The 507949-nt window shown below is 38.6% G+C and overlaps 10 protein-coding genes across 35 annotated transcripts; 3 read left to right on the top strand and 7 right to left on the bottom strand.

Annotated features, from left to right (window-relative positions):
* Positions 1 to 5989: 5989 nt before the first annotated feature.
* ttc39a.L (tetratricopeptide repeat domain 39A L homeolog) lies at positions 5990 to 54751 on the bottom strand. 4 transcript variants are annotated; one of them, XM_018258411.2, is made up of 19 exons: positions 54562 to 54735; positions 54166 to 54205; positions 38719 to 38823; positions 35168 to 35299; positions 32998 to 33074; positions 32438 to 32505; positions 31692 to 31756; positions 30893 to 30992; positions 27046 to 27111; positions 25277 to 25385; positions 25079 to 25146; positions 23065 to 23124; positions 22668 to 22829; positions 22023 to 22114; positions 16247 to 16367; positions 15765 to 15876; positions 13371 to 13485; positions 9653 to 9769; positions 5990 to 7657 (listed from the first exon to the last, which is right to left on the bottom strand). In XM_018258411.2, exons 2-19 carry the CDS (start codon positions 54195 to 54197, stop codon positions 7561 to 7563), a joined length of 1698 nt encoding a protein of 565 aa, XP_018113900.1. In that variant the 5' UTR covers positions 54198 to 54205; positions 54562 to 54735; the 3' UTR covers positions 5990 to 7560. The 4 variants fall into 4 exon arrangements, with proteins under 4 accessions (XP_018113900.1, XP_018113901.1, XP_018113899.1 ...); XM_018258412.2 differs by lacking the exon at positions 54166 to 54205 and having other exon boundaries at positions 54562 to 54751; XM_018258410.2 differs by lacking the exons at positions 54166 to 54205; positions 54562 to 54735 and adding an exon at positions 40969 to 41213.
* Positions 54752 to 75445: 20694 nt separating this feature from the next.
* eps15.L (epidermal growth factor receptor pathway substrate 15 L homeolog) lies at positions 75446 to 136613 on the bottom strand. 6 transcript variants are annotated; one of them, XM_018258418.2, is made up of 25 exons: positions 136503 to 136613; positions 130189 to 130230; positions 129495 to 129584; positions 128139 to 128186; positions 126696 to 126791; positions 124847 to 124912; positions 124130 to 124255; positions 123986 to 124045; positions 122366 to 122572; positions 120678 to 120823; positions 119755 to 119911; positions 110552 to 110637; positions 103487 to 103559; positions 101723 to 101884; positions 100021 to 100218; positions 96455 to 96646; positions 96123 to 96209; positions 94324 to 94435; positions 93838 to 93873; positions 84058 to 84374; positions 83476 to 83542; positions 83128 to 83207; positions 81485 to 81641; positions 78774 to 78934; positions 75446 to 77307 (listed from the first exon to the last, which is right to left on the bottom strand). In XM_018258418.2, the coding sequence occupies exons 1-25, from the start codon at positions 136527 to 136529 to the stop codon at positions 77161 to 77163; spliced, it is 2940 nt and encodes a 979-aa protein (XP_018113907.1). In that variant the 5' UTR covers positions 136530 to 136613; the 3' UTR covers positions 75446 to 77160. The 6 variants fall into 6 exon arrangements, with proteins under 6 accessions (XP_018113907.1, XP_018113906.1, XP_018113905.1 ...); XM_018258417.2 differs by having other exon boundaries at positions 81485 to 81644; XM_018258416.2 differs by lacking the exon at positions 136503 to 136613 and adding an exon at positions 136385 to 136458.
* A 9348-nt stretch (positions 136614 to 145961) lies between these two features.
* Positions 145962 to 165792, bottom strand: calr3.L (calreticulin 3 L homeolog). 2 transcript variants are annotated; one of them, XM_041590469.1, is made up of 10 exons: positions 165492 to 165792; positions 160548 to 160660; positions 159425 to 159526; positions 159018 to 159221; positions 158130 to 158224; positions 156136 to 156345; positions 154935 to 155048; positions 152749 to 152892; positions 149983 to 150075; positions 145962 to 147483 (listed from the first exon to the last, which is right to left on the bottom strand). In XM_041590469.1, exons 2-10 carry the CDS (start codon positions 160633 to 160635, stop codon positions 147220 to 147222), a joined length of 1314 nt encoding a protein of 437 aa, XP_041446403.1. In that variant the 5' UTR covers positions 160636 to 160660; positions 165492 to 165792; the 3' UTR covers positions 145962 to 147219. The 2 variants fall into 2 exon arrangements, with proteins under 2 accessions (XP_041446403.1, XP_018113915.1); XM_018258426.2 differs by lacking the exon at positions 165492 to 165792 and adding an exon at positions 162133 to 162742.
* osbpl9.L (oxysterol binding protein like 9 L homeolog) lies at positions 162850 to 238270 on the top strand. Of its 12 annotated transcripts, none has more exons than XM_041590460.1 (25): positions 162855 to 163022; positions 169741 to 169791; positions 178217 to 178295; positions 184586 to 184662; positions 208857 to 208955; positions 213470 to 213517; positions 214440 to 214469; positions 214853 to 214903; positions 218898 to 218936; positions 222192 to 222285; positions 222691 to 222795; positions 223003 to 223162; positions 224722 to 224736; positions 225958 to 226070; positions 227207 to 227325; positions 227766 to 227851; positions 228420 to 228594; positions 230976 to 231060; positions 233404 to 233514; positions 233791 to 233854; positions 234187 to 234327; positions 235029 to 235107; positions 235796 to 235887; positions 236466 to 236601; positions 237490 to 238270. In XM_041590460.1, exons 1-25 carry the CDS (start codon positions 162912 to 162914, stop codon positions 237562 to 237564), a joined length of 2235 nt encoding a protein of 744 aa, XP_041446394.1. In that variant the 5' UTR covers positions 162855 to 162911; the 3' UTR covers positions 237565 to 238270. The 12 variants fall into 12 exon arrangements, with proteins under 12 accessions (XP_041446396.1, XP_041446397.1, XP_041446394.1 ...); XM_041590461.1 differs by having other exon boundaries at positions 208860 to 208955; XM_041590462.1 differs by lacking the exon at positions 178217 to 178295 and having other exon boundaries at positions 162850 to 163022.
* Positions 238271 to 242606: 4336 nt separating this feature from the next.
* On the bottom strand, positions 242607 to 292822 carry nrdc.L (nardilysin convertase L homeolog). The gene is made up of 31 exons (XM_018258427.2): positions 292524 to 292822; positions 287983 to 288163; positions 287737 to 287818; positions 286587 to 286740; positions 285526 to 285599; positions 285347 to 285442; positions 282956 to 283078; positions 282723 to 282780; positions 282034 to 282107; positions 277838 to 277907; positions 276764 to 276841; positions 275917 to 276037; positions 275400 to 275458; positions 275268 to 275322; positions 268227 to 268331; positions 267875 to 267998; positions 266713 to 266799; positions 265662 to 265781; positions 263771 to 263822; positions 263538 to 263688; positions 261709 to 261836; positions 257638 to 257800; positions 257006 to 257037; positions 256264 to 256402; positions 254899 to 254946; positions 251860 to 251912; positions 249573 to 249656; positions 247408 to 247498; positions 246758 to 246874; positions 245226 to 245315; positions 242607 to 244925 (listed from the first exon to the last, which is right to left on the bottom strand). The coding sequence occupies exons 1-31, from the start codon at positions 292805 to 292807 to the stop codon at positions 244737 to 244739; spliced, it is 3282 nt and encodes a 1093-aa protein (XP_018113916.1). The 5' UTR covers positions 292808 to 292822; the 3' UTR covers positions 242607 to 244736.
* Positions 292823 to 299901: 7079 nt separating this feature from the next.
* Positions 299902 to 351014, bottom strand: rab3b.L (RAB3B, member RAS oncogene family L homeolog). Its single transcript, NM_001092851.1, is given in 5 exon segments — positions 299902 to 303066; positions 322159 to 322283; positions 324776 to 324894; positions 341788 to 342015; positions 350955 to 351014. Coding segments are annotated over 4 exon segments (654 nt in total). The 5' UTR covers positions 350955 to 351014; the 3' UTR covers positions 299902 to 302884.
* A 17969-nt stretch (positions 351015 to 368983) lies between these two features.
* txndc12.L (thioredoxin domain containing 12 (endoplasmic reticulum) L homeolog) lies at positions 368984 to 379725 on the bottom strand. Its single transcript, XM_018258428.2, has 7 exons — positions 379486 to 379725; positions 377040 to 377100; positions 374117 to 374169; positions 372625 to 372698; positions 372276 to 372345; positions 371632 to 371715; positions 368984 to 370247 (listed from the first exon to the last, which is right to left on the bottom strand). The coding sequence occupies exons 1-7, from the start codon at positions 379574 to 379576 to the stop codon at positions 370174 to 370176; spliced, it is 507 nt and encodes a 168-aa protein (XP_018113917.1). The 5' UTR covers positions 379577 to 379725; the 3' UTR covers positions 368984 to 370173.
* Positions 379726 to 386570: 6845 nt separating this feature from the next.
* Positions 386571 to 403130, top strand: btf3l4.L (basic transcription factor 3-like 4 L homeolog). Its single transcript, NM_001096139.1, is given in 6 exon segments — positions 386571 to 386620; positions 391165 to 391225; positions 393386 to 393499; positions 400554 to 400755; positions 401964 to 402023; positions 402770 to 403130. Coding segments are annotated over 5 exon segments (477 nt in total). The 5' UTR covers positions 386571 to 386620; positions 391165 to 391171; the 3' UTR covers positions 402817 to 403130.
* A 24764-nt stretch (positions 403131 to 427894) lies between these two features.
* On the top strand, positions 427895 to 452817 carry zfyve9.L (zinc finger FYVE-type containing 9 L homeolog; the record flags this gene model as incomplete). Its single annotated transcript, NM_001085697.1, is given in 16 exon segments — positions 427895 to 429850; positions 430818 to 430917; positions 435466 to 435642; positions 439157 to 439302; positions 440387 to 440498; positions 442905 to 443027; positions 443981 to 444136; positions 444501 to 444725; positions 445415 to 445497; positions 446761 to 446865; positions 447579 to 447729; positions 448195 to 448275; positions 448741 to 448903; positions 449835 to 449940; positions 451271 to 451447; positions 451866 to 452817. Coding segments are annotated over 16 exon segments (3708 nt in total). The 5' UTR covers positions 427895 to 428209.
* Positions 452818 to 460187: 7370 nt separating this feature from the next.
* cc2d1b.L (coiled-coil and C2 domain containing 1B L homeolog) lies at positions 460188 to 504363 on the bottom strand. Of its 6 annotated transcripts, XM_041589139.1 has the most exons (26): positions 504205 to 504363; positions 503959 to 504117; positions 493349 to 493468; positions 492695 to 492833; positions 489321 to 489424; positions 487856 to 488014; positions 483966 to 484088; positions 482874 to 483153; positions 482616 to 482725; positions 481973 to 482048; positions 481800 to 481883; positions 480586 to 480710; positions 479557 to 479629; positions 479312 to 479428; positions 477936 to 478088; positions 476940 to 477112; positions 476532 to 476657; positions 474187 to 474245; positions 473371 to 473487; positions 472518 to 472591; positions 472368 to 472426; positions 471697 to 471748; positions 471044 to 471143; positions 470558 to 470651; positions 470122 to 470250; positions 464640 to 469977 (listed from the first exon to the last, which is right to left on the bottom strand). In XM_041589139.1, the coding sequence occupies exons 3-26, from the start codon at positions 493415 to 493417 to the stop codon at positions 469921 to 469923; spliced, it is 2652 nt and encodes an 883-aa protein (XP_041445073.1). In that variant the 5' UTR covers positions 493418 to 493468; positions 503959 to 504117; positions 504205 to 504363; the 3' UTR covers positions 464640 to 469920.
* Between the last annotated feature and the right edge of the window lie 3586 nt (positions 504364 to 507949).

The following is a 507949-nucleotide window of genomic DNA, read 5'->3' on the forward strand; positions in this document are numbered from 1 at the left end:
TCCACCAGTTTAAAACCAAATCCAAATAACATCAGTATTGTCCAGAGCTGATTCCTAGTAAATTCAGTGTTCCTCTGCATTAGAGATTAGAGCAGCAGCTGCGTCTTTGCTTCCCTGACCCATGGAACTTCAGTTTTTGCTCTCACAACGATCCCTCATCTCTACACAAGCCCAGAATAGACTTTGCCACTAGCAAGTACAAGACATGTTGCTGTTCTAGAGCTGCTCCACGACGCTGTGAGTCCAGTAAATATGGTACGATTTCTCTATCCCAATTCTATCATACACTGCATCACTGCTTAATCAATGGCTAAAAAGAGTAACAAGGTTTCTGCCAACATGATGTTTCTTCATTTTAATGCTGTTAATATTGGGAAAAATTACAAAAATCAGACTGTTCTGACAAATGTGTGTGTTCCAAAGATTGTAGTCCAAATGTATAAAAGTGACCCACATATTGGGAGTACCAGTTTCATACACATTTACCTGAACAAAAAAGCAGTGCAAACACTGGCACCCAAAAGGCATTGTTAAAGGTAATTTCCAGCCAACAGAACCTTTTCATTAGCACAATGAAAGTAAATGTGATTCTAAGCATTTTCTATTATACACTCGGTAGAACTGCCGAAATGTAAGTGCAGTGGAAAGCAGTTTCTATTTGTCTTTGTCCACATCCCTACTCTCCTTTCCCTGACTTACTCCTTTCGGGGGTTAACCGCGCCAATCACTTCCAGGTTTAAATGAGCGGAGTGGGTGATGTCACAGCGCATGCAGGCGAAATTAGAATTTTTAAAGGCACAGGCGTCTTTCAGTAATTGCCCAATGTAAAGTTTCTTTTGGTTCCTGGGTGCATTCTGTTACTGTTTCTAGTCCTGATATTCTGTGCTTGACCCTTGCCTGTCCCTGACTGCCTTCTAGCTGCCTGGTTTGATCTCTGCCTGATTTTGGCTACTCTTCTAAATCCGTTTGATACTGCTTTGTTCTTTCTGTGTGTGACCTTGGCCTGTGACCCTCTGACCTTACTCCTTATATCCGCCTTGAGACCTTGTTGCCCGTGTGGTTTGACCCGGCCTGTTCCTAGAATCCGCTAACTGCTCAATCCACAATAAGACCTGGCGGCATCTGAGTAGCGGAGGGCTCTACCCGAAGCCAAAATCGACTGCTAAAAGCAGAAGAGCAGGATGTGACCTGAATCCTCGAGTTAGTGCTGGGTTTTTGGGAACCGATTGTCACAGCCATGTTCTGATTAACCGGTCTGAGCGATACAAATATCAAAAGTGCCCTCCACTGAAGTGCAGTACAGATATTAACATAACGTTTATTGCTAGACTCTGCCTCAAGCTATAAAACAATGCTAGAAACGTGCGCTGTTGCTCTTATAATCGTTATTAAAGTTTAACGGCAGATGCGGATCCAACTTCACAAAGGAGCAACATAGGTTCTGCATAAAATAACCATCCTTATTAAATATATGTTAAAGGCATACATAGGTTTGGCTTTACTGTACTGTTTTATTATCACAGAGAAAAAAATTATTTTTAAATATTTGTATAAAATGCTGTCTGGGAGACAACCTTTCCGTAATTCTGAGCTTTCTGGATAACGGGTTTCTGGATAACAAATCCTATAACTTTACATTTTAGCTGTAGGGGTCAGTTTTTCGTAGGAGCACGTCTCATGCTGTTGGATGGCAAGATCAGATAAAATCTGACCCACCAAATCTGATCAAAATCTCCCTGTACTTCCTAATGAGTTCCTGCCAGTTCTGCTATTGAGTAGATGTATATGCACAGTCTGAGGTTACTGGAAAGCCTTTTAAGGGAATATATATATTACTTTTTTACATTAGCTGCACCATCAATGTTTGAGAACAAGGGCCCAGCTACTGCAGATGTAAGCAGGGTAATTTGTGTTTTCTAATGCAGATCATTTGGCAAGTAGGAATGAGGGCTCGTAGCTTATTGTAACTTCTAATAGGTATCAGTTGGGAAAATGAACACATAACATCTGTCCTGCTTCTGATCATTTATTCACAAGTCCACCTCCTGATGCTGTGAAACCCTTGGGTTCTATGTTTCCCACAGCTTTGTCAATAGGCGCACCAGACTTGGCCAATACAATTCATACACTTAACACTAATCCCACCCCTCTCTGTTAGTCACAATTGCATCCCATTTGTTAAAAAAACCCATGTTTAGATTCAGGTTCATTTGGACACAGGTGAGAGTCTGACAGCATCTGTTGCAATTCTGGGGAAAAAAAGCTGCACATGGGTAAAAACGTTGTGATTTGCTGCCAAAGATTGCACTTTGCACACTGTGTCTGTCAATACCCCTTTATTTCTTTCTCTTGCTTTGCCAATCATTCCCATGTAGATGCTTCCTAAGGAGGAAATTTATAATTCCTTTTTTTCTTCTGGTAGCAGCCTGACTGTAAACAATAAGAAGCAGGGAATAAGGTAAAGGCTGCCTTAGTGGCAACACCAATAATAGCAATATATATATATATATATTTATTTATGCAACTTTCAAAACAAGTGGCAATTACTCACAGGCATCAGGGCCACATTATATACTTAAAGGGATACTTTCATGGGAGAACTTGTTTTTCAAAACGCCTAAGTTAATAGTGCTGCTCCAGCAGAATTCCAGCAAACAGATTTTTTAGTTTTAATATTAAAATCTGACATGGGGCTAGACATATTGTCAGTTTCCCAGCTGCCCCCAGTGATGTGACTTGTGCTCTGAAAAACTCGGATCTTTGCATAGATATAAGAACAACACTCAATAGTAAAATCCAGGTCCCACTGAGACACATTCAGTTACATTGAGAAGGAGAAACAATAGGCTGCCAAAAAGCAGTTCCATCCTAAAGTGCTGGCTCTTTCTGAAAGCACGTGACCAGGCAAAATGACCCGAAATGGCTGCCTACACACCAATATTACAACTAAAAAATACACTTATTGGTTCAGGAATTACATTTTATATTGTAGAGTGAATTATTTCTAGTGTAATTTAGAAATAAAAACTACACCATTAAATTCATGACAGAATCCCTTTAAAAAAAATATCGATAACATGTTTTACCTGGTGGCACTAAATTTAAAAAAATACTGACACTTTTCTCATTCTTCCTTACAAATGTTACAATATTCCTTGAAAGGATTTTTTTTCAGCTGTCGGTTTTGCTCCCTGTAGATAACCCATTATACTATATAATTAATTATATTTATTTCATTTAACACTTTCAGTGCCACAGCATGTACAGGAGCTGCTCTACATTTCTGCCCGGCTCTTGATATTAAGTCCATGGTTTTCACAGCATCGATCAAGGTGCCACCGCCGGCACAAAAAAGGGTTAAACCAAATGCTTCAACTCAATGCCGTGTTGTGTGACCAAAGTGTGAAGCGAATGCAATGAATAAGCTGGTACAAATTGGCACATGTATTCTTGTATATAGAATAGAACAAGGTAAAAGTGAGGAACATTAACATATTTGTTTTCCAAATGTCTATTTGGTCACGTATCATATTTGCTCTACATTGGGGATATTTATTTACTGACTAAGTCAAAAGAAAGGCCATAACTCCCAACAACAGGCAGATAAGGGAAACTCCAACAACTAGGGCAGCCCCCCAACTGAAATATATACAACAGACCAAAAGGAGGAAACAGCAGGAGATACAGGGTCAGACCAGAAGGTACCTGCACCCAAGGAGCTATTACATTGCTTTACTTTAACATTTGTGAATTTTTTTCTCCTTTTTATATAATGACAAGTGGATAAGGATGGTGTAGAGTTTTTATCTCCCAGTGCTTCCTCCTTTTAAATGTACTAAGTGGGTTGTGTATGTGCAGATTTTAGATTAGATTTGTTTGCTAATCTGATGATCTGACACTTGCCATGGCTTAATCTGGTACAAACTACTGTATAAGTCATTGTTTTGTGGGGAAAACTGAAACCCCTGCTGTAAGTAAAACCCCGGGTGCGGTTTGAGCTTTGCTCCTGCATTCCCTGCCCGCCATTGTCAGATGCCGGCTTCCGAGTTTCAGGTTCGTCTTTTATAGACGATGCGACTGCTCGCCCAACCCCCTTTTGTGATGTCATTACGGGGCAGGTCGATAAAAGCAACCAGGAAGTGCAAACGAGGGCGGGCCTGGGCCAAGGAAGGGTGGGTTAGGGTCGGGAAATCCCGACCCGCACATCACTAGTGTGAATTACTGCTTGAAGTAACACAGGAGTGTGTCACTTTTTATTTAAAACTTGTATTACAGCTTGTGCAATTTAAGTAAATAATACTCAAAAGCCATGAATATCTTGTAAATTATATCCTTATAAATGGTGAGTTCTGATGTCACATGACTCACTGAAACTTGTGAATTATAATAAATAAAGTAAATCAATTATAAATAGGCTGTAGCTCACCTTTAGTACATGTAGGTGGATTCTCCTGCAAGGTGTCCTGTGTCCACACCCAAATTGATACAGTCAGTATTATAATAGAAAGCAGGACAAATCCAAGGCAGTAGCTATGAGTGCTAAGTGCTTTTATTGGGGAAAAGTGGAGGATTTTTCCCCAATAAAAGCACTTTGCAGTCATAGCTACTGCCTTGGATTCGTCCTGCTTTCTATTATAATACTGACTGTAATAAATAAAGTACCCCCAGTTGCAAAATATGAGGATATTAGAAGTTACCTCGGAGTTCCATGACCTGTATGAAACTCCTCGGTAACATATATATACATGCTGTGAAAGGCTTTAGCACACACTTCAAAAGTTACATACCTGGGTGCAGTTCAGAAATCAAATATCCAAAAGAAAAAGCTGAAGCACACCAGGATTTTCTTCAAAAAGATAAAGCATTTATTACATCAACGTTTCGGCTCTCGCATGGAGCCTTCATCTCTTGATAAAGGCTCCATGCGAGGGCCGAAACATTGATGTAATAAATGCTTTATCTATATATATATATATATATATACACACAGTATAAATATAGTATAGTTTCATAGTGTGAAACACACTTCTGTATTTAAATACAGATTAAAATACAAAATAACATCCATACAGTAGAGCTGACCATAGACGTGCAGATTTTATCTTTATGTCTTACGAATGCTCATTCGTTGCAATCTCCTGACCTACCACTAACCATTCAGATTAAATAGAGTAGTAAAAATAATAGGGATGCACCAAATCCAAGATTCGGTTCGGGATTCGGCCTTTTTCAGCAGAATTTGGATTCGGCCGAATCCTTCTGCCCTGTCAAACCGAATCTGAACCCTAATTTGCATATGTAAATTAGGGGCGGGGAGGGAAATCGATTGACTTTTTGTCACAAAACAAGGAAGTAAAACTTTTTTCCCTTTCCCACCCCTACTTTGCATATGCAAATTAGGATTCGGTTTAGCCGAATATTTCGCGAAGGATTCGGGGTTCGGCCGAATCCAAAAAAGTGTATTCGGTGCATCCCTAAAAAATAATAAATCACACAATGCTCAGACCATTAATTAACAGACGGCAATCGTAGGAAAGTTATGTCTGACTAATAGTAGTGACAGTCTCCCATTGATATTGTGAGATAAGCAATACATGCAAAGAGATATACTCATTAGCCAACAGAAATCTTCTAACCTTATCCCACTGACTAAACGACTGATCCTCATGGCATGAAAAATGGCGGGATTATCCCCACGCAGTCCCAAGAATCGTACAAAAAACATTTCCGTGCGACTGTATCTTTGTGTCTATGCCCAGCTTTAGCAGAGGTGCAGCCATTGGACTTTTTATAGTTGAATCAAAAAAAATCATTATAGGTTAACATTCCGTTTCCACTATGGGAACCTTTCTGAAGATGCTCTGGAATGTTCCCTTAGTGGATGTTACCATAAATATATTTCAATGTTAGTGTATATATTTGTTTAAATATCACTGAAAAGGCTCCACTAGAAAATCTCATCTTACCTCAAAAATGAGTCCACACTGGCTTCAGAAGAACATGCTTCTTTATTACTTTAACCTTATTGTAGGATATGCTGCCCTGAGTCATTAACCATATCACATTTCTAAAAGAAGAGCTTGGAATTGCTTTACATTACAGTAGTCTGCAACTTGCTTGTTTCTGAACTATTCATTTAAATCAAAATGAAATAATGGCACAGGTACGTATATTTAAAATGTATATGGAATTGGGTAGGTACACTGATACACCGTTATTCCAGGCAACAATTGCTTAACCCACCCAGTAATTCCAAAGGTTATACTGCCTGCCTAATAATCCCTGGGTGATTTAACATCCAGAATCATGGTATGTGCTTTAGACATCACACATTCATTTTTAGTTTTCTTGACATTGGTCTAGTGGGAATATTAAGAATTGTTTTCATTTTTTTTGTTTCCCCCAACAACAAAAACCAAGAGTGTACTGTGACTTAAGATGGCTATAAGCTTCTTTCTCACTGCCCTTCTATTGTGTTTGTATACCAAGAAACTACAGGATAGGAAGGACCAACCTGCAACCTTTTAGCTTTTCCTAAATAACTTCTTGCATCTCCGTTTTGTCTAGCCATGCTGGAAGTGGAAGTTCAGTTGCAGCAGGAGTAAGCAGGGCACCGCAGGCCTAAGGAATATATAATGGCTGCTGTGAGAAAAGAATATGATAGATATTGTGTTAGAATCGACTGCCTCTCTTTTCTGTCTAGTATTAAATCTAGTATTTGGAAAGCCAAGGTGACCAGTGCTGTGCTAAGTTTGGGGTTTTCTCATACAACAGTTCCTGGCAGTAACTTCAAGGGTTGGCTTCAGTTTCATTCCTTGCAGGACAATGAATTAATCCAAAGCAGCACAACTGTTCTGTAGGTGACTTAGTCACTTGTCCATATCATAAACACAGGTAGCAGCTGCCCAGTGGCACATTTCCCGCTTCAAGTTTGGGTAGGACTATTGCCACTTCTCATTAAAAAACATAATTAATAATTAAATCAGATACATACTGACGTCTTTGGCCATGGTCATGTTGACTACAGGGATATATTCCTTCATTCATACAAATATATATATATCTTCAGATGATGAGCAGGCACTTCTCTTTCATTGATTTTATACCGAGACATTGTTTTGAAATGGTTTGTTCCTTTTCAGGTTTAGTCTATAAATAGACATATTTTATAATTATTTTTAAATTATATACCATTAATTGTTCTTTTAAAGTGCATTGCACTCACACCCAACATATGCGTTACTGATTTTGTAGTATCTGAGCATTCCTGAAATCTCTCAATCCCTGTGGATCATTGTAGTGATTACAAAGCCACTAAAAAAATGTTATAGTGTTGTATCGACGAAGGTGCCGCCGATTATTGCTTCCTCGCTTCTAGCAGTGTGAAGCCTGTCCCACTGTAAGTTTGTTATGGAACCTGCCAGACAGCATCTTCCTGGAGGCAATCAATTGATAGTTTCTTGCTTTGCAGATGTGGAATTCCTCTAGAGATGTCCAGTGAACGCTACTATCTTCCTTGGGTGTGAAATAAATAAGACTGGGATACATTTACAACATTCATCAGCAGCCATTTTGCTGGACAGATTTTGCTTGTAGCAGGGCATCCTGAATCCTGAAATGTGTGCGGGATTCCATGGAGTAATTCTTGTAGTTGTTTCTGACACAGAAAATACACAAATGAATCATAATAAAACATATTACTAAGATTAACAAGTACCCTAGATGGGCTTTCAAACCCAGTGTGTGAGCTTACAGGATATTTATTGTAAATGGAATTGAATGATATCTGCCTTCTATGTTAATATTACTACAGTCAGGGTCGGTTAATTATATTTATTTTATTTAATCTAACACTTTCAGTGCCACATAAATGTACAGGAGCTGCTCTACATTTCTGCCCGGCTCTTGATGTTAAGCCCATGGTTTGCACAGCATCAATCAAGGTGCCATCGCCGGCACAAAAAAGGGTTAAACCAAATGCTTCAACTCAATGCCGTGTTGTGTGACCAAAGTGTGGAAAAAGTCCAAATCCAAAAATCGGGCATCTCAGACCTGCCCAGGTTGTATATAAATCAATGGGATAAGTCCCGAAGGTTTAATCCGAAGATTTTGAGGGTTTTGGGCAAAAATCTATATGATCCGAATTTTCCACTCTTTTTTTGAGTTTTTTCCCGAACTGGAATTTTTCGGGAAAATGTATTGACAAATAAGGGGAAATAACTCGCACGGATTTGGTTGTATTATATTTCAGAAAATGAGATAAATTCGGATTTTGATAAGTAACCCCCTTAGTGTCACTAATGTAAATGATGTATAATATTTATAAAGTATGGTGGAATATGCCAGAACTATAAAGACAGGGATAAGAGAGTAATAATAAACAGCACCATGTTACAAGTTCCCTAAAGTATTTTGCATAATATGAAGGAAAAACCTCCAAAACCACAATAATTGGTTAATTTTGTAAATTAAAATATTTGCAATGACATTTTATAAGGCCACGCCCACGTAATTGCCCACTTAATTGGATGGACTTTTGCAGTATATGTTTCTTTTACAAATTCTTAAATGTTTTATAATATATTTTTACTCTGTCTTATGGGCAGAAAATCAATATCAAGAGGCATAAATGTTGTTAAACTCTAAAATAGAATAAAGCTAGAAATGCTGTATTTTGTATACTAAATATAAACATGAACTTACTGCACAACATGCCTAATCAAATCATTTATGCTTTCAAAATTGGCTACAGAGGGTCACCAATCTTGTAACTTTGTTAAACATCTTTGCAAGATCAAGACTGTGCACTTGCTCAGTGTGGTCTGGGCTGCTTAGGGATTGTCATAAACAAAGCTGCTTGAGTTCTGCATGGCTGGAAAGTAAGGTGGGGGCTCCCCCTGCTGTTCATAAGTATGATTGTTTCCCTGCTCAGCAGTTAGGGACCATCTGACAATTCCTATCCACAGCAGTAAATGAAGGGAGAATTTTACTGCATACAGTCAGGTTTCTTACAAAAACGGTACACATTTTTTAATGCCCTTTTTTCAATTCAGTTGTTTTTAGAATGTTCCCCAGAAATAAAGACTTTTTCAATTACTTTCCATGAATTATTTTTTACTGTTTTTCCAAAATCTAAGTTTAAAGTTGAATGTTTGTGTCTCTGGTGTTTGAGTCTGACAGCTCAGTAATTCAGGTGCAGATTCTGAACTGTTACAATTTTGCAACATTTACTTGATACATTTCTTAGCAGCATCTCTGGAGTATTAGCAACTATTGTATCAATTCTAACAGCTGCCTGTAATGAAACCAAAGGATACTGCTCAGCAGGGATAAAGATAAGAAATGTATCAACTAAATGTATCAATTTAGAACAGTTTACAGGGTCTGCGACCCCCCCCCCCATAGAAGGTGAAAAAATGGTGACACATCGCAAATAGAAAGTCATTGGAAAAAGTAATTATTTCTGGTGATCTATCTGAAAAGTTAGTTTTTTGAAGGTTGAACCACCCCTTTAAAGTTCACGGCAAAACTCATTTGTTAAAATGATACTTAATTTATTCTGGGTGATATTAAATCCTGAGAAACGATGACTACCATGCACTAGCAGGCACGTATAATTTCTGCGTGGTGTTTCTGAACTGCGCTCACTTACTTGGCATTTTCCAGAAGTCGAAGGGCGTCCTCTTTCATTTCCAGCTGAATATACAGGAGGGCGAGCTCCAGCATGGCGTTGGGAATAAGGTAATGGTCATATTTAATCTTCTTCTCACTAACAATAAAACAGGCAAACATAAAGAACTAGAAGGATACATAAATCATACTTGTGTATCCAATACATTATTTCACTATCATAAAAGCATTAGACTAACTGCTCATTGGTTACTTTAGGTTACATGACCAGAGCACACATTTCCGACTGTTACTAGTTACCACTCAGTGACAGATCGGCTTTACTCACTGCCTGACGTAGCGACTATTTACATGACTATAAGGGTTGTGACACAAGGGCCAGATTCGGGGAGATTTAGTCACCTGGCAACTAATTGTATCTTCTTCTGGACTACAATCCCCCCAAAACTGCCTTTGCATGTCTTCCCGTCCGCTATAACGAAAAGTCGCCTGCGCTAAAGCACACGCGGTGCTTCGTTTTCCGATGTCGCCTGAAGTTTCCTTGTGAGGCAACTTTGAGCAACTTCGGAAAACTAAGCGCCATTTAGTTCTCTCAGTGTGCATGCGCACCTAAAGGTTTTCCTGCTGCACTCAGCTCTCACAGTGCATGTGCGCACCCTAAGTTCTTCCTTCTGTGACCGGCTCTCACAACCTCCTGAAAAGAGGCCAAATGGATCTTTCATCTAGCAACCAGACAACCACTGGGGTTAAATTAGGAATTTTATATCTCTTACTTTATCTGAGAGTTTATTAATGACCTGGAGGTGGGCATTGAAAGTACTGTTTCTATTTCTGCAGATGATACTAAATTGTGCAGAACTATAGGTTCCATGCAGGATGCTGCCACTTTGCAGAGTGATTTGTCTAAACTGGAAAACTGGGCAGCAAACTGGAAAATGAGGTTCAATGTTGATAAATGCAAGGTTATGCACTTTGGCAAAAATAATATAAATGCAAGTTATATACTAAATGGCAGTGTATTGGGAGTTTCCTTAAATGAGAAGGATCTAGGGGTCTTTCTAGATAACACGTTGTCTAATTCTGGGCAGTGTCATTCTGTGGCTACTACAGCAAATAAAGTTGTGTTTTGCTTAAAAAAAGGGCATTAACTCAAGGGATGAAAACATAATTATGCCTCTTTATAGATCCCTGGTAAGGCCTCATCTGGAGTATGCAGTGCAGTTTTGGACTCCAGTCCTTAAGAGGGATATAAATGAGCTGGAGAGAGTGCAGAGACGTGCAACTAAATTGGTTAGAGGGATGGAAGACTTAAATTATGAGGGTAGACTGTCAAGGTTGGGGTTGTTTTCTCTGGAAAAAAGGTGCTTGCGAGGGGACATGATTACACTTTACAAGTACATTAGAGGACATTATAGACAAATAGCAGGGGATCTTTTTACCCATAAAGTGGATCACCGTACCAGAGGCCACCCCTTTAGACTAGAAGAAGAGAACTTTCATTTGAAGCAACGTAGGGGGTTCTTCACAGTCAGGACAGTGAGGCTGTGGAATGCACTGCCGGGTGATGTTGTGTTGGCTGATTCAGTTAATGCCTTTAAGAATGGCTTGGATGAATTTTTGGACAGACATAATATCAAAGGCTATTGTGATACCAAACTCTATAGTTAGTATAGGTATGGGTATATAGAATTTGTGTGAAAGTAGGGAGAGGTGTGTGTGGATGCTGGGTTTTCATTTGGAGGGGTTGAACTTGATGGACTTTGTCTTTTTTCAACCTGATTTAACTATGTAACTGTAACTATGTAATGAAACCCTTTTATACACATATTCATATCTATTTATGTATTTTATATATTTATATAATCATATTAATTTTATTAAACTTTTTACATGATGTATATATAGTGTAATTTAGCGAAATTTTGCATACTATGAAACTATACTATTGTTGAAATGTATTGTTATTTCATAATCTAATAACAAATGATATTGTGTATTTTATATATCAGCCCCTAGAGACAACAATGTTTTAGGCAATTTTACTAACTCCGCCTAAGTAATTTCCTATTGCCCCTTTTTCCTTTACATACCTTGTTTGTACCTAAAGTAAATTAGCCTATGATTAAGTGTCCCTGGATGACACGAAACGCATAAGGCTTTATCTTTTAGACATAATGTAAAATAAAGAAATTTATTATATTTATACTTAAACTTTGGCTCTTGGATTCCACTATTTTCACGATAGGTGTTCCGGAGCGTTGCCTGCCTGTTGTCGAATTTACTGTGAATTACTCCCCTGTGCTGAAGGTCTGGGGCATGAGCACCCGGACCCACTTTGGAAAGCAGTAAGCTTATCCTGATGATCTCATCGATCCATGCTTTTCATGATTTTTCATTTATATGTACTAGGAAGCATGGAGTGGAAACAGGGCTGGTGGGTAGAAGGGAGAGAGGGACTTGCGGTGAATGCCAGGCAGGGGGTAGTTATGCTGCTGTTTCAAACAGCTGATTAGTAATCCATTTGTGGTGTAGTGCACAGTTTTATAGAAACCAGTACAGTCTGCAGTATGCATTACAGATAACTAGTAATCCTTCAGGGAATTGTATTATTGTTATCTTGCAAACAGATAACGTGGATGCCCAAGCCAGGCCAGAAGCTTATGGCACCCACGGCAAGCCTAAACCCCAGTAGATCTCCTACTTGCTCATCATGTTTTACACCACTTCTTCTGGATGCACAGAGCCCGAGTTAGAGAAGGCACAGATGTATGTGTCTGGGATCCTAGCTCCAACCCTCCACCATAGCACCCTAGTCATGTGTTACTGCTGCCTACTCCTAGTTTCCACCCTAGTGGAAGCGCTAAATAACAAAGGTTCTCCTGTTTGATTAACCTACTTATTTTTATTAGAGTGTATAGATAGTGGGCCTCATTTATAAACACTGGGCAAATTTGCACCTGGGCAGTAACCCATAGCAACCAATCAGTGATTCGTTTTTTTGAGCCAGCTGCAGGTTGAACACTGAAAGCAATCATCTTATTGGTTGCCATAGGTTACTGCCCAGGTGCAAATTTGCCCAGTGTTTATAAATAACCCCCAGTGTGTCTATAAGCAAGACTTTGCTTAAAGGGCACCTACCCAAAATGCTTCCCCTATTGGAGAAGATGTTTTTTTTTTTAATATGTCCCCACGCAGGTGCTAGGCTGCCCACATCTGGAGGGAGCTCCCAGTGCAGACGGCCATGCTCTGGCACATATCTCAGTGCCACAATATGGTTGCACACACTAGGAGCTCAGGGAAACTATTTAAGGGTACAGTCAAAGATTAAATTGCTGTGTCCCTCAAATAATGTGAGTTTAATGTGAGAGACACAGCAATTTAATCTTTGACTGTATTAGTTTACACGGGCAGAGGAGAGCCCGAAAACTTGCTGGACTTGGAACAGACCGATCCGGAATCTCAAAGTTTGTGGTTGAAACTATTTAAGGGTGACAGGTGCCCTTTAATTCTGTATCTGTAATGAGATGGACACATAACAAATCTTTTTTTTTTGTATTATAACCCAAACACTTCCCTGCAGAATATGCTAGTAGCTTTAATTCAGCAACAATGCTATACATGATTGATGGCTTTAATTCAGCAACAATGCTATACATGATTGATGGCTATTATTGTTCTCTCTCTGTTCCCACAATGATGGCTCAGTAATCAGACACATGCTGCTCACTTTCACTACTTACTTGAGTTGTATGTAGCTGAAACTCTTCACTGCTTCAGGGATCTGACCCATATATTTGTAGCAGAGGCCTTTCAGCAGCTTGACCACACACTGGTCATCTATCAGGAATTCATAGGCTGCCAAGCAAAAAGAAGAAGTATTTCTATTATCCATGTGACAAAAAGAAATCAGCAAGATTCATATTCTGAAGCAAAGTTATCTAAGAACCATTCAGAAGAAGTCAACAACCATGTTTATCACTTATTCCCCATGCCTTTAGATTGCACGCCTTATTATTTCAGAGGAAAAGGAAATCTTTTTTAAAAATTCAGATTTGGATAAAATAGAGTCTATGCGAGACAGCCTCTCCATAATTCAGACCTTTCTGGATAACAGGTTTCCGGATAACATAACAAATGATGATGACCGCAAAGAATCAAAAAACTTTTCATTATATGAATGCATGGAGTACCAAATTTGCCTTTTCTTTTACCTGGTGTTGTGTATTAGGGAGGTGCTCGGTTGTCCAATCAAATAATTTATATGTAGACTTTGACTTTAGCCACTGGTAGCCTTTTTTCATCATGTCACTGACTGTCAGGAGCTACCTGTAATTGAACACTGAACTGTATACTAACAAGCTCCTGTGTTGCTCCCCTACTTTTAGAGCTGGAGCTCATCAGTATTCAGGAGAAGCATCCAGCTTGTCTACCCGTTACTCTCTTCATTCCACCTACCTTGTTAACGACATATACCAATGATCAAGTAATTAAGGACCTAGATAGGCCTGTCACTTGCTATTCACAGTTGCTTCATCAAAGCTCTCAAGCCTGATCTTGCCTGTTATTGCTGTGATTCAGTATTCCTTGTTCCTGTGCCCTTGTCCTGCCCGGTTCCTATTTACCCTGCCTTGTTCCTTGCTTCTGATCTCTGGTTCCCATCCGTTACCCCTGTCCTGTTTTGCTGTGGATTTCACTGGTTCTGACCTCCAGCCTGTTTCTTGACCTCGCTTGTCTGCTGCTTGCCATTGACCTCAAGCCCTGACCATTCTGCCTGTGTTCTGACCAGGCCTTGTCTATCACTAAGCCTCAACACAGGCCTGTACTGGAAATTGTTGTTCATTTGTTTCTCTTATTCATTAAAGGAACAGTAACATCAAAAAATTAGATTGTTTTAAAGTAATACAACTATAATGCAGTGTTGCCGTGCACTCGTAAAACTGGTGTGTTTGCTTCAGAAATACTACTGTTATTTATATAAATAAGCTGCTGTGTGGTGGCAGCTATTCAAAGGAGAAAAGGCTCAAGTTACACAGCAGATAAGCTCTGTAGAACATAATGGTGTTTTCTGTTATTCACTATTTAACCTGTGCCATATAACGTTTTTTTTTAATTTCCGCCATGAATACACAGTAGCTTGTTTATATGAACTATAGTAGTGTTTCTGAAGCAAATAGATCTGTTTTACCATGCAGGGCAACACTACATGATATTTTCATTACTTTCATTTTTTGCTGTTACTGTTCCTTTAAAGATCCTTCATATATGGATTCTGTGCATTATCCAGCCTTTAATGGGTACATCTAGATGCTCTTCTTGGTTACAATCAGTGGTGTGTCCACTTCCAGAATAGGAAAGCTGTGTACAGGTTTATTTCTCAACAAGGCTTCAGTCTGATGCAAAACTAAACAAACTTTCCTTCTGCTCGTTGGTTGGCACTTAAAGTGTCATTCACAGCAGTGCAGCAGACAGCCTCTGGGAGAGCTATGCAACAGGCAGTCAGAGCAAGTGAAGTCTAAAGTCAGGTGATCCCAGTGGTGGCCAATGAAGGGGCAACCAAGTTTGGGAGTTTTACTTTGAAAGCAGCAAGTAAGTTGCAGTCCCTGTGTAAAATGTATAATGAAGCAATAGAATTCTTAATGTATCAGATGCAAAGTGAGAGTAGGATTGGCCAGATATGGGATGACTTTGACGTAGTTGGCCAGCTTAAATATATTGCAATATATGGACAAACAATCCCTGTTTTGTTTAAAGGGTAAGGCATTTTTCAGTAGCAGTATGCACAAAATGTCTCAATGTCTTAAATATATTGATAATGGGTAAAGTGCAGAGGATCTCTGTATTTGTCTATGTATTTTGTTGTTACAGCCTCATTGCACCCCCGCCTAATGGTTTTAAAAAATTAGTGGTGAGCACAACTTTTCCTTGTTTGTTATAGATATAGTTTATAGATACTTTAGCAGATATAACTGGAAGGGCGGGATAAAGACAGACATGAAGCTAACATTCCCACCGGCAGCTACTGCTGGTTATTGTAATAACAAGGGAGCAGCTATTCTTTCTAAAGATATTCCCACACTTCACATGCAAGTACATCTCAAAGATGATTGCTTGCCTTAATCTACATGACTTGCTACCTGCGACTCCTTCCAGAGATTTCTCAGCCTGGACCAGAGTTTGCAGCATTGCTTCTGTCAGATCTTGATGCTTTCCAATCACTGCATAGCCATTCCAAATATACATCATTTCCTGCAACAGGACAGTAACATATGCATTAGGGTCAAGACAGACGTACAGCAATCCTGCTGAACCAGAGAAGCTAAGTGGGGATTTGTATAGAAACAGTTACACGTGGTAAGCACCTCAAACTCTCTACCTTGTTTATTTGTAAGATCTGCAGCAAAGTTTTAAGATGGCCATACACTAAAAGATTACTTATGATGGCCAACCAAAGCTGCTTTCAATGTGTTAATTCCAATGACATTTTTATTGTAATTTACATAACACAGATATTAATTTGCAGATGAGTATAGTGTGTGTTATGTATAACAGAACTGTGAACATTTGCAGCTTCCTTATTGTGTCAAAGAAGGCAAATGGGAAAAGCTTTAGAACATACCAAAGGAGGAACTGGCAGGGGCACAAGTTTCTGTGCAAGATATCTCCGGGATTTTCGAATTGCAAATTTCTCAGTGGGAAGAGATTTTCCAGCTATTTTGAGTTTTAAAGTTGGGACAAGTCTGAAAAACAAGAATAGTGCGTTAGCAACAGGCCAGCCAATTAGGAATGCAATTAGGCGATCCAAATTACAGAAAGATCCCTTATCCAGAAAACCCAGGCATTCTGGTTAACAGGCCCCATACCTGTACTCTACTCTTACATCCAGACTTACATGTAATACTCCACTTTTCTTTAAATCCAAGGGCAAGACAATAGAACTATGACCTGATCTGAAAGCAAATCAGTGTAGCTACATTTATACCATTGTCATAATCAGCACTCATGTTTGGGTTGCACCGACTTCTCTCCCTCTGACATGATTTACTGTATATGTCTAGATCAGTGCTCGGGCATGTACACTGGGACCTGCTTCATGGGTTAAGGTGAGGTGGTTTCAAAGCCACATGGCGGGTAAAGAAGCATCATTTAAATGGGAAATAAGTTGGAAATAAGTGTCATTGAGGAATTTTAACTTATAAATCAAATGCACCAACAATTCTTAAAAAGGGAATTCACATTTAAGTTAACTTTTAGTATGTTAGAGAATGAACAATTAATTTTTTTAGTTTTTGAATTATTTGGCTTCTTTTGACTCTTTGTAGTTTTCAAATGGGGGTCACTGGCCCCATCTAAAAAACAAATGCTCTGTAAGGCTACAAATGTATTGTTATTGCTACTTTTTCTAATCAGGCCTCTACTATTCATATTACAGTCTTATTCAAATCCATACATGGTTGCTAGGGTAATTCGGATTGCTGAAATTGCAAACTGAAGAGCTGCTGAATAAAAAGCTAAATAACTTTAAAAAAAAAACGCAAATTATCTCAGAATATCACTCACTACATCATGCTCAAAAGGTGAACAACCCCGTTAAGCCACAATATAGTAAGGATTCCCCCTACTCTCTTCTCAGCCACTGCTGCTGAGGCTTGAATTTATTTTCCTTGCAAAGCAGAGGGTACAGTCTCCAGTGCAGTCATTTCTGAATACAAGTCTCCTGCCTGCTGTACCAATTCAGGCTATAATCCAACTTCAGCTCATTCTTACCACCCTCATGATGAAAATCCATTTGCATTGCTCCAAGTGAAAACGCATTTCCTCCTGTCTAAATTAGTAGCCTAATGCCCTAAATCATTTCTGCCTGAAAAAGAAATTTCCCCATGTGTCTTCAATGCACTGTAATGTATTAGTAAAGAGTTATTGTGCTGATTCTGCTGATTGCTTATACTGTCCCAGTTATGAATGTATTTTTAACCAATAGACATTCTGTTGTTTATTTTAAATGATATACAGTACTGTAAGAGAAACATTAGCTTGATTTATGTATTAAAGGAAAAATGCTGCATTTGTGTTTAGATATTGCACTCAGATTCAAAGGCTTCTTTATATTCTGCGTATCATATGACTCCTACCTCCTCCTTTCCCACCGATCACAAGAATGTAGAGCAGTAATTAGAACACAGGGCTAAAATGTAGCAGGGAAGGAAAACATTCATGTCATTCAGCCTAAAAATGCCAGAACTGCAAAATTTGAAACATTAACTACGAGGACTCAAATGATTGTAATTAATCTAAAACTAGATTTATTTCAGGCTTTTCTAGAATATGGTCCTTCCTATGCATATGCCAATTTAGGCATTTAGCACATGTTCCTAGACATTGGAAATACATGGCATGCAGGGTTCTATATGAATTGAACAGGGATTGCTGGTTCTAAAAGCCACAGTGCAAGTACGATACCTGGGAGGTGTGTCATGCTGAAAAGAATTTTAGCATCATTTTTTTTTCCCTATAAAGACAGGCTCCTTCTGTGTGGCAGGCTTTTAAATGGCCTGGTGAGTGCAATAAATCAAGTGTCAATTGCAGACTGCACTAAAATATTAGTATTAGTGCAACAGCTTCTTAAAGGACATGTAAAGACTGCATTTTCCTACCATGTATATAAATTGGGCATATCTTCCCCACCCAAGCCACATCATTTGTACTGTATATACCCCCTCTATTCGCCAACGCCATCACATTTAACTAAAACAAATAACTTTCACCCGGCAGCCATTTTCCCCCTGACACATTAGTAACATTTACATCTGCAAACAGGACATGTATGCTGTAAAGTTCATGCAATGCAGGATTACACAGGCACGACATACTTTGATAAAAAAGTTCTGCTGGGGTTGAGCACTGTAATGGTTAAGCTGAGCTCAGGCAAGGTGGTTAGGAGAAAAAATAGTATCTGACAGCTAGAGCAGAGTTTCTTTGCCAACCAGCAATGCTATCTCTTTATTGGCTGTTAGACTGGAGGGTGTGTGTCTGAGCTGAGAAGAACTGAGCTTGCTTATTAGCCAACAGCCAAAGTAAATTCCTGAGGGAGGGGGCCAAGTGGTTTAGAGGAGGAGAAGGAATTTTAAGTGATTAAGGGGATGCTGCTGCCTTACTGTTAACCTTTTTACAACCAGAATGGCAGTGATCTAAAGATTTCAAAGAGGCTGTTCACTGATTACATTTTGTGTGTGTCCTTTAAAGAATTGACAGGAACAAGAAGCTAGTGGCATACAAGTGCACCACTATGTCATAACAACTCTACATGCAATGTGCTGTATTTTTCTCATATTCCATGTCGTAGAACCTTAATGGGTTGTTCACATCTTTGAGTTAACTTTTAGTTTGATCTAAACAGTCATATTCTGAGACAGTTTGCAATTGGTTTTCTTTCTTTTTTTTAGCTTTTTTTCAGCAGCTCTCCAATTTGCAATATCAGCAATTTGCACTATCATCTGGCTGCTAGGGTCCAAATTACCCTAGCTACATGAACTGATTTGAATAAGAGACTGGACTATGAATAGGAGAGGCCTAAATCGAAAGATGAGTAATAATAAGTAGCAATAACAATAAATGTGCAGCCTTACAGAGCATTTGTTTTTTAGATGGGGTCAATGACCCCCATATGAAAACTGGAAAGAGTCAGAAGAAGAAGGTAAATAATTCAAAGCTATAAAAAAAGAAAAAACAAAGGCCAATTGAAAAGATGCTTAGCATTAGCCATTCTATAACATGCTAAAAGTTAAAGTAAAGTTAAACCACCCCTTTAAATTAGAATGATTAGGTCATACAAATGAGTTCATGGAGCCCTTGACCACACTTAGTGCCACAGAAATCCCCTTGAGAGTCACATCCGGCTTGCAGGTCTCCAGTTAGAAAGCCCTGCTATATAAGACTTCAGGAAACACAGCTTATTATTGCAGCAGGACATAACAGAGAAACAGGAGGAGACTAAAGACATAATCCACACAATCAGTGGATAATCAGACATACAATCAGACATAATCCCTTACCCTTTCAGACACCTAGTTTTGCAAGATATTGCTTTTTTCATCAATCATTGCAACAGCATGTGTCTTGTGGGAAGGAGTCTAACAAGAGCTGGGTGGCTGCACAGTAAATTAAAGACAAATATGTACAAGGCAGTCTCACCAGTGGGCAACTCAACAAGCAAAAGAATCCATCAGACAGCACAGTTTAGAGTAAGGAAAGCATAATTGGTGGATAGGTTTATATTGCAATGTGTACCGGTAATAGTGGCATAAACTGCAAGAAAATGGTCTGCATATGTGTTGTCAGTCAAACTGTTAAGCAATAAATCCAGCAGTACTCCAATATGTGAATCAATTATTTATTCATGTCATTAGCAGAGCCACGTTTCGGACTATTCCAGCCCTTGCTGGAATAGCCCGAAACGTCGCTCTGCTAATGGCATGAATAAATAATTGATTCACATATCGGAGTGCTGCTGGATTTATTGCTTTACCGTGGATATATTCCTTGGCAGAGAGGAACACAGCTGTGCACCCGACGCTTCAAAGGCAATTCAGTGTAAGTGTGGCACCTTTACTGATTTGTCAGTCAAACTGTTGTTACAGTCAGGCCAAGGAATTGTGCAAATGCAATGAAATTGCATTTTTCCAGTCTGGTCAGGGAGGGAATTGCCGCATCTCCTCTCCCAGCCCCCATAACTAAGCAATAAACCATATCTTTCTTCCCAATTCTCACCACAGCTCATATATAATGTGCAAACATATTTTTTAGTGCTATACAATGAATTGGGGAGAATGTAAACATGTCAAAATATAATGGAAAAACGTGTAGTTTGAGACATGACTTCAGAGGGCCTTGCCTGTGAGAGCTAACAATTTATTGTTTGAGGCCATGTATAAATAGGAACACACACAGATGCGGGAAAGTGTTTTTCTTCTTCACCAAAAAATGCTATTGTGTATTAATAAATGTATTGTTGCAGCACAGCATTCCATTATATATTAAAGGCATTCAACCTGGATTTAATGAAGATACAAAGTGACATCTTGCATTTACTTGATAAACGGAATATTTTATTTTATTTTTTTTACATGGAATATAAACCTGAAAAAAAGAATTGAAGTACACTTACTCAGAGTAAGCACTTTTGCAATGTACAATGTTTCTGAGATATTTACATTTTAGGAATGCTACTGCCGGGCTTTTGGCCAGTCAGCTACTATAGGCTCATACAGAAACATAGAAAGTGAATAGACAGTTGGGGTCACTGACACTCTGACCCTAAAAGAGAACTGTTGAGCAGAAATCCTTCTATTAGCTGTCTAAAACTGCTTATCTCATAAACCACAAAAAAAATAATAAAAATTGCAAACATGCTCTGAGGACCACTCTGAGTAACTTTATACCTCTTTAGGAGTGCAATATCCAGCTTACTGAAAGTTGAAGAACAAATTAAATGATCTGATTGTTTGGTAGAAATCAGAGTTACTGTACTGAAAAAATGTGTCTCGTGTTTATATATGATCTGCAAGCATCTTGAGTAAAAAAGAAATACAAATCTCTGCCACATACAACAGTCATACAGGAGAAGCTGAATGGATACTGCAAACATTACAAGTACAGGTTTGGGACCTGTTATACAGAATGCTCGGGACCTGGGGCATTCCTGATAATGGATCTTTCCCTAATTTGGATCTTCATACCTTAAGTCTACTAGAAAATCACGTAATCATTAAATAAACCCAATAGGCTGATTTTGCTTCCAATAAGGATTAATTATATCTTAGTTGTGATCAAGTACAAACTACTGTTTTATTATTACAGAGAAAAAGGAAATCATTTTTAAAAATTTGGATAATTTGGATAAAATGGAGTCTGTGGGAGATGGCCTTTCCGTAATTTGGAGCTTTCTGGATAACGGGTTTCTGGATAAGGGATCAAATACCTGTATAATTATTAAAGTGCATAAAGAAAAATATACACACATACACAGACACACATTACAAAACTGTTTTTTTTTTGTTTTAGAAGAGTAATTTTTATTTGAGCGTTCAATTGATTCAGATTTGCCAAACATATTTCTAGGTGATTAGTTTTAAAATATGCAATGAGCACTTCATCATTCCCTGCCAGCAACATTCCCCACATGAGAAACAGGAAAAAGTCCACTGGCAATTGCTCTGGGGTTATATAATAAAATCTGTAAAGTTTGCAATAGGTCTAGTCACCTCTAGCAACTAATAGTAGTAGGTAGCATTTACTGGGAACATTTAAAAGTCTTATTTGTTGCTATGGGTTACTGCACCTGGGCAAACGTGGTGCCTTGAATTATGTATGTTGGCATGTCAAAAGTTTATACACACCTGAAGAGTTGCACTTCATCATCCCCAAATGGTTTACAGTCGTCTTCTGCAAACATGCTGAGGTAGGAGGCTTTCATGTACATGTATGTGGCCTGTGAACAGAACAGCCAAACAAAGCTCGATGGATATGGGATAAAAGGTTACAATATGTTTTCCAGAAACATTGTATTTGTGATAGTAAAATAAAAAAAAAAAAGTCACATTTCTTACTGTTCCCATTGCTAGAAAAATCCTATAAAAGACCTGAAGGCAGTAAACTACAATTTCCAAACTAAAACAAATGTTGAAGTGAACAGATTAATTAAAGGGCCAGTAGTGCCATGAAATGAACATAAACATATTTATATAATGTACACTAAGGGGACTATGTTTTAAGCCTGAACAGGGCGGCTTTACCTTTTCTGTCAAATTTAATTTAAAATGTGTAACGGTGAACTGCTAATTGTTTGTCAGATGGAATTAAAAGAATAGTTAAAGTACGACCTTTCCTGTAGGGATGTCCTCCTTCACCCGATTGCTGCCAACACAACATGTATGAAGCGGGGTTCTAACCCACTATTTAACCATGCAGGAATTTCATTCCCAAGGTCAGCATAATAAAAAAAAACAACTCAATGTTTTTCATAACGATAGAAATCTGAATACCTTTGACCAGGAATTCTCCTTGCTCAAGAGATCAGCATAGAAATATGCCATTTTCCAGTGCTGCTTGTACGTGAAACACCACATAAGCTGCCAGTAGCACATATGGTGAAACTGCTTCCAATTCTGCTGGGACTCACAGCACTCCTCAAATCGGCTTATGGCCTGAGAAAGTAACATTATGATCAGTAAAATACTGTATATATATATATATATATATATATATATATATATATATATATATATATATATATATATATATATATATATATATATATATATATATATATATATATATATATATATATATATATATATATATATATATGTATGTGTGTAGGTATAAAATCAGTATGCATATCTAGTTACATTCAACTGACACTTTTTCAGATGTTCTCACCTTATCAATGTTGCCTTTAATTTCCTCAATTCTTCCAGCAAAAAACAGAAATATTGCCCCCTGCCAGAATAAAAAGCAAAATTTAAATGTAATTATTGTATAGAATAGTTGTAAGAAATCAAAATATACTATGATTTAAGCCAACACATAGGTATTGAATTCTACACATACTATGCTTTTTCTTTTTGGTGTGAAATTAAAGTATGCCATGTTTCAAGCTGCAATTTTCTATTTCCTGACATAAGAAAAAAGAAATCTGTCATGATTCTCAGATGCTTAAAAAAGAAAAGAAACGGGCAAAAGCTAACAGAAATAACTGCAGTCAAAATGTACATCTTAGAAATGAGGATTTTCTGTCAGTGTTGGTTCTGATAAGTCCATCTAAAAACAAAACATAACCATTTCTTTAAAATTATTAACATTTTTTTATTAACATTGATTTATATAGCGCCAGCATACCTCGCATAAGTAAAATATGAGGGCTTATTTATATTATATAATACAGTAGTGCTATTTTGCATACTTCTAGTCCTAAGGCAACCCAGTGGTTATTATTGTTTTCCTAACAATACTAGTTTCCTGGATGTTTTTCAAACAATTACAGGATTCTGATCCATGTGTGGAATTTGTATGCTTTTGCGTGTGTTCCTTTGGGTTCACCAGTTTACCCATATAATAACAGGTAGTTTAAATAGCTCCTTCTGATTGAAGTGACCTCAATTACCATGGGAAATTTAGTAAAAGCAACAGTTTGGCACTAAATAAATATAACACAGTAAAGGAGTTGCCAAATTGTTTGCCATGATTGAAGACATTCTGCAAATAAGCATTATTTATTTTCTGCCACTTGATGGCACCAGTCTGCCTATACAAAATTCTCCTTGCACCTTCTCGATTTTAACTTTTTGCATGCAATGTACTGATATACAGTTAAAAAGCTTGTTAAAGGGCAGGATTGTAGCAACAACATACACAGAAGTGTACAGAAGTTACAGGCAGGCCGGAGGCTATAGAGATTCCGCCAGCTGGATACAAAACTATCATTGTAATTCATATAATGGCACATGGCCTGATGCTCGGTATATACAATAAACCATGATGCTTGGTAATTCTGCTGAAATACCCACATATAATTAAGTTAACCTCTTCTATGTCTCCATGTTTATGTGCTTGGGATATCAGTATAAGGTAAACTTAACTAATATAAAATGTAGCTTTTAGGGTTTAGCCATTAGCCTAATGGGTCATTCTAAGCAGCCAGTTGGTGTGATTATGTTTATCACATGTTATCATGTAATTTTGTTCTTGTAAAGGCTGACAACATATTTAATTTATGCTTATGTGAACTTCTGCCAATCTTATTTTCCAACAGCACAAATACCATTTAAGGTTTCATTAGCCTTACTTTTCTTCTTCTCCATCATCTTCTTTCTCACCAGTTCCTGTACATTCATTCTAAAGAACTTCTGCTTTTTCTTTTCCCAACTTCTCCCTAATCAAGCAAAACATGTCCTGCTACATTCTATACCCTAAAAACGTTTTCCTTTGACCTCCCATTAACTCAAGCCTCTCCTGTCCCTTAGAAGTACATGTTTGAACACCCGTTCCCTCCTATTCATATATTGGCTCTAGACTTTCACCTGCCTTGGTAGTCCTGCTCAATATTTATACCACTAAACACTCACTCCTTCCTCCTATCTTATTTCCATCCTCTGCTTTCCCAAAGAATTTCCTGTCTATATTGTATCTCTCCTAAGCACATGTTCCATCCTTTACCACACACTGCTCCAACCCTCAGTGTCCCTTCTAGGCAGAGGCAATGAAAACAACCCATGGGATACTTCCCTTTTACTACTTGTTTCCGGCTAGAGAAGGAATGCATTGCTCTCTGTGGGTGTCTAATAGATTTACTATACCACAGAACACAATTAAGCATACTTCTGGCAAGTTACAAGTAGCAGGCACTTATGTCTGTTGTGATTGGTGTAGCAGACTTATTCAACCAGATCTGTACCTTTGGGTATCGCTTTAGATATGGCTCCAGGAGCTTTTCTGCTTCCTCAATGTTTCCACTGCCTGTCCCTGTAAATTAAAATTAGGGGAAATATATTATTAGATATTGTGGATTCTTAACCACCTATGAATACAGCTTAGTGTCTTGCATTTCAGTCACTTAGTGATTATTAAATCCATGGAGTGGGGGGTCACTTACCAAGCACAAACCTCAGGAAGGTGTGGTAGCAAAGCAGCAGAAGGGTGCAAAGTAGGGCCCGGAAACTGTGCACTGTGGTTCCCTCCTGCAGTTGTGTCAGCCCATAATCCTGAAAACATAAAATACATCATAAAGTGAAACAATTCTCACACATGATAATAGCAAGCATGGCTTTTTTTCAAAAGCTGTGGCTGATAAATGCTTTAGATCATAGCAGCATATTTTAATCTCAATAATGCCAGTTTCAACATTAATGTCTGTATATTAATTAATACTGTATATTGTGTGCAACTAGTGAGTGATACAGTCTCATTTTGGAGCCTTCTTTATGTTCTGGGTAATGTTTCTATGAACATCTGTGACTTATCCTTGGGAAACACAAAAGAAGAAAATGACACATAAATGTATTGTTACCCGGAAATACCTTCCCCTCAGGATCCATTAAAGTCATTGTGTAAAACACTTTACATGCAGCAGCCTAACATAATCATAGACACTCCCTTCTTCCACATTTTCACATGATTTCGACTGATTACGTATAATTTGTTTGCTTTATTTTTTTATGACCTAGGGTAGCAGAAGGTATTAACACACCAGCAAATATACAATCAGCTAAATATTTACATTTATTTTAGCCTCAACAGCCTTTTTGTTCGAAGTTGGAATAACCAGTAAAAAAGAACTTGAATAACCAGGGCAGCGACAGAGAATGATTTGCCGACTAGTATCTAAAGACTCAATCACAACAGTTCCTATTTCAGTCAGCTCAATTGCATAATATTAAAAGGCTGCAAACTGAACTAACTGGCTGGACTGAATTCCTGTGCCTTGCATTTTATGTTACATTTACATCTAGATGTTGTTTATACTCTAGAGCCTGAGTAAAACTTGTGTGGGAAAGATTTAACAACGCTTGATTGAAAAAATGTGGCAAATATGTGTATCTGTGTGCAAACAAATCACAAATTCCAAACGGTCTCAAATGTCACTATTTCTTGTCAATAAGAACAGGGGATGACTCTGGAAAAACAAGCGCAAGTGGAAAATGAATGAGGTAATAAGAATACCTCACTGATGTCCTTTATGAGGCTACAATAGTTGAGTAGTTACAAAGAACACTGTCTGTGGTTACCACTCCCATTATCTGTCTCTAATCCTCAGGTTTTAGTGCAATTTCTATTGTTATTGTATGTATTCTTATCTAGTGTTACCATTTTTACAATCATAAAAGCAAAGCTTTGATAATGAAGGAATAAAGATATTAAAATATCAGCACAAGGTCACAGCACTAAAACTGAACCAATCTCTGAGAATCTCACGTCTTGATCAGTGAATCACTCCACCTCCACCTTTGTTCTCCTCTTTATATGCAGAGCGATGTATGTGGCTTTATACCTATAATATGGGGATTATCTAGTAACAGGTACCGGTTGTTCCAGGTCCATTGACCTACAATAACCAATTAGGTATTTGATTTTAACAACAGACCAGTAAACCATTGCTACCTATTCTATGGGTTACTACAGGTAAGATGACTACTAGCCAATAAGAACTCAGGACTGTCTCAGGAAACCGCTCCCTAAAGTCTTAATAGCAACATATATGTAATTATGGCCACATTAAGGCTTATGGCATACCATGTGTTTTCCCCATCAGTGTATTTCATCCAACAGGGCAGAACCAAAATGGCCACTAGGGTAAAATAACCTGCTGCAAAGTTATTGCATACAGTGTACATTTGTGAAGCAGAGAAAAACTTCAGTATTTACCTTATTTCCTGAAAATCCAACAAATTCGAGGAGACGCAGAATTCTTGTAGGCAACATGGAGATGGTCTGTGACAAAAAAAAACAAAACCTTACTGAGAGACACAATGACTGGCATTTCAACATGATTTTCAACATGAATTTTATTGTTCGGTGTTACAAACCAAATGGGTTTATGGTAGAAGCATATTAAAGGGGTGGTTTGCCTTTAAGTTTACTTTTAGTATGTTATAGAATGAAAAATTCTAAGCAAATTTTGAATTGGTCTTCATTATTTATTTATTATATAAATGGGGGTCACTGACCCCATCTAAAAACAAATGCTCTGTAAGGCTACAAATTATTATTATTATTATTATCCATCAAATTATTATTATCCATCTTTCTATTCAGGCCCTCTCCTATTCATCTTCTAGTTTCTTGTTTAAATCAATGCATGGTTGCTAGGGTAACTTGGACCCTAGCAACAAAAAATTGCTAAAATTGCAAACTGGAGAGCTTTTAAAATAAAAGCTAAATAATTTAAAAACTACAAATAATAAAAAATAAAAACCAATTGCAAATTGTCTTAGAATATCACTCTAATACTAAAAGTGAACTCAAAGGTGAACAACCCCTTTAATTGTGAAGGGCCTGTATGTATGTGTATTTCTATTCCTATAGTGCTGCTTATGTACGCAGCACAGTAGATTAATAGAACTAGAAGGCACTCATTACAATTATGAATACAAATAATATAAAGTACAGTCCGATTAAAGATTATGAGCTAAGTATCATAGATACAAGAGGAAGCAAGTCCCTGTCTTTTTGCATTGCCTACAAGCTTGACAGCACAGCCACGACTAATGAAGTAATGGTAGCCCAAAACAGGTAAATAAAGAGGTCTGGAAGGAGGCAAAGTGTTATCTATTAATACATTAAAATAGTGGCAGGGAGCTTTCTAAAATGATAATAGTGTATTCCTGTAAAAACCATGTACTGTGTCACTGTCACTTTAAAGCAAGCAGTTACTTATAATTTAGGTAATAGGCAGATACTTCTACATTGTATTTAGTTATAGACATTTATTGTACAGAAGCTGCATTTAAGTTCTTAGTAAAAGTTCAAATATTCCTCAGAGTATGCCCCTTTAATGCTGTGACAGTACCGCAAATGAAGAAATATAAAAAACACGCCCTATGTTCCCCCTTGTGGTAAGAAGAACAAAATTAGGTACCAGGACTCGAGGTGGATCAAACAGGGGATAACCCCTTGCACGTTTATTTACGTCACAACGTTTCGGGGGCGTTCCCCCTTTGTGCACGTGACTCTCGTTCTACAGTCCCCACTTGTGGTAACACAGGAGCTGCAGGCAAACGATTTTGTGCCAAGCAATGACCTCACTGTGTGAGCTTGCACCCTCCCCTTCTACCATTGTCACTGACAACTGCTACACTTACATCACACACAATATAACACTACAGTGCTGCCATCTTTGGACTACTTCTCCCTTAAAGAGGTGGTTCAATTTTCAGTTAACTTGTGGGGGCACATTTACTTAGCTTGAGTGAAGGATTAGAATGAAAAATACTTCGAATTTCGAAGTATTTTTTTGGCTACTTCGACCATTGAATTGGCTACTTCGACCTTCGACTAAAAACCGTTCGACTATTCGACCATTCGATAGTAGAAGTACTGTCTCTTTAAAAAAAAAACTTCGACCAGCTACTTCGCCACCTAAAACCTACCGAGCACCAATGTTAGCCTATGGGGAAGGTCCTAGCAATTTCTGATCGAAGGAAAATCGGTCTATCGATAAAAATCCTTTGAATCGTTCGAACGATTTTTCCTTCGAACGAACGAATTGCGGTAAATCCTTCGACCTCAATGGTCGAATATCGAGGGTTAATTAACCCTCGATATTAGACCCATAGTAAACGTGCCCCTTAGTATGTTATAAAATGTCTAATTCTAAGCATTTCATTGGTTGTCATTATTATTTTTTTTATATATAGTTAATTATTTGCTTTCCAATAGGGCTCACTGACCCCATCTAAAGACCAATTGCTCTGTAAAGGTTAAGACTTTATTATTATTGTCATTTTGTATTTCACATCTTTCTATTCAGTGCCTTTCCTATTCAAATTCAAGTCTCTTATTCAAATCAATGCATGGTTGGGTAATTTAGACCTTAGCAACCAGATTGCTAAAACTGTAAACTGGAGAGCTGCTGGATATAAAGCTAAATAACTTGAAAACCACACAATAAAAAATTAAAACATTATAGCATACTGTTAACTGAAAGGTGAACAATCCGTTTAATGCACTGTAAAGGCTTAGATCTTACTATGGCAGCAAAAGCAGCGAGAGTAACATCCTGTTTCTGACACACCCGTATTGGAGTCTTTTATCACGGACGTGCAGAAAAATTAGTTTTCACCAAGTGCCAAGTGAGTTCTTATTTACAGAAGGTCATTTCTAGCTATGAGAACCATAGTGTCATGCACAATGCTATATTATCAAGGTTTGTTTGAACATGCTGCAGTCCTACTATGCACTCTAAGATTCTCACTCACAGGGCTATAGTAGTAAAGTTAGAACAGGCAGGGAGGTACAGTATGTTTGCTGCTTCCGCTGCAGAATTGCTACAGAAAACAATTATAAATGTATAAAAATGGCAGAAAATATGATGGTTGCACCATTCCACATAATACATGCTTGGAGATCACCCACAACTGCAGGGCACAACACTGTAATGTTGTATTATGTAACAGGGATAATGTTTCCCAGGTCTACTGGATGTTGGTCATATTTTCAGTGACTTTTCTGCCAGGTTACAGATTGTAGTTTATCAAATGGGTATCACTAGGTAACTGAAATAGGTAAGGCCTTACTTGCAGGCCTGTTCTCTCTGACTCTAATAATAACCCTCTGTGGGGAAAAACAGCTTTCAGTATGCTTCAGTGCTGCTTGATGGCACTACACAGGAAATGATGATGAGATGGATACATAGTTACAAACTAAAGGGGTTATTACCTAAAATCTGAATTTATCTAATTTTTATTAAAGGGGTTGTTCACCTTCCAAACACTTTTTCAGTCGAATTGTTTTCAGATTGTTCTCCCGAAATAAAGACTTTTTTTCATTTGCTTTCCATTTTTTATTTTTCTTATTTTTATCTAAGTTAAAAGTTTAAGGTTCCTGTGTCTGGTGTTTGAGTCTGGCATATCAGTAATTCAGTTCATTTAGTTGATACATTTCTCAGCAGCATCTCTGGAGTATTAGCAACTATTGTATCAATTCTAACAGTTGCCTTTAATGAAACTCAGAGATTCTGCACAGCAGGTACAGAGACAAAGATGTGAAATGTATTAACTAAATGTATCAATTGAGAACAGTTTAGACTTCCCAGAGCTGCTTTAGAATGTGAAAAATTAGACTTACACTTACTTCTATATTAGAAAAATGAAAAAAAACATTTTTCAGGAGTTTATTCCCGATACGTTCTATTTTTTTCAGGTTATTGCCTGAAAACCCTGAATTATCAGGCTAAACCCAGTGCAGACCACAAAATCTTCAAATTGGGATAGGGACATCTGCCATTGACTTATATATGGCTTTGACAGGTTTGGGATGCCAGGTTTTCGGATTCAGGCTTTTTTCAGCATTGGGGTATAATAAATCTCAAAAAATTAGATTTTTCTTTCACAAAGTTTTTGCCCCAAATAGCCTGACCAGAAAAAAATCAAGGTTTAGTAAATAACCCAACTGTGCGTTAGAAAAATATACCCAACCATAAAGTTCCAATTATTCCCATAATCCCTAGCATCATTGACTATAATAGGCCAAAAAAAGGTGTTCTTTCACATACCAGGTTAAAAGCTCCTACGCCCAGCTTTACTCCACCTTCAAAGTGACAATGACTCTCTCCTTTGGCATAGTTTGCACATTGCTGCAGGCTGTGAAGCTCTCTGAAAGTACAAAAAACACATCAGTATTATACACAATGCCAGTGATCCCCAACCAGAGGCTCATGAACAACACGTTGCTCACCAACCCTTTGGATGTTGCTCTTAGTGGCCTCAAAACCAGAGCTTATCTTTAAATTCCAGGCTTGGAGGCAAGTTTTGGTTACATAAAAAACAAAAAATCCCCTTTAGACTGTCAGTCCACATAGGGGCTACCAAATAGCCCTTATTTGGCAGCCCAGTGATTTTATTTATGCTTGTGTTGCTCACCAAACTCTTTTTACATTTGAATGTGGCTTTTGGGTAAAAACCCCTGTGCTATGTACTAAGAATTTCTCATTACTGGTATATACACTTTCGAGGAAAATGTAAATGGTGATTAAAAGCGTCAAAATGAGAATATCTGTATTCTATTTTACTAGAAATTAGTAAAAATTCTTCAAGTTTCTTGCAGCACTCAATGGGCTGTAACTGGTTCCTGATGTACATACTGTATATATATATATATATTTATATAGTGATACTTATATATATGCAGTGCTGAATAGCAGAACAATACATTATCAGAACAAACAGATCATTACAATAAAAATACAACTAAAGAGACAAGAGGATGAGTGTCCCTGCACCACAGATCTTACAATATACTATGCATTTATAAACTTTGCTCCCCTGTAACGTCTGACAAATAGTTTTACTCACTTGTATGTCTGATAACTGTTCCTGACCTTGATTCCTCCTTTAATAAAACTGACCATATTTTCATCCTGCAGTAATGATACAAATAATCAATTTTGTAGCATTTTGTACAAAAGGGAAATAAAGGTAAAATCCCTGATGAGACCCCTGATCTGACAGAAAAATCAAACCTGCCTTATCGACATCTGGACAATTTTTGGCCAGATATTGGTCAGATGGGCCTGGCGGAGGTCCCTAAACACAGGCAGATAATCTGCCAAATGGGTCTAAAGGCCGTGTACGGCCAGCTTTAGAGTTAGTTGCTATAGATACTGATGGAAATTAAAAGAAAAGTGTCCCTCTTCAGAAAACCTTGGCCTAGAAATGAGATACAGGTGCAAATTAGTCCCTGTTCATAGCTGTGAGGAGGGGTGAAAGTAGGAAGCTTCAGTTTTGCAGGTCCCCAGCCAAACTCCTAACCCTTCTGGTCTGTTATGAGTTAAAGTAGAGTGGGAGTTTTAAAGCCGAGTTCAACATAACAGCAGTAAACTTCTGACACAAAGGGAACAAGCTCTTGTACGTGACGAAAAATTATGGTTCTTTAATAATATATTATTAGACAGTTTAACAGTGTGGTCTAATATCTCAAAAGATGGTGTAAAAAATGTTTTCTACTATAAGGATCAACCTCTGATAAAAGAGAGAAATCATTATAAATGGCTCTTTGTAGGTCCAAAGCAGCTAAAAAAAATCACAACGATGTGTCATACCTGTAGGAATGTTAGTGCAGCTCTCTGAAGTAAGCACTCTGCATAGCACACTTCTGCGTGGATCTCCTCTGGGGTAGCCATGGGACACAATAAAGAGACATACATGCGGTCATACAAAGTACATTCAAAATATACATATAGAAGCACTCCCTAAACTTATATAGCAACTTGCCCGGGTGTTGGTAAATAAATTGCTACAGAAAACAATTAAAAATGGCAGACAATACGATGGGTGATGGTGCACCATTCCACATAATACATGCTTGGGTGATCACCCACAACTGCAGGTCACAACACTGTAATATTGTATTTGTAATTTTTTTTATTTATATGTACTTCCAAAAGAGTATCTGCACTCTGAGGCAAATGGCTTCAAAATATATATATATATTTTTTTTCAGAAGTATATATACATTTAGGTATACACACATTTAATAGGGACCTAAATTGCATATTGTATTTGGCTCTTTACCACCCCCAAATTACTCAGTGCCAGCATGGGCGCTTGCTTTGTTGTAACAGCTGTCTCACTATGTAAATAGAAACTTGGATATAAATACCTTCAGTGAACTGATCAAGACTCTGTCTATGGACTAAGCTGTTGAAAGAGTCTACCACCGTGGATTTCTTTCTATACCTGATGGGAATAAAAAGTGTAAACTTGTCAGACGGGCATTGGCAGGTGAGTGCATACGTATATATTTACATGTGGAACATGCAAAGTGCTAACAAGAAAAATAAACAGGATTTTAAACAGGACGTGTGCCTGTCGCATTTTGTCCGCTGGGAGGACTGGAGTTTGCTGTTTTAGTCCACAACCATTGTCTAATTCATTCATGACGAGCCAAATAACACGCAAATATTATTATTATGTGTTATTGCTAAGTTGCTCCTAGAATTCAAATCCTTTTGGTCAGAAAATGTGATGTCATCTGAAATCCACCCCATGTGCATAGTAGCTGGATGCATTCATGTCATTAAATGTACATATGGGGTGACAATGGGCTATATAAGATTTTTTCTACCAGGGCTTTTCAATCCTTGATACACTGTATATCTAACATACCAATCACTTTTAAAGGAGAAGGAAAGTCTCTAAACAACATTCCCTAAAAATCTCAGCCTTAATATAGTCTCTAACATATTCCCCCAGCTCAATGTAATGTTGCTTAGTTTGACTTTGTAATGGCAAAGTCAGGTCCTGCTATTAGGTACCTGTTTCAATCCAGAGCTGCTTCCTTTCTCCTCCAACAGAGATTTCCCCGGGCAAACACATGCGCACCTCACTGCTGAGCTGCTGCTGCCGTTTTGTTTTTTTTTCTTCATTAGCATATTCAGCCTGTACGTGCTGAAAGTCTTGCCCTCGTTAGCCCCGCCCACTTAATCCCATTGTCCAATCGGAAATCTCCTCTGTTTTTTCAAGACAGTCCTGCACAGCCCCTCTCCCTAAAGCTGCAGTTTACAGTGTAGGAGACACGGGCGGAAGTGATGTCAGCAGCTTGAAAATGGCAACTGCAATCTATTTAAAGGAACAGTAACATCAAAAAATAAAAGTGTTTTAAAGTAATGAAAATATAATGCAGTGTTGCCCTGCACTGGTAAAACGGTTGTGTTTGCTTAAGAAACACCACTATAGTTTATATAAACAAGCTGCTGTGTAGCAATGGGGGCAGCCATTAAAATGAGAAAAAGCTCAAGTTACACAGCAGATAACAGATAAGCTTTGTCTGTCTAATGGTGTTATCTGTTATCCATTAGTTAACGGGATCCCCAACCTTTTGAACACGTGAGCAACATTCAGAAGTAAAAGGAGTTGGAGAGCAACACAAGCATGAAAAATGTTCTTGGGGTGCCAAATAAGGGCTGTGATTGACCATTTGGTAGCCCCTATGAGGATTGGCAACCTACACTAAGGCTTTGTTTGGCAGTACACCTGGTTTTTATACATCCAAAACTTGTCTCCAAGCCTGGAATTCGAAAATAAACATCTGTTTTGAGGCCACTGGGAGCAACATCCAAGGGGTTGGAGAGCAACATGTTGCTCACGAGCTACTGGTTGGGGATCACTGAGTTAACCTGTGCCATATAGCCATTTTTCAATTTCCGCCATTGCTCCACAGCAGCTTGTTTATATGAACTATAATAGTGTTTCTGAAGCAAACAGATCAGTTTTACCAGTGCAGGGCAATAGTACATGATATTTTCATTACTTTAAAACACTTAGATTTTTTGGTGTTACTGTTCCTTTAAGAGAGGGCTTACTTTCAAGACAGCAAGCTGGATAAATAATGCTCATCCAGAAGAACTGCTATAGCTGTTTGGGAGGCAGAAGTATGGTAATTATATTAAAGGGATTTTCATGTAAATCCTTTCCTTCTCCTTTAAGGAGTTTACATATCTTGCTCGAACATAAAAATGAGCCACATTAAACATAAAAATGAGCCTATTTACTTAAAAATTAGCAAATGCTAAAAAGTCATTGTCATTCTTTGCCCTTGTCGTTGTAGCCTCAGATTTTCATAAAACAGAAGTAAAACAGTGGGCATAAAAAACATCAACCAAGGGCAAATTAGGTGATTCCAATTCAAATTGGGTACAGTTTCCAATAAAATGTTAACATCTCATTGGTTCTCTTCTCACATACTTTCCAAGAGATTGAATACTTTATAGCGCTGTTATAAAGAAAATGTGAAGAGGAAGGTTCAATTAAATTTATTGGTCTGAACTTGCCTCTGACAAACTGCCTGAGCATCTTTCATTGTGTTCCCGGCATTCAGTATGTCCTGTGGATCAAAGGTCATCATTGCTTGCATTTCCAACATAGTGGCATAAGTAAGTGCATGGTACATGCTATCTTTTGACCTAAAAAGTAACAAAAAAGAGATCAAAGTAAGAAGGGCTCAGGTAATTACTGTACAAGATAAAAAAAAAGCAAAACCTAAAAATCATTTCCAGCAGCTCAGCCTGCTTCCTTGATCAGTTTAAATGATATGCTAATTTTAAATGGATATGTAAAATGTATTTAACATTGTTGCAGATTTTTATTTGACAGTTTTACCCTGTAAATGAATACAGAGAGAATTACATCAATGACTTCCCTTGCTAACTACCGAATTAGTAGACCGCTTGCTCTAGAATAAATATATAACCCCAGATCCAATTCCATGAGCAAAAACTACCTCCTAATTCAATTTCAGGTTTCAAGTGATAATTCATAATTAGCTGAAATTGAGGAAAGTCACAGAAAAAATGCGAGAATGCTTAAGAGTGACTGGAGACTGGGGTACAGAGCTCAAAATCTAGTAATTCCCGGCTTCTGCGCGTCAGTCCCATTGAATGCTGGGTATTGTAGTCTTGCATTAAACTTGGCAATTGGTAAATTGTTAAACAAAAACTACATTACCCAACATGCATTGGGAGACACAGGCTTGACACATTAGGGCAAGAATAAACTATCGCTGGTCTCCAAAGTACAAACCAGCCAAAGGCCCAAAAAAGTAGTCCAAATCCGTACCTTGGCTATTTCGTAACCCGCCTAGGCTTTAAATTAGTAGCCCAATTTGGCTGGAAAACCGCCAACCTGGCAACCCTGTTTCAATGTCTCCTTTGTTGAATTTTTTGTTTCATAATGTACCAAATCTTTTCAATAGTTGCCAAGTCTGGGCTACAGGTAGGCCAGTTTAGAACCAAGACTCTTTTTCTATAGAGGCAAACTGGTGCAATATGCGCAGAATACGGTTTGACTATTTATTGCTGAAATAAGCAAAGCCTCAAAAAAGCCAATGTTGAAATAGCAGCATATGTTGCTCCAAAATCTGTATATATTTATCAGGATTAATGGTTTCTTCCCAGATGTGCAAGCTACCCATGACATGTGCACAAATGTACCCCCATATAATCACAGATGTGTGCTGATAATAACCAGCATAGTTCCTCTCTATAGCCCGAAAGACATGGCCTCCACGAATTCAAGAATTTCACATTTTGATTTGACAGACCACAGGGCAGTTTTCCACGTCACCTCGGGGCATCTTAAATGAGCTTGGGCCCAGGGAAGGTGGCTGTGTTGTGTTTATATATGGTTTCTTCTTTGCATGGTAGATTGTTAATTTGCATTTGTGGATGCAGCGATGAACTGTGTGGTTTTGGGAAGCATTCCTGAGCCCATGCCGTGATTTCCAATACAGAATTAGGTATGTTTTTAATGCAATACCACTTGAGGGCCCAAAGATCCAATATTAACTTTCGGCCTTGTCCCTTGTGTACAGAGATTTCTCTAAAACTTTTCTTGATATTATGTTATGTATATTGTAATATCCCATCCCCAAGTTCTTTGTAATTTTAAGTTGAAGATCTTTATTCTTAAAATGTTGCAATACTTTCCTGAGCAGTGCCTTCCATCTTTACTTGTGAGAGACCTAACCTCTCTGGCATGCTCTTTTTTAAAGGTGCAGTGATCCGTAGGTTCCTGAGCAGCTCCTTCACCTCCTTCAGTAAAAAATATTGTTTTGTACAGCAACCCTAGCACAGATCACTGCACCTTTAAAAAAGTGCATTTCTAATTTATTGAATTAGACTGAATATAAACAGGCATTTCTTAGTTAACCTCTTAATGCCACAGGTCATAAAATTTAACAGGAAGTTCTCTGCTTGTCACATATTGTAAATTATACAACCCTTACTCATTTATGGGCCAAGACTGAACAGTTCACATTTAAAGCCAGTTCAGCGGTCCTGACTCATTCCACCTACCCTAGGCAGGAGCAAAATAGGGAAACATGTGGTCCTGTAACAAACACTAATTTCAGCAAAGATTTGCAGTTTACAGTAAAAGACTGGATAAAAATTGTATTAAACCATAAATACAGGTATGGGATCCGTTATCCGGAACCCCATTATCCAGAAACTCCGAATTATGGAAAGGCTGTCTTCCATAGACTTCATCTTATCCAAATAATCAAAAATTGTTTTTTTTTCTCTCTGTAATAATAAAATAGTACCTTGTACTTGATCCAAACTAAGATATAATACATTCTTATTGGAAGCAAAACATGTCATCTTAGGGCTGCTAATGTTGAAGATTAGAACAAAGATGTCCAGGAAAAAAGCCTTGAATTGTTGGCAATTCAGCATCAGTAGGGGGCACAAAATAGAAATCTCTGGTGCAGAATTCCTTAATTCCTGTCCTGACGTGAGGCAGTTATAATGATCTGGCTGACGAGGATGCATGTTAGAGTCAATTAAGAAAATATCCATGGCACACAGGCTGCTGCAAGCAAGGAACCCCTTGCACGTTTATTGCGGAAGTGAGCAACGTGTTTCGTGGATATTTTCTTAATTGATTCAATTGTGAGGTGGCCGAACCTCTACCATTGAGCACCAGACATCGCATCTTACACTGGGTGTGCGAGAGCCAGCTTTTGTTTTACGATGCATGTTAGAGACCATAGGTTAAGATAATTAGCTGACAATGATGGCTGAGGATGAGTCATAATAAATGCACAATGCTTGATATGACACAACAAAAGTCACATTTTATTCCTGCCTTGCTTTCAGGGCTTTTCTGTCTGATATGAGCGTGCTATTCCAGCTTTCCCTTGATATCTCTCTGCACATCTCTGCTGCTTTTCTGATGAAACATCAGTCCTTGGCATTCAAAATCCCAGCCTCCAGCGGCTACACAACAAGAAATAGCCAAAATTGCTCCACAGATCTCAAGAGCAGTTCTGAGAATACCTATAAATCCTGCCTTAGTTCAGACAAAAGGATACCTGCATGTGGGCTACTTGCTGGCCAAATGTGTGATCCTTAGTGTCAACGAAGGCATCTCGCTTTTTAACCTTTTTTTTTTTTTTTTTTAAATAGCACAGGAGCACAAGTAGAAGAGTTCACTGCACAGGTGAACCAGCTGAGCATTAGGTTTCCTGAAAACATGCACTGATGGTACCTTCTAAAGGCAAGTTACAAATGACTTGCATTTTTCTCTACAACATGCCAAGGATTCCATAGGCCTCAGCGGCTACATGCCACATATACTCTTGTTTAATTACAGGCAGGATGGCTACCACCCAAGACAGCTTCTCAAACTTCTGTGTCTAAAGGAGGCCATAGATATTACAATTACGATCTTTCCTGGAAAAGAATAATTACAAACACTTCTGCCCTTAAACATTTACCATGTGTGGCCCAGATTTAAGACAATAAAACAATATTGATTTTTTCACTTCAATGATTAGTTATCATGCTTGTTCAAACAAGATATTTAAGAAAAAGTATCTTACTTTGCCTGGAGCTGGTCCAGCGCTTGCTGGAAGTTGTTGCTGAGAAATAAATCAAGGGCCTCCATACACTCAGAGAGAGAGGTTTTCAGGTTTGAATTCATCTGCCTATGAAGCAACAAGACACAGCAAAATAAAATATTTAACACTAGTTTTGCACAGATTTACAACTGCAAGAATAAAGAGGCAGTGATTTAGCTACAATACATTACAAACTCTTTTGGCAATCATTAGGTTAACCAATTTTATCTTTGTACTTGGAGACACAATAACATGAAATAACATGAAATACACAAACACAATTTTATACTATTATTATTTTTTTAACACAGTCATTAAGGGTCATCATCAACTTTTATCCAGTTTGACTTTACAAACATCCATTAAAATATGATTTATCGCCTGAACACAAAGCTTCAGACCCACCAGCTGATGCTAAATGACATTTCTTATGGTGCTGAGAGCTGCAGCCTAAAAACAGCTGAAGACTAGTGGGTTTAGTAAGTATAAGGATGACAAACAATTAGTCTATGAAATGCCAGAACTAGGGGTAGACAGAAAAGGCACATGTCTAGTGGCACGTACCTCTGCTGCCTCATCTAACTCTGCCTCCTCTAACTCAGCAGCAGCAAGTGTCGACTGTTGCCTTTGTTTGAAGGATTTTGGACAATACAACATCTCTAATTTAGGATGTAAAAATATTAGGGTTACAGAGGCAACAGTTCTACCTGTCATACAGTGTGCCAGCACTAACCCAAACAGATAAGTTACTATAGCAACATGACAGAAGCAGTTGACACCCTACATGCCACTGCCATGTCCTGCTCCTTATACACCAATAAAAAACAAAAGAGATGACACAAAGTGCTACACCAGAATGACAAAGAACAATGTTAGAGGGTTGAGGTGCGGTAGTTGTATAATAAGGCCTTCCTTTTGGCTGGTGGTTCTTCATGTATTCTTTTAGCAGGTGTATCCTGTATTTGTATTGTTTATTTATAGGATAACATTAAACATAACTATAAATGGCAGCTAAAGCCCAAAAAAAACACAATGGGTTACAATGGATGTAACTTATACAACAGCCTTACTGAACAAGCCCTGAGACACAGCTGCCCTATGATGCTGAAAATGAGAAGATTCACAGCTTTCTGATAATGGTCAAACGTCCCCTTACATACATGGGCTCTGCACATTGCCAGTGTACCTTGGGCTGCTGATAGGGTGGCCACCTTTTCTGTGAAAAAATACCATACCTCCTTAATTTGTTTTTTTCCCCTATTAATAACATTGGCATTAAGCATCATTTGTAAACTACCAAACAAGTGGAAGTCCATTATGTTTTAAAAGGGTTTGTTCACCTTCCAACACTTTTTACAGTTCAGTTGTTTCAGATAGTTCAGAAATAAATGCTTTTTAAAGGCTTTTTAAAATTACTTTCTATTTTCTATATGTCACCTTTTTTCTAATATTGAAGTGTAAATATCATAATAATGAATATCTGAATGAAAAGCATGAAATAGAAGGGTGATTTAGACAAGCTGTTTGTTGACATTGTCTTTAGATCTACTGATCCCCAGCTAAAGGTCTACTGGTAGATCCCGATCTACCTTTTGGGCACCCCTCTTATAAACTGTTCTAAGATTATTATTGATACATTTCTTATCTTTGTCTCTGCTGAGAAGAATCCCTGCAACTCAGACAGCAGTGCTGAGCAGGTTACCAACAGTGGAAAAAAAGCCACTCCTAGTACCATTAAGAGCTGAATTTTTTGTCTTTAAACTGGAAATTCATCTTTAAACTTAGATTTTGAAAAAATAGTCAACAATAGAATATGGAAAGCAATTCAAAAAAGTCTTTATTTCTGAACGGAAAAAAGGGTTTGGAAGATGAACAACCCCTTTAAAGGGCTATTTAGCTTTTTATTGAGCAGCTCTACATTCGGTTGCTAAAGTCCAATTACTCTAGCAACCATGTGCTGATTTGAACAAGAGACTGGAATATGAATAGAAGAAGGGACTAAATAGAAAGATGAGCAATAACAATAAATGTGTAGCATTACAGAGCATTTGTTTGTTTTTTTTAGATGGGATCAGTGACCCCCATATGAAAGCTGGAAAGAGTCAGAAGAAAAAGGCAAATAATTAAAAAAACACAAAGGCCAATTCAAAAATTGCTCAGAATTAGCCATTCTATAACAAGCCCCTTTAAGGAAATAAAGCTGAAAATCTGAATTGAAACCATGTTTCTCACCTCATTTCATTTCTGCTTGAACCTCTGCCATTATCCTTATTAACCCAAGGCATGCTGGAATTTGTAGTTCAGCAGCACCTTGAAAGCACCAGTTTTAAAGTTGTTGATACCGGTAACTAACTTTTTTTCCAGGAGCAAAGGGAATAAGCACGCACATAGAAAAAAATGTGCAAACTCAAATGTTAAAGTTTATAAACCTTTTCCTAGCTGCCCCACTGCATGTCATTTGGCCTCCCCGTAGCTATGGGAGCTGGAGATGATTACAATATAATAGTCTAACCAAAGGTGCAGCATGCCTTTTTAAACCACTTTGCAAACACTCCCACACTGTGCCTGCATTGAATAAAAGGGTGTATCAGCCTAGCTGATTGGCCAGATTCCCTTCCTGATTAAGATTCCATGGTATTCTCCACCCCAGCCTCAGCACCTTCTGATAGTCAGAGGCAAACTTTGGACCAAAACACTCAAAATGTAAATGCACTCAACGTCTGTGTTTCAGACATTAGAGTCACACACACATTAAAGGAAAACTATACCCCCCAGTAATGTAGGTCTCTATAAAAACGTATTGCATAAATCAACTTATATGTAAAACCCTGCTTCATGTAAATAAACAATTTTCATAATAATATAATTTTTTAGTAGTATGTGCAATTGGGTAATCCTACATAGAAAGCTGCCATTATAAGGGCCACTCTCTGTGATCCTACGATTCACGCTGCAAACAAATAGGGCTGGAACTTGGGGTAGGAAGAGGCATGTGCCTAGGGCATAGCAGTGGGGGGGCACTAGGCACATACCTCTTCCATCAATTACCCATAGACCTGACCCTTGTCCCCTCATTGCCGGATCTTCTTGTAGCAACCCCAGTCTCGCCATTAATGCGCTCTCATGCGTGAGTATGTAGTCGCGCATGTGTGTGGGGGGCGAGGTGGCCATCCTGGTTGCCTATAAAATGGGGGATCAAGGGAAATAATTACTTAAATATATATTCCAGCTAGGATTGATTCTTTAATAGGCCACATTATAATATGAATATTTGACACCCCTTCTAAACTTACTTGTCTTTAGTTGGAAATGTAATTTGTAAGTGTCTCTGAAAGCAACATCGGTACAAGAACTATTTGTCACGAAAATGTGGGTAAACAGCTACAGACAAGAACCCAGTCATACATCACTAGTGCACAGGCTATCTCTGTGGGCTCTGGAAGCTGTGGAAAGGATTTTTGTGATGTGATAAATTGCACTTCATCTTTAGTAGTACAACAGATTAGTGGGTTTGGAGGATGCCAGGAGAAGGCAATTTGTCTGAATGTAACATGCCAACTGTAAAGTTTGGTGGAGGAGAAATAATGATCTGATACAGTTCTTTATGGTTTAGGCTAGGGACCCTGGCTCCAGTAACAGCAAGTCTTAAATATACAGAATACTATAAAATTCATGACAGGCTTGCAGAGAACCCGAATCCCACCTCAACTATCTATGGGATAAACTGAAATGCCTTCTGTAAGCCAAGTCTGTCGAGAACCAAAGAACACATATGGCTAAATGGAGGTGAATCTCCACAACAATGTTCCATAGTTAGTGGATAGGGGTCTTTACAGCTGAAACCAGAGGGTCAACTTGGTATTTATAAAAGATGTTGGACAGGTGTCCAGATACCTTTGGAAATATAGTGGTCAAATACATAAATCCGATTCATTAAGAATTCCACTATTCATTTTACCTGCATCTTGTATTTTTTAATGGTTCCAGTTTCCAAAGGGTGGCCCTTTTTACTGCACAAAACAGGAATAACCTGTCAAGCTGGAAATGAGGGGAGCTATAAAAAGAAGCTGGCCACTGCTCCTAACAGAAGGGAAATCTGTACAGAATAGAGAGGTGTTTTGTCCTTTACTTTAAACCAGAACTGGACTGTTATTATGCAGAATAATCTATTTTTCACTGGGTATGTATAGGAAAATAATTACAGTCATTTATTAACAATACATTTCTACTGTGCTCTAGGGTTGGGTCACTAATATATGTTAATGAATACATAAAAGAGAAATCTGTTGAGATATAGAATCCTTTCGCTGATGAGCATTTTTTCCCTATCATGTTCAAAGCGTGTTAACATGGTTATAAATTCAACATCAGTAAAAGAAATCACATAATTCACATAAACTGCTCTGCAACACAACACACTTCATCTCCAATAGTAAGACAATCATTTGATCTGAACAGTTTGTATGTGTTTTTAATATGATAAAATTTAGAGTAAAACAACTTAGTGATATTATATAATAAAGTAGAGGCCATTTACAAGAACAATGAAAAAATGGTTAGCACTGCAGCACTATGGTCCTAGGTTTGATTCCAGTTTCCTTCCATAATCAGAAAACATACAGACGGGTTAATTGATTACGGTATGTGTGACTGAGACTTTAGACTGCAAGCTCTCCAGGGGCAGTCTGTCAGAACTGGTTGTAAAACTCTTCTGAGATCAGTGAAAATGCAAGACAATATTGTTAAGTATATTGGCTCTACGTCTGCCAATTCCTTTGCGATCTCTCTTTTGTATGTGTTCAATAAATTAATCACATGCAATATGACCACATATTTGAATACTTCACCTTTAAGTTAACTTTAAGTATGTTAAAGAATGGCTAATTCTAAGCAACTTTTAAATTGTTTTTGATTATTTATTTTTTATCGTTTTTTAATTATTCGCCTTCTTCTTCTTTACAGCTTTCAAATGGGGGTCACTGACCTCATTAAAAAAACAAATACTCTGTAAGACTACACATTTATTGTTAGTGCTATTCTTTATTGCTCATATTTCTATTCAGGCCCTCTCCTATTCATATTCCAGTCTCTTATTTAGCTTACTCTCATGGGTCCAAATTACCCGAGCAACCTAACTGCTAATATTGCAAACTGGAGAGCTGCTGAATAAAAAGCTAAATAAGTAAAAAAAATAATAATACAAAATAAAAACCAATCGCCAGTTGCCTCAGAATATCATTCACTACATCATACTAAAGGTTAATTTAAAGATGAACAGTCCCTTTAAACTGATAATGGCCTTCAGAGTGGGTGTTAAGTCTTGGCAGCTTTTCCTGACTATACACTAAACCCAAGTATATACAGGTCCAAGCTCATCACCCTTACAGTATGCAAAGTCCAATAGTAAATAATGAAATTCCTTCCAACCAGACATGCAAGATGATATTATTACAACTGATATTATGCCCAACTGATATTATTCAATAATAAAACCAAAACTTCTATATGCTCAGTTCCAAGAAGTTTATTTAAAAATACAGCTTCAGAAATAAGTGCTTATGATACCTACAGTTGTTATGTTTACCAACTTGTTTATTATTTGTGATGTTTCAATTTACTTTTTTTTTAATATACCTGCTGAGTTTGAGCACACATAAACTGTTCATTTAGCTATCCCTGATTTTGTAGAAGGAAATTATTCTAATGTGGTTTAAATACCACTAAATATATATACTGTTTTAAAGTGGACCTGTCACCCAGACACAAAAAACTGTATAATAAAAAAGTCCTTTTAAAATTAAACATGAAATCCAATTTCTATTTTTCATTAAAGCATTCATAGCTCTTGTAAGCTCAGCTGTCCATCAAATATTGTCTGCCCCTCCTCTATGCCCTGGGCATAGAGGCGGGCCAGACAATTACTTTCACTTTCCATTCAGCACTTCCTAGAAATCACTGCTCTCCCCATATTCCCCCGTTCGCTTTACCGTTCAATTTTGTAGCCAGGGCATGGGGATGGGCATCAGGTTCCCCATTCTGGTGCACAAACAAGATTCTGAGCTGATGCAAGGCTTGTCTGAACAACAGTGTTCACAAAATGGCTCCTGCCTGCTTGCTATAATTATGAATTCCCAGACTGAAGGAAACAAGATTCAAATAATTTATATAGTGTAATTAAAGTTCATTTTGCTTGACTAATGTGATAAAATAGGATTATGAATATTTTTTTTGGGTGACGGGTCCCCTTTAAGTCTAAACTTGCTTTGACTAAAAAAAACATTTATCTGCCAATCTCCAGGTTGGCTTCAGTCCAAAGATGGAATCTGGCCAGACCGGGTGATAAGCTGCATGTAGGGTTGCCACCTTTTGCGAATGCCAAGGCCAGACAGCTGCTGTGAAAACAATTTTTTTAAAGAACATTGTCTTTGGGAAGCTTATAAGCACACCGGAATAGCAGCTTTTCTCTGCTGCATTCAACTTTTGCAAAAATAGTTAATAGGTGGACAGCAATGAAATAGGCGGTTACTACCCCCAATAGGTTTTGGGTAGGCTATGGCCAAATATACATATAAAACAGTAATAAATATCTGTGTGCTTCATTACTACAAAGTCTCCTTCTGGTGTCTCATAATATCATAATTATTATAATTATAATATTTCATGATAATATTTCCCTCAAAAGGAAATATTGATAAATTTTACACTTCTGGAGTCATAAGGATGTTTTTTTTTTATATGCTTAATGTCCCTTTTTCGAACTGTAAGCATGCTAGCCAATGTCTCCAGAACAGAGCACCTGCAAAACTGGAATGTTCAGATCAAAACAGGACAGTTGGCAACCTTAGCTGCAGCAGGAGAACTGAAATGTAGCCTACTGCACTGAGTCTAGTCCAGACGTCAGCTATGACGTCCTGTGGGTAGTCTGCTGACACACTCATAGCACTCCCCAGGCTGAAAGCTGCTAAATTAAGTGTAGAGTGATCCTCTGCAGAACAAAGCTATAACAATGTGCAACAATGTGCACATTAGTTATGTATGCATCCCTAGCTCTATCATTCCAGTGCCTCTTTACTACTTAAATAAAATATATTTAAAACCAGTTTATCTAGTTGGATATTCCTACTGTGTTGTGGTCTGACAGCTTCTCTAATAGGGTCATGTTACTGAGTAATTGTCTTAAGGCAGTTCTATCCACATGTGCCTGCCTTTGGTAAACACAGATTAGCGTGTCATATAAACCACTTCCACTTCACTGATTACTGAAGTTCCATAACAGAAATGTCATCTTCGATACAGACTACGCAGGTGAAAACTTCTATTACATTCATTTACTTAAGTTTTAATACTATAAATAGGACTATAGGCCTATTTATTAAACCTCGATTCTTTCTGTTTGAGTTTTTAAAGGGGTCATGTAGAAGTCAATGGCAGATGACCCTTTTACAATTTGAAGATATTTCTGGACATCGTGGTCTGGAGGGACGCTGCTCCAATGAGGCAGGTTGAGAAACTCCCCTAGTTACCAGGGCCGGCAAAAATGCCTCTCCTGGAAACTTTAAGAGCCGACTTTCTGGTTTTCAAACCACACAGAAGGTGGGTGGGAGGGCTGCAGCAAGCTGCCTTGGGCGGCTGAGGGGCCAGGATCGCCCCTGCTATCTGCACTAGTTTTCGTACAATAATTCTAAAAAGTCAAGGTTTTCGGGTGGCAACTCAAAAAAGTCATCCGATTCAAGAGTCAAATTCAAAAAAGACGTTTGATTAAAGTTGCCGCACGATTTTATCAAGACTTTTCGTGCACCAACTTTTTTTTGATTTTTTTGACAAATTATGTAAAATCATGGATGGGAGTTAGGTTGACTTTCTTTTAATGAAAAATGGGAAAAATTTGAGTCTTAGTAAATAACCTCCAATGTGTTTTGTAGCTGTTAAAAGAGGATCAGCCCAAATTTTTCATTGACAATAATGGTACCCGTTGTGTTTTTTTAGCAAAAATTCTAGAATCCTTGTTAGCTACTTGAGGCGCTGTCCATCCTAATTTCAAAGCACCTCATTTGCCATATCCCTTAGGGCCTGATTTAGCAATCTTTAAAGGAGCAGGAAGGGCATATTTAAATGGGGATGCCACAAGTTAGGCATCAACAAGTTTATATAACAAGATTATATATATATAATATATATATATATTTACCTCACACCCCAGGCCAGTGCTCCTATCAGGAGAAAACTACACTGCTTTGAGGGTTCGTCCAGCGAGCACCACAGAGCGATCGGCTTAGTTTTTCTTCTTTCTTCAAATTTCCCGGGGCAGACGCATGAGCAGTAGAAGGAAATAGACAACTCCTTTGTTAAAGTTCGGCTTTTCACGCTACTGCACATGCGCACAAAAGCAAGAAAGAAGAAACCGGAAGCAGACCGATCGGTGGAAGAACCCTGGCGCGGTGCAGTTTTCTGTTGACAGGAGCACTGGCCGGGGTGTGAGGTAAGTATATACTGGCACCAGGGGCGTAACTACAGAGGAAGCAGACCCTGCGCTTGCAGGGGGACCCAGTAGAATAGGGGGCCCAGTGAGGCCCTAATTAATAGCCAATTTTAATATGTCTGGGTAGAACAGGCCACCTTATCAATATTTTGGGGCCCTAAATTGAATCTGCTGTGGGGCCCAGTGACATATAGTTACGCCACTGACTGGCACCCCCAAGTAAAGAGCACCTTTCCTTCTCCTTTAAGGTAACCAGGGCTATAACTACAGAGTAAGCAGATCCTGCAGCTGCAGGGGGGCTCAGGAAGTATAGGGGCCCCACAAAGTCCTAATTCATATACATAACCCGTAGCAGGTAGAATTTAGGGTCACCTGTTTTAAAGCAACATTTTATTGGTTGCTATGAGTTACTGCTATTGGGCAATCTTAGTGCCTTTTATCACATATGGGGTATGTGTCTACATTACTGCTAATACTGTTGCATCAGTGCACTTGTAAGTAAAAGAAGCCCCACTATGTATGTTTTAGGCATATGGATGCATGTTCATGTCTCTGGGAATTTTAACATTTTTAATATTTTTTAATGTTTAAAGTCTGGGTTCAAACACATACTGATTAAAGGAAAACTATACCCCCCAGACAATGTAGGTCTCTATAAAAATATATTGCATAAAACAGCTCATGTGTAAAACCCTGATTCATGTAAATAAACCATTTTCATAATAATACACTTTTCTAGTAGTATGTGCCATTGGGTAATCATAAATAGAAAATTGCCATTTTAAAAAATAAGGGCCACCCCCTGGGATCCTAGGATTCACGGTGCACACAAATATACCAAACAAACTATACTTGTTAGGTCACATGAGCCAATTAACAGAGTTATGTCTTTTGCTTCAACACTGCTTCCTGTTAGAGTTGCAGTATTTCTGGTGATCTCTGAGGCAGCACACAGACCATTACAAAATAGTGGTTCAAGCGAAGAGACGTAAAAGGGCAATATTTACTTAAATATATATTCTAGTTTGGTGACAGTCTTTAATATGCCACTTAACTTACACTGTTGTTAAGTATTAATTTTGGGGGTATAATTTAAATAATAACAATAACAGATTCAACAGATTGTTGACACTTAACTTTTGGGATTTTATTCCAGAAGAACAATCTCCACAGTATAGTTTAAAAAAATGCCCTGACAAAATCACACAACACTGTAGCTTCTGTAATCTCACTGAAATAGTTCTATGCACAAAAGGATGTCAAAGATTAATAATACAAATCAGTTGTCACGGTTTTTAATGCTATATTCTTTTCACAGCCTGAGTACAAGGGCTCGGCTGCACCACCCCACACTGGAACTTGGTGTCTCTTGGAACACATCCCCAGTACCGTACAAGCTACTGTATATATATATATATAAACACTCGGTTACACAGTTTTGTTTATACACTTGCGGCTATGTGTGTGTGTGACTAATGCACTATTAAATTGCTTGAAAGGATAATTTATGGATATGCTTTTCAAATTCACATGCAGCACAGAAACATGGGCCACTAGCTCAAAATACAAACTATCTCATGATGTATTGGCTACTTGCTGAGGCTTTTTGCATTTGAAATTAATTTTTGACATAATTTTTCTTCACTTTCTAGGATACATCATATTTAAAGGGAATGTCAACCCCCAATAATCGTAGGGGGTTAATTGCCTAATAAAAGAAAACATAATTCGAAGCAACTTTGCAATATAGCAAATGTTCTGTGGGTTTTAAGTTATTTGTATACATATCGCTATAGAAAGCAGTTTGTCTGTCCCTTTCTATTCTCTGCCCTCATGGCTCAGGCTGTTGATACAATGTAAGACAAGACAGCTGATTAACAGACCTGTCTGCTGGGGATCCAAGACTTTTGCAACTATGTTTAGAAAGTAACAACCAGGAGTTACGCAAATGCTGCTTTCAATAGCGATTGTTTTTACAAATAACTGTAAAGGAGAACCAAAATCGTTAAGTACTTGGGGTGCCAAATGTTAGGCACCCCCAAGTGAATGTATTTACTTACCTGAAACCCCGGGCCGGTGCTCCTTTCAGCAGAAAACTGCACCAGCCCAGGGTTATTCCAGCGAGCACCACGGATTGCTTCTCTTCCGGCTTCTGCTTTCTTCAAATTTCCCCGGGTAGACACATGCGCAGTAGAATGAAAAACCCTACTTTATAGTTAAAGTTCGACTTTTCACTCTAATGCGCATGCGCAGCCGCATGAAGCAAGAGGTGCTCGCTGGTATAACCCCGGGCGGGTGCAGTTTTCTGCTGATAGGAGCACCAGCCCGGGTTTCAGGTAAGTAAATAAATTCACTTGGGGGTGCCTAACATTTGGCACCCCAAGTGCTAAACGACTTTCCTTCTCCTTTAAAAGCCCTGACAATTTTTAATAAATGTATAATACACAAGTGCCATGAATATCCTGTATCCTAAACGGTGCTTAGTGATGTCATCGGTTATAATCAGAGCTTAGTGATGTAATGACTCACTGAAACTTGTGTATTATAATAAACTACCCCCTGTTGCAAAATATGAGGATATTAGAAGTCACCTCGGAGTTCTATGACCTGTACAAGAGGGGGTACTTTATTCACTATATATTGGAGAATTGCTTAGAATTATGTTTTTTTTTTATTAGGCAAATTTCTATTTTGGGGTTGACTTGCCCTTTAAACTCATTTAAAAGCTTAAATTAATTTATTAAAATACACACACATATTCTGTGTCATATAAAAAAGAGCAGGGCACTTTATGTTTGATGTACACACCCTTCTATAGTACAGCATCCTGGAATAAGTTAGTACTTTATATTTACTCGTTATTAATATTAAAAAAGGGAGTTTAATAACATATGGGAGGTTATAGGCTGGTATTGCTTCTATGCAGGGTTTACAGGCACACACAAATGCATGTATTATTTGTCTGGAGCTAGCTAACCTGTTGGCCTGTGAGCTCTTCAATCTGCTTATGAAACTCTCACAAAGCTTCCTATATCAGGGAAGTGCAAGTTGCAGTCCTCAGCTCTATTGCATTTATCCTGCCAACAGTAACCTGCCAACCAAACATAATTTTTGTCTACCTTTTTAAATTAATAAATATCTATAGTTTTTGCTAATTCTTACACTAAACAGGGCAAAATATGTAAGTGAGAGTAAAGTCACATTCTACTTCCTATTCATCTGAACAAGCAAAGCAAATCATAAATCCACTGAGAAACCCTCTGTATTAAAAACACCTTGCCCAATGACAGGGCAATATGTTTCAGGAGCAGCTCATTATACAGAGGCTTCTCAGTGGACCGCTGATTTGCTTTGCTTGTACTTAAATGAACAAGAAGCAGAATTATTATTTATTAGAAATAACAAAATCCATACATTTTTCATAATCACTGCAACAGGGAAAAGGTATGTTTAGCAGAAGCCTGATTTATTAAACGAATGCTGAAAATGTGAAAATCACTGGATATATTGCTTAGAATTACATCTTTGGCATGGCTAATAAAAAAAGTAGCAGTAGTAACTAGGGCTGCCACCTTTTCTGGAAAAAAATACCGGCCTATATATTTATCTTTTTTCCCTATTAATAACATTGGGATCAACCATCAATTTTACCGGCCAGGCCTGTAAAATACCGGCTAGGTGGCAACCCTAGTAGTAACCCCCTTGGAGGTACCAGACCAGAGGGGTCTTACACAACCAACAAGAATTGCTTTTCTGTTCACAAAGATCTCAAAGTACAAATTTCTTTTGAATTATCAGAATTGTCTTGAATCTGAAGTTGACATCTTGCCTGTTCTATCAGCAATTAATTTTAAGCAAACTGCATGGCTACAGAGAAGCAAGCACAGCCTACAGCACTAAAAGCACTCAAGTTTTAAGGGGAAGTCAACCCCAAAATAAAAATTTGCCTAATAAAAGAAAACATAATTCTAAGCAACTTTCAATATACATTGTCAGTGCTTTCCAATACATTTATTAAAAATCTTTATTGCATGCCGTAGTAAGTAAAAGCAATAGTTATTGAAAGCAGCATTAGCTTAACTCCTGGTTGCAAATGTCTTAAATCCCCTGCACAGACAGGCAGTGGCGGAACTACTGGGGGAGCAGGGGGTGCGAGCGGGCCAGGGCCCGCACCCCCTCAGGGCCCCCCGGCAGTCCGTGTGCCGCTGAAAATGCGGCCAAATGCGGCCATACGGAGGGGGGGCGGGGCCCGGCTGCGCGTCACGCACCAGGGCCCGCCCCCCTCTAGGATCACTACTGCAGACAGGTCTGTTAAAGGGCAAACATATTATCTCCTGACAAAGGTACAGCCTGCACTCCAGTTGGGGGTAACAGTAGGGGGACAATTTTAAAAAAAAAACAATATTACCCCCCAACCGGAGTTTGGGCTCTATAAGCCTGCACCTCTGGTTGGGGATAATTTTGCCCAATAGGTGCCGTTTAATCAGCTAGCTTGTCCTACATTGAGTCATCAGGGCAGAAAATAGAAAGGGACAGACAAACACTGCTTTTGTTAGAAATACTTACACAAATAGCATAAAAACCATAGACAATTTGTAATGAATATATATTGCAACATTGCTTAGAATTATGTTTTATTTTATTAGGCTAAAAAAATAAAACATTCCTTTTAATAATAATTAGCCGTTCACAATATGTATTTGTGTCTTATTTAATGGGTTAGCAACACTAGTTGCATTAGATTTAATCTCAGAATTGTTTGGTCCAATGCCAAAAGCAGTCTGGTCATCTACACAAAACTGCCAATACACTAATTTAGTAATCTGCTTTACAGCAAGCTTGCATATTTTTTGAGTTTGAGAATGATGTGGGAGAAAATGCAATCTATTTACCCCAGGCTGGTGTGTCTCTTCTATAAGATATGCACTGACCTGATGTAATTGTATGGGGAGTGCAGCCCCGCCATCTTGCTTGAGTAATATAACAACATATGAGGAGTATTTCAGGCTGCCATAAAGCATGGCAGGACTGCAGTAATTTATGAGACTACCAGGAAACGTAATTCTACATGCAGGCATAAAAATGACAGTAGCATACTCAGTATTTGTGTTTCCTTAAAACAACTCTATTACACATTGTTCTCAGACAAACGTAAATACCTATTATTCTCATGACATTGGCCTTTTAAGAGCAGTCAGATAGGACATAACAAACACCTAGCACATGATTTTCTGTAATGTGAGAATAAAGTATATATACACAAGGAGACTATACATGTACTTACTAAACTTAATCTAGCAATGTCCTGTATAAGATCAGATGAGCTGCATCATTTACTAACTATAGTGTACAACCAATGACTGTATTACAGCAGAGCAGTACTTAATATCCATCCATTCTGTGTGTGTTACCGGTGCATAACTAGTCAAATATCCCATGTTTCTCATGTTTGTGACTCAAGCTCACAATTTGCCTCCGCCTCCAAATTTGCTTGAGAACGTCTTCCTGCTCGTATGTTAACTCCATACTATTCAGCGGCTGCACTGAGTGGAACACTGTGTCTTCTGCACTACTGCTATTATATGGGAATAGGAAAATGCTTGTATTCCTCTATTAGCCATTTTCGACAGTATACTATATGTTTCTTACCATCAGCCTACTGTCATTATTATTTTCTTATAAGTGGAGCAGGATCCTGCTAGAGTTTGGTTTCCCACATCTTGTGTTATATATAACACAAGACATATATATATTCCTCCAATTAGATTGTAAGCTCTTCTGAATGTGGTCCTCTGTACCTCTTGTATAGGTTATTGCCTTTTTTTTGTATGTAAATGTGTATGTTCAATGTATAAACATTTATTATACAAAGATGCTGAATATTTTGGTTCTATAGAAATATGTGTACATGATAACATTGCAAGTAGGGTTGCCCCTTTTCTGGAAAAAAATACCGGCTCTCCTATATATTTATCTTTTTTCCCCAATTAATAACATTGGGATCAACCATCATTTTTACCGGCCAGGTGGCAACCCTAGTTGCAAGGCTACTGGAATTACAGCTGGACATTTCCATACCTCCCAACATTTTGGAAGTAAAAAGAGGGACAAAAAATTTTTTCCCGCACGTAGCGCAGCAATTTTTTTGACCACACACATTTCTGTGGCCACACCCCCTAATTACCATGTTTGTTTTACAAAATTTGGCAGGTTATGAAAGTTTGAAAATATTTCTCCTTATCTAAACTGTGTTTTTGTGTCTCAAAATTGTTACAAAGTATCTTATTTGCACCTGTTAGGTGTTCTGGGCTCTCTGCTAAAAGCCAATTAAGTGAGAAACTTTGTTTCTTTTTCTGGCTGTTCAGTGCAGAGAAAAGAGGGACTTTCCAGTACAAATGAGGGACTGAGGGTTGACCTGTCAAAAGAGGGACTGTCCCTCCGAAAAAGGGACAGTTGGGAGGTATGCATTTCTATGATAGATTATACTTTCACAAGCAGAAAAGACAACTGTTATTTCATTAACCCTGTAAATAAGAAGTGCACAGCCATGAAACTGTGTAGGAATCATACTCCCAAATAAGAGAAATGGAAGTGAATGCATTTAGTGCGTTAACTCTGGTTTTCCCAGTTTGCCTCCTCTTTGCAAGATGATAAGCCGAGCCACCCGTTTTCTCGTATGATCCTGTTATTCCTGTGTGACTGCTCTGGGCTACCAGTCGTGTTACCAGGACAGCCAAAGCATATGGTATTAATGAGCCAGTGATAAGCCCCATTATCTGTGCTCCTGCTCTGCACAAACCCCCAGCGTGGGCACAAAGCAGAGGTGCAATCACTACACACTGGTTACAGGCACAAGATAAGTTGATTGATGTGAATGTTGACTGGGGGGTGTTTAAAGTTAAAATGAAGCGATAAAAAGACAATCACAGCTTGCAATTGGCTGATCTCACCTATGGTACAATGATTCAATATCCCAGTCCATAAATGAAGCTGAGGAGAAAGAAATAGTCCATCAGGACATTATAGATTATGTAGGTGCTCCCACAGCAGCCACATACAAAACACTCAGGAACCTCTCTGTACTCTCACAGCAGCTCTAACAAAAAGCAAATGCTTCCCTTTAGGCTCCTATACAGCAAGACATTACAGCATGACATGAAAGTGGCAGAAGACAGTGACATGCGCAAGGACACAGTAAAGTTCCAGACATCCCGAGGAAAAAGCACTCTCATCCCCTTACACATATCATACTTTACTAACCGAGCTCAATGCGCGGTTTAATAATCCCTATTCGGAGAGCTGAATGTTCAACAGAAACGCGGGGGGGGGGGATGTTTGACACTTACCCTCCGCCTGCGTCTTTAGACATGTTGGTCCCTTGTTCTGTTAAAAAGTGCAATTAGCAGAGTGTTTTCCAATGGCCGGAGCCCGGAGAAGTTCTACGCTCGCTCTCTCACTCTCACACTATCGCGCACTGACAGGCAGTGGGCGGGGCCTCGCTGTCCTCCCACCGCTCGCTCCCTGCTTGGCACTTACCTTTCGCAGCCGGCCACATATATATGAATTTAATCCGGTATTATAATAGCAGCGAAACTAGTACGTCATTACATAACCTCATAATGCCACACAGAACCATAGTAGTCCCTAAATATTTGTGTTCTGTTTGTTCCACGTCATAGAGGAACAAGGAACATAGTGCCAATGCAGCCAATCAATTTACACTTATATGAATCATTTATACTGGTGAGCTGCAATGTATTAGAACTCCAACAAAATATATGGAATAAATACTATGAAAACAGTCAGTGGTTCAACTAGAATTAAAAATAGGCCCTGGCATTTCAGCTACACAGAGGCCCAAACAGCCCCACTAAATAGTGACTTTCTATGGCACTTTATAGCAGCCCCTCTGTCATTTCCCAGAACCCACAGATTGCCAGTCCAGGCCTGCCACTGGGCCCTACAGCAAATTATTTTTCAGGCCCCCAAAATGTCTAGAAGTTGACCTGTTTTATCAATATTTATTGAAATTGCATATGAATTAGGGCCTCACTCATGGGGTATGCCCAGGGGTGTAACTACACAGGAAGCAGACCTTGCAGCTGCATTGGGGCCCAGCAGGTTCAGGGGCCCAATGGCCTAACCCTAAAGGCTCTAACAGTGGTGTAACTACCAGGGGAGCAGGGGGTGCAATTGGGCCAGGGTCTGTACCCCCTCAGGGCCCCCTGGCAGCTTGCGCGTCACTGATTCCGGGCATATGGAGGGGGGCGGGGGGCCCTGCTTCACGTGCCGCGCCAGGGCCCACCCCCTCTAGTTACGTTGCTGGGGCCTAATTCATATACAACAGGTCAACCTCTAGACATTTTGGGGACCTGAAAAAATAATTTGCTGTGGGGCCCAGTAATATCTAGTTACACCACTATTTACACCCCTGAAAACAGTACATCAATTGGTAAAATATTTGTGTACTGAAGATTGCTCGTGTCTTTTGCCACTTGCTAAAAGTACTGCAACAAGTCTGATAGTTAGCAGCCATTTGCTTTAGTGTAACTTGGTTGAACCACAAAAGATTCCACAAATTGAGTTGTTCCCTATCAAGAGAATGAATGGCTGGATCAGCTGGATATCTTTCTAGGAAGAAAGGGCACATATTTATGATTTGTCAAAAATTTGTAGTAATTGATTCAGGGAGAAATCCAGGAAAATATTTTTTTCATTGTGAGCTTAAAATTGTCTTTTAGCCCATGCCCATTGCTTCCCTCTTGCTGTATGGCTGAATTTTCTGAATTGTAACACGTCAGAACAAATTGCATCAACACAACCCATGTAACAGTGCCCAGGTTCCACACTCCAGCATCTGGTCAATGTTACCTAAGAAACAAGTGGCCTAAGTGTTGCCATCCCAAATCTGGTAGAGAACCTGTAATTATTAGTGGTGCTCCACAGGATCAAGCCAGTTAATATTTATAGTAGTTAAAATCATGGCATTTATGGGTGTTGGCTTAACTGATACCTACATCATTTGCACCTTCAACAACTAATAATAGGCTTAACTTCTACCATGCACAGTCAAACTCTATAAATGTATTTGTGCTCTACTGCTTTTAATAACATGTGTTGGTCTTGGAGATTCTATAAAACACCAGAGCTGGAAAGGATCAGCCTATAAGAGCAATTCATTGGTGAGGAGAAAAATTAATGGAGTAGAACCAAACAGGCAACAAGGTGACAGCCTATACATTACCATCAATGGTACCTTCATCACTCTCCAGTTATCCAAGAAGGGTTCCCACTATTCCCTTGACTTTTTATATTTATTGAAGGTTTTCCACCAATAACTTACTTGTGGCTGTATCTCAAACACATGTTGTGCCTTTAATATTGTGTGTTGGTCTTGAAGATTCTGCTCCTCCATGAAACTACAGACAGGGAAAATCACTCTGTTGCACAAATACATTGGTCAAGAGATACTTTTCCCCTAAAAAGTTGATGGTGAAATGCCTAAAACAGCTACTATCTGCCATCGCAACCAGAATACAACTGTTCTAACAGTACTCAGACTGAGAAATTAGAATTTTCTCACAGAGAACCACCAGTAGTCAGGTGGTTTTCATTAAAATCAGTAGGAGGCAGCAGGGACAATTTTTGGGACTTTTCCTGTTACAATACACCAGGGGAGACAGCAGCTTGAGAGCTCTGCATATCAGATGGTGGATGTCCTTTTACTGACAGATTGCTCCCTAGAATTCAAATGTAGTTGTTCATATCTAAAAATAATGTGACTGATATCAAATATGATCTACAAATTACATGAAAGATCTGGCATGATGCAAAAACTTGAAGGGAATGTTGTATGCTACTTTTCCATCTGACATACATACTTGATAGACTTCTGTTAGACAAATATGGACCTTGCTTTTATACTGCCTGCGCTGACCCATTGCCTGGACTAGGACTTTGAGCCTGTTTAACCCCTTCCTTGTGTTTGTTGCTGTGTACTCCTGTTAGTATGTACCTTGCCTGTAACCTGTAAATGCTTTGTCTGTTTTTTAAGTACCTACCTTGCCTGCCTTGCTTGTTCCAGTGCTTGTAAAGTGTACCTGCTTTGCCTATTCCAATGTTTACTTTGCCTGCCTTGTTAACTTGCCTTTGCCCTTAATAAAGTGTGTTCTTGTTTGCAAGTATAGACTGTCTGCATGTCAGTTACTTTTTCATACTTGTTCTGCAGTGGTCCTGGAAAGTACATTTGGGGACATGGATCCTTATTCTCAAAACAACTTTTAGCATCCCACAAACTATTGTGCTGTTGTGTGCAGTTGTTTTAACACTGCAGACTAAGGTTAAACTGCAGTTTACCATGAAATGAAGTTTTAGTTCAAGGTAGACCATAGTATTTTAGTCATCCAGTTTGGAATTTAAAAGGCACGTCACATCAAACTTGTTTTCCCCACCAGAGGTGAGGGTTAAAATAGGCCACACTCTGGATAGGGGAAACATAGTATTCGTCAGGCACTCTGGTTTTCACACCAGGAACAGCCATGTCCACACTTGAGGGCTCCTTCCAGGTGCAGGGCCAGACTACTAAATAGGGGGCTTTTTCTTTTTCTTTTTTTTTTTAAAGAAAACTATTATTGTTTCCCCAATTGGGGCACCTACAAATGGAGAAATTTGTAGGCAATGGGAACTCTTTAAATTGTCTAATAGCTAGGGTGCCGCATTAGGTTTAAATGGCACACTGGAAGTCTGATATGAGAAGGTCTGAATAGTGGGTGAGTTAAACATTGAATATATGAAAAGCTAAGCATGTGATTGTGACTGCTATGTGGTCCAGAAACTATATTTTTAGCATTTCCATTTATTCCACATGGTGGCTGTAACAGGAAGTGAAATTGGAAAGGAGTTGCTGATTCTTATTTACTGTGTGTACAATGCACATACTGAGCTTAATTTGTGACACATGATGGCAAGGCTTCTGGTTTCTACCTAATTACTGACCTAAGGGGAAATTCCAATGTTAGTCCATTAGAAAGACATTCAGGGCCGACAATATGTATCTCAATCAATTGCTAAACAGATTTTCAAATCAGATCATAGGAAGCACTTGTGCAACATAAACATAAACACCCCAACTACTGATGAGGTGTCTGTTGGCTTTAGGCTCTTTTGTTATTTTGGTTAATCCTGCCCTGCTCCAAAAGCACAAACATACTTGCAATTCCTGTTATTCACCCATTCATTTTTCAATTCATTATGTACACCCAAAATGTATTGTTAGACAAAAATTTCATATAAAAAACTTTCTTTGCATGCATAGTAAATCATTTTACACATAGCATTCAGTTCTTTTCTTAAAAGCTGGACTGCAGGTTGCTTTATAGCTGTCATATTATTGTTATTTTTAAAAGATGTTGCCTAATAGTTCTGTAATCCCTTTATAGGTCATAACTACTTATGCACATGCATGGAAAGGGGCAATTTAACTTAATAAGTAAATCAATTTACACGCAGCATTCTGTTCTTTTCTTAAAGCTGGCATTCATTTCCTTTATAGTTGCCATATATTATTACTTTAATCCCTTTATAGAGCATAACTGTATGTGCATAACTACATAAGCACATACAGCGAAATCTGAATTTACACTTTTACACTTTCTTATGTTTAATTACACTAGCAACAAAACAAGTTTGTGGGTAGTACTAGTTCACAAAGACTTAGGCCTAGGGAAGCAAGATTAGTGGTGGTTACTGCACTGGGGAGAGCTGTCAAAATCTCCTTTAAAAATCTCGAAAATACATCTACTGGCATAACAGTAAGCGTTATCCATACCAGTGACACAGAGCACACATCCTTGAAACACAGGCTTCATTGTACCCATCCAGTGACACATATTCTTCAGGCCACATATATTGTGTGGCCCCAGAGTGTCCAAATAGTCACACAACTCCTGCACAAACACAATTTGCACTATTTGAAATCATATTTATTACTTCACATTCTGCCTTTCTGCAGTAATAAAAATTAAATTTTTTATCTGGCATTTGCATAATGTACAGAGAAAATAAAAAATATACATTATGTTTACACAGCAATATTCTTAATGCTAAAACAATATCATTTTCTATATATTGTATGTCTGCCAATTATAAGTACAAGCAATCCATTACAGTCGTTATTATGAAAAAAGAGAAATCTGTGTAGTTTTATCACTATTACTCTTCCTTCCCCTTTTCCAATAAAATGGGCCAAATCCTATAATTGAGAAAAAATGTGTATCCTAATTCATGGAGTTTTATGAGAAAAACCCACTATATTTCATACAACTTGCCTTGCATGCATATTATTTCACACAGTGTACCCACAATAAATTCTGTAGTCTCCAGTTTATCCAAGATATTCCCCACATTGCCACTAGATAGGTTAAATTAGTACTTAATCAGACATTTTCATGATGTTACCTTTCCTATTTTTCTTCCATGTTCCACCTGTTTTTATCTGCTCTCCACTCTTTTCTTATTTAACCTTTTATCATCTTCTCCTCCCACCTCTTTTGTCTTTCTAAGCATAGTCAATGACACAAGTGTATGATATGACATTTGAGACAATAGTGTTAAGCTGGCTATAGACGCAAAGATCCGATCGCACAAATCGAGGATTCGTACAATTTTCGGACCGTGTGGAGAGTCCCGACATTTTTCGTCCAGCGGAGATCGGTTGTTTGGTTGATGAGGACATGTTAAAAAATTTCTGTTGGCTGCCGATAATATCTCTGCGTGTATTGCCGATCGTATGATTTTCAGTGGGAGACTGTCACTAGCTTTTGTCGGACATAACGTCGTACGATTGCTGTCAGGGGCAGAACATCGGCTGATCTGTTCTTTTGTACTTTATTTGATCTGAATGCAGGTCGGGAGATGGGAAAGTCCGATGGTTCAAGGATTTGAACGATCGGATCTTTGCAGTCCCCTGATAAGACTTTATAAGAAGTAAATTATGAAAACTTTATTGGAAGAATTTGGGGCAATAGAGACACATAATTGAGCCAACGGTATTCACTAAGACAATTGCATTTTAAGCTTGTGCACTATTTATACACTGCACTGTGCCAATTTGGAATATAGTAAACAATAATAAAGTTATGCAGCAGTTAATCAGAGAAAGCAGAGGAATTTCTGGACTATGGGGGCTATTAGCATACTATGGTGGGTGCGCTGTGGTTAAGGGCCGTTGGGTAGTACATACTGTATGCATGCCCTATGGTTTTTTTGGAAACTTTCTATGGAGCCAGAGGTATAAGAGAGTCTATGGTGAGAAGTGTTAGCTATAGAGACTCTATAGGTTCACTGTGGACTATATAGCATAAAGGGTCAACAGTTCTGATTCAGTTTTGTAGTACAGGTATGGGACCTATTATCCAGAATGCTTGGCATAACTATATGTTACTGGGCCCCACAGCAAATTTATTTTAAGGTCCACAACATATCTAGTGGTTGTCCTGCCAATATATGTTGACATGCATAATCAATTAAGGCCTTGTGGGGCCCCCTATACCTCCTGGGCCCCCACTTGGGATCAAGTACAAGGTACTGTTTCTTTAATACAGAGAAAAAGGAAATTAATTTTAAAAATCTGAATCATATCATTAAAATGGTGTCTGTGGGAAATAGGCGTCGTAATTTGGAGAGGCAGAGGCTGAAGAGGAGAAGTGGCTGATCCATGGGGAAATGGCATTGCAGTCTTGTGGATTAACATAAATGTAACTAGGACTACTTTGTTCCACAGCTCAGTGTTCAAGAGGCCTAATGAAAGAGCTATCCTGCAGGGCAGCAACAATTCAACTATATCATTGCAGCACTTTACTGTATACTGTATACTACAGCTAACTGTGGCAGAGTGAGAATATAGTATAGGTCTGTTATAGTGTTCTATTTATGGAGTCAAGGCATTTAAGGTATCTTGCTCATTAGATGACAAAAAAAACAGTTACAATAAAGGCAAAGAAGAAATAACTGAAAATGAAAAGCACAACACTGAGAGGAGTAAACAAATCCTAAATTATTTTGTAATTCTGTGTATAAAGCTCAGAGAAGACAAAGATTTTGGACGACGTTTTTATTTCTGCTAACACAAATATGCAATCACTTAATGCAGTCTTCTTTAATTAAGATTTAGCAAGTCTGCCAGGATTCAATAAGTATAATGCTAATGATTTCTCCGCTAGTGGAAATGTAGCCAGAGAAAATGCAGAAACTGCAGTAAGCAGCACTCAATTCTAAAGGGGTGGCTGGGGAGGCATGTAGCCCCTGCCCTATCTTTCATATCAATTGTACATTCAAGTTAGGGAACTAAAGGAATAGAAGCAGCTTTCAATTACATGCTCTGTGCATTGAGCAACATCCCAGAGGGCGCATCACTATGTGCCGTTAAATTACTCTATTGCTCTACTGTACAGCTGAGAACCTCCATACTACTCTCATCTGGCCCTGTTGTGCCATGCTGCCTGATCTTTGGCCAGGAATTCTCTTTTCTTATAATAAAAGAAAAATGTAAAGATGACCGTGCATTCCAATGCGGAACACATGGCCATCTTTAATCGTTAAGGGAGTTTCAGCAGGAGGCAGAGCTTAGCAAGCAACATGGGAGCAGGAAGCACTAAGGAATTGGAATATTTTGTGAAGGAAGTCTGGGGGACGGAGCCCAAAATCTGGAAACTCCCGGAAAAATAGGGAGGTTGACAGCTCTGGGTTAATGAGTTTATTGTCCTTTTTCAGTGATCTTACTGACATGTCTGGGTGCAGTTAATGTGCTGATAATGCATTTCTGCAGTGATTTCAATGATATGTACGAGTAATTATGGCCAGTGCACAGTGCAAATTTTTTGGGGTCTCAAGCTTTGTTTCCACCTTAGACCCATATGCTGTAGAGACAGCCCTGCTCATCGATTTTTAAAGGGGGTAGGTTGAAAGCAAAAGTTTTGAGGGGTAGTAGCAGTGGCCGCAGGTACACATATGTGTTTGGTGGGCCTCTGGGATATCTGTGTGAGAGACTGTGAGACACTGTGTTAGAATATGGCTCTGTTTCAGCATGGAGGGCAGGCAACTTCTTGTGTGCGTGTGTTTAAGTGAGACTGTGTGTAAATTGGCTTGCATATACAGTAAATATCTGTATTTGTGTCTGCAGCACCAAGGGAGCCCACCAAATCACTTCCCATAGTCTTATGTTTGGGCTCAATCTTCCCACTGATCGGCAGCTCTGCTCTTTTTTGGCAGTCCTTTTTCTAAACTATCCCTATACTCCGGCGCATAACTATAGAGGAAGCAGGTCCAGGGAACAGGGGCAGTGTTGGACCGGGACACCAGGGGCCCACCCAAAAACCTAAGACCAGGAGCCCACTCTCAGTACTATTAGCTTCCTCTCCTCACTCAACTCTATTCTCCTTGTCTCTTTTTTACCTACTATAATCCTATAATGTATTATTCCATCTATTTGTCCATCTATTTGTTCTCATATATACGAATAGGGAATGGCCATAAAATAGACAAAATGTTTAGCAGCATTAGGGGCCCACAGACACCTGGGCCCACCGGGAGTTTTCCTGGTATCCCGGTGGGGCAGTCGAACACTGAACCCCCTATTCAGTGTTCGACTGCACCACCGGGATACCAGGAAAACTCCCTAACTGCAGGGTTTGCAGCACTAGAATCCTCCTTCCCCAGGCACTAAAAAAAATTTGTGCACATGCTTTGATCAGTCGTGCCCGCATGAGCAGCTGGGAGAGGGAATGGAAGTAGACGGGGAACCAAATTGATGTGCATCCCGGGCCCCCAAAAGATTTTTTTGCAGGGGGAACTCGACTGCTAGTCACACTACTGCTAATACATCTCTCAATATACACATTTATAAACCATAAAATATATATAGTAGTGATAATTGAGAAACTCTCCTCAGGAGCAGCAGCCCTCAAATTACCAAGGGCAGAAAAAGCCACACCTGGTAACTTTGAAATTTGAATTTTTTAAATCAGAATTTTGGCTCTTCTAATGCAAGGAGCGCAATTGCGCTCTCTGAACTAGAAGAACCAAAACTCCGATGCTCTGAAAGATAAGCACAAGGGTTTGAGAGGAGGTAACATCCACAAGGCCCCCTCAGGGCAGCAGGGGGGCCAGGAATACCACTGTTTATTTATTTGCTTTTCCATGTATTATCCTACTGAACTTTTAATTCCATCACTTTCCCCTTCTATCCTTCATTTTTACTTTTCTTTCACCTTTCTTGTTTTAATCTGCACTTTAAGTAAGAAGAGCATCCCAATGATTTTATGTCCCTGGATTTTCCATAATTTCAATCTAAAAATTAGGGATGCACCGAATCCACTTTTTTGGATTTGGCCAAACCCCTGAATCCTTTGTGAAAGATTCAGCCGAATACTGAACCGAATCCGAACCCTAATTTGCATATGCAAATCAGTGAGGGGGAGGGAAAAATTGTGCGTGGCTAAAAGATGTTTTACTTCCATGTTTTGTGACGAAAAGTAACATGATTGTAAGGATTTGGATTCGGTTCAGGCCAGGCAGAATCCTAATCCTGCTGAAAATGGCCGAATCCTGGCCGAATACCGGACCAAATCCTGGATTCGGTGCATCCCTACTAAAAATGTGTTAGTCCCTCAACTAATGTTTCTTCCAGCTGCAACCAACACATCATGCTGTGAGTTACTGACAGATTCCACCTACAAAATGAACCACTGACAAACAGCATGGTTGAGTTGATTGCTGCCGGGAAAATTTGTTGGGTTGAAGAAGTACACTCATAAACCATTTATATCTTGATTAATTTCCTTTGAAGTTAATTTGTGTTTGTGTATGTGGTTATTAAATACAGAATACAGATGTGTTTATAGAGTAAAAAGAAAGAGACTATTCATCCTTGAATGTTATGTTTTCTGTGAGAAAAGGAAATACTATATATCCCTGAATGACTTTTGTGCCCTGGCTTATTCTCCAGGCTGCTGCAGCAGAAATGAGTGGAGCTGACTTCAAGCTGGTTCTGACTGTGTAATGTATAATCTATGTTGTGCTGCAGTCAAATGACACCAATACTGATTGTACAGATGAACTGTGCTTGAATGCATGTACCTGTTGAGAAAGGGTGTAGAATAAGACCCAGTGGTATGTGTCATAAGTGTCTATTTTTCAGCCACGTTGATTCCTGCCTGGAAGAATATTTGTCAAATGCTTCTAGCCTGGGGAATAAAATTGTAGAACAAGCGTTATACCGTGAATGCATCTTATTTGATGCTGTGCCAAAATGCTACAAGGGCCTTCCTACAGGTATTCTGAAGTTTATACATGCAGTGCATATTCATATAATAAAGTATCAAGAAAGTGACTCTTTAAGTAACATGTGGCTTTAATCTATACAGAGACAGGTATACTATGGAGTTATAATGATCCAGTAACTAAAAAGGGCTACTCTCTTCCCTTTATCATCTTTCTGCAACACAACTTAACATTGCTTCTACTGCTTCTGATTCTTCAAGCAGCACAGCTGCAGGTCCCTTCTCTCCCCTATAATATGCCCCATTGCAACACTGCTTAACCTTCATCTTTTATATAGCTTCACTTTGCAATTACAATATTTGCTCATTCGCCTGTACCATGTCTTGCTCGCTTCCTGTATATATGACTCCTCCTATCCTCATTCCACTTTCCTCTGCATTCTTTCTGCCCCATCTTCAATAAGCTAGTCTTTACTATTTTGGAGACCTTCCTTTTCTAAGTTTCCTGGTCCCTGTTAGTTTAAACTCATGACCATTATGCTAAGGGTGTTAATGGCAGACTTACTGTATGTCAATGTGGTAGCATTTTAGATTTCAGGTTTAAAAAACATAAATGAAAAATACTAACTGCAAACAGCCATTGTCTATGTCATGCTAAAAGTATTTTAAGGCAAACTGCCACTTAAATATGTTTTATATTTTAATAGAAATGTTAAGAGACGACTATACAAATATTTTTCTCTTGTGAAACTAACCACTGGCTCAAATTCACCTATGCATAAGACTCCATTGTTCCATGTATGCTTGCAATACTCTTCCTTCTTCTTCCCACAACTCTTCTGTAGTGAGATATCCCCTGTCATGCACTTAGCTACCTGGGATGGCCTGACTAAACAACTCTACAACTCTAAACATTGGTCAGTGGAAACACAGCAGTGGTAGTAACTCCATATAAATGGGCTCATGTAATTTTCCGATTAGTCATTCTCTGGTACTAAGCCCATTTTATAGAGCCAACAAGTTACACAGTGCTTTACATTAAAGTCGAATATTCTTCATCTTTGTACAAAACTCTCAACAACAAGAACACTACTCAAGTTTGTTCAGGGGCTGATGAGATCTACTATAAAACTATGGGGAATATTTATCAGTGCTTAATATTTTTACCTATATTGTTCATATAAATATTGAGAATTTTACATTTATTTTCATATTGTTTCAGCATGCAAAAAATGTACACAATCTTTCATCCATGCTTGCAGTTTGCAACAGAGAGAATACATCAAATACTGCTTATCGCAATATTAAAAAGTTAAATGGAATAATATTTTTTATCAAGCATATGTAATGTTGGGTGGAGTTACCATTTACATTGCTAAAAATATTTCTTTTTAACACATATACTTGGAAATAAAAAAATATAAAAATTTAAAGGGATCCTGTCATCGGAAAGCATGTTTTTTTCAAAACGCATCAGTTAATAGTGCTACTCCAGCAGAATTCTGCACTGAAATCCATTTCTCAAAATAAATAGATTTTTTTAGATTCAATTTTGAAATCTGACATGGGGCTAGACATTTTGTCAATTTCCCAGCTGCCCCTGGTCATGTGACTTGTGCCTGCACTTTAGGAGAGAAATGCTTTCTGGCAGGCTGCTGTTTTTCCTTCTCAATGTAACTGAATGTGTCTCAGTGAGACATGGGTTTTTACTATTGAGTGTTGTTCTTAGATCTACCAGGCAGCTGTTATCTTGTGTTAGGGAGCTGTTATCTGGTTACCTTCCCATTGTTCTTTTGTTTGGCTGCTGGGGGGAAAAGGGAGGGGGGTGATATCACTCCAACTTGCAGTACAGCAGTAAAGAGTGATTGAAGTTTATCAGAGCACAAGTCACATGACTTGGGGCAGCTGGGAAATTGACAATATGTCTAGCCCCATGTCAGATTTTAAAATTGAATATAAAAAAAACCTGTTTGCTCTTTTGAGAAATGGATTCTAGTGCAGAATTCTGCTGGAGCAGCACTATTAACTGATTCATTTTGAAAAAACATTTCCCCTTAATGTACAGTATTGTCGAAAAACAATTTACCAGGGTGTTCCTTATTAATAGTCTCCTCATATGAGGTTACTGCTCAGGACAAACAGCAAATTGATGTCACACTATCTTTTGTTACATATAGTTTTGGTGCTCTGCATGTACACTCTTTAGATGTCACATGGTTGGGTCATGTTCCCAGGATATGACTTCACTGCACACACAGACAGGCTGTCTTGACCATATTATTGGTAGTCTAATGTCATTAGGAGGAATGCTGTTTTGCTATCCTCTGGAATACAGTGTGGATCTTTGTGTGCAGGGATAGGAATCCTTTGCTTCTGTTTCATCTGAACCAAGAAAAAGAAATGCAGTGATGGAGTGCTCTCATTACAGATGGGTATTTATGTAAATTAAAAATATTTGTTTTCTCAATCATATCTTACTTTAACGAATACTAAGAATAGAGCATTACTGCCAAGACAATTATAGTAGAAGCAGAGTGAATTCAATGCCTGATTTTTGAAATTACATGATATGCCTCATCTTACCCTCCTTACGTTATTGTTTCATTTCGTAATATTAATCTCCAACATACATTATATGTCATATCTAATATATCTGTCAATGAAAACTGTTGTCTACTATAAGTACACGCGTGTCTGCCACATAGAGAGAAACACATTGTAAGGTTCTGCTGGGATCTGAGTCAGGAACCTTTCTGATCCTGTGTCCTTTCCACTGAGCCAGGTGAGCAGCTAGCAGGCTTGCTTACAATATTTCACCTGGCCTTCCCTTCCCAGCAACCTTATTGGTTTAATGGAGTCAGCCAATCAGGGCTGACTCTACCCTATATATAGCCCAGCCCTCCTCACAGTCATTGCTTGAGCATTAGCTACTGTTGGATTACTGTGGCCTAACCCTAGCATCAGCTCTTGTGCTCTCACTCTCTCCTGTTCCTTTCTTCCTGCCCTGTCTGGTCTTGCTCCTTGTTGTATCCAGTCCTGTCTGCTCTTCTTTCCTGTCCTGATCCTATCCTTATCTAGATTGTGCCTTTTCCCACTCCGTCCCACTCCAGCCTGCCCTTGTGCCTTTGCCCAATGGGGTTACGCCCCGAAACGTTGCATCCGCAAAAAATGAGCAAGGGTTTTCCCTGCTAGAAATAACCCAAGTTGTGCCAGTTATTTCTCTGCGCCTCGGTTATGAATCCCTTGTTGGGGTATGGATGTGCATGCAAGTGGCATTTAAAAATTGGGGGCCCAGGTGACCAGTTGACTAATAATTAAGGTAGTGCCCAGCTAACTTTGTAGTATGCAGCCCCATGATTGCTGATGGAAGCCCTGGCTCCCCTTGTTGAACTCCTTGTCTAACTCCTTTTTTTTAGATCACATTGCAATGATTCACCCAAACACTGTTTGATTTGGCGTTATGGTTTTTGCAGTGTATAACAATAAATTATGTTTTCTGTTTGTTTATATGTGTACACACATTCGTCATTAATGTCACCACATACCCTGCAGGCTGATTTGCATCTAATCAGCTTTCAGTGAGAGCCCATTCATATTTATAATGTGTATATGCAATGAATAAACGTACTTTGCTTAAACTAAGCCTAAGCTTCATAAGTGTCAATAATATTAAACATCTCTGTGCCAGCGCTATTTAAATAAAGATAATACAGGGCACAGGGTTAATTTTCCCTCTAGTTCCTAGACTGTCAAACACTTTGGGAGCTGGGTTTGTCCCACAGAGCACTACACAGGATGTAAAACCTTAGGTAAAATCCTTGTATTCCTCAAGTTTTATATGTGAGCCTTCCTGGAAACTAAAGTATGACTGGGTTTTGGCTTGCATGACAAATGTGTGTACTTTAGGTCAATTCACAATGTATTTGTCAAAAAGAAACCACGACAGCCATGTTGGACTTGACAGATTTAAAGCAATGTAAAGTACTGTTTTATGAGTTGAAAATAAATATTAGCATTTCCATTGTGATAAATCCCAGGTATATGAAATACAGTAGAAGAACAGATCCTGACTAAGCCCTTTGTCTGAGACTGGGATCATTCATGCAATGCAATCAACTATACATATGTGGTTTTTTTCATTCTTTTCTTACAAATTAGGTATTTAAATATAGTCTTAATATATGGCATGTTATGTTTTGCCTCCCTGCCATGCTCCCCAGCATAGGTGAGGGTTACAGTCCTAAGCTGACTCATTTATATCCAGAAATAGATATGGGAGAAGGGGCACTAACGTTGGTAGCCAAAATGATGCTATTGCTTTATGAGGCTACAATTTTATTGGTATTGTTACTTCTATATCTTCATCTTCCCTTCACTCATTCAAACCACTGAATTGCTAGGGTACAATAGACCATAGCAACCACTATTTAAAAAAGTTAAATAATTAAAAAAGGACACAATAAAAAATGAAGACCAAATTAGTAACAGTATGACCATCTACATCAAACTAAAAGTTCATTCAAAGTTGAACTGCCCCTATAACAGTTTATTAAGATGTGCCACAAAACGTTTAAAGGCATTTACAAAGGTGGCACTTGGCCAGCAGTGTTTCTGTTCAGTGCTTACAATCTGCCGACCCATTCCTGCCAACATCTGACATATATGTATCTAATGAAGCATGTCGGTGGCTAACAGTTCATGCTGTTGTACATCAAGGGTAACTTGAGATCGAGCTGGAGGCAGGGCACATATTACCCCATTTTCAGGGCAGAGGTTGTGTGTATGCTACTGGGTGTAGTGTGTACTCATTGAAGGTGTGTCTGGAAGGCAAAGTGCAATGGAATGAAGTATAATGTAGCAATTCTCTGCACTATGAATCATCCATTACTGCTCCTCCTGTGCCATGGATCACACCCTCAGCCTCCTGGCACAGTGATGCACTTCTCTACCTCTCAAATGAATACTTGTAATAATACACAAATAACCTTTGCAGGAGAATGCATTCAGGAGGACTACACAAGCCTTTATTTGTCTTTGACTGAATGTGAATGACAGCTGTGGGTGACAGTGCTCTCTAAAAGCTGGTTACAGGTGGAAAAGCAATGCAGCAATAGACTCTATTATAACATGGTTTGAACAAAGCTTTGTACTGATCATGTAAGCTGTGACATGCATATATATATGCAGCTGATATATGGTGTGTTCCTGTGTATGTATTATAATGGAGAATGGAATGCCAGAGCAGTCACTCATGTCTATAGGTATCAGGTGAAGACTGTCAAACTATTTTTGTGTGTGCACATGCAGGAATAAGCCATTGATAAGTATAACTTTCCATTCCATTTTATGCCGACACGTTCCTCTTCTTCTCACTTCACCCCAATCTGCTTTCTTCTTTCTATCAATGTTTCCCTACCTATTGTTCTTTTACACCCCCCTTTTATAAATGCTCGATGCTCTATACATTTGTCTTCATAACATTTCTGCTCTTTTGCTTGCTCCTTTTTCTCTCTTTGCCTTTTTTTCCTACATGTTCACCCCTTTTCTGTCTGCTTTTTTATTCTATTGCCCTGGTTTTTCTCCATTCACCCAGGGCCGGAACTAGGGGTAGGCAGAGTAGGCACATGCCTAGGGCGCAAAGGTGGAGGGGCGCCAGGCACGTACTTACTCCTACCCCTAGTCCGGTCCCTTCTCTGCCGACCGCCCATCTGTGCGCATACGCTAACACATGCGTTGATTCGCGCATGCGCAGAAGAGTCTTTTCGCGCATGCGCAGAAGCGTGCAACTAGCCAGCGCAGCAGCCGGGCTCTTTGTCTTTTATTCTATCTCTTTCCCACTTTGCCATTTTTCCTACCTGTTCACTCTGTAGTTCTTTTTCCACTTCTTTCACCCATTTCTACTATGCTCCCCGCCCTTGTTTTATGCTCTTCTTCTATTTATTTGCACTTACCGGTAAACTCCTGAATTCAAATTATGCTATGAAAATACTCATATTTATTAAAAGTAGAAAAATGGTTTGGGCTGTTCCAGACTCACCCCCTGTGTGTTTTCTTAGTGCAGCTCCATCTCGGTTTACCAGGTGCTCTGCCACCAGCGTTCCCACTGTAATAAGATATTGCAACAGGTCACAAACCAACGCGTTTCGGGACTGAGTTGCTCCCGAAACGCGTCTGGTGATGTTGGTTTGTGACCTGTTGCAATAAACCACCTTCTTGGAAATTTTTCTAAGTCCCAAAAAACGCTGGCGTCTTCTACTTTTTACAAGGGGATAGGCCGAAAAAGATTGTAAATTTTTTTTTGGGGTTCCCTCCGTCCGCCCTACATTTCCTTTCCTTGGCAAATAAACTATACAGTGTGCACATGTGTAGGGCAATATAACACCTCTATTTTATTTTATTAAGGTTCCCTGGGCTTGTATAGTGTAATGTAGTTACTGCAACATATACGTCCATTGTACTTTATCTTCACGCCGTATGCCAATTAGGCATCGCAAGCGTAACTTCGAACTGCTTAACATATTATCGCTAGTGCAACTTCGCACGCATTTGGAACCCTGGACGCAACTTCAGATTTTCGTGAATTAGCGTTCGCCTGGCAAAGTGTTGCTATGTCAGCGAAGCCGTCACTGGTGCAATTTCAGAGGTAAGTAAATTTGCCCTCATGTATTTTAATTATTTTCTCAATTTTATTAAAATAAATTTTCTGATTTTTTAAAAAACATTTTGATAGAAATTCGAGTTTATTGGAAGTATTAAAAACCTACACAATTTGAATGATTAATAAGCCTTTAAGCCTTATTGTAAGTCTGTGGGGTAATGACTTGGCCGGAAGGGACAATGTGGCAGTACTTGCAAAGTGCAGGGTATTTACAATAAGATCTGCAGTGCTAAGTGAGCATTTTAGGAGAAAATGGTAAAATTCTATGCATTTTTTTTAAAAAAAGCTATGTGCTGAAGAAATATCATTATTTTGCTTTCCTTGTCCTTTGGGTTTGCAGTGGTGTAGCTCAGCTCAGAAAAGGATATCTGTATTGAATATGAATTTGTAATGCATCTTTCTCAGCTAACTAAGATGCCCTGAAGCTGCAGGAGGTTGTGGATCTGGAAAAGGTGCATGAGAACCTGCTTGCCTTTCCTCTCACATGGTGCAAAATCATCCAATCTGTGTATTATACACAGGTCTCCCTTGTACTGATTGGCACGTTGTGCATGAAGAGAGTACCCCATAGGTGCTCACATGTCCTTGTGATTTGAAGGGTGAAATTCTGCAGCCAATTTCCTGTATAAATAAGGCCTCATGGTTTATGCAACTTAGTGATTCCACCAACAAAGTATCCCACTAGAAGTAATTCAACAACTTGACCGTCCTTGTAAAGATCTTTTTCCGGACAGTTATGGAATCCCACACTGACCTTAAAGCATGTCCTTGGATGTTACAGATATTTCAAGAGAAGAGATAAGGGAATATAAATGGTACTTGCATATATATAAAGAGATATATCTCCCCTAAAATTCAACAGAGAAAAAAAAAGAAAAAATGCAATGGACAAGTAAAATACTATTATCTTTTCTGAACAAGAACAAAGAATCCTTTGTATGGCATTCCCACTCTTGTACATTTAAATTTGTATTATGTTCATAGAATTTGCATGTTATACAATAAAACTAAAAAGTAATTCCTAAATATAATCTGCAATGGTCAATAGCCAACAAATAGATACTAATAGGACACTCTTATTATTGAGCACAACAAGCTTGAAGTTGCAAGTCTTTGTAAAACATGAAGGGACATCTTTATCATAAGTCATGGTAAATTGGGGAAAATAATCAATCATATTGACTTTTACCACAATATTTATGGAAAATCTCAAATGGATAAATAAGCAGTAAACGAAGATATAAGGTACTTTATTTACAATTAAAACCTTTTCTTTTTTGGTTCTTGTAGTTGATTCTTAGGGGTGTTATTTATCAAAGTCCGATTTTATCTCAACATTTTATGCTGCAAACTCCAATCAAATCCGGTCGGGTTCTTTATGCTTATTTAGTATTACATTTTCCCGATAATTTGCTTTGTGGGGAAAAAAAAAATCAGATTTTCACAATTTTTTCGGATTTTTCACCCAAAAACTCAGATTTCTTAGGTTTTTTGCCTGAAAACTTCAGGGTATTGCACGAAACCCAGCACACATCAAAAAATCATTGGGACTTCTCCGACTGACATATATGCAAACTCGACAGGTCTATGATGCCGGATTTTCTTATCCTCTGGGTTTAATAAATTCTGAAAAATCCGTGATTTTTTTTTTTTAACAGTCCAATTTTAATTAAAAAAAAAAATCACAAATGTTTGAGATTTCTGAATTCGGAGTTTAGTAAATAACCCCCTTAGACTTTGTTTTGGCCTCATGGGAGAAAATGTAGAAACCCTGCTGTAACATTACAGCACATTGGGTTTCTGGCCATGGGGTCATGTAGGCATGCTAAAGTACAAAAATACAAAAAAGGGGGGTTGTGGGAGCACTCCGAGACAAAGTAAAAATATATAAATACAAAAGAAGTTGGACTGATCTGGCCAAATTAGCTACAAGCTTACAAAGAGAGGATCGATCAATGGAGAGTGCCTGGTCCCATTTCATAAGTATCTATGCAAGTGCATGTGCTTTCAAAAACAGGGGGTTTTAGTTACAAATATATGATCATAAAATTGGTAAACCTAAAGTGGGGGGGGGAGTTAAGCCTGTGGAACCAATGCTGTGGTCTTTGCAATCTCTTTCCTAAAAGCTAATGGCGGGGCCTACCTAGAGTAAAAACCCCAGAAGTATGTCTCTTGGGTCTAGTAGATGAGCTAATCCCTCAAAATCACCTCAGGAACTTAATGAGAATAGTATTGTTCTATGTAAAAAAACGAATTGCCATAAAGTGGATGAGTCCTACTGCCCCGAGGCTGACTGAATGGACAGCACCAATGAATAAGATGGTGCCTACTAACATACATTGCTTGAGGATATCCTCAGAAATGTAATAAATGGGACCCTTGGCTAGATGCTAACCCCTCTTAGACATACCATCTCTGAGACCAATCAATTAATAATTGATATAGACTAGTAATTAAGAAGCAGGAACGATACAAGGGTAATAATCTGTTTAGGTTCTTTTGACATAACGGCATTCCCTAATGGTTCTAATGGGACTGCGATTCTATTATATGTTGTAACTGCACAAATGAAAATAAAAACCTTGGCAGGGAGGTCTACACTCTCGGATTGAAAAGCAATGCCCAGGAGACACTTATACCAAGAAATCCTACCATGCATGGAGGTGCCAGCCTTTGAATACTTCTACTGGGGGTAAATAGTTAGGGACCACCATATGGGGTTTACCATGGTATGGTGGCTTGTCAATGTTATGATTATGATTGTGTTTTTGAAAACACGCACTTGCATAGATACTAGATCCCTTATGTGCACTAATACAACCTTTCTCTTTTGTTTTGTTGTAGCCAAGAACTAAAAACTAAACACTAGGAAAAGTAATATAAAAGCAATATTACCCCATTATTTATACATAAAGAACAGAAAACTAGGCCCATCACATGCATATCATAGTTCTACTCAGTATGGCTGTAATTGACTTGCAGTTTGCCAGCACAAGAAGCAGCAATAAGTCGCAGGCAAGAAAAAAGCAAAAAAAGCTATCCATACACTTCAATTCAATTTACACTTTATTTAGTACTTACAACTTATTCTTAGAATTACAATGTCTAACTGCAATAAAACATAAAAGAACAAGGAGTCATTTAAGAAATGAATATACCTGTCCCAGTGCTGAGGTCAGTAACAGAGCACAGAATAAGGATGTGTGCCACAGGCCCCAACAGGACTGAAACAATCAGAGGTTTTATTTTGCTCCTAGTGGTTATGGGTAATATTCCAGCAGAGTATAGCTGTACGTCAGTAGAGCGAACATGTTAAATGCATCTGAAGTATATATACACATGTTTAATAACGATAATAATATTGGTCCACAGAAAATCCTTTATAACAAAACTTTATAATCTAGAATTCAGTAAAATATTAGTGTACATTTAAAATGGCATTTCAGGATAGGGAGAAAAATAATCCCATTCACCTCAGCAATGAGTATTTTCACTATATGATAATACAAAGCACTGACTGTGTCACATTAAACCCCAAGGCAATTTGCTATTGATACGCCACACAACCCACTAAGAATTCAATGATAGCTAAAGGCTTTTGGGAATTCAAGCAGTTGCAGTTTAACAGCTGGTGGGCTGCAGGTTGGCCATCTTGTCCAGCCATATTTTTAAAAAGAAACAATTGCGAAAATGAAAATTTAATAAAAGCTTCAGCATAATGAAATAATAAACTTTCTAAATACAATAAATTAAAAATTTGGCGTTGGTACTGAAATAATCAAGTTTATGACCACTATTCCTCTCTCAGCATCTGTTTCTTCTCATTCTGTCTTCATGCAGCAGTTGGGTGTCAGATATTAATTGACCGTTAGATCCAATATATTTTATGGGGGACTTCCTTTCCTAGCACATGTATTAGTGCTCACTCATATAACTTATTCCAGTACAAACAAAAACTAAAAAAATAACTGCCTTTTGCAAAAATCCTGTATGTAGAGAGACAATGTCTGGTGATTTTAACAGAGTGAGCTCGAATACATCTTCTAGGCAAAAGGAGCCCCCTATAAGATATCTTGGATCTAACGGTCAATGAATATCTGACAGTCAACTCCTGAATGAAGACAGAATGAAAAGAAACAGATGCTTAGAGAGTAAAGATAAACGATTATTTCAGAAACTGTACCACTGATTCTATTTACAAAGCTTCTTATTTCAGTATGCTGAAGCTTACTGTATATTAAATTTTCATGACAGACATGAAATGCACAATATATTTGGTGTAAGATACTGATGTAATATGTGCTTTGTTCTCATTCTACAACATTGAATATGCATATGAAAGTCATATTCCAAACATGCTAATAACCAGTTACTCAGTGCAAAATTAAAGCAAGAAAAAAACCCCAAAAGCAAACCCTGCAGGGAAAGCTGCTTTAGGCAATCAGGAGAAAAATGAAACTATCACTGTATTAAGAACATTCCTTTAAAAACTGGAAAAGACTTTGCAACCTACCAAGAAAAGGCATCTTAAAGCCAATGTCAAACACTGGATAGAAGAGATGGAGTTGGGAAGCATAACTAATGTAGTGGGACAGTGCTTCCAAACTGCCCATTCTCCTACTGTGCATCAAAATAGACCTTATGATACTTGAGAAATCTACACTGGAAGAGATCAGCTTTAGTCCCCAGGTTTGTGCATGTCTGAGCACAGACAGTCAGTAAGTGTATCTTTGTTCTAAAGACTTGAGCTGGACACAATATGTCTCCAACTATTTGTACCAGAACCTTTTCTACAAAGTATTCCTCAAGCCAAGGCATCCTAAGCATAAATTTAGGGAAAATGATTATTGCTGTTGGAGAACTAGTGGGTTTAGCCCCATCTTAGGAACCTTTAGAAGGTCAAACAGAGGAGATATTTTATGTAGCTTTTTTTTTCTTTTTATGAAATCCCCTCAGTGGATGAGAGGTGATAGTTTAAGGGCAGCAAAGCATAATACTCTTGCATATATGATGATAGGGCTAAGGAATAAAGTGGCATAGACATAAATATATCCACAGATGTGCACATCATATACAGTCACACTTATCAAACGAATACCGTATAGATATTCCTTAGCTAAACACACCTCTCTCAAACACACACACACACATTATATATGCACACACAGGAACCATATATCTTTAGCTACACCCTTAAGAATACGATGTGCCATAATTGCAGGCAATGTGTAGAGGATCTATAACAGACAGCATGCAGCATGAAATTCCAGCCGATTAGGTGCTCTATATCCTAACACTGAATATTGCTTCAGAAATAGGGTAACAAAAGTACAGGTCTGATGGCAGCTCCATACTGTTAGTAGGTGTCAGGTGAGTAGGATTTGGCACAAGGAAGCTGACAATTTAAGCAAAAGAAGTGCGGAATCCTGTAACACAGAGTAAATCCTTTCAATGGCAGAGGGGAAGGCCACTCAGTTCAATAGGCTAATGGTGTGCAAAAGGAGGAAACACAAGGCACTAAATCTCAGAGAAACACAAGTAAGACTTTACAAGGCAAATGATACAATCAAAAAGAAAAAATCTGGCACACACTTTGGCAATAAACCCCCTCGCCTCAAGGATGGTATAAACATAAAAAAAAAAAAAAAAGATCTACGCCAGACTCTGTTCCTTTTGCTTTAAATTCTCTTGCTTCCTTTTAGAGGTAGCGCAATGCTAGTGACCTCTTAAGGGCACTATACAAGATGGATTTACTCGTTTCTATAAAATGAAGCCTGAGCAGCATTGTCAATAGACACAAATCACCCCATAGGTAACTTTAGCACATGACACATTACCCGTTCACAGATAAAAGCCTAGAGGGCATATTTTTTGAGCCCTCTAGCAAAGCTAGTGTTAAAGGTAATGTTAAATACGTCTAAACACAGACAGGTTTTTAAAAGTATCTTAAATATATTTAGGAAGAAGGTGACTGGTTTGTTATGTTCCACTGCGGTGTGTAGTTCGCACTTTCACGCCTCAGAGATCTCAGATTTGCTGAGCGCTATTGCAAGCTCCAAATCCTCCTGCTCTTGCTGCTTCAACCTCGTCAGTCTCTCCTCCTCTTCCTTCTCACTCTCCCGCTTTGCCCACTCAATCATATAATCTTCAGACTGGTACTGCAAAGGTCAAGAAATAAAGAAACCTCCTGAGAAATGCTCAACATTGGCTAATGTGGAAACACTGGGCAGTAACTCATGGCAAACACTGAAAATATTGGCTTTAATATTTTTACATGCATCTGGCTGAACAAAGGTTTAAATGTTTTATTATTTGTGATTTTTAAGGTATTTAGCTTTTGATTCAGCAGCTCTCCAGTTTGCAATTTCTGCAATCTGGTTGCTAACATCCAAACCCTAGCAACCATCCACTGATTTGAATAAGAGAATAGTGAATAGTAGAGGGCCTGATTAGAAAAGATGAGAAATGAAAATTAGTAATAATTATACATTTGTAGCCTTACAGAACATTTGTTTTTTAGATGGGGTCAGTGACCCCCATTTGATAGCTAGAAACAGTCAGAAGAAGGCAAATAATTAAAAAAACTATAACATACTACAAGCTAAAAGTGAAGAACCCCTTGAATTTAGTGTTTTTGAAATATTAAATTGTTGTGAGAAAATTAGGGGAAAAAAAGAACACCAACAGAAAGGAAAAAAATGAAATAAAAAAAAACTCTAGCCTCAAAATCTGCTTTCTGGTTCCCACATTCATTGACTTTTGCACACCACACAGGGTGATTGGCTTCATCCAATTTTCATTGAGATCCATTATAATTTGCAAAAGAGTATCGATTGTGTAAGGAACATGGGAATCTTTATCACTCTAGTGGAACTTTCTGGCTGCAACATCTCAGTGAAATTCAGCAGTTGGTGGGAACCACAAGCAAACTGGCAGGCTATGGACCCACTAGACTAGAGAGTTCAGAAAGTATTATCCACTCAGAATTTAGCACTAAAGCAGCCATAAGGACAGATGTCTTTGGAGAGTTTTGCCACTATAAAATATTCATCTAGCATAACTTGACAAAATTCAGCACCAACCTATAAGATATATAGTAATATATATGTAAGCATCAATAATTTGATGTACTGATAGCAGGGAATAGCAGGGAATAGCAGCAAATTGGTTAAATGGGCAGAAACAACTCCAAAGCCTCAGATATATTCTGCATTTAAAAACATAATATGATAGTCAGGAAAACAATAATCTGTGTGGTTTGGCTGATCCACCCACTTACCACCCTGCAGAGCATTTGCATGCATAAATAAGTCTATAAGCATGGGTTTCTCTCGGACTTGGGTACTCTGCTAATGTGTACAAGCCTGAGGCATCACTTTAGTATGTGAAAGCTAAGTGAAGTTGAAGGGTTTAACAGAGCTGAAAATGTGTGGCAATGTTAATTTTTTCTTTCAGTAAGGGCTACGTCAGGCATGAAGATCAAATCATCTTCTGAAAAGTCTTTCCCGTTGGCCTTTCAAGGCAGAAGTGCTAACCTTTGTGTCATCATGCATGTAAGGAGAGCAAACTGTACAAGAATAAGAATCCATTATTTGGACTGGCCCTGGGTTCAGTTTATACTTACTGTGCTAAAGTTATTAAGGCCTTCAGAATCACTGGTTGTTTTGCTGACATCTAAAGGTTCAGATAGTGTCTCTTTGTAGATGCTCTGATTAAACTGCTGAAAGGGTTCACCTTGCTGGAACAAGTTTGAAGTTTCAGTGGTTTTAGACGCAGGCATCTTCCCTATGTAAAAGAAGATGAAAAATAATATATGTTAAGGTATATATACTGATTGTCTGCTTTAGATCTTGCCTTCCATTAAAAATTTTAGTACTAATAACTAATCAAATGGTGATTAAGTGTAAACAGATTATAACATAGTAAGATAGGCTGAAAAAAAAAAAACACGTCCATAAAGTTCAACCTTAAATCTGAATATAACCTGCCTAAAGGTGGCGATAGACTAACAGATAATGTTGTCAGCTGGAAGGACCTACTGGTAAATAAAGCAGAGAGATTATTATAAAAACCCCTTATATATTTATACAGTTATCATATCACCCCTTAAGTGCCTCTTCTCTAGCTTATACAACCCCAACTTGGCCAGTCTTTCCTCATAGCTGAGATTTTCCATACCTTTTACCAACTTAGTTGCCCTTCTCTAATCCACTAATGTCCTGTTTGAGCACTGGAGACCAAAACTGTACGTCATACTCTAGATTTTGCCAACACTGAATCTACCACTTAGCTGCCCAGATTGCCAATTTGTCAAGATCCTGCTGCAAGGATGGGCTGGATAGTTTTGTCATCTGCAAACACTAATACATTACTTACAATACCCTCCCCTAAGTCATTAATGAACAAGTTAAATAAAAGTGCACCCAATACCAAGCCCTGAGGGACCCCACTAAGAATCTTACTTCAAGTAGAGAATGTACCATTAACAACCACCCTCTGTACCCGATCCTGTAGCCAGTTTCCTATCCATGTGCAAATTACCTCATTAAGCCCAACAGATCTTAGTTTAGAAAGTAGTCATGTGGGGCACAGTATCAAACGCTTTGGCAAAATCCAAATAGATCACATCTACTGCTCCCCCACTGCCCAGCATCTTACTTACCTTATGATAAAAAGCAAATTTGTCCCTTCAATACATCTTTGATGTTTCGGCTCAGTTTCAATGGCCACCCGAATATGCACGTCTGCCCCTCTGTTTTAATCTGTTTGCATTCTATGGGGATCAGCCCCCTTGTTCTTTCTGTTAACTACTGCTCATACAAAGTATTTGGTTCAAGAGGGGTTTCATTGTGTAACTGATTACTACTTTTGTAACTCGGTTTTACTTTCATTGATGTAATTCCTTACGAAATGTCATGTTCTGTATATGCTACTTTTTCTCTGAAAATTTTCATAAATAAAAACATTTCAAAAAAAAAAAAAAAAAAGCAAATTTGTCTGACATGACCTTTCCTTCATAAAGCCATGCTGATTGCCGCTCATAATGCCATTCACTAGGACAAAATTTTGAATGTGATCCCTTAACAAGCCTTAAAATAATTTTCCCAAGACGGATGTCAAATTTACAGGCCTATAATTGCCAGGCTGAGATCATAATCCTTTTTTTAATTTAAGAATTACACCAGCTTTCCTCCAATCCATAGGTACCATACCAGATGAAAGAGAGTCTGAGAAATTTAGTCTAAAACTGAACTAAGCTGTCTTAAAAACTGTGGGTGTATTTCATCTGGCCCTGGTGCCTCAGTAATTTTTTTACTATTAGACATTTGGATGATTAGACATTTGTAGGAGAAGCAAATGTACTTTTCCAATTTTCTATGCACCACATAAACAAAAGATAGTTAGTATAGAGCCGATGTAATAAAATGGAAATGCATTTTTTTTAAGTAAATGGTTGCCATTTAACACAAAATCGAAGAGCTTGGATACTTTGCTGTGGTAAACAAATGGGCCGCCCACACAGCATTTCATTCAGTCCCTTGTAATCCAAAAAGTCTACATTTCCCTTGCCCACTTCCCACTGTTGAAAACATTATGATGGTTTCTTACTCTATCCAGCTCTTATTAGTGCATAGTACAAAAAAGACTCTTTCCTTGTGCGTTATTCAAGAGGTGCAAGCAAGGAGTTTCACTGTTGCATAGTGCTTCTGTGAATTGCAAAGACAATAAGTACTTTGTACAGATGTTAAATACAGGGTTCCATGTACAGCCTGCTATATATTTATATATACCATCCATTATCGGCACTTACTGATTGTGGAGTACGGGTGCTAATCATGCAATAGATAGTAATCAGGTAGAAAGCACTCACAGCAATCATGCCTAAAAGATTTACAAGTCTTTTATTCCTCCAACTCGTATCTACACATTTCAAACCACAGGGGATTGTCGTCAGGATCATCATACTGATAACGATCTCCCATGGGTTGAAACGCATAGATACGAATAGGCAGCAATAAAAGACTCGCAAATCCTTTCTATACATGGTTTCTATAAGTGCTTTCTACCATTTAAATATTTTTGCATTCTAAAACTGTGCATCATGTAGGACACCACTGGTACCCTTATGCTCCCGCAGCCAACAACAACTGCAGGATATGCTGCCCTTATTACAACCTGGCCAGAAGGCACAAAAAGGCATCTCATACCACATTATAAATTAACTTTCTGCATGACCAGTAAGAGACACTTTAACAGAAATCATGTTGCTACAATAAAGAGCAAGACTGCACTTCACTTCAATTTACAGGATGGACTTCTTTGTGTGGTAATCACCTGGTGGGAGTGGACAAGGACGTGTAGGGGTTCCAGTTTTGGGGGGCAGTGCAGGAGGAACCTCTTCTTTCTGGGTAGGGTCATCCTCAAATATAATCTTGTTTAAAGACTCCTTGTCTTTGATTGGTAAAGTACCATCTAAATTATCTGTGCTGGTCTGCTGCATAAAACAGAGAGATCATGAGAAAAATACATGCCTAGACAATCTTACTGATTAAAATATATAAACACATTTGTACTGAATTCATAGGACTACGGATATCAAGGCCAAGGCCAGGTGAGGCCCAACAAACTTTTGTGGTCACCAGTCTGCCCAGGGTATCCACTGACTTTCCTGTAATACATTATTTTATTACAATGCGACCCCTGAGCATGTGGTGCAATGTATAAATGACCCACCACTTCAAAAACTTGGCCAGCTTCAACAGGGCCTGAACCAGGGGTACGCAAGAGAGGAATGTGCCTTGGGCACAATGGCTAGAGAAAATGCAGATGGGTCAGGATCAGTGAGGTAGTAGGGCAATGGTTTCCATATGGTGTCACAGGGGCTTGGCGTACAGACACAGTGGGGTCTGGGGTCTTACAATTTCATATGTGATAGTTTACATCAGATCTGCTGAAGTCACAAGTTCAAGCAGAGGGCTGAACTAGGACACCGTGATAGCGGTTTAAATGAAAAGTGTTTTAAAGTAATTTAACATATAATTTACTGTTAGCACGTACGGGTAAAAGCTGTGTGTTTGATTCAGAAAAATGACTATAGTTTATATAAACCAGGGGTGTCCAAACTGCGGCCCGAGGGCCACATGCGGCCCAGGATGCATATGAATGCGGCCCAGTTTGAAACGCTTGGTTCCCGAGGAAATAGGAGGAGGGGGGGTTCTGCCCATTGCCCAGTTAGTAATAATAATATAATAATAAGTCTATTTAATATCCAGGTGTCCCATATTCCAGTGTATAGCTCCATCTGGTTATCCAACTGGCATTGTAGTTCTTTCCTGTGTATTTCCTTTACTCTTACAAATCAAACGTGTTTTTGTGTATTTCATGTGTGGCCCCAGACAATTTTATCATTTTCCAATGTGGCCCGGCGAGCCAAAAGTTTGGACACCCCTGATATAAACTGTTGTGCAGCCATGGGGCAGCCACTCAAGCTGGAAAAAAGGAGAAAGGCACAGCACATAACAGATACGCCCTTTCCAATACCATGTTGTTTTATCTGTTATCTCCTTCTCCAGCTTGAATGGCTGTCCCCATGGCTAAACAGCAGCTTGTTTATATAAACTAAAGTAGTCTTTCTGAAGCAAACACCTCCATTTTTCTAGTGCAGAGCAATGATACATTATATTTTAATTACTAGAAATAATTAAAGAGGACCTATACAGTCAAAAGCGATTTTGAACCATATGATTGAACCAGATAATTTCCAAGTTTCAAAACTGAAACTGTTCATTTAAATGGTGAATGTAATATAATTTGCTTCAATTTAGCCAGTTTCCAGTGGTGATGAAACATCACCAAAAGTCACCCTCCCAATCCCAGTCTAAAGTTGAGCAGCCATTGAGACAAGCAATATTGTTATATATGCGCTTTTTCAGAGACAAAGCTGACTTTTGAATGTTAGTTGCAAAGTGCAACATTACCTTGGAAAGTGAACTAAAATCTGCAAATCCAGTTCCAAAAGACTCACTACCAAAGAAAGAAGCGAATGGATCTTCAGAACCTGTGAACAGGAGAGACAAGATATGGTACAACAGTAGGGCTACAATGCTGCACCAAAGTTAAACTAGCTCACTCATGCAAAAATACTATCTTAATAATGCTACAAAAGCTAAGCAAATAATATACAATTTGCAGAAGAAAAATAAAAACAAAACAAATACAAGTTGGTCATGTAGACATAGCTAAGAGGCTGCACTGATGCTATGTCTATAATACAACTCCCAGCATTCTTCAATGGCACAGGAAAAAAAAAAAAAGCCACAGCTCACCTGACTCAACAGCTGACACTACTGTTCCACCAGGAGCAAAGGGATCATTACTTTTCAAAGTGTCTTCCTTAAGGAAAGGTAAAATATGTTTATTAATTGTAAAGTAAAAACATAATATGATTGTAAAAACAAAACAAAATATGATCTTATGTTTTATGTTCTGATAATGACACATGGGGGTAGGTTTGATTTTGCAGTGTAACAAGACTAATGCATACGACTGCGTCATGCTGCCTCGATTCCTATGATGCCATAAAAAATGGATTTGTGTGGATTTAAATCGGCTTTCCATAATTGACAAATGTGTTTAACTACATTATGTAACAGTCTGAGCAATGTTCAGTACAGAGGTTAGTTATGGTGCTTGTAGGGTTATAGTTTTACCATTTCTAAGGTAGCTACAGAGTGTTGAAAGAGAAATTGAAAAGGAACATGTTTCTGCATAAATAATACAACCTTACACATGGTATATTAAACTGAATATGTTTCTAATCTTCTAAATTGACCAACACCTAGAGGGCCACAGGTCGGTCTTCCATATTACAACAGATTTACTGTGGGACACAGTATACAGATACTTACAGAAGGAAAAGTGCTTTCAGTGGCTAAGAAAGGATCAGCTTTGGAGCATGTGAAAGGATCCTCGTCAGTGGCCTTGAAAGGATCAGCAGTGGAGGACTGGAAAGGATCAGCCTTTGAAGAGATGAAAGACTCTGTATTGGAGTACACAAAGGGGTCTGCAATTGAGGACGTAAAAGAATCTGCTTTGGACACAGAGAAAAGATCTTCTTTAGAAGGATCCACTTTAGAGGATGCAAAAAGATCTGTAGAAGACTGTTTAAAAAAGACATCAGCAGCGAATGGATCGGAATCTTTGAATGGATCCCCACCAAATGGATCTGTCAGGAACAGAAAAATAAATAACACAAATGAGCCACACAGTTTACTTCACTTTGAAGAAGTCTTAAAGGGATACTGTCATGGGAAAAAAAAAATTTTTCAAAATGAATCAGTTAATAGTGCTGCTCCAGCAGAATTCTGCACTGAAATCCATTCTCAAAAGAGTAAATAGATTTTTTTATATTCAATTTTGAAATCTGACATGGGGCTAAACATATTGTCAATTTCCCAGCTGCCCCAAGTCATGTGACTTGTGCTCTGATAAACTTCAATCACTCTTTACTGCTGTACTGCAAGTTGGAGTGATATCACCCCCTCCCTTCCCCCCCAGCAGCCAAACAAAAGAACAATGGGAAGGTAACCAGATAACAGCTCCCTAACACAAGATAACAGCTGCCTGGTAGATCTAAGAACAACACTCAATAGTAAAAACCCATGTCTCACTGAGACACATTCAGTTACATTGAGAAGGAAAAACAGCAGCCTGCCAGAAAGCATTTCTCTCCTAAAGTGCAGGCACAAGTCACATGACCAGGGGCAGCTGGGAAATTGACAAAATGTCTAGCCCCATGTCAGATTTCAAAATTGAATCTAAAAAAATCTATTTATTTTGAGAAATGGATTTCAGTGCAGAATTCTGCTGGAGTAGCACTATTAACTGATGCGTTTTGAAAAAAACATGTTTTCCAATGACAGGATCCCTTTAAGAGAATATAAATGCATCAACATGACTATATGCCACAGTAACAAGTACAATCAAAGTAATCAAAGGAAAATACAGCATGTTCATGAATTGTGATTATAGTAGCAAATGTTCCCTTACATAAACAATACAGTGAAATGCTAAAGTGCATTGTGTGTACAGATGCCTATTTTCTTGATTTTCATATTTTTGAAGTTTATATACATAGATAAGTGTTGCCATATCAATTTAAAGACATTCTCCTCAGACTTTAGTACAAACATGCTATATCACCAATATGGTGATATAAATAAATATAAATAATAAAGGGGCTGTTCACCTTTCAAACACTTTTTCCAATTCAGTTGTTTTTAGATTGTTCCCCAGAAATAAAGACTTTTTCCAATTACTTTCCATTATTTATTTTTTACTGTTTTTCCAAAATCTAAGCTTAAAGTGGACCTGTCACCCAGACACAAAAATCTGCATAATAAAAGTCCTTTTCAAATTAAACATGAAATCCAATTTCTATTTTTTATTTAAGCATTCATAGCTGTTGTAAGCTCATTTAAAAATCTCAGCTGTCAATCAAATATTGTCTGCCCCTCCTCTATGCCCGTGGCATAGAGGCGGGGCAGACAATTACTTTCACTTTCAATTCAGCACTTCTTAGATGTCACTGCTCCCCACACATTCCTACAGTTCTCTTTACCATATAACTGTGTGGCCAGGGCATGGGGATGGACATTGGGTCCCCCATTCTGGTGCACAAACAAAATTCCGACATGATGCAAGGCTTGTCTTAATAACAGTGTCAACAAAATGGCTGCTGCCTGCTTGCTGTAGTTTTGAAATCTCAGACTGAAGGAAACAAGATTCAAATAATTTATATAGTGTAATTAAAGTTCATTATCCTTGACTAATCTGATAAAATAGGATTTTGAATAATTTTTTTGGGTGACAGGTCCCCTTTAAAGGTAAATGTCCCTGTCTGGTGTTTGAGTCTGGCAGCTCAGTAATTCAGGTGCAGACTCTAAACTGTTACAATTTTGCAACATTTACTTGATACATTTCTCAGCAGCATCTCTTGAGTATTAGCAACTATTGTATCAGTTCTAACAGCTGCCTGTAATGAAACCCAAAGATTCTGCTCAGCAGGGACAAAAATAAGAAATGTATCAACTAAATGTATCAATTTAGAACAGTTTACAGGATCGGCGACCCCCCCCCCCCCCCGCCCAGGGCTGCTTCAGAAGGTGAAAAAAGACACTTGACACTTCAATATTAGAAAAACGGTCACATATAGAAATTAGAAAGTCATTGGAAAAAAATCATTATTTCTGGTGATCTATCTGAAAACAACTAGTTGTTTGAAGGTGAACCACCCCTTTAACTCAAGACCATAGTAATTTCCTTTAAGTAGGAGATCAATAAACCAATATCTACTAACATATAATAATGCAATTATAGAAGAAGTTAGTACAAAACATGTTTTGGCATCATACTGCAGACATACTGAAATGTTTACACTCCCTTTATTTTTTGAGCTGTGTGTAGTGCAGATTTCCAACAAGCAACAATTTGCTTGTGTGCCATGACCTTAAAGAAAATATAATGTACAGTTGCTGACAACAGGTCTATGTGCACAAAGCAAAAAGAATATAGGGGTAATGTACAAAACAGACACAATGAGCAAAGTGAAAAACCTCAATTGTCCTTTCTTTGACCACTGCATTCTGCTGTTTAGGATAGTTGATGATCTCTGTATCGGAGCACAGAGACTTGCCACTTTCTCCACAAATACAGCAATCGCTGCTTTAGTCAGCATTGTACTGGTGAGGGCAAATATAGGCATGTATGCATTCCCCTTCCTATAGCTTCATGCAAAGATGCAAGTTAAAAAGGGGTGTATGGAACAGGCCATAACAGGGCCCTGCCCTTACCACCTGCTCCCCCTGACACCAGGCTTTGGGGGTTTTCTTTAAAGGTAATCTTTATTATTTTCAAAACAAAACAAACAATAAAGAAGAAAAATTAAGGGAAAAAGAAAAGAAATCAGCTGCAACTAAAGACAGAGAACTGAAAGTTTCTGGGTCACATATGCTGTTGGACAGACTATGTAACCCCATTTTGTACCCCTCACAGCTGATACAGGATCTGTATTTTTAATGAAGGGCTCCCTGTAGAGTTAAAGGGATTTTGTCACTGGAAAACGTCTGCACTGAACAAAGGGAGGGTAACCAGATCAAATGTGTGGAAATAAAGCACTAATTTGCAGCAATTTCTGCTCTATCGCTCTTTCTCAGTAACTTGTGTTCCTATGCTAATGTAACCAGATAATAGCTCCCTGACACAGGATAACAGCTCCCTGGTATATAACAGGATTTTTGATACTTACCGTTAAATCTGTTTCTCTGTAGTCATAAGGGGGACACAGGGAACCATGGGGTTAAGCTCCATCCTCCAGGAGGCAGGACACTTGAAAATTAATTAATTAAGGGGCGTGCCCTTCAGGCTTTACCCCCTACACTGTACCTTCCTATTCAGTTTGTCCCAAAGCTGCGAACGTAATCACTGAAAATACACAGGCAGAAAGTAAACAGTGAAACTGAACAAAACTAGACCAAATGTCAATAGCTCGACAAGGGTGGGAAGCCCTGTGTCCCCCTTATGACTACAGAGAAACAGATTTAACGGTAAGTATCAAAAATCCTGTTTTCTCTGTCGTCTTAGGGGGACACAGGGAACCATGGGGACTTAACAAAGCAGTCCCAAACAGCAGGGTGGGAGCGAGCTATAACTATGTACAATAGTACTGCAAAATTATTTAATTACTGAATGCAACACCTGTCGCCCAAAGGCAGCCTCGGCTGAGGAAAAGGTGTCAACTTTGTAAAATTTAGAGAAGGTGTGAACAGAAGACCAGGTAGCCGCCTTACAGATCTGCTCCAAGGAAGCAGAGTTTCGCCACGCCCATGAGGCTCCCACTGCTCTGGTGGAGTGAGCCCGAAGTCCTTCAGGCGCCGATCTTCCCTTCGCAGAGTATGCTTGCTTGATTGATTGATTCTCTGATCCATCTTGATATTGTCACTTTTGAGGCTGCCTGGCCCCGACGAGGGCCCGATGGAATGACAAACAGGGCCTGCGACTTTCGGAAAGATTTAGATCTGTCCACATACCATCGTAATGCTCTGACCACGTCCAAATTATGAAGTCTGCGTTCCTTCTCATTCTTGGGTTCCGGACATAGAGAAGGAACCACAATTTCTTGATTCACATGAAAGTCTGAAACTACCTTGGGTAGAAAGGTTGGAAGCGTACGAAGAACGGCTTTATCCTTATGGAATATGAGATAAGGAGGAGCACACGATAAAGCACTAAGTTCAGAAACCCGTCTGGTCGATGATATCGCCACGAGGAACACTACCTTATAGGTGACCCATGTATCGGAAATAGAAGACAATGGTTCGAATGGTGGGTCCAGCAGAGCTTCCAACACTAGATTGAGATCCCAGCCAGCCACCGGAGTACGGAATGGCGGCACGATATGGGCCACTCCCTGCAGAAACGTGCGTATCAAGTCTTCATTCGCCAAGCGAGGATTGACAAGGCTGACACCTGGACCTTAAGCGAGCTGAGCTTAAGACCTAATTGTAGTCCTCTTTGTAGGAAGGAAAGGATCCGTGGTAGCTGCAATTCAAGAATGGAAAATGAGACTCCTTGCACCAATTGAGGTAAGACTGCCAAACTCTGTGGTATGATTTGGAAGACGAGGCTTTTCGAGCTTTTATCATAGTGAGTATGACTGCTTCATCTAGTCCTTGGCGTTGCCAGATGGACCTTTCAACAGCCATCCCGTCAAAGCGAAGAGCCCGGGATTGTGATGTAATATGGGTCCCTGCAGGAGGAGATCTGGTCTGCTGTCCAGCCGGATCGGCTGTTCTATTGACATCTCCTGCAGATCGGTGAACCAGGTTCTCCGGGGCCAATACGGTGCCACTACAATGATTATCAACTGAGATTGCTTTATCTTTTTGAGGACCCTTGGTAGCATTGGAAGAGGTGGGAAGACATATGCTAGATTGAATTGCCAGCGCTGAGTCATGGCATCCACCCCCACTGCTAACGGATCCCTGCGACGGGCAAAGAATCTTGGTACTTTTCGATTGTTTCTGGAAGCCATTAAGTCTATGCTGGGGGTTCCCCACTGGTCTGTCAGCTGATTGAACGCCTCTGGATGCAGTTCCCATTCTCCTGGATCCAGCCGATTCCGACTGAGAAAGTCCGCCTTTGTGTTGGACACTCCTGGAATGTGTATTGCAGATAATTTTACTGAGTTGTTTTCCGCCCAGAGAAGAATCTGTCTGGCTTCTGCCAGGGCCGCCCGACTTCGTGTCCCTCCTTGACGATTTATGTACGCTACCGTCGTAGCATTGTCGCTTTGGACGCGTATGGGCTTTTCTCTGAGTTGGTCTGTCCACTGGACAAGGGCCAATTTTACCGCTCTCAGCTCTAGAATATTTATTGGTAGTTTGGCTTCCTCTGGAGACCAAAGCCCTTGGGCAGACTGCTCGTCCCATGTTGCCCCCCAGCCCTGGAGGCTGGCGTCTGTTGATATCACAATCCACTCCGGTGTCGCCCACGATTGACCTGCATCTAGATTCTCGGATTTCATCCACCACTGTAACTCCGCCCTCGTCTGTCGTGACAAGGACATGGGGCGGGATAGAGGTCCCCCTTTCCACGTTGCTAGAATGTTGGCTTGAAGAGACCGAAGATGTATTTGCGCAAATGGAACTGCCTCGATGGCCGAAACCATTGTTCCCAGTACTTGCATCGCCTTGTGTACTGTCGTGCTTTGACTGGACAGAAGATATTGAACTTGATCTCTGATCCTGATCTGCTTGTCCATGGGTAATGTTACAGTCTGCGTGATCGTATCGAATTCCAGGCCGAGGAATATCATCCTGTGACTGGGATCTGGGCTGGACTTCGACCAGTTGATGGTCCATCCGAAACTCTGGAGTAGCCGAACTGCTTGGTTTAGATGCTCCTTGGCCCTCGTTTCCGAACTGGCCTTTAACAGGAGGTCGTCCAGATAGGGGGTCACGGAAATCCCCTGCAGTCTCAACGTTGCAGCTGTCACCGCCATCAATTTGGTGAAAACCCTGGGAGCGGACGAGAGTCCGAATGGGAGTGCCACAAATTGATAGTGTTTGTTCTGGAAGGCAAATCGTAGGTAGCGGTGATGGGGGGGCCAAATTGGAACATGCAGGTATGCGTCCCTTATGTCCAGGGACATCATCAGTTGCCCCTGTTCCATCCCTCGAATGACAGATCTCAACTTTCCATCTTGAACCGTACTGATCGGATGAATTTGTTGAGACCCTTGAGGTCGAGCACAGGTCTGAGGGAACCGTCCCTCTTCGGTACTGTAAATAGATTCGAGTAAAAACCGGAGAATCTCTCTTTGGTTGGTACTGGACTGATTACCCCGGACCGCTCCAACTTTTCTATACATTGTAGAAAGGCTTGAGCCTTCTGAGAACAGCGAGGGACTCTTGACATGAGGAATCTTCCGGGTGGTGTGCTTGATAAATCTAAATGATAACCCTCTGTCACTATTTCTGTGACCCATGCATCCGAAGAATGCTTCATCCATTCCTCCCGGAACCGAAGTAATTTGCCCCCTATCCAATCCAACGATTCCGGAGGGGATGCCCCGTCAAGCTGAGGCGGGCTTCTCCCCTGAGGGTTTGTTGTGAGGCCTGTTGTTTTTCCAAGCGGGCCGGCCTTTCTCACCAACTTTGGCCCGAAAGTGGGACCTTTGTGGAGAATTGTTACGCCTTGAAAATCTGCCACTTTGGCCACGAAAAAATTTCCCCCTTCTATTTGAGGTGGGTGCTCGACCTCTGGTCTGTGGGAGGAAGGTACTCTTCCCCCCCGTCGCCTGGGAGATGATTTTCTCCAGTTCTTCTCCAAACAGACGATGTCCCTTGAACGGCAGAGAAGTGAGTGACTTCTCGGAACTAAGGTCCGCAGACCAATTTTTGAGCCATAATGTTCTGCGTGCTGCTACGGACAATGCTGAAGTCCGGGCAGTAATTTGAGAAGTATCAAGGGTGGTGTCACAAAGGTAACTAGATGCCTCAGCAATAGTCTGTACCGACGATAACAACTCCTGTCGGGGAACCCCGTCTAGGATGTCCTTGGCAAGCGACTCAGACCATGCCTGTATGGCTCTGGAGACCCACGCTGAAGCCAGGCAAGGGCGTAGAGCCGACCCCGCAGAGGTGTAAATTGCACGAAGAAACCCCTCTAGCCTTCTGTCAGAAGGGTCTTTAAATGCTGCTGCGTCAGTAACTGGTAATGTGGTGGACTTTGACAGTCTAGACACTGGGGCATCAACTGCTGGTGGATTAGACCAAGTATCGACTAGCTCTTTTGGAAAGGGATAAGATTTAGAGAATTTCTTAGTTGCCTGAAACTTGTGTTCAGGGGAATTCCACTCATTCTGAACTAAACCTTGGAGTTGTTCATTTTCTGGGAAACATACAGCTGACTTATGTTGCCTCTTGAATAGGCTAGATGCCTCTCCTGTCTGTTTGGGCTTCTGGGATATATTAAGAACCTCAAGGACACCCTTAATAATCCCGTCTACATCATGAAAACTGTCACGATCCTTTCCCTCATCCTGATGTTCTTCCTCATCTGCGGATGAATAGTCAGAAGATCCAACCTCACCTTCAGAGTGAGAAGAGTGGAGCTCAGGGGAAGATTCTTCAGACACAGCAGAGTTGACATTGTCCCCTCTTGCGTCGTTAACCCGTCTACGCTTGGCGCCAGTTCTATGGCTAAGCTGAACAAGAACCTTTCCAAGGTTATCTGCGATGGCAGGCAACCCTTGTAATGATGCCAGGGATTGAGATAATTGGAGCGCCCATAGAGGGGGAGGAGGCTCTGCCGCAGCTCCAGAGTCTAAATCCTGAGAAACCGTCTGCGGAGCAGTCATAGCTGACGCAGCTGAGAGACCCCCATGAGCAGGTATCCCCCTGCTCCAAGGAGCAGGACCCACAAAGCGGCTCAGCCTGGCCCCCTGGAAACTTTTTCTGGCATTTTGAGCAAGCAAGGTATCTCACCTGTGCTGTTAAGGCCTTCTTCCCCGCTGCCCTTGTGAACAGTCCCACTGACCTACCTTCTGCCATAGAATAGGAAGGTAGAGATAGAGGGGCACTGCCTAAATCGCCTCCAGACTTTTTTAGACAGAGAGGATAGCTGCCTGCTGCTCTCCCTTCGGATCTCCGTTCCAAAATGGCCGCTGGAACGCAAGTTGCGTTCCACCCCGTGCGCGCATGCGCACAGACGCTCACTTTCGCGCCAAAAGAAAATGGCCGCCGGCGAACAGAGGAAGTGGAACGCATTGCGTTCCACTTCATTGCGCTGATAGACGGACCCCAGAGAGGCGCACCGAACACGTCCACCTCCCTCCAGAGTCAAGCCCAGAGTGCGCATAGACGCGTCAACACTGGCCAGACCCAGAAGGAGAAGGACAGGACACCCAGAAGGAGCCGAGGAGCAGGCAGAGCAGGTGCTGGAGCGCAGAGTCAAGCCCAGAGCAGGGGGGGGGAGGGGGAGGGGAGGTTGGGGTCGCCCCCCCCAGGGGTGGGTAGCCCAGTAGGGGGGGGGAAACCCAAACCATAAGGCAACGATACTGTAGAAATACAGGCGATGTGCCACTTACCCCCACACCGGCCAAACCTTCTGCCCTGAATCAGTCAGTGCAGGCAACGTCTGGGTGGTCGATATAGCAATAGCTAGAGGGTGACCCCGGTGCGTTTCACCTCGTAGGGGGCTTCCTTTTTAAAGACAGGTAACCCTGCTTTTAGGCCTCACCCCGGGTATCAGCCATGGGCTGAACGTGGAATCAAACGTCGGTCCAACCTCCCGGGAGCAGGACACTTAAAAAACTGAATAGGAAGGTACAGTGTAGGGGGTAAAGCCTGAAGGGCACGCCCCTTAATTAATTAATTTTCAAGTGTCCTGCCTCCTGGAGGATGGAGCTTAACCCCATGGTTCCCTGTGTCCCCCTAAGACGACAGAGAAATGAGAATTGAACTCAATAGTAAAAATCCAAATCCCACTGAGACTTTTACATTGAGTAGGAGAAACAATAGCCCATCTGAAAGCAGTTTCATCATGAAGTGCTGGCTCTTTCTAAAAGCACAGGATCAGGCAAAATTACTTGAGATGGCTGCCTATATAGCAATATTACAACTAAAAAATATACACTAGTTGATTCAGGAATAAAATTTTATATGGCAGTGTGAATTATTTGCAGTGTAAACAGTGTAATTTAGCAAAAACTACACCATAAAAATCATGACAGAATCCCTTTAAGCAAAGGATCAGAACATATAGAGTTTATCCATAAATAACAAGTGTGTTGATATATTTCTGTAAATTAAAGAAACATGGTCAGTAAGGTTAGTGGCACATGGATTGGTCTCTCTGAAGGCTTATATACACCAGCAGAGAAAAGCCTTCTACTGCCTTCTGCTACCTGAACAAACAAAGCAAATTTTGGCACAGAAACAGGTATGCATTTTTGCACCAAAATCCACTCAATGTGTGCTCTTATGATGGGCTGATCCCATGTCTGTCAGAGCACACACATTCAGGTAGTGAAAAGCAGTGTATTGGTTTAACACCAGTGGAAGGACCAACCGCATGCCATTAGACTTTAAAAAAGAAATGTATATATTTACAATAAAAAAAATTACCTATTTTTCCAAATGGATCATCTTTAAATGGATCGCCTGGAATATAAGGGAAACACAATATGTAACATTTGTGTGCTTTTCAAAGCTTCTTACAAAGGGACAGAAATGAATAACTATTTTTCTAAAAGGGTCATTTAGCATTCATAATTGTTTCCGCCCTTAGCTCTGCTGTTCACTTCACATGTTGCCCAGTAGAGTATGTGGTCTTATCCACTCAATTAAGCATGAGGATTACCTCCTGGTTTGCCATTTACCTTAGGGAAGTAATAGGCCATTCTTTAAAGGATCAGTTTTTAAAGTTTGTATCTGTTCATCCAGAACCTACAAATAAACAATTTTCTTAAGCAAGAAATGTCCTATAGTCAGTCCGTAGTCTTGTGGAGGGCCATGAATTGCATTTACACTCCGGTTTACCGTCCGGTTTAAGAACAAAGTCTACGGTATTATTCTCAGTTATTGGTCTTTGACAAATTTTCCATGACTTACTGCCCACAAAAGGATCACTCTGAAAAAAATCCAATCCGGGATCGTGAACAGGAGCAGCAGGGGGAGCAACTGGATTCACATCATAGGGATCAACCTGAAAAGTGACCGCCTCCTACAGATAAAACATATTTCAGATTAATTTGGTTCAACTACTTCATTAGAAAAACTATGCTACTGTATGAAAAGAAGGACATTGCAGTGTACTATCAAATTGGAGACGCTCCCTAACTTTTTTATTTCCACTAAAAATGTAACATATCACACGGCACCTCTCACTGGAAGTGATACCGAACTACCAATATTTTAGGAAAACTGAGCCACAGGGCCTTTGTATGTAATTCTCGGCTAATTATATACAATTATTAGCTTATTCTCAGCTAATAAACAGAGGTAATTTACCAAAACATGTTTAATAGAAAATGGAATACAGAAATGTGGAGAAAATAGTCCTCTACTGCCATTAGAGCTATGGCATAACAGGCATTATTTACACAGCAGCTAGATGCAGTAGCAATCAAAAAAGTTAGCGGTTCACTTTCCTTTGAGGATGACTATTCATCACACATGGGCACATACAATCATTTCAAAATGCAAAGAGATGAAACAGTTCAGAAGCTATTTCTTCAAGAACAATAAGAACATATGCTTCAAAAAGCACTGATGTCTAAAGCTGGCCATAGATGCAACAATCCGATCGTTTTGGATCGTGTGTGGAAAATCCCGACATTTTTCGTCCAGCGGAGATCGGTCGTTTGGTCGATCGGACAGGTTAGAAAATTTCTGTCGCCTGCCGATAATATCTCTGCATGTATTGCTGATTGTACGATTTTCAGTAGGAGACTGTCACTAGCTTTGTCAGACATAACTATCATATTGCAGATTGCTGTCAGGGGCAGAACATTGGCTGATCTGTTATTTTGTACTTTATTTGATCTGAATGGTAAGAGTTTGATCTGAATGGTAAGTGGCGGGTCGGGAGATGGGAAAGTCAGATCATACATTGATTCGTACGATCGGATCTTTGCGTCTCTGGCCAGCTTAAGTCACAGGTACAGACAAAAATGACTCATCTACGTTATGACTAAGTACTAAGTTTAGTTACTGGAAATAGCAGCATTACATTATAAATTGGAAAGCTTAGTAACCAATTTAGATGGCCTTTTAACTTTTTTTTAGTTGTGATATTAAGAATATACAGGTATAGGACCTGTTATCAAGTGCTGGGACCTGGTATTTCGGATAAAGGGTCTTTCCAAAATTTGGATACCTAATGCAAACATTAAATAGACCGAAAAGGCTGATTTTGCTTCCAGTAAGGATTAATTATATCTTAGTTTGTACCTGTACTACAATTGCAACTTTAGTTTTAGTTCAATGTCCCTAAACTCTTTGTCCATCCTCCTGAAATTCTACATTCCAAGTCTAAAGGTCTACGTAGGGCGAAGTGGTTTAAGACGTATTTCTATTTTCTGACGGTTGCTAATTGATGCATCAGTGCTTTCGTGTATCTATAATTTTGCAAGGTAAGAGGGGACCCTTCCCCAATGTTTGACTGAAAGGGGAGGCTTGAACCCCAAAAATCTGAAAACCAAGGTAATTTCTAGCTGGAAAAGATCAATCTCATTTTCTTATAATGTCTGTTCCTAGTTCATTCCAAATACCTCCTCTTAGTAAACATTGTACGTTAGTATTTTACACATTGCACAAACACTCCAGTCAGGAACTGGATTAGCAGACTATTTTAAGGCTAACACTAAACAGAATTTGTATCTGCTTATGATATGAACGTGCAGACATACCTTTTCAGCAACTGGTACATTTGCAGTTTCATCTTTTTCTTCCCCATCACTCCCAGAAGTCTGATTTATTTCAGGACTGCTCCCAACCTACAACATGTAAATCAATAAATTACAGTTATTAGAGATATTAAATTACATTACCAGATACAGCTTCCATCCAACAATCCATGCAAACTAGTGCATAATATTTGCTCAACCGAAAAAAAAAAAAATGCAACAGCACTGCCTACTTATAAATTCAATTACAATTGTAAAATAAATACTGAAATATGTTAGTGGAAGAAATCAGATAGCTATGCAATACATGTAGGTAACAGTCAATGTACACTCACAGGAGAGCTACGGCTCTGGTGATCTAGCTGACTTGGGCTGTCACTCCCTGTATTCTCATGCAGATTTGTAGGTTCACTGCTGCTGTTACTTAGACTGGAGTGATCTCCAATACCATTTACCAGGTGATGGCACCAGTTAAGCTGCTCTACATTATTCTCTGAAGCTTTCATTTCTTCCAGCTTTGCCTGAACCTTAAATACGACAATAAAAAATAACATAAGAAAAGTATTGCTACTAATTTTATTAACATTAAATACCATGATATTGCCCATTCAATTGGGATTATCTTTGTGTGTTCATGCCAAGGGGTATTTTTTTTTCTTTTTAGACATTTCACCATCCATAGAAAAACTCATGTAGTGATAGATTAGTGCTGAGACTCAGCATAAAGACTAACACCTAAAGATATTTCATCATAGGCAAACCTGCACTCACGTATTTATAATGCATGGTCATCTGTGCAAATGATTTGTTGAAACTAAAAACTTTCAGTTGTTTTAGGACTTGCAATCCTTCATTATTTTTAAACAATCTTATATTATCTGGGTCTTCAGCAATTCATATAGGTTAGCATCAAATCTGGCAATGCCAATTCAGTCTATATTTACAGAAGAATGGAACCTCAAAAGAAAAAGCCCACACCTCCCTGTTAGGATAGAGAGTTTGGGTTGCTTAAAGGGAAAACACACCATATTTAAAATGAAGGTTCCTCTTCCTGAATTTCCCCTTTATTAGACAGAGACAATTCATCTTCTGCATGTTTGCACAAATACATTTTTTAAACTTGTCTGCAATTAAGCATTTTCTTCATAAATTCAAGTCTATAGCACAGGTATGGGATTCATTATCCAGAAAGCTCCAAATTACGGAAAGGCCATCTCCCATAGACTCAATTTTATCCAAATAATCCAAATTTATAAAAATGAATTCCCTTTTCTCTGTAATAGAATACAGTACATTGTACTTGTTCCAAACTAAGATATAATTAATCCTTATTTGAAACAAAACCAGCCTATTGAGGTTATTAAATGTTTACATGATTTTCTAGTTAACTTAATGGGGAAGGAAACCTAGCCGTGCAAACCCCCCACCCCCCCTCCCGTTTGTTGCCCACCCTCCCTCCTCCCCCCTGGCCTACCCGTCCCGCTGGGCAAATGCCCCTAACTTGTTACTTACCCTTCTGCGCAGGTCCAGTCCAGGGAGTTCACAGACGACATCTTCTTCCACGCGATCTTCTTCCTGCTTTGAACGGCGCATGCGCAGTAGGATCATTTCGCCGGTTGCGCAGTAGATCCGTACCGGCGAAATTATCCTACTGCGCATGCGCCAAAACGCCGTTCACAGCAGGAAGAAGATCGCGTGGAAGAAGATGTCGTCTGTGAACTCCCTGGACTGGACCTGCGTAGAAGGGTAAGCAACAAGTTAGGGGCATTTGCCCAGCGGGACGGGTAGGCCAGGGGGGAGGATGGGCAACAAACGGGAGGGGGGTGGGGGGTTTGCGCCGACAAGGTTTCCTTCCCCTTTAAGGACTGAAGATCCAAATTATGCAAAGATCCATTATACGGAAAACCCCAGGTCTCGAGCATTATGAATAACAGGTCCCATACCTGTAGAAGATATGTCTTCATTTTATTCTCAAATTAATGGAAGACTATATTAATTAAATAATCTGGTAATATTTACGTTTAGACTGCATCCTGGTTTGCATTAAAGAACATGGACAATGAGCACCCTTGGACTTCACAGGCTTTCCTGCCAACTAATTACATGCCTTACTCTATTGGGTGGTCATTTTCCATTTTGTGTGACTTTCAAAAAAAGGGTACATAAAACAAGGTCAAGAATTAGTGCAGTACCAATTTTAAATCAAAGTCCAAATCCTATTTCCACTTAAACTCTAACACCCCACTCCGGTTTCTACACACAGTTTGATAGCAGTAAAGAGGAACAATATATAATGAACGGAAACCGACAGATAAACTATAGCCTCATAAATCAGTCATCAAAGAATCCTATCACACTGGCATACATATCTGTTGATATTAAATCTTGTACCTTGGGCCACAAATTTGTGATACTCTATGGGGGGAATTCACAAAAGTGGTGATACCAAGACGAAATAAAAGTGGAGATAAAAAAAGTCAGATCTCCCACCAAATTCACAAACCTCTATCTCTACTTTTGTATTTGTCTTTTAGGGTAAGGCCAGACGAGGAGATTCAGGGAGATTTTGTCGCATGGCGACTTATCGCCACGTCTTTTGCGCGATTATCTCCCCGAACTGCCTCAGCGTCTTTTCCCCATAGGCTACAGCGCAAAATCGCCTGCGCTAATGCACATGCGGCGATGCGTTTTCAATAGTCGCCCAAAGTTGCCTCAAAAACTAAAAAATTGGCTGGGAGGCTTTACTTTTCCTTTTAAAAATATATTCACTCAAATAAAAACTTTTTACATATTAAATTGTATAAAATACACTTTTTTGTTAAATCAGTGTTTTACTTGTTTTGTTAATGGGACTTTTATACCTATAGGGTTAGTCAGAAACGTGTGCCCTGACTAGAAGATGCTAATCCCTATTAATATGATAATAATTCCACAATGGAGCACATACAAGAGGTATGAAATGAAGATTGGGTGAAACAGAGCAAATGATTTTAGAACTGATGTGACACATGGGTAAGAGTTATACTGAGCTTTACTCCATTTTCAAAATGTCGGGAGAAAATGTAATTTAAAATGTAGTTTTTTGAGCCATTTTTATGTTGTTTGAAAGACAAATTCATTAAAGTGTCTATAAACTGTCTTTCTTTCACTGAAAAATGAAAAGTGGCGGTTAAGTGGGAATTTTGATGGATTTCTGTTTGAGAATATGGAGAAAGTATTTTACACCAGTTTACCGCTACTTATACTCCAAAAATAGGCTGTTTCCACTTTTGTGAATTACCCCCTATGTGGCTTCTCACGGTTTTCCTAACAGGCCAAAAATGAAGGTTCTAACATTATTTTGTTTAGTCTTCCCTCTTGGTTTCTACTAGGAAAATGGAACCCATTGCAACTTCCATGGCAGTTGTGTGGATCCTGCTGGTGCACTTGCAGTCAGGCAACAGTAACTTGGAAATGCCCATTGCTGCATCTCTATCACTTAACCTAAGAAAATACAGGTGTTTATGATTACAGTGGAGCAAATTCAGAGTTGACAACCTCCCACCAAGCTGGTTATTGCACAGGCGGCAAAATTCTATGAATTGTCCCTTGTGTTATTGACTTTAATAAGCTGATCAGGAAGCTGGAAAAAAATAAACATGTATTGCATTATGGTCCCCTTACAAGAAACAAGAACAATGTGGCATACAGCCAAGGAGGCCAAAAAATTAATTGTTTGATACGTGCCCTGTTGAAATAAAAAACTTTGTAGCAGTGACAACGCCCTGGATTTCTAACTCATATAGAAAGAGAACATAAATCTATGCCTGCATATGTATTTCCCATGTAGTAAGCATACTTCTGCAAGGAAACACAAGGTTTTAGTTGCCTTTAAATTGTAAAAATTCTGGAACTTTCTTACAGAGCATATTTCCAACTGGGATTCCTGCAGCTCCTGCTCCAGAGGTGCCAGCCTCTGCTTCCCAGCTTCCAGATTCTCTTCTAATAGAATTGCTTCCTCTTGGAGCTGGTTCAGCTCTGACTTTGCCTTGCTCAGCTCATCTTCATAACTGGAAATTTGTGTTTCTTGAGTAGTTATTTCCAGCTTTAATGACGCAATCTATATACATGAACAAAGACACACACACACAGAATCTATCACAACATGTTTTATAGAAACAAGCACAGATACTGTACTACTAAAATGTAAACAATCACTTATATCAAGAAAATATGGTAATTGATGCTTAAAGAGATACGGACACCAGAAATGATGCCTTTTTTACATCATAAAATTGACTTTGCACGCTACTTATAATTTTGCCATAAAGTATTTGCCCAATGGTTTTACATTACCTATCTGTCTCATCTGTGAGGGAGATGCCATATTTGTGCAGCAGGAGTCTGTTATCATTAGAAACTTTAACTGACAGGCTGAGATGGGACAGTCAGGTTGGCAAAACAGTCAGGTTTAGGAACTTCAACTAACAATTACTTACAAAAACAAACCTCTCCGCAAAAAACAATCAGCATGACCTATAGGTAACTTTTAATGTACATTCATATTTTAAAAAGTATTTTTTAGTGTCAGTATCACTTTAAGACTCTTAGGGGGTTATTTATCAAAAGAAGAGTTTGTGAGGGTTTTTTTCTACCTCGAATAAATTCACAACTGGGATGTTTGCTTATTTATGAATATATCCCAATGTAAAAAAAACTTGTTTAAATGCAATTGGGGGAAAACTCAAATGCCTTGAATTGATCGAATTATAGGCTAAAAAACCTCCAATACCGCAAACTGGTCGAATTTCCAAGTGACAACACCATAAAAAAACCTGAAAATCATAAAGGCAAAATACATCTTCAAATGGTTCAAGGGACCTCTGCCATTGACTTCTAGATGGAGCTGGAGTATTTTCAGATTCAGGCTTTTAGCAGCTTTCAGCATAATAAATCTTGAAAAATTTGAGGTTTTTTTTTTAATCTTGAAAAACTCGAGTTTTTAGTGTAACTGCTCTAGGAAAACTCAAATTGGGAATTTTGGGAAAAACACAACTCAATCTTTAATAAATAACCCACCTTATGTAGTATCTTATCGCTACAGAGAAACTCTGCTCAAAGTCCTTTAAATCACAAATAAAAAAAGGTGTATCATGACATAATTAATTTCTTCTTTAGATCAGACCCACCTTTATCCTGGCTGAATATACTTAAAATAGATACATTTTCCTACTACTTTACATTTATTGACAGACAAAACATACTTAAGGCATGTCCCTGAAGTGTCTACTATACAAATTAGAGCTGCCTTTTGACGTACTTACAGTTACATAACACTGCACATTCCCATTTTCTACCAACAAACTTAGTGTGGAAACTCTTCTATTTAGTAAAAATTATATTATTTTGTTTGTGTATGCTGATGTAACCCCCATCTATTTTCACAAAGAAATAGCTACTTATTGAGATCTTTGGGAAGAAATATTAGCTTCAAAGAAATGCAAAAGGAATTAAACTGTTTAGGCTACAGATAAATTATCTGTTATTTACAAATATACATTTGAAGAAGTAAGCACTATAGTAATTTTTTTCTGACATAGACTGCAATATCTGCTGCCTCATACCATCTGAGTCTCTTCTGTACACTTTAGTCGCAGCTCATGTAGTTGACTTTCCAATTTTGCTTTCTGTTCATCCAGTTCAGTCAGAATGTCTTGCACTTCCTGCTTTTGAGACTTTAAGTTCTGCAGGTTAATGGTCTCACGCTCCACCTCATCTTGAAGGTCCTGTAGAAGATATAGATGCTTTCTAAATTAAGTCCAAAACTAAAGCCATCTATACACAGTCCACGTTTAGCTACTGACTTGGCCTCTCCACACCAAGTTGGTAGTTTACAGGACCATGTATGGGGCCAAAACAACAGCCTGTCTAACCTATAACTGGTTTATTATTTACCAACAGGCTTAAAAATCCCATTTGGTCTCAATAGGCCAAATTACGATCTGGTTGCTAGGCTGGAGACTAAACAATTCACAGACAAACAGGATTCCTCAGACCGAGTAGAAACCATAATGGCCTGCCTCTTGTTAGCATGGACCCCTCAACCCCCTACCTCGCTTTGTACCATGTTAAGGCATGAAACCCTCCTATGTGTAAGGCAGGAAGTAACCTCACCAGTGACCTGATACTCACACACCATTTGCTAAAATTGTTGAGGACAGTCCTTCTGTCCACTGTAAGCTGATAGACAGGTGCAGGACAGTGCACACTGAAAAGCCATGGGCCCTCAAATCCTAGAATCAATCACTTCATCAAGTAACAAGGTGAGAGAGATTTAATGCCATCCAAAGAGGGGGGAATGGTTTGTGCAATTCACGGTTTCCTCTCAATATGAGGATCATGTATGTAGTGTTAACGGAGGGGGGGGGGGGTGTGCCTGTAGGTATGGAGACAACAACTGACTGCAACCATTTCCTTTCAAGAACACAAAAAGTTTTAAATAGCTGTTACTTAATTATATTCTATTCTTCACACACTGAACGACTGTTACATTATATTATAGACAAACATTTAAGGTTGTAAAAGGTAAATAAAAATGTAAACCCCCCCCACATATTTACATTTCACAAAGTAATATTTTTATTACACTGCTAATGTTTACAATGTGCACAGCACATGAAAAAACTGCTTGAAATTGTAATTATCAGTACAATGTTTTATCTTTTTTTCCCCATTAACAATTTCACTGTAAATTCTCAAAAGAATAAATAAATAGTACCAAATAAAAAGCTCATTGCTCAACAGGCAACACAACTGAGGGAAAAGGGTTAACAGCTCTCCGTTTCCTACTTGAATAAAGCACAGTATGATATAAATATTCATGGCACCTGCTCACGCAAGCAGAGAAGACAATTTAACCAGAAATCACTGTGTTAGCCAGTTTCCATTATTTACAGTAGATGATATCTTGATTCAAAACAGTGAAAGTCAATAAAAATTATTAAGACTGTTTTGATGGTGTGACTTTTAAATCAATACTATGAACAAACAGTACAATAAAAAGTATCATTGGTGATTTTTTTCCATAAGCACCAATCTTAACAGTGAATAAGGGTTAACCATCTCTTTGCTTGAAGGGAATGTAATACCACTATATTTTTAGATTAACCCAAGAAAGTCCCTGTTAGAAACACAGCAATCAGTGTTTTTACAAAAAAAAATGATGGCAGAAACACAATTTAGAAATTCTTTCATTTTCAATTATTTTCTATCAAATGTATTTAGTTATATTAATAGCCTCTTCCTTCTGGCTCTCCTAGTCTCCTATTGGCCTCTCTGAACAGTATTAATCAAGCAGCCATTACAAATTTTGCACAGTTTTCGCTTACCTGAACCTCGCTCGTTCTGGATTTAACTGCATCCTCCTTCTCACTCAGTTCCTTCACAACGCTTGTTTTTTCCCTAGAAGACCAACACACCATACAAGAATATCTGAAGACATCACTAACAGCTGGCATGCTGATCCATCCCCCTAAACCCGAGTCCCACTTTAGATACATAATGGAGACCACCAAACTGCAAAGTACATACGCCCAGAGGGATTCAGGCCCAGGAAACACTAAAACCAGTGCCTCATTGTAGAAGAGAAGACATGAAGAATAGGAAATGCAGGAGGAGGGGATAAAGAAATCAATGAAATAGAATGTCTTTGGTGAGCTCACTGTTGCTAAGGAGAAATCAGCTAATGCAAACTGCTGGGAATTTAGATGGGAGGGGTGGTAAAACAAGCTGTCAGCCTGTACATTTAACTGCAGAACCCGTATGAAAGGTTAAGACAATTTATCAAAATAACAGTGATTTTCATTTACTTATATCAACTAAGAGGAAACAAATGTCTGGTCATCGTAGCAATCTTTAATGGCTTAGTACAATTAAATAACACATAAAGCAAAAATATATTGGCAGGAATTGACCTTCAGTGACCCAGTACGGGGATAAAAATCATATGCAAGAACTAAGCAGGGCATTAATCTTTTGGTTTATATTGATTTACAGCACACACATACTAGATTTACAGGTATGGGATCCATTATATGAAAAACCGTTATCTAGAAAGCTCAGAATTACGGGAAAGGCTGTCTCCCATAGACCCCATTTTACCCATGCAATCCAAATTTTTAAAAATGATTTCCCTTTTCTCTGTAATAATCAAACAGTACCTTGTACTTGATCAAAACTAAGATATAATTAATCGTTATTGGAAGCAAAACCAGCGTATTGTTTTTTTTTAAATGTTTACATAATTTTATTAGTAGACAAGGTATGAAGATCTGTTATCCGGAAAACCTCAGGTCCCGAGCATTCTGGATAACAGGTCCCATACCTATATATATTAAGTGAATACACACAAATGTATTTTAAGAGAAAGCATGAAACTGACACAAACAAGTCCAGTTTGCATTACTCCTTCAGTGTTCTAGTAAGCAATCATATTCATAGGCAGGCTGTTATTTTCTGCTTCTGGGCTTATGTTGAAAATCTGCATAATCATTTAACTAAAAACAAGACCCATATTTTTTTTTTTCTACTATAACGCCATTGCTTTGTTTGTAACCTTTCTAATACCTGATACATGAGCATTTATAAAAATCCAGAAAGCTCAGAATTATAGAAAGGTCATCTCCCATAGAGTCCATTTTATGCAAATAATTCTTAAAAATTATTTCCATTTCTTTGTAATAATAACAATGTACTGTGTGCTTGATAGTAACTAAGCTGCCTAAATCCATATATCCTTTGGAATTGCCAAACAAAAATGTAAATGCAAAAAAAGAAAGGTTTATTGCTTGACGTTTCAGTCTCACACAGAAACCTTTATCTGGAGTGAAAAACCTGCCATAGTCTCCCCAAAAGTTGCCCTACAAGATATTATCTGTGTATTTAAATTATTGCTGGTGGAAAAGTATTTTATGGAGGTTTGTTTCTGTGGTAACACAGATTTAAATGTGGGCAACAAGAATCCCCATGTGCCAGTACCCTTAAATTGTTATCTGGTTGCTAGTCTCACTTACCCTAGCAACCAAGCAGTTATCTGAATGGAAGACTAAAAAATAAAAAGTTTCTCCAGCCCGATATATCAAATGCTAATTTCAGGCTAGAATTGTATTAGGTATCAATATTTTTACTTTTATTTATATCCAGACAGCCCTCTTATGCACGTAAACATACATAATACAATTGCAGTCTGAAATTAGCATTTTACATATCAGGCCGGAGAAAGACAGACAAATAGCTCAGCAATACGAAAAAAATAAAGACCACAGTCTACAGCATATTCCTTTTAAACACTGAATAATGTTTTTTGAAAATGTTAGTTTCCTGTTCAGTAAAGAAATATATGCAAGTATGGAATCCATTACCCGGAAACACGTTATCCATAAAGCTCCGAAATATGGGACGGCCATCTCCCATAGGCACCATTTTATCCAAATAAATCAAATCTTTAAAAATTATTTCCTTTCTCTCTGTAATAATAAAACTGTACATTCTACTTGGTCCAAACTAAGGTATAATTAATCTGCATTAAAGGCAAAACAAGCCTTTATTATTTTTTTAAATGATTTTCTAGTAGCCTTAAGGCATGAAGATCCAAATTACAGAAAGATCTGTTATCTGGAAAATGCCAAGCATTCTACATTACAGGTCCCATACCTGTACTAACAAAAATAAATATGTACTAAAACAGGTAGACCATCCACAGACAGATAAGGAAAACAAAATGCTGATTTTTCCACCCAAATATACATGGCTGGATTTACTACAATTTTTAGGGCCAGATTTCAGCAAATTTCATTCAGTGGCCACTCCCTTTGTGCAATAAAGGTCACCTCTTTAGCAGTCCCAAGATAAATCTCAGATAACCATCAATGCAATAAGAGTAGAACCACTCCTTCCTGATGAACAGCAAAGCTTTAAAAATTGCAGTCATCTAGTAGGCCGTCTATGAACTACTGACTCACCCATCATTACTGGGAAAACGTTGCTGTGGAAACTTGAAGCAGTCCCTCACCATCCGTAACATGACAACAATGAATATATGTTTAAGAGGGGCATTTTACCCCAAAATCAAATGAAATAGATAGGGAACACAGACCAGGGCACAGGCAGAGATGAAAAAAGAACAGTGCAATCCATCTTCTTCAAAAGGTTATAATCCCAAAGGCACGATCTAACAGATGAGGCGTAAGCGTCTGTATGCAACAACCACAACACAAGGTGTTTACCATAGTTCTGAACTAGAAACACTACCTTGCCTCCCAGGTGCCATATTCTCATTCATATCAGCATTAAAGTAACAGCACCATTCAATTAAAAAAAGAAAAAGTAAACATATATGGTATGGTGGTGAACTATTTGCAAACTTCTGCAATTACAAGATTTTTTTGGTCACTTGATACCGTTCTATTACATATCTATTCAAAAGCAATTTCATGATGTTCATTGTTTAACTAGCTTCTCTTCTGCTAACAGCAATTCTTTAGAAACAGGTATTGATATATAGTGCTAAAATTAAAGCGGTTTAACTTTTATATTCAGCAAATGCTTTCACCTTAGCATTTTCAGTCTCACTTGCTGCTTCTGCAGAGAAGTTAGCAAAACAAAATATCAGTCCACAGATAAGCCCTCTGTACAATGAGCTGCTTCATATTTTAAAGCCTAACAAAGGTTGCAAGGGTAGAGTTTGTTTATGCAGAGATCATTATCTCCCTATGGCATATAGGGGCTTGGCCGCAAGGGCTTACAACTATAGGGGGGGATAAGCGAGACCAGGGCCGGAACTAGGGGTAGGCAGAAGAGGCACGTGCCTAGGGTGCAATGGTGGAAAAATGAATATTGCTTGAAAATGCGCATCTAAAAGACACTAGTGAAAATCAATACTGTGTTTATAGCACCTTAAATGGGTTGTCCACTTTGTGTTAACTTTTATTATGATGTAGATAATGATATTCTGAGGCAATTTGTATTTGATTTTCACTTTTCATTATTCACGGTTTTTGACTTATTTAGCTTTATTCAACAGCTTGCAATTTCAGCAATCTGATTACCAGGGTCCAAACTACCCTAGCAACCATGCACTTGGCCATTCTATAACATACTAAAAGTTAACTAAATCTTATCTGGCACCTGTCCATTCAAACAGAGTGCACATCATCAAATCTGTGCTGCTGAGATTGTGTTCTGGCTGTACATGTATGTAGGTATGCTGGCACGACCATTAGAAGTCCAGGTATGGGAACTGTTATCCAGAATGCTCGGGACCTGGGGTTTTCCGGATAAAGGATATTTCCGTAATTTGGGTCTTCATGCCTTAAGTCTACTAGAAATTCATTTAAACATCAATAGGGTGGTTTTGCTTCCAATAAGAATTAATTATATCTTAGTTGGGATCAAGTACAAGCTACTGTTTTATTATTACAGAGAAAAAGGAAATTTTAAAAATTTGGATTATTTGGATAAAATGGAGTCTATGGGAGATAGCCATTCTGTAATTCGGAGCTTTCTGGATATCGGGTTTTTGCATAAGGGATCCTATACCTCTATATAGCAGCACTGCCAGATCATTTGGATAAGAGCTTCAATGTAGTTTAGAGCTAGAACCTCTATAGACTAAGCACTGTTAGTGTATGCCTGTGTGGTAGCTGAGCTAGCAGTAGTGCCCAGTGTTTGAGATTCCCATTTATTATTTTCAGTGAGAGCATTTATTTTTCTAGGGGAGAACCTGTTGACATATTCCCAGAGCCTACTACCTGGAAGCTTCACCACATTATGTATGTTAATCAAAAACATCAAGGAGACAGCGAGGTTTGCCCTTTGCCAGCAGTAGCACTAAACTAAAAATAATATATGGTTCTATAATGCAGAAGAAGCCCACAGAAAATCTATGTGGTTGTTATAGAGATCACAGGAAGGCACCCAGGAGACAGTGTAACTAAGCATTTATACCCCAGAGATTAAAGCTCAGCAATGCCTTTTGGGATGCCAAAAATGAATGGTTCTTGATGATGGGACATACTGCACATACTTTCCATGTATGCTACCTATAGCAAAAAATTATATATGTCCTGCTACCATATTATACAGATGACCGACTTCTTGAAGAAAACTTGGTTCCTTTAAATTAGAGGTTGCAGCATGAACTAATATTGCCCAATACTTTGCTAATGATTTCACTAAGAATACACACACACACACCAAACGTATTTGTTTAGTCTTCATTTAGGCTCCTTACATAAAATACTCATTTAACGGCCTTACATAAAATAATTGCCCCTGATGAACACAAAAGTAGCGCTGAAAAACAACGGGTTGGGTTATTTCATAGTGACACAGTATACTTAGGTATATAAGAGCATGCAGGAAAAGTGAAAGGAAGTGGACAAGTGTGGTGAGTAGAAGCATTCATGACTAGATTTGTATATCAAGTAGACCTTGCTGAGGAGTAGTGATGGATGAATTTGTCACGTTTATCTGAAAAATGGAAGTCAAAGGGCGTCAAAATTATTTAGATGCTTGCCAATTTCACCCCCTGCGCCAATTTCTATATGAGCACCTATTTTGGCAAAATGCGTTAAAGTCGAGCGCCCAAATTTTTTCAACGTGGCCGATTTTTCGCCTGCAAATTTATTCACTGGCGGCGAAATGCAGAAATTCCCCGCAAATTTGAGCCTGCCGAATTTATTCCCCCATCACTACTCCTACAATTCAACCAGCCATGTAAAGCAATTATATTTATCTGAATTCATATATTGTGAATACATTGTCCCTTTTCTAGAACGCAAATAATGCATGATCACTGCAACTGTATCAGTGGCATAACCAGATGTTAATGGGCCCAACAGCCAATTAATTTTAGGGCCCCAACATATCCAGAGGTTGTCCTGCTTTGCCAATATATGTAGAAATCATTCATTAATTAGGGCCTCACGTGGCCCCCTATACCTCCTGGGCCCCCTGCAGCCGCGGTCTGCTTCCTCTGTAGTTAAGACCCCTGAACAGTATTAAAAAGATGAGAGGTATAGTTGAGTCCTAACACTATGCTAAAGATGTTAAAACAATTTTATACAACCAATTTTATGATATAGCATACATTTACAGTGTTACGTCAAATAGGCTATTTATTTAACTTCTATAGAAGGTCATTCCAAAGTAATAGCTTAGAGACCAATTTATTTCAGCTTTTATTGAACACATCTAATTTTTTGTGTGTCAAAAGTTTACATACATTTTGCTAGTATTTAGTGGCACTGACTTTTAATTGCTTAACTTGAATGAAATGCTATGGGGCACATTTACTAAGGGTCGAATTTCGAAGTGGCCGTTTTCGATCTAATTCAAATAGTTAGATCGAACGTAGAAACCGATCGGTTGAACGATTTTCAAAAAAAACCCTTCGACTTCTAAAAACTTAGCCACATACTGGCTATAGGTTCTAGGAGGTCCCCATAGGCTAACATAGCAATTCTGCAGGTTTAAGGTGGCGAAGTGGCGTAGTTTTTTAAAGAGACGGTACTTTGATTTTCGAATAGTCGAATATTCAAAGTTTTTTCAATTCAAATCGAATCTTGGCTTATTCGATGGTCGAAGTACCCAGACTCGTTTCTCTCAGCCTGCAAAAAATACACAGACTGAAAGCAAAAGAGCCTTCAATCTGTGTGCCCACAGCCTCTGAATTTCTACACAGCCTTGTTCCTCATAATACATTAGTACTGTTTGCAGAAAAACACCCCCACAAAATGATGATGTTTGGATGGTGTTTTTCAGTTTAAAAGCCTTACCCTTCTTCCACCATACACAGTGATAATCATTATTGACATAAATAAAATTAAAAAATAAAAAACATGGGCCCTGTAATACAGAAATAATGTAGATACCTTCTTTCACTTAAAGGGGTTGTTCACCTTCAAACACCTAGTTGTTTTTAGATAGTTCACCAGAAATAACTACCTTTTGAAATTACTTTCTATTTTCTAAGTGTGATGATTTTTCTAATATTGAAGTGCAATTAAAGCAGCTCTGACGGGGGGATGGTTGCCGACCATGTAAATTGTTCTAAATTTAAACATTTAGTTGATACATTTCTTATCTTTGTCCCTGTTGAGCAGAATCCCTGAGTTTAATTTAAGGCAGCTGTTAGAATTGATTCAATAGGTGCTAATACTCCAGAGATTCTGAGAAATATATCAACTAAATGTTGCAAAAATGTAACAGTTTAGAGCCTGTGCCTGAATTACTGAGCTGCCAAACTCAAACAGAGACAGCAACATTAAACTTTAAACTTATATTGTGAAAAAATGGTTAAAAATAAAAAATGGAAAGTGATTGAAAAAAGTCTATTTCTGGTGAACAGTCTGAAAACAATTGAACAGGGGGGGGGGGGGTTAGATTATGCTCACCTCTGCAATTCCACAATCTCATTATTTACAGAATCCAATTCTTTGATGGCAGAGAAATCAGCAACAGGGCTAGAAGCAGAAGGAATCTGTAAGAGAAATGTGAAGTGAATTTCCTAATGCCCACACTGCATCTGGTCTGGTCAATTCCTAGACAGAAAACCAGCGATGAGTCTCAAGTTAACTTACTGTAGTTCAGCAAAAGGCAAACACATATGATCTAAAACCCTGCACTATGAAACAATGTTTGCACATTAGCTTCAATGAACAGCTAGCTTCTCAATATCATTAAAGATATCTGTGGCTAGCAAGTCATATTCAATTTAGCGTGGAGACAAAAAAAAATCCTATCTGAATACACTTGAAATCCATTCAGTTAGCCTGCTTACAAACTAAATTATATTTCTGCATTTATAAGCAACAAGCAAACTAAGCCACTATTGGTGCAAGCTTTGTCGAACACCTATACCCTCTAACCAAATTAGCTCACTCCCGATACAGTACTGATTAGGGATGCACCAAATCCACTTTTTTGGATTCGGCCGAACCCCCGAATCCTTTGTGAAAGATTTGGCCGAATACCAAACTGGATCCTATTTTGGGGTGGGAAGGGGGAAAACATTTTTTACTTCCTTGTTTTGTGACAAAAAGTCACGCAATTCCCCTCCCGCCCCTAATTTGCATATGCAAATTAGGATTTGGTTCGGCCAGGCAGAAGGATTCGGCCGAATCCTGCTGAAAAAGACCAAATCCCAAACCGAATCCTGGATTCGGTGCATCCCTAGTACTTATATTTTCTAATTTAAAAGGGGAATTATAAACAATAACATTCACTTTCAACAAAAATAATGCACAAAAAACATGCACAATTATTTGGGCAGCAGTAGTTCCATAATGACAGGGGTGTTATATTATTGTAAATGTAAAAATTAGTACAAATCACAGAGGGGTGTACATAATCAGCTATTTAAAATAAGTCAGTAATGTTTAGGAGATCCACAGAATCCACTATTTAAGTTTCGGCTGAATCCCCAAATTCGATGAAAGATTTAGCCGAATACTGAACCGAACCCGAATCTGCAGATGCAAATTAGTTATAGGAAAGGAGACAGCGGGGAAAAAATTTACTGCCATTTTTTTAACTAGGTAATATGATTTCCCTTCCAGACCCTAATTTGTATTTGCGAATCAGGATTCGGCCGAATCCTGCTGAAAAAGGCTGAATCCTGGCCGAATTCCAAACCAAATCCTGGATTTGATGCATCCCTACTAATGCTAACCCTATCCCCTCCAAACGCTGTAAAATAACACAGTAGTAAGCAAACAAAATATTGACAATTATTGCTCATGGAGATTTTGCTTGTTCCAGTTCTATTTAAATAAGTGTATAAATGCATAGCCAGTGTAGTATAAACTTCAGTTTTCAGTGTTCCTTCATTTAAAGCCTTGGAGGAAGACATTTTATTAGCTAGCAATCTTTCAGTTGTTAGATTGAGCTTAATGCAATGCAGGGTTGTTTCAGAGTGAAATTCAAAGCAGCAATTAAAGGATTTTAGGATATAAACACTTTAACCCAGAAGTCATAATAAAAACTCTAACCTTGCCAAGCCAGAACCAGAGAGATGAAAGTTAGGAATATTAGAGCGAGCCTGAAAGAAGACTGAAGCAGGTGGAAAAGAAACAGTCCAGCAAGCTAGAACAGAGCGGAAAGGCAAACCAACAGTCTCTGTTAGTGCTGCAATATAACAAGAAATTGAATCATTCCCCCATTTTGTCAAACTCTTTCCAGCAGCAAAGTAACCAAGCAACATATAAGCATAAAAAGCAGCAGCAGACAGATGCAACAGATTCACCATTTAGGGCAATGACGCGTGTTTTTATTGTGGTTACAAGACGCCAGAAATTAAATTACCTTGTCGTAAGAAATAGTGACAAACAAACACTCAAATAGAATAATAGCTCACAAATGCATACAACGGCATTTTTGATTGACAAAGCTGTTTAGCAGAGACAAATCTTAGTATCCCTAATGGCAATGTATTTTCTGGGGTAATAAAGCTGCAAAAAAAAAAAACATGTCACTGCCCCACATGGGGTGTATCATACTGCATATTATGAATAATTGAAGAAAGTTCAATGGCCAACCATGGATTGCTGTGCAAAAAACAGAGGCCTCTGTGGAAGGCATGCTGCTTTAGAATTTATAAACATGCAGAGGCACATTTATCAAAGGTCGAATTTCGAATTCATGTGAGTTTTTAAAAACTCCCCAAACTCCTATAAATTCGAAATTCGACCAATCAAAATTTATTTAAAAAATCAAATTTTTCAAACCTGGAGGAATGGAATCGACCCGAAAACTAGAATCGAATTTGATTCGAATTTGAAAAACTCTAGTTTTTTCCCTGAAAAAAAAGCTTGTCAGGAAGGCTGCAAACAACTCCAAAATGATCCCTGGACCTCTCCCATTGACTTAAATAGCAATTCGGCAGGTTTTAGGTGACGAATAGTCGAATTCCAATTCTTAAGGGGCCAGAGTATGATAAAACTCTAATTTAAAAAAAACAAAAAAAAACAAATCTAATTTGAATAGCTCCCTAGTCTTATTTGACATTTTGACCATAAAAAATAAAATTAATTTTTTTTCGAGATTTTGATAAATCTGCCCCGCAGTGCCTGAAATCTATCTATATTAAAACATTATCAACTGGAGCACACATATTCAGAATATTCTTTTTTGTTTCAAACACTTATTTACAAGGTTTAACACTGAGATGGCATAGACATTCATTGGTTCATGGACATCTTTTCTGAAACATAACTTCTTTGTTTACATATTCTCATACAAGTTGTAAGTGATTAAAGTACACCATTTTCCATTTTAAGTTGGACAGACACATTAACATCTTATACTTTATAATATCCAAAACTAGATGCAGGGCACCACTCTCGCACAGAGATGCACATGTTGATTGTTTTATATCTTGAAATCATTCAACCTGGGCATATTATAATTTGGGGGCTTTCTAACCAAGGGTTCCATATCCGTACATATTTATCAGGACACCCTCTGTTTTTGTAGGTTACTGCTCTGTATGGGAGTGCCTGGTTTGCTAGAGTAATCCAGCCACCTAGTGTTGGGCACTGAGGTGACAGCCACTTGCTGGTTATGTGTTTCCTTGCACAGTATAGTAATCCTGCCATTGCTGTTCTCAGGTAAATGCTATGATATAGATCTTCTATAATTGCCAGAAGCAGACTTTAGGGTGCAGGGGGACTGTGGATCCCAATATGTCATGTATTGGATACCATATAATTTGGATATCAAGCGCTTAGAGTATCCAGCTTGGGTATAGCAAATATATACTTTAGTTTCAAGGATGGGGTGCCCTTGAGGGTATTGTGTAGCTGTAGATATCTAAAGAAGAAATTATTGGGGAGGTTGTATTCTAGTTTAAGTTGTTCAAAGGACTTAATACTGCCATTGTCTAGAACTTGTCCTAGGCACCATATACCTTTCTCCTTCCAGAGCGTGGTCTCCTGCATCTTACAACATTCAGGCAAAGTATTATTTTCCCATAGTGGTGTATAATGTTCGATTATCCCTGCTGGCAAGGGTACTAATTTGTCTGCCTTGTCCCAAACACGTAGAGCTTGTACCATAAGTGTGTTGTTAGGTTTTGGGTGGGATACACCCGATATCCTTTAAGTAATAGGTACACTCAATACCTAGTGGGTATGGGCCTATATATCCCATTCTCCTAGCGCTGTCTTGGCGTTGTAAGTGGAACCAGTGTGAAAGTTGCATTAATTGTGAAGAGATATAATATAGATAAAATGGGGAAGTGCTAACCCTCCATTAGCAGTTGAGTTTTGTAGGAGAGCTAATTTAAGTTTTGGTCTAGAGCCTTTCCACAAAAGCGTAAGTACATGGGATGTAAGGGTTCTGAAGAACTGTTGTGCCAAGAATATCGGGGAGTGCATTACCGTATATATTATTTTAGGGAGGAGTACCATTTTTACCAGGTTAATTCTACCAGCAACTGTAAGCGGTAGCTTCCCCCATGCCAGTGTTTTCTCTCTTGTGTACTTCAATAAAGGATATAAATTTTCATGCAGGTAACCTAGTGAGTCTCTGGTAATACAAATGCCCAAGTTTTTAGTTATGATTAGCGGGTATCTCAAGGGAAGTCTATTTTCTCTACTTTCTTTAATGTAAAAAACATTAGATTTTGCCCAATTTATGCGGAGGCCTGAATATTGGCCCGTTTCCTCAATTATCATAAGTGCCTGGTCTAGGGATTTGTCAGTGTCTCTTAAAAATAGTATCATATTGACAGCATACAGACCTACTTCATCATTACAGTTAGCAAGTGAGAGCCCTTCAATAAGTATATCTTGTCATATTTTAGCTGCTAGGGGTTCAATAGCAAGGGCATATAGCAAGGGTGACAGTGGGCACCCTTGCCTTGTTCCTCTGTACAGTGAGAAGGGTCTAGACATCCAGCTATTTGTTATCACTCTGATCTGGGAAAGGGAATATAGCAGTTGCACCCAGGCTATAAATTCTGCTCCACAACCTATCCACTCCAGAACTGCCCAAAGAAAGGGCCGCTCAACAGCGTTGAAGGCCTTGGCCGCATCTAGTGCAACCAAGGTCCCGTCTTCTGCTTGTTCATATTGGGCATATATAACCTCATAGACTCTGCGTATGTTTAGAGCAGTGGATTTCCCTGGGATAAAACCAGTTTGGTCCAGATGTATGATATGCAGTATTACAGAGGAGAGCCTGGTTGCCAATATTTTGGCTAGAATTTTAACATCTGTTGTGAGCAGAGATATAGGGCGGTAGGAGCTACAGTCTAACCTGTCCTTCCCGGGCTTGGAGAAAAGCACTATTTACGCTTCATGGAGGGTGACAGAGAGCCCTGTAACTTTGCATCTTTATATAGCGTTAATAACTTAGAAGCCAAGTAGACTGTATGCCGTTTATAAATTTCAGGGGGAGCCCACCTAGACCAGGGGCCTTAAGATTGGGGAGTGTGGAGATAGTTATCTTAATTTCCTCCAGTGTTATTGTAGAGTTTAGAATATCTCTATGTTCACATGGGAATTTAGGCATATTAATCTTATTCTGGTAGATTTGAGCATCAGGGAAAAGGGGGAAGTGGTGGAATACAATTTCTGATAGAAATGAAAAAAAAAGCATTCATTTATTTGTAAGGGATCTGTTAGGATAATCCCAGTTTCAGCTCTGATCTGGGTTATCACTGGGGATGTAGTTTGAGCTTTGGCCATATGTGCCAACAGTGTACCAGTATGTTCTCCATTCTCTAAGTACTTTTGTTTTGTAAAGAATAGTTTACACTTAGCTTTGACATGTAAATAGTTACTTAGCTCTCTTTCACACAGTTTCAGATGGTCATAGTTGGGACCTGAGGGGGTCAAAGTGTGCATGGCCTTGGCCTGTGTGACATTGTCACAAAATTGGAGTTCGGTGGCTTTACTCTCGCGTTTGATGGCAGTAAGAATATTCTCTTTACTTATTAAAAAAATAGTACTTTCATTATTTAAAAGTGCATATACTTCATACTAACTACGACCCAAATAGGTTTAGGCTATCCCACTCTCTGGCTAAAACAGACATGACAGGCATGTATGGTAGGCAGACATTATAAAGGGCATAACATGTGAGCAAAAAAAAAAAAAAATCACTCTTTAATCTGATTTCTGGTTGCCTTTACGTGCATGCAATGCTGCCTTTGAAATTGCAAATAAATATCCACTGCCTTCCCGCGGCTAGAATGTAAATCACCGGCGGGATGGCAGTCTGATCCCTTCGGCTTTCCAAAGTCGCCTGACGTTTCCTCGTAAGGCAACTTCGGAAAACGAACCGCTCCAAGTGCCATCCCACCAGCGATTTCGATTCTAGCCAGCAAGAAGGTAGTTCAGGGAGATTAGTCGCCTGAAGAAGAAAGGATTTGTCGACGGGCGACTAATCTGCTGAAATTGTGTGTGCACTTACCCTTAAGCAGAAAAAAGGACTCATTCAGTCCACAAAAAGGAAGCCAGTCCTGTTTGATTTCATTAACTCATGGAAAGATTAAAGACTTACATTAGTGATCTTGGGCGAAGTGCTTGTAGGTGTTCAACAAGGGTTCTGCTCCAAGCAGAGCAAGGTTCTGAATGCACGACTATATGCCAGGGACAAGACCCATAGCAAGAATTCTGTCTAGCTGAATTTAAGTACAGGTATAGGATCCGTTATATGGAAACCCATCATCCAGAAAACTCCAAATTACAGAAAGACCGTCTCCCATAGACTCCATTATAATCAACTAATTACAATTTTTAAAAATGGTTTCCTTTTTCTCTGTAGCAATGAAGCAAACCCAGCCTATTGGGTTTATTTAATGTGTACATGATTTTCTAGTAGACTTGGTATGAAGATCCAAATTACGGAAAGATCCATTATTCGGAAAACCCCAAGTCGCAAGCATTCTGGATAACAGGTCCCATACTAAACCCCTATACCAAACAATCATTAAACCCTTAAAATACTTGTGCATGTGTAGCAAAGCACACATAAGAATATAATTATCACCTGCTATCATTAAATGCCTATCCAGGACAGAACAAAAGGACTTTCAATCGGTTTCAACCCTGATTAGTCTTTAGTCTGGGCCCACACCACTGCTCTGGGCACAAAATAGGGTCATACACACAAACAGTTAAATAAGGAAATCAATTTTGCTTTTGAGCACAAGACAAGACCAAAAAGATATAAACCATAACTATAAAATTGCATATATTACTTGTCACAAATATGTCCTTTTACATACCCTTATATTACGGTTACTAGATGACTTGAAGGGGTACATCCCTGCAGTGTGATCTGGCAACCCTACCTTATATAGCCTATGAAGGTTAGGGAAGCAAGGTTTTTTTTTTTTGGTTTTTTTTAACTGTTGTGAAAAAGACTGAACACAGGATTAATTAGGGACCCTGTACTTTAAACAGGATTCAGACAAATCAAAATCCAGTCCCTTAACATCATGTGGACTTTAAAGCACTGGGCAGTAAAAGGCAGAAAAGTATTGTTCATAGATTGTGCAGCAGTTTATATTTTATCCAGATGTGAGTATGCAAATTAGGGTTAGGATTCATTTTAGTATTTATCCAATCTTTTGCAGAGGACTGGATATTCAGTCAGATCCAAAAATGATGGATTCAAAACCCCTACGAAGACACTATCATCTGTGGGTAAAAGATTGATAGAGCCCATCTGCAAATAAAACCAGATACTTTGTCCTAAGTCACACTTGTGTGTCAGCACTGGGACTTAAAATGAAAGGTTTTAAATTGACTAAAACTCCTGCCCATAAATTCATCATGTTGAAGTAGCACTAAACTAATATACAATTCCACCGTTTTCTGTTTATATCTACTAAGAAACAATGTTTTAAAAAAAAATTATTGTTATTGGCATTACAATTGATCTTTTTCCATCTTAAAGGGGAATGCCCGCATAACACAGAAACCCCTAATATACCTGCCACCATTATCAGTTTCTTCATAAAGTATGAATAAATGCCATTTTCTATGCTGAATTCCAGCTGTTCTTCTCTTTCTGCATCATTTGAAATCATGGCAGGGAAAGAGGGACTAAATACTGATGTTACAAATTGTAACAACTTCTCCACATCTTACAGACAGCTTGCAGGAACTGCATAACCGACAATGCAATGCATGTGATGTTCCTTATTGAAATCATGTTTACAGGGAATTGTGGGGTTTGGGGGATGCAGGCTAAGGACAGATGGCTGCTGATACAATGTAACGGTAGTCAGCCAGCTCAGCAAAGTAGTCAGAGAGATCAGGAGAGCAGGGGGCTAGGTTTAGGGAACTGTTCCAAACCATTACAAATCATGAAAAGTCTGCATATTTTTTAATTGATGCATATTGCAAAGTTGCTTGAAATTGTGCTTACTTTTAAAAACATTTAAGTTATGTTTTTGTGGCGTTCCCCTTTAATTAAAAAAGCAATTTTCTTTAGTGTCTTGCAGTGACAGGTCAAAGCAGAAAGTGGAGATGGAACAAAAGATAAAGGAGAATCAAATGAAAATCTTCTTCTGGACCTTTTTTTACTATTTCTGTCCAGGTGCACATGCGCAGAAGAGTGAAAACTGAACTTAGAAGAAACTAACTTTTCTCGCTTTACTGTATGTGCACACTGGCCCAGGGTTGAAGAGAAAAGATCGAAGAAGAAGATCGCATCAAGGTGCTCATACAGAGGTTCCCAGAATGGTGCAGTATTGATCTAACAGAAGCACCAGCCTAGGTTATCAGTTAAGTGTTTATAATGACTGCAGATACCTGAAATTTGGTACCCCCAGTGCTTAGAATTTTTTTTCTCTTTTAAATTTCTTCTTCTTGCGTTACTACTGAAGAAACCATTGAATATATGAATAAAATGAATCCCCAACATTTATATATATATATATATATATATATATATATATATATATATATATATATATATATATATATATATATATATATATATATATATATATATATATATAATTCTCAAATCAGTATCCGCACTCCAAGGCAATAAGGATAAAGAGGGGTGCACGGTAATTTTAGCATACATCAATAGTTTCCAAACCAGCACTCCCTTTTGGTGAAAACATACAATCTTTTATTGTGACATGGTATCTTATTCCAATGTTTCGATCCCTGTTGGGATCTTCCTTGAAAAAGATCCCAATATATATATATATATATATATATATATATATATATATATATATATATATATATATATATATATATATATATATATATATATATATATATATATATATATATAGGGATCTTTTTCAAGAGATATATATATATATATATATATATATATATATATATATATATATATATATATATATATATATAAAAATATATAAAGAGTCTGGAAACCAGCACTACTCGTGTAGTAGTCACAGATGCCTGGGTGCTAAAGCCAAAGTAGAGATATAGAACAGGGAAAAAAACTTGCACTCACAGGTCTTAGCGATGAAAATATAGGTGTTTATTAGCAAAAATTGACTAACGTTTCGGCAAACACTCAAGCCTTTCTCAAAAATATGGATTGAAATTTACTGCTCAGGTAATGAGTAAAATGTAATCTCTCTACACACCCTTACCTTAGGAGCAGCATTCCTTTCAGATGGAGGTATCATTTCAGGAGAGAGAACACGAGGAGGGTCTACACCCTTAACAATCTTCTGATTGATAAAATGAAAAGCCAAAGCAAATTGTTCTTTGGATAGTTTCCCACAATCTTTTGTGTCACAAAGAGTCCTGAATATATAAAAAAAAAATCCACCTTAGCTGAAAAAAGCAATAAATGTACAAGATATTCGTTTACGGTTGTCTCTATATGGAGCCAGTTGAAAAAGACACCATTTTATAGACACAACATATATACATATAGATAGATATTTATTAAACTATTAACACCTTACTTTAAAAACTCATGTTTCTTTACATGCAAAATACAAACACTAAGGGGCAGTTTTATCAAAATACGAGATACGAGAAAAACTCACTTACTTCTACTCATTCCTATGGGATTTTTGGAACTGTATTTATCCACAGGTAAAAGTTCACCATCTGATAAATATAATTCTTAAAATCCCATAACTGTGACCCTAAAAGTCACTAATGTTTTTATTAATTTTTTTGTAGATTCCTATGCACCTGTTAATTAGACTTGAACTGTTGCTTTACTGACCATCACAAATGTACTGATGTTTTTCACAAAAAAAGCATGTTTAACCACAAGTTTTTACCTAAACAATAGCTCAATCCTTGTAGTCTCCTCCCCTCAAAGTTAGTAGGTATGTTCTAAATTGCAGCTTTCCATTTCAGCGCATACAGCATTCTTATGCCACACCCTGTCGTATTATGAGACTGTTGGCTAGTACTTTATACCTCCAATTTTCTTTCTTTTCAACCACCACTAGTTCTAATTTCCCCTTCCCTCTTATATAATCTCAGAATGTTGTCCACAGCATCTCTGAATTTTCCTCTCCTCTGGCACAATCATCAGTCAGCACAAACTAACCATATATGAGCTAGCAATGCTGAAGGCAATCCAGTCTTCAGGAAGATCTCCCGGACTTCCAGTCCAGACAGCAGGCCATCCATATCCTTATCTAGCTTGGTAAAGAGTTCATCACATTTTGTCTTTTCTGCATGTGACACGACCCACTTAAATTTAGGAAAAAAATAAACAGGTATTGAATATAGCAGGCACTTTATTAGGATGCTTTTCAAGAACAGAAGACATAATCCCCAAAGGACATTTTTTGTGATGCAGAAAGCATTGAAAGCAAACATTATTATCCAAACACCAGTATTGGCAACATAGGAAAAGGAAAACTATACCTTCATAATCATTACTTCAACAATGCCATCATAAAGAATCTTACCAAACTAGCATTTTATATACTGTATGTAACACAATTTATTCTATTAATTATGTCCTTCTAAATTGTGCTTAGAGATATAATCAGTTTTGTTTGTTTTGTATATTAAATATGGGGAAGTGGCTCTCTCACACTTTAATGTTTGCTCTCCCAACCCTCGTCCCATTAAAGACAGCCCTGCAGTTAAAAGCTAAAAAGTTGAAAGGCTTCTTTGAAAGAAGTCATGCCAAATAAAGAGAAAAGCAGGTATGATCTTTCTCCCCCCTGAGAAAATACTCTCTCTTTTTTTCACTTAGCCAAGAACTGATGAAAGGACACTGCTTTGATGGGGCACGTAATCATTAAATATTGCCCTTTTACATCTTTTCCTTGAGTCACCACTTGGTGATGTTCTGTGTGCTTCCTCAGAGATCACCTGACGGGAAATAACGCAACTCTAACAGGAAGTAGTGTGTAATTAAAAGACACAGCTTGGCGAATGTAACCTAGTGTGCAAGTGTGCCTTTGGCTTGTGTGCGCATAGTAAATAGTCATGATATGCCATCATTTAGGATATTCTAATGGCACATACGAATAGAAAATTATATTTTTATGAAGTTAGCGTATTTATATAAAGCAGTGTTTTACGGCTTCATATAAATACAATATAATTTTATAGAGACCTGAAATGCTCAGGGGTATCCCTTTAACAAACCACTGACAAGACACCAAAAGTCATATGGAAAGTAGATCAAAGACAAATAAATAAATAATTGCCAAAAATAAAACAAAAAAAAGATTATTTGCATAATCAAAGAAAAAAAAGAAAGTAAAATAGGTCTGTAAAAGGAACTCTATGCATAAGGTCACAGAAGGGATAGTAGAAACCCAGAGGTGCCATTTACTGTTTGTCCAGAGGGTTGGGTTCTATAGTCAAAATGTTGCAAAAACATTTACTTGAGCAAAGGTCCAAGATAAGCTATTTGAAGCTCAATCATGCCCCGTAGGTGACTAAATTACAACTGAAGCCTGCAGAAGAATAACTTTTCAGTTATTTCATTAAGCAACACTCCCAACCCATAAACTGTGCAGGCTTGGGGTATATGATTGCAGGAGCTAAGGTGAGTAATTTTGGCAAAGTTACAAGCATTACTTGATTCATTTGTCTAGAAAGATATTTTAAAAACATTTCAGCTTTTGAGAAACCACAGATCTGGAACTCACAAAACATACTCATTCCAACTAATGTATTGTTTAGTATTTTGATCTTTAACTGAATGATCTGAGCAAATATCTCACATATTGATACATTTAGTACAGCAGGTTTTAAAACAAAAATCCCTACCTGGGTCACTGGCATCTTTGTAGGCAAAATTCCAACTGGTGGCAACGATTGACGTGGCTCTTTTGAAGGTGGCATAGGTAAGGTAGGAATGATTGGTAAAGATGCAGAAGAAATTGACATTTTCCTTTTGGATTGTGGTACCAAAGTAGGAGGTAATGATATGGGAACTGGTTCATTCTCAAGAGCAGAGTACACAAGAAACATTGCCTACAAAATTAAAAGAAAAACTATTTAATATTTAGCTCTGAAGATTTATACTCTAAGAATAATATGCAATAATACCAGGTTTCTAGCGGCCAAGAAGAAATAAAATATACATTTTATTACAAAATAAGTTAAACGCAGGCCACATTTTTTAAAGTGACCCTGAAACCAAGCATGCACAATTTGAGCACAAAAAAATGTATTGGCCTTTATATACAGTTAGGCCCCATAAATCTTTGGACAGAGACTTTTTCAAATTTTGTTCTGTACATTAACACAAATTTTAAATAAAACAACTCAGATGCAGTGAACTGCAGACTTTCAGCTTTAATTCAGTGGGTTGAACAAAAAGATTGCATAAAAATGTGAGGATTTAAAGCCTTTTTTAACACAATCACTTAATTTCAGGGGCTCACAAGCAATTGGACAAATTAAAAAACTGAAAATAAAATGTTCATTTCTTGGTTGAAACCCCTTTGCTGGCAATGACAGCCTGAAGTCTTGAACTCATGGACATCAAGTGAAATACATGCTCAATTGGGTTCAGATCAGATGACTGACTTGGCCATTCAAGAATATTCCACTTCTTTTAATAAACTCCTGGGTTGCTTTGGCTGTATGTTTTGGGTAATTGTCCATCTGTATTATGAAATGCCTCCAAATAAATTTGACTGAATTTAGCTGGATTTGAGCAGACAGTGTCTCTGAACTGAATAAATTTAACTGAATTTAAAAAACACAGCACAGAAGCAGATGGCTGGATTGACACCAGGATATTTGGAAGAGGCTGTTGTCAGAATTATTTTGTTTATAATATACAGTATAGGGGCAATCGTATAAGGTATTTCTAACAGCACAGCTATGTCCATTCACTATCATGAGTGTTCACATACAGACTGTTGTGTTTCGGTGCTGTTTGTCTCCAGTGGACAAAAATGGCTGACAAAATGTACCAAAGTCTTAAACCTTGGGTATGATGTGGCCTGTTTCTGTTGTTTTCTTATAAAGTTTGCAATAAACAAACATGAAAACCTACAATAATTTATTTTAATAGCAGTGATTTTCCAGACCACCTCTCCCAAAGCTGGCGGAAAGAGGTTCCAGCTAGTAGCTCTGTTGGTTTGCGTTTTTATGTCAGTGATAACTGCTCTTGGGCCCTGGGCACACTCAACATTGGCTCGGCTGCTTTTAGGCTGTGTTTTTTTTTTTCGCAGCATGAGATAAGTGGATCCCCTACCTTCCTCATCTCCCCGTAGCTGCTCTGAAAATCACAGTTTCCACTTGCTTGTAGCTACACGAAGCAGAGATCAGTGGAAAATGCAGACAGAGCAGTTGAGACAATGCTCCGTGTGCCCAGGGCCTTTGAAGCAATTACCTGCATTTACCAGCAGTATATTGAAAAAAATATGTACTTACAACAGCAAACTCATCTCTGTCTAATAAACCATCGTGGTCAATATCACTTAACTCCCAAACCTGAAAATGAAAAAGAAAAGACCATGGCTTCAGAGGAAGCTAGATGGGAGATGGGGAAAGTGACGCGTCAGAAGCAGTACTTACTCTTCCCAGAATATCCACAGAGAGTTTTGAATTAAGCAACACAGGTTTAACTTTATCACCAGACAGGAATCCATTTACTGGGTTTAAACTGTCAAATATGGCATCATATTTGGCCTTTTCATCTGGCTGTCATACATAAACAATAAATAAAATAAAAATAGTTAAAATTATTAATAAACTTGAAGCTTTTACGTATTACTTTCAGCATAAAGGAATTCAGCATAAATTGAAAAATAAGTCTCAGCGCCTATAGACTAAAAAATCTGTCAAAACTGGTCTAAAAACGGATGCACACCAGGATTTTTTTGAAAAAAGTTAAAAATTACTTAATACTTAATACATGTTTAAAAATTGATCAGGTCAATATTTCGGTCTCCATCTTAGACCGGATCAATTTTTAAACATGTATTAAATAAAAGTAATTATTAACTTTTTTTTAAAAAAATCCCGGTGTGCATCCGTTTTTTTTTCACATTTTCTGTATGGAAGCACGTATGTATAGCACCTGGGTCAGAAGCTGATGGATTGAATGGAGTGCTGAGAATAACTTTAAGACTAATATATATATATATATATATATATATATATATATATATATATATATATATATATATATATATATATATATATATATATATATATATATATATATATATATATATATATATATATATATGTGAAAAACATAGGACATGCTCACCACAGAATTAAACTTACCTTGACAGCCCATGGTATGTCTGTAGTTACTGCAGTTCCAACCAAGGATGGGCTTGCTGAATCATGCTAAGAGAAATGGCAGGTGAATTCAATGGCATTAAGAGTAGACAAAAAAAGTGTAAATACATTAACATAATTAATACAGTTAAATTAGGGTTAAAACCCTAGTAAGTATAGTATAAGAAAAGATGTCCACATAATTATAAGGTAGACAGCTGGGGTGTATATTATATATTATTCTGACAGATGCTAGAATCATTTTCAAATGATATTACACTGTAGACTAAAATGATCCTCTGAAAGGAATTGTTCAGTGTAAAAATAAAAACTAGGTAAATAGGCTGTCCAAAATAAAAAAATGTTTCTAGTATAGTTAGTTAGCCAAAAATGTAACGTATAACGGCTGGAGTGACTGGATGACTAACATAATAGCCAGAACACTACTTCCTGCTTTTCAGCTCTCTTGATTTCCACTGATTGGTTAACAGGGAATTACCAATCAGTGACTTGAGGGGGGGCACATGGGTCATAACTGTTTGCTTTTGAATCTGAGCTGAATGTGGAGGATCAATTGCAAACTCACTTAACAGTTATGTCATGTGGCCCCCCCTTAAAGTCGCTGACTTTAGAGAGCTGAAAAGCAGGAAGTAGTGTTCTGGCTATTTTGTTAGACATCCAGTCACTCCAACCTTTATACGTTACGTTTTTATTTTTACACTGAACTGTTCTTTTAAAGGGGTTGTACACCTTCCAAACACTTTTTTAGTTCAATTGTTTTCAGATTGCTCCCCAGAAATGAAGACTCTTTTCAATTAATTTCCATTATTTATTTTTTACATTTTTTTCAAAATATAAATTTAACGTTCCTGTCTCTGGTGTTTGAGTCTGGCATCTCAGTAATTCAGGTGCAGATTCTGAACTGTTACAATTTTACAACATTTAGTTGATACATTTTTGAGCAGCATCTCTGGAATATTAGCAACTAGTGTATCAATTCTAACAGCTGCCTGTAATGAAATTCAGAGATTCTAATTCATCAGGGCCAAATATAAGAAATATATCAACAATAGGACAGATTTTTCAAGGGTAGAATTGAAAATTAAAATTCAAATTTTTTTTTTATGGTCAAAACTGTCAAATTCAACAAGGGAGTTATCCAAATTAGATTAGAGTTTTTTCAAAAATTCGATTTTTCGAGATTTATCCTACTCTGGCCCTTTAAGAATTTGAATTTGACAATTTGCCACCTAAAACCTGCCAAATTAATGTTTAAGTCAATGGGAGAGGTGCAGGGATCAATTTGGAGATGTTTGCAGCCTTCCTGACTTGGAGAAAAAACTTGAATCGAGTTTGATCAAATTCAAATCGAATTGGATTAGAATTTTCGTTTAAATTAGTCCGAGTATATAAAAATTGATTTTATTACAAAATTTTGAATTTATGGAAGTTTTAAAATACTCACATGAATTCGAAATTCGACCCTTGATAAATCTGCCTCCAATTGTATAAATTTAGAACAATTTACAGGGTCGGCGACCAACCACCCCCCATCCCCGGCCTGCTTTAGAAAGTGAAAAATTACACTTTACACTTCAATATTAGAAAAACAGTCACACATAGAATATAGAAAGTAATTGGAAAAAGTCGTTTTTTCTGGTAAACTATCTGAAAGTAACTAGGTGTTTGAAGGTGAAAAACCCCTTTAAACAAGCAACACTTTTACAAACTCCAAGTACAAATCCATTCTATGCATTGTTACTTACAACTGCATTGAAATTATTACTAGGTCAGTAAATCACATGAAACAAACATACATTGACATATACTTAAATGTAAAATATACACCTACAAATCTGGGAGGGGGAACCACAGCTTTTAGACTACCAAGAGAGACTTCCATTCCATTCTGTGCACATGCCACCAGCTGAAGGGCTACAAAAAACTCCTAGGATGTACAAATTTGGCAAACGAAAAAAAATAGAAGAAAAAAAAAAAAAAGGTTACTACCATTGCAAAATCTCAAAATTCAAAATAATTGGTAAAATGGTTATAACAAAAAAACATTAAGTTTGTCAAATTAATGATTATTAATACAAAATACATTTATTTAGAAACTCAAAGGATTTAAGGAAAGATATTATGCCATACTCCGTAATGTACAAGGCCACAGGATTTCCCGTCTCCTACAGCATATGTGTTGGAGGTTAATATTGCATGAGATTTCAAGCCATATTAGTGAGAAATTTAAGTACAGAGCCAACACAGTTGCTAGGGATGGATCAGATGCACATCTGAGTGAGGGAGGGGGCTGGATGGCAAATGGGAGTAAAAGGTTTTAAAGAATGTATTCTCTTAAATGGATGGATTTTATTTAAAGGTGGGGACTGATCGCCTATAACACCACAACATTTCTTCCTATAGAAAAAAAAGTTGTTTTGATTTAAAAGATCTGAACACATAATTTATACAGATGGAAAAAAAAGAGACCCTCTGCACACACCCATATCAATATAAGGGCAGGGTATATAAACAGACAGGCCGAAAATGCTTTCAATAGCAATTGCATTTACAAATACATTTAAAAGGTTGTATTTATTGATTTTATTTACAGATTTACTGATTTTTAATATAACAAGAGAGTAAAAATACTTTAACTGTGAAATTTAAAATCGTCATACAGTTCCCTTTTAGGCTTAACTACAAGCACATTTCCTGCTGACTTTGCTAAATGCTCTCTGCACTCATCTTATACGGAGGCACATTTTACTGAAGAGGAAAAATGGCATATAATGATGAGAATGCGGGAGGACAGTGAAAAACTGGGTAACTCTCAGATCTGACATATTTGGTATGGTGAATGGTCAATAGAAACCCATCTTTTATCGAATTTATCATGACCACCTCTACTCAAGTAGCTTGGTTTATCAATTTTCTACAGCAGTCTAAAGTAGGGTCAATAGGTAATTTCCAGGGCAGCTGTCACTGGTATAGAAGAGTAGTAATTTCAAAAGCTAACACCGATATCTGCCAGGAACGCTGGCTTTCTAAGTGGGGGGATAGTAAAAAGAAAAAAAGAGAAACAGCTTGCTGATAGTAAAAAATAAATTGAACATTTTATAAACAGGACAATGTTTTTAATTGATTATTTTCAGAAAGGTTCTGATTTCCATGAGATATTTTGTGATAGTTCCCCATCACTGCTGGTGTAATGCATTCTTGTTCACAAAGTGATGACACCTCCTTAACATTTCCTTTTATTACTAAGGCCGACAGCAGTAACAAGGGCATTTACCTGTTTATTTAAATATCCTTTGCTATCTGTATCTGCCAAATCCCAAATCTGCAAATAGGAAAAATGTATTAGAATCGGATACAATAAAGTCAACACTCCCCCACAATAAACCACCTATAATTCCCAACCGTGAACTTGAACATCCTGCCATTAGCATAATAAAATAAGCAAAATAATATTTATTTAAAATATAGTTAATTGTGAACTTAAAAAAAAGCTCAATTTTTTCTCTTTCAGACATCTCCATTTAAAACAACATTAACCTCTTCTTAATCAAATGGTATGAATGTAGATTTTTAGTTATACTGAGCTACTTCTATATACTAAGTGATTTATGTATCTATAACATTACTTATACCGCTGAAAGTTTGAATATAACTAAAAATCTAATAGACCTTTTTTGACAACAGACACCACCACACATAAAGCGAAGATAATTAAAGGGAGCAAATACTCACTGCTAATATCGTGAATTTGTAACACTAACAGATATATTTCTGATCAGACTTTCAACCACTAATGATTTTTAAAACATAACCTGACTAATAAGCTGGTATGTGAACGTGCTAATTGCTGCCGTTTTTAAGTACTAATGAGCCTTGTATAGTTATTATAAGACATCTGTAACAAATCACAAGGTTAAGCCTTTGGTGACCTGTCCCTCCTGAAAGTCACTTTCAGTAATAGGATGTGAAATATGGCCACTTTAAATAATTCAGCACCAATTTACGGCAGCCTACAAACAGATATTTTATACGTTTATGCTGACATATAGTACATGGCCATAGATAATTTTTATCCCAGCCGGCACCCGCCTGGCTTTAATAATAACACAATACCACACGAAGGGCAGATTTATTATGGTTCAAGTGGTGTTTTCTGGGTAATTTTTGAGTCAAAAATATATATTTTTTTAACCTAAAAAAACTGGAATTTTTTTGAGATGTATTATACCCTGACCCTTGAAATAGCTTGATCATTTAGAAGTCAATGACAGAGGTCCCATGAACCATTTGAAGATGTTAATAGCCTTTATGATGTTTGAGTTTTTTCGGAGGGTTTTGCCAGAAAAATCGATCAATTTGATCGATTCAAGGTTTTTTTATCACAGAAAACTCGATCAAATTGAGTTTTTTGGTTGTTAATGTTTCTTGAATTAGAAACCATTTGAGTGAGTTCATTTGAGGTATAAAAAAGCTCACATAATTCTAAAATTCGATCTTTAATAAATAAACCCCTAACTATACAATAAGGTTATTACATGTAAAAAAGAATGTTATAATAAACACACTGGTCTGCATACAACACTCAAGTACAGACCATCTCTATTCAGTATTTAGCAGAGTCTAAACATACCTTCCCCAGCACCAGGTCAGCTAGGCCTGACCTCTTCAAGAAAAGAGCAGCATCTGAAGATAAAACTTTACCAGAGCTCCCAGACTCCAACTGTGGAAGAACGTTACAGCATGAGAACAATAAACACAACTTCTTTGTGCTTTACATTTCTATTTAGCAATAGAAAGTTAAACAGAGATAAGCCTGAAACTGAATTTACAGCACTATTACATTTTATGACCAGCTGCTATTGTGATCCTGCTCCATTAGTTCACATTAAAAATGATTTTTTTTTTTAGGTAGAATGTAACATTCAGAGATATTTTCCGGATTGTTTCCACTGTGTTCATGTTTGTGAATCATTTAACTGATTATTTCTGCAGCTCTTGAGCTTGAAAATGCAATTTGTATGTGGTTACTAGTAACCTAGATCCTAGCAACTTTAATATCATTCTTGATGAAGGATGAACAGGTGAGGATAAGTGATACAGTGATATTTGATACAAACAGTAACTCCTAGCAAATGTGGTCCCATGGTAATCACTAGCTGTGCTTCAGACTAAAGCAGATCAAGATGTTTCTTCTTTTTGTATAACGGCTCTTTTTTCATGGACTTCTGTGTGCGTATTATATGAACAATTAAAAACGTATTATGGCATACAGTATATTTGACAAAGTTCACATAAATAATAATTTAATTGATAATAGAACAAACCTGATGGAAGTACTTCTCGTACACTGCATAGTTGCTTGGTAACTGAAGAAAAAGAACACAAAAAAACTTCAAATTACATTTTGGAATAGTCAATACCAACAAAACAAAAAAAAAACATTATAGTTAGCCATACACATGATACAGGCTGCTGAATCAGCCACTCCTGACAAGTCATTTAGGAAGGATGTTTTAGTGGGCAAGGACTACTTTAGGCTGTAACAGTGATGATGCATAGTCTGAAGGTTGACAACAGCAGAACTTTATCTTCAGACTCAGCCAGCTATGGGCTGCTGTAGAAAATCTAATCTCAGGAGTCACTGGAAATCACCAAATCATTAGCAGGAAGGTTACATGTGTCCTAGAGGAAATCCTACAGGATTGATTATGAAAAACAGTAATCAATATGGAGAGCTACTAGGGGCATGTTAGGAGGCACAGATCTTCACTGCTAAAAGACTGTACTGGCCTTGGGCTTGTACTGAAGCCCAACAAATAATGTGTAGCATCTCTTCACTTTCACTTTAATTTTATGCTCAACTAACTGTGCACTTTTATCATCATCACTTTCCTCATCATAATCCTAAATCATTATTTGTAACCTACTCATACACATATACACTTTTGGAACCTCGTTAAAAGACTGTTTAAAGCCAATACAAAAGAAAGCTATGCTTGACACCTCAAGCCTTGCCTCACTTTACAATGAATTAAAATTCAGTGAATGTTTCTTCTTCTCATACAATAGCAACTATCTTCATGCTCATAATTCTTAGGATGTCAGTAACAACAGATCATGAACTAAAACCATAAAATAATGCATTTAGAATGGCCTATGGCCAGGAAGATGTGTTAGAACTTACAGCAAGTTTCCCAGTAGTTTCACTCAAGTATTCATGTAATGAGTTAAAATGAAAAAGACATATGTGATATAATTAGATGTGCCTGTGCTTTAACATTACTTCTATTTCCCCTTGGTGCATTATAGTTACAAAAACAAATTATTATACTGAGTGTTCCTTGTTCCTCATAATTCACAGATGTTTCCCAATCTATGACTTGATAACAGAGAGTCCATTGTCTGTATATTAAATAATATTGTGACAATGCAATGTGCAATGTCCGCAGTAACTGGCTGAAAATTGGGTTAGGGCTTGCCACATGCTAAGATCTGATACATGGATCATACAAATAATACATTCTATACAGACTGGAATATTTAGCTGTCCTTGTGACAAAGAACTACCTTGGTCATATTGTTGCAGGCTTCTTTGGCTACTGACAACTTAGTGAATGCACACAAAGGGGTGGCAAGTGAAAGAGCAAGTTAGATGCAGAGTATGTGGATGAGAGAATGAACAGTTAACTGGAGACTGGCACGGTATCAACATCGTACCTGTTCCAGTGAAAAAAAAAAGATGCCTTGTGACAAAGTACCACAGTAATCTAGTACTTTGATAACTTAACTGCTTGCAACTATGAAGCAAAGCACTTTTTGTCACAAGGCATGAACTCCATGTCTACAAACTCACATGTACACACTGGAGCCCATATATTAACAATGGGCGAATTTGAATTTAGGCAATAGACTTAGCAACCAATCACTGATTAGTTTTTTATTTGCCAGCTGCATGCAAAACAATGAAAAATGCTATTAGTCAACATGGGTTACTGTCCAAGTATAAATGTCCCAAGTGCTGATGAATGAGCCCCAGTGTCCTCCCCCTGCCAAGATGCACCTTAATTTGAGGCAATGAGCACGTTTCCACATATGCATATGGCTCACCCAAGACCCCATGTAATCAAAACATGTTGAGAAAAATAACATGCATAAACAAAAAGGATAAGGAAGTATGTAATGGACAATCAGAACCATCCCTTCTTGAACCACATATTTTATCTGGATATCCATAAGAAATGGAATAGCCACACATTTCTATAGGTACACATAACATAGTATTATATTGCACATATATAAATCAGTAGAGTAAATGGCTGCGATATCCCCTTTAAAGGATACATTACAGCTGTAGGAACAGAAATCTGGGCAGAAAAAAAGCCGATGCTTGGCTATAGTTTCAACAGTCAGGCAAATACTCTAGAGAAATGAAAAGGCCAGAAAGCTACTATTTCAACAGTAATAACATTTAAAACTTAAAAAGTTTAATTATAAAATATTGCATAGAATTGTGCTTTATTATTTTGGTGGGATTCCCCTTTAAAATACAAGGCTTCCTCATTGGCAAGCTCATCAATCCTGAACGTATACTTCCCATTAAACTGATGTGAAACATTTCCTGCTGGATCCCAACTGATTGGATATAAGGGCTGGAAATACTTGCCCTTCAAGTCTCTAGAATGCGTTATCTTTGGAAACAAAATAAACTGATTCAGCAAAGGCCAGTTGAACATGAGACAAGAAATACTTCTGCAGTGTTCTCCTAATTATTAATACAACGTATCATACTTTTCTTTTCTTTTTTTTTAAATAATTACTTTATAGTTAGAAATAAAAGTTAACAAAGATTTTCTCCTTCAAAATGCTATGTGCAATGCACCCTTACAGGGATACTGTCATGGAAAATTTTTTTTTTCAAAATGAATCAGTTAATAGTGCCGCTCCAGCAGAATTCTGCACTGAAATCCATTTCTCAAAAGAGCAAACAGATTTTTTTTATATTCAATTTTGAAATCTGACATGGGGCTAGACATTTTGTCAATTTCCCAGCTGCCCCTGGTCATGTGACTTGTGCCTCCACTTTAGGAAACTTTCTGGCATGCTGCTGTTTTTCCTTCTCAATGTAACTGAAGGAGTCTCAGTGGGACATGGGTTTTTACTATTGAGTGTTGTTCTTATATCTACCAGGCAGCTGTTATCTTGTGTTAGGGAGCTGTTATCTGGTTACCTTCCCATTGTTCTTTTGTTTGGCTGCTGGGGGAAAAAGGGAGGGGGGTGATATCACTCTAACTTGCAGTACAGCAGTAAAAAGTGATTGAAGTTTATTAGAGCACAAGTCCTGCCCGCCATAGGGGCCGGGCGAGCAGGCGCGATAGTATAAAACAGGAACCGAGAAGTCGGGTGCCGGCATTTGAAGGTGGCGGACGGGGAGAGCAAGAGAAGAGCTCAACCCGCACCCGCAGGGAGCACTGCGAGGTCGACCTGAACCCGCCTGACCTGCGGGTATCAGGTCGGCCCGCACATCACTACTGTCCGCTATCTCTACTTGGATGTCACTACACCAGCTTAAATTAAACCTCTCTAAAACTGAAATGGTTCTCTTTCCCCCAAATTATACCTGTAACAGCCCAGAAGTATCTATCGTTAACACTTTCAATACCACCCCAACTCCAGTGCCTTGCGGATTTCCTAGAGTCTGGCCTTTCCTGCAATCCTCATATCCAGTCACTTATTAAATCATGTAAATTTCACCTAAAGAACATATCCGAAATACGATCATATATCACCAAAAATGCTGCCACAATTCTTATTCACTTTCTCCTCATATCATTTCTAGACTACTGTAACTCTCTATTAATTGGCCTTTTCCAGTCCATAATAAACACCAAGCTTATAAAGCTCAGCAACCGCTCCTCCTCTGCAATGCCACTCTGTCAATCCCTACACTGGCTTCCACTACTTTCAGAATAAGATTCAAACTAATGACCCTGACACTCAAAGCACTCTGTCCCTCCTTAAATCTCTGAGCTCCTCTCTAGATACTCACCCAACCGCTTACTACTGCTCTACTGACCTGTCCCTCAACTCTTTCTAGTTACCTCCTCACATGCTCGCATTCAAGACTTTGCAAGGGCTGCACCCCTCCTCTGTAATTCTGTTCCACAGTCTTTCCAACTTTCTCCCATCCTCTATGTTTTCAAAAGATCTCTTAAAAAACACTTATTTAGAAAAGCCTATCCTCACTCTGTTTAGCTACCAAATACAATATGTTACATCTCTCACCTGCTTATTTTTGATTTTGGCCAACCCCACAACTTGTGTCACATTCCGATTTAGATTGTAAGCTTTTTTGCAGTACTGGTACTAGTTGTTAAGTATGTAAATCGGTATGTTATATGTAAGTAATTCATGTGATTTCTTTGCACATCCATTTTACAGAGCTGCGCAATATGTTGGTGCTCTAAAAATACATGTTAATAATAATAAATAATTATATCTTAGTTAGGATCAAACACAAGGTACTGTTTTATCATCATACAGAAAAATGTAATTGTTTTTAAAAAATTGTAATTGTTTGGATAAAATGGAGTCAATGGGAAGCACCTTTCTGTACTTCTGAGCTTTATGGACAATGGGTCTCCGGATAACTGATCCCATACCTGTACAAGGTTCTATTTTACTATTACAAAGAAAAAGAAAATAATTTTTAAAATTTTTTTATTATTTTATTAAAATTGAGTCTATGGGAGACAGCCATTCCATAAGTTGGACCTTTCTGGACAACAGGTTTCGGGATAATGGATTCTGTACCTGTAGCAAGGGAATGATATTTCTCAAAAAGGCTTCCTAGTAAGCTGGAGAAGACCCAGATCCTGGAAGCAGGTTCAGAAGGCAATAATGTTTACACCATAAGGGCCATCATGATTACTGTACCTGAAAGCTGCTACATCCACCTCAGCACATAAGTAAACGTGATAAAGCAAAAGTTAATTTCGGAGATCCTTTGCCATTTAAAATGACAGTGATATTTAGAACAGCCTTGGTATACAAGTATTTTACTATATAAAATAGCTACCATACATATCATCCAACTGTCTGTCTGCTTTTCATGGCACAGTCCTTTTTCCCCCCAATCTCCATCCTGCTGTCCCAGATCAATGATTCAGATTCACATTCCCCACAAGCACCCCTCCAAGAGACTAGCCACAGTTTTGAGACTGTGACATCACTCCTCATATTACATAACGTTGACAAAGTCCGAAATGGCAATCTGTGGATTCAGGCAAATGCCAGAGGGGCTGCTGTAAGATGCCATAGTCAGTCACTATTTAATGGGCTGGTTGAAGGCTGTTTGGCCCTGTGTACTGGAAGTGCCTATTTTGAATCTCAGTCCAGGCCTGGGGCTGACACAAACAGCAATATTCAGTGCTAACGGCTGTGCATGGGGATGTCATGTAACAATGGTACCATACTGTGTATGTCATTAAATGATTAGGGGAGGACATGTATTGTGTCTGGAATTAAATAGAGATGATACAGCACGTTATGATATGATTGGGGCCCACAATATTTCATGCAATGGTGGGGCCATAAGCATATTATTGCTTCTTTACTGGCAATATTGCCTTCAAACTATGTAAAAAGTAGTGTTTTTTTGCTAAATGGTTGCGGTATTAGGGGGGCATAAAAACAAAGTGCAAGTGACCAAAAGTTTCCCCGTCGCAGGTCTTTATGTCCCTCCTTCAATTATTCAAATGTTGGATGGTATGCAGTTCAGCAACTTCAAGTCAGCAGGTAATGTTGTCACATTATTCTTCAACCCACTTTCACACACAAACACACCCTACTATATTCCCCTCAAAAACTGTTGGAAAAAAAAATGTGCCCAATCATATCTGTATAGACACAACGCAGAACCACAAGCTCTGCCACACTCACTTTTATCCAGGAAGTCCAATGAAATATTTGAAAGTGCCCCAGATTTAACAAAAAAAAAAAGGAACTATGCCCTATTTACAAAAAGTAATTAGTCTTTACAAATATTGACAAACGCTTGTGTTATGCGGCTAATGTGTGCGATAATCGGTTTATTGGGCAGCAACTGGTAAACACACAATGGCAAACAGGCAAAAAATGCCAAACAGACAAAAATAAAAGTGGTAGAACGCTTACAAGTATGTGCCAAGCAATAGCCAGCTGATGACTTCTACTCATTCCACTCACTTCAAAGACTCACCTTCAACTTCTGATAGGAAGGTGTAACTTTTAAAAGCTGAAAAGGAAATTTCCTCTGTTCCCAAAGCAACACAACAGAAACTCACTCAGTACACAAGAAACCATAGCAGCTTCTTGCTAAAATGTCGCAGCAACTTCCTCATTAAACACCAGACATTTTTCCTCTGTAGAACTGGCGCTGAGAGCTGCAGAACAGCAATAATTGTGAAACCCATTTATGTTAGTGTCGCCCACATACTTTATGTCACACACAGTTCGAATCGCTATTTTCTTTTCAAACTCCACCTCAGAGCGTGCCATCGTCCCGAGGAGGGGCCGGGTATGGCAAACGCCGCTCTTGGTACAGTCCATGGCACCCCCTGCCCATAGCGCAACACAACTTTGCCCTAAGTTAAAGTATTACCTGTGTCCGGGGCAGTGAGGCCGCCATGCTGCTTCCGACCCGATACGCCCATCATGCACTGAGAGAGGGGAGGGGGGAGTGTGAGAGCTAGTGGGAGGGGCTACTGTAAGAAGGAGCCTGTACTGAAACTAGTGCGGGAGAGACTGCAGCTGCTGCAGGCAGTGTCGGACTGGGAGACCAGGGGCCCACTCAAAACCTTAGACCAGGGGGCCCACTAGAGAACCATAGACCAGGGGCCCATTCTCAGTACTATTATTCTTCTTCTCCTCATGCAACCTCTATTCTCCTAGACAGTCTTTATTCTTTACATACTATAATCTATTATTCCATCTGTTTAGACTCTTTGTTCTCAAAGAAATAGGGAATGGCCATGAAATAGGCCATATTCAAGGAGTTTTCCTGGTATCCCTGTGGGCAAGAGCCCTAGTGTTAATGGGTTTGGTCAGTGGGAGGAACATAATGTTGCAAGAAATCTAATAAATAATAAATGGGATTACGGGATGGGTGGAAACTGTAAAGGAATGTTTAAATGTGGTTCTCTCAACCGGGTTGGAAAGTGTTCAAAAATGGGAGCGATTATAAAATCAGCAGTTGTAGGAGAAGGCGTGGGCTGATGTGGGGAGGGCACTTATTAAAGGGTTTATTCACCTTTGAGTTAACTTTTAGTATGATGTAGAGAGTGATATTCTGAGACAACTTGCAATTGGTTTTAATTTTTTTATTATTTGTGGCTTTTGAGTTATTTAGCCTTTAATTCAGCAGTTCTCCAGTTTGCGAATTTCAGCGATCTAGTGGCTAAGATCCAGATTACCCTAGCAACAATGCATTGATTTGAACAAGAGACAGGAATATGAATAGTAGAGGGCCTGAATAGCAAAAAAGTAGCAATAACAAAACAATTGTAGTTTACAGAGCATTTGTTTTTAGATGGGGGTCTGTGACCCCCCATTTGAAAGCTGGAAAGAGTCAGAAGAAAAGAGGCATATAATTGGAAAAAACCCTTAATAAATAAATAACAAAGTCCAATTGAAAAGTTGCTTAGAATTGGCCATTCTATAACATACTAAAAGTTAACTTAAAAGTGAACCATCCCTTTAAATAAGTACATTGCAGCAAAACTATTCATGTTTAGTGTTAGCTATTCTTTGCTTTGCAAGGTGTGGCCATCATATTGAGGGGCATAGAAAAACCTGCGATAGGAACTGAACACGCAATATATAAAGTGAAAGAGACTTCCCTTTTACGACCAAACGGACCTGGGCATTGGCAGATTTTTACATTGTTCACTTCATTCATTATATGTCGCAAAAAGTCGATCACCAAAAAACTTACTTAGGAGGTAAGACACAGTCTGATACGTTTAAAATGGGAATGTGTCTTTTTGCTACTAAGCTGCAAAGCTCACTAAACTTGGTGTTTTTTTTTTAGTAATTATCTGGAAACTTGCACTGTACATCATCTTATCCCCAGCCAGGGCCGGAACTAGGGGTAGGCAGAGTAGGCACGTGTCTAGGCCGCAAAGCTGGAGGGGCGCCAGGCACATACCTGCTCAGTCGCCTACCCCATGTCCAGTCTCGTCTCTACCCAACTGCCACTTCTATCCATCGTGGAAATGTGTTTTTGCGCATGCGCGCTGGAATGCAGCTTCAGCATGCGCGGTGGAACACAGCTTCGCGCATGCGCAGTGTAATGAGCGCAGTTTTGCTCATGCTCTATCGAGCGCACACCAGCCGGCGCCGTGGCTGGCCAGGCTGCCTAGGGCGCCTGGCTGGGTTGGCCCGGCTCTGTCCCCAGCATATTGGTTGATACAAAATTAAATTATCATAAATATGAATGCTAGGTATTAAAGCCTAATTGTATAGGATTACCTTTAAAGGAGACATATAGGATAAATGAAAAAACCCTAATTTTGTAGGCAATTATAAGTAATATATGGTGTTGCTTTTACATGGTGATAAAAATTACTATTATCTTTAAAAAAAGCCCCTTTATTGGAGCTGCCTATAGATGTTCACTGGTCCCTGTCTGTGTTTCAAATGAGGGGTGGGCATGTCCTAACGTTCCCTGCCAGAATCACAGCAGAAGGGGGGACAGACAATCATAGCCCTGCAGTCACACAAGCACAGACACGCTTCAGTTCCCTATCAGGTCCTGCTAGCTGCTGATTGGTTCCTATCCTTCAGTACAGTGAGCTGAGAGCCACCTGCTCCTATGCACAGCCTGGGAATAGAGGGAGCAGGAAGTGGAAGGGATTATTAGAGTTTTTGCAGAAATATTCAATAAACTACTTTTTAAGCACAATTGAAATGAGTATAATGCACTGGTACATTCTTATGTTTTTACACAAAATGTCTCCTTTAACAAGGCATGGTTGTATTTTTTTTTTGGCAGGCTGGCAGTTTTATAAGGACAGCGTAATGTTTAAAAATAATAAAAAAGCTCCCCCAGCTCCCCCAACTGGACATTTGTGGCTAAGGGGTTGGTACCCTTTTCTGTAATCAGCGCATGCACAGATCCATGAGGGTAGGGGCAGGGGGGGGTCAGGGGTCTGGTGCCTAGGGCATCACTGCACCCAAATACAGCACTGCCTACCAAATTGTTATGGCTGGCACTTTAGCTAATGTAAACTGCCTGAAATATTCATATATCATATTGGCAAAGTACAATTTCTGATGAAATCTGCATATGTCAATCTTCCTTAAGCTGTTTTTACGAAGTGTCTGAAAATCACTCATAGCTCACACTCATCTTGTCTTCTACTTGTCCTGAGATACAATGATAAAACATCATAAATATAACCCAATGTAATCACATATGTATACTGAGCAGTGAGCACATACAAAGTAATAGCAAGAACATATATAAGTGGCAGTTACAATTTCCATATGTGGCTTTCACCACAAGAAGGAAAACTACTAATATAAGGGAAAGATCTTCTTTAATAATATATACACATAATATAAGCATAAATACAAATAACGCCTCTGTTGGTGCCAATAGTGCAAAGCTGATACAATATCTAAGTATCCAAAATAATCGATCTAAACTGCCAGACAACCACATATGAGATACAAACTGTATGTGTGTTACGTCCTAAAAATAGTTTGTAACAAATCGGATCCAATTAGCTTGTTCCCGTGTATAATTTTCCAGATAGCAACATGTAAATACAGGTAAATTGTGTTTGACTTCCCAGATAACCACATGTGAAATACTGTTTATAAACAATGGGAATTAAATGACTAGTTCACATGCGTAGTAACAACCTGGGTTGCACCCACACCCACACCACCACTGAAGCATATTGTGGGCAGAACAGCAGGGGATTTTCGCTACACCACATGTGCGTGACTTCCCATGTAGGAAATAATATTTGTAGCAAATAGGATTATTCACATAATATTCCACGGAAGACTGGAATAGGCATTGGCCATGCAATAAACATTTTACAGGCATAATCAAGCAAAAAATGAAAATGCCAAATCAATCACCAAAATAAAACAAATGAGTAATTATGCAATGTAATTAGTTATCATGGTAGTGTGTGTTTACATTTGTCAACTGTTTATGTGGGATGGGAATGTCCAACCCCCCCCCCCAACAAAAGTATGTGTTAGTCTAATTGTGAGTGATAGTGTAATTCTTTACATAGAGTAGAAGGGCAGCAGCAATAGCACAAACTAAGAAACTGACTGTTCATGAGTCCTATCCCCTTTTCCTGGACCATTTAAAGCAACTTAAAAATGGGAACTCAGAGCATGTACCATGCAGTAGGGGGATGCTGCATGTACAGAGGACAGAAGGTAAATACCTACCTCTGACGTGATGATACCCAGCTGTACGAGGTTGCAGTAGCCTAAGATAGGGCTGGGGAGATGCTTTAAATGTTGTGCCAATTTCAAGACAGTTGTTGAAACAATGTATGTACTCACCTAGATTATTGATAAGGGGGTTGTCTGAATGGCCTATTCTTTTTAATTTTTCAATTGGTCTTCACTTTTATTTTTTATAGTTGAATTATTTGCTGTTCCAACTAAGACAGGAGTCACTGAACAGGGCAACCCAGAAATATAGCTCAAGAAATATATTGTTTTGTGAAGCTACAAAGTTATTGATACTTTTAATTAGTTATCATTCTAGCCATGCCATATTCATATTACCATTTCTAATTCAAACCGCTGCCTGGTTGCTAGCCTAAATTAAAACTAAGCAACTAGATAATTGCTAAATAAAGCTAAATAAGTCAAATACTATACAAATATAAGGCCAATTGCAATCATCTTAGAATCACTGTCTACATTTTAGTAAAAGCCAACATAAAGATGTAATTTAACTTCACCTTAAGCACTAAAGAAGACATAAATGCAAAGCTAATGTATAACAGGAACAGCAAAAGTTACCATGTCAGCTCTCATGGTCATATTAAGCTGTAATGTACATCTACCCAAAATCCCAGAGGAGCTTCCTTACTCCAATAACCTGACCTATTCCATCGACTAGAAGCCTCTGCTAAGTTTGTGTTGGAGAGAAAAATATCTTAGAAATATTTTTCATATTCTGTTTTTGTAGAATGTAGATAATTGCAAAGTATTAATGATTAACAAAATGTATAAACTCATTATTATTTTATATGTATTATTACTGTGTATCCTGAAAATTCAGTCTTGTTTACTGGATGTTCTGTACATTTTACATTTTTGCTGTGACCCTTTCCTTGATTTATAACTTCCTGCCTGTGCAGAGCTTCAGGAAAAGAAAAGGAGGAAGGCTGTTATCCTGTTTTAGACCTCCCTTTACCTTTTCTCTAACCTTATTGTTATTATTTCCCTGTTAATTTTATACTACTGTCGTTGCCGACATTGCATGATTGTTTTTTTTAATATTCCACTTATGCCCCTGACATCAGCTGCCCTGTATCAGACAAACAAGGTTTATATACTAACAATGTAAAAATCGGTATCAGGACAATAACCACTAGTAACCACATAGTTACTTTAATTATTCTTCCTACAGCAGAACAATCAAAGCTGATTGGCATTCTTATAGGTTACTGTCTGTACTGGTGCATATCTGACCAGTATTAGTAGAGGAGACCAATTGTTTTGTCATTTGTCGCTCATATGCCTATTGTTCACTTGGAACAACAATCTGCTGTCACTTATTTGTTCTTATGATGTTGTACCAACAGAAAAATAGTACAGATTGAATATAGCGTACCTCCCAACATTTGAAAAATAGAAAAAGGGGAAAAAAATCTGTCCTGCATAGCATGGTGACATTTTAACCAAGCCCATTTATGGCCACGCCCCCTAAATATCACATCCATTTTACAAAATTTGGCAAGTTATGGAAAGTTTAAACACATTTCTGGGGGATTTAGGGTCAGGTTTTATGTGTTATTACAGTTTTGCTAATGAAAGGGAAATTGCCCTTTAAAGGGGACCTGTCACCCTAAGAAATAATTCCAAATTATTTTTTATCATGCTAAGTGAGCAAAATAAAACTAACTTACAGTCTTGGAATTACACAATCACAGCACACAGGCAGGAGCCATTTTGTGCACACTGTTATTACGACAAGTTGTATCACCCCAAAATCTTGTGTATGCACCCGAATGGGGGACCTAATGGCCATACACATTGCCCTACATAATTATAGAGTGTGAGGAGGGAGGGGGAATGTGGGAAGAGCAATAACATCTAGGAAGTGCTGAATAGAAAGTGAAAGTAATTGACTGCGGGTCAGGTAATATTTGATTGACAGCTCAGATATTTAAAAAGCCTTTATAACAAGTATGAATGCTTTAATGAAAAAAAACTATTTGGGTTCCATGTTTAATTTGCTAACAACTTTTGTTATACAGCTTTTTATGTGTAGGTGACAGGTTCGCTTTAAGCTGCAAGTCAATTTCCCCAAGAAATCGGCTTACAATTTACAATTTACAATTGCTACTTTGTTGCAAATTGTTGCAAATGTATCTTAGTGCACCTGCTGAGTATTCTAGGCTCTCTGCCAAAAGCCTCTTAGAACTCAAAGAGAACTCTGGACCTTTAACTAACAATCTAGGAGTGCAAAGTGAGCTGTCAAAATTGGGATTGTCCTGTGAAAAAAACCATTTATCCTGACCAGTCCAGTTTATGGATTTTTTTTTTCCTAATCTGGAAATCTATAGAGGACTCTGAAGTAAATGACGTGGCAATCAGCCATTAACTGATCGGTACCTCATAGCCCTGCCACTAATATGACTGGCCTGCCCCTGTGATCCCTGGTCCGTCCAAAAAACATCACCACCCGCCCACCACCAGTACTACTTCAGCAATTTAAAAGGTGGCAACCATAATGGATATTACTTAAATTATAAATATATATATATATAGAGAAACTTTATAGGGTAAGTTCCAATAAACATCTTTTTTTTAATCCCCCTGTCCACCAATTAACACAGTAGGTATCCCCTGGCCTTGACCACCAATGCTTTTTTTTTAACTTGTAGGGAGCCCTGGCACTAATGTTTTTTTTTTACTTGTAGGGGGCCCTGGCACCAATTTTTCTTGCACTTGTAGGGGCCCCTGGCCGCAATGTTTTTTTTAATTTGTAGGAGGCCCTGGAACCAATGTTTTTTTGAATGCGTAGGAGGCCCTGGCACCAGTGCTTTTTTTTTTTTTTTAACTTGTAGGGGTCCCTGGCACTTATTTTATAACTTGTAGGTGTCCCTGGAATCAATTTTTTTTAAATTTTAGGGGGCCCTGGCACCATTATTTTTTAACTTGTAGGGGCCCCTGGCCTCAATGTTTTTTTAATTTGTAGGAGGTCCTGACACCAATTCTTTTTTTTCTCATCAATATTTTTTATTGCTTTTCAAACAAATTCAATAAATGCATAACAAAAGTTTGACAGGTTATCAAAGGCAATACAGACAGATGGAGATAAACATAAGTAAGTTACCAGTTCACATCAATACAGATTATAATGTCAACAGTGAATGGGCAAAATAAAATCGTTACAAATTATCATGGGCCAATGTGAGCCTGTTATATTGCATTGAGTATCAAACTTTTATCCTTTTATAACTATTAATCGTTAAAATCAAATGAGCCACCTATATAGTTGGGACAACCCTTCATCCCAGAATGCAAATGAAGGACTAATGAATTACAGGATAGGTCACAGTAATTTGGCATACCTCAAAGTAAAATAATGTGGCAGAAGGAGAATCAGATGGAAAGAAGCTGACAAGCATTGGTATCACAGCATCTATGTAAAAAAATTAAGACCAATTTAAAATTTGCTTAGAATAAACCATTCTGTAACATTCTTAATATTAAATATACTAAATATATATCAGTGATATGTGTTATATTACTACCACCAATGATGAACCAATGTGCATACTACAATTGTGTGCACATGGCCAGAAAGAAACAAGAGGAAACAATTGTGGAAAAAGAGTTGAAACTGTCAGTTATGCTAGGGATGGATGCTAGCTTTTGCTCTAGCTGTGCAATTTAAGGGTGTTTATGTCTTCGAAAATATGCTCCTCCTTCACACCCCCAGCACAAGTTGCATTCATTTGTTCTCAATTTATGAACCTGTGCCAATATGCCTGTCTCTGGTATTTTAAATCAAATATGACTGCAGTTACACTAGATTGGAAGTGGAATGTTGCCTTGTGCATAATAAGTTTGCACATGCATTCCTTTAGTAAATGTCCTATAGTCTATAGTCCTATAACTCTAAAGAAGGAAATTAATATTCTGGTGCAATAAGCCATATTTGTTGAGTGTTTTAGTGTGTGTTATTAAGCAGATATGTAATAATGAATGTCAACTGTACCACATTGTTAATGATGAATGAGACGAGGATACAAGTATAAGTTTTGTTGTTTAATCTTCATTGACAATTAATAAATAACAAACACATTCTGAGTAACAAAAAATAAACGTTTGAAAAGTTCACATCTGCAGAAATTGGAGATGTATAGAACGATAAGTGATAAAAATGAACACATAAAATAGTAGCAATAGTTTTTTGGCTGATGGGGTCATTGACACCATTTTAAAGTAGGAAAGAGACAAAAGAGGAAGGCAATAAATTCAAAAACTATAAAAATGAAGACTAGTTTAAAAGTTGACTTTATTTGGACCTGAGGTAGATGACAGGTTCATGTTGGTGTGAATAACTGACAATGACTAGATCTCAGAGTACCCTTTATATGATCAATGTGGGAATCATAAAACTAACAATTGTAGTATCTGTAGAAATATCTTAAAGGGGAACTCCATCTTCCAAACCAAAATTTGATAAAGAGGCCCACATAACACATAAACCCCTAATATACCCATCTTATGAATAAATGCCATTTTCTATGCTGAAATCCAGCAGTTTAACAGTTTTTCTCTTTCTGCATCATTTGAAATTCTGACAGGGAAGGAGGGACTAAAACACTGGTGTTACAAATTGTAACAACTACTCCACTGCTTACAGACAGCATGCAGGAACTGCATTACCCAAATGCTTTGCACTGTATTAAAATCATGTGTGCAGGGAATTGTGGGATTTGGAGGATGCAGGCTAAGGACAGCTGGTTGTTGATACAAAGTAACAGTAGTCAGCAAGCTCAGCAAAGTAGTCAGAGAGATCACCAGGAGAGCAGGGGGCTAAACCATTAAAAATCACAAAAAGTCTGCATATTTTTTAAATGATGTATATTGCAAAGTTGCTTGAAATTATGTTTACTTTTCAAGTTATGTTTTTGTGGAATTCCCCTTTAAATATTTTGATTAGGTGTGCACTAAATGCCCAATTTCTGTGGAATACCGAATACACTACACGGAATTCAGCTGAATCCTGAATCGAGTCAAAACCCTGATTTACATATGCACATAAGCAAAATTACAAAAAAAACACAAACTTCTGCTCAATAGTCATGTGATAATTAAGTATCACGTCATAATTAAGCACAGCACTAGCCTTGATAGAGCCAGGTTTTCAAAGAAATAATTCAAGGAAATAGGACAGTGGTGGAACTACCGGGGGAGCAGGGGGTGCGAGCGGGCCAGGGCCCGCACCCCCTCAGGGCCCCCCTGCAGTCCGTGCGCCATTAACAAATGCGGCCAAATGTGGCCGTATGGAGGGGGCGGGGCCCGGCTGCGCGTCATGCACCAGGGCCCGCCCCCCTCTAGGATCGCTACTGAAATAGGATTAACTTTACACTAATTTAAATATTCAGAAAAACATATTCAAATAGTTTATTGTGCCCTGGAAGATGAGCTGTGCATTTGCTTACACAAGTGGGAATTGTCATACTGTTGCTCATTACAGTAACCAGTGAAATACAATGAACAGACACTGGTTGTCGTACTTTCATTTAAAATCTGATTATTGTAATAATGCTGTAATGCTGTATGTCATACATATGAATATATACGGACACACACTCACAAAAGCAGATATTATCAGTTTTTTAATCCTGTAAAGTGTTTATTCCCAAAGGAGACAGATATCCCAATACAAATCATTTCACAGCTGAATGTTTTTTTCATTAAGAAGGTTTACATCTTGATTAGGCACTAATTGTACAAGCCTGCTTGGGCCCCTGTCATCCAGTCCTGACCAGCCAAGTTAATGCATAGGGTTTGTTTTAAATTTCACAAAACTTTTTAATATTTAATGTGGTGAATAAAGGGCTCTTGCAAACATGCTTGTGTGCTGCCCAGTACTGGATCTTGCACGTGTTCCACCGCAGGGGAACAAATCAGCCCAGTCTTCTCAGATCGTATTCAATGTGCCAAAGTAAAGCATTGAATGCAGGAAGAAGTGCAAACCTGCATTTAACACGTCCCTGAAGTACATTAAGTACAATTTGATAGAAAAAACTATGCTTTGTTAATTCCTATGTTCCCCTGCGGTGGAACGTATGATTCATCACAGGGGAATGTACAAGGAAATGTGTATAAGAGCCCTGAGCTACTATAATGTAGTATTAATGATATATTTTTTTTAATATCCTCATTTTTATCACCCTTTATTGCATTGCATTTTAAGCAATTTATGTGGAACTATGTTAAAGGTGACCTACCCTAAACACCATGGGGACCCATGCTTGTGTCCCAAACCATGAATTAATATATATTTCCTTTTTTTCTGACTTATTTTTTTTTAAGGTTATAGGTGCAGAGACATCAGTCAGTTCATTTCATCATTGTCATAATGATCCAGTTCTGGTTTTGCAAAGACTACCGTAATAGCACAAGGGGGGGCTCTATTTACCAGAAATTTGCTAGAATTGTGAGAGCCGCTATGGTAATTGCAAAAAAATGGACATACTTTTTTTTCTTTTTAATCAGTATTTGCAAAATTACTTAGGAAATGTCATTAAGACAAATGCCCTTTGTGCCAATCACATTTACCAAAATGAAAAAAGTCTTAAAATGCAAAATATGGATCATTAGCTTACTGATGACATGGAGTTAATGGTCTCTGTACATGGTGTAATCAAATACAACTCCACCTGTTCCAGTTCTACAGGATCCAGGTAATTTATTCTTTGTTTATGCCTACATTACTACTCCAAGAAGTTAACCTAAATATATAAACATTAAAGTCTGTATTAGTTTTTTTTTAAGGGCCACTATACTCTGTGTAATGGAAATATATAGTGGCTATTTAACAAGATATTTTTCAATTTTAAGTGTATTTGTGATCTTACTACAACATATTATAATTCATCTTTAGCTGCTGTATTGGTTTCCTCCTTTGTTTCAGCTTCAGGTTGTTCATCGTTTTCAATAATTTTTTCTGTTGGCTGTGGTTCGTGTTTTATTTTGGGTATTTCCGCTTTATTATCGTTTTTGATCTTCCCCATTTTTTCAATGTTCTTTAGTAAACCTTTCCACTTTGGTGCTTTCCCCTCTTTTTCCTCTTGTGCCTCCTTCGCCTCTTTTTCTGCATCCTGTTTTTCTTTCATCTTCATTTCTGGATCCTGTCATTGTTAAAGTAAAACATAAAATAAATTATTCCAGTTCTAATTAATATTTATTTTTACATGAAACTGTGATATAATAACACTGCTTCTCAATCCAGAAAAATAGTGTACATGCCATAGGCCAGTAGAACTTAATGCCTAACGTTAAGAAATATTTGCATTTATACTGTTACACAAATAGTTGCTATATTCATATGCAAAGGTGTGTGGGATGACAGCACATTATGAAAAGCAAACAAGCAACACAATTTAGGGGATATACAAAAGAATATCAACTATATTATATTTAGATACATTTGATATGCTCATTCACAAAGAAAGTGGTCCAAATAAAGAACTGTTCAACACACAGTCATTGTAACTTTATGGATATGGATATGGAATCCATTATCCAGAATGCTTGGGACTAGGGCTTTCTGGATTAAAGATATGTAATTCGAATCACCATACCTTAAAGATGTTATTTTTTAAAACTCTAATTTTTCTGATAGAGCTTATAAAGAGGAAAACTCCGATTTTTTGAGATCTAGTATACCCGAAGCTGCTAAAAGTTTGAATCCGAAAAAACTCCATCTCAAACCTGTCAAGGTCCTGTAGAAGTCAATGGCAGATGTCCCTTTTCCAATTTTAAGATATTGTTGTCTGGGCTTTCGTGCAATAACTCAAAAAAAACAAGCATTTTGGGAGTTATTTTCAAGTTACTTTATTAATAAATAAGGTAAAATCGTGGATGGGAGTTTGTTTTATTGAAATTATGAGAAAAAATCGAATTTTAGTAAATAATCCACTAAGTCTACTATTTAATATTTAAAAACACCTAATTGGATTGTTTTTCACAAATATTCATGCAGTTTTGTCTGTATCAAGTACATGGTAGTGTTTTTTATTACAGAGAAAAGGAAAAATTATTTTAAAAATGATTTGCTTAAACTGGGATATACACTTTTGGGCAGATTTATCAAGGGTCGCATTTCGAGTTCATGGGATTTATTTAAAACTCCCACAAACTAGAAATTCAACCAATTGAGATTTGTTAAAAAAAAATCTATTTTAATTTTTTAATTTTAACTCGGGTGAATAGGATTGACCAGCAAACTCAAATCGAATTCAAATCAAATTTGAAATCGGGTTTTTTTCTCCGAAAGAAACTGGAATATCAAGAAGGCTGCAAACAAATCCAAATTGATGCCAGGACATTCTCCATAGGCTAAAACAGCAATTCGACAGGTTTAAGGTGGCGAATTTGAATTCTTAAAGGGCCATATGATAAATCTGATAATCGAATTTGAATTTTAAAAAAAACTTAAATCGAATTTTAACAAATCCTTAGTTGAATTTTACAGTTTTGGCTATAAAAAAACTCACAAATTCTAATTCAAAATTTGAATTTGAAAATTAAAATTTCCAATTCGACCCTTGATAAATCTGTCCCTTTGTGTGTGTGTGTGTCTGTGTGTGTAACACCTGATGATAGGTAGCTCTATAGAATTCAGTTTGCAGATTAATCAGTTATAATGTCTTTCTAATCTGAGCCCCACAAAGATAGAATATGATTACAAAGGAATAGTTCCTGTCTGGAAATATAGACACATTTATACAAATGATTGCTACCCCAGTAAGATTATAAGATAATGCTGAATTGAAAAAAATACATTAAAGAAAATGTAAACAAAATACATTGGGGCGTGCCTCACATATTTTCTCTACCAGTGTATTACTTGTAGTTTTTCTTTAAAACCATAAACATTACACTTCTTACATTAGCCACAATGTTTTGCTTTCTGAAAAATACACTAGGGCTGTATCAAAACAAGTCCAACAAGGAATGGCAAGTTATGTTTGCTGTTAAGTGGATTTTCTGTCCAAGTGTCAAGTAATCCAGTAATTATGGTTTTTAATTTCTATACAGAATATATATAGTTGCAACTGTTTGGAAAAATTAAGACTACTTTCACACAAGGCACCTCCTCTGCAGGGCTAGAAAATGTCAATATGGTCAGCTACCATCCCGTGTGTATAGGCAGTAACAGAAATGGAACCTGGTAGATTTCCCAAAAAACATCCAAGTGCCTCTGATACAGATCCTCTTCATGCCTATTACCTCACACAAGGAGCAACAGCATACCATATCAATATGTTTCTATTGGCGGACAAAATTACATGTGCATCAGCTGCATGGTATTAAAAGAATGTAGCCCCAGGGCTAGATTACATAGTGGATGCCCGTAGGCCTGCCGCTGCTTGTCATCCTCTCCCCTTCATTCATGCGCACAAGCAAATTTTATCTGGTCCAGAGCACTATGGATTGGCACATGGAAATTTTTAAAACTCAAATCTCCTGCTTGTCCCCAGTGCTTCAGAACCAACTTGGCTCAGCGGCATGCATCCCCTAAATCCTGCAACCCCAGGCCCGGGCCTTTGTGTCCATCCCACAAATTCGGGCCCTTGTAACCCAAAATTTACTCTGCTTTAACCTTATATATATTAGGACCATACCTTTGTAATGCCCCATGTCTCATTTCCAATCCTCTCGGCGAATGTTTCATTATTTGTTATAAGGAAATTATCAAAGATTGTGCCTGATTTTACCTGTAGATATAAAATGGGTATGTACAATGTATATAAAACTTACATCAAGGGGGTTATTTACTAAAATCTGAATTTATCTCAAAATTGAAATAAAAAAAGCTGGACCAAACTCCCATCCCCGATTTTGCCTTATCTATTAATAAAATAACTTGAATAAATCGGATCAGGAAAAAACCTGATAAATTCGAGTTTTTGCCCTAAAAAGCCCAAACAGATAAATTCAAGCTTTAGTAAATAACCCGAAGTGTTTAAGTGCACCATGTTAAAGGAGAACTAAAGCTTAACTAAAGAAGTAGCCTAGAAATGTTGTATATTGTGTTTTGGGCTTCTGTACCAACCCAAGGCAACCAAAGCCTGTTCTTCCTCTTTGAACTGCAAGTCTTGGGCACATGCAGCTGGATTCCGCATTATGACTGATGAGCTTTACTGATTAATAAAAAATATTTTTGAGTCAAGTTCAGAATACAAATGTGTTGCAGTAACCGTGAATGTCAGATATTGTTTACATCTTCAACATGGCATAGTACTGAATAGGCACTTATCAACTAACTTATTTAGCCAACATTGTCTCGCTGTGGGCAGAGGTAATAAAATTGTGGAATATATATATATTTTGAATTGAATAACGCTGCTGTGGCTCTGCACCCAGGGGACTATATATATACTGTATGTGTATATAGATATATAGATATATATATATATAGATATATATATATATATATATATATATATATATATATATATACAATTTTAAAGGGAAGGTGTTACAAAGTAAATCAAAAGGGAAATATAAAATTGGGTTTATCATGAAGCCAATAAATACATGTATGAGATGTAACAAAGGCTGGTGTCGCAGCCGAAACGTTAGTGTGTTCAATAAAAGTATTACTTCACAATAAGTCCTGAGTAGTGCGGCTTCCTTGGGAGAGGATTATATATATATATATATATATATATATATATATATATATATATATATATATATATATATATATATATATATATATATATATATATACAATTTTAAAGGGAAGGTGTTACAAAGTAAATCAAAAGGGAAATATAAAATTGGGTTTATCATGAAGCCAATAAATACATGTATGAGATGTAGCTAAGTAGGTAGAGAGGCATACAATATGATTTTAACAAAATTTGATGCACACTAGTCATGTAATATAGAAAAATACACTTATCTGTGTATAACTTTACCTTTTGACTTTAAACCTTAAAAATGCTTATTTAGAACCTCACAATCACTTTATAATAAGACATTTCTCAACATTAAAGTAGGATAGGGTTGGAAATTGTAATTCAGGTTTTTATTTTCAGAAGGAGAATGCATGTGGTATTGGGTTGATGCTTGTAAGCAAATTATAAAATTATGGCAAATTGCAGAGTGGCTTGTTGCTAGCTTGTTGTGGTAGTTATATTAACATTCTTTACATTAATTTGCTGCAGTGCGTTGCATCACAAACAATCAAAATATATCTCTGTTAGAGGGAGAAAAAGAGTTTGTGGAAAGCAATGTTGCAGAACAAAAATGGCAGCTGTGAACCAGTTGCCCAGCTGCTATGGTGTCAGCATGATAACATGGTTAAATCAGTGCTGCTAATTAAGTTGTCATGTACAATCTGATCCATATCTAAAGGGATACTGTCATGGGAAAAAAATGTTTTTTTCAAAATGAATCAGTAAATAGTGCTGCTCCAGTAGAATTCTGCACTGAAATCCATTTATCAAAAGAGCAAACAGATTTTTTTATATTCAATTTTGAATTCTGACATGGGGCTAGACATATTGTCAATTTCCCAGCTGCCCCAAGTCATGTGACTTGTGCTCTGATAAACTTCAATTACTCTTTACTGCTGTACTGCAAGTTGGAATGATATCACCCCCCTCCCTTTCCCCCCCCCCCCGGAAGCCAAACAAAAGAACAATGGGAAGGTAACCAGATAACAGCTCTCTAACACAAGATAACAGCTGCCTGGTAGATCTAACAACAACACTCAATAGTAAAATCCCATGTCTCACTGAGACACATTCAGTTACATTGAAAAGGAAAAACAGCAGCCTGCCAGAAAGCATTTCCCTCCTAAAGTGCAGGCACAAGTCACATGACCAGGGGCAGCTGGGAAATTGACAAAATGTCTAGCCCCATGTCAGATTTCAAAATTGAATATAAAAAAATCTGTTTGCTCGTTTGAGAAATGGATTTCAGTGCAGAATTCTGCTGGAGCAGCACTATTAACTGATGCGTTTTGAAAAAAACATGTTTGCCGATGACAGGATCCCTTTAAAATAAAGAGACCTTCTTTTTTGCTCACTTGTAGGCCTTAGTCATGATCATGGGTGTGTTCTAGCATTGTTGCTTTTCTGGTTACAGTTTTTCTGCCTAGTTTTGTATGTCCTAATTGTTGCCTCATTTATGCCTCAAACTTGACTCGGCTTAATCCTTGGATGCCAGGCCATCAAACATAAGACTGGTTTGCCTTTACTCAGTATCAAAATTCGTCCTTCATGCTGACTACTTGTCTCATGAGCCTTGTGGCCCCTGACTGAGAGAATGTGCATTAGTGTTTATGGTGGGGGGGCCTGGAGTCTTGGTCAAGCGCAACATCATTCTCACAAAATTCTGACTGATGGAAGAATAACTGCAACACACTACTTTCTTACCTGCCACAAGTCCAGTCCAATTATTCCAATATTGTAATATCTATAGATGTTTGGGTCTGGCATATAATCCGGGTTATCAATCTCAGGATGAATCCACTCACCTTGAAAGTTGGGATTGTCTATGATTTTTGGTTTCCATATTCCCTAAAAACAGGATGTAGCTTAATAGTGCAGCACAGTAAACTTTTGTATGGATGGTCTTACTCAGTATTATTTTTCTGTCATCCTTGTAGAAATTTGGGACTCATGTAAAAAAAACAAATGACTTTTAACTTTGGTACAACCCAGTATTATTTGTTTTCTGTATCTGTATGTACATTGACCAGAAATCAGTGTCGGACTGGGACACTGAGGGCCCACCAGGGCTGTGACACCAAGGGCCCTCCTTGCAACATTCACCCCCCCCACGTTGGGTTTCGTGTACCAAATTCCTTCTCCTAAACCTTGAGGGCGACAGCTGATCGAGGCAGCAGACCAGGGCCGGTGGGGCTGGGTTTTCTCCCAGCATCCCGCTGGTCCCGTCCACCCAGATATTTGATGCTTAATTTGTGACTGTATAGCCATTGTACCTGCTTTTATTTAGTCTTCATTTGTTCTTTTTTTCCTTTTTTGCTAAATGATTTTGTTTATTTGATATGAAAATTTAAAAAATCCTTGAGTGGAAAGCATGAGCACATTTAGGCTCCATTCTGTATTGTAAACACTTATACCTGCATAGGGCAGGGTGCAGAGTGTGACGTATGAAAAACATGGAAGTTTGCACCAATTGTATACACTTTTACCCCTGCTTTTAAAGGAACAGTAACACCAAACAATAAAAGTGTTTTAAAGTAATTAAAATATACTGTAATGTTACACTGTGTTGGTAAAAGGTATGTGTTTGCTTTAGAAAGCCTACTATAGTCTACATTAGTAGGCTGTTTGTTGCATTGGGGGCAGCCATTCAAGCTGAAAAAAGAGAAAAAGCACAGGTTACTTAGCAGATAACAGATAAGCTCTGTAATATAATACAATGGTATTCTACAGGGTGCATCTGTTATCTGTTATGTACCCTGTGCTTTGAATGTCTGCCCCCATGGCAACACAGCAGCCAACTCATATAAACTATAGTAGCATTTCCAAAGCATACACATAACTTTTACAAATATAGGGCAACAGCACATGATATTTTAATTACTTTAAAACACTTTTCATTTTTGGTGTTACTGTTCATTTAATACTGTAAATGGCCTTTTATTTTATATGTTTTTGCCTAAGAAAATCCCTCCAAATAGCTTCCCATATTTTTCTATACTGATTTACAGGACTTGCTGTGGGCTGCTGTCACCTACCTGAACTTAAGTGCAAACTCACACCATACAGTATACATATATCATATAAGCCTGATATTAATTAATTTAGCTTCTCAACAGCAGACTGCAACACTTAGCATGCACAGTGCCAGAGTGCCACTGGCATGGGAAAGATTGCCTATTAAAATCAAAAAATGGGGAGCTACAGTACTGTGACCAACTTTCAAGGCTTACATCATTCATGTTATAGGATTACTGAACTTTTGTGATTGTACAGTAATTTCAGTATATATTTTAAACAAAATGAATTTACAGCTATAATTTTTTTTAGGCTTTAGTCTCATATCTTGTGTATTGGAGAATACTGTAATTTGTTAGACCTGAGCACGTTTCATAACATTGACATGAAGTGGACTGACTGATCTTTAAGAAAATTTCTTTTAACTAAATCATAGGGAAATAATATATAATCGTATTTAAAATAGGTGCTGTGAGTTCTGTCAATTGTAAAATAAATATTTTGTATATCTGACCTACCTCTTCTGGCTCTCTGGTTTAAGTCTATAATAAGAAGATACACAGTCTAACTTGAGTAAGTAGGGAGGGCAGGGGTCCTTGCTATGCATGCTGCCCCTCTGAAAATTCTTCTTCTTTTTTTTGTGAGGGGCCTGGTGATAGTTAGTTACACCACTAAAGATACAGTTAATCATTTAAAACTACATTCTTATCTTAACTCTTTGCTCTTTTGGTCTCTGTTGCAGCATCTGGTACGTGAATGCACAATTTATATAGAATAACAAAGAACCCAGAAATGTAGAATCGACAGCACTTTGCAATCAGGTACTTGGCTACAAGAGATACTCTGTATTGTAAGTAAAGGGTTAAAGATGTTACCTTGTACTTTGGGTTTTGGATCATTGGAGGTTCCCATTCACCATCCATGCTGGAATCCCAGTCATTTGGTGTATGTGACTCTGGGTCTGGAATGTATTCTGTCTCATCCCAATCCTAGAAAAGCCATGTTGTACCATGTTGTTAAATCAGTGAGAAGGGAGGCCAGTAGCAGTGAAAAATTATTTAGGTTCAAATGCTAAAACACAGTACAAATTATAGGTCATTTAGCTCTCTTAAAAATATGTACTAAGAAGCCATGGCTCATAGTCATTTTGCTACATTCAGGGCAGGGTTCAAAAAAATGGAGACAATACACCATGCTTTTTGCACATTATTCATTTCTCTGCATAAAACCTTTAATGTAAATAAAATGCCAAGGGATGCCCAGTTCAAGGTCAAATGCAACAGTCTGCGGAAGAGTTATTACATACAAAAGTTTTTTAAATCAAACAATAACCAATACAGGAGGTAAAGAGGGCTCTGCAATAAAGGTCTAAATATCTTTATATAACACTATAATTCAAATATTTTGACCAAAAACATTTTGCATGCCATATAACTATCACAAAAAGGGCACTCTTTTGAAAATTGGCAATTTCTGCCAATTTGCTACAGTTTTATCATTATCTTTGCCACTCAGTGGCTTATATTCCACAACCCCTTCCCATTCATTTCCCCCCACCAGACACATCATTTTTCAAAATAGAAATCCCTATCCTATATAATAAAGTTGAAGTGTCTCTGCGTCCAGTCCCTGTGTCCGTGGGATTGTGCTACTGCGCATGTGCCCCACGGACCGTCTCTGGCGGCCTTTGTTCTAGCGCCCGTTAATTTAACGGGCTTAATGTCTAGTATCTGAATAATCTGCAATGGAATCTTCATGAATCTGTGCTTGGTATAACAAACAATGCCATATTTATATATATAGACACCCGAGGGCCTTTGCCTAAGGCAGCAAATTTAAGAGGGTGGCCCTTGTGTGCCTATATAATCATAAATAATAATAGAATAAAAAACTTCCCCAGATGATGCTAGAGAGTACCTGAACAAATCCGACAGTGGATCGGGGGGGGGGGTCAGCTGTCAAACGCTGATCACTATGACATCACACATGGCAGAAGATACGCCACACACAGACGTGCACGTGATGTCACTTTAGTGTATAAAGAGCACAAGATGCATAGATAAAACAGATGTTTACCTCTGGCCTCAATTCATTGGGATCCTCAATCTGCTCCCGCTCATCCCAGTCTAATGGTTTGGTTGCATTTGGGTCTTTTATTTTGCGGGGTGGTAGGAAGTCCCAGTTATCTTCCAAAGTCCCATTCTCTACATTTTCATTATCAATCTTTACTTCATATGTATTGTTGGGACGAATAATTAATGTATATAAGTGAGTCAGTTCATCATGCTGTCAAGTGAGAAGCATGGACAGAAGACATACTATTGATTAATACAGATCCCTCCTAAGTTAGCACAAGCTTGGTGAGTTTCCATGAATATAAAAGCATTTGAAGAAAAACATTCCAGGCCTCATTTGCTATTACCACTAGAGACAAAAATGCACAGAGATTTATCATAACCATGAACAGATGCACTTAAACTTGCATATTTTAATGTGATTGATGCAGTATTTTTTAATCTGTGCAACATTTTACCAAGGGTCAATTTCGCTTCACAATTTTTTTTGCAAAACTGCGAATGAGAAGTTAAATCTAATTGCGGTTAAAGCATTATTTCGATCTGCAACAGCATTTATATTGCCCTACATTAAGTTCATTTACAGTAACGGAACAAATAGTTCCTGGGCCCGGGTGCTGGCTGTGCATCTGGGCCCCCCTCCATACCCGAGGGGGTGCGGACCCTGGTGCAATCGCACCTGCTGCACCCCTGGTAGTTCCATCGCTGTTCCTTTCCACTATGCTACTAATATTCTTTATGGCTAAAAATGCCTCGAAGTTGCCAATGTTTTCAAAACATAGCACTGGCCACTTCTCAGTAGCAAACTGTTTAGATATCCTTTATGCTAGTTTTTTAGGCCAAATAATTCTCAAATTCAGCTCCAAACCCCACTTTTAAAGGGGTGGTTCACCTTTAAGCTGACTTTTTATATGTTATACAATGGCCAAATCTAAGCAACTTTTCGGTTGGTCTTCATTATTTATGTTTTACAGTTTTTTTTAGTGATTTGAATTTTTAATCTTACTCCTTCCATCTTTTAAATGGAGGTCACTGATTCCTTCTAAAAACAAACTATTTCTATTCAGGCCCTCTCCTATTCATATTCCACTCTCTGATTCACATCATTCCTTGGTTGTTACGGCAATTTAGACCCTAGCAAACTAAGTGCTGAAATTGCAAACTGGAGAGCTGCTGAATAAAAAGCTAAATAACTCAAAAAAACACATAATGAAAATTAAAATGAATTTCAAGTTGTCTCAGAATATCTCTCTCTACATCTCAATAAAAGATAATTAAATGTGAGCAGTTGTCTCTCCAGAGAGCAAAGAAGCACAAGAGGTGAAAATGGAATCTGCTGGGAGTGGGATTTTTTTTTTTAATGAAACTGACTGCATGGAAAAATGTAATCACAGATTTGCAAAAAAGATCAGAACTGATAATTTCACTGCAGGCTGTACCATGAGAAAAAGTTTGCTCATGCTTTCATTTAATGCATGGATTATCTGACACATAATATTGTGCTGGGCATAAACAATCAACTGTGGAGGGATATGACTATCTGTATCATTTTTCACTTTGCCTAAATGAGGTCTTCCAGCTACCAATCTGGGGGCAGTTATATAAACAGGCAAGTTAACTGTTAGAGTAGAGTAGCGATATGAAAGGCATGGGCCAGGTGGAAGATACTGCACAATTTGCTTATATCTGCTCTTTATAGGAATAAATATCATCATGTTTAAACAGGCATGTCACTAGTAAGTACCGATCTCTCTGACGATAGAGAGAGATTAGTGCAGTGGTTTGGGGGGTGGCACTGGGACTGTTGCCTCAGGCCCCAGAGACTGGTATAGAAATAAATATCATACTCTTGGATATGATTTTTTTCTAGAACAAAGTAAATGTTGACATTAAAAATACATCATTCTGGATAACTGATCATTTGCCTGTATATAAAAAGTAGCCAATCAGCAGCACTGATACACTATACACCCAATATAAGTAAGAGCATCATACTTTACAAGTTATGTTCTTTTTAATTAAGTGGTTTTCCCCCTTGTAGTTGAAGATAACATGGACTTTCTCATGTATGGTACCACAGATATCAGGCCCTGAAATGTACATAAATACAAACAGATTAAAGAAAAGTTTTAGAGCATTTACTTTTATAAAAAGGTATCAGGTATTATAAACAAAGTCTAGTTTACTGAACATAAGCCAGATGTTATGGTTTTGCAGGGGGTTCTCAGCAGTCAAGGTGACACTTGTCTCAGGTGGCAAGGGCAACACATAGGCACCCACAGCAGAAGTTACAGGTGCTCCCACAGAGTGTATATACCTTTAAGAGCTGATTTTAAACTGGAAGTTCAGCTCTATTATTATTCTGCATCTCTATTGTCCCATCATACTCTACAGGGCTTTACATAAATGACACATTTTTCATTAACCCCCCCCCCCCAGTGAAGCTTCAAATCTAAGGTCCTTATTACATACTTTGATCAATTTTTTTAAAAAAGCCCAATAACCTGTATGGTGAGCACCCAGCTTGCCAGCATTCCTGTTGCATTATTTCTATAAAGATTTTTACTGATTAAGCATGCTGTTTTAGCCTTCTCACTGCCCACATGGCTCTTTTGAATTAATCAAATTGCAACAAACCAAAATGAAATGGGGCCCATTAGTTCGAGAATGATGATGCAATATAGAAGGCCAACCATAAATGTCTGTAAATGGCACTCTTCATAGCAGGGACAACTCCCTAAATTTCATCATAGTATTTACAGAAATATACCTTATATATGTGCTAGCGTATGCTTTCTCCTGCAGTTAGCACAATTCTACTGGAAAAAAAAACTTTATTGGTCCTTTATGTCTGTGTTTGCATAAATTAATTTTCTTACTTACCAAACATGATGTAGTACTGGGATTCACCATTCAATTCCTCCTGGTTCATATCCGCAGGAAATAATTTCACATAACCTCCACCACAGTCAATGCCTTGCTCATGTTGTACAGTGTACTGAATTACCAAGGTCTGTCCCTCATTACTGAATGGCTCAAATTTTGCAGAGATAGAGTAAAATTTCCCATCCTGGCTTGTCTGCAGACCTGAAGACATAATGCTAACAATTAGAATCTTCTTTGTGGAAAAATATGCCCTGTTTATTAGATATTTCCTGTAATTTTGTACCGTAAATTATCCAAAACTCTGTAAATTATGCAGGTACTGGCTTTTATACATAGCATTGAATTTCTCTGGTTTGAATTTTTGCAATGAAGTCTATATGAAATAAAACAGTGTTGATTCCTACCTTTATCCTTTTCTGGATCGCCAAAAAGTTTGCCTGCAGACAAATGGAATTTACCAAAATCCGATTTGTTTTTTGATTCAGTCCACCTCTTTTGCCATTCATCTGTAAAATTATATTACATTACATTAGCATGCATATAAATACTTGTATAGTAGCAAGCTCAACGAGACAGTATCCCATTTTCCCACTGGTGTAATAAACAGGGCTTGAGCCAAACATACTTTGTGTCTATTGTTTTAATTAAAAATCATCTTTTTGTGGTTTCTTGTACCTAACAGGAGTTAATGGAGATTTTTTTTTGTCACAAGGGACATTTCAATGGTACACCCCTTAAAACTCAATGAATACTTCACTTGCATGTGGGGTGGTTTGGGGGCAATTTTGCTCTCTACACTAAAATATAGCATACTAGAGATGGCTGTTAGTCCAACTGATTGTCACCCCTGGTAAACATGGCAAAGTGCCATTGATTGTCACCCCTGGTAAACTGCTGCCAGGAGATTCATCTTGTCTCATGGCAGAAACAGCTGTGGGTGTGGGAAATATAGATGCAAACCTGGGCAATAGGCTAAACACATCTGTAGGGGCGTAACTAAAAAGGTAGACCCTGTGGCTGCAGGGGAGCCCAGGATATTTAGAGGCCCAACAAGCAGTATCGAGCTGGGACACCAGAGACCCACCAAAAAAATTCAGACTAGGGGTCCACTCTCATTACTATTTTCTTCGTCTCCCCACTCAATCGCTGTTCTCCTAGTCTCTTTTCTTTACATTCTATAATACTATAATCTATTATAATTCCATCTACTAAGCCTCTTTGTTCTGATAGAAATAAGTAGTGATCATGAAATAGGCCAAATGTTTAGCAGCATGAGGGCCCACTGACACCTGGGCCCACCGTGAGTTTTCCTGGTATCCCTGTGGGCCAGTCCGACACTGCCCACAAGGCCCTAATTCATGTACAATATCAATACATATAGGTCAACCCCTAGACATTTTGTGGGCCTGAAAAATAACTTGCTGTGGAGCCCAGTAATATCTAGTTATGCCACTGCACATCAGTACTTCCAAGATATGGCTCACTGATTTCTTTATGACTGCTAAAATTGCATAGAGGATTTCTAACCTCCATCCTCAAACTGTTCTCGAAAATATATTAAGGGATCTGCAGACACTGCCATAAGTGCAGCTGCCATGAGTAAGCACCACCACATATTTGAGAATGGGAAAGCCAGTCACCTGTAGACAAAGAAACAACAGATGTATTATTCGAGATGTAAATAACATGCATACATAAAGTGATGCCATTAAACCTGAGGAAAAATATGCACAGAATGCAATTAAAGGGAATTAATATACTAAGGGTGCTTGAATGAAAAGAACATGTGATTTTGATAATATATTAGTGGAAATGTATAAATCACTATATGTATAAAACACAGGTAGAATATTAGCGTAGTACTGTATGTCCATAGATGCACAAAATAAAGGGTCCAGAAAATTTGGGGAGAATGTACTTACAGAGAGTAATTGTACAGTACAGATACAGAGATGAAAGGTATGCAGGATGAAGTTGAGTGCAATGAACAGATACGCAGAAATAAGGATCTATAAGGAAGATTCAAAGGGTTATTCAGTAATAAAGTGACATGACTGCATATGATACAGAGACATACAGGCTAAGCAGCAAGAGAGGGGAATGCTGTTGGCATAATTTAAACATTCAAAAAGTTGAGTTCTAATAGTAGATAAACATGATGCAAGAAGAAAGAAAGGGAAGAAGGATCCAAAGGTAATGTAAAAAGAAAAGGGAAACACTGTAGGGTTTGTGCCATGCATGTATAATGTATGTGTGAGGGGGTGAAAAGAGTACAGTTGAGTGAGGGGAGATAGTGCAGTGGGAGAATAACTCAAATGTGCATAGGGTGATAGGGATTTAGGAAAGAGTAGTGATATTAGATGTATAGAGTTTATGTAGAGTTTGTGCATGGAAAGGGCAGTTACAGTAAGCAGAGGGTGCATCAGGCACAGATGAATAAAGTAAGGAAGTGCAGAGAGAGTGTACCTATATAGAGAATATATCTGCATGCACAAAGATGAGTTAATAAACTCTAGTGAGGGGATGCCATAATATATAGACTATATCTAGGTTGGCACAAAGAGATGAGTTAATAAAGGCTAGTGACTGAGGGGATGCCATAATATATAGAATATATCTAGGTTGGCAAGTGGAGGAAAGTGAGAGCTAGGAGAAGCTGTTCCGAGTGGAAATGGGTGAGATACGGTAAGCAAGCAGGCTGGTAAGAGATGAATTACCTAAGGCAGAGTGATACATTTGAGCACAGGATGCAAAAAGAAATGTGTCCACTCCAGATGCACAGGGTGCAGGAAGGGTGAAGGGGAGTCAAGAAAGAGCAGTGAATGGAAGTTATGTCTGGGTGATTAGAGAGTGAAATGGGATGGAAAATACAAAGTTCCGTCTGTTCCCATGATCTACAAGCTGAACAGGACACAAGCAACAAATGGCTGCTACAGACCAGTGATCATATATGTGGTATTCTAAGGTTAGTTTAGACGTAGGATGACAGTATATGAAAAATAACAGGGATTGAGTAAATAGATGTTGTGAGAAGTAGGTGCCCAGAAGATGCTGGGATACAGGATGAAGAGTTGGGGTAGAACGGTTTATATAGAAGGACGAGATTAGTTACCTGTAGAATCCACTCCAAGGCTGAAATGCTCAGTGCCGGCAGGTGATGAATAAGCGACTCACACTGTACCCCTCAAACTGTGCCCAACACAGATGGCTGGGTCTGATTGGTCAAGAGGAGCTCTCATGCAACCAACCAGAGCGGACCACGTGCTGGGAGGGGCCATAGGTGTGGGAAAGGGAGAAAGGTAAATGGAGGTGGAGAGATCCGCAGGTTGGTGTAATGTTGTCTGCTCTGCACCATATAACTTGACTTGCATTATTATTATGCCCGTAATGAGCTGTTTAATCGATAAAAAATTCTAAAATGCGCATTACACTCCAAATACTATCCCTTCATCAAAAGGCTTTTAAAGGGCATCGATGTTTATTAATATATGTTTGGGGGAGAGCTGCACATTTTGTATTAACACAACAACATCCGAGAACTAACATCATCACATGTTTGCCAACGCTTTTTTTATTGTGTGCACCAACTTTATCGCACTTTCCTGCGCGGGGAGACTCGTAGTTCCAGCAAGGTATGGGCTGCTGTGCGAAAGACTCCACAGCTCTTCTGTTACCACGATCTCACGCTCTTGGACGCAGACAGATACGGCGATGCTGCAGCTTTGCTCTGGTTCAGCATCTTCACGTTGCTCCTAGTAACGCTCTGGACCACTCCATTACGCGAGGCCACGCCCTGACTACTTCCCAGCCTTCGTCGCCCTAAGGCCCTCCTTGTTCCGTGACGTATGACGCAAGATTCCATGCGTCGTGTTGTTAGTTCCCTGTTCCAAGATGGCGTCTATTATGGAAGGACCTCTGAGCAAATGGACAAACGTGATGAAGGGCTGGCAATACCGTTGGTTTGTTTTGGATTGCAATGCCGGGCTGCTCTCCTATTACACGGTGAGAGCTGGTTTTCATGAAACATTCACGTGCGCCTCTTTAAATGTCTGTCTGAAGATCTCGGGTGGGGAACGCAGAGCCACCTAGTCGCAGCCAATCGTTGGACTATTTCTCTAGCAACAGCCAATTGATGCCCGCGGTATCACTAGTGCTTCTCCAATGGCTGTGCAGATCTGCGCTGGAACAGTTGTAGTAGCCGCTGGCGTGTAGTTGTCTGTCTTGTGTGTGCTTGGTAGAATGTGTGAGAAAGCTTACACAGCGCCAGCAGAGGGCTTATACATCGGAAATCCGGTTATCTGACCTCAGTTATTCTGCTTTAAGTTGAATTAAACTTATTGGTTGTATACTATGAATGGTCTGACGTGGCTGTTTCACAGCAATGTTATCTATTAAAAGAGTACATTTTATATATATATATATATATATATATATATATATATATATATATATATATATATATATATATAAATAACAATGGACACTTTTCTTGCAAATTACATTTAAGTTGGATGGTGTAACTATATAACTATAGGCCAGTTAGTCTGACGTCAGTGGTAGGAAAGCTTTTCGAAGGGTTAATAAAGGATAAGATACTGGACTTCATAGCAAATCATAATACTATGAGTTTGTGCCAGCATGGTTTTATGCGTAATAGATCTTGCCAGACTAACCTAATTTCTTTTTATGAGAATGTAGGTAGAGACCTCGATTCTGGGATGGCAGTGGATGTGATTTACTTAGACTTTGCTAAAGCATTTGATACAGTGCCACACAAAAGGTTACTGGTTAAATTAAGGGATGTTGGCCTGGAACATAGTATTTGTACCTGGATAGAGAACTGGCTAAAAGATAGACTACAAAGAGTGGTGGTAAATGGAACATTTTCTAATTGGACCAGTGTTGTTAGTGGAGTACCACAGGGCTCTGTACTAGGTCCCTTGCTTTTCAACTTGTTTATTAATGACCTGGAGGTGGGCATTGAAAGTACTGTTTCTATTTCTGCAGATGATACTAAATTGTGCAGAACCATAGGCGGAGGGTGTTTTTTTTGTTTGGGGAGGCTAAAGATAGTTATACAAGGGTTAACCTAAAGCTAATGTCACATATAGTAAATTTTTCACCGGTGTTTAAATAGCCCCCCTCAACTACCACCCGTGTTTTGTTTTTTTACTTCAATGGAAACTACACAACAACGCAGTTGGGGTGGGGAGCTTTTCCACTCTTTAAAATGTGCTTGATGCACAAGTGCTTATAGCTGCATTACTGTGTGGTTATCCTGCCAATTGACTTTTCTCTTTGGTTTTGTAATCATACTAAATTTACTCCTTTTCACTAAGGGAAAATTTGGTCAAGGTATCATATATTAAAAGGGGAATAACAACATGATAGATAAATCAGGAGCTAACAAAGAGCAAGAATAGAGGCACCATGGGGTTAATACATTTGGCCATAGAGACAGGATTACAGCAAAGAGGGTAGCTGGTTATGAATTACATTAACCATTATGGGTGTGGAGTTATGTAGTTAAACAGTTATCTTTTTTTTCATTCAAGAAAGATGTAGTTCTAGCTGGAGGAGTGAAAAATGTGACTCAGTTTGCCATTATATAGCCTTATTTTGCAGACAATAGTCAGAGCGCCTCTTTTCACAAGGATACTAGCCATAAGCCACTTTATGATTAGTTAAAGGTGGGGGATCCTTTGACCCTCCTGACTTGAAGAATTACAGCACTGGCAGTACCTTCATTGAAAGAAACACTCTGGGAGACTGTGCATAGGTTAAATAATTACACTTCACTCGGAGGCTAACAGAATTTTGCTCACCCCTATCGACTGTTCCTGGAACTTTTGATAAGCAGCTACTGTGAATAACTGATTGGCTAAGACAGGGGTGCCTAGACTTTGTTACCCTGAGATCTATTCTCGACACCTGCCCCCCATCAGGAGATCTACCTTGATAAAAATAATGGGCCATCTATCGTACGACACAATAACAAGTATCCCAAACACAGCAATCCTTTTTAAAATCAATGAGGATAGTGATGTAATCTGCATTGTAAAACACTCTCCAGGGTAGTATCCACTGCAACTTTTGCAATGCTTACCCTAAGGCATAGATTAAAGTGAAGTGTACCATGTATAAGGGTTGCCCCTCACCCCACCCCGTGTTGTCCTCAGCCACTTGCTCACAGCAAGATTTCTCTTCTTTTTTTTTTTAAGGTGAAAAAGATGGCTGCATTTTATAACATTGGTATAATCAGTCCCCTTAGCTGAAAACTAATAAATCATCCCCACAGTTTCTATTATAGTGCAGAAAATATATTTGTATGAACACAATGCACAAGTATATCTTGCTGCACAATTTACTACCCCTGAGAACCTCTGAACTTAAATAGATCTATACAATGGATTTATAGTTAAGCCTTCAAAAATCAAACAAGTCTTATTTTCTTCTTGTTACAAGATGTACCTGGTGAGCGCAGGAACAGGTGCTTTTGCATGTGAATTGCCTATGGGGCAGTAGCAGGACAGCGTTGGGTAGTTAGGAGAAAAGGGCCTGGACTAGAAACACTCACACAGCACAGCACCGGCTGCAGCAGCACGAGAACACAGGAGTGGGAGGGGCGGAGCCATGGTGGGAGATAGGCTGGAGGAGCGGTCCTAAAGCCTGCTGTATGCTGCTAAAGTATAACAAGCTGCCGATAGAGGTGAGAAAAATTTCTTCAACGTCAGTTTTTAGTTTTTGAGCTGCCAGGCACATTTGGGGAGGCTAAGCCTCCCTAAGCCTTAATGAAGATCCGCCTATGTGCAGAACTATAGGTTCCATGCAGGATGCTGCCACTTTGCAGTGTGATTTGAATAAACTGGAAAACTGAGCAGCAAACTGGAAAATGAGGTTCAATGTTGATAAATGCAAGGATATGCACTTTGGCAAAAATAATATAAATGCAAGTTATACACTAAATGGCAGTGTGTTGGGAGTTTCCTTAAATGAGAAGGATCTAGGGTTCTTCTGGGCAGTGTCATTCTGTGGCTACTAAAGCAAATAAAGTTCTGTCTTGCATAAAAAAGGGCATTAACTCAAGGGATGAAAACATAATTATGCCTCTATATAGGTCCCTGGTAAGGCCTCATCTGGAGTATGCAGTGCAGTTTTGGTCTCCAGTCCTTAAAGGAGAAGGAAAGCCCCAGGGCGCAAAACCCCTCCCCCCCGAATGTCACGAAGTTTTCTTCGTGACATTCGGCGCATGCGCAATAGAGCTGTACCGGTACCTGTTCCTACTGCGCATGCGCCAGAAGACGCCGGTCAGAGCAGGAAGAAGACGCGCGTGGGAGAAGATGGCGACTGTGAACTCCGTGGACAGGACCTGCGCAGAGGGGTGAGTAACAAGTTAGGGGCATTTGCCCAGGGGGACAGGTAGGCCAGGGGGGAGGAGGGAGGGGGGGCAACACAGGGGAGGGGGGAGGGGTTTTGCGCCCTGGGGCTTTCCTTCTCCTTTAAGAGGGATATAAATGAGCTGGAGAGATTGGTTAGAGGGACGGAAGACTTAAATTAGAGGGTAGACTGTCAAGGTTGGGGTTGTTTTCTCTGGAAAAAAGGTGCTTGCGAGGGGACATGATTACACTTTACAAGTACATTAGAGAACATTATAGACATGGCAGGGGACCTTTTTACCTATAAAGTGGATCACCGTACCAGAGGCCACCCCTTTAGACTAGAAGAAAAGAACTTTAATTTGAAGCAACGTAGGGGGTTCTTTACAGTGAGGACAGTGAGGTTGTGGAATGCACTGCCGGGTGCCTTTAAGAGTGGCTTGGATGATTTTTTGGACAGACATAATATCAAAGGCTATTGTGATACTAAGCTCTATAGTTAGTATAGGTATGGGTATATAGAATTTAATTAAAAGTAGGGAGGGGTGTGTGTATGGATGCTGGGTTTTCATTTGGAGGGGTTGAACTTGATGGACTTTGTCTTTTTTCAACCCAATTTAACTATGTAACTATGTAACTATTACACACATTCTCCCTAGGGTTGGTTTCATCTAGCGCAGTGATCCCCAACAAGTGGCTCGTGAGCAACATGTTGCTCTCCAACCCCTTGCATTCCAGGCTGTATTTGCATAAAAACCAGGTGTACTGTCAAACAGAGACACCTGTAGTCTGCTAGTCCACACAGGGGCTTGCTAGTCCACATAGGGGCTACCATCAGTCAATTACAGCACATATTTGGCACCATCAGTAACTTTTTGCATACTTATGTTGCTCTCCAACTTTTACATTTGAATGTGGCTAACAGGTTAAAAAGGTTGGGGAACCCTCTTCTAGGGTATCTGTTACAGTGCAGCCTAGAAGTGCAATATGTATAATATTTTATATGTGTTTATACAATTCAAACATGTGCATCTCAAAAGCAGGAAAAAAGTCAATGTCTTTGCTCAAATGGTTGTGTTGATGTAGAGACAAAACTGGAGATGGTAAAGAATCTTTATAGTTCACTTATAGCCAGTGCATAGTGGGTTAATGTAATACAATAGACTCTCTGTCAACAGAATGGCCCGCTGTAATAGCTTTGCTTGCATTGTATAAAGAGCTATTAGTGAATCAGAGATCATTACTGAAATCATTTTAAGTGGTACAGGGACATTATACTCATATTATTTGTGCCTAAAAAATGTATAGTGAGCTTAAAGCATGGAAAAACATTTTTGCTTATTTAAAATACTAAGCCAATGTTCCATGTATGCATATTTGTTTAGGTTACCACATTTATTTGCTGTGGCACTCTCTATTTGTCTGACTTTAAGTATCTTCAATTATTCCATCTGATTACTTTCCAGCTTTTCATCCTTTTACCACAGTCATTGACTAACCCAGTGTGAAGGTAATTACATGTGGTATAAAGGAAAGGGTTGTTCACATTCCAACACTTTTTTTCAATTCAGTTGGTTTCAGGCAGTTCACCAGAAATCATATTTTTTTTTTACTTTATATTTCTGACTGTTTTTCTAATATTAAATTTGAAGTGTCATTTTTCACCTTCTAAAGCAGGTCTTGGAGGGGGGTCACCGACCTTGTAAACTGTTCTAAATTGATACCTTTAGTTGATACATTTCTTATCTTTGTCCCTGCTGAATCCTTGAATTTCATTAGTCAGCTGTTATAATTATAGTATAGTTGCTAATACTCCAGAGATGCTGCTGAAAAATATTTCAACTAAATGTTGCAAAATTGTAACCGTTTAGGGCAGAGACACATGTAGAGATTCAGGGAGATTTAGTCGCCCGGCGACAAATCGCCTCTTCTCCGGGCGACTAGTCTTCCCGAACTGCTTTCCCGCCGGCTAGAATCTAACTCGCCGACGGGATGGCACTCGGAGCATATGATTTCCCGAAGTAGCCCGAAGTAGTAATAATTAACCCATTGGCCATGCACTACTTGTTTTTAGAAAGTAACAATAAGTTAAATTTTTACCACCCAGTGATGCAAGAGAATGTTTTACTTCAAGACAGGTCATAAAGTAAAATACACTAGCAGCATAGCCACATTATAGTATTAGGATTATATGTGGTATTCAGTTATAGATATGCATAAATATGACTGATGACCTAAAAATGCGTATGCTGCTCCTAGGTAGACATACTAAAAATGCGGTACAAAGTGCTTAAATGCTGTCTTTTTTTTTAATTTTAGGTAATCGTCTGTTTTGCATATTGCTGGTTATGCATTAGAACATGGGGGGAGGGGCTAATCCTAACCAGGATAGAATTAGCAATCTGTAAATTCTAAATTCTGATTTTCATAACTTTCTGTATATTGTATATCTATCTCTCAATATAAAATGTTAATTTGCCCGGGTGCAAGATCAACAATTAATCTCCATCTACTGCAAAAAAAGATCAGCACTCTCAAGTCTTAAAAAATTTAGAATATTTTTTATTAATAAAATGGCTCAAGACTGACGTTTTGGCCTACTCTAAGGCCTTTCACAAAGTGCGAAAATCAACCATGGACATGCCTTAAAACCACAATGTACATTGTAACCCAATAGCATTATAACATTGTATACTGTAGTTACTAGAAGTTACAAATTCTGTTAATATCTCACATACCATCTCATTGCAATATTGTATACAAGAAATCGATACAATTGCTAGTGTTACAAATATGTGAAACATTGAGATAGTTTCTAGAGTCAAACACATTGGTATCTCTCCTCATGTTTATATCTTTTCTGTTTTATAGCTTTCCCTTACATTGAATTACTCCCTCTGTCACTCTCTATCACTTTATCTAAATTATCCTGTATTCATGCTGTTGTTCTGGGGCCATAAATGGATCAATCTGCCTTTGGTGTATTCTGTCCACTTAAATTCCTTCCTATCTATGTATATTGCTTTCAGGTGACTCAATCTATTGTTGCTACGCATGGTGAAGCACCTACAAATACTGTGTTTGCTCACCCACTGCTCATCCAGATCCTCTTTAGCTGAATCCCACTAAACTGTGTTCCCAGTTCCTATAGCACATGGGGAGTATTTTCCATTGGCCTTTTTTTAATGTCATTTAGCCTATTTACTGTAATGGAATCTACTTGTCTACTAGTTTTATCCCATTGATGTAGAGTAGACTGATCCTTAAAAAACACTGGGTAAACTCGTTCAATCCGATTTTTTTTTTTTTTTTTCTAAAATTATTTTCTCTTTTCCTCATTTTAGTCCAAGGACAAAATGATGAGAGGATCAAGACGAGGGTGTGTCCGTCTCAGAGTAAGTAAATTTGGAAACATGCTGTATAACTTAATACAAAAATGTATATATTTGCCTAAGTTTGGGATTTCAGTGAATTTCATAGTTCATTTGCCTGGTCTCTACTAAGGATTTCATGGGCTATTCAGGGGCTGACCCATACGGTGGTACTGAATGGACAGATACTGTACAAGTATGGGCATCCGCAGGGGGGGAGCTCCTTATTTCCAAATAAGGAAAACCAGGCAGGATCCCCTTTCATTGACATGCCAGTCAGCCAATCGCTGATCACCATGTCATAATTCTGCCCCTGTGACAGCACTCATTCCGCCCACAATGTCATCACTGCACTGCGTCACCAGCCCACCCCTGTGACGTCAACGGCCCAACCCTAGGCTATAAAGATTTATTCTGCAGCTTAGCCAAGCCCTGTGCAGCTGCACTGGGATTTAAACTGAGGGAATAAAAGCAGTATGTGCAGGTAGCACAGTTGGAATAAGGTAATAGTGCTTTAGTTCATTATCAGTAAAGCTTCTGACTTCTAATTAATTTTATAATGTCTTGTATATGTGTGTGCCTGCCAGCGTATTGTTTTAGTGTGCTTTAAAGTATTGTCTCACACTCACACTGTCTCTACTTTTATGCCTGTTAAATATGCTTTTGTGGAAAAGCCTGTTTGTGTGCCTTAATGTGAGTAGAGCCCATGCACACTCAGAGGTGATCCTGGCCCCTCCGCCGCCTGAGGCAGCTTGCTGTAGCTGAAATGTGCACTCACCTTTTTGCTCTGCAAGGGGTCGAGGTGGATTCCACGAAAAAGTTTGAGGGTGGCAGGACGCTAGCACAGAGAGCATAATTGTGCTTTCTGCGCTAGTAGAGCTGAATTTCTTAAAGTTACCATGAGCGCTATTTTTGCCTCCCCTGGTACCTTGTGCTGCGCTGCCGCCTAAGGTTAGTTTCTCAACTCATTGGTGCAACAGTGCCCCTGTACACACTGCACACAGGACCTGCCCTCTATTTATTCAACCCTGTGATCTGAGGTATCATCATTAGAACTGGCGATTTATCTCTCCATCCATGGCTTCTAGGGCATTATTTATGGAACTGACACCATTGTTATTGTGATTGTATTTATTGTCCTATTTTCCAGGGCTGAGTAGTTAGTACATAAATCATTCGACTCCGATTCCAACTAAAGGTGGCCATACATGGAGAGATCCTTGAGGTGGGCAATATCGGGCTGATCCGATCGTGGGCCCTAGGGATCCTAATGATGCCTAACGGGCGGTCGGATCGCAGGACCGCATCAACGAATAGATGCGGCCGCGATCCGACTGGATTTTCTGTTCCATCCGATCGAGATGAAGCCCGTCGGGGGGCCCCATACATGGGCCAATAAGCTGCCGACACGGTCTGTCGGCAGCTTTTATCGGCCCTTGTATGGCCACCTTAAAACTCTGACGACTCTGTTTTTAAAGGAACAATAATGCTGAAAGTGTCTCAAAGTAATTAAACTATGCTGTATAGTTGTGCTGCAAAGGTAAAAGCTTTATGTTTGCTTCAGAAACACTACTATAGTTTATATAAACAAGCTGTTGGGTAGCAATGGGGGCAACCATTCAAGCTGGAAAAAGAAGAAAGCCCCAGGTTACATAGCACATAACAGATAAAGCACCATTGTATTGGACAGAGCTTATCTGTTATTGTATGTAACCTTTGTCTTATCTCTTTTTCCAGCAGCTTGAATGGCTGCCCCCATGGCTACACAGCAGCTTGTTTTATATAAATTATAGTAGTGTTTCTAAAGCAAACACACTGCTTTTACAAGTGTAGGGCAACAGTGCATTATAGTTTAATTACTTTGATACACTTTCAGCTTTTTACTGTTCCTTTAATTTACTAATATATCTCAATTAATATATACGTATTTTCAATGTTGATTGAAAGAAGCTAAGTACACAGCATAGAAAGCATTTTATTACTGCCAAAAAACATAAACCACGTTCTTTGTTAATTCTTAAACAAAATCAAAATATTGGAAAACCTAAAACAACTTACCGTATATATTCGAGTATAAGCCGAGGTACCTAATTTTATCTACGAAAACTGGGAAAACTTATTGACTCTAGTATAAGCCTAGACACAACTACAGCCCTGTCTCCCAGCAGCGCACATTCTGCCAAAGCGACCCCCCCCAGCGATCAACCGGACTTCTTTGCAAAGTTGATGGTGACAGAGAATTGCCAAACGGATTACTGTATGGATTGTCCCACTACCATGTGCAGAGGGTGCTGTGATATTGCCATCACTGTTAATCTTTCGTATACCCAACAGAGGGCGCTGTGTGATATTGCCATCACTGTTAATCCTTCATATAACCATCAGAGAGCGCTGTGTGATATTGCAGTCACTGTTATTCTTTCATATAACCAACAGAGGGCGCTGTGTGATATTGCAGTCACTGTTAATCTTTCATATAACCAACAGAGGGCACTGTGTGATATTGCAGTCACTGTTATTCTTTCATATAACCAACAGATGGCACTTTGTGATATTGCAGTCACTATTATTCTTTCATATAACCAACAGAGGTCACACTGTTATTATTTCATATAACCAACAGAGGGTTCTGTGTGATATTGCAGTCACTGTTATTCTTTCATATAACCAACAGATGGCGCACTGTTATTCTTTCATATAACCAACAGAGGGCATTGTGGGATATTGCAGTCTCTCCCCAAGTGAACTGTTGGTATAGGAATGATTAAAAGTGACTGCAATCTCAGCTACTGCCCGCTGACCCATGAAAAACTCGGCTTATACTCGAGTATATACAGTATATGTTAATTATACCTTGCATATAACTGTAGAATAGTTGCTAAATACAATAAAAACTTAAAGTATTGTTCTTAAGAATTGCTTCTGCCATATCTCCTGCATAGAAGCTCTTAAATCTGATTTGAATATTGTAAGTGATTGTATTTAAAGTTATTAGGAATCAGAGTTGGTACATTTTTGGTGACACCGACTCCAGGGGGCACATTTACTATGGGTCGAATATCGAGGGTTAACCCTCAATATTTGACCATCGAAGTTAAATCCTTCGACTTCGAATATCGAAGTCAAAGGATTTACCGCAATTCGTTTTAATTTTAATCCATTGATCGAACGATTTTCCTTCAATCACAAATTGCTAGGAAAGCTTATGGGGAAGGTAGGTTTTAGGTGGTGAAGTAGGTGGTCGAAGTTGTTTTTTAAAGAGACAGTACTTCGACTATCAAATGGTCGAATAGTCGAACGATTTTTAGTTCGAACCGTTCGATTCGAAGTCGTAGTCGATGGTCGAAGTAGGCAAAAAAACCTTCGAAATTAGAAGTTTTTTTCCTTCTAATCCTTCACTCGAGCTAAGTAAATGTGCCCCTAGGTACCCAAAATTGCTCCCGACTCCAACTCCATGGCTCTGGAGTATTATAAAAGGGAAATGGCACTTTATTGTTATCCTATGTGTTCTGTGGGATTCTTTATTTAATTAGTACTACGTTTACAAATCCATTTACATGACATTGGCATTGAAACTCTCATTATCTATTAGATTGGCACTGCATTGTATGTCCTTGCATTAATTCTTGCTCCTTTTGACTATAAAACAAATAATTTTGTGCCGGGGAGACGTGGAGTACCAGGAAGTTGGGAGCCTAAAGACTTGGTAACCCGGGGTGTAACCATATACAGCAGTATTGATGTCAGAAGTCATAATAAACTGTGAAAGAAAACTCATAGAAGTGATCACACAAGTAACTGTGCTCAATCAATTAATATACAGACTTGACTAGTAGAAATCGGCAGGCAGAGACACAATCCAGAATCAGGCCAAAAAGTTGAGACAGGCGGCAGACAAGCGAAGTCGAGGACAAGCCAGGAATCAGAACCAGGGAATCCAAGAGCAGGGCGAGGATTAAAACAGGAGTACAAGGACAAGACTGGACACTGGAGCAGGAATAGGAATCAGGAACAAGGAACCAGAAGGGGGTCACTAGAACTCGAATACTACAACACAAGATCACTAGAACCAGAAGCAAGATCACAGTAACAGTTTAAAGACAAACACAAAAATCAAACACATGCCAGCAACACTGAAATATTGTATTTTTATTTCTTGGGTCCCTTAGCAGAAAGAAAGCAGAAACATTGTTTTATAATGCTGTGTGATTTAATGTCACTGTTTACTTCATTTTACACATCTGGTAAAGGCATTCCAGTTATAACTATTTATAAATCCTTACTGGAACCCAAAGATGGTGTTTCATTTTCTATGTAATACTAACATTTAAGAATTTGTTTATTTTCCCTTAATTTGTTAATTTTTCCCCTTAAATCATGCTTGTACAAGCAGCAAACGCCCGGCTGTAATGCAAAAGTTCTGCAAATTGCATACGTTACCTATAAAGTTTTTCAAAATTCCCAAAAATACCCTAACTTTCCTAGAAATTTGACTTAAATAGAAGCTTGACTTGTGTATCAAGCGATGGCAATGCAGAGATGCTTAAAAGGGGCAGCATTTATCAAAATTGGGTGATTGAAGCTGACTCTAATTACATTTTCAAGCCAATTCCCCTGGGCACCAATGAATTTAAAAAACTTAAAGTAAATTCCACTGCCCCCAAATGAATTGCCTGACTAATTAGCACATCAGTTATGTTATTAACTATTTATGATAAACTGCTTATTGTAGAGTATCATCAGCTTTTTATATCAGAGCTGTGGACTTGGGAGTCAGAGGCAATTTTGGGTATCTGGAGTCGGAGTGGCCAAAAATGTAATGACTCCTTTAAATACAAGCACTGAAAATAATTAAATCAGATGTAAGAGCTTCTATGGCAGAAGTAATTCTGTTTCTAAGAACAATACTTAAGATAACGTTAGATTGTATTTAACAAATATTCTACCGCTATGTATATGCCAGGTTCATTAATATATAAGTTCTTTTAGATTTTTCAATTGTTTTTGTTTTATGAAGTTTAACTTTGATTATGGTTTATAACCAAATGATGCTTTTCCTGTATTCTAAAGGGATGACCTCTAGTCCACTGCTTCATTTTATGGAAAAATAAATTTCCCGCTAGCGGTCTATAATGGCCTCTAATGTATTTATAAAGAGTAATCATGTCCCCTCACAAGTGTCTTTTCTCCAGAGAAAATAACCCCAACCATGACAATCTACCCTCATAATTTAGATCCTCCATCCCCTTAACCAGTTTAGTTGCACTTCTCTGCACTCTCTCCAGCTCATTTATATCCTTTTTAAGGACCAGAGCTCAAAACTGCACTCCTCAAATCACGCCTATTTATGTGACCAAGCCCCCTAATTACCATGTTCCTTTTACAAAATTTGGCAGGTTATGAAAGTTTGAACACATTTCTGTGTTTTTTTCCCAGTTATTACAGTTTTGCTAATGAAGGTGAATTGCCCTTTAAGCTGAGTCTAAGTTCTTTCAAGAGACCTATTTATGTTAAATTGTTACAATTACTTATTTGCTTATTTGCAAAATTGTAACAAAAGTATCTTGGTGCACCTGGTGGCTGTTCTGGGCTCTCTGCAAAAAGCCAATTAAAGGGATACTGTCATGGGAAAAAACTGTTTTTTTCAAAATACATCAGTTAATAGTACTGCACCATCAGAATTCTGCCCTGAAATCCATTTTTCAAAAGAGCAAACAGATTTTGTTTGAATCTTCCTGAGTTTATAAACATGGGCAACTATTTTGACATCTGACATTATGGCATCCCTGATTCTTTAATGTATGGGGTTGCTGATTTAACATATTGGCAGACTGTGATTGTGAATTTAAATGGGGTCAAAAGTAACATTTTGTGGTCCCTTCAATATTACTTTAATACCTACATTCTGCACTGATACGCCATGTCAACACTCATGCTGAATATAAATGTAAGTGCACTTCTGATAGTTGCTCTATAGGTGGCAGCAGTTTGTAACAGTAGAAAAAATATGTTCCGTTTTCACCGCAGTGTTGTCAGGAAATTTGTGCTTAGTAAGGGCTATTTAGATTTTTTTTCTACTGTTGTTATCCATTATTTATATAGCACAGTACAGAGAAATCAAAATTTATGCTAGCCCCTTCCATAGTGAAATGTTACAGACCACTTTTAAGCAGCTGAACAGATGAATGTTTTAATTGCAGTGTTAGCTACAGTTTTAAATACAGTTTGCCCTCATTTTCACAACTATAAATATTTTCTTTAGTCTGTTAATAAATGTAATCTTTTAATTTGTCCATTGTGCCTCTACTTATCTTTTGTATTAGTTGTATGTATATATTTATAGCTAATATCCTCATATCCTAATATCCTCAAGTTTCAGTGAGTCGTGACAGAAATTACATCACTACTCATCGTTTATAACTGATGACATCAGTATTCACCGTTTATAAGGATATAATTTACAAGATATTCATGGCTTTTATAATAAAATAAACATAAGAATAAATATACAGAGTAAAAATATACAGAGATTATATGCCGTCTAAGAGACACCGTAGAAAGGAGACTCCTGTGCTGTATTTGACTGGAACAGCCGGTAAACCACCAGCTAGGGCCGGCACCAGTATTACAAATATACAAGCAATGTAGTTGCCAGTAAATCTACAATGCCCTATAACAGGGCTGTCCAACTGGCGGCCCGCAACCCCTCTTTGTGTGGCCCCCCACCTACCTGCTGTGTTTGCTTACCATGTGTAAACTTTTTTTTTTAATATTTAACATTTTTATTAGTTTTCATTGTAACAAACAAAAAAAGCAAGAAGTAATAACATATATACAACTGCATGTTTATCCTGGTCTGGTTATTTTATAACATTCAATAAGTACGATCCTATGTTACTGGTAATCTCCAGTGACCGCTCAGGAAGTTCTGTTTCAGTACCACTATCTTGCAGCTGGCAGAAAGATAGAAAGGGGGGAACCTCTGAGGAAGAGGGGGGGAAAAAGAAACAAAAGGAAAGAAAGGGGGAAGACATATGAGGGAAATCATGATTATTTGAGCTTCAGTACGTTATTACCAGCCAATCTCTTGTCTGTTGCAACACTCAGGTAGTACCGGGATCATTAACATTAGATCCAGTTTGAATTCCCTCCAGTTATTGGGCCCACGGATACCACTCCAGCTCCCCTTCATAGCTCCTATCTAACAATTTGTCTCTGATCGCTTCCCTGCCCAGATAAAGTCTGATATCGCTCTTTGAAGTGATAGGGCTGTCTTTTCAGGGAAATTTATTGGTAGTGTCCTAAACAGGTACAGTGTCATCTTAACAGCCGCTATTCTGCCGAACCAGTACATATTAGAGTGGTCCTGATAGGTTTCCCTGTCTCTTGCTCTGTTCTGCCTTCCATATGCTCCCTGTGTGTGCCCTGCTCTGCCTGTGTGTGCCCTGCTCTGCCTGTGTGTGCCATACTCTGTCTGTATGTGCCCTGATCTGCCTGTGGACCATAAGTCTGGTATTTGTTCTGGGGGTCTGTTAGCATTTGAAAATAAATTATTGTTAGGGGCCCCTAAGGTGTTTAATCATGTGCTGGGGTGCTGTTTTATCCAAGGGGAAGAGGAGGCATGGGGATTGCCTGCTTCACCTCTTGTATTGTTATTGGTAACTATGTATGGAATTTTTTATGTTCTATGTGTATAATTTATTACTTATTTACAAATGCCCACGTTCTCTTCACCGTTTAATTGTGTAGCCAGGGCATGGGAATGGACATCAGTTCGCCCATTCTGGTGCACAAATAAGATTCTGAGATGATGCAAGGCTTGTCTTAATAACAGTGTAGACAAAATGGCTCCTGCCTGCTATAATTATGAATTCCCAGACTGATGGAAACAAGATTCAAATAATTTATTTAGTGTAAAGTTCATTGTGTTTGACTAATGTGATAAAATAGGATTTTGATTAATTTTTTGGGTGACGGGTCCCCTTTAAAAGTAATTTCAGTATTTTATTTCTTATAGTAGCTTTTATTTTTTGCTTGGGATAATTGTGTACATCTGCTCTGTTCATTGGATTTACTTTTTTATTTGCATTATAAATTGGCCTTGACTCCATATATCATACCGTAAAGCATTCCTTTTATTTCTTTGACATGCTTTATTGTGATTACATAAGGTGCAGTTTTGCTCTGGTATTGCCCAGATGAATCTGTCCTGATCCATATGAAGAAAGTCTACTGCTCACAGTATGAAATCCAACATAATAATCTCAGCAGCAGGTAGACTGTGGCATTCTTACTGCCTTACGCTACTGTTCGTGATGTGAGAGGAAGCCTGAGATATAAATGCTAATTTCCCACCCCTCCTGTGTGCTGTGCTGCAGTGCTGTAGTGATACAGTATATGCAGCTGAAATCACTGCTACTCTGCTCAGGATTCTGCTTTTGTTCCGCAGGGGGCTGTGATTGGTATTGATGATGAGGACGATAGCACCTTTACCATAACAGTTGACCAGAAAACCTTTCATTTCCAGGGTAAGCTTAAATCATATGTTTATTCTTTCTTTCTGTAAAGCATTTTCATTAGAGAGGTTCAACTGCACTAATGTCCCGCCTGCATCTCTCTGTACACAGTGTGGTATGTGGGTGATGCAGGATATTCAGCAGATGTGCTGTGGGATAGATCATTTTCAGATTTGATTGTAATAAGATGATTTGGGGCACTTCCCAGACTAAAAGCTGAAAATCTGCATTGTGTTTGGCTGCTTCTGATCTCAGAATTCTATATTCTTTTGAGACTGAGTGTGGGGAACCAGTGACTCCAAAGTGCAAGAAACAACCATTCAAACTTGTACTTTGTTATTTTGTTGCTAATTAAAGATGGTGTTTCACTTCATGACAACCTGTTTTAGTTTATTATTATTATCTGTAATTGTTTCTCTACTTCTTCAAACATTTCTGCCCATATCATCACAAACAAATGCAGCCTGCCACTTAAGTTTCTGCATTGCATGCTATAATTCAGCTGTAGAAAGAGCATGAATGAAAAATGTGACAAGACACTGTGATGCTTTGAATCAGAGACATTCAATTCCACTCTTGTGTTGCTATTTAATGTTTTTATTCAATATACTTTACAGAATAATATGGGAAAAAGTTTTAGCTGCAAATAAGCTGTGTTTATTGGTACACACTGCAATGCTCAAAGCCATGTGGCTCTTCTTCAAAGAACAGTATAGAACAGTGATCCCCAACCAGGGGCTCGTAAGTAACATGTTGCTCTCCAACCCCTTGGGTGTTGTTCCCAGTGGCCTCAAAGCAGGTGCTTATTTTTGAATTGTGTAAAAACCATGCCTACTGCCAAACAGAGCCGCCTGTATGCTGCATGTCCACATAGGAGCTGCCAATACCCAATCACAGCCCTCATTTGCCACCCCAGGGACTTTTTTTCAGGCTATTTGTTGCCGTTTTACACTTGAATATGGCTCACAGGTAAAAAAGGTTGGGGACCCCTGGTATAGAACCACATGGCTATGATTCTTTCTAGTATCAACATCTATTGAAAGTTATGAATCTCTACTGAAACTCTACTGAAACTGCTTACCCTTTAAAAAGGTAAAAGCTTGTTTCTCTCCAGCAGATGTAATTGATAGTAGTTTGCATCAGCCGAGAAGTCACCTAATATCTTTACCTATAAATACCATGCAGTCCATGTATTTTATAAATAACTGTTTCTTTTTCTGGCATAAATATAAAATCTTTACTGAAATACATTTGAAAGCATTGTTATTTTGTAACTGCAACATAAATGTAATGTAAAATAACAAAATACACTCAACATATGCTTTGTTCCATTTTAAATATATTATTTAAATTTAGGCACTGACTGTACTTTTAAGTAGCCATGGTTATAAATATATTCAACCTAGCTCAAATATGTGAAGTACTGGCATTATAGCAGCTAGATGCCTTTCTTTTTTCTTTCTGCATAGCCTAGAGCTATTAAAGTTAAGCTGGAATACTTATAATCATTTTGATGAAAATCAACTGAAACCGTCTGAGAATAAAATTATGGGCATTAATAGGATACAGTGCTCTGTACTGGGTATGTGAGAGGTAAGCTTGGTTGTGTGGTTTTGTATCCCCTAAAAGTGACAAGCAGATCTTTTAATTAATGACCACTTTTATTCTAGTGAGGGTATGCAGTTAGATCAGTAAATATTTGGGCAGATAACCTTTTTTGTCTGAATTTTAAATGAAACAACTCAGATGCAGTTGAACTGCAGACTTTCAGCTTGAATTCAGTGGTTTGAACAAAAAGATTGCATAAAAATGTGAGGAACTAAAGCCTTTTTTAACACAATCACTTCATTTCAGGGGCTCAAAAGTAATTGGACAAATTAAAAAACTGAAAATAAAATGTTAATTTCTAATACTTGGTTGAAACCCCTTTGCTGGCAATGACAGCCTGAAGTCTTGAACTCATGGACATCACCAGATTCTGGGTTTCCTCCTTTTTAATGCTCTGCCAGGCCTTTACTGCAGTGGCTTTCAGTTGCCGTTTGTTTGTGGGCCTTTCTTTCCGAAATTTAGTCTTCAACGAGGGAAATGCATGCTCAATTGGGTTCAGATCAGGTGACTGACTTGACCATTCAAGAATATTCCACTACTTTGCTTTAATAAACTCTGGGGTTGCTTTGGCTGTATATTTCGGGTCATTGTCCATCTGTATTATGAAATGCCTCCCAATCAATTTGACTGCATGTAGCTGGATTTGAGCAGACAGTGTCTCTGAACACCTCAGAATTCATTCGGCAGCTTCTGCTTGGTTTCATCTGTCTAAAGAACTTTTTTCCAGAACTGTGCTGGCTTTTTTAGATGTTTTATAGCCCAATCTAGCCTTTCTATTCTTGATGCGTATGAGCAGGGTCGGACTGGGGGGCCCGGGGCCCACCGGGGCTGCTGTCCAGGGCCCCCCTCCGGAACCCTGATTCCCACTGCTGCAGAGCCCACACAGACCCTCCCCCTCATTGACGCGCTGCCGCTCTGATGAGCGCGTGCACCATGTTTTACGCTGCAGGAAGGAGCATGAAAAAGGCCCTGCCTCCAGGGCCCTGTGTGTACATGCGAGTGATGTGTGAATGCCTGCGTGCAGTGCAAATGGTTTCTTTGGGGGGGCAGCAGATCGGGGGAGGGGGTCTGGGTCAGCGGGCGCCCATGAGGGCCCACCGGGTATTTTCCCGGTGTCCCGCTGGCCCAGTCCGACACTGCGTATGAGTGACTTGCACCTTGCAGTGCACCCTCTGTATTTGATTTCATGCAGTCTTCTCTTTGTGGTAGACTTGGATATCGATACGCCTACCTTGTGGAGAGTGCTGTTCACTTGTTTGGCTGTTGTGAAGGGGTTTCTCTTTACCATCAAAATTATTCTGTGATTATCCACTACTGTTCTAACCGTGAACTTCCAGGTCTTTTTGCGCTGCTGAGTTCACCAGTGCTTTCTTTCTATCTAAGGATATACCAAACTGTAGATTTTGCCACTCCTGATGTTGTAGCAATTTCTCAGATGGTTTTTTTTCTGTTTTTGCAGCATAAGGATGGCTTGTTTCACCTGCATGGAGAGCTCCATTGACCACATGTTGTCTGTTCACATCAAAATCTTCCACATACAAGCACCCCCCCCCCCTCAAATCAACTCCAGGGCTTTTATCTGCTTCAGTGATAGACATAACATTCAGGGGCATCTTTCTGTCTAATAAACAGTGCAGGGAGGCAGAGGTGAGGGGGGTGATGGAAGTTAGTTAAATGGGGGCTAGTTCTCCTTTAAACAGATTTGTTGTCATGCAACGCCAAGGTGATTTTCTAATATGGTTAGACTTTACAAAAAGGGGGTAAACAATATTTTACAATACACACACACACATACATACATATATATGTTATTTTGGGCATGGAATGCAAAAAAACTTCTGATTGCATTATTCCCGAGGGTTTGACAAAATGTAGAGTTTTTCAAACGTGCTCAGATTCAGTCTGCTCTGTTTTCTCCAAAATCTCATGCCTCCCATTTGACCAATGAGATTGTGTAATGCCATAGTACTGCAGAGCTACTCCTCAGCAGTGCATTGTGGCAAAGGACATATTTATCTTGGGTTCAAAGGTGCTGACCTTTAATCTACCGTCCATTCACACCAACATCACACATCTGCCATGTAATTATATGACTGCACCACTTCCTAGTATTGGAAAACTATCCATCAATTTACTGTCGCAAAGTAGAAACCAAATATCTAGGGGTTTTCAATGGTGCTGAGCTTGCCTATGTAGTCTATCAAACCAGTGGCATTGCAGTAATTTGGAGAACTTCATTATTTTCATATGTATGTTGCTGGTTTATTTTTATCCATCAAGTTGACATAAAGCAGGGTACCATCTTACAGGACTGAATATTATACACACAAAAAATTAACAGTAAGCTTGGATTTCTGTTGATATGGATTGTTAGTTGTGCGTGACATGGGATCTGACAAAAAAACTCAAACTTTTAGTGCAAAATGTATTTCAGATATCTATTATTAAATATTTTTTGAAATATATCTTTTATTAGTGATCTCCCTCGGCCTATCAGTCTTTTTCCCAGAGTGTAGCAGGAACAATTGGATGAAAACAGTAATGATTTATTGATCATTTTCCTGGCTTAACAAACTGATTTCAGCACAAGTCAGCAATTTGGAATACCCAATTCCAAACAGCCTGATTAAGTTATTTGAGCAGGGGAAATGTCAGGGAAGATGCTAATATCCATCCATTCCTAGCAATAAACTAACAAAAAACTATTTGGTAAACATTTTTATTAAACATCAAATACTCTTTGGATAGATTTTACTCAAGCTGTCACTTAAAGGGGAAGGAAACCTCGTCGGCGCTAACCCCCCTCCCCCCTCCCGTGTATTGCCCCCCCTCCCTCCTCCCCCCTGGCCTACCCCTCCCGCTGGGCAAATGCCCCTTTGTTACTTGTTACTTACCCTTCTGCGCAGGTCCAGTCCAGGGAGTTCACAGGCGACATCTTCTTCCACGCGATCTTCTTCCTCCTTTGACCGGCGTTTTGGCGCATGCGCAGTAAGATCGTTTCGCCGGTACGGATCTACTGCGCATGCGCCAAACCGGCGAAACGATCCTACTGCGCATGCGCCGGTCAAAGGAGGAAGAAGATCGCGTGGAAGAAGATGTCGCCTGTGAACTCCCTGGACTGGACCTGCGCAGAAGGGTAAGTAACAAGTTAGGGGCATTTGCCCATCCCTATGATTAAGGGATAACTCCCGAAACGCGTAAGGTGTCACCAGCAGGTACTCCAATAAACCCCGTTTTCAGAAGTGCCGTCTGCTTCTCTGAATCTTTCCTATGGGAATTGCATACAGGGGCATTTGTGACAGAATTGCAAGTTGACTGAGATGTCCCTTAAGGCTATGTGAGATGCCAGGCAATTACTCATGAATATGAATCATCCTTTTTCGATGGTGCTGCTCATATCTCTTAGCTGTAATTCGATTAAGACTGAATTTTCTGTGACTTTTGCCTATAAAAATACTGTAGGACTAGTTAAATGCACAGAACCTTAGGGGAAATGGTTGTGTCTTAGCTGTCTATGGAATCATTTTATCCTTGAGTTTGTATCATTTTGGTGCAGAGTTTTAAATCAAAGGTGAGCGAGCATCAGAGAAACTGTGCCTACATCTTGTAAAAGGGAAATACACAATATTAATGGCTTCATTGTAAGAGCCTGGTGTTCACTACAGTCAGGAATGGCAGAAATGTCATTGCTGCATTACAAAAAAATTGTATCATTTGAAATTGGGGAGAAATCAATTGCCAGGTGATCTTGTGTGCATGCACATTCTGTAATTGAAGCATATTTACTAAAGAGCTAATGTTAAAATTTGTATTAAACCAGCGAGAGACTTCCCCACTTTATCAAAAGCTCAAATGTGTATTTTCGCCAAGAATAGTTTCACAAGGCACATCCCTAGTAATAGCATAAGTACATTTTTAGGTTAATATGTGATTTAACCGCACAAATAAGCCTGATGTATAAGCCTGACGCAGACATTGGTTTAGTTAGACAAGACGAAAACTCACCCGTTGGTATATATGCCCAATTGTGTTTAAAGGGGTGTTTTACTTTTCAGTTAACTTTTAGTATGTTATAGACTGGCCAATTCTAAGCAACTTTTTAATTGGTCTTCATTATTTATTTGTTTTTTAATTATTTACCTTTTTCTTCTGACTCTTTCTAATCCCTTTAAGTCCTTTTTTTAAAACAAAACAATGAATTTATTTCCTGCTTGAAATAATGAGGTTTTATGCTGAATTATAATCTTAATGATAGACATTAGTGGTCCCTGTCTCTGAATGCTATAGAAACACAGTTTCAACATGGTCATATGAGACGAAAGGTTCATAGTAACTCTATGGTTTGTGTAGATTGCTTTACTTGTAGCCATTGAATGTTGGATTTGGGAAATAGTCATGAAACAAATGTGAAAATGTAACAATTAATTTTCAATTAAAAGACCTCCAATATGCTGCTCTTGAGAAGAAGTAGACTGTATTTGTTACAGTTGCTTCACATAGCATGGCAACCTTGTGAAAGACTTGGTACAATGTAGTGTGCATTCTGATGAAAAGTGCACAAAAGCAGACCAGTGGAGTTCATGGCAGCGATCTGTCTGAATCTGTCAAGTGTGGAATTCATATGCAGTATTCGTTACATTTTTGTTTCTTTGATTTGTTTCAACAAATTTTTTTTACTTTATTTACCTCATAAGCTCGAGATGCCGATGAACGAGAGAAGTGGATTAATGCCTTAGAAGAAACTATCCTGCGGCATACACTGCAGCTTCAGGTATGATGCGGTAATCCTTGTTTCTCTACTTTTGCACCAAATACGTGAATGTAAAATCGATGAGAGTGCTATTCTAAGAACTTTTGCAATGTTTATTCATTGTTTATTTGTTTTTTAATCCCAAAATATTAAAAGTTACATTTACTGTTAATATTAATTTTGTTACAACAGCACCACCTGCTGGTCATTTTCAGACCAGTCTGACCACCAAGTAGTCAAGGAAGTTGTCAGGAGAAAGAAAGAGGACTGCTCTGTTCTTCTGGTTAGAAAAAGATTTGGGAAAGGTTTCTTATTTTTTCTCCTAACCAGAAAAACATCAGATAAGCCCTCTTTGTTTTTTCTCACAGCTCTCTTGACTACTTGGTGCTTAGACTGGTTGGAAAATGACCAGCCACACTGTTGAAAAAAAAATCAATTCATATTACACAGTACTTGTATCCTTTAATATCTTGGAATTAAAAAAACAAAATAAATAATGAATGTACATTGAAAAGTTCTTAGAATAGCACTGTCATCAATTGTACATTCCCTTATTTTTAAGCTTTACTTATCCTTTAAAGCCTCTTCATGGTGTGGGAAGGTACACTGAAGGGTAAAAAAATCATCATTTAGTGTACTTTGGGCAGAGATATCTTATTGAGGGGGACAAAATTTTATGGGCATTTATATAAATATTAATTTAAAATTTTGTATGTTTGATTTTTTTTTTGTCTATGTATTTATGGGTACATGATGAACAAAAAAAGTCAGCCGTATGCTTATCATATACATCCCATGGAATCACTGTCATATTGTACATTTGTTTGTCTTTGTTGTATGGAATGTTGGACACCCCCACTGAGCAAATAAAGTAAATTAAATCAATTTGCAATCTCTTTAAGAGTGTGGCCTTTTCCCTCCTCACTGAAAGGATTAACCTTGGTTTTATGTATGGAATGCTGCCAAAGTTTACCAAGACTACAAATCATTTTTATCATTTTAAAGGGGTTGTTCACCTTTGTAACAAAATGACAAATCTAACAGTTCACATGAATAGAACAACCTTTTCCATAGAAATAGTTAACAGAAAAAGTACCAACCAACCGGGCAGTATCAACATCCAATAGGAAACAAGTAAGGGCAAAGCCTAGGCATGATGATGTCATCATATAGGAAGTTCTTGGTGTGTCAGGTTCAAAATAGGCCACTCCCATCACTTCAGAAAACTGGTCTGAGAGACAGGAGAAGGACTGAGTTAATAGGTATAAAAATTAGCTTTTACAATTTCTACTTTTTGTTATGGAAAATGGTTTTTCTAACACATTGAGAGCATTGTTAGTGGTTTCATAAGATTTGTACATTGAAGGTGAACAACTCCTTTAAATGAAAATGAAGTGCTGTATTTGGATATATATATACATCTTCCAGGTGAGTATCCGCACTCCAAAATCAATCTTTAATGAGAGCAGGGGTGCACAGTAAATCTTGTATACACCAATATTTCATAGACCAGCACACATCAAAGGGAGTGCTGGTCTATGAAATATTGGTATATATATATATATATATATATATATATATATATATATATATATATATATATAACGTTGGTTATCCGCACTCCACTGTATTCAGCAAGCAACCCAGGTGCTGCTCAGAATCCGCATAATCAATATCTTCCAAAGTAAATGAGTGCACACTGGGAACCTATCGGCAGTTTAGTTTAAAAGCATAATTTTATTTAAATAATTAATTAATAATTTAAATTTTATTTAAATAATTATTTAAATAAAATTATGCTTTTAAACTAAACTGCCGATAGGTTCCCAGTGTGCACTCATTTACTTTGGAAGATATATATATATATATATATATATATATATATATATATATATATATATATATATATATATATATATATATATATATATATATATATATATATATATATATATATATATATATACACACATTTACAGGGAAATTGATAAAGCATGCACATTGGTACATAAATCTTATATCTTCCTGCTCAAAAGAAATAGAAATAGTCTGTGACTGGTCATGCTTTTCTGATGCAGTTTAACTTGCAGTTGTCACCGTAGTTTTTTTAAATGGACAGTCTAACATTACTTATGGTACATAGGCTAAAAATGTTTGCTTTTTGGTATGTACACATAGGTGCAGACTAGCCTTATTGCTGTTTGTTTGGTGCTGGGGGGGTTGCAGCCTGACACTGCACCAATATTTGCAGTTCTCAGAGCAATGCCTTTAAAAGATAATGTAGTGTATGTAAACTGAATTTTGAGTAGAGTAAGCCAGCAAAAATTTGTATGAGAATGTAATGTGCAAATGCTGTAGGCTAAATATATTTGTAATTGAGCTGAGTGTTTTATTGTTGACTGAACATTACCTTGCACTGTTGAAGTAATTATATGCACACATACATTGAACATGAACTGATTACTGATAAGCCCCTCCAGCATATTTGTGTTTTGTTTGTAGCTATATGGCAAACCTCAGCCTGCTCTATGACATTAACTACTTCTATCTTTGATCTCTATACACTGAAACCTAAATTTTTTAAGTTTTGCCTTCTTACACAGTTTTTTGTGACCCCCACAAATAAATTATGCATTTCCTGATTTAACTTTTTTCCAATTTTGCACCATTTTTTTCCTGGTCCCTTTAAATATATAAAATAGGAGTTCTACTATATCTACCTGTGGCTGTAGCCATCGATGTGTCTGGGATCCCCAGTAACTTTACCCTTTGAGTAGAATATATTTGTATCAGATACATATATAGACTCCTTGCAGATTAGGTGTTTTCACATATAGGCTGATGCACTTCTGCTCCCTGTTGTGTGTGCACTGACAGGCACAGTATTAGCAGTTAGTGCTAATATGGGGTGGATTTTGGTGTGAAAGTGCATATTTTTGCCTTTCTGCACAAAAATTAGCCCAGGCCAGGGGCGCTGAGCGTTTCTCCCACTGGTTAACAGGGGCAGCAAAAATGCAGCTCCTTGTAACTATCAGCTGAATTCCATATTTTCAAAATGTGCTTTTCTGCACTAGCGTCGTTGACACCTGGACCACTTCTGGCACCAGAAAGGTGAGAGGGAGGGGGGGTGGAAGAGACGGTGGCAGCAGGAAGCCAGTTCAGGCGGCAAAGGGGCCAGGATCCCCTTGTCCAAGCCAATTGAGCACATAAGGAAAAAGCAGCAGTGGCAGCGGATAGCCCTTTTCTGTGTCTGCATTTCTATGTAGACAAACAAAACACCTAGGGGCTAATTCACAATAAGTCGTTATTCCTTAACACACAGTTTTGCACGTTAAAAAAAATGTTTATTTAAGGAACAATACATCAAAGTATTTTCACATGCGCTAATAGCTAAAATGTTGCAAGCGTTAATTCTACATTACCACAAGGTATTCTAATCGCATTTCAATACTTATAGAATAGAATTAATCCTGACGTATAATTCACAAACATCATTTAAGAAATTAAAGCATAAACTAGTGCTATTATTACTGTGAAATTTAACACCTTCCAGGAGTAAGCGTTACTAATCAATATCAGATGGATTAATAGAGGAAGATGTAGTGAGGAACTGTAGGGCAGCAATTAAAGGCCTTTATGAGGAGCTGGAGCCTTACCTACAGCCACAAACACATTTTCACCGTGCCTTGGGCAGGGCCAGATTGTGCTACGTTCTCTGTCGTGAAATTATATCAGGGTTCCCAAGAAGAGGAATGACTGTAATACTGTAAAAAGAGACTTCTACTCTGTCAGTGGCATCCAATAATGTCTTAGGTGGTTTAGATTGTACTAATAACAGGTGACAATATTAAACATCTTTAAATAACGCACAAAATAATGCATGCTATTAAATACTGCACACAGTTCACTGAAAATTAACTGGAAAAAAAACGCTTCTTAAGTCAGACAAGTGAACTTTTAGTGAATCGATCGTTAATTGAAAAAATATAAGTGATAAGTGTAAGGTATTAATACAGGGCAATTTTGTTGCCTGTTTGAAATTAATGGAGTGCTCATTGGACTTTAACATTCCCTCTTTGTTCGACCAAAATTCTTTGTGTAAGCATTTAGCAACTTTGAACCACGCTTCAGCGGTCTCTACGAGACCCTTATCATTATGATGTACAGAGACAGAGTTGTATCCGCGTCCTATCAACGTCCGGATAGCACACGCATTAATCATCTAATTCTACTCTCTCAGAAAGAGAATATCACAAAACATAAAACACAAACCGGGTAATAGATAGCTCTATACAGGTTCAATAAAGAGCTGCAGGCAAGAAAATACCTGTTTTGCTGGCTGCCAGGAGTCGATTTAGACAACGGGTATGAACAATAATAGCAGGTTTGACACGAGTAAGAAACTATAAAAAAAATAGGTCTTCCCGTGTCCCGGAGGTGATCAGTCTCCGTCCCGTCCTCTATTGGTCGACCTGTGCCCTTTGTATCGGCTGATGAGCAGTCAGAACCTGCAGCCTCACTATGGGCATAAAAATTGATAAGGACACAAACCGTCCTGAGGATATCTATTCCCGTCCTAATTAGATTATGGGTGTACACCAGAAGAACCATACTGACACAAGATGTTCAGTATAGAAAAAGCTTCTCCCCATCCTGCTATTTTATGAACCCAGGGATCAACATAAAACCCTACTGTGGGACTACATCTATACACATATTCTTTACAAGTTTCACCATTAATGGGTGGTGGCAATTTCTGTGAATTTTTCGCACCCATATTGAAATAAAACACGCTGTTTGCTTGCACCAAATAAGTAGTGAGTTTCTTAGTGAGAAAAGAAGAGAGGGCGGATAGAAATACTAAAATTAAATGTATGTAGTGTTACATGCAACTCGCAGAGTTCCTAAGGAAGACTACTTATGTGAAAAAATACTATATAAGTGGTTATTACAACTTATATCCTAGATTTCAGAAATACTTAAAAAATACAGCCTGTCTCTGGATGGCAGAGCTCATGTGCACTAATAGTGATTTATAGGGAACGTGTGGTTTCTAAACTCAAATACTACTACTGAGCACAAGCAAGACGTCAAAAAGAAATAGAGTAAATCGATCGCAATAAATCAAAACAATTTACGGGCTGTCTTGGGAGTAAGGGTCCCGACAAAACCTTGTCAACTCACAGAGGTATTCCTTAATATAGCGATCGTTTTACATGTAATTATACACAACAAAAAATATGCTTTAACCTTTAAACATTGTCATAACGTACAAACAGTAAAACACAGACACAGACAACATGCAGTTGAATACAAGGCAGTGAGGTTACAGCAGAAATCCGTTCCAGGAGTAACAATATATGAACCGGGATCCTAAAACTTGTGAAACCGGGAGTTTACCTAAAACTCCTTTGGAATCCCCCGTCAGGGATTTCCTTTTTTTAACTTGAATCCCTCGTCAGGGATTTCTTTTGTCTCCCCTTTAAGCTTAAGAATACAGCATTAAGCATATACGGATGGCAAGAAAAATATCGTCTATAAGACAGATGTTTTCTTACCTGTCCGTGCCGCTTGCTATTTCCAGCTTCTGACACCAATATCTACAGTGGTCTTACTGACAAGTCTGCAACCAATATGCTGATTATCCATTTTCTGTAGAAATTGTACTAGTATGTCTGGGGTTAATATGCCCATTATGCAATTTTATTCAGTGATTATACTTTTTCGGAGGGACAGTCCCTCTTTTGACAGCTCAACCCGCAGTCCCTCATTTGTACTGGAAAGTCCCTCTTTTCTCTGCACTGAACAGCCAGAAAAAGAAACAAAGTTTCTCACTTAATTGGCTTTTAGAAGAGAGCCCAGAACAGCTAACAGGTGCAAATAAGATACTTTGTAACAATTTTGAGACACAAAAACACAGTTTTTGCAAGGAGAAATATTTTCAAACTTTCATAACCTGCCAAATTTTGTAAAACGAACATGTTAATTTGGGGGTGTGGCCACAGAAAGGGGTGTGGTCAAAAAATTGCTGCGCTACGTGCGGAAAAAAAATTTGTGTCCCTCTTTTTACTTCCACAATGTTGGGAGGTATGTATACTGGCACATCTGGTGTTATGTCTGTTATCCAATTTATTTAGTTATTATATAGGCACAACTTGGGTTAATATTACTGTTATTCATTTTATTTAGTGATTATATTGACTTGACTCTGGTTATTATGACCTTGATATTATTGAGTGATTATACCGTTAAATATAGGGTTATTTTACACCTCAACCATTTTCTGCAGTTATTATACTGGCATGTCTGAGGTATGTAAGTGGGTGTGGCTACAAATGGGCATGGCGAAACCATTTTCACCATCTTTTTGTCCCTCTTTCTATTTTTCAAATGTTGGGAGATTTGTAAACAGGATTACTATAATTATAACCTATAAAAATACAATATATGGTTTCACTGAAACTGAAATATAAAGTAATATAACTTTTAATAAGAAAAATCATATAAATGAATATGATTTGCAAAGCTGATTTTTAGAAAGCTCTAAAAGAAAATGTCCTATGAACTCCAAACAAACTATTCATCACAGATTTCTCTGTATTAATAAAGGAATTGTTCAGTGTAAAAATAAAAACTGGGTAAATAGGCTGTGCAAAATAGAAAAAAATTCTAATATAGTTAGTTAGCCAAAAATGTAATGTATAAAGGCTGGAGTGACTGGATGTATGACATGTCAGTCAGAACACTACTTCCTGCTTTTCAGCTCTCTTGGTTTACACTGACTGGTTACCCTGGTTACTAGGCAGTAACCAATCAGAGACTTGAGGGGGGGGGCCACATGGGTTATATCTGTTTTATTTGAATCTGAGCTGAATGCTGAGGATCAATTGCAAACTCACTGAACAGAAATGTACCATGTGGCCCCCCCTTCAAGTCGCTGACTAACTCAGAGTTATAGAGCTGAAAAGCAGGAAGTTGGATTCTGGTTGTTTTATTAGACATCTGTTCACTCCAGCCTTTATATATTACATTTTTGGCTAACTAACTATATTAGAAACATTTTTTATTTTGCACAGCCTATCTATTTACACAGTTTATATTTTCACACTGAACTGTTCCTTTAAGACAATACATTGTACATGACAATAACTGCTCTAACGCAAATAGTAAATATTGATGGCAAAACATTCCTTTATGTTTTTGTTTTTATATCTAAGTATTTCCCTTTTTTTTAAAAAAAAAAAAACCTCCAGGTCCCAAGCAATACGGTTACTGTGATTACTTTCTAGTTTAATAAGAAGGTACAGAAGCACTAAAAGTAATTATAAGGCTAATGTCACACGGGACTCTCCACTCCCATACATTCCTTTCTGTATCTGTGTACCTACACAGAGCTGATATTTACGCAAAAACGTTTGTTTCCTCATAGCTGCACGCTCCATTTCCTTGTATAGAGACTGATACTGTGCCAGTCAGTGCAGATACCTTAAAGTGGTGGTTCACCTTTAAGTTAACTTTTAGTTTGTTATAGTATGGTTAATTCTAAGCAACTTGTCAATTGGCCTCCATTTTTCAGTGCTACTTTTTATTGATCATCTTTCTATTCAGGCCTCTCCTATTCATATTCCAGGCTCTTATTCATATCAATGCATGGTTGCTAGGGTAATTTAGTAGTAGTTACCAGATTGTTGAAATTGCAAACTGGAGAGCTGCTGAATAAAAAACGTAATAACCCAAAAACCACAAATAATAAAAAATGAAAACCAATAGCAAATTGTCTCAGAATATCACTCTCTACATCATACTAAAAGAAGTGCATTGCTTTTTCTGCATCTGCAGAGAAAATCCTGTGCACAGCCCAGTGTGCTATTAGCTTAATAGGTTGCTCACCTTTATTTTATCCTTAGGAAACTGTTGTGGTGATATGCGATTGTATGCTTCAGAGCACTCTAGGCAGCAGTCTATATAGAATGCACTCTAATTAAAAAGATCCCGCGGGGGGAGGGGAAGGTGAAGTCCTTCTCAATTAATGTCTGCCAGTGACATTTTACACTTCAATGGAAAGAATTAACAGACATGATTGTATCTAAAACCACATGCTATCCAGTTAGTTCCAACAACTAAAGCTGGCAAAAGATGGGATAATATAAAATGCTGCATCCTCCAGACTGAGTTTACAGTTTTTGCCCATGTGTGGGGCCTTCAGATGGCCTGCTCAGATGATAACTGGGCAAAAACCTGGGACGTGTACACTGAGCAGATTTGAACATCTCATTAGGAAAGGACCACATACTTGCCATATGTGCTGATCTCAAGGTGTATGGCCAACTATAAGGCAGCCTATATAAGAACTGACTTTGGAAAGTGGCACATTTTATGTAACAAAGTTGCCCATAGGCAGGCAGATAAAAGCTATTGGCAGGTTTGAAAAACCTGTTGGATAAGCCCCAGTGTATTATCAGACCATTGATTATATCAGCCCGATTTGACCCTACTTGTGGGCGGTGAAATCTGGCCCAGATCTGTACATTTGGCAACCTTGTCAAACAAGTGACTCTCACTGTGTATAGCCAGCTTAGGGTGGTGGCACACGGGGAGACAATTCCTCGTAAGGGAAATTTGGGCGACTTCGTAAAACCAAAGCAATAAGTATGCCATCCCGCCGGCGATTCACATTCTTGCCAGCGGGAAGGCATTTTGGGGAGATTAGTTGCTGCAGTAGCTTAGATTTTTCACTTGGCGACTAATCTCCCCATTTGCCACCACCCTTAAGGCTGCTATCGAGGAGCTCTGCCACTAAACTCATAATTGTCTTTAATCTCTCTTTTAAATCGAGGAATAGTATAAATTACAGAATAACAAATTAACCTGTACAATGCTGGTGGCCTGCTATTTGAACTATGCTGTGTTGCCATGTAAACATCAGCATGGCGTAGATCACAAATCAAAAGGAAACACATAACATACAATGGACTTTATGTGGATGCTGTAGATACTACATTGAATGGCACTAAAAGGGTTTCTTTTCTTAGAAAAGATAAGAAACGGTAGCCTTACTGTACGTTTGCTTTCTGGTTACATGTACTAGATAACATTATCAGCTCCAGGCTGGAGAGCAACAGCAACAGACAATTCGCAAAAATAAAAAGAAAGTCTGAAATATACTTTACTTTACATAGATGTCAGTGTTCTGTTTAAGGTCAGGTGAATACCTTGAGCTACTGGAATTTAGGGATTTTTAGGGATTATATTCCTGCAGTGATTGAGGAAATTCTTATTTTGTAAACATGTCATTATAAGATAAGTAATATGAACCCATGATTTCATTAGAATCGAAATCATGAATTGTTGCTGATATGCTTTGCTGGGTCAGAAATTAATATGAAATGGTTAAACTTTATGCAGGAAGAGTGTTGTGAAAGTATGTTCAGGAGGCTGGTATCCTGCCTTGAGGTGAATTCCTCCTCCTCCTCCTCCTCGTCACAGATTTCTCACACTCCTAATGTGTGACTCCTTAGCCGTGCATACTTTTTTTTACTCAGTGTCCGTCTGATCTCAACTCTCCTGTCTAGCTGCAAATTTACAATTGACTGACATCAGACACCTGTATTCTCTGAGGTCCGTATACCATGTAAGCCAACTACTACCTAGTTACATTTTGAGAGCGTTATCATTTAATATCTTTATCACCAGTTCTGTAGAATGCTGTAGAGCAAATGCTTTTTGGGTTTGCCAGCTCAAAGAGTATTTATTTTTATTGCAAAGTAAATGTGTAAAGTTGTTGGAGAATGTGAGAGCTAAACACTGAGTAGCTTAATATAAAAGTTGCTGTTTGTAGTTCTTTTTCACAGTCCTTTACTGAATAGAATTAGTGTTGGTCATGTGAGGAATATTTCTTTTAATGGCTTTTGAAAGAGGAATAACATGCAGTTTATAAATGTAATGTGAGCCACGATAACCGGGCAGTGTTTGTTTTCCATTTGTGCACTTTCATGTCCTTGTTATAATATAAAGGCAAATAATACGAAATACTGTGTTTTTCCAACATGCAATTTTGGAAAAACAAGATAGCTATGTAACGCTTCATTGTTTCGGTAGTGAGGCCATTAAATTTTTATTCCTTTTTTCCTCATCAGTCTTTAATTGCGATTATTTTTGTCCTTTTAAAGAAGAGTTTATACAAACATCATTTACATGTATCACAGGCTTTCTTATAATCTAGATAATTTTACATTTGTTTTAGTTACTCTTTAGCATTCTAATGTCATACATGTTTTTATATCCTAATAACATTCAAATGTGCATAAAAAAAGTAGAAAAGTGAACTGAATGAGTTTTCCATTCAGCCTGGAAATTATGATGGGGTTGGCATTAGCAGAGCCTATGCTTGGGAGCCACAAACAAAGTAACGCCCAGACTGGCTGGCAGCCTATTGAGCTGCATGCAGGCTTGTAATTGGCAACTGAACTTTAATTAAGATAATGAAGCTTATTCTGGGTACAGCAATGCAGCAAACGGTTAATATGCTATGAGAATAAATTGCTGAAATTGAGTTTGTGGTATTTCTTAACATTTTTCTTATGTGTATGTTTCCTGATGGTTTGTTTCTCTCAGCCTCATTTCTTATCCTAAGCTGGCCATACTTGCACAGATATAATTGTACAAAAGGACATTTTGTACGATTTTCAGACTGTGTGTATGCTCCGAATAAATGTCAGATCAGTCATTTAGTCAATTGGATAGATAAGCACATTACTGTTAGATAACGATATCTTTGCATGCATATCCATGGGTATCACCTGGAAAAAACTTTCATGTGATTGTTGTCTGTCAATTAAATGGCCAGAACATCGTCTGATTTATTTTCCTACTTTAATCCTGCTGTTTAAATCTGAATGTTCGTTTTAGATCATGGCATTAAAGGAATTGTTCAGTGTAAAAATAAAAACTGGGTAAATAGATAGGCTGTGCAAAATAAAAAATGTTTCTAATATAGTTAGCCAAAAATGTAATGTATAAAGGCTGGAGTGACTGGATGTGTAACATAATAGCCAGAACACTACTTCCTGCTTTGCAGCTCTCTTGGTTTACATTGACTGGTTACCAGGCAGTAACCAATCAGAGACTTGAGGAGGGGCCACATGGGTCATATCTGTTGCTTTTGAATCTGAGCTGAATGCTGAGGATCAATTACAAACTCACTGAACAGATATGTACTATGTGGCCCCCCCTTCAATTCACTGCCTAGCTCAGAGATATAGAGCTGAAAGGCATAGTCTTCTGGCTATTATGTTACACATGCAGTTACTCCAGCCTTTATACATTACATGTTTGACTATATTAGAAACATTTTTTATTTTGCACATCCTATCTATTTACACAGTTTTTATTTTCACACTGAACTGTTCCTTTAAAGTGTACAATCAATATCTGAATATGGTACAATGAATGAAATCTGAATATCTATGGCCAGCTCTAATCATATGAATGTTCAAACCCCATAAACACTTAAAAAAAAAAAATTACCAATTCCACTGGTTGTCAGCACTAGCCCAAAGGTACAACCACCCAGTGGCCTAATCTGGCATCTTACATGCCCAAAGAGCAGCTATGGCTCTCCAAATTATTGTTACCTTCTTATTTTCTGTTAAGATTGCCACAGTTGCATTTGAGAAATGACTATATATGGCCTAAAATGTAGTACATTCATATAAAGTGAATGTACCTGAGTTTCATCTGGGGGTGAAGCTTTGCCCTGTATTAATACTTCCTTGTCTGTAAATGTTAAAGAAGAAAATGCAAGTTTAGTGGCAGAAGATGTGTGCTGCTGCTTTATCAAGATGTCATTTGTTAAGTGATTTGTTAACACAGCGCTTGAAACTTTCCTCTTTGAGTCCTTTTCATTGGTGAAAAGGTGTGTGTCTGTGGATATATATATATATATCACCCACTACATTAGTAATATTCCTGGGGTTAAGTGGATTTGATATACTGTCGTTCTTATATATAAGCTTATTCAACCAATTTGTTTAAAGGGTTGAGAAGTGAAGCTGAAATGATAAACTTATGTTTAATTCCTTTATCAAGGTTATCTACTGCATTATAGAGGAGCTATCCACTGTATTGAAGGCACCCCAGGAAGTTAGGCTCTACTCTAACCACCCATGAATATAGAATTGATGGGTCATGGAACTTTTGTTTCTTAGACCAATGTAAGCATATAAGGTTTAATAGTGTGGCACATTGATAAGGCGAGCCTTTAGTGGATGAAACCTGTATATTTCATACCTCCTTCCTTGATGTATTAGTGGATGTGGCTCTACTGGTTATTGAGAATATCTATTGTGAGTGAGCTAAACATATGCATTTATTATATCCTAGCCATTTGATGATATTTGAGCATGAGGCTTTTTAAATTGGTTTTTAGAAATATGCACTTGGTGTAACACTGGCTATAATTATTTGGTATAGTACATTTTATATAGTTTGTAATTTATACACTTGATGAACGAATTGATATTTAGTTCACTGTTTCACATGTATCTATATGATTTATTGTTTATGAAGTTATTAACACATTGATGGATTTTATTGTTGCACTCCCTGTGTGAGAGTTTTCATGAAGTATATTTATTGTCCAGTTATGCACGGTGCACTTTCATGATCTTCTGTGGGCGTGATAGACATTGTGTCTGTGTGGGTATTTGTTATGTGATCTCTTCCATTTTTACATCGCGATGATGGTCCCAGATTCCTCGAAACGCATCCGTGTCTTTGGTAATTAACTATTTTAACTATTTTTCTCATACGTTTGGGGCCTTTATCAAGGATCCTTCATAAACGTTGAAAAAATATGAGTGAAGATTTAATAAAACCCTTTTAAAATACAAGTGGAGTGCTGGTCCAATCTGAACTTTGTATGATAACCCTTTACCAAGCCCCCACCACGGGACCACGACAGAGTGCGGGTACTTTCTGAAGCAGTATATATATATATATATATATATATATATATATATATATATATATATATATATATATATATATATATATATATATATATATATATATATATATATATACACACACACACACCTGTACTATATGGTTAATATGTCACATGTTGGTGATTGGTCTTTCCTCTCTTGATCACATGACTATCGGCGGCACCTGATTGGGTGAGTGTTTTGCCCTTTTTCCTATTTGAAGGGTGCATTTTAAAACATTCTGTGTCTTGATAAAGGTCCTAGAGGTGGACCGAAACATTGACTTGTTTTAACCCTTTCCCTGCCAAGCACGTAGGTACTACGTTCTTTCTGAAAAATGCTCTAAGAGCCAAGCACGTAGTACCTACGTGCTTTCAATAAAATGGTTTCCTCACTGCACTGGCGGCTTTAGCCGCCATGCAGCGAGTTAGAGAGGCCCCCTACCTCCTAGGCAACGAGCAAAGTGGGGGTGATTTGTCAGTCCTGTGATGCGATCATTGCAGGACCGACTTTCTTACCTCCATGAAGCAGTAGCAGCCGACGACATCATGCAGCTGCCAAGGTCCCTCTTGCACACACAAATGGTAAGTGGCTTTTTCTTTGTTTATTTGCACACTTTTACACAATAATACAGGCAATTATACACACATACACTACACAATTTACTAAAGTAGTTTTTTTTTTTGATTTTCTGACTTTTTCAAACTCTTGCACATATTTACACATATTTACATTCACTTGCACATAAAAACACATTTATACACTTTTTAGAACTGTACACATATTATTACACAAGCACACTAATATATTTATTTATTTTTTAGTTCTTTATTTTATCATATTGCCTTTTGTTTTTCCACTAAAAACTGTTGATTTTACCGTGTGGCTATTGGATCAAGTATTCTGACTCTTAACCACGCTGTTGGATCAGTTATTTTGTTATTTCATTGATTTGTCTAATTGTGTTTGATTTTTGTGGTTTTAGCTTGCATTGTTGTACGTTTATTTTAGGGTAGAATTGTAGTTCAGTATGTTGGAGTAGAAAGACACAATTGCTTATTTTGGATATGTCAATGTGTACTTTACAAAAATATATGATTTTGGGGGGGTCTTTGTGCTGTTAGAGGGTCTTGTGGCAAATAATACACTGTAGGGGTCTTTGTTCACAGAAGGCAAATCGGCAGCAGAAAAAATTCATATGCACTATCTTTATTTGGGGTCCGCACATGGCAGCTGCTTTGGTATATTTATGCATATTGGGCATCAAACTGTTCAGTAGACCCTTGGCATCAATATTTAGGGTGCTTTACAATTGTATGTAAGAAATTGGGTGAGAAAAAAGCGGCCAATTGCAATAATTTTAGGTGATTTTCAGAATTATCATAAAAACCGCAGCCTGGTGCTTTGGAGTAGAAAGACATACATACCCAATTTGTATTCGGGGGAATGTTTACTTACCGAATATATATGGTTTTCTGGGGTGAACTTACTCTTTTCTAACTTTGCCCCCCTCAAAATGATGTAAATGTGTTGCTTTTGCAGTACCTGAAATGACAGACCATATGGGGGTCTTCGTTTTGGGGCCTCTCTATATGCCACGTGCTTGGGTACACCTATACATATTGGGCATCAAACTGTTCAGAGGACCCTAGGCTTTCATATTTGGGGTGATTTCTCTTGATACCTAAAAGTATGTGGGTAATACAATGCTGAAGGGTAGAAATTTTGAAGTGATTTTTGGAAATGTCACCAAAATCACCAAATTTAGGAATGGTTTGTGGCTTGGTACTTTGGAGTACAAAGACATGCATACCCAATTTGGATTCATGGGAATGTGTACTTTCCAAAAATATATGGTTTTCTGGGGTGAACTTACTTTTTTCTACCTTTGCCCCCCCCCCCCAAAACGATGTAAATGTGTTGATTTTGCAGTACCTGAAATGACAGATCATATGGGGGGGGTCTTTTTGGGGCCCCTATATGCCTCGTGCTTGGGTACACCTATACATATTGGGCATCAAACTGTTCAGAGGACCCTAGGCTTTCATATTTAAGGTGATTTACATTGATACATAATAGTATGTTGGAAATATGATGTTGCAGGTTGGAAGTTTTGAGGTGATTTTAGAAAATGGCACCAAAATTGCCAAATTTAGGAAGGGTTTGCAGCTTGGTGCTTTGGAGTAGAAAGCCATGCATACCAAATTTGAAATTGGGGGAATGTGTACTTTTCGAAAATATATTGTTTTCGGGGGTGAACGTACTTTTTTCTAACTTTGCCCCCCCCCAAAAACTATTTAAATGTGTTGACTTTGCAGTATCTGGAATTACAGAACTGATAGCTCAAATGAGGTGTCAACATTTTAGGGCCCCTATATACTACATGCCTAGGTAAACCTATACATATTGGGCATCAAACTGTTCAGTGGACCACAGGCTTTCATATTTGGGGTGTTTTACATTGATACCTAATGATGTGTGGGAGATATGATGCTGTAGAGTGGAAGCTTTGAGGTAATTTTTCAAAAAATTCACCAATTTCTATAAAACATTATACATTTAGGAAACAATTGCAACTTGGTAGTTTGGAGTACAAAGATATATTTACCCATTTTTGATTCACCAGAATCTGTTCTTTCTAATAATGGGTAGTTTTCTAGGGTAAACCTACTGTTAGTGGAATGCTTGTCCTTGAAATCAGAAGTATGCCGTTTGGGGAGCGATGCTTTGGAAATTTGGTAGTGTACTGCTTGTAGATTTTGATCTATACAAGTGAGAAATCTCCATAAAACTATATATATTTGGTATTGCCGCGTTCAGGAGACATAGACCTTTCCAAATTGGCTGTGTTCTTGTACATAAAATAAATGATGTTTCTGATATATGTGATTGTACTTTGTGAAACAGGTTTTTTTCATTTTATTAGACACTTAGAAGCCTATATTTTTTAATTACACCAAAATCTTTGCATATTTTGAAAGTTCAGGTTGTCATATATTGTTTTCCTGGGTAAACTAAAAGACCGCCCCAGGAAAGGCCCTTAAAGTGAAAGAGGGCAAAATATCTAAAAACTGCTTGGCAGTAGATGTTCGCATCTAGGACAAAACGGCTGGCAGGGAAAGGGTTAATGTAACGTAATAAAAGTATATTTTTTAAGTAAATCCCAGTGTGCATCCATGCCTTCTGGACGTACGCTTTACTTATGCTTATATGAGTAGCACCACGGTGATTAATTAATTTCAGTGGAGTGCGGAGTACCAAGGATTTATATATATATACATACATACATACATACATATATATATATATATATATATATATATATATATATATATATATATATATATACATAAAGGATCTTTCCGTAATTTGGATCTTCATACCTATATCTACTAGATGATCATGTAAACATTAAATAAACCCAATGGGCTGGTTGTGCTTTCAATAAGGATTAATTATATCTGAGTTTGGATCAAGTACAAGGTACTGTTTTGTTATTACAGAGAAAAAGGAAATAATTTTTACAAATTTGGATTATTTGGATAAAATGGAGTCTACGGGAGGCAGCCATTCCGTAATTGTAACTTTATGGATAATGGGTTTCCGGATAACAGATCCCATACCTGTATATATAAAATATAATATGCCACAATTTATTCAACTAAAGGGTGACAATGTAACACTCAGCTGCCAAGGTTTCACCAGAGAGCTTATACATGTAAAGGAGATATAAACTAGCCCGTTTGCTTCCTCTAGTTTATTTCAGAATTCCAGCAACTGCAAATGAGTTAATTTTTTTGTTGCATACAAAGTGAAGGATTATGTGAATCAGATCTGGCATTTTCCCTCAGTGTAGTGCTACGCAGAGTGTAGGATCACATGGTATGCAAACCACCAACCAGCACGTCTCTCTTTCATTGTGAATGTAAGCTGTCTTTAGCCAATTAGTGAGCAGGAGGAGGTCAGCTGCTGCTTGCTAGTGGGGAAAAAAAAGCAGAGGAAGTAGCTGGGTTTTTTCAGCTTGTAAGTAAAATCAATTTACCTTCCTGGGAAAAAATCAAAACATGTTGTTCCTGGAGACTTCCTTGCTTTTTAGAGGCAAGACACTGTAAGAAGAATGGCAGTGGAAGGCTGGGGCAGTGTAAGTAACAGCAGGCAGCATTTCATGTTATGGTACGTCAGTGCCGAGATTGCATCTTTTGTTTTCAAGTGTGATTTAGAGAGTGCGAAGGGCAGAGCAGTTGATCTCTAATTACTAGGACTGAATGAAATGTCTGGAGGGCTACAGTGTTCAAATGAGGATGGGCAGAAATCATTTTAACCCGTTTACAGCTTATGATAAATGGAAACTGTCATTAGCACCAGCAGCTAAGGCATGAAGGGAAAAAGGTAATTAAAAGGGCAGTTTGGGTGTATACATGCTTGAATGCCATTTCTGCATTGATATTTCCAGGTACTTGCTCAAAAATATATATTTCAAATGTGGCCTTGTGATATACAAACAATCTGCATTTATTACTTGCCTAATAACATGATCATCTACTTCCTCATTTAGTATTTTTTCCCTTACATATCCTGGACACTTTTATGTATGTATGTATGTATGTATAACTTTATTTGTAAAGCGCTGTTAAGGAGCCGCAGCGCTGTACAGTGCATAAAAGTACAATATATATATATAAAAGTATACATGGGGAGACAAAACATAATAAATATATACAGAATTGTAGGACAAAGCTTAAATGCTATGTGGTAAGAGACATAGTTGGAAGGAGGTCCCTGCCCCATAGAGCTTACAGTCTAACTGGATGGGAGGCTAACATACAGGTACAAATTGGAGATAAAAAAGTGCACAAGGTAAGGCACAGGACTAGGCTAATGTTACATCGTGCAAAGATATGGTTGCCTTTGGGGATATAATATTAGCAGAATTTGGTTTGTGTGATATTGTCTGTGTTGCAATGAAAAAACAATCTTAAAGTAATCAGAGTAGAAGTAATCTTATATGTGTTTAAATTAATTACATATGATCAAATTCTTTCTTTTTTTAATATAATTTCCTTGAGATGATGGGTGTAATGATAATACCTTTTTAATTGGTGTGTGTGTGGGGTGCTGTAGCTCTCACACGATTGTAGTTAAGTAGTTGGAGTACTGTAAATTGTCTCAAAGGGGACTTGTCACCCTAAGAAATAATTTCCGAATTATTTTTTATCATGTTAGTTGAGCAAAATAAAACTTACTGACACTACATTTATTATTTAAATTGTTTCCTTCAGTCTTGAAATTACACAATCACAGCATGCAGGCAGGAGCCATTTTAACAAGACAAGTTGTGTATCCCCCCAAAATCTTGTGTATGTGCCTGAATGTGGGACCTCATGCCCTACACAATTATAGTGTGTGAGGAGGGAGGGGGAATGTGTAGAGAACAGTGACTTGTAGGAAGTGCTGAATGGAAACTGACAGTAATTGACTGCCCCACCATAGAGGCAGGCAGGTAATATTTGATTGACAGCTCAGATATTTAAACGCCTTTAATAGGTATGGATGCTTTAATAAAAAAAATAATTTGGGTTCCATGTTTAATTTGCAAACAACTTTTGTTATACAGCTTTTTATGTTTAAGTGAGAGGTCTACTTTAAAAGCCTCTTTGCAGGCTAATGATATATTTCAGTTAAATACGTTTATGGATTTCCCTAAAATTCTTCTGTAAAGATTCTGCTGTTCACAGTGCTCTAGGGTGGAGCCCACATACATCTACACACTGAAAAGAGAATATACAACTGCATTCCTTAGCTGTCTTTGTATTTCCTGCATTACTAAAGAGCTTCTGCAAACTTTCCTGTCTAAAGAAAAGCAAATAGCCTGTCACGTTTTTAGTTAATAATTACAACTGACTTCATTGTTATAGGGGTGGTTCACCTTTAAGTTAACTTTTAGTATGTTGTAGAATGGCTAATTCTAAACAAATTTTCATTTGGCCTTTATTTTTTGTATATCTCCTATTCATATTTCAGTCTCTTATTCAAATCAATGCATGGTTGCTAGGGTAATTTGGATCCTATCAACCATATTGCTAAAATTGCAAACTGGAGAGCTTCTGATTAAAACGCTAAATACTTCAAAAGCCACAAATAATATAGAATGAAAACCAATTGCAAATGAATGAGAATGAGACATAAGTTTGCATGAGTAACCTGCCTGTAATATTACATTTCAGTCATAGGATTAAGAAATAGGAAATGAAACATTGGTCACTTTGTTACTTTGCTATATTGATTTTTTGTAGCCATACGCTTTGAAAGAAATAGTCCTATTTAAAAGAACTTTCTTTCAATTTATTCTCCAGTATTTTTATTATATTTTACATTGAACGTTGACGTATTGCTTGGCCCAATTATTTTACCTCCTTATGTTCTATGGTTAAGTCAAATTGTGCAAAAATGAAAACAAACTCTAACATATTTTAACGAAAAAGTCTCTGTTGGAAAATATCCTGCCAGCCATATATTTGCTCAGGGTCAAACTCATATATTTGCTCAGGGTCAAACTGGGGCACATGGGGAAAACCTGATGGGAGTCTAAAGTTAATGGACCCATAACATAAAAAAAAATGTATTTGAGATATTAAGATATCGACATTAATTGTGGCTGCAAGCCTCAGTCTTTAACTTTAAAAGCATCACAAGGAACTAGCTGGCTAAAGGGTGGTCCGTGCACCATGTCAGCTAATGACTGGTACTTCAGCATAAGTGGAAGTAAAGAGGAGCCGTGGCTCTTCTTGCTGCATTTTTTTGAGCAGTTTGTGAACAAAGGAAAGCTGGCCATACTATGCTTGGCCCCTTGTACAATTTGTCAGTTTGGCCTGTGTATGCCTACCTTAAAGATATACTGTCGCCCCCAGGCGATTTTCATTTTAGCCGGCAGAGGAAGGCAGTTCGGGCAGATTGACGCCCCAAAGAAGAGGAGATTTGTTGACTAATCTCCCCGAATCTGCTCGTGCGGCCTGACCCTTACTGCTGTACTGCAAGTTGAAGTGATATCACCCCTCCCCCCCCCCCAGCATCCTAACAATGGGAAGGTAACCAGACAGCAGCTCCCTAACGCAAGAGAACAGCTGCCTGTTAGATCTAAAAACAGCACTCAATAGTAAAATCCAGGTCCAACTGCAAAACATTGTTACATTGAGTAGGCGAAACAGCCTGCCAGAAAGCAGTTCCATCCTAAAGTGCTGGCTCTTTCTGAAAGCACATGACCAGGCAAAATTAACTAAAACAAATACACTTGCTGGTTTAGGAATTACATTTTAAATTAAAGTAGATTGAATTATTTGCAGTGTAATTTAGAAATAAAAGCATCATAAAAATCATGACAGAATCCCTTGAAGAGCTTTTACATACCAGTGTGTTTTTGAAAGCAAGCTAAACACATCAATATGGATATATTACATTCATATGCATGTTTTTAAACCTGTTTTTTGGGATTTCATAATGCATTCCTCTAATATATTGTTGAATGACTTTTTTTAATATCTTTTTCTTTGCTGCCAGTCCTGAAAAATATATTGATTCAGACAGCCAAAATTAATTAGGTACATCACAAAATCTATAAAATGTCCTTAATTACAGTTATATTTGCCACGTATTTGACTTGTTTTGTAGATATAATGTACAGGAGCAAAGGCACTTAGATTTCATTTGCTTGACTTAACCTTGTGTGCTTCACATGGCATATAGCTAAAATGTGTGTTTCCAAAAATAGGACCTTGCAGTGGTTCCATTAAATATGACAAAGAATGCCTAGTGGTGCAGGTTGCTCATTATGGGGAGGAAATGAGGAAATGGACGTTAGAGGTCTGCAACAGGATGTGGATTCATGCAAAAATCATTAGCTTTGAAGATTTTAATCCCACAAATCCCTTGATGGAGGAATGCCTTGAGCATGCTTAAAAATAATACAAACCAAACATTTTAATCGTAAAGCTCACATTTTGAGTAAATTTAAGTACAAAATTTATTTTGCTGGTGTGAATGCAACAGACTTTCAAATGCTTCTGGGGAATAGATTTTTTTTTAAATTCCCAACATCCCATCATATACTTCCTAGTACATCCCATCATATACTTCCTAGTCTAGGTTACATTTTTTTTGGTGAGTCGATTATCTCCTTGTGTCTTAGGCACAAAGTTTAGACTGTAAGCTTAACAGGGCAGGTACTCACTCTGCTTGAACATTGTGAGCTATGATAACCATTTTTTTTGAGTTTCATTTGATTTCATAACATGACTGTCTTAACCCCCTGTTTAAATAATGAGCTCTGCTCTCTGTTGCATTTAGGTGTAGTTTTCTGCCTGCTCTTCAAGCTTGTTTCTGCTCTAAACATTAAACATTTTTTTTACAGAATGCAGTGCAGCCTTAAAGCACACCATGATAGAAGTATTACACCAGGGATTAAAGTGCTACCCAACAGAATGTTTATTAATCTCTGAGCTACTGATATGCTGCAGTATTGGGCAACACATTCTGTTTGTTATGTAAACCGATCTGGTTGCTTTAATCTTTGAAAGATGATATATTAAGGAATCCTCATCATAAAGGAGAACCAGTGCAATTTATGATCTGCCTTTATGATCTGTTTATTATTGTCATCGTTATTTTATCATTAACACTTCTATATAAAGTGCCAGCATATTCTGCAGACTTGCTGAGATCTCATCGGCTGTATTCAGAACTGTAACCTGCAGTATTACCCAGTATTAAGCTGGCCACAGACGCAAAGATCCGATCTTACGAATCAACGTATGATCGGACTTTCCCACCTCCCGTACTGCCACTAACCATTAAGATCAAAGTCTTACCATTCAGATCAAATAACGTAGTTAAAGAACAGATCAACGATGTTCTGCCCCTGACAGCAATTGTACGATAGTTATGTCCGACAAAGCTAGTGACAGTCTCCCACTGAAAATCATATGATCGGCAATACATGCAGAGAAATTATCGGCAGCCGACAGAAAATTTTTCTAACCTGTCCGATTGATCAAATGACTGATCCCCGCCGAAGAAAAATGTCGGGACTCTCCACACACGGTCCGAAAATTGGATCTTTGCGTCTATGGCCAGCTTTAGACTTCCTACCCAACCAGAATTGCAGCTGCTGTGTTTGCAAACATTTATAGAACTCTTAACACAAGGATGATGGAAGTGGATATAACTTGATAATCTTGATGTTTATTGGAAATGCTCAATGTGCTTCGTTTACCAGCGGGAGTCTAGCTATCACTAATGATGGTCATTTGAGGCAAGATATAGTTAGCCGTTTTGCTGTTTAATTCTCTTAGACAAAATTGCTGTTTGTAAGTGCGTCAAACAATTAGATTTCCTTATTCGATTTTGCATACCTACTCAGAGGCACAGATAGGAGAGAAAATTATACTGCCTGGTTACTGTATTTGTCCATGTATAAGCTATGTGGTTTATTTCAATGGTATGTGCCATTTGGGCTCACTCCGCCATCTCCCAGGATCCCACTAGTATGGGGATATTCACTTCTCCCTCTCCTCTGCTACACCCAAGATTTACACCCTAGACTTAGATTCTACCTTTCCGTCCTCTGAACAGCTTCCCTCGAATTGTCTTATAGACAAACCATACTTTTACAAATACTTTTCAACTTCAGTTCTCTACCCTGACACCGCATCTGACCTTTCTTTTCATAGACAACATATTATGCACACCAGACAGTACCAAATTAGTTTTACAATTATACTCCATGGTTCTCTCTATGGGCCCTAAACCATTTAAGATGGCAAAAGCCTGTTGGGTCATCGACATCCCTCAAATGACTCAGGAGAACTGGGAGGAAGCAACTGCAAATTGCTATGATTATTTGATCTCTACCAGAGACCCGTTGGCTCACTATAAGATATCAGTTGTATATCACCCCAATAATGCTATAGACAGTTCCCCAATGTAATACTCTTATCAACTACATTCTACCATATGATGTGGTCATGCCCTGTCATTACCAGGTGCTGGTCCAAAATCCTCAAAACTCTAGTCAGTCAGGAGTCCGTGGGCCCCCCTGCTTCTAAACATTTAGCCTTTTTCATGGCCTTTCCCTAATTGTTAGCTAAATTAAAAAGAGAGGCTAAATAGATAGAATAATATATTATAGTAAGTAAAAAAAAAGAGAATAGGAGAATAGAGGTTGAGTGAAGAGAAGAAAAATAGTACTGCGGGCCCCTGGTCTAAGGTTTTTTGGTGGGCCCCTGATGTCAGTCCGACACTGATCAAGCTATACCCTTATAAAACTTACTTCAGAGGCAAGGGGTATCAGGGAGGTATATGATGAGATTTGGACCCTTTGGTGAGAAATGGGATTGGAATAACTCACTATACTATTAAGCTTCTGTACTCCTAGCATAGATATCCCCGTCAAATGCTTATCTTGCTATTGGTTTTATTGCTGTATACCTTATTTTACTCATGTAGCAACTTTGTCTTTCTTTTTGAGATGTAATCATGGCTTGGCATGACATTGCCTTTTGTTTTTTTTTTAAAACAAATAAAAACTTACCTATAAAAAAAAATAAAAAAAAAGAAAGAAAAAGGATGGCTGGGGCTTAAGTTCTGAAGTTCTAATGACAGGGCTCTCCTTCCGTCTTGTTTCCCTTAGCCCTGCAGACTGTCATGTGGGTGTGTGTCAGGCCATGGGATGCCCACATTCCTCCTAAGTGCTGCACTTCCAGTATCTCTGGTAGAGGCAGTGTAAAATACAGAAAGAGGAATGACCCTTTGTGCTATGTTCTGGAACTGCAGAGATTTGTGCATAAGGGTGCAAGGTTCAACTGGGGTAAGGTAAGTTGCATTGTGGGAAAAAAATCACAGTGCCATTCCGGGTGTTTTGCACTATATTTTCATTTTATTTTACTTGTGTTATGCTGTTAAGCCATGCACACACCAACCAAAAATCTGCCAGTTTTGCTGGACCGTGGCATTGATCAAAACCATTGGACCTGTATATTATTTGCAGATGCGATTGCATTACTGAAGATCTATATTTGGATAATTTAGTATATTGTGATGTATTCCTAAGTTCATTTGTTCTTTCCATTTTTAATTCTTAAATTCTTTAATTTTCAATAAAATAACGAGACAGTATGTTTTCACTGACCCCATATTTACACAATTTCCAGGTAAATATTTTGTGTGACTTTAATTCAGCAGGGTGTGGATTCGGGATTTGTTCCAAGTGTTCAGGACTTCGATAAGAAGCTTGCAGAGTCTGATGCATACCTACAAATTCTCATAGATCAGATAAAGGTAGGTTCCTTGTAAGTTGCACAAACTGAATTTGCTTTACTGCCCCCCCCCTCCATTGTAATAGATTTTCTTCCTGATCAGGAATAGCATGTGACCTTTCATGTTATTATTGTACCCATGCAAATAAAACAAAGGTGAAATTCATCTGCAGCCTATACATTATATCTGAAGGCAAACTTAACACACCCAGTCTGGTAACCGCTTCCCTATTCTTTTCTGTGTACAATCAAAGGTATACTGTTGGGAAAGTCTACAAAGTGATGGTTTTAATTTAAACACATTTACTACCTGTAGGGCAGGGTGCAAAGTTTGAAAAAATAAAGGTGCAGTCCACCATGTGCTTTTACACCTTGCACCCTGCCCTGCAGGTAGAAAAATTGCTGCAGGTCACTGTTCTCCATTGCATTAAAATTTAAATACATTTTTATTTCAGTTATAGGTTGACCCACTTCTAAGCAAGTTTTCATCTGGTCCTTTTTTATGTAGGCTTTTCATTATTTATCATTTTTATGCTAGTTCTTTCTAGTCCTCTTCAGTTCTTCCAATATACTGACTTCTGCTGCCTGGTTTACCCTCATAGCAATTCCAAGCTTAAGTGCAGTACAAAAAACATAGGATAAAAGACTCATTGCAGTTTGTCTCAGAATTCTGCTTTCTGTTAAATATTAAAACTAACTGTTATCTAACCTTTACAAGAATCATGCAAGCTAATCATATAAAATCCCTTCTAGTTGCTGCCCTTGACAACCAGAAAGCAAATTACTTGTAACGCTAGATTTTTGCTGAATTTTGTAAGCCTAAATTTTTTCAGAATTTTTGTCATAAAGATTCAGATTCGCCCATCACTACCAATGGCTGCTTGTTTACTAGGGTTAGTGGGACCACAGAAACATAATATTTTAAAAGTCCACATAAAATAAACAGCAGTAGCTTGTTATCGCAGAATAGCATCATTTCACTGAAACGTCAAGTCAAGCTGCCCATTTATTTAATAATTAAAGTTAGTTTCAGTTAACCATAATATATAGTACTATATAGAGTGTTATTCTAAGACTTTTAGCAGTTGGACTTCATTTTTCATTTGTTGTATTTTTTATTTTTTTTTATTATTTATAATAATATTATAATTTTTTTGTTGTATGTATGTCAGGCTTGGAATTCTGATTGCTAGGTCTTAATAACCAAAGGTGGAAGATGAATATGAGAAGGCCAAAAGAGAAATATAAGAAATAATAAATTACAACAAAATGAAACTGTCACAGTCAGTCTGTTTTTTGGTTGCTGAAGTCCGTGACCCTCCCATTAAGAAAGCATTTTCAGTTACCAGAAAAAGGCAGCTATTCAAGGCAAGCCAATTAACTTGCATTCAGTGTCATTAGACGTTGAATCACTAATGTTGGTATGTTCTGTTCATATCGATTTCTATTGTCCGAACACAGAAAATGTTTAACATTTTGTTTGTCCTAAAATTTCATCAGAACCATAGGACAGGATAAATATGGGCTCTGATATCCAGTGCCAATGACAAAACTACACAAAATATGGGCAACATGGTGGTTTGGTAGGTGGTACTTCTGCTTTACAGCATTGGGGTCAGTTCCAGCATGGGTACTGTCTGCAAGCAGTTTCCACCTTTGTTTGCGTATGTTTCCTCTGGCTACTCTCACTCCAAAAATATACATACAGGTTAATTGGCTACTAAAATAAATGAGTCCTAGTTTGTGTGAATGTGATAGCTCCATGTGTAATGTGTAAGCTCCAGTGGGCTCAGGAACTGATGAGAATTATGTATTATATCTGTAAAGTGCTGTGTAAATTTGTTAGCGCTTTATAAATACCAGATAATAAATACATTTGTTGCTGCAGTAAGGTTGTGGCAGCATTCTCGCCCCCCCTCCCCAAAAAAATTGGGGCGGAGAAATGCCGCGCCTCTTGCACTCTATTAAAACTGTTTTTGCAGATGCCAATAGGATTGTGCACGTCTGCAAATTAAATATGCGGCCCTACACAATTCTAAAAAAAAAAATTTTAATATGGTGTGCAGGTGGGGACCACAGGGGGACTGGCCGGGGGAAAAAAGTGGCAGTCGATGTACCTGGCAAAAAGGGCCTGGGGAGAACACTGGGTTCTAGCAACAACACCTGCACAGCTTCATGCATAAAGCTAAAGTACTTTATGCACAACATGAAAGTCACAAAACTGCTTAGTTACACTTTGATCCCTTTGAAGATAGTTTTATTCATTTTTCTGTGTTAAAACCGGATTATCAAGCGGATAAACACATATCTGTGGTTGCTGAACTTTGAGTTTGACCTCTAGTAACATGTTGTTTTTGTAACGAGACACTGCATAGGTGTGTTTGAGCTGAAGTCTTATCTGAAAGTGACCTGTGCAGCACTGGGTTGCAGTGATTCTGCTGAAACACCAGGCCTATTCAGACATATACTGATCACTAGGGCAACTTTAAGGTCCCGTTAAACCCAGATCACAGATCTTTTTGTAGACACTAAAATTAATTTGTGGGATTCCTTGCAACAAGCAGGCAAACTTATATTTAATAAGGCAGGCTAGAAAGGAAGCAATCGAATAAATTTCTTTGATACGGAGCACTTGCGGGACTAAAATCAAAACTTTATTGAAAATAGTTTAAAATCAAAGAGCGCACAAAAACATACACTCTTGACGCGTTTTCGTGGCGTCAAGCGAGTATTTTTTTGTGCACTCAATGATTTTAAACTATTTTCAATAAAGTATTGATTTTATTCCCGCAAGTGCTCAGTATCCAAGAAATTTATTAGGACTTTCCACGCTTCAGGGCAGCACAGCCAGACTCCATTTTATCCAAATAATTTTCTTTCTATCTGTAATAATAAAACAGTACCTTGTACCTGATCCAAACTGAGATATATGTAATCATTACTGGAAGCAAAACTAGCCTATTGAGTTTTTAAATAATTTTTTTAGTAGACTTAATGAATGAAGATCCAAATTATGTAAAGATCCCTTATCCGGAAAAGCCCAGGTCCCGAGGATTCTGGTTAACAGATTCCATACCTATATTCAGAAAGCACCAAATTACGACATGGCCATCTTGCATAGACTCACTTTTAATCAAATAATTCAAATTTTTAAATATGATTTATTTTTTCTCTAATAATAAGATAGTACCTTGTACTTGTTCCCACTAAGATATAATTCATTTTTATCAGAATCAAGGTATCCTACTGGGTTTAATTAATGTTTAAATGATTTTATAGTAGACTAGGAGGCACATTTATCGAATTCATGCGAGTTTTTAAAAACTCCCATAAATTCGAAATTCAACTAATCAAAATTTATTAAAAAAAAATTTAAAACTCTTATGCATTAAATCAACCCAAAAACTCGAATCAAATTAAATTTCAGTTTAAAAAACTTGATTCGAGTTTTTTCCTCTGAAAAAAACTTGAATGTCAGGAAAGCTGCAAACAACTCCAAATTGATCCCTGCACCTCACCCATTGACTCAAACAGCAATTTGGCAGGTTTTAGTTGGCAAATAGTCAAATTCTCAAAGGGCCAGAGTATGATAAATCTTGAAAATCGAATTTGAATTTTTTTTAAAAACTCTAATTGAATTTGAATAACTCCCTAGTCAATTTGACAAAAAAATGATTTTCTAATTTGAATTTTCAATTTGACCCTTGATAAATCTGCTCCTTAAAGTATGGTGATCTAAATTACTGGACCCCTAACCTAGAATTCTTAGGTACTAAGCATTAGGTAAGGCACTTAGGTTCCATACCTGCATTCTCTTCTCTTGCTTTAACATTCCAGAACTTCTTATCCCCATCTGACAAGAGATTTGCTATACATAAGCCATTGTTCATATAAAGGACAAGACAAATGTTTGAGAGTATGCACAAATGATTTATTTCTATGTAGCTTTGATAGGTATGTGAGTGTTAATGTATATATTAATACAATCACATATGTTTACACCAGGGATCCCCAACCTTTTGAACCTGTTCTGATGAAGTGGCAGGACGCCACGAAACGCGTTAAGCGGGCAGCCACGGGTTGCTGCTGTAACTGTTTTTTACATGTCTATTGAATAAAATTTCATTTTTTTACATTTTACTGAATTCTCCCGGTGCTTCGCTTTTCTTGTTCCTGGAATTCTTTTGAACCTGTGAGCAACATTCAGAAGTAAAAGGAGTTGGGGAGCAACACTAGCATGAAAAATGTTCTTGGGGTGCCAAATAAGTGCTGTGATTTTCCATTTAGTAGCCCTTATGTGGATTGTCAACCTACATTGAGGCTTTGTTTGACAGTGTACCTGGTTTTTATGCAGCCAAAACTTGCCTACAAGCCTGGAATTCAAAAATAATCACCTGCTTTGAGGCCACTGGGAGCAACATCCAAAGGTTTGGAGAGCAACATGTTGCTCACGAGCTACTGGTTGGGGACCACTGGTTTACACTATAATATTTAATTTTAACCAAAGTTGTAATGGTGTTTTTGTATTTTCTTCAGCTGTTTGATGAAAAAATCCAAAGCTGCAAAGATGATGAACAGAGAAAGGCAAGTAACCCTTTTGCATTTGGACTAACTGTCTGTATTATTGTTGCTTGAACTCAAATGAATGTTGTTCTCTATAGCACAACTTTTCGTTTATTCTGTACCTGTTAGACAATTGTGTATTTATTGTAGCTGGGGCAGAAGTTCACAGAGCAATCATAATATATAATTTGCTTTAACTTTTGTTTATATCACCTCACCAACATTTTAAGAGCTAAAATAAGACACACAACTACAGGTGTAATTTATTCCTAAAGATCAGTCAAAAGCTCAGCTTGGTTTTCCATAAGGCAATGGCCACATTGAGCTGATTCTCGGCCTATGGATAAATGCAGAGCTAGAACTGCCCCTATGCTCAAATCAGAACTCATCTATGTCTGTATATAATACACAAAAGCCACAATATTTTGTAAATGATATCCTTATAAACGGCGTCTAGTCAGAAGAGACAGTGTTCTGTGTGCCATTGTCTTGAGGGAACAAGAGCACTGCAGCACTGCTGTGGAGAAGAGACATATGCCTCCCTTCCCTCTGGAAGAGAGATAGTAGGAAGTCTAACAATTCCAGCATAACCTTGCTTACCTCTGGTGATTTATTCTTGTTCTTCTTTTATGTATAAAGCCATTCTGCTTTATGTATATTGCATATGTCTGTTTTTAAATAGTGGATGGTTTCCACATACAACTAAAGCTACTTGCTACTAGGTCACCTAAGCACTAATAACAAAATAGGTTTTTCCTAATGGGTGTTTATGTGCTTTAAGCTGAATTTTCACATTTTGTATATATCAACAGGTATGCAATATGGTAGTTTAATTACTAGACTGTTTAACAGCAAAGAACATACAAAAGGCCAGCGACACCCTATGTAGGAAGTGTATAATTAAATATTCTTACATGCTAATAATGTTATCTTTTCCCTGCAGAAAATTGAAAACCTCAAGGATACTACTTCTGTAAGTTTCTAAACAGATCTTGTCTACTTTTAACAGTAACTTTCTAAAAACATACATTAATGTTATTTTTGGGATACCATGTATGTGAAAGGCAAAGGGTTAATGTGAAAATATAATGTCATGGCATGATATAATTGTCCTTCATGAAAACAGAAGCAATAGGTTATATTGATGGAAGATGTATGACAGAGGCAAATTAATAACCGATTTCCTAAAATTAAAATAAATGGATGATAAACCCTAAAAATAAATTGTGTCCCTAGAGCTGTTCATTTAGTTCTATACATGCAAATATATTTATCTGCATCAGCAGTATTATTAGTACTATATGTAATAGACCTTTAATTTAGTGTGTAACACAATATATGTATATCTTTTCCTAGAGTATGGTAGAGTCCATCAAACACTGCATAGTTTTACTGCAGATTGCAAAGGTAAGTTGTGATGTGAATGTTTGATATATTTATTTGGTCTTAAAATCATATGTTCTTTACATGAATACTATCTTTAACATGTTTCTTATCTCCAGTACTGTTCTTACAATGGTTTGCTGCAGATAACTTGGCCTACCCATCTTTCTCAAGGAACATTGGCTCACACCAGCTCCTATGGTTTTAGCCCTTTCTCTTGTTATCCAAGTAGTGTGTGTTTAATGTAGATACTTTGTATACTGCCTTATGGGGAACCAGGTATACTTTTTAGTTAGTAACTACCTAGCAGGGTGTATCTGGATAGGAAAGATAACCATTTTGTAACAAGAATGGTTTGGGCTGGTTTGTTTTCAAGTGTAGAAGGACAATTCTCTTCTAGCGAAGCGAATAAGTGTTCAGTAGACCAACTAGTATACAGAGGTGGGTTTTCTGGTTTGGGGTGATTAAGGTGGTAATGTAACAAGAACTGTGTTTTCTGGTGGTTGTGTGTGATATAACAGATCACAGAAAACAAATCTTTGGTTTTGGAATTGGTCTTCAGTAAATTGTGTTTGTCTTTAATACAATTAACAATAGGTTCAGCAGTTCTCTGTTTTGGAATTTCAGCAGGTTGTCTGGTTGCTAGGTTCCAATTTACCTTAGTCAGTGGTTTGAGTGCCAGACTGATGAATAGGAAAGGTACTCAAAATAAAGATGAGTAAAAAAACTAACTACAGCTATGAGATCCGAAAAACCCATTATCCAGAAAGTTCCGAATTAGGGAAAGACCGTTTCCCATAGACTCCATTATAATCAAATAATCCAAATTTGTGAAAATAATTTCCCTTTTCTCTGTTATAATAAAACAGTACCTTGTACTTGATCCAAACTAAGATATAATTAATCCTTATTGGAAGCAGAACCAGCCTATTGGGTTTATTTAATGTTTACATGATTTTCTAGTAGTCTTAAAGTGTGAAGATCCAAATTACAGAAAGACCCGTTATCCGGAAAGCCCCATGTCCCGAGCATTCTGGATAATAGGTCCTGTACCTATTACCTGTATAACATTTTATCCTTAAAGGACCAGTAACATCAAAAAGAAAATTTTAAAAATTCTTTCCTACACAACGAAAAAACACCAACGCAAATTAAACTTTAAAATAGCAAAGCCTTTATTAAGATATAACTTACAGAAACTCCACTTCCTGTCCTCTTCAGAAAAGGCGAAAGGGCGACCATCCATCCAGCGGTGCTCGATTTCTCCTCCCTGGCTTGCCTCTCCCTCGCTCCTCCAGCTCATGCCGCTCTCAGACGTGGCCACACTGACACTGCGGGTCTGGGACTGAGCCAACAGTCTCTCCTCCCGGCCCGGGCTGAACCTGTCACTGCCCAGCTCCTCCACCACCTCAGCTCCAGCCTGCATTACTGGAAGAACAATTCGAACTTGGAGAAGGAGCGGGAGCTGATGTTGGACTGGGATTGTTGCAGGCAGCTTCTGGAGCAGGAGTCTGCTCTTTCCTTCCCCAGGAAAAGACTTTCCGAGGGGCAGGGGATGCTGTCGTCAGCATCCCCTGCCCCTCGGAAGTAATGTGGAATTACTTCTGTATTGAAGTTTAAAATGTCTATTGTTTACACGTAGTAACATTTGTCAGCATTTGTATGACAATGATAAGTTCTTGCCCCATCTTCTTCCTCTTTAGTATTTGCAGGTCCAGGTTGAGATTCAAAATGGGCACTGGCATTTCAGGTATTCAGAGGCCCAAACAACTCACCCCACAGGCCCAAAAACAGTGACTGTCTAGGACATGTTTCAGCATCCTTTTTGGGATTTGTCAGCATCAACAGATGCCAGAGGATGTCAGTCCAAGCCTGTCTCCTATGTACTGCCCTCCTTTTAGACTTGTTCTGGTACATGAGATATATGCCCCAGGCTGTTTAAAGTGTTTTTCCTCCTATTTTTAGGTACATGTGAGATACTAAGGAAGTCTAATGTGTATATATGCTTTATACACAGGCAGTTTCTTTTCCTGCAAATAGTCCCCTTTCCATCTAATTTAGGGTGCTGTGGAATCTGCCATACAGCTGTAGTGGTTAGCCAACCTGGCTATAGGACTGCTATTTCTAGACCAGTCTGCAAATTTTGCAGCTTTACCCCCTTAGTTAATCGTAACTGTCATAGACTTTTGAAGGGGTGGTTAACCTCTAAAGGAGACATATAAGATAAATGAAAAAACCCTAATTTTGTAGGCAATAATGAGTAATATATTGTGTTGCTTTTACATGGTGCTAAAAATTAATATTATCTTTAAAATTAGCCACTTTATTTGAGCTCCCTATATATGTTCTCTGGTCCCTGTCCGTGTCCCTGCCAGAAGCACAGTAGGAGGGGGGCAGCCAATCACAGCCCTGCAGTCACTCAAGCAAAGATAGGCTTCAGTTCCCTATCAGGTCCTACTAGCTGCTGATTGGTTCCTGTCCATCAGTGCAGTGTGCTTTGTGACGCCAGCTGCCCTGCACAGTCTGGGAATTCAGGGAGCAGGAAGAGAAAGAGAGGGATTATTAGGGTTTTTGCAGAAATATTCCTGAAATCAGCCTGAAACACTACTTTTTTTAAGCACAATTCTTATATATCTTAATGAGTATAACGCACTGGTACATTTTTATTTTTTACACAAAATCTCTCCTTTAAGATACTCTTAGTATGTTATAGAATCCTATTCTTTTGTGCTGGTCTTCTGCCACTTTCCAGCTTTCAAATGCAGGTAATTGAAACAGCAAAAAGCTATTACTCTGTAAGGATACAATGTTATTTCTGTTAATTTTTATTATTTATCATTCTAGTCAGACCCTCTCCTATTCATCTTCTATTCTCTTTGCTCAGCCTCTGCCTCGTACCTTGGTTACGGTATATTGAACCCTAGCAATTAAATAGTTGTTGAAATTCCTGAACAGCTAGCTGAATCAAAAATTTAAAATGAAGGCCAACTGCAAACTTCTTCAGAATATCACAATCTATATCATACTAAAAGGTAGTTCAAAGGTGAATTTGCAAATGAGATTCAACTGATTCTCTTGTTTTTCAACTATGACTGGGGTATTCCACCATTTTAAATATTTCCCCAGATGGTGGGGACACATTACATAAGATATGCTAACTGGTATTAAGCACAATAACACAGAAGATATCGTACCGTTTTTATGCTTGTGTAGTAAATATGTCAGTTCTGTTGCATGTCCCCAACTAGATGCCTAAAACTGCAGTTTTAAAGAGACTCAGTCATTAAATTTTTTTAAATGGTGAATTTTCACCTCCAGTGTATTATCTTTGCTAATTTCATTGCTCATAAATAACATTATTATAGTGCATTATTAACTATTTTAATGCAAGGCAACAGGCATTAGTTAGTAGATAAGCAAAGTTACTGCATTCATATAAATAATAAAAAAAAGCTAATTCTTCAATTTAACACTTCAGGCATCACCCCTCTGTTTATTTTAGCCAGTATAAAGATATAAAGTCCAAAAATGGCATCTATATTCCCCATACTTTTAGTGAATGTTTGAATGGGTCTCTTAAACTGGTTTTATAGTTCAGATCTCTATCTAGTTGCTTAACAGATTACTCAGTTGTTGTTTTTTTATCATTGTGGGGGGGGGGTCTATTGCACAAATCCTTGCAGCCCTTCCTAACTCCCCGCACAATTCAGCTGCTCTCCTGCTTGTTTGCAGCAAGCACCCAAGTTAAAAGAGATAATGTGCATGAATAGAGAGAGACTGTTACAGCAAACCCTGTAGTCCCTGCCCCATGCCCCCCCCCCGTCATGGAGTCTGCTGTATAATAGTTACATGTATGTGCTTCATCAATAAATAGAAGTTTGCAGATCCCCATAAAATGTGCTACCTTAGAGAACAAGTATTTTCTGTTCACCTGCCCTTCACACCCACATCCAAAATCTGTTATTTATATTCCAAAGCTTGCTGCATGTTCATGTTTGTAACATTTGTTTTTCTTAAGGACCAAACTAACGAGGAGAAGCACGCAGATGGATTTATAGTAAGTTTTCACCTGATGGTTTACTTTTTCCAAAATATTTTTGCAAAGCCGTAATGTAGATCCTCCAACAATCCGTATATTTTAGGTCATTTTTTTTTGTACTTGCATCTTTTCTGATTTGCATTCTACCTCCATAACGTTAATTACTCGACTCCCCCCTTAGTTCTGAAATTAAATCTAAATGCAAAATATAATTTACTAAATATAATTTAAAATAAGTTAACAAGAAATAATAATTACGGTATAAGCAAAAGTAATTTAGAGCCATTTGCTCTTAATAAAAAGTGCTGTGTTATTTGATCAACTGTAAGTGCTACCACCTGTACATACTAGCAGAAAAGTGCCAAAATGCATAAGTGATTTCTGAAAAGCAGTTACTTATTAGTAAAAGGCAATTTCCGAACCATATCAATTCCATCGTTGCAAAGAAAGAAATTGTGTTGAACGTCAAGAACTGGAGATCACTTAAGGTAAAAAGATAAAAAATTTTTGACAGTTCCATGGATTCTGAACTCAGTGTCAGAACCACAAACAAAGAAATCACAGAGTTTTTTAAACTTGGGAACGTATGACATAAGAATTTATGGGCATAAAAAGGTGTTACCATTGGGAGAGCATAGAAATATTGCTTCACAGCACAGAAAAACAAAACTGCCTAAGTTACCAATGAGATGATTCTTCCTCAAGGTCAATGTACTGCTACAAAAGCTACATTTAAACAGCTTCAGGTCTGTTTGTGATTCTATAATATGAAAGATTTTAGTTAGTGTGATTTTTGCAACTTGACAAATGGATACAAAATAGAAGTATTTGACTTTAGTACATAATTCTGTGTTTAAAGGGCACCAAAATATTATATTGCCAGCAGTCTAGTTTGGTGCAGCCACAGGGCTTGAGCACTATGAACTACTAATTATACTCTGTTTCTTAAGCTTTTGTCCTCAGACTACATCTGTCAGCATTCATCAATGTACAGAATTATGTAAAAGCATGCTGAAAGCTTTAGTCCAGCAACATATGGACCCAAAGTTAATAAACCGTGTTCTAGAGGAAAATGCAGATCCATCTTTTTGACATTTAAGGTCCATGGCACACCAGGCATTTGCTCTGCAAGCATATTACCATCAGCCATGTAGGCTGCCTGCCATAGATTCAGTGGTAACCACCTGTCACCAGTGTGGGATAATTTATCTAACTGTTAAATTGTGTGAGGCTTAGGTGACTGTTATATCCAGATGTTTGTGTGAATATAAGAATTCCCCTGCGATGTTCATTTTTGATGTGACCTTGTTTCTTGAGAATAAAGGTCAAAAGGAACAGTTGAGTGTGAAAATAAAAACTGGGTAAATAGATAGGCTGTGCAAAATAAAAAATGTTTCTAATATAGTTAGTTAGCTCTATAACTAAGCTAGTCCGCGACTTGAAGGGGGGCCACTTGGTGCATATCCGTTTAGTGAGTTTGCAATTGATCCTCAGCATTCAGCTCAGATTCAAAAGCAACAGATATGACCCATGTGCCCCCCACACACTCAAGTAGTGTTCTGGCTATTATGTTAGACACCCAGTCACTCCAGCCTTTATACGTTACATGTTTGCCTAACTAACTATATCGAAGTAAATTCGAAGTTGTAGTATCCTATTCGATGGTCGAAGTATCCAAAAAATTACTTTGAATTTCGAATTTTTTTACTTTGAAAATTCCCTCTAATTCACTTCGACCCTTGATTAATCTGCCCCTATTTGTTGGACTTTGAGGCATAAACTGTAAATTAAGTTACCACTAGTGTCTGCAAAATGGGAATCAGGAAAGCTTAGGGAAAGGCATACATGTAACAAAAAGGATATTTAGGCTTCAGTATTGTTCATTGAAGTTAGGTTTGATTTTGGTGGTATGCCCCTTTTAATAGGACAAGTTTTTGAGCTTAGCTTGGTCCATTAGTCTTCATCACCACTTGCAATATGCACCGTTATTATATTCTGTTACTGTATTTTTGTGCTACAGTGAAAAGCAAACATTTGACTGTTGCAGTTGTTTTCTAGATAGAGCTAAGTTTGTATGTATTACTTGGTTGAGAATGAGATTTTTTTGTGTGTCACTACCGCAGTATTTTACTTTACTAGCGTTGTAGTGGAATTCATGTTTTTATATTTACAGTAGAGGGACAGTATTTTAAACTTTGTCTAAAAAAAATCATATAAACCACCAACTTGGCCCATACACTTAAAATGATTACATAAATCTATAATTATAATTTAGTGTTGAGGACTCTTAGATATATCAAAATGTATTTATTGACTATGATTTTCAGTCTTTTAGGTCATGTCAGTATTTAGTAGTGACTACAGCAACTGAACTTGCCGAGTAAGCATTGAAAGCATTCCTATACTCATTCAAATAGCTTCTCCATTTCAGTGGAGCAGTTTGTAATGCCAAGTTATTTAATACATTTCAGGCTATTACATTCACTATAAACCAATCACAGTGGTTTTCTTGTGTGCATTTTCCACTGCAAAGGGCAACATATCATCCCATGTGCCTTTAGAGAAACTTGTGTTGATCTTCAATGGTGTTCAAGTGGTAGTGCAATATTAAAAAGAAGATTCCCAGGAAATGTATTATTTTCAATAGTTTTCATGAACATTTTCAGTAATAAAGAATGGATGTTTAAAGGAGATGAACATATCAACATTTCTGGACCCAGTTCAGTTTTAAAGTTCACTATTATAGCAAAATCCGAATTATTGTAAAAAAAAGTGCATTTCTAGTTTTGAATAGTGGACTACCAGTACAATTATTTTTGCTGCTGTCAGAAATCACAGTTTCTGTTTATATTGTAGAAGTCCTTTGTGTAGCCTTGGCCAGCTATAAAAGGTAAATAGTTACTACCAGCCACAGCATCAAATTCCAGTACTGACCATTTAACTTCCAAACTGTACTTTCATTGTATTTTTTGTTTAATGATATTTTTTAAAATGTTATATTTTAAGCTTCAGGTGATTTTCAGATGATTATTGCAATGAAGGCTGTATATAGGCCATGCAGACCAGGCTTGCATATGCAACCTTATTATTTTGTGGCTTGCAGGTTTGAACAGTTCATGCTGATTTTACTTTACAATGTGTTTCAATTTATAATTAAACTATATTCTCCCTTGTTGTATAGACTGAAGAAATAAGCCTGCCATTTTGAACAAGATCATCTGAAAATCATTGGGCTAGCAGTTTGACTTTGTACCTATTGACTTTTTTTTTTAGAGTACCATAAATCCTGTGGATTCAATCTATCAACCCAGTGCTTTGGAATCAACTGTGATCCTCAATATGCCTACACAGGCTTCCCCAGTACCAGGTAAGAGTTACCTTACATAGTCTTTTTCTGCATGAATCATCTTTGGATAACTGTAGATCAGATTATTTTTAATGTTATTGAATTTGACTCTGTAAGCAAATTTGTAATATTTCAGGCTGTTTAAGAAATAAATATAAAGCATAAAGGTGAATCAATCACAACACTTGAAAAAGGGCACTGCCCGAAACATGTAGTGCGCAAACACTGCTAATAAATATTTTGCAGTTTAAAATTACTGTTTGGAGCTGTGATTGATTCACCTTTATGCTTTATCGATTACCAAGGGTGTAACACAGACACCTGAATCCACAGCCACAAAGAATACAGCAACAGTGACCTGAATCAGAAGCATCTTGCTTTCTAAGAAATAAATATGTTCTACTAATAATAGTTAATTTCCCTCAGAATCAGCACAGCTTTGTAAAGCGGAGCCACGACCCTCCTCCCTAGCTGTTGGGCCAGTATTGAGCAACCTTGGAAGCCACCAGAGTCCTACTCCCATCAGCACAGGTACGTTGTTTACCAAACTAAAATATATTTTATAGATATTTTTGCTTATATTTAGGCTCTGAACTTATCTTCATACAAATCAGATGGTTTAATTGATGACTTCGTTTTGCTGGTCTCTAGTAAAAACTGCTTGTTTTTTGCTTTTTTTAGGGCTTTGTTAATTTATATCTCTGTGCAATCTCTGATCACTTTTATTTCACAATGCAGGAAGCGGTCTGTCTGCTCCTAGTAGCAGTCTGACTTCCCCCAGTCATGTCAACTTGTCGCCGAACACGGTCCCAGATTTCTCCTACTCCAGCAGTGAGGATGAATTCTATGATGCAGATGAGTTCTATCAGAGTAGCACCTCACCAAAACGTTGTATGGAGTAAGTATAACAAAAATTCAAACCGTTTTAACCTTGCAAATGATATATATATATATATATATAATCCTAATAACGCTAATAACCTCCTCAAGCCTGCAAAAAATTACATTTATTTGGCTTTACATACTAGATGTTACATGGCAAAGATCACACTGTTGATTGTAATTATAAATATAAAGCACTGATAATTAAATGCATCCAGGCCCCTAGAACACTTGTGTTTCTGAGGCACAGAGAGATACAATGACTTGCCAAGGCCGCAAGGAGTTGGCAAAAGAACTGAGGATCCTCTGAGTCATAATGCAATGATTTAAGCACAAAAGCCACCCTTAGGTTATACTGAATTCTTTTGCCAACTTAGATTTCTGGATCTAGATTTTTCTGTAACGGGACTTGCAGACCACACTGAATGCACAGTTTATATAACTAGGCTGAACTGGGTATTATTTTCAGCAGTATTGCCTTAATGCAATCTGAATACTTTACGTAATATTCTGTTTAAGTGGCACACCTCTTGGTGTTCTAGCTGCAGTACAAAGTTATTGCACATTACACTAAAATCACATGATCTTTATTCACTGTGCTGGATACCTACATGTTTTACAATGCCTGTGTTCTAGGTTACAAATAGCAATGGTCACATAGTTCCGTAATTTAGATCTGCCTATTGACTTGTCTGCCTGATGCGCATTATTTGTACGGACAAGAACTAAAGCCTCATGGACTCTATGCAGCAGTACTTCCCCCTTTCCTCTACAAATATACAGGGGGTTTTACATATTGCTATTTTGTTGCCATTTTTATGATTAACTACCACACCTACATGTCTGTCTGATATTGATTTATGTATTGTTGTCTTATATGTATAGCTTTCCGTTTTTAATTTTTTCCCCTTTCTTTCTTTTTTGCTTTATCTTTATTTGTTCACCCACCTACACTGATGCATAATGACGTCATGGTCTCCCTTTTCCGCCACTGAGGGTTTAAATGATTGACTTTGTTTATGTAATGCACTTTGAGAAAGGCTAGAGTGGTAGCCAAAACGTTAGCAGTTTTTTGAATAAACACCATTTTCATTTTGCATAAGACCTGTGGGTGCACACCTACTATCGGACAGAGCAATATATATATATTTATATATTTGGTCAAAAAAGTATTGTACAACAATCAAAGATGGACCAGCACTCCAGTTAAATCAAACAATAGTGTTTTTATTCAGACATGCACAGTGATGTCTGAATAAAAACACTATTGTTTGATTTAACTGGAGTGCTGGTCCATCTTCGATTGTTGTACAATACTTTTTTGACCAAGCACCAGTGAAGACATAGAAGTGGTTAGAGTGCAGGTACTTCTGGACATATTATATATATATATATATATATATATATATATATATATATATATATATATATATATATATATATATATATATATATATATATAAAATACTGTATTGTGCTGATCACTGTGCTGTCTACTTTTCTTTCTTTTTTTAACTCTTGAATATTATGTCCTTCAGCTGTACTTATGTTTCTTTGCTTTCCTTGTGCTGCCAGACTTCCCTCTAGTTGGTAAGGACAAATACAACTCATAAATCCACTCTAATTGGACTAATGGACTCTACTGACATTTTATAATCCAGCATGCTGTTTTTAAATCCCACACACGGTATAGATTACATGCTTATAAATGGATGTCTATTTTCCCAGCTATGTTTCTAGGACTGAACTAAGATATACAGTATATCCTAGAAATAAATATCCTATTTATATTTTAGGCTTTGGCTGTTTGGTCCATTGCACTGATGTAATCACAGACAAGTGTGGCTTTAGCCTAGCAAAGACCCATATTCTAGTGCTTTAAATGTAGCAGGTCATCTAGCAGACCACAGATCTATAATCAAAAACCTGTTACTGGCACATTTATTGCTTTTTAGAATTGTTTGATGTGTGGCACATTTGGATGGCCACTCCTCATCTTTGATTGTTTACCATTAACATAAAAAGCCGTCAAAAACTTTCCTGCTTCATTTCCTGTATTGTTGTCATCACTTTCCATCTTTTTCATTTGTCTTGTCTTTGACATAATGAAAACAAAATTTAAATTTGGGTTTTACTTTTTGTTTAACTGAAAAAGGGACTTGTAGAAAAGATCCAGGTTTATTGAACAAAAAGGTCGATTCACCACATAACACAGGTGGTCCAGCTGCCCATGCCCCAGACATTCAGCTTGAGGAGAAACACCAGACAATTATTGCAAACATGAGCCAGCACAAACATGACCATGGTCAATAAATGCTGTCCATTATTTTGCTAAAAGGTTCCAACACCCTTTAAAGGACAAGGAAAGTCTATTAAAGATATTAACTCATTGGACAGACATACATTTACACTATGTTAAAGGTTGTTGGAACCTTTTAATAAAAATTATAGACCACATGTATTGACTATGGTCGAAAGAAGAAAAAGTTTGTACCAGTGTCACGATAAAGCTCCTGCGCCACAGCTTCTGTCCCAAATAAGAAGCAATGCAAATGCCAAATCTTTAAGGTTGTGGACAAACAGGAACATAAAACCGCAGAAACTGTGCTGCAAGGTTTTTTTATTTTGAATAAAAAAACCTTGCAGCACAGTTTCTGCGGTTTTATGTTCCTGTTTGTCCACAACCTTAAAGATTTGGTATTGACTATGGTCCTGTTTGTGCCTGCTCTTGTATGCAAGAATTTACTGAAAAAACCTTTGGAATTTCGTTATCAAATGTTTTGTAAAATAATGAATGTTTGTTTATTACAGCTCATCAGAGTCTGCAACAGCCTTAACACGTAGCAGCACAGGGGCCAGTCTAAAAAGACCGAACACTACGGAATCTCTGAATTCCTCTATGTCCAACGGGACAAATGAAGCAGGTAGTCATTATTAATCTGTTCCCCAAATATTTGATTATCTGATTATTTCTGATTATTTCAAGTCACATAATTATGAAAGTACACAGATCAGTGCTGGTCAAAACTGTTTTAAAAAGGGACAAACAATGCTTTCCAGGAATGAACTGGGATGATCCCAGTTCACTTATAATAAAGTAACATCCAGCTCTGCCATCAATATAATCCCTATACTTCAAAGGTCCATTCTTATATTTAACCTTCCAAATATAATGGTACAAGTCAAGGCAAGCAGGGAGTCCAGGGAGCTGTGATTATGAATACATGGAACAGTGGTTCTAACACTATTCTGGTATAGGATCCATTATCTGGAAACTATTTATCCAGAAAGCTTTGATTTATGGAAAGGCTGTCTCCGATAGACTCCATTTTATCCAAATAATCCAAATTTTAAAAATATTTTCCTTTTTCTCTGTAATAATAAAACAGTACCTTGTACTTGATCCCAACTAAGATATGATTAATTCTTATTGCAAACAAAACCAGCTTATTGGATATATTTAATGTTTACATGATTTTCTAGTAGACTTAAGTTATGAAGATCCAAATTACAGAAAGATTCGTTATCCGGTAAACCCCCGGTCCCGAGCATTCTGGATAACCGGTCCCATACCTGTACTTTATTTTTAGGAATATCCAAGATCTCACATAAGCTTTCACTTGACTGGGTTTCAGACTGGCCTCTATTCATTCCCCTGGGTCCCATGGTGGGGAGGGAGGCATCCCAATAATTGGGAAACCTCTGCTTTGTCATGTAAACTACTAAAACAGATATTCACTGTCCCACACATTAAGTTTCAATTCAGGGCTGTCAAATAAAAAGTTATATAATCTTGCATCTTTAGTAAAGGCTCAATAAAGGTTTTCAGTTACCATAAATGGTATATAAAAAGTAGCGTTTATATAAAAGAACTGTAAATCATATAAGGGAATGGAAGTGACTGATTGGCCCGACCTTGTGTCGAATATAGTAATCCCCATGTAAATTGTCATTAGTTTCTCATTAAACTCAAAATTTTCACAACCCATCTTTGCGTTATCACTATTTATCACTTTTCTAAGGCTTTATATAGTTCCACTTGTTACTCTCTGTCCTGTAGAACAATTTGACACTCATGATGATCGTGATGATGATGGGGAAGGAGAGTCTGTGGAAGAGCACAAAAGTGTTATCATGCACCTTCTGTCCCAGGTCCGTCTGGGAATGGACCTCACTAAGGTAGGTGAAAAGCTACAGTGTTTGTTCTATAATGTAGATCACCCGACTCTCATTACACTCTACTATGAAATAAGTTATTAAAGTATATTGGTTCACTTTTTTTTCATTTAGCTGTACTATACAGTAATATTATAATTATCTAATTTTGATGTTTGCGAGAGAGATGATTAAGGTCACATTTTACATACATTATACATTCACATCATCTTGTATGCAGAAAAATATACGTAATTTAACCCTAGTTAAATAGACATTACATTAATGTATAATGTTTTGTCTTTATGTGCTCTGAATAAACTGAATTGGTGAAAAATCTCTCACTGATTAAGAACAGTATATCGACATCATTAATTTTGTTTTCTTTAGTTGGAAATTTGTGGGTACGGATCTGTCATTCACAGGGATCTATTTTTTTCTATTTTAAATGTGTCCACACTAAGGTTGTACTTCCCACCTTTATTCTTGAACGAAGATCTCTCCTGGAAATGTATGCGGATTTCTTTGCACACCCAGATTTGTTTGTCAGGTATGGCTGATGCAGATTAACTTGTTCTCCCTTTCCTACTCTTGTTTTGATGAGACTGCTATTCTAAGCACTTATGCAATGTACATTCGTTATTTATTTATTTGTTAATTCCAAGATGTTAAAGGCTACATGTACTTTTAACATGAATTAATTTAGTTACAACACCTGCTGGTCATTTTCCGACCGTTCTGACCTCCAAGTAGTCAAGGAAGTTGTCAGGAGAAAGAAAGAGGGCTTGTCTGATGTTCTTCTGGTTAGGTAAATAATAAACATTTCTAAAATCTTTCCTAACCTGATGAATATCAGAGCAGTCTTTCTTTCTTCTGACAACTGCCTTGACTACTTGGTGGTCAGTAAATGACCAGCAGGTGGTGCTATTGTAACAAAATTCACTCATGTTAACAGCACATGTAACCTTTAATATCTTGGAATTTAAAAAATAAATAAATAATGTACATTGCAAGTGTGCTTAGAATAGCACTCTCATCACTCGGTTTAAAGTTTTACTTATACTTTAAAAGAATTCCAGAGGGTTTGTAAAGTAAGTGTTTTTGTCTTTGCTTTCTAGCATTGGAGAACATAAGGAGCCTAAAGACAGGATGATACAGGTGGTCAAGTGGTACCTATCTGCTTTTCATGCTGGCAGGAAAGGATCTGTTGCAAAGAAGCCTTATAACCCAATCCTGGGAGAAGTCTTCCAATGTCACTGGGCTTTACCAGGGCTTGAAAATGATGAAAATCCTGTGAGTGTTTTGTTCTGACATACACTAAGAAATTTAAAAGTCTTATTTGTATGTAAATTTCACCTACCACTTATAAGTGTAAAGACTGATGACACTAAGCATAAGGTCATCTTTGATGGCATTTGAATGCAAAAAAAAGACAGATGGTCCATTGTGTCTTCCAATTATATTATGTTTTTGTTTAAACATGTTTTAAAATATATACAGTATATATTTTATGTAAAAGACTAGTATAGGGATTCACGCCAAACCTAAATAACTTAGGTGCTATCTCAGTAGGATAAATGCAAGCGTGAGGGCATGGGGTCAATATTTTGGTACTACTCAGAGAACCTTTCTCAAGAATACAAGCAAAAAAGTCTTAAGTCCAAGTCACTAACTGTCTAAAGGTTGCCATACGCAGGCAGGTTTCGTTGTGTGAAACTACCAATTTTAGCGTGTTCCAATGAAAAAAAAGTCTCATGTCTAATTTGTTATTTAGAGCATGAAACATCTATTTTTATTTTTAATATCTTTCTGGAATTATGTCCTCCAAATCACAATATATAAGGTGAGGCTTCTTAATGACCATATGACCCCTTCTATTTCTGTTGTTAATACCTTTTCATTGTTTGTATTTTCTCGGCTTTCCATATAGACTGCATTTCCCGGCAATTTTAGATTACTTAGATCCCTTTCAGTTCTGTTGAAGATCTTTGTGTCATCAGTAAAAAAGATACACAACGTTGGATACCACTAGTGATCCTCATTCTGAATATGGTGCTGCACACGAACCAGCATGCAACCCATTACATGTCCAGTTCTAAACCTTCAAACCTAAATAATTCACTAGTGTTAGATGTTTGCTATTGCATATAGAAAATATATGATTTTAAAATCAATAGAAAAAATGTAAATTGCACACTAATTGATAATAAAATGTTACAGTATATTCCATGAATCCCTTATAACTAAAATAAATTATATTTTCCTTCAAAGTAGCAAAGCTCAGGCTAAAGCTGGCCATAGACATGTATATTTTATCCATTTGTCCCACGTACCTCCCGACCTACAACTATCCATTCAGATTACATAAAGTAGTAAAATTAACAAATCAGACAATGTTCTGGTCGGACAGACTGCAATCGTACCAAAGTTATGTCCATGAAACAGTCACCCATTGATATCGTCAGATAAGCAATAGATGCAGAAACATTATTGTTATCCAACAGAAATCTGCTAACTTGTCCGATCCACTAAAGACCTATTGCTATGGTATGAAAAATGTCAGTAAAATACACACACAGTCCGAAAACCATACAAACCATTGTTTCATAAGACTTTATCTCTGCATCTATAGCCAGCTTAAGGCGGTTTGCCCTGGGTGCATACATACTCCTTTATTTGGGGGGGGGTTGGGTGTCATGACACAAAACTAAGGGCACATTTGTAGAGTCCACACTATTCCAATTATGTTTACAACTATGGAGCAGCCAGCAGTAAGAATGAAAACTATAGGTGGCCATAGACTTTACAATTATGATATTTTCTGGAAAAGATCTTTACAAAAGATCTTTTCGTAGAAACAATAGAATTCTACCTTTATCTGACGATTCAGCACTAAAAATGGCCGATGTTCGGTTCCGTCAAAGGTGCCTGATCAAAATCTTCTGGCCAGTCAGATCGACAAGCCGATCGATATCCAAGTCTTCTGCCGATATTGGTCATCTCATCTCCCACCATACACACACACCAAATATTGTATGAATATTTGTTTTGTGCGATATTATTGGTGCGTCTATGGCCACCTTTAGAATGTTTTGTGGCCTGTTAATGGCAAGGTGTTGTGATTACTAAAATCTGTGTAAGTTGTTGTTGCCTGCATTTTATTTATTATATATTTTATTTAAATATTTCTTCCTTTATATGGAAATGCTTCATTTTTAGCTTAATGAAATACCTAGTAAGGTTGAACTGGGCTGAATAAAATCAAGGAAATACAGCTTACTCCAGGCAAGAATCAATTCTTAAACAAATCTTATGTTGTAAGCACTATTTTATCCTGTAGAGTGGGCAGCACTATCAGTTTTCCCTTGTGACTGTGAAATATGGCTACGCATTGGCTACAAATCGTGAAAAAGTTCTGGAAGTTATAAGGCTACTTCATTGCCAAGTTGGAACAATAAAATAATCCTCACCCTAGCTGTTTTTCATTGCTGACTGGGTAACTGGGGATTACACAGTTTTAAATAAGAGCTTGGGAGCCTATATAAACAGTGATTGAATTTCATCACTGTATTAATTTGGGTGTGGCCAGTCTAACTGCTAAGCTGTATTTGGTACAAATATGTGTACATTTTAACTTGCCATCCCATAATTTTTTTTTATTTTTTTTTGAACAGGAACCAGTTTCTGAAGGACCAATTCCATGGGCTTCCAAAAACAATGTGACATTTGTGTCCGAACAGGTCTCGCACCACCCGCCAAGTAGGTATAGAGCACATTGTTCTTAAACACTTACCACACTATTTGTCCATTGTCAGGTTTCCCAGCATGCATTGCCCTTTGAAGACAATGATTTAGAAACAATCCTACTTCCAAAAAATGCAACATTGTTGTTTGGGGGGTTTAAACCTTGACGCAACTGGCAAGTAGAGAGAGACCATTTTCCTTATACATGTATTTTGTATATTGTCAGCCAATCTTGTTGCCCACCGATCAATTAAAGTCTTAGGGCTTTTTTGTTTTCAGTAGAAACATAACTATCCTACTGGCCAATAGCCTTACATATACCATCTGGCCATTTACATTCATTTATACGTTGTCAGTTGCCTAGTCATACCTATTTTTATATTTAAAGAAGCAATGCATGCCATTGTTGTTAACATTTCCCAACAAAACGGATCTGAATCTGCTGATTTATGTTGTGCTCCATTACAATGTTAAATTGTTCTGTATTTTTATCAAAATATTGAGGTTAAAATGGTGTGATGGAGACTGGCTTGCTAATTATACAGCGAATTGCTAGGTACAATAATAAATCCTTTTTCCTTAATGGTTTGATACATCCTTGCATATCTGAGATCTCAATCTGCATAGTATTATTGCTACAGACCATGTCTAAGCTATGCTCTAAGTAATCACTCCAGCCTTTTCATTTATATGTTTTTCTCTTTCCTGGAACATATACTTCTCTTATAGATTTGTGCTAATATAGTAAATAAGGCTTTTATTAGGTTTCTTGTTAATATAGTCAATAAGGCTTTTATTAGACTTCTTGTTTGATTAGATATTAAGATATAGAAGCAGGTATTAAGCCTTTTTAAACAGGTTTCCTGGAGCACTGTCAAACGTTTAATTACAAACATCTGAGCAATAAATCAAGTAATGAAGAGTGCTGTACGGCCAATCCTGCTACAAAGATTTTCTAAATGCCAGTAATTGAAATGGTTGTTCCACTAGATAATGGAATGGATGCCCTTTTAAAGGACAAGAAAAGCTTGATAAAAACACTATCATAATGTAAAGGCATCCTTATGCTGTACTTACAAGCATCAGTAATTCCTGTCTGCTCGCTGCCTTTTTTTCTTAAATGCACTCCAACCAGTAATGAAATCTTAGACCCGAGCATTGTCACAAAAATCCTACTAGGCTACTATCCACCTGCTCCAAGCAGACTCTATACTCATTAGTTAACTTTCTGTTTGTGCACATGGTTAAATGCATCCTGTTTTTTTCACTTCACCAATGATGCGCCTGTGTTCACATTTGAATGCACATCATTGGTGGCCATCATAGGACCGCCTGACAACCAATAGGCATCGAAACATCATATCACCACAACAACGCTCAATTCATTTTCCGAAGTCAGGAAGTTTTGGTGCATACACAATAAGGAAGTTGTGGCAACTATACAAATATGGTGGCACGGCCTGACAATTTATGAGAGGGAATTTACTGAAAAATTGCACATTATTTTTTGAATAAAAAAAAAAAACTAGCGACTAGTCTTAGAAGATCTACTTATAGGGAATATATAATTTCTAGTTACCTTTCCTTCTCCTTTAATGGTTTATAAGTGTGGATTCTGGCCAGCTCTACTATAAAATATCATGCATATAAATCAGTTGTGGCCGTGTCCAATGCAGGTAGCTATAAAGTTCCCTTGTAAGGCTGTGTCTGCCCTATAGGCCTCCAGTTGGCATAGTCCTGCTAATGATTCCCCAGTCCTTCTAACAACTGTGTCGCTATATATATCGGACGGTTAGGGGGTTATTTATTAATGGTCGAGTTGGTTTTTACCTTAAAAATTTGAGTTTCAAGGGTATTTTTCAGGCAAAACTCAAATTTTCGGGTTAAAAAAAACCTCAAATTTTTCAGTTTTTTTTTTAAAAATGTTATACCTCAAAGCTGGAAATAGATTGAATCCAAAAATACTCCAGCTAAAACCTGTCTAGGTCATATAGAAGTCAATGGCAGAGGTCCCTTGAACCATTTGAAGATGTTTGTAGCCTTTATGATGTTTGTGTTTTTTTCGGTGGGTTTCGCTCGAAAACTCAATTAATTTGATCGATTTCGGGGTTTTTTTCGCCAAAAACTAGATCAATTAGAATATTCCAGTGTTTCACCCTGAATTCACTGATTTGAGTTTTTCCCATTCTCATTTTTTCATAAATCCAAAAACATTTGAGTTGTGAGTTTATTCAAGGTATAAAAAAAGCCTCTAAAACTCGACCTTTGATAAAAAAAACCCTTTATTGTTGATTCAGTCTAAAATCTCTGCGGTCATATTTTTCCTACTTGTTCAAGTGTCCACTTTTTTGCATGCAGTTTCAGCCTTTTATGCCGAATGCTACAACAAGAGAATACAGTTCAATGCACACATCTGGACAAAATCCAAATTCTTGGGGATGTCTATTGGAGTCCATAATATTGGGCAAGGTAAGAATCTGACTGTTTTTCTGAAATATTTTAAAATAATGTAAATGGCATGTGTAGCCTGTGTTTTGTCCTGTCCACATAACTGCCCCATGGATAGCGAGGGAATATATATAAATATATATATATATATATATATATATATATATATATATATATATATATATATATATATATATATATATATATATATATATATATATATATATATATATATATATATGATTTTGCGTTGTACATTTATACTTACTGCAGATATTTGTTTCTTTCCTGGGACAGGTTGTGTGTCCTGCCTTGATTATGATGAGCACTACATCTTAACGTTCCCCAATGGCTATGGGAGGTGAGTTTCACACGAATAACTCTTCTGCTCACACTTTTTCTGGCAAGGGATTATGACCGAAATAGCATATAGAACTATACCTTTGTTTATAATTGGGCATCTCCCATTTTTTCTCTTAAACAGACATTTGATGGTAAATAAATAAGCTTACTCTATACAAGGGTCTGCCCTATTCTATGTGTGTGTGTGTATATATGTGTGTATATATAGGTCATATTGTTAAATATCCACATATAAATTAATTCCAGGTGTTATGCAGTTATATACCCAGCAGTTATGATTTCTCTCATATTGTGTTTGAAAATGTTACCAGAAATATTTGCTTTGTTCAGATCTATCTTGACAGTGCCTTGGGTTGAGCTTGGGGGTGAATGTACCATTAACTGTTCCAAAACTGGTTACAATGCCACCGTCACATTCCACACCAAGCCTTTCTATGGAGGCAAGAAGCACAGAGTCACTGCGGAAATCTAGTAGGTGTTTGGTGGTTACTTATATCTGTTTCAATGTATTAGATGGATTTATGTTTAGTTACAAAACTTTCTCTGGGAGGGATACTTCTAGCATCAACTCTTTTGGGTTCTTTTTCTTCTTGCACTGTTACAAAAGAGAAGGCTGCTAGGAATTGTGTATTGGTGCCATCAGATCCCTTCCCCTATCACTCATGCTTTCTTTTAGTGCTGCCCCTTGCTCACATGGTTGCTCATTATAAGCATAATCTTGTATCATGGGGTGGGGTCATCTGTTTGAAAAGACTTTGGGGTATATTTATCAAAGAGTGAAGTTAATAGTGAAGTTCCGCCACTAGCGTGAAATTCCGCCACTCTCCATTCATTTCTATGGGATTTTTATAGGCGTATTTATCAAAGGGTGAACTTTCACTTTCACCCATTGATAAATAGGCCTTTCAAAATCCCATAGAAATGAATTGAGAGCTGCGGAATTTCTCTCTAGTGGTGGAACTTCACTCTTTGATAAATTTACCCCTTTGCTCTTTGGATATCTGCTTACATGTCCAAATCTTTTTCTTTAGAAGGACAGCTAAGGTGTTTCTCCCTTCTATCCATCATTCAATGGGAGGTAGTGATTTGATTTAGTAACCTTGTTTCCATACACACTTAAAACAAAATGTAATTTTTTCACCATGTGATTCTTTTCTATATCTTTCATGCAGTTCACCAAATGACAAGAAAGCTTACTGTTCAATTGAAGGGGAATGGAACGGCGTCATGTATGCAAAATATGCAAATGGGGTAATGAATGATACACCACTCTGTATACTATAGTTCATAACATTTTGTACATTTTTAATTTGGAATTCTAAAGGAAAGCAGGAAGTGCCTTTGTATAGTATAGTATAGCCTTAGCTAGCATTTTCTTTGGCATTGATTCTAGCAGTGTTTGTTGTTTTAAATGAAGGTTAAAATGTACAGCTTGTAATTTAAAAAAATTAATTTCCCAACTCATATCCTGAAGATAGTGTCCTTTTAATTTCCCAACTCATTTCCTGAAGCATAGTGTATTAGCCTTTTTTAATATGATTTTTAATATGATGATCTTTCTACTACCAGATTGCAAAATGTATGGCCAGTGGCACAAACAGTGTGTTATTTGCTAGGGTACATACACAAGTGGAGAAAAAGGCTGATCTGCTCCTATCTGCCTCATCTTGTATGTATATCGACAGGCTTGGTGTTGAGACATGAGCATTAGCCCAGGCTGGAATCGCTAAACTATGCATCTCTGCATTACAATCCATTCTGAGTCATGTTGATGGGCCAATTCCATGGCTTCCAATATGCACACAAGACAAGGTGCATTGGAGCAGATCAGCCTATCTGTGCCACTGGCCTATTCATTTAGCAGTGTTGTAAGCTAAATGTTTAGACTGTACACAGAAAAATCTTATTTTTTTAATGACACGTGATGTTTGCCACACAGGAGAATACAGTGTTTATAGATACCAAGAAAATGCCTACAGTAAAGAAGAAGGTTCGGAAGCTGGAGGATCAGGAGGAATTTGAATCTCGAAGGTGAATGAATTAAAAAACAGTATTTAAGAGCAACCAGTTACCACCTAATCATCCCACTGAGCTCCCAATGTGGGAAAACTTGAAAAATTACATAAGGGAAATTCTCTTCAATGTCAAAATAATGTTTTTATTATTTTTAGATATTAAATAAGGTTTACCTGCACATGAGATTTTAAGGGTCAGTTAAACCAGTAAATGAAGACTGATAGAGTTTACATTAGTAAAAAGCTGTAGATATATGGCTAGATTTGCTGAAGCAGATTTTAATCATTCTGCCTAATATTTTGCATGTATGTTAAGTTGAGGGATGGTGGCGGGGGGGGGGGATTTAGACCGATAAGCTTGAGATCCTCGTGAGGGAATGAAGTGAAGAGGAGCTGCAGATCTAAATAAACGTGTATATACTGGGTAACAAGTTGATATGGGCCAGTGCACTAATGGATGGCGTCAGAGACATAAAAGAACAAGGTTCCAGTAGCATGCTTTACTCTTATACATCAATGACATTTATCATTTGGCCGTTCCTAATGATCCGGTTTTAAATGAATAATAATATTTTATTTTGTGCTGGTTACCAGGCTGTGGAAAGACGTGACATATAACTTGAAAGTTAAAGATATTGATTCAGCAACTGAGGCAAAGCACCGCCTAGAAGAGAAACAGAGATCGGAAGCAAGAGAGCGCAAAGAGACGGAGAAGCAATGGGAGACCAGGGTAAGACCGAGTGCATCTTGTAAGGCAGACTGATTAATCTTGGATGCAAGGTCAGGTCATATAAACGTTTGGTAATTTTTTTACCCCTCAGCTCTTTTTTTGTAATTTTAGCATTGACGCCTTTTAGGTGTGCTTTGCCAAATAATTGGACCTAGTTATTGCAGTTACTAATTTTGTATTTCTGCTTATATTTTCTTAAAGGGATTCTGTCATGATTTTTATGATGTAATTTTTATTTCTAAATTACACTGTTACACTGCAAATCATTCACTCTACAATATAAAATTTCATTCCTGAACCAGCAAGTGTTTTATTTTTTTGTTGCAGTATTGGTGTGTAGGCAGCCATCTCAGGTCATTTTGCCTGGTCATGTGCTTTGAGAGCCAGCACTTTAGGATGGAACTGCTTTCTGGCAGGCTGTTTTTTCTCCTACTCAATGTAACTGAATGTGTCTCAGTGGGACCTGCATTTTACTATTGAGTGCTGTTCTTAGATCTACCAGTGATCTGTTATCTTGTGTTAGGGATCTGCTATCTGGTTACCTTCCCGTTGTTGTTATTAGGCTGCTGGGGGGGAAAGGGAGGGAGGTGATATGACTCCAACTTGCTGTAAAGAGTGACTGAAGTCTGTCAGAGCACAAGTCACATGACTGGGGGCAGCTGGGAAACGGACAATATGTCTAGCCCCATGTCAGATTTCAAAATTAAATATAAAGAAATCTGTTTGCTCTTTTGAGAAACCGATTTCAGTGCAGAATTCTGCTGGAGCAGCACTATTAACTGATGCATTTTGAAAAAAAACACGTTTTCCCATAACAGTATCCCTTCAATAAACATGCTCTGCCCCCTAAATGTGGACTGTCTAATGTGTCTGTATCTTTCCTTCTAGCTGTTCCACGAGGATGGGGAGTGCTGGGTGTATGACGAACCTCTGCTGAAGAGAGAACCAAACCTCCTATATTAAGTGGCTCGCTGAATCGTTCCATCAAATGATAAATATGGTCCAAAGCCAAGAAATGAAGGTATTAATAACCCAGATGAGCAGAATTTCCTGTGGTGCTGAGAGCTCTCTTTACACTGCAGTGTTTCCTAACTCAGGGATACTGGACTTGCATCATCAGACAATTCATTCACTGCACTCTGCTGCTCAACAACTCTTTGCTCTTGTTCCATACTCTCATATGCTTTACTGGTCCCTTTCTCTCAATCGGAATTTACTGCAATGATTTAGCCCGAGTAAGTGAGTAAAAATGCATCTTGAGTAATACTATGAATTTGTTCAGCACAGCAACACAGAACCTTGCTCACTTCATTCTTACTAGTCCTTATTCAATTGCAGGACTTAAAAATGGCAATTCTATATCCAAATACATTTTGAAATATTGTATATACAGTATGAATCTGGTATTTTAATTGAAACTGAATATGCAGTTGAAATTGTACAGCTTACTTTTGCCACTTTTTCCCCTTCAGAATACTCTATTTTAGATTTTTATTTGAAAATCATACCAGAACCATGTACAACCCATTTCATATACCTTATAGCTCCAGCAAGTGTTTCCTTCCATACATACATTTGTATTTATTTCCTAATAAAAGTTAGAGCAAATTATTTTATTAGACCTGCATTTATGATTTCCAATTAAAATATAATATTCAAAGAGAAAAAATGCATTTGTATTCTTTTAAGGGTGCTGGACACAAAGACATGGCATTCACCAACTGCCTGTAATTGTGTGACTTGGCTTATGAAGAATTTGTGTGACTTTGCATGTGTTCAGGTAAAACCAGGTCGATGAAGGGACAGGGCAAATGAAAATCTGCTGTGTTTATATGTGACATAATTAGAGGATGCTGTTAATGAAACTGGCAAGATAATCATGGGTAAAAACACAGTAAGTATATATCAGAAGTGGCTCTTCCAAAAGATCAAGACAACTGGAAGTGATGCCAGAGTAAAAGCATTAATGAAGTATCAATCATAAAACATCATTTTGTATATGTCAAAATATTTGTAAGAGATAAAAACAGGTTTCATTGCAGTGTGCAAAATGCAATACTGGTATGGGATATGTTATCCAGAAAGCTCCAAATTACGGAAAGGCCGTCTCACATAGACCTAATAATCCAAATAATAATAATATCCAAATAATCCAAAACAGTAACTTGTACTTGATCCCAATTAAGTTATAATTAATCCTTATTGGAAGCAAAACCAGCCTATTGGGTTTACATTAAAATAGTTTTCTAGAAGACTTAAAACTGGCCATAGATGCAAAGATCCGATCGTTTGAATCCTCGAACAATTGGACTTCCCCATCTCCCGACCTGCCACTAACCATTCAGATCAAATAAAGTAGTAAAAGAACAGATCAGCCGATGTTCTGCCCCTGACAGCAATTGTACGAAAGTTATGTCCGACCAAAGCTGGTGACAGTCTCCCTCTCAAAATCGTACGATTGGCAATACATGCAGAGATATTATCGGCAGCCGACAGAAATCTTTTAACCTGTCCGATCGACCAAACGACTGATCTCCATGGGACGAAAAATGTCGGGACTCTCCAAGCACGGTCCGAAAATCGTACAAATCCTCGATTCGTACAATCGGATCTTTGCGTCTATGGCCACTTTAAGGTAGGAAGATCCAAATTACGGAAAGATCCTTTATGCGGAAAGCCCCAGGTCCCCAGCATTCTGGATAACAGGTCTCATACCTGCATTAGAAAAAAAATTGTCTGGAAAGCATTAATTATGGGATTATTGAGAGACATTATCTGAACTGGAACAGTAGTGAATCTTCCCAGGAATGGCCAGCCTAACAATTAAATTCCATACCTCCCAACATTTGAAAAATAGACTCATTTCTGCTTTGAGTAATAAAGCAAGGAACACACAGAGATAATATTGAGGACAGCACAACACTGTGCAGTTAAATTGACAAAGTTATAAAAAGTCTGCACAAGGTTAAAGTTGAATTAATTCTGGGCATAATAGGACACTATATATAGATACAGTATGTTGGTGGGATCATCCTCCTGCATGCAATGTGATGCCATGTAACTGGAGGTCAATCTGGTAATCTGGTAATCTGGTAGTCCTCATGTTGCAGTGGATTGACTGTCAGTCAGTCTGGGTGTGTGACTGTGCCATCCTGCACTGACTAAGAATAGGGACAGTGTTAGGTTAGTGTTAGGGACGTCTATCCCAACCCCAATCCTGATCAAACAAATCCCACAGCCAGTGTGGGTGGTGAAGCCTGCCATCCACAAAGACCGGCTTAGTGGTAGGGACTAGAATAGGGACATGGCATCAAGTTGAGAGGAGTCAGGCACACCTTTTACTCCCCAATCAATAAAATTCTTTGTTGTTCATCATTACATTAAGTTCTTAAGGATTCTTTACACCCACTCACCGATCCCACTCACCCATCACATGCACCCAACAAAGCTACCAATCTATCTCCTGGCATTACAAACGCAATGTACAGGTGGAGCCAGTGACTCTACAGACAAGTTGCAGGGTTTACAGCCACATATCTGCTTATTATATCACTTATGCAGTTTTCCCAGCACGTCCCTTAAATTCTTATCTAGTGGGCTCACCGTAAAGGCCAAATATTCGACAATTCACATAGTATGAAGGAGGCCACAAACATCCGCAGTACTGTGCTGCAACTTTTTATTCCAAATTCCACTACATGTTTTGAGTTGACAAGGACCCTTTGTGTTTGTGGCCTCCTTCATACTATGTGAATTGTCTGCTTATTATATGTTATAGACACGTATAAGGCCCAGCTGTTAAACTACAAGTCCCATCATGCAACGGCTACTGTTGGGCTGGGTTTTTTTATTTGTTTATATAATAAAGATATTTTTTCTGATATGGTTGAAGTCTTTTTGTTCAAGTACTCAGTCATTACTTGAAGTTGTTTGGATTATTAACACAACTATGACTCTCTCAATCCCAGTCATGTAAGATTACATTACATAGTATTTCACATTGAATACACTTACACATAAATATATGCTTCATTCATTTTAACCCAGATATGATCTATTGGAGGTTGGATTTATTATTAGTTGTGCCTGTGTTTGTATGATAGTGATATATAATCTATAGATTGTACTGTTTGGTTAAACAGCAACATGGATTCTTGTGTAGTCAGAGGCTTGGAAAGATTAGCTGTAAAAATAGGGTTGACACCCTTTAGTGGCATAATACCAGCCTTCAGGTTGGGGTGTGTAGAGATGACATCATGGGGTGAGGAAATGGGTGGAACAAAGGCTGACCCGTGCTTATAAGGGGGTAATCAGGCAGTGGAGAGGGTCAGTATACGTTTTATAGGGTACTAAAAATTTATAGTAATACTGTCCCGGCCTGACGTGATGATTTACAGCTAGGCCAGTCAAATACTAGCCGAGTAGAAACCCTATGTATAGAAAAAGAAACGCATATATCTATAAAGAATATTAAATCTGCGGCCTTCAACTCTCCTGGAATTACCTGATTTAACAGCTGCATGTGCAGTGAGCAATTTTATATGAGGAAAGGGACAGTTTTAGATGTGCGCATTTACAAAGATGCCATTACTGATGACACATTAGACCACGCCTCTTGCATTAGACCACTCCCACTTTCCCAGAGCTGCATTCAGGTAGGACTACACGGACGTTTTCGGCTTGATCCCACGCGATGCGACAAATCCCGTGTGATGGAAATAAGGTAAGTAAATGCATTGTCAGATGAAGTCACATCGTTGATCCGACGTGACTGTCAGATGCAGACACAGCAACGATGAAACTTCATCCGACAATGCATTCACTTACCTTATATCCTTCACGTGCGATTTGTCACAGCGCGTCGGATCACGCAGAAAACGTCCGTGTAGTCCTACCCTTATACACTCAAAAGATCCCGTGACAAGCCACTTCTGTAGGGTCTTTTGATTCGAAGCTCCACTGGCCATGGAGTGATGTAAAGTGCACAGGGGGGCCCAGACGTGCTGCAGAAGAAGCTGCTCCAGAGAAGAACGAAGAAGCTGCGATGGAAAAGAACGAAGAAGACCGCTTGTCGAGGAAACGTTTTTACTTAACACCCTTTTTAACTCCAGGGCCACCAATTAACACAGTGGGTATCTTCTGGCCTTGACCACCAATGCATTTTTCTAACTTGTAGGGAGCCCTGGCACCAATATATTAACTTGTAGGGGTCCCTGACACCAATGTTTTTTTTTTAACTTGTACGAGGGGCCCTGGCCACCAGTGGGATGGGCAGGGCTTAGGGTGGGCGGGGCCTAGGGGCCCCACAAAATGTTGTCATACAGGGCCCAGCAATTAATAGACAGTCTGTGCCCACAGTGAATAAAGGGAAACGTGTTATTTAAAACACAGCAGTCTGGCTCAGTCTTCCTGCTGATTGGTTCTGCTTCTGTTTGCCAGTCCTGCTTCTAAACTATCCCAATAAGTCTGTCAATATACACATTTATAAACCATATATACAGAGAATTTGTGACCACTCTCATGACCACACCCCCTAATTACCATGTCCATTTTACAATATTTGGCAGGTTATGAGAGTTTCTGTCAGTTTTAGTGCAATGTTTTGTCATAACAGTTTTGCTAATGAAAGTGAATTGCCCTTTAAAGGACATATAACCCCCCCTCACAAAAATGTAATCAGCGAACAGCAGTTATCTAAAGCGAAATCTTTAGATAACTGCCACAGCTTTAATGTGGACTTTAAATTAAAAAGGATTAGGCCTTGAATTCATTCTATGAAACAATACGTGGCAGACTAGGGTGAGTCTGTGCAAAATGACCAATAATCATGAAGCAATGGTTGCAAGAGGGACATAAACGGGTACAATTCTCAATCGAATGAATGTTTGGGTTAAGGGGGGAAGGTGATGCATGCGTGTCAGATGGATATTCCACTTATAATAATTTCCCAGCCATATCAGATGTATTTTTCAGAAACTTTCAACAAGTAAAACATCAGTCCTAAGGGTGTTTTATTTGTTTATTTAAAATCCATTGTTTCATACACCAATGATTATCATTGTTACCAGCGAAAATTGAGTTTTGCGAATAAAGATCCACCTCTATAAAAGCCATGTTTAATAACTAGTGATGATAAAACTGCTTCTGCTTTACAATGTAATGGATTTGGCTTGAAAGAACTGGGGCAGCGATGCTCCTCCCCTGCAATAAGAATGGGAAGGCCCTAAACCATCTATATATTCGCGGCTACTTTACTAAAATCCCTTCGTTATAATGCCACTCATTTTCCACCCAACAATATAGGAATACAAATGAGCATCAGTACACTGTTATGTGCCAACCTTGATCAGTCTTAAGATTTGTAGATGATTAAACAATAGTGGGCTGCCGGCTGAACATCCCAGTTTAAAGGAAGGACCTCCCATATAAAAAGCACGTGCAGGTTCCCAAACAGCCCAAGGAAATCTATGTGTTCTTGTTCTACCACAGCAGGAAGAGAAAGTGTTAAATGTTCATTCATTTACCTTCATATTAGAACATAGCCAATAACACCAACAAAAAAAAAAAAAGTCCACCATGTATGCATTTTCTTCCAAATTACAAAATCAAGAGGGAAAAGTATAGAAACCTTGTAAAAAAAAACGTAACAAAAGTGCACTGTATGTATTGGCTGGAAATGTAGTAGTGTGTGTAGGTTCATCAGGGCAGGATTGTATTTTATCAAACTTTGAAAGCAAAGCATATTGAAACATGAAAGTGAAGGGCTATATATTTGTGCTTACAAAAATGTGCCAGTAAATGAATAATTGTGAGCTCTATTGAAGTATAAAACACAAATATTAATGATAAATCTGTTTTTTTTTTAGTAGCCAGAAAACAATGCACCAAAGCCGCCCTCACAGATTTGAAAGCAAAACGGCTGGCAAACGCTCCTTTTTACCAATTGCCAGTTCATAAAAGTCAGGCAAAGTTCCAGGTTTCCAGGCTGCTATTGGCGGCCAAATGGAGCTTGACAGATGATTTACATTCAAGTCTATGGGGCTGCATTGGGCGCAGTTTTAGGACTATTTAAGAAACATAACGCTTAAAGTGCCAGTAGTCCTGTGTGCTATTACCCTTAGGTAAACCTCAATAAACACAAATGTGCAGATGATAGAACTTTCTATGGAGAGTAACCTATCGCTTATGTGTCACTGCAGATTTCTAGAAGTTAACTCTTCCTATAAATAGGCGATATTATCCTTTAACACGTTCTATATCTATTCTTAGTATTTGTGTGTTGCAAGTAGATCCCGAAGAATGGTGCAAAAATGCTTTGACATGGATCAGCTACAGAACAATATCACCTTCATGCCACGGACTTCAATGGTATCTGACTGTCACTACAGATGGTGGATTTCGGGACTCTCTGGAGTATATTTTTGGGCAGCAATCCACCCAGTGAAGTATATAAGGGGAGCATTATATGATTTATTTATAATGGCACAGCTAAAATGAGACTGTGTCCTTTTCCTGTCAAATTATTCATGCAAAGGAGCCTGCAGAGCACTCGGAACATTCTGTCTCCATAGTCACAACGATGCATTCCACTGGGAGCTACTCCGTGACTTGAGACCCTTCATACAGGATTTTAAAAGAACAAGAGCAACATCTGCTGAGCAATAGATGGTTTCATTGCAATTCCATGGTAAATACGCCGGCCAATGCAAGGAATATAGCAGCTCCCACCAATATCTTTAGAATGCAGATACACAGAGATAGATGCTCTATGAAAATTACAGCTGTATATAATAATATAATATAAACACTACAGTCAGAGAGATTTGCCTTAAAGCTATTCAGCACTGCAAGGCAGTAAAGCAAAGAACAAGGAAACCCAACCCCTGTATCACACTAAGTACATTGAGCCATCAAACACATATTCATAAGACCGTGCGTGCGCCTTCCCCACAAAATGACATTTCTGCCTGACCATTTCAGCAATTTCCTTATAGATTTCTAGTGCAAGAATCTGCTCTTTTTAAAAAGCATTAAAGGAAGCAAACTGCTATCACATTATAGAAAGCCACACAAAGTAATGGTGTAAATCCACCACCAGGAATCCAGCATCTCCTACACCGGAACCTTCTGGAATTTTAGATTATTTTGTGGTATGGGAACAGCTTCAAGGGTGAAGTAAAGGCACGGATATCCGTAATAACATCTGCCTTTTCCATCAATGGAGTAGAAGGAAGGAAAGACAGACAAAGGGGAATGGAGGAATCTGGTTGTCCCGTGGAAGAGCACGTCACAGTATCTGGCTCCTTCTCACCAAAACCAACCGCCTAAAGGAAAAGAGCGAACATTATTTCCTGTTTTCATAGCAGCATGTCCTGGGTCAGACAATTGGCAGCTAATCCTGATTTGCGAATCTCTTATTTGAGGACTATAATTTCCATAGGCTTCTCCTTATATTCAAAAATAAAATCCATATGGTAACATGCAGGTCGATATGAAATAAGCTGCACTATATGGTGAAACGAGACTACTATAAGGAGCAGTTTCTAAAAATGAAATGCATAGGAATGGTTTGGAGACGAGCTGGAGCTGCCAAGGAATCCTAGTGCTGAGAAGAACACACTTACATGCACGCTGAGCACCTTTCTGTCAGAGCCTCGATGAGCTTTAAACCAAGAGATCATGTCTTCCTTCACAAAGGTCTTCAAAGCACTGCTCTAAAATACAAAAGTAATTGTTAATATGTTCCTTTAGTGGCACACGGTTGAAAATGACTAGTCATATAGTATATTCTCATATTTTCCCATTAAGCAGGAATTACTAACATAAAGATGAATGCATAAAAAAAATTGCCCACACCCAGGCTACTCAGCAATGCCGCTTCCTAATTGAGACTGCACGGGATCATACACGGGCAACAGTGCAGGTACCATGATTAAGCACCAGCAGGGACAAAACACACAAGGCCTTTCTTCTGGATATGTTTTGGAATTGATCACTTTTGCTTAATTTTGGCCTGTCAGGGTGTTTTCTCTAGAGTGAATGTGTATTGGTTCAGTTGCCTGCTCCCCCCTGCTGACAATTTAGGGCTTGGCATCTGGACCCTAAAAATTTACTGGTGAGCACTTTATGTATTACCTGCCTGTTTAAAAGTGTTTCCTTGCTCCTATAAAGCTGCTCTTAATGCTTAACTAGTAGAGAAGTTGTTCATTATGTTTTATGCTTCTGTACCAGCCCAAGGCAACCACAGTCCTGTCTCCAAAGATGCCCCAGTAGCTCCCCATCTTCTTCTCTGCTCATTCTTCTCTGCTGTTGTCAGTTACTGAGTTTAGAGGCCGACTCAAAATACAGTACGCATAGAATATAAATGTCACAATATAAGGCTGATTAGTAAATAATTCAGATTAATGGTACATGGCAGCTCAGTAACCGGCATCAGAATGTAATAATCAGCCCATTAAGTTTATATTAGGAATGCACCAAATCCACTATTTTGGAATCGGCCGAACCCGCAAATCCTTCACGAAAGATTCAGCCAAATACTGAACCGAATCCAAATTTGCATATGCAAATTAGGGGTGGGAAGGGGGAAAAATTATTTACTTCCTTGTTTTGTGATAAAAAGTCACGTGATTTCCCTTCCTGCCCCTAATTTGCATATGCAAATTAGGATTCGGTTTGGCCAGGCAGAAGGATTCAGCTGAATCCGAATCCTGCTGAAAAAGGCAATATCCTTGCGGAATCCCGAACCGAATCCTGTATTCGGTACATCCCTAGTTTATATGACAGGTGAACCTCATTTTCTATTTGATGATTTGTGACGACCCCTAAGCTTAAGTTCGCAGCAGCTGCTCAGAGCCCACTGAGTATGTGCGTGTCACTGACACTCCTAACAAACGCCAAGATGGGAAACTCCTGTGACAATTAATTCTCTTTTGTCTGAACAAACATCGATAACCTAATGTAGCTTTGTTACAATTAGATACAGGGTTAAATCTTTAATTACAGAGAAAAAGTATATCCGTAGCATTGGATTTTATGGAAAATGACATTCACATATTTCGGAGCTTTCAAGAGTAATGGGTTTCCAGATAGATCCCATGCGTGTATTTAAATAGAAATGGCAAAAGCAGCCCAGGAGCCAGTTATTATATCATACCTCACGCACTAAACGATCAAATAGGTACAGCTGGCTCGCAACTTCAGTCCAGTTTCTGGACACTTCGTCCCCCAAGTTGGCGTCCTTACGTTCCTTCTTTTTTATGAGTGCTTGCGCCTAGAAATATAGCACTATTAATAAGCACTGAATGCTTACTTGGAATGGTACCACCACTGATATACACCTTCAGATTTTAAGGGCTCAAACCCTTTCCAATGTGAACCCGCTTACTGATAGTGATATAGTGAATAAAGTACCCCCTCTTGTAAAATATAAGGCTATTATAAGTTACCGAGGAGTTTCATGACCATATAAAAACACGAGGCCGAAGGCCGAGTGTTTTTATACAAGTCATGGAACTCCGAGGTAACTTCTAATATCCTCATATTTTGCAACTGGGGGTACTTTATTTATTATAATACACAAATTTCAGTGAGTCAAGTGACAGAAATGACATCAGAACTCACCGTTTATAACTGATGACATCAGAACTCACCGTTTATAAGGATATAATTTACAAGATATTCATAGCTTTTGTGTATTATATATATATATACACTGAACATTTCACTCCCATTATTAACACATACATACTGGGCACATTTACTGGAAAAGGTAACTGTAATGAGTACAACCTTCTGCACACAAACCTGTATTCTGAATTCTTCATCCGTGATGCTTACAATTTTATCACCATACATCACCAGAAACTCCTCTATTTTTTGGTCCACAAACTCAGAGCTGTGGGATGAGAATACAAAAAGCAAGTATGCCGTTTACCCCATAAAGAGAATGAAAGCAATTTTAACAAATTTAAAGAAGTAAAAAAAAAAAACATTAAAGTCTGAAAAGCTCAACAACCAAACAAAAGTTCCAATAGGATCAGCGCTGCCTCCAACTAAAGTTCTTTTACATGCCGAAGTTTTGTATTAGAGTTTGTTGTAGTTTTTACACTTACTAGACCTCAAATCTTTCAGGTTTAGAGGACAGTTTATCAAATTTGAGTTTAGAGCTTAATAAATAAATGTTTGGCAGGTGAACAACCCCTTTAATAAATAAAAACTCGCTCATGTTCTATTCATTCCTATGGGGGTTTTATAATTGTATTATATCATCAGTGGGTGAAAGTTAGAACTCACCATTTAATAATACGGTTCTAAAAATCCCATAGGAATGAATAGAACATGAGTGAGTTTTTATTTATTAAAGGGGTTGTTCACCTGCCAAACACTTTTTTTAGTTCAGTGTTTTCAGATTGTTCCCCAGAAATGAAGACTCTTTTGAATTACTTTCCCTTTTTTTACAGTTCCTAGTGTTTCAGTCTGGCAGCTCAGTATTTCAGGTGCAGACTCTAAACTGTTACAATTTATTTATTTTACAATGTTATTTTGAGAAATGTTTAAAAAAGACACACTGAGGGGCACATTTACTTAGCTCGAGTGAAGGATTAAAATAAAAAATACTTAGAATTTCGAAGCATTTTTTTGGCTACTTCGACCTTCGACTTCTACTTGGAATCGAACTATTCAAACTAAAAATCGTTCGACTATTCGTCCATTCGATAGTCAAAGTACTGTCTCTTTAAAAAAAAACTTCAACCACCTACTTTGCGACCTAAAACCTACCGAGCACCAATGTTAGCCTATGTGGAAGGTCCCCATAGGCTTTCCTAGCTTTTTTTGATCGAAGGAAAATCGTTCGATCGATGGATTAAAATCCTTTCAATCGTTCGATCGCAGGAATGCGGTAAATCCTTCGACTTCGATAATTAACCCTCGATATTCGACCAATAGTATATATATATATATATATATATATATATATATATATATATATATATGTGTGTATATATATGTGTATGTGTATATATATGTGTATATATATATATATGTGTATATATATGTATATGTATATATATATATATATATATATATATATATATATATATATATATATATATATATATATATCTCTATATATATATTGTCTTGCTAAATAAATTGTCCATTGTCAATATTTTCTATACAGTTTGAACTATATCTGGTACAAAACAATGGTTGGGAACAAAGGTATGGGATCTGTTATCCGGAAACCAGTTATCCAGAAAGTTCCAAACTATGAAAAGCCTGTCTCCCATATACTTATCAAAATAATCCAAATTTTTAAAAATGATTACCCATTTCTCTGTAATAACATTATAGTACCTTTAACTTGATCCAAACTAAGATGCAGGTATGGGACCTGTTATCTAGAATGCTTGGGTGCTGAGGTTTTCCAGATAACAGATCTTTCTGTAATTTGGATCTTCATACCTTACTAGAACATTGTGTAAATATTAAACACAGCAGGCTGGTTTTGCTTCCAGTAAAGATTAATTATATCTTAGTTTGGATCAAGTAGAATGTACTGTTTTATTATCAATGAGAAAAAAGACTTTTTTTAAAAAAAAATTAAGAAATTGTATTATTTGGATAAAATGGAGTCTGTGGAAGATGGCTTATTCTGAGCTTTTTGGATAACAGGTTTCCGCATGATGGATCCCATACCAGTATAATTTATTTATCCTTATTGGAATAAAAAACTGTTAGGTTTATTTGATGTTTACATGATTTTCTAGTAGACTCGAGGTATGGAGATCCAAATTAAGGGAAGATCAGTTACCTGGAGAACTCCAGGTCCCTAGCGTTCTGAATAACAGGTCCCATACCTTGAGTATCATTGCACAGTAAGAACAGAATGCGGTGTTAGCTGAAGCACACATTGAATATTGTGATGTTGGTTTAAGTGTCTAGAGTTGTACATAGGTTTTACTCACTTGTATTTAGTTGCTTGTGACTGCACAGTAATTGAAAATCCCAAAATGCCAGATGTATTTCGGCTCAATGGATAGACCTGATACCTGGAAAGACGGTAAAAAAAAAGTCAGTAGTGCTTCTAAATTAAGTTAGTGATTATATAAAGGTTGCATTACATACATTGGGCAGAGAACATTATGTTGTATCCTCACAGTATGTGACCAGCTCCTGGTCACTTCATACAAAATCATGCACAATTCAATCAAAAGGACTGGCGACGAGACCTAACAAGGTACATTTCCTGTTAGAAAAAGAGGGATTTTTATTTTCACCAATAAATCCTTTTCTCTTCTCCTACTTTGGGGGACACAGGCACCACAGGGATGTCAATCCTGAAGCTGGAGAAAGGACACTAAAAGGTTAAAGTGACTCCTCCTCTTGTTCAGGGCTACATCCAACAACTAGGTTGAGGTCCCACGGAGGGACCAGCGGGTGGTATGGAGGTCCCATGTAGGAAGGTCTTGATGTTGGAATGGGAAGCGATCTGTGGCTGATAAAGGATAGACAGGGCAGAAACTTGAATCCTGAGGGAACTCAGGGCCAGAGCCTTGACCAACCTTCCCTGCAGGAAGGTGAGTATGAGTCCCTCGCTGATGGTCTCTTTCAGAAGACTCCCACCAGGCAATGAAGGTGCGCCACATCCTCTAGTAGATCTTGGCCAAGATGGGCTGCTGGCGTGTAGCATGGTGTGAATGACCTCTTCCGGAATCCCCTTCTATACCAGGACTAGGGCTTCAAGAGCCACACCGTTAAAGCCAGCCACAGTAAATTCAGTTGGATGATTGGTCCCTGAGAAGGTCGTTGTGGAGAGGTAGATGCAGAGGTGCATCTGCTGCCATGGAGACGATGTCAGCAAACCAACGATGTCGGCAAAGCTCTTGGATAGAATAGGACTGGCTTGGCAATGGAGGCGGAATCTTCCAGACTCAGGGTCTTGAGCACCTCCTGGATGAGACCCTCAACCTCTGTAAGATCTCGGGTCTCAGCGTCTGGCTCAGATTCTGTTACCAAAAAAAAACTTGTCCCTTCTCCTCTGAATCAAGGACCTGCTCTTCGGGGCTCCCGGGTGGAGAAGGGGGGGTATCTTTTGGGGTCCGTGTGTCTGAAGTAAGGCAGTGAATTGTTTTAAGAACTCTGTCCAGAGTCTCTGGAATATGAGCAATGTTCTGCAATCCTGCTAGGGTCCAAGCTCACCTGATTCACAGAGCTGCCATGGAGCAGACCAAGTGCAGGTTTATAGTCAGAGGATTTGCAGGATGTGCAGCAGGGTTCTGCAGAGGCCACCTGGAATTAGCCTAAGCAGAAGGCTTGGGGATAGAGATCACCTCTACATTGTCTGCCATGGCAATAGCCTATGGGGGGTCACAGGCAGAGAGTGTAGCTACCAAGACAGAGGGTGTAGCTGCCAGAGGATGCCTGTGTGCTCAAATGCTGTCTGTAGCTTCTCAGGGCCAGGATTCAGGAGAGGGTCAGTGTGGAATCTGGAGATCTGATTTCAGTATGGAGTTGCAGAGAACTGTGAGCCCTGAGGAGTCAGCGGGACTGTGGAGACCTCTGGATGCTGCCAGGAATCCCATCAGAATGGCATTGCAGAGCTGTGCCCAGGGGCGCATCACCTTGCAGAGGGAAGCATCAGCGGAGGTGCCTTCACGAAGGAGACAAGGGAGGAGATTGCGGCAGAGGAAGTGACATCACACGGGAGACCAGGAAAAAAAACTTGAAGGAATTGATTTCAAGCAGGAGCTGGCAGACAATAGAAGAACCAGTGTAGAAAGCCAGTACACATAGGAGCCTGAAGCAAAGCTGCTTGGGGCAGTGGAACAGAGGGCATGGAGAAGTGGTGCCAGAAGGGTGCTCCGGAAGTCTAGCTGGACTGGCAGGCGGTTAGACATGCTGGCGGGCAGACTCGGGACGGGGGGTTCCCCATCATCATGTCGTGAGAGTTCACTAACACTGACTGCCGGGCAGCGGAAACTGGGAGCCCTCCAGGGTTGGAGCCGTAGCCTGCAGCCATGTGGAGCAGGAGCTGCTAACTTGTTTACAAGTGTATAAACAAATGTCAATAAAGGAGGAAAGCTCCTGCGTCCATTGTATATGATCATAACATGTTAAGCTGTGTCCACCAACTGAAACAGAATCAACTTTCTCTTGAGCTAACAAATCTTTATGCACAGACATATCCTAGAGAGCCAAAAGACAGGCTTCTTATAGCCCTTCACATGGTTATTAATTGCATGTATCTCTTACCCCAGGGTCTGCTTTGTCCTCAGAAAATCAAAGCTGGGTTCCTCCATGTGCAACTGAAAAAGTAAAATAATAATAATATTGATTTTTAAGACCTGTCCTATTTTAAGTGAAAATCCATATGTTGTGCCTTAAAGCTTTATACCTATACTGGAATGTTTCAGTTAAAGGGGTTCTTCAACTTCCATTTTTGTTCACCAAAAATAAAGACTTTTTCCAATTACATTCTGTTTTCTATTTGTGATCGTTGAAGTAATATTGAAGGGTAAATTTTAATTTTTCACCTTCTTATGTCTTTCTAAAGCAGCTCTGGGAGGGGGGTCGTTAAAGGTTACCATTGATGTAGAGATCGATTTGATCTCTCCCCAATATGGCCACATTTAATTGGGCGATATCGGGCCCAAAGATTGGATCAGAACGGAGGCCAAAAGGGTGGTCTGATCGCGAGACCGCATCAATGAAAAAATTCGGCCGTGATCCAACAGGATTTTCTAACCTGCCCGATCGGCATCTGGCCGACTTTCAGGCAGATGTCGATCGGGAAAGCCCGTGCTCTACACACGGGCCGATAAGCTGCCGACTTGGTCTATCGGCAGCTTTTATCGGCCTGTGTATGGGGGCCTTTACACTATAAACTATAAATTGATACTCAAGTTGATACTTTTCTTATCTTTGGCCCTGCTGAGCAGAATCCATGAGTTTCATTAAAGGCAGAGACAGCAACATTAAACTTCAATTTTGGAAAAACTATAAAATACTGAAAGCAACTGAAAAAAATTATTTATTCAGTGGTGTTACTAGATGTTACTGGGCCCCACAGCAAATTATTTTTCAAGCCCCCAAAATGTCTAGATGTTGACCTGTTTTACCAATAATTATTGAAAATGTATATTAATTAGGGCCTCATGGGGCCCCTATACATTCTGGGCACCCCTGCATTTGCAGGATCTGCTTCCTCTGTAGTTATACCCCTTCTTTCAAGTGAACAATCTAAAGACAACTGAAAAAAGTGTTTTTAAAAGGAAGGAGCCCTGTCAGCCCCAGGTTATGACACTTTTTCGTAAATGACTCGGGTACATCTGCCTCTGCTTCCAGCCATAAATCCCTTTATAAAGATGGAATACTGAACAACTGTAAATGGATGCCCTGGAAGTATAAATGGTGATTACTTATAATGTAGGTCATATTTGATGTATTTATACATTTTAAATACTGCATAATGTAAACTCAGGATCAAAACATGTAACCATCTTTTGGGCAAAGCCCTCTTTTACCTCTATCAATTATTAGTTGTTTTTGAATGTAGATCTGTATCTTCAATGTACACGTGATTTTTTTTTTTTTTTTTAACAGCCCAGCAGAACATGTTGATATTATGCAATAATAATAATAATAATAGATCATGCTGAAAAACTTGTAAAACGAAAACATAATCTTTAAATATATAAATACATACAAATATATCAAATCTGAACCTCTTACATGCGAGCAAAATGTGCTATTAAAAATAGAGAAACTTTTGCTAGTTTCCGTTAGAATGGCTAGAAACAATGCTATATGCCAGAGTATTCAATAATATAATTGAGCTTAATAATATTTATTAATTCATTAGAGGACGTGATTTCTTTTTCGACTCAAAGGGGCAGATTTACTAAAGGGCGAAATGGCTAACGCTAGCGTAATTTCTTCAATTTACTAACAGGTGCAGGCTAGCAAACAGGACCATCGCTAGCGATCGTTCGCACTCTATGTCAACTTTTCTCTCTGGCGAACGGTCGTTACTCTGCAAATTCAGTATCTTGCAAATATTATTGAACGTTACCTCTTTCGCCAAAGTTTACTTCGCCACCTCAGACCAGGCGAACTAATAAAATGAAGCTAGATCTTCCTCAATCTTATGTCAGTTACATCATATGCTGTATGCCAGAAATGCATTAAAGTTGTAAAAACTCTGGTGACTTGTCCTTTTTTTTAAATGGGATTGCCTGCAAAAGTCCTAACTATTAAAGTTTATTGGGTTAACATTTTTCCCCAGACATTTGAGGGGCATGGAACATTTGTTTTAGGTTGGGCTCATGTCTAGGGCATTATATGGTCTCTTTTGTCTTTATTCAGGTCATTCAGGTCATTCCTTGGACATTTGTAATAAAAAGTGGCCACTTCAAGCATTTGCACCAACATCTCTAATAAAGATGTCCATATGACTTGAATTATATCCGCCCTATTCAAATTGACCTAAGCGTAAGAGGACTACCGAAGTTTCGATAGGCAGAAGCGATTGCTAGCGTTATCTTGCTTTGAAACACTTGCGCTGCCGAAGTAACGATAGCGAAAAGTCTCCATCGTTCGGCACCCAGGACGCAACTTCGCATTTTAGTGAATTCGCAAAGTGGTGAATTTTCGCCTGGCAAAGTGTGTGAAGCATTCGCTGGCAACAATTCGCCCTTTAGTGAATCTGCCCTACTGATGATTTGCTCTTAAATGGGAACTATTGTGAAAAATTAATATAAGTTCCATCATACTGAAATAAGAAACTTTCTAAATACAATCCATTACATATTTATCTTCACTATCCCTCTCTCAGCATCTGTTTCTCTTCAGCTCTTCGTCTGACACCCAACTGCTGCATGAAAGGAGAATGAGGAAAACAGATGCTGAGAGAGGGATAGTGAAGATAAACTTTCATATTTATTATTTCATAAACGCTACATAATTTTTAATTGATTGTATTTAGAAAGTTTCTTATTTCAGTATGAGGAAGCTTATATAAAATTTTCGTTATAGCGATAGTTCCCCTTTAATAACAGATTTCTGCCTGACATTAGGTACCTGGTTTCATGCTGTTCTCAAGCTTTAATACAAATCATGAGATTCTGAGAAAACGTCTTACAGATTGAACTGTGCAAACCCTTTAAACTTTGTTTAATGGCAGCTCAAAACATCAAAATACTAAATTCTAAATCCTTAACTGGTCGTGGTTTTAATGGTTTTCTTTTTTATTTATTATTGGGTGCCTAGTATTGTACAGGAATAAATGCTCACCACAAGCAGATCCATCAGAGCGGTCTCTCTTAAGCGTTTTGGACCTGACTGGGAAAAAAATGTAGAATTAACATGTACTATTTTTTTAGGAACATCTCACATTGCTTTAAGATAAAAAGTAGGCTAAGGCAACCATACATGGGCTGATGCCTTTAGACATCTGACCAATCAGCCCCTACGGGCTAAATAGAGTGTGTACTAGTGGCCATATAACACACGACAACCCTTCTATTATTCTGAACACTGGGGCAGACTTTTAACTTAAGACTTGTGAAAGTGCTGGAAAAAACAGCTACTAAGATTTTTAAAATGTCCTCTTGTATAGGGTTAAGTATTTCCAAGTATTGTTTAAGTTTAGACTTTGAACAACAATCTTTATTTCAGAAGTCTTTCAGCCCCAGTACAATAGTGGCTAAAGATGTCCCACGACCTGCCCGACGGTCTCCACCGTACTTCCTGGTTGTGACCGGTCCGAAGTCTCGCGAGAGCTGCGCATATGCTGCAGCCCAGCCGGCGCCGCCATCTTTATTTTACTGACGCGGGTCACGCTGCAGCCACAACCCGCTCCAGACAGCCACACTCTCTCACAACAGGCCCTTCTCCTCTGAGCAGCAGGGGCAGCTAAGAGACGAGAACGGGCAGGCAGGCAGAGCGCATAGGAGAAGGGAATGCGGGGCTGGCTGAGATCAGAGGAGAAGGCGGGGGCGGAGAGCAGAGTCAAGCATGGACATGGAAGGAAGGGAGGGTGAGATATTGAGCAGCAAGCACGTCGGACACAAAAGGTAGGGCTAAGCAAGACGGACACAAAAGGGGGGCTGACAGCAACAAACAGGGACACAGAAGGGGGGCTGACAGCAACAAACAGTGACACAGAAGGAGGACTGACAGTAACAAGCAGTGACACAGAAGGAGGGCTGACAGCAACAAACAGGGACACAGAAGGAGGGCTGACAGCAACAAACAGGGACACAGAAGGGGGACTGACAGCAACAAACAGGGACACAGAAGGAGGGCTGACAGCAACAAACAGGGACACAGAAGGAGGGCTGACAGCAACAAACAGGGACACAGAAGGAGGGCTGACAGTAACAAGCAGTGACACAGAATGAGGGCTGACAGCAACAAACAGGGACACAGAAGGAGGGCTGACAGCAACAAGCACTGAGGGGAAGGGAGGGCTGAGCAGCAAACATGGAGGGAAAGGGAGTGTGTTTAAACTTTCATAAGCAGCCAAATTTTGTAAACTTAATATGGTAATTAGGAGGTGTAAAAAAAATGGGCGTGGCCAAAACAATTGTGTCCCTCTTTCTTATTCTAAAATGTTGGGAGGTATGAGTTACCGTATTTATAAATGGCATTGTTTACCTGGTAATAGACGGTGACCTCAGTATTGCTATCTTCTTTATTCAGAGCCTTCACTTTGCACAAGCTGTGAGCCTTTGGCAATTCGACAATCTGGAACTGGACAGGAATACGGGACTCCAAACGAGAGAACTTCAGCTTCCTGCCAATAAACATCATATGCATAAGATGCAAATATTCAGGGCTAATCATTAGGAAGCACATTAAGGCGTTATGCTAAATGGGGTTGTTTACTTTTAATGTTTAGTATTATATATTCTGAGACAATATGCCATTGATTTACATTTTTTATTAATTGTGTTTTTTTAGTTATTTTGCTTTTTATTCAGCAGCTCTCCGGTTTGCAGTTTCAGCAATCTGGTTTCTGTGGTCCAAAGTACGATAGCGAAAAGTCTCCATCGTTCGGCACCCAGGACGCAACTTCGCATTTTAGTGAATTCGCAAAGTGGTGAATTTTCGCCTGGCAAAGTGTGTGAAGCATTCGCTGGCAACAATTCGCCCTTTAGTGAATCTGCCCTACTGATGATTTGCTCTTAAATGGGAACTATTGTGAAAAATTAATATAAGTTCCATCATACTGAAATAAGAAACTTTCTATAAAAAAAAGGAAAAATTAAGGTCAATTGAAAATGAAATAAAATAATGTCTTAATCAGACTCCGTTACATTGTAGCAAACTCACAATCAATTTGTGCAAAAAAAAAAAGTGCCCATCAAGAAAGTAAAAGAGCAAGTGTACTACTCACCTTACAACATAGTTGAGAAACTCAACAGACTCCTGCAAAAAAAAAACATAAAAAAAATACAAATCAGCATTTAAATGAAAGGTGGGCTGACAAGATTTAAGATGGAGTGGAAACACGTGCTTTAAAGGGCAATACGTTTCTCTGTGTAGGCTTCTCTATACAAGGAAATACAAGAAAAGTCATAACCATTGTCATGTCCCCTGTGTTACCTTCCAAGTGCCATATGTCTAGCTTGCACCCCCACCCTTGTTCATGATCATGCACGGTCTCATAACAGTCACACTATAAGGCTCGTTTACCAGAACAGCCGCAGTTGCGGACAGGCACAATTTTTTTATTTGTTTTGAAGCACTGAACACTACTGCAGTGGATGCAACAATGTTTACACACACCCTTGTAAGTAAGTGTGTAAAATGTGCCATCTCAGTGGATTAGGGTATCTGCAGCCTATGAATAATAGGCATCATTTTTTTAAGATTTAGTAAAACATTTTTAAAAAAATGTAGGATGAAAATAGTCAAAAATTATTCAAGAATCATAAGACAATACTTTACTTTACATCTGATTTGATGCATGATTTATATATAACTTTATTCTATACACAATGGCCATTGTACGCATGACAGACTCACCTTGCAGGTGAAGTTTCCTTGCACTAAGCCCTCAGCATACAGCCGAGACTTAAACGCTTTCACAAAGGACAGCACACACTCTAAGCTTATACCCTTTAGTATTGCTTGATACTTTTCCATCAAAGACCAGCGGCCATGCTCCAGAATAATTAGTCTTATGTCCCTAAAGAAAACAAAATTTTAGATACAACCATTTTAGTTTTCTCAGAAAGTTCAAGCAGCAAATGAGTTTTATAAAATAACCTAAAGGCATGGACAGGGCTTGTTCTAAACATACTTTTCCCCTATTGCTTTAATCATGAAAAAGATACTGTATGTTTTGTTATTATAGGGTTAAACAGGGATATTAACACTACTCCATGTTTGGTTCTTGAAAGGGTAGATAATTAGATTAGCAGTGCACAAATAAAGCCCTTCATAATGGACTCCTGCTAACAAAAAAAGTCACAGCAGGAGGTGTTGCATATTAAATAGTTACATAGTTACATAGTTAAATTGGGTTGAAAAAAGACAAAGTCCATCAAGTTCAACCCCTCCAAATGAAAACCCAGCATCCATACACACACCCCTCCCTACTTTCATATCAATTCTATATACCTATACCTATATTAACTATAGAGTTAAGTATCACAATAGCCTTTGATATTATGTCTGTCCAAAAAATCATCCAAGCCATTCTTAAAGGCATTAACTGAATCAGCCATCACAACATCACCCGGCAGTGCATTCCACAACCTCACTGTCCTGACTGTGAAGAACCCCCTACGTTGCTTCAAATGAAAGTTCTTTTCTTCTAGTCTAAAGGGATGGCCTCTGGTACGGTGATCCACTTTATGGGTAAAAAGGTCCCCTGCTATTTGTCTATAATGTCCTCTAATGTACTTGTAAAGTGTAATCATGTCCCCTCGCAAGCGCCTTTTTTCCAGAGAAAACAACCCCAACCTTGACAGTCTATCCTCATAATTTAAGTCTTCCATCCCCCTAACCAATTTAGTTGCACATCTCTGCACTCTCTCCAGCTCATTTATATCCCTCTTAAGGACTGGAGTCCAAAACTGAACTGCATACTCCAGATGAGGCCTTACCAGGGACCTATAAAGAGGCATAATTATGTTTTCATCCCTTGAGTTAATGCCCTTTTATATGCAAGACAGAACTTTATTTGCTTTAGTAGCCACAGAATGACACTGCCCAGAATTAGACAACGTGTTATCTACAAAGACCCCTAGATCCTTTTAAGGATCTCCCAACAAGCTGCCATTTAGTGTATAACTTGCATTTATATTATTTTTGCCAAAGTGCATAACCTTGCATTTATCAACATTGAACCTCATTTTCCAGTTTGCTGCCCAGTTTTCCAATTTAGACAAATCACTCTGCAAAGTGGCAGCATCCTGCATGGAACCTATAGTTCTGCACAATTTAGTATCATCTGCAAAAATAGAAACAGTACTTTCAATGCCCACCTCCAGGTCATTAATAAACAAGTTGAAAAGCAAGGGACCTAGTACAGAGCCCTGCGGTACTCCACTAACAACACTGGTCCAATTAGAAAATATTCCATTTACCACCACTCTTTATAGTCTATCTTTTAGCCAGTTCTATATCCAGGTACAAATATTATGTTCCAGGGCCCAGGCCTATGCCCCCCTCACTCCTCCCCCATGACCCCTTACTAACCCCACTGCCCCGTCTACCCTACCTTCCCCATAATTCTTTATCTCACCCACCCCCCCCCTTGCCTAGTTTAAACACTCCTCCAACCTCTTAGCCATTCTTTCCCCTAGCACCGCGGACCCCCTTCAATTGAGGTGCAAACCGTCAAGACTGTATAGGTTGTACCCCAACAAAAAATCAGCCCAGTGCTCTAGGAACCAAGACTTGAGCCACGCATTTAGCTCCCTAAACTCCTGCTGTTTTCCCAAACTTGCACGTGGCACGGGCAGAATTTCAGAAAAGATGACATTGGAAGACCTTTCCTTGATCTTAGAGCCTAGATCCCTGAAATCATTCTTTAAGGTCTTCCATCTACCATTTATTTTGTCATTAGTACCGATATGCACTAAGACAGCTGGGTCATGCCCAGCCCCACCCAATAATTTGTCTATCCGATCAACCACATGCCGAACCCTGGCACCAGGTAGACAGCAAACTGTTTGGTTGTAGCGATCCGGACGACAAAATACCCTATCCACTTTCCTAATAATTGAGTCCCCTACAACCACAATCTGCTTAGGCCTGACTCTGCTCTCCTCCCCACCACTACTAGAGAAACTGGTCTCCCGGCTGTTAGAGAGATCAGCCCTAGCTAGAATTGCCAATCCAGAGTTCATACTCCCATCATCTTCACACAATCTTGCAAATTTGTTGCGATGTATAATCTCCGGATCAGCCTCCATTTTCCTTTTGCCCACCTTAGATTTTCTAACTGTGACCCAGCTAGCTGCCTCGACATCCTGCTGCTGTTCTGTTCCCCCAAACTATCTGACCCCGCTAGGTCCTGCTCAGTGAGCAAAAGACTCCTTTCAAGATTGTCAATCGACCGCAGTGTTGCAATTTGTTGCTCTAGTGCTCTAGCTTGCGCCTCCAAAGTGGCAATTTGCTCACAACCACCACAGAGGTAAGCATTTTGGATCTCTTGTTCCAAATCTGCATACATGTGGCAGACTGAGTCAGACCTTCAATCTTGCTAGCACTCATTATCCCAGTTACAGATCAAAACAGGAAAAAATAAAAATAAATAAATAAAATAAAAATTAGGGTTTAGAACAAACTTTTGACCTAGTTTGAACCTCCTTTAGTTTTCAACTCCGGTGTTTATAACTCCACTTACAGATCCCCCACAATCTCCGGTGTTTATAACTCCACTTACAGATCCCCCACTATCTCCGGTGTTTATAACTCCACTTGCAGATCCCCCACTATCTCCGGTGTTTATAACTCCACTTACAGATCCCCCACTATTTCCGGTGTTTATAACTCCACTTACAGATCCCCCACTATCTCCGGTGTTTATAACTCCACTTACAGATCCCCCACTTAACGAGCAAACACTTAAGAGAAGTTAACACTAGAGCAAGCTCCACTGGAGTCCCAGGGGTTCTATTTATACAGTTTGTTCAGGTGCAACTAATCAAACGCCACCCCCTCTAACGGAGGGAAAACTAACTGCAAAGTAAAGCAGGTTGTGACAAACTTGCTGTAAGCACACTAGCACACCAAACTTTGCTGTTTAGCACCCAAGACAGAAAAAAAACCCTTTAAAAAATAAAACCACAGTAGTTAAATATAAACCTTAATATAAAATAGCAGTTAATAAATATTTATCCTTTTCAGTTGATTTGTTTGCTTTAAGTTGCTTTATTGGTAAGATAATTATCTACCTTGCGAGGACCAAAGATGGAGTAGCTTCAATTATGCTTAAAAGTTATCAGCACAAGCTCTTTTCATTGAACTCATGTTGAATAAGGGGGTATATTGAACCTCTCTGTATCAGCCTTTTGCTATCACCTCACTTTCTGCAAAACTAAGAAAGAAGGCAATTATTTGAAATAGAACCTTGTCTAGCAGTCCTGCCTGGACTGAACTAACTGACCAGCAATGAACTTGAACACCACCATTCTTATGTATCTAAAGATAATATTAACAAATCAAGAAGCAAAGCATTGAATAATAGCACATCAGGAACATTTTACACAAAACCCATTGTGACCTGTACCCATAGCACTGCACATAGCAACATGAAGCATCTCCCTTGCATTTTAACCATACACAGTCAACCTAGGTAGAACTATATCATTTCTGGTGTGCCGATAGGGCTTTATTGCTTATTTATTTTCTTACGTATTAATGTTTCTGGATGTGGAGAAGGTGATCCATGAAGCAACAGTGTGCAAATTTGCACCTGGGCAGCAACCCATAGTATCTAGCTTCAGGTAGAACAAATAAAACATCTGACTGGATACCATGGGTTATTTTACTAGTGTTGATAACTGTTGGAAACACTGGCTTGTTTAAGGGAGAAAATAAAGAAAAAAAGGATTTCCAAAAGATGGTGCACTTGATACTCACGGCCCTAATTGCATTTGATTGATGAGAGTATTGGAGTAGATATTCTTGAGCTGCTCAGTAATCATTTCGTACACATCAGGAGGAGCAGTGAAGTCTGCCAGGTGGTCAATAATCAGTTCAAACAGAAGCTGTGGGAAAGTAAAAGTGCAACATCTGAAAGTATTTCTTATTTTTATTTGCTTCTGTAAAATAGCAACATTGGGGCACATTTACTAAAGGGCGAAGTGACCAATGCTGGAGGTGATTCACCAGTGTGACGCCATTTTGTTACTTCGCCTGATTTACTAACGAGTGCAAGCGTCACTTCGCTATCGAAGGAGATAGGCACTAGCGTTGCTTTGCTCTCTAACGCCAGGCGAATTTTCGCTCTGGCGAATGGACGTAACTCAGCAAATTCACTAAGATGGGGATTTTACTGAACGTTACCTCTTTGCAATTGAGTGCATAGGACTTCCTAAATTTTTAGTGTTAAATTTTTCTAAGTCCCAAAAACCGCTGGTGTCTTTTCCTTTTTTCAGAGTGATAGCCTGCAAAAGTCCTTAAAATGTTTTTTGGGTAACCGGGTTCCCCCATACAGTTTCTAACATATGCAGGGCCGGTTTTACCCTCCTTGCCCCCCTAGGCCCAGCTACTGTGCCGCCCCCCAGCGCATTTTCTGGATGTGAACTTAGCAGCAGCATAATTTTTGTAGTTCCTATTTCTCAGCAGACATCACAGCAGTATTTTTCATTATTTATATAATTAATTTAATTAAATAAATGTTTTAACCTACCAACTGTTAGAGACTGAGTTTCAATTTAAAAAGTACAGGTCAGTAAATGACTGCCAGACTGCCACAGTGAATGATTTTAGTTGCAGGCTTGCAGCCAAGCCTAGGGGCGGGCAGCCAGCCAAATTCTCAAGCACAGCACTCCGTTTGGGGGGCTCCTGTCCTGTGTGCTGGCGCCTGTTGCGCTCAACTTGCACTGTGCACACGCCACAGGCACGGCTCATGTGACGTCACACGCTCAGTAAGAGTTGCAGCTCCCCCTCCCTACTCCTCCTATCCTATTCCGTCTGAGAGTGGTGCTACGCCTGCGCCGAGAGATGCTTGACGTCACCGCGTACAGCGTGCGTGCATACTGAGCCGGAAGAGATCCCCACTGACACACAGGACAGGCGCACAGGCACAGCAATGTGGGGCCGGGGGTGGATGGTTTGGACTGTTTTGGAATTGGGATTGATCAGCGGTCCATAACCGTTTTACAATTACTATGGGTTATAGAGAATGTTATGGGGTGCCTGCTTGCCACCCCTAACATCTTGCCGCCCTAGGCCCGGGCCTAGGGGGCCTTTCCTTAAATCCGGACCTGAACATATGAAACACAAACTATACAGTGGGCTCATGTGTAGGGCATTGTAACAACTATATTTTCTGCAACATATACGTCTATTAAACTTTATAATATCCTGCCGTATGCAAGTTAGCCTGAGCAAAGACCTCTAACGGAGTTGCGCTAGGTATAATTGAACGCTAGTGCATCTTTGCTTTGATTGTCAACGTAATTCGCCATCGTTCGGAGCCCTGGACGCAACTTTGCATTTTAGTAAATTAGTGTTGTCTGAGCGAAATGATCGCCTGGCGAAGTGTGTCGATGTGTGCAATGCTGTCGCTGGTGAATTTTCACAGGTTAGGGAATTTGCCCCGTAGTGTTTAGTGCAAACACATGGAAAACAAACTCCATGAAGATAAAATATGAATATTGGTTTTGCTCATCATTAATTAACCTTGTCCAATTAAATCATTGAAGAGGTTGATTGTATTATCACAACCCTTCTGTTATACTTACTGGCAGTTTGTCGTTGAATCCACTCACACTCATAATTAGTCCAAATTCTCCAGCAAGCACTTTATATTCCAGCTGTGCCAGCTCTGCCTCATAGGCGGATTCTGAAAGTGTGTGGGTCAGAATATTGACAAAGATGTCGAACATGACCAAGCTATGAAAATAAAAAAAGAGACAGTTACTGATCTGATCTATACAGTCTAATTGTACACATTAAACACACACATAGCACTCACGTTTCTGGTGATTTCTGTATCTCAGGGGAGATCAGATGAAAACGAACAAAAGCTGTTGGGGGAAAAATAATAGATACATGAACAAAATACCTTTACATTTCCTTTGTACAGAGCTCTGTGGCCATGACAAAGCACCATGCTTGTATAAAAAAAAAAAGCTAGGTGGATTTTTATAATTATGTATGTCTCACATACATACATTTTTCTCTCTCTTTTCCATACATGTATAATATACTTTATCCATAGATATGTATGTTTGTGTATTTAGAGTCTGCTAATTAGATTAATGTTAATTTTTTTTTCATTTAATTGGAATGGTATAGTAACAATCTGGTTTGTGCTGGGAAATGATTAGCAAGGGCATACAATGACCTCAAAATTCTTCAGGCAGCTATAAATGCTGATTTTGGGGCACTGACAAAGTGAGTGCCTTTTATGGTGTTCTTGCAAGCCTTAGTACAACAAAATTGTTCCATTTGAAATTGCAGGTCTGGGTCTGAGCATCTTTGGCGATGGCGAGTTCTACTTAATAGTTATTTAAAGTCCACTAGCTTTTGTTAACACTATAGCTATTGAAAACAGAGCCAAGTATTATTTTATTTAGAATTAAATGTTATGTCAGGACACAAAGAATCTACAGTGCTGTCACAAAAGTACCTGTGTGCCAGTGTCATAGATTAAATGTTTTAGATTCATGTTTTAACAAAGGCTGTGGTTAGACTAAGCTGTTTCTCGTCCTTCGATTAAAAAATGCAAGCTGAGAAAAAGCCTGGCCATCACCTCTTTTCTGTGTTGTGTCTGCACCTGCAACCAGAGCATTGCCCCGAATGTAGACACACTGAGCAGATTTCAGTACCAAAATACAATGGCTCCGGGGGCAGAAACAACACACAGCAGAGGTGAGCAGTCAAGCTATTTTTCAGCCTGCGTTTATCCATGGGCCAAGAAACAGCCTGGTCTGACCTTAGCCTTAGGCTAACTAAAGCTGGCATAGATGCAAAGATCCGATCGTACGAATTATCGTACGATCAGACTTCCCCATCTCCCGACCTGCCACTAACCATTCAGATCAAAGTCTTACCAGTCAGATCAAATAAAGTAGTTAAAGAACAGATCAGCCAATGTTCTGCCCCTGTTCTGCCCCTGTCCGATCGACCAAACGATCGATCTCTGCCGGACGAAAAATGTCGGGACTCTCCACACATGGTCCGAAAATCGTACAAATCCTCAATTCGTATAATCAGATCTTTGCGTCTATGGCCAGCTTAAGGGCATACGGAGCTCTGGCTCTACTGCTCTTAGCCTGCATGTTTTTTTTTGGGGGGGGGGGGGGTTTACAGGTTGAGAGAAGAGGATTCGTTGTGTTGCCCAATTTTCTGCACTTAAAAGTACAATGTTCCTTGAAAAGTTAAAAGTTACCAATAAGTCATGTTGATCGTTTTTTTGCTGAGGTTTGTTTTTGTAAATAAAACATCCAGGTAAGAATAAACAGAACCTAGAGTGTGGCCTTTATTTTAGGAAACATAAGAAAGCACACTGCCATAAAAATAAAGAAGAAATTAGACCTCAACAAGATGAGCGTATAACTCATATTGGGCATGAATATGAACTGCAGAAATAAAAAAAAAACAACCCTTCTTTGGGTTGGGGTACTTGATGATAACTGCTGCAGGTGGTCCCTTTTTGCCTTCTATTAGTCCTTAGAAGAGGGCGTTTTTGTGCATTTTACTCAGCCTGGCTTTTAGCATGGCATTTTAGCAATCACATTGAAATGTGCTTTCAAAACATAATAAAAATACAATAAAACGTAGACAATTATGCTGCACTCCCAAAAACACACATACTTGTTTTAAAAAAAACAAACGTATTTAGCAATGTAAGTTTAACTTACCTTTAGGAATTTTGAATTTGTTATCTTTCTTGTACCATAAAGCTCCCAGCTCAGTGTCCAACACCTTCGCTGGATAATCTGTGTCTGGGCAGTCTGATGTTTTCAGAGCAAAATCAGAAGCTATGAAAAAAAATAATTAAGGCAAATATTAACTATAAAGGAAAATGAATAAGACAAGAAGTGATTTTATCCCTTACATGCGGTCAGGCATAATGATATCAGGGTAATTTACAATGCCCCATGTAGTGTGCAAATTGAACAATGAAAAGATTGTTGAATCTTTTGAATGGAGAGTGCCCATATCCTAATTTGCACATCATGTAAATGCACAAGTTAGAGAGCTTCCGGATCTGCTTTCTGCCCGGTGCACTGGCTTTTTGAACTCAGTGTAGAGAGACCAGCATCCCTCAGGGACACAAGTTCTGGTAATTGTCTCAATAAGGGTATCAATCGCCGCCACCCCCACCACTCTCTTACCAGAGGCAAACAAGGTGGTTTGCTAAAATACTAGCTTGAGCATTCATGCAACTCTCACACCTGTCTCTTGGAGTTGTATGACACATTGGTATTTCTATCACACAACATTCACAACCTCTGTGAGTTTCAGTTGTCACCTCTCTGGATAGTTACACTGCATCTTTGTGATTGGATTATAGGTAGAGTTTATACAGTATGAAAAGGATTTCCTTTACCTGTCAGTTGAACTGAAGAAGCTGCTCAGATGAGTAGTGAAATGTCTTCAATTTATACTCAGCAAGTCCAGTTGCTACTAGATGCAGTAGGGCTCGTTTGTAAACAGTGGGCAATTTTGCTATGAGTTACTGCCCAGGTGCAAATGTGCCAAGTGTTTATAAACACCAGTGTTTACAACCCCTAGTATGTGCTAAAGCACTATGACCCTGATTCAGCAAATGGATCCTCAGATCCTCAGACTCAATACTCCAAGCTCAGAACAAACATATTTATATATAGACACAAATTAGTTATATCTGCAAAGTGCAATAAATCCGTATAAGTGTAAAAGATCAGCATATTTATTACTAATACTTACCAATAAATTTATTTTTCTCAGGGAGATGCAAATCTTTGTTTAAAGGAAAATCTGTAGCCCAGAGAGCTTTCCATTTTGGATCGATATCTGTAAAAAGAAAAAAAAAAGATGGAAGCTGCCTTATATTTGGTTCTGGCACATCTGGCTCTTTTAGGGCTCTTACACATGAGCGTTTTTACCTGCGCTCCCCTGCGTTCCGTTTTTCAGCGTTCAGCCGCAGGGGAGCGCAGGAATAGATGCATTTAATTATTTTAAATGGGGCTGTACTCACACAGGCGCATGTAGGCGCCGAACGCAGGTTGAGACGCAACATGCTGCATTTTTCCTGCGTTCGGCGCCTACATGCGCCTGTGTGAGTACAGCCCCATTTAAAATAATTAAATGCGTCTATTCCTGCGCTCCCCTGCGGCTGAACGCCGAAAAACGAAACGCAGGGGAAATTAAAAAATGAAAAGCTAAAAACAAGGGGGGCAGCTCTTATTTTCACACAAATGAGCTGGTGGGGTACTTTTCTAAAGAGCGCCCTGCCGCCATCTTTTTTTTTTTGCGCCAAGGTAACCTTACACAGATTTAAGCAAGATTTAATCACAAGTAGTACAGTAAGGGATCAATTTATTAAAATTTGGTTTTGTTTTTTTTTCATAATTCGAGAAAAAATATCAACTAGAATATAACTGAGAACAGTCTTTGGAAAAGTTGCCAGGAAAAACCCTGCAAGTAAAAGCTGACATGATTCAATAGAAATCAGTGACAATTGTCTCTAACAACTTTATTTATTTTCACAGTTCATGTAAATAAACCATTTTCATAATAATATACTTTTCTAGTAGTATGTGCCATTGGGTAATCATAAATAGAAAATTGCCATTTTAGAAAACAAGGGCCGCCCCCTGGGATCCTAGGATTCACAATGCACACACACAAACAAACCAAACTTGTTAGGTCACATGAGCCAATTAACAGACAGATTTCTGTCTTTTGCTTCCACACTTCTTCCTGTTACAGTTAAAGTTGTAGTATTTCTGGTCAGGTGATCTCTGAGGCAGCACAGAAACCATCACAAAATGGTGGTTCAAGGAATACCTGTGTGTGTCTGTGTGTGTCTGTTTCTTAAGTATTCATTTTGGGGGTATAGATTTTATTTAAAAAAAGAAAAAAGTACCTTCTTTGCTGTACTGAGTTCCATACCATTTTTCTACCAGATCACATTTTCCTTCATTACGAGGGGACAGGAGCATAATATTTGCATTCTGAGGTGTAAAGTACTTGAGAGCATTTGCAATTACCTGGAGAAAAAAACATACAGTTTCACACAGTTTAAATACAAATATGCTGCCTAGATACAATCACCCACTTGGTCCTTAATCAAGTATAGTGTAACAATCTAATAGGTGTGTTAAAATGATCATTCAGGCTACAGCATTTACATTGTGTAAGTCTGAAAGTCCCTTCAGTACACTGAAAAGACTTGCAAAGTAGTTTGGGGGTTTCTTTTGGGAACAGGGCTCACTCACCTCCGGTTTGTATTCAAAAAACAAGTCATCTCCAGTCAGGATATCCTCTTTTGCAAACAGTTGAATGTTTTTGCATATGTTTTCAACATTCGAGATAGGGTCTATCTACACATGAAAAGGGTGGGGGGCGAGAAACAGATTAACAGAAGGCAAAAGGGACAGTAAACAAAAGGAACACTTTCCCTTAAAAAAACAGAGATAGCTGTCCCAGTGGGCCCTGCATGTACAGCCATGTTAGGTGCAGCACTGCTGGACACAACATATTGTACCCAACAGCCCTGCCCAAGATCCAAGTGTTCTGTGCCTGGGTAGTCAGGAGTGCCATTTTGCTCCCTTTGTGCTGTTGCAGTTGCAGGAGGTGTAACATTTAAAGATCTGCAGTCGCTAAAACTGTGGGTGTATGTATGTCTCTGTATTGCTGTATATTCTCTAACTGGCATTCTGTAGCTCCAAGCATACTAGTTTGACCCTACACTCACATAAATGTCCCACACACAAACCATAATATCTACAAATGCTAAACAACGCCCTTGAGTAAAATCAAGCAACTCTTGTTTAACACATTATTATTATTATTATACAGTCAATGATCCCAACTAAAATGTCCAACACATGATCTCCATCAAAGGCTAAAAGCACCAAAATAAGCATTGTTCAATGGCACGCTATCCAGATGCCATTATACTAAAAATGTGAATTAACTATAATAATTAACATATAACATATATATTTAATAATATATAATAATTTAAACATGGAGGCTTAATAATATCTCACTTTTAAAAGGTCTCTGCCTTTTTAGAATAATTAAAGGAGAAGGAAAGTCTTGCAGCACTTGGAGGTGCCAAATGTTAGGCACCCCCAAGTGATTCAACCAACCTGAAACCCCAGGCCGTTGCTCCTATCAGCAGAAAACAGCACCGGCTCAGGGTTATACCAATGAGCACCACAGAGCGATCTTCTTCCGTCTTCTTTCTTCGAATTTCCCGGGGCAAACACATGTGCAGTTGAACGAAATAGCCGGCTTTTAGTTAAAGTTCGGCTTTTCGTTAAACTACACATGTGCAGCCGCGCGAAGGAGGAGGAAGACGGAAGAAGACCGCTCCGTGGTGCTCAGTGGTATTACCCTGGGCTGGTGCAGTTTAATAAAGATGCAACTGTATTTCCTTTAAGCTTGTTGAGCAGCACTGATAGCCGCCTTTCTTTAGCAAAACATACAGGCTTATATTTCTTAGTAATTGTGAAGATTTGTTCCCAGACTAAACAGCACATTGCTTAAATGTATTCCTTCTTATGCACAGTGGACTACCAGCACACTGACAATGTTGCCATCACACTTGGAGGGGGGCTAGCACTGGGAATATTATAAGTATGCCACAAAAGGCACAGAAGGATTCACCTTTGACTATTTCTGTACCATTTGTATATACCCATATAAAGTATTTAAGATTTAGAGAGATTTCACTGCTCTCAAATTCAAATATCTGTTATCCAGAATACATGGCACCTGGGGTTTTCTGGATAAAGGGCCTTGGCGTAATTTGGATCTCCATGCTTACATACGAGTCTTCTAAAAAATCATTTAAACATGAATTAAACCCAAGATAATTGTGTTACCACCAGTAAGGATGAATTGTATCTTAGCTGGGATCAAGTACAAGGTACTGTTTGGATATTACAGAATAAAAATGACAGATATCATTTTGAATAATCTGATCTAAAAAAGGGTATCTTAAAGCAAAGTAACACACGTTTAGCCGGTGCAAATGGGATGCATTTTTAGGAGAGAGAAAAAAAAATCACGCGCTTGTAGAATTCTCATTGCCCAGAAAAGGGATGTGATCAGTCTTCCAATAGCTGTAGTATAATTTCTATGGTTGGAAATTGCCATTTGTGCCATTACCACACAAATAAATCTTGTTTTTGTCTTATTATCTGTGTACTTTTCGCACACCCCTTTCACACTTGAAAGGTTTCAAGCAACAGAGACAGCAATTATAAGAGGAACAAGGGTGTCTCTGATGTTCATTGTAAATCAATTACCTGTATTTCATCACATTCCAAGATAAATATTTTTAGAAACAAATCTATTAAGTTGTTACTCTTCTTACATTAAGGGGACAGTGTGCAAGTCAATGATACCTAGAAAACAATAAATGCCTTGTAGTGAGCTTCCTGCAGAATCAAACAATGGTACTCACATTAAATATATTAAATTTCCAAAATTGAACATTCCACAAACCAAAAGCATTCTTCCTTGCATGATGGTTTGGCCATGGAAGACATTTCTCATTCACCTGTAGTTGAGGCTGCCTCTTCTCAAAGAAATCCACAGATGTGAACAGGGCCGTATCTACCATACAGGTACCGAGCACAGTGGAGTCAGTACTCCGACTCCTCGGTTTATGGTACCTCTGACTCCAACACTGACTCCTCTGTTTTTAAAGAAACAGTAGCACCAAAAACTAAAAGTGTATGAAAGTAATACAAAAATAATGTACTGTTGCTCTGCACTGGAAAAAATGATGTGTTTGCTTCAGAAGACTACTATACTTTATATTAACAAGCTGCTGTGTAGCCATGGGGGCAGCCATTCAAACTGCTGGAAAAAAGGAGAAAATGCACAGGTTACATAGCAGATAACAGATAAAACACCATTGTATTGGACAGGGCTTATCTGTTATGTGTATGTAACCTGTGCCTTTTCTCCTTTTTTCCAGCAGCTTGAATAAACTATAGTAGTCTTTCTGAAGCAAACACATAGCTTTAATCAGTGCATGCGAACAGTATATTACACGTTATTACTTTGATAAACTTTCAGTTTTTAGTGTTACTATTCCTAATGCAATTTCCATGTTGATTGAAAGAAGTACACAACATACAAGGCATTTTATCATCGTCCAAGCTCAAAAATATAAACAGCAAAACCAAAGTATAACTACATAAACCAGATGCTAATAAGGCATTTGATTCAGTGGAATGGCAGTACTTGTGGGCAGTTATGAAGAAATTTGGATTCGGCCCGGGCTTTTTAAGATGGGTTCAAATGCTGTATCTTAAGCCTACAGCATGTATTAAAATCAATGGCATGGTGTCCTCCTTTTTTCCCCTGGCTAGGGGAACTAGGCAAGGATGCCCACTGTCCCCACTCTTATTTGCAATAGCAATTGAACCTTTGGCTGCCTGTCTTCGCCAGGCTCCAAAGGTTGTGGGATTTAAATATGGTCCATTAGAGGATAAAGTTGCCCTATATGCAGACGACTTGCTTCTATTCTTGGAAGACTCGGGACCTTCCTTGCAAGAGGCCATTAGTATTATTGAGAGGTTCGGCATCTATTCTGGGCTAACTATAAATAAATCCAAGTCTGTTATTTTTCCTATGGATCAGATATCTACTCAATTTATTAATCCCCAGGGCCTCAGATGGGTTAATAGTTTTAAATATTTGGGCATTACCATTTCTGTTGACCCTAGTTTGTATATTTTAAACAATATTAATCCAATCATAGAGCAATTTAGGAATGCAGTTAGAGTCTGGTCTCGTTTACCTATTTCTCTTTGGGGTAGAATCAACCTGTATAAAATGATTTACTTGCCTAAGTTATTATATAAATTGCATAATTCCCCTATATGGATCCCTGAGCGGTACTTTCGTAAAATCAACTCTATCTTACTCCCTTTTATATGGGCTAATAAGTCTCCACGTATTGCGTGGACCTCACTAACAGCTACGCTCGAAAACGGAGGTTTGGCTTTACCTCATTTACGTTTTTACTTTTTGGCCAGTCAACTCTACCATATTCATAGTTGGTTTCATAGTGATGAGGAGGATCCTGGTTTGTTATTGCTGGCCTCCACAGTTGGCTCTTTGGAGGCACTTAAAAATATACCATATCGACGGTTAAGTGATTATGATAATTATCCATCCACAATATCTGTTCCATTTAAAGCATGGCGGATTGTTTGCGCATATACTGGCCATAAGCCTCCTTTGATCTCTCCTTTTTTGCCACTATGGAGGAATTCTAATCTGCCCCACTTTGGGACCCTTCAGGATGTCGTTTATTGGCATTCAAAGGGTCTTAAATGTTTGGGAGATATTTTGACAAATCAAATATTCCCTAATTTTCAACAATTGCAGATAAAACTTAAAGAACCAAAATTACAGTTTTTTAGATATCTCCAACTACGCCATGCCTTTAAAGCTCAGTTTGATACTCTGGAGGTGAAGTTCAATATTCCTCCAGTAGAGGTAATACTTCGAGATCCAAAGAGGGATAAATTGATTTCTAGGCTTTATCAGATACTCATAGGTACTATTCCTCCACCATTTAGTAGGGCCCAGAGGCGTTGGGAAAAGGTACTTCCTGCTCTTAGTGGGGAACAGTGGGAGGAGGCTATTGACTCACTTTATTGTGATTTAATTTCTTTGCGTGACAGGCTGGTCCAATACAAATTTATCCATCAATTATATATAACCCCTAAAAAGCTTCAGTTAATGGGTAGAGAATTGGAAGCCAGATGCCCAAGGTGCCAGGAGTTGGATGCATCTTTTCTGCACCTGGTGTGGCATTGTCCTCCAGTGCAGCAGTTTTGGAAGGATGTGTCACAGTATTTGGCTGATAATTTAGCGTTTCCCCAGGTGCACTCCCCGGAAATTTGTTTATTGGGACTGGTGGATGATCTTGTACCCTTAAGCAAAACTAGAACACTTATGAGGGTTATACTGTTCTATGCTAAAAAGTTGGTGATAATGAACTGGATGGGTAAAAATAGTCCCACTGTCATTCAATGGGTTAATTTAATTAATAAAATACTTCCGTCTATTAAACTTACTTATCTGGCTAGAGGGTGTATGGGGAAGTTTGAGAGAATATGGGAATCGTGGCTGGATATTAATCCGATGGGGAATTTTTAGGAAGTGGAAACAATATGTCAGTTGAGGAGGCACCTATATAAGAGATAGCATATAACATGGGTAGAAGGTAGGGGGTGGCATAATATAGTGTATTTATGGTGGTAACAATTGCTTTTTATGTGAGGGCGAAAGAAGGTACTATTGTTCTACTATTGTTCTACTCCTAATAATATGCAGATTGGGCCTGTATTGGTGGGAGAATCTTATTTGTTTATAATTGTGATAAGAAGATATGCGATAGAATACTAAACATGAAAGTGAGATAAGTGAATTCCCTCCCTCCCCCCCTTTTTTGGGGGATTTTTGTGGGGTTTTTTTTTTGTTTTTTTTTTTTTGTTTTTTTCTTTTGTAAATGTTTCTGTGTGGTCGCTGGGTTTGTCTTTTTATCTTTGTATGTAGTGAGGGTGAGTTTTAACTGGGTACAGCTGAGCTCTGGAAGGAACAAATAGGGTTGGGGGGGTTTTTTTTTTTTTTTTATAGGGAACCAACATCCCTAAAGAACACTTTCACTTGTTAATCATGAGTAAATTCACGAGCACTAAACAACAAGGCGCCAAAATGGGTCAAGCAAAAAGGGTAATGCGCCGCAGTACTACAAGTAATTGGTGGGTATTTTAGCACTGGCACTGGCACTATTGTTCACTGGCATTAACTAATTATTTTTCCTTCTTATTTAGTACTATTAGCATTGCCACTGGTTTTAAAGGGGAAGAAGAACCAATAAATGGAAGGATATAAGTTTATTAATAATATATGTTAAATTCACAACAGTAATTTAAAACAACACAGGTATTTTAAATTGATAATGCACAGGTATCATGTATAGGTATGGTGAATTGTAACAATACTGGCTGTATACAGAGACACTTATTAACAATATCACTTTAAGGGAATTTTAACCGATTGGGGTTTAATTGTATAATGGGATGCTCCTTTTAAGATTCTATTTTTTCATGCTGCTGTACTGGAATGTATGTAATTAACTGTTGAAAATAAAAATTTAAAAAAAAAAATAATAAAAAGATAACTACATAAACCAAACACAATTGGAAAACCTAAAACATCTGATATATTAATTGAACCTGGCAAATAGCTGTAGTTTAGCTTCTTAGAAACAGAATCGCTTCTGCCATATCCTCCTTCATAGAAGAGCTTAAATCTGATTTGATTATTTTCAGTGATTGTATTTATAGTTATAGGAGTCGGTACATTTTTGTTAATTCCAATTCCACAGGTCTCTACCTATAAGGTAGATAGAAAAAAAAATCACCCAGCTTATTGCTGGATACTTGTCTAAATCTGGCAGCAGAGCTGATGGGGAAGGGGTGCCTGTAGAGAGACAGCATCTGTGGCTGTTATTTTAAAACATTTTATACACCTTTGAGCCCCACACTGTCCACAACTGACTGTAGTACTTAGGGGCATGTTTACTAACACTGGAGATAAATATCTGGGGAGATTTCTGGAGATGTTGCCTGTGTCAACCAATCAGCAATTAGATTTAAACGGCCACCTATAAGTTAGAAAACAAAAGCAAAAATCTGATTGGCTGCTATAGGCAACATCTCCAGAAATCTTTCCAGATATTTCTCTCCAATGTTAGTAAACACGCCCCTGAGTGTTTTCATTTTTCCCATGGAGTTTCATCCATTTTAAAAGTAACTGCATGATTTTTTTAGCATCCTGCTCTGCACAGTGTACATACATTTTATTACCTAATTCTTACCTTATTTGGACAAAACATATTGGACAAGCAGGACAGAAAAAAACTCAAACCCACCATTAACTCTTTATTTAAAACCCACACTCAGACTGGTTTGATATGCACCACCATTGTTCTGACCTACATCGGTTTCATGCTGACCTACTCAGCACAACTAACCTTGTAACCTATAGCAAATAATCTGATGTGTATTTTCACTATTTTAGCTGCCCTAGACAAACATAATACCAATCCCAATTTGTTTCAATTGGTTACAGAGCCATAACAAACTATGTTGACATCTGTACTTAGCCCTTGCCCTATATGCTTAGAGAACCAAGTCCAAAAACTAAATGTGTCATAGCTAAAACAGGCAAAAAAATCTAAAATCAGTTGGTAACTCAAAAAAGCTAAATCTTACCTCATCCTTAAAGCGAAACCCATTAGCTCCAACTTGTTGGATTTCCCGGAAGATGCTGAAACCAAAATTGTTGGCTTTAAGTGTTTAGTTTTACTAATTCAGGGGAAAAGGACAACCAGGCAGTTACATTACCTTTCCTGTGGTCCCAAGACCTGCAACATTTTCACATACTGGAACACTAGATATATTACCTGCACAAAAACAGATAAGACACAAAATATATGAAAGTATACAGTGTTACAGCACAGAATTCAATTTCATTTGCTTTAATAAGGAGGTATGTTTATGAGGTTTTACTGTACTTATCTGTTAATGTTGTTATCTATGGAAACAAGTGTATCGCTGATTTAACTGATTTAACCTTGTGCAACGACAAATTTAAGAAAAGCTCCAATTTGGCCCAGTATGGTGGTGCCCATTATTGTTTTGTTAAATCTACAACATTTAGAGCTTAACTATTATGGAGAATAAAGCAAAATGTTGGGGCTTAGAGATACTGTAAGTTTACCTAGTAATTCCATAAGAACCCATAATGTTCTACCTATAAGAGTACACATTATATACAATGTTTGTAACTGCCACTGTTTATAGAGCATCAATCATCACTTGCCAACTGAAAATGCTAATGTATACATTTAACAGCCCATACCTCATAGAAATTCTCATATCCTGCATCTGTTAATGTGACGTTAACGGTAAACACAGTACAGGTTGAATTTTGTTCATAACCATAAGGACTGCTACTTCCATTCAGAACCACAGCCCAATACCTACAGATGAATGGGACTTGTTAGTCAAAACAGGCATTCGTGACAGTAAATGCTACATCTTCCTTAAGTAGGCAACAGAAAGAAATACATGGAATCTGGACAGCTGCAGCCCTCCCCAACCATCCCAAAATGCAATAGGGCCTAGGCTATTATGAAATTAGTCATTTATATAACTTATCACTTTGTCTGACACTGGAGAACGCCTGACCAATATGGGGACCTCCAGTTTATATGGATGATGCAAATACACTTTGAAGGCAATGGGCACGTAGGCCCCCCAACATAACCAGAGATTGTCCTGTTTTACCAATATATGTTGAAAACACTCTTTTTGGCCTCATGTGGCCCATTTACCTCCTGGGCCCCCCTGCAGTCGCAAGGCCTGCTTCCTCTGTAGTTATGTACCTTTGTGTTGATCCATAAATTATACATCAAGTGTTATATTTATTTCTCATATATCCCTCAACCCCCTAAAAAAACCAGGTGTTGCTGGTAAACACACAGCATGGCACTGAAAAGAAGAGAAACCCAAAACCAAACTTTTAGGCCAATAAAGTAGCATCTTTGAAAAATACAAACACAAATGTTATCATATTACAATTCTATGTGGAAATTTACAAGCCCCCATTCCCTTGGTTCACGTTCCTATCTTCTTTTTCAAACTTGCAACAAGCAATATTTCAGTGTCAATTTTTTTTTATTGAGTCACCACTTAAAATCACTTACTTCTTTCGTAGCAAGGTGAGAATGCTGCCTTTGCCCTCATGTCCAATCAGCCAAGAGAAATAACGAAGGGGCTTGACCCTAAAATATAAAATCGACCATAAGGAAAGTTGGAAATGGTCTGAAATTCAAGGCAAAACTTTCACTTTGCAACAACAAAAAATACAATCTAACAGTTGAAAATATAAAAATGTTATCTGAATCAAATCTTTTATTTGAGGGGGGAAAAACTTTTTTTGTTTACAAAACATAGGTCCCACACCTAAATCAACATACTAATTCAATTTCAGTATTCCATACAGTACAACCAAATGCAACAAAGGTGTGGAGATGTCTGCCTTCAAATTACCCCAAATCAAGTGCCTGACTTTTAAGACTGTCCCAGTTCATAGTACAGTTATGTAATCTGTTATCCAGAATGCTTGGGACCTAGGGTTTTCCAGGTAAGGGAACTTTCTGTAATTTGGATCTCCATTTATTAAGTCTTCTAAAAGATAAAGCCAATATGATTGTTTTGCCACCAATATGGACTCATACAGCTTAGTTTGGCTTAAGTACATAGTACTGTTTTATTATTACAAAGAAAAAAGGAAATTATTTTATAAAAATTAAGATTTTTTGATTAAAATAGAGATGGCCTTTTGAAACATGGGTGTTGGCTGTTAATAATTTAAACTGATTTAGTTAATAAGCAGAACACTGTGCATCATGAGACTGAACAATATACAAGAATTAGGCATGCACCAAGCCCAGGGTCTGGCCGAATCCCAGTATTCACATTTGGTTTAGCTTTAGTGTTCCGCCAAAGCCATTAGCACGAAGGCAACATTTTTTTAATTATAGCTGATGCATTTTGTTTGCTATTTGCCCAGGTTTTGTATTCAGCTGAATTTTTGTGGATTCAGACAAATACTTAATGCTCCAAGGGGTTTGGTTCTCAGTCAGTAATGTACTAGTTCCCCAACTGTCAGTTGTAGAGGAGTTTGGGACTCCTGTCAGAAAACCCAATGTTAGGTGACAGTGACCAAAAGTCCTACAGGGAAGGTCTTCAAAGTTTTGAGAAAAGTGAGTCCTCACCTATAATAAAGATGCTGAGGAGGCATAGGCCATGATATGGTCAGCGAATGATCTGACGAAATGGGGACAACTGAAAGAAGATAAGAAAGTGAGTTAATGAAGAAGTTATAGCCAGATTATTAGCACCATCATGTCATATGCACTGTATGACCAGACTCATACATAAAACCAAAAACACTGCCATATTTTGGGAGTGGCAATTTTTAAATTATCAGGTATATAAATTAAAATATTCAAAGATATTCTTTTACACAGGCTTTATGATATAAAAGCACAGTTAGGGCTGAATTACATCCTCAAGGGCAGTTGTGGTTCTGCACTCAAAGTATTTCAGAATGTGTAGCACTTCTGTATAGTTGGGTTCAGCGACACTCAGTTCTTCCTGCCTTCTGTTTGGAATAGAGTGCAGTTGCACCTATTACCAGGCAGTAGCTGCAAAGTTCCATTTTTGCACAGCGCACTCCCACAGCAAACACTAGAAATGAGGCCAAGTGGACTTTCATACAACCGCATCCGCTATGAAATGTGCACGCAGTTGTGTTAATTCTTATGAATTGGATGTCATTACTCCAAGCACAGTACACTTGCATCAAGTGCATCGTCCCCTTTGTAACAAAAATTACTCTGGATTTTGGGGGAACACACTGTACTGTGGGAAAAACAGTGATTGTGCTCGAAATTGCACTTTGCTCGCAGCACTTGCAGATGTAAATGGGCCCAATTGTATTAAAGAAAAGCATATTTGTTTTGAATTCAATTGCCAGCATTTGTCTACTCCAAAAGAAAAAATGATTTAATTCATCAGGGAAATCACTTTCCAATGAATGCACCTAAGACCACAGAGGAGACACCAGTAGTGTATTAAGTTTGTGACATTAATTTAGAGCAAAGTTAAATCTTCATATCAATGAGACCAATTAAGGTTAAGGTATTTGCCAGCAGGTGGCCAGATATCAAAGTACACAGAATGACATGCCTGGAAATGTTCTTGCCCGCAGGTAGATTGCTGCTTTATCTTTTTAATAATGTTGCTATGCCAGTTCTGTAACCTGAGTGATGTATGAGATCTTCTGCAGAAAGATTTATTTGCTGCACACAATTGATTCCCACAAAATAATCCAGCAACTCTTTTCCAGTTAGTCTTGCCTTCTGCAAATAAATCTCTTCCAGTGCAAATCAGAATGGTCTATTCCCTTTACCAGTATTGCTACCTGCATAATCAAATTTCCCACTTTATTTATGTTGACCTATGGAATATGAAGATAACATACAAATTCCACATGAATTCAGCTGAAGAGGAACATATATGGCCATTCTATTTGGGACATTTTGAGAAAAGCTCCAAGTTAGTTCTGTTGGTACAAGTTGCACAGAGAAGACACCAAATTATCAGTAAAACATATGGTGCAGTTTACTCTCAACAAGATGTTATTAATGGCAGCTGTCACCCATCTATTATATTCAAAATGCTGTTGAGTTTTGTTCAAATTCTCTAGTTCTTTAGCAACAACCACACCCACAGCACCAGCCAAACATTTAGGGTTGCTTCATCATAAAAGCTGTATAACCACACTTGTTGACAGATCACTCTTTTAAAACAGGGCTCATATAAAAAGCCTAATTCTGCATAGTTAATAAGCACAACTGTTTAAATACAGTACACATTCTAAATGGCACTGGATTTTGTGTATCTAGTGCAATGCAAACTGAATATACTGATGTCCAGTTTTCAAAAGAGGAGTTAGAAACGCTACTATTAATATAACCGTTATCTCATCTGTACTATGCTTAAGAAGTATAGATATTGTATTCTCTAAAGATCACATCTGGCATGCTGTCAGAGTTACAGGTGTTGATCAGCTTGCATAGAGCCCTGACATTTATTGTGTTAAAACAAGGAAAGCCTGCCCCAGTCTTTTTAAGTATATAGCAAGCATAGAATATAGACACAGACCACTATTACATCTCGTGCACCAATCTTTAAAGTCGCCCACAAGCACTCAGGAAGGTATAACCTGACAAATAATTCTGGTGTAAACACTACTTGTGGACAGAAATTTAGAAAAACTTAGGAGGGCATTGATACTTTTGGCTTATAGTGTATATTAGTATTCCTTGAGGATGCAACAAATTAAGGATACCCGTTAATCTAGCTGCATAATAAATGTCTACAGACTGCAGGAGAACACATAAATATGGTATGGGGGGAATAAAATCATAACTTTATAGAGAAAAATAGTAAAAAAAACCTTCTCTCCACCACCTGACCAATTCCCAGTCTTTACCCACTGTCAAAGTGCTGTGTGCAGTTATCAATAATTTAAATGACTTAAATTGTCATCACAGGTGTAATTCATTGGTAATTAATCGATACTTGAATATATTATGAATTAATTAAATAACAAAGTGCTTGTGCTTGATTAATTGTTTGTTGAGATAAAGTGCTGTGTTCCAGTTAATTACTTAAATTGATTTTTAATTAGATACTTAGAAAAACAATATCTAAAACCTTGAATTATACACCTTTAAAAATTAATTTCCTTAAATTAAAGTGTGAGTGCTAGTACTAATTGCAATCTCAGATTGCCAGTGAATCAAAGATTTATCAGAATTGGTTGTTAAAAAAGTTTAAATTCTTCTGTAAGAAATTGCCGTCTTCATTTTGGGTATTTAATAGGAAAGCAGTTTTTCAGGGAACTTACACGAAGCCCCAATTATCATAACAAAGGTTTTCCTATGACTACTAAGTCCTATGTCTGCTGTGGGGACCATACATCAACTAACTGTATGCAAGAAAACTTGCTCTACAGGATGTAGGCAAGTTGGGGGGTTTATCACAGCATCTTGGCAGTTGGAATGGTTTCTGTGGGGGCAGGAGAGAGCCCAGGATAAAAGAACACAGGACAGAGGAAGAGGGAGCTGGGCAGCTGAGAGGAAGAGCTGGAGAAGCCAGAGGAGCCTGGGACAAGACAACATGTGAGGAATGCAGCCCAGAGGGGAAGGCAGAGATAATGCTGAACTCAATTCCCCTGCCTTTTTGGTAACAACAATGTAGACTTGTGTAATGTGTAACTGTAAATATTATAATTATTGTTTAGTCTAAGGGGCACATTTTCTTAGGGTCGAAGTTAAATCCTTCGACTTCGAATATTGAAGTCGAAGGATTTATCGCTATTCGGTCGATCGAACTATCAGAGGAACGATGAAATCCTTCGAATCAAACAATTTTAATCCATCGATCAAACGATTTTCCTTCGATCAGAAATTGGCTAGAAAGCCTATGGGGACCTAGCCCATAGGCTAACATTGATGCTTGGTAGGTTTTAGGTGGCGAAGTAGGTGGTCGAAGTTTTTTTTAAAGAGACAGTACTTTGACTATCGAATGTTCGAATAGTCGAACGATTTTTAGTTCGAATCCTATTCGTAGTCGAAGGTTGAAGTAGCCAATTCGATGGTCGAAGTATTTTTTATTCTATTGCTTCATTTGAGCTAAGTAAATGTGCCCCTATGTGTAATCATTAATGTATAACAATCAATTGATTTATTTCACAATATATATATCTTTAATATAAGCTTATTGGTGTGGATTCATTGTCTGCTTGCTCAAAACAACCAGAAACCTAGTAAGTGGGTTGAGGTATATTGATATTATTATTAATAAAATATAATATAATATATAAACTTACACTTCGGTGTTAAGAAAATGAATTCATTAAATCATTAAAAAAAAGGAAAACCAAAACCAGCATTTAAGAAATAAAGTAGGAAAAGAAAGTAAATGCAGAGGTGGAGAAGTCCCAAGAAGCAACTGCCTGATTGATTTCTAGGCCCTGGGACCCCACATGGGGAAAAAGTAGGACGCTGAGGACTGTGGTCACAAAACTACCTTTCTATCTCAGATGAGAACTAATTTTCCCTGTTAGACCACAAATCACTCAGTGCCATATAATAAAACGAGAGTTTAAATGCGGTAAACGTAAGGCTAGGTTGTTCAGTCAATAGCAATTCAATTAAAAGCAAATTCAGGAAACAATTCCGTTTTCTAAATAAAAGTCATTCTGCCTAAATAAAATGATGTAACATGAAGTCTTTAGAAAATACACTGATTGCAAACTTAGTGCATAACACAGCAAAACATTTAATTCAAGCTATTCATACACTTTAAATAGGGACTGGAAATAAACAAGATTACATACCTCTGTATAGTAAATTGAATTTAGGGTTATTGAAAGGCTCTGTAAGGTTACTAAAATCTGGCTTTGGTAACCCACTAAGGAGGGAAAAAAATAAATTTAAGGTTAAAATAAGTGTAAAATCAATAATGTCAATAACAATAATAATCAGTGTTTAAAAGATGTGGATACGATTTTCCCCAAAATTATTAGGGGTGCACCAAATCCACTATTTTGCCATTTGGCTGAATTCAGAATCTTTCATGAGGGATTTAGCCATATCCATAACTGAATCTGAACCCTAATTTGCATAAGGAAAGATACAAAAAAAACTTTTGCACAGGGCATGAAAGTTTTCACAATTTCATTGTTTGTGTAACGAAAAGTCATGTGATTTAATGGTTTCTAGTCATTTTCCCCATATGGTTGCATATTAGTTTGTGGTTTAATTTAGACATTGATGTACAATAACATTTTAACAAAATCACCCAGTAATATCATTTTTTGCAAAATTCACTTCACATATTTTAAAAAAAAACACAAAAAGGATTTATTTATGTAAAAATGTAGTTCAAATATGGGTTGATTTAAGTAATAAAATTTTATACATGCCTGCAATATACAGGTTTATGGCTTTCCTTTAAGCAGAATCTTGCTCATCTACAGATGTTACAAAATAAAAAAAAACTGGTTATGGTTATCGCTAGACTTACTTATTTGGGATATGGCTGAAAATCTCTCTCACCCAGTTTTCCAAAGTGCCCAGGGTCTCTGTAGGAAGAAAAAAAAATAATACTCAGCCATGTCATCGGATCCACTAATCTTGGCTTGTTCCACATCTCCCAGATCTTCCTTCTTAACAAGCTGGGTATTTTTCTATAACAAAATGTTCTTTTTGGTTTAATGAGACATGTTGCTATCCCTGCAAATACCCATGGTACCATACCTTTAGACTGCACAGCGAGAGTCATGTAGCTGGCAGAGTATTGTCTCTCATAAAACGCTCTTAGTCTCGAATGCGGATCTATATTTTTCTTCTTTGGCTCATGTTTCAGGGTCTGAGCATTTCCTGCAATGAGTAACAGTGACAAATAACAAGATCATAAAACACCAAGGTACCTGTCCTTCAAAAGGAAAAAAATACACATTAAATGCACAAAATGAATAAAAGGAATCTAAGAGTCAAAATTTAAAAGTCACAGAAAAGAGCAGAACACTGTTTCTGTATAATCTAGTAGCAAAGGAAAAATAGATACTCTCCACTAAAAATATTTACATTTTAAAGGAAAGGTGCAATGAGGGCTAAGGTTGCGGTCCTATAGCAAAGACTTAAAGGTCTTAATGTGTAACGGGTGGAGACTACTTTTCTGACCCTTAGCATGTTAGGAATGACAGATTTGGTTGTGCCATACTTTCTAAGGAAATATGACTCAATAGATTTTATCAAACAGGAAGAGGAAGGAAGTTAAACTGCTAACATCTGTACAAGATTCACAAACCAAGGATCTTCTGGCCAACCCTTGCTGCATTACCTACTTGAAATGCTGATTTGGGGAAAAGTTGGGTCTAGTGCCGCTTGGTCAAAATAATGTAGAAAGATCTACAGGAGACCTCAGTTCATAAAGCTCTTCAGGCTGTCTTGACTGTCGGTGGCCAAAATCAAATCCACTGTGGACTCAAATGGTTACCGTTTCATGTAAAAGGGGGGCAGTTGTAAAGTCAGGGTGTGTAAGAGTAGAGTGGTTCACTTTTTGGGAAGCAGGAAGTGCCCAGAATCACATAAAGGGTATTCCCTTAAATAGGAAGTAGTGAGATGTTTTATGGAAGCAAATATCACAGTGGAGGTTCTCCATGGAGGGAAAAGTAATCACAAATTTTGATCCACTAGTGGAGTCTCCACCAGATAATTGCCCACAAATATAAATATTGAAAAGTGCTGAGATCTTTCATAAAGGTTCTGGGGCCAAGGATATAACAAAAAAAAAAAGAGGCAAACTGCTACTGATGACTTCAAACCAAAAACTGGTGAATAAGACATGGAGGTATGCCTACATGGTGTCTATGAGAATATGTCTCATTATCTGACTAGGCTATTCGGAGTAAGGAAGAAGTCTTCCCGCTTAGTTCTTACTGCAGGAGTGAGGAATTATATCCTGTAACCCTGAAAATGATCTAGGGGATTATGTAATAAAAGGCACTAAGTTTGCCCAGGGGCAGTAACCCATAGCAACGAATCAGCAGGCAGCATTTACTGGTCAACTATTTAAATGCAAGCATCTTATTGATTGCTATGGGTTACTGCTCCTAGGCAAACTTAGAGCCGTATATTACATATGGCGGCTAGTATCTTAAGACAATCTATACTTATGCTTATTTGGCGATTTGCACCTTTATACAGCATTGTACAAATGCCACATGTGACATAGCCCTCAGAGATCAGGAAGGGAAGCATGCAGCAGGCAGGGATAAGGGAAAGCTCTCTCAGCTGTGTAGCAAGAAAAACATCTATCCTGTGGTGGTGTGGAATTGCACTGAAGTAATAGTACACTGAATTTAGTTCAACAAAGTTCCCCTCCTGCTGAAAGAGCCCTTTTCAGCCATTTTTTGCCTGTTCTCTTGCAGCAGAATATGTATGGTCATTACACCTAGGTCTCCAAATCTAAGCAACAGAAAAATAGATTGATAATCTCACAAGGAATGGTTTTTTACATGAGAGAATTACACTAAAGGTGCTCTAAAATATCACTTTAACTGATCTAGAAATGTGGTTTAAACTATGTTCCCAATAACAGAATTTAACAAATATCACAATATTTTCTCACTGTGCACTACTACTAAGTTTAATGTAATGCAACTGATTTTTTATAACCAATTTTATGATCAAAACTTTGTAACTAAAAAACCCTGTTTTTGAAAATATATGCACTTGCATAGATACTATGAATATAACTGAATTATTACACTATATCTGATGGAATAAAAACCTGCTTAAGTTCACTGCACATTAGTAATATCTGGGCACCTTTGTCCTGAATACAGCTGAAGAGTAGCTTTTATGATGTGCTTTGTAATTGTAGTCACCTTTTACTAATTAAAGTGATATTAGAACCCTGGGAACAATGCACTTAGGCATGTAATGTTCCATTATAACACTTAAAGGGGTGAGAGTATAAGCAGTTTTAAAAAAAAAAAGTATAAGACGGTTATGTTAGCATATTCTATACTCCCTTTTTGGGTAAAGGAACCTATTCAAATGCCAAAAATGGTAAAATGTTAGGCAGTTCGGTTTGAGGCAAAATGGCATGCAATACTATAGCTGTGAAAACATAATACTTACCGGCGAGAAACTTGGACATAGGGTGGCCAGAGTTGGCAAGGCTTGCAAAAAGCATTTGTCTTCTTTTCATGTCAGAAGGTCGGCTAATCTCAAATTCTGCAATGTTGCAAGAAAGAATTCAACTTAAATTACAAGAACACTTTCCCACAGTATGAGCTGCTCTCCAATATGACACTTACCACTATCAACAGCCTCCACCTCCCTTTCTACTGTATCACGGACCATCAGTGGGGCAGTAAAGAACTGAGCCCATCTGCAGAAATAAATACAGTAGAAAAGGAGAAAGTTGTTTTTTTCAATACATAGTGACAAATGGGTACCAAACATTTTGAAGGAGACATAAAATACAGGAAGACAAAGAAGCACATACATACAATATAATGTAATAAAATCTGCACAGCTTGCAAAGATCTAGTAACCCAGAGCAAACAGCTGATTGTTTTCAAACAGCTAACCAGTTAATGCGACCTGCTGACTGGTTCCTATGGATTATTTCACTGGTCGATTACTTTACATTTTACATAATCCCCCTCCCATTATAAAGTCTACAGCAACTACAGCAACAAGGGTAAAAACTGAGACAGAGAATTATCTCAACCGCACAGAAATTTGTTTTAAATTCATTTTAAATTCATTCATTTTTAAATCTTTTCTAATGTGGAAAATTCTCTGTATTTAGGGTTGTTGATCCACCCTAAACAGCATGGTGACCCATAGGTTTAAAATGCCTGATATACCCTAATATCATTACATACAGCTTTTATGGGTAATTAACTGTATAAGAATTAAATATGGGGAACAACATAACAGTATATCATAGAAATATGACATGACAGGATTTCAGTGTAGATGTATATATCATCTTTTTAATAATGGACACCCATAGTAGAATGTACAAGTGGTATAGTTGACTAGCAATGTTTTTAAGTGCATAATACAACATTAGACACAAGCATCATCAATGTATCCACTGGTGGGACTGAGATATGGCAGACACTAAAAGACAAAGAAAGAGTATACTGCTGTATTTAGACTGATTAACAGGTACAAAAATGTTCTTAATGAGAACACATGATGTCAGTGGTTTTGAATATCAAAAGGTTCAGTGTTTTGAAACCATACTATTGTCTTATAAGACAATCTGATTTTGTATACTACCAATACACACCTATCAAATATCTGTCATTTATTTCTCAAATTTCATCTATAAAAGAAAGTGGTTTGGACAAAAACACCACACCTGTCCAAGCCTTCCTTAAAATGTTGTCGTTGGAGATCAAACTGGTAAATGGTATACTCAGAATCTGTAGATGCATTGGTACTGCCACTGTATTTCTTAAGGAAAACGTCAAAGCCATTTTCATCAGGATATTTCTTACTCCCCATAAAGACCACTGTAATGAAAAACGAGGCGCTGAAAGCATTACATGGACAATACATTAAGGTATATGCCAATATCCACATGCATGGCATATGTTGATCCTGTAAGCTTGACAACTAAATTGGACCCATATACTATTTGTCCCTAAAACTGGGACCCTGGCAGCTACAGTGACATATAACTCCATTGTTCCATTCCTCTCCCTCCATTCTGAGCTTTTATTCTCATTAGCAGGCATTAAATGAGAATAGTAATTTGCATTTAAGATGTAAGACTATACATGGGTCTCTGGTTTTACATAATCACTTTATATTCAAACACTGGAAATGAAGTTACTCCTCAGTTTTAGGGACAAATATACTATTTGTCCCTAAAACTGGGACCCTGGCAGCTACAGTGACATCTAACTCCATTGTTCCATTCCTCTCCCTCCATTCTGAGCTTTTATTCTCATTAGCAGGCATTAAATGAGAATAGTAATTTGCATTTAAGATGTAAGACTATACATGGGTCTCTGGTTTTACATAATCACTTTATATTCAAACACTGGAAATGAAGTTACTCCTCAAGATGATGAGCTGCTTCACCATTCATTTAATGAAATACATGTATGGGGCCCTGTTATCCAGAATGCTTGTGACCTGGGGTTTTTCAGATCTTTCTGTAATTTGACTCTCCCTCCTAAAAACATTTAAACAATAATTAAACCCAGTATGATTATTTTGCTTTCAATACGGATTAATTATATATCAGTTGGGAGCAATTTCAATGTACTGTTTTATTACTACAGAGAAAAAGGAATTTATTTTTAAAAATGTTAATCATTTGATTGTAATGGAGTCTATGACAGATTGCCTTCACGTAATTCTGAGCTTTCTGGATAAAGGGTTTCCAAAACCCAATCCTATACCAGTAGTTGTTTCATTTTTATGTGTTTTATTATTTTCTGCCTTTCTAGGAAAACACGTACAAGCTTCTTTTGGTATGAATGTACAAAGACAATGCTTACTGTGCTCCAAGAAATGAGCCATTCCCGGCAATTCTTCAGGATCACTAAAAGCTCCGATGCCAACGCACAAGGCAGCAGCAGACTGTAGAAGAAAAGAAACCTTGTATTCTATATTACTCATAAGCATTCACATAATTTAGGGAAAGCAACAGACAAAAGACGGCTAAGCATCTGGACCACCAAACAACAACATGACATACAAAGTTTTATTGTCACAGGTCCAGCATTGGAACCACATTGCCATACCAGCTTTTCTTCAGTGTCTTGCGTGTTACTGAAGTCATCTCCACTGGATTCACAGTCCTGCTCCTGTACCTGTTCCTGCTCCTGTTCCTGCTCCTGCTCCTGCTCATAATCATCTATCTTGTCACCCACTGTCAAGTCAGAAATGAGAAGCACTCTCAGCCCATTATCAAGCTGAATATACCTAGGTTAGAAATAAAAAATAAATAAAATCACAGAAACACATTACACAACAGTAGAAAAAGAGTTGCTCCGTATTTGCAGAAAAAATATTAATTGCCAGAAATTTGCAATTTTAACTATAATGTTCTGTTCTTAAAAAGCAACATAGCTCTGCCCTGTCAACTAACCCCATAAAAAAATTCTGCAATCTGAAAATATCCCTGTATAAGCAACATATTTCTAATGCTACATTTAATATCATAGTACTTGTAGGCAAGGACAATGAGGTTGTGGAATGCACTGCCGGGTGATGTTGTGATGGCTGATTCAGTTAATGCCTTTAAGAGTGGCTTGGATGATTTTTTGGACGGACATAATATCAAAGGCTATTGTGATACTAAACTCTATAGTTAGTATAGCTATGCGTATATATATTTATGTGAAAGTATTTAGAGGTGTGGGTGGATGCTGGGTTTTCATTTGGAGGGTTGAACTTGATGTACTTTGTCTTTTTTCAACCTGATTTAACTATGTAACTATGTACTCGGCTATAACACATATTACTGACAATTTTAAGGAGCTTGCATTACACTAGTACAGAAACCTGTTTTTCAGAATGCTTGGGACTTGGGGTTTTCCAGATAAGAAGTCCTTCTGTAATTTGGATCACCATACCTTAAGTCTGCTAATACTCATTTAAACATTAATTGAACTAATAAGGCTTAATAATATCTTAGTGTGGATCATGTAGTACAAGGTACTGTTATTAAAGAGAAAAAAGGAAATAATTTTTAAAAATTTAATTATTTGATTAAAATGGAGTCTATGGGAGATGAGTTTTTGAATAATGGGTTTCTGGATAACAGAACCTATACCTGAATGTATTAATAAAGCCCTTATTTATAACTTGCATCCCTGCTTATTTAAGATCCCACTTTTCATGGAGTCTAAAGGTGGCCATACACACAAAGATATTATTAATGTATGGCGTGTGCATAGCGGGAGACGAGCAGACCGATATCAGCAAAAGACTTGGAAATCGATCGATTCATCAACTGGCCAGGTCAGAAAATTTTGATTAAATATCGGCCCGTGTTTACTGTTGAATTGTGAGTTAGAATTCTATTGTTTCTACCTGTATATCTGAAGATTCAGCTTTTGTATCTGAAGATTCAGAATTTGTACTGAAAACAAACAATCTTTTCTGCGACCATTATTGTTAGTGTAACGTGTATGGACACCATAAGGGATATACCACATTAGGTAGGTGCTCTGCAACCACCATACTTTAGTATACCTTTCCCCTTTTGACCATTCCTACATTCAGAATGCCAAAGTAGATAAATATCATTTAAAGTTTGATGACTATATAAACATGATTTAATTCATAAATTTCACACATACTTTGTGGTTTTTCCACTGCAGTTTGTGGCCCTCCACTGCCTAATAAATGCCGAAACCATCTGTGCTGCCTCTCTCTGAGTTAAACTGAAACCACCTGACATTGCATCAAGTATCAGCCAAAAGATGCTCTAATGTGGATTAAATACAGCCGCACCAAGTTTTCTATTAAAGTCAGTGGGAGGCAGCATGAACAAAATTATTGGTCATTTCTCTGAGGAGCATTTACTATTTGACAACTCAACTGTCTGAATCCTCTCTCCCTCCTTGTTATTCGTTTAGAAAATAAAGATCTGGGTGGGTTTTTGTGCTCAGTATTGGATCTGGGTGGGGTATAGTGCTCAGCATTGATGCTGTGCCCTACCTCACACTGGATGGAACAAAAATCTTAGCTGCTATAAAATAAAATAGTCTGAAGTTCACATAAAATCCTCAACAACAAAAAAATGCAAGCAAGTAAGAAGCTGGTTCTTGGTTGGAATCATACATATTCCCTCTAGCTTATTCCCTTGAATTTCTATCTCCCCTCTGACTAAAGTTATTTTGCCTTCCATCTGCTAGTGGATTTCTATTCCCACAGCATTAAGGATATTCTCCCTAGAGTTCTCCAACCTCTCACTCCACATTGCTCTCTCTGTGTATACACCCTCATGAATCTCTCTGCCTGCCAAGGTACCCACCCCTGTATTTAGCCTGCAACAAGGGCAATATGATCTGCTCTCTTAATTTGTAAAGAAAAGCAGGGTAAGAAGAATGAAAACTGGATATACCAGCTCTAACAGATTTTATAATGCCCTTTTCCAGTACAATTAATCTTACAAGTCAACCCTGGCACAGAAAACTCACAACAGCTACACCCTGGATGCAAACATTGCCTTGTCATAACTTTTCAAAATAAGGCTTGCCAACTATAATCCTTGAACTCCTGCCATATTTTGCAGTCCATTTGATACCTACAAGTATTTTTATGCTACACTTTCTGCATTTTGCACCCTTATTTCCCTTTCCAACATTTTACCCCATACTCACCCCATTAGGTGACCAATGCCACCATCCCATTATTGTTTTTAAACCACTCCCAATGCTTTAATTTTTCTCTGCTTTTCTCACCCTTAAGCACATTTCTTCCTTTCTAAAACCCAATTCATTTAATCTCTGAAGCCCTCCAGGTGCTTTCTGTCACTCTTGCTTCTCCCCTGATGACCTATTTAACACTGCAATCATTTGCATCCCTATCTGCTTTTATAACAATTAACAACTACCCAAAGTGTATTCACCAATCCTAGCCTCAGTAACAACTTTCCTTGTGTTCTCCAGCAGCTATGTTTATATAAACATACTTTTGTTTCATAGCCATTTTGCTTGTCATATCTTTGTGTTAATGTAACCAGGACCTCAAGTACAAAACTGTATTTTGCCACTACAGGTATGGGACCCGTTGTCCAGAATGTTCAGGACCTGGGTTTTTCTGGATAACGGATATTTCCATAATTTGGATCTTCATAATTTAAGTATTAAGAAATTATTAAGAAAATCTTGTAAACATTAAATAAACCCAATACGCTGGTTTTGCCTCCAAAAAGGATTAATTTTATCTTAGTTGGGATCAAGTACAATGTACTGTTTTATTATTACAGAGAAAAAGGAAATAATTTTTAAACATTTGGATTATTTCATTGTAATGGTGTCTATGGGAGACAGACTTTCCGTAATTTGGAGCTTTCTAGATTATGGGTTTCCAGATAAGAAATCCCATACCTGTACTTCAATTCCTATACACTAATGACTCTCATTTACCCAATCATTGCTGACAGCAATATGTAGAAAAACAAAAATTAAACTCTCTAAAAACAGAGAAAAATGAAAGTGTGCTTCTGACTATTGGGTGCAATAAAGTCAGTATGGGTGTTCTTATAAACAAAGTAGCCTATTAAATGTGTCTTGGTGCCGTAATCATTAAGGCACAGCAGCAAGATACATTTGTCCCCTTGCGCAGTTTATTTATGGGCTCTACCTCAAAGAAATGCATGTGTCAAAGAGGATCTAAACCTCAAACATGAATATAAAATTGAGCAATACAATATCTTATTTGGGGGGTGATATTATCCCTTTTGCATTGCTATTATGCTTTTTCCACAGCAGCACTTTGCTGCAGGCATGGACATCAGGTGCTTCTCCTTCTTTCCTTTAAATTTCAAACATGACTTTAAAACCTGAAGCAGAGAGGGAGGGAAATGTGCAGAACAACATTCAGAGATCAGTTATTATACCCTCTGGCAGCAGCCGACCAGCACAGCATTTTGATATGAATATTTGGGGGGGGGGTGCTTTAGATCCCCTCTAACTGATCAGCACAGCAATTCGATATGAATATTGGGGGGGGTCTTAATATCCCCTCTAACTGATCAGCATAGCAATTTGATATGAATATTTGGGGGGGTCTTAAGATCCCCTCTAACTGATCAGCACAGCAATTTGATTTGAAAATTGGGGGGGGGTCTTAAGATCCCCTCTAACTGATCATCTAAGCAATTTGATTTGAATATTGGGGGGGTCTTAAGATCCCCTCTAACTGATCAGCGCAGCAATTTGAATTGAATAAAGGGGGGGGGTCTTAAGATCCCCTCTAACTGATCAGCGCAGCAATTTGATATGAATATTTGGGGGTGCTTTAGATGCCTCTAACTGATCTAATTCTGCACTGGGGATCTGTATTCAAAGGAGTGTACATCAACATGGAACACTGAGAAATTGGTCTTTTAATTCTTGGCATCTGCTCCTGTGCAGACCTGGTGGCACATGATACCCAGTAAAGAATAAAGTAATGGAGCAAACAATGCAGACATTAAGTAAGTGTATGAGTTAGTGAGACAGGGAGAGACTAAGATGGCACAACAGAGGCACAAGCGCTGTACAGAGAAAGGGATAGAGTGAGGGACTAATAGACTAGCACAGGTGTCTCATGCCCGTGTCATACTAACCGGTACTTCTTAGGGTCATTCGGGGATTTTACAATAGTTTTGTCTTCCATTTCGCCTATTGCGGAAATCTCCTGCAGATCACCAGAGCTGTCTCTTCTAAAGGCTGGGCAAGTCCCGTCAGATTCTTGGAGATTCTTGTAGGGAATTGCGAGAGCGAGCTGTCTCCCGGCGACTTTTAATACGAAAACGATGCCACTGAGCAAACCGTAAGCCAATCGCTCAGCGCCGCCGAACCATGTGACCACATCAAGACCAATCAAAAGTAACCGAGAGGCAGTGGGCATGTTTCTTCCTCTGACTGTCAGAAGTCTGTCTTAATGTGAAAACATGAAGCACAGACGTAGGATTGTAGGGGCTGAATGTGTTCCCTAGCAGTTACTTCCCTAGCAGTAGCAGTAGGTTCCGTGGCGGACAGGGTTGTGTACGAGTTAAGAATTGACTTGGGTGCTGCTGGGCGCTGAAGTGAGAGAGAAGCTACAGAGGAAAACTGCTGAGGAGAAAGAGTCCTATTTACAGAGTTGCTGCTGTACACTTTCATCCTCTGTGTTAGCCCTTTGCATAAGGCTTATCATTTGTGGCATAAAACTATTTTCCAGATGCTTTAACAGTACCAGCTGATCCCCCATGTTCCTTTATGAGAGGAATGCACAAAGCCAATCCCATCCATGAAATGTCTGTTAGCTGCTCTGTGTTGCAGAGTGCAGTGCCCATTCTGCACTTTTATCAACTGATATGTCCCATGGTGTGTGAACTGTTTCCCAGTGATGATTAAAAGGTACTGTTCGGAAACCAGCTTTTGTTTTTCTATTTTTTTGTTTTCAATAACTGTGTCCAACCTTACACACCCTCTTCCCTTTAACATACGTGACAATTTGAGCGGCTACAATTACTGAAAATGTGTCCAGCGAATAAGTACAGATACAGATGCAAACATGCCTACAATCAATAGGAAGGCAACTACATTTTTTTCAAATAAGGGTAGAAAGGTGAAGGTGTAGTTTAAAGTGTAGTGGCTAAGAATAGGGCTTGTTCTTTAGTACTTTTAGCAAGCATTGCACTGTATATAATATATATTTATGTGTGTGTGTTGGGTGTCATTTGGAGGCACTGAACTTGATGGATGATTGCCAGCACAGGTATGGGATCCGTTATCCAGAAACCCATTATCCAGAAAGCTCCAAATTATGCAAAGGCCATCTCCCATAAACTCCATTTTATTGACATTTTTTCTTTTTCTCTTTAATAATAAATCAGTACCCTGTACTTGATCCAAACTCAGATACTGTATAATTAATCCTCATTGGATGTAAAACCAGCCTATTGGGTTTATTTAATGTTTAAATTATTTTCTAGTAGACTTAAAGTACGAAGATCCAAATTACGGAAAGATCTGTTATCCAGGAAGCCCCAGGTCCCAAGTGTTCTGGATAACAGGTCCCATACCTGTATTAACCATGTAGCTCCACTGGAAAAGTTGAAAACAATTTAACATTTTCCTTTGAGCAACACAAAACATTTGTGTGTTGCTTGCCATATTTATTTGTGCTCAAGATAGCATTTACATATTATTTTTGCTCTTTGTGAGTGGAGACTTTTAAGACACAGATATGCAAAGACAAGAGGCAGCTTGCAACATTGAGGGACACTGCAAACATTCATAATAAAACACATACTGGCATGAACCCATGGAACTGAAGCAGAAAAGGTAGACATGTGACATATCAGTAACTATTGCGAGAGAGTATACAAGGGAGAATGGTGGGATAGACTGTTCTCAGCTATATCATGAAATACTACCCAGTATATTTGTGAGGACAGCAAAGAACTTGCATGAAGGATGTTTCCTAATGGAAGGTGGAACAGAGGTGCCAGGAAGTCTCTGCAAGTTGGAGAAGCAGTGGGTTCTGGGTTTTTAAATGGTGATTTTCCAGTACATTGTATACTATACTGTTTGGAAGCCTATTTATGAACATTTAAAATTGTGAATTTTAGAGACAGGGGAATTCCATGTTCTGCCTGTCACTGCTCTATGTGCGTTCAATAGGGTGCTTGTCATTCAGCAGACAAAAGCGTTGCTGTGCCAGCGGCCTAAGAATCAAAAACAAGTCATTGTGAAACTTGGCCATGGATTTAAGAGATTAAATACTTTTCTTTTTTGTACATCTCAGCATGAGCTCATCTGTGAAAATAACCTTGTAAGGATCTCACTGCTGTTTGCTTGTTGATTTAGCCATTATATTGCAATTTCTTTTTCATTTCCCCATATCAGTTCTACATTGTGTTGTATGAAAACATTTTCCCCTCCTTATTAAGAATAAACTATGAATGTCTGCAGTGCCCAGTATACTCATAACCTCTATAAAATGGTCCAGTTTTCATACAAGACTCTAACCCAGGACTCTTGACTGCTATTTGCAGTGAACTTAAAGGGATCCTGTCATCGGAAAACATGTTTTTTTCAAAACGCATCAGTTAATAGTGCTACTCCAGCAGAATTCTGCCCTGAAATCCATTTCTCAAAAGAGCAAACAGATTTTTTTATATTTAATTTTGAAATCTGACATGGGGCTAGACATTTTGTCAATTTCCCAGCTGCCCCTGGTCATGGGACTTGTGCCTGCACTTTAGGAGAGAAATGCTTTCTGGCAGGCTGCTGTTTTTCCTTCTCAATGTAACTGAATGTGTCTCAGTGGGACATGGGTTTTTACTATTGAGTGTTGTTCTTAGATCTACCAGGCAGCTGTTATCTTGTGTTAGGGAGCTGTTAATTGGTTACCTTCCCATTGTTCTTTTGTTTGGCTGCTGGGGGGGAAAATGGAGGGGGTGATATCACTCCAACTTGCAGTACAGCAGTAAAGAGTGATTGAAGTTCAAAGCACAAGTCACATGACTTGGGGCAGCTGGGAAATTGACAATATGTCTAGCCCCATGTCAGAATTCAAAATTGAATATAAAAAAAATCTGTTTGCTCTTTTGAGAAATGGATTTCATTGCAAAATTCTGCTGGAGCAGCATTATTAACTGATTCATTTTTTTCCCCCCATGACAGTATCCCTTTAATGTGACCCTACAGCCGACACTGATGAATTAAAGTGATACTGATACTTTAAAACTGAATGTAGTACAGCTAAGAGATTGTCAAATAATGTTTCCTTGCAGGAGACAAATTATAAAGTACTTTTTCATTGGAACCTATTACCAGCACGGTTAGCTAAATTCTCCCCCTTAACTGACCCTGGCTGCTTCAGGGGCTGCGGTGAAATAGGCACAATGTACCAGGCCCGGACTGGCAATCTGTGGGTTCTGGCAAATGCCAGAGGGGCTGCTGTACGGCTCCATAAAAGTTACCATATAGTGGGCTGGTAGGAGGCAGTTTGGGCCTCTGAGTACTTGGAATGACAGGGCCTTTTTTGACTCCCAGTCCAGGCCTGCTGAATGTACCATACATGATGGTCATGTCCCATGGCTCGAAGATTTTGGATCAGATTTTCCAACATGGCCTGCTCTATATTTGAAGTTTCTCTGCTCAGAGACCCCGTAATAGCCTTATTAGACATATAACCCGAAGGACTGAATTATGCTCAATTCCGACTGTTTACATTTATCATGACTGCTGCTAAAAAGACCCTAGCGCATGCCTGGAAACAAAAACGCATTCCCATTTGATCCCGTAACATCCAGAATTGACTGGATTATGTCCCAAGAAAAAAATGACCAGTATTTTACTTGACACTCATCATTTTATTAATCTGGGGTCCCTGGATTGAATATAGATATTCAGATATTTAACTGTCTATTGAAACATTGTTGTTAAAATGGTAATATTTCAACATTGACCATTTGGGTAGTTAAGTAGGAGTTACTATAGATTAACTGTTTTGATCAAGTACTTATCCCCTGCATGTGATTCATTTGCCACCAAAGCTATTTCAATGTGGACAAAGGTATGCTTGAGATGTTTGATGTAAACAATGGTCTGTACAAATTTCGCTATAAACAATAAAAATGTATTGAAATAAAAAAAAAAATGAATGTAGATTAAAGGTTACCTATAGGTTATGTTGAACGGTTTTCAGGGATAGCTCTTGTTACTTGAAGGTCCTAAACCTGACTGCTTTGCCAACAGGACTTTCTGTAAAGAGTTTATATCAAACTACTGCTGATATGACATTCCTATTCCAGACAAGCAAGCAATACATTGCAATATTTTATTTGGACTCATTGCCACCATTCAGACAAGCAACACAGTGCAGTGTTTATACAAATTATACTAAACAGGCCAGGTGTACAGGAGAATATATTTAGAGCCAATTACCACAGACAGGTAAGTAATGCAGTACAGTGAACTTGTGGTATATTAACCCAGACTGGTCAGTGATAAAGTACTGTGGATTTAACCTAGACAGGATAGTAAGTGTGTGGACATGTTAGCCCAGACCAGAGAGTATTATGAGTGCAATTTAGATTGTAGCTTTACATTTAAATGCCACATGTTTCTGTGTGTGCCTCAGCATTCTCTGCACTGCTGGTTACAATTGCATGTACCATATTTTGTAATAGTTAGCTCCCTCTATCCAAGTTTTAATTTCCCGTAATGCCTGCACACTTTTAGAGGAATTTTTAGACTGGAGAGAAGCTGATTTGCTCAGCATTATTTCAATGTTACTTGTAGTCATAACCAACAGTTCAACGTAACTTTAATTACAAATTTCCAATAAGTTTAATACAAGTTGCATAGAATTACATTAGAATTACCTCTAATCAATATAAATACTCCTTTTACGCCATGACAACTATAATATCAATGCATGTATGTATTATGTCCCTGTGCAGCTATCCTTAATAGTTTTCCTTTCTCTTGCTTGTTTCTTCCTTCTTATAATATTGAATAACTGGTGGAAAGGTACTTAGTTATACCCATTGGTCCTTGGTGATAAACAGTAACATTGGTCTGTAAACATCCAGTATATAGGGTGAAACATTCTCCAGTAGTTGTCATTATATTGACTTAAAATCACATAGGTAAACAATATTTCCAAGAATCCTGCTGAGTTAGAAAATATCTGTTAGGTCAATGGCACAATGGTAAATAAAATAAGCTTGTTAATAAAATAAAAATAGTGGCATTAGCTTGATGATAATAGCTATACAGACAAAAACACATTAAGTACAGAGGAAGCGAAATTATAACTCGCCAAAGTGTCAAAAAGTTATAGGGTCTGGAAGGCTTACACCGGAGGGAATTAAAGTAACCCATATATTTACTGTTTACTGTTTTATTCAGTTATGGAAGTAGTGGTTCCCAGTGGTAGAAAACAAACCCTTCACAAAGAGAATCATACAAACATATTAATATTAGAGATAGTGCTAGAATCAGTAGAATCACTTAAATGGTAATGTCTCAAGTTGAAGGCTCCAAGGCAGCATGGATTTATTGCTAAAAATAATTCCAAACTTAAGTTGAGTGAATTTTTTAACCTGGTTACTAAAGTGGACAGTTGTGGAGTAGTTGATATTTCTTATTTAGATCTCAGGAAAGCTAATGATACTGTTCATTACAATACTTTGTTTAGGAACTGCAAAATTTTCTTGATCTAAAGTGAGTGTAATGGATTTTTGACTGTGAGCTTGAAAGAAGAAATGTAACATGTGTTGTTACTATTTAATATATTCATAAGTGATATTGCAACACTTTCCAAAGTAAGGTGTGCCTTGGCATTTGACAAATATCAAGAGCAGAGTTAATACTCCTAGAGGGCTATGCCAAACACAAAATGATCTATAGAAACTGAAGAAATTGACAAAATTTGGGATCTTACATTTTACACCAGATTTATGTGCATGACTGTTTCCAATCAGAACCTAAAAATATACCTTCTGTCTCAGGACAACATAGTCCCTGCTGGATTGGGGGCACACCTAATGTTAACTGGATGTGGTCAGGTGGGTTGGGGCACTTCTGGGTTTAGCTGGTGTGGTCAGGTTTGTTGGGGGCTGCCAAGGGTGAGGTAGGGGGCGCTGTGAAGGCAGATGAGGGAAGGGTAAGTCCTTGAGGCAGGTGCTGTATATGGGGACACGGCAAGGAAAAGGCAGGAACAGGTTGACGAGGGTGACGAGTCAGATCAGGAAAGAACAGGTGAAGATCAGGAGCAGACTGGACAGGAACAAAGACAGTGGGGGTGAAGAGTCAGATCAGGATGGGGACTGGATAGTAGAATGACTGGATAGCAGGAGGACAAGGCATGGTTAAAGCAAGGCAGATCAAGGTCATAGCAGGACTGGAACTGGAGTAGGAACAGGCAAGGCAAGGTTTAAAGCAAGAGTGGATCAGAACAATGCAAGGTTCAGGATAAGACAGGACAAGGCAGAGAAGGGTTCAGACAAGACAAGGCAGAATAAGGAAGCTGGCTAGAGCAGGAACCTTAGCTTGAGGCAATGCCACAGTGCTAATGTAGGTCAATGCTCAGGCAAGGAGGATGAAGAGGGCTGGCTTTATATAGGGCAGGGTCTGGCTTGATTGGCTGACCTCAACCCACCAATCAGGCTGCTGCTAGGCTAGGGCTGCAAAGGCCAGGTAATAGGTAGTGAGCAACCCTGCAGGCTTCTCACCTGGCCCAATGGCCCATGCCTTTGGGGAAGGACACCTCAAGCAGGTAACACCTAACATCATATCATTTAAACATTATTATTATAAACATCAGTTCATGCAGTGCTTTACCGAGGTTACACATCATTCACAGCAGTCCCTGCCCCAATAATAATTAGGAGGCAATAACAACATTGCAGCAGATATCAAAAGAGTCAAAAGCAGCCCATTCTCAATCTTGTGGTTGTTATCTGCCTGTTACCAGTACACAGTGAAGTGGCTTCTCCTCCAAGTGCACATACTGCGTAGCAAGCCCACCCTGATCTCTTTTTGCACAAGAACACATTTCCCAACATATTAACAGCAGAACACATAGCATTTGCCACCAATATGAGGAAAAATATTTGTTACTAAGATCGCAATTCCTATGCACTGTGCAGCCCAGCTTATTTCATATAATAAAAGTGGCATAACTTTAGGGGTCTTGGCTCCCACCCCGACAAAATCACAGGTGACCTTCACTGTTAGTCACTTGTGGGCCCCCTACAGAAGAAGCAAATTTATAGTTACTCCACTGTATAATAGCATGCAGCACATAGCACATTAAAAATCCTCATGTTGCATCGTGACCATAAAAAATGAATTGATTAATTAATACATAACAAATAATTAATTATTTGTTATGTATTCATTAGGCCGTTTCTATATCAAAGACAATGTCTTGGTAATTGATATCTGTTACTTAAAAAAATGCAAATATGACCACGAAAAAAAAGATCTTAGAAAAAGAAATAAAAAAAACTTGAGATTTATTGACTTTAAGCATTCAACCTCAGAACAACAGACATTAAATAGATTACAGATGCTGTAGTGTTTTTTCCCATGAACTAATCCCAATGCACTTAGCACATTTGTTTCAAATTAAAAGTGTACAATTTAAAGGAAACTAAACCAGACACTAATTCCAAATTTTTGTTGCAAATGTTATATATACATATATTAAATATACCCATCCATAGTGATATTTGTAAATAACACATTTCAATGCCAGGACTTATTCACAGGCACACATATGTAAAACATCTAGTCACTTTTTTCCAGACTTGCTCCCTCTCAGGTACTATGCAGCATATGCTGCCTCTTAGATACATGGCTGTATTCTCCTTTCATTACTAAACTGTACCAAATCCTCAAAAAGGTTAGTAAATATGGGTGGTGGACTGGCAGGTGTTATATTTAAATAATTTGTCTTTCATATTCCCAAATGTGCCAAATGTTAGGCACCCTTAATGATTATAATCTCTTGCCAGAAACCCTGGGCTGGTACTCCCGTTAGCAGATAACTGCACTGACCCAGGGCATTTCTGTACAAGGTAATTTGGCTAGGTCTTCCTTTCTGCAGGCCTGGGCCGTTGCATGGGAAGTAGTGAAAAAGTTGACTTTATGGGGGTTATTTATCAAGGTCTGAATTTATCTCAATATTGGCTGCTACAAACTCCGATCTAAGCCGCTAGGGTTTTAATGCTTATTTATTATTTAATTTTCCCAAAACTTTGCTTTGAGGTAAAATCAAATTTTCATGATTTTTTCATTGTTTTCACCCGAAACCTCAGAATTTTGCCTGAAACCTCCGAAAACTTCGGGGTTTGGCACGAGACCCAGTGCAAATCAATAAAATCATTGGGACTTCTCCCATTGACTTATATGGAACCTTGACAGGTCTGAGATGCCAAGATTTCAGATTTGCAGTTTTCCAGCCTCGTGGTTTAATAAATTCTGAAAAATTCGCTATTTTTTAAAAGCCCGATTTTATATAAAAAAAATCATGAATTTTTCGTGATTTTTGCATACGTGGATTAGTAAATAACCCCCTAAGTGTCTAGTATCAGTTTTCACTCTAATGCATATGTGCCTGCCCAGACTGGACCGAAAAGAATAGGTAAGAAGCCAAAGAACATGGCAACGAGGATATGCTATAGAAATACCCTAGGCTGGTGCAGTTTTTTAACGAAAAGGAACACCAGCCAAGGGAATCAGGTGAGAGATTATGGGGGGTGCCAAACATTTTGCCCCCTTCCCAGTGATTGTATATTTGTTCTCCTTTGACGGAGAACTAAAGCTTAACAAAGAAGTACAGTAGAAATGCTGTACATGTGTTCTGTGCTTCTGTACCAGCCCAAGGGAACCCCAGCACGTTTAGTAGTAGTTTAGTCACGATACAAGTTTGATAAGTACTTAATTCTGCTTCTTGACATGACAGCTCAGACAACAGTGCAATTTGCATCAGCCCTGTAGCGCTGGTTTGTATGACAGCTTAAGTGAGGCAAATCTAATTTTTTACTTGATAATTTGTGATGACCCCTAAACATAGCTTGAACAGCTGCTTAGAGCACACCGAGCTTGTGCAGTGTCACTGACATACCTAATAAAATCCAAAATGGTGGTCTTCTGTGCATTGGATGCTGCACCCTTAAGTTGGAACATTACGCTAAGGGGCAGATTTATCAAAATGTATGATTAGAGCTTGCTACAGAAAAACTCAACGACTTTCTTTTCAGTCCTAAGGGATTTTTAGAATTTATCAATGGGTGAAAGTTTCCCATTTGATAAATAAGATTGTAAAAATCCCATAGTAATGAGTGAGCTCTTATCTTACATTATGATATATCTGCCCCTAAGCATATAATATATGGCATTTTATTCAAAATTATTTTAATGGTTAAATCTCCTTTAAAATGCTCAGGTGTAGTCCTTGCATCTTAAATAAAGCCATGCGTCACAATTACAGTAATCATCCATTGAAACCAGGTAAATTCTACTTATGAATGTATGAATTGTTTTTATTGATAACACTGTCAGACCTGTCTGAATTCACTGAATCCCACTATAAAAAATGGTGTAAAAAAGTGGGAACACACCATTTTTTTAAGTTGACTTTTCAAACTAACGCCTCTGTTCACACCAGAATGTCTGGTTAGTTTTAATGCCATTTAAGGTACGGGTCCTTTTATCCAGAATGCTTGGAACCTGGAGTTTTCTGAATAAGGGTATTTTCTAATTTGGATCACCACACCTTAGGTCTGCAAAAAAATCAGTTTCACATTAAATAAACCAAATAGGATTGGTTTGCCTCCAATAAGGATTAATTATATTATTATCACAGAGAAAAGAAAGTCATTTAAAAAAAATGTAATTATTTGATTTTGGGAGATGGGCTTCCTGTAATTCAGAGCTTTCTGGGTAACAGGTTTCCAAATAACAGTTCCCATCTGTGCCCTTAGTGTTTTAGTTGAACTGGTGGAGGAAATTATTGTAAGGCGATGTAAAATATGAATATGGTGCCAGGGAGATGGGATAGTATGGGTTGATGCAGAATAGGGTATTGTGTAGCCTAAACTATGCAGGAAATAAGGAGAAAAACAAGAAAGTTCTTCACACAGAACAAGTCAGCGCTGCCGTGACCCAGTATTTGTTTAGCAGGAGTAGACTTGCCTGGGGAAATTTGGCATGTCCCTTAATGTGTTTTAGGCTCCTTGCCATGGAAATACAAGTTTAACCTGGAAGGTATTTTATGTTTAAAAACCATTTCTAGCCTCTCTTATCCAAGTACTAATAACATGGGATGCATTGGAAAAAACTATATATAGTAACAGCTGGTTCAGCGTCAATTACACCCAAAAGAAGGTTGGGTGAATTTGACCAAATCTGGTATTATCAGTCATTGGCCAAAACTGTAACTTTGTATGTAGGGTATGTGGTCTCATGTGGCCCCAGATCAGCAAGAACACTTCTGATGTATGGGAGGAGCAGTGTCTGTAAAACGCAAATTTTCCCCTCCTGGAGGATGATCTGTATCCAGGCTTTCTGACATTTTGTCGCAGATTATGTCCACCAGGCGCTCAAACACTTGCTTCACCTGGATGTTCTCTTTAGCACTAGCTTCAAAAAACTCAAAGCCTGAAAAAATAAATAAATAAAAACAAGAGAATTGGAAGTGAGAAACATCGTAAAATGAGAGTTGGAAAGCTAAATGCGTATTTCTTATATAGCAGTTTATTTTTTCATGTTTAACGTATACAATTGTTATATACTGTTTTTTTAGGTAAAAAATTATGTAGAACAATCACTATAAACCACATTAAAGTTGATGTTATAATTGTTTAATTGCTATTATTGTTTAATTAGTTATCCAATAAGTATGACTTATCATTAGCTTATAGCCTTGTTTGTGGAAACAAAATGTAATCCCTATCACAAAGCTGTGGAACAAAGATGGTGCTATGTATATATGTACAGTCATATGAAAAAGTTTGGGAACCCCTCTCAGCCTGCATAATACAGTAACTTACTCCACTTTCAATAAAAAAGATAACAGTGGTATGTCTTTTATTTCCCAGGAACATCTGAGTACTGGGGTGTTTTCTGAACAAAGATTTTTAGTGAAGAAGTATTCAGTTAATTCAATTAAATCAAATGTGAAAAACTGACAGTGCTAAAATTTTGAATGTATTTGAATGCATGTAACTGCTCAATACTGATTACTGGCAACACCAAATTGGTTGGATTAGCGTGTTAAGCCTTGAACTTCATAGGCAGGTGTGTCCAATCATGAGGAAAGGTATTTAAGGTGGCCAATTGCAAGTTGTGCTTCTGTTTGACTCTCCTCTGAAGAGTGACAGAATGGGATCCTCAAAACAACTCTCAAAAGATCTGAAAACAAACATAGTTCAGTATCATGGTTTAGGAGAAGGCTACAAAAAGCTATCTCAGAGGTTTAAACTGTCAGTTTCAACTGTCAGGAATGTGATCAGGAAATGGAAGGCCACAGGCACAGTTGCTGTAAAACCCAGGTCTGGCAGGCCAAGAAAAATACAGGAGCGGCATATGCGAAGGATTGTGAGAATGGTTACAGACAACCCAACGATCACCTCCAAAGACCTGCAAGAACATCTTACTGCAGATGGTGTATCTGTACATCGTTCAGCGCAATTTGCACAAAGAACATCTGTATGGCAGGGTGATGAGAAAGAAGCCCTTTCTGCACTCACGCTACAAACAGAGTCGCTTGCTGTATGCAAAATCTCATTTAGACAAGCCACAAAGTGCTTTGGACTGATGAGACAAAAATTTCGTTACTTGGTCATAACAAAAAGCACTTTGCATTGCGGAAGAAGAACACAGCATTACAAGAAAAACACCTGCTACCTACTGTCAAATTTGGTGGAGATTCATTATTCAGGATAATGTTCAAGCATCAGTCACAAAGTTGAAGTAACTCAGGGGTTGCATATTCCAACAAGACAATGATCCTAAACACACTTCGAAATCTACAAAGGCATTTATGCAGAGAGAGAAATACAATATTCTAGAATGGCCGTCACAGTCCCCTGACTTGAATATCATCGAAAATCTATTGGATAATTCGAAGCAGACTGTCCATCAAATTTAACTGAACTGGAGAGATTTTGTTTGGATGAATGGTCAAAAATACCATCCAGAATCCAGACACTCATCAAAGGCTATAGGATGCATCTAGAGGCTGTTACATTTGCAAAAGGAGGCTCAACTAAGTATTGATGTAATATCTCTGTTGGGATGCCCAAATGTAGGCACCTGTCTAATTTTGTTATGATCCATATTGCATATTTTCTGTTAATCCAATAAACTTTATGTCACTGCTGAAATACTACTGTTTCCATAAGGCATGTTATACATTAAAAAGAAGTTGCTACTTTGAAAGCTCAGCCAATGATAAACAAAACGCCTCAAGCGTTCCCAAACTTTTTCATATGACTGTATTCAAAAGGATTTCTTACAGTATATCTGATGAAACTCCATTTACTGTTAATATATCTCTCCAAACATAGATATCCAAGCTCCAGATCAAAATATATGGGTTAAAGCAATGTGATTGGTTAATCTGACCCGATTTTCTTTATGAAAATTCACAAAACAGCCTCTATGGGCTGAGTCTATGGGTGTTTTTGCAGCGAAACACAGCTAAATATTTTACTCAACATTGTTCAGGATAACATACCAGCACATGTAACAAACATCATGGCTGGTGCAACAAAATTAGCAAAAAGGAAAGGGATTCTTTAAAGACTGCGTAAAAAATGAATCATGTGTAGGGGTGGGGTGTGTGTGCTGTGCTATCCACAGGGAAGGAGGCATATTTATTTAAGGGTATATTTTTATATGACTTACATTTTTCACATATGAGTTATGAGTAATATCCCTGCAGCGAGCACCAACCTTTTGGTTTTATGATGTGCTACCACTATTAATGTGGACATGGTTTTAAAAGTTCTTGTGGTAACATGGGTGTGGAGTTTAATGGGTTTAAAGGGAGTGTAGTTTAAAACAGGGAGTGATCAACATTGGCTTCCATTATCAGCCCTCCATCACATAGGCCAGAAAAATTCCGCCCCCCGGGGACCACAGAAGTTGGACAGCACTAGTATAAAGGACCTAGCATAAACTGTTCCCAGATAACAAATATCTTGGCAAATATGCAAAAAAGATATATCAGTTCATTTAAATGTAAACATCATTTTAACCTTTCTTTTTAAGGTGGGATTATTGGCATGAGACTAGGCGATTTCCTTTTCTCTGTAATAATAACCTTTAGTGCTTATATCATTAGTAGCAGACTTAAGGTATGGAGATCCAAAATACAGAAAGATCCCTTATCTGGAAAACTCCAGGTCCAAGGCATTTTGGCTAAAAGATCCCATAACTAGGGGAGGCCTAGTCTGAACGCCAGTTAGTGTTTCTCAGGAGAAGCCAATATGCTCGCCTAGTTAAAGCTGAAAGAGTGCTTGAGGGTCAATTAGAGTGAGATTTGGGTTAAAAATGTACGCTATCTTAAATGTCTTTGAAACTGAATGATACCTTCCTATATCTATAATCTTTGTATAAACTAAGGGCTCTGACCAAAGTTTGGATCTTGGGGCTTGAACTGGAAAAGCCTGACAGCTGAAATCACTGCTTTAGAGAAAGGACTTAATTACAGATAGTAGGGAATGACCTGAACCACACTAAATCTGAAAGCTAAACAAGAGCATTAACTTACTCCATATCAATAGATCTCTGCAAAGATATGGTGAGACATATGTCAGGAATTCAATTACAAAGCATCTATTGTAAATTATTCTCATTTAATTAAACCACATTCTCATCACAATACTGCTGCAGGCAAACAGGTTTTAACATGTAAATAAAGTAATAAAGTACACTATATACTAGAGCAAATTAAACTGGGTGGGTAAAAAAGTATGGGTTTGCAAGGGCAGGGTCTTCTGATATTTGGCAGCACATCAAACAAATTATATATCTGAACTTGGTGCATAAGAAAAGCTTTCACACTAAGTTCTCTTAATTACTGTTGGAGGGATACAGGCTTTGGTTGAATTCCATAACAGGTTATGTTGGCAAACCTTCTTATCACTTACATAATCAATTTGAAGGAGTGCACACCCCTAAAATAATAAAGTTGGTAGGCTGTCTGTCTCTTTCACTAGATATATTACTACATGTGTGCCTGAACAATCTATTTAGAATCAGTAATGATATATGAAATTAATAAGTAATAACCCAATATGCCGTTTAAGATTGGAGCAATATAGTCTTATACTATCTGCAGCTAGGGGTTGCCACCTTTTCTGGGAAAAAATACCGGCCTTTCTATATATATTTATCTTTTTTCCCTATTGATAACATTGGGATCAGTCATAATTTTTACCGGCCGGGCCGGTATAATACCAGCCAGGTAGCAACCCTATCTGCAGCCCACTGCTTTTATATTGTCAGGATATTCCTTTGTAACCTCTTATAACTCTATATCTTAATACAGGAGTATATTTCTGTTATTGTGATCACCATACCATAAGCCTGATAAAAATAATGTAAACATTAATAGACCCAATAGAATTGTTTTACCATCCATATGGATGTATGCATCTTAGTTACAATGAAATACCAGGTACTGTTTAATTATTACAGAGACAAAGGAAATATTTTTTTTAAAAAATAGAATGACTTGCGATAAATGGGCAACATGGATGACGGAGAAGTAAAATGGTTAAAGGAGACAAAATTTTCCATAGAAGTAAAATGGAAAAAGTAGTAAAAGCAAGATGATGATTTTGGAACATGAGAAAGCTTGGAGAAGGGAATCAGTTTAAAAAATGGAATGGGGGTCAGGAGAAGGTAAAAGAGAGGGGGGGGGAGAACAGCACTTGGGAATTTAAAGAGTAAATAAAGGAAAATTGCATGAAAGGGAAGGGGAGAATGCCACATGGAGTAAGGTAAGAAAAGGGGGCCAGAAAGATAGATTGGCACACATACATTTTAAAAATAAATTAGCAGAAAAATAGAATATTTGGAAAGGAAAAAAGAAGGGAGTTAAGGAAACATGACGAAAATAGTAAAATATACAAGAGAAAAAGTTAAAAGTAACAATAAGTGCATTATTAGAAACAGGGCAGCCATCAGGGGGGGACAGGGGGGAGAGTTGTAGGGGGCCACACCGCACTTTCTTGATTAGCGGGGCCCCCCTGCTTTCTAAGAGTTGCTGACTTCAGGAAGGCAGGGCGGGAGCACAAGGGGAGGTATCTTCTGTCCAATATTTCCCCTTATTGATCACTGAGTTTAAGTCCCAGTTGAGCTACTCAGGGATTGGATAGCTGAGGTTTGAACTTCTCCTCCAGCTCATCCAATCACCATGCAGCTTTACCAGGACTTGAAATTCTGTGACCAATAAGGGAAGAAAATGCTGTCACTGGAAGAAGATGCAGCCACCTGTGCTCCCCTCCTCCCTTCTGTAGTTGGCTGCTCACTGACAGCAGGTGGGCCACACTAATGAAGTAAGTGTAACATGGCAGGACCACCCTAAAGGTAACCCTTTGTGGTCCCTGTTGTGTGGTGGGGCCCTGGGCACCACATTTTTTTTAAACTTCTGGGGGGGCAAGTTTTTTACATGGCCACCAATTTTCTTATAATGTGGGGGGCGGGCACCAATTTTCTTTTCCCCATGTGGGGTCCTAGCCACCAATATTTTTTAATGGGGGGCCCTGACCACAAATGTTTTTTTTAATGGAGGGGGCCCTGACCACAAATGTTTTTTTCAATGAGGGGCCCTGACCACCAATATTTTTTTATTAACATGTGGGAACCATAGCCACCAAGATTTTTTTTTTTTTAGTGTGGGGTGAGGAAGGCGGACCTGTAGGTGGGGCTTGTGATGGGCGCAGCCCAGAGAGCCCAGGAAATCTTTTCGTATGGGGCCCTGTGATTTCTGATGGCAGCCCTGATTAGAACTACAATTCACATAAATATAAAACATATAATTACAATACAGATTAAGTGCTCAGTGTCAAGTAAACAAAAGGCTAGAGGACCCTACCCTGTAGGGCTTACAGTCTAAAGGGTATGGGGAGAACGGCATATGAAGCGGGTATGTTTGCTATGTATAAAAATAGGGGTGTGGAAGCACTCTAAAGGCTAAGTAATAGTATATTTAAGTATAAAGGAAGTGCTAGTTTTAATGCACATTCCCTGGGCCCCTGTCTCAAAAGTAAGTTTACAAAACAGGGGTTTTTAGTTACAAAGTTATGATCATAAAGTTGAAAAGCCACCATACCACGTCAAGGTAAACCCCACATGGCGGTATGTTTGCTACCTGAACAGCATTTCACCATCCTAGCCAGTAAAATACCAGCCAAGGCCAGGGCTGATATATCAAATTTTAATTAACTGTAATGTAGACAGTGATTTCTGCGACAATTTGCAATTGGTTTTCATTTTTTATGTTTTTTGTTATTTAGCTTTTATGCAGCAGTACAGTTTCCGCAATCAGGTTGCTAGGGCCAACGATGTATTGATTTAAAAGAAAGACTGAAATATCAATAGGAGAGGGCCTAAATAGAAAGATTATTCATAAAAAGTAGTAGTAACAATACATTGGTAGCCTTACAGAGCATTCTTTTTAGAAGGGCTCGGTGACCCCCATTTAAAAGCTGGAAAGAGTCAGCAGAAGGAGGCAAATAATTCAAAAACTATAATAAAGAAATAATGAAGGTCAAATGAAAAGTTGCTTAGAACAAGCCATTCCATAACATACTGAAAGTTAACTTTAAGGTGAACCAAACTTTATGATATCTACTACACCCACTGAAATGTGGGCATGGAGAAATTTCCCTGAGGTGTGACATGTGCATCAGATTCCCAATAGGGACCCACCCCTACAAAACAGCCCAGCCAATGCAAACTTGCCTGGCACTGATGGCTTTATTTTGCAGGGCATTAGGAGATTTAACATGTAAAGGAACATAAAACATGGTCCTTATCTAAATGGTAATTTCTATTACATGAGTGTATAGAGAGTATTAGGGAGATGACCCCCGATCAATTTAAAGCAATGTACAAAGTCTATAAAGTACCATGCTCCCTTTATCCCTTTGCTTGGAAAACTGGGAAAAATCTGGTTACCATTCTTTACCTTTCAGTTTATATATAGTGGCTAATATTAAAAAACTGTCAATGTTATTGTCATTTGTATGTTTTCCAAGGTAATAGGATAATGTCCAGTTTGGCGACTCCTCTTCCTTATGACTCCCTGTGCAATAGCACATGCCAAATATCATCTCTGGAAAATATTATCATACTATCATACATTGAAACAGAACTGTTAAATATTTCCTGTTTTTTATAACTTGCACATAGACTCCCAACTGTAGAGAAATCATGTATTTATAATTAGTTTTGCAAGTGATTATTATGATCATGTGAAATATATTTTAACTATAATAGATGTTCTATCAAAATATGCCTGGGGTGTTCGACTTTATAACAGATCAGGCGCATTCTTTGAGAAAAATACTTGAGTTAATATTCAAAGATGATGGCTGCGTACCAAAAATATTCAAGAAGATAGATGGAACTGAATGAATTTCACAACAAAATTATGAAACAGCTCTTTTGAATAATATTTCTTTGTAATCAGCAACTTCATTTCTGTGAGCTTCATGAGGACACTTACGTTTAGGACACGGTGCTATTTCATAACACTGTCTACTGTAAAAATATTTGACTTGACTAAACCCACAGTTACATCCACACACTAAACTTTTGCAGACCTGTCAATAAGATAAACAAAATAATCAGGCAGAAGAGTTGTCTATAACAACCCTTTAATAAGGGTTATAAGCAGACATCCATCAAGAAGAACTTCACAGAATACACAGAGGGTTTTACAGTATAAACTGAAGGATACCACTCTGTTAGGGATTGTAAACCCCTGGGTGAAGACTGAAAATTGGGTCCCTATGATGTTTAAATTATGGAGACACCAAATGAAGGCTTTGTTTTGAGATTTTGCTCATTTCCAGCAATTTAACCTTAAGTCTTATCATTTAGCCAAACTGATTCTGAACCCTTGGGGGTTATTTACGAAGATCCGAATTTATCTCATATTTTATTTTAAAAAAAAATTGTTATAGGTACCTCTACCATTGACTTATACAGGACCTGGACAGGTCTAAGATGGTGGATTTCTGCAGCATCAGGGTATAATAAATGTCAAAAAAATTCTAGCTTTTTTTCCCCTCTAAAAACTCATCTGCACGGAGGGATAAGTAAAGATTTAGGGGCATTTGCCTGGGGTAGCAACTAGGCTGGGGGGGGGTCTATGTAGGGTAGGGTTTTTTTAACTTTAGGGTTTTGTTCACCTTTAAAGATTAATACTTTTTTTTCTGTGCAGTTATTGCCTAACAAGGTGAACGAGTTAGATGCTTAACCAGAGCTGGGCCAAATACCTTTGACACACAACAACAGGGTGGCAACTGTGCACCCACCTGGTATTACCACACAAAGTCAGCAACTTGATTATCAGCCATACCTAGTGACATCACTGAATGTGGCATTACTGCACATGCGCCGAAGCCTTTCCTCATCCCTGAATGCTTATTGTGCATGCACAGATCTTATTCTTTCAGAGAGACTGAAAAATGCTTTTAGTCAGGCAGGGCCTCCCGTGGGCCCCATATAAGGGCCAATAAGCTAATGACAAGGTCTGGAGGGGTCAAGTGGGTATGGGGTGAGAGAGGGGATGTCTACATGCCTTCCTAGCACTGTAGCACTCTATTCATGGAGGTACAAGTCCTATGCCCCAGGTGTTGAGTGAAAAAGTGCAAAAAACAAAGTGATTGGCACACATTTAAAAAAAATTGAACCTTTGATATTACCCCTAATGGAATGGAAAATGATACGCTGAAATCCAGCTCCAATCAGATTTTGACATGAGTTTGAATCTTGTGCATCTTTTAGGGCTGTGGATTCGGTATATAAATCTTTAGTTTATGGTATCTTTTGACTCCTCTGTTTTTAAAGGAACAGTAACACCAAAAACGGAAAGTGTTGAGCTCTTCTCCTGCTCTCCCAGCCCACCAACTTCAAATGCCAGCATCCGACTTTTGGTTTTATAGTCTTGCGTCTGCGCGCCCCGCCCCTTTTGTTACATCATTATGACGTCATCGGCGGGGCGGCGCGGGTCTATAAAAGGCCACGTAAGCGCGGGTGTGGGCAGGCGTGGGTTGCAGCAGGACGGGTACGGGTCAGGAAAACACAACTTGACCTTTGATAAATAATACCCATAATGTTCTCTTGCTCTGTACTAGTAAAACACACCGGTTTTACCAGTACATACTGACAGTATATGCTATGTTAAATTACTTTGAAATGCTTTAATTTTTTTCTTTGAAATGCTTTAATTTTTTGGTGCTACTCTTCCTTTAATATATACTAATGTATTTTCCATGTTGAATGAAAGAAGTCAAGTACACAGCATAGAAAGCAAATTTCACTGCCAAAGCTCAAAAACATAAACCACATCCTTTGGTTATTCTAAACCAAAATCTAAGTTAAACATCATAAAATAAAAACAATTGGAAAACCTAAAACACCTTATATATGAATTGAACCTGGCATATAGCAGCTGCTAAATACAATCCAAAATTACCTTAGAAACAGAACTGCTTATGCCATAACCTCCTTCATAGAAACTCTTTAATCTGATTTAATTATTCGCAGTGCTTGTGTCGGAGTTTTTGGCATTCCAGCTCCATGTACCCAAAATTGCTCCCAAATCCACAACTCTGACTCCACAGCTCTGGCATCTTTTTAAATGGCAATAATGCCAGTGCTTGGCTAATTTACTACCAGAGGAAAATTTGCACCAGTGCGGTAACCTATAGAACACACACACAGGTGTGGCAGGTGTGTAAAATAATACCACATTTAAGATCTCAAAATTCTCTTGAAATGCTTCACAGCCACAGCTTTGATTACAAAAAAAGTATACAAGGCATGTCTTTATGGTTTAATGGTTCTGTTCTGAAATTCACTCCATCCGTTTGTATTTCTTTTGGTATGTGGCCATGATCATTAAATATCAGCTTGAATGCTTTTCTCACAGATGAACCTGACGTGTTGCACTGCAGGCATAACTTGATAGTACTTCTATTATGGTTCAAATATATTTCACATGGTCATTATCAATTGCAACACACATCATAGATAACTTGATCCCTCTGTCATTGAGAGTCTTTGTCTGAAACAATCTTTGTATAACACAACACTGTTGTTTTGGAAAAGCATCCTGCTAATATAATGTCATTTTTGCCAAAAGGTCCTAATTTGTTATGGTGTTACTTATTGCTTTGGTCATTGCCTGGTTGGTTATTTACCTCCCCTGACTGCTACATAGTATAATGCAAATGCAATTTATCCTAGTTTTCATTTTTTGTTCACCTATGGAAATCTGCAATCCATTTTTTACTTTTCCTGCTACCTTTAAGAAAATGCACGTCACTTTCTGATTGTGGCTGAACCGCCATGACCTGCCATCATACTGAAAACTATAGCGCAGAAACCGCTGTTGAGCCAGAGATCTCTGCTACCAGAGTGGGCTTTGAATAGTTCTGCTAAGGCCTTATGCACTCCTGACAGCTTTACTCTGGTTCAGATTTGACCTGCATCTACAGATGGCCATACAAAGGCAGATAAAAGCTGTCTAGTTACTGGGCTAGTCCAACTATCTGGATAAAAATTGGCCACATATTGTTTTGGGCAGGTGTAAAAATCAAGTTGGGGGGAGGACCACCTTAGCTCATTGATTTATTCCTCATCCCAGTGACCCAAACACGAGGGCCAAACGATTGGATCAGCCCAATATCACCCACCTCAGGGTGGTCATATTTGGGAAAGCAGCCAACCAGCCAATTGAGCAAATTATTAAATAACTGCTATGGCAAGCTTAATCCAAAATATCACTATTACAGTGTATTTACACTTCTACGTGTATGTTTTCTTTCTACCCTCTCAGGGGCATTCTTTGATGGGGGAGGCACAACATGACAGAACTTTATCATACAAGGTTCAAAGAACAAACTGGCACCTGCAGCCCCACTTCCATAAATCCTTTGTTCCACGAGTAAGGGGGAATGCTGACACTTGCCCTGACCTACGTGTTAGACTGGAAGACTCATGGGCCCACTAGACCAAACTTACAGGGACTCCCACCACCAATCCCCCTCTGCCAGGTTTTGACTGAGATTCATAACAGGCCCTGTTATTTCAGTACACAGAGGCCCACACATCCCCCGCAGGCCCAATGAATAGTGACTGTCTATGGCATCTTACAGCAGAAACTCTAGCATTTGCCAGAATTTACAGATTGCCAGTCAGGGCCTGCTTCACGCTGATGATCATTCCTCTCCCTGCTGCCAGGCTCGTACAGAAGCTTTACATGTAGGGGACTAATAAATAGTTTCCCCATTTATTGTGCAAAGTTTGGCCACAGAAGGGCCCCTTAGGTATACAGGAGCTAGGCTCATCTTCCTAGGTCAAAGCATGACCCATAGTTTTCCCTAGTTTAGCCAATAGGTGGCACTGTGTTATAATATATAGGCTGAGCCCACATGCTCAGGGGCCATTATGCCAGTCCCCTTAATATATAGGCTGAGCACAGGTGCTCAGGGGCATTTTGCCAGTCTCCTTACTTGAGCAGGCAGGAAGGGTGCAGTGGAACATAGAAAGGGCAGGTCTAGCAAGGATAGGCTACTCAATTTAACAGATCACTCTAATAGTGATGGATAGTCAGGGATATTTAGTCAAGCAGCACAGGCTCCACTGAGTAGTGCTGAGTGGGACTAGGACCCCGGGTACTAACTGCCTAGAAGTAGGACTAAGTGTTTAGCCAGGGTTCAGGGAGATACCCTAGAGCTCTTCTTAGGGTAAAGACTAAAAGCTGGGAATGCCTCTGTCTACATTGTGTATTCTCTCTCTTACCATGTTGAGTTATATACCGACCATTGGTGCTATGTTTAGATGCCTATCCATGAATGTTCCATGTTCCTGCTTTATCTCTCATTGGACTATGTTCTTCAATATATAGGTTTTATAGATAAGAACCACTGATGCACAATTATTTTGTGCTGCATACAGTTACAGTTGCACTACACTCTGCTTCTACACCGTTATGTGGGCCCACACCTGAGTGTTTCTAGTCTCATCCAGAGCAATTATTGGTTAAAGCTGATAGCTCAGGAGTAAAGGTACCGCTCCATTTTACTATAGCCTTTCAAACAGAGGATATAAAATGTCTGAACTAATTCTATGTTGAGCTTTAGTTCTCTTTTAAGAAGTCTATGGAAGACATATGCTCTGGGTTATTGTACTTGATTAAGAGCGACCTAACAAGAATGATATGAGTTAGGAATGAGTTAGTTCCATCGACTCCACTGGAGCTTTTTGCAACAGTTTCATTTTCCAGGATGAAACAATTCAAGTAACGCTAAGGATACAGGGACTCATGTCCCTTTAATTCTTTCCTCTGCATAGTGTGATGGTTCTGCTTATAACAAATTTGTCTCAGTTAAGGTGATTAAGGTGTGGCTTGTTAATCACATGTACCAGCTGCAATCACTTTATTCCAGATCTGCAGTGAAAATGAAGGGATTGTATTGCCTAATTCTGGGTGTTCAGGCTGTCTATCCAGTGGTAAAGCCTCTCCTCTCTACAATGTAGACCAGTGCTGTCCAATTTATGTGGTAGAGAGGGCCGGAATTTTTCTAATCTACATGGTGGAGGGCTGATGACGGAAGCCAGTGTTAGCCACTCCCTGCTTTTAGACCACACCCACTTTAAACCACACCCATGTTACCGCAAAACCATGTCCACATTAATAGCACACCAAAAAACCAGATGGTTGGTGCTCACTGCAGGGATCAGAGTAGGCGGCTGTCTAGGACGCCATCATTGAGGGGGAACTTTTAATGGGGTTATTTTCATTTTTTTCATGCGTTTATTTAATAATTTGTTTCAGTAATCATGTTCACTCAGTCGAGTGGAATCCCCCTTCTTCACCTTCTCCTCTTGCCAGCAAGTAATAACTCCTTCTGTGCGGTGCGGCAGTGCAGCGCGACGTGCGTACATGCGACAATGACGTCACTGATGCAGTTGGATGGCAGAGAGAGGCAGAGAGCTGGCGGCCTACTTGGTGTGGCTCACGCTTGCAGCTCTCAGCCTTGCACAGTTGCACTGAACTGAAGACATTCTTTTTATTACTGTGAAAGTGTGAAGCTTCCTGCTGGCACAGCCAGGTACAGATTGGGCTGGGGGCAATATGATGTGATCAGATTTCTGGCTGCTGCTGACACAGGTAAAGATTGGGGGCAATATGATGGCTGCTGGAGGGCTGTATGATGGATGGCTGCTGGGCTTGCTGGTACAGGTATGGGGAGCAGTATAATGGATGGCTACTGGCACAGGTATGGGGGGGCAGTATGATGGATGGCTGCTGGGTTTGCTTGTACAGGTATGGAGGGGCAGTATGATGGATGGCTGCTGGCACAGGTACAGGGGGGCCTGTATTATGGATGTCTGCTGGGCTTGCTGGTACAGGGGGCAGTAATATAAATGAAAAAGTGTTGTACATTTTCTTACTTTCTTTATTTAAAAACCATCATTGTAAGGAGGGAAATGGTAATGCAGGATAGAGGGTGCCTAGGGTGCCAAACTACCTTGGCTTGGCACCGGCAGGGATGTCACTCATATGTGAAAAAAGTAAAGTCATATTAAGACATACCCTTAAATCCATATGCCTCCTCCTCCCCTGTGTATAATACAGTTCCCCAGCATATGATTAAACACCTTAGGGGCCCCTAACAATCATTTTCAAATGCTAACAAACCCCCAGAATAAATACCAGACTTACGTTCCATGGCAAACACAGGGTGCATAGGGAAGGCAGAACAGAGCAGGAGACAGGAAAATCCGGGCCACTCTAATATGTACTACATACAGTAACACAGTGCTGGTGCACCATTAGCATTTTGAATAACACAACATGTTTCGAGCTGTGTGGCTCTTTTTCAACACTTGAAAAAGAGCCACACAGCTCGAAACATGTTGTGTTAAAATAAAACTTGCAGCACAGCATCTGCAGTTTGGAGCCTGTTTGTTCACAACTCTAAAGATTTCGCATTTGCACCAGCCTCTACCTGGGACAGAGGCCGTGACACGGGCATTCACCGTGACCGAAAGGTACAAAAATCTCTTTTCTAGCATTTTGAATAAGGTGTGAACAGGTGAATAATGTGGGCAGTTTCAGTCTGGGTCTCAGGTGTGAACAGTACAGGGTTTTAGGATATAAACAATATCCTATACAATAGTGTGAACAATGCAGGAGGATCACAGGTGTGAAGAATATAGGGGATTAGTCTGAATTTGAGGTTTAAACAATGCAGGGGGCAGTTAATGTCTGTCGTGATACCTTTTAAATTTTACATATGGTAAATAGACACAGCAGGCAGACTTTGATATGGAGGGCCACATAAAGGGGGTCCCGGGCCACCAGTTGGACAGCCCTGATGTAGACTAATAACTAGGGGAATTTTCTATAGAGAAGATATACTATGCATATAATCAGCCGGGACTTGGAGCAGAGAGGCGCTCTATGATTCAGCTGACTGTGTACATTTTCTGTGTTTGACAAATTCATTAGCCACCTTTGTCATCTAATACTAATTTGAACGGCTTGATGATGGAAAGATGATTATAATGAGAGTCAGGTGGATCATACTCCATTGCAATTTCATGTCATCTGAATTGTAATTAGGGCATGTCTCACTGAGAATAATGACAGCTGTAGCCCACAGCAAATGGCTGGCTGTGTGAAAGATTTTCACCCAGACAACTTATATTATGTAATAACAGGGTAGAGGCATTAGGTGAAATCTGCAACACCTCTTAAATCAAATATAGGTGCTGGGAAGTTAGTTAAAAGGAAGAATGAATGACCTGGGCAATCACACACCTGCTATGCCAAGTACAGGCAGTGCCAATAAACCTGCTGATAAAAGCATTTACTTGTTAACATTTATCTTCACTATCCCTCTCTCAGCATCTATTTTTCTCCATTCTGTCTTCATGCAGCAGTTGGGTGTCATTGACAGTTAGATCCAATATATCTTATAGGGGGCTTTCTTTCCTAGCAGATGAATAAGAACTCACTCACGTAACCGATTCCAGTACAAACAAAATCTAACAAAATGACTGCCTTTTGCACCACCTCCTTAATCAAATATAGGTGCTGGGAAGTTAGCTAAAATGAAGAATAAATGACCTGGGCAATCACACACCTGCTATGCCAAGTACAGACCGTGCCAATAAACCTGCTGATAAAAGCATGTACTTGTGTAAACTTAAAAGACAAGGAAAGTGCTCTTTGCTGTGGGCTCCAGTAATATCCATTGATACCCAGTAATCACTATTTATTGGGCCCTTGAAGAACTGTTTGGGCCTCATAGTACTTGACATGCCAGGGTCACTCTTAAATCTTAGTCCAGACCTGCTCCCCAGTGAATAGAATGGCTAAATTCACATCCATCTTCAAGAATTTTCCAGGGATCTATTGCAGCTTCCCTGTATTGTTTGAATGCACAGTAGATTGATATAGCAAGCCCGTGCAGTTGACGGTATGGTAGTGTAGCTATGCTGCCCAACAGGAAAAATGTCCTCACATGTTCTTGCATTTATAATACAACTATCACTGTATTATAACGAAAATGAGAAATGAATATAAACTTCATCATACTGAAATAAGAAACTTCCTAAAACAAATCAATTAAATATTCTGCACTGTTTCTGAAATAATCAAGTTTATGTTCACTATTCCTCCCTCAGCATCTATTTTTCTCCATTCTGTCTTCATGCAGCAGTTGGGTGTCACTGACAGTTAGATCCAATATATCTTATAGGGGGCTTTCTTTCCTAGCAGATGAATAAGAACTCACTCACATAACCGATTCCAGTACAAACAAAATCTAACAAAATGACTGCCTTTTGCACAAATCTTGCATGTAGAGAGACATGATGTCTGGTGATTTTAATAGTGAGCTCTAATACATCGTCTAGGCAAAAGGAGTCTAAAGGTCCCCATAGATGCAAAGAGTTTTCTTTGCAGAACGACCGATTTTGGAGTAATCCGACCAATCCGTCAAATTATTGTAAATTTAGTGGGATTCGAACAATCGTACATCTTACAATTTTTCGTCCCACATCTGTCAGAAAATTGGTCGTCCAGGTTAAAAAATCTTTATCGGTCCCAGTGCAATCTATCTTTGTATGCAGGGCCAAGCAGGCAGCTACCCTTCAGTTTTGCTGGCAATATCGCCTGAAATTGTCTTTTTAGTTGGTGGACACATCGTACATTTAAACGATCGTTTCAAGATAATTGTGGTCTCACGATAAAGAAAAAATCTTTTAAAGATCTTTACATCTATGGCCAGCTAACTGTCAATGAATAGCTGACACCCAACTCCTGCATGAAGAGAGAATAAAGAGAAACTGATGCTGATAGAAGGATGGTGAAGATAAACTTGATTATATCAGAAACAGTACAGAATTTTGAATTGATTGTATTTACAAAATTTCTTATTTCAGTATGCTGAAGCTTATATTACATTTTAATTTTTTTGCAATAGGCACCCTCTAATGCAGGGCTGTCCAACTGGCGGCCCAGGGCTGTATAACTGCCTGCTTACCGTGTGTAAATTTAAAAGGTATCACTACAGCGATTAACTGGCCCCTACATTGTTTAAACCTGAAATTTAGACTGTAATCCCATGTTTTGTTCACACATGTAATACCCCCTGCATTGTTCACACTAAACCCTAAAGGCCTGTACTGTTCACACCTGAGACCACATCTGAAACTGCCCACATTGTTCACCTGTTCACACTCATACAAACCTGCTGGAGGGGCACCAGCACAGTGTCACTGTATGTAGTACATTTTAGGGTAGGACTCCACAAGCGTTTTCGGCGCAATCTGAAGCGATGCGACATAAATAAGGTAAGTGATTGTTGCATGGCGTCGCAGCATTGATCCAACGTGACACGCCAGATGCAGACACTGCTCGCTGCATGTGCATCCGACAGTCGTGTTGCATCGGATCAACGCCGAAAACACTCTTGGAGTCCTACCCTTAGAGTGGTCCTGATGTTATTTCCTCTCTCCTGCTCTGTTCTGTTTGCCCTATGCTCCCTGTGTGTGCCATAATCTGCCTCCACTATGCTCTGTGTGTATCATAAAGGTTGGGAATCAGACAGCAGGCAGAATAACTGCTAATAGGATTTTATTTTGTGTCCACACGACATGTTTCGGGCTTCAAGGGCCCTTTCTTAAGTGTGTACAGGTAAGTAAAAAGAGAACATTTAAAGGTCACAGTGCAAACAATTAACCCTTGCCGATATGATTCCCAACCTTTATGATACATTTGCATGATTTGTGGATACCAGGACGGAGTATCCAGGGAACATTATACAAACAGCCTACCAATTTAAAATACACAGCAGGTATGCTCTGTGTGTGCCATACTCTGCCTTCCTTATGCTCCCTGTGTGTGCCATATTCTGCCTCCCCTATGCTCTGTGTTTGACATACTCTGCCTGTGTGTGTGTCCTACCCTGCCTGTGGAACATAAGCATGGTATTTGTTCTGGGGGTTTGTTAGCGTTTGAAAATTAATTTTAGGGGTTCGAAGGTGTTTAATCCTGTGCTGGGGGGGGTTGTGATGTGATGAGGAGTGATGAGTGATATGCCTGCAATGAGCACCAACCATTTGGGTTTTTGGTGTGCTACAACATACTCTTGTGGTAACATGGGTGTGGTTTAAAGTGTGCGTGGTTTAAAAAACGAGGAGTGGTCAACACTGGCCTTCCACCATGCAGGCCAGAAAAATTCCGGCCCTCGGTACCACAGAAGTTGGACAGCACTGCTCTAATGGATTTAATTGCTACAGTTTATCTCAGGCGGATCCTTTTGGGAAAGAAATTACTTACCTTTCTCAGGTGTCCCTAGCACTGACTAACACCGCTTATAGCAGTAAAATCAGAAAACTGTATTCTACTGCAGCGCTGGGCCAACCCGGCCAGGCATCCTAGGCAACTCGGCTGGCCACATCTACCCCCAACCCGAGTGCGCGAGCGAACATAGACAAGCGTTAGCATGAACGGGCACGCATGCGCGAACCTCCCACTTGTCTTGCTCATGTGGAGTGGGGGAGAGAGAGACTTGGGGTAGGCTAGAATTCAGGTATGTGCCTAACGCCCCCTATCTTTGTGCCCTAGGCACGTGCCTCTTCTACCTACCACTCAGTGGCGTAACTACCAGGGGAGCAGGGGAGCAGTAAGTTAGGCTACGGCTACCACTAGTTCCGCCCTTGTTCTACTGTGCATGTACAAGTACAACCCGAGTACAATGGTAAATGAGGTAGAATGTCTGTGCAGCACTGTGTTTGTTTTTAACTTGGGCCAAAGCTTTTTTTCCATAAAGGGAGCACAGACCATTATTAAAGTCCTTGGAGTGCCTTTACAGATTATATTTTTTTGGTGTAACTATATAGGAACTGAACCCTAAGTCTGCTGCTTGTGGCATAATTTAGCCACTATCTCATCTCATTGTCAGGCAGAGGGTTAAAATGCTATTTACCTAGCTGCCCACCTCTGCATTCAACCTTGGTTAGCCGCAGGTTTAAGGTTCAATGAAAACCTAAATTCCCCCAAATCTAATGACACCCTTCTATACGCATGTGGTGGAGTGAGTCCCGAAGTATGAGATGTCCCACCCTCTTAGTGATCTGAACACCACACATCTTACTTAATAACCAAAAAAAATGATGTCCTAAAACATAAGAAATGTTTTAACCTTCTCTGTTCCATTAGCAGCAGCACTGAATCCTTATAGTTACCTACCAGTCCCATGTACATGATAGGCTCTCATAGAACCATGGCAATCTCTTCTTTTACCCTGGATCAGCCCTGTGACTCTACAGCCCACCCCCCAACACAGACATGTTTTCACCATTAAAATGAGGCAAGAAATGGGTTCACTATGTTGCCTCTTGCTTAACAGAGGGGCTATGTGTTCTTAAATTAATGAATTACTTTAATACTCCTTCATTGCCTTATAGTGATGAAGAGGTAAATCTTACAGGTCTCACTGCTAATGTTCATTTTCAGCTTCTGTGGAAATGTGAAGTGAAAGCAGGCCCAGACTGGAAACCTGTATATTCTGGCTATTGCCATGTAAGATACCATAGATAGCTTCCTGTAAGATGCCATAGACAGTCACTATTTACTGAGCTGGAGGGGGCTTTTTGGGTATCTGTGCATTTGAAAGGCCTATTTGAATCCCAGTCTTAGCATGAGTGTAAGGTCTCTTACACACAAACGTTTTGGACTGTGTTCCACCTGCGTTCCGCACTTACATGCATTATCGTGAGAACGGGACCATACAGAAGAGTTGAGTGTGTCTGGGCCTGTGCTTCTCTGCAGTTGAACAGATTGAAAAGGAATACAGGGGAGTGAAGCTTGTGTGTAAGAGCCCTAAGACATGAACACGTCACTTTGTTGGTTTTCTATACTAGTTATTTTCTCTCTGCAACTCATCTGGCCACCAGCAGGTGGAGCCATTGTATAACACATACCCAGCTGATCAGCAAGGTGCTTTCCTTTTTCTGGAGCAATAACCCTTTCTTCTTCCATGTCACATTTATTTCCAACTAAAATCACCTGTGCGTTGTCCCAGGAGTATGTTTTCATCTGGGTGGCCCTAAAAAAGAATGTAAGAATCATAGAGAGTGAAATTACAGGTTTGGCTATATATGATCAGGAAAAATAATATCAGCATAAACTCTCAGCTGTTATTTCCACAAGCTTCCAGGATGTGATGATATAGATATATAGATATAGAGAGAGTATGTTTTACTCTCTGTGATTCACATATTACTTATGTTAATGGTTTTTTTTTGGGTGCTTTATTGCCCACAGAGAGTGTGATTTCTTGCAAGCAGAAAATCTTCCTACCTACCAATGCCCTAAGGCAGTGCTGACCAAGTGGTGGGCAGAATGCCCCCTTGTGTGCCCACATGAAAGTGTGCCTGCTGTGACTGCTTATCTTGTGTAAGTTTTAAAAGGTATCCGTATTGACATTAACTGGCCCCTGCATTGTGTACACCTTAAATTTAAGGTCCCCATAGATGCAAAGATTTTGATTTGATGATTGACCGATTTTAGTGTGATCTAACCAATCCGTCAAATTATCGTGAGGTTAGTCGGAATCAAACGATTGTGCATCTAACGATTTTTCGTCCGGCATCGGCCAAGTGGCCAGGTTAGAAAATCGGCCAGATTAGAAAATTTTCATCATCACAGTGAAATCTATCTTTTGTCCAATTGTTTGCAGGGCCAAACAGGCATCTACCCTCAGTTTTCCTGGCTTTAACTAGACAACATCGCTTGAAATCGTCTTTTCAGTTGATGGACAAATCAAACATTTAAACAATCGTTTCAAAATAAACCATTATTTTGTCGGCCCTTAGCCATGTAGACCACAAAAATTCCGGCCCTCTGTACCACATAAATTGGACAGCACTGTTTTAATGGATTTAATTGCTACAGTTTATCTCAGGCTGATCCTTTTGGGAAATATATTACTTACCTTTCTCAGGTGTCCCTAGCACTGACTAACACCGCTTATGGCAGTAAAACCAGAAAACTGTATTCTACTGCAGCGCTGGGCCAACCCGGCCAGGCATCCTAGGCAACTCGGCTGGCCACATCACCAAAAAATATTTCTAATATAGTTAGTTAGCTAAAAAGCTGTGGCTGTTCTGGGCTCTCTGCCAAAAGCCAATTAAGTTAGAAACTTTCTTTCTTTTTCTGGCTGTTCAGTGCAGAGAAAAATGGGACTTTCCCATACAAACGAGGGACTGCGGGTTGAGCTGTCAAGAGGGACTGACGTGAGACATCAGTGTGCCAGCGTGTGACGTCAGCGCATGACGTAGGGCGTGTTTAGGTCTGATGTCTAGGGCGGCATCGGACCTAAATACAGCCCTGAGTGGCACTGGAATTCTGGAGAAATTTTTGCATTTTGAGTTTAAAAAAATGTATATTTGAATGCTTTTTATGCTTTGCACATTGTTATATTACTGAATATGTACATTTAAAAATATGGCATATATCAATCTAGCTTTCTTCTGCAATTATACTAAAGATCTCATTATACATTACAAGCCCTAGATGTCATATAAATATGGCAAATTTACTGTTGCACCTGACAATATGCTCTATTTCCACCCCTAACAATAGAAAATAAAAAGCACCTTGAGTGATGAACATGTGCCAGGGAAAGACAGAACAGAAAAGGTGACCACTTGATGTGTATCAGCCACTGTGCATTTCATACGATCAGAAGATGTGATAAGAGTAAACCTCTCCATCCCTGCAAGTGCTGTGACCCCTGAGGCGATGGCAAACAAAGCACCCAAAAATACATTTGAATCTCTGCAGGTGACGGAGATAATTGGATCACCAGTGAACAGATAAACAGGAGTCTATTATGAAGGCGGATTATCTGAGCTATGGCAATCTAATTATATACCTCACAAGGAACCAACATGGAGTAGTTTCCATTCCCCTGTTTGCCCAGTATAGCTTAAAACATAACAAAAACCATAGATTTTGTGTGATAACAACAATAAGCAACGTATGTACAGCCCAAGCCCTATGCATTGAACAAATATTGAAAAGTGGATGTTTATATTTTCATTACATGCAGTCTATGTAAGCATGGGTCCAATTAGGGTCTCTAATGATACTTTATATACAGGGGAGGTTTATTGATAGATTTAGGGCTCTTACTCATGAGCGTTTTTACCTGCACTCCCCTGCGTTCCGTTTTTCGGCGTTCAGCCGCAGGGGAGCGCAGGAATAGACACATTTCATTATTTCAAATGGGGCTGTACTCACACAGGCGCATGTAGGCGCCGAACGCAGGTTGAGACGCAACATGCTGCATTTTTCCTGCGTTCGGCGCCTACACGCGCCTGTGTGAGTACAGCCCCATTTGAAATAATGAAATGTGTCTATTCCTGCGCTCCCCTGCGGCTGAACGCTGAAAAACGGAACGCAGGGGAGCGCAGGTAAAAACGCTCATGAGTAAGAGCCCTTAGTAAAGTCAGTGCAAAGCTTTGGTATGAAAAAGTCTACACATTCTCCCTCAAGAAATTCTCATTATTAATAAAATAAAAACTGCCACCATACCAATCCTGTACAGCATTAAAGGAACCTTCGCTGGTAATATCATACATCAAAATAAAGCCCATTGCTCCTCTGTAATAAGCAGTTGTGATGGTCCGGTACCTCTCCTGTCCAGCTGTATCCTGCACAGAGAAAAAAAAAAGAAATATTAAATAACTCAATGCAAACATTTTTCTCTAAAACAGTAAACTGCAACTGTAATCCATTCTAGGCAGTTTTGGTTAATTCTAAGTATATGTGTGTGTATATTTAGTGGTGAGCACAACTTTCCCTTGTTTGTTATAGTTATACAGGAGCAGTGACCAGCTCCATGTTGTAGCTCCCACCCTTCCCAGCTATAGTCAGGTGATCCCACTGGTGTCTAATAAAAGGGCAGCCAAGTTTGGGAGTTTTACTTTGAAAGCAGCTAGTAAGTTGCAGGTAAAACTTAGTCCCTTTGTAAAATGTATAATGAAGCAATTGAATTCTTAATGAATCAGATGAAAATTGAGCATAGGACTGGCCAGATATGGGATGACTTTGACGTAGTTGGCCATCTTAAATATATTGCAATATATGGACAAACAATCCCTGTTTTGTTTAAAGGGTAAGGCATTTTTCAGTAGCAGTATGCACAAAATGTCTCTGTCTTAAATATATTGATACATATATATATATATATATATATATTGTAGTTCCAGTTGTCGTACACTCCAATAAAGTGTTCTCTTCGTGCCTGGGTGCTGGCACATATATTATAGATAATAGTTCCCCAAAATTGATGAACTCCGGGACTTCATAATGCAGTTAAAAAGGAAATTTTATTATCAACGTTTCTGTCCTGTTCTGGAATTTTGGGGAACTACCTCCCAACTGTCCCGATTTTCGCAGGACAGTCCCGATTTTGACAGTTCAACCCACAGTCCAGGGTTTGTAACTGAAATGTCCTGACTTTCTCTTTGATCTCCTGCACAGAACAGCCAGAAAAAATACAAAGTCTCTAAAACTTAATTGGTTTTTGGCAAAGAGCCCAGATTAGATACTTAGATACATTTGTTACAATTTAATAAGCAAATAGTAATAATGCATAAAAACCATAGAGATGTGTTCAAACTTGTATAACTTGCCAAATTTTGCAAAATATGAGGATATTAGAAGTTACCTCAGAATTCCATGACCTTTGGCCTCATGTTTTTATATGGTCATGAAACTCCTCTGTAACTTATAACCAGGGCCGGCCTTAGGCCTATTGGACCAATTGGGCCCAAGAGGGCCCCGCACCTCTGGGGGCCCCGCACCAGAGGGCAGCACAGATAATATTTCCCCCAGCACATGATGCTGCCTGGCCTGCCCCCAACTTTGAGAGTCCAGCCCATCCCCAAATCCATATGTCTAGCCCGCCCCCAACTCTCATAGGCCCAGCTTTCCTCCAACCTTGGTAGGCCCTGCCTGCCCCCAATCCAACCAAGCCTGCTCCCAAGCTGAATCGGCCCAGCCTGCTCCAAACTAATTGGCCCAGTCCACTCTCCTATTTACTCCCTCTCTGTCTTACCCTGTGTGCCCCTATTATGTGTCCCTATTTCATCCCTCTCACTCTCTTACCTTGTCTGCCCCTTTCCTTTCTATTTTGTGCCTGTATGCCCTTATTTTCCTAAATACTTGGTGTGTCAGTAGCCAGCAACACTTTGGGGGGAATTCACAAAAGTGTTGGGAACGAAAAAATGTCTTTAAAATGTCGTAGAAAGTGTCGTAGCAGCAGCCGACAAATTCACAGAGCATTTCTCCGCCAATTTTCCGACACTTACGACACTTTTGAATTAGTGTCGTTAAAAGTGGGCGTGGCTTTTTCGGCGCCACTTTTCCCGACATTTTTATGAATTACTCGTAAACTCATTTTTTTTACAGACAATTTTTCAGACACTTTAGGCTCTCCAAAATGAAAATGTCAGTCAAATTGTCTTTTAAAAAGTCTTGGTAAATGTCGTTTGTACGATGAAAAGATATACGACATTTTAGAAAATTGACAGACTTACGAGACATTCAGAGATGGTAACATCTGCTTTTGTGAATTTGCCGTTCATACGACATTTTACAAATTTGTCGACCGCCACTTCTGGGTGACTTATTTTACCGACACTTTTGTGAATTCCCCCCTTTGTCTATGGGCCCCGCCAACATGGTCCCAATTGGGCCCCACATTTGATAGGGTCAGCCCTGCTTATAACAATAATACTTTATTCACTATATATATAAACTTGGTAAAATATTAAGATGACAACTTAGTTGCAGTCAGCAACATCTGGTTGTACTATTACAAAAGAGTAAAAATAAATCAAAATGTGGGGCAATTGCTGGTTTCTGATTCAGCAAAATCAGCATGTACTCTCCAACAGTCCTTATTGCAACAGAATATTAATGGGCCTATCTAAAGGTTCTTCAGTTCTTATCAGTTTAAAGATTACGAGGGGTTTTCTATTAAAGGAATTTTTATCTTCACATACATGCGTTTTGTTTTTCAGCCACTATTCGTGGCTCCATTGCAAGAAGAAACGCAGATGTGTGTGTGTTTAAGCCATAGAGTGCAGGTGACAATTTTTTATTTTAATAATTGTGGCGGCATTTTTCACTTTTAAACTGTCACTATTGCCTAAAAAACATCAAACAGGTTAATGAAAATCTCCAGAACATCACAAACTTGTATCTATATATTCAGCCAGATTAAATTATGATTACATTGCTGAATACAATTCAGGGCCAGTTAAATAAGTAAAATCATTGTCATGTTAATAAATGAATATGTACATTAGCAGGAGCTAAATATCTGAAATGATTAACATTGAAGGGAATGAGGTGTCACACTGACCAGACAATCGACGTCTACAGGTGACATTCCGATGAGACATTTTGTCCTGTCAGTACTGAGCAGCGACATGAAACAACCAAATGGCCATGTATAGAAATCCTACTTCTCAAACTTTAACCTCAAAAAATCAAATGGCTTTGCAGAGGATATAGAAAAGGATTTAATTATATCCTTTTGAACACCCCAACATAACATCTTAAAAGCATGTTTCATAAGAGCAGATGCATCTTTTCAGACAGTGTAAAAGGTCTCCGTGAATTGTTTGGCAGGTCAGGCCAATCTGTGATAACAAGTCTTTCTGCTAATGGCCCAGAACATTTACTAGAAGAGTGATTCATACATATCCAGTGATTATGCAGAGCAATTAACTGTTTTTAAAATCAAGTTTCTTCATCTGAAGGTTATAGCCTCTTTCAGAAACTTTCACATGTCTAGAATGAAACGCTTTTCTAACAATAGAAGCTTAAATTTTGCAGAGCAAGCTGCATTTTCTACAACACAACTTGAGACCATAGCACACAAAGAAAAGATATAGCCAGGCTATGAATCCTTTATATGAACATAGTGGAATATAAAACACAGACAAAGCAGACAGCAGCAAACCGTTGAAACCTATTGTCATAAGCAAACCGTTATCAATATATAGAAGCATATGAATGACAATCAGCAGTTTCTTGAATACGGTCTATCCACTCCCTACTGTTTATGCCAGATATGGCTGAATCTTAGCCTGCATAGAGGCAGAAAATCAGCCCCTATGCTGACATCAGCTCGGAAGCAGGCAGATTTAGGCACCAAAATACAGGCCATAGAAATAAATATCATAGAAAGAGCCATACACGGTATGACCATTTATTGTTCTGATTGACAGCCCAAAGAATGGGAACAGCAGCATGTGAATAGAAGCTGTGGCTCCTCTTCCTCATCTGATGATTTTATGTGCACTGGCCATCATTAACCATTTTCAGATTACATTTTCAAACCTGCTTCACAGAACCAAAATCTGCTGGCATAACCACAGACTGGTTCAGTTCTAAGGGAATAATGCACAGAAACTAAGCACACAGGTTCAAAACTGATTGAGATCAGTTGTCAGCGACAAATATCCTCTTCTGTGGATGACTAATCTCCTCTAAATGCTTTTCCAGCAGCGATGAAGTAAATCACTGTTTTCAAAGTCACCCATAGTAAGTTTGTCAAAGGCGACTAATCTCCTCGTTTCCCATTGCCCTAAATGTGTAGAGGACCCATTTTTTTTGGTAGTGCCAGAGATTTCTAGCACCTACTTGACAAAACATTGTTTCTTCAGGTATCACACAATAAAAAATAACACAGACGTTTATATTGGTCTGCACTAGGCCCCTTTTTCATGAATTCTGGAATCACTGACGTGACCATATGTCAGGGAGCTGCACCACCACAAAAAAAAATGCTGAATGCAGGGTGTGCTCCTGAAATCCTATTGCTCTTCAGCAACATACAGTATATTCTGGTCTGCTGCTCAGACTAGTTGTAGAGTTACACAGCCTGTAAATGTACAGGGATCTATGTAGTTGCACAGCTTAAAGGAGAACTAAAGCTCAATAAACAACTAGTCAGACATTTAGGGGTCATTTACTAAAACTCAAATTGATCTCATAATTTTTATTAAAGGAGAAGGAAAGTCTGTTGTGGTGCCAAATGTTAGGCACCTCCAAGTGATTGTATTGACTTACCTGAAACCAGTGAGCACCACGGAGAGATCTTTTTCCTGGTTCTTCTTTCTTCGCACGGTTACGCATGCGCAGTAGAACTAAAAGCCAAACTTTAACTAAAAAGTTGGCTATTTCATTCAACTGTGCATGCGTTTGCCCAGGGAAATTTGAAGAAAGAAGACGCCAGAAGAGGATCGATCCGTGGCGCTCGCTAGAAAAACCCTGGGCCGGTGCAGTTTTCTGCTGGTAGGAACACTGGCCCGGGGTTTCAGGTAAGTCAATACAATGATTGGGGGTGCCTAACAAACAGACTTTCCTTCTCCTTTAAACCATCTCTCATCTGATAATTCTATGTGCATTGGCCTACATTAAAGGGGTTGTTCACCTTCCAAACACTTTTTTCAGTTCAGTTGTTTTCATATTGTTCCCCAGAAATAGAGACTTATTTCAATTACTTTCCGTTATTTTTTTTTTTACAGTTTTTCCAAAAGTTTAAAGTTGAGTGTTCCTGTCTCTGGTTTTTCAGTCTGGCAGAGATCTTCTTCCTGCTTCCTCTTTCTTTGCACAGTTGCGCATGCGCAGTAGAACGAAAAGCCTAACTTTAAGTAAAAAGTCGGCTATTTCTTTCAACTGCGCATGCATTTGCCCGGGGAAAATTGAAGAAAGAAGGCACCGGAAGAGGATCACTCCATGGTGCTTGCTAGAAAAACCCCCAGGCCGGTGCAGTTTTCTGCCGATTGGAGCACTGGCCGGGGGTTTCAGGTAAGTTAATACAATCACTTGGGTGTGCCTAACAAACAGACTTGCCTTCTCCTTTAAACCAAGCTTGACCAAACTTCCATCTACGATTTTTTTTTATTTATCAATAAAATAACTTGAATCGGTACAAAAATTTACGAAGCAAGACTGATTAGTAACACACACCTTACATGGCAGCATAGAAACCAGTGCATTCTGTATCAGAAGTTATTAATCAAGCCTGAGTCTGTTGAGTCACTGACCTGCCAGAAATGGCCTAACATGATCAGTGATGGTGATCTACTTTGGACAATCGCAGCATCAAAGAGCATGGATCATTAAAACCATAGGGGTGTTGACCCTCTGGACTGGTACAGAAAGTTCAGTATATAAGATACAGCACATCTAACTTCATTCTTTTTCAGGCATTACTTCTCCTTTAATGGTATGCCAAAATAGGCCCGGACTGGCCATCTGTGGGTTCTGGCAAATGCCAGAGGGGCTGATGTAAGATGCCATATAAAGTGACTATTAAGTGGGCTGGTGGGGCTGTGTTTGCCTCTGTGTACTAGGAATGCCAGGGCCTATTTTGCATCCCAGTCCAGCCCTGTGCCAAAACTATTTACTGACTAAAAAATGCTTAATTTTGTTTCATTCAGATTCCTATGGCATGGAGGTAATTGCAGGGTGGGTAGAAGGTAAATAATTACTGCATCTTTTAAAGCTCAGCATTAATGTAATTAACTTTGCTTGACTTAAATTAACTCAAACAGTTCACATGGTGGATATACTACTTTTGTATCCTCTATTACTTTGTTTGCAATCTTAATCTGTTGACATTAAAAAAAAGCAGACATTCTGTAATCCAGGCCTCAGGACTAATCCAGATTTTTGTCATGTACCCGCTTCAGCGTAAATGTATTAATCACAAACACACTCGTGTTAATTAGGCTACAGCTGCCAAAACAATCTGGCCTATGTGGTTATTATTGAAGACCACCCATAAATAAAACAGTAACAGTGGCAGAATCTTGTGCAAGATTATACTTCACTTCCTACCACTATAAAATATATAAAATATAGACCGTTAATCCAATCCCCAATGGCTCTGGAAGTATGCCTTTAAAGTGGATTTTTGTAAATATCTGTTACCTACCAGGATAAGGTGGTCTGGATACTTAGATCTATGGTACACAAGAAATCTATTTCCAAAGTAAAAGAGACCCTAAAATTAATTTGCAGTGGGGCCCAGTAACGTCTAATTGTCCCACTGATCAGTGCAAAACAGAATCAGACTGTACTGTCTGAATATTTTCTTCCCCACTAAAAGTGCGTCCTAAAGATGAACCTTAGAATTTTCAATAAATGTCTCCTATGATCTTGTCAAGCAAATAAAAAAAATCAGTGCAAATGCTGCCTGCATCTGTAATTTTCCAGATAGAAATAGCTATAAAATAACAGCACCCTTGGGAGGTAAAGAAGAAGAAGCCAGCAGGGAATTCACAGAATACTAACTTACAAGACAAGCTGGTAAACAGCAGGATAATAGAGAAGGAACCAAAATAACATAAAAAAGGATGATTTAACTAAAAAAAGAACTACTACCAAATGAAGCAATTAATACATATCCATTATTATGTAAGGTATTTGCTGGGCCATTGAAACAACCCTGGTTTTCTACAACATTTTCTGAGTTTAATTGTTTAAAGGTTAGTTCACCTTTAATTTAACATTTATTATGTTATAGAATCCTTTGGCAACAGTTTGTCTTCATTTTTTAATTGTTATTTGCCTTTCTCTTCTACCACTTTCCAGCTATCAAAAAGGGCTCTCTTACCCTGGCAGCCAAACACATTGCTCCCTCAGGCTGCAATTGTAAATAGTTTCAGAACTTCACTGTCTGCACTAAACTAAAAGTTCATTTTAAAGTGTACAACCCCCTTTAAATGCCAGTTGTTTATTATCCTCCATTTGTAGAGCAGCAACACATTTATGCAATGCTTTACAGAGATTGTCCCTACCCCAGTGAAGCTCACTATTTCATTTCACAGAACACGCTAGGGTTCATTTCAGGAGGAGTCACTTATCTGGTCTGTAAGATTTTGGAGCACGGCAGGAAACCAAAGTGGCCAGCCAGGGGGGAAACTAGTAATAATGATACCGTCTACACATATTACTGCATTTTAGTTCTTACACTGTTCTAAACAAAATAACCAGAACAAATAAAATAAATATAACAGGGTTCATTAATCAACATAGATGCTAAATTGGACATGTTAGATTACCCATGGCAGCCAATCATTTTTTTTAAATTTATGAATAGTTCACAAGCTAAAAATGCAATTTATAAATTATCTGGAGCCTAGTTTATTAATGTCCAGGATGCAAGTGCTTGAGCACCAGGGGGTGCAATACAATGGCAATTAATGCACAATTCATAAGGAACTTGTGTCTGTGGCATACCTGTGCTCTATAGGTTGCTCTGGTACATGATACAGAGCCAATCACCAGTGGACACAAGGCAGTTCTGTCATTGAGGCTGCTATAGAGCAGGTGATAAATACAAGTACTTGTGCAAATCGGTACTCCCTAACTTGTGTGTCTAAATGATGCGCAAGTTAGGGGGTGGGAAAGGTAAGCATATATGCCCCCCCCCCCAAGCCTCACAAAAGTTAATTTGAAGAATTTATTGTTTTGAAGATGTAACAGCCTTTACTGTGTGAGGAACAGCACAGTACACCCCATTTTTACCAAACCAAACAGTGGACCAGGTGTACATTTTTGGGCGACAATCATGGCTAATCGTAGCACTTCCACTGCTCAGAATCGGCAGTTGGCGCATATTGTATAAATAAAATTTCTAGTGAAGTCAGGATGGAAGTAATATAAAAATAACAGTATAGTTATAAACTAGACATACTGCAGTTGTCTCGAAAATAGAAGTGATGTGTTCAGTGACTGAAGCTTTATGGCTCTATCTGTAGCTGCTGATTACATTGTGTCTGATAAGGGGCTTTGACGTCAGTCCATTGAGTGTGACTGCAGCATGTCCCTATCAGAGCTCCATCTTTCATTTAATATGATGTATGGGCTTTGAGTCACAGCTAATCCTCCAGCTCATCCGTAAACTGGTCCCTGTGAGCTGGAAGCAGCTGGTAGGACTAAAAATAACTTAGATATTTACTTTGGAACTTATCCTTTGAAAACATTCTCTGTACCTTTAATACAAATACTAACAACTAAGATTTGCATTTCATCTTACTATGGTCACTATATATAATCAGACTAAACACAAATATTATCTTATTCCTTCGGCAGTCACACACTAATGAATTAGCAGGAGCATTTGGAAATGAATAGATGTTTAGAGTCGCTAACTCCCTTGTAAAAAACAAATGCCATGTAAGCTGCTAAATAAAAAACTATAACTCAAAAACCACAAATTATATTTAGCTTACAAGTCACATGACTTGGGGCAGCTGGGAAATTGACAATATGTCTAGCCCCATGTCAGATTTCAAAATTGAATATAAAAAAAATCTGTTTGCTCTTTTGAGAAATGGATTTCAGTGCAGAATTCTGCTGGAGCAGCACTATTAGCTGATTCATTTTGGAAAAAATATTTTTTTTCCCATGACAGTATCTCTTTAAATATAATCTTGTTTGTCACTAGTTAAGGCTGATTCTACTGGGATGGGTAAGAAATCACTGGCACTCAAAGGGCAGGTGCAAGCAGGGACAAGCCCTTGCATTTATTCATAGAAAATGCAACGTTTCGGGGTCAGACCCCTTTATCAAGCATAACATTTTTGTTGTGTTATGCTTGATAAAGGGGTCTGACCCCGAAACGTTGAAGGCCAGGGAGTGCGAGAAGAGCTTTTCATCTGATTCTACTGGGATGCCACTAGATCCCAGAGGCTTCAATAACTGAACACTTCTTAGTCCTGAGATTTTGTTAACTTATCATGTGCATAAATGAGAAACAAGTCCTGACTGAAAGCTTAAACATTTATGGGTTTACCAGGTGCTCTACCACATGGCCAATTACAGAGCTTATTTGGCACCCCATGCCTATTTTCATGCTTGTTTTGCTCTCTGACTCTTTTTAAATTTAAGGTTGGGGTTGTCATAGACCGAAGCCATGCTTAGAATAAGCTTTACATAAACGTTGGGCCTTACAACTGTTAAATTATGTCAATGCGCCTGTCCACTCTAATCTTGTAGTACGTTTATTTTTCTGCAAATAAAAATTGTAATTTACAAAGCAAAGTTTGTGAGTTTCATTTAGAACCAGGAGCGAGGTGCAAAGTGTAAAAAACAGATGCAATGCTTCACACATGTAACACCGACATGAGTACAGATGCAAGTGCAATTTTGCACCCCTTAGCAGTCTGACACTTGTTTCTGTATGCATGGTAGTATGATGTACAAGACCAGAATCCATCAACAGGGAAACATTTTATATAGACAAAACCTGCAATCAGCTCATTACTCTATTCAAGTTTCTGGACAGCAGTTTTTATTGATGTTCCACATGGCTGGGCTGGTTATCACGTCCACTGCAGGCTCTGTGAGACAGACGAACTACAGATACAGGTCACTGACAAAGAACCTGCAACAGGCTGCATCCATTAACCTTTTCAAAGCTAGACACCATTGTGCTATTTTGCAGTACATTAAAATTCAAGGATAAAAGGAGGATCTGAACAATAGCAAAAATATGGATATGTAATTACAAAAACAATATTTTTAAAAATGCCATTATTTTATTACTGTCACAGTTGTCTTAGAGGGGCTGGAATGAATAATATCAGTCAGTCTGTTAAAAAGGCTAAACAATATTTGGAAGCAAGCTCTAAAGCCCTTTATACCACTCTTTATGCCAACTTCAATGTCTGATTTTGGAGGCAGGAAGGAGTCTTTGCCATCTCAAGCAAAATGGGGAGAGCTTCAGATGGAGTTTATTACACACTCCTCTGGATGGAATTGTTGTGATCGGTGGCAGATTAATGAGATATGGGGCCCCTAGTCTATATCCATAGGCCCCCCCTTCTAGGTTACTGCTGGGTCCAGATCTAGACACGCATCTGAAGGGTTTGGCATGTGTCAGTGATGTCACTGGATCTGCATGCATCAGAGGACATGCTTGCACCTTGCCTGCCTTCTTCCCCCAACAGGTACGCCTGACATGACCCATACCTCCCAACATTTTAGAAACAGAAAGAGGAACAAAAAGATTTGCCGCGCAGAACATTTTTTGACCACACCCTTTTTTGTGGCCACACCCCTTAATTACCATGTCCATTTTACAAAATTTGGCAGGTTATGAAAGTTTGAACACATTTCTGTGGTTTTCTACAGTTTTGCTAATGAAGGTGAATTGCCCTTTAAGCTGCAAATCACAGGTTCCCCAAGAGACCTTCTTATTTTAAATAGTTACAAAAGTATCTATTCTGTTCCCTCTGCCAAAGGCCAATTAAGTTAGAACTTTGGATCTGTTTCTGGTTGTTCAGTGCAGGAGATCAAAGAGAAAGTTGGGACATTTCAATAACAATCCGGGACTGAGAGTTGAGCTGTTAAAAGCAGGACTGTCTCGCTCAAAACGGGACAGTTAGGAGGTATGCATGATCCAGCAGCGCAAATAATAATGTGCATCAATCTGCCCCTGGTAGTGAGGTAGAAAATAGGCAATAGGTTCCACAGGATGGATCTTATCTTCTGTGTAACTAGATGTAACAAGTTTGTCCTTCTTTTAATAGAAAATCGACGCTTTGCCCTATCACCAGCTTTCCATTACTAACACATCGCTGAATTGATGCAGCCCTTCTTTTTTGGCTGCAGCATTGAGCATGCTGCTGACACATCCACTCGGTTGCTGATGCCCAGAGCTATTCTGTTGTCAGAGGAGATTGGTGGTTGCAGTTCAACAAAAGCAGGAGGGATGAAGGTTTACCCTTACGCTATATAGTAAAAATAGCTTACATTAAACAGCATTACATGTCCTGTGTGCATTTATCGTTTTTTTGCCAAATTACATCAGGAGAAATGTCCTGTAAACACCAAAGCTAGGCATGGGGTGCCCCCCTCATTCTGTCCTGCCTTAACCCACCCCGCACACACACTTTCATATATCCATTGCTTGCATCTGTCCCAGCACACACAGGTTAATCTTTTACATGCTACTACTGTGCTAACACTAAGGGGCAGATTTACAAAGCTCGAGTGAAGGATTCGAATTAAAAAAACTTCGAATTTCGAAGTGTTTTTTTTGGCTATTTCGACCATCGAATGGGCTAGTTCGACCTTCGACTACGACTTCGACTTCGAATCGAACGATTCGAACTAAAAATCGTTCGACTATTCGACCATTCGATAATCAAAGTACTGTCTCTTTAAGAAAAACTTCGACCCCCTAGTTCGGCAGCTAAAAGCTACTGAACTCAATGTTAGCCTATGGGGAAGGTCCCCATAGGCTTGCCTGTGTTTTTTTGATCGAAGGATATTCCTTCGATCGTTGGATTAAAATCCTTCGAATCGTTCGATTCGAAGGATTTAATAGTTCGATCGAACGAATAATCCTTCGATCGTACGATCGTACGATTAGCACTAAATCGTTCGACTTCGATATTCGAAGTCGAACGATTTTAGTTCCTAGTCGAATATCGAGGGTTAATTAACCCTCGATATTCGACCCTTAGTAAATCTGCCCCTAACAGTTGTGTTCCAGCGAGCCTTAATTGCAGTGAGCCTTAATAACTTTTCGTATTGTTAAAATAAATTTTCATCTTAAAACAGCAGTGATACTTACATGTTCGTGGTTTTTAATTAAGAGAAACAGATGTATGTTACAGTGCAAATAAACTCTCTCTTGTTTCCTTCCTCCTTATCACTGCAGCACGTAATGAAATAACAGTTTACACAAGGGCCAGTATCTTGGTTTTTTTCATACGAAAACATCCAATACGTGTTTGGCTACTATAGTTGGCTTGCCTAAAGATAACGAACATCTGTTCCCTAATTAAAGGGATTCTGTCATGATTTTTATAGTGCAGTTTTTATTTCTAAATTACACTGTTTACACTGCAAATAATTCAATCAACAATATAAAATTTCATTGCTGAACCAGCAAGTGTATTTTTTTTATTTATAATATTGGTGTGTAGGCAGCCATCTCAGGTAATTTTGCCTAGTCATGTGCTTTCAGAAAGAGCCAGCACTTTAGGATGGAACTGCTTTCTTGCAGGCTGTTGATTCTACTGCTCAATGTAACTGAATGTGTCTCAGTGGGACCTGGATTTTACTATTGAGTGTTGTTCTTAGATCTACCAGGCAGCTGTTATCTTGTGTTAGGGAGCTGCTATCTGGTTACCTTCCCATTGTTCTGTTGTTAGGCTGCTGGGGGGAAGGGAGGGGAGTGATATCGCTCAAACTTGCATTATAGCAGTAGAGTGACTGAAATTTATCAGAGCACAAGTCACATGACTGGGGGCAGCTGGGAAACTGACAATATGTTTATCCCCATGTCAGATTTCAAAATTAAATATAAAAAATCTGTTTGCTATTTTGTGAAACGGATTTCAGTGCAGAATTCTGCTGGAGCAGCCCTATTAACTGATGTGTTTTGAACACATTTATTGGCCTTCAGTAATGAGATATTTCTTCCTAACTAATTCATGAATTTGCCTTACGTAATATCCTACCTACAAGAATGTGTACCCTGAGAAACATATTGCCATTATTCTCCTAGTTGTCATCCCTGAGCCAGAGTGCAAAGTGTATTAGGGCTCTTACACACGGCCGTTCCGACCTGCGCTCCCCTGCGTTCCGTTTTTTGGCGTTCAGCCGCAGGGGAGCGCAGGAATAGACGCAAGTCATTATTTGAAATGAGCCTGTACTCACTAAGGCGCGTGTAGGCGCCGAACGCAGGAAAAATGCAGCATGTTGCGTCTGAACATGCGTTCGGCGCCTACACGCGCCTGAGTGAGTACAGGCCCATTTCAAATAATGACTTGCGTCTATTCCTGCGCTCCCCTGCGGCTGAACGCCAAAAAACGGAACGCAGGGGAGCGCAGGTCGGAACGGCCGTGTGTAAGAGCCCTTAGGCTGCAGAAACACTAAGCCCATTAAATAGGCCAAGCTGTATCCCATTAAATTACGGATCAGGTTACTTCTCACCCTGCACACACTGCTCTGGTGCTACAGACCCTTCCTAAACCTCATTTTTTATGCAGATCAGGCATTATAGGTCCATCATCTGACTCAGATCTTGGATTTACATGTAACACCTAATCTGGGTTTATTGCCCATACATTATTAGCCTGCACACTAAATGTATCCAGAGAAGATATGTAAATCATCCTAAATAGTATGTATGTTTCTCATTTTTAAGCACTGAACACTAAGGGGCCGATTCACTAAGCTCGAGTGAAGGATTCGAATGAAAAATACTTCGAATTTCGAAGTATTTTTTGGGTACTTCGACCATCGAATGGGCTACTTCGACCTTCGACTACGACCTTCGACTTCGATTCGAACGTTTCGAACGAAAAATCGTTCGACTATTCGACCATTCGATAGTCGAAGTACTTTCCCTTTAAAAAAAACTTCGACCCCCTACTTCGGCAGATAAAACCTACCGAAGTCAATGTTAGCCTATGGGGAAGGTCCCAATAGGTGTGCTAACCTTTTTTTGATCGAAGGATTTTCCTTCGATCGTTGGATTAAAATCCTTCGAATCGTTCGAACGAAAAATCCTTCGATCGGTCGAACGAACGTTTAGCGCTAAATCCTTCGACTTCGATATTCGAAGTCGAAGGATTTCAATTCGAGGGTCGAATTTCGAAGTATTTTTAACTTCGAAATTCGACCCTTAGTGAATCTGCCCCTAACTCTGTCAAAACTCACAATAGATACCTTCTGACAAATATACTGTGTTCATAATGATGACTAAGTTGTACATTTATGGATGGCATTAGTATTCCAGTTAGGACGTTAAAGTCAATATCTCATTGGTTGCTAATTGTAACTGCACTATGCTGGACCTAGTCAATTGGGCATTCTAGGTATGAAGTGCTCTTCTTGTGCCCCCTCCATGTCTCTGCACACAGATAAATGTTACCTTATATTTCAATGAGCATGTTGTGTGAGAAGAGACAGGTCTTGCACAAGGCAGTTGCCTCTTCTGCCTATCAGAGTAGACTGTTAATCCTAGAAAAACATTTATGAAATAATTTGCCAAATTTTTGTGTGCACCTCCACCTCGGATTCAAAAATTGTGTCTCTTCTGCCTATCCCTATCAAGGTCGTGTACAATGGTACTCTGTTAAATGAGCACTTTTCTCCTACCATTGAAAATATTTAATTCAAGTTTTACAAAACATTAACATCTAATATAAATGGTTGCTAGTTAAAAGATGAAATTGACACCTTTTTCTTTCCACTACTAATCTATTAATGCATTTATTAATATTTGTACTTTGAGGGCTCTGTTTTTCAGTTGTTCCAGGAAATGATAATATGTAGAAGATAAGAGAACAGCATGTGCCTTGACACAGAACTGAGAAAGGATTTTATGTAAAACTCCATTATACTGGGGGTTACATTATACCAATATGCACATGTATCAGAGGAAAACAAGGCTTTTTCAAGAATAAATTATATACAATGGTAACCTGAAGTACCTGGCAACCCCATAAGTGGTGAAAAAGGCTAGAAAGACCCTTTAGAATATAGGATTTATGACTATATGACAGTTTCACCAAATAAAAAAGTCTCTGCAAGGCCTTGCGTTAAAACCACTTATTTGTTTGCTAAAGAAATATTGCACAACATGTTTCATCCTCCAGAAAGGTTAAGCAAGCAAAAACATGCTCTGTGCTATTTCTCCAACAAAAATTAAGCTCATCATTGATCCATAACTATGACATGATCTCCAAAATCAAAGTTTAGGGAATGGCTAAGGAATGAATACAAATGATCAATGATCAATAAATATTGAGTCATTCCAAGTTCTGAGATCTTTTGGAAAAAAGCTTCTCATTTTACTGGTGGCTTAAAGGAGAAGGAAGGGTTAAAACTAAGTAAGCCTTATCAGAAAGGTCCACCTAAATCTAACCGTAAACCCTCAAAGTACTGCTGCTCTGAGTCCTCTGTTAAAAGAAACACAGCATTTCTTTCCTTCTATTGTGTACACATGGGCTTCTGTATCAGACTTCCTGCCTTCAGCTTAAACCTCCTTGCCCTGGGCGTGAGCTGCTCAGTTTGCTCCTCTCCCCCCCTCCTCCCTTCTCTGCTGTAATCTGAGCCCAGAGCAATAAGAGACTAGTGCAGGAAGTGATGTCACCCCAAGCTAATACTGCAGCTGCTATCCTAAACAAACAGAGAGTTTCTAGAGCTTTTTACTCAGGTATGGTAAAACATTCTACAGAATAAATATAACATTCTAGCTTGCACCATTGCAGCTAATCTATTGGCTATAAAATGCCTCTGTAGCTTTCCTTCTTCTTTAACCAATAGAAAAAAATGAATTTCATGTAAAAAATGTAATTAATTGCTGGCAGAGGGTTGTAGAAATATTAACTGGTCCTTTACTCTGACAGAGGGCAGAAATGGTATTGAAATTGTCTGAGTCTGAAACTTGAATGACGTGTACAAAAATTAGTAACATAGCACCTCATAATTTCACATTTATTTTCCTTTTTCAACAGTGAGTATCCTGTACAAACAAGATCCAATTTAAGGGTTCCGGGTAGGGATGCACCGAATCCACTATTTTGGATTCGGCCAAACCCACAAATCCCTCACAAAAGATTCGGCCGAAAACCGAACCAAATCCGAACATTTTTTACTTCCTTGTTTTGTGACAAAAAGTCATGCAATTTCCCTCCCTGGCCCTAATTTGCATATGCAAATTAGGATTTGGTTCGGTCTGGCAGAAGGATTCGGCCGAATCCTGCCGAATTACGAACCGAATCCTGGATTCGGTGCATCCCTAGTTCAGGGTAGTCCAAGTAGAAGCCTGCAAGTTGGATGTAAGCCTCCAACAGATTTGTATGGCCTGAAGCATGCATATGATCTCCATAGACCCTTTTGTGTGTCTTCTCCAAGTTTTGCTTACATGTATGCATCCTCTAGTTCACATAATGTTTTAAAATGTGCATATCAGGGCTGATTCTGCAGTCAATGTTGCCCAAAGGCAGCGTAGCCGATCCCGCCCCCCCCCCAAAGCAGTATCACTTTAAGTAGTTGAAATTGAAATGCTTCTATACTAATAATTATAAAAACATTGGAATGTGTCTGTGGGCCCAGGTCCCTGATATTTTAGGACCTAGTAATATTCCTGAAGCTAAGCATTGAAGATTCCATAATGTAAACTCCAACGCAGCTCAGCAGTCTATATAAGGGTGCTTGGAGTGTATCTAAAAACTACAACATGTCAAAAGTAGATACAAAACAGGTTACTACAGATGCTCTCTGCTATATAAACATTGTTCAGAAGAAAGGAATGCAACAAAGAGAAATATACAGACTCACTACACCTTGGCTTGCACTGTTAGAGCATGATGTGTTAAATAGGTGGTTAATCTGAGGCCCAGTGATTTTGTGATTACATTCAGCATATCAGCTCTTCTTACTGCTCGGACACAGTAATGATAGAGTAACTTGAATACCAATGACTTAGAATTAGTAACATCTCTCACTTCTATTTAACTAGTCTACATTCCAATCCTAATAACACTCACCCAGATTTGCAGTTTCACCCTCTTGTCATTTCGATATACTGTTTTCACTTTGAAGTCTATGCCGACAGTGCTTACAAATGCAGATGTGAAGGTGTCATCAGCATACCGAAAAAGGAACGAGGTCTTTCCCACGCTGCTATTCCCGATTATCAATAATTTGAACATATAGTCAAAGTTCTGGTCTGAAACATCTCTGTAACCATACCTGGAATCGGTAGCAGAAGCCATCTGCAACAAAAGATGGTATAAGTAATTTTGTTTCAAAGTTTCCCTTTCTCGACTATTTATTATTTGCAGTTGGGACCCTTCCAACGGAACTGCACAGATTAAAGATGCAAACATTTGTATGTGTCCATTACACAGTGCAGTATATTCTGTGTATATAAATTCTGCGTATATAAGCCTTTACAACCTCAACACAGAGGATGAGGCATTCTGTCTCATAAACACTGCAAAATAATTGTTAATGAGAGCATGGTCCTTACATGGAAATATGAATAATGCCACTCATAGTCACTATGTCCTGGTGTAATGTAACTCAGAAGTAAGTTAAGAGTACCCTAGACTTGTGACCCACAGATACCAATGTTGGGATGACAGTGCCGTGCAGCACACTAGGAGATTTACTCACATTTAGAAAGTGTACATGTCTGAGCAATAGCCACCTCAGAGCACCATTGTGTCATAAGCAGCATATTTCCTATTTATGTAAATAGAAACTTTGCTTCAGGCCCGGAAGGACATTTTAGTTGCCAGCAGTCAAAATTTTTAGCATTGAATATGTAGTAGCAAATAATTTAATATCTTACTTATAATTGCCTACAAAATTAGGGTTTTTTCATTTATCCTATATGTCTTCTTTGAGCAAATATCTGATTGATAGATATGGGTACCTAAACTAGGAGAGCTTTCTTTCCAAAACCTTAAGACCTAGATGGATTACTGCTTATCTGTAAAACATTTCTTATACCAAATCCACTGCTTCCTCCATAAAAGCCCAGAAATTATTAACCAAATGGAATGTGAAATAATAGTCAAAAGCAGGTCTCTGCTGCAACCTTTTAGTGTTTATTAACACTGTGTTAATAGACACTGAAAGTTTGCAGTACAGTAGCTTTCTCCCAGTCCCTGGTTACTATGTTATTATTCTTGTTTGAAGAAACTAAATTAGGAAGAATACGCTTGAAGGATATACTGAAAGTAAAGGGCAATCATTTAGAAAGACTAAAGAAGACTGTCCTTATTTTAGAAGAGAAGTACAGAACTGGGGGTTAAATGGAAATTGTTTGGATCAGGTTGTAGTTGGCACAAATCTGTGTGTGAACTAGATAGATCAGTGCCGTGTAGAGTTGCCACCTGTCTGGTTTTAATTGTTTAAAACTGCCTGCCTGTATGTCAAAAATTGAAATCGGGGAAAAACTTTGCACTTATTGACAAGGCAGTCAGCTAATCGCCAAGTAGCGCATCATAGTCCCACCCCAAGATGTCACATGCCATCCCTAAATGCTACAAGCCTGGCCACAATGGCGTCAGTTCCACCACTTATGTCACCAGTAATGTAACTAAGGCGGGTCGGGCCTAGGTGCAGGCCATGCAGCCGGATTTACAAGATTTACATTACAAGATCAATAACATCTGTACTCAGTTTGTCTTTATGATCAAAGTACTTTTGTTTTACTACCTGTTGAGTACGTACATTTCAGCTCTTTGCCATAATATTTTTCTTATTCCAAGCATATTAATAGCTTCTTTACACAGACTGCAAATCTTTCTCTCTATCCTAGCAGTATTTATGTAGATTTTAAAGGGGAACTATATTGAAAACCAACATTTAATGCACGCTTTATATTAAGCTGGCCATAGACACAAAGATCCGATTTTCAAATCGTGTGTGGAGAGTCCCGTCATTTTTCGTCCCACGGAGATCGGTCGTTTGGTCGATCGGCCAGGTTAAAAGATTTCAGTGGTAGACAGTCACCAGCTTTGTCGGGCATAATTTTCGTACGATTGCTGTCAGGGCCAAAACATCGCTGATCTGTTCTTTTACTACTCTATTTGATCTGAATGGTTAGTGGCAGGTCGGGAGATGGGGAAGTGTGATTGTTCAAGGATTGAACGATCGGATCTTTGCATCTATGGCCAGCTTTACAGAAATAAGGAAACTTCCAAGAATAACCAATTGAAAACTATCTACCATTTCTAAAATAATCAAGTAGATCCTAACTATCCCCCTCTTAGCAATTTGTCTCTCCAAATGTATACTTTGTTTTGGAGTCTTCTTTTTGATGGACTTTAATACATTATTGGCCCAGGCTCCCTTCGATTAAATCAGGTCTGTGCAACTAGACAAGGGATCTTTATAGCCTCTGGTCTGCCCAAGACCTTTCTTAATTATGTGCAATCAACCTAATGCAGGATCAAAGATGACCACAAACATGGTATAGAAATATCTGAATAAAGGCAGATCCACAGAAATTCTGGTTCTCCAGTTTTTATGCTGCTGAACCTGTGTGCATACAAATGGAAGATGGGGTCTGATATGCAAAGACTATGGAGGGGCCTGAGTTGCAAGGACTGCTGCCTGCCGGATACATTTCTGACTGATATAAACAGTAACTACATTGAAGAAAAAAGGTCAAAAATCTCAGTCCACTATTTGAAACTGAGGGGCACAAGCGTCATCTGGGGGGCACTAGGGTGTGTGCTAGGGTATTGAGTGAATTGTGTGTTGGGAATGATGACAGGTATGAGAGTATGATCATGCAAAAAAAATAAATGAATGAAACAATTACTGGATACATGTATAATGATGATGGAAACAAAGAAAGCAAAAGTCTACATGTGGAAATTAAGATATTTGAAAGTTTAATGCATTTCAAATGCATTAATTTTATATTTTATGAACAAGTCAAATGCACAATAATGCAACATCATGCGTAAAACAGCAATGCACTGTGACTAACAAATTTTTATTTTGTGAGTTGTGAAAATTTTCACAAACCTGTGCTAGAATCTCGCCATGCATTTAGTTTAGTTGAGAAAAAAAACACTTTTTATGTGCAAGGAAAAACACACAAAGAAATAGCCATTGACTCCAATCCATTTGGTGTGAAAAAAAACTTCCATAAAAATGCAATTTGTGCAAGAAAAAAAGAAGGGGTTCTTTCCACCACTTGCAAATCAAGTAAATCAGATGAGGGCAAAAAAAACCCATGGAGTTAATGAATATCACTTCATGAAGTCTTGTAACCTTGTTAATGAAGCCGACATTTTATGAAGTGGAAGCCTAATTACTTATTCAATCCTGAATGTAAATCATCAACCCTGCCTATAGCTGGTGATTACCCTCATAATGTGTTTTTTCAGTGCCCTGTGAACCTGTGATAGGGTTACCAAATTCATAAGACGATACAACCATGCCATGTGTTCAGGATACCCTTTATTAGTGGGCCAGAACTGTGGATAGGCAGGAAAGGCACATGCCTTGGGTGCAGTTGGGGAGCGAGCAGAGAGCTGCAGGGTGGATCAATTGAATCAATATGGATCAATTGAATAAGTTACTAGGGGCAGCAGAAAGTAACTTCAGAAGCAGAATTTCTGGTTTTCGAACTGGAAATGTGACTAATTTAGTACAATTGTCCTCTCTGCACTAGTGATGTGCCCCCCAAACCCTCTCTAGTGTAGGGAAAGTAAGCACTGGGGGGGCAAGCGGGGCCCCAAGGCCTGAGGCAGCTCCTGACATTGAATTGGAGCTGATTAGTGAGGAGTTAATTTTTCACCAAGTTTCACAGCGAAAATTAAGCCCATAAATTCCAATGGGTGAAAAAAATAGTTGAGAAACAAAAGCATTTTGTCGCCTATAAACTTCAATGCATTTTGGCAAATTTTGGGCATTTTGCAAATTCTTTGCGATTTTAAAAGGGTCAGAATTGCTCATCACTAAAGCTTATCAATCGATGCCAGCTGGTTTGGTGTGAAGACCAGTAGGGAAGGGGGAGTTGTGGGCAAGGATCAGGAATGGCACCAGACCAAATAGTATTTGGATGTCAATACTATTTAGCCAGTGCTCTGCTTAATTACAAGGTAAGATGAGATAATACTACAAACTGTAGAAGATGCTTAATGATTCTCTTTCATGGATGGCTTTTTTATTTGTTTTTAAAGGTCACAGAAATGTTACCATCTTCCTTCATGTTCCCTGCAATCCCCCATGGCAGTTCAGGCCTGATGCGTGCGCAGACCTAAATTTTTCCACCATCGGGGGAAGGGGGTGCCTAACACATTGGCTTCCTAAGAGACTTTACTTTTCTTGTTTACTATTGTTTCCAAAACATTTTGTAAAACCTCAATTTTTTTTCTTTGTGAGTACTGCATTATAGATTGCTGACTCTGCAAGTCAGCCAATTGGATCAGATGGCATCTTTAATTTTTTTTTTTATATATATAGTTTATATAGTTTTTTTAACTATTTAACTTCCTCTTATACACCTTACCAGCTTTCAGATGTAAGTCACTGAGCCCAGCAGCCAAAAAACAAAACAAAAAACAATTGCTCTGTATGGCTAAAATGTTATTGTTATTGTTACATTGCATTACTTTTCTATTCAGCTCCTCTTTTATCATGTTCGATGACCCTAGTAACCACGTAGCTGCTTTAGTTCCGAACTGGAGAGCTGCTGAAAAAAAGCTAAATAATTTTAAAAAACACATAAAGAATAAAAAATGAAGACCAATTGCAAATTGTCTCAAAATCACTCTCTATGTCAGTCCAAAAATTTGAATGGTAATTTCAAGGTAAATGATCTATTTAAACTACAATAGCTTTATTTTAGCAATAATTCCCCTTTAATATTTGTTATCTTGGTTGCCAATTATGTGAAATTCCCATGGATACTTTATGGATAATGGCACACATGCAAGTACATGACTATCAGTGACCCACACTGCTAGGCTAATCCTTTGCATGTCAATGCGCACACATTCAGGTAGTGGAAGGCAGCAGATTCACGTTTTTTGCCGGTTGTGTATAAACCTCAACGGAGAAACCAACCTGTTTAACATTAGCCTTAGTCGATACTGTAAAGCTGGCCATAGATGTAAGGTTTTTAAAAAGATCTTTTCGTTATCGTTAGACCAAACAATCGTTTAAATGTTTTTTGTCCATCAACTAAAAAGACCATTTCAAGCGATGTTGTCTAGTTGAAGCCAGGAAACTGAGGGTAGCTGCCTGCTTGGCCCTGCAAACAATTGTACAATAGATAGATTTCACTGTGACTGATGAAAATTTTCTAACCTGGTCGATCAATTTTCTGACAGATAACGGACGAAAAATCGTTAGATGCGCGATCGTTCGATTCCCACTAACCTCACGATAATTTGACGGATTGATTTAATTGCACTAAAATTGGCCGTTCATCAAAGAAAAATCTTTGCGTCTGTGGGGGCCTTAAGTTAGGATACATCATTCTGGAGCAGCACTGTTTATCTTTCTACATTCATTTGGTCTAATGAAATAAGTTTCAGGGCCATATTCATTATCCAGCCCACGGGCCTCCAGTTGGATAGCCCTATTCTAGAACACAGGTTAAAAAAAGTGGCTTAGATAGGAAGGGAGCCAGTAAGGTGTAGCCCTTCTGGTGTGGGTTTTGGGGGGCCCATGGGTGTGGTTAGTAGCATGGTCCCTATCTATAGTTCTGTCCCAGTCTCCATTCCCTTTACTTTATTTACTACCTCATAATTTCACTCCACCTTGTCCCCCCTCACTACTTTTAAGCTAAAGTTATAGTTATAACCCAACAAATATTGGTTTAGTGTTGTGATAATCCCTTTAGGGCACTGCTCACTGCCGACATATCCGAATGTGAACTGACATACCCACAAGTGCACCATGAAGTATTTTGCCAACGCTGAGCTGAAAAATCACACAGACGGGGACATTTTCTACATCGTATTTTAGTGCCCTAACAAGTAACTAGCAGAAGCTGTTGCACGCTGGACAACTGTTCAGCGTGTTGGAAAGTTGGAAATGGGTCAATGGTCAAGTTCACAATTCATAAAAAAATATATAGTTCCTTTAATGTGAATGTCTGCTCACTTGCGCATGTGCAGAACTAACCTATTGCCGAGAAAATATGTTGGGAAAGAAAGTGAAAGTATCCCCTACTTATAAATAGAGCATCTTCTCCTCTTATAATAAGAGCTCTGTAGCTACTGAACACAGAACAGATCTGTATCTGTAGAACAAAATGTCCCAGCATGATGTGAGCACTGCAAAATATAAATTTATATTAAAATAGTTTATCATACTGAAAACATTTCTGGAAAGATGTCTTAAAAAATAAAGAAATATTATTTTTATATATATTTTTTGTAATCTATCCTCTCTATGCAGTCTCTAAAGGTCAGGTTCATAAACCCCAATTCATGCCTGTTGCCATGTCAACAATGCACATATCTACTGTTGCTCCTAGTTAGATCATCTGTAAATGCAAGTCCTGTAATAACCACTGCTGGTGTTTGTCAGCCATTCCAAATTGAGCTAATTAGGGCTCATCTACTAAAGCAAAAGCTAAAATGGGTGCAAAATTGTGCATTTCTGGATGTTATTTACAATAGTACTTTACTCCCGTGTATGCTCATTACAACTTGCATGTAGTATCAATGTGTTCAGTCTTTTCTGATGATTTTTCAGTCTGCCTGAGATAGCATCCCCAATGCTGCCTCCCTTACCTTCCCTGCACTTACCGCTTTCTCGTTGGTGTGAGCTGCATTGCTAGTGCAGAGAGCGCAGTTATGCACTAAAAGAGACAGATTTACGGTTTAAAAAATGGCAATACTTCTCTTAAAGTTACCGGAGGTGACTTTTCAGTCCCTGGTAACATGCCTCACACTGCCTCCTGAGACATGATTCTCATCTTACCTGATGGTAGGAGCGGCCCTGGCCCTATTGTGTATATGTCTTTCCTTCTATAGGACATATTGTGGATATCAGAAAGCCTTCATTAGCAGGGGCATAACTACAGAGGAAGCAGATCCTGTGGCTACAGGAGGGCCCAGGAGGTATAGGGGCCTCATAAAGCCCTAATTCATTTACTGCAAAATTATTTGTAAAACTGGTCAACCTCTAGACATTGTAGGCACATAAAAAAAAAATTGCTTTGGGGTCCAGTAATATCTAGTTACGCCACTGTTTAGTAGAGTACGAGCTCCATTAAAATTCATAAATGTGCTCTACTGTGGCCGTGGGTGATAAAATGTCCCTAGTTTCCTTCCCACCAAAAGTACTGGGAACATACTCAGTGCAAAGTAGCTCAAAGTTTCCTCAGAAAGTGGATGCGGCATGTAAGTTTTCCCACTGGCGATTCACATTACTGCTGCTGAAACTAGGGACTTCAGTAGTGTGGATACACTGCAACCAAAAAAGCCCTGTATACCATTGCCCTAAACCATATTAACAAAGTGAAAAAGTGACCTTATGTTGCTAAATTGACTGCTCTTTCATCACACTGTATTTTCACAACATCCTTTATGTAATGAATTTACATTTTTAAGAAAGGTTTGTTACAATTTAGAATAAGGATATAATACACTGAACTTGTGCATTATAATAAATAAAGTACCCCTTGTTGGAAAATATGAGGATATTAAAAGTGACCTCAGAGTTCCATGACCTGTATAAAAGCACTCGGCCGAAGGTCATGGAACTCCTCGGTGACTTATATTATCCTTATATTTTACAATAGGGGGTATTTAATTCACTATATAAATGCTACAGCAGGGCTGTCCAAATGGTAGATCGGGATCTGCCAGTAGACCTTTAAAGTTGGTCTCCAGTAGATCTCAAGACACTGTCAACAAACAGCTTGTCTAAATTACCCTATTTATTCTGTAAAGGTGATACATTGTTGATTTTTTAAATATAGTAATATAAATTCTCTTATAAATCAATATAATAAAGTAATATTTTCCATGGAACAGAATGCTAACAGTGATATTATGGATGTAAATCATAATGGGACAACATTTCTAAAAGTAGAACCTGCATTCTTTAAGTATGGGCACTCCTGTGCTACAGTGTATACACAACTCACATTCTGGGGGAAGTTTTTATCCTAAAAGTCCCCCTTAGCAGATCAATGTATTATAAAATAATAATCATCATTATTATTGTTGTTGTTGGAATTATACAGAACACCAATGTGACATGTCATTTAAAAAACGACAGTACATAATTATAAATGATAAATTATGAGAATACAATAGTGTTGCCATTTAATTAGCTGCATTGGCTGCGCTGGTTCATGTTCAGTTTACAAGGTGCTTTATTTTAATGTGCATCCTGCAGTTGTAATCCCAGTAAAGCGTCCCTTAACCTGGCCATTGATGCAAAGATCTGATCGTTCAAATCCTCGAACAATTGGACTTCCCCATCTTCCGACCTGTCACTAACCATTCCGATCAAATGAAGTAGTAAAAGAACAGATCAGCCGATGTTCTGCCCCTGACAGCAATCGTACGAAAGTTATGTCTGACAAAGCTAGTGACAGTCTCCCACTGAAAATCGTATGATCGGCAATACACGCAGAGATATTATCGGCAGCCGACAGAAATTTTCTAACCTGTCCGATCGACAAAACGACCGATCTCCGCCGGACGAAAAATGTCGGGACTCTTCACACACGGTCTGAAAATCGCACGAATCCTCGATTCGTACGATCGGATCTTTGCGTCTATGGCCAGCTTTATATTTCCATTTTAACCCCTCACGTCCCTGAATTTCCCCCACTGGCTCATAGTGTAGAGGGAGGCACTGCTATGTCGGATATACAATATAAAAATGTTTGGAATTCCTATTGGAGGTGGCAGGAAACAGTAATAATAAAGAGCAACTTGCTATGGGCATGAGCACAGCCACTAACTGTGATGTTGCTGAATAAGAGAAGAAAACAAAGAAAATAACAAGATATTGTTATATCTGGAAATGACTAACTATTAGTACCCAACTACTGCTGTAATAATGATATATTATTTTTTGTCCTATTATACCAAGAGGCATTATGGGTGTCCAGGGCTAGAATCTGAAAACAGAGACGAAACGTTGCAATGGACTAGAATTTCCCATTGAACCTAATTAGTTTAAACTAATACAATTAGGGACACAAACTTACTTTAAAACGTGGGACGCAGACAACTACGAGCAGCAGCCTCAGCCCCTTGGTTCGGTCCTGTTTCCCTTCGCTGCGGAGTAGTACAAGCGCTGCCTCAGGTCTCCTTCTGCTTTATAATCTTCTCCCCCACCTCAAATGACCTCAGTACTTGTTATTTCTTTGCCCTGTGCCTCAGTCACTATCAATTTTCATCATGTCTCCGGGCAACTTTTCATTGTCTCTTCCTAAACCCATTAGAAATAAGCTGCTCAGGTTTGTGAGGAGCAAGTGTAGCCTGGGCGGGGCTTGTCGGGAGATATCAGACGTGTGAGGAGGCAGCACCGGGGAGACTCATTCGCAGGGACTAACTTGTAGAGAGAAAAAGACATGGTGTTGGTAACAGGAAGAAATCCAGCTCTAGCGTGGTTATTTGAAATCACTACACGGCAATAAGAGGTAAATGGCAGTGTGTGGGGCAAGAATGGCACCTATTATTAGGACAGCTTATGCACCTTCCATATGAGGGGCTCTCTCCTCACATTAAGTCTACAAAACAACACTTAAACCTATAAAAAAAAAACTGATTGTCTGTCTTACCACCAGAATTATGATCCTTTTTTTATTGAAGCTCAAGCATGTTTCAATTCAAACACCCAGTGCACAAAAAGTGAAGAACAAAAAGTGCCCATGGCGCAAAGTTGCTCCACTTAAAGGAGAAACAAACCCTTAATAAAAAAAACCCTTCCCTACCACCCCAGCCTAACTGCCCCCAGGCAGAGGTGCTTCACCAATGAGGCGAGTTGAGGCTGTCGCCTCAGGCAGCAGCGCCCCACTAGGTACCAGGGGCAGCAAAAATGCTGCTCCTGGTACTTTAAGAGCGAATTTCTGGGGGAGGGGGGGCAGCTGCAACTGCTGCTGCCTCAGGCGGCGGAGGGGCCAGGATCGCCCCTGCCCCCAGGGCAAATGCCCCTAACTCTTTACTTACCCCTTTGTGCAGATTCTGTCCAGCGGAGTTCACGGCAGCCATCTTCCGAATCTTTGGAATGAGACCAGCACATGTGCAGTTTTCTGTTTCGCGACAACTGTGCATGTGCCGAAAATCACAAAAATTGGTGAAGATGTCGCCCCTAAACTCCACTGGACAGAATCTGCACAGAGTAGGGGCATTTGCCCTGGGGGCAGCTAGGCTGGGGGCAAGGGCGATCCTGGCCCCTCCGCCGCCTGAGGCAGCAGCAGTTGCAGCTGCCCCCCCTCCCCCGGAAATTCGCTCTTAAAGTACCAGGAGCAGCATTTTTGCTGCCCCTAGTACCTAGTGGGGCTCTGCTGCCTGAGGCGACAGCCTCAACTTGCCTCATTGGCGAAGCACCCCTGGCTGGGGGTCTATGTAGGGTAGAAGGGTAAGGTCTTTTTTATTAAGGGTTTGTTTCTACTTTAAGGAACAGAGAGCTAACCAGTTGGCAAAAAGTCCTCAACCCATAAGCTGAAAGGCATTAAAGGGCAAAGGTCTCCAGGTATCCCATTGCTGCAATGTTTAGGGTGACCCCTTAAAGGAGAACAAATACCATTTTACAAGTGGGGTTCCAAAACGTAGGCACCGCCAAATGACTACTTTTACTTACCTGACAGCCCGGCCCTGCGCCTATCAGCAGAAAACCGCACTGGCCTTGGGTTCTACTAGCGAGCACCACTAAGCGATCCTCTTCCTGCTTCTTCAGTTTTCAAATTCCCCAGGGCAGATGCATTTACAGTAAAATGAAATATCCAGCTTTATCGTTAAAGCTCGGCTTTTTCGATGTACTGCGCACGTGCAGCCGCGAGAAGACCCAAAGAAGCTGGAAAAAGATTGCTCCGTGGTGTTCGCTGAAATAACCCGGGGTGGTGCAGTTTTCTGCTGATAGGAGCACCGGCCCGGGATGTCAGGTAAGTAAAAGTAGTCACTTGGGGGTGCCTACTTTTGGAACCCCATTTGTAAAATGGTATTCGTTTTTCTTTAATTCGTTGGACTCCTCACTCTGCAAGGATTAGAGAGCCCCTTTGTCTCGATATCTACAGCCAGAAGGCTTTAAAGGCTCCATTTTATGTGCCGATTGCAGGGCCAGGCTTCAGGGTTTTTTTTCCTCAGGATAGGGGTCATATTGATTGCCATAGTAGCATACTTTGTTCTGGCAGGGCTTCCCTGACAAACATTTTTCAGAGGGGGCCCAGCACACACACTTACACCCAACCACGTTCCCCTTCAGGCCTGCCTGCTTACAAGTTTAGACCAGGGACAACAAACTACCCCACAGCTGGGCTCCCTTGGCCCTCAATCTCCTAGAGGTTGTGTGGTCTGCTGTATAGGTAGTTACACCACCGCCTCTAGGGTTGTCATCTATCCAGTATTTTACCAGCCAGGCTGGTAAAAATTATGCTTGATGCCAATATTATTAATAGGGAAGAAAGTATAAGTATATAAATTAAGGCGCCAGTATTTGGCAGAAGTGGCAACTCTACATACTTCTACCTGAGACTATTGTGACAATCAAAATGTCTTGTTTACTATTGCACCATACATGGCAAGGGAAACAAACAGCTGCACTGCTGTTGCTAATTAGTTATTGCTAATTGAAAGTGTATGAAAATCAAAAATTACAATTTTAAAATGGGGGATTCAGGGATGTAGCTTGGACAGAGTACTGGTTAGTCGTGCAGTGGAGAAGGTATCCACACATTAACAGGCTGGATCAGAATGGACCACAAAATAGGCTTGTCAATCTACTTTCCTTGCTGCCCTCAAATTGCATCACTTTGGGATTTACGGTAGGCAGTAGATTGAGTTGCAGATAAAGCAGTTATGATCCGATATTGGGTCATGCTAAAGGTCGCATTGGTGGTCTATCTAATTGTATAGACACAGGTTCTTGTAGCTTTAACAAGTGAGCCATTATTTTACACATATCAAACTGCTACAGCTTTCCAAATCCCCTGTCTTTTTAATGTGTGACTGTGGAAATGCCCTGTTAAGGATCTAATGAAGTCCCTAAAGAAACAAGGTGTTGGTTTACTAAAATGCAATAGTATGATTATGACTTGTGCTGGAAATAACACCAAGATTTTGCCAGAAAGGTTTCCCAAACTGAATTATCGCCTAGCCAGGCCATCACCTTCTTGAGAGTGGCATCACATAACATCACAAAATTGTCTAGTGGGTGATAGGTAGGGTTGCCACCTGGCCGGTATTTTACCGGCCTGGCCGGTAAAAATGATGGTTGATCCCAATGTTATTAATAGGCAAAAAGGATAAATATATAGTAAGGCTGGAATTTTTTTCCAGAAAAGGTGGCAACCCTAGTGAGAGGTAATTTCAGTTTTAACCATGACCTGCAATTAGAGATTCAAATTAAGGAAGGATAAGACATACAAAAGTATTGTTACTGAATACATTGATAATGATCAATGTGAAATGAAAGAAATTGATAACTGATATAAATGAATTAACGCCAATAATCTGCTGGATCCTATGAAGTCTGGCTTTCGACCTGCACACTCCACTGAGACTGCCTTATGTAGAGTTGCAAATTATCTCCAGACTGCTAAAGCCAAAAGACTCAATTTGTAGCAAAGTTTGGAAACACTCACAAACGCAGCTTAACTGCAATTAGGTTTTTATTCCATTGCCACACAACATGTTTCGGGCACCTGGCCCTTTCTCAAGTGCACTTTCTCACACTTGAGAAAGGGCCAGGTGCCCGAAACATGTTGTGTGGCAATGGAATAAAAGCCTAATTGCAGTTAAGCTGCGTTTGTGAGTGTTTCCAAACTTTGCTACAAATTGAATCTATAAGGCAGGGATCCCCAACCTTTAGAACCCGTGAGCAACATTCAGAAGTAAAAGGAGTTGGAGAGCAACACTAGCATGAAAAATGTTCTTGGGGTGCCAAATAAGGGCTGTGATTGGCCATTTAATAGCCCCTATGTGGATTGTCAACCTACATTGAGGCTCTGTTTGGCAGTGAATCTGGTTTTTATACAACCAAAACTCACCTCCAAGCCTGGAATTCAAAAATAATCTCCTGCTTTGAGGCCACTGGGAGCAACATCCAAGGGGTTGGGGAGGAACATGTTGCTCACGAGCTACTGGTTGGGGATCACTGCTATAAGGGATGCCAGAGGCGGAGCATCCAAGGAACCACCAAAGAATCGTTTGAATTAACGCTAATCAGTGTAAAAAGCCTTTTTGGAGTAAAGCCAAAAGACATTACTTTATTCTCATTCTCTTGGACTTATCTTTTGCTTTTGATACTGTTGACCACTCTGTTTTAATGCAAATTCTCCATTCACTTGGGGGCAGATTTATCAAGGTTCGAATAGTAAATTTGAATTCTTGAGTTTCAAAATTCACACATTTGAATTTTAATACCCCTATTCGAATATAAATTCGACAGTGAGATTTATCACAACACGACCATGTAAACAGTCCTAATTCGAATATATTTGCTACCTAAAACCTGACGAGTTCATGTACAAGTCAATGGCAGAGGTCTGTTGAGCCATTGGGAGAAGTTAATGGCCTTTTCGAGTTGCGATAAAAATTTGATTTGTCCAAATCGAATACGAATCGAATGTGATTCGAAATTTTGCGGTTGGAACCATTTGATCGAATATTAGCCATTCAAATTTTTTCTTAAATGACCTCCCAGTCCAATTTAAAAAAAAGTTGATAAATGGGCCTCTTGGTATCAGGGATCAAGTAGCATCCTTAATCTCTTCATACCTTTCCTACCTCCTTCTTTGTTACTTTTGCTAACAAATCCTCTCCCCCTGTTCAGCTTAGTATGGGGGTACCCCAGGGTTCTGTACTTGGCCCTACTTGCTTCACCTTGTACACTCTCTCTTTAGGAGACCTTATATGTTCTTTTTACCTTAAAGGGCATGTAAAGTCTAAAACATAAAAAGGCTAGAAATGCTGTATTTTGTATACTAAATATAAACATGAACTTACTGCACCACAAGCCTAATCAAACAAATGATTTATGCTTTCAAAGTTGGCTACAGAGGGTCACCATCTTGTAACTTTGTTAAACATCTTTGCAAGACTAAGACTGTGCACATGCTCAGTGTGGTTTGGGCTGCTTAGGGATCATCATAAACAAAGCTACTTGAGTTCTGCATGGCTGGGAAGTAAGGCGGGGGCTCCCCCTGCTGTTCATAAGTATGATTGTTTCCCTGCTCAGCAGTTAGGGACCGTCTGACAATTCCTATCCACAGCAGTAAATGAAGGGAGAATCTCACTGCATACAGTCAGGTTTCTTATAAAAACGGTACACATTTTTTAATTAAAGTATATTGGAGATAGGTGTCTTTTTCATTAAAGAAATTAAAAATGGGATTTTATTTTTTTGCCTTTACATGCCCTTTAAAGGAGAAGGAAAGGTTAAAACTAAGTAAGCCTTATCAGAAAGGTCCATCTACATATACCAGTAAACCCCCAAAGCAGTGCTGCTCAAGACCCCTGTCAAAAGAAACACTGCATTTCTTTCCTTCTATTGTGTACACATAGGCTTCTGTATCAGACTTCCTGCCTTCAGCTTGAACCTCATTGCTCTGGGCAAGAGCATGCTCAGTTTGCTCCTCCTCTCTGCTGTAATCTGAGCCCAGAGCAGGGAGAGACTCAGGCAGGAAGTGATGTCACACCATGTTATTACTGCAGCTCCTATCCTAAACAAACAGAGAGTTTCTAGAGCTTTTTACTCAGGTATGGTAAAATATTCTACAGAATAAATAAAGCATTCTAGCTTGTACTATTGCAGCTAATCTATTGGCAATAAAATGCCTCCGTAGCTTTCCTTCTCCTTTAAATATCACCTGTACGCCAATGACATCCAGATATATTTAGACACCCCGTTACTAACCACTGACGTTCGGACCAAGATTGCAAACTGCCTAGATATCTCCTCATGGATGAACCAATGCCATCCCAAGCTCAAACTGGCTAAAACGGAGCTCATGGTTTCCCACATCTACCTAGCCTATGCCTTCCTTTCACCATTACTATTGATGTCATTACTATTTACCCTGTTAATTCAGCATATTGCCTGGGGGTCATATTTGACCAGGCTCTCTTTTTCTCTAATCATACTAATACTACTTCCAAAACCTGCCACGTTTTCCTCTGCAATATAGCCAAGATATGCCTTTTCTTTCATACATAACAGCTAAAATACAAATCCACGTCCTTATTCTATTCTGTTTGGACTATTGCAACCTCCTACTAACAGGCCTGCCTGACCCATCTTTCTCGTCTCCAATCAATTTTAAACTGTGCTACTAGGATCCTCCTGCTCTCTCTTTTAAGCAGGAACATGTTCAACCTCAATTAAAGCTCTTAACATGGTTGCCTATTAGGCAAAGGATAGCATATAAAATCCTTCTTCCAACATTTAAAGCCCTTCACTCCTCTCATGACTTTTTTTCAATTGTGTCACTGTATGTTCCTTGATGTCTCCTCAGTCCTCTCAGAGCTAGCTTCTTTTCACACCATCTACATCCACTGGCATCTCTTGTCTTAAATCTTCTATCTTGCTGCTTCTTACCCCTGGATTTCCATCCCTGAATTCCTTGCGTAATGAGTGCTCTCTCAATCTCTTCAAGAGAAAAGTAACCCTCATATGCAATAAAGGCACTAAGTTTGCCCAGGAGCAGTAACCCATAGCAACCAACAAGATGTTTGTGACTAGTAAATTCTACCTGCTGATTGTTTGCTATTGGTTACTGCTCTTGGGTACCTTGAGCACCTTTTATTACATTACCCCCTTAGAGTATACCTTTTAGTGTACTAGAGCATTAGTCTAATCCTGACACCTTTACCTTGTGCACTTTTTTCCCTCCAACATGCAGGGCTGGTCCTATCAAATGTGGGGCCCAATTGGGACCATGTTGGCGGGGCCCCTAGACAAAGTGTTGCTGGCTACTGACACACCAAGTATTTAGGAAAATAAGGGCATACAGGCTCAAAATAGAAAGGAAAGGGGCAGACAGGGCAAGAGAGAGAGGGAGGAAATAGGAGAGTGGACTGGGCCAATTAGTTTGGGGCAGGCTGGGCCGATTCAGCTTGGGAGCAGGCTTGGTTGGATTGGGGGCAGGCAGGGCCTATCAAGGTTGGAGGAAAGCTGGGCCTATGAGAGTTGGGGGCAGGCTAGACCTATGGATTTGGGGATGGGCTGGACTCTCAAAGTTGGGGGCAGGCCAGGCAGCATCATGTGCTGAGGGAAATATTATCTGTGCTGCCCTGTGGTGCGGGGCCCCCCAGAGGTGCGGGGCCCAATTGGTCCAATTGGCCTAAGGCCGGCCCTGCCAACATGTGCCTGTATCTTAGCCACCCACCCACTTAAACAGTAAGCTCTATGGGGCAGGGACCTCCTTCCTTCCTCACCCTGCGGAATGAGGGGAAGATTTTAAGGTGTGGGTATAGATGCGGGTCACAGGTAGCGGATCAAAGTGGGTAAATATCAGGGTCTTAGAAACTGGTTCAGCGCAGGACTCCAAGTTAGGTTACAGTTGTAAACATTATCATCAGTTAGACTCAATTTAGCGTTCTGTCCAATGATTTCAGTAACCACATTGTTTAGAGCTACAAAGACTTGATTATAGTATATATGAGTTTTGGACTGGACTGGAGAGTTCAGGCATTTTGGGAGAAAAATGTAAGAACAATAAAATATTGTCAAACAATCATTATTAACAAAAGGCTTTCATTTTTGTATACAGATGTATTCTGTTTGCTATGTCTAGATTTCATGAGAAGAAATAATTGACTGAATTTGTAAGTGCACTTTTGTGCTTGGTCCATTTTTTCCCTCACTTGGCTATGTTATGATTTTAAATTATTTTCCTCTCTATATAAAACAGCTGTAATTATATGTTAGTTAAAGGATAATTTTATCGCTTAAAAAACTGCAGATGACGCATTCAACACATATGCTGAGATACTGTGCAGGGAAAGTGGGGATGTGAATTATGCTGTAAAGACATCAGGTGCTAATGATTCTGAATCACAAAGTGATATTTTTATGCAACAGACCCTAGAAAATGGTCTTTACACAGAGCCCCTAGGGACATTTATATTAAAGTTATAGTGGTAGGTGATACTAGGGGAGAAGTCAAGGAACAATACTCCAGTCCCAACATAATGTAGGGAACAATAGTTGTCAAACTTTTTTGAGTTCAAGCCCCACTTGAAAGTCCAGCATTTGGTCAGTGCTTCCTTTTGTAGGTCCAACATTGGTCAGGATCCCCTTTTAGCTCATTAAATAAGTCATATGTGCAGGGCCGGAACTAGGGGTAGGCAGAGTAGGCAGCTGCATAGCGCCATCATTGAGGGTTCACACTTTTAAGAGTATTAGTTTTTTCAAGTGTTTATTTAATAATTAGTTTCAGTATTCATAGTCACTCGGCCGGGTGGAATCCACCTCCCTCACCTTCTCCCTCTTGCCGGCAACTGATAGCTCCTTCTGTGCATTGCAGCGGTGCATCGCGACGTGCATACACACGTCGATAATGTCAATGAGGTCACTGATGCTGTTGGGTGGCAGAGAGAGGCAGAAAGCTGGCGGCCTGCTTGATGTGGCCCGCGCTCACTGCTCTCAGCCTTGCACAGTTGCACTGAACTGAAGACATTCTTTCTATTACTGGGAAAGTGTGAAGCTTCCTGCTGGCACAGCCAGGTACAGATTTGGGGCCCATATGTTTGCTGTTGCTGCTGGGCGCTGGCACAGGTATATAAATACTTGGAGGCAATATGATGTGATCAGATTTATTTTTGGCTGCTGCTGGCACAGGTAAAGATTGGGGGCAATATGATGGCTGCTGGGCTTGCTGGCACAGGTATGGGGGGGCAGTATGATGGATGTCTGCTGGGCAGAGCCGATTCTGGGGCTGCTGCCGCCTGAGGCAGCCCAGATGCCGCCCCCCTCCTGTCCCGCTCCGCGCTTAAAAATTAGCGTCGTAGCGGGTTTCAGGGGGCAGTATCGCTAGTGCATTGAGCGATAGAGCGCTCTTTGCACTAGCGGAGCCGAATTTCCGGGTTGAAACCCGGAAGTTCGGCTCTTAAAGTTACAAGAGGCGGCTTTTTGCCGCCCCTTGTAACTGGCCACTCGCTGCCGCCTGAGCAAAGGGTTTCACCTTGCCTCATGGCAGAAGCGGCCCTGCTGCTGGGCTGCTGGCACAGGTACAGGGGAACTGTATTATGGATGGCTGCTGGGCTTGCTGGTACAGGTACAGTATAATAAATGAAAAAGAGATGTGCTTTCTTTATTTGAAAACCATCATGGTAAGGAGGGGAATGGTAATGCAGGACGGGGGGGGGGGCGCTGATTGAAGCTCTTGTCTAGGGTGCCGAACTACCTTAGCCCGGCTTTGCAAATGTGTCAGAACCAGGAGGTCATGGCCACACCAGAATTTTCACTATTTATGATGATCCAGCCTGAACAGCATGTTGATCCTTGTCCATAGCTTAAGAAATCACATTCTTGGTGTTGTAATTTATTGATGGAACAATAAATTAGAGGGCATTAGTAATATATCAGAATTTCAATAATATCATTTAAATATTGCCTCACCCCTGTATTCATATATCCAGGTGGATAAACAGTGAAGTATATTCCCTACTCAGACAGAACCATTACAAACTGAGCTAAATATGTCAGGGTCCTCTACCCCAATGCAGAAAATTATTAGGAGTGTGTAGAAACAGCAGTTTCAGGGGCATTTGATAGAAATTAAGGGCCTTCTGCAATTAATATTTAGAACTTTTCACTACCTGCAAGTGTGAGAGTAAAGATTTGGAACGTGTGATGCATGATACTGGTGCTGCATGCCAGAGAGGAAGGTTTACTACACTGATAAGCTAGAGAGAACAGGTCCTAATTCAGCTCTATGACTGTATGTTTTAACAAACTGTTTTTCAGTGCAATTCAGCAGATGTGATATAACTCAAGATTGTTAGAAAAGAACTTAACTTGAACACAGTGTTAAACAGCGGACTTGTTAATCATAGAGTGGAGTATCTTGGTGCAGCAGCATTCATTAGCCACTGATTAATCCTGAAAATCTGAAAGCTTCTGCAAATAGTACATGCAGTCTCTCTATTTATCTATATAAACTATAATAATTGAACTATAATAATACACGGTCTCTTAGTGTCTAGACCACTATTCACCCTGTCATTAATAATTAGCAGCACCAGAGTGTGGTTATTTTATAGACTAAAAAGTGAATGAGCAGTGTAGTCAGAGAGTGAGCATGTGGTAGCAGCCAGGAGTACATTAGAGCTGGGGGCAGATTTACTAAGCTCGAGTGAATTTTCAAAATTGAAAAAGTTTGAATTTTGAAGTAATTATTTGAATACTTCGACCATCGAATAGGATACTACGACTTCGAATTTACTTTGAGTTCAATTCGAAGTAAAAATCGTTCGAATATTCGACCATTCGATAATCGTAGTACTGTCTCTTTAAAAAAAACTTCGACTTCATACTTTGGCAAATTAAAAATACCGAAGTGCAATGTTAGCCTATGGGGACCTTCCACAGCACTTTTCTAATTTTTTTTGATCAAATAGAAATTCTTCAATCGATCGCTAAAAATCGTTCAAATCGAACTATTTAATCGTTCGATCATACGATTTCTATTCAATTGTCCGAATACGCTAAAAATCCTTCGACTTCGATGTCGAAGGATTTCAATTTGAGGGTTGAATTTCAAAGTTTTTTTAACTTCAAAATTCGACCCTTAGTAAATCTGCCCCCGATGTAGGCTTGTAGCTTAAAAAAAAGTTATAGTCACTTCATTATGTTTTACAAAGGGTTTGGAAGGCATGGAGTATTGTGTGCTGGCAGAACTAAAAGTATGCAAGAGGGACAGAGCAAGGCAGTAAGAACTGTGAATCAATTTCCTGAAGAAACCTGTGGGCTTAGACCCCCCTCCCTTGCTGCTTGCTCAACCCTCTTTCCTTTGTCCATTGTGATGTAAAATAATCTGCCCCAATTTATAATAGAAACAGAAATATCATCCATAAATAAATGCATTTTTACAGTTAAAAACCTTTTTGCAGCCATAATGCTAAATATGCTTTTAAGTGCAGAACCCCAGAGCAACCAGAAATTTGTGTTCATTATTCTACTTGCTGTTGACTCCTCAAAGCTAATTGCTGATTTGTTGCTATGGGTTACCAAATGTATCAGTCACCTCTGATCTGGCCAGTCCCTATTCTCACGTACCTTCCATTGATGCAGGGTTTTAATGATTTTTCCTGTGCTTTTTTCCAAACTGTAAAAATTTTACCTGTGATTTTCTTTCTTTACATAAAAAAATACCCAAATGACAGCACTAATTAAGCCATTTTAGTGCTTTTTTTTGTAAGCAATACAAGCTAGATTTCTTTCTTGTGCCACTGGTTACACTAAGACAGTTACTACATAAAGTTCTTACTGTGGGTTTTTATTACGCAATCCAGGAAACAGATTGCTGTTTTTTGCCATGATCAATATGGCAATTACTTATTTTAATTAACCAACTTTCTTGAACCATTTTTCTAACCGCACAAATAAGTATTTCAGCTGCAGAGGAAAGGAATGAACATTAACTTTTATTGGCTGATGAGGGAAGCCTATAAATAGATATTCCAAGAAAATCCTCTTACCTGAGACATTATGCACACAGGTCACTTGGATTTGCAAGGTAGGTTTCCAGGCAACTAGATTTTTTTCTAAGTTATGCACAAAAGTACAAGAATAAATATGTATTTATATTTAAAGGGCATCTTGGCGACTCATAAACTATTCTCTTTTTTTGCCCTGAAGAGTCTCCACCAAATGGTTGTGGAAGGTGGTGCCACAACTTCTAAAATAGTAAGCAATATCAGTTTGATATGCACTGTACATTTTACATTTGTTGCACTTCAATGGTTATTTGATATCCAAGTTTCATGGGAACCACATGCACATCTTTTTTATTATGGTCAATTAATAGGCAATGTTTTGTGTTATCTCTTGCCTTAAGCAAGATACAGGCCAAATTGTTGACTTTTCATTGACATTAAAGGGGATCAAACCCACCTCAAAATAAAATAGATAATTTATTCGGTGGAGTATTAGCAACCTCAGCGGTCTATGTAGTGATGTGCCGTTCAAAAAATATTGAAAATATTGGGCCCGAAGCTGACCCAGTGTGGCCGCGCTATATATAGACCTACGCCTCTCTGATGTCATGAAATGTGGCAGCTGCGCACCTATAAATAGAGGCTGCCAGAGGAGGAAGCTGGCACATAGCAAGGGTGTAGGTGGGGAGAGAAGAAGGTTAACCCGAATGTGACCCGGCCATCTGGTGCTCACACACAACTACGTCTATGCACCTTCTGCAGCTTTAGAACCAGCAAAACACCCCTAAACCGTAACACTTCCACCCCTACATACATACATACATACCTCTGGGAAAAGGATGTTACTGGCCACAACATTTTTCCAAGCAGTGTAACCTTGAACCTGGGAGCGTATGTATGTACTGTTGGCAGACTATCACTTTGAAGCACATTAAGTCAGTAGGAAAAGTGTTAAACATTATGCAATGCAAGCCAAATGTTCCTTTAAGAGGAAAATTCATTTTATTTTCTCAAATCACAAACACAACTGTTGCAAAATCATGACCTGAAACATGTGGGTTTACCACCAGTTGGACAGGTTTAAGTTGAAATTTGGGTGACTGATGCAGGTGAGGGTTGGGTGTGTGAAGTACAGTCCTCCTCTACTCCCAAAGATTCTGTGTTTCAGAGACAGAGGAAAACACAGAAGTAGCTTACAGAGCTATGGCAACATTTTGAGGGTTATGGTCGGATGCAGGTTGAGGTTTTCCTGACCCGCAAAGCGTTTATACCAAGGACACAGCTTAGAAAATATAAAATCTAAAGTACCAAATTATGCATAAGGGATAAATTATGCATCACATGTTCTCCAACTGTTGCAAAACTACAGCTCCTGCAAAACGAGATTCCAGCATACTGCGAAGGAACATTAAAGATAACCTAATTTTAAATAGAACATGTGAACGTGGTAATCTGCAGTCACAGAATCATTTTAAAATAGTGATTTAAATCTAAGTTGTATGTTGACACAAAAGGGAGAATCAAGTCTTACAACAAACAATACAGCAGGTTTCCACAGAGGTGGGAGAGATGTAAATGAAGAAAATGTTAGAGAACACCTCTTCCATACTCATATTCAACCTTACTTTTCTGCATAGGTCAGCAACCCCTTCTTTCATCCGGCTTCCAGAAATACAGAGCAGTCAGTGTCGGACTGGGGGGGTGTTGGGCCCACCGGGGCCTCCGCATCAGGGCCCCTCGCCACCCCCAGGTGCCCCCTGCTCAAGCTTCAAAGCCCCCTCTGTCCTGCTTACTCCCCTGCTGCCAGTGCATACCTTTTTCCTGCACGTTGTGTGCCCGGGGATGTCATGAAGGAGCGCAGGCTGGAGAGAGTGGGTCTGGGTCGGCGGGGCCCAAGTGAGTTGGGGCCCACCGGGTTTTTTCCTGGTGTCCCACCGGCTAAGTCTGACCCCGAGAGCAGTGCAGCAGTGTTGGCCTCTATTTATGGTTGTGCCGCTTTTGTTTGCCTTGTAGTCAGCTGGTGATGGTCAACCAGAAGCATGCAAACTAGAAGCCAAGATTACAATGTCTTCCAAAGCACATGCACTTTTCCCTGTGATAAATGCCAAAAAATAATTGGTGGCCAAACATGGCAGCCATCAGAGATAGAACTCAAATGCAGTTTAGTGGGGTGCAAGTGTGCCTACACATTGGACAGTGGTTACAAATGAAAAAAAGCATTCATTTTAGGGTACAGTTTGTTGTATCGCTAGAATCCATACAATTACAATGTCTTCCAATGCACATGCACTTTACCCTGTGATAAATGCCAAAAAATAATTGGTGGGCAAACATGGCAGCCATCAGAGATAGAACTCAAATGCAGTTTAGTGGGGTGCAAGTGTGCCTACACATTGGACAGTGGTTACAAATGAAAAAAAGCATTCAGTTTAGGGTAAAGTTTGTTGTATCGCTAGAATCCATACAATGACTGATTAAATCAGCTGTGGTATATAGCTAAATTCAAGATTAATCAAAATTTTGCAAAATCGGTTATGGTAATATACTTTATTTTATGCCCACTTAAAAAATTGTTTTTTTTGTTACAAATACCAGGAAAAAAAATTATTGAATAATCACACACATCACATTATATGCAAATTTTCAAACATAGCCTTTACTTATTCAAATGTACAGGTATTTATTTTTCATTGCGTTTGAAGTTAGAATTTTCAAGTTAGCATTTACTGCTGAAACATGTATGAGGGAAAATAGATTGGTCAAAAGATTTCATTTCTAGGAATATGTAAAGCAAAGAACCTAGCCTGGTTGGGGTGGGACAAGTTAAAAAAGCTCTTCACGTGCAAGACATGCAGCATAGTCTTCTGAAAAAAATGAAAAAATGCCCTAAACATAGCACTGCCTTAATACCAAAAATGAAAGTTTAACTCTCACATTATGGGCGGAGACATGCACATGACTCCTTTATGTCCCTTTGGTTAACTATGCATCCAGAACTGCTGTCTGCAAGTTGGATACATGGCTCTGAATCTGTGCTATATACCAGTGATTCTGTATAGTATATCTGTAAAGGGACATAAAGGAGTGATTTGCATGTCTCCGCCCATAATGCCTTATGTGAGAGTTACACTTTAATTTTGGCATTAAAGGAATTTCTTTGAAATCTTTAGATAACTGCCACTGTGTTTATTAAAAGGTTAACAGTAAGGCTGCAGCATCCCCCTAATCACTTAGAAATCCTTCTGCTCCTCTAATCCCCTCCCTCGGGAATTAGCTTTGGCTGTTGGCTAATGAACATGCTCAGTTCTTCTCAACTTAGATTACTAAACACACTCTCCAGTCTAACAGCCAACGAAGAGATAGCATTGCTGGTTCCCACAGAAACTGTAGCTGTCTGATCCTACTTTTTTCTCCCAACCAACTCCCTTGAGGTCAGCTTAACCATGTGCTAAACCCAAGCAGAACTTTTTACCAAAGTATGTTGTGCCTGTGTAAACACGCATTCTGCATTGCATAAACTTTACAGCATACATGTCCTGTTTGCAGATGGCTGAGTTACTGACGTGTCAGAGGGAAGTAGCTTCTTTTTTCAGAAGGCTTTATGCTGTAGGAATATGTAACAGATTCCAAAATGTTCCACGTGATTTATTTGATTTTTGAGGTTTAAGGGGTCACTTTTAAAGTAACTTTTAGTATGTTATAGAACAACAAATTCTAAGCAACTTTTCAATTGGTTTTCATTTATTTTTTTATAGTTTATAGTTGTCTTTTTCTTCTGATTCTATGCAGCTTCCAAATGGGCGTCGCGGTCCCCTTCTAAAAAAACAAATGCTCTGTAAGGCTACAAATGTAGTTATTGCTGATCCTTCTATTCATACGCTCTCCTATTCATATTCCAGTCTCTAATTCAAATCAATGCATGGTTACTAGGGTAATTTGGGCCCTAGTTACCAGATTGCTTAAAATACAAATTGAAGAGCTTCTGAATAAAAAAGCTAAATAACTCAAAAACCTTCAATAATAAAAACAACCCCTTTAATAACCTGCATAATAGCTTGAATGACACTGGCTTTCAATGGAGTCTCACGTAAGTATTACTTACCAACTTAACTGTCTGATTTACTCTATGGCGGTTTTTGCTTCCTTCTTAAAATAAAAAACAATGATGTGTTACATGTAATGGCTGACTGATGCATGGTGACTGCCAATAGTCCTTTATTCACCAATATAGATCTGTTTATTCTGACCTTAATTTGTGACTATATATGCAATATGGAATATACTTTACCATGCTAGATTAATTTTATGTCAGGTGCAGTTTTTTTTTTATTTTTTTAAACTTTTATTTATTTCCAGCCCAAAATTATTACAGTGGAATTTTACTCAATCATAGCATATACGTTCAAATTCACATTGCACTGGACGTTTAATTGTTTTCCCCAAAGGTTTAAAACTGTTAGAGGAAGAGTCAGGTTTGATAGAGAGGAAAGATAGGTGATATATAGTGATAGGTTTTGAAGAAGGGTTTATAGAAGATAGTAATTGTGGGAGGTCACACTACCCTTGGTTCATGCAGAGCAATCGGCTGTTAAACCTTATGCAACGAAGTTCTCCAGTAATATAGTTCTTTCCGAAGTGTTCCTGTGTAAGACTATGCTCGTTTAATTGGAAAACCTATTTTGATCCAGTTCGTTAAGCCAATCAAGTGAGGGTTGGGGTGAATTTTGCTTCTTTTTGGTGTAGGATTCATTTTGTAGTATCCAGAGTCCAGATGGTAATAAATTTAGAGGGACAGCCTCTTGCTGTATAGATTTGTTCCAGTATTGGGAGTGTTTGCTCCACCAGGCTTATCCAGAAGATGATTGTGGGTGGGTGTTACTCTTAGGTTGGGCACAGTTAATTTCTCTATAGTCTTCCTTACTAGGCAGAACTTTTATCTATCCATTACATTCAGTACTGGTTACACACCTTTTATTTTGTTTTATGTTTTAGCATTTTTGGTGTTTGGTTATAAATGGTGAGATCTGTAAGTAGTATTTTAAACTTTGGCTGTTTTATTATTGTTCTAAAGATGTTTGATTATATTTATTGAGCACTACATTATACATGTAAAAGTGTGTTTTAAATGTATGTGTTTTAATATGGGACTGTGCTGGACACAGACCTGAATGGAGGACTATGCATTAAAAAGCACAAGACCACAACCTTACCAGTGAGCATCGCTACATTTTGCACACTTGCAGTAAAATCAGTGCAAAAATTAAAAGAAAAAAATGTATACATTGTATATTTTTTTCCTGAGAATTCAGTATTGAATGTATGCATTTTTGAAGCCTAACAATATCCCTGCTCTATGAATATCCTGAAGCATGCTCTATGTGTGGGACATGGTTTGTCACAATTTTTAAAGTAATTCATTCAGATTAAATATTGCCCATGTAGTTTTGTCTACAAATGGTTAATTTATTAGTTGCAGAAGCAATAATAATGAATTTATTTTTTAAAGGAAAAGTAAATACTGGTCACTGCTTCCCGTTACATGCATATGTGAAACATGATAAACATTTAACTTCAATCATAGTACGTATGTAAAAATTCCTAACAACAAAGAAAACCCCCTTAAAGTTGGAGGCACTGGCAACAATGGGTGCTCAGGAACCCAAACACTTCAAGAATGCCAAGTCCTCTCTAACATGCATTCGACCATTTATAAAAGAATATTAATTTTTTGGCTATTCCTTGGCATTATCAGAACTAGACAGAATAATAGTGTTTAACATATTTAAAAAGATACCAAGCATGTTGCACCTCAGAAATAATGCTATGTGTATTAAAGGAGCAGTCACACTGACATTTTAATTTAAACTTGTTTCTGTCCAAAATCTTGAAAAATGTGTAGGAAAGAGATTCAAGTGGAAAACATATTAGGATATCTTCACTTTAGTGTCTAAGGACACTGTAGCGAGTACAAGCAATACAGTTTTACAGTGGAATTTCTCCTACTTTGCGCCACCACCAAAGAATAGGACCACCTAATGACCAAAAACAGCTGTGGATAACTGAAAATGCCTCAGCAAAGATAAGCAACGTGGCAGTTACAACTACAATTGCAAACAGAAAGAATAACATATATATATATATATATATATATATATATATATATATATATATATATATATATATATATATATATATATATATATATATATATATATATATATATATATATATATATATATATATATATATATATATATATATATAGTACATTAAGCAATGCCCTCTTAAAGTCTCTACCCATTAACAATGAAAAAAAATTAAACATTTAAGCACCCAATAAATATAATATGATTTTCTTTTACAGGACTGTACCACTACCACATGCAAATTTGCTGGAGCCAACATTTAGTCCCTGCATATTTCATTATTTTATTGTGAAAACATTACTGTGCAAAAGTGCTTTAAAAACAAACACATTTACATTAAGTAAATTCATGACCGTAACAGTATGCCAGTAACACTGTGCCAGTATAGGCAGTGCCAGTATGACTAGTAAAAGCTGGAGGATTAGAGACACAGGAAACATTCAAACCACGAAATTCAGTAATACTAAACTGGTTGTTAATTCCTTCAAGGGCTGGTTTTTAACCTCACAGTAAAGTTATAATAAACTGTAATAGTTAGGACTGTAATTAACAGAGAATACTGCAGACCATGTATATAAATGATATATATTTAAATGCTAACTGGTGGAGGCCTTTATAAAGAATGAGGTCAGTGTAGTGTGAACCTGTGGACTATATTTAAATCTCAGCCCCCCCCCCACCAACCCCATTATCGTTTTGGCCAAAATTCTTGTCTTTTTAGCAGCCCCAAAACTGCAATGTGCTTCCAGCATTCACACTACTGGATATACCATTTACACTGGTGGTGGATCAAGAAAGAGTCCAGTACAGAGATATAATAATGCTTTTGGGGGAGTTAAAAAAATAAATAAATGCAGGGTTTTAAAACTACACTAATAGAATTGTGAAATATAGCAAAGTGAGAGTTAAGTTAGAATATGTGGCCTGAGAACTGTTATACCATAGCCATTTTATATCCATAAAGAGAATAAGGATGCATACTGCACAGAAGAATAGTTCAGTGCAGCATGCACCCTGGGTTTATGGGAAAGGCACTTTCTACTGTAAGCTGCCAAGGTGATATCTTGACTTATATCTGTAGCACAATTATGATGTAATTCTTCTTGAAACAAAAAAAATTGTAACACATAAATCAGAAGATATTTTTTTAACAAAATGTATTTCCCTTTTTTTTTTTAGCAAACCAAAGTTTTAGAAGGGTTCGTAGCAAACAAGATAAAAGTGGGACTTGGTGATGCTATACTGTCAAGATCTTCAAGAGTAATAGAGAATGTCCAGTTTTAAAGAGAATCTGGTGAGGGTGAAGTACATCAGCCTCATATGGCTCCTGTGCATTGCAGTGCAGGTCCATTACAGTATGAAAAAGTGAATTTGTGCTGGTATTATATTCCCAGTCAGGTACACAACTCTGGTTGAGTCACAGAGAGGCTCGCATTAATTATCGGATAAGATACCAGAGTTACAGCTCATCCGTATGTTTCATAAAGGAATCTCCCGTGAGCTTCTCTTGGGCTTCCTTCATTGCTTCAGTCACTGTAAAAAAGGCAAAGAAATGTAAAGGGGCAGAATATATGGAACTTAGGAGAAATTACATGACTAAAGGCCTAGATAATAAGTATATCACATGTGTGAAACCTACTTCTAAACAGTGCAAAGGCAATATGGTAATATACAAACTCAAACAACGCCTATAAAACAAAAAGTTCTCAAAATGCTTCAACAGTAAAACAGTATAGCACCGCATTATACAATGCAAGGATGAGTTCATTTTCAACTTGATCCCACCCTTGCTCTTAAGCAACAGTGTGGTAGGAGGAAGTGATGTTTAGTCAAGTTATCCTTTCAGCGTCGTCCCCCATACAATGAATATTATGCTTGAGGCTGGCACTGATAAGTAGGGAGTAGCTAACTTTCCTGCTATACAATATACCGTCAGGATTTTTGTAATTATCACAATTGATAGAATAACACAAGCAGTGGCTTGTGCTTTTACAAAATCTTTATTGAGAAAGGGCTGTGAAATTGCCTGTAACTAACCTTGCCATTGAAAAAAAAAAAAAAGTTCTATTGCTTTATGTCTTAAAGTGACAGGATTGTCGATGCATCATTTAATTTTAATTCAATGATCAAGCCAAAGTTTCAGTATCTAATCAGAATTTATCTTGAGTATCATCTTAAAGTACAACACATTTTGTGAGCATTATCTTGCACCAGCCATGTCAGGCTTGAACTTACAGCCGGAACATTTCTTATAGTTACAGTAAAACAAGATGTTTAGTTCTGCTATATTAGCCATATCATACTAAGACAATATACTTTTGGGGAGATTAGTCGCCCCGAAGAAGAGGAGATTTGTCGCAGGGCGACTAATATCCCTGAATCTGACCGTGTGTCTCTGCCCTAAAGGGGATCATTGCCTGTTATCAGCATTTTTTCACAAAATAGTTAAATAGTAATATTGCTTCTATTAATTGATGGAGTAAACATGAGTGAAAATTCTCTCTATTGCTTATTATGATGGTGGATAAATTACCATGATGGTGGATAATTATAAGTAGAGAGACAGAAGGCTCCTTTTAAAATCAGCTCATCAGTAATATATATTTTGGACCTTGTTCAAATCTGAATCTTAGCAGCTTAATTCTCCCCCTGCCATGCATTCCTTTCACTGTGCATCTGGTAATGTGCAGCACAAAACCCAACAGTGTACAATGGAAGGACTTGCAGGTCAAACTGACCTGTCTTGACAAGAATACCCATATACATCTAGGGAGCATTAGCTAAATCAGACACCATATTAAATACACCATAGCAAACTGTAATTATGTTTCATACACACATATATGAAAGTAAACAGCATAAGACAAAAAGTGAATTCAGAAGAGTGTGTTACAGTAAGTCGCAGAAATTGACATACCTTGCTCAGCAGTGTTGTAGAAATACTTATAACTTGGGTTTCCTTTGGAGTTTATAATCTCAGGGTGGACTTTACCAGTGGGATCTACAATAAAGAAGGTAAAGAGATCCTTACTTGCACAGCAACATGCAACAGTACATGAACCAGGTACATCTAAACCATGCATGTATACGTGCATCATAACCCAACATCTAAAATGGTCTAGGTTACCATAAAAGGAGCTTATTACAGCAGGAACAATACAGGATCATCTCAAACAGAGGGGTGCCTTTATTAATGGGGTACAACATGCAAAACTGCTATGCACTGGGCTTCCTTTACACCTGTATGAAAGTTACCAATTTTGCACCGACTATGGACATGTTTAATAACTACTGTATAATGATACAATCATTTAAGACACTTTAAGACATTTTTCAAATTACCAGAGTGCTGCTCTCTTTGTTGAAATTGTGTCTAATTGCAAGCGCGCACCTGGGGCTACAAAGAGCCATTTCCTACTCTTGAAGCACACATGAATTGAATTGATTGCTGTATAATGATACATACAGTTAAGGAGCCATGTAAATGCATCTTAGCAAGTACAAAGGAATCCCTTTGCATTCAATTCATATATAAACTAGAGGATTTAAAACATTGCTTACCAAGGAAAAGTATTCTAGGGATGTATCCACCATCTGGGCTAAAGGCTTCATCTTTTGGTTCCTCCTCATCCTAGTTTAAAATAAAACATTACTAAAAGAATCTTTCCAGTTAACATGAAGAGTTGGTGACAGAAATGTTAAAGCTGTATGTCTAGCACTGTGTTGGGTCTTCTGGCAATCCCAGTGAGTCTAGGCATACCTGGTATTGAATTTCAGAATGAAATGAGAGTTAATGGCAGAACATAGAAAATGTAGTATGACCAAACAGGATGCCAGGAATTACAGTATACATCTGCATGCCACTGGCTTGACTTGTGTGATATAAAAACATTGAAACAGACTGTCTCACCTCCAAGTTAACCATCACAAAATTATGCGACAGTTCTGAAATCTCCTTGCTCTCTGCAAATTTTGGCTTTAATGCTGTAAATGATACAAATCAGAGATCATACAACAATGTTAATCCTCTGAACAGTTACATATATATATCATCTCAACTAATGAGCCAGCACCTTTCATTTAACTTTTAGTATGATGGTTTCTAAATGATTATTCTTTCAAAAGGGGGGATCACTGGCCAAAACATATTGCTCGGTGAGGCTTAAATATTATTGTGATTTTTTTATTGCTGATCTTTCTATTCAGGCCCTCTCCTAATCATATTCTAATGTCTGCCTTGTTTCTAGGGTAGATTGTACACTTGCAACCAGATACCTGCTGAAATTCCAAAATGGAGAGATGCTCAACAAAAATACCTCAAAAACTAAAACAATAACAAAAAAAGACAAATTGCAAATTGTTGCCAAATATTAGTCTATACATCATGCTAACAGTTAATTAAATGTTGAAAAACAGCTTTAATGGGAAAATAAAGTTTGCCACCACCTGTGTTTTTACCTTTATCTGCTGTCAGTGTAACCAAAAATGCAAATAACGAGTGTGTAAAATTGCAAATTGAAATTAAGAACCCTGGGCAAATCTGCAACGGGACAGTAACCCATAGCATCCATTCAGAGATTAGCTTTTTTCAGCCAACTGTAGGTAGAGCAATGAAACCATTAATTAGCTGCCCTAGGTTACTGCCCAGGTTCAAATCAGCACAGTGTTCACTCACCTTCCTACAGTCTCTTCAGGAATTTTCTGACTTTTTCAAAAACAAAGTAAAGTCTGTCCATTCATAAGCAGATCCCCTTCTCTACTAACAATCTCCACATTCCTTAAGCCCCTTTTTTCTGCATTAATTCTCTTTATCCTGTAACTCCCTCTGTAATCTCTCAATTTCACTTGCCATCCACACTTACAACTTGTTCTCTTGATCTGTATTTTCTACAGCCAATTTAGACTTGAGAGTACCACCACAGGTCCAGGCAAATGCCATGGAAATGAATGGGTTTTTTTAACTCAGCAAAAAAAAAAAAAAAAATTGTAAAATTGCCCCATGTGCCATTTCCCTCTAGAGTTGCTGTACCCCAGCCCTCAGCAGAAATGCAAGCTTATTAGCAAATGCTATTTTCTATCTGTACAAAGTTGCTTTTCAGAAAATTATAGTAGCACTGTGATTCTGGCTTTTTTAATAAAATATGTTGTATCTTTGTTTCCATTATAGTCTAATAAACTCGTAAAAGTAGCAAAGGTGAAAAGAAGAAATTTTGATTCTTAAAAGATTTTGCACTCTCTCACTATAATACACATATTTAGAGACAAAGAAAGACTAGGAAAAAAGGCTATTATGTGTTATAAATCAACTACTCCAGCCAATAACATTTTTCTACTTTCTCATTGTTTTCAAACAGAAAATAGTTTCATTTGTATTGTGTTTTATTTAATTCAATGGCAAGTACCTTTGCATGCTCCGCACCATGTCTTGTGGATCACTAGCATAAGAGGTAAGCCGCTGAAAAACAAAATTACATTTTTATGTACATATAGTCTCCAAAAAAGAACAAGCAACACCGGGGATATTCTTGAAAGTAAAAAAATGTATTTAGTAAAGCATGTATAGCTTTTTGGAGACTATATAATGCTTTACTATATAAAGCTTTAACTGTGCAACTGTTAATACAAAAATTTGTATTAACCTGTCTGCTTGAAATCGTTAATTCAGGTATTTGCTCTATAACCCCCTTCCATACTTCCCCCTCCATTGCCGGGATTTCAGCCATCCATTTTACTCTTAGTCTATCTATAAGTGGGAGCCTGTTGAATTTAGGAGTATGGTGTAGATCCAAGAAATTACCTTTTTAAATTCAGGCTGCCTAAGGTAGCGTTCCAGTGTGAATTGGGTTAAGTCCAGTGGTCTGGACTGGAACTGGGTCTGGAAGGCATGTCTCATCTGTATATATCTAAAAATCATACGGGATGGCAAATTATATTCTGTTTTCAGTGTCTGAAAAGATTTTAGCTGCCCATCTGCTACTATTTGTGATAGATATTTTATCCCCTGGGAAGCCCATAACCCAGAATCGGGTATTTTTTGGAGGTGCTGTAGTTTAGGGTTCTCCCACAGTGGGGTACCCGGCTAACAGGTCTCGGGTCGGGGGTACCAGCGCCTTAGATATAGATCGAAAATTCTCATTACTGGTTCCATTTGGGCAGTGTGCGGGAAAGCTGAACGCTGGCCTCTGTATAGGTGATTTGCTAATGCCTCAAGCGAAGTGGCACAGGCTGCTCTGGCCACTAAAGCATGATTATTTATAATAGGGGCCAACCACCAGTGAGCGTACACTAGTTGGGATGCATGGTAGTACAATAAAAAATTCGGTAGTGCCAGTCCTCCTGGTTGTTGGAGATTGCAAAGCCGCTAGGCTAATACAAGGGGATTGATTCGCCCAAATGAAGGCATATGTTGTCCTATCAATTAGTTTGAACCACCTTTGCGGAATATACACCGGAGCATTGTGTAGCTTGTAAAGAAACTTTGGTAGAAAGACCATCTTAACCAAGTTTGCCCTTCCTACCAGTGTGAGGGGGATACCTGCCCATGATGTAGTTTTCCAGCGGTATTCCTGAAGTACCGGGTCTAACTTATCCTTTACATACTGTTTGAAATCTTTCTGTACGTTTATTCCTAAGTATCTAAAGGAGGTTGTCCAGTGCAGCTGAGAATGGGCCCAGGCCCTAACAGGAATTTCATCTATTGGAAAAATAGTGGATTTCTCCCAGTTAACTCGAAGTCCTGAGTGCCCAACAAATTTATTAACCACTTGGAGCAGCCGTATCAGGGGTGTCTCTGGATTCGCAAGATATACCAACATGTCGTCGGCATACAATGAAACCTTTTCTTCCACCCGGCCCAGTTTGAGTCCAACTATGTCTTGGTCCCTTCGTATCTGTACCGCTCTATCGCCAGGGCAAACAGAAGAGGGGAAAGAGGGCAGCCCTGTCTTGTGCCTCTGTGAAGTTCAAAGGGTACTGAGAGATAATTGTTCACCTTAACCTGGCTCCTAGGTTCCCTATACAGTACCCTAATCCATGCCCAAAGTTGCTAAGTGTTTTCCATAGATAGGGCCACTCGACCGTATCAAAAGCCTTGGCCATATCCAGGGAAACTACCACCCTACTACCAATATTGTCATGGTGGGCTTTAATGTTTGTGAAGAGCCGTCTGATGTTAATGTCCGTGGCCCTCACAGGCATGAAGCCCATTTGGTCCGGGTTTATGAGGTGTTCTATCACCCCTTTAAGTCGATAGATAAGATTTTAGCAAATATCTTTATATCTGCGTTTAGCAGGGAGATGGGCCGGTAGGAGTCACACAGATGCCCCGGTCTACCTTGTTTTAGTATAACTGTGATAATTGCTTGCGGGCAAGATGGCGGGATGGAGCCCGAGTCACCTTTCGTATTGAAGCTAGGATAGGGGCCAACTGTTTTGAATTTTCTTTAAACCACTCTAATGGGATGCCATCCAGACCTGGTGATTTATTATTTGGGAAGCTGGCAATTGCCTCTAAGACCTCCTCCACTGTTATTGGGGCCTCAAGGGACTCATTTTGTTGCTCTGACAATTTGGGAAGTGGTATTGAGTTCAGGTATGTTTCTAGCCCTTCTATTTAACCACTTCTGGATCTGTACAGATCTCTATAATAATCCCCAAATGCATTCGCAATCTCTTGTGGGTTTTGTATTTCGTCTCCAGAGGGTACAATCAGTCTGAGTTATCTGCTGTGGATCTTTGGCAAGTAGAGCCAATAGTTTACCACTTTTGTCCCCCCTATCGTACCAGGCTGCCCTTCTGTTAATTTCGAACTGGGAGCATTTGTTTGTTAAGCCAATTCCTGTCTATTTCACTATGCAGTTTCCCTAGCAGCTGTAATGGAAACCAGTACAGAGATTATACTAGGATACTGTCACGTCTGTATTTTTCTTGATCTCAAATTGATTTAGGGCATGCACACTTCCACTCAATTATCACTATATGTTTTACTACAAATTTAATGCACATTCAGCAGGGTATGTGTACAAATTACAGCACACGAGAAGATGAGATGTGCAGGGTCAGTAGGGGGGCTAGGCATGCATGCTCACAAAAGATTTCTGAGACAGAAGATCAAAGAAGACAGCCAAACTGAATAAGAGAGTAGCTTCATATGATATCCCTTTAACCTTGTAAGCAATTTTGCAACACATGACTTTGTGTAAGAGGAGGTGGGTAGGCTGGGGAAATCTTTTGACCTTTCCTTGTCCTTTAAGAAATGAGACTTAGAAGGACATTTTTTTGGGGCTCTCTCATTAGATGACTTTCAGAATTTATTAGAAAACTTACCTAGCAGCTGCTTCCTTCTTCCCATCATCCAGAGTTCTCCAATGGATATGATCCCCAAATCCTGCCAGATTTTAAAAAAAAAATGGATATGAATGAGATGCCCAGCAAAAATTGTTGGGACAAATAAATTGTTTCCTGGGGAAGAGACTACAATTGAAAATGTGTTTAAATTGCAAATTCCACCCTAATAAAATTCCCCTCAAGAAGAGGGAAAATAGATTGGGAAGTATGTTTAGGTGTGGTATATTCCACTACCTGCCAACTATTTAATTCCAACCACACAGAGCATTAGTGCTTCCCCATCAATTAGTGTTGGCATATAGAGGATTCCTAACCTGTGTATTGTGTGGTTATATGAAATAATGAACTCATTGTTTGGGAAGGGGTGCATTTTTGTGAGTAATGAAGCCTACAAAGCTACAACCTGCTCTGTAAAAGAAGAATGGTATACGAGTGATGGTAAAATGCCACATTTAGCATGGTAAATTATTTTAACAATGGCAAGTTATTACTGCAAAACATTACCAAAATGTAATCACCCCACTTTTGCCAGCATGACATCAGGCAATAACCTTCTAACACATCAAATTATAACAGCTTACTTCAACCTTTTGATTTTTACAAAATTAATAACTCAAAACATTATCACATTAACACAAAGTAAAGAAATAACTTGGGGCTGCAAGACTGAAACCCCAGATCATTTAAACAACTGGCAGTTTCATATATCCCAGTTACCTTCCCTAGCACACCAGCCTGAGAAAGTCTTTGTAGAAACCTGAAACTCTGCTACCATGAAATGAATGTTGAACTAATAAATCACCGCACTGCAAAACAAGTTAGTCCTATGTGTTTAATTAAATCTGACAGACACGATGGCACCTGCCTTATGTAAATGCCCCCTTTCACCTTGAGTGTGCTGCCAGCCTGTGACTTTTGTATATACTTATTAATACTTGCACGCAAACACACACATATAGTTAAGCAAGTTGTTGACCTTGTTTACATTTAGCAAGCTAATTAAATGAAGCACGTATCATTAGGCACATTAAAAGAGAATTATGGTATGGACAGTTTTCTCATAACATAAAAACAGTGACGTAACTAAATAAATAACTTACAAATCTTTCATATTTACTGGTTTGGCTGACATAAACAACAGCCAGAAAAAGCAGCTACTATGTAAAAGTGCTCAATGTGCTGCCATTTCTTTCTTCTGCTGGAGAAGCCATCCCCTGGATACCCATTTAACCTTGAATACTTAAGCTGGCCTTAACATGTATCAATGATATTGTATGAAACAGGTATGGTTATTTGTAGGTGTATGGTGGCTGGGTCTGAAAATCTTCTGATACACTATATCTTCTAGTGATGTTTGACTGGAAATCTGTGCATTCTGCCAAACGCCAGAGAGGCTTTTTTAAGATGCCATAGACAGTCACAGTTTATTGGGCCTGACAATCACGGTTCTTAAAAATGTCAGGGCCTATTTTGAACCTCAGTCCAGACCAACAGCCAGTGCATTGGCAAATAAAGTGAACAGGAGCAACAGCAACTCTTCCGTTCCTACATGATCAATCAGGCTGTCTGCCTAAACAATTGGAATACTAGTGTATTTTCACTCATAGACTGTCTGTTCATTTGGCCCACAGCCTGATCAGCTGAAAATTGTATGAGTTGGCCACATTTACGAACTTTTGTTAATTTAGGTGCCCAGAAACTCCCTTGCATTTGTTTAACGTCAAGTAGCATTCCATATGATTATATGACCTCAATTCTGGTGATGCCTAAGCATCCGGTGCCTGGATTACACCTCTGCTAAAATGGTGTGTTGACCTATATTTTCTCTATTCGAACGCTCACTTGAAGCTTGCATACTTCTACACAGATCCATTAACTACCTGGCTTCAGCTACATTGCTGCAAAAGTCAGAACCGTCAGGACAGAGAATAGAAATGGACAGACAAATACTGCTTTCAATAGCAGTTATACTCATAAATGATCACAAACGACCATCATTAAGATGCATCAGAAACTTACTTAGAATTAGCAGGTAGGTGGGGAGAGAAAGGTTTTAGGATGAGTTGGAAGATGTTTTTATTCTTAAAAAAGGAGGTACAATGGGATGGGGTAAAACATATGCAGCACTAGCATAAACTTGGCAATCTATTATGTTATGCCTCATTACACAATAAAAATCATATATATATATATATATATATATATATATATATATATATATATATATATATATATATATATATATATATATATATAAAGATATAAAGTAATAATAAAATCTGCAAAGCTCAGGATCCCAGAAACATATAAACAACTTTACTGTGGACTAACCTCTAAATCTGACATCTTAGTTTTCATCTAACAAAGTCACTATACCAATTCCTAGAGGTTCCCAGATCAATTCAACCACATGGATTATAGTTACCTCGACCAAGTCCTGTGTCGGCAAACCCTGGAGTAAGAAATAGAAGACATACAGAGAGCACAAGCAGCCCAGCTGCACTAAGGTACCGCATTTTCAGCAATGTCTCGAGTCTGCAACACAGAAAAACGGCGGTATAAGTGAAGAACTTGCACTTCAGGGACGTGTACTTCCTATCTCCCAGACAGCTGTATTAGACCACGTGACACTGCCGTCCAGTCATAGGAAGAGGCGCTTCTTCTAACAGGAAGTGAGGATTCCGGGAGGGAGGGAGTTTAGAATCCAGGAAGGTCGTGAAAGAGATTTGGCTAACGAGATATGGGCACTGCTTTCATATCACTGTTGTTAAATCGTATGAAATACTTCGTGATGTCATTTTAAAAACTACTATAAACATTAGGACACCCTTTCCCCAAATGGGTGGGGGGTGCTGCAGCTTCACATGAGAAATTTGCAATCAATCATTTAGACTCGTGTTTGCTTGCAAAAAAAAAATACCGGCCTTCGTATATATATTTGTCTGTTTTCCCTATTAATAACATTTGGATCAACCATCATTTTTACCGGCCAGGCCTGTAAAATACCAGCGAGATGGCAACCCTAGCCCTGTCTATTATGCCAGGTCAGATTTGGCTTGCTAGTGACATCATTGGATCTGCACAACCAGATTCATGCACACACCAACGGGCCCATTTACTTAGCTTGAGTGAAGGAATTGAATAAAAAAAACTTAGAATTTTGAATGTTTTTTTTGGCTACTTCGACCATCGAATGGGCTACTTCGACTACGACATCGACTTCAAATCGAACGATTCGAACTAAAAATCGTTCGACTATTCAACCATTCGATAGTCGAAGTACTGTCTCTTTTAAAAAAAACTCCGACCCCCTATTTTGCCACCCAAAACCTACCGAAGTCAATGTTAGCCAATGGGGAAGGTCCCCATAGGCTTTCTAATGTTTTTTAAGTCAAAGAAAAATCGTTCAATGGATGGATTAAAATCCTTCGAATCGAACGATTAGAAGGATTTAATCGCTCGGTCGTTCAATCAAACTATTTGCGCTAAATCCTTCGATTTACATTCGGCAGTCGAATATCGAGGGTTAATTAACTCTCGATATTCAACCCTATGTAAATCTGCCCCCAAGTGTACCCACCCGAACGCAGCAACGCAAATAAAAATAAATATGAAAAGAAAATAGAAATGGACCTCTAGGCTATAGCCTAGGGTTGCCTGTTCATTAATCCACCCCTGAGGATAGCCATCAAAAATCAACATGCCTTCTCCAACTGAAACCATGGTTATTTGCCCACTGCCTGTCAACTAAGTAGAATGGGGTCCAGATTTAAGTTTGTCTTGATGGTGCTGCTTATAAGACACATTTCTTACTTTATGGAACCCTAAGCATGCAGAAATGTTAACTAACTACATGTCGTTATTGGAAAAAATTATCCATTACAGACATTTTTGATGCCTTATTTATTTCATAATCCCAGTTTAATCAAACACTTAGGACTTCATTGTTATCACCATGATGACATAGCAAATGCCAGAGGGGCTGCTGTAAGAGGACAGTCGCTAATTATTGGGGTTGTGGGTGCTTTGTGCATCAGTGTTCTTGAATTTATACAATTTATATAACAAACTGCAGGTTTTACTGAGCTTTACAAACCAGATTCTGGGAGATATAACAACAAGTAAAAGTGACTTGTATTGTAGACCATACTGAAGCTCTGATATGAAGTAGTAACAGCTCTCACCTTGCCTTACTTTGTCTCACAGTAGCAGCTCCTTCTCCAAAAATGAGAGCCCATTGGGTTTTATTATTTTTTCTCTGTGTGGACCCCATTCGGGGTAATTGCCTCCATCTAAATCCACAAAAGCTTATGCAGCTGATTGCCACCTTTTTAATTGCCGAAGTAGTCCTGGTGGTGGGTGTGCAGTGATGTTTTTTGGACAGACCAGTGATCACAAAAGCAGGCCAATGATATCAGTGGCGGGGCTATGAGGTGCAGGTCAGTTGTTTGGCTGATTGCCACGTCATTTACTTCAGAGTAGGAAAACAATTCCATAAACCAGACTGACAGAGTGAAACACCGGGCAGGTGGTGACCCTGATCCAGTTTTTGGGTCCCAGTACCTCTCTTCTTTACCCTTTCTTTGACTATCAGGGGGTCTTGGAAGTTGAACAACCAGCCACAGAGAGACCTTATGCTACACCCCAATAAGTGTTCCTGTCATTTAGTCTATTTTTTTGCAATTTATTACCACGTTTTAAATAGGGTTTCTTAAAATTTTAAATAACAGGGTTTCTTAAAATTTACTTTATTTTTGTACTAAGCAAAAGCTGGATGGTTACAAAATACTTCACATAAATATTTATTTCTTGGTATTTTTATCGTGCTTTCGCAGCACTGTACAGAGATTGTACATCATTCCATGCCCAGTGGAGCATCGAATTGAAAGACCCTACAGAGATGGCAATCTGGAGAAGTGGCTTGTCACAGGATCTTTTGAGTGTATAATGCGGCTCTGGGAAAGTGGGAGTGGCCTAATAAAAGAGGTGTGGTCTAGCATGTCATCAGCAGGGGTGTTTTTATGATGCCTCTCACACTTAAGCATTTTTAAGCATAAAACAAATCCAATCTTGTAGAATGACTCACCAAGATGGAGACGTGGCCCAGGTGTTCCAGACCCAGGCCCTCAGCTAAAAAGAGAGGACAATCCATATGCAAAGAATAAATGTTGGTGCAGGGCACACTGGTAACTCACATATAGATCAGACCAAAATGTTGTAGATACTTTATTTATACAATCATCTCTTAATCCCCTGGTCATCAGTAATGGTATCATTGTAAATGTGCACATCAAAAACTGTCCCTTTCATCATTGTAAAATTGCTCACCACACATGCAGCCAGGCCCGGACCGGCAATCTGTGGGTTCTTGCAAATGCCAGAGGGGCTCCTATAAATTGCCATAGAAAGTCAGTATTTAGTGGGCTGGTGTGGGCTGTTTGGGCTGATTTGGGCCTCTGTATACCTGAAATGCCAGGGCCTGCATGCAGCTGTTAATGCTGGGAGAGTTGACATGTATATGCCCCTGTTACACTCACTATGTTCAGCTTTTAGCAGGAACCAATTACCTGCCTGTGAGGTTTTAGAAAGTGGAAGGACGCCCACCTAGACACAGGAATTTGCAAAAGATCACCTTGCAGATGTGTTTGCCAATTGCTTGTTTATTGCTGTGTTTAAAGACTGCCTATAGCTGCTTGCAGTTTATACTTAATAAAAACTGGAAGGCTGAAGATTTAATATTCTTTATAGATATATATATATATGTGTTTCAGCTAGTATTTGACTGGCCAGCCGGTAAATCATCATGTCAGGCCGGGACAGTATTACTATAAATTTTTAGTACCCTATAAAACGTATACTGACCCTCTCCACTGCCTGATTACCCCTTATAAGCACGGGTCAGCCTTTGTTCCACCCATTTCCTCACCCCATGTTGTCATCTCTACACACCCCAACCCTATTTTTACAGCTAATCTTTCCAAGCCTCTGACTACACAAGAATCTATGTTGCTGTTTAACCAAACAGTACAATCTATAGATTATATATCACTATTTTACAAACACAGGCACAAATAATAATAAATCCAACCTCCAGAAGATAATATCTGGGTGCTTTTTATCACATATTAAAATGAATGAACCATATATTTATGTGTAAGTGTATTGAATGTGAAATACTATGTAATGTAATCTAACATGACTGGGATTGAGAATAATCCAGACAACTTCAAGTACCGACTGAGTGCTTAAACGAAAAAAACTCCAACCATATCAGAAATAATTTCTTTACTATATAAACAAAACCAAAAAACAGCACAACAGTTGCTGTTGCATGATGGGACTTGTAAGTTTAACAGCTGGGCCTTATATATGTGTATAATATATAATATGCAAATAAAATGGCTTTAAACCCCACAACTTGTCTGTAGAGTCACAGATTTTCATTAGCTTGATTAGCTACAGCGCACCAGACTTACAAAAATGACTGGTTCCACCTGTACGTTGCTTTTGTAATGCCAGGAGGTTGCTTAGCTGGGTGCATGTGATGGACAAATGTTAGGTGAGTGGGTCTAAAGAATCATAAAGAATTTAATATAATGATGAACAATAAAGCATTGTATTGATTTGGGAGTGAAAAGTGTGCATGACCCCTGCCAACTTAACCTAACACTAACCTAACACTGTCCCTATTCTTAGTCAGTGCAGGATGGCACTGTCACACACCCAGACTGACTGGCAGTCAATCCACTGCAACATGAGGACTAACAGATTACCAGATTGATCTCCCGATACATGGCAACACATTGCATGCAGGAGGGTGACCCCACCAGAACATATATATATTTAGTGCCAGATTGGTATTATCCCTGTGTCTTCCTTGCTTTCTTACTCAAGGCAGAAATTAGCCTTTTTCCCTCTTTGTTGCAGAATTTAAACAAAACTGATATGCAAATGAGCTTCCTGAAGGCATGCTGGGTAACTTCCAGTAAGACAAACAGCTCTATTGCTGTGGGTAAAGGAACGCTTAGCAAGCAATGCTGGCTGCAGGGTAAAAATTCTTGAATTTTTTACATTCATTTTAAAATATACTAGCGAATGCAGTGCCCATTGGGCAAACTGATTTTTCTTGTATTTGGTTTGGAATAGTATTTGGTTTGAATGTAAGACAGATAAATAGTGCTTCAAATTACTTGCACAGCACCATATAATGCTGCACTTCTTCTTTGTACTTTAAGTAGATCTATTCTTGATACTTACCAGAGAATTTACTTGTCTGATTACAATTTACATTATAATATGAGCCTAACTTCGTATTCCTGTTTGATATATGTTTTATATATGCAGGGTATGGAAATATTTAGAAATAAAGACCAGCAACACAGAGTGCATGTATAACTATATATAGTTATTTATATATGTGGTGTGAAAGATATATAGTTGGAAAAGAGAGATGAATATATGTGGATTATGATGTATATACAGCCACACAACAACACACTATTACCATACCTCCAAACTGTCCTGTTTATTGCTGGACAGTCCCGATTTTGACAGCTCAGGCAGCAGTCCTGGATTGTTAGTGAAATATCCCAAGTTTCTATTTGATCTCCTGCACTGAACAGCCAGAAAAAAATGCAATGTTTATGAAATGTAATTAAATAAGAGGTTTTTGGCAGAGAGCCCAGAAAACTCAGCCGGTGCACTTTAGATACATTTGTAACATTTTCAGATAAGCAAGGATACGATTGTAATTAAAGGAAAACTATACCCCCAAAATGAATACTTAAAGGAAAACTATACCCCCACACAATGTAGGTCTCTATAAAAAGATATTGCATAAAACAGCTCATATGTAAAATCCTGCTTCATGTAAATAAACCATTTTCATAATAATATACTTCTCTAGTAGTATGTGCCATTGGGTAATCAGAAATAGAAAATTGCCATTTTAAAACATAAGGGCCGCCCCCTGGGATCGTAGGATTCACTGTACTCACAATCATACCAACAAACCATACATGTTAGGTCACATGAGCCAATTAACAGACAGAGTTGTGTCTTTTGCTTCCACACTTCTTCCTGTTACAGTTAGAGTTGAAGTATTTCTGGTCAGGTGATCTCTGAGACAGCACACAGACCATCACGAAATGGTGGCTCAAGGCAAGTGATGTAAAAGGGCAATATTTAATTTAATATATATTCCAGTTTGGTAAGATTCTTTAATATGTCACTTAATATGATATGAACGATCTGTTGCTTAAGTGTTAATTTTGGGGGTATAGTTTTCCTTTAAGCAACAGATAGTTTTTATCATATAAAGTGGCATATTAAAGAATCTTACCAAACTGGAATATATATTTAAGTAAATATTGGCCTTTTACATCTCTTGCCTTGAACCTCCATTTCGTGATGGTCTGTGTGCCGCCTCAGAGATCACCTGACCAGAAATACTACAACTCTAACTGTAACAGGAAGAAGTCTTGAAGCAAAAGACAGAACTCTGTCTGTTAATTGGCTCATGTGACCTAAGAAGTATAGTTTGTATGGTATGTTTGCGTTCACCGTGAATGCTAGGATCCCAGGGGGTGGCCCTTATTTTTTAAATGGCAATTTTCTATTTATGATTACCCAATGGCACATACTACTAGAAAAGTGTATTATTATGAAAATGGTTTATTTACATGAAGCAGTGTTTTACATATGAGCTGTTTATGTAATATCTTTTTATAGAGACCTACATTGTTTGGGGGTAGAGTTTTCAGGCGTTTGGCAGAGAGCCCGGAATACTTGGCAGGTGCACTTCGATACATTTGTAACAATTTAAGATAAGCAAAGAAACAAGCAAGTGTTTTGGGGAAACTGTGACTTAAAAGCTGCAGCTAACAAGGAAATTACACTGTCATTATCAAAACTATAATAACACATAAAACCTAACTCTAAAACCCCCAGAAATGTGTTCAAACTTTCCACAACCTGCCAAATTTAGTCAAATGGATGTGGTATTTAGGGGTGTGGCCATAAAAATGGGCGTGATCAAACAATTTTGCAGCGACAGATCTTTTTGTCCCTGTTTTTCTAGAATGTATGTTGTTTTAGATCTTTCATGGGAATTCAATAATCTAGGCGCATTGTTGCCTGTGAGCTATCTATCATTGTGGGCATCCCTAAGCGCCAGGTTTTTAGTGCATTTGATGACAAGCTTTCATCTTTATACACACAGATGGAAGGAGAGTAATGGGAGGAGAGTATGCTCTATCCTCACTGAGGGGCATAATCAGCCAAACAGTAGCGTACAGCGTCGGATCAACATGGAGAAATTATTTATATTTGGACTATTGCCATAACAGTTATCGTGTAACTTCAACGCTCCTTTATACAAGCACCGCGCCTGACACAAAATCCCTAACACCAGAACTAATGAAACATATCACTCCTGACGACTACGTCACCGTGACCTCAAGTTGTCCGTCCTTCTACGTACGTTACGTCGTTACGTCCCACCCTTTTCCCGCACTCGCCATCTTCGTTACCGCGTGCTGTTTGTAGGCCCTTTCAGCTAGGTAAGTGCATAGTTTCACTGCTGACATGAGAACTAGTGGCCATCATTGACTGGTCACTATAGACCCCTAGAATGCCGTCAACTTTAATGAACGTTATGTTGGCCTACATAGTCCGCGGCGTCTTGTTTTCTGACTCCATAGGGCCTCCGTATGACTGCGGTCTATGGACTGAACCCTCTGCGGGTTTGGAGAAACCTGTCTGGAAACGTAGGAAGAGTTGCAGCCTAGAGCGTCCGCTATCCTAGTAGTCTGTCCCTGAGTGTGAGCTCCCTGTCCGGCCGTGTTGGTGTTACTGAGCGCCCGGCTACATTCACATTAGCATGTTGTTCGCTTTTATCAGGCTGCATTTCTCTGCGTTGCCCTGTCAGACGTTATCTGCTTTCTGTGCGCTGGTCTAATGCCATATTTGGCTTTATCATGTTTCTTACTTTAAGTTCTTACTTGATTTGTACATCTTCTACATACTTGCGTTTGGTGCAGGAATTATTTCCCTGCTGGCAATGTGTTACAAAGTAAATTCATGAGAGCTGTACCATTTAAACGTGTTTTAACAAATGTAGTGTGCGAGTTATTATTCTATTATTACTATTTATGGTGATTTTATTAGGTAATCTGTTTTATAGCAAAATGTCTGCATAGAGGGTTTTAAGGCTACAGAAATGCTACAGATCAAGGAGATTCTGGGCTTAGAAATCTGGTCAAATATAAAATGGCATAAGGGATATTATTGTGTTTGCTGGGGGTCTGGCTTTAATTTATGTTCCTAAACCTGTAATTGAGAGCCCTGTTTAAAATGTATGCCTGTGCATATAATGTCATAAGCATACAGTGATCATCTCTGTCATTTCATACAATATTTTTGTATTTTTTGGGATATATTTATTTACATATAATACACAACAGCCATGAATATCTTATAAATTATATCCTTATAAACGGTGAGTTCTGATGTCATCAGTTATAAACGGTTAGTTCTGATGTCATTTGTGTCACATGACTCACTGAAACTTGTGTATTATAAATAAAGTACCCCCAGTTGTAAAATATGAGGATATTAGAAGTTACCTTGGAGTTCCATGACCTGTATAAAAACACTCGGCCTCATACTTTTATATGGTCATGAAACTCCTTGGTAACTTATAATATCCTTATATTTTACAAGAGGGGGTACTTATCTCTCTCTCTCTTTTATTTGTCATGTTTTATTTTTAAACAAGAGTATAGATTTTAATTTGCTTAGTGAGGGAGCTATCCCAGTTATAAGGTTAAGACCCATTCAGTTTGATCCACTTTCCTATATTTTGGCAAGCCTGAAATCCATGTTGATTTGAAACAATATTTATTTTGGAGTGTGGTCCTTTTGGGCCAGTAAATAATATAAAAGACATCTGCAACAAACATCAGCGTGCCATGGGTAGATTAGTTTGTTTCCTTCATGTTTTTTTTTTATCCGATTTCGCTTATATGACCTCAGGTGATTGTCTTGAAAGAGCGATCTCTGGGCTGGCACGTTCAGGACAGATGTTTTAGACCTGTCCAGAACCCCTTTAAAGAGGTTGTTCAACACCCAAACACTTTTTTTTCAGTTATTTTCAGAATGTTCACCAGAAATAGAATTTTCTGTTGCTTTCCATGTCTTATTTTTGACAGTTGTCCAAATTTGACACTTCAGTGTTTAAAGGTACAGTAACACAAAAAAGTTATATGTAATTAAAATATAATGTACTGTTACACTGCCTTGGTAAAAGCTATGTGTTTGCTTCAGAAAGGCTACTATAGTTTATATAAATAGGCTACTGTGTAGCCATGGGGGCAGCCATTCAAGCTGAAAAAGGAGAAAAGGCACAGATTTCTTAGCAGGTAAAAGATATAGTCTGCAATAGAATACAATGGAAGAGTACATCTGTTATCTGCTATGTAACCTGTGCTTTGAATGGCTGCCCCCATGGCTACACAGCAGCTTGTTTATATGAATTATAATTGTCGTTCTGAAGCAGAGAACTTTTACCAGTGCAGGGCAACAGCACACTTTGATACACTTCCATTTTTTGGTGTGTTACTGTTCTTTTAATGTTTCTCTGGTGTTTCACTCTGGCAGCTTGGTGATCCAGGACTGTTACAATTTGCTACATTAGTTGATACATTTACATCTGTGGAATATTAGCAACTATTTTATTAATTCTAGCAGCTGCCTTTAATGAAACTCTGGGATTTTGCTCAGCAGTGACATGTATCCATTTAGCATATTTACACAGTTTCTGACCCCCCCCCCAAGAGACAAATGAAGGTGAAATAAGAAACTTTGGACTTCAATTTTAGAAAAAAAAACTTCTGAAAAAAGGGGTGGAAGGTAAAAAAAACCTTTTAATACAGGGGTTCCCGACCTTTTTTTACCCGTGAGCCACATTCAAATGTATAAACGAGTTAGGGAGCAACACAAGCATGAAAAAATCCATTGGGGCTGCCAAATAAGGACTGTAATTGGTTATTTGGTAGCACCTATTTGGACTGGCGGCCCAGGAGCCTCTACTTGGCACTATACTTAGTTTTTATGCAATTTAAAACTTGCTTCCAAGCCTGGAATGCAAAAATAAGCACCTGCTTTGAGGACATGGAGAGCAACATCCAAGGGGTTAGAGAGCAACATGTTGCTCATGAGCTACTGGTTTGGGATCACTGCTTTAATGATTGCACTAGGATAGTTTGCTGGTCCTTGCTGCTGTTCTTGCAGAGACATGTGGATCTCTATTTGACTGTCCATGTGTGGCCAAACTACATGCAACATTACATTTTAAAGGTAGTTATAAATAGCTTCATTAAAAGCAGATTTTCTTCCAAGCAAGCCAACCCTTGTGCTTTTACAGGCTTAGTTTCTGGATTTAGCATACACAATGTTCGATGCCGCTTCCTCTAATAGAGATGTGAGATTTTTCCCCTTATAATATCTGTGAGTTAGTGACTTTCACACCTGTTCTCTAAATGTAAATAAAAGGCTGCAATTTGTTGCTAAGCAAGCTATTTAAAGCTGCAAAGTGGTGATACTGTTTGCTTGAAGCTGCTCCTTCGTGCCTTTATCTGAGGCAGTTGGTGGCATTTGTATTGTGATTATCTGAAAACGTGTGCCTGCTTTGTGCCTACACAAATCAAGCACTAATGTGGCTAATGGAGGAAGGTGCTGCAAAAGCATACTGCTACTGAAAAAAAATATCCTCATGTGTTCCTTAAATTTAAATAACAAGACAAGGCCAAAAATAATGATCTTTAGCGCCTTTATAAAGCTGCTGTTCTGTGCATAATCTTTATTCCCTCAAAGATTTATTTAGCCTCCTATGTCACTATAACGTTTGACATTTATTATGCCTGATTAAGTGGCCAGAGAGAAGCAAATGGAGTCATGGCTTGTCTGTGTTCTAAGCAATGGAAAACACAGTACCAGGGCAACTGTCCATTTATACTATTATTTAACATTCTGTAAATTATTATATGTATCCAATGGGTTTTCCAGTCTGTAATGCTGCTACTCTGTTTTGTATCCTAAATACGTTGACAAAGATCAAAGGGGAGGTGATCTGAGGTCACTGACAAGGGACAGACTAAAGGGAGTTGTTGCATCGTTGTAGGATACATTATTGGTGACACCTATTTTCAATGACAGAAAATGCGCTATTTGAAAACTATGGAAAAATGGAGCAAGTCTGCGTTTTTGAAAATTTTGCTGTGATTTGGTGTGTGTTCCATTTGGATTTTTTATTTGACAGCAGTTCCTCTCTTCTGCAATTGATTAGTGCTCTTCAAACCTGCTAAAACTTTGGGGGAAAAAATATAGCTGTTGTAATCTTTAAAGTGTAGAAGCCCAAGTTTTCCTTCTTACAAGATGGCCAGGCTTAGTACACATGAGGGGCAATTATTTTGGGTAAAAATTAGTTTCCCATAACTAGAGTGCAGGCTCTATTAGCCTTTCAGTTATTAGCCTTTCAATTATTATTACCCTTTCAATAATAATCTGGATACTTTCTGGATTACATGCACCCCTGCTTACTAATATGTTCTGAATCTGTGCTGTAGACAGATGCACTAAGGGTAAGTCCATACAGGGCGTTTTGGGGAGATTTGTTCGCCTGGCGACTAATCGCCTCGTTTTTGCGGCAACCAATCTCCCCAAATGCCTTCACTGACTGTGCGCCCGCTAAAATGAAAAAAAAAACGCCGGCGCTAATCACACACAGCTGTTCGTTTTCTGAAATCACCCAAAGTTGCCTAACGAGGAAACTTTGGGCGACTTCGAAAAACGAATCACCGCATGTGATTAGCGCTGGCGGTTTTTGATTTTAGCCGGCGCAGAGTCCGGGAAGGCGTTTGGGGAGATTGGTCGCCAGGCGACCAAAACGCCCTGTGTGGCTTGACCCTAAGGCAGCTTTCATTTGTTTTCTAATTCAAATATGCAGCAAGTAGACTGTCTTTATTAAACCAGGCCTTATTTTATGAAAAAATAAATGTAAATGTAGTTCTTACAAATTGTATTTTTTTCCAATACCTTTTTATAGGTTCAATATGAATCAAGAAAAGTTAGCAAAGCTTCAAGCACAAGTCCGAATAGGTGGAAAGGTTAGTATCTGTTTGCGTCTGTCTTGTCGCACTGTTTTTCCTCTGAATTTTTACTCAGAATATGCTGGCATGTTCCAAGTAAACTAAAATGTTTAAAGGTGATATGCCCCCAAAAAAATAAGCAAACTTTATTTTTATTTAATGAAAGCTAATAATTCTGTGTGGTATTTTAGTATACATTAAGATCACTGAAAATGTTATATTAAAGTAATTTGCAAATGTAATTACTGTTTTGGCTGATATATTAGATGGCTTTACGAAGGGATTGGATGACTTTTTAGCAAATGAGGGAAAACAGCGTTATGGGAGATAGCTCATAGTACAAGTTGATTCAGGGACTGGTCTGATGCCATCTGGGAGTCAGGAAGGAATCTATTCTACTCTGAGGCAAATTGGAGAGGTTTCAATTGTGTTTTTGTCTTCCTCTGGATCATCTAGCAGTTGGGCAGGTTATATACAGACTTAAAAGTTTGAATTTGATGTACTTTTTTCTTTTTTTTCAACCTAAATGACTGTTGCTATGTTTAAAGCAGAATCTCACTCTTACAGGTGCCTACTCATACCATTGAAACCTTGTATCAGGGAGGGTCATCTGTCTAGCTAGCCAAGACCTCAATTCTCACAGCCAATTGTCACTGCCATGCATGTTGTATGTGTTCACAACAGATGTCTGATATTGTTTCTCTAGTCCGATTAAGGGGCTTAAAAACTTTCAGTACTGATTTCAAATAACTTTAAGGGTGGTGGAGATTAGTCGCCCAGTGACAAATCTCCTCTTCCACAGGTGACCAATCTCCGGGAAATGCCTTCTCACCATCTAGAATGTGAATTGCAGGCGCGGTGGCACTCTGATCGCTTTGGCTTTCCGAAGTCACAGGAAGTATCCTCGTGAGGCGACTTCAGAAAGCAAAGCAATCCGATTGCCATCCCGCTGGTGATTCGCATTCTAGACGGCGGGAAGGCATTTCGGGGAGATTAGTCTCCCGTAGAAGAGATTTATTGATGGGTCGACTAATCTCCCCTAATTGCTACATGTGCCCCACCCATAATGATACAAAAAAACATTTGTTTTGGTGGAAATCAATTTAAATCTTTAGTTACAATAGATTTGTGGATGAGAGTGTGACAAGGCACATGGAAAGCAATGTTCCCAATAAGCCGCATAATGTTTAAATGACAACCAACAACAAAGCTCTACCATGTTTGTAATGTGTAATTGCATTTCAGAAAAGGAGTAGGTAATTGTTTTGACCATTTTGCTCCCTTTCCTCATATGTTCAGAATCCCCTATTCTGCCATAACCCATAAGTTAAAATGTGGGCTGGCCCCCCTGGTGTGGCCTGCAACAGTAGCATAGGATGCTCATTGTGAAGGCTAGATATAGATTCTCCACAAATCTTACCCTTTTGCTTGCCTAGCTTTCTTGTTAGGGTTAGACGTGAACATTTATTCACTGTCCTAGATTTTCTTGGAACTATGGCTGAATAACTGATGCATTTGCAACCTTGCTATGAAGTGCATATAAGCAGGCCCTTGGCTATTCTCCAGAGACTGCTTCTTTAACGATGTTAAACAAAATTATGAAAATGAGGGACAGACTGTTTTGTGTTTGACTTGAAGGGTCGAATATCTACTGTTGTAGGAATTTTCAGTTTTTACTTAAAGGGGTTGTTCACCTTTGAGTTTACTTTTAGTATGAGAGGGATATTCTGAGACACTTTGCAATTGGTTTTCTTTTTTTCTTTGTTATTTTTGAGTTATTTAACTTTTATGCAGCAGCTCTCCGGTTTGCAATTTCAGCAATCTGGTGCCATGGTCCAAATTACCATAGTCCAATATCAACCATTCACTGATTTGAAGAAGAGACTGGAACAGGAATAAGAGAGGTCCTGAATAGAAAGAGTAATAAAAAGTAGCATTAGCAATACATTTGTAGGTTTACAGAGCTTTACAGAGCATTTGTTTTTTAGATGCGGCCAGTGGCCTCTGTTTGAAAGATGGAAAGAATCAGAAGAAAAATGCAAATAATTAAAAAAACTAAAAAAAAAAAAAAATAATGAAGACCAACTGACAAGTTATTTAGAATTGGGCATTCTATAACATACTAGACATGAACTTAAAGGTGAACCACCCCTTTAACTCCACTTTGCTCCCTTCCAGGGCACAGCCCGCAGAAAGAAGAAGGTCGTGCACAGAACAGCAACCGCAGATGACAAGAAACTTCAGAGTTCCCTCAAGAAATTGGCAGTGAATAATATCGCTGGCATTGAAGAGGTAAGCTATTAGAACTGATCTGACTTGTACCATGGTAACACCTTTCTCAGGAATGCATTATTAATGTCTTCATTGTATAGGGGCATGTATCACACACTGTTATAGCAGAAGGAAAGTATCGGTTTACCATATTTAAATTGGTACATATGCCCACAGTGCTGCCCTGCTGCCATCTTCCAATCTCTGCTAATGGAAAGACCTACCTGTATCAGAAGAGCCATGTTTCATTTTTTGCCTAATTAAGTGTGACATGCATATTACAGTTGCCGTAGCAATACCTTACACAGCCATACACAGCTCCGCTCGCAGAAGACATCTGCTGCTCAAGAAGATTTTACTGTAGTCGTCTTTCTGTGTTACTGTGTAACTACTGTGGGTACTTCTAATGGGCATAGATTTAAGTGATTGTGACTTTTTTTTAATGCGCTCCATGTTAGAATAATGTGTTCTGAGGCAATGTTAAAAAAACCAAAAAAACATGCGCATTAGGTTTGAAGCAGGGAGAGGAAGTGGCTGTCCCGCTAAAGATGGCGACGTCTTCAGTAAGGCATGGAATTTATACAAACTTGCATTACAATTCTGTTGGAATAAAGCTCTGGGGCTCTACGTGTATTGTGGTTTAATTACCTTTTCTTATCCTTTAACATCGACATTGTCCTTTTTTCAAAACTTAACTGTCCCTGGCAGTCTTAGCTTGGTCATTAAGTATCTTTGGAGCTGGGTCTAAAAGAATAAAATCTGTGCATTGGAATCTTCATAGCTGCCTGTCAGATTATTAGAAATTGGCTGCCCCCATAGCTACACAGCAACTTGTTTATATGAACTATAGTAGTGTTTCTGAAGCAAACACACCAGTTTTACTAGTGCAGGGAAATAGTACATTATATTTTAATTACTTTTATACAGTAGTGCAGGCATGTCCAAAGTGCGGCCCGTTTTCAAATTTACACCGGCCCTCCGCCTCCGTCATGAAATTAATAATAATGAGGCCCCCCCCGCACAGTGCTATCAGGAATCCCATAGCAGTAATATTAAGGCACATTAGCAAAATTATCTGTCACTTGGTCTATACTGCTGCCTGTGTGCTGAAGGTGTTAGCAATAGACAAGTACTGGCATGTAGTGACGCGCTGCTCTCACATACTTCTTTAAGGCTGAAGGTGTCAATAGACGTACTGACGTGCCAGTACAGTAAACGAAAGAAGTATACAAGAGCGCCGCGTCACTACGTTCCAATACGTGTCTATTGCTAACACCTTCAGCACACAGGCAGCAGTATAGACCAAGTGGCAGATCATTTCACTAATGTGCCCAAATGTTACTGCTACGATTACTCTATTCCAATGGTTCAAAGAATGTCGGGCTGAATGGCCAGGCCCCACACATTTTCACCTCACCAAATCTGGCCCTCGGTTCAAAAAGTTTGGGCACCTCTGCACTAGTAAAATGTAATATGCATAGTGTGGAAAACAAAATCAGGGAATGAAAAATTGACGTTTGTATGGAAGCTACATAAAAATCAGCAGCTTTTTTTTTTTTTTTTTTTTCCATCAGTCTGATTTTGCAAGAATATTAAAAATGAATATCAAATTTTAATACAGGTTACTTGATATATACATTTGTTTTCTTTACATTTAGGGGCAAATTTATCAAGGGTCGTATTTCGAAGTGGAAAAAACGTCAAAATTCGAATTGGATTACTTCGACTTCAAATGTCGAAGTATCTCATTTGGCTGTTTTCGGTCGAACGAAAATCGTTTGATCGTTCGATGAAATCCTTTGCATCGAACAATTTCATTGGTCGATCCATTTTCCTTCGACTTCTAAAGACTAAAGGTGGCCATACATGGATAGATCCGCTCGTTTGGCGATGTCGCCAAACGAGCGGATCTCCCGATATGCCCACCTTGAGGTGGGCAATATCGGGCAGATCCGATCGTGGGCCCTAGGGCCCAACGATCGGATCCTAGCATTCGGTAAACGGGCGGTCGGATCGCGGGACCGCATCAACGAACAGATGCGGCCGCGATCCGACGGGATTCTGTCCCATCCGATCGAGATCTGGCCGACTTTCGGACAGATCTCGATCGGGGAAGCCCGTCGGGGGCCCCCATACACGGGCCAATAAGCTGCCGACACAGTCTGTCGGCAGCTTTTATCGGCCCGTGTATGGCCACCTTAAGCCAAATGTTGGGTATGGGTTCTAGGTCCCCATAGGCTAACATAGCAATTCGGCAGGTTTAAGATGGCGAAGTGTCGAAGACTAACTTTTTTAAAGAGACAGTATTTAGATTTTCGAAGTCGAAATTTTTTACTTCAAGTCGAATTTAGATCTATTCGTGGTCGAAGTACCCAAAAAATAGTTCACTTTTCAGATCACCGCCCACACATCAGCTCTGTCTGTAGCAGCCCGTAGAATGCTATGGCTTAAGAGTTGGGCAGCATTCCTCAGTTTGAAGAAATCACTTACTTCACTACCATTTAAAGGGCAAAGACTTTTTGGTGAGGAACTAGAAAAGATCATATCTCAAGCTACCGGAGGAAAGAGCACATTCCTCCCCCCAAACCAAAAACAGAATAACCTCATCGTGCAGGCAGGGGAAATTTTTTCGAGGCCAAAGCGGATGTTATAACCGATGTAGCAGTCCACATCACCGCTCCAATTTTCGAGAGAAAGTCCGTGACAAGGGGCGATCAATAACAAGCCCCCAGCCGACAAAGCCACCTCAGCCTGACGGGGCACCCCCTCCGGATACAGAGCAACCAATAGGGGGCAGGTTGCTTCAATTCCGGGAGGTGTGGAACCGACATTCGACAGACAATTGGGTCAACGAAATAATTTCAGAAGGATATCATCTAGATTTCTCCACTTCCCCCCCCCCCAGAAAATTTCTGATGTCCAGAATACCAACCTGTCCTTCCAAAGCTCAAGCATTCTTGGACTGCATATCCAAAATGACACAGAACGGAGTGATTGTGCCCGTACCCCCGTCTGAGATTCTCCAGCTTCTGCTCCAATCTGTTCCTGGTCCCCAAGAGAGATGGATAATTCCGACCAGTTCTCAACCTCAAATATCTCAACAAACACATTCGTTCCATGCGATTCAAGATGGAGACCCTACGATCAGTGATTCGTGGAATGGAACCGGAGCAGCTGAGGACATCAAGGATGCATACCTCCACGTTCCACGTGTGGCCTCCACACCATCGCTTCCTGAGATTTGCCTTTAAGAACCATCATTTTCAGTTTGTGGCCCTCCCCTTCAACCAATCTTCCGCCCCAAGGATATTCACCAAACTAATGACGGCAGCCTCTCTCCGGCTTCATGGGATCTCAGTGACGCCCTACCTGGACGACCTCCTTCTGAAGTCCAGGACAAAGGAGAAGGGCACAAAAGATCTTCACAAAGCAAGCCTATTACTTCAAGATTTGGATGGAGCATCAACTGGACCAAGTCCAGTCTACTCCCCAGTCACCAGATGACCTTTCTAGGTCTATAATTCAACACAATCACCCAGAAGGTGACTCTACCACTAGAGAAACAGATGAGGATAGGAGACCAGGTCAACAAACTAGTGGGCACAGATTCACCTGCGCCCACTACAAGCCAACATCCTCTCCAAATGGAAGGGAGTTCCCCTGTCTCAGATCACCATACTACCATCTAAAGGGGAATCCCTACAGTGGTGGCTGCGACAAGACAATCTTTCAAGGGGCCAATCATGGGCAACCCCGGATTGGACGGTGGTAATGACAGATGCCAGCCTCCAGGGCTGGGGAACAACATGGGACAACCTATCCGAACAGGGACCATGGTCATCTCTCGAAGCAAAACTTCCCATAAACATATTGGAGCTCCGAGCAGTACGATTAGCTCTCCTTCACTGGACATCCCAGCTACACACGAGCGGTGAGAGTACAGAGCGACAACTCCACCACGGTCGCATACATAACCAGGCAGGGAGGAACCCGCAGCAAAGCAGCTCTTGTGGAATCTCAATTGATTCTGAGGTGGGCAGTAAGAAACTCTGTAAGCCTGTCGGCCATCCAAATTCCAGGAGTGGACAACACAAAGGCAGACTTCCTCAGCCGAAACCAACTAGATCCAGGAGAATGGGAGGTATCCGGAGGTATTCTCTTAACTAATCAGTCATTGGGGGCTCCCCCATATCGACCTGATGGCTTCCAGAGCCAATCGCAAAGTTAAGAGGTTCTTCGCACGATCGCGGGACCGCTAGGGGCAGGGGTGGATGCCATGACTCAGAAGTGGCACTGCGACCTAGCCTACATTTTCCCTCCTCTACCCATGTTGCCTCGGGTTCTCAAGAAGATCAAACAATCGCATGCCACAGTGATTGTCATAGCTCTGTATTCGCCCAGGAGAACTTGGTTCTCCGATCTTCAAGAGATGTCGGCAGCTCAACCTATTCATCTTCTATCCAGGTTCCATCACCTCCGGCAGGGACCCATATTCCATCACAATTCGGACCTATTTGCATTGACGGGATGACTATCGAGGCAGACATATGGCGCGACAATGTTAAAATCGCGCAAACCTACATCTTCTAAGGCATACCATAGAGTATGGCACACATACTGGAACTGGTGCAAGGAGGCATAAGTGCCCTTCCTCGAGTGCAACATCCCAAGAATTCTGTCCTTTCTACAACGCGGTTTCCAGTTGGGGCTAAAATTGAGTTCCTTGAAGGTTCAAGTATCAGCGCTGTCGTCCCTCTTTCATTCACGGCTAGCTCTGGAAGATTCCGTACACACTTTCTGCAGGGAGTAGCTCACTTAGCTCCTCCATTTCGATCTCCGATCCCAGGATGGGATCTCAATCTAGTCCTAGAAACTTTGTTGGATCCCCCCTTCGAGCCATTGGGGACCATCACCAATGAACGGCTTACCAAGAAGGTTTTGTTCTTAGTTGCGATTTCATCGGCCAGAAGAGTGTCGGAGCTAAGTGCCTTATCGTCTGACCCAGCCTACTTAATTTTCCACAAAAACAAAGCAGTTCTACGAACAGTTCCATCCTTTCTACCTAAGCTAGTGTCCTCATTTCACTTAAATCAGGAAATCGTGGTTCCCTCCCTGTGTCCAGAACCCTTCACAATCTGGATGTAGTAAGAGCCCTTCACTGGTATTTGGACAAATCCAAATCCTTCCGACGTTCCCAAAGATTGTTCGTAATTCCTACTGGACCTCGTAGAGGCATGGCAGCATCCAAGACTACAATTACTCGTTGGTTGAAGGAAATCATCCATCAAACATACATCTCCAAGGGCAAATCACCACCAGAAGGGGTGCGAGCACCAGGTCAGTGGGAGCTTCCTGTGCATGGCACAACTCTGCTTCCCTGGAACAGATTTGCAGAGCGGCCACCTGGTCGTCTGTTCACACATTCACCAAATTTCACAGACTTGACACCTTTTTCTCCTCAGAGGCCTCCTTTGGCCGCAAGGTGTTACAATCTGTGGTGCAATAAATCTGTCAAAATCTCTCTCGCTCCGACCCTGCTGTTCTCGGGGCTGCTTTAAGTCCCCAGCTGTTCCCTGTGTCCCCCTGAGACGACAGAGAAAACAGGATTTTTTGATACTCACGGTTAAATCCTTTTATCTTTAGTCGAAAGGGGTACACAGGGCTTCCCGCCCGCGGCGAGATGTTGACCACGTTGGTCCATGAGGGAATACTCCCTGAATTACCAGTTCTGCTAGTAAGTGTTTTTTTTTTCTCTATTTGTTCAGCAGTCACTTTGGTACAAATTGATATGGTAGGCGTTGCTCCGGGTTAAGCCAGGCTCCAGGGCACGCCCCCTTTTAATTATTACTTGTGTCCTGCCTCCGGAGGGTGGAGCTTAACCCCAGCTGTTCCCTTTGTCCCCCTTTCGACTACAGAGAAAAGTATTTAACGGTTAGTATCAGAAAAATCCTGTTTTTTATGCCAAGGAACCAGTATTTGTTTAATTCATTACACGCCCCAATAACTATTACCTATGAAAAATGTGTAAACCTTGGGCAAAACTTAGTGGTTGATGTGATCTTATGTTGTGATAATATTGTGTTCCTTTGCCCAGTCTCCAATTTGGTAGAATGCTTTATCATACCAGAGTAAACCGCTGTAGAAGCTCTACCTGGTTGTTTAGGATAGCAGCTGCCATGTTAGCTTGGTGTGACCTCACCTCCTGCTTGAGTTTCTCCCTGCTCACTTGCTGGGCTCGGATTACAGTAAGGAGGGAGAGAGAGAGGAGCATGCTCATGCTATGCCCTGGAGGCTGAAATAAGGAAGTCTGATACAGAAGCCCATATATACACAATAGAACGAAAGGAATGTGGAATTTCTTTTGACAGAGGACTGTAAGCAGAATTACCTTGAGGATTTACTGGTGTATTTATATAGATCTTTCTGATAAAGCTTAATTAGTTTTAGGGTATGGACACACTGGACGATTTGTCGCCAACGTTTTAAAAAAGTAAATCGCGGCGACAAGACGATCGTCTTTTTTGAACAGACTATTCACAGCGACTATTGGCACAGAGCGATTTGTATCCCATTACTCTGTGCGGTACGTGCTCCACCCAAACCGGAAACGGTTTGTGCTTCCCGCTGTAACCTGGCGTCTTTACGTTCTTGCGTTCGCATTGTAATTTGAATACAATTGCTGCTACTTATCTGTATGTGTGTGCGTGTCTAGGAGATTTCAGTGCTTTTCTAAGTACATGCTATTTCTGATAAATCGCTCGGAAAAGGGTCTCAGTGCGTTTTGGAGCTACAGGCGATTCACAAACGCGCTGTGGGCACAGGAGCTGGCGTCTTTCATTTGGTTTTGTTCAGAGACAAAACGAGCGATATGTTGCCGCGATTTGCTTTTTAAAAACGTTGGCGACAAATCGTCCAGTGTGTCCTTACCCTTAACCTTTCTTTCTCCTTTAATATGAAGCGATAAAATGCAAAAGATCAATTTATTGTGTCCTTGCTGTACCTTATCTAGAGTATTCCTTTAGCATGAGTCAATAAAGTAAAAGTAATCCAGGTATTTTGTTTGGTATCTCTGTAGGTGAATATGATTAAAGATGATGGTACCGTTATCCATTTCAACAACCCTAAGGTCCAGGCTTCACTCTCTGCCAACACGTTTGCAATTACTGGCCACGCAGAAGTAAAACAGATAACAGAAATGCTGCCAGGGATCCTCAGCCAGCTGGGAGCAGACAGCCTCACAAGTCTACGCAAGTTAGCTGAACAATTTCCCAGACAGGGTAAGTTTCTCTGAAAAGCGCTGTATAATTGTACTTGGCAGAGCATAACCTAATCTTATCCTAGCTAACCAGATCTACTGGTTTTGAGAACAATTGGCTGTTTTAATGCCTTGTACACTTCTGTATCTCTTCTTGTTATACATAAGAGCTATGCTTTTTTGCATAGTGGTAAGGACTTTCTCAATATAACCAGCAATGCATCAACCTCTAAATGTATGTAGGTGATAGATAGAGGTTCAGTGCAAAGCATGCTACATTGCAGCTTTCACTCCTATATTTAAACCCAGTTTGTTTGAGTGAAAATAAGCTGTATACAAAGTATGTTATGCCCTCATACTTCATTGTTCAAAAGAGTTAATAGAAGATTAGCACTAATACTTTTTGTGTATAAATTGGAAGGATATTCAAGCATTCATACCCATAAACATACCAATATAAGATGCCCACTTCTCTACTCAGACCAAATCAAAAGATTTCTGGTTCATGTGTATGGCATACACTACCAATAGTTGGCACCTAAAATTCTACTTATTTGGCAATTTTGCTAAACAAGCAAATGTTTACATGTATGCTAAGCTTTGTGTCTGCTTTGTGTCTATGTATGCTAAGCTTTTAGAGTTCCACTGTGTGTGTGTAGTCATTCATACGGATTTGTGATCTTATCTGGATAATCCTTTGTTGAGTAGAAGAATATGCCATATAAAACAAAGAAGAATTAGGTGGCACACTCGTATTGCAATTGTGCTACTATTTTCAGGTTTATTGAGATCTTTATATGATATTTTAAAGGGAACCTCCCCCCTTTTCAAGTACTCTCCAGAAGAGCATTATCAACTCAGAGTTTATTGCTCCACTAAAGCTGAATGGAGAAAATGCCACTTTGCTTTCACCATGACTTGTAAAGGAGTTAACACAGTGATTGTTACAAAAGTCTCTGTATAAGCTAGGATTTGTTTTACTTTTAAATAATCAAAAGCAAAGTTGCAGAATATTTCCGTTCTTCCTGACTTTTTTGTTTGGTCTAATGTTTAGAAAATGTATGTTCTCATTCTTTAGTTTTGTTAATGTTCTACCTACTCCCCAGACCTAGAACAAAAAAAAAGTAAAGATATTCCACTGTAGCAGTTTTGTTTTGATTTACAATGTGAAATCTCTACACGTGACCCATGATTATTGTGAAATTACAGTTTTAATTTTTTCTTTTACAGTTTTGGATAGCAAAGCATCCAAACCTGAGGACATAGAGGAGGAGGACGATGATGTTCCTGGTTAGTATTATGTGGTAGTTTACACTGTCTTTCAGCAGTAAATGAAATGCCTAGACAAGTTGTAATATAACAAGTTGAAATTAAGTTCTTATTGACTTGTATAAGACTTCTCACATAGGTGGCAAATTGAATGTGATTCATTGTATTGTTTAGGAAGCATTACACCATTTAACAGTTTGCTCCACCAGCAGGTTGTTGTCAGCCTTTATGAAAATCAGTACATTATTCTTCAATTTTGCTTATTTTGAAAGATCATTTTATACTTACTGTTATGTGTTTTATCTCTTCAGAAAAATGTATGTGTCTTAACAGCTAGTTTTATAATTTACTTGTGATTTATTTTTCCCTAGGCCAACCTATCCTGTCATTGCAGAAATTAAGAGTTAAACATTGATACCTTTGGAGGCAGGACAATAATAGTTTATTGCTCCATCTTTTTCCTTATATTCCTTTGGATTCTGTATCTCGCCTTTTTACAGTCCTAGGAGGGTTTTCCCCCGTAAAGGTGGCAGCGATAGCAAGCATTAGTATAGCAACCCAGCAGACCTTTATGTAAACTTTTTCTATATCTAGTCTAAACACATGTTTAGTTGCAGCTTTTTCTACTTTAGATGTACTTTCCTGGATAAACACAAATGTGATCACAGATGTTAAGTAGTAATACATTCTGTAATTCTGTAGCAAAAGGGTATAATACTACAATCTGTTACCACTTCTATTTATATACCTTTTTTTCTTGTTTTTAGAACTTGTAGGGAACTTTGATGAAGCATCAAAGAATGAAGCTAACTGAGAGATGCTATTCTTTGGAAGATAACATGGACTTGATTTTAACAATATGAAAATCGACTGTGTGGTTCCAAAGTTTTACAAGCAAACATCATGTTAATAGTTCCATAATATAAATATTTTGTATTTTAACAATGCTGCTACAGCATTTTTCTCTCTGTGTATTTTGCGTTTTGCACTTCCCCAGGACTGATCTTTTGGACAAAGTGAAAAATGACATTTGTGTCTGCTCTTATGTGCTGCTCAGAAAGCAAAAGGCCTCTGATAACACTTTATTTCTTGCCCCGTATGTAGAAATAAAAAAAAAAAAAAACTTCAGATCTGTATACCCTCCTTTTTAAAAGGCTCCATCAATACATTAACCTCTACACTGCAAGGTTTTCAAAATATTTTCATTGAGAATGATGTGCTTCCAGTAAGTTAATGTGAATGGACTTGATATATAAAAACTACTGAAATCTTGAGATAAAACAATTCTAATTTTGCCTGTGACATTATTTTATAGTTTCAACCTATTTGTAGCAAATTTGTTTTAACGTCAGCCCTAATTAATTCCTTTGCTAATGAAACCCACTGTAGCGCAATATACTATGGTAATAGTACACTGATGTTTTCTCCGGCCACATCTGAGCGGGAGAAAAGCACCCAAAACATACTTCTGGCGCACATTGCCTTTGCAAGGAACTGTCTTGCACCCCCACACCAAAGCTGTGCATTTAGACAACCACCTGTATAAACTGTCAGGTGTTTTTCAGAGAAATTGCTTGTGTGCCTTAACAACAAACACCCAAAAACAGATGCATGTAAAATTGTTCAGTTTCCAGCACTTTAGGGTTTTTACTTTTTTTTTTTTTTCATGAAAAGGAACATGACGTCAACAGATTTCACATCCAAGTTCTGCTATTAATAAGTCTGCCACTTTTGTACTCTAGGTAGGTCCTATGGAGTTATAACTCCATAGCACCTACAGGTATGGGATCTGTTATCCAGAAAGCTCCAAATTACAGGAAGGCCATCTACCATAGAATCAATTTTCAGCAAATAATTCAAATGTTTAATAATGTCCTTTTTAGTACATTGCAATTGATCCCAAGATCAATTAATTCCCATTGAAGTCAAAACAATCCTATTAGGTTTATTTGATGTTAATATTATTTAAGTACACTTAAGAGAGCTAAACCCCCTTTCTAATAAAAATCCCTACCCTCCATAGTCCCCCCTCCCTGCTCCCCCGCACAGCAGTTAACACAAGTAAATACCCCAAAGCTGGTAATTACCCCTTGATGCAGAGTCAGCGCATCGGAGCTCACGTGGGCCATCTTTAGCTGCTTCGATAATCTTCGGGTCTTCTGACGCTTGGTAATCATCATTTTCGCCCCATGCGCAGTTGTAACGAACCAGTAAAATGCTCCAACTGGGCATGTGCCGATACGGAGCTTCCTTACTGAGATTACCGAAGTGGCTAAAAATGGCCCCCCTGAGTTCTGCTGTGATGACTCTGCAACAAGGGGTAATTACCGCTTAGGGGTATTTACTTGTTAACTCCTATGGAGGGGGGACTATGGAGGGTAGGGGGCAGGTTTGTTTTTTTTTTTTATTAGAAAGGTGGTTTAGTTCTCCTTTTAAGGTATGGAGATCCAAATTAAGGAAAGATCTGGAATACCCCAGGTCCCAGGGATTCTGGATAACATGTTTCATACCTGTACCTGTGATTGGGCTCTATGTACTTTGAAAAGGCTTGTCTACTGGTTTAGGGACTAAACAGGAGCATGTGCATTGATCCTATGTCTGCTGCTTCTGTTGGTGTGCATTTTTAGGAAAGGATGTTTCAGAGAAATGCATGTCTTACTGCTGATAAAAAAAAATCACAGGAGTGATCCCCAAAGGCCATTATGACACTGCACAATCATAAATTGCTGTGGAGACTGTCTAGAGCAGTGCTGTCCAACGTCTGTGGTATTGAGGGCTGGAATTTTTGTGGTGGAGGGCTGATAATGGAAGCCAGTGTTATCCACTACCTGTTTTTAGACCACACCCACTTTAAACCACACCCATGTTACCCCATGTCCAAATGAATAGCACACCAAAAAACCAAATGGTTGGTGCTCACTGCAGGGATATTGTGAAAAAAGTTGTCAAAATAAGACATATCCTTAAATACATATACCTCCTCCTCCCCTGTGGATAACAACCCCAGCAACCCTTAGGGGCTCCTAACAATAATTTTCAAATGCTAACATCCCCAGAACAAATACCAAGCTTATGTTCCACAGGCAGAGTAGGGCACACATGGAAGGCAGACACTGGCAGAGTATGGCACACACAGGGAGCATAGAGCAGGCAAAGTATGAAACCCATACACATGGAGCATAGAGCAGGCAGAGTATGACACGCACACGGCATAGGGCAGGCAGAACAGAGCAGGAAACCAGAAAACCCATCAGGACTACTCAAAGATGTGCTACATACAGTGACACAGTCCTGGTGACCCATTAGCATTTTGCATAAAATGTGAATAGTACAGGGGGATTACAGTCTGATTTTGAGGTTTAAACAATGCAGGGGCCAGTTAATCTATGTAGTGATACCTTTTAAAGCCTTAACATGGTAAGTAAACATAGCAGGCAGACTTTCATGGGGGGGGGGGTTGTCACACAAGGGGGGGAGTTGCGGGCCACCAGTTGGACAGCAATGGTCTAGAGAATCCAAAGACTTTTCTAGTGCTCCCAGACATATACAACAATGTGCTATCCAAACAGAAGCTTTTACTGATCATAAAGTTTGGGGAAGTCTACCTGTAGATGCCGTCATACTTAATACCTACAGACAGGTATACCAGGACTGGAAATACTATATATATATATATATATATATATATATATATTCCATAGTGTAGGGGTATAGTGATTTCAAAGGCAGGGACGAGGAAGAAGAGGTTACTGGTCTCTGCAGAGGGTTAGGAGTGATGGCAGCCCTCTCAATGAGCTAAAGGGGGGGCTGTCATGTTGGTTCTGTGATGCAATCATGACAGGACTGCCCCCCAAACAGCAGATGTGACAACCATGTCTGCTGTATGGGCAGCTCTGTACAACCCCAAGACTCTGCAAGAAGCTGAATTGCCAGTTAAGAAAATTAATTTGGCATCAAACTGTTTAGTAGATCCTGTGCATTCATATTTAGTGTTTTATCTTTGTACATTATGCAAGATAAACACATCAGATTTCAATATTAGGTGATTTTGAGAAATCTATAAACTGTCCGGGGCTCATGTTGCACATAAAGTACATGTAGGATGCTTATTTTGCAGCAAGTGTTACAAAAAAAGCATGTAATGTCCTATAATACACAAAAGCCATGAATATCTTGTAAATTATATCCTTATAAACGGTGAGTTCTGATGTCATCAGTTATAAACGGTGAGTTCTGATGTCATTTCTGTCACATGACTCCCTAAAACTTGTGTATTATAATAAATAAAGTACTCCCAGTTGCAAAATATGAGGATATTAGAAGTAAACCTCGGAGTTCCATGACCTTTATAAAAACATTCGGCCTTCGGCCTCGTGTTTTTATATGGTCATGAAACTCCTCGGTAACTTATAATATCCTTATATTTTATAAAAGGGGGTACTTTATTCACTATATATTTTATATACACACACATATCAGAAACCTAATTTTATGAAGGAAGAAAATACTTAATGTGGAAAGTCCTGTGTCTTCTGAATGCACCTATACCAAATATATATAGTTTTATGAAGATTTCAAAACCTCCCATCAGCCTGCTACCAGATTTTCAAAGCACTGCTCCAGAAATCTGCATATTTTAGAATTTTATGGGCAAAAATATGTGGAAGATAAGATGGTACAAACTTTGGGTGATTTTCAGAAAGCTTTGCAGTTGGGTAGTTTAGAGTAGAAACAGTTCGCTGTTTTTTGGAAGAATGTATACTTTCTAAAAAAATATATGGGATGAACTTTACTTTTTTATGGCATTACCCCTCATAAAATGCAGTGAATGTGTTGATTTTAGCTAACATGACAGATCTTTTCATCTTTTCATTACCTTGATTCATCATGTTTTGTTGATTTGCTTGGCAGCTCACAATACTCTGGCATAATAAAGTGTTTGCAACCATAAATCACAAATTCAGAGCACCTTGGCATCAAATTTTCACTTGCCTGAAACACATTCAAACATGGGGTGTGACACATTATTCCAAGTAATTCCATCAACTTGTGTTTTTTTGATGTGCAGTCTACAGCATCCCTATTATTAAACAGAAATAGTGGTTGAAATAAAAATGCCCTTAGATCTCGATCGGATGGAACTAAAAATCCCGTCGGATCGCGGCCGCATCTGTTCGTTGATGCGGTCCCACGATCCAACCACCCGTTACTATTCGTTAGGATCTGATCGTTGGGCCCTAGGGTCCACGATCGGATCAGCCCGATATTGCCGACCTCAAAACGAGCGGATCTCTCTGTGTATGGCCACCTTTAGAGTTTAATCTTTCCAATATATCGCACACATTGATCGAAACAGAAACCCCTGAAAGCAGTGTAATTTGTCATATATCAAAACGCTTTCCATTAAAAAGACATCGAACCCCTACCAAACAATCACTTCTTCCACCAGAATTTGTTGCCTGATTCTCGGATCTTTTGGGTTAATAAGCAGTTCACACCTGCCCCTGTAATCCTTTAAATGGGTCAGTGAGTAGATTCATATCATCCTATCTGAATATTAACTCAAACCATACAAAAATACATAGATCAAAAACACAATAATAATGGTTTCAACCAAATTTCATCATGTACCAATATTTTGTTTATTTAATTGGTAAATATATAAAAGTGTGTCAGATTGCTACATCCATACACACCACTTGAAAGCAGTATTGCAAATAGAAGTTACTGGGCCCCACAGCAGAATTTTTGGGGACTGGCAAAGCTTCTGAAAAATTACCTGTTTTGCATAAATATATTGAAATTGCATATACGTCAGTACTTGACTGAAGCCTCTCAATCCTGTCCCCTCCCCCTATCAGCCATTTATAGCTATAGTGTAGTTGCCTTGCAATTGTTAAAGGATTTGTTCTGCTCTATATATACATTCATGATGGTACATTATTAAAAACATGCATATATTAGCTTAGTTTAGTGGTTTATTATGTGGATATTTGGTCATAAAATAAAATATGTTTTGGTTGAATTTGTTCTGTACTATATACATTCATGATGGTACTTAATTAAAAACATGCATATATTAGCTTAGTTTAGTGATTTAGTGTGTGGATAGTTGGTCATAAAATATGTTTTGGTTGGATGTGCAGTTAGAACAATCTTTTTTTGTAAGAATGACTTCAATGGAATTTTATATTGTAAACATCAAATAAGCTCTACTAGATATGTAATAAATCTGTCACAAGTAGGCTTTTTTTTTTTGGTTGTTCATATATTTCACAGTCCGTCAGACAGACAGATTTATGTGCCCCCTACAACTGCAGGGTCTGTTCTCCACTAGTGACACCACTTTTTCCAGGAGGCTGCAGGGCCCTTACACACAATATTTTACAAGTGCTTCCCATGGTGGTTTTTGGTGAGTTCCAAAACCATTCTCCTCTATGGGGACTGTACCCATGGGAGAACTCTGAATGGAGCTAAAAAGCAACATAGAATGGGGTCACTTAATTACCACATTCACATTTGTTGAAACACACATAGTCAACACATGGGAGTGCAGCTATAAGCACTTCAGACTCCCTCATAATCCTGCTTACTATGGGGGTCATTTATCAACACTGGGAAAATTTGCCCATGGGCAGTAATCCATGGCAACCAATCAGATTGTTGCATTCATTGTTTTACTTGCAGCTGATTTAAAAAGCTAATCACTTTTTTTTTGCTATGGATAACTGCCCGTGGGCAAATTTGCCCAGTGTTGATAAATGGGCAAATCTTTTATTTGCAGTTTTACTTCTGAAATATATCTATATTTACTAGCTGCTTTTATATTGAAAATTTTAATCTAGGTCAACCAACTCAGATAAAGCTTTGTTATCCAGGGGGTTTCTTTTATAGACACTTAAAAGGTAATATTTTATTTTTGGGTTACAGCTAACGGATGCTTCAAAAGCAAAATCTTTTTAATATATAAACATTTAAGAATTTACAGTAGTTTTAAAATTATTGGTAGATGTCATTGCTGTTGCACATATCATCTGTCTACCCCTTACTATTCCCTAAACTAGGGATTCTGACCAAGTCTGGACTGGGATTCAAAATAGTACCTGCCCCACAGAGATGGGTGTTTCTAGAATCTAGACCCTGTGCCTCCTCCTCGCCCCCCCCCCCCCCCGCCAGTGGAGTAGCTAGATGTTACTGGTCCCCCAACATATCCACAGGTTGTCCAGTTTTACCAATATATATTGAAATAGTTAATTAATTAGGGCCTCATGGTCAGTGTCGGATACAAGGAAAACTGCTGGTGGATCCAGGTGTCAGTGGCCCCTCATGCTGTTAAACATTTGACCTATTTCATGGCCATTCCCTATTTCTAGGAAGCTAAATAGATGGAATAATAGTTTGTTGTATGTAAAGAATAGAGATTAGAAGAATAGATCTTGAGTGAAGAGAGGAAGAATAATAGTACTGAGAGTGGCCCCTGGTCTAAGGTTCATGGGTGGGCCCCTGGTGTCCCAGTCTGACACTGCTTATGGTGCCCCCTTTACCACCGGGGCCCCCCTGCATCCACTCTAGTTATGCCCGTCCCCGGCGCTTACTTTCATAAACGTTGGTGCAGCTTAAGGGGCCTGGATCACTAATGCTGCGAGTGCAATTACGCTCTTTGCACTAGAAGAGACAAAATTTCAATTAAAAAATTGGAATTTTGACTCCTAAAGTTACTATGAGAGGCTTATGCGGCCCTGGAAAGTTGCGGACTGCTGTTGCGTGAGTTGTGAAACTCACACAACTTGCCAGCAGCGCCCCTGCCCACAGGCCCGACCAGTAGTGACTATGTACTGCTTCTTACACCAGGCCTGGACTGAGACGCAAAATAGGCCCTGGCATTTCAGGTACACAGAGGCCCAAACAGGCCACACAGCAACCCAATATATAGTGACTAGGGTTGCCACCTGCCCAGTGTTTTACTGGGCTGGCAGGTAAAAATGATGCTTGATGCCAATGTTATTAATAGGAAAAAAATGGCAAGAATATAGGAAGGCCGGAATTTTTTTTCCAGAGAAGGCAGCAACCCTAATAGTGACTAGCCTATGGCAATTTATAGCAGCCCCTGCCAGAACCCACAGATTGCCAGTCCGGGCCTACATCAGCCCTTCTGCCATTTGCCAGAATCTACACAATTCCAGTCAGGGCCCGGTTCTGACTTTTGAAACGTAACAAAGTGGGCAGATAAAGAGAGGACTAAAGTCAGCTACGGAGTAGTCAGAACCGCTAGTGCAGAATGGGACTGATCAATGCATCGCCCAGCTGCACTTACAAAGAACTAATTACTAGCGCAAATTTGCTTACAATTTTTTATTAGACAAAACAAAATGAGCAAGCTCCGAGATAATATTATTTCCCAACACTATAAATGTAAAAAAAGGGGTTTATATATTTGTTTTGCTTATAATAAACGAATGCTCCACTTGACAAAAGCGTACACGTTCCCTATCTCGAGGCCGCTGTAAGACCGCCTCCTCCTGGGCAGGGGGCGCTGGAAGTTTCCCGGTCCTTCTCTCGCCTCTCCATTCTCTCGTCGGTCCGGACATGGCAGTGACAGTAGTGCGAGGGGAGTACGGTGCCCGGGCGCTAATTAGGCAGCAGCAGCCGAACGGCGGGGAAGCGACACCGACTCGAAGGAGCCCAGAAGCCCTATGAGGTTCGCAGCTGACACCCAGCCACTCGTCTTCATAAGTGATCTGGCGTAGCGAAGGGAGGGGGAAGCTGTGCTGCCCGCTTGGCATGAAGAGCTTGTGGGTGAGTGGCCTGACTGACTGGCCGTATAGAAGCAGCCTATATTACAACTGCAGCTCTCCAGCTGTAGTGAAGCTATTTCCCAGCATGCCCTTGTACCAGCAGCAGCTCTGGAGATGAGACACAGCCGCAGTTTAGAGACCCACGAGGTGAAAACGTAATCTCCTCTCACACACACACGGCTCCTGAAACGGAGGAGATGCCTTACACCTCTACTGGTCTCATTACATGTATGTGTGGAACAAAAATCACCTTTGTTTTACGTATACCGAATTGTATGGGCAACAATTTTGTGTTAAAGCTGTATTATTTTGCATTGGTTGTTGTATGTCCTTTATTATGTCATTTTGCAGTATGAGGTGATACCTTAGGCTGCTCAGCACTTTTGCCCTTGTGGAATGAACTGCATCAGACTCACTTCAAGTATTCTTAAACCAAAAAAAGCTCTAAACATGTAATTATCTCTTCAAAATACAAGCCAAGAATTTGTGTGTTGACACTGGTCATTTTCCCCAGACAATGCTTTTTCAGTGAGGAGCACTATCAGTATATGACTACAAATATCTGTCATTTTGCTGTTGGTGCATTTGTGTTCTCTTTGGCTGAACCAAACATTTAAAGCGTAATACATTTCACTGTAGAATTGAATTTTCCCTGGGCACATCATATTTATCATAAGCATGCAGCCCTTTAGATGAGTTTATGGATTACTATTAAGGCAAAGGAATGTGGAGGCTTAAAGGAGACATTTTGTGTAACAAAATAAGAATGTAACAGTGCTGTACTCGTTTAGATATAGAAGAATTGTGCTTAAAAAAGTAGTGTTTCAGGCTGATTTATTGAATATTTCTGCAAAAACCCTAATAATCCCTCCCTTCTCTTCCGCTTCCTGCTCCCTGAATTCCCAGGCTGTGCAGGGGAGTCGGCAGCACTCAGCTCACTGCACTGTAGGACAGGAACCAATCAGCAGCTTGCAGGACCTGATAGGGAACTGAAGCCTGTCTGTGCTTGTGTGACTGCAGGACTGTGATTGGCTGTTCCCCCTCCTACTGTGCTTCTGACAGGGACCGTTAGGACACGCCCATCACTCATTTGAAACAGGGACCAGAGAACATATATAGGGAGCTCAAATAAAGTGGCTAACTTTAAAGATAATATTAATTTTTAGCACCATAAAAGCAACAACATATATTACTTATGATTGCCTACAAAATTATGTTTTTTTCATTCATCCTATATGTCTCCTTTAAGTATTTTCTGCAATTAAACATTTAAATTATAAACCTTTCACAACCTGACAATAAGGTATGGGATCGGTATTTGTTAAAGGTTTGAAAAATACTTGTATGGGGCCAATATGTAAAACAGTATGACATATGATGGGTTTATTGACTGCATGCATTTGTTGTATGTGATTTTCTGCACTGGCAATGTTAAAAAGCTATTTTTTTATCAAATTTCTTTTTTTGCTTTTCTTTGTGTCTATAAAACCCATACTATTTTTTCAATACGTGTGTATTTTGAGTCTGACAAGGGATGTCTCAGTGGCTACCAGGGGGAAGGAGTGATGGGTACTAGTATCCAGTGAGAGATATATTTTATTGTATAGCCTCATTTTTTAGGAAGTTGTGAGAGGAAGAAGTCAATTTTAAAGGATACCTGTCACCCAAAGAAATTATTCAAAATCCTAGTTCATCACATTAATCAAGCAAATTGAACTTTAATGACACTAGATAAATTATTTGAATCCTGTTTCCTTCAGTCTGGGAATTCATAATTATAGCAAGCAGGCAGGAGCCATTTTCTGGAAACTGTTATTAAGACAAGCTTTGTATCATCTCAGAATCTTGTTTGTGCACCAGAATGGGGGACCCGATGTCCGTCCCCATGCCTTGGCTACACAATTAAATAGTGAAGAGAATGGGGGAATGTGGGGAGAGCAGTGAGATCTAGGAAGTGCTGAATGGAAAGTGAAAGTAATTGTCTGCCCTGGCTCTATGGGGTATATTTATCAAAGAGTGAAGTTAATAGTGAAGTTCCGCTACTATAGTGAATTTCCGCCACTCTCCATTCATTTTTATGGGATTTTTATAGGCGTATTTATCAAAGGGTGAACTTTCCCTTTCACCCATTGATAAATATGCCTTTCAAAATCCCATAGAAATGAATTGAGAGCTGCGTAATTTCACTCTAGTGGCGGAACTTCACTCTTTGATAAATTTACCCCATCCTCTAAGTCATAGCGGAGGGGCAGACAGTATTTGATTGACAGCTGAGATTTTAAAATGAGCTTACAACAGCTATGAATGCTTTAATAAAAAAAAAAAAAAGAATTTAGATTTCGGGGCCAATTCATTAACTTCGAGTGAAGGATTCGAAGTAAAAAAACGACGAATTTCGAAGTGTTTTTTTGGCTACTTCGACCATCGAATGGGCTACTTCGACCTTCGACTACAACTTCGAATCGAATGATTCGAACTAAAAATCGTTTAACTATTCTACCATTAGATAGTCGAAGTACTGTCTCTTTAAGAAAAAACTTTGACCCCCTAGTTTGCCACCTAAAAGTTACCAAACCCAATGTTAGCCTATGGGGAAGGTCCCCATAGGCTTGGCTAAGTTTTTTTTGGTCGAAGGATAATCCTTCGATCATTGGATTGAAATCCTTCGAATCGTTCGATTCGAAGGATTTAATCGTTCGATTGAACGATTATTCCTTTGATCGTACGATCGCAGTATTTGCGCAGGATTTTCATTCCCAGTCGAATATCGAGGGTTAATTAACCCTCGATATTCGACCCTTGATGAATTTGCCCCTTCATGTTTAATTTGAAAAGGACTTTTATTATACAGCTTTTTGTGTCTGGGTGACAGGTCCACTTTAATAGGGAGCAAGTCAACTAATAGCATGTACTTATAGAGATAAATATATTTTTGTCTATCTTTTTGCCATACTTAGGTGTAATAAACAGCACTAGAAGTAATTGCATGAATACATATCTTAATTGCTGTGTAGACTGTTGGAGTATTTCTACCTTGCATAGGATCATGCTTATGTTACAGGTCTCCATATTTGTGGTTAGATTTTGAGGGCCTGGATTCATGGTTTGTCTCATAATTTATTGCATTACACTGCTGCATTAAAGGCAAGGAGTTTAATTTACAGACAGAATGACATTCGCATGAAACCCTTGCATGGGTCTTGTTTGCATGAGGTCATCTCTAAAGAGTGTCATTGAATGGGCGAGGCACTAGGAGTGCCTTTGTGTAGGTCTTTGCTACAATAAAAATGATGCTTGTAAATTGCATGCCTGCAGCATATGCTGAAGGTTGACTTTTGTCTCTTTGTATCTGCCTTCATTATAGCATCCTGCAGATTTACAGTCTATTGCCCTTATTGTGTTCTGCAGGTTCTGGTTCGCTGCTCTAGTTTCTTTCTTTCTTTCTTTCTTTCTTTCTTTCTTTCTTTCTTTCTTTCTTTCTTTCTTTCTTTCTTTCTTTCTTTCTTTCTTTCTTTCTTTCTTTCTTTCTTTCTTTCTTTCTTTCTTTCTTTCTTTCTTTCTTTCTTTCTCTTTCCTTCCCTTACATTTGTGATCGGACTCTGTACAGTATAGTGTGAACTATGAACAGGCACTTAAGATTATATCTGAATCTGGCCCAGAGACATGACCGTGTTTATTGTTAATGTGTCCTAAACAGAGTGAAATCAGCGGAACAGGAATACACTACAGGCTGGATTGTAGCCATATGATTAATGTACTTAGACACTCAAGAGAAGATAGAGCTTGTCAAACACAGAAAACACATGCACAGTGCAGCTTCAATTATTTTTTTTTTAGTGCTGATAGTGCTTTTCAGATATTGGTCATCAGTTCCTGTCCCAGCGGAGCTTACAGTGTAATGTCCCTAAGATATACATACACATACATGCACACTATCTGGTCAGATTGCATTGTTACTCTCCTTCATTGCATGTTTTATGTTTTGTATTTTGAATGTACTAATGTGTCACATCTGGAACACCACTAAAAATGTCACTGATCATGAGTAATTATCTGGAATAGCAGTTGAAATAATTATATTCCTTGTGGGACTTGTCTTTTACTGATTTCATGTTTATTGTTCTGACCTGATATATGTACATTTTCTTATTTCTCATATCATTGCCTTTGCTTCACATTTCATTTATTTTTTTACCCCTCTTTGCACTGTGAATCTTTGTAGACACGACTCACTCGAATTTTACTCTAGTGTGACCATATGCCATTAATATTTAGTTCTTGTAGGACAATAGAAGGCATAATAAATACATTAATACTTCATGTTAAACATCTAAAATGAAGCATTAGAAGATGACATGTAGCACTCTGTGGTAAAAGTAAAAGTGGTAAAATAGGTGGAAATTATTAGGAAATAACTAGGTTGCTTCTTGAACTTGATAAACAAAGCAGTGTGTGAGTGTGTGTGTGTTGATCATTGGCTCTTTGTATCTATCAAGTTCATTGCTGTTGGTTTAGCTATATGTGCTGCATGTGCAGAGCATCATTGGGCTGTGTTTCAAGGTCATGACGCTCAGGCGTATGCTGTATAAATAATGAGTGGGGAGTTTCTGGGAGTTACGTGTGAGCTAGTGATGAAAGCTATGTCACTGTGTATAAGCTTTGTAAGCTTCATTATAATGTTCTGGCGTTTGTATTGGTTAAAGATTACATTAAGGGTAACAATAATTCATAATAAGTATGCATTTACACCTGCAATTGTTTTCTGCTCGTGTATATGCAGAAATGCACAAAAAGTTTCAAATTGCAGTTATTTTTTTCAGAACAGATTCTAACCAACATTGTAAAAAACAAGACAAAAACCTGTGCTTTTGCTAATGTAAACATTTTCTCACCCCAAGTGATTGTATTTACTTACTTGAAACCCTGAGCCGGTTTTCCTATCGTGGTTCTTCCAGCGAGCACCATGGAGGGATCCTCTTCCAGCTCGCGGCTGTGCATGCGCAGTAGAGCCAAATTCTGAACTTAAACAAAAAAACTGGCTATTTCATTCTACTGCACATGCATCTGCCCCTGGAAATTTGAAGAGTGAAGAAGCAGGAATAGGGTCACTCCTGGAGGAATCCCGAGCCGGTGCAGTTTTCAGTTGATAGAAGCACCTTCCCGGGGTGTCAGGTAAGTAAATACAATCACTTGGGGGTGCCTAACTTTTACACCCCCAAGTATGAAATGACTTTCCCTCTCTAAGAACAAAAAACATTCAAAACATAGGGCAAATTCTCACCTGGGCACTAACCCATAGCAACTAATCAGTCATTAGCTCTTATTTTCAGACAGTTGGAGGTATAATGAAAAGAGATAATGTCATTCTAAGCCACTTTCCAATATACATATATGAATCATTGCTAATGGTTCGCTAAATGTAATTGCAGTTCATGTTTTTGCTTATCCCCTACTGCTGACATGTACAGCTGGCTTCTGCTATATCGTTTTAAAGACACAAAACCAGAAACAATATAAACAGAAATGGAGAGGTTTTTTTTAAATTTTTATTAGTATTTTGCAGTTCATACAGGCAAACAGATTTTAAAGCGATACTGACCTATAAAAATCATAGAAACTTTTCAGTATCAAGTATGTGCTGCACCCGGAATAATTCCCCTGAAAGAACCCCTGAGGTTCCCCTAGCCCTGCGAACCTGCATGAACCTGACCCTCCGACACTGCTAAAAGATCTTCGGTGCTGTTTCAGTCACACTGGGCTGGGGAGGCACTATCCTTCCACAGGCAGTTTACAAATGAAAACAGGACTTCAGCCTATGGAAGGATTGTTCTGCCCCTAGCCCAGCGTCACTGAAGCAATATGGAAGATCTGTTAATAGTATCAGCCAGTCTACTGCATCAAGGTTCACGGGGCTGGGGGTGGCTTTGAGGGGGGCTATTGCGGGTGCAGCACATTCTTGACACTGACACGTTCCGATGATTTTTATAGGAATGTGTCGGTATCGCTTTAATGTATAGCAAGTAAAGTAGTATAAATGTAACTTCAGATAAGCATAATAGTATGGAGGCAGGCATACAGGTTATACAGTTTCAAATGAATAAATTGTATCTGTTTTAAAGTCCTGCATTTTGTCAAGCTAAAGAACATAACCTAAATAAAATATAAACTACAATAAACGAAAGGACAGAACACAAGTATTAAAGCTCACCATCAGCTGTACATGTTGGAGGGGATAAGTTTGTGTCAAGTGCTCAGCAAGGCGGTAGAAGTAGAATTCCCATATCTATACCATAGGGTATACCATAGGGTTCAGACGTAGGAATTTGTGGCATTTATTCGATAAGATACTGATATTGGTTTAGTCAATTGATATTTGTTTGGTTTTCCAAGCCCTTGCGATTGTTTTCCTTGCTGCAGTCATAATGGTGAGGAATGTTGGAACGGAGTGTGAGTCAGTTTTTCGCATAATACGATTCTAGATTCTAATTCAGTACCTCTGGACATCGGGCCATTGTCACCAACTATAAAACATAGTACCTAAGCTTCCACAACCCCTAAAGCACATTGGGTCAGCAAGAGGCTATATGTGCTGGGACGAAGTACCTCTTAATTAGAAATTTATAGTTAGTTTCTAGATAGAATCTTCAGATTATCTTAGATAAATATCCTGTCGTCTGCTTCCATTCAACTGGACTTACCTGTTTTTGCCAAATGTATGCTTACTGTGAGGGGGTGCATGTTGTGAAAAAGTTACTATAGATGCTGGAAATGACCTTCTGTGCTTTAGGTTAATTGAGACCCCAATGTACAATAAAGGATGTGTGTCTATCAATGCCATCGTCTTGGTGCCACTAAGAATGGGCATAGTGTAGAAGTTGTCTTAATCTAAATTGTTCTGTCGGGGGGGGCAAGTACTTCTCCGTAAAGGTTTGTAAATAGTTTGGCCCAGTAGAGCAGAGCAAATTGTTTCATACTAAAATATTATGTTCAGTTCACCACCTGAAACCTGGAGCTTGTAGGCCTGGGGCAAAAAGGTGATTACCCAATAAGGGAGTTGTTGGATTGTGGGGTGATTTGAGGCTAAATCGGATATGGAGTATGGAGTCCCATATTTTTAATGTGTGTCGTAAACACATACTGCCTGATTTGGAATGCTTGTTTATAGGGCACCAAAGTAGTGCTGCAGGCGAGTATTGATAAGTCAAATCAGCTACTAATGATACCCAGTGGAGGCACTATATAAAGATAAAACATGCGAGGCTTGGACCACTTTGTAGTTAAGAGATAAGTTTGGGAATCCTGCTAATTCTGGATGGTTTACCAACCCAGACAAACCGATTCAAATCTATTAAAGTCTACAACCAAAAGTGGAATTGAAAGAGTAAGAAATTGGTACAGAATTATTGGGTGTGTGATCATTTCAATAGAGTAGAGTTCAAACGCCCTTTCCATGATATGTGATAAGAACTCTATTTTTGTTTAGTAGAAATTAATTTTACAAAATCATGCAAAAGAAGTTGAGGATAGTCATTCCCCTATCATTGTCATTTTTGGTACAGGCATTAAGCTGTACCAATCATGTACAGTATCAGTAATTAGTTACAGTATGCTTGTTGGAGTTTCCTTTAATACTCTGAAGTGACATTGAAATACCATACTAATATTTTTTGGCTAAAGGGGTGGTTCACCTTTAAGTTAACTTTTAGTATGTTATAGATTGGCTAATTCTAAGTAACCTTTTTAACAATTAGTCTTCATTATTTATTTTTTATAGTTTACTTCTGATGCTTTCCATCTTCCAAATGAAGGTCACTGACCCCCATTTAAAAACAAATGCTCTGTAAGGCTACAAATGTATTGTTATTACTCATCTTTCTATTCAGTCCTCTCCTATTGATAGTCCAGTCTCTTATTCAAATCAGTGCATGGTTGCTAGGTTAATTTGGACCCTAGCAACCATATTGCTGGAACTGCAAACTGGAGAGCTGCTGACTAAAAAGCTAAATAACTCAAAAATCACAAATAATACAAATTTAAAACCAAATGCAAATTGTCTCAGAATAGCACTCTCTACATACTAAAAGTTGATTTAAAGATGAACAACACCTTTAAACTTTTTATGCATGTGTGTATATGTTCCTGAAAAACTTTATTATAGCCCAGTAGGGAAATAAGAATAAAGTTAAAATACTTTTCTTTAAATCTGGGGACAAGGGATTTCGTGTATAAGCTTAAATCATGACTACTTCTGAAATCTCTTAATTACTCCTATGTATAAATCCCACCCCTGCTTCCACCTATAACTGCCCGCATAGAGAATTACTTAATAGGCGTGCACTGATGTTGACCAATGGCTATTGTTTTCTCTGTATTAGTTTGCTTGTGTTGCCTTTTTGTTGCTTGGATTCCCTGATGTAATTGCTAATATGAGACTATTTTTATGCTGTATAAATTACTTAATTACTTGGCCAAGTTCTGGATTATATTTAGATCTTGAAATAATTATGTATACACAGCCATGTTGGATTGGACATCCATTGTGTACTTTTTTTTTCTTTCAAAGATGTTTAAAACACACAACAAAAACAGACATATACAAGGTTGTGCACCGAAACATTCTTACAGGTATAGGTTGACATTATAACATATGCAGTTCAAGTATAGTGAGTCCTCACTTACTATTGTGGAGAATCTGGTAATTGGATTCCGGGATTGGCATCAATCCAGGAAGTCCAGATTTTATCAAACTTTATGGGTGAACCTCTGGCAATGTAGGTCAATTTAATAAGTTGTAACGTCTTATTTATTAATTCCCGCCACTGTTTGACAGTTGGAGGGTATGGGCTCATCCACTTCATCACCACTAGCATAAAATAGTGTAGCCCGTAGAAGATTCCTGGTTTTGTTCAGAGGTACCAACTCCTCTACCACCCCTAACAGACATACCAACGGGGATTTTACTCCTGGGAGATCAAGATTTTGGCTTAAATACTGGACAACTGCTGACCAAAAGCGAGAAACGACCTCACATTCCCACACCATGTGAAAGAATCCTGCATTAAGGGTTTGACATCTATGACATTGTCCATCCACTGACCTACCCATTTGTTTGAGTCTGATAGTGTGTGATATATAACTGGTGTATAGCCTTAAATTGTATCATTTTGTCCCGAGTGGATATCAAAGACCCATAGAGACTCTCAGTGGCCTCCTCCCATTTCTCATGATCAAGTTCCGGGATATATTTAGACCATTTAGGATAAGACTTAGTAAATGGGTCTAGACTTGAGTCCAGGAGTCGCCTATATATATCCGAGAGCAGTTTCTTGGTTTGTGGATCCCAGAGTCTAGATTCAAGTTTTGAGCTTACCCAGTTAACAGTTAAGGAACTGAATTGAGCCCTAAAGGCATGTCGCAATTGCAGGTAGCGATAAAGTTGAATGGCAGGGTTGAATAACTTCCCACTTAGTTGTTCTAATGACATGAACAACCCTTCATTAATTAAATCACCAATATGTTTGACACCCAGGTTCGGCCAATACTGGAAATCTGACAAGCTATTGAGGTGAGGGAGATTAGTGTTCCTCCACAGAGGAAGTTTAGGAGAAATATGTGAAAGGGGTAGGTCTGCTGGTTTATATCGTTTCCCCCATAAGCGTATGGGGAGTGACATAACTTCAGGCAGTTGGGGGGAGTCTTTGAGGCGCCTGTATGGAGCATTACGAAGGGCTTCTAGGGAACCTATGATGGATGCCTGCAGTAGAGTAGCGGAATTATCCAGATCTGAGTGGAACCAAGAGTGTAGGTATGAGATTTGGCCAGCTAGATAATAGTTTTTAATGTTCGGGAGTGCTAGACCACCTTTTTCCGTCGGCGCTGTCAGTAATTTCAGTGACATACGTGGCATCTTATTGTCATCATGTACTTTTAAGGATGGCTAAATATGTTAACTGTAACATGACATGGCACTTACCATTTCTGGTTGTATCCATATTGTGCATCTTGCAGTAGTGCCTATTTTACAGAGCCTAATGTACATCATTGATGATGACTTTTCCTTTTAGTTGGCCTATTATCCAAAGCACAGCATGTTCATGGGCTGAATTTTATTAAAACTTCTTTGCAGATGACAAGAATTTTAAGTTGGCTTGGAGTCCAGAGCTTGCCATTGAGTGCTATATCTGGCACACACGTCTCTGTTCGGGAGACTGTTATTCTTTTTACAAAGTATTCTGTTTTGTGTTAAAAGGTAATTCCTATTCTCCAGAGAGAGGCAGTAAATTCAATTTTCTTTGAAAGCTGGAGATGACCATTTAATGCATGATTATGGCTTGTCTTTCAGTACAAGGATCCAGTACAAGGTACTGTTTTATTATTACAGAGAAAAAATGTGTATTATTTGGGTAAAATGGAGTCTGGTAGACTGCATTTCCGAAATTCAGAGGTTTGTGGATAATGGATTTTCGGATAATTGATCCCATACAGTATCTGCTTAACAGTTTTTTATTAACAAATTGCCCAGCCATTGCTCCGTGGTGGGTTCTGTTTTGCTGCAGTTTAACATTTTTGCGGTGCAGTTTTGCAATATGTTTAAAATATGTTCTGCCTTGAAGCTCTTTTGAAAGGAAAGGAAGGTCCCATATGTGGTAGGTCCCAACTTTCAGGCCCAGGCTATGGCAGAATCCTAAAACAAAGCTTCTATGCATGAGGAGTGCACAAGGTCAATGAGATATAGCCACCAGAACCAAGGGGCAACAGCAGAACTGCAATAGAAATAACCTGTAACTATCTAATGTTGCAAATTCTAGGGACATTTATGTATGGTATTATCTGTGTAAGGGGCTTCAAGTTATTCTAGTTGTATAGGGAATAGTAATTTCATGTCAAAGGATTAAGAAAAGCATTCAAGCACCAATTATCACTGCCTCAAACTGAACACTATTCTGTATTGCTAACCTATAAAAAATGGCATTAAATTTTACTAATTACATTAAGTTCATTAAACACTAGTCAGAGCTTGGAAGCTGTAATTTCTTTCACGGGATGCCTTCAGCATTAGCTAGGTAGTGACCTGATGTAATAAGCTCAGTGTCCCAGTTATTTAGCTGTTCATTAGCTTCCATAGTGGCAGCATAATTTTTTTCAGCTGTAGAAACTCCTTATTGATTAAAGAAGCTCTTTAACATAAATAATTCAAATTTATGAATTTTCATCTACTGTACTGAGTTTTGTACTTTCACAACATTCAGACAATCCAACAGAAGTAGCATATAATTGGATGCTTGTAAGGCATGAGCTATATTAATGTAATAAAATTCTGTATGTTTCATCTTAAGATAACATTTTTCTATATTTAATTTAATTTTTTGCCGGTGATATGATATTATATTTATGTGTTTGTTTGCAGGTATTTAACACATAACTATTTGCAGTTGACTTTGGTCTTGAATATTAGAAATGCTGTGTTAATGCTTACTTTAATCAAATTAATGTTCTGTATGTTGTTTCACCCTCCCTTTAATTGATGCGTGTGTTCTCACTATGTTATTAGGCACCAACTGATCATTTACAGCATATTGTAATTTTCATGCAAATAAAAACTTTCTTACGATTATCAGGATTATTAGTAAGTCATAAGTTAATAAATATGACTTTCTGTGCCCCTGTGTGCACTTGTATCTAGATTTATATACAAACAGAAGAGCTGCTGCCATAAATAAAAAGCAGGTAGGCATGATTTTAAAAGTAGTATGAGATATAGGATTTTAGAGGGTACAAACAAAATAACCAAACCAGATCATGTTGTACTAAGGCAATAAAAGCATGAACCTCTAATAAAGCCATTATTTCTAGCAAAATTTCACTTGCTCGGTATTGTATATAAATACTTGATTATTGTTTCTAAATATTAGCTGAACTGAGTTGTGGTTATTCATAATATGCAAATGTGTGGTTTTCAAGTTTACAGTGGTTAAATTGCATATGACTAGACATGTACTGTAACTGAAATGTGGAGATGTGTTGTGAGGAGTATTACAAGCAGGTTAGAAAATTAAACCAATGTGCATAATTCAACCAAGTCTTAACTTAAACCATTTCTTGTTTTAAATGAGTGTAAACTCAGGAAATTATGTGCTCACAGCTCTCTTATTGTGTACTATTAGAGGCACATTTATCAAGGGTTGAATTTCAAATTCATGTGAGTTTTGTAAAACTCCTCTAAACTCCCATAAATTCGAAATTCAACTAATCATAATTTATTAATAAAATCGAATAGTTAAAACTTGGTCGAAGTTTACAGATCTGAAGCCTCATCGAAATCAATACTAATTACAAAAACTCGATTCAAATTTTAAAAACTCGATTAGAGTTTTTTCCTCCTAAAAAAACTTGAATGTCAGGAAGGCTACAAACATAACCAAAATGATCCCTGGACCTCTCCCATTGACTTATACAGTAATTTGGCAGGTTTTAGGTGGCGAATAGTCGAATTTGAGTTCTTAAAGGGCCAGAGTATGATAAATTTCGAAATTCTAATTAAAACTCGAATCGAGTTTGGATAATTCACAATTTGAATTTGAGAGTTTTTTTTTTTAAAAAAAAGTCTGATGATAAAGATAATAAATCTGCCCCTTAATGTATCATTTTCAAGTTGTTTTTCTAGGCAATTTCTGCTTTGAAAGTAGCTCACCTTGAAGGTTGTTGTGTCCGTGGTCTAGGCCGGGCTTAACTGATTGTTCCTTGGCTTTTCTACTTAGACATATTAAAGGGATACTGTCATGAGAAAATAGTTAATAGTGCTGCTCCAGCAGACTTCTGTGCTGAAATCCAATTCTCAAAAGAGCAAACCGATTTTTTTTTTTATATTCAATTTTGAAATCTGACATGGGGCTAGACATATTGTCAGTTTCCCAGCTACCCCAGTCATGTGACTTGTGCCTGCACTTTAGGATGGAACTACTTTCTGGCAGTCTGTTATTTCTCCTACTTAATGTAACTGAATCAGTCTCAGTGAGACTTGGCTTTTACTATTGAGTGCTGTTTTTACATCTACCAGGGAGCTGTTATTTTGCTATCTGGTTACCTTCCCATTGTTCTGTTGTTAGGCTGCTTGTAGTAAAGAGTAACTAAAGTTTATCAGAGCACAAGTCACATGACTGGGGCAGCTGGGAAACTGACAATATGTCTTGCCCCATGTCAGATTTCAAAATTTAATAAAAAAAAATCTCTTTGCTAATTTGATAATTGGATTTCAGCGCAGAATTCTGCTGTAGCAATACTATTAACAGATGCATTTTGAAAAAAAACATGTTTTCCCATGACAGTATCCCTTTAAGTATTAACCTCCCCCAATATAGTTGGAACCCACCTACAGCTTTCTAAGATACCTTGGTATCTGGTATCAGGTCATGATTTTGATCTGACATTGGCCCAGTACTGTCATTTACTTTAAGAAGCAATGGTTTCCACAAGGAATTGAGAAACAGAGTAAGGTTAGGACTCAGGTAAGAACTACATTTATCTGACTGTCGGATGAAAACGCAGCGCGCTGCGGTTTCATATGACAGTTGGATAAATGTAGTTCTTATCTGCGATTTCTCCTTCACTTCAGTTTTCTTTAGAACATCCGACACGTCGCATGCATTTTTTCGCATTGCGATGTGTCAGCTCCTCTCGCGTCACGGAGTCCTACCCTAGGTGGCAAATTTATGAAGTCAAAGGAGCTACAATTCAGTTTGAGGATGCGCTCCATACAATTAAGTTTTCTCTGACAATTCAGTTTGTACCACCACAATATGCTGCTGACATAAGTTACATTGATGCAAATCTTTATAATGGTTTTATATGATTATGTCTTGGAATGTTTATGTGTAAAAATAAGTTTAAGCCTGCAAAGCTACACAAAAAAAACAGATTGGGTGGCACCACATTTTAAACAGTGTTTAGCAACACGTTTCACAGCAGTAATGATTTACGCTTCAATTGGTTTAATTGACTTTAGTAGGTTATGCCAGGTTAGAGTGTTGTAAGGTAATGGCCTAAAGTGTTTGTTAGTCAGTGGTGGAAAAGGGCAACAATAGTTTTGTCAATAAGACATTTATTTTACACCAAACAGATATTTTGGCACAGAATATTTTAAACACCTTTAGAAATATGGGCCAAAGAGTGTTGGGTCACTCTGCAATGGGCCAATATGACATCTCCTGGAGCTGTACTAGTCTCAAGGGCAAAACATTGAAACATTTTTATATGGGTTTGGAAGCAACCCATCAATTGTATTAGATCTCATAATGTAACTACGTTTAATTGTCATTGTGTATTGAAAGGAAATTCCACTTTATTAAAGCCAAACTGAAAATAAATGTAAACATAGTCCTCTGATATTCCCATCTTCTTCCATTGGCTTCTGAGATATTAGCAGTTTTAGTCAGAAAGGAAGGCTTTTGCTCAGCTTTTTTTCCCCAAAGTTGCTGTCCACATCTCTAGGGTTAAATGACTATACAGGGGGCGATATTAGCAGTCTAAACCTGAGCAGCTACGCTTAAATCAGGAGCTGTCAAAAAAAGTGAATTGAAAACCACAGAATAAAGAAATTGCAAGAAATCAAAAGGACTTTTACTTTGTTTACTGATTTTTTTCTTTTTATGAAAAAAATAATTTTTTTTTATCTAACTGTTTTTTTAATTTAATTTTCAAAATAAATAAAAGAACTAAATGTTATTACAAAGGTAATATATCGAACAGTCAATGCATGCGTTGTGGCGCTGTAAATACATTCATGTTATAGATGCTTACTCTCAATATGTTACATTAGCCACGATTCAATGCATCGTTTTGTTCGTCCAAGTTGCATGGTATCCTGTATTTAGCATAAAATAACTCAAAACAAAATAGAGTTAGAAAAGAATAGAGAAAAGGAGAAGGTAGGGATAGGGGGAAATGGAAGGGGATGTCTTTTCCGTGTCTTTCATATTCCTCTTAGGGCAAGTCTCTTTGTGTAGGGCTTGAACGTTGTAGGAGGAGGCGAGTTTTTTTATGGGCTTTCATGTGAGTTCTCCCCTAAGGGAGGCTTCCGCCCACCATTTAGGATAAAATTAAAAATATTTTGTTCATGTTTGAGAATGTTTTTATTGCAATAGATAAAACATTTTTAATCATAGTTGTATTATGTAATTTATTTTTGTTTTAATTTCTAGCCCCAGACAAAAGCCTAAAAAGGTTCACGACCAATGGAGAACTATTTTGAGGAAGAATCCTTCAACCTGGATAAAGTATTAGACGAATTTGAAAAGAATGAAGGTACAGTATATTATTCGCATAAAAATTACGAATAACATCAATGTCTTAATATTTTGCAGAGGGTTTTGTGGAACTGTGTGTTATTTGTGTCAAACCATAAACCATCACAGTGTTAGGAATACAGTTGAATGCAAAAGTTTGACCACTGGCCAGATTAGATATTTAGTACGTGAAAAGTAAATTACTAATGCAAGAATAGGTGTTTGTGGGGGGGGAAACCTTTTCAAATGTTGCAAGTAACTGTAACAAGCACAATTACATTTTGTTTTTGCCCAGGCTACATTGTTACTGTGGGTGCCTAACAAATTGTCACCTCTGCAGTGTTTTTACCTTTCATTTTCCTTTAAAAATATTATTATGATTATATTTGCTGTTCAGTGTTTGCGTTACTGTGTCTCAGTAGCATTCAATCACTGTTGACCAATCCGTGGGTGACTGCATTTCCTTCACCACAAGATTTAGTGATAAACATCCAATCTACCATGGGTCAGGCCCATCTTACTGCCACAATTAATCATCTCTGCTAAAAACCATAAAGTTAATGTTTTGGTAGAGGTCACTTGACACCATACTTTGTAGCTTATAGCAAGGCACCTATTTGCAGGGAACCTCAACATACAGTGTAAAGTTGTTATGAGTGTGGGTTGTCACTGATTCTGGAAGTGTTTTAGCTGAGATGCAGGAATTTTCGAGGAAGGTAAACACCCTCTTAATTTGTACTTTAGTTTATTTCCTGGATCATCACTTTGTGTATGTGGGGCTGACAGTTGGGGAGACTAACAGTCTGTTTGACCATTTACTTCCCTGTAATTTCCTGCTTCCCGCATGGTTTGATGGGGCAGCTGGTAGGCCACTGCACAGAATCAGTTTGGACATACACATATGTAACCACTTCAATATGACTGGATCACTTAGTGCAGAAGTAATTTTGCTGTTAAACTATTAAGTTTGAAAGCAACCTCTACAGATGGGTTTTGGAATGTAAACAAACACTTAGGAGCAGATTTACTATGGTTTGAATTTTCAAGTTAGTTTTTTTGTTAAAACATCCAATTTCAAGTTTAAAACCACTTACTTGCATTCAAATTTGAATTTGAACCCGAGATATATCATCCCCCTACCCTGGACGTAACTCAAATTTGATAGGTTGCCACCTAAAATCTGGCGAGTTCAAATAGAAGTCAATGGGAGAGGTTTGCTGCCCTATTTGAAGAAGTTAATAGCCTTCCTGACATTCAAGTTTTTTCAGAAAAAAACTCTATTCGGATTGCGTTCAAATTCGATTCGAGTTTTCGGGTCAGTACCATTCGTTCAAATTTTAGACGTTTGAGTTTTTTCTTAGATATGACACCATTCAAGTTTCTAGGTCATTCAAGTTCATTTGAGGTAAAAAAAAAAAAACCTCTTAACATTCGACCTTTGATAAATCAGCCCCTAATAATAGAGTTTAGTTTAAACAAACTTGACTCACTATTGGAGAGCTAACCAACATCATAGTCATGGAGGCCCATCATTGTTTTGTCGCAGGTAAATGTGTAATGAGCAGGGACGCTGATAAACTGAAGGTGGTGGAATGTTGGCAATGCCCAATTATTAGGACAACTTTTGTGTTCTTTCTAGAGAGCATAAGAAACACGCTGCAGATTGTTGTTAGAAAAAAAGAAAAAAAGCATGTATTTACACACTCTTCTGGGGAATAGATAAGATGAAATGAAAAGCCAGCAAGATAAACCGCAAATTTAGTAAAATCTAAAGTCTTATTTACAAGTCTTATTTATGTTGCATCTTTATTTTAAACTGTAAGTTTGACTATGTAGGAAAGCATTTCTGTTATCTATGAAGTATGTTTTAGAGTCAGACCAATAACTAAACGGTTTTCTTTTTTTTGTTTATTTCCCCTCAGATGAGACTGTCTCTCCAAAGCTATTAGATGCTAAGTGGAATCAAATCTTAGAACCGCATTCACATAAAGTCGCTGATAACTCCGCCCTTGACAATGTCTGTAAATCAATCATTGCTATTGAAGCTCATCTCAAAGTCAGGTCACCCAGCTTGACAGCCCTTGAGAGGTCCACATATGTGAATGGAGAAGTAGGTATTGTGGCACCTGAAATGCCCAAAATGGTGATAGGAGACACCATTATGGCAGAGGATTCACTTTTTAACAACACTGGTCCCTCTGAAATTGTATGCAACCCATCTACTGTGGAGAGTCAAAGTTTACAAGCTTTAGATGATCAATCAGTGAATATTCACAATGAAAAAAGTGTTCTGCTCGCTGATGGCTTTTCACCATGCAGTAGCCCCAAAAGTATTATAAACTTTGACTGCTTGACCATGGATAACGAAATGCCTTTGCACAGTCAAATGAGTGTTGATGACAATGACAAAGAAACTGTAACAATTTCAGTCCTTCCAACAATCATACAGGATACTAGTAACGTAAGCACAGACCCAGCTATCAATAAACCTGGCACTAAAGAACCCCATAGAGCATTAAAGGAAACCACATCAGTTATTCTGCCTGAAATAAAGCCTTACTCCACATGTGCTGCCCTTTCGTTTGAAAATAACAATAAGGTTCCCAGTTATCAATTAAATAATACAGATCTACTCAGCGTTTCACCAGTGGTTGAAGCATGTAGTGAGCAGCAGCAAAAACATACATCTTCCTTGCATGAAGAAAAACTTTTTGAAGGTGTTTCTGCAACGGAGTCCTTTGCAGCCACTGCTGCGGAAACTGTACTGGATAATGAGGCTCTCCGTAGTGCTGAATTCTTTGACATTGTTGTAAAGAACTTTTCTGACTCTTGTGTGATTGATGGCGACTTGACTAAAAGTTGTGGCCTCTCTCAAGAAAGCAATGAAAAGTTTTGTGCAAGTAAAGAGTTTGAAGGAGGGGTAGATGCTAATGTCTTGTTGGAAAATGCATGTGTAGCTTATAAAGAAGCAATAGATTTGCCTGAAGAAAATGGAACTAATGCACCAATGTCTCTGTACAATGGGTGTGATTCCTATGGAATGAAAAACCCAGCCGTAGCTCAAAACCCAAAGAATTTACCTTCAAAAGAAGATTCTGTGACAGAAGAAAAAGAAATTGAAGAAAGCAAGTCAGAATACTATACTGGTGTTTATGAACAACAAAGAGAAGATGATGTTACAGAGAGAGGTGGACTTCTGTTAAATGCTAAGGCTGACCAAATGAAGAACAATTTGCATAGTCTTTGTAATCAGGTTCCATCCATGCATGGGCAAACATCACCAAAAAAGGGCAAGATTGTGCAATCTCTCAGTGTTCCATACGGTGGAGCTCGCCCTAAGCAGCCAACTCATCTCAAACTCCATATTCCAAAGCCATTGTCTGAAATGTTGCAGAGCGATCTCATTCCTCCAAATGCTGGCTGCAGCTCTAAATACAAAAATGACATGTTAAACAAATCAAATCAGGGGGATAACCTGATTTCAGAATCACTGCGTGAGGATTCTGCAGTGCGCAGCCCTGTTACTGATGCTAATGGTGAATTCCCTGGAGAATACAGGGGACCTGGCAGCTTGTGCCTTGCAGTGTCTCCAGACAGCCCAGACAACGATCTGCTTGCCGGGCAGTTTGGGGTACCCATCTCTAAGCCATTTACTACTCTAGGGGAAGTGGCTCCAGTCTGGGTGCCAGATTCCCAAGCACCAAACTGCATGAAGTGCGAGGCCAGATTTACATTTACCAAAAGGAGGCATCACTGCCGAGCTTGTGGAAAGGTATGTAAAGAAATCTGGAGATTCATCAGACCAGCAGTAACCATGGTTTGTTTATTAGATTCAATTACAGTAGTCTGATAAATTAGACAGTAACAATTCTTCTGCCCAGCCTCATTTTGAAGTGCATAAAATAATATATTTTAAGTGCATTTTGGGGAGATAAGGAAGACTAGTCTTAGACTAATAGTATCATTTGTAAGGGAAAGCTATGATTTTGATATTTACAGAACACTTTCTACATTGTTGTGATTAGTATAGACATGCAATTATCAAGTGCGTAGTGTCTTCATACATAGTGCCTTTATAAATTATAATTTTTTTTAGTCATCATTTTTTATTTTTTGGTCTCATTTCTTGGGATCGCTCTACTTATGTTCTACTGGTACATAAGGAATTGACTTGTCAACTGGCTGTAGGGGGATGGTGGGAGTTTTAGCTTAGTAACTGTTGATGACCTACAGGTTGACGATCCCTTCTGTAGATTCACATGCTGTAGTTTAGCAGTGACAGTGTAAGGTATTGGAGTAGAGGCAGAACAGTTATTTTGCAGCATGTGTATTGTTATGTATATCAAGCAAAGAGGCAGAGCTTACAATAGAAGGAAAGCTAATAATATGTGAATATAGGGGTGCAAACTGTTTTGTTTTTTTTTTGTAATAATCAAACAGTACACTGTACTTGATGGTAGCTAATTTAACATACATCAATGTTGGTGGCAAATATTTAGCAGTGTTAATTTGCTATCCTTAAGGGAAAGTGCTTTAGATTGTAAAAAAGGTCCCTTATGCGGAAAACTCCAGATAATAGCTTTTCTGCTTTTCCTGTCCAATAGCTCATACTGTTTTTGCAGAGTTTAGTAGATGACATTCAGGGCTTAAATTTTTCTTTCTGTGTAACTTTTCTGTTTTCGTGCGTGCGACTTGTGTGTAGTGTTTATATAATTTTTTTATCATATTCACTATTTTAGGTGTTCTGTGCTGCTTGTTGCAGTCTAAAATGCAAACTACAGTACATGGATAAAAAGGAGGCTCGTGTGTGTGTTATTTGTCATTCTGTGCTTATGAATGGTAAGTTGTATCAATTTACATGGAAATAGCCAGTGACTATTCAAGTGAACATATTTAATGGAGAACTAAACCCAAAAAATGAATTTGGCTACTAATGCCATAGTAATGCTATGTACTTTATATACTGAATTTACTACACCAGCCTAAATTTTCAGCATTTCTATAATTGTAATGATTCAGGACTTCAAAGTTGTCCAGCAGCTTACCATGTTTCTATTTTTGCAGATGATACTAAATTGTGCAGAGCTATAGATTCCATGGAGGATGCTGCCACTTTGCAGAGTGATTTGTCTAAGTTGGAAGACTTAAATTATGAGGGTAGACTGTCAAGGTTGGGGTTGTTTTCTCAGCAAAAAAGGCACTTGTGATTGGATATGATTACACTTTACAAGTACATTAGAGGACATTATAGACAAATAACAGGGGACCTTTTTACCCATAAAGTGGATCACCGTACCAGAAGCCACCCCTTTAGACTAGAAGAAAAGAACTTTAATTTGAAGCAACGTAGGGGGTTCTTTACAGTCAGGACAGCGAGGTTGTGGAATGCACTGCCGGGTGATGTTGTGATGGCTGATTCAGTTAATGCCTTTAAGAGTGATTTTTTTGACAGACATAATATCAAAGGCTATTGTGATAGTAAACTCTATAGTTAGTATAGGTATGGGTATATAGAATTTATGTGAAAGTAGGGAAGGGTGTGCGTATGGATGCTGGGTTTTCATTTGGAGGGGTTGAACTTGATGGACTTTGTCTTTTTTCAACCCATTTTAACTATGTAACTATGTTGGATGTTTGTTAGATGTGTCAGTGACTCTGCACATGCTCAGTGTGCTTAGCCGGCTTTTGAAAATCTATGCTTAGGGGTCATTGCAAATCATCAAGTAGAAAATAAGGTTTGCCTGTCATATAGACTGATGCTACAGGGTTCATTATTATTATTGGATTTCAGAGCTGCCATGTAAAGAGAATCTAAATGAATTACTAATGGAAGGAGCTGTTGGGGGGACTCTTTAGCGGTAATGGACGTCACTGATAAATGGCTTTGGTTGCCTAGGGCTGGTACAGAACCCCAACGCACAAACATAATGTACAAAAATTTTACCCTACTTATTCTGTAGAATTTAAAGTCATTGTATGTTGTTGTAACTTGCTGTTTTTGGTAAGGGTTTGCAGTTAGCAATTTAACTGTACAATATTGGTGCTACATGAAACTTACCTTACTGCTAGTTAATACTTAGAAAACAAAAAGCCATCTGAAGCCTCTCATTTTGCCTTAGAGGCAGGCCCGAACTGGCAATCTGTGGGTTCTGGCAAATGCCAGAGGGGCTGCTATAAGGTGCCATAGAAAATCTGTATTTAGTGGGCTGGTGGGTGCTGTTTGGGCCTCTGTGTGGGCTGATTGGGACTCTATGTACTTGAAATGCCAAGGCCTATTTTAATTCTCAGTCCGGACCTGCTTAGAGGGTTAAATTCCATCCTGGCTACAAGATGGCAATTGGACCAGTAGCTGGGACATCTTTCTATAGTGATATTTTTAGTAAGCCTGTGTTTACTCACTTGCTTAAAAGGAATCCAACCCCTTCTTTAAGCTATGTAATATATATATACCAATGCAACTGATTCAGGGAGTAAATTCCACAACTTCACAGTGTTCATTGTAAAAAAAAAACAAACAACAAAAGCCTTTTCAAATATTACTATAATCTGAATGTATGCCCTCTTGTCAGTTGGAAAGACCCTATTGGTTAAAAAGCATAATTTATTGTACATTATCATATCCCCCCTTAAAGGAGAATTCAACCCTGTGGGAAAAAACCCATACCCCCCACCCCAGGTAGACCTCCCTCACTCCTCCCCCCAGGCTAACTGCCCCCCCCCGGGAAATGCCCCATACTTTATACTTACCTCTTGGTGCAAATTCTGGCAGCGGAGTTCCACGCATCCATCTTCCGGGTCCTCGGTAAGCTGACTGCGAGATCGGCAATCTCCGTCAATTTCGGAGCATGCGCAGTTGTCGAAAACCGGCAAACTGCTCCAACTGCGCATGCGCCGGAAAATACAGATCTCCCAGTCAGCTTACCGAGGACCCGGAAAATGGATGTGTGGAACTCTGCTGGCAGAATCTGTGCTGAGGGGTAAGTATAAAGTATGGGGCATTTCCACGGGGGGGGGGTGGAGGCAGTTATTCTGGGGGGAGGAAGGAGGGTGGTCTACCTGGGATGGGGGGTACGGGGTTTTTTCCCCACAGGGTTTAATTCTACTTTAAGCACCTCTCCCAGGATAAACAATCCCAACTTTCATCATAACTGAGATTTTCCATAACTGTGACGAGCTTCTTTGACCTTCTTTGGACTCTCTCTTATTTACTAATATGCAGATTGTGCACTGTAGTCCAGAACTGCACTGCATATTCTAGATGGGGCCTTACCAGTGCTTTGTAAAGAGGAAGAATGACCCTCCAAATATATATATAAATATATATATATATATATATATATATAAATATATATATATATATATATATATATATATATATATCTTTAATACATCTAAAAATGTGTTTGCCCTTGCAGCTTCTGACTGGCATTTCTTGTTACTGACAAGTTTATTATCTACAAATTCAAAGTTCTTCTCCATCATGCGTTAGCCTAAACCAGTCCCATTAAGGGTGTTGCTTTACAACAATGAATTTTCTTGCCTCTGAATTAAGCACATAGGGTGTTCCCTAAATTCACTTCTTAAGTGAATAAATGAGAACAGTAATGATTTAATATAGTTATAGATTACATCCATTTCTGTTCTGAGTTTTTAGCACATCACCCAATTCTCTGAGGTACTGACAGGAAGGATCTAAAATTGACTTTTCTGAAATCAAATCTATCTAGATCCGTCTACTATTATATATTAACCTATATTCCAAGCACTTTTCAGATGGATTCATTATTTATTTTGCAGGTTTTTTGCACTTTTATTTTTCCTGTTCTAGTTGTCTTCAGCCTGCAACTGAAAATGCTATCTGGTTGTTAGAGTTCTGCATCCTAGCAACAAAAAAGATTGTCTTTGACGTTTTAATGTTATTGCTCTTTTTTTTTTTATTTCTTTTTAGGTCTATTACTGGTTATGTAAATTATGAGGGCTGTCTTGAAGTTCTACACTATGCTAAAGGTTATATTTAAAGTGAACATCCCCGTTTATCTCACATAGGCCTACCAATACTCCCTAAAGTGGGTATGCTCTTGGCATGTTTCACAACCTTGAAGAACTAATCTGCTAGGCTTCCTGCACAGGCTTAGCTTCCTCTCCCCTAAGTGCATCAACCTCCCTTCCAGAAACTCAATTGTTACCCAGTCTGTGCTGAGCTGCATAATAAAGTTGGCAGGCAAATGCTTGGACATGTCACTTTGGTCCCAGTCTTTGGCCATGTCACTTTGGTGTCTTAGTGGTGATTGTGGAGCAGGAGCAAGTGCACTGGGCACGGTCCACATTCAGTGTGAATACTTCTAATTGGCTGTCACCACCATGCAGCCTGGGAACAGAAGTGCTGCTGCAAAACATGGTGGCTGCCAATTCGACTGCTTTACAGCACCAGGTATGGGAAACAGTTTTTGGTGGTGTGGTTGATGGTGTTTAATAAATACAGCTTGTGCTGAACATACTTTTTTCCCCTTGTTTTAATTAGTAAAATAATTAGTAAAATGGTTGGTTATTTCTTGAGCTAAGCAGGTAAGCTGAAGGTCCTCCATGTTTCATCATTGCATGGTAGATTTTTAGATTACCACTGCATCCTGCATAATGGACACCTACTTATTATAATTATTATTAAAATGTATTTTTAGAGCTCCAACAATTATGCAGCGCTGTAAAATAAATGTGTTTATACAAAGAAATCACATGAATTACATTCATAGAACATAGAGAATTAATTGCATAGCAACCAATATTGGTACAAAAGGTGTGGAAAGCCCTGTGCAAAAGAGCTTACAAAGGAGAAGAGAATGAGACACAAGGTGCAAGAGTGGGCAAGATCAGAAATAAGCAGTTGAGAGATGTAGCATATGGTATTGCATTTGGTAGCCAAACTGAGTGAGGGTATCTTTCTCTATATGTGTGTTTTAAGAGATCTTTTGAAATCAGAAAAGTTGGGAGAAAATCAGAAAGACTGTGGGAGAAGGTGTGTGTGTGGGTGGGAGGTTGTGTACTGGTAATGTAACCCACAAGGACCAAACATAGAGCTTCAGTCTCCCTGTTTAGCTTGAAGTATGCCCAGTAAAAGCCATATTCGTTGGACTCATGATTCATTTGCTAAAAGAACCTGCCCATGAAAAACAACAGTGAATTTGCCTTTCCTTGTCCTTTAATCTAGTACCCTGCTGAACATCTGTGATATTGCTAGGAATTTTAAATAGTTATCTTTTTCATTTAACTACATTACTGTTCAGTTCACTTGTAAAATAAAACTTTTGTTTACACTATTTCTATTGGTACTTGTTGTATTGCTTAGGATTTTTTTTTAACCATTTCTGTTAATTTCTATGTATATTGCAGCTCAAGCATGGGAGAACATGTTAAGTGCATCGGTCCAAAGCCCAAATCCAAATAATCCTGCTGAATACTGCTCAACTATTCCTCCGATGCAGCAGGCACAAGCTTCAGGAGCACTGAGTTCCCCACCTCCCACTGTCATGGTGCCAGTGGGTGTGTTAAAACATCCAGGAACTGAAGGTACGTTGCATATCGTTTTATTACATTTTTTCTATACTGCCAGGAATCTGAAATGATATGTAAAGTAACTTTGTGCAATGTAGGACAGTAAAGCGAGAAATCAATTCCCATGTTTGTTAACTCCATATAAAAAGGAGTTTTGTACTAATGAGCAAAGTTTGCCCCTGGCCATTAAAGCATGGCAACCAATCAGCAGTTTGGCTTTACTTTTAGGTTATGACAGTTTGGCTTTACTCTTAGGTTATGGCAGTTTGGATAATAAAGATATTGATTGGTCATTAGATCAAGGCAAACTTTGTTCTTAGATTGCACGAACCGGTGCTTTCCTTTTTCTTCTCAAAGTGTGTCTTGGCATCGACTGTAAGAGGCATATTAGGGTAATAATGCAGTTTTTCTCCATACTGGGGCCGTAGGCCAACAAATACGTTAAATTCTAAGACATAGAAATCATAAGGGGTATCTCACTGCTATAAGAAACGAACCAATATATCCAGAATACACTTCAAAGGACTGGAACAACCACAAGATCACCCCCCAGGAGTCACCGCACTAACAGGCTTTTGACATCCTACTTACGGTAAACAAACTTAGCCTGTTACGATTGTAATTGAGCTCGGAATTAGTTTTAGTTTAAATTTAATTCATGGAAATGTACTACAGGTATAGGATCCCTTATGTGGAAACCCGATATCCAGAAAGCTCTGAATTACGGAATTTTATCCAAATAATTCAAATTTTTAAAAATGATTTCCTTTTTCTCTGTAATAATAAAACAGTAGCTTGTACTTGATCCAAACTAAGATATCATTAATGCGTATTAGAAGCAAAACCAGCTTATTGGGTTTATTTAATGTTTAAATTAATTTCTAGTAGACTTAAGGTATGAAGACCCAAATTATGGAAAGATCCGTTATCCGGAAAACCCCAGGTCCCGAGCATTCTGGATAACAGGTCCCATACCTGTACTATGATAACTATGTTTACACTTGACACTTGTCTATTTACTTCATTCTTTTTCTTAATTTACTGCAAGTACTATAACATCAATGATCAATATGTACAAATAATTGAAGAAATGTATAGCATGCTATGGAAATTAATAAAAACAATTTTCGAGAAAAAAAATTTGGTTCTAAAGATGCTGAATTGCAAATTTCCCAAGGTAAAAGTGCATGGTCTAGATTTGGAAGCAGATAATTCTTGTTAATATGGGTATGGGATCTTTTACGCAGAATGAGTGGGACCCAGGGTTTTCTTTGGAAGTATTTTTTTTTATAATTTGTATCACCATACCTTAAGGCTACTAAAAACATTAAGCATTAAATACACTCAGATCATTTATATATCAACATGTTCTAATGTGACATGGAGTGATTTTAATACATATTTTACCTTTAATGTGTACTTTGTCAGTTTAAAGCTGGCCATATTAAAGAATCTGCTTGTTTAATGGGCTCTGCTTGATTTGGCCAACTATATGGAGAAACACACAGAAATGCTAGTTTTTGCATTCCTGTGTTTCCTGGTCTGGCACCCTAAGCTAAAAGTCTGGGGCTTGAGCACCCAGACCCACCGTAACAAGTGGTAAGTGCCCACGTAACTTAATGACACCTATATGGAGCGCCAAATTGGGCTAATCCTGTTTGGCCCTCAGGCCATCAATCTGACAATAACAGAGGCTGATGCTGGCTGGTCAAAAGTTTTCTGCATTAACATGCCAATCCAGTCCTTGTCAAACCTGCCCAATAGATATCTCCTTGATTTTCTGCCAGAGGTCTGTAAAGGAGACCATCAGGATGTGCTCTTACACTGGCTGAGAAGCTGCTGACCTGGTCTGAAGGAGCCCGATCGTCAAGTTTAGTCTGCCCATGTATTGCCAGCTTTAGAGGATTTTTAAACTTCTCATGTGTGTAAATAAGGTACATTTCTGATGAAATGGCAATTAGCCATGAAACAAGTCAGACTGTATTACCTCACTAATATGTCTAATTCACCATAATTTTATGGAATAAATAAAGGATATTTTATTGAACTGATGAGAAGCACAATGTGCAGTGCCCTTGGGACTGATTGATAGTTTAAATGGATAACAGTACTTGCAGTGTTTTGTACCTCTTTGGCCCTTTTATGGTGCTGCTTCATGGTTCTCTGCATTGTTTGTAATTTGTTGGGTGAAACAGTTTGTTTAGCAGTGTCAATATATGGCCTTTGTTTTTTTTTTCCAGACATTGTTTTAGCTGGGAGGGGTTAAATTCCTTTCATTCTGCTAATTCCGGCCTCTCTTGAGGTGTGTCATTTTAGCTTCCTGAAAATTCCCTTGTTTTGCTTTAGATCTCTGTTCATTTTCATAAAACTGTCCTTTTTTTATTGTTGTTGGTTGCCCTGACTTTGTGTTAAGCCTAAAGGATGGAGTTAACCTAAAAGATGTTTGTTTGTTTTTACATTTGAAATATTTTTGAAAATTTAATTTTTAGCATCCTTTATTTTAAATCTATAACACTATTATGAAGACAAATAAGCTGTTTCAGTACCTTTAGAATTTATTATATAAATTATTATCCAGAATGCTTGGGACCTGGGATTTTCCAGAAATGGATCTTTCCGTAATTTCGATCTTCTACAAAATCATGTAAACGGTAATAAACCCAATAGGCTGGTTTTACTTCCTAAAAGGAATAATTATATTTTAGTTAGGAAAAAGTACAATGTACTATTTTTTTTATTACAGAGGAAAAAGAAGTCAGTTTTACAAATTTGAATTATTTGGAATGGAGTCTATGGAAGATGACCTTTCTGTAAAACAGATCCCTTACCTGTATAATCTAATTATAACTCCTGCATTATGAGACATTCACGTTATAGCCTTCATCCTGAAACAATTGGGGGAAGATTAACTGGCTTCTGATATCACTGACCATAATCTATGTGAATGTGATAGAGACCTTTGATTGTAAGCTCCATGGAAGGAGGGACTGACATGAATAATGTATCCTCTCTGTATTGTGTAATGTTTAAATTTTTTGTAGTAAAATTAAGTTATTCAAATTAACAAAAAAACACTTATCCGGAAAATGCCTGATTCATATATATATAAACGGTGAAGAGAACGGGGGGGAATATGTGCAGAGCAGTAACATCTAGGAAGTGCTGAATGGAAAGTAAAAGTAATTGTCTGCCCCGCCATAGAGAAGGGGCAGACAATATTTGATTGACAGCTGAGATGTTTAAATGAGCTTACAACAGCTATGAGTGCTTGAATAAAAAATTGAAATTGGATTTCATGTTTAATTTGAAAAGGACTTTTATTATACAGATTATTGTGTCTGGGTGACAGGTCCACTTTAAGTAGTGAGGATATTTTACAAAGAAATCAACAATTGCTAAGTATGAAATATATTATTTAGTCTCTACTAAACTCAGTGGCCAATATATAATGAAGTACTGTGAAATTTTCTTTTTCCCCTTAAGCCAATTGATCCTATTTTCTGTATTTTGATTCCTTGCCTCTGCACAGGGTCACAGTCAAAGGAACAGCGCCGTGTTTGGTTTGCTGATGGAATATTGCCCAACGGAGAGACTGCTGACTCAGATAATGCAAACGGAACTACAGTGGCTGGGACACTTACTGTGTCACATACCAACAATTCCACATCTTCAGAGGTGAGAATGGCTTATTTGTATACACTTATAATACCTAATGGGGCTATTGTATGCAGTTGCCAGTATAGAAAGGTCTTTGCTTTCATTCTTCAAATTGTTGTAGACTGTACAATGAATTTCTTATTGGTTTTCAGTGGAAATTGCACTTTTGCAATGTAGCACCTATGATTGTAACTACTGTCCAATTAGAGTTTAACAATTTTAGTATTGATTAGATTTTTTTACTTTACCTAAATCTAAAATTTTTTAATTTTTCTTGTTTTGCTGTTTTCCTTTAGGCATATGGCACATGTAAAGTTTTCAACTAGGGCAATAAAGACTTGTTCAGGGAAACCAATGGTACTACTTTAAATAAACCAAATAGTCTAGTTCTGCTTCCAATAAGGATTAATTATATTCTAGTTTGGCTCAAGTAGAAGGTACTGTTTTATTATTACAAAGAAAAAGGAAATCATTTTAAAAAATTTAGATTATTTGAATGAAATGGCGTTTATGGGAGAGGGCCTTTCCATAATTTGGAGCTTTCTGTATTTTCAGTAAATGCAAATTTCAAGAGAGGCATAACAGCATTGTTCAGCGCCTTTTTAACATGTACACACAGAGTAAACAAAATAAAATCAAGTGTTTATTTCTTAGTAAACTGTAAATATTTTCAAAACAATTATAAAATATACCTACAATTTTCTAAAAATCCTTTTTGGATCTTTTGTTTTGCTAAAACTTAGATGCTAAACTGGATGCAGTTTCACGGCTTCATATGCATTGGTCTGCTCTGAATTTTGTAATGCACAAAGTAGAAATAATATTTGTGTGGTAAGATTTTAGGATTCACCTAAGCCATAATTGTTGTATTTGGCTGAATTGCAAATCATCCTCAAAAGACTGGGCCCAAAACTGAACAGAACCCTAATTTGCATATTTAAATATGTAAGACATTGCATCAATGGTGACCAAAAAGCATTTGTGTTCACTTGTCGAGCGTTATAAAGTCACATGACTTTAATAGTTTACATTTGATCTAGCTGAACATTTCATCTGAATCTCTTGTCTAAAAACAATCTGTAATGTCTATTGTATTTTGTAGTCTGAGAACACCTCTGGATTCTGTGGAAGTATAACTCAGGTTGGCAGTGCAATGAACCTTATTCCAGAAGATGGGCTTCCTCCTATACTAATCTCTACTGGAGTAAAAGGAGGTATGTTGCATGTAAACCTTCTTGACTGCTAACAAAGGGCACCGCTTGCTATTACCTTTGCTATTAGGTTCTTCAGACCTTTATCATTTTAAGGGCTTACAGAAAAGACATTTCAGTACAAAATACAAATCACACGTCCAAACAACAAATCACACATTTCAAACAATATTTTAATTCCAACTCCAGTTAACAATACAGGAAGTCACCTAAAATAATGAACACCCAACTTTGACTCACAGGGAAAAGCGTGAGAACACCACCCTTGGGAACACATTGAGATGAGTTATCTTGGCAAAAATTATGTCTTCTCTAATATTCATCATCTCTTTGTGTAGTGATATACAAAGTATATCAAACACATAGTAGCACAATAGGTGCAATATTGTGTGGCCTATTTCACTAGATATATTGACAGTTGGTACTTAAACCAACAGTTCAGTAAAAATAAAAACTGGACAAATAGGCTGTGCAAAATAAAAAATGTTTCTAATATAGTTAGTTAGCCAAATATGCAATGTATAAAGGCTGGAGTGACTGGATGTCTAACATAACAGAACACATCTGCCAGTTTTTCAGCTCTATAACTCTGAGTTAGTCAGCGACTTGAAGGCGGCCCACATGGGACATAACTGTTTGCAATTGATCCTCAGAATGCAGCTCAGATTAAAAAACGTTATGACCCATGTGCCCCCTCCCCCTCAAGTCACTAATTGGTTCCTGCCTGGTAATCAATCAGTAGAAATCAAGAACAAGGCAACAGGAAGTAGTTACATAGTTAAATTAGGTTGAAAAAAGACAAAGTCCATCAAGTTCAACCCAAAAAGCACTGTGTGTGGATACAAAATTCTCTCTGCACTCCTCAATTAATTGGTGTACTGCTTAGTTGGAGCATTTGTCCATTCACTATTGAATTCATGGACTCGCCTACTTATCTTATTACTGTCAGAAAAGCATTATCTATCTATCTATCTATATTACTTTACACTATCTGTCTGTCTATCTATCTATCTATCTATCTATCTATCTATCTATCTATTTATATACTCTTTATCTATCTATCTATCTATCTATCTATCTATCTATCTATCTATCTATCTATCTATCTACACTATCTATCTATCTATCTACACTATCTATCTATCTATCTATCTATCTATCTATCTATCTATCTATTTATATACTCTTTATCTATCTATCTATCTATCTATCTATCTCTATCTATCTATCTATCTATCTATCTATCTATCTATCTATCTATCTATCTATCTATCTATCTATCTATCTATCTATCTATCTATCTATCTATCTATCTATCTATCTATCTATCTATCTATCTATCTATCTATCTATCTATCTATCTATCTACACTATCTATCTATCTATCTATCTATCTATCTATCTATCTATCTATCTATCTATCTATCTATCTATCTATCTATCTATCTATCTATCTATCTATCTATCTATCTATCTATCTATCTATCTATCTATCTATCTATCTATCTACACTATCTATCTATCTATCTATCTACACTATCTATCTATCTATCTATATACACTATCTATCTATATCTGACCAACCAAGATTTTCTGTATGTGCTCCAGGGACCAGCACCTTTTATGTTGCCTTGTTCCATTGTAAACTGGTGGATTCTGGGACTTATAGTTCCTCTGCTTTCCATAGAATATGTACAGCACCCACTATAGTAAGCAGCAAGACTTCAACTCACAGAATCCATCACATCACAATGGAACATGGTCACATTACACTGTGAGCCTAAGGAATGTTGGGATATATTTTATCAGAGTAAATGGTTTCATTTCAATTCATGGAATCAGGTATGTTTGTATAAAAAAGAAAAAAAAAAGAAAAGCAAAACATTTATCTCTCTAGGTTAAAAAAATGTATACATGCAACTTTTCTTCATATGTCCAACTAAATGAGCTCATGTTTTTCCCTTTAAGTTGAAGAAAAGACACATTTGTTTACATTGTTTGTACAAATATGAAGCCGATGCATCCTGCCAAGGCAGTGTTCTTTGTGTCAGACTAATTTAAAAGCTGTGTTTCTTTGCCTTTTTAAATGTTGAGGCAATCCTTAAAGGCACGGGAGTAATGGAAGGGCCATACTTCTGTCTCAATTACATATACACCCAACAGCAAGATTACTGTCCTGTAGTTTATAAAGTGTTCTTCAGATGCACTATGTATGGATTTAATTATATACTGTCCAACATTTTCTCTGCACTTATTTGGTTACAGCAGTATCATAAAAGACCAAAAGTCAAAGTGAAAGCATTACAGTTTGAACATATTTGTGCATTAAACCAAATGAAATTGGCACTTCCTAATGGAAGTTAATTTTTTCTGTTTTCATTAAAATAATAGGAACTTTTTATTCTACAGATTACGCAGTTGAGGAACGCCCTTCCCAGATGTCTGTGATGCAGCAACTAGAGGAAGGAGGACCAGATCCTTTGGTTTTTGTTCTAAATGCAAATCTTTTGGCCATGGTTAAGATCGTGAACTGTAAGTCCAATTAATTTACATATCTACTTCTATGCTGCTAGTAGTGTATTACCTTGTCACCTACAGTGATTTTCGTATGTCAGAAATCGAGTTTTATCTGATAGCAGCTGTTATTCCGCATATGCCCCAAACAAGCATTAATCACATCAATGCACACATAAAATTGTGGAGAGCAAAGGATATTTAGCATGACCATGAAATAATTTACATCACTGGATGTAAGAACATAAACAATCGGGGAGGCACATTTATCAAGGGTCTAATTTCGAATTCATGCGAGGTATTTCAAAATTCGACTTGTGGAAATTTATTAACCAATATTTTTCCAACTCGGTTGAATTTAATTGACCCGCAAACTCGAATCGAATTCGATCAAACTCAATTCGAGTTTGAATGCCAGGAAGGCTGCAAACTTCTCCAAATTGAGCTCTCCCATTGACTTAAACAGCAATTCAGCAGGTTTTAGGTGGTGAATAGTCACATTTGAATTCTTAAAGGGCCGGAGTTTGATGAATCTAGAAAATCAAATTCAAATTTAAAATCGAGTTTGGATAACTCACTAGTGTAGACCGTTTTCAACCCTTATTGTCTCCAAAAATGATGATATGATGGTTTGATGTATTTGCTTGCTTGTTTAGTTTAGAGAAAAATAGCACTGAGAGGGTATGAAGACATCCTGCCTTTTTGTTTCCTAAAAAGTCTAAAAAATATTCTTTAGCACTGGATATAGAGCTCTTATGAACCTAACACCCCTTCCCAAACATTGCCCAACATTTTAGTAGTAGTCATCTGAAACCCATTGACATATGGATAAAGCCATAATCTCCTTTTATCTTGCCTAGGTCTCTCTCCAATATAGATATTTATATTATTGATGTATGTTGCAGTGTTACTCTCTCCATAGTAATCTTGCTATATCTGGCGGATGTTTTTCTGTGTTCCATTTTCTGCAGATGTTAACAGGAAATGCTGGTGCTTTACTACAAAGGGAATGCATGCAGTGGGCCAGGCTGAGATCGTAATCCTGTTGCAGTGCCTGCCTGATGAGAAGTGCCTGCCGAGGGACCTGTTTAGCCATTTTGTTGAGCTGTATCAGGAGGCAATTGCAGGTATGGAAACCAGAATTCTGCAGGAGCTGTATAGAGTGCAGTTATTGGGAAGAGGCCTGCAGAGAAAGTAATAATAATGTTAGTCTGTCAGGTTGATGTCATAAATATAAAAACAGTGTCACAGGTTTGTAAAAGTTGTTCAGTTTAAACATCTCTGGACAGAAAAGTTGCTTAAGCTAGGAATTAGACCGATTTTTTGTTGTTGTTGAGAACCATTAAAAATAATTTTTGGAACTTGGATAGTTATTACAAAGTAAGTAAATGCAGCACACTAGACTAAACCTTTCTTTCAAAACATCTGCTTTGGGACATTTACTGTCAGACATTTCTTTAACTGGAAATATTTTGTCATTTTGATTTATAGGTAATGTAGTGGGGAACCTGGGGCATTCCTTCCTCAGCCAGAGTTTCCTGGGTAGTAAGGATCATGGTGGATTTCTTTATGTTGCACCAACCTACCAGTCCCTCCAGGACCTGGTTCTTCCTGCAGAGCCGTACTTGTTTGGAATCCTTATTCAAAAGTGGGAGACTCCATGGGCCAAAGTGTTCCCCATTCGGCTTATGCTGCGTTTAGGTGCAGAATACAGATGTAAGTACAAATGTGGATTCTTTTTCTTACTAATCTGTATGCTAGACTAATATAGAAAAATGACACCTGTTTTTCTTGAAAATCCACTTCTTGTGTCTGCTAGTAATTTAATATTAAAAGATAGGCATAGTGAGACTTCTTAATGAATTCTTATTTTCTTTTAACAGTGTTGTCAACACATCCTGTAACATCACTTTTAAATACGGGGTTTTTCATATTCAATACTTTTCACTATTACCTAATCTCTATTTTTGATATCAGAAATCTGATCACATCAAAGACAAGCATCTTCTATCAGATATAAAGTGTATTGTCTATATTTGCAATGTGTAGAATAGTAATGCTTTTTTAGATCATCATCAAGGATATTTAAAAATGAGTACAAGTTTATATGTAAAATATTTATAATAAAAATATATCCTGTAATAAAATTATAATTAATAATCAGAATTGTATATGCCTTGATTCCTTAATTGTTCAGCTTCAGCTTTGGTAGAGTATATGTGCTGTTTGCAACTATATATTTTTTGTTTTTATCAGGTGTGTTATTTTAATGTTCATTATTTACTGTATATTGCATTACTGTCATCTTTCTTGGCCTAACAGCAACAAAGGGAACGTTACATATTAAGACTGGATAAGCAAAACAGGTTACATTGCTTACATGGTTTTCTTTTTTTACCTTATAGTGTACCCATGTCCACTCTTCAGTGTTCGATACAGAAAACCTCTGTTTGGGGAAACCGGACACACCATCATTAATGTTCTAGCCGTGAGTTTAATCCCTGAGTTTGAATAATATTCATGGCCAAAAATTAAATGCATCTCATGTAAGACCTGATCATGTTTTGCTCTACAGTAAATTATTGTCGGGCCAACAGTATCTGTGGAAGTTACCTGTGGCTGCCCGATTTATCCACTTGGTCTACAGACTAAAACCGATCTATAAAACATCATTATGGTTAGATGGTATACTAATTATTAGTATTATTTGATATTTGGGACACTTCTCTATATCAAACTTTACCTTGTTGAAAGAAGCACTATAGCAGCTCCCACTTTAAGGAGAACTAAACCCTAAAAATGAATATGGTTAAAAATGGCATTTTATATACTGAACTTATTTCACCAGCGTAAAGTTTCAGCTTCTCAATAGCCACAATTATTCAGGATTTCAAACTTGTCACAGGGGGTCACCATCTTGGAAAGTGTCTGTGACACTCACATGCTCAGTGGGCTCTGAGCAGCTGTTGAAAAGCTAAGCTTAGGGGTCGTCACCTAAATTAGCAGAAAATGAGGTTGGTCTGTAATATAAGATGATGCTACAGGGCTGATTATTAAATAATGGTGCTAATTGCACTGGTTTCTGTGCTGCCATGTAGTAATTATCTGTATTAATTATTAGGGATGGGCGAATTTTTTCGCCTCGTTTCGCCTAAAAAATGACGCCCATAGACTTGTATGGCGGCGTGCGTCAAAAAAAAAAAGACGCGCGTCAAAAAAAAAATATATTGACGCCCATAGACTTTAATGGCCATTTGCGACATTTCGTCGGCGGCGAATTTTTGCCGAAACGTGTCAAATTCGCCCATCCCTATTAATTATTAATCAGCCTTATATTGTGACATTTATATTCTATGTGTACTGTATATTGTGAGTCGGTCCCTAAGCTCAGTAAGTGACAGCAGCACAGAGCATGTGCAGTGAATCAACAGAAAAGAATATGTGGAGCTACTTGGGCATCTTTGGGGCACAGATGTTTACTGCTAAAGGGCTGTGGTTGCCCTAGGCTGGTACAGAAGCCTAAAACATAATGTACAACATTTCTAGCTACTTCTTTATTTAAGCTTTAGTTATATGCAGATCTGCAGATGAATGTCTTTCTATATTTAACACATGACTGTTGCTGCCTGTTTTGTGTTTTGCTTCACTTGATAAAATATCCATGATACAGAAAAACTAATGTAGAAATATGTCAGAAGCTGTCTGTTTTATATTTCATAGTTTCTCTGATTTTTTCTTTTCTCATTTTTAGGATTTCAGAAACTATCAGTATACTCTGCCAGTGGTGCAGGGCTTGGTGGTGGATATGGAAGTCAGAAAAACTAGCATTAAAATCCCCAGCAATAGATACAATGAGGTAAAGATCCCTTAGGTCCTGTAGTGCATTTATTGCATTTAAATGTATTGGTATTATGTTTCTGTTGTACGTATTGTGGTAATTGCATGATCTGTGCATTCCTTTGTCTATCAACACATGCATATTTCAATGAAAATTCAGGAGTCATGATGGTTCAGTGCGCTTCAAAGTTCAATTCTTGCCATAGGAGTTTGTACTCCACGTGTCTGCATCAGTTCCCTCTACTTTGCTTAACTCCCACATTCCAAAAATATACAGTCAGGTTAACTGGCTCCTAATAAAATGTATCCTAATGTATGTATATGTGATAGGGATTGTAAACCCCATCATCGAAGATGACAGATGAACAAACTCTGCAAACTACTATATATCAATATTATATAAATAAATATTCAGGGTGTACTTTTAAAAGAAAATCCCTCTATTCCACATGATTTATTGTTTGTGAAATGCACTGGTGCTTTCTTTTTGAACGAGGTACCTAATGTCCCCTGTTTTTTGTGTGTAGAGTTGCCCCATAATGCATAGCTATCTTCAATGGCAACCTGAGCCTACAGGATTAAAATAAATAGTGTGTAGTAAATTAACGATAACCAAGAAATAGCATTTCAGTCAGCATCTTGTCATACTAATTTCTGTATTCTTAGTTGTTTGCACCAGAGAAAAGCTGTTTTTATTATAAGTAAGGGAAATTATGTCATTCTTACCCACAGATGATGAAAGCAATGAACAAATCCAATGAGCATGTGTTGGCCATAGGAGCATGCTTCAACCAGATGGCAGACTCTCACCTTGTGTGTGTGCAAAACGATGATGGCAATTACCAGACCCAGGCAATTAGTATCCACAAACAACCACGTAAAGGTGAGCAGGCTATCACCAGTTAAAAGGATTCTGTCATTGGAAACATGTTTTTTTACAAGATGCATCAGTTAATAGTGCTGCTCCAGCACAGATTTGTACTGAAATCATTTTTTCAAAAGAGGAAGCTGATTTTTTTTTTATACTTTGTTTTGACATGTTTTTAGTTTCCTATTTGCCATGTGACTTATGCTCTGATACACTTCAGTCACTCTTTTTACTGTTGTGCTGCTAGTTGAGGTGATATCACCCCCCCCCCTTTTTTTTTTTCAATACAACACCACCATAAAATCATGTCAGAATCCCTTTAACAGCTTTGTGTGTGTGGTCTGTCACAATATAATTTTCACACATACACAGAAAATAAGCTTGAGGAACATAATTTGATGATTTCTGCTTAATGTTGTCTGTCTGTGTTAACAACTTATAATAGTAACACTAAAATCATGGAGTCTTTTATAATTTTAGTGACCGGGGCCAGCTTCTTTGTCTTCAGTGGTGCACTAAAGTCTTCTTCCGGATACCTGGCCAAATCCAGCATAGTAGAAGGTAAAATGTAAAATCTTATGTTCCATGACATTAACCAACAGGGTCTGGCAAACTCTTACTGTGTGGCATTACATTTTACATAGTAGAGTTATTTCAGGCTAAAATGAATGGATGTACCACAAACCTTTTTGCATAATTGAGGATATGGCCAAATCCTTAGTGTTTTGGTCAAACCCTATCCAAATACTTAAACTCATGTGAATTTAAAGCTCTGGGCTACTGAAAGTAACAATGTGTTGTTCACAGATTCCTTTTCTTTCTTTTTAGAATTTGAATAGGCAAGTTACGGTTCGTATTTGGTTGCTATTTGGCAGAATCCAAAAAATAGGGATTAGGTGCATTCTTATTGAAGTAAAGGTTTATTTGCAGAAGAGTTTAATTATTACATTGATAAACTTTTTTTGCAAATATAGATATATAAATAAATACCCAGATATTGCAAATGTCAATTTTTCTATGTCCCAGATGGGGTAATGGTTCAGATCACCGCAGAGAGCATGGATGCCCTCAGACAGTCCCTTCGGGAGATGAAGGATTTCACCATTACATGTGGAAAAGCTGATGCAGAGGAGTCACAGGAACATGTCTATGTCCAGTGGGTGGAGGATGACAAGAACTTTAACAAAGGGTAAGACAGTTTAGAACCCCACCAATAAATCACTAGTGACCCCACTCTTGGTAGGATATTTCATAACCTCACTGTTCTTCAAGCGACCCCTCATATGCTGATGGGAAAATATACTTTCCATTGGTCTCATTGGATGTCCTCTTGCGCACAATCTATAAGAATACGTTTTTATTAGAGAAATGTTTCTATTGACCTACTGTTTTCGTTGATAGCATCCCCGTTAAATCATCAATCCTTTTAATTAGTTTGGCTGCCCATATCTGAATCTTTTCTAGTTTTCCTATATCTTTGTAGATGCTTTCCCAAAAATGCATCCCATGCCCAAGATGTGGTTTGTCCAATGAATAATAAACAAGCTTGTGCTTGTATCTCTTGAATTAAAATACTCCTTTTGTATATATAAAAATTCTAGAGCCCCATGTCTGGCACTGAAACTGCAACCAAGCTGATTCCAATCTATTATTCCTTAACCATGTTCCTGAACTAACAAGTTTCTAATGTAACCCCTACAAAGTATTTTTAGCTTGTTACTAGGTATATTCATTAAAATGTACCCACTTCATAATAAGTAGCAATAAGCAGAAATGCAGTTTATATCACTGGAGCATCCTCTTATGTAGAATCTCTTAACTAGAGCATGTATCCTTATACCGGTAATTCCTTAATATTCACAACCTTCAAAACAGTTGCTTTCAGAAATGCATAAAGCCTCTTTATTTACAGTCTTATGAGTAATGCATGAAGCAGAAAGTTAGAAGTTTAGGGCTACAGTGTACTATATTTACTGATGCCTTTTGTTGAAGTTAGGCCATCTGGCTGTCATTCCACTTTAATTAAATCATATTGATGAAGTGTATGTTTTTATGTGAATAGAACCAACTAGCTGCATCAGACTGACCCTTTTTCACCTGTGTCTTTTATTCTGGTGCAGAGTTTTTAGTCCAATCGATGGCAAATCAATGGAGTCTGTGACCAGCGTCAAGATTTTTCATGGCTCAGAATACAAAGCTAGTGGAAAAATAATTCGCTGGATAGAGGTATATAGTGAATGTGTGTATACTTATGTATGTATGTATATTTTTATTTACATAGCACAACTGTACATAACAATATGACTATTACCTTCTGTAAGTGACATTGAATTCCTGGGACCTGCATAAAATCTCTGCAGCCTTGTGTCTTTATATCATCATAGAACTTCTTGGTGCCTTCTGTTATTTTGTCTTTAGAAAGCAAGGGATGCATAGGTCCCCGCAAGTGATTCTCTCCACGGCTGTTGAATGACAGTGTAATTTGAAGTGCTCTGGGACCTATAACTGGACAGCAGTTGGAGGGATTTGTTGTTGTTCTGCTGCATAAAACGCCTGAACCAGGCATTGCATAGGTTGTGAGCTAAGGCAGCCATACACATTTTAACTTGGCTACTACCTTTCTGATACTGTGTGGATCTGAAGAGAGAACTGTTGATGACTTCTCTTAATTTACAGTTTGCACTATCCATGGCAGATATTATGCATCAGAAGATGAAAGTTTTAGTCTACACAGTTCGACTGCAATCCAGTGGAATTGCAGGACATTCTCTAAAAATACCCTATCATGGTGGTAATGATTTGGCAAGTACAGCTGATGTTTTTAATCTGCCCCGCCTAATGTGTGCATGTATAGACACCTTGAGACCTCCTTCATCTAGTCCTTCATTTTAGACTACTGTTATTCATGTGCTAACGTGTCCTTCACATGGGGAGATTTGTTGCCCGTGGAAATCTGCACAACCCACGAGTGGCAAATCTCTTGAAAAAACCTTAGGGTCAGGGCACACAGGCAGATTTGGGGTGACTAGTCGCCCTGTGTGCCCTGACCCTTAGCATTGGTGTTGTGTGAATCTCTGGCAGTAAAACATGAATAATCTAACTACACGTTTGCAGCTGTTAAGCGATTCATTCCTCCAGAGATTTTCACTGACCCAAATACTAAGGTTTTTTAAGGAGATTTTTATTGCCCAGGTAGCACAGTTTTTTTGGCCGGCAGCAAACCTCGTCATTTGCCATTCGTGGACCTTGAAAAGGCGCAATGATTGCAGCCTGCCAGTATCCTAGTGCAATGTAGAGAAATCTGTGATATATTAGAATAAGAATCATGTATTACCCTTTTATATTTGTTGAAGGCTGCTTAATTCAGTAATTAAAGGGGCAGTATAAACCTAAAAACACATTTAAAATTCTTGTGCTGGAAATGTATTATACCTATTTTTTTTGATTTAAAAAATAATCCATATTTTCTTTTATGTATAAAGTATAGAACAGAATTTATCAAGGGGTTGCAAATCTGATTTTTATTAATTAAATCTGATTTTTATTAATTACGCAGGTCTTCTTTCTGGACAATGAGGAGCAACAGAGTGGCCTGAGTGACCCTGCTGATCACAGCCGACTCACTGAAAATGTGGCCAAAGCATTCTGTTTAGCGCTTTGCCCACACCTCAAGCTACTGAAGGAAGATGGAATGACCAGGTTAGGTCTGCGGGTGTCACTGGACTCAGACCAGGTACGAGTATGATTGCAAGTTAATAAATAAAATAGCAATATTGTATATATTTGCAATATATTTCACATTGTAACCATTTGGTGCTGCCCTAGGTACCAGACCTCATCCCACCCCTTTCTCATGGTAATTGGCACATGCTCTGTTGTTCTTCACATGTGCCAACCATAGCAGGCACAGGTACACCCCCCCCCCCCCCCATCAGCTCTGCTGGATTTGATTACCATATTGCGTTGCACAGAACCCACAGTAATTATTACTAACCATGGTTTGAAGGTACATTAAACAGAGCACCACTTTGGACATGCTGCTTGAGGGCAGAGACAACTTTTAGCTCGTGATTAGATCTCAGTGATTAGCTATGTGCACAATGCTGTTAACTGGAAAAAAGATTTCAAGATTCATTTTGCTTGTTTTACAGGTTGGATACCAAGCTGGGAGCAATGGGCAACTCCTGCCTGCCCGATACACCAATGATTTGGATGGTGCTTTGGTACCAGTGATACACGGGGGCACATGCCAGTTAAGTGAAGGGCCTGTCAGTATGGAGCTGATATTTTATATCCTTGAGAACATCTCCTAGGAAAGACACATGTGTCTCCTCACAAACTGCCATCGCCCAAACCATTTGCACTTTAACCGCAAAAGATTCATTTTTCTTTTCTTTTGCTAACACTAGTATTAGGTCAGGGTGCGAGAGGCAGACACCTGAACTCTTAAACCTTCTATGCATTTTCACAGTAAGGATCAAGCTGCAGCTGGGAATTTCCTGTTACTAACCCAATGTGGGACGTTAGAAGTGATCGGTGGCACTGACTATCTAGCTGTTCAACCTTCTCTGGCTCCTCTAAGGACTCTAGTGCCAGGGGGTGAGACATTCAAGTTTAAAACGAAAACTCTAAATACAATCAGGAATCTCACTCTGACCTCATTTAAATCATCACTGCGACTTTTTTTCCTGCTCGCATTCTTTATTTTGCATCTTACTCAAGTTTACATTGTCAAGACCAGCCTAAGCCTTCAGTCCTTTCTCAATTAAACTACTCGTGCATGGCAAGGAGACTTTCGTTGCACAGCCTGAAATATACCAATCACTTCCCAAACCACAAGCATGAATCCAACGTTTTCCTGACTGGTTGGCTCTGCTGTGAAAGGGACAGCAATATTATTTTTCTACAGTTGACAAAACTTTTGTCTATGTCTGTGTCTCTCATGGGGGATTTGTGTTGCCTGATGGGCAGCCTCCGGAGAGAAGAATTCCACCCGTGTGTAATATACAGTCTAAGTGTATGGTGTTGCTATGTAACACCTGTTGTGCAGTGCAAATGCACTGACTCTCTGGAAGGCTATAGAGTTTTAAAAACGGTTAGTCTGCAAGATGATATGTTCTGCTTGGAACCTTCCTGTCATCCTGGTGTCATCCTGTTATCTGCTTGTTAAAGGGGAACTATCTAAAAAATAAAAATTTAATATAAGATTCATCATACTGAAATAAGAAACTTTGTAAATACAATCATTTAAATATTCTGCATCATTTCTGAAATAATCAATTTATGTCCACTACCCCTCTCTCCGCATCTGTTTCTCTTCATTTTGTCTTCTTGCAGCAGTTGGGTGTGAGATCTTCATTGACAGTTCGATCCAATATATCTTATAGGGGGATCCTTTCCTAGCAGATGTACTAGAGCTCACTCGAAGAACTGATTCCAGTACAAACAAAATCTACCTCTGCCTTTTGCACAAATCCTGCATGTAGAAAGACACGATGTCTGGTGATTTTAATAGAGTGAGCTCTAATACATCTTCAAGGCAAAAGGTCAATGACTATCTGACATCCAACTCCTGCATGAAGAGAAACAGATGCTGAGAGAGGAATAGTGAAGATGAACTTGATTATTTCAGAAACAGTACATACATTTTAATTAATAATATTTATAAAGTTTCTTATTTCAGTATGATGAAGCTTACATTAAATTTGCGCAATAGTTCCTCTTTAAAGGAGAATGAAAGGCAAATATAACACACTACACCCCTGAATAGTCCTACTATTGTAGTGTTTGATCGCTATATTTTTAGCTCACCAATACATACGTACATTTAAGTAGTTTTTCATATGTCTGATTTACAGCCTGTTTTGCTTAACGCCGCTGCCATCCTGTGTAAGGTATGCCCGCCTCCGTTCCCTCACTGCTGCGCAAGCCCCAATAATAATTATGCGCATGAACATGTAGCAGAGACCGCACCAAGGAAAGGTTCATACTTCAAGCATGCACAGAAACGAGAAATATCTCCTAATGCGATTCAAGGCTGCCGCGGGCTGCCAGCAGGAAACGCAATCAGATTTCTGTGACGTAGATGGAGTCCTGTTCTTGCTTTCCACTCAGAGCGTCATTCCTCTCAAATGACACCAGGAACCAGGGCCGCCATCAGGGGGGGGACAGGGGGGAGAGTTGTAGGGGGCCCGAGGGTAAGGGGGGCCCAACCACGCCACACTTACTTGATTATCCGGGCCCCCATCTTTCTGAGAGCTGCTGACTTCGGGAAGGCATGGACATTTAAGGGGCCCTGGCCAACAATTTTCTTATAATGTGGGGGGGCGGCCCTGGCCACCAATTTTGGCCACCAATTTTTTTTTTCTCATGTGGGTGTCCTAGCCACCAATATTTTTAAATGGGGGGCCCTGGCCACAAATGTTTTTTTATGGGGGGCCCTGACCACCAATATATTTTTATTCTTTATTAACATTCTTTATTAACATGTGGGAACTCTAGCCACCAATATTTTTTTTGTTTTTTTACAGTCCAGGGGGCCCAGGAAATTTTGTCGTATGGGGCCCTGTGATTTATGATGGCGGTCCTGCCAGGAACACAGGAATTACTATGGGCTGAGAGTGCTTGCAAACTGTCTTTTAAATGAGAATAATTTGTTGTTTAACCTTTCGCTGGCCTTTAAGAAATGGCAGCTCTTTAGTGACACAATTGATCTAACTAATTGCTTACAGGAGACACAGTGCTATATAGGAGAGAGATTTAATGTCAGAATCCACATATTATATGTCCACAGTCATAGAATGCAGTATTTTAGCTTTTCTGCTCTTAATTTAAGGTTTTCTGTAGCCTTTTTTAATATATTTAATAACTAATTTATTTTTATAGAGAGTCAGCCGCCTCTTCTGATAAGCTAATGCATTGCTGTTCATCTTGAAGATTTATTTATGTTCCCATTAGGTGCAGGATTTAATTAGAAGCTAATTATACATAAGGGGAGTGTGTACTGTTGGCCCAGAGGAAAGGCAAATCATACCTGGCAATGTCATTAATTGGACCATTCTATATGATAACACTGACAGTATGTAACCTTATAGTAAGCTCTGTGTTTTGTATACAAATATATTATGTGGACTCCCAAAAAGGAGTCGGTAATTCAGTACTGGGGCACACTGTGGCGACAATGATAAGAAATCTTTTCTAAATAGTGCAGCCCAGCAGAAGCTTCCTAAAGTGGGTCATTCTTTTGAACAAGTATGAGACCTGTTATCCAGAATGCTCGGGACCTGGGGCTTTCTGGATAAGGGATCTTTCTGTAATTTGGATCTTCAAACCTTAAGTCTACTAGAAAATCATGTAAACATTAAATAAACCTAATAGGCTGGTTTTGCTTTCAGTAAGGATTAATTATATCTTAGTTGGGATCGAGTACAAGGTACTGTTTTATTATCAAGAAAAATCATTTTTAAAAATTTGTATTTGCATGAAAAGGAGTCTATGGGAGCCTTTCCGTAACTTTCTGGATAACGGGTTTCCTGGTTAACGGATCCCATACCTGTACTGCTATTAGCAAATGCTTCAGCCATGGGTTACAAGCAGTGATATGAATTGTTTTCACCAGTAAAGCAGAAACCTTAACACAGTAGTTATTTAAAAGGAGTATATATTATTATGTAGAGTACTGGCAATCCTTATACTTACCCTTGCTTCTAGCTCCACTGTCTTCAAATGAGTGTTTTAAATAGGGACCCAGTCGTCGATGCCTAAGCTGCTATCATAGATCTCTAGTCTAGCCATCTGATTTCATGGCTTCAGAGCCAAAGTGGCTACTCATAGCTGTTACCTTTCATACTGCAAGGGGGGCCTGTATTTCTGACAAATGTTATTTTACTGATGGCTACTTCAATGGTAGTTATACTGGTATTTGACGGAATCTTAAATAGTTTTATTTTCACATAATATACAATATTTGCATCTTTCTATATTTTAATAGATCAGTAGCTTGATTTTTATCTGCCTTTTAAATTCCTCATTGTTATAGAGGGATATAAGTTTTGCCCAGCGAAAGGCAATGTAGTTCTAAGCAAGTTACAATGGTTTTAAATGTAGTAGTAAATGCAGTGGAAAGCAGCATTAATCCCCGCACTGTTGGTTCTGTTTGAAACAGTATAGTAGAAGTGAGCCTTGCATGTCTCCTCGCAGGTCTGTTACTCCGCTACTACTTCTACTCTGCTCCAAACATCAGACCCACCAGAGCAGAGACCAGAAAGGGACAGACACATGCTGCTTTGTAGGGATGCATCAAATCAACAATTTAGGATTCGGCCGAACCCCCAAATCCTTCATGAAAGATCCGGCCGAATACCAAATCCGAATCCTAATTTGCATATGCAAATTAGGGGTGGGAAGGGGAAAACATTTTTTACTTCTTGTTTTGTGACAAAAAGTCATGCAATTTCCCTCCCCTCCCATAATTTGCATGTGCAAATCCTGCTGAAAAAGCCTGAATTCTGGTCGAATCCCGAACCAAATCCTGGATTCGGTGCATCCCTACTACTTTGCAAATAACTGAAAAATCACTTCATAATGTATTGTTTGGACAATTGCTTACAATGCCATTTTCTTTCATTGGGCAACATTTTGCTTTTGAGTTGTATTTCCGTTTACATCAGGGTGTAACTAGAGGAAGCAGAGAAGGCTAGAGGGGCCCCACTCACTGATAAGCTGTTTAAAGAAATGTCTTATTCCTTAAATTGATTTTGCTATGGGACCTGCTATCTTCTGGCTATGGAAACTGGAGCTATTTCAGCTATCTGCTCTTTGAAAAAGTTTTTGTTGTGCTTTGTCTATTACAGACGACCCCAGGCAGCAGTGTAGTACATAGAATTTAGCCTTTAAACTGATCTTGGGGTGAGTTCTGTGAAACAATGGAGCAGAGTCTGCATTAATATAGAATCCCAGCCAGATGGAAAGTCTTCCTGCGCAACACAAAGTGTTTCCTCTGTACAGATCTGCTATAAACATAAACGTACACAACATACACGTATAAACATACACGTTGATGTCTTGCAATGAAGAAAATATCCATCCTCGTGAGCTCCGGGAGTATGGGGGAAACAGAACCCACCATCACTGCTTGGGATATTCATTTAGTCTGTCCTTTAATGAATACACTGAGGAATTTATCTTCTTGTAAATGGCACTAAATTATGTTTACTTTGTTACTGTTAGAACTGTCATGGGGGGGGCCCTCTATATACAATAGACTTAAACTTTATTATGTAGTAGCTGCCCCAATCCTTGTGTAAATAATCAGCCTAGTAAGGACATATTGCTGCTGAAGAGTTGCAGTAAAAAGTGAGTTCATTTCTAGTAAAGGCCTATTATAAGCTCAAAATCTGGGGTGGGAAATGGAACCTTAATCATGAGTTGTTGTCACTTCCAGGGGGGAAAATATTTGACATGTAGAAATCCTGCAAAGACTCCTTCCCCCATAAAGATCCATGGTGACTTGAGTTTAATTCCAGCCTGTGCACTGATCTGAGTTTATATATTCTCACTGTGTCTGAGTGGGTATTCCTGTTTCTTCCCACAATCCAAACACATACACTCATACAGGCAGGTTAATTGGCACTTGACAAAACTGATCCCTGTGGTCAGTGCAGTTTCCCTTGTATTGCTCTCTTCTGTATTTTATTGGATATCTGGTTTTCCCCTGGCCCTTAAAGGGCTTGTTCACCTTTAAATGAAATCGTAATATGAGGTAGACCAGTGACATTCTAAGAAAATGTGCAATTGGTTTTCATTTTTTATTATTTGTGGTTTTTGCGTTATTTAGCTTTTTATTCAGCAACTCTCCAGTTTGCAATTTCAGCAATCTGGTTGCTAGGGCCTGAATTACCCTAGCAACCATTCACTGTTAATAACAAGAGCCTGGAATATGAATGGGGAGGGCCTGAATAGAAAGATGAGTAATAAAAAGTAGCAGTAACAATAAATGTGTAGCCTTACAGAGCATTTGTTTTTTAGATGGTGACTCCCATTTGAAAGCTGGAAAGAGTCAGAAGACAAATAATAAAAAAAAACTGTAAAAAATAAATAATGAAGGCCAATTGAAAAGTTGCTTAGAATTGATCATTCTATTACATACTAAAAGTTAACTTAAAGGTGAACCACCCCTTTAACTATTCATCTTCTAATTTGATTTCAAAACTTCTCAATTGTTGCTAGAGTGAACTCCTAGCAACCATAAAACAGTTTAATTATGAAGCTTGAGAGCTTCAAAACAAACAAAAGTAAATGTTAAGGCAAATCACCCCTTCAGTATGAAATAATGGCATCTAATACTATTTCATTGTGTCAGTAATTACTGGTAGTTCTGATATACAGTGTCAGTCTGTATTGAATATTTATTTCAGATAGATGCACCTTCTGTCCCTGAAAGCAGTGAATAGTGATGTGATATATACTAGTAATAGTTACTGTGGCAAACACAGGCCCCTCCTCCAAATAATGGAGATCAGATATAGCAATAGTCAGCTTGTGTGGAACCATAGGAGCTTCGCTTCAACATTGCTCTATGATACAAAACTGACACAGAATAACAAACTATTTCTTCCTATACCCTTTGTAACTGTCATGTGTTGGCCAGTTAAATACCATCTGGCTGCTCATATGGGTTGTCCGCTAATCTAAATATATATGTGCTGATGATTTGGATCTGAGTAATTGGCTTCTGTAATTCCCCAATGTGCAGTCAAATGGATATCCTGAATGAGCCTGTGTGTGGCTAGATTTACTATTCCAGTGTGAGAAGGAACATGTGCATTAGTTCTCAGTTACATATCTCCATTTACTCCTGCTTTATTTGAGACCTGAGTTATCCTCTAAGTGTTAGGGCTCTTACACACGGCCATTTTTACCTGTGCTCCCCTGTGTTGCGCTTTCTTCCGTTCAGCCGCAGGGGAGAGCAGGAGTAGACGCAGCCAATTATTGTGAATAGGGCTGTACTCACACAGACGCATGTAAGCGCCAAATGCAGGTTTGGGTTGCATTTCACCTGCGTTTTGCTCATGCGTGCATCTGTGTGAGTACAGCCCCCTTCACAATAATTGACCGCGTCTTCTCCTGCTCTCCCCTGCGGCTGAACGGAAGAAAGCGCAACACAGGGGAGCACAGGTAAAAATGGCCGTGTGAAAGAGACCTTAGACACCGCTTCCCTCACTCGTGTGACTGTTACTGATGTGCTTATGTGATCAGCAGGGTCGGCCAATTAGACTTGTTACACATTATTATTCCCTGTGCTTAAACACATATGCTTCACCTCAGCCTATTAGTCCTGAACATTGTGATGGCCACTGGGGAATTTGTTTCTTTTGTTAAATGTTTTATAAAAGGAAATGATGTTTGGCAAAGGAATGATGCGAAGAGGTGCTGAGGTATATGATGGCATCTCCTAAATACTGCATGCTATGTAACACTTCCCTGCAGTGTGTAAAAGATGGGCAGAGACACACACACACGTCATGTTGCTTCTGGCTTGTTGCAGTGTAAATGAAACTCTCGCAACTTACACAATTTCAGTTTTTCTATGCAGAGGCCTGGTGGGAATAATACTGGAATAGGCAACTCAATCAGTGTGGAAGAACTCAGTTGTTTGAAAATCTGACTGTTTCATGTTGCAGAGGCAAAACCTATACATCGGAATCTATCTTTATCCATTAAGGTCCCTTTATCGTTACCTGCGCATAAAGCATATGAATACATCTAGTAACAGGTGTCACGTTAGCTCCCAAACTAGCAACTCAAAGCAGCCCATGCGAGGTTTGCATTCAAGTAGTACATCACACTAAATCCTCATTGGTTACTAGAGCGTGAGCGCACTTTGCACCATTTCTCCTAAGGGCCCTTACACATGGCCACTTGTTTGTACATCTATTCATCGGAATGCTGCACATATGCTGTGAGTATATAATGCATTTAAAATAAATATGGCTCTGCCAAGAGACAGATGTGACAGTTTATTGGTTGCAACCAGGCAGGATAAAATAAACCCATCAGCTAAACCAAACCCATGTGTAAGGACCTTAAGAATCACCATTGGCCTAAATCAATTCTGCTGCTTTTTTGCTACTACGTTCTTTTTACATTCAAAATCCTCCAGTGGGGCACCTGCCCTTTTGCTGACAGTTTTTGGGAGAGCAGCATGTTTATTGCATGACACTTGTTAAGCCCAGTAGCGCGGGCATTTCTCATAGCCCCTCACCCATCTTCCTATGATACCTCACTTGTTTTAATGCAAAGCGCAAATCCTCTGCAATTTGCTTGCTTCAATCATTAATGAAATATCCTGTAACATGAAATTTTTTGTTTTGAATACAAAATGTATTTTCCTTTAATAAAATTTTATTTTGTAATGCAAACGGTAACGCTGTATTTTCTCTGCACTGGCGACGTGGCAAGTAGGAGAGTCAGACTTGAAAGGTGCACCATTTCAATTTAATACATTATTTATATATATAGTACATAAAACATTTCCATGTATGAACAAACTGCCAGCTATGCAATAAATAAAAATGGCTTCCTCTAACAGTCTGAAGAATGACACATTACTCATGGCACAGACATTCATTAATTCTACTACTGGAGAATAAATTAAAAGCTATAACCCTGCTGAAACCAGAGGGGCCGGCGTAATACTTGCGCCCACACCACTCTGGCACTGAAGGGGTTACTAAGCAAATGACTCAAATTAACCCATTTTACAGCCTGTTTGAAAGGAAAGGCACACAGAACGGACAAAGCTTTTATCAGACAACATAGACTGAGGGAACTGACAAGGGTTTAAAGGCACTTACAGGGAAAGTGTGTCGTATTATGGGACCAGAGACTTGGCCTCTTCCAGCAGCCGCCAATCATCCACAGAACATTCTTGCCCCAAAAAGGCAAAACATTTATTGTCAGAATAGGCTGTTTTGGATGAGTCTTTGTAGATGAGGTGGATGCAGAGAAGGGGACTTGCTGTCAGTGATATCAATGTTCATTTCGGTTACTAATTACAATGGCCAGTAGAAAAGTTGTGTTGAAATGGGCACAGCACCGATCTGCTCTGGAAAGGAGGGAATACAGTGATGGGAGTTTGTGATTTTACGAATACACAACATAAATATTTGCAGTGCAGATTTGCATGATTTCAGCACCAGGAACAGCAGCAAATTTACTCTGACAGGACTCGTACAGTTCTCTTTATCTGGCGTCATTAAACCTTACCAGGAGACGGCAGCAAATTGCCTCTTGTACAGGATTCCTACAGTTTTCATCTGCCCCAGAACCTTTATCTGTAATGATGAAACATCAGCAGCAGGCGACGGGACAGCAGATATTCTGCCTCCTGTGTCACATTTGTGCATTGATCTCAGACGTTTCTAAAACAGAACTGCATTACATTCAACACATAAAGCTAGAGTGTAAGCTTAGTTGACACTGTAGCACAAAGCTATGTTAGTAAGGTCTTTTGGTCGGCGCAGTCTGAAATCTGCAGACATTCTGCTTTGTTGAAGACTTTACAGACTTTTCCCATCGGTGGTTGGCTTGATTCGGACGTGCTTCCATGCTGCAGCAGGTGCTCTGCAGTCTTTGGTATGTAACCCCGCTTCATCCCCAGAAAAAGCATTGGGATCTGGTTGTCAAGGGGTTAAATTATAAAGGCGACGTCTTCATTTGCAGGATGTCTTCTGCCTTTGTGCATGCACTGCCGCTTACTAGGAAGAAACAACAATACCAGCTGATCATTCAGTAAAATACGTTTTTTTCTTTAAATTCATATACTTTGTAATTAGTGATTGCGAGTTCTCAGATGCCAGCGATGCATGGGAGGAAAGGATTTTGTATACGGATTTCACTTAACACCTGAACCACCTTCCATCCTCACAAATGCATCAGTAATTCTGTTGTGCTCTTCAGCTCTAAGGGCTCTTACAGACGAGCGTTCCCGCGCTTCCCTGCGGCTGAACGCAAAAAAATGGAACACAGGGGAGCGCAGGTAAAAACGCTTGTCTGTAAGAGCCCTAACTTTCCAAATCAACCAGACTTGCATTGTAGAGCTGCATCGGATAATGGCCATACAATTCAGCTTGGATTATACTTTAAACTGAATATCGATGTGGATAATTTCCACTTGCACTGAACTGCTAATATCCGTCTGTGAGTGCTTGGGTCAGCCCAAAGTCTGTCCATGGTGGAACCACATCTAGATTAAACGCCTGCAGTGTGACTGAGACACATTGGTGTTAGTTAAAGGGATACTTGTATAGATAATACAGCTGGCTCTCGCACACCCAAGTTGTATTATGCGATGTCTGGTGCTCTATGGTAGAGGTTCGGCCACCTCACAACAATGTTCAAGCTAAAATGATCCAAGGCACACAGGCTGCTGCAAGCAAGGAACCCCTGGCATGTTTATTGTGGAAGTGAGCAATGTTTTGGGGTCACGCCCCTTTGTCAAGCCTACGGTAATTAGTGAGATCAAGCATATAAAGCCATACACTTGGAATGATTGGTGCAATTATAGAGTCTTACATTTACAATGATTGGTGCAATTTAACAATGTTCATTGATAGTAAAAATACAAAATACACATAAAAAATAATGAAAAAATGAGTACAAAAAATCAAAGTCCTTTAGTGAAGTGATACCAAACTAACCAAAGTCCATACATTTACCTAATATACAAGATAGGCAAAAAATAGCGCACAAAATACCAAAAGTGTAAAAAAGTGTAAAAATAGAAATATTCTGCAGTTAGCAAATCTTACCCTACAAGATGAAGTTAAAGGGATACTGTCATGGGAAAACTTGTTTTTTCCCCGAAAGTTAAATGTGCTGCTCTAGCAAAATTCTGCACTGAAATGCGGTCCTCAAAAGAGCAAACAGATTTTTTTATATTCAATTTTGAAATCTGACATGGGGCTAGACATATTGTCAGTTTCCCAGCTGCCCCCAGTCATGTGACTTGTGCCTGCACTTGCAGATGGAACTACTTTCTGGCAGGCTGTTATTTCTCCTACTTAATGTAACTGAATCAGTCTCAGTGGGACTTGGCTTTTACTATTGAGTGTTGTTCTTAGATCTACCAGGGAGCTGTTATCTTGTGTTATGGAACTGCTATCTGGTTACCAAAACACCGGTGTCAAATCGCATGTGATGGAAATAAGGTAAGTGAATTGTCATTGTCAAATGGTGTCGCAGCTTTTGCATCCGACAGTCGTGTCACATTGGATCAACGCTGCGACACCATCCGACAATGCATTCACTTACCTTATTTCTGTTGCATGCGGTTTGACACCGATGTTTTGTTGTAGCGTGACGGATCGCACCGACGTGTAGTTCTACCCTAAATCATCAATGCATGTTTCCAAGATAATGGGTTCTGGAGTTTGACACATTTAAATAGCACAGTTTAGGCCCTATTAACCACTTCTAAGCCAACTGTATCAGACAAAGGCTGTGTATTAAATACATTTACTTGGAATAGGAAAATGGTTTCACTGAGTGGCTGTAGCTGATTCAAACAAACACAACAGTCATTGTGTGAGCGGAACAAATGGCTACAGGTGCTATAGAGAAGAAGAGCAGAAATCTCTCATTGACTACAGGGTGTTGTCTGTAGCTTATTCTCTTCTCTTCCATCTCTCACTGAAATCTGTTCCATGTTATATAAGGTTTCTTTGTAGAGTAATTGTCACAGATAAATTACCCGTATGACTGCAGGGTTTTATTGCAGAGAGATGAGAAATGTCCACAAACAAAATCATGCCACATCACAATAATATATTGAATAACCTAGCATGGGGGGGGGAGGTGTGTGTGTGTGTGTTTTTATTTATTTTTAACCCCTTAAGTATATGATGAACTCATTGCTAGCAAAAGCAGTAGCTGATAATACCTTGGTAGGTACTATGTGTTGAAGGGGTCATATTTTATTTCATTTTACAGTTACAGCTGTGCCCATCTGTATAGAGTAAGCCGGACTTTCTGTTTAAAATATTTTATTTGATTTTCATATTAAACAAATAAAAATCAAAATGACAACAAATGTTATGCAGATGAAGAAAATATGTTGCAAAGGAGACAATGGCATGATAGTATCAAAACTATATCATTCATGAAAAATAACAAAAAACGAACTAAAAATTAACTAAGCCAGTGGATGCACAAGTAATAAAAGAAAGAAAAAGCCCATTTATCATCTGGAGTGTCAGATAGGTCATCTAACTATTGAAGAAAGCGCATTATTTGATCGCCAGTATTGGAGTTACAGATTTCAAAATAAGGAGACCAAACCAGCCTAAAAGAATCTTTGGAAATACTTCCTTTAGTTTTAGTTATTAAGGCTTCTTGCCAACTAAGCTGATTCATATAAGAGATGATGTCCGATAATGAGGGGGGTTCCTTTTGTAACCAGAAATTAAATAAAGCTTTCCTAGAAGCAGCTAGAAAAAAGGAAGTCAATAATTTACTCTCATGGGAGATAAAATTTGACTTAGGATTTGCAGAAAGCATATTAATATCTAGATGCAGTAAAGCAATACACGGAGATAGGTTAATTTTTATCTTCAGTCTAGAATTCAAAAAATTAGTAACTTCCCTCCAAAAAAGGTTAATTTTTGGACAGGACCATAAATAATGAAAAATTGACACATTAGTCTCGTCACATTTAGGACAAAATGATATAGGACTATTAGAGGTACTTTTAGCAAACATTTTCCCATATCCTAAATGAATAAGCTTAAAGTGTTGAATTCTCCAACTCTCTGCCAAAATTAATTTATTATAAGTATTAATAGATTTCACCAAATCTGAGGGAGACACTTGACATTGTAAAAACTCAGTCCATTTAATGGACGATTTAGATAATGGATGTGAGTCTGTACCATAAATATTCCAAAATTTTTTAGATAAAGAGTTAATTGAAATCAAACAGGGGAGTTCCAAAAATTCTGCCAAATCATCTGCTAGCTTGTGGTCAGCTAAAATCAAATTGTTTTTATCATGCAGTAGAGAAAGACCGCATTGACAAGCTAAGTAATAATATCTATCAGATTCATTAAGCTTGTACTCATTTTTGAGTTTTGACCAAGATAATAAAGTTTTCTTATGTGGATCAAATAAGTCTTTAACTAAGACTAGTAAATTTCTCTTAGCAGAAAATAGAAAGGAATCAGACTTTTGATAATCTGAGGGTTTAAGTAAGAGCTTTGCTGGCATGAAAGGGGTTTCTGTATAACTATACCCATGTTGAGAGAATAAATGTTTTCACGATAAAGAGGATTCCTTTTAAAGTCACAAGGAACAATTCCCCATTTGCTATGTAAAACAGATAAAATATCAAAGAAGGGTTCTTGAAAGATCTCGATGTCAGGGTTTGTAAATTTATTGCCTTGAGAGATCCACTCAATACAGTATCTAGTGAGGGCTGATAAATTAAAAGCTCTAAAGTTAGGAAGATTTAACCCTTCAAGTTTAACTGGAGCTCTTAATTTATGAAGTGCAATTTTTGCCTTTTTACCATTCCAAATAAATTTATTTAAGGCAGAGTCAAGTTTCTTAATATCAAAATGTTTTATAAGCAAGGGGAGATTAATTTATGGATATATTAACTTGGGAAATATCAAAGATTTAAAAAAGAGTGCTCGTCCCTTTATATTAAGGGGAGAATTAGCCCATTTTTCACACATGGAAAAAACCTTTTGACAGGCTGGAGTGATATTCAAAGAATATAAATTATTTAGATCTGATGGAATTATTAATCCTAAATATTTGATCTGATTCTTTGGGTTTTTAAGTTGGAATTTCTTAAGTAAAGATTTAGAAAAAGAACCATAAATATTCATTACTTCCGATTTCTCAACATTAATTTTATAACCAGAGAAGGACTGAAAGTCTCGGAATAAATCAAAAACAACCTTAAGTGAGGACTCAGGATTTTTTAAAATTAGTAATAAGTCGTCGGCAAAGGCTAATACCTTGAGATGTCTTCTATTAATGGTAATTCCCGAAATTGACTTGGATTGATCAAGGAAACGAATTAGCGGTTCTAGAGCAATATTAAATAAAAGGGGCGACAAAGGACAGCCCTGTCTTGTCCCTTTAAATATTTTAAAAGGTGGCGACCTAGCTCCCCCCAAAATTATTTGTGTTCTGGGATTTTTGTAAAGATATTTGATATATTGGAAAAAGGGGCCTGTGATACCAAATTTCTAAAGGCAAACAAATAGATGATCCCAGGTAATATTATCAAACGCCTTTTCAGCATCAATATTAAAAATAGAACTGGGGATTTTATGTTTTTTGGCAAAGTATAAGATATGGATCAGAGCCCTAATATTCTTTACTCCTGACCTATTCTTAATAAAACCATTTTGGGCCTCGGATATTATAGAGGGAAGAAAGGACCTTGGATAGTATCTTGATATCTTGATTTAACAAGGAAATAGGCCTATAGGAGGAGGGAAGGGATAAGGCTTTGTCTTTTTTTGGGATAACTCTAAGATTTGATATTTCACTAGAAGGTAGGCTCTTTCCAAAGAATAATATATCATTGAATAGGTTTGTTAAAAAGGGTGAGATTTTATCTTTCATAATTTTGTAGAAAGAAGGAGTTAGGCCATCAGGGCCACCTGCCTTTGCAGTTTTCAGATGATTAATAATAGTGGACACTTCCTCAGAGGAAATTGGACTATTTAGCTTTTCCAACTGACCCTTTGAAATCTGGGGGATTTTACAATTTACAAAAAATTCTTGCATTTTCTCAGAGTTTATATTTGGATTAGAGTACAAATCTTTATAAAAATCTTTGAAAATGCTTACAATTTTATTGGGATCATTTGTTAGCTGATCATGAGTATCTTTAATCTTAATAAGTTTAGCCTGCTTATTTTCAGCCTTAGTAAGATTAAAAAGCAAATTATTTGCTTTATTACTTAAGTTTTTAAGCCTAGCCTGCGAAAAAGATGCAAAAAAATTTTGTCTCAATTTAATCCAAATTTTAAGTTCATCTAAAATATTCTTATATTTTTGAGCACTCAAATGAGGGATGTTGTTTAAATCGAATGTAAGAGATGCTTTGTCTTTTACTCAACTCAAGAAAGTTTTTGTGAACTTTCCTAAAGAAGTGAGATTTAAAAGAAGATATTTCCCCTCTAACCACTGCCTTCCAAGTTTCCCATAATAAGGATGGATCTTTTGAATGTAATTCGTTTTCCTTGAAAAACAAATCCCATCTGCTATGTAGCATCTTAATGAAGTCTGGATTATCTTTAAGCGAATCAGGAAAGGACCAAGAGACATAGTTTCTAGGTGCAGGTGAAATGGAGACCACAAATGAGATTGGTGCATGGTCTGAGATATTAATGTCTCCTATAGTTGCTTCAATAGTTCTATTTATCAGATTATTGGAAATTAGAAAATAATCTATTCTTGTACCTACATGATGAGCAGATGAGAAAAAGGTAAAATCTTTTTCAGCAGGGTGAAAAAGTCTCCAAACATCATTAAGGTTAGTATCTCTGCAAAAATTATGTAGGAGCATAGATTTCTTACAAGGATTATTCAATTTTCAATCTGATCTGTCTAAAGAACTAAGAAAAGACTCATTTAAATCTCCTGCTAGAATTATATTGTTAGCAGGAAGCATAGAAATTTGTTTTTTGAGCCAATTAAAATAATCAGACTTAGAACTATTTGGAGCATAAACGGAACACAAGTGCCACACAACATCATTAATGAGTACTTCAGTGTAAATAAATCTGCCAAATTCATCTTCTATCGACTTTGTTATAGCAACATTCAGTTTACGATGAAATAAAATAGCTACTCCACATTTTTTCTTAACAGCAGGGGAGAAGGCTAGCTCACCAACCCAATCTTTTTTCAACCAAGCATTCTCTGAACCATTAAGATGGGTTTCTTGTAGGAATGCTATGTCACATTTGGTATTTTTTAAACTACTAAGTATACTCCTTCTCTTAGAAAAGTGATTTAATCCATTGACATTCCAGGAAACAAAGGACAAGGAATATGATCTAGATGAAGACATCAACCTGAAAGATGAGCTTGAGCTGATTTAAGTAAAATAATACATATATAGCTACATCCACTGGTATAAACAAAACAGAGCAAACAATACTGATCAGTAATAACATGTAAAATTAAAAGATAGTGACTTATAGAACCGAATAACAAATTTGGTATACTAAGTAATAGGACACTTCCTTTTTTCCCTAAGGATGGAAAACTAACAACTCTCTCTCTATGAGACGAGTTAAACAGAGAATATAACACCCGCTACAGGGTCATATTGAAGAAAAAGTTTATTCCCTTTTAGAGTCAAGTATCAGGGATCATATCTTCTTCACTGGAATGTGGAAGACTGCCTGTTCTAGGAGGAAGTGGAGATCTCGACCTAGACCTAAATTTGGTCTGAACTTGAGAAGGTTTTGAGTCCTTAGAAAATCTAGACTGTCGAGGGGTATCGTATCTCTTCCATCTTTGATCCTTTTGGGGAGAGCCACATTTTGAGTTAGATGGTGTTACCAAAGCAAGATTTCCACTATTCTTCTTTTCCATATGTGAAACAAAAGTGTGCGCCTCTCTAGGATCACTAAAAACCCTGGCTCCAGAAGGCAGAAAAATCTTAAGTTTAGCAGGATACATCAAGGCAAAATTGATATGAAGATTAGCCAGTGATTGGCAAGTTTTGGAAAATTCCTTTCGTTTTTGAGACAGAAGCAATGAGTAGTCTTGAAATATCAAAATTTTATTTCCTTCAACATCAAGTGTATTAAATTTTTTGTAGGCTTGAAATAATCTATTTTTATCTGTGTAGTCCAGGTATTTGACAATTATTGCTCTTGGTCTCATGGGTTGGAGATCTTTAGGTGGACCAATCCTATGAAGTCTCTCTATTTTGAAACATTGACAATCCTGAGGAAGACCCAATTTGATGGGAATTGCTTTGGAAATTAACATGCTTAAGGAATCATTCTGGAAAGATTCAGGAATGTTTATGAATCTGAGATTGTTTCTCCGAGATCTATTTTCCAGGTCATCCACTTTCAACTTAAGCTCTTGATTTTGTTTCTCTAAAGAGTCCAACCTGGATGAAGAATCAATCATATCATCTTGGAGTTGAGAAACCACATCCTCGATCTCGCCAAATCTTTTATCATGTGTAGAGAGCTTTTCTGAGATGCTAGTAATTTTGATCTGCAGTTTGTCAATGGCCTTACTAATTGTTGACTCTATAACTGGATTGATGAGTCTGGCTACTTCAGCCGCAATAAGAGAGTAGTCGTTAGATAAAGATGTTCTTGTAGGAGCAGAGTTGTGACATAAGAAAATACTATTTGTATCCCTATCCTGTAGCTTTACATTTTTCTTGTTAGCCTTCTCATATGTTTTGCCATTAGCTTTAGAAGACATTGTCAAGGAAGGAGAATACGTTTTCATATATTAGAAAACCTGAGCAACAATCCCAATATTAATAAAACTTTTATTACAAGTCAATTTTTCCTTCTTGTTTTATTCTTTGTCTCTGTTTTCCTTTCACAAAGAAGTAACCATTGATTTGTTGCTATGGTTACAATCCTCCTCAAGCAATTGCAACATTGTATACAATAAAGGTGTAACAAAAGTCTCAGTAATGACAGCAATCACTAACAATGTTTAGTCTTAGTCAGCAGAGAGATAACTGTTTTTTTGTGACAAATTCCTGTCACTAAGATTGAAACAATGTGACACAAAATAAGACTCAGCAAGCAGCTCTGACTAAGTTAGCTGATAACTCAGTGTCCCAGCAGGAAATCAGAGGCCACCATTTTGTTAGAAATATGTTGCTTAGAACTTGCCACAACTGACTCAAAATGTAGTATATAACCAGTATGCAGCAGAGCCCCCGGTTAAGAGAACCGCAAGTTCACAGGTGAATCTCGAAAACAGCGTGGGCTTGACAAATGCAATGGCAGAATCTGAGGTAACTAAAGAGCTCAGCACATCAGGAACACCTCAGCAGTCATACGAAGCCAAATCACCAAAAAACCTGCTTCCTCTCTGCTCCTCTGGCTCTCCTCACTCCGGGAACCAACACGAACAAATTTCAAATGAAGAGAACAGCTTCTATGTGCCGACTCTCGACCCTGGTAAGCAGGAGCTCTACCTCTGTGCTTCCATCACCTCAGGCGCCGAACAGGAAGTCTCAAGCCGGACTTTCTGGTTTAACAAAGGATTACGTTTAATGCTGCACTTGTGGCAGTAAAATGGGACTAATATGATGGGCTCCAATACAGTGCTGTTCTCTTGAAGGCATGCTTTCTGACATTGTATCAGGGGTATAATAAACACAGCAACAATTACCTTTCGAGGAACATGTCCCATCACCAGCCACTTCTCAGTCACCACCTGAAGGTCCTGGCCATTTAGAGGATCCCTTAGCCGCACCTTAATTTCCAATTTACCACCAGTCGGCTTCCTACCGTCAAAAACCTAAAGAAAAGACATCGGTTTAGCCGCAACAGCTTCACCTCCTGACACATCAGGAAGAAGAAAAGTTGGTGTGAGGGACTAATTCTGTGCAGGGCCAAAATAAAGTGTCAGTTTAGTGCAGGATAGCTCATTAAAGGAACAGTGACACTTTCCAGCTAAATGCTTTTTAAAACTCCAGGCTTAAGATAATATGGCAGCCGGAAAGTGTTTATAGAACCAGAAAGAAGGAATCTCATCCATCACTTCCATTTATGAAATGCAATATTCATTATAGTAATTAAACAGTAATGTTGGGAAACTCTTGTACCTCTACGATCTCTCGGATCTCACACTGAGTCTCCAGCTTGTCCAGTTTTACACTCGCAGATCCAACCTGTTTATCACTTCTCACAAGAAAAAACCTATGAAAGTGGACAAAAAAAGTGATTGGTTAAAGATTAATGCAGTTAATGAAGCAACAGCCACACAATATGAGGTCACATGCACCTTCCTGTTTTAATGTGACAACTCAAGGGGAATTTATTTCCATGGAAATAGGTTTTTCTTGCTGGCAACATTAACAAATCTATTTCATGGGTCCTAAGATCTGTTGATGGAATATCATGTATATCACTTCCTTTGCTTGTTTCCAGACACTCAAACCTAGCAGCCAAGGAATGCAACAAGGAGATTTTTGGCACACAAATACATATACTAATGTAAGTTCACTACAACACAAATCAGCTGAATGCAAATCCAGCCCCAGTCATTCAGTTGTCCCTGGCTGATCCTTATTGATTAGTGAGATTCTTACCCCTTGTGAAAGATTTCAAACTTGATGCCTTTGGTCTGAATGACTCGTTTGAAGCCCCTGTGATTCCGGTTTATGTTTAGTTTGAATGACTGTTCATATTCTGTCCCAGAGGAAAAGAAATTGTGTTTAGAAATGCTAATTTTTACAGATAAACCCACATTTTGCATATAAAGTTTCATCTTCTTGAATCAAGTTTCATGACTGACTCCATGATTCTTTCCTCCTCTCCAGTCATTTCTTACACATACCATTGCTCCTCCAGTCAGCTACAGTTCCCATAATGCCTTGCCATGTTCTGTGATTAACAGACCTGAGAAAAAGGAGAATAACAGAAGTGTGCAAGGCATTGTGGATACTGGAGCCTTGGCAGGAGGAGTTCATTCTGATACATTGTTTCTGTAGCATTAGTTTAGCTAGAAGATGAACGATCAAATCTAAAGTACTGTTTTACCAAGCACTAGCTATTGTCACTGCTCAGCACAAATTACCCAGAGATGATACATCAACCCTTTTTATATATAAAAATGTTGAAGTATAAATCAAACCCTGCTTTTTAAATACCCCGGGATGTACAGTATTTCTGTACTATTTTGTACAGTTCTAATTACACGAGGAAGAATATGGAGAAGTAGCTTTTCTGATATAAAACCCACCTGGGGAGTTGGTGTTTTTAATTACCAAGGTTTTATTTTTTTGAGGCTGTTCCTAGGAAACAAAACACAATATTTCAGAAGAATTTCATTCCAGCAAAAGGAAACACATGGCAGATATAAAACCAGTAAAGCCAATGTCTTATTTCTATGCAAACAAATAGATCATTTATTTCATTTTCTAACTCAGAAGTCGTTGATAGATCAAGTGTAAATGTTGATCATTAGTGGATCAGTAAATCAACCCCAGCTTTTGTTGTCAGAAAAAAAATGTGTGTGTGTATATAAGCGACCCCAGGACCTCAACAAAGTTTATATGAACAAACTCAAACCTTAAAGGGATAATGTAATTAAAGGTGCCAAGTTTGCATCAAGTCTAATAACCTAAAGTAATCAGCAAGAGATCAGTAAATGACATTTCCTACTTAGTGACCTACATTCTGTGAGCGTCTGATGAAAAGCTTGGGTCCCTTGGTGCTACATGAGCTAAAATAAGCAGCACATACAAATTAACCTTGTGTTAAAAGGTTAATTAATAGCGGTATCATCAGAATTCCTTTTAGAAGCCCGGTATTTAAATTAATATAAAACTCCCGGAATAGCTCTACTGATTTTACATAACAAGACAGACAGACAAATGATTCCAGTGGTTCTTGTGGCCAAGTGTTTCTCACCGAGCTTGGATATGGAAATTCAAACTTCACATAGGCATCCAAATCATTGGGCGCGACTCCTGGGAGAGAAATGTTAACTTTTGTAATGCAATTCAGAACCAAAATAGAGTACAAAGACCTTCTCTTATCTCTTCAATGACTGTTGCTTACCTGATGGGGCTGGTAAGTTAATTCCACGTACAATGATTAGTAGCATTTCTGTGCTGCTGAGCTCAGAGAAAACCCTAGATAAAGAAAAGAAACTGGAAACTTCATGCTCCATAGAACAGAGCTGCCAATCCTGTATCAGTTAAACCAGTTCTACACTGTGTAACATCTGGATTTGCCTGGCTCTTTAACAGGTATATACTTAGTTGAATGTACTAACCAGACAACTGCCACAATTATTTAAATATAAATATACTGACCAAACCACAGCAGTGCTTCCTCAACTTACACTTGTCACCTTTCTACAAACATACTGTGTGCCAGAAGTACATTGCATATTGCTCATGCGCTTAGTTAGAGGTCAAATCTGCCAGTGATATACAGCATGAATGTGTGAGTTGTAGTCTGGGAAAAAAAATTCTATGGAAGCCTTTGTCTATGGCTTTTTTATAGTTACTTGTTCCTAGAGAAGTCCATGTTCTTAAAATTAATTGACCAAAAACACAAAAAATAAAAGTATTATTATAAAGGGTAGTAGTCTGCACTTATTCAACATCATTTTTAGAAAACCTTATACCGTAAGTCACGAATACTGTATTATAAAGAGAGATCTTTTCCTGAGTGGGAGGATCATGTAGCCACACTGCACTTTGTAGCAAATGGGGGGGGCAGTGGGGCTCATTTATCAACACTGTGCAAATTTGCCCATGGGCAGTGAAATATAGCAACCAATCAGTGAGTGTCTTTCTTCGGCCAGCTGCAGGTAGAACAGTGAATGCAACGGTTGCCATGGGTTACTGCCCACGGGCAAATTTGACCAGTGTTGATAAATGACCCCCAGTATTTGTATTCCTACCTGACGATTTTTAATGTCTTGTCTTCAAAGTGGTAGGGAGGAGGGTCAAGGCCTTGAGCTTGGGACAGCTGAAGGATCTCACAGTTTTTCTTGCAGTCCTCAGCCATATTCTCAAACCTGACACAAAGGAACACATTTAAGGAGGAGGATGGAGACAACAATAGAATACATGACATTATCCAAAAAGTAAGTTAGTGGCCATAAATATGCTGGATATATTCCATGCAGAAGAGCATACATAAGGCATAACTGGTTCTCTGTATAAAACAACTTGTGTCACCTTTAAAGAGCTTGTTCAGCTTTAAATGTATGATGTTTATAGCGATATTCTGAGACAATTTGCAATTGGTTCTCGTTTTTTATTATTTGTGGTTTTTGAGCCATTTATCTTTTTATTCAGCAGCTCTCCAGTTTGCAAGATCAGGTATCTTTTTGCTAGGGGCCAAATTACCCTAGAGACCAAACATTCATAAAAAGTAACAATAACAATATAATCAATGTACGCTTTGAATATCATTGTAAAATTATCCTTTATTTCTGTATGTTGAAGATAAAATCACTAAATAAAAAACTTTAAAAAAAAAAAACCCAATAACAACAAATTCGTAGCCTTACAGAGCATTTATTTTTTAGATGGGGTCGGTGACCCCATTTGAAAACTGGAAGGAGTCAGAAGAAAAAGGCAAATAATAGAAAAATAACTACAAGTAAATAAATAATGAAGACCAATTGAAAAGTTGCTTAGAATTTTGCATTCTATATCATATTAAAAGTTAACCTGAAGGCAAACCACTCCTGTATGCAAAATGTACTCACCTTGTGGTTTCTGCAACATTGCCCATCTGTGTAAACTGCTTTGAATAACGTATGCATTTCTGTGAGGAGGATAGAAGCGTTTAAAGCATGATCAAACAACAATCCCCAAGTTTAATGCCGGATTAAAATAATCAATCATTCTTCATTTCCTCTGTCACTAACTGACACAGATGCTTTTTATTTCCTGCAGAACATGCCTTCCACTGAAAGTTTTACAAAATAAAAATAAAAATTGAGCCAATTGCAAATGTATGTTAAGTATCATGTAAAATACATGAAGAAAACGTTCATTACAAATTTCTGTTCTAAAAATGAATTTCCACTGTCCTCCCTTCCTACACAAAGCCTGCAAGCCAGGTCATGGACTTTACACACCGGTGAAATGTGACACATTGATATAATTGTAAGATATATAGTGAATAAAAAACATATAAGGATATTATAAGTTACAGAGGAGTTCCATGAGCATATAAAAGTACGAGGCCGAAGGCCGAGTGTTTTTATACAGGTCATGGAACTCCGAGGTAACTTCTAATATCCTCATATTTTACAACTGGGAGTACTTTATTAATTATAATACACAAATTTTAATGAGTCATGTGACAGAAATTACATCACTACTCACCGTTTATAACTGATGACATCACTACTCACCGTTTATAAGGTTATAATTTACAAGATATTCATGGCTTTTGTGTATTATAAAAGGATACTTAAGTAAAATGAACTTCTCAGCACTCCTCAATCTCAATAAAAGGGAGGACAGTAGAAATTAATTTTACCTATTGAAAGGTCTGAACTCTTTGCTGCTAAGAAACAGATAGATTTTCATACAACAATTTAGAAAGTTAGAGCTCTGGCTCCATGAGCTGCTATAGGAAACAGGAGAGCTGGTCAATTGCTTACATTTAAAAAAAAAAAAAACAGCAAGAAAATAAAAAGAAAATGCAATTGAAAACAATGATTTGTGGTGCTTGTATACAGAACCATGTGTGTGGTCACCAGCAAAACCAGTGAGCATTGCATGTAGGATTTCCACCTGCTGAATTGTTTTGTTGGTGACAACATATACTGTATGGCTTTTGTTTTGGACATTTTTTTCATTTATTAATGGCCTGTTTGTGGCTCCATAACGCAGAAAGTATTTTTATTATATATGTATGCTGAGATGGATCCCCTGTGATTCAATACTGCCATTATATAGAAGAAATTTTCTGTTGTGGTACTCCAAAAGGGAAGAGAATTTCAGTAGCTGCACGGGTGGATATTGAATAGCACAGGGTGCTTAAGGAAAAGAAGAGCCAGACTGGCTATTATCTTTCAATATAACACTTAAAATACAGTAAAAAAAAGTTTTCAAGCAGGCAGCAGATCAAAGGTTCACAGTAGATCAAACTCTGCTTTTTAAGTGGTCAACGGCAGTCAGTGCATTATTTTTTATAACTACTAGAGGAACAGCCATTGACTATAATGGTTCTAACCATCTTATTTCTACCACTAGTGAAGTAGATTCTGGTATGGTCTGGGGTCATCGACGCCCATTTGAAAGCTGCAAAGAATCAAAAGAAAAAGGCAAATAACTATAAAACTATAAAAAATAAATAATGAAGACCAATTGACAAGTTGCTTGGAATGGGCCATTCCATAAAGGTGAAACACCCCTTTAAGGCATGTCCTATACGCTAGATCAGGGGTCTCCAACCTTTTTTTACCAGTGAGCAACATTCAGATGTAAAAGGAGTTAGGGAGCAAGGCAAGCATGAAAATTGTTCCTGGGGTGCCAGATAAGGGCTGTCATTGGCCATTTGGTAGCCCCATGTGGACTGCCAACCTACACTAGGCTCATTTTGGTATTACGTCTGTTTTTTATGTAACCAAAACTTGCCTCCAAGCCTGGAATTAAAAAATAAGCACCTCTTTGAGGCCACAAGAAGCAACATCCAAGGTTTGGAGAACAACATGTTGCTCACGAGCCACTGGTTGGGGACCACAGTGCTTCTGCAATTAAAATTTCCTAGTGGCTCTTTAATACTATGCAGTTTGCAAACTGTCTGATGAACATCCAGTACCTTCTGGTTATTACTAGCAGTGCCCAAATATTCCTACAACTACATGTCATGTTTAGGCAGCTTTTCTTGGTATTCAGTGCACTGAAAACACCACTGACATCATCTTACACATATATAAAGCCACAGTCATTTTCTCATTGCCCTGTATGTCAGATGCATCAGTAAAACCAGCTCCAGTAACATTTCTTTGTAGCTCTTTGTATGAAGCAATTTGTTATTTAGGTGAAGAACTTGTAAAAGAAGTAGGAAGTATTGAGCTACAAGCTTTTTATTGACCTCATGCTGTTCATGCAGGAGCTTCATTAACATGTTGTACACATCCTCTGAGTTCTGTGGTGACTTTATGTCTTCATGTTCAACAACTACAAAGTCACTTTCCTCATCATCTGGAAGAGATGGCACCTTAAAAACAAAGACCAAAAGGAAGGTTAAACAGAGCCTGGACCATTTCCCTCATTATTTAATAACAATTTCAAAAGTGAATATTTATGCTCTGCAATATTTTCATTTCAAAGCAAGTCATGGGTACTTTTCTACTGTAACATTGTTTTATGTTAGAAAAAAATCTTAAGAAGCCAAAAAGAGGACACCAAAGATGCAGCAGTCATTCATACAAAGAGCTCTGCAGAACAATCGTCTGAATTGGAGGATGGTAAAATAGAAGCCCCCTTCCATCATTCTAACCTTGGAGATGTCCACAAGTTTTCCGCTTTTCACTTGATCAATTGAGACTTGGAGGGTGTGGGCAACTCTCATGTGTTGTTTGGCTTGTTCAAGGTCATTTTTTTGCTTGGCCTGGAGAGCAGCTTTTCTGTATTGTTTTTTGCGGTGTTCCAAGAATTCCAGTTGTTCTTGTACTTAAATGGTAAAGTGGCAAGATCAGAAATATGCAGTCACAATACTAGGACTAAAAGGAGGAAAACAATGAATTGTAAATGGCTCCATATTCGCACAGGTATGGAATCCCTTATCTGGAAACCCATTATCCAGAAAGCTCCAAATTATGGAAAGTCCATCTCCCATAAACTCCGTTTTAAGCAAATAATTCTTTTTTTTAAATTCTCTTTTTTTCCTTGTAATAATAAAACAGCGCCTTGTGCTTGATGGTTACTAAGTTGCATAAATCCGTATTGTTGGCAAAAGAATCCTATTGGGTTTAAATGATTTTTATCAGACTCCTGAAAACCCTAGGTTCAAAGCATTCTGGATAATAGTGTCTGTATTTTTTCTATGTATGGGATCTATTATCTAGAATGCTTGGAACCTGGTGATTTCTGGAAAAGGGATCTACTGAAAACCAAGAAACCCAGCATGACTGTACCCTCCTGATGGTGAAACCAAGAGTTAATAAGGAACCTAGTTTCCCCAAATAGCTACTATATATTCATACAAACAGGCAGCAGACATCAAACTTTTAGGTGCTTTGACTGTTACTGTTTTAAAAAAAACATTTGGGGTCAGGGCACACAGGCAGATTCAGGGAGATTAGTCGCCCGGCGACATATATCCTCTTTTTCGGGGCGACTAATCTCCCCGAACTGCCTCCCCTGCCTTCCCGCCGGCTAAAATGTAAATCGCGGGCGGGATGGCACTCAACGCGATTTGTTTTCCCTGAATCTGCCTGTGTGCCCTGACCCTTAGAAGGGAAAAGACAAAGGTCACACAGCCCTTTATAAATACCTGCAGGAGGAAATGTTTCTTCACTTGCTACTTTTACTGGGGCTTTGATGGGTAACAACCTCTCCTCGTTGTCTGATATAGCAGGCATCACTAGTGGTTTCACTAGTTGGGTGGGTTTAGGGTGTCCTGGTGGCTTTGCTTGACATTCATCCTATAAGAAATAAAGATCAAATGGCAGTTGAGAGCACAATTGTTCCAGACATTCTTTAGTATAATTCACTTTAATAATGAAGATCCTTCTACTAAGGAGCTCAAAGGGTGCAAAGAGGCCCAGTCTGATGGTCAGTTGCTGATCTGGATATTTCTGGACAGTATCGGACTGGGAAATTGGGTCCTACCACACACTACACCCCCACAGCTGCCCTACTTCCCCGGCCATACATTCGTCTGTCACCGAATACCAATTGATGCTAATCTAGCCCCCCCTCTAAAAAGTGATGAGGGAAGCGGGGCACCAAAAGATCAGGGCCCACTGGGTTTTTACAGGTGTCCCAGTGGGCCAGTCTCACACAGTTTCTGGAAAGTTTTATGTATCCATCTGTAAGTTTTTGATTGGAGTTGAGGACCTGATCAAATTTTGGGCCACTTCAACCAAAAAGCAACGATAAACTGTTACAAGCACCATTGCAGCATCTTGCATTAGAATATGTTGTATTGTTTTATTGGTTCCTGAACTAATATCCAGCCAACCATCTTGCTAATGTTTTTTCATTGTAATTATATTCAGTTTGGCCAAACAAATGCTGTATAACAGATATTCATGCAGATTACTTGGCACGTGATGAGGAAAAGTAAAGGCAAAGCATTTCCAAGCTGGTCTATGCCTCCTACACACACTAAATTGAGACACTGTTCGCTTTGCTTTTTTTAAAATTTTTCCTAAGTTTAAGAAGGCTGGTAGCTTTAGTCTAGCAACATTATGGATAAATTCTTAAAGCAACACTGCTGAAAACAGAACCTGCAATACATCCCAGGATTCCCATGACCAGTAGCATGCTTAACACAAGAGGGTCCTCCAGTAATAACTGCCTCCTCTGTGTACCGTAGGGTGCCTTTTCTTTTTCCATTTTATCAAAGCCAGAGGCAGTATAGAGAGTTCTTCTGGTTCAGATCACCTAAGTGAGCCCTTTAAATGGTAACACATGCAGATGATTATATAATGTGATAATAAGTTGACCAGTTGCTATGAAACATCTCTGTGCATTTTATTATATGAGATATACATTTCACAAGGACTACAAGTCTGTAGTCACTGATATATAGTCAGGTATAGTCTAATCAAACCAGAACATAAACAGTGCCATTAAACACTGTTCATTCTGATTTACATGAAGCTACAGAAAAGACAATCTAACCCAAAATTAACTATTGACAAACCTCATCATCATCAACATCTTCCCCTGCAGTTTTTGCCAACTTCTGGGCTGCCTCAAGTGCCTTCTCTACACTCCCTTCTTCCTCTGTTTGCTCCATGCCAGGTAGTGGAGGGAATCCTGTAAGACGGCACAGTCTTAGTCTCATTTTCTCAAACTTTGTTAGTGACCGAACAGGAGGTTCTGTTTGCAAATGCAGTTATATTATCAGTGAATATATAAAATAAATGGTTGTGGCTAACAATTACCTGGTGGCACAGGAAGTTCTGCCAGGTTCACCTGTCTTCCGGCTTTTTGGGCTCGGATGGTATCCTGGTATTGCTAGAGACAAAATAAGAGACTAATTTCAGAGCATCCAAAACAGATAATCAAAAGGATGGGAGAATGTTCAATATTCACTCAACTACAGCAGAACCCTCATTTTACATTTTTCAGGGGACTAAAAAATATGGTGTAAAATCAAGAAGATAAATTACATATTAATGGGAAAATAATGTTATATAATGGAGGGAAACTTAAAATCATGGCATATAAAACTGAGGTTTCACTGTACAGGCACAGAACCCGTGGACCTGGGGTTTTCCGAATAAGGATTTGGAGCACCATACTTTAACTTTAAATCTACTGCAAAAAACCAATAGGATTGTTTTGCCTCTAATAAGGATTAATTATATCTTATTTGGGATTAAGTACAAGGTACTGTTTTATAATTAAGAAAAGAGAAAATAGGTTTTAAAATTTTGAATTATTTGAATAAAATGTAGTCTATGGGAGATGACCTTCCCGTAATTCAGAACTTTCTGGATAACTGATCCCATATCTGTTTTACTACTACAGTTCCTGCAGTATCACAGTTAACTGAGAGCACAACATATTTCTTTATGTTCTACTTGACACACTCATCTTACATTTCATCTAATTCATTTGGCTTGGGCATAGTTCTCCTACAAAGGTGTATGTATGTATGTATGTATGTATGGTTACAATGTATATAATGTGAGCCATTGTCTCTCTTTATATTTTAATTAATTATGGCATTTTCGATAAACCCCACAGCTGCTGCAGAATAGAAAACGGACATGCCCCTTTGCAACACAAAGCTATTCTGACCCAAAAAGCTAAAAGTAACTCATCTCTGAAACCCAGGCATTTGAACCTACAAGTTGCCTGAACTTTTTGGCTAACAGCATATCTCTGACACATTCTTCTCTCTATCCCTAAATGAAAATGTCAGTTATTTTATTCCTTCTCTTTTTAGTATGCCACTTTTACAATACCTTGGCAATTCTCTCATGCATTCTGGCCTTCCGATCATCTCCACTGCTCTTAGCTTGCTGTGCTGCAGATTTGTACTTTTCCATTCTCTGCTGTAGAGCTTGCAATAATGAGCCAACTGAAGATCCTGCATATATAAAGCAAAAACATTTAGGTACCTCCATACTTTACGGTCAATGGTAATCAGATCTTTCAAATATATGTAAAAGAGAACTACAAATAATATGGCTTGAAATGTTGTATATTGTTTACCTTACAAGCCCACACTCATAGAAATAGTATTCAGTCATGCTGGGAAATAAAAGCAAGCTGTGTTTTGCCATACATAAATATTCAAAGTATTTAAACTCACCACACATACAGTAGAAAATCTTCAAATAGTTTTTTATTTAAACTGTGTTTATTGAGATTTTCAGGTAAAATAAATTAATTAGTAAGTGCAGGATTGAGAGAATCTGGTATATCAGTTAAAGTACTTAACAATCAGTCTAAGTATTCATAATCACAATAATATCAACATTAATAACAAAATATTTTATTTGCAGGGGGACCAGCCCACTTCCTCAGGTATAAACTTTGGTATACAGACTGTATATAAAATATGTCTTTTTAAACAATTTGAAGGTTTTCTACTATAAGAGTGATGCATTTACAGGCTTTTTGAATATCTATAACAGGAATAAAGCAGGCCTTAAAACTATCCACAGCAATTCACCATGTTGTTAGTTCATTTGAGTGTAAGTGCCGCATTTACAGTTTGCTCATGTCTAGTGTTGAGAAGCTGAGCTTAGGGGTCCTCAAAAATCAACACAAAGTAAAAAGTGAGGTTACAGAGGTTTTAGAAGAATCAGTTCAGATGCAGAACACTAAGGGGAACTACTGGTGGAATGTTTGGAGGAAAAAGGGCATACCTGATAAAGGGTTCTGGTGACCATGGACTGGTAGAGAATCCCAAACATAAGATGCAGCATTTCTATCACAATTCTTTGTTAAGCTTTTGATGCAAATTTGTTATTAGAATTGTTGATAAAGTGTACGATAGGCAACTTGGTGACAACTATTTCTCCATTGACAGAAATACACTAGTGGAGCAAAAGCCTAGTGTGCCATGGGCAACAAGTTGCCAAACCTTCAGCTAGGTATGCACATTCTGATACACAAACGGAGATGACAAGATTACAATTATTGGAAGTACAGATTTTTTGTGTCCTTGTACCTTGTGTGTTTAAAATGTTGGACACAGGAGGTGCTGGAGTTGGATGTGCTATGATCTTGGATTCTGTTACCATTGCTTCATGATCTGGAATGATGGGAAAACAGTCTTTTCTGAATCCAGAGCACATTCTCTGTTCTAAAATCAACAAAGTCAGCTGTTGTGGTCATATTTACCTTCTGGAGCGGCAGGCATGTTGCTGAGATCCACAGGCTGTCCACTTTCCAGAGCTTCCAAGACTACACTAAATTTCTATCAGAAGGAAAAACAAAAAGACAAAGCTGAAAATAATAATAAAGAATTCATTTCTTGTCACTGGAAATTAACATTTAATGCTGCCTATTTGTATCAACACTCACACATTATAATTTTCAACACATCATGTAAAAGGCAGATTAGAGTTAATGAAACTTTAAGGTTCATTATTAATACTTGGTTTATTCTTTTGGTGAAGCAGTGTCTAATAAGGGATGTTCAAAGGTTATTACTTAATGAGCTATTGCATGCATCCTACCATTTCTAATTTGATAATAGGGTCTCTGGGGTACTTTGTATTAAACTCCTAGTTATGTTTAGAGCAACCTGACAGCTCTCAATATTTTGAATAAACACCAATAATGAGCTAAAAAATAGTTTTCCAGAGCAATAAAATACAGGTCAATTTGTTTTACTGAACTTCGAGTTCAGAAAAAATAAAACAAACATAAACTCTACTTATATACAAAAAGTTATTTTCCCTTTAAAACCAAGAGCACATATAATACTGCCTCACAAATAATCAGTTTATCATCAAGTGAACATTTTCTGAACCTACAGTACCTTACTAATCTTCATGTATTCCTTGGCCTTTTCAATGTCTCCTGTTTGTTTAGCTTTTAGTGCTGCCAGTTTGTAATCTCTCTGTCTCAGGAGCAACACGGTTTTCGAGTCTGTGAAATGAATTGCATTGGTTTACATATCTATATCTAACCCTTATAAATTCTAAACAATTCAGTACACTAAAAACTTGCCCATCAAAACTTTAGTGCACAGAAGACATATTCCAGGACATCTTTAATGCCTGGGTTATCACCTCACCTGTATCATTCTCAGAAGCAACATGTGTCTTTTCCACAGCTCCACCATCATTAGTTGTGGCCTTACTGACAGGGTCCTCTGGCTTTTCAAGGTTTGTAACAGCTTCTGTTGTTTCCATTGGTACATCGTTCAAATCTCCCAGCCCCTGCTTGCTTGTGTCAGTTGTTGGAACATCAGTTGTTGGGCTTACAGCAGGTTTCCCACAAGCCACTGGAGGTGGGATATCTGCCTCAATTACTGTCCTCCCTTGCCTTGCAGCACTTAGCATAGATTCAAGTGTCTAAAAGTAGGAATAATATAGTCACTCCGCTTTATAATGATGTGTTGCACAGAATGAAAGTTATTTCTAAACCTTAAATGATCCCCATTATCACAGCAATATCAGTGGTCCCATAGTGTGTGCTTTGCTATATTATGCCCACCTATACACATCATAGCAATGATGATACACAAAGCGACTATTCCCAATACTTAATGACAACCTGTCAAGTAAACATTAGGGGTTTTCTTCATGCAGCACACACAACCAGTGTAGCTTAAAAAACATATTAATCATTGGTGGCTAGTTGCCAGGCAGTGCTGTGGCCATAAAAAAAGGTGTTCTGTGGGTTGAATAATTGTCCTTCTTGTTTTAAGGGCAGAGTGGAGTGGGAGATGATGGAATCTTCTAGTTTCCAACTGCTTTAAGAAACATTATAAGACATCAGGAAAGTCATCAGGTCCCGTAAAGTGTCCTCAAAGGTGTCCTAACAAGGCTCAGGCACACAGAGGCTTGGCATGCTGTGACACCTTTAATACATGTGCTCTATGAGAATTTACTTTGCTGAAACAAATTGTTTAGTGCTATTTCTGAAACACTGGTTACGTGCACCTGGATGTTGTACAGTTTTAAGAAACCAGTTTCCTTTGCAAAGGAATAAGCTTACCAGAGACCAGGAAATGGGTTGCAAGCATTGTAAAGTCAGATGTCAGTTGTTATTGTCAGTTAATATTACTTGTTTATAACATAACCAAACCGTTATTCTGAACAAGACCCAAAGTAAATCTTCTGGCACAGAAAATATAAGCCAACAGCACAGTTTGCCCACAAACCTTTAGCCCCCGTTCATAGCGTCTAGCCTTGGCACTCTCATTGGACAGTTTGGCATTGCTGATTGCTTCCTTGTAATTGCCAATCCGTTCTTCTAAAACCTGGAGCATTCCTCCAGCAGGGACCTGATGAGAGAACATATTAAACCATCATTCTTTACAGAGGTCTTTCCTACAAATAACAAAGAACACTTTTAAGACAAGCCTGAACAGAGGGATGTTTTTGACCTCCAATTGGAGTATCCACAGGAAACCTACACAGAGGCAGGGGCAACAAGATACATCATTTTTACAGTCAGAACCATCAGTGCAAGCAACATAAACTGCTAACAAGATACTGATTTCTTTAGGAACTACATTTACAAATTACTTTAAAACTAAAGAAAATATTTAATTAATGCATATTGAAAGGTTGCTTAAAATTATATTTCTTTAGACATAATCAGATGTTACAGGCTGGGTCATAGTGCATCAGGTGCCTGTTTCTGCAATGTGGGTAAATATCCATTTAACATTCGATGAATAAGACGCTATTATGCTATGAGTTAAGGGTGAGAATGCACTATACTTTAAATGTTGATATCAATTCACACCAATTATTTGTATAAAAACAAATGGAATCATCTGGCACACTCTCCCTCCATAGATATTATCACCCAAGTAATTAGCAACAACGTAAAACAAAAAACACATGCAAAAGGAACATGAGTCTTGCCACCATCCAATACCATTTCACCACCTCTGAATCCTTCACGTGTCTCCCTTTACATGCAGAAGTAGGTACTTGTTGATACTTTTGTCAGGACGCTCCTGTAATCTCTTCCTTATTTTACTCCTCTGGAAAGTACGTTCTGACGCTTATTTCCTAACCCTACAGTAATATACACTCAGAATGCTCACCACTAATCTAAAAGCTTCTAGTGAGCTGCCCGCCCTCCCAGCTAGATGAAGCGTGGTGGAAAAAAATATTCAAAATCCAGGAATGCCTGGGGCTGGGAGGAGAGCTGGGAAACAGTGTGGACTTTGTGCTGGGATGCGCGGGAGTGATTCATGTTAAAAGCATATTAATAACCTGCTAAACTCTAAAGCCAAACAAACAGCCTTTCTTTATCCAAAATTCAAATCAGAACTCCCAGTTATATTTCTCATGTTTTTTTAAATATTTGTAGCCATAAGGAAATAGCTCAAAGCAACAATCATTTATATCTTAAATATTTAGCAAATAGCAGTGTTCGAAAACAGAACCAGGGGAATAAAATATATAGTTATGATAGCATGGATTTTGTAGTTATATAGGTCTAATTTTCTATTTTAAAATTCACAATTTCTACCAGCCAAATAAAACATATAGCAAAGAAAATAATTAGCAAATAATTTTTTCCCTATGTGTTCCGACCGTCATTTGGCAAAAGGTACGAGGTAAACAGTTATTTTATTGGACGATTATTTTATCCTACTCCCCCTTCAGCCTCAAACCCTGCCTTCAGTTTGTCTAAAATTCCAGAAATCAGGAAATGCATGCTGGAACAAGAAATAAAAAACAAGTTTAGGTAGAAAAGTGACCCAAACTGTAGGGAAAGAGGAAACCAAACAGAGGACATTAATGGACATAGGAAGTCCCACAAAAGGGCTCTGTTGAATATTGCACATAAAGCACTACTTATCCTAAAGTGAGCCTTGTCAATATCCCCAACTGACACAATCATACTGCAACTAGAAATTGTTCATTCTCTTAACATCTAGAGCCATATTTACAGCAATCTTTTTTGGTATACTATCTAGAATCAAGAATGCTTGGTTGCTGGGGGGTTTTCAGATATAGGGGTCATTCTGTAATTTAAAACATTGTGATTTAAAGCTACTAAAAATACTAATATAAAAAAATAGGATTGTTTTTCCATTAGAATGGATTTATGTAGCTTACTTATCATCAAATACAAGGTTTGATCCAATTATTATAGAGAAAAAGTAAATTCTTGAAAAACAGAACTGATTATTTAAAGGGATGGTTCACCTTTAAGTGAATTTTTAGCATGTTATAAAATGGCCATTTCTAAGAAACCTTTCATTGGTCATCATTTATTTATTATAGTCTTTAAATAATCAACCTTTTTCTGCTTACACTTTCCAGCTTTCAAATGGGGGGTCACTGACCCCATCTACAAACAAATGCTCTGTAAGGCTACACATTTATTGTTATTGCTACTTTTTATTAATCATCTTTTCATTCGAGCCCTATCCTATTCATATCTCTTATTCATATCAATGCATGGTTGCTAGGGTAATTTGGACCTTAGCAACCAGATTACTGCAATTGCAAACTGGAGAGCTAATAATAAAAATGAAAAACAATTGCAAATTGTCTCAGAATATCACTCTCTACATCATCCTAAAGGTTAATTTAAAGGTTATCAACCCCTTTAATCAATTCAACACAAAATTAAAAATCCAAACTTACACATAAGATTCCTGGACACAATTAAGTTGCTTAATATCACACAGGGATGGTTATAGAAAGTCTGCTACACTATGAGCTCTGTCTGATTTTGTTTTGGAGGAAGTACAAGCGGAGGAGGAGGACTTGCATACCCACCACTGCACTTGTATTTTGTGGTCACATACCTCCCAACTGTCCCTTTTTTCGTGGTACAATCCCAATTTTGACATGTTGTATGTTTGCTTGAGTATTTTGGACCCTAGCAACTAGATTGCTGTAATTGCAAACTGGAGAGCTGCTGAATAAAACTCAAAATAAATAAAAAAGACACAAATACTAAAAAACATGAAAACCAATTGCAAATTGTTTATATGATTATCACTCTCTACATCATACTAAAAGTTAACGCAAAGGTGAAAAACCCCCTTTAAATAGTACTCTTTTGGCTGAGCGGAGTCTTTCAGAGTAATATAGATAAGAGATTTGTAATTTATAGATCTGGTATATGTATTACACAGAGAATAGCAACACGCATTGCCAGAGAGAAGAGCAATATCAATAAACAGAAACAGATCAATGAGGAATAATGAACATCTATGCTGCAAAGCCCATGTATTTGTGTATGATGAAAGAAGCAATTACCATTTAATGCTTTTCAGCTTCTGATATTAACATATCTGGAATGGAGGTGTACAAAGATGAACTTCTTTACCCGGTAAGCAATGATGTTATTTATTTTGGATTGATATACAATTTGCAAAATAAGGATAAGGATACATCTACCAGTATCCTTATAAAAGCATATCAGGTAATGTAATCAAAATAGAGGAAAAATAATTCACCGGCACAACTTGGGTAATGCTGGCAGGGAAAACCCTTGCTAGTTTATTGCAGGATGCATCCCTCAATAAACTAGCAAGGGTTTTCCCTGCCAGCATTACCCAAATTGTGCCGGTGAATTACATACCGCTATTCGGACTACGAGGCCGCCGATTCCTCCAGCACCGGACACAAAGGATTCGCATTGATCGGACAGCCAGGGTGTGCAAGTGTAATCCATTTTCTCCACATGTAATGTAATCAAACTCTTAACTTGCAAATGGGCTTAAAACAAACAAACAGCAGTTACTACCATGAGGGGGATGACTGACTCACTATGGATGATTACAACTGCAGTGTTCAAGCTGTGGATAATGAACATAACCTTTAAGGCTTATGGCACTATTTTACTCTAGTGAGCATTTCATGGCAGAAAGTTCCATTGCTTGCACCGTTAGGCATATTCCCCATTGCAGTGATACTATGGACATGTCTCCAAAACCAGGAGAAAAAATGCTTGTGTCTCCCAGAAAATTCAACCATACCTTACTGCACAGAAAAGGGAAATCTATGGAGCAAAATAAATAAATCAAATATTCATGACATGAAATGGCACCAATGGTTTTCCATCGAATACCTGTAAATTATGTTGAATTTCTGCTACTGAAGAGTTGACTTGCTGTTCAGGCTCTGTGTGTTCCTGTGTCTCAGATGCAGAAGGCTCTGACTCTTCAGTATCACTAGGCTGTGACTGTTCCACCTCCTCTTCCTCACCAACAACATCCTGTAGCTCAGCCTGAAATGAATAGAAATTATTTTAAAAAGTGTCAAGTCATAAATCCACTAATGGACAGATTCATTGAGGTAACAATTACTTGCCTCCTCCAAATATCTTCATTAAGGGGCTGATGAAATTTTTTCCAAACTGTGGAGAATATAGCATGTTTGAAGACTTCCTCAGGTGCAATAAACACCTGAGGAGGGACCAGGTCTGAAACATGGTGTGCTGGGCTAAGTACTAATAAACATACCAAGTTTTGTTTCAACGCAAGGCTTTCTGGTGGATTCATTTCTATATTGTCAAGCTGTGGAGGATGCAAAACCCAACCACTGTCTGAGGAGCCGAATGAACTAGAATTCCCTGCTATACAATAGGAGGTGAGAAGGAAGTAGGTGAAATTTTCTTTGGTCCGTGATTGAATGTTTACAGGTTTTAAATACATTTTGAGATTCTTTGAAAATATTTTACGTTCAGAGATCACTGTAGTTTGATTATAAGAGATACCTTTAGACTAGAGGCTTTTGGATGTTAGATGTTTTATACCAGATGAAACAACATTAGATTGAAAATTGATTACAAGAAATGCTTGTTTCATGCCAGTACCAGTCTTGTTGCGTACTTTAGGGTTAGGGTTGTTAGGGTTAGGGGTTAGGGTATTAGGGTAGGACATGACAATGAAACCATGCACTAAACTGGGGGCAGATTTCCAGTCAACATTAAGCTGAGGAATGAGAAATCTTCCAATGCTAAACATGTTAGAGAAACATTGGGGTGCTACATTCAGATAGAGAAAAACTGGTGTTGGGCTTAAAAGGGTATACTGAAAACTATAAAATATATATATATATATATATATATATATATATATATATATATATATATATATATATATATATATATATATATACATATATACATATACACACAGACACACACAAACAGGCATGGGATCCATTATCTGGAAACCCATTATCCAGAAACTCCAAATTGAAGGTATGGATATCCAAATCAAGGAAAGATCCCTTATCCGGAAAACCAGATAAGGAGAACATTACCATTGATACCATTGATTAACATTACTTGCAAAGATTTTTCTGGTAACTTTTCAGTTTTTTCTTTAATAAATCAAATTTTTTTTCTAGTAAAACTGCCCCCAAATGTATAAAAGTAACTGAAAATAGTAGTCATATATTTATTTCTAATTTTATGTTCTTAATACGTTTGTGTGTATTGTATAACACATATACTATAAAGATATGAGTCATTTCCAGTCTGTTTATATTTGAAGCTATACTACAGAAGCAATTCATTAACTGTTTACCAGCAATTCTTCATCTTCTTCCAAATCGTCGTCGTCATCCTCCCCAGTCATGTCTGTCATACAATCCTGCGCCATCTTCTCAATCTCTTCCATAGGGAGAGGGGCTGCACAAACAGATTGCTTTATTTCAAGGCAAACGATGGGTAAGGTAATGCTTGATGAGGTGAATACTATGTCACCATAATTTTAAAAAAATCCACTGCTACAACAAACAAAAAAATAGAAAAAGTAGAATAGAAAAAGTAAAATAGAATACCGAAGCAATCGCACATATAGAAAATAAGTTACAGTTACCTACATGAATGGAACTAGTCTATAATACTGTACTGTACCGTAAAAGGGGTAGTTCACCTTTTGTATGCTGCAAGCAATGTTATTCTAAAATAATATGTAATTAGTCTTGCAATTTTTATATTTATGGAATTATTTAACCTAGAAAGCAGACAGTGGCTTGGAATGGAAAAAGAAACAAAGTTATACCCTTGTAGAGCATTAACTTGGATGGCAGTATTTTAAATTGCATTCTGTAAGGAAGCAAATAATTAAAAAACGAAAAACAAAAGAGACCAACTGAAAAGTGGACACCTGGCAATCTACTACATGTGTTAGTAATATGGTAAAGCTCAACATTAAAGGCAGACTAGAAAGAGTCACTGGTGGAAAAATATATGAATGATTTATTGATCTGTCCCTGTAAAAAAGCCAAAACTTTTCCCTGCTCCAGAGAATCGCTCTGGAAGTACTTTAAGAATTCTGCACACTGCAGATTTACTGAACTAATCTATCCTAATAAATATTTAATAACAGCTAGAGCCCTACAAGCGTTGTAAGGAACCCTTTTAATGTAAATGTCAACTGCATTGCCACATCTTTTAAACATTCTATTTCCTACTACTTTCCCTCCGGAGGCAACTTTGGGTGATTTTGTGATACGTTGGGCATACCACCAGTGATTTCAATGTAGAGACATTTTGGGAGATTTGTTGCCCACAGCTGTGCATAGAAATCGTGGGTGACAAATCTTCCTGCGTGCCGCTGCCCTTAGAACTGCCCAACCTATGGGGATTTAGCTGTTACAAAATTAAATTATCAGTATAGCATAAGCTTTGGGGGTTGTAAGGACAAGTAATTTGACAACATTTGGATAGAAAATATGATTAAACTTAAAATACACTATAATTTTGTTCACCATACACCAGTTAAATTTATAAAATTATATTAGGGAAGCACTGAATCCATATTTTTTGGATTTAGCCACATACAAAACCTTGCACAAAGACCTGACTGAATATTGTGCCAAATCTGAACCCTAATTTTCATATTCAAAAGAATAAAAGAGTGCTTATGCTGCAGCAATTTGGACTGAGTATTTAGTCCAGACCTACATGAGATTATTACATTAATATTTAATAAACTTCCTATTTATAGATAAGAAATAAAAGATGTGTTTATCCATCTTTCTGCTTTTATAATAAAATACCTTATGAAACAAGCAAATACTGTCCCAGCTGTGGTATCCTTAACCAAATGTAAAGGCTTTAAAGAGGATCTCCACCCAAAAAGTTTTCTTTGCATAATAAAAGAGGATTCCCTTTTACACAAGTTTCATATATACATACAGCAATATGAAAAAGTTTGGGAATCCCTTTTAATTTGTGGGAGTTTTGTTTATCATTGGCTGAGCTTTCAAAGTAGCAACTTCCTTTTAATATAGAACATGCCTAATGGAAACAGTAGTATTTCAGCAGTGACATAAATTTTATTGGATTAATAGAAGATATGCAATTTGCATCATCAAAAAATTAGACAGGTGCAAATGTAACAGCCTCGAGACATCTCCTATAGCCTTTGATGAGTGTCTGGATTCTGGATGGCGGTATTTTTACCATTCGTCCATACAAAATCCAGTTCAGTTAAATTTGATGGCTGCCGAGCATGGACAGTCTGCTTCAAATCATCCCATAGATTTTCGGCGATATTCAAGTCGGGGGACTGTGACGGCCATTCCAGAATATTGTACTTCTCTCTCTGCATTAAATGCCTTTGTAGATTTCGAAGTGTGTTTAGGGTCATTGTCTTGTTGGAACATCCAACCTTGCGTAACGTCAACTTTGTGACTGATGCTTGAACATTATCCTGAAGAATTTGTTGATATTGGGTTGAATTCATCCGACCCTCGACTTTAACAAGGGCCCCAGCCCCTGAACTCGCCACACAGCCCCACAGCATGATGGAACCTCCATCAAAATTGACAGTATGTAGCAAGTGTTTTTCTAGGAATGCGGTGTTCTACTTCTGCCATGTAAAGCGCTTTTTGTTATGTCCAAATAACTACATTTTTGTCTCAGCAGTCCAAAGCACTTTGTTCCAAAATGACTGTGGCTTGTCTAAATGAGCTTTTGGATACAACAAGCAACTCTGTTTGTGGCGTGAGTGCAGAAAGGGCTTCTTTCTCATCATCCTGCCATACAGATGTACTTTGTGCAAATTGCGCTGAATTGTAGAACTAGGTACAGATACACCATCTACAGCAAGATGTTCTTGCAGGTCTTTGGAGGTGATCTTTTGGTTGTCTGTAACCATTCTCACAATCCTCCACATATACAGCTCCTGCATTTTTCTTGGCCTTCCAAACCCAGGTTTTACAGCAACTGTGCCTGTGGCCTTCCATTTCCTGATTACATTCCTTACAGTTGAAACTGACAGTTTAAACCTCTGAGATAGCTTTCTGTAGCCTTCCCTAAACCATGATACTGAACAATCTTTATTTTCAGATCTTTTGAGAGTTGCTTTGAGGATCCCATCCTGTCACTCTTCAGAGGAGAGTCAAACAGAAGCACAACTTGCAACGGGCCACCTTAAATACCTTTTCTCATGAATGGACACACCTGTCTATGAAGTTCAAGGCTTAATGAGCTAATCCAACCAATTTGGTGTTGCCACTATTGAGCAATTACATGCATTCAAATTAGCAAAATTACAGACATTTTTGCACAGCCAGTTTTTCACATTTGATTTAATCCCATACAACTGAATACTGCTTCACTAAAAATCTTTATTCAGAAAAAACCCCAGTACTCAGTTCCTGGGAAATGAAAGACATACCACTATTATCTTTTTTGTTGATAGTGGAGTAAATTATTATGCAGGCTGAGAGGGGTTCACAAACTTTTTCATATGACTGTAAATTGACTTCCAATTTTTAATTAAGTTATTTGTAAATGAAACTGCTATTCACATTTATGTCTTGCTTATTATATTCTTTGTACTCCTGGTTCTGGTCCTGAAAGAATATAGCAGAAGCCACCTGATTAACCTGGAGAACTGACTTCACATACTTTTCTATAAAAGTATGTAGTGGGTACACTGCTTACCTTTCCCTTTAGGCTTTGGTTTTGATACTGCCTTTACTCCAGTTAAAGCTGCCAATTCAGCTTCCAGGTCTCCATCGTCTGGGTCATCTGGAATGCCAAGCATCATATCCTCTGGACTGAAATCTACAAAGAGCCCCAACTGTAAAACATGTAAAAAGAGAACAATAAAATACTAAGAAGTCGAAAAATGTGTGCAGACCACCCCCTGCCTTTTTGTCCTGGCCTATTCCTGAGGGCATTGGCATGTTTCATTTTGATATTCTGTAAGGTTTGTTTGGTGCAAATAAAGACATTTTAAAAAATACTAAGAAGTTATTAATCTCTTGTTATCAAATTCTATTGAGCATGTTTGGATTGGATTTATTCTCTCCTCTATGGAAAAAAATTAAACCATGCAAATTTGAGAGCAGATGAAGAAATTAGCCTGGGAGTACATTGCACAATTTATAGGTGCTGTTCTGATGGCAGCCAAAACCTTTACCTCATTGAGCAATCAAAAACATGATGAAAGAATGAAGCTTCACTTGGGGAATGCTATTCCTCTCCAAAAACCTGTACTTTTAATATGTTTGTAACTACGGTACATTGAAGGTCAAAAATTAAACATCAATGCATTTAGGCCTGCACCCTCAATTATGTATCTGGTTTGTGTACCTCCTTTGCAGCAGCAGCACCTCGGCCCTTGGCCTGAGCAGTCTTTTTGCCTAGCTTCCTCCCCAACATTGCAACTCATGGACGTACTGACTGTTACAATGACTGGATAACAAAAGACTCCTGAAGGAAAAAGAATAAAGGTATTGGTCAGACTGGATTCAAAAAGTAAACATCAATGCATCTAGGCCTGCACTGCTTCATTAAAAAGAACTGTATGAAAACAATCTTCTTTAGTGCTAAACCATGTCTTGTAGCTACAGAATATGTTATTTATTGTGCCAGGTGCACTAAAATAAATAATTCAGAATAAGGGAGGAACATTTGTTACCTTGTTAAACTCATAATGCAAATATTCAGCTTCTGACTAAGAGACATAGGAAATTATATATGTGTCCAGAGTATACAAATGAAATGATTTGGTAGCTGTATAAGATAATATGTATAACTAAATCCTGATACAAAGACATAACCAATAGAAAAGAACATCTCTACTTCACGATATCAAGAGTATTAAGGTGCTTAAAGGGGCTGTTCACCTTCAAACAACTAGTTGTTTTCAGATAGATCACAAGAAATAACTTTTTCCAATTACCTTCTGTTTTCTATATGTGACCGTTTTTCTAATATTCAAGTTTATAGTGGCATTTTCACCTTCTAAAGGAGCTCTGGGAGGAGGGGGGTCGCCGACCCTGTAACTGTTCTAAATTGATACTTTTAGTTGATACATTCCTTATCTTTGTCCCTGCTGAGCAGAATCTGTGGGTTTCATTACAGGCAGCTGTTAGAATTGATACAATAGTTGCTAATACTCCAGAGATGCTGCTAAGAAATGTATCAACTAAATGGTTCAAAATTGTAACAGAAATGTATCAACTAAATGTTGCAAAATTGAATTACTGTGCTGCCAGGCTCAAACACCAGAGACAGTGACTTTTAACTTTAAACTTAGATTTTGGAAAAACAGTAAAAAATAAATAATGGAAAGTTATTGAAAATCTTTATTTCTGGGGAACAATCTGAAAACAACTGAACTGAAAAAAAGTGTTTGGAAGGAAAGCAACCCCTTTAAAGCTCAGACCATACAGAGTTAAGAAGAAAGGAAGTAAGAATGTATTTGCTAGTCGTGATACCAGACTTTAAATCTATAGGGTTATAAAGAGTTCAGTGGATACATTCAAGATATGTTGAACTATCTTTGTACCAAAAAGCACTTGTGCTCAACTTAACCCTCAAGAGATATACAAACAAAGCAATGTCAATAAGTGGGCCGGAAGGAGAGTACAGTATTTTATGCAAGTTGTTGCGTTACAAATCAAGCAATGTAGTTTATGCGACATTCAGGCAGAATGCTGTATTTACTTAGCAGTCAGTTAATATAAAGAATAAAAGTAATTAAAAAGAGAGAGTTAAACAGTGCTCCTTCCAAACCCATTCAATGCTTCATAAATATATAAAAGTTACTTGTCATTTATGTGTGTGAGTGGAATATACAGTCTGTAGGTGTTCACAAGTACAGTGGTGAGTAAGCAAGTCCTGCTCCTCCGCTTCCTCCAAAACTAAACCAGAGAGAGCTCATAGTGTAGCAGACTTTCTATATGCATCCCTGCATTCATTTAAGCAACTTACTTTGAGTATGGAATAGTCCCACGTTGTATTTAGTTACCAGCAATATCACTTTCCTTCATGCACAGAATTGTACTTTGCTTCCCTTCTTCCCATGTGACTTTCTTCTCGGTGTCTGCAGGGTCCTAGTGCTCTCTCCTCTAGTTACTCCACTCACAGCACTCCGGAAAAGACACTCCATACAGCACAAGAATCAGAATGCACTGATAAGAATTTTAAAGGGGTGGTTCACCTTCACGTCAACTTTTAGTATGTTATAGAATGGCTAATTCTATGTAACTTTTAAACTGGCCTTCATTTATTGTTGTTTATAGCTTTTAAATGATTCAACCTTTTACTTTTGATTATTTCCAGCTTTCAAGTGGGGGTCACTAACCCCATATAAAAACAAATGCTCTATAAGGCTACAAATGTATAGTTATTGCTATTTTTATTACTACCTTTTCTATTCATGCCCTATACTATTCATATTCCCATCTCTTATTTATATCAATGCATGGTTGCTAGGGTAATTTGGACCCTAGCAACCAGATTACTGAAATTGCAAACTGGAGAGCTGCTAAATAAAAAGCTAAATAACTAAAAAAACACTAATAATAAAACATGTTTTGTTAAAACCAATTGCAAATTGTCTCAGAATATCACTCACTACATCATACTAAACTTAATTTAAAGTTGAACAACCCCTTTGATCAATTCAACACAAAATTAAAAATCCAAACTTACACATAAGATTCCTTGACACTGCATCTCCTGGAGTGGAGTGACTAGAGTAGAGAGCACTAGGACCCTGCAGCAGGAAAGCAAGCTAGGAATCTGTGCATGAAGGAAAGTGATATTGCTGGTATCATATACATACAACATGGGACTATTCTATACTCAAATTAAGTTGCATGCAGGGATGATTATAGAGAGTCTGCAGCTATAAGCTCTGCCTGATTTTGTTTTGGAGGAAGTACAAGCAGAGGAGGAAGACTTGCTTACCCAGCACTGCACTTATACTTTGTGGTCACATACCTCCCAACTGTCCCATTTTTCGCAGGATAGTCCTGATTTTGCGCAGCGCAGCACACATTCCCTGATTGTTAGTGAAATGTCCCAAGTTTCTCTTTGATCTCCTGCACTGAACAGTCAGAAAAAGATACAATGTTTCTAAAATTTGATTAAACAAGAGGCTGTTGGCAGAGAGCTCAGAACACTCAGCACCTGCAGTTGGATACATTTGTAACAATTTACGTTAAGCAAAGATACAATTGTAACTATTAAGGATAAGCAAGTCTCTTGGAAGAATTGAGACTCACTGTTTAAAGGGCAATTCGCCTTCATTAGCAAAAATGTTATAATACATTGCCCTAAAACCTTCAGAAATGTGTTCAAACTTTCCATAACCTGCCAAATTTTCTAAAGTGTTATTTAGGGGGTGTGGCCATAAAATAGACATGGTCAAAAAATTTGCTGCGCACAGCAGACCTTTTTGTCTCTCTTTACATTTCTGAAATGTTTTGAAGTATGTGGTCTCATCTGGTAGTGAACACCTACAGACTGTATATTCCACTCACACATAAATGACAAGAGCACTGTGGGGACTTTTAACATCTAACAAGTATATTTATATATGTATGAAGACTTTAAAGGGTTTGGAAGGAGCGCTGCTTTACTCTCTTTTTTTACTTACTTTTATTTACTGTGGTATATTGTTACATGATATACGTTGAGAGTATAAGCAAACCTGTTGTTTTTTTTTTTTTTTTAAAAAGAGGGGATCGCACTACCTTTTTAGTTAATATAAAGAATGCCTGAAGCAAATTGAGATGTATAAGTAAAGTATGGGGCCAATTAACTGGACCCATAAACAAGTTAATTCAAGTTATATGACTCTTTTGGGTTTTAAGAAAAGTGGTCATACAGAAAACCAGTTAGCTATACAAGCAAAAGAAAACAGGGATTACAGATATTAATGACTGATGAGTAGCAAAAGTTTTAATCTCATCTCAGAGCCTTTTTCTTCTAATTGTTTTAAAGCAGAACAATCATGCAAATAGTTATTACACACTGAGCAAGGTGAGTTGTTTGTGAGGCAAGTTCGGGCAAATTCAGCAAACTGAATCAACGCTTATCCCATCTCACCGGCAATTCACATTCTTGCTGGTGGGAAGGCATTTCGGAGAGATTAGTCGCCCGCAGTAGCGAAGATTTACCATAGGCGACTAAATACCCCTGTGCGCCACCACCCTAAGAGATATATGGTCTTAAATATAATTTTTAAGCAAACTAAGGACCAAACAGTTTCTCCTCACTTGTGCCGCTGTTCACAACAATTTTATTTAACATATATATGCAGACCATGAAAATACAATCGTTTTTATATTACATTTTTAAAAATGACTCCATATCACGCAACATTCAGTGCATAGAATACTCAAATGCATTTACACATAGCATAATACAGTATTACCATGATCTCAGAAAATGCCTTACAGTGGTTGTCTAAACATTAGACAAACAAGCTGATTTGTTAATTGGCTAGTTGCTAAGCCTTGAAGAAAAAAAAAGTAAAAAAATAAACCACAGCCTTATGTTCATCTGTAAAGAATATAACATAGAGAACAATAAGAAAAGTAAAGTAGAACCACCATTTTACATTTTTCATGATATACTTGTGGGACCACAAAAATGTGGTGTAAAATGAGGGAATACTGAAAATCAAGGTATGTAATATTGAGGTTTCACTGTAATCCTATTTAAGGCAATGTTTGTCAGTTGCCGGCCTTTGCATTGTACATTTTTACTGGAAACGTCACTGCAGATTTCCTTTTTTTTGCTGTAGCTACAGTGATGTGAAAAAGTATTTGGACTACCTGGACTCTCTATATTATTGCATGGTTTCTGATCTTTAAACAAAATCCTGAGAAAATAAAAAATACAGTTTTACTGCTGCTATTATTTAGGGAAAACATCTATATCAACCCTGTGAAAAAGTAACTGTGCTCATAGTTAATCAACCAACTGAGTACATTTAATTTAATTTGAAAAATAGGATTCAGCTGACTAAACATAGCTAAGCTCAACTGCAGCCAGCCCTGCTGAATCTACAACTCTAAATTAAAAGGATTGTTCACCTTTAAGTCAATATTTTGCATGATGTAGACTGTGATATTCAGAAATGGTTAGCAAATATCATTGCCTTTTTATTTTTTGGTTTTTAATTATTCAGCTTTTTGTTCAGCAGTTCTCTAAATTGGAATTTCTACAGGTACCTGGTTACTAAGGTGCAGTCTACCCTAGTAACCAGGCAGTAGTTTTACTGTAGAGATACACTGTAATATCAATAAAAGATGGTCTACATCAGAGGTCCCTAACTGTATTTTTAGCCTTGAGCCCCATTCAAATGTAAAAAGAGTTGGGGAGAAACACAAGCATGAAAAAGTCCATTGGGGTGCCAAATAAGGGCTGTGATTGGCTATTTGGTAGCCCCTATGTGGACTGGCAGCTCTACTTGTCACTATACTTCGTTTTTATGCAATTAAAACTTGCCTCCAAGCCTGAAATTCAAAAATAAGCTCCTGCTTTGAGGACACTGAGACCAACATCCAAGGGGTTTGGGAGCAACATGTTGCTCACGAGCTACTGGTTGGGGACCACAGGTCTAAATAAAAAGAGAAAAAAAATGTAGCCTCACACAGAAATGGTTTTGGCTGCTGGGACAGTGACCCCCATTTTTAAAACTAGAAAGAGTAAGAGGCAGAAGAGAAGGCAAATTAAAAAAAAAAACATAACAAATGGAGACCAGATCAAAGGAATCAGACATTTTATTCTATCTTATAGAAACTTTGTGATGGATACTTTACTCTCATGGCATGGTTTAATATATAATGCTATAATTTCTAAGCAATGCTTATGACTCTGGGACTACATTGAACAGTGAGAGCCATTATCACCATATATAAAAGACTTGGAATAGTGGAGAATACTAGATTTGGTTGGAAGATCATAAAGCATTCAGGGCAACAAATACGCAATAGTGGAATCAAGAAGGTAAAATATGTTTGTACTTAAAATTGGACCTAACTCAGCAAAGATGGCTTAGGGTGGTCATAGACCACCGATAATATTGTATAAAACTGATTTTCCTATGATATTCAGTGCGTGTATAGTAGGAAAACGAGCCGGCCGATATCGGCAGAAGACTTGGATGTCAGTCGGCTCGTCAATCAGGCTGGCCGGAAATTTTTGATTGGGCGTCTTTGAAGGCACCCGAACATTGGCCATTGTTAGTGCTGAATCACCAGATACAGGTAGAATTCTATTGTTTCTACCTCTATATCTGATGATTCAGTTCTACTCATGTGTATTGAAACAAACTATCTTTCCTGGAAAAATCTTTTCCAGGAAAGATAGTAATTGTAATGTCTATGGCCATCTTTAGACATGTTCTACAGCGTCGGACTGGGACGGTGGGAAAAAACCCTGTGTGCCCCGCTGACCCAGATCCGCTCCAGATTCTGACCTCCCCCTCCGCTCCTGATCTCCTCCTCCCTCTGCCCCCCCACCCGATCACATTAAGATGATGTGCGTTAAAGTAGGTAAGCGCCATTGAGGGGGGCACGAGAGGGACAGCTCGACTGCTGCGACTGGGGAAGTGGGTTTGTGACTGGGGAGGAGGTGCGGGGGCCCTGATGTGGCAGCCCCAGTGCGCCCTGATCCCCCCCCCATGTCCGATGTTTCTATAAAGTGAGGGACAATGTCCTTATTGCTCCTTTTAGCTGTTTCTTGAAGACAAATTTTTTGTAGTTCTCTAGAACATCTGGGCTTGTTATGTAGGGAATGCTAGTTTGATAACTGTTCTTTCAAAAGTCACTGCTTAGAAAAGTCAAACAGGCATTCTACCCTACTGTGTGAGTGGGGGATCAAGGACACTTTCAAAAGTGTTATTTTGCCTTATCACAGCAATGATGACTGTGCCCATTGATAAATACAAACAAACAATGGTAACTTGCCTGACCTGCTCCTCAACACTTCTCTCATTACCTCCTCACACGTTCCTATTCAAGACTTTGCAAGGGCTGCACCTCTCCTCTGGAAATCTCTCCCACGGTCTGCCCGACTTTCTCCCAACCTTTCTGCTTTCAAATGATCTCTTAAAACACACTTATTTAGAGAAGCCTACCCTCACTCAGTTTAGTTACCAAATGCAATACCATATGCTACATCTATCACCTGCTTATTTCTGATCTTGCCCCATCCCCCACCTTGTATCTCATTCCCTCCCCTTTAGATTGTAAGCTCCATTGCACAGGGCCTTCCTCACCTTTTATACCGGAACTGGTCGTTATGTATGTTCTATGTATGTAATACATGTGATTTCTTTGTATAAAGATGGGAATCAGAGTGTGCCAGGCCCATCTGAAGATTTTTTTGCAGGGAGGCCCCGCGCACTCTAGTTCAGGGCCGGAACTAAGGGTAGGCAGAGTAGGCACGTGCCTATGGCGCAAAGCTGGATGGGCACCAGGCACACACCTTCTCTGCCTCTGCTATCCCCTAGTCCGGTCCCTGCTCTGGCCGACGTGCGCGTTTGCGCGTGTGCGCATGCGCAATAAATACTAGTTTGCATGCGCGAAAAATGAAAGTGCGCACTCGTATTTTTTCGCGCATGCGCACTTGCCTTTTCGCGCATGCGCAGTCGCGTATTGGGCGATTTGCCGGGCCAGGCTGCCTAGAGCGCCTGCCCGCGTTGGCCCGGCACTGCTCTAGTTACACCACTGGTTGTTGTTAAAGCAATCCAGGAATATCCTACACATTTCAGAGCATGTCAAGGAATGCTGGAAGCTATAAAACAACAATAGTTAAGAAACGCACATTTTCGGAAGTAGCCACCCTCACACATTTGCCTGCAGTAACAGTCCAAATAGTTTGTAATTTACACCCCAGTCAATTCAAACATTCTTAATCTGAAATCTTAAAACTTTGAGTTGGGCAGATGTAGATGTGCAATTGGAGGAGTGGTCGGAGTGTGGCAAGGGGATAATGGGGAAAAGACACCCCCCCAAAAAATAAAATAAATTACTACGTTGACCAAGTGGGTACCCGTAATTCCATTTAATGGTGTAAAACCTTAAAAGGTAATTAAAGTGAGGTTACTAATTCTAAGACAAAGTATGGGTCACAAAATCTTGATCCCCTAATTAACTTTAACAGTCCTTTCCCCTGCTGATAATTACACAGTCTCTGTATTAAAGTTTGTAATGAGCATCCAAATATGATCAGTGCCACAAGGCTAACAGAGAAATAAACAAGATAGAAAGAATAGGAGCATATAGTACAGTACTTATGGTTAAATTTGCCCTGCAACCAGTGTCAATTTTTACTCTAATGTGTTCAGGGAGTGTAGGTTTTTGTTTTTTTCAACAAAAAGGGGGGGAAGGGTACAAAGCAAAAGAGGAAGGGATGGGAGCAAACAAAAACAATTTAATTATCTTAATATGTACAGTACTGTCTGTTTGAGTCAGCAGCATACATTACATAGCAATTACACTTCATATAACCATTGAGGGCACTCAAGCGTCCTGGGAGAATCAGCTATGGCACCTTTTAAGGATCCTGTTCTGGATGTGAATCTAACCAGGGGGACCATATTTTCTCAAATTTGGAGGGGCATATGTCAATTTAACGTTTACCAATGATTTTCCTATTAGTGACAACCATTGTTGTAATGTGGAAGGTTGGGGGCCATCCATTTCAATACCAGAGTCTTTTTAGCAAAAACTAGCACATTTTTAATGAGCATTCTGGACCTGGTTAGGGGAAGTAAGTCTTTTACGATCCCTAGCAAGCAGATCTCCGGTGTACAGGCTCTGGGAAATTGCACGTGTAAGTGGTTTCAGTGGTGGAACTACCGGGGGAGCAGGGGCTGCGAGCTGGCCAGGGCCCGCACCCCCTCAGGGCCCCCCGGCAGCCCGCATGCCACTGAAAATGCGGGCGGTATGGAAGGGGCGGGGCCCGGCTGTACGTCACGCACCAGGGCCCGCCCCCCTCTAGTTACGCTACTGAGTGGTTTATTACATCCGTCCAAAATTTAGAAACCTGCCAGCATTCCCATACTAGGTGAGTGAATGTAGCTTCTGGTAGTCTACATTTGGGTCATTGTGCTTCACTGACTCACCCAAATTTTTTAAGTTCGACTGATGCGAGATAAAGCTGGTGTATGAGTTTAAATTGAATTAGACGGTCCTTAATAAATATTAAAAACCCATACAGGTTATCTGTGGCCTCGTCCCAGCTATCTGAGTCTACTGAGGGAATGATGCTCTGCCACTTCTGCCGGGTTTTAACGAACGGGACCAGTAGGCATGTGATTAGCGACTGATACAGTCTAGAAAACAGTTTTTCAGTTTTAGGGTCCCAGAGTATCTCTTCAAATTTCGGGGCATCATATGTAACCTGGAGTGTAGAGAATTGAGCTCTAAAGGCCTCTCTGAGTTGCATATATTTAAACCATTGGATCGCTGGTTGAGCGGTTAGTTGTTTAATTTGGTCCATAGTGGGGAACTTAGAATCTACTAGCAGATCACCTAGAGACGTAATGTGTTTTTGGGGCCAGTAAGAGAGGTCTTGCAAAGTTTGCAGGTGGGGCAGTTTTGTATTTCTCCATAGCGGTAAGTGCGGAGATCTTAGGAGGGCAGATACTTTTGAGATTTTGCAAGCTGATAACCATGACTTAAAAGGAGTAGAAATGGTAGTGGGGAGTGTATCGTAGTCCCCCAGCCTCCTATAGGGGACACTGCGAAGTGCCTCTAGCGAGCCCACTAGGGTTCCCAGCAATGAGCTACTTGGGTTATCTTCATAAGGATGGAACCACAAGTGTCTATGGTACAACTGCCCTGCTAAGTAGTAGAAATGAAGGTGTGGGAGACCAAGACCACCCCTATCTGCGGGGGCAGTTAACGATACTCACGAAATTCTAGGTGTTTTGTTGGCCCATAAGAACGGGATCAGTACAGCTGTAGGGAGTGTAGGTTTAGTTGCCCTTTAAATTGGCATTAAGTTCACAAACAGGAGAAATACCATGCACTGTGTAGGAACCAGTGTTAAATGTGTCCTCATGGGTGAAAAGTATTCCCACCAACACACCTTGTACAGCCAAAGTGCCTATTTATAGACTAGCACTTTGGCCCATCAAAATTGGTAATTTAGTTCCTGCATAATCTGTTCTGCCACACAGCGTTCTAAAATGAAGGCTAAAACATTAGTAAACCATAAGTACTGAACTATATGCTCCTATTCTTTCTACCTTGTTTATTTCTCCATTAGTCTTGCGTCGCTGATCACATTTTGATGTCCTGAAGTAAAAGGCCAAGGAAAATGGGGACCCCTGGGCATGTGGTACACAGAATTAACATCCCACTTCATGGAAAGTTAATATGCACTGTGGCCTCAAGCTATATGCAGTTCCCAAGAATAACCGACAAATAATACATACGTCCCAACATTCGAACCCATACCCCCACTCCATAAATACCACATCCATTTTACAAAATTTGGCAGGTTATGGAACGTTTGAACACATTTCTGGGGGTTTTAGGGTCAGGTTTTATGTGTGTTATTACAGTTTTGCTAATGAAAGTGAAATTACCCTTTAAGTTGCATATCACAGTTTCCCCCAAAAGACTTGCTTATCTTAAATAGTTACCATTGCATCTTTGCTTATCTTAAATTGTTACAAATGTATCTAAGTGCACCTGCCAAAATCTCTTATTTGATTACAATTATATCCTTGCTTATATTTAATTTTTACAAATGTATCCAAGTGCACCTGCCAAGTATTCCGGGCTCTCTGCCAAAAGCCTCCTATTTACTTACAATTGTATAGTTGCTTATCTTAAATTGTTACAAATGTTTCTAAGTGCACCTGCTGAGTATTTTGGGCTCTCTGCCAAAAGCCTCTTATTTAATTGAATTTCAGAAACATTGTATCTCTTACACTCACTCACCAGCCTGGTCCGTGTAGATGTCCCAGTGGATTACAAATATCCCGTGTGGTAGAACGAAGAAGGCAACACGCTGACAGGAGCCGGGAGGGCGCTCATCAAAAAGAACAGGACGAGGACTGCACTTGAGTGCGCCCAGGGCAGGTGTTGTTGGGCCTCTACCTGTAATTGCGATGACATTCACAATTACCATGTGTTTCCCACAGTGCAGAACACATCTACAGAACAAGAAGGATAATGTGGGTGTACCAATGTACTTCAGCTGAGACTCGGAGGGACCTGCTAAATACCGTAATGTAAGGAGCTGGGGGAAATCCCGGAAGAAGGTAAAAGCTGTCAGACACCATGTGATTGCAGGCAATTCGCATGCGCAGTAGCTGCTGCAGTCATGTGATTGCATAAGAGTGTGTTTGTTTCCTCTGAGTAATACTTGAGCTGTGGTGGCTTGTGCGTGTATATGGAAACCATTTTAGGATATACTCTCTAGAAATGAGAGTATAAGCCATGCGATATCACATAGGTTGTACTTCCGCTAGTCGTCGCAGAATCGCACACTCGCACATCCTCCCTCAGTCACCCTCCTTCCCTCCTCAGCTATAAAATGTCCTTCATTCACTTTTCTGACAAAATCCCCTTAGCGTGCGAATTAAAACAACGTAAATGTAATTAAACCTTTAAACACAATCCCAACACTGAATGTAACTAGTCCCATGTCCTTGTGTGTAAACTAATGATTTTATCCACATTGGAGTCATTAAACTTTGCAGTTTGTAATGGCGTGTGTCGTAGATTGTGAACTACTGTACATGTGCCAAATTAAACTTCATATATATATATATATATATATATATATATATATATATATATATATATATATATATATATATATATATATATATACCATTAAATATTAAAACATGAATAAAATCGGAGGGCCCCACACACGGGCCAATAAGCTGCCGACTCGGTCTGTCTGCAGCTTTTATCGGGCCATGTATGGGCACCTTTAGGGCTGAACCCCACGGGCGTTTATTGTCGGATCTGCACTCAGCAAAAAATGCAGGCAACAAGTCAGATGCAATCGCAGGAGGCAAAATATAATTGGACTCAACGAAAAATCACAGGTAAAAACTGTCGGATAAAGATGCTGCTTTCTGTGGTCACATCAGTCGCGTTGTAAGTAATGTAGTTATTACCTGCAACTTTTTGTTGAGTCCAATTACATTTTGACACCTGCGATTGCATCAGACTTGTTGCCTGCGTTTTGTTGATGCGCGCCGATCCGTCGATAAACGCCCGTGGAGTTCAGTCCTGATGCAATCGCAGGAGACAAGTCAGAGGATCTAAATATTATGGGACTGACAGGAAAATCGCAGGTATAAACTTTCTGCAAATTTTCGATCAGTCCCATAATATTCGGCGCCTCCTCCTGCATTTTGTTGCATTGCGATGGATCGTCAAGAATCGTCCGCAGGGGTTTCCGCCCTAAAAGTGAGACAGATCAGAGGTACAACCTGTGTGATACTTGCATTTTATCGAGGATACCCTAAAATGCTTTCCGTACGTGTAAGGACATCTGTCCTCTCGATCAGTAGTGTTGGCACACATTAACGTTGCTATCCCCGGTCACAGCTTCCTTACAGATTCATTTCAAACAAATCCACAACACAAGCCTCTAATCATTCCCCACAATTGTCAGCAGTGTTGGCAATTTAACCTTTTCAGTGTCAGCTGTTACACACTGGCATTTGTGTTCATTGGCAGCTGATATAGCACCAAAATATTTTCAGCAACTCACACAAAATATGGTCATTTTTATCAGAAGCTGCTGAACCTACCTTTTTAGAGAAGGAAACAAACTCTCCTTGTGTCCTGGGGGAAGCTTTTAGGATTTTTTTAGGTATTTTTAATTGATGGGAACTTAGCCCAATTCTTTATTGATGTTCAGGGGTGCAATACTACTACCATTCAGCTAATTGATACTTTTACATATAGCAAGTCCTTAAAGGGGTTGTTCAACTTTATATTGACTTTTAGTTTATTGAGAGTGATATTGTGAAACAATGTGCAATTTGTTTTCATTTTTTTACTATTTGTGGGTTATTTCGTTTTTTTATTCAGCAGATCTCTAATGTCTAAGCTACCTTAGCATCCATTCATAAATTTGAATAAGAGACTGGAAAATCATTAGAAGGCCTAAAAAAAAGATGAGTAATAAAAAGTAACAATGCATTTGTAGCTTTACAGAACATTTGTTTTATAGATGGGGGTCAGTTACCCCTAATTGATAGCGGAGGAGAGTCAGAAGAAGAATGAAAATAATTTAAAAACTATAAAAAATAAAATTAAAAAGAAGACCAACTGAAACATTGCTTAGAATAAGCCATTCTATAACATACTAAAAGTGAATAAAAGGTTAAACACCCTTTTATGTGCCCTTATGGACAGCACATGTACCATTTTGGGACAGCTATTGTCCAATGTTCAAGGTACAAAGTCTTTGTTCTACGTGTAAAGCTAGCGAAATAGTAAACACATTTATTGTTACCCAGCAAATACCCATTAAAACAGATAGAAGACAAACAAAAATAAACAACTTATTTGTGTAAACCTGGTACAAAGTTAATAAATTGCACATGGTGTTGGGGGTCATGCATCTAAACGTTGTATGGCTCCCCGATTTGTGTGGAATTAATTTTGAACTTGCTTTCCTTGTAACTTTAAGGAAATCGATTTCATTCTGTTACTACTTGTGTGTAAGTTATTGCTCACTAACTGTCCATCAGGTTTCATTAATCTTACATATTGCATTAATATTTGTTAATACAAATGTTTCCTATTAATAAACGTTCACCTCTTTATGACCTCATACATTAAGTGGAATTGTGCCGAGGTCTCCTTAATTGTGTAGGATTTGGTTTATAAGACTTGCAGCTTTAGGTAGTGTCAGTGTCTGCTAAAGCAAATTTTATATAAAAAGTGTATTAAATTGAGATGTAAACATTAATTTCCCCTTTTATAGTCTGCTGCTAGAGCCTCACCTTGATTATGCAGTGCAGTTTGGGGCCTCAGTCCTTAGAAAGTATATGAATGAGATGAAAATCATGCAAGATATGCAACTAGAGTGTTAAAAAAGTTTACGGGTTTTTTGCTAAAAGGTTGAGTTCTCCTTTAAGGGAGTGTAAAACATTTAAAAAAAAAAAACATGAATGGAAAATTCCTCAGGGTGCTTTTCTGATAATTTTTGCAATTTACAATTTTTTTTTTTTAATTTCAAAGCTATTAAGATGTTTTTAAAGTTCTTATATAATGAATTCTGTAACAACTGCAACAGCACCTGCTGGTCAGTTTTCACATGTTCAATCACAGAGAACAGAAATTTTTTGATGTTGCTTTGCTCAGGAAAGAGATCACAAACCTCAGATAACCTTGATCTTTCAGAAGGAAATCAGGATGTTTCTCATGTGTTTTCTGAACATGTTCTCTCCGATTGCATGGCCCCGTACAACTAACCAGCAGATGTAACTATTGTAACAAAATTAATTTTATCCGCAGTTAAACACATAAATGGTCGACATCTTCGAACAATTTCTGCCAGGGTTATGTAAACTTACAAGCACAACTGTACCTGTTGCAGATGAAGACCTCTGCTGCACCATGGTTGTCATCCAAATGTTGGGTTGCTTACTGTCTTTTTCCCTGCTTTCTGGAGGCAGTCATTGACCAGGTGCATGTGACGTTAAAATCAGGAGCAAAATAGCTTTATCTATCATGCTCTTGGCTGAGAGAACTCACAGGACATCAACAGGCCTAATGGCACTCACCATTCATAGTTAGGAGCCGGGTACTAACCAAATTCATACATATCAGTCCAGTGAAAGCACTCACAGCATTGACTCAGATATATATCAAAAGGCTTTTATTAGTGCATGGTGCATCAACGCGTTTTGACTCACATGGAGCCGTCGTCAGGATGAAAAAAGATAAAAGCCTT

Source organism: Xenopus laevis, chromosome 4L, assembly GCF_017654675.1.
Source record: "Xenopus laevis strain J_2021 chromosome 4L, Xenopus_laevis_v10.1, whole genome shotgun sequence".
NCBI classification, from domain to species: Eukaryota; Metazoa; Chordata; class Amphibia; order Anura; family Pipidae; genus Xenopus; species Xenopus laevis.

What these genes read in the sequence shown, in the direction of transcription:
- ttc39a.L (XM_018258410.2), bottom strand. Translation starts at nt 41,021, where the DNA reads ATGCCTTGGGTTAATAAGGATAATGGCAGAGGTTCAAGCAGAAATGAA. An exon ending in CTTCCTGAGGTTTGTGCTTG is followed by an intron (nt 25,147 to 25,276) that starts GTAAGTGACCCC and finishes TTTAATTTACAG; the next exon opens with GGACAGGCAGTGGAAACATT. An exon ending in ATCTAAAGCGATACCCAAAG is followed by an intron (nt 23,125 to 25,078) that starts GTACAGATCTGG and finishes TTATTCTGGCAG; the next exon opens with GGGGCAATATTTCTGTTTTT.
- eps15.L (XM_018258414.2), bottom strand. Translation starts at nt 136,450, where the DNA reads ATGGACTGTACCAAGAGCGGCGTTTGCCATACCCGGCCCCTCCTCGGG. An exon ending in ACAGAGATGAGTTTGCTGTT is followed by an intron (nt 122,573 to 123,985) that starts GTAAGTACATAT and finishes TTAATTTTGTAG; the next exon opens with GCAATGTTTCTTGTGTACTC. An exon ending in TCCTTGTCCACTCCCACCAG is followed by an intron (nt 78,935 to 81,484) that starts GTGATTACCACA and finishes TCTTTTACATAG; the next exon opens with GGAAGATGCCTGCGTCTAAA.
- calr3.L (XM_041590469.1), bottom strand. Translation starts at nt 160,635, where the DNA reads ATGTGGTGGTGCTTACTCATGGCAGCTGCACTTATGGCAGTGTCTGCA. An exon ending in AGAACAGTTTGAGGATGGAG is followed by an intron (nt 159,527 to 160,547) that starts GTTAGAAATCCT and finishes ATAATTTTACAG; the next exon opens with ATGAATGGCAAAAGAGGTGG. An exon ending in AGACATGGGGCATTACAAAG is followed by an intron (nt 147,484 to 149,982) that starts GTATGGTCCTAA and finishes TAACAATGACAG; the next exon opens with GATCCAGAAATGAAGATGAA.
- osbpl9.L (XM_041590460.1), top strand. Translation starts at nt 162,912, where the DNA reads ATGGCGTCTATTATGGAAGGACCTCTGAGCAAATGGACAAACGTGATG. An exon ending in GAAAACCTTTCATTTCCAGG is followed by an intron (nt 178,296 to 184,585) that starts GTAAGCTTAAAT and finishes TTACCTCATAAG; the next exon opens with CTCGAGATGCCGATGAACGA. An exon ending in AGAAGCAATGGGAGACCAGG is followed by an intron (nt 236,602 to 237,489) that starts GTAAGACCGAGT and finishes CTTTCCTTCTAG; the next exon opens with CTGTTCCACGAGGATGGGGA.
- nrdc.L (XM_018258427.2), bottom strand. Translation starts at nt 292,807, where the DNA reads ATGCCCACTGCCTCTCGGTTACTTTTGATTGGTCTTGATGTGGTCACA. An exon ending in AATCAAATGCAATTAGGGCC is followed by an intron (nt 257,801 to 261,708) that starts GTGAGTATCAAG and finishes TGTTTTCTTTAG; the next exon opens with GGACATAAGACTAATTATTC. An exon ending in AGGTCACCGTCTATTACCAG is followed by an intron (nt 254,947 to 256,263) that starts GTAAACAATGCC and finishes TTTTTTTCCCAG; the next exon opens with TCAGGTCCAAAACGCTTAAG.
- txndc12.L (XM_018258428.2), bottom strand. Translation starts at nt 379,576, where the DNA reads ATGCGGTACCTTAGTGCAGCTGGGCTGCTTGTGCTCTCTGTATGTCTT. An exon ending in TTGTGATGGTTAACTTGGAG is followed by an intron (nt 372,346 to 372,624) that starts GTGAGACAGTCT and finishes ATTTTAAACTAG; the next exon opens with GATGAGGAGGAACCAAAAGA. An exon ending in CTACAACACTGCTGAGCAAG is followed by an intron (nt 370,248 to 371,631) that starts GTATGTCAATTT and finishes CCTTTTTTACAG; the next exon opens with TGACTGAAGCAATGAAGGAA.
- cc2d1b.L (XM_041589139.1), bottom strand. Translation starts at nt 493,417, where the DNA reads ATGTTGGGGAGGAAGCTAGGCAAAAAGACTGCTCAGGCCAAGGGCCGA. An exon ending in ACCAAAGCCTAAAGGGAAAG is followed by an intron (nt 489,425 to 492,694) that starts GTAAGCAGTGTA and finishes CTGTTTGTGCAG; the next exon opens with CCCCTCTCCCTATGGAAGAG. An exon ending in AATACATGAAGATTAGTAAG is followed by an intron (nt 482,049 to 482,615) that starts GTACTGTAGGTT and finishes TCCTTCTGATAG; the next exon opens with AAATTTAGTGTAGTCTTGGA.